The 576,716-nt window shown below is 42.0% G+C and overlaps 4 protein-coding genes, 1 non-coding gene and 1 pseudogene across 8 annotated transcripts; 3 read left to right on the plus strand and 3 right to left on the minus strand.

Moving 5' to 3' along the window:
* Positions 1–49,567: 49,567 nt before the first annotated feature.
* On the plus strand, positions 49,568–414,247 carry kcnd3 (potassium voltage-gated channel, Shal-related subfamily, member 3). Of its 3 annotated transcripts, XM_059950283.1 has the most exons (7): positions 49,568–50,679; positions 373,660–373,822; positions 380,085–380,192; positions 383,579–383,662; positions 396,748–396,807; positions 407,999–408,249; positions 413,487–414,247. In XM_059950283.1, the coding sequence occupies exons 1-7, from the start codon at positions 49,568–49,570 to the stop codon at positions 413,683–413,685; spliced, it is 1,977 nt and encodes a 658-aa protein (XP_059806266.1). In that variant the 3' UTR covers positions 413,686–414,247. The 3 variants fall into 3 exon arrangements, with proteins under 3 accessions (XP_059806266.1, XP_059806268.1, XP_059806267.1); XM_059950285.1 differs by lacking the exon at positions 396,748–396,807; XM_059950284.1 differs by lacking the exon at positions 396,748–396,807 and having other exon boundaries at positions 380,085–380,190; positions 383,571–383,662.
* On the plus strand, positions 252,876–252,972 carry LOC132381314 (U6 spliceosomal RNA; annotated as a pseudogene).
* Positions 414,248–456,014: 41,767 nt separating the features above from the next.
* LOC132381280 (cholecystokinin receptor-like) lies at positions 456,015–481,676 on the minus strand. 2 transcript variants are annotated; one of them, XM_059950664.1, is made up of 2 exons: positions 479,939–481,676; positions 456,015–456,416 (listed from the first exon to the last, which is right to left on the minus strand). In XM_059950664.1, exons 1-2 carry the CDS (start codon positions 481,001–481,003, stop codon positions 456,282–456,284), a joined length of 1,200 nt encoding a protein of 399 aa, XP_059806647.1. In that variant the 5' UTR covers positions 481,004–481,676; the 3' UTR covers positions 456,015–456,281. The 2 variants fall into 2 exon arrangements, with proteins under 2 accessions (XP_059806647.1, XP_059806646.1); XM_059950663.1 differs by lacking the exon at positions 456,015–456,416 and adding an exon at positions 471,998–475,740.
* Positions 481,677–488,958: 7,282 nt separating this feature from the next.
* On the minus strand, positions 488,959–513,851 carry ddx20 (DEAD (Asp-Glu-Ala-Asp) box polypeptide 20). Its single transcript, XM_059950286.1, has 11 exons — positions 513,604–513,851; positions 511,292–511,386; positions 510,283–510,451; positions 509,440–509,554; positions 503,847–503,989; positions 500,311–500,449; positions 499,202–499,260; positions 498,582–498,664; positions 494,038–494,143; positions 492,136–492,237; positions 488,959–490,375 (listed from the first exon to the last, which is right to left on the minus strand). Exons 1-11 carry the CDS (start codon positions 513,803–513,805, stop codon positions 489,021–489,023), a joined length of 2,568 nt encoding a protein of 855 aa, XP_059806269.1. The 5' UTR covers positions 513,806–513,851; the 3' UTR covers positions 488,959–489,020.
* A 5,450-nt stretch (positions 513,852–519,301) lies between these two features.
* Positions 519,302–519,427, minus strand: LOC132381317 (U6atac minor spliceosomal RNA). The gene has a single exon (XR_009508006.1). It is a non-coding gene; the product is annotated as a U6atac minor spliceosomal RNA (small nuclear RNA).
* A 13,507-nt stretch (positions 519,428–532,934) lies between these two features.
* inka2 (inka box actin regulator 2) lies at positions 532,935–535,816 on the plus strand. Its single transcript, XM_059950665.1, has one exon. The coding sequence runs from the start codon at positions 533,161–533,163 to the stop codon at positions 534,175–534,177; it is 1,017 nt and encodes a 338-aa protein (XP_059806648.1). The 5' UTR covers positions 532,935–533,160; the 3' UTR covers positions 534,178–535,816.
* Positions 535,817–576,716: the final 40,900 nt, after the last annotated feature.

Raw genomic sequence — 576,716 nt, forward strand, 5'->3', positions numbered from 1 at the left:
CCTTGAAGTGCACCAGTGTTGATTGTCAGCGAGGAGGAGATGTTACTTCCAATCTGCACTGACTGTGGTCTCCCAATGAGAAAGTCAGGAATCCAGCTGCAGAGGGAGGTTGTTGATTTGTACTGAGGCTATGATGGTGTTGAACGCTGAGCTGTAATCAATAAACAGCAGTCTGATGCAGATATTGCTACAGTTCAGCTGATCCAAGGCCAAGTGGAGAGTCAGTGAGACTGCATCTACTGTAGAGCTATTGTGGCGATAGGAAAAAGCAGCAGGTCCAGGTCCCTACACAGGCATTATGGCCATAACTAACCACTCAAAGAACTTAATCACAATAGATGTGAATGCAACTGGGTGATGGTCTTTGAGGCATCTCACCCTGCTCTTCCTGGGCAGTCATATGATTGTCACCCTTTTGAAGCAGGTGGGAAACTTCAACTGCAGCAATGGGAGATCAAAGATATCCTTGAACACTATAACGCCAGTTGATTGGCACAGATTTTTTATGCCCTGCCAGGTACACCATCAGCACCTGACACCTTGCAAGGGGTCACCCCTATAAAAGATATTCTGACATTAGCCTCCAAAGCAGAGATTACAGGGTCTCCAGATGCTGCAAGGATTTGCACAGGTGTAGTTTTATCCTTCCATTCAAGGTGTGCATAAAGTGAATATCTCAACCATTCATGATGAGTGAGGAGTTCATGGGAGTGAAGCATCTCAATCATTCATGATGTTAGGATTAGCCTTGTAGGAAGTAATGGCCTGCAAAATCTACAAGAGCTGACATGCATTCAATTCAAGGTCAAACTTGAAAGAAAGTTTATTAACAAGGTACATATTGTTATTATAAACAACCCTGAGATTCATTTTCTAGTGGACATACTCAATAAATCCAGAATAGAATAATAACCATAATAGAATCAATGAAAGACCACAGCGACAGGGCAGTTGAACAGTGTGAGAAAGACAACAAACTGTGCAAATACAAATAGAATGAAATATTAAATGAATGAATAAATAAATAAGCATTAAATATCAAGAACGAGATGAAGAGTACTTGAAAGTGAGTCCATTGGTTTTGGGAACATTTCAGTAATGAGGCAAGTGAAGTTGAGTGAAATTATCACCTTTGGTTCAAGCCTGATGGTTGAGATCTAATAACTGTTCCTGAACCTGGTGGTGTAAGGCACCTGTACCTTCTTCCTGATTGCAGCAGTGAGAAGAAAGCATAACTAACCTGGGTGGTGGGGGTCCTTGATGATACGTGTGGCTTTTCTGTAGCAATACTTTGTGTTAATGTGCTCAATGGTGGGGAGGACTTTACTTGTGATGGACTAGGCCATATCCACTACTTTTTGTACGATTTTCCATTCAAGAAAATTGGCATTTCCATACCAGGCTGTGATGCAACCAGTTAATGTACTCACCACTACACATCTATAGAAGTTTGTCATGCCAAGTCTTTTTACTTATGTGTTTGTTTGTTTGTTTATTTATTGGCATACAGCTCAGAACCAACCCTTCCAGCTCTTTGTTCCATACCACCCAATAATCCCCTGATTTAATCCTAGCCTAATCACAGGACAATTTACAATGACCAATTAACTTACCAGCTGGTGTGTCTTTAGAATGTGGGAGGAAACCAGAGAACCCAGAGGAAACCCATGCGGCCACCAGGAGGACATACAAACTCTTTACAGGCAGTGACAGGACTTGAACCAGGTTGCTGGTACTGTAAAGTGCTGAGCTAGCTACTAGGCTACCATGCCGTATCTTTGCAAATTTCTATCTCTAACCTCAATCAGAGTTATTTTTTCTCTCTTAAGATAGCTTTTGATGGACTTCTTGTACAGTTCTGGATCACCGTTCTTGAATGCAACAGATCTAGCCTCAGCAGACAAGAAGTCACCTGGTTTATCCTCAGATTTTGGTTTGGGGATGCCAGGTATGTTCTTGAAAGTACGCTCTTAACTTCACATGTATTGATGAATTTGGTGACAACTGCGGCACATTCATTCTGATCAGAAGATGGATCCTTGAATATTGTCTAGTCCATCAACTCAAAACAGTCCTTTATGTGCTCCTCCATCTACTTTGTCCATACCTTCTTAGTCCTCACCACTAGTGCTGTGGTCTTTAAGGCTGATTTATACTTGTGCGTCGCATCGACACCGTAGGTATCGCGTACCCTATGCCGTACCTACGCTGTACCCTACGCTGTAGGGTGATGTGCACCTCTCCAGAAAAGTTGCTCACATGTCGTTGCAACGCAAACCGCAACAACTGTGACTGGCCCACTTGGTAGCATCACATTTCCTCCGAGGCATTTCCGGTTGCTTCTTCTCCGCCATGACTGTAGGCTGTGCATACATCGATACGAAATAGATGATCCAAATCATCAAATCTACCTGCCGACATGCGAAAATGTTTGGAATGTATTTCCTTGTTCATGTCTCTCATGAAGAAACTCAACAAAGTGGCACAGAAACCCCACCGCCAACTAGGGTTTTGGCGCACACCAACACGTGCTCGCTCTGATGTAGAGCAACACGGAAGTGAAAATCAGGGTTATGGCACAGGCTGCAAAGTAGCCCGTATGCACAAGTATAAATCAGCCTTTAGTCTCTGCCTATACCAGGGGTCAGCAACCTTTACCACTGAAAGAGCCACTTGGACCCGTTTCCCACAGAAAAGAAAACACTGGGAGCCGCAAAACCCGTTTGACATTTAAAATGAAATAACACTGCATACAACGTTTTTTTTGCCTTTATGCTATGTATAAACAAACTATAATGTGTTGCATTTATGAAATTGATGAACTCCTGCAGAGAAAACGAAATTACATTTCTGCATGCAACAAAAACATTTTGAACTCCGAAAAAAAGACGTTGGGTTGAAAGTTACTTTTAAGTAAAATATTCAATGTCTATTTGAGTCCTTCTTGTATTTATGAAAAACGCCGAACTTAAATTTTCCGCCAGCAGCAAACCAAAAATAAAGTCAGCCAGCTGTCATCCTGAAAAATGAAAGGACTATTTCACTGAACAATGAAAAAATATGAATATAAGTAAAATAATAGGCAATTAAAATATTTATCATACTTGGTTAATGGGATTTCTGCTCCTGGACCTCAGCGCACAGCGTCTGCACATCAGGGCTGTATGATGTCACCTTCATCTTTACACAGGATTGCAAGCTGTCATCTGTGAGGTTTTCAATATCACTCCATTTGTGTTTCTGAGCAAGAACGGCCTTCTGACGGGCAACATCTTCAAGGTCTGCTGTCAAGCGTCTAAACTTGGACACCCATATGTCTTTGTCGGCTATGTCGGCCAGTTCCATCTCAAGATCAGGTTGACTCACACCTGCCAATGCAGTCGTATTCAGTAGGGAAGGATCGATGCTTAAGGGAGTGACCGGGAAGGATAATGTGTTTTTTTCCTCTCTGAACTCACAGAAGCGTTTCCCAAACGATGTTTGCATTGCGATGATTGCAGAATGTAAATACTCCGAAATTATCATGTCGTGACCTTGTTTGAACTCTCTCAAATTGGGGAAGTGAGACAAAGTGCCTTTCTGTAAATCTCTGGCAAGCACTGTCAACTTGCGCTCGAATGCCAAAACATCCTCCAACATGTGCAGGGCTGTACGTCTTTTCCCCTGAAGAGCTGTGTTCAGCGTGTTCAGGTGCGCTGTCATGTCTACCATGAAGTGTAGCTTTTCCAGCCACTCTGGCTGTTCCAGCTCAGGAAAGGTGAGCCCTTTGCTGCCCAGGAAAGTTTTCACTTCTTCCAGACACGCGACAAAGCGTTTCAGCACCTTCCGTCTGGACAGCCAGCGATAAAAACACGTTGTAGCGGTGTCAGTAAACTGCAGTCAAAGATAGCTTTATTCGAACTAAACAGCCTTGCTTTTAAGCCTCCCTCAACCCAGCCCCCATGGACGCAGATGCTGCAAAAGACGCGTACTCACAAACCCCCGTAGGCTATCTCCCTTAGCCGGAATGCTGGCTAATTGTGAGCCGTTTCGGATGTGGCAGGAAATGTGTCACTACACTTAGGTTGTACAAGATCACCATAATTACATTTCAAAAGCTAACAAACTAACATAAAATACATTTTAATTAAATACTGACCAATTATTTCCCAAAGCCACAGGGAGCCGCAGCACAGAGGTGAAAGAGCCACAAATGGCTCGGGAGCCGCAGGTTGCCGACCCCCGGCCTATACTCTGAGAGTAGAAGTACATCAGACTTGGGATGGCACAGTAAGCATTCTTGAAGGTGGTGTAACAGTGGTCAAGAAAGTTGGCTCTTCTAGTTCCACAGATAATAATTTGGTGTTAGTTGTTAAGCAACTTCTTTAAGCTGGAAGTCCCCCATTAAGCCAGAAAGACCTTTACCCTGCTGGTTCCCTAAAATAAATAAATAAATAAAGTGTGGGAAAGGTAAAATAATGAGACAGGAAGAAAGGATGATTTCTCACAGATGAAAGTGTTAATCTCCATTTCACTTCCTTTGCAGATTACATTAAGGGAATGTAATCTCTTGATACTTCACCACTCCAGTCAACTGAAATGACACATTATATTTATTTCAAGACAACAGCTCAGAGAGATTTTTGTATACTTTCTTGAGAAGCATACTGCATTCACTAACATAAACTCAGGCTACGTCCATACTATATCGGATCAATCCATAACCGAAGCTTTTTCTCTTCGTTTTTACCCTTCGTCCACACTGAAACAGCGTTTTCGTCCCCCGAAACCAGAGCTTTTCAGAAACACTCTCCAAAGTGTGTATTTTTGAAAACGCCAGATTGGTCGGATCAGTGGGGATGGGGTAACCGGAGACTTCTGAAAACGCTGTCAGACGGCAGCATGCTATTTCAATGTTTTCTTGAACACAACCTAACAATTTCAGAACAGACGGCAATGAAACTGACGCCAGAAGAGTTAGAAATGTACTCACCAAATACTTTGACCCATAACTTACTGAATAAATAAGTATACTCACTTTGCCCTGTTTTCTGTCCTTGCTCGTATGAAGGTGGTTTACCTATTTATGCAAGTACTTTTCTTTCAATAGATGTGTAACAAACAAATGTAACATTGTATGGAAGTACAAGATAATACTAATGCAGACATGTTTTATACATTTAACAAGGTGCTTTATTAATGCATCAGAGTTAGTCAGTTTTTCAATGTTCATCGTCAGTCGGGTCAATCTGTCCGTGAACTCCCTGTTGGTTGCCTCCGTACACTCCTGTATTTGTTTTTTTTTTACTTCTAAGTTCTTCTGCGCGAAAGCCAACAGCTGTCCATCGTTTTAAGTCTTTCTAGTCTGTAACCACACAAACGTGCACTTTTACAGCGAGATTTGACACCAAACATCCAAACATGTCACTTGTTTTCCGTAGATGTGTCCTGCGCATGCGCAGGAGGAGGCGATTTCGCCAAAATCTCTGTTCCAATGTGGATAGAGATTTTTTTTTAAATGTATAGTGTGGATGCCTGTCATTTTTACGCAAAACCGGCGTTTTCAAAATTATCCGGTCTAGTGTGGACGTAGCCTCATAGCTTAACCAATGAGGGCACGACACCATCTATCAGCTGCTCGCAATGTAGTCCTATCATCTTTACCCCGGCTCCACAACTGTTCACAGCTTCATTCATGCAAAGATGACTAATGACCCTCCCATTAACTCTACAACTCTCATGTGATTGCTATACCATTAAACAACACACGGAGTTTATAAACTAGAAAACTACCCACCATGGATTAGAACTGAAGAAGCTTCTTGGATGAGTGGTGAAATGTCCTTTAGACAACACAGCAAGTCCAGTTGGCTTGATTTACTACTGCTTGATATACAATGACTAGGATGACTGAGAACCTTCATAAACATATTCCTTCCCTCTTTTCTTTCTTACATTGCCTTCTGTGCTCTCTAATCAGATTCCCCCATTTCCAGCCCTGTATCTCTTTCAATAACCATCTTCCCAGCTCTTTACTTCTTCCCTCCCCGTCCCGGTTTCACCTGTCACCATATGCTTCTTCCTCCCCTCCCCCCACCTTCTTACTCTGTCTCCTCGTCTTTTTTCCAGCCTGGTGACAGGCCTCAGCCTGAAACTTCGACTGTGCTCTTTTCCATAGATGCTGCCTGGCCCGCTGAGTTCCTCCCGCACTTTGTATACACATATACAACATATATGTCTTCTAACTCAAGATGGATTCTATCACAGAGGAATGTTATCACATCTTGAATTGGAAAATGCACCACAGCAACGCCATCACAGAACTGAGCCAATTAGGAAACATGAGTTCAAACCGCACCTCCACAACTCACAGATAGTGTAGAGATAATAGCCTCAACTGGAACATGGGCAATTCAAGTTCAAACCTCACCTTGGGGCATATCGACCCTGGCTGTTACAGTCAGAGAGAAAATCATAGCTAAACTGATGACTGTCAATCAACAAACCGGCACTCATACTTAGTGATAAAATTCCATCAGGCAGCATGCTAGAAGCAACTCACAATTGCAATCTTCAACATAGCTGAGACTGATAACCTGATATATCCAATGGCAGCAGCAACTCTAGAAATGCTGGGCTACAAAATGAAATTCAGTGGAGAGTACTGTCATAACTCTTCCTGGAGACAACGATTGGAAGCCAAGATGAAATCCAGAAGGGCGGAGGTCAGTGGACTAACTGAGCTGCAGAAAGGTGTGAAGATTAGACTCATCTCGGCTTCTAAGTAAGTACTGAGGTATGTCCATAGCCAAACACTGGAAACTGCCCAGCAACAGTTAACAGCTCTGGCTACCAGACTACAGAGGTACACTAAGGACGCAGAGGCTAAATGCCCTCCTCTCCAAAGAACCAGGAAAAGTATTAGCACAGTTCCAGAGTAACAACATGCCAGTACTTGAACCAACCAAAACGGCTACTGAGGAGTACTTGAAGAGTATATGGCCGAAAGAAACATCACATAACACCAGTGCCCAATGAGTGAAAGACCAACAAGCAAGCCTATGCAGCCTCATCATTACATCAGTAGATGTCCAGCAACAGGTAGCAAATATGAAGAACTGGATATCACCACGCCTATTGATTAAAGAAACTGACAGCATCATATATACATGGCTAGCAGCTCAAATGAACCAGCTGCTTGAAGAATGCTCCCATCCTGACTGGTTAACTCAAGGGAGGAGAGTACTCATAATGAAGGACCCTCACAAAGGAGCAACACCATCAAACTACCGGCCTATAACCTGCCGTCAACAACATGGAAGCTCCTGTCAGGCATCATAGCCACCAAGCTGAAGAAACGTGTGTAAATTCCTGAGCCCTGCTCAGAGGGGGATTGGTAATGGAACCAGAGGCTCCAAGCACCAGCTGCTGATAGACAAAGCAGTCATGCGAGACTCCAAGACCAGGCAAACCAATCGAAGCACAGCCTGGATCAGCTACCAGAAAGCATAAGACTCAAAGCCCCACACATGGATCCTGGAATGCCTGTCTCCGTACAAAGTCAACAACACACTAAGGACCTTCATCAAGAACTCAGTGGGCTGTTGGAGGACAATGCTAGAAGTTAACTCAAGGCCAATAGCACAGGTGTGATCAGATGTGGATTATACCAGGGTGATGCACCATCCCCACTGCTGTTCTGCATAGGCTTGAACCCCCTCAGCCAGATCATCTCAACGGGTGGACATGGGGACAGGTTCAAGAGAGTAGAGACCATCAACCACCTCCTGTACATGGATGACATCAAGCTGTATGCCTGAAAAGAAAGAGACATTGGCTCACTAATCCACCTGACAAGGATGTACAGCAGAGACACTGGGATGACGTTTGGACTGGAAAAATAGAGCTAGATGGTAGTGAAAAGAAGCAAACTCATCAAGATTGAAGGAGACGCATTACCTGAAGGCCAGATACTGGATATCTTGGACAATTACAAATACCTGGGGATCCTGCAGGTGCATGGAAGCCAGGATGAGAACATAGTGGTCTGCTGCATTTAAGTACCTCCAAAGAGTGAGGTAGGTCCTAAAAAGCCAGTGGACTGGGAAGAATAAAGTCAGAGCCATCAACACATTCACCCTACCAGTCATCAGATACCTAGCTGCAATAGTGTGCTGGCCAAGAAACGAACTGGAAGCCACTGACACCAAGACCCAAGATTCCATCCATTGTCCAATATTGAACAACTCTACACCCACCGGAATAAAGGAGGATAGGGACTTGGAAGTGTCCAGGCCACAGTCCTGGAAGAAATGCGAAACACCCATGAGTATGTAAGGAAGATGGCCCCTCGGGATGACCTGCTAGGAGAATATCTCAGACAGCAGGCAGGGGACATGGAAATAGAAGTTGGTGAAGCAGAGACAGATGACCAGAGGCCATGGCAGGACAACTCACTGCATGGGATGTACTATCACCAGATCAGAGGTGGCTAACATAAGAAAGTCCTACCATTAGCTGGAAATGGCAGGGCTGAAGGACAGCACAGAGGAACTGCTCATGGCTGCATAAGGACAGGTGCTGAGCCCAAGAGCAATAGAAGCAGGGGTCTATCACACCAGACAAGACCCAAGATGCAGACTGTGCAAGGAATCCACTGAAGCCATCTAGCATGTAGTAGCAAAGTGCAAGATGCAGGCAAAGATGGCATTCACTGAATGGCACAACCAAGTTGCAGGAATTGTGTACAGGAACGTCTGTGCTGAGTATAGAGTCACTCCTGAGACCAAATGAGAAACACTCAAGAAGGTAGTGGAGAATGACAGAGCTAAGATCCTGTGGGACTTCCAAATACAGACTGATAATCAGATACTGGCCAACCAATTAGACTTAGTAATACTGGAGAAGGAACAGAAGAAAGCAATAGTCATAGATGTGGCAATCTTGAATGACAGTAACATCAGGAAGAAAGAATATGAGAAGCTGGAGAAATACCAGTGGTGCAAAAAGAGAAGAAATGTAGTGAGATAGTGTTCATGGATTCAAAGTTCATTCAGAAATGTGATGGCAGAGAGAAAGAAGCTAGTCCTGAATCATTGAGTGGGTGTCTTCAGGCTCCTGTATCTTTTCCTTGATGGTAGCAATAAAAAGAGGGCACGAGCTGGGTAATGGGTGTCCTTAATGATGGAACTGAAATACATACTGTCCAAAACCATTCACAGATTTAGCCTTGCCTGCTAAATTCCTCCAGCCGTTCACAACTTAGCCACAATCAGGACAGGTTTGCATGGTTGAATAAACTCCCCGTCTTAAATTTCATTACTTATAATAATACGGATCAAAGCAAACAGCTTAAAATAACAATCAGTTCTGAATGATTAACACTGATCGTGACATCTATGGCCCATGGTCTGTTTCTGCTCCTGTGGGCTGAAGTGCAAGTGACAGGCAGGCAGGCAGGTGAAATACTTAATCCAGTCTTGCATGTTCACTTTTTGTTTCACTGCCATCCTCATGAATTAGTCAGCATCCTTCGGAGCTCGCTGCCTTATCAGCACGATTGAACAATAACCACTTGCCATAGCTTTGTAATCTACTGACTGAAATAGATTCACTGTGCTAAAAATAGTTCTCCCAGTTTCTCTTTGTCTGGGCTGAACATAAAGGCTGTTAAGGAGCTTCTAAAGAAACAAGTTTTTCCTTGTAGCCGAAGTCAACGCAAAAGCAGTCTTTCTGATGACCCCCAACATGCTCCTTTACAATGCACACTAAACCTTAATGAGACTCAGGGCATTCACAGAATTGGGCAGGGTCAGCTGAAGGGAAACAGGGCACTCAGCATATCCACTCCAATCCAGTGTTTATGCTTCATTGAATCTCTTCCTTCTTTCTTTGTCTCTCCACCTCACTGTATCCCTCTGTCCCTTTCTGCCTTGCCTGCTTCTCAAACATTCTTACTGCTTTGCCTTGACAACTCCAGGTCATAGTGACTTCTATAATTACTCCATTCCATTTCCACAGACTTGAGGCCCGTTAACTTACGGCAGAGAATTCAGATGGTTATTAAAGAATGTGGCAAAGATTGGGAAAAATGTGAAAACATGAGATTGCAGATGCTGGAATTCAGTGCAATATAGAACAATGTTCCTGGAAATCAATAGGTTAGAGATCATCTAAAAAGGGGAAAAATTTTACATTTCCTGGTGAGACTCCTCATCTGTACTGAAAGATAGAGCAGAAATAAACAGTACAAAACAGCTGGCAGGTGATAGGTGGATCAAATGAAGGAGCAGGGTGATTGGTTATTGGTTATTGATTATTGTTCAATCGCACTGATATAACAACGAGCTCCGAAGGATGCTAACTAATTCATGAGGATGGCAGTGAAACAAAAAGTGAACATGCAAGACTGGATTAAATATTTCACCTGCCTGCCTGCCTGCCTGTCACTTGCACTTCAGCTCACGGGAGCAGAAACAGACCATGGGCCATAGATGTCAGAATCAGTGTTAATCATTCAGAACTGTTTGTTATTTTGAGCTTCTCATTGTTACCGTCAAGAAGGAGGTATAGAAACCTGAAGGCACACACTCAGCGATTCACAAGCAGCTTCTTCCCCTCTGCCATCCAATTCCTAACTGGACGTTGAACCCATGAACACTATCTCACTTTTTTTAATATATATCATTCCTGTTTTTGCACTATTTTTAATCTATTCAATATTGTAATTGATTTACTCTGTTTTTTTCTCTTTCTGTATTATCATGTATTGCATTGAACTGCTGCTGCTAAGTTAACAAATTTCACAATACATTCTGGTGATAATAAACCTGATTCTGATAAGAGGGAGATGGAATCCAGGATGTGATAGGTGGAGTGCCTAAGGTCTGAAGATGCACTCCCTTCCTCTCCACTACCCTCTCCCATCCTCACCTCCCTGGTTTAATTCATTGGAGCATGAATGGGGATGGAAGAGGGGAGAGGGAGGAAAAGGGGGCAGTGGGAGGAATGTATGGTGAAGGAGATGGACGTAGCCATTAAGAAAAAGTAGCTTTACCCATCTCTTCGTTGGACAAATAATGCAGAGATAATACTCTCAAATAGTATCCAGATTTATGCTTTAAGAGGGTAATACTGTAGTGCAGAAGAGGACAAGAAATTTGGGACTAATGCCCTACCTTTCAAAGAGTTACCACAAACGCCATGTGCTAAAAGCTCTTCTTATGTACAAAAAGATACAGCAGAACTGGTCCGTTGCACAGCCCGAAGAGGAAGACAGAGGAGAACGGAGATCTTTGACTTGAATCCCACCTTCACCCCTTTGAACTTGTTCCTTCATCTGATTCAATCTTACCCAGCCACTTGTGAAGTTCGACTACTGTGTTTTTTTTATTTACACGGGGTCAGTGCATGATAAAATAAATAATTAATCAAATAATGAGATTGAAATTGCTCTTTGTCAGTATTGCAGACTAAGCGACAATGATCCAACAGCTCATTTTACACCCAACTCAATGTGTTTTTATAATTGAAGCTGAACGAACAGGCAGAATGTACAATTGGCTGCTGTTTCTGTATCTGGCTTTTGTGTATGCCATTCTCATCCACGTTTGCTTTTGATGGCTTTGTTTGAATGCAGAACACTGGACAAGACACAGAATAACTCCCTGCTCATCTACCATTAGTGATGGATAACCTTATACTTCAATTTATAGCTTTATCTAAAGGGCACAAATGAGAGAAAAGATGTTTTACAGTGCATAGAGGCTTACTCTCACTCCCTTCTGTTTTCTATCTTGGAACCACACTTCAGAAAGGAGATCATAAACACAATAAATTCTCCAGATGCTGGGAATCCAGAGCAACACAAAATGCTGCAGCTGCTGAGTTCATCCAGAATTTTGTGTGCTGCTCGAGGGGTTATGTTGCAACTTTATAAAACGTTGGTGAGGACACATCCGGAGTATTGCATACAGTTCTGGTTGTCCCACTATAGGAAGGATGCAGAGGCTTTGGGGAGGGTGCAGCACAGATTTACCAGGATGCCGCCTGGTTTAGAGGGCCTGTGCTATCACGCGAGCCTGCATAAACTTGGATTGTTTTCTCTGGAGGGCCAGAGGTTTACAAGATTATGAGAGGCATTGATAGAGTGGACAGAGAGAATCTGTTTCGCAGGGTTGAAATGTCTAATATCAGAGGGCATCCATTGAAGGTGAGAGGGAGTAGGTTCAAGGGGGATGTGAGGGGTAAGTTCTTTACTCAGGGAGTGGTGGATGCCTATAATGCTCTGCCTGGTAAGGTGTTAGAGGCAAATACATCGGAGGCTGGTAAGAGACGTTTGGATAGGCACATGTATGTAAGGAAGATTAAAGGATATGAACACGGTATAGGTAGAAGGGATTAGATTTTGGGCGTTTTAAATTTGGTTTTGAGCTGGTTCAGCACAACATCATGGGACGAATGGCCTGTTCCTGTGCTGTACTGTGCTATGTCTAAGAAGATGTTGGCCAGTGAGGGAGGACAGCATGATGCTGGGGTTTGGAGTATAGAGTCATATATGGAGCAAGGGCAGATAATTGGAGATGAGATATGGATGAACTGATGAGGAAAGTGAGATAAAGTGAGCCAGAGAGATTGAATGGCCCATCCCTGATCTAAAATTTTTATAAAATTTGTTAAGATTTGCTTGCCTCACCTAAAAGGGAGCAGCACCATTACACAGTCCACTCTTTATATTGCTTTTGTAAGTATCATTTATGGCTATGTGCTTAATTCTTGATCTGGGAATTGAAATCACACACTACTAGTGCACAGGCTAGAGGGTTTCCAACTTAATTCCATTAGGACTTGAAAACCGAGAGTGGAGCAAGATGGTTGCATGTCTTTGCTAAATCATAGACCCCTCTATACTTTATGACAATGTAAAGCTACTCAATCACCACCATTGATCCAATGGTGAAATCCATTCCATCCTATAGAGTAGGTAAGGATTATTTACTCTATACATGGTTTGCAGTTAAGGAAAACCTTCTACAGCAACACTCTAATATGGCAAATCATTCTTTGATCCTCAGGTGAAAAACTATGCCAATTTTTTGACACTATTCTTGTAGGAAGGGTGTCAAAGAGAGTACAGAAGGAAGATGGTTCAAATGGTTCCATTAATTATCGGAGAATGTATCCAGTATACAACCTGAAATACTTGTCTTTTCAGACATCCACAAAGAACAGAAGGACCCCAAATGAATGAACGACAAAAAAGTGTTAGAACCCAAAAGACACAACACAAAAAGCTGCAGGCATCAAAGCATTAAAGATCTGTAGATTTATAGGACCATTATGAAACATGAAGACATTTGACACATTGTACTGTATGTGTAGTGTTCTTTGAAGACCGAGGTAGTCATCCCCGTTACCACCACTCTTTTCATAGCTTTACAAATTATTTTTCACCATGACATATCCAATTCCAATTTGAAAGTTGTGAATGTCATTCTTCCACCAAGATCTAGAATATAACCACTGCAAAGTTCCAAGTAATGTTATTATCAAAGTATGTATATGTCACCATATACTACCCTGCAATTCATTTTTGCCGGCATTTGCAGTAGAATAAAAAAATGCAATAGAATCAATGAAAACCTACACACAAAGACTGATAAACAGCCAATGTGCAAAATAAGACCAACAGCAAATACAAAAAGAGAAAAGGCAAACAAACAAACAAATAAATAAATAACACTGAGAACATGAATTGTAGAGTCCTTGAAAGTGAGTCCACAGTTTGTGGGATATGTTCAGTGTTGAGGTGAGTGAAGTTCTCCACACCGATTCAAGAGACTGATGGTAGAACTGTTTGTGAACTTGGTGGTATAATACCTCCTTCTCCATGGCAGAAGAGAGAAGAGAGCATGGCCTGACTGATGGGGGTCCTTGATGATGGACTTCCACATATAAAAGGAGATTGTCCTCACATCCTTACTCTATATTCTATCCAACATTTTAAACCTCAGTTCCTTGTTCTCCTATTCCATAATTGAAACAACTTTTCTACGTTAACCCTATTCTAAAATCACTAAACCTGTTAATAGAGTCCATAGCCTCATAACTTTTGAACAGGATAGTGCAAGGGATGTGTTTGGTTATATGAAGAGTTTGCAACAGCTGGAATTGTTCTCTTTACAACAAGGAGGTTACAGAGGTGTTCAAAGTTGTAAGAGATTATATATAATAGTGATATATCCTCTGACCAGTCCATCCGTTGTTTCTTCTTCAACCTTTCCTATCCATATACTTCTCTAATAGTTGTTATTGTACCTGTCTCAATCACATCACATGCTCTGGCAGCTCATTTTACAAACAACAACATATGTGTCAACCCCTGTGTAAAAAAAGTTGCTCCTAAAAGTCCTATTAAATTTTTCCCTTCTTACCTTAAATCTTTCGTTCTTGATCGGCCAACCCTGAGGAAAAGATTGACTGGTGGGCGTGTTCAAGGACATCTTCAATCTCTCAATGCTGCAGTTGGAGGTTCCAACCTGCTTCAAAGAGGCGACGATCATACCCGTGCCCAAGAAGAGCAGGGTGAGCTGTGTCAATGATTATCACTGAGCGGCGCTCACTTCTACAGTGATGAAGTGCTTTGAGACGTTGATCATGGCCTGGATCAACTCGTGCATAAGCAAGGATCTGGGCCCACTGCAATTTGCCTATCACCTCAAGAGCTCTGCAGTGGATGCAAACTCACTGGCTCTGCACTCACCCTTGGATCACCAGAACAATAATAATACCTATATCAGGCTGCAGTTTATTGATTACAACTCAGCATTCAACACCATCATACTCTCAGTTATAATCAATTATCTCCAAAATCTGGCTCTCTGTACCTCCCTTTGCAACTAGAGCCTTGATTTCCTCTCTGGGAGACCACAGTCTGTACAGATCAGAAATAACATCTGCTCCTCCCTGTCAAACAACAATGGCACACCTGAAAGATATGTCCGTAGTTCACTACATTAATCTCTCTACATCCACAACCATATACCTCGGCATGGCTCAAATGTCTTCGACAAATTTGCCAATGACACAGATATTGTTTGCAGAATTGGTGGCAAGGAGGCATACAGGAGCAAGACAGATCAGGTGGTTGAGTAGTGTCGTAGCAATTCAATGTCAGTAAAATCAAGAAATTAACTGTGGACTTCAAGAAGGGTAAAGTGAGGAAGCATACAGTAGACCTCATTGAGGAATCAGAAGTGGAAAGGGTGAGCAGTTTCAAGTTACTGGGTGTCAACATCTCTGAGAATCTATCCTGGGCCCAAAATAGTAATGCGATCTCCAAGAAGGCACGACCGTGACTATAGTTCATTAGGAGGTTGAGGAGACTTGATATGTCAGCAAGGGTCTCACAAATTTGTACAGATGTACTATGTAGAGCATTCTAACTGGTTGCATCACCATCTGGAATGGAGGGGCCATTGCACAGGACTGGGAAAAGCTGCAGACCATTGTAGACTCAGCCCTCTCTATTATGGATGCTAGCCTCTCCAGCATCCAAGACATCTTCAAAAAGTCATGTCTCAAAAAGGGGGCATCTATCATTAAGGATGCTCAGATTTCCAGGACATGTCCTCTTCTCATTGATACCATCAAGGAAGGTGTACATGAGCCTGAAGTTCCACATAACATTTCAGGTACAGCTTCTTCTCCTCCACCATCAGATTTCTGAATGGACAATGAACCCAGGAACACTTACTCCATATGTTTCCCTCTCTTTTTGCACTTCTTGCTTAATTTATTATTTCACCTGCATATACAGTGCCTGTAAAAAGTATTCACTCTCCTTAGGTGTTTTCATGTTTTATTATTTTACAACATTGAATCACAGTCAATTTAATTTGGCTTTTTTGACACTGATAAAAAGGTTCTTTCATGTCAAAGTGAAAATAGATCTCAACAAAGTGATCTAAATTAATTAAAACATAAAACACAAAATAATTTTTTGCATAAGTATTCACACCCCCCCCCCCCGCCCCTTTAACACAATGCACCAAATCATCACTGGTGCAGCCAATTGGTTTTAGAAGTCACATAATTAGTTAAATGAAGATCTGCTTTGGAGACCTGTGTGCAGTCAAGGTGTTTCAATCGATTGTAGTAAAAATATGTCTGTATCTGGAAGGTCCAACTGCTGGTGAGTCAGTATCCTGGCAAACGCTACACCATGAAGGCAAAAGAATTGTCCAAGCAATTCCACAAAAAGGTAATTGAAAAGCACAAATCAGGAGATGAATACAAGAAAATTTCCAAGTCACTCCCTTGGAGAACAGTTAAGTCAATCATCAAGAGAAGAATATGGCACAGCTATAAATCTGCCTAGAGCAGGCCGCCCTCAAAAACTGAGTGGCCGTGCAAGAAGGGGACTAATGAGGAAGGCCACCAAGATAGCTATGACAACTCTGGAGGTGGCTTCAGCGGCTGAGATACGAGAGACTGCGCGTACAGCTACTGTTGCCCGGGTGCTTCATCAGTCGCAGCTTTATGGGAGAGTGGCAAAGAGAAAACCACTGTTGAAAACAAAAACTCACCTGAAATCTCAGCTAGAGTTTGCCGGAAAGTATAAAGTCAGCTGGAATAAGGTTCTATGGTCTGATGAAACCAAAATTGAACTTCTTGGCCATCAGTCCAAATGAAATGCATACCATCCCTACCGTGAAGCACGGTGGCGGCTGCATCACACTGTGGGGATGCTTCGCTGCAGCAGGTCCTGGAGAGCTTGTGAAGGTAGAGGGTAATTTGAATGCAGCAAAATACAGGGAAATCCTGGAGGAAAACCTAATGCAGTCTGCAGGACAACTGTGACTTTGGAGATTTGTTTTCCAGCAAGACAATCACTCCAAAGTTAAAGCCAAAGCTACACATGAATGACATAAAAACAGCAAAGATCATGTCCTGGAGTGGCTAAGTCAGGGTCCAGACCTCAATCCAATTGAGAATTTGTGGCTGAACTTGAAAAGGGCTGTTCACTCACAATCCCCATGACAGAGCCTGAACAGTTTTGTAAAGAAGAATGGGGAATAATTGCAGCGTCCAGCTGTGCAAAGCTAATAGAGACCTATCCGCACAGACTCATAGCTGTAATTGCTGCCAAAGGTTTACTTAAATTGCCACTAAGTACTGACTTGAAGGGAATGAATACTTATGCAATCAATTATTTTGTTTTATATTTGTAATTAATTTAGGTCATTTTGACATGAAAGACTCTTTCTTTGTTGATCAGTGTCAAGGAAGCCAAATTAAAATCACTGTGATTCAATGTTGTAAAACAATAAAACATGAAAACTTCCAAAGGGGATGAATACTTTTTATAGGCACTGTATATATACTTATTGTAAGTTATAATTTTATTACTATGTATTACAATGTACTGCTGCAGCAAAAACAACTGATTCCACGATGATTCTGATTCTGGGTGCATTCACCCATGGAACCATAGAACATTACAGTAAAGAAACAGGCCTTTTGGCCCTTCTTGGCTGTGCTGAACCATTTTCCTGCCTAGTCCCACTGATTTGCACCTAAACCATATCCCTCCATGCACCTCTCATCCATGTACCTGTCCAAGTTCTTCTTAAATGTTAAAAGTGAGCCCACATTTACCACTTCATCTGGCAGCTCATTCTACACTCCCACCACTCTCTGTGTGAAGAAGCCCCCCCCCTAAAGTTCCCTCTAAACTTTTCCCCCTTCATCCTTAACCCATGTCCTCTAATTTTTTTTCTCCCCTAACCTCAGTGGAAAAAGCCTGCTTGCATTCATTCTATCTATACCCATCATAATTTTATGTACCTCTATCAAATCTCCCCTCATTCTTCTATGTTCCAGGGAATAAAGTCCTAACCTATTCAACCTTTCTCTGTAACTCAGTTTCTCAAGTCCCGGCAACATCCTTGTAAAACTTCTCTGCACTCTTTCAACCTTATTGATATCCTACCTGTAATCTGGTGACTGAAACTGCACCCTTTCTACGCCTATCATGATTTTACAAGATCACCTCTCAGTCTCCTATGCTCTGTTGAAAAACAACCTAGCCTGTCCAATCTCTCCCCATTAATCAGCCCCTCAAGACCTGGCAAAATGCTTGAAAATCTCTAGTGCACTGATTTCAGTTTAGTAACATCTTTCCTAAATCAGGGTGACCAAAACTGTGTGGCTTCAGCAGTATCTTGTACAACTGCACCATACCTCCCAGCCTCTCTATTCGGTGCCCTCACTGATGCCTAACTTCATCAACACACTTCTTCAGTATATTGAATGCCGAAACATGTCCGGATGGATAAATGACCTGTGCTTGCTGCTACATTCTATGCTTCTATATTTCTTCTTATGGTTGATATTGGTCTAGAGGACAAATATAATTTTAAGGTGATTCATATCAAGATTAGTAAGGTTGGTCCTGCAAATTGTGAATTGGGTATTTAGTATTTTCATGATCAATTGGCTATCCTTGTATAAGGTGCATGTATAAGGTGCTTACATTTTTACATCCATGTGTCAAACATCTGTCATGGGCTAAATGGTCTTTTCCTTCCTCTCCACTAACTTCTTCTGGCTTCTTCCCCCTTCCTTTCCCATTCTGATGAAGGGTCTCGGCCCAAAACATCAACTGTTTATTCCCCTTCATACATGCTGTCTGACCTGCTGAGTTCCTCCAGTAATGTGTGTGTTTTGCTTTGAACTTCAGAGCTGCTAACAAACCACAGGAGATTAAGGATTTGTCATGGACTTAAAATAATAGCTGACAAAAAAGCAGAAAAAATGTGAAGGAGATTTTTCTTCTCATGGGGAATGGAGCTTCTGAAAAGTGAGAAACTCAAGCAAAAGCAATTTGGCACGGCCTTGTGAGGGACTGGTATGCAGAAATATGGGGAAGAGCCAAATCTTGACAGTAAATAAGATGTTTTTTTTCCCTAAAAGAAAACTCAGCGCAAATGTGATGGGCTGAATGGCCCCCTACCAACCCGGAAGGTTTTCTGGGCCAGACACTCTCACAACTGAATAGTGAGAGATGTCAACTGATACTGTCAAGCTGTTTAAAGTTAGTGAGCCCAAGGTAAATTCTTCCTACCATTCTTCTGTATAAAGGTAGAGTTGCACCCTTAATATCCAATTACACAAAGGTAGACCATCAGTGAATTATTAGAAATTGATTGTCTGCTTTGATTTACAAAGGGACATTCTGCCTGTTGCAACCGCACAATCAAAGGAAATGTTTATTACTTATTCCTTGTCCTGTGCTGATGTCCGATTGTAAATTTGACCTTCACCAAATAGAAGTGACAATGATTTGCTTCCAAAGTGCTGATGTTCAAAATAATTGCATGCATATTAAGCACTGTGAACGGAGATTCCCAAGGTATCCTGCAAGCCATCTGTAATCAGCAGTCTCTTTACAGCATTTGAAATCCCTGGAGGACCAAAAATTAAGGCTGATAAGTCACAAATTGTTTAGTTATAGTTTACATGGCGTACTAAAGCTCCCTGCTAATTTGACACAGTCACAATCTGAAGGGCTGAATATTTTTGGTTTCAATGGATTTAAAAAGTGAGTAAACATTCCAGAGACCCAATTAATCTTTCACCAATAAGCCACTGTGTTCGCAATAAGTTTGAGTTATTCAAAATTTACATCTCCACATGTTTTGCATTAGTGTTGCATGTGGCCATCAAGATGCACACATGGGTGGCCAAGCAATTGCTTCATGATTGTTTGATATGCTGGTCTGTGTCCTCGTTATGGCATCCAGGTGGATGGTTGTTATATAGATGCTGCCTGGCCTGCTGCGTTCCACCAGCATTTTTTGTGTGTTTCTTGAATTTCCAGCATCTGCAGATTTCTTGGTGGTTATTACTATTACCAATTTCAGTTAGGTTATCCATTATGAAAACGGAAAGTGGATGCATTTTCTCTGCAATTTTTTTTTCTAAGCAAATAACATTTGAAAAAAAATCACCTCAGTATGAAGCAAGATTGAGACTGTGAATTTTAGAGTTCTACACACATGGCAGTGTGGAGACTTAGGTGGCGGGTGAGTTGGAATCAATTTCATTTGAGAGGTGTTAGCAGAAAAGTTGGTGTTCATTGGATTGAATGTCACATTTTCCATCCAGATCCCAGTTTTTCATTTGAGTTCTTACTACACAAGCCATTGAGTTGTGATATTGTTCATATTTCATGTGAGCCTTCTTCTTGACCGATTGCCACTGAGGACATGTCAAGAGATGCCCAGTGGGTGAAGCTATAGGAATTTACTACAACTTCCTTCACTTAACGCAACTCCAAGCAACATATTGTTCATTAAACATTCACAATAAATGGAGTTTGGAAGGGGGATATCACCCATCGCTAGTTGGATTGAGAAAGTGGCAGTGAACCTTTCTAAGGAGCCAATAGCAATGCAGTGCTGATTAGCTTGTCAGGCCATTTAAAGGGTAGCTAAGAAACAACCACTTTGGAAAGTAAGTCACTGGAGTCACATGCAAGACCAGGTAAAGACCAAAGGCCCCCTTCCTTGCATGAGTGAACCAGTTTGGTTTGCTGACAATGTCATTTACTGGAACCACCTCTATTTCTAGACTTCAACATTGCAAATGCTTCTGAAAGGATTAAAGTAAAAACAGAAAATGCTGGAAACACTCAGTTAAGTTGAACATTCTGACGAAAGGTCACAGCCTGACAGCATTAAGTGTTTCTTTTTCTCCGGGTGCTGTCTGATCTGCATTTACAGCATTTTCTGTATTTGTATTATCAATTTCCAGCTTCTGATGTTTTGGTTTTGATTTACGTGGAAAGATTTGAGTCTGCACTTCTCGATTACTAGTCATGAACATTACATTACATGAGCATAAATCTGCAGGCACGTACTGCAATGATAGTCAGGTTTAAAAGTAACGTGGGGCTTCAGAGAGGCTCAGACTGGTGGTACATCAGCATCATTGAAAAGACAGTCTCCAGGAGTTGTTCACCATCTACTTTGCAAACACATAAGTTAACAAAAACTTTTGCCAATGAAAAAGACAAATGAGCAAGGTGCAAGATGGTTGCAGAAAGGTTACCTGAGTTTGGGTACCTTTCCCTAAATTCTCTGAAGCTTTAAGTTCTACACGATCAGAAAAGAAGTTGCAGGAAGTTGTACACTCAGCCAGCTCTGTCAAGAGCACTATCCTCCCCAATGTCCAGGACACCTAAAAAAGGCGATGCCTCAAAAAGGTGACATTCATCATTAAGAAGCCCCATTACACAGAACATGCCCTCTTCTCATTGCTGCCATCAAGAAGGAGATAAAGGAGCCTGAAGACACTCTTTCAGCCTTTCGAGAACAGCGTCTTCCCTTTTGCCACCAGATTTCTGAATGGACACTGAACACATTTACACTTTTTCAGGGCTTTTCCCCCTCTTTTTGCACTACTTATTCAATTTTAGCTTCGCATTTCTTATTGTAAGTTATAATTTTTATTAGTTTGTATTGCAATGTTTTGCTATCGCCAAAGAACAAATTTCATGATATATGCTAGAGATATTAAACTTGATTCTAATTCTGGTTCTGTCACTATTTCACAAGTCTGACCATGAGCTAGTTCATTTTGACATGGGAATACAGTTCACTCAGAGTCTGGAGCTTTTATATGTGAATCTTGAAACCAGATGTTCTCTAGCGGCCTTAGGCAGAATTCCGCCACAGAAACAAGCCACTCAGTCCCACAGCTTGTGCTGATGTCCATATTCTACAAGAACCATCTCCCATCCAACACCATCTCATTGTATTAACATAGCACTCTAATACTCTCATACGATCTATCATTAATTCATTAATCCATTGATGCACTTATACACTTTTTCTTAAACGTCCGTAATGATTTATTATTTACAATAAGACCATAAGACATAGGAGCAGAATTTAGACATTCGGCCCATTGAGTCTACTCAGTCAATCCTGGCAGATTTATTATCCCTCTCAACGGCATTCTCCTGCCTTCTCCCCATAATCTTTCTATGTCCTAACTGATCAACAACCTATCAACCTCTGCTTTAAATGTACTCAATAATGTAACCTCCACAGCTCTCTGTGGCAATCAATTCCACAGATTCACTGTCCTCTGGCTAAAGAAAGTTCTCCTCATTTCTGTTCTAAAGGGATGTCCTTTTATTCTACGGCTGTGCCCTCTGGTTCTAGATTCACCCACTATAGCAAACATCCTCCCCACATCCATTCTATACAGACCTTTCAGTATTCGAGGTTTCAATGAGATCCCCCTCATTCTTCTAGACTCCATTGAGTGCAGGCCTAGAGCCATCAAACACTCATATATAACCATATAACAATTACAGTACGGAAACAGGCCATCCTGGCCTTTCTAGTCCATGTCGATGCTTACACTCACCTAGTCCCACTGGCCCACACTCATCCCATAACCCTCCATTCCTTTCCTGTCCATATACCTATCCAATTTTACATTAAATGACAATACTGAACCTGCTTCTACCACTTCTACTGGAAGCTCATTCCACACAGCAACCACTCTCTGAGTAAAGAAATTCTCCCTCGTGTTACCCTTAAACTATTGCCCCCTAACTCTCAAATCATGTCCTCTTGTTTGAATCTCCCCTACTCTCAATGGAAAAAGCCTATCCACGTCAACTCGATCTATCCCCTTCATTATTTTAAATATCAAGTCCCTCCTCAACCTTCTATGCTCCAAAGAATAAAGACCTAACTTGTTCAGTCTTTCCCTGTAAATCAGGTGCTGAAACCCAGGTAATATTCTGGTAAATCTCCTCTGTACTCTCTCTATTTTGTTGCTATCTTTCCTATAATTCAGTGACCAGAACTCCTTATATGTTAACCCTTTCATTCCCAGATACATTCATGTGGACGTTCTCTGAACCCTCTCCAATGCCTGCACTTCTTTTCTTAGATAAGGAGCTCAAAACTGCTCACAATACTCCAAGTGCAGTCTGACCAGTGCCTTAATAAGCCTTAGCATTACATGCTTGCTCTTATATTTCAGTCCTCTCAAAATGAATGCTGAAATTGCATTTGCCTTTCTTACGACCCTCTCAACCTGCAAGTTAACCTCCCAGAACAAGTACTCCCAAGTCCCTATGCACTGCTCATTTTTGTATTTTCTCCCAATTTACAAAATAGTCTATGCCTTTATTCCTTCTACCAAAGTACATAACCATACAGTTCACTATACTAAAATCCATCTGCCACTTCTTTGCCTATTCTCCCAATCTGTCTAAGTTCTTCTGCAGTCTCTCTGCTTCCTCAACACTACCTGCCCTGCACCTATCTTCACATCATCTGCAGACTTGGCCACAAAGCCATCAATTCCATCATCCAAATTGTCGACATGTAACAGGAAAAGAAGTGGTTCAATACTGATCCCTGCGGAATACCACTAATCATTGACAGCCAACTAGAATAGGCCCCCATTATTCCCACACTTTGCCTTCTGCCAGTCAGGCAACCTTCATTCCACAGAAACATAGAAACATGGAAAATAGGTGCAGGAGTAGGCCATTCGGCCCTTCAAGCCTGCACTGCCATTCAGTATGATCATGGCTGATCATCCAACTCAGAACCCTGTACCTGCTTTCTCTCCATACCCCCTGATCCCTTTAGCCACAAGGGCCATATCTAACTTCCTCTTAAATATAGCCAATGAACTGGCCTCAACTGTTTCCTGTGGCAGAGAATTCCACTGATTCACCACTCTCTGTGTGAAGAAGTTTCTCCTCATCTCGGTCCTAAAAGGCTTCCCCTTTATCCTTAAACTATGACCCCTCGTTCTGGAATTCCCCAACATCGGAAGCAATCTCCCTGCATCTAGCCTGCCCAATCCCTTTAGAATTTTATACGTTTCAATAAGATACCCCCTCAATCTTCTAAATTCCAGTGAGTATAAGCCTAGTCGATCCAGTCTTTCTTCATATGAAAGTCCTGCCACCCCAGGATTCAATCTGGTGAACCTGCTCTGTACTCCCTCTATGGCAAGAATGTCTTTCCTCAGATTAGGGAACCAAAACTGCACACAATATTCTAGGTGCGGTCTCACCAAGGCCTTGTACAACTGCAGTAGAGCCTCCCTGCTCCTGTACTCAAATCCTTTTGCTATGAATGCCACCATAACAACATTCCATGCTAGTATCTTAACTGTAATACCATGGGTTCTTATCCTGTTAAGGAGCCTTATGTACAGCACCTTGTCAAAGGCTTTCTGAAAATTCAAGTAAACAACATCCACTGACTCTCCTTTGTCTATCCTGCCTGTTACAATTCCAATGGATTTTTCAAGTAAAATTTCCCCTTAAGGAAACCTATGCCTTAAGACTTTGTCCTACTTTACCACTTGCCTGCAAGTGCCCCAAAACCTCATCTTTATTACTGGACTCCAAATTCTTCCCGACTGCTGAAGTCAGCCTAACTGATCTATAATTAACTTCCTTCTGCCTCCCTCCCTTCTTAAAGAGTGGAGTGACATTTGCAGTTTTCCAGGTCTCTGGAACCATTCCAGACTCTAGTGATTGTGATAAATCATTACCAATGCCTCCTCAGTGTCTTCAGCCACCTCCTTCAGAAACCTGGGGTGTAGTCCATCTGGTCCAGGTGACTTATCTACCTTCAGACCTTTCAGCTTTCCAAGTATCTTCTCCTCAGTAATCGAAACTACACTCAATTCTGCATCCAACATTCTCGAATTCCTGGCATACTGCTAGTATCTTCCACAGTGACAGCTGACAAAAATACTTATTTAGTTCATCTGGCATTTCTTTGCAATACATTACTACCTCTCCAGTGTCATTTTCCAGTAGTCCAATACTAACTCATGCTTTTCTTGTATTCTTTATATATCAGAAAATTCTTTTGGGCATCTTCTTTTATACTGTTGGATAGTTTGCCATCATATTTCATTTTTCCACTCCTTATAGCTTTTTAGTTGCTTTCTGTTGGTATTTAAAAGCTTCCCAATCCTCTAACTTCCCATACATTTTTGCTATATTATCTGCCTTATCTTTTGCTTTTATGCTTTCTTTGACTTTGCTTGTCAGGCACTGTTGCCTCGTTCACCCTTAGAATACTTCTTCATGTTGGGATGTACCTATCCCGCATCCTCTGAATTGCCCCAGAAAATCCAGCCACTGCTGCTCTGCTGCAATCCGTGATGATGCCCCCTTCCAGTCAGCTTTGGTCAGCCTCTCTCATGTCTCTGTAATTCCCTTTTATCCACTGTAATACTGATACATCTGACTACATCTTCTCTCTCCAAAACTGCAGGGTGAATTCTGTCATATTATGACCACAGCCTCCCGGGGGTTTCTTTTCCTTAAGCTTCCCAATCAAACCTGGTGCGTTACATAACACCCAATCCAGGATTGTCTTTCAATTCATGGCCTCAACCACAAGCAGCTCTAAAAAAAGCCATCTCATAGACATTCTACAAAGACTGTCTCGAAATCCTGCACCGACATGATTTTCACAACCTACTTGCAAACTGATATTGCCTATGACTATTGTAACATTGACCTTTTTATTTAACATGCCTTTTCTATTTTTTGGTGTAATTTATATCCCACATCCTAGCTGTTCTTCAGAGGGCTGTACGTAACTCACACAGGGGTCTTTTTACCCTTACAGTTCCTTAACTCTAGGCGTAAGGATCCTACATCTTCTGATCCTTTGTCATCTCTTTCTAAGGAGTTGATTTCACTTTTTTACCTACAGAGCCACCCTACCTCCTTTGCCTCCCTGCCTGTCCTGTTAATACAATGTGTGTGCAAAGATGTTAAGCATCCAATTACAGACTTCTTTCAGCCACGACTCAGTAATGCCCACAGTGTCATACCTCCCAAACTCTAGCTATGCTACCAGATCATCTGCCTTATTCTGTATACTGCGTGCATTCGAATGTAACACTTTTCATCCTGTTTTTATCACCCCTTTTGATTTCTCCCCCTTGTTACACTTCAACTCATCCCACTGACTGCAATTTTGCCCCATCATTTGCATGCCCTTCCTCACAGTCCCACTACCTACTGTATTATCTTCAGTTCCCATTGTCCTGCCACATTAGTTTAAACCCTCCCCAACAGCTCTAGCAAACCGACCCACAATGATTTTGCCTGCTAGCACCACCTCGGATTCAGGTGTAACCCATCTTTTTTGTACAGATCATACCTTCCCTAGAAGAGAATCCTATAATCGGGAAATCTGAAACCCTGCCCCCTGCACCACTTCCTCAGACACTCATCCATCTATACTACCATCCCATCCTATTCCTGTTCAGTCTAGCACATGCGAACACTCCAGAGGTTACTAACTTGGAGGTGGGGGTATCCAGAACTAGAGGGCATAGCCTCAAAATTAAGGGGGGACCCTATAGAACATAAGTAAGGAGGAATCTCTTTTAGCCAGAGAGAAGAAAAGCTGTGGAATGCTTTGCTACACACTGTGATAGAGGCCAAGTCCATGTGTATATTTAAGGTGGAAAGTGATCATTTCCTGATTGGTCAGGGCATCAAAAGATATGGTGAGAAGGAAAGATGTATAAGGTTGAGTGGGATACGGGATCAGCCATGATAGAATGGCAGAGCAGATTCAATGGGCTGAATGGCCCAAGTCTGCTCCTATATATCTTACGAACTTATGCTCCTGCATTCAGCCTTTTCCCAACTCCCTACATGGACTGTGTAGGACCTCTTTCCCTTTCCTACCTACGTCACTGGTACCAATGTACAGCACAACCTCTGGCTGCTGACCCTTCCTCTTGAGAATCCTCTGAGACCTCCTGGCCCCTAGCACCAGGGAGGCAACACACCATCTTTCTTGCAGCCTCAGAATCTCTTGTCTGTCCCCCTAACTATCGAGCTTCCAATCACTGTCACTCTGCCCGATTTTACCTTTCCCTGCTGAGCCTCCGAGCCAGCCACAGTGTCACCGACCTGGCTGCTGCTGCTGTACCTTCAAAGGCCATTCCCTCCAGCAGTATCCAAACGGGTATACTTTTTGCTGAGAGGATTGGCACAGGGCAACTCTGCACTGACTGCTTACCCCCCCTTACTTCTCCTGGTGGTCACCCATCTACTATCCGAAACTTGCATTCTGGGTGTGACAACCTCAGAAAAGAATCATCTACAAAGTTTCCAACCTCCCGGATGGTCCTGAGTATACCTACCTCCAGCTCCTTGATCTTTTTACTCAGGAGCTGCAGTCTGATGCACTTCCTGCAGAGAGATTGTCAAGAATTCTGAAATCCCACACCTCGTAGGAGGAGCATTCTACTGCCTGAACTGTCATCCTGCCTATGTTTGTTATATCTCGAGCACCTCAAGCTCGGCTTCTAAGCTGCGCCTGTTCTCGCCCAAGCTTGTTGAGCCAAAGCCTGACTACTCCCACACTGGCCACTCCCACAATGGCTAGTCTGCTTACACCGTTGGAATTAAGTTTTGAATCCTGCTGTTTTTTGTTGCATATTGTGTGCTGACCAACACATCACAGCAAATTCCTAATACATGTGAATGTAAACGGCGAGTAAAATTACTCCTTCACCCTTAATGTTATTCACCACATCCGCACTTAGTGATAGTCAGTTCCAATTCTAACTGCTCATGGAAGTTTGTCTTAAAGTGCTTCCTGGATTTATTAGTCACTACATTATGGATTAGTACTAGAAATCAGCTTGTGCAGGAATTAATGTTATATTACAAAACATGTACACATTGAAGCAGTCAAAATTGTAATCTTTGGATGTTCAGTTTAAGGCATCTGGCAGTCTAGAGTTAGGGGAGTGTTATTCCCTGCCTGTCCATGAAGTGAGTTGCTTGGGCATGTTTCTGGTTGAGTGTTAATGCAAAAAGCAGGGAGGTTAGTTTTCAGTATTATCATACCTCACATTTATCCTCACAGAAGAATACAAGGTATCTCCCTATAACCAAAATTCGGCTTTTCTACCTCAACCAACAAATATGTTTTTTTTCCTTTCTGGATGATCACTCCTCAGAGCAATAGCACAGACAAAATAGATTTGTATCAATATAGATTCTCCCTGTGTCAGCTTGGTTGTTTGTAAATTATAAGGGAATAGTTTAAACAAGAATCAACAAATATAAACATGAAATGCATTCCAGCAAAGGATTTTTATTTAACTATTTGTTGAGATACAATGTGGACTAGGCCCTTGCAGTCCCTTGAGCCATGCTGCCCAGCAACCTAGATTTAACACTAGCCTAATCATGGGACGATTTACAATGACCAAGCAGTACACCATTGGACTGTGGGAGGAAACCAGAGAACCTGGAGGAAACGCACCTGGTCATAAGGAGAACGTACAAACTCCTTACAGGCAGCATCAGGAAATGAAACCAAGTCACTTTTTGGCATTTCAGCCTCAAATTAGCATTGTTGGAAGTGATTATAGATTGCTAAATAACTTCTATCTAAGAATATACTTAGATGAAATTCTTCCCCCTTCAGAGAATACTGGCTAAGAACAAATCTAGATAGAATGAAGAAAATGTCTATGGTAATAATTCAAACTGGGTCTAGAGAATTGAACCAGAAGATAATTTTTGGTAAGGTGAAGGATGAACTGTTTAACCTAGAAGGCAGCAAAATTTATTTATTATTCAGAATATTTTATCCTTCATTTGCTTTGTAGTTCCTTGGTGTGTGATGTGCATTCATTCCAAAGTGATTTCATTCACCCTAATAGAAGTGACACATTCTACTGGCCTGACAAGCAGCCAGAATAAAATTGCAAAAGGTTTTCTGGTGATTGAGATTGTTCCCCAGACAAGGGATTATACCTGGCGACTGTTTCTTACTAAATAATATCATATTTTCTTCAATAGAACAAATATGAATACAGCCATTTTTCCCTAAAAGTTTCCTGTCTTCTACTCTTCATTCTCCAACAGTAGCCTCGGCTGTTCCAGCTTCAGTAGGACCTGGAACAGCAGCCAGTCGGAGTTTAGAGGCAAAAAGTAATGGTGTCTTCACCCAGCTCCAGGAGAGAGCTTCAAAAAAAAAATGCTTCAGAGCCATCTTTTTTTGGAGGTTGAACAGCAGACAATCAGAGTTCAGGATGATCTAGGGAGGTGAAATAAAAATAACCGCAGGAGCATTCAAAGTGGCCACTGTTGGAGTGGGTACAGTGCTAGAGTGAGGAAACTTTTAGTTTTGACTCAACAGTCGTGGGCGATAACAGGCATGGGTAATGAAGTATCTGGTAAGCATTTTCTTGCTCATATTCATCTGTACGTGTATAGTTAGGGCAGTAAGAATGGTTCCAGAGGCTGTGTTTTGTTCTTTGTGTGAGATGCGGGAATTCTGGGAGACTTCCAGCCCCCCCAGGTGAACACACCTGTGCCAGGTCCACCAAGCTGCAGCTTCTCAGAGAGCATGCTAAAGAACTGGAGCTGCAACTTGATGACCTTCAGCTCCTAAAAGGAACTGAGGTGATGATAGAGAGAAACTACAGGGAGGTGGTCACTCCTAGGTTGCAGGAGGGTGACTGTCAAGAGAGGGAATGGAAATAAGTAGCTGATCCAGAATACCCCGTGACAATTCCGCTCAATAACAAGTACCCTGTTTTGGATACTGTTGCGAGGGTGGGGGGGCAGGTGGTGGCAGCACATACCAGGGAGAGCTATAGCAACCAGTTCTCTGGCGCAGAGTTTGGCACTGTGGCTCAGAAGGGAAGGGGACAGAGGAGAAATGCAGAGTTGATCGGCGATACCATCACTGGAGGATAGACAGAAGAGTCTGTAGACATGATAGAGCATGGTGTGTTGGAATGTTGCCTCTCAGATGCCAAGGTCATGGATGCTTCGGATTGTGTCCACAACATTCTGAAAGGGGAGGGTGAGCAGCCAGATGTTTTGATATATATTGGTACCAACGACATAGTAAGGAAAAGGGGAGATCCTAAAGAGAGAGTTTCGAGAGCTAGGTAGAAAGCTCAGAAGCAGGATTTCTAGGGTAAAAAGCTTTGGATTGGGGCCTGTGCCATATGCCACTGAGGGCAAGAGGGAAATGATTTGGCAGTTGAATGCCCAGCTTAGGGAACTGGTTCAGGAGCCAGAGTTTCAGATTAATGGATCATTGAGATCTCTTCTGGGAAAAAGGGATGGGCTGCACCTGAACCCGAGGGTGACCAATACCCTTGTGGGCAGGTTTGCTAGAGCTTTTGGGATGTGTTTAAACTAACTTGGCAGGAGGATGGGAACCAGAGCGATAGGGATGAGGATAGGGATGTTGGTTTGCAAGCAGAGTTAGTGTGTAGTGAGACTGTCAGGAAGGACAGGCAGATGACAGGACAAAATGCAGTCAGTGGGTTGGGTTGCAATATAAAAGGGGAACAAAGTTGAAAAGGATTATAAATACAAGTCTGAAGGTGTTTTATTCGAATGCATGCAGTGTACAAAATAAGGCAGATGGTCTTGTAGTGCAGTTAAAGATTGGCAGGTATGACGTTGGGGGTATCACTGAGTCATCTGAAAGCTGTTTGTAGTGGGAGCTTAATATCCAAGAAAACACAACTTATTGATAGGACAGGCAGGTAGACAGAGGAAGAGAAGTGGTTCTGCTGGAAATCAAATCTTAGAAAGAGGTGACATAGGATTGGAAGATATAGAGTCCTTGTGGGTAGAGTTAAGAAACTACAAGGGTAAGGAGACCCTGATGGGAGTTATTTACACGCCTCCGAACAGCAGCCAGGATGCGGTCTACAGAGGGAGATAGAAAAAGCATGTCAAGATGCAATCCTGCATTAGTCATGGGGAATTTCGATATGCAGGTAGATTGGAAAAATCAAATTGATGCTGGATCTCAAGAGAGAGAAATTGTGGAATGCCTTCTGGATGTCTTTTTGAAGTAGCCCTCAGCTGAGCCTACTGGAGGATCAGCTATTCTGGACTGGGTATTATCTAATGAACCGGTTATGATTAGGGAGCTTAAGGTAATGGAATCCTTAGGCAACAGTGATCATAATATGATAGGCTTCATCCTGCAATTTGAGAGGCAGAAGCTAAAGTCAGATGTATCAGTATTATAGTGGAGTAAAGGAAATTACAGAGGCATGATGGTGGAGCTGGCCAAGGCTGATTGGGAGGGAAAGCTAACAGAGATGACAGCAGAGCAGTAATGGCTGGAGTTTCTGGGAACAAACTGGAGGGCACAGGATAGATACATCTTAAAGAAGAGAAAGTATTCTAAACTGAGGATGATGCAACTGTGGCTGACAAGGGAAGTCAAAATCAATGTACAGGCAATAGAGAGGGCATATAATAGAGTGAAATTAATGAGAAATTAGAGGATTGGGAATGTTTTTAAAACCAACAAAAGGCAATTGAAAAAAAAGCCATAATGGAGGAAGAGATGAAATATGAAGGTAAGTTAGCTAGTAATATCAAAAATGATATCAAAGGTTTCTTCAGTTATGTAGAATAGAAGAGAGGTGAGAGTAAGTATTGGACCACTGGAGAATGACGATGAAAAGAATAATCACGGTCAAGGAAATGGCAGATGAACTGAATAAGTACTTTGCATCTGTCTTCAATGTAGAGGATACTAGCATGCTGGAAGTTTGAGTGTCAAGGGGCAAAAATGAGTGCAGCTGCTATTACTAGTGGAGACGGGAAACTGAAAGATCTGAAGGTAGATAAATCATCTGGACTGGATAGACTACACCCCAGGTTTCTGAAAAAGGTAGCTGAAGAAATTGTGGAGGCATTAGTAATAATCCTGCAAGAATCAATAGGGACTGGCATAGTTCCAGACGACTGGAAAATTGCAAATGTCATTCCACTCTTCAAGAAGGGATGGAGGCAGAAAAAGAAAATTATAGGCCAGTTAGTCTGACCTCGGTTGTTAGGACGATGTTGGAGTCGATTGATAAGGATGTGGTTTTGGGGTAGCTGGAGGCACATAACAAAATGGGCCAAAGTCAGCATGGTTGTCTTAAAGGAAAATCTTGCCTGACCAATCTTGGAATTCTTTGAAGAAATAGCAAGCAGAATAGACAAAGAAGAGTCTGTGGCTGTTGTGAACTTGGATTTTCAGAAGGTTGCACATGAGGGTACAAAACAAGGTAAGATCCTAGAGAATTGTAGGATAGATACTCGTATGGATAGATTATTGGCTGATTGGCAGGAGGCAAAGAGAGGGATTAAAGGGATTTGTTTTTCAGATTAGCTGCTGATGACTATTGGTGTTCCACTAGGGCTTGTGTTGGAACTACTTCTTTTTACATTGTATGCCAATGATTTGGATGATGAACTTGATGGTTTGCAGATGGATATGAAGATAGGTGGAAGGGTAGTTAGTGTTGAAGAAGCAGAGAGGCTGCAAAAGGGCTTAGATTGATAAGACGAATGGGCAAACAGGTAGCAGATGGAATATAGTGTCTGGAAGTGTTTGATTATGCACTTTGGTAGAAGGAATAAAAGCATAGACCATTTTCTAAATGGGGAGAAAATTCAAAATTTCAAGGTGCAAAGGGCTTTGGGAGTCCTTGTGCAGTATTCCCTGAAGGTTAATTTGCAGGTTGAATTGGTGTTGAAGAAGACGAATGCAATGTTGGCATTCATTTTGAGAGGATTAGAATATAAAAGCAAGGATGTAATGCTGAGGCTGTAAAAGGCACTTGTGAGGCTTCCCTTGGTGTATTGTGCACCATTTTGGGCCCCTTATTTCAGAAAGGATGTGCTATAATTGGAAAGGGTTCAGAGAGGGTTCACAAGAAACTTTCTGGGAATGGAAGGGTGAATAGCTCTAGGCCTGTACATGCTGGAATTTAGAAGAATGAAGCGGGGGGAGGGGGGATCTCATTGAAACCTATCGAATGTTGAATGGCCTAGAGCGACTGGATGTGAAGTGGACACTTCCTTTGATGGGGGAGTCTAGGACTAGGGACACAGCCTCAAAGTAAAGGTATATCTATTTAGAACAGAGGTGAGGAGGAATTTCTTTAGCCAGAGGGTGGTAAACCTATGGAATTTGTTGCTACGGGTGGCTGAGGAGGCCAGGTCACTGGATGCATTTAGAGGTTGATAGGTTTTGATTAGTCAGAGTGTGAAAGGCTATGGGGAGAAAGCAGGAGATTGGTGTTCAGAGGAAAATGGATCAGCCATGATGAAATGGAAGAGTAGTAGGATGGGCCAAATAGCCTAATTCTACTACTATGTTGGAATCTGAAAGGAAAACAGAAATGTTGGAAAGAGAGGCCAGTTAACATTGCAGATCAAAGTCTCTTCATCAGCCCTGGTTTCTCTTTCCATAGACGTTGCTTGACTGGCTGATTTCCTAGAGCATTTCTGGTTTTTTAACAGTTCTTTTCTGTGTCTCAATCCATCTCAGTTCCATTGATCTATCTGATGTGGATTTAATGTGACGTAGAATAATGGAACATGCAGGCATCCATGCTGACTGCAGCCTTTCAGCTGAATCAGGATTTCAAAGCTCAAAGCTCTAAACAAATTTGTTATTTAAGTACATACAGCTGTTCCCTCCTCCCTTTACAAAGGTAGAGCATTCCTATGAAGGCTTTCTTAAGCCAAAATGGCGTACAGCGAAGAACCATTAATTTATATGGGAAAATTTTTCGTAAAAGCTAAAATCCTCTTTGTAGTGTGAAAACAGGTTAATAATGTAGGTCTTTTGTAAAAGTAAAGTAGTGAAAAGCGAACATCCGTAAAGCAGGGGACACCTGTATACCATATACAACCTTGAGATTTATTTCCTTGCAGGCACCCACAGAACAATTGTGCTGAAAGGAAGAGATGAAGGGGGATGGTACTGAGTTCCACGTATGTCAAAGAATTGTTCTTGTTCTTCTGCTCTGTCACCTGGAAACAGGAGTTCGGATACAGAAACCTTCTCAAATTCAGATTCCACCGTATATACAACCCTGAGATTTATTTGCTTGCAGGCACCCATAGGACAACCAAGAAATGCAATGGAATCCACCACAACCCATACATAACAAAGACTTACAAAGTGCAAAAGAGGACAAATTGTGCAAGTAATTAAAAAGGAAATGAATAATACATAGAACATGAGTTGCTGATTTCCCAAAAGTGAATCCATAGGCTACAGAGGCAGCTCAGAGGCAAGTGAAGCGAGTCCAGCAGTCTAACAGCTACAGGGAAGCAACTGCACTCCCTTGTCTCCACTGACGCTTAATCAGTTCCTACCAATGGTGCAGCAAGGGCACAGTTTCCCAGCAGATTTAGATTAAGATTTACTTATTCATGAACTTGGAAACATACAGAGAAATGTGCATTTGCACCAACAACCAACACACCATACAGCATTCTGGGGGCAGTCTGCAGGGCTTGCCTCACATTCTGGCACCAACACAACACAGGCCTAATGCTCAGCAGAGCAACACAGAACACAACAAAACCCAACGCCACTTGCAGAATAGCATAAGTCAGTTGCCTGAACGGTGTGGGAAAGATTAAGGTAGGGTTTGGGGCGTGAGCAGGGTGTGTAGGTGTGCGCTGATGGCCCTATACCGTTCACCAGTTATGGTACCAGTGATTGTATCTGCAACAGCTTCAGGTGCTTCCACCTCCGCTTCTATGAGGGCAGCCAATATTCCTAGACTCGTCTCTGTTACTGTAGCGGCTCCCTCTTGATGCATTGAAAAATGCACTCCACTTCTTTGGTGAACCTAACACTATAAAGGTCGACTGGGACAGGTGAAGTTTGAGAGATGTGGAAGAGCCAGGCCAGCAGAACTTCAGTTCCCAAGAGAAGATCTGTACTTGGTTTGATAAATTGTGTAAGGCTTATATAAAATCTTGATGAGCCAGAAGTTGGGCCTCTATTGAATTAAAAGGGTATAGAGGCACTGAAGAAGGTCTAGAGAGGTTTACAAACGTGATACTAGAAGTGAAGTTTCAAAGTTTCATTTTGTTATCAAAGTATGTATGCAGAATATAACTCTGAGATTTGTCTTCTCCAGATAGCCACAGAATTCAGAAAACCATATAAGTAGTTGAAAGAAAGATGTCAATCCTCCCCCCCCCACTGCATATTAAACAAAAACTTGCAAGCCCCAAATACCCCCAACCCCTCCCTCACACAAAAACTATCAGATCACCCAATCCCACCCCCACAGCCTGCCAATCAGCAACAAGAGAGGATGGGCGAGAACATGAAAAATAACTTAGAACTGAAAGATTCCAATATGAACTGCAACCCAAACCATCAAACTCAGAATTATGATAACATCGCCAAGAACATTAGGATCCAATGGCTTCTCCGATGGCAGCGACTCAAACTCGAAATGAGAGGTTTAGACTGAGTTGCATGCGACTTTATTCTCAGATAAAGTGTATACTGTACGGTGAATTGTAAATGTCTTTAATATTATGAAGTATATTTGTCTACAATCTTCCACTATCCAGATAAGGGAGCAGATTAAAAGAAGGAATGATAAACTTCAGGAGAGATCCTAACAAATTCAAGAGAAGCGTCCTTGACCAGAGCCTGTGTGGAATATGAAACTTGCAGCAATAATAACATAGATACATTGAACAGGAAACAGAAGTTTGATAATCACATGAGGAAGACAGAATAGTTGTGCTGAAAGGAGGAACAATTCCTGTTATTTTGCTCTGTCACCTGGAATTTTGAGTTCTGATACAGAACTCCACTCTAAATAAAAACATATCCTTGGATTGTTATTCCAGTTATGGACCAGTTTCCAATGTGTTTTGTCTTCAGATTTCCATATTTCTGGCAGCTACAGCTTTGTTTAAGAGTCTCCTATGAGAATTTTAACAGTTCAAGGAGATTTTTAGTATTTGACTAAAAATTGAAAGGGAAATTGAAGGGGAATTTAAACCTGAAATCCAAGTATGGTTCATTTTCACTTAAATGTTGGAATGTACAAGGTGAGCTAAAAAGGCCTTTTCCCTTTTTGATCTCATCCTTTCACAGTACCAAATCTACCGGCTATTCCATGCAGTTTTTAAAGTCAGATGAGACTCAACTTTATTTTCCCTTTTGATAGTTGTTGCCTCTGACAAAGAAGGGCATATTGGATTTGTTTGGTATTTTCAAAGATGGCATCTCAGTCTTCCCTCTCAGCTGGATAGTCAAAAGGAACACCTTTGGAAAGCAGGTAACCTCTCTCCCTTTCGGCTTCTGCTTCTGGGGAGGCAGAAGAGAGCTGGACTATGTGCATCATGACTCCTTTTACAGATGCACAGCTGAGAGTGTCCTAATATGCTGCATCACTGTGTGGTACAGAAAACGCACTGCGGCAGAGAGCAGAACTCTACTGAGTGTAGTTAAAACTGCTCAATGCATCATCGGCACCAGCCGATCTGCCATCAAGGACATATACTGTATATAGAAAGGTGCCAGAAAAAGGCCAGGAACATCATGAACGATCCCATCCACCCTACTTCTGGGCTGTTTGTTACACTCCCATCAGGGAAGAGGCTATACAACATCCATGCCAGGACCACGAGACTCAAAATTAGTCACCGTACTTCCTCCAAGCCGTCAGGCTGATCAATGCCTTCACCCACTAACTCATCCTACCACCACTACATACACATAATGTACTCTATGCACTTTATGTATAGTACAGACAATCAGTCTATTAGCTAGCCTTATAAATGCATGGCCACATTCAAACAGATACTTGTGTATTGAGTTTTATAGGATTGCTTTTATATTTATACTTATTGTGTTTTTTACGCTGCATCAAATCCAGGAGTAACAATCATTTTGTTCTCCTTTACACTCCAGTACTGAAGAATGACAAAAGACAATCTTGCATATCTGACCCTCAAACAGCAAAGTTAAACATGTTCAACATTACATTTTTATCCATGGGAGCTTACTGTGCCTAAATTGGCCACTACATTTCAAAATGACTCTGTTGGCTACAAATTATTTGGGACATCCTAAGGCCATGAAGGAAACTATTAAAAAAAACATTTTCAGAAGATTTTGACTTGGCCTCTATGTTTGTGTGAGCAAGTACTTCATGGACTAGCAAGGATTACATTTCCTCAGTGAGACTCCCATATTAGAAATGGATCTTAGTGATTTTCAGTCCCTTGGTATCCAGCAGTAGGCAGGAGTTACTCTGAATGTAACTCTCCTTTAGACAGTGGGTGATTTTGGTATTGTGATGCCCATGTGAGTTAGAAGTGGCAGTGTGCTGGGCATCATGATTTCAGATCTATTTATCACATGTACATCAAAACCTACAGTGAAAAGCAACATTTGTATTAATTACCAACACACCCAAGTACATGTTGGGGGCAGCCCACATGTGTCGCCCTCATTCCGGTGCCAATACACTTCCAAGCACAGTACAGGACAGCCCACCTCTGGGCCTCCAGTCCTTGGCCCCAGATTCTCTGACTGCAGACGTCAGGCCTCACAAACTCAACTTTCTGGCCCCTACCTCTAGATGTGTCAACTTCAGTCTTTGAACTTTGGGCTTTCCACCTCCGCACTTTTTGCCTTATGGACTTTGACTCTCAGCTTTGTATTCCAGACTTCGCTAACCTCTGGACCCAATGGTCATGAGTTTGATCTTGAAACCTCAACCCCAGGATTTGCTGATCACCCAGGTTTGATCTTCAGGTCTCGACTTCCAGGCTTGTCCTCATATCAATAATTAAAATATCCCTCTGTCTGAAAATCTGATGTGTCAGTCAGAGTTGCCTTGTGAGACAAAACTGAGGCAGCACTAACAAGACTTACTGCATATTTAAGCTGCTTAGAAAACAGTGACTATTTAAATAGTGTATTACCTTCTACCTAATTGCTTAATAAGCAATAAAACTAAAACATTGAAGTTAATCAGTATGTCAGACATCATCAGTACGTACAAACAAAAATCAGTTAATGTTTCAGAGTTATAGCTGGTTGTGGAATACAGGAGGAATGGAGACAGGTTAGCCCCCATTAACATCAGTGGTGAACAGCTTTCTCAGCATAAACATCACCAAGGATCTCGCTGTACATATCTGTACATACTGGCTGTGTGGTGAAAAAGACACAACAGCGCCTCTTTCATATCAAATGGTTGAAGAAGTTTGGTATGGAACTCCAAATCCCAAGAACTTTCTACAAGGGCACAATTGAGAGCATCCTGACTGGCTGCAACACTGTCTGGTATGGGAACTGTACTTCCCTCAATCGCGGGACTCTGTAGAGAGTGGGGCGACAGCCCAGCACATCTGTAGATGTGAATTTCCTACTATTACAAAGACAGGTGTGTAAAAAGCATTATTGGGGACCCGAGTCACCCCACAAACTGTTCCAGCTGCTACCATCTGGGAAATGGTACCGCAGCATAAAAGCCAGGATCAAAAGGCTCCAGGTCAGCTTCTTTCTTCAGGACATCAGCCAGCTTGCTGACACAACTATATTTCCATGTTATATTGACTACCTGTTATATACACTATTATTATAAATTACTATAATAATTTAAATGGAGATGTAACATAATAATTTTACCCCTCAGGTGTATGCTGGATGCAAAAAATAAAGTCAATTCAATTCAATGTAGGGTGCTGGTGAGACCACACCTGGAATATAGTGTATAGTTCTGGTAACCACTGCATAGGAAGGATGAGATAAAGCTGGCGAGGATGCCATGAAGATTCACAAGGATGTTGCAGGGATTGGAGAGCATGATTTATAAGGCCAGTCTAGATAGACTAGGTTTTTCCTAGAGAAAGGAAAGCTGAGCTGTCACTTGCACACACAGGAAATTCAGCAGATGCTGGAAATTTTGAGCAACGTGCCTAAAATGCTGGAGGAACTCAGCAAGCCAGGGAACATCGATGGAGGGGAAGAAAGTGCTGAGTTCCTCCAGCATTTTGTGTGTGTTGATTGAAGGGTAACTCATTAAGATTCATAAATTCATGAGTGACATAGATGAGGTAGAAGGTCATAGACATTTTCCCTAGAGGACTCCAAAACTAGGTTTAAGGGAGGAGATATTTAAATGGGAAATGATGGACAGGTTTTTGATGCAGAGCTTGTTTACAAACAAGCCGAAGGAGGAAATAGTAAAGAAGGGTACAACTGAAATTTTTTAAAGACAGGTTTGTGGATAGAAAGGATATGGATTAAATGCTGTAAATGCTGTAAGAAGGCACCTTGGTCAGCTTGAACTTCGATCTAAAGGCCTGCTTCTGTACCATACAACTCGATGAACTCAGTAAGAGCGAAACAGCAGTTTCAGCTGGAGACTATTTATCGGAACTTGGAAACAGAGTGTACAGTGAGCATTTCCCCATTTTCTGTTTGCATTTCATACTTCCAGCATCAGCAATTTTTTGGGTTTTTATTTATCTGAAAAGAACGTCTGTGAACTAAAGCAAACTGGCTTCATGAATAAAATGCAGCAACATTTTGCAATGAAAACAGAGCAAAGTCTCCAGCAGAATGACCTGACCGTAGTTTATTTAAGTAATACAAATCATGCTTACAAAATCAATTTCTTTCATTCATAACAGTAGTCAATAGGAGTGATTGGCAGAAGAATTGTCCAATTATCTACAATAGCAATGTCATTATATATCCCTGAATCTCTGCCTGTACAACATTCAAGTCCTTTCAAATAGACAAAGCATTGTGTGCCTTTGTGAAAAGCGGGTTTTTAAGTATCCTCTATAAATCCATATGTTGAATCTTTGAAGTAAATGAATGTAGGATGAAAGGATGCTATTTTTAGCTCTGTGCTGCTATTTTTACATCCAGTGCAGTCCACAGACATCTAGGAGATTTTCTGTGAAGCAAGAACACACGAGATGTGAAGAGCTCAAGGGGACTGGTTGTCACAGAACAAAATTGCTTTAAAAAATCAATCTGCGTACTAAAATACAATCTGCCATTTGTGTAGGGATTGTGGAAAGCATAACAGAGGTATAATTCGAAATATCGCTTTCCCTCCTTTGACAAAAGACATCCTTCAATGCTCGAGAGAGGGAGGATTGTACAGCATTGTTTTTATAAAACCTAAAATTATAGATTTTGTATGGCACCAGTTTTAAATCTTGTCACAAATGCTTCCTCTGCTCACCACCACAGATGATGAATATGGACAAAGAGTAGTAGGGAGGGGAGGGGCACGGGATGTTGGCTAATGGGATAAGGAGAATGCTTACTTCAGCCAGGTCACCTGATGCAATGTTCGTGAAGGTTAGCACACTTCACAGGCTTCATTAAGCTTACAAAGTTGGAAGAAGTCATTTAGATGCAGCATGGCTAACTTTGCTTCCTCACAGCTCCTGAAACCTGTGTTTGATCATGCATTTGGTTACAATCTATATGGAGTCCGGACAATCTGTCCTTGATCATACGGGTTTCACTGGTGCTCTGGCCCAATGAAAAGCAGATATTTCGGGTCCAGAAGGAATGATAGAACTGGTCTACAGGGAGCTGATATGGGGCCAATTAGCTTTATTGCCCCTTTCTGTACTGTAAAGGTAAGGCCAACATTACCACGGTTTAATGGTCATTTTATTTTTATTTAATGATACAGAGTGCAACAAACCCTTCCTTTGAGCTGTGTTGACCAGCAACCCACCAATTTAATCCTAGCCTAATCACACGAATAATTTACAATGACCAATTAACCTCTTAACCAGTACATCTTTGGACTGTGGGAGGAAACCAGAGCACCTGGAGGAAAGCCACATGCCCACGGAAAGGAGCATAGGAACTTGCCTGCAGAGGGCGCCGGTATTGAACTCTGAACTCTGACACCCCAAGCTGTAATAGTATGGTGCGAACCACTATGCTACCGCGGCACCCAGATAGAGATTTTTTTTTAAGTTACAGATGCAAAAATTTTAAATAGAAGTCTACTGTAAATATTCAGCAGTCAGGCCACATGTGGGAGAAGAAACTGAGCCAAGGTTTCAGGTCAGAGAGCTTTCATCTGAACTGCGAAGGAGAGTGAAAAAGCTTATTCAGCTGTGAGGAGGATGGGGAGGGAGGATGGATTTGATTGGGTAAAACAAGACTGAAATATCAGAACATTTCCATTATGATGCTTCCTGCAGATAAACAATTTTTTTTTATTCCTTTCCAGTTCTATAAAGGGTTCTCTAACTAAAAGTTTTGCTCTGTTTCTTTTCCTATAGATGCAGCCTGATCTGACGGGCTGAGTATTCCCAGCATTTTCAGTTTATTTTTTTAATAGTGGATAGTTTTACCATATTGCTTTGACATCCTGCCAAACAATTTGCTCCTCTTATTTCTAACAGGATTCGTGCACTGCCAGTGGGTGCGAATTCATGCCAGAGTCCCTGCCCTCTATCACATCACAATTGTATTTGCAAATCCACATTTTACTGCCCAAAAAGATTGCCTGTAATTGGGAAGACCTGCTAATGAGGGAAGAGGAAAGGGCCACTGCATAAAGACAGCAAAGCCACCCTGAACATTTGAGTTTAGATTCCCTCCTGATGCGATCAGATAACAGATTGTGCAGATTAGGCTACACTTCAAATTATTTGCATAACTATTTGTGAAGCTTCACATGAACCAGCACAACTGGCCAGCAGAATAGAATGCAAGTACCTCTTTGTTTAATCCTATTATTAAAATTCATTCCATTAGGTTATTAGGAATGGTCATCTGGTAATTTTTTTATTATGACAGCTGAAAGCAGCAAAAATAATCACGTTTCCACCTGTGAATATCAATTTAATATCACTGAAAATTATTTTAAAATCTACACTGAACTTTTGAATGAGTTCATTATTTAGTTCTGCGGCAAATTAATTATTCAACGATATGATTCGTTTTATGGTCATTCAATCAAATTAGTCCCAATCCCAAGCTCCTAACCCACAGCTGTGCAAATATTTTCCTTTCAAGCCCTATACCCAGCTCCTTTGTGAAAGTTGTTATTAAATCTGTTGCCCACTTTACGTCAATGTGTTCTGGGATACAGCAACTTGCTATGAAATATTCCTCTTGTATCTGTACTGGTTTCTTTTTTACTTACTTTTTTTTTCCTGCTGCAGGCACCTGTATGGGATGTAAAACTAAAATAATCAGGAACTTCAGCTATTCCACAGATGGAGTTGGCTCCTGTAGGCTCTAAATAATGAATTACATGACACTTTCATGGAACTTGGATTATTATTAAATCTTTCATCGTATTTCTTTCAAATCTTTGTTTCCCTGAATCATAATGATCTTTACCTGTCAGTTATATAAAGCTCTGCGCAGATCCCCACTTAAAATATTGTGATCTTTTCCAGGTTACCCAACTCAAAAAGGGAATTTTAAGCTTGGAGCAAGGCAGTGAACAATAATATTGGGAATAAAGCCTAATAATGTGTTCTTTACCTTTCCTCCTTTCCTACCCAGCTGGCTTCACCTATCGCCTTCTAGCTAATGTCCTTCCCCTTCCCCCCCCCCCCCCCTGTTTTTATTCTGACATCTTTCTCTTTCCTTTCCAGTACTAAAGAAAGATCTCGGCCTGAAACACTGACTATTTATTTTTATAGATGCTGCCTGACCGGCTGAGTTCATTTTGCATGCATTGCTTTGGACTTCTAGCATCTGCAGATGGATGGATGGATTGGGATAAACCAGGATGGGAAATCAGTTTGAGAGCTGTTCAATGTTTCTTCCTGACTGAAGGATTTTGTTACCCTTTTTTTTTCACGTGTTGAAAAGCCTAGTGTAGAGAAATTAAACAAATGTCAGTATTTTGCTTATGGTTTCGTTAGGGAATTTCCAAACAGTCATGTTTATGATATCCATGTCCACAGATGTCTTAATTCCTTTAAGCCATTTGAACAAATAAAAGTGGCAATCTAAATGAAATATACTCAGTGTCACTTTTTAGATACATCTGTACTTCTGCTCATCTATGCAAATATCTAATCAGCCAATCATGTGACAGAAATTCAATGCATAAAAACATGCAGACATAGAGGTTTAGTGTTGTTCAGATCAGATAACAGCATGGGTAATAAAGGTGATCTATGTGACTTTGGTGGTGTCAGATAGGGTGGTTTGAGTATCTCAGAAAATGCTGATCTCCGGAGATTTTCTCACAAAACTTTCTCTGAAGTTCATAAAGAGTGGTGCAGAAAACCAAAAAGCATGCAGTCAGCAGTGGTTCAGCATGCAAAAGCACCTTGTTAATGAAGGAGATCAGAGGAGAATGGCCAAACTGGTTCAAGCTGACACAAAAGGAACAGTAATGTAAATAACCACATGTTACAACAGTGATGCGCAGAAGAGCATCTCTGAACACACAAGTCATTGAATCCTGAGATGGATGGGCTACGACAGCAGAAAACCATGAACATACGCTCAGTGGCCACTTTGTCAGATACAAGAGGTACCAAATAAAGTGGCAGATGATTGTATACAGGATCATTAAAGGGTTTGATTAGGTGAACTGAGAGAATTTACTTTTAGTATTGAGAGACAGCAGAAAAAGAGGATTAAATAGCATTAGAACAGTATGCATTGAAGCATTTCTCCATTTAAATAAAGGCAAAATTTATTGAAGAGAATTTAAATTAAAAGTTTATTTAGAGATTAAAGAGTTTTTGCTAACCAAAAGTGTTCAGTATTGAAAAGAACCGACTGTGGGACATATCAGGTACAAGGCAGATAAAATGAAAATTTTATTTGAATATTTGTACATTAGCTGTCCTGTGACTTACATCACTGCATCCTAGGAGGCTAACAGTCACAGAGAAGACAACTTGTCTCAATTGTTCCCAGCCATTCCATTAGCATTAGGTCAGGAAGTAAATATATTGGCTGATGTAAACTTCACTGTGGAGCCAGCACCTGGAATTGTAATAAGGCATATTAATCAGGGTTCTGTGGTGTGCAAAGGCTCATAAGCAAGCTTCCCATCATCAGTTCCATCATCATTCATCTATGATTTCTGTCGGACACTATAAGTAAAATAAGCAAATGCTTATGGTTCTGGTTGGGATGTCCTGGTTGCAAACAATGTGTTTCATCAGTTCGCAAACACGAGGAAATCTGCAGATTCAAGCAAAACACACAAAATGCTGGTGGAATGCCGCAGGCCAGGCAGCATCTATAGGAAGAAGTCATCGTTTTGGGCCGAGACCCTTCGTCTGTTCATCATCTCAGTGGCAGGCACATTGATGGCATTGCTTCATCGTTATCCTTAAACATAGCCCTATTACCGGTGATCTTCTTGAATCAGAATCAGATATGTTATCACTGACTTGTTTTACAAATCTGTTGTACAGTATAATGCAAGACATAAAAAACTACAAGTTATAATAAAAAATAGTGTAAATGAGAAATAGTGAGAGAGTGGTCATGGGTTCCTGGACCATTCTAAAATCTGATGGTAGAGAGGTTGAAGCTGTTCCTAAAACATTAAGCTTGCATCTTCAGGCTCCTATACCTCTTCCCTGGTGGTAGTAATCAGAAGAGGGCATGTCCCAGACGATGAGGTTTCTTAATGATTTTGCCTTCTTGAGCCACTACCTTTGGACGATGTCCTCGAAAATAGGTTGGGGGGGGGGGGTGTGCCTGTGATGGAGCTGGCTGGGTCTACAACACTCTGCAACCTCGTGTGATCCTGACCATTGGAAACTCTGTGTTGGGCAGTGATGCAACCAATCAGAATACTCTCCATGGTGCACCTATAGACATTTGCTAGAGTCATTGGTGACATACCAAAACCTTATCTACATTTTCCTGCAGCTTCAATATCCCAATTTGGTAATAGATTAGCCAAAATACCCATAGCATGTCAAGCTAAAAAAAATTTTAAAAATACATCTTTTGAATTAAACACTTGTATTTTGGTTGTAGTTAGTTAGGGCTGTTCCGCTGAGACCTTTTTATATCTGTATTCCAAGATCATTTTATTCTTCTACCCCATTTAGGACCATACCTTCCAAGGGATGTGAACTCTTTCCCTATCATATTAAAATCAAACAACCTGTTTTATTAGAATTAATTTGCCCTTTCACCATTCATTCTGCAAGTCCTGTTCATTATATTCTGCAGTCCAGTGCTGTCCACGTTATTGGCTACCCTCCAGTCCTTCATTTGGCCAAAGGAACTGGATATTATCAGAGTATTTTGCTACCATCTCTCCAGCCCAAATCATTTATCATTTCAATTAACAGTGATTTTCTTATGGATCACTGTAGATATCACTTTCCACTCTCTATCAGCCTGATAAATTCCCCTTAAAAGCTGTACTCAAATTGACAGGTATGCTTAACTTCATTCTGAATAGAATAACTAGAAAATGTTGGAAGCAGTCAACAGGTTAGGCAACATCTCAAAAAAGAGAGAACAATTAATGCTTCAATTCTGAGGCCCTTCATCATTTCTCTTTTGACAGATGTTGCCTAGCCTGCTGAGTGTTTCCAGAATTTTTGTTTTTCAGATTTGCAGCATCTGTAGTTTTGGTGTTTTATTTAATTTTATTCTACTGCCTGATCATTGATTTGTCACAGCCATTTCTGCATGAGGATACATTCTCAGCCTTTCCATTGCACCCCACCATATTCCTATTCTACCTCATTACCCCCTCCTTTCCCTCACCAAACCTCCAAATCCTGCCCTTTCTCTCCCCCTTCTACCTGTATATCTCCCTTTCATTCCCAACTTTCTCTACTCTGTCCTCTCTTCCATACCCTTCTTCTGGTCCCACAAGTTAATATCCTCTGCCGCCACTTGCTCCATTTTTTTCACCTCTTTTTACCCCTCTGCTCCTCCCCAACACCTTCCCTTCTTCCCTCTCCCTTACCTTCCCTGCTATTCTATCCCCTTCTCCTTTCTCCTGATTTTTTCGTTTCTCTTTCTCTCTCTTCTCCCTCTCCCTTTCTCCACTCCTCCTTTCCCCTTTCTCCTCATGCCACTTACTATCCCACCCCCCCCCCATACACACACACACACACCATCTCCGCCTACTATCCGCCTACTATCCCACCCCCCCCCCCCCCCATACACACACACACACACCATCTCCGCCCACTAGAACACCAGATATCTTATTAATTCAGACCGCCTCCAGTCTAGTCGGGAAGTCTTGTTTTATTATTTTGCTGAAAAGAGCGGCAGAGGGTTGTTTAGGTACGATTGTTTAGGGCAGACTGATTGCACGGGGTTACCTGTTACAGAACCAATGTGGCACCTTGACCAACCAGCGCCCAGTCTGAACATTCATGACAGGTTCCTGATCAGTTATTCTGCCCCATTCGCAGACACCTATCATTGTGCACAATGCTTCTGTTTTATTCTCAGACATTTTACCAGCCTGCTCACAGTGAGAAGAGCCTTCAACACATCCTGTAAGATTCACGCACCTGTTCAGATTTAACTCTGTTATCAGATTAATGCGAATCATATTATTTTTTTTAAAACGGAGAAATGCGACACTCAGGCAAGCTGAAAGAATTCCTTACCGCTTCCAATAAACGAACCGAGTTCAGTTTGACTCATTAGTGGGTCAGACAAAATTGCTTTATCAAAGCAACTCTGATTGAAGTATCATTTGTTCAGTGAAAGTAGAACGGAAGACCATTCTCCAGTGAGTTGTAAGACTTCCCCCATTCCCCCAGCCTTGTATCGTCTAGAAGATGCAGTTTGTGTTCAGTATGGGTTACTAACAATCACCGGCCTTTGGGTAAGATTCCCTTCGCACTTTACATTGCGAAATCACCCCTCTTGATTTTCATTTGCCTTACCATTGCGTTTGTAATGAATTGCTTATTAATGAGTTTGGTAACCATTAAAGGGTGTTGCAAAAAGAGAAGATGGGGAGAAGGGAACGGAAGATATAACTGCATCACGATGTAAAGAATGTCGCGCTAATCCGCCTGTACCCGGGACTGACATTTAGAAAAGAATTATTGACAGAGGGGGTTTGACTCCAGCGAATGCAAACTGCGCCATCTGGCTTTGTTCAACATATTGCGCAAAGTTTATCCCTTTCAATATAAAGCCAATCATTCAATCCGCATCAAAATCTCTTTTTTTTAAAAAAAAAAGCGCGCACAATCTCTGTTTCCAAAGTAATTTTTATGATGTATCGACTTTGCGCCTATAGAATCAAGTTTAAATTCGGGAAAGATCAGGAAATACGTGTCTGTGAAGAATCCGTCCGAAACTTTCGCATATCCCTTCCATTCTAAAATCTCGGATAACCTGCCCATGTCTACCCTTCTGCCTCAGATTTACAAAATGTATAATTTTCACACCTGTAGTTTCTTATTTTTAAAACGGTGTGTCTGCTTTAGCTGTCATTTCCTTTACATCTGTTGTAATATCCGGAGATATTTTCCGAAACAAACGTATAACGCCCGGGACGAAGAAATCTGAACTAACTGTCTGAGAGAGTGTTCGAGGGTTTCTGTTGTTAACATCGCACCGGGGCCGGATTACGTACTAATTGATTGTAAGCACCATTCTCCTGATGCACAATGATAGCCGTCTAGTATTGACAGCTGCACAAACACTAATAAACGAGGAGAAGGCAATCAGTGTAATAATTTGCCGTCTATCTCTGGACCCAACTTGAGAGAGAGAACCAGGGAGTTTTCTGCACGCAAGAATAGAACTCTTGTAATGAAACAGGGACCGGGAGAGCTGTTCCAATTAAAAGACATTATGAGTTATTAGAACTGTAGAGGGCACCGCTAACATTAGTATGAAATGAGTTGGACATTACTGCATTTATTCAAGGATTTTTTCATAGCATGTACAGCGTTTTATATAAAGTAAAAGACATATGCCAGCCATTCACCAGTAACGTCCGTCATTTACGCGCATGCATTTATTTCTTACACTAGTGATAAAAGTATAGGTGAGTTAGAGTATAAACAGCCCCTCCCCTCCCTTTAATCTTACAACTAATGGTACATTACCCCAGAAACTCCGTCATGAAGGGAACGATGATCCTTGGTGCAGAGGGATCTCTCCACTGCTTTGCAAGGTCCTGCGAAGGTGAGTTCAGAGTCGTGCTCTCAGAAACCCCACCCGCCTGTGCGCCCGAGGGGATAGGTTCCCTTAGGGACTTTGGCTGGTATTTATTGATTAGAGCCTATTGATGTACGCAGGAGAGGGATGGTTTGGATCGATAAATGATAATTATATCTCAATGTCTATGAAGACAGTCTGATCCAAACCCCTCGCTTATACTCAAACAGGTTAAGCACTTTTTAGCTCTGTGCCACACGCCTCTTTTCTCTCCGTCTCTCTGTCTCTGTTTCTCTCTCTCTGTCTCTTTTTCGCTTCCCTCCCCCTTCCCCCTTCTCTGTCTGCTCGGCGTCTCTATGGGAGGGTACAGGCACTACCAGAGCCGGGGGGTGGGGGAAGAGAGAGCACTGTCTATCATCCCAGGCTAGACATGCCATCACAACGCTGACCCGCCTTTCGCATCCGTGCCATTTAAAGTAGAGAACGCCAGAGAGCGAACGAGCGACAGAGCGAGGCAATAAGTCAAACATCAAGAAATAACTATAAAACACAAGCCTATTACGTTACCCTGCAAGCAAACTGAGGGAAAGCGACCCGTGACGGACAAGTACAAATAGGCAAAGTCACGTTGGTGCTGTTGGAGAGACTGATTCCGAGCTCTCCCACTTCGCGCTCCACTGACTGCATCTGCACTGGGTACCTCGCTGCAGCGGGATTTACCTTTCTATTTCAGACTTTCTGGTTTTCTTTGCTTACGGTTCCTTTGCCCTTTGGAATAGAGAGAGGACTGTCCTTGTCAGATCAGACCTGGTTTCCCTCCCTCCGAAGGTAAGCTCTATCTGGATGTTTCTTTTTGAATCCAACTCACTTTCCTCCGAAGTTTCCCGCTCAGCTTTTGCAGGGATCTTCTTGTTGATTGACTTTGACCCTGATGTTTCTCTTTCTCTTTGTACGAGAAACAACATGTGTAAACAAGATGATAGGTCGGTTGAGCCATTTATTGTACAAACTTACGGAATCACCAAAATCTTATTTTGGGGAGGGCAAGGTTCTGGGATGGAGATAATTTCAGATTGGCTTTGGCGTCGGGGGCGGGGGAGCTAATGGGAGTCATATCGCCTGGGTCCTCTCCCATTAGATTCTCTCCTCGTTTTCCCATCGGCAAGATGACTGCCCTTCACGTAGCGAGAAGAGCAGCCAGATGCAATAATAGGACATCAACGAATTGGGAATAGAAAGGTTTCTCTCAAAATACCCCGTGCATGAGTTATTAAAAAAAGGGTTTGAAAATATTTAATTAACTGGAAACCTGTTTGAAATGCAAATCTAAAGTCCAAATCCGTGATTCAGGGCTGAGTTATTCGCAGTGTTATCCACTTATACTTTGCATGGAAAATTGTCAGCTAAAGCAGTGACCGAATGTCATTACATTGTGATAACTTTGTCGCGCCAACGTTGATGAAGACTGATCTTGAGAAGGAAATTGGTTTCTGCTCTCATTCCCAGATGATGCCTGATCGTCCTCGGAGGAGGCTGTCGCTGTAGCCGCTCTGCTGCCTTCTAATAAGTTGGGTGTCGCGATGGCGGCCGGAGTAGCAGCGTGGCTACCCTTCGCCCGGGCAGCTGCCATAGGATGGATGCCCGTGGCTAACTGCCCCATGCCTCTCGCCCCGGGCGACAAGAACAAGAAGCAAGACGAGCTCGTCATCCTCAATGTGAGTGGCAGGCGCTTCCAAACTTGGAAGAACACCTTGGAGAGATTCCCGGATACGTTACTGGGCAGCACCGAGAAGGAGTTCTTCTTTCACGAAGAAAGCAAGGAGTATTTCTTTGACCGGGATCCTGACATCTTCAGAAATGTGCTGAATTTTTACAGGACGGGCAAGTTGCACTATCCACGGCACGAGTGCATATCTTCCTACGACGAAGAGTTGGCTTTCTTTGGCATCATCCCGGAGATCATCGGGGACTGTTGTTATGAAGAATACAAAGACAGAAAGAGGGAGAACGCAGAGAGGTTGATGGATGACAGTGACTCTGAGAACAAGGTGGAAGGTAACCTGCCAACGCGCACTTGCCGCCAGACTATGTGGAGGGCCTTTGAGAACCCGCACACCAGCACCTTGGCCTTAGTCTTTTACTATGTCACTGGCTTCTTCATAGCAGTGTCAGTCATCACCAATGTGGTCGAGACGGTGCCCTGCGGAATTGGCCCGAGCGACGTCAAGGACTTGCCATGCGGAGAAAGATACGTGGTGGCTTTCTTCTGCCTGGACACCGCGTGTGTCATGATCTTCACTATCGAGTACCTTCTGCGGCTTTTTGCAGCCCCGAGCCGCTACAGGTTCATGAGAAGTGTGATGAGCATCATCGATGTAGTGGCCATCATGCCTTATTACATTGGCTTGGTTATGACCAACAACGAGGACGTGAGTGGAGCCTTTGTGACTCTTCGTGTCTTTAGAGTCTTCCGGATTTTCAAGTTTTCTCGCCATTCCCAAGGACTGAGGATCCTCGGTTATACCCTGAAGAGCTGCGCGTCTGAATTGGGATTCCTCCTGTTTTCCCTCACTATGGCCATCATAATCTTTGCCACCGTCATGTTCTATGCTGAGAAGGGCTCGACGCATAGCAAGTTTACAAGCATTCCCGCATCCTTTTGGTACACAATCGTCACCATGACAACTCTGGGGTAAGTCCAAGGTGTTTCTTTTTATTACCACTTAGTTTTTTTTGTGCTGAATATGGTTTCACGCTTTACCTGTTTGCACGTAGGCCGTACGTTGAGACACTGCAACAGGTGCCTAAGAAGTTCCGGTTGGCACGATAAAGAAAATAATGTGATCTTCGTTTTACAAGGAGTTATTTATATCTAACAATTATTGTTTATAAGAAGTTGAGAAATGTTGCTTTTTTTTATTTGATCACGTAAGGCATTGAAAGCACAAGAAAAATAAGATTAATTGTTTACCACCTCGGCTACGCGCGGTGTAATGTCTCAACTGATGAATTGTCTGGACATTCTGTCATTACGTTTCCAGCAATAACGTAGCCTAATCTCCTTTTCTAAGAAGTACCAGACGTTACCAATAGCAGTTGGATCTTATTCTGAGAATTAAACGGCAGTACAGAACATTAATCTTTGTCAAGCTGGAGATTTGAAAGTTTACCTAAGGATGGGGATGAGGGTGGGAATGAGTTAAAACTGGCAGCTGTCACTATTTCGAGCCCTTGGCTAAATCGTTCCCTTGGTTACTATACTCTTCCAGCACATGTTAAAGCAACACGCTTTCTAACTTTTATTGATTTTAACAGGAATGTTGCAACTACTTCAATCAGGAGGAATTACAGGAGATGCGGCATTGCATGGCCTCTATGCTTCATATGACTGCACATTGCAACATAGCGCGAGGTTTCCTTACAATAAACGGCTGATTCGGTTTCAAAAAGCAATGCGCTGTCGATTAAATTGATAAACGGTTCATCGATAAATAATGTCATATTCGCACACATACAAAATAGAAATGTTTTGTTAGACGTCTCAAACTAACAACCTTGAGGTTTATTTGAAACCTTGTTTCAACACCAATTAAAGTTTTCACAATAGAACTTGGCCCGGCGCTGAATGTTGATTAAGATTGCTGTCCATGGTTCTGAACCTCATTTATTTCGGATAGTGAGTGTGGCTATTTCAGATTCTTCCCTATTGACTCAATCCTGTAGATTGCGGTCTTTTCTTTGTCAATAAATTACCTGGAGTCAATAAATTTCCACTCTTGTAAATGGTTTCTAACCTTTAATTTATCGCTTTGTCAAACGTGAATCACAAGGTAGCAATCACTCAGCATTGAATGCATAAAACCATAAGGCTTAGGAGTAGAATAAGGCCATTTGTCCCATTCATTCTGCTCCTTCATTCCATCATGACTAACTTCACTCCACTCTCAAGACTCCTCAAAATTCCTCCTCATCTCTGTTGCTCTATTCTGAGGATATGCCCTTTGAGTCTAGACTTTCCCACAATAAGAATCATTCTCTCTACATCAACCCTATCTAGGCCTTTCAATATTCATAAATTTTAATAAGATCCCGCCCCAACCCCCTTATTCTTTTAAACTACAGTGAGAAATTTTTCAAAGCCAGCATTTAACCTTTTCATTCCTGGGATTATTTTCATGAAGCTCCTCAAGACCGTCTCCATTGCCAGCATATTCTTTCTTAGAGGTTTGCTGAAAACTGCTCACAATATTCCAAGTGTTTCCTGGCCAATGCCTTATAAAGACTCAGTATTCCATTCTTGTCCCCTTGAAATGAATGCCAATATTGCATTTACCTTCCTCACCACCAACTCAACCTGCTAATTAACCTTTAGGGAATCTTGCACTAGGGCTCCCAAGTCCTTTAGCACCTCAGATTTCTGAGCTAGCTCACCATTTAGAAAATAATCTACACCTTTATTTCTTTCACCAAGCTATAAGACCATCCACCTATCATTGAACAATTTGCAAACTTGGCCACAAAGCCATCAATTCCATCCTCCTGATAATTAATATAAAACGTGAAAAGTAGCAGTCTCAACTCCAACCCCTGAAGATAACCACTAGACATCAGCAGCCAATCAGAAAAGGCCCCCTTTATTCCAGTCTTTGCTTTCTGCCAGTCAGCCAATATTCTGTCCACGCTAGTATCTTTTCTGGGTTCTTAACTCATTAACTCATTAACTCAGTCTCATATGCCATACCTTGTCAAAGCACTTCTGAAAATTCAAATAAACAACATCCACTGACTCTTAACTGTCTATCCTGCCTGTTATTTCATTAAAGGAGTCAGAAATATGTGGATTTGAATCTCGCACTCTGGGTTCCAATGCTTACCTAATCCAGTCTTAAAAGCACTCTGCTGAGTGCTTGCAGCATTTTCTGCTTATATTTCAGTTTCCGGAATCTGCATTCTTCTGTATTGTTTGACAACCCTCTTGAAGTTGTAATATTCTAGAAGATGGAGATCCAGACAATTGGTTTTAGAATATGGAATATTACAGCACAGTACAGACCCTTTCAGTTCATAATGTTATGTTGACCAAGGTTTTGTTTCTTGACATCTGATCATCAACCGTAAAGCACATTTGAACAAGAGTAGGTCATTCAGCTCCCCGTCTCTGCTTTGACCTTCAAGGCAAATGATACTCCATTTCTATAGGAACTTGTTGTGTGCAATTTGGTGATCATGTTTCCTGTATTACGGCGACTACTTCAAAGGTGCTTCTTGGGATGCAGTGCTTTAAGACAAAGGACAAGTTGAAATGGAGTTCTTCCTTTGAAAACCTGTGTACAGCACCTGACTGTTATAATCAGTAACATGCACACACAAAATGCTTTAGGAACTCAACATGTCAAGCAGCATTTATGAAGGGGAATAAACCATAGATGCTGACTGACTTGCTGAGTTTCTTTTGTGGGTGTTAACTCAAGATATCCAGCATCTGCAGAATCTCTTGTATTAAATAACATATCTTTGTTGGTGGCAAACAATTATGATAACTATGACAATTCTCTTTCCTGAAACTACCTTTTGTGTTACAGCCACATGGGACTAACCTTCATGGAATTGGAGATGTTTACTGTTGTATTTTAATACAAGGTATAACGAGTTGTTACATATTACATTTAAATGGTTAGAAATTTATAAGAAAATAAGGAAAAAGACATCAGTTAGATTTTTAAGAAGATAAACTTCTATTTGATAAGTTTGTTATACAAGGGAATCTATTTTATTTACCTATTAAGATTATTTTGAGTAACAGTAATCTCTGTAGATTAGACATAATGATGAATGTTTTGCATGCATCACTGAAAATGGTGTATTACTTTTGATAACCATCTGAATTCTGAAGTAAACACTGAAAATTATATTCTCATTTAAATACATATGACATTACTTAAAAAATCATTTTTGCTCAAGTGGAGCCATTTAATATTCTTTCTTTGTCTAAACAGGACTTGCTACAAAAGGCATATAAATATAGAAACAAGAAAAACATGCCAAACCATTATTGATACGTCTGTCCCACTTGTCACCATAGTTTTTCATCTTTTCTTTCTCCAGAAACCTTGCCTTCTTTACATTACTTTGATAAACTTCACAGGTAGCTTATTTCATGGTGCTGTTAGTTACCTTTTTGCTGTAACATCCCATACCACTGGAGAGGTCCTCTTTCTACTTAAGACAATACCAAGGAAAAAATACATGATGGTGAATTTACTTGCATCATGTTTGAAAATGATTTGTGGTATTCTAGTAAATAATGAATATAGTTCAAAGTAAAGGTGATGAAGTAGAAAGGTTCCAAATCCTAGTCCCACCATTTATTATCTTGAAATCTAGTAAAATTTTCTTTTTACATTATCTTCTAAACTCTTGGATGCAGACTTACCTTTCAGCTAAGAGACAGTCTGCTGCCTGACATTTACTTGTCTGAACACATGGCAAGTGATATAGAGAAGGTCCAAGCAACTGGCTTGTCTCTCTGTCTGTCTCCTTGGCATCTATTCCTCAGTTGTTAGGCACAATTGGACAGGAGAACGTCATTCAGTTTCACAGTCTCAATCTGATCTTCAACTGCATCAGGCTGATATGTATCTGAAGCTCATTTACCTGTCTTTGCTCTATTCTCATTGATAACCTTGCCCAACTAAATATATCTCCCTCAGACTCAAAATAATTTTCGTGACCTATGATCCACAGCCTATTGAGAAAGAGAGAAAGAGATTTTTTGATTGTTTCTACTTTTCTTGTGAAAAGGTATCTTGGATTGAGGTTCTGTAAACATTTGCTTTAATTTTAAAATTATCACCTATAAATTCCCCATTCTGTTTTCTGTGTCTAGCAGACACATCCATTGGTTGTGCATTGCCAATTGCATCTGTTCCATTAAACCCCTTTATAAATTTTAAACACTCAAATTACATTGCTTCTCAGTTTTCTGTCCTTAAGAGATCAAATAATTCATTCTCATAATTTAACCCTTTAACCAATAGCACCATTTTTTAAATTCCGCATTTCACTTTCTCCAAGGCAGATTTATTCTTCCTTAATGCAGTAACCAACAGTGACATAACAAGCTAAGATTTTATAATATGGAAAGTGACATGTATAAACGTGAACATTATTGCACCACTATGAACTAACATATTGTGCCGTGATTGTGATTCACAACTTAAAAACTGTTTGTTAACACAAATTTACACATGCTCTACTGAAGCTGTTCTTTCCAAGTGCACTGGTATCTGCTTCCTACTTAACAGCAATCAGATGCAAGAATACAAGGCTGCAAATGGATGCTTGACAAAAAGTGTGCGTAATAGCTAAGCAATAATGGCAAGAGTCTGAATAACAAGCAGCCACTCATGGTTAGAGTATGGAAGCTGAGGAATGAATGGTTAAGTCTACATACTCAAGTGAACTGCTTTTTAGATCTGTTCTTTGGAGACTGAAATTTCAATTAGAATCAGCCAGATCTGACATTTCACTTTGACTTTGAGCTTAGTGTGACCTTTTACCATTTTAATTCCCTACTGACCATTAAGTTGGTGAATGTTAATAATTGTTACAATTAGTGATAGCTAGTTTCTAGTTTCAGAACTGGGATCCTGAAAGTCCAGCAAAATTCACATTTAATTGGGTGTTATTTCCTTTTAAATTAAAATTGCTCCATTTCACAGTATTATCCCCAATTCCCAATTTTAAAGCACATGGCAGGATTCTTATTTTTTGAGGCTTGGCACTTGAAAGGCCTTCCATGACGGCTGAGTGGTTAAGACGTAGGACTTAAGATCCAATGAATGAATGTTCATGAGGTTCAAACCCCACTCGTACTAATTGTTGGTTTTGCACCAAGCTTTTTGGCACAAACACTCAACATGTCCTTTCTAGGTATACATTTGGTTGTATTAGTAAGGGTATCAAATGTTTCAGGGAGAAGACAGGAGTATTGGGTTGAGAGGGATTATAAATCAGCCATGATGAAATGGTGAAGCAGATGCAATGGGCAGAATGGCCTAACTCTGCTCAAATGCCTCATGGTCTTCTGATGAAATACCTAAAATCATTTCAACGAATACTGCATTATAATATGAGTCAGTGACTGACTTGAACAAGATGGCAAAGGCAGCAACTGGTCAATTGAAAGAAAAGACAAGAAAGTTATGTGGAGAAATTGCTGGAATTGCTCCCCTTGAAGGTGAAAAAAAGTAATGTGAAGATTTAACTGAGACATTTAAATCATGAAGCATTTTGTGGAGAAGGTAAAAGGAAATAGTTTATACAATGAGGAGAGTCAGTAGCTGAATGATACACGTTCAGAGTAATTTACAAACAATGGAGAAGTGAAAGGAAGGGAGTTTACTTTTGCTGTCAATGTTTTCATCTTGTTTTCATTCTTGTTTTCATTTTGAAAGCAATTTTCTGTCCTTAAGAGATAAAATAATTCATCCTCATAATTTAACCCTTTATGTTTAGGAAGCAAAGGCCTGATTTATGTTAATTCAAAAGTTCAATGTCCAAAGTAAGTTACTATCAAAGTAACAATATGTCACCATATACAATCCTGAGATTTGTTTACTTGTGGGCATACACAGAAACATGATAGGATCAAATAAAAAGTTCCAAACTAACTAATACCAAAAATTTGTAGGAAAATCTTATACAAGTAGGAGATGAGTGACTTCCTTCCGGCTGGTAATATTCTATGAACTATATGCACAATGGACACATTATTAGGTACCTAAAGTGACTACTAGGCTCATGTGCCCATTTTTCTGCTGCTATAGCCCATCCATTTCAAGGTTTGTCATGCTGTGCATTCAAAGATGGTCTTCTGCTTCCCACTGTTATTTGAGTTACTATTGACTTCCTATCACCATGAACCAGTGTGGCCATTCTCCTGACTTCTCTTATTAACAAGGCTTTTTCTTCCACAGAACAGCCACTCACTGGATTTTTCTTTTGGTTTTTTTGCACCATTCTCTGTAGACTCCAGAGACTGGTGTGTGTGAAAATCCCAAGAAATCAGCAAGTTCCATGATACACAAACCACCCTGTTTGGCACCAACAATCAACTCACAGTCAAAGTCACTCAGATTACATTTCTTCCCCAGTCTGATATTTGGTCTGAACAACAAGTGAATCTTTTGAGATTGTCTGAATGTTATTATGCATTGAGTTGCTGCCACTTGTAGACCTAATAAAATGGCCACTGAATGTATTTCCAAATAAAAGTAAGAATTGGTGGTCAACTTTTCATCTTGATAAAAGTATTTTGAGATTTGCAATTTCCTCAAAATCATTGGATCAAATCTTAACTTTTGCATTAACTTGCAATCATCTCACTGGAACATATTAATGCTTTGAAATGGAACATATTGCCACATTTTAGAAGAAATAATAACAAATTCAAGGCTGATCATTAACATCGGATAATGGAAGAGTGGGATCCATCTGAGCTTGCAATGTACTTAATTTCCAACCCCGAGAGGCTGCTGACTACCAACAAAAGTAGCAATCCTGAACGGAGCTGACAATTCAGTATCAATTAGTGCCAACTTAGAGGCACTTTTGTTCTATGATTTAAATTGTCCGGAAACAGAGTCAAGAATGCCCAAAACACATTTACTTTAATGAGAATTCTCATGTGGCATAAAATCCCACAGATAGCAGATTCAAGGTAGCAAAGGCATGATTTATGTTAGTTCAAAAGTTCAAAATAAGTTACTATCAAAGTACATATATATCGCCATATACAACCCTGAGATTTTTTTACTTGTGGGCATACACAGTAAATCCAAGAAACGCAATAGGATCAAAGAGAAACAGCAGCCAACAGGATGGACAAACAACCAATATGCAAAGGTCGTCAAACTGCATATACTAAAGAGAAAGAAAGAAGAAAAGAACGAGATTGACAAATAAGTAAATAAATAAATAAATATTGAGAACATGAGATGAAGAGTCCTTGGAAGTGGCTGGGCCCATACATACCCTCTGAAATGATAACACCCAGCAATTTAAAGTTGCTGACCTTCTCCACCTCTGATTCCCCTAATGAGGACTGGTTCATGAACTTCCAGTTTTCTCCTCCTGAAGTCAATAATCAGCTCATTCGTCTTGCTGACATTGAGTGAAAGGTTGGTGTTTTGGAACCACTCAGCCAGATTTTCAATCTCGCTCCTATATGCTGATTCATCACCACCAATGATTCAGCCAACAACAGTGATGCCATTGGCAAACTTGCATTTGGAATTGGAGCTGTGCTTAGACTCACAGTCTTAAGTATAACGCAAATAGAGTGGAGGCTAAGCACACAGCTTTTGGGTGCATCTGTGTGAGTATTGATTGTGGAGGAGATATTGTTGCCAACCTGAACTGACTGGGGACTGTAAGCCAGAAAATCAAGGATCCATTTCCACAAGGAGCAATTGAGACCAATATCTTAGAACTTATTGATTAGATTTGAGGGATTGATGGTATTGAATACTGAGCAGTAGTCAATAAAGAGGGTCCTAATCTATGCATCTTTGCTGTCCAGATGTTCCAGGGTTAAGTGAAGTGCCGATGAAGTGCCATCTGTTGTGGATCTGTTGTGCCGGTAGGCAAATTAGAGTGGATCCAAGTCATTTCTCAGGCAGGAGTTGATGTTTCATCATCAAATTCTCAAAGCAGTTCATCACAGTGGATCTAAGTGCAACTGGACAATACTCATGGAGGCAAGTCACCAAACTCTTCTTAGGCACTGGTACAATTGAAGCCTGTTCAAAGCAGGTAGCAGATGGGTACCTCACACTGCCGAAGTGAGGGGGTAGAGATATCGCTGAACACTCCAGCCAGTTAATCACCACAGGTCTTTAGCACCTGGGCAGGTACCCCCTCTGGGTTAAATGATTTCCTCCTGAATGAACGGCCCTGAGAGACTGAAATCACAGGGTCATTGGGAGCTGTGAGAGATTGTGATATTTCCTCTATGTTTTAATGGTCAACGTGAGCTCCTCTGGGAGTGAAACCTTGCTGTCTCCTATGTCACTTGGCTTCATTTTGTAAGAGGCAATAGCATTCAAGCACTACCACAACTGTTGAGCAACCTTCAGTGACTCAGGTCTGGTCCAGAATTGCCACTTTGCACTGAGATGGCTTTTCAGAGACAGTACCTAGATTACTCATATTTTACTTGGTCGCCAGAGCTGAATGCCATTGATCTGGTCCTCAGCAGATAGTGGATATCATGACTCATCCAGAGCTTTTGGTTTGGGAAGCTTCTGCATGATTTTCTGGGGGCACATTCATCTAAGACTGTTTGAATAAAGTCTGTGACAACTATGGTGTAGTCTTTCAGATCCTCTGATAAGACCTTGAACACAGCCAAGTCCAGCAACTCAAAGCAATCCCATAGCGACTCCTCTGTCTCCCACAATCATCCTGGTATTGTCCTTGTATCTGGAGCCTTGCTCTTTAACTTCTGATTGTATACAGGTAGGAGAAGGATAACTGAATGATCAGATTTCTCAAGATGTAGTCAAGGCATGGATCAGTAGGCATTCTTAATCACAGTATAGTAGTGACCGAGTGTGTTGAGACCCCTGGTGCTGCAAGTTATATCTGATGATAATTAGGCAGAGATTTCTTCAGAGAAGCCTGACTGTAGTCTCTGATTATGATTTTAAATGCATTGGAGTGGGCAGTTTCTTATTTGCTGATGGCAGGAATTAATATCTGGTTAGTGCCTGATTAACACTGGCTTTTTGGGCAATGTAAACTGTGGTCTAGATCATGGAGGAGAGCGCTGTTGGTAAGCAGAAAGCTTAGCACGTAATCAGTTATATGCTATTTACCACTTCTAGTGAAGTCAAAACATGGCATCACAGAATTATATAATGAGTTTGCTGGGAAAATCATGTTAATAAAATTTTCACTGCTATGTGGTTCATACACAACTGTCAATCACTTCAACTTCCAAAATCACAATTCATCGTCTCTTATACAATCATAAAAGCGCCTTTATCTCTCCATTAGTCAAGCTGTATTCACATTCTGTACAACCTGGAGGGTAAAGGAGCAGCTTTCTGACTACTGGCCATCTCCAAATCTAATTACCTTACAGCCATCAGTACTCCAGACTACTGCAGGATTAAATTAAAACAGCTTTCAAAGAGGAAGTATTTTAGCAGAAAACAAAAAAAAAATTCACTGTATGTTGAAAAGGCTGTGAGTGAATATCACAAGCAAGTGGATGTAAGTATTTACAGAGAATAACGTAGAACGTAAACAGAAGGGATGATGGAAATCACGAGAAACGCACACAAAACACTGGATAATCTCAGCAAGCCAGGCAGCATCTGTGGAGAGGAATGAACAGATGACCAAAACCCTTCATGAAGAATCAGCACAGATTGTGATGGACTGATCAGTTTCAATATGTCGTGTAAATTTCTGTGTGACGCACATGAAAATAATTTGTCTCTATTACATTCTTCAGGTGCACATCACTGTTCTGAATCTAATGTTTCAATATGTTAGTACAAATTGGAATTGAATAAGGAATGCCACCGGCTGCTTGTAGTTAACTGACTGACAATGAATTTGGGGAATTTGAATTTAGTGAGAAACAGTTTGTTGATGAACAAAGACTTTGTGCAACATTTCCTTGGTCCTGAATTTTAGACTGTAATTCCACCTGTTTCTTGTTTCCCAGCCATAATGGTGGAATGGGGACAATGGCATGGGTTAGAGGTGCGGGAAGGTGCTGAAGGTTGGAGTTGAAAGGAGAGAGGGTGTGGGCTAGGTGCAGGAATGTGGTGTGGGTTGGAGCTCGAGGGAGAGGTGTCTTGGATTGAGTGATAGTAAGGAATGTAATTCATTTCAAGAGGACTGAACTGTAAAAGCAATGATGTAATGATGTGCCTTATAAGCCATTTGTCAAACCACATTAGGAATATTGCGACCAATTTTGGGCTTCATATGTAAGAAAAGATATGCTGATATTGGAGAGGAAGTTTACAAGAATGATTCCAGAATAGAAAGGGTCAATGTATGTGGAACATTTAGTGGGTCTGGGGCTGAACTCACTGGAATTTAGAAGAAGGAGAAAGCGGACCTCATTGAAACCTACCAAATACTGAAAGACTTACATGCAGTGGACATGGTGTGTTTCAAATAGTGCGATTTTTCTAGGACTGAAGGGCACAGCTACAGAAGGACCTTTGTTTAGAACAGAGACCAGAAGGATTTCCTTAGCCAGAGGGTGGTACATCTGAGAAATTCATTTCCACAGACAGCTGTAAAGGCCATGTCATTGGGTATATTTGAAGCAGAGGTTAAAAGATTCTTTATTAGTAAGGATGACAAAGGTTACTGCAGGAGAATGGGATCGAAAGGGAAGATAAGTCAGCCACAATTGAATGTTGGAACAGACTCAGTAGGCTGTATAGCCTCATTGTTTTCCTGTGTCCTTTGGTCATATGAACTGGAGGTGGGCAGGACATTGTAGAGGTTAGAGGTGAGGGGCAGGTGATGTGTGTTGGAGTTGGGAGGGTGTGGTGTGCTTTCAGGTTGGGGGAGACACTGTGAAGTGCATTTGAAAATAAAATCACTCTTTCCTCCACTTCCTCGAGTTCCATTCAGATATTTTGACTTTCATATCCAATAGAAAATCAAGAGAAACATGGAATCACAGAGCAGTTGAAACAAGGAAGGAGACCATTCTGCCCTTTTGATCCATATCAGCTTTTGGAAAGAGCATTTCAGCTAGTTACACTCCTCTGCCCACATGGTACTGCAAAGAAAGAAGATTAGCTTTATCTGTCGAAACATGCAGTGAAATGTATCAGTGAGCATCGTGCTGGGTAGCCCATGAGTATCATCATGATTTCAGTGCTGACATAGCATGACCACAACTCAATAACACTAACTATACCTCTTTGGTAAGTGGGAGGAAACCCACATGGTCACAGGGAAATGTATAAACTCCTTCGAGGGACTGTCGGGAATTGAATCCCAATCAGTCATTGCTGGTGCTGCAGTAGTGTTACACCAACTGCTCTGAAGAACAAAGGAGGCCATTTGGTCCCTCTATACATAAAATTAAAAGCTGTCTAGTATAGATGTGGTCATTTTGCACCACCTTGCCCTTGACAACCATAATACTGATCTGCACTAATCCCATTTCCCAAATTAGGCATAGATCCCTCAACAGCTTTCCTCATGATATACCTGTCCAAAAAAAACCTTTCAATCATTGCAACCGTAACTGCCTCCTCTACCTCCTGTGGCATTTGTTACAGATATTCATCATCGTCTCGGAAGATAAAGACAAAAATTAGAGGATAAAGATCAGTTTTATCTGTCACATGTGCATCAACACTTAAAGTGAAATATGTTGTTTTTAGTCCGAGGGTTATGCAGGGTCAGCCTGCAAGTGTAGCAATGCTTCCGGCACTAGCATACATTACCCACAACTCACCAACCATAATCATACTTCTTAGGAATGTGGGAGGAAACCAGATCACCCAGAGGAAATCCACACGGTCGTGCGGAGGATGTACAAACTCCATACAGGCAGCAGTGCGAATTGAATCCCAGTCGGTGATCGCTGGCACTGCAATAGTGTTATACTAACTAGCTACATAATGTCATGGAGCTATACAGTATAGAAACGGCACTTTTGACAAGTGCCAACCATAATACCTACATATCTGTACGAATCCCATCCCCAATGTTAGACCTTGATCCCTCAAAATATTTCCTATCAAAGCACCTTCCAAACAGTTTTTAAACATTGCAACTATAAATGCCTCCCCCATCTCCTGCAGCAGCATGTTCCAAATATCCATTGTCCTCTGTGAAAATCATACCCATCCCACCTTAGTTCCAGATTCCCATGCCCTGGGTAAAATTCCTTATTTATGCCCATCATAACTTTATGAACCTCCATTAGTTCATCCCTCTTATATTCCAATGAGAATAAACTCAATCCATGCAATCTCTCTCTTTTTTATCTGCAGCCACCTACACTGTTCTTGTGAATTGTTTCTGCATTCTCTCCTTGCTACCACGTCCTTTCTGCAGTGCGGCAACAGGAACAATGTATGATGCTCCTAATGTAGTCATGCTGCAGTTTTGAACAAGAAAACTTTTACAAGACTCCTAGATAAGGTACATGGAGCTTAGAAAAATAGAGGGCTATGGGTAAGCCTAGGTAGTTCCAAGGTAAGGACATGTTCGGCACAGCTTTGTGGGCCAAAGGGCCTTTATTGTGCTGTAGGTTTTCTGTGTTTAAATGTTTCTAACAGCAACTTGAAATCCAACTCACACCATTTGTCTCAGCCTCTAAAGGAAGCGCACCACTTGTCTTTTCACTACCTTAACCTCTTTCAGAGAGCAATGAATTTGCAGCCTGAGTTCTTTTTTCTCCATCAGCTCTCCTAAGGTCCCTTATTCTGTATGTCCTACCGGAATCTGATCTCCCCAAGTGCATTAACTCAAGTATGTCAGGAATAATTTCCATCTGCCACTGCCCTTTCCAAACTTCCAATTGAGCCATGCTCTGTTATCCTTAAATAACCTTCTTCACAGTCTGCTCCACCAATTTTTATATCATTTGAAAACATGAATCATACCACCCACATTCTTAACCAATTCATTTATATATATTAGAGACAATAAAGATTCCAGCACTAATACTTGCAGTACTCCGTCTGTTACAGATTCCCAGTCAAGTAGACATCCATTCACCATTACTCTGTCTCCTATCAGTATACAAGTTTTCAATTCAGTTTGCTAATATACCTCAAGTTTCTTGTACCTTAACCTTCAGGACCGGCCTACCATGTTGGATCTTGTAATCTACAAAGTATGTATGCTATACATACCCACGGTGCCTTCATCAATTTACTAAGTTACCTCCTCAAAAATCTCAATCAGATTTGATCTCTCATGTACAAAACCATAAGGACTCCTCCTAATCAGCCCCTGATTTTCCAAGTGGGCATAAATCCTGTCCCTCATAATTATTTCTTTAACTTCCCTACTGCCGATGAATGACGCACTGGCCAGTAGTTTCCAGGTTTATTCCTACTGCTTTTTTAGAAGGAGGGGACAACATTACTTCTGATAATGCTCCCTTGTCTAATAAAAAATACAGAACCCTCTGTAATAGCATCTTTGTTATTCCATTGAAGTGACAAATCCTCCGGGCTCCACTGACAATCATCCACCCACTCCTCCAATTCTAGCCAAGCCATTTCCCAACAAAGCTCTGTGAAAATGAGGGTCTGTGCAAACAGCCTGGAGTTGTTCCTGTTATTTACATTCAGTGTGCCTGCTTTAGAGTGTCAAACTGACTGTGGCAATTCTGTTCTGGAAGCCCTCCAAAGCTAAGTCAACACAGGGGGAATATCTAGGTCATGTTTATATTACCATTCTGGCTTCCACGTAATGTCTTGACGAGAAGACCTTGGCCTTTGAGAAATTAAATCTTTGCAGAGTGTAGAAATTATGTGATGCTCTGGATAACTTCTGGTAGTAGGGTACTGATTGTGGATGATCAGCCATGATCACAGTGAATGGTGGTGCTGCCTCAAAGGGCCAAATGGCCTACTCCTGCACCTATTGTCTACATGCTTACCAGAGGAATAATTCCTTCTTCGCATCAATGGCCCACTGAGCTCTGCTAGCCGGTTGTTTATTTCTCCAGATTCCAGCATCTGCAAACTCTTCTGTCAACAGCTTCAGTGATATCGGAGGCTGAAAACACCAAGAGGGAGGGACATGTCATCCTTGGGAAGCTGGAGGAGACCTCTTTCATTAAATAATCATGTTGTGCTTGACATTAATAATAGTCACTCACATCTATGGAGCTCTGTTGATGTAGCAGGAACAATATCTGACAAAAATAATTGATGGACAGCAATTAAGGAGTTATTGGAGCAGAGGAAAAAAAACTTTTCAAGGAGGTAAGAGCAGCAGAGATGCCAGGAAGAGAACTCCAGAGCCTAGAGTCTTGGGAGCTGGAGACATGGGGGAATATTAATCAAATTAAAGGATAGGATAATTCAAAATCCAGTATAGGAGAACTGCACTGAACGAACACTGGAGCCACTGCAGCATGCCAGCACTGCAATAAACTACACTGAAATAGTTTTGCTAATTAATTCAATGGGACTGCACTGTTACGACAGCACTCACTATTCAAAAGATTAGCCTTATTGCCACAGGTACATCAAAACATAGAGTGAAATAAGTCATTTCTGTCAAATCAAATTAGCAAGGATTTTACTGCGGGCAGCCTGCAAATGTCGCCAGGCTTCTGGTGCCAACGTAGCATGCCCACAGATCATGAACCCTAAACCTAACTGTAAATCGTTGGAACATACGAGGAAACTGCAGCACCGAGTGGAAACCCACGTCATGAGATTAGAGAAAGAAGTGGAATAAGAAGTAAGAAGTAAGACTTTAACTTATTAGAAGTCAATAAGTTAAAGTCTCAAATGGTGCTTGCTCTTGCAAAAGTTCCATAAAGTCCTGCTAGTCACTGTTCTGGTCACCGTGTTATGGAAAGAAGGGAGAAGTTTTAGAGAGGATTTGGAATAGATTTACTGGGATGCTGCCTGGATTAGGAAGCATGTCTTATGAGGATAGTCTGAGTGGGCTAGGGCTTTACTCTTTAGATCGAAGGAGCATGAGAATTGATTTGATAGAGGTATACAAAACAATAAGGGGCATAGATTGAATGGATAACTGGAGACTTTTTCCTAGGGCAGAAATGGCTACTACCAGGGACATAATTTTAAGGTGATTGGATGAAAGTACAGGGGGAACGTCAGGGGTAAGTTTTTCACACAGCGAACAGAGAGTGTAGTGATCACCCTGCCAATGAGAATGGTAAAGGCAGATGCATTAAAGGCATTTAAGAAACTCTAAGATAGGCACATTGTTGTTCGTTTCTCTGACTTGTACCAGTCAGCAGCCTTGCCACTTCTTCAGCATTTTCGTCTGCTTTTACAAGGCCGAGTTGCTAGAGCGACACTCAATCCAGCATAGATGGAAAGTACGCAAAGAGCTGGCCGGATTCGAACCCGGGACAACTCGGCTCGAAGTCTGGCGTGGATGCCACCGGCTGGCAAGATAGATAGGCATGTGTGAGACTTTTTTAAAAATGGAGGGCTAAGTAGGAGGGGAGGTCTAGGTTGATCTCAGTGTAGGCTAAAAGGTCAGCACAGCATTGTGGGCTGAAACGCCTATACTGTGCACAATGTTCTATGTTCTATTTTCTATGCTCACTTCAAAGTCGGGATATCCCAGTACGATACTGGAGTCACCGCTCTGTGCTGGCTTTACTGCAGCCACGTGTAGTACCACTCCTCTGCATTACTATGCTGAAAAAATACCTTCACTGTTAGATCCATTCTTTGCCAGCAACTATCAAAAAAGGCAGCGAACTCTTCTGCAGCAATGAGAATATGTGTGTTGCACAGTCACGGGCAAGCAGTGATCTGCAGCTGTGTACAGGCATGCGGACTAGCATGAACGTGCACGCTTGGTCCCAGCGTGGGGCAGAGGCAGCAATACCTTCTGTAGCACCAGTGCTTCATCATCTCTCAACAGCAACCAGTCTCAAACCACCAGTACCATTAATTAATTATGCTAATTGGATGTGACATCCTTTTGCAAATTAAGATAATGAGAAACTGTTATTGTTATCTGGTAACTTTATATAATTAGTTCTCCTGCAGCAAAGGTTTGTGCACGCAATATGTGTTGGAAAATTGGGTATGGGATTTAGAATTTCCTATTTTTTTCCTCATTTTTAGTGGAGGAGACAAGCGGCTGGCTCCCTCACATCACCCCCAAGAACTGAAGTCTCACGCTGAAATGAGTCAGTTGAAAATTTCCCAATAACAGCCAGTGAATGGATATGCTTCTTCTTTGTAGACTCAATCCTCTCAATCATCACAATGTCTGCTGTCCATTCTCTCACTCATGTCTTCTGATTCTGTCTTCTTTTGCTCACTTCTCATCCCAAACCCTCCTCTCCTCTGTTATCAGTGTAATCGGTTCATGGTTGAGCCTTTTTGTATTTCAGTGTCTCAGATTTTCTCAAACCTTTTTTCCCCGATTCCATCTTCTGATTCTCATCTTTTAACAAAAATCTTCCATTCTTCGAATTCTGTTTTTACTGTCTGAGTAAAATAACTCCTTTCTTTCCTTCAACCTTCATTGATAATCTATGGCCTCTTGTTTCAGTTTCTGCAGGTGGTGACCCTCTCCCCATATCTGCTGTGCGCAATGTTTCTTAAATTTCAGAGATCTCCCACAGCTCTTCTGCTAAGAAGAAAAGACTTGAGCAATTCCATTGTCTCCAATAGCAGTTATCCCTCAGTATTAACACTGTGTTTGCAAACTACCTCCATGAATTTTCTCTGGTGCTTTCTCTATCTCTTGTTATGGTGCAGAGGTCACAACTGTGCCCAGTTCACTGAGCACAGACTGAAAATGGTCCTATGCAAGTCAGAATCAGAATCAGATTTAATATCACTGACATATAAAATTAAACTTTGCTGTTTCACAGAAACAGTACAGTGCAAAACATTAAATCTATAAAGTAGAATATAACTAAATAGTGTGAATAAGGAGGTTTCAGAATCACATTGAAACATACAGTAAAATGTGCTGTGTGCTTCAACAACCAATACAACCGAAGGATGTGCTCGGGGGAGACTGCAAGTGTCATCACACATTCCAGCACCAGCATAGCATGGCCATAATGTTCATAAGAGCAACACGCCAACAACAGTAAAACAAGGCCCTTTTGCCCCTCTCACACACCAGTCTCGGGGCAGGGCTCTTCCAAACCTCCAGAGACCAGACTCGTGGAAGTGCAGATATCAGGACTCTGGCTTCCTCAGTGGACTCATAGACTCTCAGGATCAGAATCAGGTTTAATATCATTGGTATATGTTGTGAAATTTGATGTCATTGAGGGAGTAGTACAATGTACTGCAAAATAATAGAAAACATGTAAATTACAGTAAATATATATAAAATAGTTAAATTAAATAAGAGGTGCAAATATAAAAATAAAAAGGTAGTGAGGGAATGTTCATGGGCTCAATGTCCATTCAGAAATTGGATGGTAGAGGGGACAAAGCTGTTCCTGAATCAATCCAGAAGCTTTGGCAATCAGGACTCGTTGACTTCATTCTGCAACTTTTGAGCTTCAATCATTGGTACCGGCTCCAGGACTTGCCAATGATGGGCTACCAAAACTCCAAACCTTGAACTCCAGACTTGCTGACTCCTCAACCTAAGGGTCCCTGGCCATCACGCCTCCTGCCCACATGGATCTCTGATGCCAGGAACCACCGAAAGAAAAAGGAACCAGTGTTCATGGGTTCATGAACCATTCGGAAATCTCATGGCCAAAGGGAAAAAATAGTTCCTAAATCATTGAGTGTGGTTTGACTGGTTCCTGTTCTGAGTAGTAATGAAAAGAAAGCACGTTCTGATGGTGACGGTCCTTAATCATGGATGCTGTCTTCTTGAGCCACTGCCTCTTGAAGACGTCCCATAACCTTGTTAGTTTTGAACCCTGTACCCGTAGAAATAAATCCTGATGTTTGGTTAGGATTTTCAGTTCTTTCACTGGACTGTGTTACCATTTATCATGATTTGCTCTTTGTGTCCAGAGATTCCTCTGTTCTTGCAGCCATACAAATTCTTCTTGTCTAGAGTGCTGTCTGGAAATTCACAATAAAATACAATTTACTGAACCCTGACTGTTTTCTCAACATAATACAGTGTTCAAATAATTCTTACTGCTAGTCCAATGCTATTATGAGATATTACAACTTAATTACATTAGAGATATTGCCTGTGAAAGTCATCCTTGGGCTCCAACAATAAGCATTTGCAAATGTATTGCCTATTTGTTGTGGTCACCTCCACGTTCAGCTCTCCTTACTTGCTACAACCCAGGAGGCCACTTAGTCCATCAGGATTATTCTGGCTCCCAGCAGAGGAACCCCATCGGGCCCATTTCTCCTGTCTTTGTAGCCTATGCTCATCAGCTGCATGATTCTTGTTGCCATGGGATTCTCTTACCAGGGGATCATTTACATTAGCAGTAATTAACTGACCTTTAGTAGGTCGGAGGAAAGCAGAGCAAACTAAAGAAAGCCGCACAATATATCAGCACCTAAGCTCCACCATGTTCAACCTTGAACTCCGAATCCTTGAGTTGAGAGGCAAAGGTTCAAAGCCTCATTTTATTATCGAAGTATATATGCAAAATACAACTCTGAGATTTGTCTTCTCCAGATAGCCATAAAATTCAGAAAACCATAGTAGTTTAAAGAAGGACGTCAATCCTCCCCACCCATGCAAAAAGAAAGAGAGAAAAAAAACAAAAAACACGCATACCCCAAACCCCTAACCCCTCCTTTCAACACCTCCCAAAACTAATAGATTACCCACATGGAGAAACAACAACAACATCAAAATCCAAGCCCCCCCAGCCCGCCAATGAGCAACAAGAAAGAATGGACGAGTACTCAAAAAGAAACATCGAACTGAAAGAAGCCAATATGAACTACAGTCCAATCCATAAATCTCAGAATTTTGATAACATCTCTCTGAGAGCATCAGGATCTCATGGCCCCTCAGAGGGCAGTGACTTGAACCAGCATACTACTAGCTGCCCCACTATGCAGCCATTATTCTCCCTCAATAAAGTGTTATCTTTCAGATATATCTATGAGGAAATTATCTCCCTGAACAAGCTACATCTTTCCTCATCACTATTATGCTGATTTATTTGGCATTGTATGGTTTTGTAAGGGGACAAGATTTACAGCTCTCTATTTAGAATATTGAGTATCTGTTATCCCAATGCTACAATGGCTGTGTTGACAGAATTCTTCCTGCCAGATTTGAATATTTTGGATCAAAGCCCCACCTTCAGTTTAAATGGAGCACAGATTAATACTGTACCTGTGCAGAAGTGCAGTCCATAAATTACTTGTCCAGAAATTACATCTTTCAGTCCAGATAATAAATTTGCATTTTTTTAATATTTAAGGAAGAGCAGTACATTTTCTGTTGCTCCTTGCCAGCAAAGGAATGTAGGTTGTGAATTGCCTTTCATAAAAATAAGAGATTCCATAAATGCTGGAAACCTAGAGTAACACACACAAGATGCTGGAAGAGCTCAGCAGACCAGGCAGCATCTATGGAGGGGAATAACCAGTAAACTGATGGGTCTCAGCACGAAATGTCGACTCCATATTCCTCTCCATAGAAGCTGTCTGACCTGTTGAGTTCCTGCAGCATTTTGTGTGTGTTAATCTAGAGCAGTGGTTTCCAGCCCGGGGTCCATGGACCCCTTCATTAATGGCATAAAAAAGGTTGGAACCCCTGCTCTAAGGAATTGCCTTTATTGTCCTACTCATAACATCAATGTTATGATGATAAAACATCCACTTTTGTGAGCATATGAGCAAGAAATGGAAAAGAGAGAGGGATGAAAGCAAAGCGTTTTGTATTTTTATTTTTTAGATAAGTGAAATGACTTGCATTTGCATTGTACAATTATAACTTGTGGCCCATTATCGTTCTCAACTGCCTGTTCATCAGAAGTGAACTGAACTAGAGTAAATACAAAATAAAACGAAAATATGCAGGGATTGCTCAACAGGTCAGTCAGCGCATGTGGAAAGAGTAACAAAGTAGTTAACACTGTAACTTACAGTCCTTTAACATCTTGGACTATTTTTATTGTGTCCATAGTCTGTTTTTTTTATCAATTATGCTATTGTTTGCACTGTTGTAACTATATGTTGTAATTATTTGGTTTGGTGCAGGTCTTGTACCTTTAGTTTTTGGTCTTGTTTTTAGTATTTGTCTGGTGGATTTGGAGCTCCTTTCCAGGGAACGTGCTACACGGTAGCACGATATTAAAACGCAGCAGCCTCTCCGGACTCTGGATTGGGGATTGCAAAACATTATGTGGATTTTCTGGTGTAGTCTGTTTTGTCATATGCTTTTGTGATATCATTCTGGGGGAACGTTGTCTCATTTTTTAACTGCATTGCATTTGTGGTTTCTAAATGACAATAAACTGAATCTGAATCTGAACTTGATTCCTTCCCTCAGAACTCATAAAAATATAGTTTCATTGTGATAATCTTTAAGCAAAGATCACTGGATGATGGCCAGACATTTCTTTAGAACTAATGCTCGAGGAGGGAGGTATCACGGACGAGGTTGGTATTCACTGTCGACTTTGAAGGAGTTGTTGGTAAACTTTCTTTTTAAACTGCTGTTATTCATGTATTGACAGTCATCTTATGACATTATTAAGTGGTGAAGTCCAGGATATTGACAGAGCAATTATGAAAGAGCAGCTTATATTTGTCTTTATCAGGTTAAGTTGCGTTATCCTAAGGCCACCTGGAGATGATTATGTGTGTTCCTGTGCACCCAATGTTCTTACCCTTCTGGGTGTCAGAGGAAATGCTGAAGGTTTTGTGTATTTCTATTGAGCCACCACTACTAATGAACAGACAACCTACAAAATGTCAGTGACTCAGAGGATTGTGCTTGTGTCTAGGGGTATTGTTTAACTCTGGACAGTATCATGTGATAGTAAAAGAAAAGCACTCGGTTCCCCCAGCACTGGCATGGCACTGTCGCGGGTATTAATGGCAGCACAGGCTCTCAACTCTCATGACGTGAGATGAACCTTGACCTCCAGTGCTGTCTGTGTGGGGTTTGCATGTTAGACCATAGGATGCAGAGGCAAACGTTTCTCACCATTCCATATCAATGAGGTCGACATGGAATTATCCCTTTAATAGTTTTGTCCCATTTTCCATGAGTTTGTGCATGGATGCCTTTGAAACCCCTACATATATTTATTGCTGAGAGCAAAAGTGAAGCTCCCTACAGATGTTACAATATAGGAACCATTCAGGATCTTGAGAAGACCATAAGACTATAAGACATAGGAAAATGTTTAGGTCATTCAGCTCATTGAGTCTGATCTGTCATTTGATCATAGTTGATTTAATTTTCCTCTCAACCCCATTTTCCTGCCTTATTCCCAAAACCTATAATACCTTTACTAATCAAGAACCTATCCAACTCCAGTTTTAATATACCCAATGACTTGGCCACCATAACCCTCTGTGGCAGTGAATTCTCTCTGGCGAAAGAAGTTCCTGGTCATCTCCATTCTAAAAGGATATCCCTCTGTTCTGAGACTGTGCTCTCTAATCCTAGACTCTCCCACTGTTAGAATCATGCTCTCCACATCCACTCCATCTAGGCCTTTCAATACGGGTTAAAGTTCAGTGAGATCCCACCTCATTTTTCTAAACTTGAGTGATTACAGGCCCAGAGTCATCAAATGCTCCTCATACTTTAACCCTTTCATTCCAGGGATCATTCTCAGAAACTTCCTCTTAGATGCTCTCAGAGTACATCACATCCTTTCTTGCATATGGGGCCCAAAACTGCTCACAATATTGCAAATATGGTCTGACCAAAGCCTTACAACTCAGCATTAACCTTTAAGGAATCCTGTATTTGGACTGCCAGATCCCTTTGCACCTCCAATTTCTGAATTCACTCCACATTCAGAAGATAGCCCATGCCTTTATTCCTTCTAACAAAGTGCACGTGTCTCCCTCTGGATTTTTCTTGGAGGAAGCAGTTCTCTCCCGCATCCCAGATAGGTGCAGGTCTCCATGTTAACTGGCCACTGTAAACTGTTCCTAGTCTATAGATTGAAGCTGGGAGGCATTGATAGGAGTGTGGGGAGTTTAAGTTATCCAGAAGATTAGTGGAATGGTAGTGCTCTTTGAATTGGCTCATCCTCAATGGTCTGAAATGGCCTCCGTTCATATCATGTGGTAAATATGTGTGTAGTATCGTAGAGTTGTACAGCACAGAAAGAAGCCTTTCTAACACGCTGCCCTTTCTATCTACTTATATTAATCCTGTTAAACCACCTTAACTGTAGCCTTCTATGCTTTGGATTTTAGGTACCTGTCTAGATGTTTCTTAAGTGTCTAGAGGGTCCAAGCACTCATTATGAAAAAATGTCCTTTCAGATCGCCTCTAAAGCTCCTACCTCTAACTGTAAGTCTATAGCTTCTACATCTACCATGGGAAATAGATTCTTACTGTGTCTCCTGTCTATCTCCTCATAAGCCTATATATCTTTAACACGTCACCCTTCAGCCTTCTCCACTCCAGGGGAAACTGAATCCAGACTATCCAGTGTCTCGCTATAACAGTAATTATCTAGTTGAGGAAATCCCCTCTGCACCCTCCCCAAATACTTCCTAGGGGGTGGCAACCAGAATTGCACATAATATTCCAAGTAAGCCTTGCTCGCATCAATGTCAGTCTACTACAGTCTGTAAGAAGAAGCAAATAACCTGTGATTAAGTTGGGAGTAAAAAATGCGGCCTAATGTTCTTTCCTCCTGGTTCAGTTGAGGGGTCTCTGTCACTTATCTAACTGGCTTCAGCCCAGTTGGCACTGGCCTGATTTCATTCTGGAGAAAACGATGTATAGCTCAGCTCAACTAGGATGTGTTTTCCTCTTAGACCACATAGAGTTAAAAGAGTATGGAGAAAATTGAAAAGGATGTTGCTAGGGCTAGAGGATCTGAGTTGTAGGCAAAGGTTCACTAGGTTAGGACTTCTTTCCCTGGAGCATAGGCAAATAAGGAAAGATTATATAAAGGAATACAAATCATGAGGGGTGTAGACAAGGAGGTGGGGTGGAGATACATCTCTACAAGGTGTAAGACGCTCCTTCCCTCAGCCAGCCTGCAGGTCACCCTTGAGCAAAGTGTAGCACCTGCTTAACCACCTCCCCCCCACCCCCCACGATCAGGGTCACTTGAAGCCATGGGAGCAGATGGTGAATGGTCGTATGAGCAGCTGTTGTATATCACAAGCTCAGGTTACGCGTTCACTGATGCCCAGTAGACAATGTTTGAAGAGTGTTGATAACGACTAGGGTCAACCTGTCTTGTAAATAAACTGGCCAGAAGAAGGCAATGGCAAGCCACTTCTGGAGAAAAATTCACCAACAACAGTCATAGTCATGTAAAGGCCATGATCACCCACGTCATATGACACAGCACATAACGAACCATAGGGTTAAGGCAAGCAGGGATTTTTTTCTGAGTTTGGGAGAAACTAGAGCTAGAGATCATAGTTTAAAGGTGAAATAGTTAAGGGGAAACTGAGGGGGAAATTCTTCACTCAGAGAGTGGTGCGTGTGTGGAATAAGCTGCAGATGAAGTATTGGATGTGGGTTTGATCGCAACATTTAAGAGAAGTTTGGATACGTACATGGGCGGGTGGCGTATACAAAGTTCAAGATTCAAGATAGTTTAATGTCATTTCCTATATATAAGAGTAAGGAGAATGAAATAATTGGGAATTCAGATCCAATGCAGCACAAAAAAATCACAAAAAGATGAAGAACGAAACAAACACAATAAATATAAGTACATAAGATAGCTTCTATACATACGTTGATTGTACATGCATAAAGTGATGCAAGGCTGCACACATGGTGACTGACAGGAAATAATAAACTAGTGGTGGAGTTAGTGGGTAGAGCTGATGGTCAACCTTAATGCTTGGGGAAAGTAACTGGTTTTAATTCTGGTGGTCCTAGCATGGATGCCACATAGTCTCCTCCCTGACAGGAGTGGGGCAAACAGTCCACGAGCAGGGAGTGTGGGCTCCTTCATGATGTTACTGGACCTTCTCCGGCACTTTTCTGTATTTATGCCCTTGATGGCAGTAGACCAGTGCCAGTAATGTGTTGGACAGTTTCCTGTCTGCTGCAGTGCACTTTCCATACCAAGCAGTTATGCAGCGGTTTAGTATGCTCTCTACTGTGCATCTGTAGAACGATGTGAGTATCAAAGGTTATGGTGAGAAGACAGGTGTATGGTGTTGAGTGGGATTGGGAATCAGCCATGATGGAATGGTGGAGCAGAACTGATGGGCTGAATAGCCCAATTCTGCTCCTATTTCTTATGATCTTATAGAAGCACAAAGTCCAGCTCTCTTCAGCCTCTTTAGAAAGTAGCGGTATTGCTGAGCAACTTGACTGTGTAGGATGCGTCACGGAACCATGAGAGGTTGTGTGTGATGTGCTCTCCCAGGAGTTTGAAACTGCTTGCAGTTTACACTGCTGTGTCACTGATGTAAAGAGGGATGTCAGAGGTGCAAGTTCTCCTGAAGTTTTAACCATCTCCTTTGCCTTGTTGAGATTAAGGAAGAGGTCACTTGCCTGGCACCAGGCCTCAAAAACTTCCTCTCTGTAGGCTATCTCATCGTCATTGGCAATGAGCCCCACTACTATTGCGTCTTCGGTGAACTTGACAATGCGATTGCTTGGGTGTCTGGCCATGCAATCATGTATGGGTAACGTGTACAGCAATGGGTTTAGCACACAGCACTGGAGGCGGGCGGGGGGGGGGGAGGTTGGGCAAGTATGTTGAGGATGATGGGGAAGGAGGAGCAGTTATATATCCTATCTGAGTTTTGTGTGTTAGGAAACCAAGTTGCACAGTGGTGTACTTAGGCTGAGGGAGTAGGAGTTTTTTCACTATGGTTGTGCAACAATAATGTTGAATGCCAAACTACAATCTAGAAACAGCATTCTGACATAAGTGCCCTTGTTTTCTAGTTATGTCAAGGCCAGGTGCATGACAGATGCTATGGCATCTGTCGTGGAGCAGCTCAAGTTGGTAAGCATATTGATGAGTGTCTAATGTGGCAGGAATGAAGTTTTTAATATATGCTATTATCAGCCATTCAAAGCACTTAATAATGTTTTGCGTCAGCGCCACTTGACGATTCTCATTTGCTTTTGAAGGTGTAGAGTTCTTTGGTGCAAGGATGATGGTGGCTCATTTGAAGCCTGTGGGGACAGCAGCCTGGATGAGTGAAGTGTTGAAGATGTCCGTGAAGACATGAGTGAGCTGGTTTGCGCAGTCCCTGTGCATTTTGCCTGGGATTTTGACAGGCCCAGCCACCTTACAGGGGTTGACTGGTACAGCTGGCACTGATTTTCATTGCATAGTCATCAATTCCCTTGATGTGCAATTACAGGCACTGGGGATTTGCTATCAAATAGGAGTTCCTAATTTTTTTTGTGCAGAGGTGATCTTTGCCCTCTTGATGCTTCTCCTGACGGCTCCAAGAGTTGTTCCATCACCAGATTTGAAGGCAGCATGCCAGGATTTTAGTAGGCAGCACACCCCTGTGTTCAGCCAGGGTATCTGGTTGTGCCATAAGATAACCATTCTTGAGGTACCAACATTGTCTACAAATGTACTGCTGAAGCCAGTGACAGATGAGAAATATTCCTTGAGATTTGTGTCTATATCGTTGGTGGCAGCCTTCTTGAATATTTGCCAGTTGGTCTGTTCAGAACAGTCCCGAAGCATAGAGATTGCTTCTTTCAGCCATCCAGTGATGGTCTTCTTCACTGGTTTCTCCATTTTCAGCAGTATGCTGGGATTAACTTTATGGAGATTTGGTCAGAGAGTCGAAGACAAGGGTGTGGGATGACTTTGTAAGTATCATGTCTGTTTGTATAAACATGGTCCAGTCTGTTTGTTCCCCTAAAGGCCATGGTGATGTGTTGGTTGAACTTGGGTAAATCGTCCTGCAGGTTAACATGGTTGAAGACTCCTGCAATTATGAAGAGACTGTCCAGATGCCTGTATTGTAGAAAGTAATGAAACTGTAAAGCTTTCCCAGTTCATTCTCAATGTTCACACTCAGGTGATGTAGACAGCAGTGATGAACAAAACAGTAAGCTCCCTGTACAGTTAATGTGGCCCACATTTAATTGTAAAATGCTCGATTTCCTAACTACAGATAAACTTGCACACCATTATTAATGAATACGGAGATTCCAACTCCCTTGGATTTCCCAGACGATGAGTTCCTATCTGTGTGGAACGAAGTCTAGCTGAAATACCAAGCCATGTTTCAGTGAAAACCAGAATGCAGCAGTTTCTCATCTCTTCCTGTGCATTCATTCTCAGGCTGTGGTTAAGTTGAGGGTTGATGGAACTAGGCAGAATAACAGTCTGCACAGACTAGATGGGCTGGAGGATGCCAGTGACTGTGCTGTCATGCTGTGTGACACTTTATCCATGTAGATTTGTACAAACCTGCATGTTTCAGCAACAAGACCACGTCAATCTCTATGCATAGTCATGTAAAGCTTTACAGAGATTATTTAGTTCATTTTCACTGTTCTACAGGGTTAAATTATTGTTAATATTATTACTGCCTGCTACACCTCTGGCATTTAGGGCAGCAATGAAGGTCTTCCATCCCTGGTAGTGTTCAGGGCTTCCTTCATTGTGTCAATAGCTTCTTCCTAGTTTTCACTACTGTCAGTCATGCAAGTCCTGGGTGGAGACTCAGGAATGCTGTCACACTCAGATGTTGAAGGATTCTTCATTGCTGTGTCCATAACAATTGTTTTTTGACCAGCCACCCGTGTTATCCCTGGGCAAAACCCCTAAACCCTGAGGATCAGTGGATCATTCTTAGTCTATCCTCTATCCTTGGACCTATTTGGCGTGGGTAACCCTACCCAAAGCCAAAGCGTAAACCCACGACTTCAGTCAACATTGCTCTCTGGGTCACTGAAGCATGCAGACCTCCAAACCCTATCACAAAGTTGTGGTCCTCTTGGAGGACACAGTTAAATAGTATTGACAAGCTTCTTTTTCCAATTTAACTGTTACATTTAAATAACGCTTAATTCTTTTAGAGGTATAATTATGTACTAAATCTGCTCTGAGGAGTGTTTAATAAGATTCCTTTGCAGGTGCCCACTCATATACATTTCATTTATTTACTATATTATGTTATTGTCTTGTGTGTGGTTGTTCATTAATTCTATTCTGTTTCTTTGTATTTACTACTCAACCATCAAGCTCTTGAATTAAAGGGGATGATTTCATTCAACTTCACTTGCCCCATCATTGAAATGTTCCCACAACCAATGGACTCACTTTTAAAAACGCTTCATCTCATGTTCTCAATATTTATTGATTATTTATTTATTGTAATTACTTCTTTCATTTTCACAATTTGTTGCCTTTTGCACACTAGTTAAGCACCCAAGTTCGTGAGGTCTATCATTGATTCGATTATTGTTATTATTCTATTATAAATTTATTTAGTATGCCTGCAAATAAATGAATCTCAGGGTTGTATATGGTAACGTATATGTAAATTGATAATAAATTTACTTCGAACTTTGATATTCTGCTTCTACACTGATGTTCAGCAAAGAGAGAATTTTGCTTTTGTTATTAACCCAGAGCACATATAAACTTTAAAATGGATTTAACAACCCATTAGCAGTGCAGGCTAGCTGAAAATAATCCACATCAGCTCCCTGGCTGATTTACGCATTGGCATTATTTGAAAGCTTGATTTAAAAAAGCTTTTGCTTGGAATTCAGCAAACTAGTAAACCGTATAGGCATTGCCCAGAATGGAAGGATAATGATCGGGGTGGATTTGTTGCTGTGCTCTCCACATGCAGATTCTGAAATGAAAACAGAAAGAGAGAGAGTCGCTGCCTGAGTGCAAGCATAAGGATATAGAGTGAAGCCAAGTCAAAGCAAGTGGGCCATTTAGGCACTTGACCCTGGCAGACCACTCAATTAATTTGCATTTAATTACTACCATAATCGCACTTACCCGCCTTACAGGCAGAATACATCATGTCCTGATCTATAAAACCCTTTCACCCTCATCTTTCTTTGTGACTCTCAAATGAGCCTCAAACTCAATGGCTTTTGTGAGAGAAAGAATTCCAGATTTTCACCGACACAGTATTCCAGAAATTAACCCTGAATGGCCTGGATCGATTTTCAAGCCTATGATATCTGGACACACCTACAAAACCCAGTGGTTTCACTTTCTATGGAATGAAATTAATTCATCATTTTTAACATGTATTAATTAACTTACCTCATGATGTCCTATAGTTCCATGCCAAAAGACAGGAAAGAAATCAGCAGATTTCCCCTACTAGATCACTAAGGACGTAAGAAGATGGAGGGAAAAGCCATACACCTTGAGCCTACTTCACTATCCAATAAGATTATGGCTTCTCTGTCAATGTCCTCACTTCCACTTTCCTGCCTAATCCCCTTAATCCCCGATTCCTCTGTAGTCCATAGGCTGTCTGGCTCTGTCTTGAATATAGACAGTGATCCAGCTTCTACAGCTCTGCAGGTTACAGCTTCCAAAGATTTGTAACCTACTGAGGGAAGAACTTTGACTTCATCTTCATCTGAAAGAACCAATGGCTCATACTGAAAATGGCCTGACCCGGGGATGAGGGACTGTGTATGTGAGTGGTCGGGAGAAAGGAACGGGACTTGGTGTGCTGTTGTTCTTTATTTTGCGTGTTGGGTTCTGTGTTGTTCTGCCGATCATCGTGTTTATGCTATGTTAGTGTCGAAGTGTGTGGTGACACTTGCAGGCCTCCCCCCCCCCCCCCCCCCAGCACAGTCAGGAGGTGTGTTGTTTGTTAAAGCAAATGATGCATTTCACTGTATGTTTCAATGTACACGTGGTAAATAAACTTGAATCTTGAATCTTGAGATCATGCACCCTGCTTCCTGATTGCTCACGAGGACAAACACCTGCTCACCACCTATCCTCGGAAGCTTGCATATATCAGAACACACGCTCCAGGAGCAGAGCAGAGGCTTGCAGGCTGAGAAAGTGATTGATCTAGTCTTTTGTAGTGTTATCTGTTCTCAGCCAAGACAATGGGTGCTGGCTGCTCATCAATGTCATCAATGCCTCGAGTCTTCCATTCCTCTTCACCGTACAATAGCATCAGCTGGAAAGTGAATCTTGTGTAACATTAATCTGTCATCCCTCGAAGAGTCAAACGTGCATTCAACATGCACAATCTAGGGTACAATTGGGATATTGGTCTAGGATATAGGATAGACGATCACAATTTGCAATGCTGTGCCTAATTTGTAAATTTTGGACCTGTGGTAATTTTTGAAAGAGAAAATATACATACAGTGAAATGCATCACTTGTGTCAAATCAAATAAGTAAGGATTGTGCTAGGAAGCCCACATTTGTGATCATGCTTCTTGCACCAATATAATGTGCCATGACTTACTATGTAAGCCTTAAGACATACTAGATACATCATATGTTGGTAAGCTGTACTAACCCTCACCTGTAGGTATTTGAAATGTGGAAGGAAACTGGAGCACCTGGAGGAAATCTTCGCGGTCACCTCATACAGGAAGAGGTGGTGATTGAACCCCAATCTTACCACTCATATGCTGTAAAGCATTGCCTTAACTGTTACACTACAATGCTGAACACTTGCTACTGTTCAGGGGCAAGTACAAATCTACAGCTTGTCTCCAAGATGTGGTCCAAATAGTCAAAGCCAGAATATCTGAAGCAAAGCCAGGTGAAGAGCCACAAGAATGTAACAATGGGAAGAGTGAGCCGTACAAACCATTCCCTTTAAATCCACTGTGCGGGTTAGAGAGAATTATCGTAATTTCTAAACCATAGACTGTTTCCCCCTTAGAAGTTCATAAATGCTCATTTAAGTGCATTTAGGTTTCAACCACCATAGCTGGTGATGAAAGGATATTGTCATCCCATTGGATCAGATTGGCATTGAGACTGCTTCAGAGATGGTCCTGTGCCATCTATCCCCTCTCCCAAGGAAAAAAAAAATAGCAGATAAACGAGCTAGAGTCCTTGCCTAGTGTACCGGGCCAATAGGTAACCCTCAATCAACATCACTAAGTCGGATTATCTGATTAAAATCACATTGTTGTTTCCAGGCACTTTCTGGATGCAAATTATTTGACTTGCTTCCTTCATTACAGTAAGTGACTATGCTTCAAAAATTACCTAATTGGCTATGGAACATTTTTGGGGACATTATAAGTTCATGAAAGTTAGCAACTCTCTGTATTTCACTCTCTTTCTCCTTCCGATCTTCTCACCAATGATTCAGATTCAGAAACCCAAATACAAAGGCTTTCAGTAACTGATGGGCACAGTTCAATGAAATAAAGTAGCCTTTGAACACTAATTGACAGCATGGCTTCCATTGCCTCATAAAAGATGAAGGCCTCAGACAGCATTTTGGAAATGAGAAAGAGTAAGTTTTCTTTTATGGGCATGTGAGCAACATGCACTTAATTTGCTGACAGCTGTTGGTTCTAACAGCATTTATTTTGAAACAGGACAGAATCACTAAATGGTTGAAAATCCCCAGCAACTCATGTCCATGTGCTGCATTGCTCTTCACTTCATCCACTTTGACCTGGCAAGACAGCTCTTCAAAACCTGCAGGGAGGTCTTTCACAATTTGCACTCTGTCACAGTCCTTGTCATACAGAGGTGAAGAAATGGGCTTCCCTGGGACTGCAACATTCGATTTTTAGGAGACTATTGCAATCAGGAGGGAATATGAAGAACTCCCTCCCCCCATTTTCTCATTCTGGATTTTGCCTCTTTTCTTTCCAGTCCTGATAAACGGTCTCATGAACTGTTAATTCCCTCCATAGATGCTGTCTGACCAGCTGTTCCACCAACTTTTTGTGTGTGTTGCTCAAGATTCCAGCATCTGCAGAATCTCTTGTGCACTGACATCTCAACTGCTTTGTACCTCAATTGGGCCCGAGCCTATAGTATAAAGTAGGCCATTTGGTCCAACTGATCTATATTGGTGTTCTTGCTCCACAATCAGCACTCTATTCTTCCTTATTAAATTCTTTAGGTATATCCTAATATCCCTTCCTCCTTCTTACAAACCTCTAGCTTCACCTTATTTGCTAGTGTGTCATTTCTCTAACCTACATGTGGAGAGAGTTTCACTCACTAATGGGTCTCTGGGAAAGACATTCTTCGTGAATCTAACATTAGACACATTATAGAATGAGCTACCAGAAGACATGGTTAAAGCAGGTACATTAACAACTTGAAGAGGGACATGGATATGAAAGGTTCCAGAGGGATGTCACATCTGCACGGAGCAAGAGCAACAGCGGAGTAGTAGGAACCATATTCGAACGATGGTGGGAATGTGGCAAGTGTGCATGTGGCTGATTAATCCAATATGTTTCACGGGACATGGGCCAAGTGTGGGTAAATAGGATCAGCTTGGTCGGCGTGGGTCAGTTGGGCTAAGGGCATGTTTCTCTGCAGTATGACTCTATGAGCATCAGTGAACATTAATTCTAGTTTCCTCACAAAGAGAAATATTTTCTGTAGGCTTATTAAACACTCCTTATTTTCCAAAACTTTATTGGCTTTCCTGTTAATCATTTCTTTCTAGATTAAAGAAACTCAGCCATTACATTCTCTCTATTTTATTTGAGACTATTTCCTTCTTGTTTCATTCTTGCAGACCTGTAAACTCAGTCAGAAACATCATGGGCATTAGCCTATGTGGGATCTAGAACATCTTCATGGAGCGGTGCCTCAGAAAGGTTACATCCATCATCAAGGACCCCAATCACCCAGGTCACTCCATCTTCTCATTGATACCATCAGGGAGGAGGTACAAAAGCCTGAAGGCACACACTCAATGATTCAAGAACAGCTTTTTCCTCTCTGCCATCCAATTTCTGAATGGACATTGAACCCATGAACACTACCTCACTACATCTTTTAAATTTTTGCTACTTATTTAAATTAACTATTTAAATAATTACAGTATATACAGATATACAGTTTTTGCTTACTGTAATTCACAGGTTTTTTCTCTATTATTACATACTGCTGCCACAAAGACAACAAATTTCAAAACAAATGCCTATGATGTTAAACTCGATTCTGATTCTAATTCGTAGGGAAACAGAACTGTGGTGGTTAAATTTCTAGACTATTGATTTGAGGATATGTGTTGGATCCCACCACAATGGCTGCCTGAGGGTCTTAGATTCAAATTTTTGAATGAATGTGGGATGGAAACAGTCTAGACTTGGTAAAGGCGACCAGGCATCATTGGATTTAAACCAGCAGTGTATTGAAATGATGGGAGCTGTAGAGACTGTGGGATGAACTTCAGGTCACTGAGGGTGAAAAACTGATCTGCCATAATGTAATATTGAAGCTCTCTGTGCACCTAATCCCAGCTCGCAGTCTGCCACAGGTTTATGTCTGCAATTTTACCAAGGCGTTAGGGAAACGAGTGTGCAGGAGCTCAGAGTGACAGAGGGCTCCAGGGAAACACTATATCAAATTGATACAAAGTTGTATTCTTGTCAGATAGCTTTTGATGCTGATTATTTTAAAAGCTTTGGCACTTCGCACTAAATAGTGCCAAGTACTTCAGAAACATACACTCTGTGGCCACTTTATTAGGTACACCTGAATAGCTCCTTATTAATGCAAAGATCTAATCAGCCAATCCTATTGGCAGCAACTCAATGCATAAAAGCATGCGGACATGGTCAAGAGGTTCAGTTGTTGGTCAGACCAAATATGAGAATGGGGAAGAAATGTGACCTAAATGACTTTGACCATGGAATAGTTGCTGGTGCCAGACAGAGTGCATTGAGTATCTCAGAAACTGCTGATCTCCTGGGATTTTCATGCACAGCAGTCTCTAGAGTTTACAAAGAGTGCGAAAAATCAAAAAAAAATCCAATGAGCAGCTGTTCTGTTGGTGAAATCACAGAAGAGGAGTCCAGCTCTTCAAGCCAATGAAAACAATTGTTCACTCAAAACTACCCTTTTTTAATCTCTCTTTTTTTGGTTCTGATGAAGATTCATCAACCTGAAATATTAATTCTATTTGTGACTCCGTAGATGCTGCCTAACCTTCTGAATGTTTCTGTCATTATCTGTTTTTTTTTTAATTTCAGATTCCTAGCATCTGAAGCTTTGTTTTGATTTACGCAATGATTCACTTACAGTTTTTGGTGGCTGGAATTAGGAGCTATTTGTCTGAACTACATCAAACAAGCACTGTTTGGCTTTTTGAACTTTGCAAATTATTAAAAATTTGAAGTGGATTAATTGATGTACAAATTTGCTTGATAGTTGGAACACACCCAGATCTAGTAATACTTCAGTCCAAAGGCTATGAAGATTTCAGACCCAACCTGTTGTTAACAGTCACCTCAAGGAATATTCAAATCCTGTTCTATATGCTGGAAGTAACGACTCAACTCTCTGTTAGACTCAGAATAAAAATTCCATTTCATCAAAGCACACTTTGAACAGCCAGACAGAGTTAAGTCCAGTTGGATTTATTTGGGAGTCTGAATTAATTCTGATAGATTCTTGGATTCTGTGCCTTGGGTATAAGTTTAGTTCACTGTAGTATGCCTCATTTGGACTAATTTGGGTTAAGACCACTGAGAGGCTTGGACTATTGTGATCCCACAATGCAAGAATGTGGTTGTCAGAGAGACAATGGGAGCAGGAGGTGGACCACTGCCATTAAGCAAGGGATCCATGGACCCTAGATTGGGAGCCCCTGCTCTGGAGTTTACAGAAATGGTGCAAAAAACAAAAAAAAAAAATTCAGTGAGCAGCTGTTTGCTGGAAATGGCTTGTTATGAGAGAGGTCAGAGGAGAATAGCCAGATTGGTGATTCACTCCCTATGGTTGTCCACTACTCCCTGGAGTATGTGTATGCTCCTGATTGCAAGAGGGTATATGTATCGGTATTAATTTATTACTTGTACATGTTCCAAGATACAGGAGTGTAAAGCTTGTCTTGCACACCGCTTATACAGACCAAATTGCTACTCAGTGCATTGAGCTAGAAAAAGGTAGAACAACAACAATTAATAAAATGCAAAAGCTGCTGAAAAAAATGCAATGCAGGTGAAGAACAAGATCACAGCGAGAGATTGTGAAGCCAAAAATCCATCTTAACACACAAGGTGTATGTTTCAGCGTCTGAGATCAGTGGAGTAGAAGCTGTCCTTGAGTCAGGTGGTATTTTGTATGTGTAAGAGTGCTCATCAGTGTGAGAATGGATGCATGAAGGAATGGGTATTTGATGGTGTCAGGAAACAAACTCTGATGGTTTTGGGTTTTCTGACCATGAATTTCTAAGCTCAAACGAAGATCTTAAATGCTACGTGATTATAGATAGCTATTGGTCCCTCGGTGAAGGGAGGTTACACTGTAGCTACCTACTTTTCAAAAACTAGTTCATTCTCTCATATGGGGTGGTGCTGAAGAGCAGACCCGAATGCAAGACACAGACACTGAGGTACTAGGAACAGGACTAGGTGTGTCAAGAAAGTAAGGGAAGTGGGGAAGAAATGATGCTGGGCAAGACACAGGCCATGGATGCGACTAGGATACAGGGCCTGGACTAGGACTAGACAAGGAAGGTGGGACCTGGACAAGGAACTAGGAACCTGGACAAGGACTCCAAGCCAGAGACTGGACAAGGACCTGGAACCAGGGTCTTGACTCAGGCTCGGACTCCAGATCTAGGCGAGGACAAGATGTGGCAAGGCAACAAGACTGGACGTTGTGGCAGGATGTGGGAATCCTGGGCTGGATGAGGACATGAAGCTCAGACTCAGACTTGGAAGACAGGAACACAGAACCTTGGTCTTGGGAGACAGGAACGCAGAACACAGAGCCGGGGCCCCTCCTTGGGAATGGGACGTAGGGCCAGGACTCATACACAGAAAGCTGAACATGATGAGACGCTTCCCAACGCAAGGTAACGGCAAACGGCCAGACCTACCTAGCGAAGGTGAGGACACAAAGGGACAGTTCCAAACAATGAAAGACGGTTCCTTATCTGGACATAGCAAGGCTCTGATCTTGCTCCAGTGGTAGAACTTGACAGTGAGAATAGGCGAGGACGCGGGGGGGGGGGGGGGGGCTCACGAGGCAAAGCTCCAGGCGAGGGGTACAGAAAGAAGGGGAAAGGAAGGGAACAGTCCATCCTCAGGGTAACAGCAAAGGTGGCATGGCTTACCCAGCAGAGGCAACGACGGGATACTGACAAGGTTAAACAGCCCCTAGACTCGACCCTAGGGCCACTTATATTCTCAGCCCCAAGACGAGCATCAGGTGCCTATGATTAAGCCCAACTGAAACAAGGGACAGCCAGAAGACCTGGAGTCCAGAGTCCACAGACCGGACTGTGAACCAGAATGCAGACTTTACTGACCACACCATGACACATTTCCCTGTTTATCCTCCACAGTGAGTTTAGCTGCCAATACCCACTTTTCCTCCCTACCAAGGAAGAAATACTTCCAGCTAACAAAATAGCTTAAAGTTATTTTAAATTAGTGATACCCATTTAAATATAGTCAAAATTCTTAAAACACATTTAAAACTCATGGAAGTTTTCAGTCTCATAAAAGATTTCCAAATTATAAATGATTTCTACAACACAAAGGATTTCCAAAACACAGGTACAATTCCTATAAGCTAAAAAGACCTACCAATGAGTTGCAAGTGAACAAATCGTCCACTGCAGAAAGTGAAGGCAGAGGAATGCATTTAGCTACCTGTCTTTCTGTCATTCTTCTTGCTGTTCTATGACTACTCCTAAAAAGCCTGACTGCTCTCTAACATATACACTTTTTTTGCCACTTGGGTGACTTCACATGCACATAAAATCTTTGAAGAATCCTGAGGGAGTGTCTCAACCCGAAACATGGACTGTTTATTCATTTCTGCAGATGCTGCCTGACCTGCGGAATTGCTCCAGCATTTTATGTGTGCTGCTTCACATGCATGTGATCATTTTTCAGATACACTTTTACACAAATACTCTAAAAGCTTCTGGTGACAGAGTTCCCAGATACCCACAATTAATGCTGTGAAGCTGACTGTCTGAGCAGACAAATCTTCTAACTATTGATAGATCAAGTATTTGGTGTGCAAGCTTCCTTGAATTAAATAATTTAGCCAGCATTATCTGGTTTGAAGCAAGCCAATTAACATAATCTTATTGTTTTACACTGCATCTCTTGAACAGTTAGACCAGGTGATGTGATGTCTGTGTTCTATAGACAGTTTGTTTGTTTGCAAAGCTCTCCATTTAACTTCAGACTGAATATTGCTTGGCATTTACATTAGGAATTGAAGACTGGCTACCATTTATGACAAGGAGTTGAACAAAGAATATTGCTTGGAAGTTTAACTTATTCAAAATCAACTCTTTGATCTCTACAAGTGTCAACTGCTATGTTAGAAAGCTGAGCTTGGCAAAAAACAAATGGTCGATGGATCTGGACACTGAATATCTGTCACAAAACTTGGTAGGACAGTTTACTGAAATGTGCTTCTGGTGAGCTGGAGGCAAGGTTTGCACTAGTGGACCAATTAAGCACTCCTTTTTCAACATCTTTCTCTTTGTCAGTTTTCCTTGTAGGAATGGTCATTTCCTGAGAACATCTGACCATTTCTGCCCCAACTCTGTCTGGGGCTATTCTGTAGGTGGCAAGTACTGGAGTCAGTTCTGTTGACAGGATCCCAAGTGCGATCAGCATATTGTGACGTTAAGTTCCAGCTGAAAATCCTGGACCCACATCTGATCTCGCACTCTACATTCCAGCATGTATCTTCTGAAGTTCTTCCTTCCCCCATCCCCTGCCACATTATCTGTACCATAACTGTTCATTGCTGCTGTGAGAGACCTTCAGTCATGTGGAGGATGATCTGTAAGTACAGAATATGTCATTGAGTTGTGCTGGCGCTCAAGTAAATGCAGAGGTGACTTATTTATTGAAATAGAGCACGGAATAGATTCTCCCTGCCCATCAAGCCATGCCACTCAGTAATTCCCCAATTTAATCCTAGCCTAATCACAGGACAATTTACAATGACCAATTTAACTTACCAACCAGTATGTCTTTGGACTGTTGGAGGAAACCGGAATACCCAGAGGAAATCTGCGCGGTCACGTGGAGAACTTACAAACTCCAATATTCAATTCACTCAATATCTATTTACTGTATTACTCTGAGAACCATCGTGGAGATGTTTCCTACATTTGACTTGCCTGAAGCTTCATTTGTAAGGATTTTTTAAAATTTTCTCTTGGTTCTAATGAGTCATGTTTTTTTGGCCTATTGGATGACGTTTCATCTCTGACCACGCAGATCATTGATGATGATGGTGATTTGGGCAATGAGACAACTCTGTTGAAAAGCACACTTGGTTTCCAGCTTCGCGCACTCGTTGAATTAGCCAGTCAAGCCTTTCTACTGAAGGTACTGCCTAGGCTCTGAGCATAATTTAAAGTAGAGGAAATAGGTTTAGGATAGGGGGTAAGAGGTTTTAGACAGGGATAACACTTTTCCAGAAGGTTGTTGGAACCTGGATTGTAACTCTTGAGTGGGAGGTGGAGGTAGGCACTCTCACTCTGTTCAATTAGATGAGCACCAAGGTTTGGACCAAGTGCTGAAAAATTGGATTAGTATAAGATAAAATGAGATTAGCTTTATTTGTCACATGCTCATTGAAACATTGAAGCGCCCAGTGGAATGCATCATTTGGATCATCGACCAAAACTGTCTCAGTACATGTGTGAGGGCGGGGGGGGCAGCCAGCAAGTGTCGTCATACTTCTGGTGCCAAAGTAGCATTGCATAACTTACTAATCATAACCCGTACTTCTTTAGAATGTGGGAGGAAGCCAGAGAACCTGGAGGAAACCCATATGGTCGCAGGGACAGTGCATAAGCTCCTTGAATGCAGCAGTGGGTATTGAACTCCAGTCGCTGGCGCTGTTAAACACTACACTAACCACTGTGCTACTGTGCCACCCTAAATGGAGATACAAGAGTCAGCTTGGGCATATTGGACTGAAGGGGATATATCTCTGCTCTGTGATCCAATGACTTGGACTCTATACCTTCCTACTATTATACAGAGCCTTGGAGAATCCAGACCTGGAGGGTTTGTCTTGCTAATTAAGAAAGGACATATTTGCCAGAGTATGGGTGCAGCAAATGCTCACCAGACTAATTCCTCGATGGCAAGACCACTGTAAGTGAAGATGGTAAGATGACTAGAGTTCAGAAGAATGAAAGGGAACGCCATTGAAGTGTGCATAATTTTGACAGACTGGATGTGAGGAAGATGTTTCTGATGGCTGAAGTGTCTGGAATGAGGGGTCATAACATCAGGTTACAAGGGCAAGAGATACAAGACTTTGATAAGGAGAAATTTCCTTTCAAAGAAAATGGTAATCCTATGGAATTTGCTACCACAGACCCAAGCTGCTGAAATCATACGACTGAAACAAAATAATCTAGAAAATAAAAGTAAAAGCTGGAATCGGAAACCTACTTTATAAACCAGTGCCAAAAACTCAGTCCAGATGAAATGTCTGAACCTGAAATGTCAATCCATTTCTTTTCACAAATGCAGCTTGATTTGTGAGCTCCTCCAGCTTCTTGTTTGCCGATCCAGATTCCAGCATTTGCATTCTCTCGTGACTCTGCTTTGAAAACATATTTTGCTCATTCCTGCCCTTTTAAGGAAGGAATCCTGCAAAGCTCACCCTTCCTAGGCTTGTGTGTAACTATGGCTGAGTCATACCTGGCTTCCAAAGTGGAACTGAGTTGTAACAGTGTATTGAGTAGGAACAGCAGAGCATGAGTAACTTCACCACACAGCCTGTGGTGGTTCAAGAAGGCAGCACACTACCATCTTCCCAAAGCACATTTAGAGACAGATATAATTGCTAGCTTGCCAGCAAAGCCCACATCCCGGGAGAGAATAAAAAGAAAGTCACAAGCTTCCAGCTTGCGAGGAGCTGCCCATTCATCGAGGCTTCAGCAATGAAAAGCACTTTTAATGCAGGCAAACTCTGGACAGTTAAATAACTGCCTTCTGCTCCCGCGATGCGAAGACAATCAGATTCAGGGCACAGAGACAGGCAGTTTAGAGATACACAATTAACCTGTACGGCGTGTTGAAAGTATTAAACTGGGACAAACCTCTATGCAGCTCAGCCTGACCTTCCTGAATCATTGATTCACCATTTCCATGAAAAATTCTGATGCTTACCAACCCTCTTGTGATTTCCTGTCACAGGCTGAAAAGAATTGTAATGCTGCCAAAGCAATAAGAAACGTGGGGTCGGGTAGATTCCACTTTCAATTACTTCTCCTTCCCTGTTTATGCTTTCTCGTGATTGTTGTTTCTGTTCTTCTCTCACAAGTTTAACAGTTTGGAGATATGGTCCCGCTCTCTGCTTAGAGCAGGAGTTCCCAATGTTCTTTAACGCCTTGAATCAATACCATTGAGCAAGGGGTCCATGGACCCCCTGGTTGGGAAACCCTGGCTTAGAGTCATTGTGTAGCCCTTCGTTCTATCTATTCCGTGCAAACCATTTAAACTGCCTTATCCCATGGACCTACACCCAAACCATATCCATCAATACCCCTACTATCCATGTACCTATCCAGATTCTTACTTTTAATTCATTTGTCTTTATCTATTGATTGATTAAGATACGGTGTGGGATAGGCTTTTGCAGCCTAATCACAGGACAATTTACCATGGCCAATTAACCTACCAATTGGCATGTCTTTGGACTGCAGCAGGAAATGGGAGCACCCAGAGGAAACCCACACGGTCACGGGGAGAACGTACGAACTCCTTACTGCAGCAGGAATTGAACGTGGGTCACCAGTACTGTAAAGGGTTGTGCTTATCACTATATTACCATGCCACCCCTGCGAACCCCTGCTCTAATTTGAACATGGGTGGATGATAACAGTATGATGGACAGCAGTAGATAAGGAAAGAGTATTTTGGTGGAAAGTTATGTCAAATGATAGCAAGAATGGAGGACAATTAAAATCAGCAGAAGTACAAACAGCAATATACAAACAACCATGTGTTCTGGGGACAGAAGCAGAATGAACATTTTAGTTCAATCATAAGTGAGAAAGGGAGTGTTCTTTAGAGTTGACAGGAGAAATGACAGCATCAGATGGTAATATTTCCTTCGCGCTGTGTACTGTAAATGTACTTGATATGCAACAGACATATCAGACAGAAATATGTCACATTGTGAACTTAGAAGCTGATATTTACAATGTCAGACTGAACTGTCTCTAACTGCACATTGCACTTGTATGTGGACTGACACAAAGATACAATATCGGGCTGTAACATCTCTCAATGTATATTGTACAGGTATGAACTGATATAGAGAGGCAGCATCAGACCCTGATGAATATTCCATGCATGAATAGCTGCCACAACATTATATCAGATGGCAAAGTTTCCCCTTGTGTTCTGTATGTGTATATGAGTTAATGCAGAGAAATAACAATGGATTACGATCTTTTTTCCTTTACGTGGTGTATATGCCCAGGAGTTAACACAGACTCTCAGCAATGTTACCCATTGTAGCTGACTGTCACACAATATCTTGACAGCAATGTTACCCCATTGCATTCGACACATGTAGAGGAGCTAGTACAGGGAAACAGTATCAGACAACTGTGCTTTCTATTATGTACCGTACACACCCAGGAGCTGACACAGAGACACCACATTATCAGATAGCACTATCACCAAATGTGTACTACAGATGTGAGGGAGCCATCACAGAAATACACAAAATCAAACAGCACTGTTCCCCACTGTGTACTGTACACGCGGAGGAGCTGATACAGAGACACACAATACCATATGGGTATGTTTTCAATCCATACTGTGCACGTACATGAGCTGATACAGAGACACACAATACCATGTGGGAGTGTTTCCCATTGTGTACTGAAGATCATCTCTGCTTGAATAGCAGTCATGATGCATTTACTTTCTCTGCAGAAGAACACAGCTCCCTAGCGACCCAAAACAAAACGTGAAAAATCTCTCTAAACTGGATCGAGATGAAAATACAACGAGAGTCTTTTCCAAAATAGATACCCGATATGACGAGAGTATGAGAGCTTTTGGATGTTATGTAGAGTATCACAGTAAAGGAATCAGAGCAGTCAGATTTAAAAAGATATTCTTTCACTTTTTTTCTTATGACTTGAGCAACATTACAGCCAGCACACGTGGCTTTTTAAATGTTAGATCTAGCACAATAATTTCAAAGGACAATCAGTGATAGCATTTTTTTTAATTTTTGGAGATTTATACACAGATGGTCATTAATTCCAAAAATTGAATTCTTGTGAGAAGCCTGGTGGCATTTTCATTTCAGAATTAAAGAACCCAATTGTGTTAGTATGAATCTATGGGAGTGAGATATTAATATTTGTGTTTATTCCTTTTTATCTTTGACAAAGATTGATTCCTGAAATGAAAGTAATGTCCCATTAGTGGAAGAGAGTAAAGGGAGATTGATTAGAATGGCTCTTAGTTTTCTGGAGTTCAGAGGAATGCTAGGAGATCTCATTAAAACATACAAAATATGTTGGCAGAGAGGATGCTGAAAAACTGTTCCCCCTGAACAGAGAGTGCAGAACCAAAGGTCACTGACTTCGGGTAAGCATCACTACTTATGCTTATTTTTTCCATAAGGAGACAGACACCTCCACCTCAGAGAGCCTTGGCTGTTCGGCCATATTAAATTCAAGACTGGGCAAAGAAGGAGATTGGATTAGAGCAGTGAGTTGCTATTTTCTTAGAGATACTAATCATACTGGAAGTTAAAACCTTCTAAAGGAATTATACAACCTCCTCAATCCTTCTCCTTGTACTCCAATGTGCTGATCTTGTTCTTTGAGTTCTGCTCCATTACAATATCCACTTTCTTTCCTGACTTTCAAACCATGGGCAATCACCTGGCCAATACTCAGATGTATCAAGGCAAATTTTGCTATTGATATGTGGTCAAGTCAAATGACACTCCACCGTGAATTTGGGCTAAAAAGTGTAGTGGTAATATGTAACCATCCAAAGTTAATGTCTGAGTTTCATTGCTCAAAGCTTGAAGTAATGTTTATTATCAAAGTACATATATGTCACTATATACAACCCTGAGATTCATTTTCTTGTGGGCATATTCACCAAATCTAAAGAATAGTAATGAATGATCAACCAAAATGCAGAAGCCTACAATCTGTACAAATGCAAATATAAATAAATAGCAATAAATAAAAATGAAAACATGGGATAATGAAATAGAGTCCTTGAAAGCTGGAACATTTCAATGAAGGAGCAAGTGAAGTTAAGGGTAGTTATCCCTTTTAATTCAAGATCCTGATGGTTGAGGATTAGTAATTGTTCTCGAACCTGGTTTTGTGAGTTCTGAGGTTCCTGTACTTTCAACCTAATGGCAACAGTGAGAAAAGAGCATGACCCGAGTGGTGGGGAAGGCTTTATCAGTGATGTACTGGGGCAAATCCACTAACTTTTGTAGGATTTTCCATTCAAAGGCATTAGTGTTTCCATTTCAGGCTGTGATGCAGCCAATCAATCTACTCTCCACTGCACATCTATAGAAGTTTGTTAAAGTTTTAGATGTCATGCCAAATTTCAGCAGCTCCTGAGGAAGTAGAGGAACTGCTATCCTTTCTTTGCAATTGTATTTACATGATTGGTCTAAGACAGGTCATCTGAAATAGTACACTCAGGAACTTAAAGTTGCTAACCCTCTTCTCCTGTGATCCACCATTGAGGACTGGGTCATGGACCTCTGGTTTCCCTCTCCACAAGTCTATGATCACTTCCTTGGCCTTGCTGACATTAAGTGAGAGGTTGTTGTTATGACACCACTCAGCCAGATTTTCAACCTTCCACCTAAATGCTGACTCATCACCATCTATGATTTGGCCTTCAACAGTGGTGTCATCAGAAAACTTGAAAATGGCATTGGAGTCTTGCTTAACCACATAGTCATAAGTGTAAAGCAATTAGAACATGGGCTTACCACACAGCCTTATGGTGCACCAGTACTGATGGAGATCATGGAGATGTTGTTGCCAATCTGAACTATTTGAGGAATCACTGAGGAATCCAGGATTGATTGCACAAGGAGGTATTGAGGCAAAGATCTTGGAGCTTATAGATTAGTTTTGAGGAGATCATGGTATTGAATGCTAAGCTGTAGTCGATAAGGAGTATCCTGATGTATGCATTTTTGCTGTCCAGATCTTCCAGGCCTGAGTGAAGGGCCAATAAGATAGCATCAGCTGTGGACCTGATGCTCCAGTAGGCAATGTGGAGAGGATCCAAGTCACCTCTCAGTCAGGAGCTAATAGGTTTTGTTACTAACCACACAAAACACTTCATCACTATGGATGTAATTGCAACTGGGTGATAGCCATTGAGGTAGGTCACCACACTCTTCTTGGGCTCCGCTATAATTGAAGCCTGCTTGAAGCAGGTGGCATCATGGTCCCTCCTGGCAATTTCCTTACCTTGCTATTTAACCCCAGGAATTGGAGCTCAATCCCCTCATTTAGTTTCCAATCATTCCCAGGTTCCACTAACCACACACACCTGCTTTCCATCAGAAAACGCAGGATAAAGACCCTGTGATCACAACAAGGAGCTGCCAACTCGTTGGTTGACTCTGGTGTGAGTAACCTTGTTTCATGGTTTTGAGGACTGCCAGTTCTAAGTCCAGCATCGCTCCTGGATACAAGTTCCATGCTGGCGACGTCAAAAACACCTCCTGACTCTGCTTCTGTGCCTGTATTCCGCACTTGGGTTTGTCCACTGCCATGCTTGTGTAACGGGTGGGTACCACACACTCCCAAAAGTGAGAGGTTAAAGCATTCAGTAAACACACCAGCCAGTTGGTCAGCACAGATCTTTAGTATGTGGCCAGTTACCCATCCAGTCCAGGTGCTTTCAATGAATTCTCCCTCCTGGATGCAGCACACACATCATCTTCAGAGACTGAAATCATCAGGGCATTTGGCAAGCATCCTTTGTTGATTCAAGTTTGGTCCAAAATTTCCACTTCATCCGTGAAATTGCTTTCCAGAAATCATACCAGCAACTCTTGTAACTTTCTTGGTCTCCAGACTTGAATGCCTCTATCATTTATTTCGTGAAAACTTACTTTCACCCTGAGCTTTCCAACTTGTTTGGTACGGTGCTACAGATATCCGTTAACTATTAGTTATTGTAATTGAGTAACGGCATAATAAATGCTTATTAGCCTCAATCCATTATCTTTGGCAACAAAAAAAATCAAATTCTGCAGTTCATGTCATCAGGTTTAAACTCTTTTCAAAATACAACATTTTTATGTTATTTTCCTTTATGTCCTTTATTTCTGTCTTTCTCACTTTTAGTTAATATAATTTTTCTTTTCCATTTTTATTTCTATTTCTGTCTTGATTTGGTATTGAATTTGGTATTAAATTAATAAGAATTTAGTCTTACTCTCACATTTTCCTGCAGCAAATTACAACTCCAGAAAACTGGTGATTTATAGAATTTCCCTGTTGCATCTATCACCAGTGTGCTTCTATCCTACAGACCCCTCCTTCATACCGTTACATATTGACAAACTTTCTGTCCCTCGCAACCCTGAGGCAGAGTTTTGATTCAAAATGTTGATTTACATCCTTTGCTTCCACAGATGCCACTTGACCCGTTGAGTTCCTCCATTGTTCCATTCTACCCTCTGCTTCCCTGCCTCTTGGTACTAGCTTATACTTCCTTCGTAGAAGCCAAGCATCAATCAATATGAGTCCCAAGCTGGTATCAGAATCATTGTGGAAAATGATATTTATTATCTAAAAATAAGATTCCATTCATTCATTGGTCTGGGAGTGCTGCGCACTGTACACCAGCCAGGTATAGAGACTTCACTATAGATGCCAATCAAAGACAGCACCAGCTTGTGATGAAGGGAGTGTAGTGGAGGGACTTGGAGCCTGTGAACAGAATTTGAACAGAAGCAAGAGCAGGTGGAACAGTGTGGCTCCCAGCAGAAGAGACAGCATTATCTACATTGGATATATAGGGCTTCTTGTGACAAGCCTATGTTGTCATGTTTCCCAGAGCAAACCAAGTGGACCTCTTCATGGCCCATTTCATAGTAGCATAGTGCAGAATGGTCTTTCATTATGGCCTTTCATTAGAGCAGAAGTTCACCCTCACAGAAGTTATAAACTACTTCCCATAAGTTTGAGATGTGGAATAAAATCTATTCAAATGGAAATTAAATGATTCAATGAAAATAAATAAGCAGAAAATTTATATGTTTGATTTCACATTACTTGTTGTAGGTGCAGATGATTGGGGTTCCTATAATGAAAAATTGAAATATATACCATTTATTAGTAATGCAAACCTCCCTATTACAAGGGCCCACCTGTATAATAGTAATGTGGCAGGGAGCCCAGGAGGCATCAGAAATATGGTGCCTAAGACATCAACAAATGAATCCTTTATCCAATTGTTGAAGTGGTTTGCCACAGCCTTTGCAAGAGCTCACCATGATTTTTTTTTTGTGTAAGGAAGTAGGAATTATTTATAAATTGCTTTGTTGAGTAGAGTTTCTTGAACAGTCACTTCCCATTACACACTGTATTCAGGATAGTCCTAATCTGTCCCATACCAATGCCAAGCATACTGGTACTCTTCTCACTGATGACAATGTTGTTTCACTAAATGTGGGAGCTTTGTCCCTGCAGCTTCTTTCTCCTCCATGAGAGGAACAGTATGGAAATTATCAGACCAGCATGGGGAAATATCCCTCTAAGGAAGGGGTGCCAAACTTTCTTTAGGCCATGGAGCCCCACCATTCATCAAAGCATCTATGGACCCCAGGTTGGGGACCCCTGCTCTAAGGGCTGACTTTCATCTGAGACGGCTGTGAATTAACCACTTAACAATTACAACACGGAAACAGGCCATTTTGGCCCTTCTAGTCCATGCCGATGTCTAAAAGTACACTGAACTGATCATGATCCCATTAGGAACTGCACAGTCCCATTTTGGAGTACATTTCTCAGTGTAAGATACTCTAATGTTCTTTAATGAGTCCTGGTGAGAGGACGTGGCCTGAAGCACTTACTGTTTATTTCTTTGCTGAAATGGATGCTGCCTGACCTGCTGAGTTCCTCCAGCATTTTGTGCATGTTCCTCAAGATTTCAAGCATTTGCAGAATCTCGTGTTTTTGAACAACACATTGATAATTTTTGCTTCATGATATGGCATTAGTGCACGTGCTATGGTGCATTGTTTTAATGAAAAATGGGTAACAACAAATGACTTGGCCTATTGCCTCAGATGGTATCTATCTGTTTTCTCCGGAAGTTCATGCTTTTGAGAACTTTGTGAGCAACATTTTTTCTTTGACTCAGAGGGTGTGATGATATCTATGATATTGTCTGATATCCTGCCACAGTAGACACTTAGCCAGCATATCCACTTTCAAACACTGTCCTGTCATTTCTTCTGCCCTTTATCTTGGGGTTTATCTCACATTAACGTTGAGAAGAAGGAAATAGGTCCCATTTGCAATTAGTATACGTAGCCTACATAAAGACCATGGAGTCTCAATAGCACAAAAGGATCTTGTCTGGCGCAGCAAGACGCCACTGGTTGTCTGTAGAGCAATCCACTCTGTCCCCATTGCCCACTCTGTCCCCATTGCCCTGTAGAGCAATCCACTCTGTCCCCATTGCCCACTCTGTCCCCATTGCCCTGTAGAGCAATCCAGTCAGTCCCTTTGCCCACTCTGTCCCCATTGCCCTGTAGAGCAATCCACTCTGTCCCCATTGCCCACTCTGTCCCCATTGCCCTGTAGGTATAATTCCCTCAAAACTCTACCCAGTTTCCTTCAAAGTTTATTAAACATGTCTACTTCCAATACAGTTGTAGATCCAGACCAGATCCAGGTTGGGCAAATACATCAGGATGCAATGAAATACCTCGCTTGCTATTCCTCACTGTGCCCAGGTACAAAATCTCTTGCCAAACACCTGAAATCTCTGTCCTCTTACGTTTGTACTATCACCTATCGTAAACAAACTTTTCTTTCTCTACCTGATCTCAGCCAGTGAAAATATTGTAATTCCCTGATCAAATTTCCACTCTCCCTTCCTTCATGGTTCTTAGGAGACCAATTTCACATTCTTCTACTTAATACTGCAACTAAAATCTCTCATGGCTGGAACCATTCTCTGAAGCATTTCATGAATACTTCATAGAATAATAGAATCAGAATCAGGTTTAATATCCTCAGCATATGTCATGAAATCTGTTAACTTAGCGATTGCAGTACAATGCAATACATGATAATATAGAAGATTAATAAATAAGTAAATCAATTACAGTAAGTGTATATGTATATTAAACAATTAATTTGAAAATAGTGCAAAAACAGAAATAATATATATTAAGTGAGGTAGTGTTCATGGGTTCAATGTCCATTTAGGAATTGGATGGCAGAAGGGAAGAAGCTGATACTGATACACTGAGTGTGTGCCTTTAGGCTTTTGTACCTCTTTCTAGACAGTAACAATGAGAAGAGGGCATGCCCTGGGTATAAACATTGGATATAATGTTTCTCGAGTAGCCACATAAATCTTGCTGTAGTCACCTGCACAACAGAGTCCAGATTCAAGTCAGTTAACTAAGTTTGTAATGCACAAGGAAGGTGATAGAAACAAACAGCTCTTTCTTTCCTTGTGTATTGGTTCTTTCTGTGTCATTATTTATCCCCTTACATTGCCTCCTCTACCCCCTCCTTTATCATTATCTCTCTTCTCTTTGACAATCTCTCCTACCCTTTCAGTAAAATCTACTGCCTAATGAAATATCATGAAGAGAATAAGCGTTTGATTATGGATTTTCCTGCAGAGTAATGTGCATGAGAGGGTTAGACAGACAGGCAGAAAGAGAAATAGAATGGAAGCAAGGAAGAAAAAGTGAGAGAACCCTCTTACCTTTCTATGCCTCATCATGAATGAGTATTGAAGAAATCTGCTGTGCCAGAGAACAAGCTATAGTCATTCAGCCGATGAGTTGTATATATATTTACCAGAGAGTGCTTAAAATCATTAATATGTCAAGGAAATGTGAACAAATAAGAAATAAAAGGGAAACAAGAAACAAATATAAATCTTATTGTGGACTGATAAAACTCAAGAGATTACACATAATTATTGTCTAAAGATCAGCATTGAGCTAATGTCTATTTTTAGACAGAAACCATGGAAACGCTGTAGTTAAACATCAAAGTCTGTTAGCTATCTTTTCATTATAGCAAAAAAAGCATCTGCTTATGCAAATGTTTTGTTTTGTTTGGATGCAAATAGCAAGCAAACGGACAAGCTGTAAAGACGCTAAATACAACAGCAAAACAACGAGGATGCTGGAAATCTGAAATAAAACTGAAAAAGCTGAAAACTCTCAGCAAGTCAGGCAGTAACTATTGGAAGAGAAAAACAGTTAATGCTTCAGGTTGCTGAACTTCTACTATGAAAGGTCATTGACCTGCTAAGTTAATTCATGGTGTGCGCAAATGTCTCAGTAGAAAGTGTAGGGATTGTTGTCTCTACATACTGAACCCAGTTATTATGTCCAGAGTAGTTATTGGCAATACTGAGTCACTAGTGAATTGCATGGGGGTGGGGCATATGACTCACAGCAAAGAGTTTTAAGGTTCACAAAGAAAGTCAATTCGCTTGGTGAACAATGTGTATTTAAATCACAGAAGAAACAAACTACAGCAACTTCTCCCTGTAAAATTGAAGCACTTTCTCTAGGATGCTGCATCAAGTTTAGAATGATTGCATTTAATTATGTGCATGAAGCTATTTTCAATCAGTTATGGCAGAGGAATTACCCAATTGCAGAGTCATGGACACTATGCATTCCAATTAATCTGGTTCCCCCACATCCTTCCCATAGCCCTGCATTTATTTATTCCTTTTCAAATGCTTATCCAGTTCCCCTTTCCATGTATGTTGGTTAATAAGTTGCTACCAACTGCAATCTATTAGTGAAGTCTATCTTTTTAAATTACCTATCTCTCCTTTTGCTTTGATGTGAAGGCTCCCTGTTACCTGTCTCTGGTTTCAGGATTTCAAACTGTTGTGTTCTTGTGTCTCAGAGTGTCGGCATGCTTTTCTTGTACTCTATCTCTCTGCTTCTCTCATTCGTCTGCCCCTATTTGCATATCTCCAGCCAGCTCAGCTTCCTCGCCGAGAAGGCACCATTAACCCAGCCTTGGTTGAGACACTGAGGTTGCCCGTTGTGTTTTCATTCAATTCAAAGATTACCTCTGTCACAGTTCACCCATGGATCCTGAGGTAACTCAGTAATGCCATCCCTGAACCAAGTAACCAGCCGACACAAGACTGGGCATAGTTGCTGAAAACTCTGCTTCCACAGATGTCACAAAGCCTACAGTCATTTTCATGAGGAATGATTGTCCAATTGACTTAGATTTCCACCCCATCCCACAGCCATCCCCATTCCTCTCAACATCCTACCCTTTCTAACTTCTCCAGGTGCACAAGGGAGAAGATCCTGACTGGTTGCATCATGGCTTGGTATGGGAAGACCAAGAACTGAAAAGCCTACTGAAAGTAGTGGATACAGCCCAGTCCATCACACAAAGAGATCTCCCCATCGTTGACCACATCCTTATAGAGTGCTGTCATAAGAAAGCAGCCTCATTATCAAGGACATTCGCCATCCAGGCCATGCTCTCTTCCCACTGGCAAGGAGGTACTTGGGTCCCACAGCACCAGGCTCAGGAACATACAACCATCAGGTTCCTCAACCAATGTGCAACTCCATTCACCGCAGCTCTGAACTGATTCCGCAACCTGTGGAATCAATTTCAAGCACTTAAACTCATTATTTATTATTATTCACTATTATTTATTTACTCAGCTCAAGTTGGTAAAACCTGCGGTACAGGCATAGCCAGGCACACTCATTTCTCAATTGCTAGAAACTTCCGGACTATTCTAGTGGTGTTTAGTATTGTGGCTTTCTGGAGATTTACATAGATATTGCTGTGTCTGCCTAATTGTTTAATGCTATTGTGTAATTGACTTTGGGATGATACCATTTGTAGATATTACTATTGGGACAATATATACCCTGTTCATGTTCCAAACACTTCCAATTTCCTCTTTTAATTCAGCATATTTCTAGTGTTTTTCACCTATTGATTTCTCTATATTATGTGTGTTTGGAATAGCTAAATCTATTAAGTAAGTTGTTCTTCCTTGCTTTTCCTGTGATATTATATCCAGATGGTTATTATGGATTGTCCTATCTGTAATAATGGTTTGGTCATGATAAAATTTGAAGGACTCTGACTCTGAAAGTGGATCAGGCTTGTATCTAAATGTCTTGAGTGTAAGACCAGAGGACACAGCCTCAGAGTAGAGAGCCGTGCTTTTAGAAAGGAGATGAAGAGGAATTTCTTTAGTCAGAGAGTGGTGAATCTAGGGAATTCGTTACCACAGACAGCTGTGGAGGCCAAGTCCGTATGAATACCTAAGGCAGAAGTTGAAAGATTTTTGATTGGTTAGGGCATGAAGGGAATGGGAGGGGGGAAGGCAGGAGATTGAGGCTGAGAGGAAATTTGGATCAGCCATGATGAAATGGTGGAGCAGACTGGATGGGCCAGATGGCCTAATTCTGCTTCTGTATCTTTTGGTCTTATGGTATGGTGTCTTTTATGAGTTTATAAAGCCAGATTTTGATGAATTGTTTGCCACTTGATTATGCCTGTGGAAGCAATCAGATTGAACTAAACTGCTGCAAAATCCTGTAATGTGCTGGATTGTTTCTTGGCAGTTGCTGCATTTATCATCTTGGATTTTCTATTATGTATCTTTGAATATTTTTTGTATTAACCACCTGGTCCTGTATTGCCACAAGAAACCCTTTTTTTTCTGGAAAGGTCTCCAACGCTGAGCCAGGTGTTCAACACTTCCTTGATCACATCTAGTCTGCTCAGATTGTGAGGATGTCTTCCATGGAGGGTTATGCTCTTCCCTTGGTTAACTTCTGTGGTGATAATTTCTGCCTTTTTTTTGGTTGTGCCTTAATTTAAATTTAGTGCTGAGTTCTTATCAGAATTGCATATGCTCACGTGGAGTGCTGAACCTTGTTTTCATTGATGAAACTTCAGAAGTTTTAGCTGACTCTTGTGTAAGTGTTTTATTTCTGTTGTTCCTCTTCCTCGGTCTGTCCTAGGTAATGTTAATCCGTGTGTTTGAGAGATCATGGTGCTTTCTAATATTTGTCATTTCAATTCTTCGTAAAAATTTTCAGTTCGCTTTCAGACCAACATATTACACCAAAAGAATGTTAATATGGATATGGAGAACATGCTTATTGCCCTTGTTAGAGTTTTACTGTTGAGCTCTATTTGGCAGATTTTCTTAAGCACTTATTCTACATAAAAACATAGAAAGCCTACAGAGCAATACAGGCCTTTCGGCCCACAAAGCTGTGCCGAACATGTCCTTACCTTAGAAATTATCTAGGGTTACCCATAGCCCTCTATTTTTCTGAGCTCCATCCACCTGTCCAGAAGTCTCTTAAAAGACCCTACCATATCCGCCTCCACCACCATTGCCAGCAGCCCATTCCATGCGCTCACCACACTTTGCGTTTTCTTTTAAAACTTACCCCTGACATCTCCTCTGTACCTACTCCCCAGAACCTTAAACTTGTGTCCTCTTGTGGCAACCATTTCAGTCCTGGGAAAAAGTCTCTGACTATCCACACGATCAATGCCTCTCATCATCGTTTGTACACCACTCTCAGATTACCTCTCATCCTCTGTCACCCCAAGGAGAAAAGGCCGAGTTTACTCAACCTGTTCTCATAAGGCATGTTCCCCAATTGAGGCAACATCCTTATAAATATCCTCTGCACCCTTTCTATAGTTTCCACATCCTTCCTGTAGTGAGGCGACCAGAACCGAGCACAGTGCTCCAATTGGGGTCTGACCCAGGTCCTATATAGCTGTAACATTACCTCTCAGATCTTGAACTCCATCCCACAGTTGATGAAGGCCAATGCACTGTATGCTTTCTTAACCACAGAGTCAACCTGCACAGCAGCTTTGTGTGTCCTTTGAGTGCTATATTATTCTGTCAAAAGTTTTCCCTTTATCGCACTATGATCTATTTTCTTTCCCTGTTGCTATCCAAATACTTCTAGGTTTCATATTCATCCATTGGTTGTATTGTATCCTGCTGCACTGTTTTATATTCCACCAGCTCTATTGCACCTTTCTTTATGTTTAATGTTCTGCACTTATCTAGTCCAATGTTCATCCTTGTATCTTTAGAAAATAGTTCTACTATTTGAATTAGTTGCTTTAGCTTTACTAATGAAGGCATATATAATTTCAAGTTGTCCATTTATAGAAGGTATATCAAGGTATATTTGTTTGTTTCTGATTTAATACCCTATTTTCATCTGATATAGTAAATTAGAGAGTGGGTTTAAATCTAGACAAAACCATAGTGGGCTAAGAGAGTCATCCTGGAAAATGCTTCAGTTTATTTTGATAATGGTGGTTGTTTTTTTTTGGTTGTTAACAGATAGGGTGATAAAAGATTAACAATGCTTCATCAGATGTAAGAATTTCATAATATTGGGTATAGGTTTAAGATGGCAGAGTATAGTATTAATGGTAAGACTCTTGGCAGTGTGGAGGATCAGAGGGATCTTGGAGACCATAGGACGCTCAAAACAGCTGCACAGATTGGCATGTGGTTAAGAAGGCGTACGCTGTTTTAGCCTTCATCAATCGTGGAATTGAATTTAGGAGCCGAGAGGTAATGTTGCAGCTATATAGGACCCTGGTCAGACCCCACATTGAGAACTGTGCTCAGTTCTCGTCGCCTCACTACAGGAAGGAAGTGTAAACCATAGAAAGGGTGCAGAGGAGATTTATAAGGATGTTGCCTGGATTGGGGAGCATGCCTTAAGAGAATAGGTTGAGTGAACTCGGCCTTTTCTCCTTGGAGTGACGGAGGATGAGAGGTGACCTGATAGAGGTGTACAAGATGTTGAGAGGCATTGATTGTGTAGATAATCAGAGGCTGAAATGGCTAACACAAGAGGACACAGGTTTAAGGTGCTAGGGAGTAGGTACAGAAGAGATGTCAGGGGTAAGTTTTTACGCAGAGAGTGGTGAGTGCGTGGAATGGGCTGCCGGCAACGGCGGTGGAGGCGGATACGATAGAGTCTTTTAAGAGACTTTTGGATAGGTACATGGAGCTTGGAAAAACAGAGGGCTGTAGGTAAGCCTAGTAATTTCTAGGGTAGGGACATGTTCAGGAAAACCTTGTGGGCCAAAGGGCCTGCATTGTGCTGTAGGTTTTCTATGTTTCTAACTAATTAAGATCTTTTATTAATCATGAGTGTGGGACAGAATGAAATGCTTTTTGGTAGTCAATGTAACAACATGAAAGACTTCTGCTTTTCAGCTGGGCTTGATTTAGGATTACAGAATAAATTGTTCGTTGCATCCTTTCATATTCTTCCAGTATCCTTTCTGCTCTTCTGTAAGTATATTGTGGTTATCTAAGTGAGCGGTGATTCATTGCGAGATACATGATGTTACAATTTTATATGTAGTTTGTAAACAAATAATAGGACGATATTTTGATGGGTAATTTATGTTTTCTCCTTTAGGTAAGAGATATGTATTACCTTCTGTCAAAAATTTGGGTACATTTTCAGGATTTTTAAGAAAATTGTTGATATGTATTGATAGGTATGGATGAAGGCAAATATTTATTTTATACCATAATTCAGAATATTATCACTGCTGATAATTTTCTAGTTGTGGGTATTTTTTTATGACTGCTTTTAGTATATCCATTGTAACTTCAGGTGCTAGCATGTCTTCAAATGTGTGGGTGCGTTCATTTTCCTCTGTAATCCAGCTGGTTTCTTGATTGTGCGTGGCCCTGTTTGACCAGGTATTAGACCAAAAGTTCATTATGTCTGTGTTTGTTGTTAATTCTGTACTTGGGTTGGTGACATTTTGGTGCATTGAATTTAGTTTTAATGTCCTGTCTAAACCTTTTTCATTGTTCCTGTAGTGATAATTCTGTTTTCTTTGTCTAGCACAATTCATTTATCTATTTAGTCTGGCTTTGTGCTCACCAAGCTCTTGTTTTAGTGTGCCTAAAAATTCTACAATGTTTTTGTTAGGCTAATTCTATCTTGTTTTATTACAAGATTAATATTATTACTAGTAGCAGTTTTTTTTGTATTTTCACAGTTTGCCTTATTTTGCACATTGTTTTTTGTCACTCTGTGTGTAGTTTTTCATTGATTCCATCGTATTTCTTTGTTCCACTGTGAATACCAGCAAGAAAATGATTCTCAGAGTAGTATATGCTGACATATACATACAATGATAATAAATTTATTTTGAATTTTGAACTTCAAGGACTTAGCATTTCTCTTCAAAGCAGATCTCAGTTTTGGCATGGCTAAGAATGGTTCCGGTCCTAACTAGTTCTACCTGATACTAGAAAAATATCATCTGTGTCCTAAAACATTGCCTTTGATGCCACAAGATGGGGGTTGTAAAGCAGCAAAACAGGCCTTTTGACCCAGCAAATCCTTGGTGAATATCAAGTACCCATTTACACTAACTTCATTAATCCAATTTTGTTTCCCCTTATCCAGTACCAACTAGATTCTACCACTCACCTAACACACTAAGGGAAACTTATAGCGGTCAATTAGCCTACCAACTGGCACATTGGTAAATGGTTTATTATTGTCCCATGTACTGGGATTCAGTGACAAATAGAACAGAGGGCTATGCAGTAGGGTAACTCTAGGCCGTTTATAGAGTAGGTTACATGGTCGGCTCAACATTGTGGGCCGAAGGGCCTGTAACATGCTGTAGATTTCTATGAAACTTGGTTCTGCATGCCATCTATAAGATCATTTCATTGAGATAGTAAAGCAACAGTAGACAGCAGAACGTACTGCCTCCATTACAGAAGTGGTACAGTGCAGGTAGATAATAATGTGCAAGGGCCGTAATAAGGCAGAATGGAAGGTCAGGAGTTCACCTTTACCATACAAGAGTTTTGATCAAGAGTCTTTGAACAGCGGGATGTGGGAGGAAACAGTAGCGTCTCGAGGAAAAGAACACGGTGACAGGAAGAGCATGCATACAGCAACGCAGGTCGAGGTTGAACCGCAGTCTAACGAGTGATGAGGGAGCAGTTGTATTAGATGTGCCACTGCATGCCACAGGGGTCTCTTGCCATGGCTTAAAAGGACATTCGGAGAGTTGAGCATCTGACGCCCCCCGTTGGTCAGGGTTGACCACGGACATTACTTGTTTCACATCAAATTTCACGTCACATGCCGGTGATAATATATTTGATTCTGATTCCTAACTGTCTGCTTGATACGCAAACCAGGGCAGTACGATGTGGCAAGCAAGTAGTTGCCCATGCAGCAGATTACTCCCTCTTCATGCAGCTGTAGAATCCAAAGTAACGGCAGACATTGATACAGTGTAGCACCAGCGGCATCGCAAGAGTTGCCAGACAGCATTGAACTTGGAGTAGGAATGCCTAGGGATTCCAGCTCTGGATTTTTCCTTGGGATTTACTTCTGAAGCCTCTGCCAGAGTGGGTTTAGCTGCAAAGTAGCAGAGGTTTGAGATCAGAGTTTTCCATCCCCTAGATGGCTAACGAATTCCATCTGCCTGCTGGCACCAGTAACCCTTCTTATCCCGTTCTCCTGCCAGTAGAAATGGTTCCACCGGGCTTAGTAGCTAAGCCACACACGAAGACCAGGAGTTCGATGCATGCCATTGAGGGCATTTAATAGGTGGAGGGAGCTTATCCCCACTGCCTCTGCTGGCTACAGAGAGTTACCAGCGAGTTGAGCATTAAGCATCAATATGCAACAAATATTAGTATCACTATTGTTTATATGTACTAGGATAGAGAGAAAAATCTTCATTGCCCTTCTATTGCAAGGAGATATCTGTGAGCAAGTGCATGTTCCAGCATGCAAGGTCAAAGTCAAAGTTGTGTTTATTGTTGTACGCATAAGTACATATGCGGAGTTGCAATGGAAACCTTTCCTGCAGCAGTATCACAGGCACATTACATTATATAAGCAGCACTCATAAGAAAAACAGAAATTATACATAATTTTTGCAAGAAAAACAGAATTAGATCAAAAAAGGTTAATTTTAATAGTGTTATCCATAGTGTTGCTAAACTTTAGTGACTATGGTTATGCCTGCTGGTTCAAGAGTTGATGTTGAAGGGGAAAAACATATTCTTGAACCTGGTGCTGGGACTTCAAGCTTCTGTACCTCCTTCCTGACGGGAGCAGCAAGAAGATGGTATGGCCCAGATGGTGAGGATCTTTGATGATGGAAGTTGCCTTCCTGAGACACGGTCTTACATAAATATTACCAACGGGGAGGGATTATTGGGCTGAATTTGTGACTCTCTGCAGGCTTTACATTCCTGTGCTTTCAAATTGCAAAACCATCTGCATTTGAATTGCTGAGGACTACAGTGAGCTACAGTGCAGCTTTGTGGGGAAGGACAACAGCTTAGGAACCTGTCGTCCCTGGACACTGTTGAGCTGGATCCTATGATACAGCCACAGCAGCATTTGATGGGTGTATATTTTAAGGACCAAACACAAAAGATAATGCACTGATGCACCATCAATAACTCTAGGAGACTGGAAGTGAACGATAGGCTTGTATTAACAGCGAAAAGGAAGTACGACATGTCGAAGACTGAGGGAGGAGCAGTGCCCCAATCGCCTTTATACAGGGGTCTGTGGGAGGAGCCACGGGAGCAGTCAGCAGAGGAGTGTGTCCAAACAGGTATACATAGTTTACCACATGCACTGATTGTAGTTCCTGTATATATTACAAGTAAAGTATATAAGAAATATAAAATAAATCCCTGTAATACATGGCCGACCTCACAAGCACTCAGACCTGTGGATCGTTGGTCAATGGTTTACAACTTGTACTAATGAGTGATCCAGGCTCCAGAGCATCAGGATATTGGAGCAATCCTGGACAGGATTATCTGTGTGTGCTACTGCAGTGCTTTGAGGTGTTGTGACGTCAGAGGCAACAAAGCAGATTTAAACATGTACAAGATTTAGGTGAAAGACATTAGAAAGACCCAAAATCAAAAAAAAAACTGCAAATGTTCACCATCTGAGATGAAAGCAGAAAATGTTGGCAATACTCAAAAGGGCAGTCAGTAAATGAGAGCAGTAAGTTAATATTTCAGGTTGATGAAGTTCTAGCTCTCAGCTTTCCACCTCAAAAAACGTTAGTTCCATTGCTGTCTGCTACATGTTGAACAACTAATTGAAAATATCCAGCACTTCTCATTTTTATTTCCATTCTGGTGATATCGTTAAGGGATAAGGCAGGCTCAGCATTCTTCTTTGAAACAATGCCATGGGACATTTAATCGGTACCAAAGAAGACAGATGGTATAGCATATTACCCACACAACAATGTCTCCAATAGTGCATTATTCAATGCTACACTGAAGTGTCAAAATAGATCCACAGATAATGTGTTGACATCACTGTAGTGGGAATCCAGCAAACAGCCTACTGGTTCAGAGCATAGAGGAGCACCACTGAGGCTGCACAGATGATACCTAGGGTCCAACCCTTCCAATCAGCTTCCCGCAGGAAAAAGGAGCTACTCGCCAGGAACTGAGTATCTTTTCCTTATATTAAATCAAGGATGAAGGGACTATGCATTTGACTTTGGCAGAATCTAGGGTGGAAATAAATAACTTAACTGAAGGTGGGCTTTAAACATCCATGTCTACTTTACAGGGACTGTTCTTTCTTATTTCTACTAGGCTTCCATCCAACTCGGAATCTTTTCCCTGAACCCTGTCATCTAAACCTTATCAGTTACCTCCACCACAAAGGCCATGCTCTCTCCTCACTACTTCCTTCAGGAGGAAGGTATAAGAGCCTTCGTATCCACACTACCAGGTTCAGGAACAGTTACTACCCCTCAACCATCAAACTTCATTTGCTTCATCCTTGAACTGTTCCCACAACCAATGGACTCACTTTCAAGGACTCTTCATCTCATTTCTCAATATTTATTATTTATTTATCTATTTATATATTTATTTATTTATTTTCTTTGGTATTTGCTGTTTGTTGTCTTTTATGCATTTGGTTGTTACTCCGCCCTGTTAGGTGCAGTCTTTCATTGATTCTATTATGATTCTTGGATTTATTGAGTATGCCTGCAAGAAAATAAATCTCAGGGTTCGAGATGGTGACATATATGTACTTAGACAATAAATTTGCTTGATCTTTGAACTTACCTCTATAATTTCCTCCAGTCCACCAATCCTCGATAGCCTGTATTTCTCCAATTCTAATCTTATGCCTGTTACCAATTTCCACCGCTCTGTGTTGGTGGGTGTTCCTTCAAATGCCAAGAGCCCAAGTTCTTGAATCTCCTACCTAAACTTATTCCCATTCTTTCTACTGCCCCGACTTCAGATTCAGATGTATTTTTCTCATGTACATAGAAACTTACAGTGCAATGTGTCAGTTGTGCTAACAACTACCACACCCAAGGATGTGCTGGGGCAGCCCGCAGGTATCGCCACACATTCCAGTGCCAACACTGCATGCCCGCAAAGTTCAACAGAAAAAAAACAAGCAGCAACAACAACAGAACAAAAGGCAAAAGGTAAAGAAGCCACTTTTTCAACCTTCTCACACACACAGACAGGCCCTCAGCTCCAGGACAGATCACATAGAGCCCACCAGTCCTTGGCCCTTGATTCTCAGACTCCCACTAAGCCTATTCTCCAACTCTCTCAGAATTTCCATATATGGCTAACATAATTTTCTTCTTGGTATCCAGTTCAGCTGTGATCGTGCATTACTTAAGTGGCATTCTACAACTGACTAAGGCCAGGATAATGATTGCATACAATGATGAGGGTAAAGCGTAAAACGCGAGGACAAAGCTCGGGCAGATTGTGCACGTCATCGTGGTGAGATCAGATTGCAGCTTTGCTTCACTGTCACCATCTATAATCTTACAGACCACGCGCTGTAGTGAACAAAAAAAAACATTGGTAATAATGGTTAAAAATAGAGCTGAGATGACATTGATTAAAGACCCCAAGGCTATTAAAGTGTCCTCGCTGCAAAATGAGATTCAGATGAGTCACAAGAGAGTGTATTTATTTTTGCAGGAACTATTTCTCCATCTCATCATCATCTTCCAATCCCACCCCAACCCACAACTACATCACCCACTTCCTAATGCAGGGGTTCCCTGGGGTCCATGGACGCCTTGCTTAATGGTATTGGTCCATGGCATAAAAAAGTTTGGGGACCTCAGTCCTAATGTAATGACTTTGATTCTTGGCTGAGGTAAAAGTTCATCCTTGCTGATCGCAGCTGTTTGCCTTACAATGAGCCTGACCCAAGACGCAGGAGATAGATTTTCCACTACCTCACTCGTGAATGTACAGATCACTCTTCACCTCATCACTCGTTCCTCATTGTCCAGCCTCTGGTTATGGCTGGGAAAGAAAGTTCTCTTTCAAGCATCACAGTTTGTTAAACAGTAATTCATCTGCTGGGAATTATTGATCTGGTGGTTTGGGATGACCTGACACTGGGATCAGCATAATAAGATACTTCCCTTCCACTCTTTAGATATCCCGTAATCAACTCAAAATGTTCACAAAACTTATTTCCTCAGAGAAGACCACGTAACATCTGGATTATTAATTCTATTCCATGATAAACTAAATATTGGCTTTGTAAGTGTGCACCTCACTCAGGTGAAGGAAACAGCATTTCAGGAAAAGCTGGTAAACTAAATGAGGAAAAAGTACACTCAATGGCCATTTTAATAGGTGCCTCATGTGCCTAATAAAGTAGCCATTGAGTGTGTGTTTGTGGTCTTCTGCAGTCGCAGGCCAACAAGTTGGGTATTCAAAGATGCTCTTCTGCACACCACTCATGTATATGTGGTTATTTGAGTTACTGTTGCCTCCCTGTCAGCTTGAACTAGTCTGGCCATTCTCCCCTGACCTCTCTCTGTCATGGTTCTGGTTGGCCATTCCCCTTTAACACTCCTTTCTCCCTGACTATGCCCCAATTTCAGTCAATTGCTGCTAGTTACCCAATTACCGTACATCTAGCTTTCATCAGAGACTGGGAAATAAATACGATGGCGGCTCTATCATAGGTTGCCAGTTCGTTGGTCAATTCTCGTGTGATACTTCGTTCCCTGTTCCGATTGGAACCGGTAGTTCTAAGTTCCGCTCTAGTTTCTAGAGAGTCCCTGTGAATCCCGTCTCCTTGTCAAGATCCCTCTGGTTTCCTGCTCTACGTTCAGGTCTACGCCAGCCTCCCCAACTGAGTCAACGTGCCAGTGTCCTGCACTTGGGTTCTCCTCCGTCGCCCCCGTGTACCACTCTCATTAGCGAAGCACTTTACCACAGAACTGCCACTCATTGGATTTTTTTTGTATTTCACACCAACTCTTGAGCAAGGGTTCCTAACCTCCTTTATGCCATGAACCAATGCCATTAAGCAAGGGTCCTTCGACCCCAGGTTAGAAACTCCTGCTCCAGAGACTGTTCTGCATGAAAATCCCAGAAGATCACAGTTTCCATGATACTCAGTCCACCTTGTCCGACACCAACTATCATTCCACTGACAAAATCACCTAGATCACATATCTTCCCCATTCTGATGTTTGGTAATTCCTTTGTAAGTCTATGAAGGCCTTTCTTGGAATTATTACCTCTTGGCTCTGGGACAGGATCCCATGCTGTAATCACCCTCTACCACCATAAAGTAATTTTTTTCCCAGCATGGGAATAACCTACGGGGAACAGAGTAGCCCAGCCAGCAGAGACCCTGCCTCCCAATGCCAGAGGCCAGCTTCAGTTAAGTCCTTCGGTGTTGTCTCTATGGAGCTTGTGATTGTGTGGGCTCCCTCCTAGAGCACTGGTTTCCTCCCACATCCCAACGTTGAGAGGGTTTGTAGGTTGGTTGGCCTCTGTAAAATTTCACCTTGTTTGTAGAAGAGGGGAAGTTGATGAGAACATAGGGAAAATAAAACATGAGTTTAAAATAGGACTAATATGAATGGTCTCTCTCCCTCGATGCTGTCAGAGGATGATGTTGAAGTTCTGGGTCTTGGGCAAGGTTTAATCAACACTGTTTGTGGACTGGACCCTGTAGTTCATGTTATGATGTGTTTCTGGCTTTTGGCCGCTCCTTTTATTGTTGCTATTTTGGGCAACTTTGAATCTGGGCAGCTGGCAAATAATGAACTCTGACCTGAACTGAACATGCCAGGACCCTTTCGGTTTTGTGTTTTATATTACATGTTTCCTCGCCCATTTTTTTCTGTTGCTGGTTGCATGAACTGTTTTTATGCATATGTGGGGTGGGGGGGGGGGGGATGGTTGATGCTTTTCTTTGAATGGGTTCCATGGTTTTCTTCATTTTGTGGCTGCCTGTGGGTAAGATGAATCAGGGATGTATACCGCATACATACACTTATAATAAAATCTTACCTGAATTTGATTTACCACTCTGACTTTCTACTTCTCACTTGGGTGTCCTCCTCCTTCCCTTCCTCCTATTGTCCAAGCTTCGCTCCTATCAGATCTCTTCTTCTCCAGCCCTTGACCTTTCCCACCCACCTGACTTCCCCCATCACCTTCTTGCCAGGCTCTTTTCCCTTCCTCCCCCCACCCTTTTATTGCAGCATCATCCCCCTCCCTTTGCAGTCCTGAAGAAGGGTCTTGGCCCGAAACGTCCACTACTCATTTCCATAGATGCAGCCTGACCCGCTGAGCTCCTTCCAGCATTTTCTGTGTGTTGCTTTGAATCCTTGGATGATTCTTGATGTGGACCTGTTGGGTTGAAGGTCTTGTTTCGGTGCTGCACCTCTCAATGACTCTCTGAATAATATAGTACCAAGTTCAATTCAATAATAGAACATTCTCTGCTCTTCTGCCTCTGACTTGCCCCTGAGAAGGACCTAGCTCCTGACTGAATTGACGTTTTGACAGGGCACTGTGGGGCGTAAATGAGCTATTGTATTAATGTTTAGTGTTGATTATGTCTGACGGAGAGTTTGGAATCTTCAGCAAATAGGCTTGAGCCTCATTATCACTGTTTGTTCTTTTAGTTTAAATGACTTGAATTAAAATGTGTGTCAGACACCAGGGATAAAGTTCTCCCTGTCAGAGTGTAACGAGACCTCGGTGCATTGCTCAGACAATCTTGTCTACGGCTCCCAGTGGGCTCTGACGTACAGCTCTAAACTGGCCTCAAAGGTAGCACTAATTGGCATTGCTTCAGTGGTGCTGAGACTGGAGATGAAAGGTACGGTGAATATTTCTGCCACAAGCAACAGTCCCCGAAGGACGCTGGAGAGTTCGTTAAAGGCATAGTCGCAGAGCAAAGCTGAGCACATTCACCAAATCACCCTGACCTCTCCATAATATCACTCGATCGAAAAAAAATAACGAATTCCTTACTGTCTGCGCCATCAGTGCTTCACACGTGCTTTCACAGAAAATGCAATGTGAATGCTGTCTAATATGAGGAATGAAAGAGTTTCTGTTTTCCAGGCCCTCCCCAGTGACCCCAACATGCTCTCATTTATTGGTGCGATGGGAAAATTCTTCCTTTTTTTTTGTTTTGTGCTCCTATCTCCCTTTTACCCACATGGAGCTTTTGTTCAGAATGTTGTTGGACAGACAAGGTACCCTAGGATCGACAAGCTGTGGTTCTCTCAGTGATATAGAGGCCTTTGTTTGGTGTGATGCAAACATGAATGATCAGCTACTTCAATTATATCAGCAACAGTAAAATATATGGCACTGCTGTTTGTGGGACTGGATTGAACCTTTCAAATCTTTAAAACTGAGGAGTGATGGCACTAGTGAGAGCTTGGGATGAATAAGACAAACGATTCTGAATTTGTACCATGATTTTATGACCCCGGAGTGCCCCATAGCACTCAACAGTAACAAAGTTAATCTGTACCATAGTAACTGTTAGAGCCTAGTGGGATCAGTGGGATAATGATCAGTTTATCTGATTAGCTTTGATGAGGGCTGCCTCTCAGCCTGAGGACACCTCTCCCATGCCTGGAAGTGCATAAGACTACAGATAATATCTCCCTCCCTGCACATATGCTGCTCGACCTCCAGGCTCTCGTTTGCTGCTCTTCTCCCACATCTTGTGGATCTTCCATACTTACAGGAAACTGGGTTAGAAGTTCAGTTGTAAAGAAAACTAGATGATGCCAGGGTGCCAACTACCCTATGTACTCACCAATCAACATTAAGTTTCACTGAAGTCAGTGCAACCAAATGTCAAGAGGTGAATAAGCTCAGTGGAGAATGCTCTGCTGTCCACTTACCTTGGACAACCAAAGAACCTGACTTCTCTGACAACAGAGCAACCTGTCAGAACTGATCGATGCTCAGATCTCAAGGGCATAACCTGCAAGCATTATCTTCTAATTCAGTGATCAGAAGGTAGCCCAGCCATAGGTGTAGACTGGTATTAGCCAACTACTTGACAGTGCTTAATTAATCCACAGGACCAAGTCCTCATGACCAACCTCAGTGTAGCATCATAATAGCCAACTCACCAGCTTACACTGTACTACTGCTGCTAAACAACAGATTTCACAACCTCCAGTACGAAAGTAAGCCTGATTCTGATTCTGATTTATGCTTCAAACTGCGTGAACACGCACATTACTGGAGCCCTACAGTGGATAATATCACTTTGTCTCTGAAGCTATGGTTCTTTTAACATTACAGCAGGTGCCTTGTACTGTTCCAGCTCTCCATCATGGTTTCAGACTGATAAAGGGGAATTTTATGGCTAAGAACTTGCAGCTGTGAGTAGTCTGGATAAATTTTAGGACAGAGGTGACTGAGGGCTGGCCTCATTGGCATGTATAATGTGATGAAGGACTTAGAGGAAGTAAGACAGAGGGATTTATTTCTGTCTGCCACAATCAGAATTTCCCAGTGGTCAACCATTTTAATTCCGATCTCGTTACCATTTCTGACATATTGGTCTATGGCTTTCTCTACTGCCACAATAGCGTCCCTCTCTGATTGGAAGAGTAACTTCACATTTCATCTAGACACCCTCCAACCTGATGGTATAAACACTGATTTCTCTCATATCTAGTATTTTCTCCCTCCCCCTTCTCTCTCCTCCATTCCCCCTCTGTCTCCCCTTTTACCTTTCCTCTTCTCACCTGCCTATCACCTCCACCTGGTGCTCCTCCTCCTTCCCTTTCTCCGATCGTTCACTCTCCACTCCTATCTAATTCCTCTTTCTTCAGCCCTTTAACTTTTCCACCCATCACCTCCCAGCTTCATTCCCCCTCCTCTACCCACCTACCTTCCCCTTCATCTTGCTTCATGTAACACCTTCTAGTTTATAATCCCTCCCTGCTCCAACCTTCTTATTCTGGTTTATTTTCCCTTCCTTTTCAGTCCCAATGAAGGGTCTCAGCCTGGAACGTCAAATGTTTATTTCTTTCCACAGATGCTGCCTGATCTGCTGAGTCATAGAAACATAGAAAGCCTACAGCACAATACAGGCCCTTCGACCCCCAAAGTTATGCCGAATACGTCCCTACCATAGAAATTACTAGGATTAAATATAGCCCTCTATTTTACTAAGCTCCATGTATCTATTTAAAAGACCCTATCGTATCGTATCCACCTCCACCACAGTTGCTGGCAGCCCATTCCATGCACTCACCACTTTCTGAGTAACTTACCCCTGACATCTCCTCTGTACCTACTCCCCAGCACCTTAAACCTGTGTCCTCTTGTGGCAACCATTTCAGTCCTGGGAAAAAGCCTCTGACTATCCACACGAACAATGCCTGTCATCATCTTCTACACCTCTCATCCTCCTTCACTCCAAGGAGAAAAGGCCGAGTTCACTCAACCTGTTTTCATAAGGCATGCTCCCCAATCCAGGCAACATCTTTGTAAACCTCCTCTGCACCCTTTCTATAGCTTCCACATCCTTCCTAAAGTGAGGTGGCCAGAACTGAGCACAGTACTCCAAGTGGGGTCTGACCAGGGTCCTGTATAGCTGCAACATTACCTCTCGGCTCCTAAATTCAATTCCACGATTGATGAAGGCCAATACACCATAAGCCTTTTAACCACAGAGTCAACCTGTGCAGCTGCTTTGAGCGTCCTATGGACTTGGACCCCAAGATCCCTCTGTTCCTCCCCACTGCCAAGAGTCCCTCCATTATTTTGTATGTGTTACTTGGGATTTATTTCTGTTAGCAGAAGGATCCAAAGCTAGAAAGTGCTGATTAAATGATTTAATTCAAGGATTAGAGAGAGGATGAGGAAAATCCCTTTCAACAAAACTTGGAGCAAGGAACAGGCTGCAGGAGAAACTCAGTGGGTTAGAGTACTCCAGATGAAAGGTCTCAATCTGAAATATTAACTGTATTAATAATACCCTTTCCGCAGTTGCTGCCTAACTCATCGGGTTCTCCAGTGAGTTTGTTCTTTGCTCTAAATAGGCAACATATTCAGACTCCTGTGTCACCCAAAAGTTGGCAGGGATTTAGAAGTAAATACAGAGAGGGCAGTGGAAACAGAAATCCTCCTTACCTTTAATGTGCACGCGAGGTTCCCTCACGAGAAAAAACCTCCTGATGCTGGAAATCAGTGTAATGCACATGAAATACTGGAGGAACTCAGCAGGCCAGGCAGCATCTAAAGAGAAGAGTAAACAGTCGATGTTTTGTTGAAGTTGAACAGCAGGAAGTCTCATCTGAAACTCAAAATATAATGACACATCTGAAGCTGGATGGCTGGCAGGTGTTGCAAGAGTTCCCTGGGAGACTTTGGTCATGTTTGCCCGGAGACAGCTGGGGTGTTTTATACCAGTCCAAAGTTTGCATTTGCTGGTTTGGCCTTGCTCCCTATTATCCCATCCAGTAGGTTTCATTTAAAGGCATGTTCTGAATGTTTCTCTTCGACACCACTACCTATCGTTTAATAAGGCCATAGACCATAAGATATAGGAGCAGAAATTAGGCCATTTGGCCCTTTGAGTCTGCTCTGCCATTTCATCATAGCTGATCCATTTCCCTCTCAGCTCTAATCTCCTACCTTCTCCCCATATCCCTTCATGCTCTGACTAAGCAAGAAATGTAGCACAGAATTCACTCTCCCCCTTCCCATCAGATAGACGATTCAAGAGCTTGAAAGCAGGTACTGGAGGCTCAAAGGCAGTTTCTAACCCTCTGTTAAAAGACTATTATATTGCTCCTAGTACGATAAGATGGAGTCTTGACTTTTCAGTCTACCTCTGTCTGCACTGCACATCCTTTGTAACACTTTATTCTGCATTCGATTATTGTTCTCTCTTGTACCACCTCAATGCACTGTTGTAATCAAATGATCTGTACAGATGGCTTGCAAAGTATTTCATTTCAGTACATGTGAAAGTATATAATAGTCTAATGAACCAATTTAACATTGGCCGAGCCGATTTAGAAACATTGAGTACAGCTGTGGCTATGGGCTGGGCAGTGAGGTTCAGGCCCAGAGCGTATCGCTGCAGTGGCACCCTGGTCCCAGTGCATTGGAGGACCAAGTGTTTGGACAATTTAAATGGCAGCCCAGATGGACTAGAAAGGTAGTGTGTCAGGACGGAAAGCGAGGGTCTGGGTGACTCTGCTCACTCCTCCGAGATGTTTAGTCCTCTCTGTGTGGCGCTGAGGCTGTGAGACTGCTCTGGCTGCCCTGCACTTCGTGTCTGTGAGTTTTGCAGCAACTTGCCCAGCTGTGTAATGAACTGAGACCTAGGCTATGGGCCTACTCTGGCTGCTCCAGGCTCAGGGTCTATGGACTCAATTTGGTTTCAAATGCATGCTTTTATTATTTGCATGGTTTCTCTCTCTCTCTCTCTCTCTCTCTCTCTCTCTCTCTCTCTCTCTCTCTCTCTCTCTCTCTCTCTCTCTCTCTCTCTCTGCATTGGGTGTTGGTCTTTTCTTTAACTGGGTCCTTTTGGGTTTCTTGCTTTGTAGCTGCCTGTAAGCAGGCAAGTCTCAAGGTTGTTTAATTTATAATAAACGTGGTTTGAATCTTTGAAGTCGTGATCAAGATGCATAAGTTTTCAAGTCCTTCTAAGTAACTGGCTGATATTGTTAACCTAACTACGTTTCCATAAATGAGAGTTGAACATTGTTCCTGAGGTCAGAGCCAATACACTTCGAACTCAACTACTTCTGGATTATTCTATGCTTATCAAGCAGCTATTTCCGGTTTTCTTCTGGCCTTGTATCTTATGCATTCTGAACTAAATTCCATTCAGCATTTAGATAAGAGCTGTTAACGTACCTTTCAAAATCTATGGGTTCCAGCTCTGAATCCACATTACCTCATACAGCAGTGATTTGAAAGAACAAGAGGGTACATTTCAGATCTTGGAACTGTCAGCATTCAATAAGCCTCTTACTAATACATATATTATATCCATCTATCCACCTTGGTTCACAGAGCTTGACAAAAAGCAATTTGGGTTTTAAAATATTCCATTGAATCGCAGACTGAAGGAGTTGTAGTGGAGAAAGAACTCCAAATCCCATTAATTCCAGTCTAACAGCCCTTACAAGCTAGTCTTTGTATGAAAAAGTCATATAATCATAGGAAACGTATAATGTAAAAGGAATCCATTCAGCCCATTGTGTTAGAGCTGACTGAAATAAGAACTAACAGGCCTAATTCCACCTGTATTGGTTTAAGAGGCAATGCATTCCCAGAGCCCTTTTCAAATTGGCTGCCCTCAAGCTGACAAATGAATACAAAGTTTATAATTACCACATGATGTATAAGTTCTTTACACTAGGCACCATCTCTCCCCCCTCCCTTCGGAAATCCTTTTCACTGAGGGAGTGCAGCGTAGGTTCACAAGGTTAATTCCTAGAATGGCGGGACTGTCACATGTTGAAAGATTGGAGCAACTGGGCTTGTATACACTGGAATTTAGAAGGTTGAGAGGGGATCTGATTGAAACATATAAGATTATTAAGGGATTGGACACACTGGAGGCAGGAAGCATGTTCCCGCTGATGGGTGAGTCCAGAAGTAAAGGCCACAGTTTAAGAATAAGGGGTAGGCTATTTAGAACAAGGATGCGGAAAAACTTTTTCACCCAGAGAGTGATGGATGTGTGGAATGCTCTGCCACAGAAGGCAGTGGAGGCCAGGTCTCTGGATGCATTCAAGAGTAAGTTAGGTAGAGCTCTTATAGATAGCGGGGTCAAGGGATATGGGGAGAAGGCAGGAACAGGGTACTGATTGTGTATGATCAGCCATGATCATGGTGAATGGCGGTGCTGGCTAGAAGGGCCGAATGGCCTAATCCTGCACCTACTGTCTGTTGTCTATTGTCACTGCACCTAATAGAGATATCAGCACCATGAACCTTGCCTTTTGAATTCATCCCATTGACAACAGTGTCCACACCTTGAAATATTTGCCTGAATTATTATGCTGCTTCTCATATAAGTCTTAATGAGTGCAACAAATCACTTCAGTTCATGTGAAACATTAATGTATGTGTTCTGCTATAAAAAGCTACAAAAATTGATCTGAGAGCTTCATATATATATAATAAATTGTCCAGAACTAATTATAACCTGAGGCAGTGCATCTGGCCTTTCAATCAATTAATTTGAAAGTCAGTCTGAGCAGTACTTTCAGAAATAGTCCTCCTCACCAGTAGAACCAGGATGATCTCTGAGTCCTACTCAAAGTCTTTCACTGGGGATGGTAGAGTTAGTGAGGGATGTCCGGTATCATAACAGCCCATGGCATTACAAGATAGGTACTAGCATAGGTAGAAGGTTGGCTGACGGACAGGAGGCAAAGATTGGGAATGAAGTGGGCCTTTTCTGGCTGGCTGTTGTTAACTAGTGGTGTTCCACAGGTGTCAGAGTTGGCAGCATTTCTTATCTCGTTATATGTCAGTGATTTGGATGATGAAGTGGATGGCTTTCTGGCCAAGTTTGTGGATGATACAAAGATAGGTGGAAGGCCAAGTAATGCTGAGGAGGCATGCAGCCTGCTGAAGGACTTAGACAGATTGAGTGAATTGGCAAAGGAGTGGCAGGTGGAATGTATTGTAGAGAAGTATATGTTCGTGCACCTGGTAGAAGGTACATAGATGTAGACTATTTTCTAATCGGGAATCAAATTAGGAAATCGGAGGTACAGCATTCCCTAAAGTTCAGCGTGCAGGTTGTATCGGTGTTAAGGAAGGCAAATGAAACGTTAGCATTGTTCTCGAGGTGACTAGAATATAAAAACAAGGAGGTGATGCTAGGGCATAATAAGATATTGGTCTGACTGCATTTGGAGTATTGTGAGTAGATTACAGCCCCTTATCAAAGAAAAGATGTACTGTCCTTGAAAAGGCTAACATGCAAGGAGCATTTGGCAGCTCCGGTCCTGTACTCTCTGGAGCTTAGAGGAATTGGGTGTGGGTGGGGAAGGAACTTTCATTGAAAACTATTAAATATTGAAACACCTACGTAGAGTGGACATGAAGAGGATGATTCCTATAGTGGAGGAGTCTTGGACCAGAGGGCACAGCCTCTGAATATAAGAACATCCTATTAGAAAAAGAGATGAGAAGGAATTCCTTTAGCCAAATGGTGGTAAATCTGTAGAATTCTTTGCCACAGATGGCTGTGAAGGCTAAGTTATATATATATATTTAAAATGGAGGTTGATAGCTTTTGTTTAGTAAGGGGCATCAAAGATTATGGGGAGGGTAGGAAAATGGGGTTGAGATTGGCCAATCTGGAACAGCAGAGCAGTCTCAATGTGCTAAAAGGCTCCTACCTCTTATTGTCTCATGGTCTGAGACAACATGGTCTGAGGCTGGGAGGCCTCAAGTTTAACAAGTATAAGAGGGAAAGAAGCCAAAGACAAGAAACAACAACTTGGGTCTTAAACTTACAGGATGTTGGAGGATAGAGAGGTGAGGATTCACACATTTCCAACTGCAGCCTTCTGAAGAGTGATTAGAGCAGGTACTGTCGCAGTGTTTCACAGACAACTTCATACATTACAGGTTTAGCTGTTACTCTTCTTGACACACTGTCGACCACCACGCACACACAGCAAGATCTCAGAAAGAGCAGTGACTATTTTGCTCTGTCGTTTGTTTTGATGCTGTGAGTTGCCCTGGCCCGTCACCAGGAAAGCTTACCTGCTCCTCACCGAAATGGTGCTGTGCGATTTTGTTTTTTTTTGCATCCCAGGCAGGGCCTTGATATAATCCCCCGGCTGACAGATGGTCTCTTATGGAATAGTGCTACTCTCTCATGTTACACAACAAGACAGGATTGATTTGGTGCCAGGCATCTGAGTGGTACCAACACAACCACACTGCACGTTTCCACCAACTTTGGAAACTCTCCATTCTAGCTTCTTGATGGGCTGCAGTGCTGCCGAGCTGAGAAAAGTTCTCCTTTTCTATCTTCAGCTCCCAGCCCCACCGCTTGTCATCACTCCCACCTACAAATATTCCTAGCCCGACTTCAGTGTGACTGGCAGCTCAATGCCGTCTTAGGCTGAACGACAGCGCTTATAATTTAGATGGTGACTCACGGTCGCTGTGAGTTGGATCACACCTGTCCAAACACACATCATTTAGCAAGACTCATCATATGCCAGCAGGTGCCACAATAGCCTCTGAATCAAGAAATTGTGGGCTTCCTCCCCACTTAAGTACATAATCTAGGCTAACACATCAGTGCAACATTAAGGGTGTTTTTTTAAAATTTTATTTAGAGATACGACACAGCAGCAGGCCTTTCTGCCCCAATAAACCTGTATCATCCAATTATATCCATGTGATGAGTTGACCTACTAACCTGCACATCTTTGGAATGTGGGAAAAATCCAAAGTAGCCAGAGGAAACTCGCAAGGTCAATGGTTCAGTGGTTCTGTTTAACATCAGAGAATGTATACAATAAACAACCTGAAACTCTTACTTTCCGCAGACATCCTCAAAGCAGAAGAAAAACCCAGAGAATGAATGATGGAAAAAGAAACTTAAGAACCCCAAGGCCACCTGCCCCTCTCATGCACAATCAGCAGCAAGCAGCATTTACCCTTCCCTACTTATTCTAGCAGAAAGCATCAGCACTCACACCACCCTCCATGCAAGCAACTGCAGAGCCCCAAAGACCATGGGGAGAAAGTAGAAACTCCCTACAGACAACGGCAGAATTGAACCCAGGTCACCAGCACTGTTGTACGATCAAATACCGCGTTTTTAGTGCAACCTGAATGCAAGACTCTGTTGTGCTATCAGATCTATCAATACCATTTGGACAAGACTAGCAGTGTTCTTCTGGGAAGCATTCATGTTTTATGAAGCCTTTTTCAGACATGTTTGGAGTTCTATGAACAGTTTTGCAACTTTGGTAAAATATATTTATCTTGCAGTAAATGGAACACAGATTAACTTGAATGATACTTGGTCTCAAAGGGGAAATTATCGAAAGATTACACAAGCTTTAAAAGGCTCAGGGGTGACGTGACTGAAGTCTTCAACTCACTGAAGAAGCCGATTGGCTTTGTAGAGAGAAACATCTCTGCTGAGCTGGAAGTTTTGGAGCTGACAGCCCAGTGTTGAAATTAGCAGCAAGTCTTTCAGAAGTATAATCAGGATAGAAATTTGGAAGTGTCCAGATGATACATGGTCAACCATTACTTCTAAATTTGAGATTGATGAGTTTTTGCTGACCAAAATGAGATGGAGCAAAGGTGAGCTGGTGTAGTTAGTCCACAGATCAACCACAGTCTCACGGAATGGTGGAATTGTCAGAAGTTAAAATGACATCCATTTACCTATGTTCCAATCTCTCAAACTAGATTTTTTTTAAAAATCTGTTTCTTCAACTAGTTCCATCTTGTACTCCTTCCACTGAGGTTGGCTGAGACAAGAACTAGATGTCATGGGTTAAGGGTGAAAGGTGAAATGCTTAAGGGAAACATGAGTGGGAACTTCTTCATTCAGAGGGTGGTAAGTGTGTGGGACGAGCTGCCAGTGGAAGAGAGGGATGTGGGTTCAATTTCTACCTTTAAGAAAAGTTTGAATAAGTTCTTGAATGGGATGGGTATGGAGGATGCAGGTCAATGGGATTAAGCAGAATGATAGTTCAGTACAGATGAGTGGGCCAAAGGGTCTGCTTATTTGCTGTAGTGCTCTATGACTCTATGATTCATATTACTTGCATTTCTCTGCAGAGTACAGTGAACACACTTCAATAGCAAATAATTGAACAAAAAGCACTTTGGATATAAAGAGGACGTGAAAGCATGGGATACGGATAACAGTTATTTTTTCTCCCTTGACAACATTTCAACATGTTCACAGTCAGTGGAAAATGAAAGCTATCCTCTAGCTTCAGAATCAAAATTAGGTTTATCACTGAGATGTTGTGAAATTTGCTGTTTTGCAGCAGCAGTACCGTACAATACATAGGACAAATTAAATCTCCTTAAGAATTAGATTCTACTGATAAATGAACTTTAGGGCATAGGATGTTAAGACATGGGAGCAGAATTAGGCTATTCAGCCCATTGAGTTTGCACTGTCATTCCATCATGGCTGATATATTTTTATAATCATTTATTCTCAAGATTTAGTTATTACTGGTAAGGCTAACATTTAAAGTTCATTACTAATGCACATTGAGCAAGACATTGCTAGGTGAGGGATGGGGAAGTCACCTTACACCACGACAGTCTATGTGGTAAAGGGTTTGATGTTAGATGGAGGTTCCTGGAATTTTTATCTGGTCGTAACGTAGCATGTTTCCAGGACAAGATATTGCGTGACTATGATGAAAACATTAAGCTCAGTGTTCCCTTGCACCTTCTGCTTTTCCTTCCCAAGTGCAGCGTGGGAGGTCCTACCATGTGGATAGGACAGCAGCGTAGCACTTAGCACAACCCTTTACAGTGCCAAGTGTAGGATCGGGGTTCAACTCCAGCCACCGTCTGCGGGGAATTTGTACGTTCTCCTTGTGACCCAACAAGTTTCCTCCCACGTTTCAAAGGTAAGCTAAAGTTCCTCCCCACAACTCGTTTGGTGCATCGGGCAGCAACCTTGCCGTATCTTTAGGGTTTGTCTGTTTTATGAGGCCGAGTTGCTAGCTTGATGCTCAACCCAGTACAGATAGAAGGCTTACGAGGAGCCGATCGTATTCGAACCAGGGACCACTGGCTCTAAAGTCTGGTGTGGATGCCACTACACTCCTGGTAACAGACTATTCCAAAGAAGAACTGTATGATTAGGCTTAGAGTGTTGTGGGCTTGCTATGTTATTGGTAAAAGTATAGTGACACTTGTGGGCTGTTTGGCACAATCCTTGTTAATTTGATTTGATGTTAACTATGCACTTCACTACATCTTTCAATGCTTAAATATATATGTGTTACAAATAAAATTAACCTTTGTCTTTACCAAAGAACTATTGATAAGCTGCTGCAATGCACCTGATGACATCAGTGATCCTTGTAGTAGTACTCTGTAAAGGAAAGACTTACATATATGACTTTCATATCCTCAGGATGTGTAAGCGCCTATACTTTGCAACCAGCAAGGCACTTAGATATGTAGCCTTTGTTGTTACAGGGCAGGCAGTTATACATACAGCAAGTTCCAACAACAGCTGATATGTTTTAATGATGTTTTTTGTGTGATCGCTAGATCACTGGGGTCTACTCTTCTTCCAAACACTGCCCGAGTTGTCTTGCAAATGGTGACATCTGAGAACACAGATAGGGCTTTGGTTTAATTGCAGATCTGTAAGCTGGCATCTGCAGCAGCACAGAGCCCCATTACCACTGAGGTGAACGCTGGTTCTTATTAAGGCTCGGTAATTAAACCAGCATGCACTGACATCTAAACTTGGGATAAAAGATGTATTGGTATGAAAGGATCTGCTCCAGCCATTGCTTAAGTAGCAGATATTTAATGACAATTAGGATCCATCTTAAGTAATGTCAGATATGAAGGACATTTTGATCATGAAATAAATTTAAAATTGACTTTGAAGTTCTTTCTTCACACCTCTGTGTGATTTATCAATAATAATTGTATTTGAAACTTACGTAAAAGTTTGAAGCCTTGGTAAAAATGTATTAATTTAAGAAATAATGAGGTTCTGAAACACTCTGTGCTTTGAATGGGAATGTGTAACCCAACCAGAACAGGATCATGGAAATGTAGAATGTATTTATTTACTAGATTCCACAGCGCTTTTAATTTAATGATGAAGTCAGAGTGATGTTTCTTCTAGTCATTAACTTGGGCAGAATCAGGGGCCAAACATGACCTTAGCATTTCAACTGTACTTCTCAAGCCCGCCATCTTTGGTTACATCCAGAAATTTCATCACTGCCCTCCTGCCTTTTCCAACTATACCTACCATTCACAATGTAAACAAAAACTTTCATAGGATCACAGTAGACAAGCTGAGAAAGGCTGATTAAATAAATGATCTCACCTGCTTTAAGTTCTGATAGTATTTATAATGGTCTTCAGTTACCGTATATCACTTTTTCTTGTAGTGGAGTACAAAATCGGTGTAGCCTAAAAAATTAGACCTTGGTAATGAGGCATTTCATCACACAAAATCCCTTTCCCCACCCCTCCCCAAAAAGCCATTTAATCTGAGATGGGGTTGGGAGGGAGGCCATTTCTAAAAGTTAAAACTAAAATTGAGCAGGGTGAGAATGAGAGGGAAATTGATGAGTTTTGGCTATGAGAGAAAAGGTTATTGGGGTGAGAATGAGAGGGGAATTGGTGACTATTGGTTATGAGCGAAGAGGTTATGTGTGGTGCGAATGAGAGGGTAATTGGTGAGTATTGTTTATGACAGAAAAGGTTGTGTGGGGTGAGAATGAGAGGAAAATTGATGAGTATTGGTTATGACAGAAAAGGTTGTGTGGGGTGAGAATGAGAGGGAAATTGGTGAGTATTGGTTATGACAAAAAAGGTTGTGTGGGGTGAGAATGGGGGGGGGGAATTAGTGAACATTGGTTATGAGAGGAAAGGTTGCAAGGGTAAAGTTTATGAAATGTAATGGGTAGGATTGTTCTGAGGGCCAGCATGGGCTTCATAGAATGATTGGCCTCCTTCATTGCTGCAAGAAAACAAAGACTGCAGCAATCTCAGTGTTACAGTGTTGTAGATAATTTCACCTTTGGTTTCCAGTTGTACACAGGCTTGAGCATAAGCAACTGATTGTATGCTCTTCTACACACATTTAGAGAAATTAGATTATAGACAATTTTGATGCTCTAAAAATAGTTGTAAAATAGTTTTTGCACTACTTATTTTATTTAATTTAGATTACTCATATATAATTCATTGTGTGAGAAATTTCTAATTTCTCGATAGATGTCAGTTGTTTATTTAGTTGCAGTGTTTATTTAGCAATATACCATGGAGTAGGTCTTACCAGCCATTAGAGCCTTGTTGCCCCAGAGCCCCCCAACAACCCTGAGTTAACCCTAACCTAATCACAGGACAATATACAATAACCAGTTAGACTGACCAGTATGCTTATGGACTGTGGGAGGATTGCATCGGAATTGAACTCCGAACTCTGATGCCCCAAGCTGTAATAGCATTGCACTACCTGCTACACTAGCATGGTTCCCAAATACTAAACCTGATTCTGATTCTAAATGTTTGTTATGTAGAGTGAAAATCCAAATTCACCAACAGATTGCAAACTTGGAACCTCCTTGCTTTAAGAGATCATTATCATGGTTTACTACTTTTTAAGAATGTTAAAACCAGACTGGCGATGATTCCTGGTGAGGCTCACATTTGCAATCGGAGCCACAACTGTGCATGGCCTGTGGGAATTGGATAAGAGATGTACCATTGCCATGAAAGGAGATCATGGATGGGAGATGGGAAATGGGTTGAGAAGGCAATTGGGAAGCTGGGATCATAATAAGGAATAAAAATAGAATGGGGACAAAATCAAGGTGAGAGACCCCTTGAGCCATGGAACAGTTAGAATGCCCTGAGAGGGAATGCCATGAACAGGCCAGGAAGAGTCACACAAGACAGACAGGAGAAGCAATCTATGAAATACACAAGTTTCTCACAGTTCTCTCTCTCGATATCAGGGGATCCCAAACTTTTATGCCGTGGACCAATACCATTAAGAAATTGGGCCATGGACCTCAGGTTGCTCTAAATCCTACAAAACTGTCTGTTTTCAGTGAGGTGCACTTTGTTTTATTAAGAGCAAATTCTGAAGCTTGTAAATCACAAATTTTTGATCCACTTTCTGTTATTGACTCTTGAAAATGAATTGAACTCAACGATGACATCTTTACTTGCCAGAAGCACGACTGGAGGAGGTGATAGGGCAAATTTCCTCCTTCTCAGGTATCATGAGTAGAAGGTGTCTATAACAGAAGGATCTAGTTACTGAAGTAAAAAATAATCTGTGGGTGTTATTTATGTGGGCCTTGAGAAAGCATTCAATGCCCTTCACAAGAAAATGCTAGTTAACTTGAAGGCCCTCTGAATGGAAGGCAATTTATTGAAGTGGCTGGGAATCATAATCAGTTTTATTACCACTGGCAACTGCAATGAAGTGTCTTATGTTGTGGCTGAAGTACAGTGCAATTCTTAAAATATATTATAAATTATATAAGAAATAAATATACATATATATAAGTCGTTGGCTGGCAAGAAATGATAAATCGCACACTGCATAAATTTATAAAGAAAGCATATTTAAGGATTTCAGCTGTATTTTACAGTAGTAGAGTAAAGAAAAGAGGCCCATTACAGTTAAGCCATTCTAAATGTGCACTCTGTTGGAGTTCACCCTTCACTCACACGCTGGTCTGCGTGAAAGCACACACCACATCCCGAACCTCGCTTGGAATCCACCTCAGACAAAGCAGCTGCTCTCTCTAGAGTATTGGCCCTTCCTCCTTGGAGCCATCATCTGCACAAAGCACCTTGTGCAACAGGGGTCACTCCTTCCCACGGCCATCTTCCTACCTGTCCTCTCCGCATCTCCCACCCAAAACACCGCAAACCACACTGTCTGTCCCAAGTCTCTCTCTGCCCTGCTCGCTTGAACTTTCTCCAGATTCTGCCGTTCTGAATGGCTGACAGAACGTTCCAAAGTTGAACATCATAGCCCTTGCCTTTTAGCTGAAAGCAAACATTCTAAAAACAAAACACTCTGCTTTTACAGAACTGCGAAGATGAAATACCCACAGCTTTAGCAGTAAGAATCTTAACCAGGGCATCATGTGTATCAAATTAATAGTGGCGAAAAAACAGAGCAAAATCAGAGAAGTTGTGTTTATATGTTCATTGTCCATTCATAAATCTGATGGCATTCCTAAATCAGTGAGTGTGTGTCTTCAGGCTCCCATACCTCCTCTGTGCTGATATTAATGAGAAAAGGCATGCCTTGAGTGGTGAGGGTCCTTCATGACTAATACCCCCATCCTGAGGCATTGCCTTTTGAAGGTGGCCTGGATGGTGGGGGCTGATCTCCATAATGGAACTGGCTGAGCCCACAACCCTCTGCAGCTTTTTCCTACCCTGTTTGTGGCCTCTCCATAACATAGAACACAGAATAGTACAGCACAGTGCAGGCCCTTCGGCCCACAATGTTGTGCCAACCCTTAAACCCTGCATATCATATAACCCCCCACCTTAAATTCCTCCAAATACCTGTCTAGTAGTCTCTTAAATTTCTCTAGTGTATCTGCCTCCACCATTGACTCAGGCAGTGCATTCCACGCAACAACCATTCTCTGAGTAAAAAACATTCTTCTAATATCCCCCTTGAACTATCCACCCCTTACCTTAAAGCCATATCTTCTTGTATTGAGCAGTGGTGCCCTGGGAAAGAGACGCTGGCTGTCCACTCTATCTATTCCTCTTAAAATCTTGTATTCCTCTATCATGTCTCCTCTCATCCTCCTTCTCTCCAAAGAGTAAAGCCCTAGCTCCCTTAATCTCTGATCATAACAAACCAGTTAGAATGTTTTCCACAGTACATCTGTAGAAATTTGCTAGTCTTTGGTAGCATACCAAATCTCCTCCAACTCCTAATGAAATATAGCCACTGCGTATTCTCTTCATAATTACATCAATATGTTGGGCCCAGGATGGATCTTCAGAGATGTTGACGCCAAGGAGTTTGAAACTACTCATCCTTTCTACTGGTAATCCCACAACAAGGAGACTGACTGACTGACTGCCAAGAACCGAGCCGAAAGAAAACGGGCAGATGTTCATATTGGTAAGATATGACCAGAGGGGTCCAGTTAAGATTTTTGTTGAGACATTATTCACCATGTTTATAATTGACTCAGATGTTATGATGAAAGGCAGTATGTTCAAGCGCTGAAGACAGAAAGATGGATGGCCCTGCAAACATTATAGATGGCAGCAATAAATTACAAAAAGATAGACTGCAAATCAGTAGGAAAAGCAGGCAAAACTGTGGCAAATCAATTTGAAAGTAGATGAATGTGAGGTCAATATTTTGGACAAAAAGTTTAGAAAAGCGTATCTTCTGAATGGCTAAAATATATAGGAACAGTAGATATCTAAAATTATGTGTTGGGCTGGGTGCAAGGATCATTAAAGTATTTGCAGGCAAAAACAAAAGAATCGTAGAACAGTTTAGCACAGGAACTGGCCCTTTGAATTGGGAAGGCTAACAAAATACTGATCTTGGCATCTAGTGGACTGGAGTACAAGGAATTTAAAGTTGTGTTACAGATGTAAATAGCTTTGATTAGATTACCTCTAGAGCACTGAGGGCTGTTTGGACATCAAAGCTTTGGAGTGATAGGTTTGCCTTGAAAGGAGAGGTGTGTGAATAATATCAAAGATTAAATTGCAAAGAGAAATTATACAGAGCAGGTTCAGATTTCCTGGAATTTAGAAGTTAAGTGATGGTTTGACTGAGCTTTTGAACAAAAAAAGACCAAATCTGATAAGAATTTCTTTAGCCAGAGGGTGGTGAATCTCAAGAATTCATTACTGCAGATAGTGTGGAGGCAAAGTCTTTTGGAGATATTTAAAGTAGAGATTGATATATTCTTGATTAATAAGGGTGTCAAAGGTTACAGGGAGAAGGCAGGTAAATGGGATCGAGAGGGAAAATAAATCAACCATGATCAAATGATGGAGCAGACATGATAGGCTGAATGGCCTAATTCAACACCTATGTCTTATGGTATTATGTTTTAAGTTCTAATGTAGTCCCCAGTCTGAATTATTCCTTGGAGTGAAGGATAAGCAAAGCAAGAAACACACACACACAAAACACTGAAGGAACTCAGCAGGTCAGGCAGTATCTATGGAAGTGAATAAAGAGTCAATGTTTTGGGCCGAGACCCTTCTTCAGGACCAGCATAAACAAATGGCAATGAATATGTTAAACATGAAGTCAAGGGCTTTATATAGACCTCCAAACACTCTGAAAAGGTGACAAGCTGCTTGTTAAAAAAAGTGGTTTTGATGACTGAAAATAGGTCAGTGTCTGTTTGCACCCTATCGGTTCAAACTAAGTAATTAAAATCTGTATATTGCTATCTGCCCACAAATCAATAAGCTGCTGACAACATTGGAAGTATCACCAAATACAGTGTACATTACATTTACTGTATTGCTTTTCCATGCTGCTGGCTAACTATTAAATGGTGCCACAGAGACGCAGTATGAGGCTGCAACATTAGCGTCAGGAAACCTGGAGGCAACAGAAGATATACTTGATCCCTCAGTGCTCATATATTTAGCAGTGGACTGTGGTTAATTATAAAGGGATGGCTCCCCAAATGATTATTTTCCTCAATGTTATGGTGGAGTTGCATCCACAAGACTAATTTTGACTTATTTACGTGATCTATTTATTAATGAGAATAGAGGTATTTTATAGAATGGAAAGTCATACACCAATCAATAAGGCATTGGCCAGACTGCAATTCGAGTATTGTGAATAGTTTTGGGCCCTTTTTCTAAGAAAAGATGTACAGGCATAGGAGAGGGCCCAGAGGAGATTCACAAGAATGATTCCAGGAAGGAAAGGGAGCATTTGATGGCTCTGCACCTGTACTCACTAGAGTTCTTGAAGAATGAGGGGGAATCTCACTCAAATCTATCAACAATTGAAAGGCCTCGATAGAGTGTAGATGGAGAGGATATCTCCAACAGTGGGAAAGTCTAGGACTAGAGAATGCAGCCTCAGAATAGGGGGACATCCATTTAGAACAGAGATGAGGAGGAATTTCTTTAGTCATAAGGTAGTAAGTCTCTGGACTTCATTGCCACAGACAGCTGTGGAGGCCAAGTCACTGAGTTTATTTAAAGCGAAGGTTGATAGGTCCCTGATTAGTCAGGCTGTCAAATGTTCCAGGGAGAAGGCAGGAGAGTGTGATTGAGAGGGATAGTATATCAGTCATGATCAAATGATGGAGCAGACTTGATGGTCCGAATGGCCTAATTCTGCTGCTATGCCTTACGGTCTTATAAACATCTCTGAGGAGGAATAATTTATTGTTTATCACTTATATTTTTCATTCATTTTGCCTTGCTGTGGGGCAATGGTATGGTACTACAAATACATCCTTCAAGTAGTCAGTTGCCATGCAGATGTCCAACTGGAGAGAGTTTTCTTCATGTGCACTGTTATAACATATAGTCATTTGAGTTATTGTCACCTTCTTGTCAGCTTGAACCAATCTGGCCATTCTCCTATGACCTCAATCATTAACACGGTATTTTTGCCCACAGAACTGCCACTCATCAGATGTCCTTATTTTTGTTTCATCATGCTATTCCCTGTAAACTCTAGAAACTGTTGAGCTTAAAAATCCCAAGAGAACTGCAGTTTCCAAGATACTCAAACCACCCCATGTGGCACCAACAACCATTCCTTGATCAAAATCTCTCAGATCACATTTCTTTCCTATTCTGATGTTCAGTATGAACAATATCTGAAGCTCTTGACCATGTCTGCATGCTTTTATGCATGGAGTTGTTGCCACGTGAATGGCTGATTAGATATTTGCATTAATGAGCAGATGACATGCGAACCATATAAAGTGGCCACTGAGTATACGTTTCAAACATATTCCACACAATAAAGCATCTCAGGACTTGTCATCGGTGATGAATAACCAACCTGTCACCAAGGCACAAGATGAGATACTGGGACAAGTTAACCAAAAATGAGTTTTAATTTGAAAGTCTGGGGGAAAAAAATACCATTTCTGGAAGATAATGCACTTTAGCTGTTCCTGTTGGTACCGTCCCAGCTTCCTGCCTTGTTTCAGTTTAATCCATCTGCTTTTTCAATATATAAACAACAAACATTATTTCCTAGAAAGATATTATGTAAAAATATTGTTCTCCTTTGATACACGTACAACACAGAGAAAACAGTGTTGACTGTTAGCTCCCTTTGGGATTGAATTACTGGTAGCACTGTGAAATAATGATGGTTCCTGTTTGAAGATTATTTCTCTGCACTTAACAGAAGCCATCGCCAGGAATAATGCAATTGATCAACAAATTTGCTTAATTCTCGTATGCCTGCCCAATGATAAACACCAGATCAAAATTATATTGTCAGTGGCTACGTCCTGAGAGACAATGGGAAGGCTAATTGGATGAGACAAAGCCAATGGACGAGCCTGTAAGTGAGTTATATATGCAAAAGGCTCAGTAGGTCAGGCAGCATCTACTGAAATGAAAAAGCAGAGTGCATTCTTCAAGACTGGAGGGGAAGAATCTGGAATATGAAAATCGTGGGGGGGGTAGGAGTACAAGCTAGAAGGAGATAGGCGAAGGCAGGTGAGGGAGAAGGTAGGTGGGTGGGGGCGGGAATGAAGTAAGAAGCAGGGAGATAATAACTAGAGAAGAAGAAATCTAGTAAGGGAGTGGATCGTGGGAAAAAGGGAAGGAGGTGTAGGAGACTCGCCTCCGTTAGTCTCGATAGACCATGGATTTTCACCTTGGAAAGTTTCCAGGGCACAAGCCTGGGCAGGGTTTTTTTTTTAATGGAAGACTGGCAGTTGCCCAAGCTGCAAGTCTCCCCTCTCCACGCCACCAATGTTGTCCAAGGAAAGGGCATTAGGACCCATTCAGCTTGGCATTGGTGTCATCGCAAAGCAATGTGTGGTTAAGTGCCTTGCTCAAGGACACACACGCAGCCTCAGCCAAGGCTTGAACTAGCGACCTTCAGATCACCAGACGAACGCCTTAACCACTTGGCCATGTGCCAACACAGGGAAGGAGGAGGGACACCAGAGAGTGATAGGAAGGTGAGGAGAAGAGGAGAGGTAAAAGGGGAGCCAGAGTAAGGAATGGAAGTACAGGGAAGGCAGAGTGGGAAAATCATCTGAAGTTAGAAAAGCAGGGAGATAATAGGTTAAACGGTAAAGGGGCTGGAGAAGAAGGAATCTGATAGGAGAGTAGATCATGGGAGAATGGGAAGGAGGACAGGTACCAGGGAGGTGAGGAGAAGAGAAGAGATGAAAGGAGAGCCAGTGTAGGGAATGGAAGAAGGTGGCAGAGGGAGTGCGAAAAATTACCCGATGTCAGAGAAATCGGTGCCCGTGCCATCAGGGTAGAGGCTAGCCAGATGGAATATGAGGTGTTGCTCCTCAAACCTGAGAATGGGCTCATCACAGCACTAGAGGAAGCGGTAAACTGAGGTATGGGAATGGGAATGGGGATTGCAATGAAAATGGTCGGCCACCAGGGAATCGTGCTTGTTGCAGACATTGTGTAGGTGCTCAACAAAGCAGTCTCCCAGTCTATGTCAGGTCTCACCGACGTAGAGGAAGCCACATCGGGAGCACCGGATACAGTAGATGACCCCCACAATTACACAGGGGAAGTGTTGCCTCAACTGAAAGGACTTTCTGGGGCCCTGAATGGAGATTGGTTACAGAGTATGCACCTTCACATGGAACTGGTTATCATAGAAATGAAAACCAGGAGTGAATAGGAGGTAAAGTAATGGCAGATTAATGAGAAAAGGCAGACATTTGCCCAATTAAGTTCACCCCATGCATAATTCACATGTGGAGCACGTGATTCAAAGCACTCAACTGAATATGATACCAGTCCTGAAGCAGTTTTGACAGAAGTAATAGACTGTCTTCACTTTTGTTTAATCATGTCAGGGGTTTCTGGAGCAGGGTCTTCATACCCCTCCCACCCCAGTCACTCTTCCTTCTCCTTTCTCCCATGAAGCAGAAGATACAAATCTCACAAGGATGTACAGCAGACTCAAGGAGAGCTTGAGACTCTTGAATGGTCCTCTCAAATGTTAAATGGTTAATACTAGATTTCTGGAACTTGCAACTTTTCTCACTGCACTTTACTTATCAACCTGCACTGCACTTTCTCTGTAACTACAACACAAAATTCTGCATTCTGTTTCTGTTTCACCTACCTCGATGAAATTATGAGAGGCATTGTCTGTCTGGATGCCCTTTGTGTGTCTCTGGATGTCAGTGAAATTTTTTCACTGCAATTCAGTACCTGTGATGGGAGTGCAATGACTTGGGTCAAGTATGATGTTCTCCTAAGGGGTAGTCTATAATTGGGTCTTCAGGTGGCTGTACAGACTGATCCAGGGTTCACATATTCTGTGATGTTAGGCAAGATTCCCTTAACGGAGAGCGCCTGTGCATGACTTTGTTTAACGTGGGAAGGCAGATGCATGGGCAGCCACCACATGGTCAAAGTTCAAAGTACATAATGTCACCATATACAATCCTGAGATTCATTTTCTTGTGGGCATACTCAATAAATCAATAATAGAATAATAACCATAAGAGAATCAAGGAAACCAATGATAAAATCAATGGCCCTTGACAGATTGGGATTAGGGTCCAGTGGCATGGAATGTAAGATGACTGGGGATCCTTCACTGCTGCAGCTGCCTTCTGCCTTCACAGCTGTTGTGATGTGCCATCTTCTGCTAGTTCCCCCATTGAGTTCTTGATTGGATTGCTCTTTGTCCACCCCCTTTGACTTATCCACCATGGGTGATCCAACCAGGGGCTAAGCACCAGATGGGTAAACCCCAGATGGCATTGGTCTCAAGATCACAGCAACTCACAAGCCTCTCCACCCATTAAGGTGACGATCCAACCCAATCAACGCAATACCTCAGTGCCCAAGGACAGCTCCTGGGTGCAAGGGCCAAAAACATGGACTGGTTAGATGTGGGCTTTGGTAAGCCCAAAAACACAAGGGCAGGACACTGCAATGCTGAGCAGTGGACTGGTAAGTGAGGAGAGCTGGAGTTGGAGGGGAGAGATTTCAACAGCAGGACTGGAGAACAAAACCTTGGGTAGGTAAAAGGAAAATCCCATTAAAAAGTGGAAAAAGCCAAAAAGAATTTTAGGGAAAGGATTCCTGATAAAATGAACTCAGACCTGTAGCTTTGTAACACACACACACGATTCTGTCCTATCCCAGAATCAGTGTAAATTCATAATCTGGGCTAATTTGCAGTCAAATTTAATCTGTTGATTTTTTTCTCTGGCTACAAGTAATCAATATATTAATCACTCTAGCTTCCAAGGCAATAGCAACATGAGTCATCAATTGACCAGTTTACTGTGGGAGTCTGATTAACCTGTAGCATGTCTTCTTATACATGAGGCAGTCGCAAATTTAATTAAGCCTTCTTTCCCTTGCTACCTTAATTAATAGAAATGATTCTTGTCTGCAGCACAAAGCTAAATAATGTTTCAATCTCCTTTCGTGCATTTAACGTTGATAAGCATATCTCTCTTAAGAAGAGATTGTGGATAAGTCTGTTCATGGCAGGGTCTGGAGGAGGGAAGAACTGATTGGTGAATCAATAGCACATGATCTGAATATTCCTTCCATGCCAGTAACTGACTCCATATCAGACAAATGGTTGATTTTTTAATATATATATATGGTAAGAGGGCATTATGATCTAGCATTGGCTGAATGAAGAAGAAGCCATACCTATTAAAATAAAAATATCTATGCTGGATTCAAAGCTGTTGTCCATGTCCGTGACACACCTCAGCTGCAATTCCTCTTAAGAAAGGATTGTCCTATCAAGAAACGGGTTGGGTCTGTGTTCTTTGGAAGAATGAGGAATGCTCTTATTGAATTATGAAGGATGCTAAGGGGGCATGAAAAGATAGATGTCAAGATGTTTTAACTAGTGGGGGAGTCTCAAACAAGGGGACATAATTTCAAGATAAAGGACCGGCTATTTAAACCAAGAGGCACAGAAGTTTCTTTTAGCAGACAATGGTGAATCATTGGAATTCTGGGAGTTGTGAAGGCTAGTTCTTAAAGTGGAGAACATTTGTAAAAGATCATGAAATTGAGGGATTTGGTTCGGCAAAGGAGATGTACCCTGGGGTAGATCAATTGACATCATGCTGAATGGCAGGACGGGGTTGAGAGGTTAGGTGGCCTACTCCTGCCTCTCTTTTCTTGTGTTCCTGTGCTCTTGAGTCTTCTTTCACCGCAGCTCAAATGCTGAAGACTCACTTCAGGCTTGAGCATAAAAATCAAGGACTGCACGCCAAAGTTCAAGTTCCAAGTACATTTTATTATCAAATTATGTATACTTTATACAAGCTTGAGATTCCTCTCCTTACGGGAAGCCACAAGACAAAGAACACCAATAGAACCCATTAAAAACAAAAGAAGACTGTCATGCTTGAAAGTGGGCAGTAAGAGAAAAAAAATCAATGCAAACAATAAAAACAAGCAAACTGATTTCAGAACTGAAGTTCGTCGCTGCAGCCGATCACTACTTACAGGCCACAGCTCCAGTCCAGCACAGATTCAAGCAAAAAAATATGGAATTGAGCCAAGATAACAAAATGTTTTGATGTGTTGTCAAAGCAAGATCTGTGCTAGAGGTTTATACAGTGCAAAACAAACATATCAAAGTCCAATTCATAACAATTAAGCAAAGCACCCATAGTAGAATCGTGTAAAGTTAGTTACCACCCCACCCTCCCACTACCCAACTCCAAGCCAACCTTACGATACGTAAGAAAGTTAATCAGAACTATATCACCACAGAGCTGTATTAATAAAAAAGAAGGTATATTGCCTACTACCTAAACTATAGTATGCTTACACATAAAATAACATAAATCTTAACCATAAGAAGCTGGAAGTAAAGGATTTAAATGCAAAAGAATAAAAAGGGAGGTATGCACCCTTAATCTAAAGGGGAATTATGAAAATATTCAGGAAAATGTCCCCACACCTTTTGGAACTTTATATCTGAATTAAGAAGTGAATAATGAATCTTTTCAAGGTCTAAGCAGGACATAATATCTCTAAGCCATTGAGCATGAGTGGGTGGGGCAGCCTCTGTCCCTTTGTAAGGAGTTTGTATGCTCACCCCATGGGGCATGTGGGTTTTCCCTAGGTGCTCTGGTTTCCTCCCACAGCCCAAGGATTTACCAGGTAGGTTACTAGATCATTGTAAATTGTCCTGTGATTAGGTTAGGGTTTATGGGGGTTGTGGGTTTGCTGGGACAGCATGACTTGAAAGGCCCAAAGGGCCTACTCTTCACTGTATCACTAAATAAATACATAAATATAAATGGTAACAATATATGACAGACAAATGACTATATTCATCACAATATAGCCACGATGATGATCAGTAGTCAAAAATTTTCTCCAGTCTATGTTTCTAGCATGTTTGTTTATTGTGTTGCTATATTTAAAAACTAGAGGGACAGATCGCCACAGGTTATGAAAGCATGGGCCATAACAGCACTCTATTTATTTTAACAGGCTGTGCACTGACTGACAACTCTGGGAGTTTGCTAGAAAGCATTATGTGTTGCTTTCCAAAGGAGTTGTGAAGCATTGATAACACAGCTTTATAATTAGATCCGTTGGTGAGAGCTTGCTAATGTGGGCTTTTTATTTGATTTTTTTTCCCGCTCTCTTCTTTAAGGCAATTCCCTTTCACTGGTATACAACTCCACGTGCCCCCCCCCCCCCTCACTGCTATCATCCCCCCATGCAACTTTCACTTTTAAACTGCTGCTAGAAATGATCATTTTTAACTGACCCACCTAATATTTCATCAGTTAAACTTCTGACAATGTCTCCTGAGAAGATCTTTGGGATGCTTTGGTATATAAAAGCTCTATTCAAGTGTGGGATATTTTGTTCTTTTGCATCATCTTATTCCAGTCGTATATCAGGGCAACTGTGTATGGAATCCAAGAGGAATGTATGTCTATGTAGCTGCCAGGGTATCCCAAAGGAATTCCTATTACACAATAGACAACTCACCAAGGAAGAGCTCACAGCAGCAAAGAAGAACTCTGTTGGATAAGGAAGGTTTCTATGAGCAAGTTTTCAGGGTGCACAGAAGAATTTATAGAGACCCCAAAACCGGCCTGATCTGCTTTCTGATTGGATCACGTACCTCAGTTGCATTTATCTCCCTTTAGTTCCTGTTCCTTGTCAGCTTTACTGAATATCACCTTCTCAAACTAGTAAGTTTAGCTGGATCCCACACACCATCACCAACAAACCCCCCCCCCCCCACACCCCACCTTCCAACACCATGTCCTCCCTACATTCATACACTGCTTTTGAAGGAGGAAGAGACTTTTAGATGTTCTCTGCCGGAAGCATGGCAACACTCCCGGTTTACCCTCTGCGCATCCTCGGACTGCATTGGCTGTTACACATTTCACTATATGCTTCAATGTAACAGAAGAAGCTAATCCCTTTAATCTATAAATCTTTACAGGTGACCTTATCTTGCTCCAATTTCTTCTGTTCCATAGACAGAAATATTGGTAGAATAATGAATAGGAACCCTGTATTTCTTCTATAACATTACCATTGTTACTGTTCCACCTCAAGTCAACCTCTCACTGTCGCTGAAACGTCATTATCTGCACAGGTGAAATAGAGGGATGAAGAACCGAATGAGGAGAAAATATTCCATCCCAGGACCAACTTCTATTACCTGGACAAAAACTTGGTACTTGTCAGTGTATCAGTAACTCACAAATGTCACAAAGACTATTAATGACGTCAGAAGCTTTTACAGCACAATTGTGGGTCCCTTACAGATGATTAATGAGGCAGGCTATAGGACAAGGGGAGGCAAGGTTATCTTAGATCACTAGGGAAATGCTGCAGCTAAAAAAAAATCACTCTTGTGTCCTATTTGACAAAGATGTAGCAATGCCTGCTGCTGCAAGGAAACAGGAGAGAAAAGAAGAGTAAAAAGGCACCCTGTATGTTATGGAGGCTGTTGTGCAGAGAAACCTTGCACCTCCTCCATGGGTTACAAATGTCCAACTTATGGTTTTGTGGCCAAGTTTGCAGACAGTAGATTATGAGGAATGCATTTTGAGGAATCAGTGAGTCTGCTTGGTAAGGAAAGCAAACGCTATCTTAACTTTTATTTCGAGGAACTAGGATGTAACACCAATGATGTAATGATGCGGCTTTATAAGGCATTGATCAGACTGCAGTTGGAGTATTGTGAGCAGTTTTAGGCCCCATATCTAAGAAAGGATGTACTGACATTGGAGAGGTCCCAGAGGAGGTTTATGAGACTGATCCTGGGAACGAAAGGGTTAACATATGCAGAACATTTGTTGGCTTTGGGCTTGTACTCACTGGAATTTAGAAGAAATGGGGAATGTCACTGAAACCTACTGATTATTGAGTCCTAGACAGAGTAGACATGGAGAGGATGTCTCCAATAATAGGAGAGGCTAGGACCAGTGGGCACAGCTTCAGAATAGGACAGATTAGAACAGATATGAGAAAGAATTTTCTTTTTAACCAAAGGAGGAAGAATCTGTGGAATTTATTGCCACACATGGCCATGGAAGCCAAGCCTTCGGGAATATTTAAAGCAGAAATTAATAGGTTCTTGTCTAGTAAAGGTATCAAAGAGTTATGGGGAGAAGGCAAAAGAATGGGATTGAGAGAAAAGATAAATCAGCCATGATCAAATGTTGCAGCAGACTTAATGGGCCAAATGGCCTTATTCTGTTCCTTTGTCCCAATGGTCTTATGTTCAGTTTGTATATACAATGGAGCACTTGAGAGATCTGCAGGGTGGATTTGCTGACTGCTGTAGGTCTGAAGGCTGGGAACTCCCTTCGTGGCCCCCTTTCCTACCTGTGGACTGACTGGGTTAGGAACAGTTAACAGGAGCCTCCCCTAAACTGGGAAGGACGTGTAGAAATGTACAGATAGATAGATGCATACATTCAGCATCTGCAACATGCAATAATACAGTGGTTTATATTTCATAAAAGATTGCAAACTGCTTCAAAGGAGCATTACGTTGCCACTCCATTTCAAATTCTTTTGTAGTAATAGATGACCCAGCAGACAAGGATCCAAAGGTGTGCTTAGTCGTTCTTTTAAGAGGTGTACCAATTCCGTTGACTTGGGAATCCCTCTCAGGCCAGGACATGCCCTCTTCTCATTACTGCCATCAAGAGAAAGGTACAGGAGCCTGAGGACTCACACTCAGCTTTTTTGGAGCAGCTTCTTCCTCTCTGTCATCAGATTTCTCAACTGGACATGAAACATGAACACTGCCCCACTATTTTGCTCTCTCTTTGTTTTGTTAATTTATTTATTTTTTATATATCTTTATTGTTACTTACAGTGGTTTTTTAAGATATTTAATGTGTTTCACTGTCCTGCTGGTACAAAACAAGAAATTTGGCCCCCTTTACCATTACCTATCCCCTTTCCCATCTCTCACCTTCTCTCCTTGCCTGCCCATCACCTTCCTCTGATGATACTCCCCACTTCCTTGCATGGCCTTCTATCCTCACCTATAAGACTCCTCCTTCTCCAGCCCTGTATCTCTTTCACCAATCAACTTCACAACTTTTTACTTCACCCCCCCCCCCCACCACGGGCTTCACCTATTACCTTGTGTTTCTCTCTCCCCTCCCCTACCTTTTAAATGTACTCCTCATCTTTTTTTCTCTCCAGTCCTGTCGAAGGGTCTCAGCCCGAAATGTCAACTGTTCTTTTTTTTCATAGATGCTGCCTGGCATGTAGAGTTCCTCCAGCAATTTGTGTGTGTTGTTTGGATTTCCAGCATCTGCAGATTTTCTCTTTTTTGAAAATTCACAACATATATCTGAGATAATATTGCCGGCTCTGATTCTAATTCATTGACCTTTGGCCCACTAAATATTCTGGATGGTGTTGATAACCTTGAGCATATGCATGAGAACTGAACACAAGCCGTGATGTTACTGGCAATAGGATCTCACCTGGCCAACTATATCTCTCTACAGTTCCCATACTCATCTCACTGGCCATCATAGACCCCAGAAAACTGAAGTGGAAGGAAGTTATGTCACTCTCAAGAGTCTGCCTAAGAAGAAGACCAAATAAAATCTGATGGAGACAGACAAGGAAACATTAGGAAAGATCACTTAATTTAAGAAAGTTAGATAATAAAGATATCAGAAAGTGAAAGATATTAGGAAAGTCAGATGACGAAAATCAGGAGTGCTCGAGAGGCTTCGCTTTGGGGATTTGGGTTATTGGACTTGAACCTGGACTGATCCGGAGAGCAGGTAGTGATTGATGGAAGGGTGTTGTGTAGAAACTGAGGTAATTGAGGGTGACCAGAAGGGAGGCTAGTCGAAGGGGGTAGGATGGAGCCCAGCCGAAGGGATTCAGAGGGGATCCTGATCTGTCTGGGCATTTAGTGAGCTGGGCAAGGTTAGAGTCACAGAGCACTACAACACAGAAACAGGCCCTTCAGCCCATCTAGTCAGTGCCAAACTATTGTTCTGCCTAGTTCCATTAACCCACAACGGACCAGACCCTTCTCATCCAGGTACTTACCCAAATTCCTCTTAACTGTTGAAATCGAACCCGCATCCACCATTTTTGCTGCAGCTCGTCCCATACTCTCAACTCCCGCTCAGGGAGGAGGTTCCCCTCAGGTTCCCCTTAAGAACTTATTTCACTTTCAACCTTAACTGATGACATCTAGTTCTAGTTTCACCCAACCGCAGTGGGGAGAAAAGCCTACTTGCATTTACCCTATCTATCCTCCTCGTAATTTATATACCTCTTTCAAATCTCCCCCATTCTCCTACACTCCTGGAATAAAGTCTTAATCTATTCAATCTTTCCTTTCAACTCAGGTCCTCAAGTCCTGGCAACATCCTCACAAATTTTCTCTGCACATTTTCAATCTTATTGATGTGTTTCCTGTAGGTAGGTGACCAAAACTGCACACAATATTCCAAATAACCTCACCAACATCATATACAACTTCAACATAGCATCCTGATTCCTGCAATCAATGTGTTGATTTATGAAGGCCAATGTGCCAAAAGCTTTCTTTATGACCTTATCTACCTGTGACACCACCTTCAAGGAAGCCAGTGCTGTGGAGGATCAAATATGGCTTTCAGTATGACGTTGTGTCCTCAATAGTTGAATAGCTAGGTGCCCCAGTAGTTTAGCGGCTAGTGCGGCACTGTTACAGCTCAGGGCATCCGAGTTTGGCGTTCAATCCCAACATCCTCTGTAAAGCGTTTGTAAATCTTCCCCGTGGAATGCATGATTTATCTCAGAGTGCTCCAGTTTCCTCCCACAGTCCAAAGACATACCGGTTAGTAGGTTGGTTGGTCATTGTGAATTGTCTCATGATTATGATAGGGTTAAATCAGAGGTTGCTAGAAGTTAGGGTTAAATCAGAGGTTGCTGGGCAGCACAGTTCGAAGGGCTGCAAGGGCTTCTTCCACAAGGTGCCTCTACATAAAATAGAATTTAAAAATAGTTCGGGGAAAGACCAACAATGGCCACAGCTGGGACAATGCAGTCCAAGGTTTCACATAATATTCCCAGAGGAATGTGGCATGGGGAATAACTTCATTCTGTGTGCAACATGACATGGAAATTCTCACACATTTTGGGAATTTCTCAGCTGACCTTCTAGAATCTATGCCTAGACAGACATGAAACAATCGAGTAGTGGGCATTGTGTTTCACAAGTCATAGGTACATTTTCAGATGTATAGCCCCTAAAGAGGGTGGCACAGTGGCAGAATCCAGACTTTGGGTATTCGCTGTGTGGAGCTTCCACTTTTTCCTGGAACCATTTATAATTCCCCTGGATTGAAGTTACCTCCTACACCCTAAAGACTTACTGATCGGCCACTGTAAATTAGCTGCAAATTTTTCTTAGTGCGTAGGTGAATGGTAGCACATTGGTGGAGTTGATGAGAATGTAGGAAGAATAAAAAAGTAGGATTAACATGGACTTGGTTGGCCAAAGGGCCTGGTTCCATGAATCATGAATCTACAATATGACTCTAAAACATGCCACATGATCTAATTATTACAACACTGTGTGAAGCTTTGATTTCAGTGACCCACAACCATTACTGATTCCACTCTGCTCTGGCAACCTCGTCAGAACTAGAGTTCGTTGGTTAAGGGTGAAAGGTCAAATGTTTGAGGATAACTTCTTCACTTGGAAGGTTGCAAGAGTGTGGAACAAACTGCAGCAAAAGTGGTGGATGTGGGTTCAATTTCAATATTTAAGAGAAATTTGAATCAGTACATGGATGGGAGGAATATGGAGGGATAACGACAAGGTGCAGGTTGATGGGAATAGGAAAAATAATAGGTTAGCAAGGACTGGATGGGCTGAAGGGCCTGTTTCTGTGTTATTGTGTTCTACGACTCTGATGACTAAGAAATCAGAGGGGAGAGACTTGCATTGGGTCATTGCAGATGAGCGTATCATCCGACAGTTGAACTCATTCCTGCAAACTCAGTTTCACTGAAGTCAATACACTTCCCATTCTAAGTACAGTATTTTTAGATAGCTTGTGCTTTAAACCTAATGTAACACTTAGTATAATTATTACATTTTAAGTATAATTATAGTTTAAGTATAGCTGTCTAAACTGGGAATTATAAATATAATGCATTAACTATCAAACAAAAACACTTAAATACAATGTTCTAGCACTTACAAAATACTTGCGATTGGCACGTGGGAGATCACTTTGCCACCTGCTTTCCACATGTTTTGGGTCCTCATAGAGCAGGATGGCGGGCTTCCTGTTTATAAGAAAGCAGAGTATCACTCAGTATTCACTCTTTCTGCAGCCTTGTGCCCATGTTGACGGGGAAGTGTTACAAGGCAAGAGGGACTCCAAGTCTTAATGCTTGCTCTTGGGACTGACGTGGCTCATACCTCCAGTGGCCTGGTTTGATCCTGACCTCTTACAGAGCTTTGCACATTTTCTCCCGGTGACCAGAGGAGTTTCTCCCAGATGCTCCTATTTCCTTCCACATCCCATACATGCGCTGATTAGGGAATTAATTGATCTGAATCACTCTGAATACCCCCAGGTGCCTGTGTGTTAGGAGAATGAAAGTGGACTTGATGGACGTGTGAGAGAGCAGTGTTACAAGGGAATAATTGGAAGAATGGCCCTGATAGGATTCTTCTGCACACTGGCATAGACTTAGTGGGCTGAATGGCATCCTTCTATGCCATCCAGAATATGAAACAAACCTGTGTTAATATCTCTGATGAGCTAGGTAAATTATTAATTCCTGCACTATCCACCAAATCAAACCTTAGTCATGTAAAACATCTGAATTTGATCATTCTTTGCTAAAGGGGGGTAAATCAGGTCTTGAAAAAGAACAAGTGAGGGAGAGGAAGAGAGAGGAGCTAGAAGAAAAAGTAACTTTAAAAAGCATTCTCCAAAGCAACTCAAATTACATTGTGTTAGTCATGGACACCAACAAATGTGGATGAGATGAAATGTCAATGCGACTAATTGGTTTTCTAAGGCAGATTTGGTCTGGAAGATCTCGGATATATTCTAAATAATGTTATAGGGACATTTAGTCTGACCTTCCATCTTTTTTCTGCATGCTGTTGAATTCTACAACTTTAAGTCACTGGATTTCTTTGCTTGCATCAGTCATCCCACCAGTAATATTGGGGCAACTTAATTGTGTGTCTTTCTTTTCTCTCTTTTTTCTCCCCCTAGAAGTAGAGGACGTGTTCACCCTGACCTGCCAGGCATGTCTTTGTGCTCTGCATTTCCCAATTGCTACATTTCTTTGTCTATGTTCTTTTATCTATGGTCTCACTTCCTGACTGCACTCATTCCCTCATTCACAAGATAACTGCTTAGAGCGTATCTCCAAGGCCATCCTGGTCCTATTCTCCCAGAGACTTCTCCTCCCCTTCCCTCCCTGCATGCCAACAAGCTTCTTTTCTCTACTTCCCACCTCTGGGGCAGGATCGTCAACCTGAAATATTAATCCTCACACACAAAGTTTCCTCATGGAAAGCTCTAAAGGACCATTAAAACAAAAACTTCACGCCATCTTAAATGTTTCTTCCCCCAGGCAGTTAATCCAATCAATCATCCTAATCCCACCCTCACCCCCACTATGTATTACTCCTATCACAGAACTGCACTGTTGACATTGTAAACCACTTTTTATAATGCTGTTTACAGTGTAAATACTTACAGGTAGAATTCAACACCCATGCAGAAAGATGGAAGGTCACACTAAATGCCCCTATAACATTATTTAGAATTTATTAGAGATTTTCCTGACCAACTATGCCATATAAAACCAATTAGTCATGCTGACATTTCAAATCATCCACATTTGTGGGTTCTTGGTGTCTGTGACTAACACACTATAACTTGAGTTGCTTTGGAGAATGATTCTTAAGTTACTTTTTCTCTAGTTCTCCTCTCTTCCTCTCCCTCACTTGGTCTTTGTCAAGACCAGATGTTTACAGTATAATACTGTTTACATTGTAAATACAGTACTTGCTGATAATTATTTATTTATGCACATTTTATTCTGTATCAGTCCTTTAACCCCCTACCTGTATTAGATTTTTTTAACTTGTATATAGTTCTTATTCTTTACAATTGTTGAATGTTGCTTTCTTTTTCTTGTATGTTATACCCTGAGCAAAACACCGCAGCAAATTATTAATACATGTCAAAGAATATGGCAGATAAAATTGGAGCTTGATCCTTCCCTCAGACCTGCTAAATGTATTGCTGCTTTCTGTTTTCTTTCAGATTTCCAGCATCTTCTTTTTAATATACTTTATGAAAGGGTTGGTTTCAGTGTGACTTGTCATCAAAAAGATGCTACTGAACTAAGACCTTGAGATGTAAGGTTGAATGTGAGGGCTTAAACCTGCAATCCTCTTTCCAATTAGCTATTAAACCAGCTTTCCTTCCTTCTCTTTGGTGGACATATTTCCAAGGAAGAGGGGGGAAAGTATCCATAATATCCTAGCCAATATTTACCTCTCAACCAATACCAATGAGCTGGATATTATCACATTGCTGATATTGCAGGATGTCTGCACACAAGTTGGCTGTTGCATTTCCTATTTTTTAGAAGTGCATCTGTTGGATCTCGAATGGAATGTGAAAGACAGTGTTACAATAAAGGTAAATGTAAGGTCAATTCAGCTAAGCTATCACCTTGTAGACAAAGCAAAACTCAAATCAGGTGGATGGAGAGAGGAAGAGATATGAAAAAGAAGGAAATCAGGACATAAAAATTGCAGTTAGGGAGGTCAAATGAAAGGAGAAGGTTTGCAGTTACTGGTAGATCCATTAACAGCATTGACACACAGAGGGATCTTGGGGTCCAAGTTCGTATTTCACTGTAAATGGCTATGCAAATACACTCAGTGTCACTTTATTAGGTACACCTGTACACCTGCTCATTAATGCAAATATCGAATCGGCCAGTAATATGGAAGCAACTCAATGCAAAACAGCATGCAGACATGGTCAACAGGTTCAGTTTATGTTCTCACCAAACATCAGAATGAGGAAGAAAAGTAATCTGACCATGGACCAATTGTTGGGGCCAGCCGGGTGGTTTGAGTATCTTAGAACCTGCTGATCTTGTGGGGTTTTTACACACGACCGCTAATCTCCAGAGATTACAGAGAACGGTGCAAGAAACGCAGAACACCCAGTGAGCAGCAGTTCTGTGGGCAAAAATATTAATGAGAGAGGTCAGAGGAGAATGGCCAGTGTGGTCCAAGTCAGCAGGGAGATGACAGTAACTCAAATAACCACGCGTTACAAGAATGGAATGCAGAAGAGCATCTCTGAATGTGCAACACATCGAGTGCATGGGCTACAACTGCAGAAGAACACAGATATGCACTCAGTAGCCACTTTATTAAGTACCAGAGGTACCTAACAAGGTGGTAGCTGAGTGTAGATAAGATGATAGGTATAGGGCAAGCTTGCCTTCATTAGTAGCAGTGTTGAGTATAAGAATAAGGAAGTCCCACTGCGGCTGTATAAAACTTCAGTCAGATTCCAATGGAGCATTGTGCATTCTCTTGATCACCCTGTTGTAGGAAGGATGTAGAGACAGTGGAGAGGAGGAGAAGAAGTTTACCAGGTTGCTGTCAGGTTTAGAGGGTATGAGCTATAAGGAACATTTGGAAGAGCTTGGATTGTTCTCCCTAGAGTGCCAGAGGTGGAGAGGAAACATGACAGAGGATTTTTTTTAAATTATGAGAGGTATGGATAGGGTAGAGAGATAGGGTAGAAATCCGTTTCCCATGGTCAAACACCAGCTTTTACAATTAGAAGGGGGAAGATCAAAGGTGACATGAGAGCATGGTTTATAACACAGAGAGTGGTAGGTTCCTGGAGTGGGTTACTGGAATAGAAGTAGAAGCAGCTTGGTGTACTTTAAGAGACTTTTAGACATATGAACATGAAGGAGACGGTGGGGTGTAAGGAAGATACGCAGGAGGACAACAATTAGCATAAATTGCCATCAAGATCAGTACAAAATGAAGGGCCAAATGGCCTGTCCCGTGCTCTACTATTTCGTGTTCTGTTTTATCAATTAGTTTTAAGTTGAAGAATTTTTAATTTGTTTCTCCCATGGTTTCTGGAAGGTCGGGGGTTGAGTAATCTGGATGCTTCAGGTATCTGGCTCAGTGGAACAGGGTTGATGGATGAGATGGTCTTCTTTGACACTTAAACGTTGTGGGCACATCAATCGAAAGAGAGGCTGCACTCTGGATGTGCAGAAGGTGAAATAAAGCCTGAGAAGGAAAGTGGGCTAGTTTTGTGTTGCGAGCTCCTCATGGTGTGAGAAATGAATGAATGAATCTTGTGTTTGTTACTTGCTTGGGATTGAAGTAGACCTTATGCTCAGAGCAAAACAGTGCTGACACACCAGAACACTGACTTGGGTTAATATATCCTAATCTGAATGATAATGCTTCCTTCAGCAAAGAGCTACATGTTGTGACACGAGGGAAAAATAAAACAATTCTTGGATGAAGTCCGGTAAACCAAGAGTCAGAATGTAAACTATTTCACGTCACAACTACATTGTGCATTTAAGGCAGACTAGATTAACACAGTAGTTCCTGCATTGATCTTTCTGAAGCTTTTCTTTAGCCAGTTGATGCTGTGACATGTGTAGCATTTGTGATAATAGTTTTTATCACTCTGAAAACTGAATCAGGTGATAAGCTGTTTTTTTGGCCTGTGTTTATGGAAAAAATATCACAGTCAACAAAATTATATCTTGATAATGTAAGCTTCTTTTAGCTTTGTTTCATAAAATGCCCTTTTTAGCTTCAGTTAGCAACTATTTCACTTTTATTATCAATGTATGTATGCAGTATACAACCCTGAGATCTGTCTTCCCACAGACAGCGACAAATCAAAGAAGCATCATGTAACCCATTTAAAGAAAACATCAAACACCCATTGTACAAAAAAAAGAACAAATTGTGCAAACAGCAAAAAACAATTTAAAAGCATGGAATATTAAACACCTCCCTGTATGTTTCAGAGAGAAAGAGAACCAGATGTGATAGTGCAGGCAGACATAAAATTGTCAATTAAAATTACCCAGCAGCTCCCCAGCCACTCCCCCCACCTACATTACCCCTTCATTCTGTTTCTCTGGCGCAATACACTCCAATTCTACTTGCAGGCAGAACCATGCTCCTCCTAGAGTGAATCTGGACAGCCCTTGATATCAAAGTCAAAGAGATTCAACCAGAGAGAATTTGACATAGAAGCCACACATGCTGAACACAATGCAGAGATGTACGTACACAGACAGAGCACATTCCAATGCACCTGTCAGTTACTTTCCAAGCAAGTGTTTACCCTCGACAGGAATTTTCACAAGGCTACTCTCAGGGAAAACTACTCATTCTTAGTAAAACTCCAACCTGACCTTGACTCCATAGTGGTCACATTCCGAGAGAGCTCAAACTGGCTTGATTCTCAAAACAAATATGTTTAGGGGTTACCCAGCATAAGAGTGAGAAGATCATGTGTTCCAACACCAGCTCTCATATGCAAACCTCTAACTTAAATAAACACAAAGTATACTGCAGAATGCTGTGGTCAAATAACACATACAAATAAGTTGGATGAACTCAGCAGGTCAGGCAGCATCCATTGAAAGGAGTTCCTTTCTAACTTTCTAACTCCTTTCTCCTTTCTCCTCTCTAGCTTAAGCTTGTGTGTTGTCTCTCATCCTATGATGAGGCACGAGGCAGTTGGTGACCAGCCTTGCACTTGTGAAGAAAGAGATCAAGTGAAAATCAGACCCTGACACCCAGAAAACTGAAAATACTGAATCTATTTGGGCATCTTTGAAAACTGCATCCTGAAAAATAAATTTCCTAGGTGTAAACTTCTAGATTTGAGGAGAGGGATCATCTATACATCAATATGCTTATGGGAGTCTAAAACAATACATTCTAGGAAACCTCATCAGGCCATGCAGCTGCTATTGAGAGAAAAACAGAAGCAAAAAGTTCTCTTATAGGGTTATTTGAACCAAATAGCCCTACAACAGAACGTTAGTTTCAAGGGTGATAATATACTCAAAGGACCAAAACCTGATGAAGCATCATTGAGTTTTTCTATCCACAGACGCTGCCAAAGCAGCTAAATATTTTCAGCTTTCTCTATTTTTATTTCAGGTTTCCAGCATCCGCAGTTATGTTTTTTAAAATATATTTTAGCTTTCTCCATTTTTATTTCAGGTTTCCAGCATCTGCAGTTATGTTTTTAAAAATATATTTTTGCTTTCCCCATTTTTATTTCAGGTTTCCAACGTGTGCAGTTAAGCTTCTTTTTTATTGTAGCTTTATGGCGGCACTGTGCTTAAGCTACTATTTAATCCAGAGGCCTTGACTAATGACACAGAGATGTGTTTAAATCTAATCACAGTAGCTGGGGAATTTAAATTGTTAATTAATAAATGTGGAATAATATATTAATATCAATGATAGTGATCCAGCAGCTGAGACTTCTCATCCCTTAAGGAATGAAATTTAATCTTGTCTGGTCTATATATGATTCAAAATGCATAGCAATGTAGTTGTCTTATAACTGATAATGAATTGTTCAACAAGGTAATGAGTTAGAGATGGATATTACATACATTGGTCTTGCCAGTGATGTCCACTTCCTGTAAATGAATAATAAAAGATCAGCCACAAGACCATAAGACATTGGAGCAGATTTAGTTCATTCAGTCCATCAAGTCTGGTCTGCTATTCCATTATGGCCTATTTATTATCCCCCTCAACTCCATTCTCCTGCCTTCTCACTGTAACCTTTGACACCCTTACTCATCAGGAACCAATCAACCTCCACCTTAAACATACCCAAAGACTTGGCCTCCACAGACATCTGTGACAATGAATTCCACAGATTCGTACCATCTGGCTAAAGAAATTCCTTGTCTCTGTCCTATTCTGCGGTTGTACCTTCTGGTCATGGACACCCCACTACAGGAAGCACCCCCTCTACGTCTACTATAGGCCTTTTAATATTAGATAGGTTTCAATAAAATCTCCCCCCCCATTCTTCTAACTGCTCTAATCTAAGCAGTTAATGTACATGGGATGAATTGGCACTTATATTTTTTGGATTAGTTGACTCCGAGCCTGTGAAAGATCTGAATGAGAACAGTGCTGACTGTAATCTCCAGTTTTGTTTAGAACACAGCTGGTGTATATTCCAGGATCAATCGCTCCAACGCGACCAAATGGCAGCAATAATTTCAGAGTCTGTTTCTAGGTCAGCAGAGCCAAAGGCAAGTTTATGAATGAAAGGAGCCTGTCCTCAGTGGGCGCTCCAGGAGGTGCAGCTGAGCTACTAAGAACACCAGACTTCAATACTGTAGCATTAATAACAAAAGCTCGAAGTTTTTGTCACAATGAGTTGTTCCACCTCTGAGCCAGTTGAGTAGAAAGTAGAGTAAAGCCTCACTGTATACCAGGTAAAGGGCCTTTGAGAACCCTGTGCTTGGGTGATTCAATGATAAACTTGGTCAGATCAGTTAAGATCAAGACCATCTCCAAGGCAGCCCTGTGAGAGAGATCAGAATGAAAGCACTGACAAGTGGGTTGACACCCAGCTGAATTGGAGCTTTATTAGTGTTCCTGCTTAGTGTTAAATGGGTGGCTCCTTCTCTTCATCATTAAAGATCTCCACCACCCAGGAGATGCTCTCATCACACTGTTACCATTGGGAAGGAGGTACAGAAGCCTGAAGGCACACACCCAGCGATTCAGGAGCAGCTTCTTCTCCACTGCCACCCGATTCCTAAATGGACATTGAATCCATGAACACTACCTCACTACCTTTTTATTTCCATTTTTTGCACTGCTTATTTTAACTTACTATTTAATAGACATGTATATATACTTATTCTAATTCATTGTTTACCCTCTATATTTATTTATCATGTATTTCATTGTACTTTTGCCGTAAAGTTAACAAATTTCACAACATATGCCAATGATATCAGAGTCCTCTTCTCCCTGCCCTTGTTCCCAGGAGCTACACTTTAGGATTAGCTTCATTTACCATATATACAGTATTTACATGTATTAGGAAATTGCTGTGCTGTGTTGACACTATAGGTGATGAAAAATGACAGCCTTCAACAATTAAACAAAATTATATAAAAATGAAGTAAGCGGTACAGATATAGAATAAATTATGAATGAATATATAAATAGCACCATGTACTTACAACGTAAACAGCATTATAAAACATGGTTTAAACAGTTTACAGTGCAGTGCATGACTGAGGTAATAGATGAGGGATGTAGAGGGCTAACTAGAATGTTTAATCAGATTAATTGCCTGAGGGAAGAAACTTTGAAGGTGTCGTAAAGTTTTTTTGTTTTAATAGCCCTATACCCCTTTCCATAAGGGAGCTTTTGGAAAAGTCATTTTGCTGGGCTGGTAATGTCCTCGATGGTTTTTCCTGCCTTCTTTGTCCTGGACATGTACAAGACTTCTAGTGATGGTAGACTGCTACCAATGACCTTTGACCAATGACACAGTCACATTAGCACATTCTGGACCAAAAATATCTATTTGCCACCCTGTGCAGCTTCTCCATTGGCATCAGGATCACGTACCAGGTACTTAAAAGAGCACATAATACATTCAGTGACCATTTTATTAGGTACCTGCTGGACTTAATACAGTGGCCACTGAGTGTATGATCATGGTCATATGCTGCTGTAGCCCATCTACTTCAAGATTCAACATGTTGTGCATTCAGAGATGTTCTGCACAGCACTGTTGTAATGCATGGTTATTTGAGTTACTGTCGCTTTACTGTCAGCTTCAACCGTCTGACCATTCTCCTGTGATCTCTCTGATTAAAAGGCATTTTCGCCCACCAAGTTAACATTCACTGAATTGTTTTTGGTGTACGTCAAAATCCCGGGAGTTCAGCAGTCTCTGAGATACTCAGTCCACCCCATCTGGTGCCAACAATCATTCCACGGTCAAAGCCACTAAGATCACATTTCTTCCCCATTCTGATGTTTGGTCAGAACAACAACTGAAACTCTTGACCATGTCTATATGTGTTTATGCATTGAGTTGCTGCCACGTGATTGGCTGATTAGATATTTGCATTAATGAGCAGGTGTATAGCTGTAACTAATAAAGCAGCGTGAGTGAATGCTTACCTTACTTTTCATTCTCCTGCTGATAGTCTGAACTCTTTTAAAATGTTATGCCTGTTCTGTATAACGGATTTGAGCTTTCTAAGAAGCAATGAAATTGTTTTCAAAAACTTTCAACCAGACAGCTACAGGCTGACTTGAGCCCTGTTTCTTTGTACTGAATTCAAATTCAAGTGCTTGAGTTGAAAGGATGATGTTTCACAGGAACTTTCCATTTCCCTATCTATTTACTTATGTATTTATTTAGCAATACAGCGCAGAACAGACCCTTCTGGCCCAACTGCCCAGTTACACGCCCATTCAAAACCAGTCTGATAACAGGACAGTTTAAATGACAAATTAACCGACTAACCAATAAATCTTAGGACTGTGCAGGAAACTGGTGCATCCAGAAGAAGCCCTTGCGGTTATGGGGAGAATATGCAAACTCCTTACAGACAGCGCCAGAATTGAATTGAACTCTGAACTCAGACACCTTGATCTGTAATAGCGTCACACTAACCGTTACGCTGCCATGGTGTCCAGTCACAGAGTTTTCTAGATTAAGACACAGAATCACAAAATCAGATCAGAGCCCGTGCTTGCAAGGGTTTTCACCTTGTCAATGAACAGCTTCATGATGATGACACCACATTACCCGTGATACTCTGTGGTATTATTCTGTCCAACTCTGTACTATCACACACTGCCTGCTTAAAATCAGATTCGGTCACATCAGCAGTACAACTTTCTGCAGAGTCCTGTGGGCTCACCTTCAAGGGCTCTACAACTCACGTTCTCAGTATTATTTATTTACTTGTTTTATTATTATTATTATTATTATTATTATTATTACGTTTTTGTATTTGCACAATTTGTCTTCTTTCTTGCACATTGCTTGTTTGTCAGTATAGTCTTTCACTTATTATATTATACTTCTTTGTTCTACTGTGAATACCTGCAAGAAAATGAATCCCAGAGCAATACAGTATATGGTGACATATATGCACTTGACAGCAAATTTACTTTGTACTTTTGAGACCCTTTTGGAAGAAATTAGAATTACTTTTGTCCTTCAAACTTCTCCTAGAGTTCTCATAAAAAAAGGAATATTGACATCTCGAATAATAAAACTATGTTTCCATTGAAGACTAGAATCAATATAGCTGTAGTTATTTTCATGTGTTCATAAGAAAGCAGTGCAAAGATTCTCAGTGTAATTAAAGGGCTGTCTAACTGTGATGTAAATACTTGACCTGTGTCATCTTTATAACACCCAAAGGTGAAAGTTTGTCCTATAAAGGGATTGTTAAAATCCATTCATAAACCGGTAGCTAGTGCTCAGATTGGGACCTACCATCTATATGTCAATCCGTATTTGGAAATAAAGACTTATGGGACTTGTGCATTTCCCTTCTCATTCAGTTGCCCAAATGCTATCATTGAGCCAAAACCCTCTTCAGTCAATATGATGAATGCCTCCAAGGGAGCAGCAGTCATAATATTGCTTCTTTCCGATGACTAACAGACACCTAATGAGAAAAAACTTATCAAAAGTTTAGATATAATGAATAAAATGAAAGGGATAAATCGCTTTGACCTCATTTCATTTGGCTTCCTACTTGGAGGCTGGTTTAAACTTCTCAAAATATATCGACTATGTTTAAGCCCTCTGAAATTTTAACCCTAATCTAAAGAATCTGGAATAGCAGAAGGACATGTAACCCTTTGAGTTTATTCCACTCCTCACCACCTAGACTGATGTGCTGCATCATTATTTACCTGCCCAATCCTCATATTCGTTCAACGCATAGTCAGCATTTGATTTTAAGGTATACAAGGATAGAACATCTACCAGATTCTTCAGTAAAGAATTGCAAAGATTTGCAGCCTATTGAATAAAATGTGCTTTCATCTCAATTCTAATTATCAGATCTCTTGTCTTGAGACTATGTCTGCTAGTTCTAGACTATTAGCCACAGAGAGAAAGAGACCATCAGAATCTACCTCAGTCAGAAACATATGTTTCCATGACGTCACTCCTCGTTCTTCAAATTCCAGATCCTTCTCAATCCCTCCTGATAAGGTCACTTTTCTCCTACAAGCCAACATAACGATTCTTTACAACCTGTCTTGTCACAAAATGTTAAGTTCATCAAGCTGGAATTTATTGCAACAATGATGGCGAGTTCATTGCATGCATTTTATTGACTTGTGTAAAACCTCAGCAGTTTGCAGTGAGGAAAGGATAAGCCATCGATTGCAAATTACCAAAGGTTTCGAGATGATTAGAGCTGCTCAGCTATTAGCTTTGAGAAGGTGAACTTTTGCTCTTAACCTTCCAGTGAGTATCAAGATATTGCAGCATTAGTGTTGTTAAGTATGAATTAAACCCACTGCAAAAGGTTAAGGGATGGTATTTAATGACAAAAGGACAGATCTAATGCTGAGATTTATGTTCCTGCAGTGCTACTCAAATCTCTGACCCAGTAAAGGAATAGTTGACACCTTGGAGGTTATGTTATATCTAGAGGAAGTTTTTGAAATTAAAAAAACAGAAATTCTTTGAATAGAAACATAGAAAATCTCCAGCACAATACAGGCCCTTCGGCCCACAATGTGGTGCTGAACATGTATTTACTTTAGAAAATACCTTGAATTACTTATGGCCTTCTATTTTTCTAAGCTCCATGTACCTATCCAGGAGTCTCGTAAAAGACCCTATCATCTCCGCCTCCACCACCGTTGCCGGCAGCCCATTCCATGCACTCACCACTCTCTGCGTAAAAAACTTACCCCTGACATCCCCTCTGTGCCTACTTCCAAGCACCTTAAAACTGTGCCCTCTCGTGTTAGCCATTTCAGCCCTGGGAAAAAGCCTCTGACTATCCACATGATCAATGCCTCTTATCATCTTATATACCTCTAACAGGTCACCTCTCAACCTCCATCACTCCAAGGAGAAAAGGCCAAGTTCACTCAACCTATTCTCATATAACATGCTCCCCAATCCAGGCAACATCCTTATAAATCCCCTCTGCACCCTTTCTATAGTTTCCACATCCTTCCTGTAGTGAGGTGACCAGAACTGAGCACAGTACTCCAAGTGGGGTCTGACCAGGGTCCTATATAGCTGTAACATTACCTCTCGGCTCTTGAATTCAATCCCATAATTGATGAAGGCCAATGCACTGTATGCCTTCTTAACCACAGAGTCAACCAGCGCAGCAGCTTTGAGTGTCCTATGGACTCAGACCCCAAGATACCTCTGATCATCCACACTGCCAAGAGTCTTACCATTAATACTATATTCTGCCATCATACTCGACCTACCAAAATGAACTATCTCATACTTATCTGGGTTGAACTCCTTCTGCCACTTCTCAGCCCAGTTTTACATCCTATTGATGTCCCACCGTAACCTCTGACAGTCCTCCCCACTATCCACAACACCCCAAACTTCGTGTCAACAGCAGATTTACTAACCCATCCCTCCACTCCCTCATCCAGGTCATTTATAAAACTCACAAAGAGAAGGGGTCCCAGAACATATCTCTGAGGCATACCACTGGTCACCAACCTCCATGCAGAATATAACCCATCTACAACTACGCTTTGCCTTCTGTGGGCAAGTCAGTTCTGGATCCACAAACCAAGGTCCCCTCAAATTTCATGCCTCCTTACTTTCTCAATAAGTCTTGCATGAGGTATCTTATCAAATGCCTTGCTGAAATCCATGTACATTACATCTACTGCTCCATTTTCATCAATGAGTTTAGTCATATCCTCAAAAAATTCAATCAGGCTCGTAAGGCACGACTTGCCTTTGACAAAGACATGCTGACTATTCCTACTAACATTATGCCTCTCCAAATGTTCATAAATCCTGCCTCTCAGGATCTTTTCCATCAACTTACCAACCACTGAAGTAAGACTCACTGGTCTATTATTTCCTAGACTATCTCTACTCCATTTCTTGAATAAGGGAACAATATCTGCAAACTTCCAGTCCTCCAGAACCTCCCCCATTCCCACTGATGTTTTCGGAACAGCTTCTTCTCCTTTGCCATCAAAGATTCAATGATTTAAAGTATATTTATTATCAAAGTATGTGTGCAGTATACAACCCTGAATTCCGTCTTCCCCACAGACAGCCACAAAATAAAGAAGAACAAAGGAGCCAAAGTGTTCGAAGAAAAACATCAAACATCAAGTCCCACCCCCACCCCACAAGCACAAAAAACAAATCACGCGAATGTTAACAAAAGAGCAAGCAAAAACACAGGATATAAAATACCAAGTAGAAAGGGATATTTCAGTTCAGTTCAGCTCATTGTTCATTATCTGCAGGCCGCTGTGATTTAAATATCACCCAAAAGTAGTAACAAAAAAGCAGCAACCAGAACTAGAACTCATCCTAAAACTGAATTAGAGTCCAAATCTAACATCCGCGTAGATTAAACCTTGCTCTGGCACCATCCACAAACAGCATCGAGGGAGCGAGAGGGAGCAATCAAACGCAAGGACCTTCTCCCAGGAGCAGCAAGCGAGAGGCTGGTCAACAGCGCCGACCACTCGCCTGCACTCCGCACCCTTCCCAATGATTTCAATCTGTTTCAGTGCTTTAACTGGAGGGAGATGGAGTCATCCCCGTTTCCTAGGTTCCTGACCTCCCTGCTGCACACTTCTGATACAGCCTCGCGGAACATTGTCTGAGACAGCAAAGCACCAGTTCACCCAGTCAACACGAAATCAGATTTCTGAATGGACAATGAACCGTGAACATTACCTCACTATTTTTGCTTCCTTTTTACACTACTTTTTTTTAATGTACTCAGTAGCCACCTTATTAGATACACCTGTACATTAGCTAATTAATAGAAATAAAGTGGCCTGTCTGTGTATATTTCTTATTATCATTTATAGTATAATTTAAGTATTACACTGTACTGCTGTTGGAAAACAACAAATTTCATTGTATGTGTCACTGATAATAAACCTGATTCTGATTCTGCTATCATAACTTTGAAAGAGAACACTATAGATACTTGAGCAGAAGAAGTAAATGTATGATACAGAGGAAACAGCCAGAGAATTGCATTCACTCAGTAGCCCTTACAAAAACCAAGCATGGACACAATAGGCTGATTGGTTCCTCCTATGTAATGATCGCATGAGTCACCAGTTTTTAGACACCAATTGCAAGTACATTTGTGCTTCTCAGATTCGGGAGGGAAAAATACTGGCTTGCATGATGAAACTGTTCTTTGAAAATCAGATGCCCTTTGGAGAAGTCCAAACACCTTTATTAGGTTTTCTTTATACTATACCTTTCTTGTTCCAACTTATTCAAGCTTTCCTAATAACTGCAGTCTCTCTGAAGTCAACCTTCTTTGCAGTTTTTGCAATACTTTTGTGCTCTTTTTATAACACAGAGAGCAGAATTGTGCCTTGCATCCCTAGTGTGGTCTGACCAGAGTTTAACGTCAAATCAAAGAATTATTCAGTGTGAAAACAGGCCCTTCTGTCCATTTCTGTTCTCTTCCTGTGTTGGTCCTATTTGGCCCATATTCTTCTGACTTCATCCTGTATGGTACTGAAACGCAATGTTTCTTACTGCATAATCCATGATAAATGACCCAGGTAGGGATAATCAGGAGGATTTTAGATACACGTTTTTCTTTTAATTTGAATGTGATTGAAATTTCTACTAAATTTCTACCTAAAGGCATGCATAACCAAATCAGTATGGAGAACAGGGAAAATGAATAAGTGATGACACAAAGGACTCAATCTGTCTAACATTTCAGGAGCAACAGGAAATAACTGTTTAGAGAAGATTAGAAAAAGCAGTGTAAAGTAGCCTTTTACTTGGACTCATAGGTAGTCACCTGCTATCCTACAAATGGTAGTGGATTCAGCCCAGGACATTATGGGTAAAGCCCTCCCAACCACTGAGCACATCTACATGAAACGTTGTTGTAGGAAAGCAGCACCCATCATCATAGATCTCCGCAGCCCAGGTCATGGTCTCTTCTCACTGCTGCCATCAAGTAGAAGGTACAATAGACTCAGGACTCACACCACCAGGTTCAAGAACAGTTACATCCTTTCAACCATCGGGCTCTTAAATGAAGGGGGATAACGACACTCACTTGCCCATCATTGAAATATTTCTACAACCAATGATCTCACTTTAAGGTCTCGTTCTATCATTATCTCATATTCTCATTATTTCTGGCTTTTTTTAAATATTTGCATTTGCACAGTTTGTTGTCTTCTGCAATCTGGTTGATCTTTCTTTGATCCAATTATAGTTACTATTCTATAGTTTTGCTGAATATGCCCGCAAGAAAATGAATCTCAGGGTTGTTTATATGACATATATAGACTTTGATAATAAAATTTACTTTGACCTTTGAACTTGGTCTAGTAAGTTTACCTGGTCTAGTGATAGAGTTGTATAGCACAGAAACAAATGCTTTGGCCCAACTTGTCCAGTGCTGACCCAGGTGATCACCCTAAGCTAATCCCATTTGCCTATGTTTTGCCAATTCCTGCCCATTTACTTAGTCTTTTAAATGTTGCTATTGTACCAGCCCCAGTGACTTGCTCTAGCAGCTCATTCCATATATTGACCATGTGAAGAAGTTGCCCCACATATTCCTTTTAAATCTTTCTATTCTTACTTTACCTATGACTTTTAGTTTTTGGTTTCCTTTCTCTGAAGAATTCTGTGTGTATTCATCGTTGCTATGTGCGTCATGATCTTAGACACCTCTATAAGGTCACCCTTCAGTTTCCTACATTCCATGGTATAGTGTATTGTTATCACTATAGTAGATGTTTGAATGTATATGAGAAGGATATATCAGTATAGGAGAGATCCAATTGTAATCTGAGCCTTGGTGATCATATAGGATTCAGTGTACTCCAGGACTTACCATTTACAAAAGTATGTGCAGAAGCATAATCTGGAGGAACTCAGCGAGTTTGATGGCACTGGCCCAGTATTTGTTAGAATTTAGAAGACTGACGGGGAATCTCATTGAAACCAGTTGAATATTGAAAGACCTAGATAGAGTGAATGTGAGGAGGATGTTTCCTTTAGTGCAGGAGTCTGGAACCAGAGAGTACATTATTGGACATCCCTTTAGAATGGAGGTGAGGAAGAACTTCTTTAGCCAGTGGGTGATGAATCTATGAAATTCATTGCTGTAGATGACTGTGGAGGCTAAGTCATTGGGCATATTTAAAGCAGAGGCTGATAGGAACTTGATTAGTAAGTGTGTCAATGGTTATGGGGAGAGGACAGAATGAGCTTGAGAGGGATAATAAATCAGCCATAACCAAATGGCAGAGCAGACTAGATGGACCAAATGGCTTAGTTCTGTTCCTATGTCCTAGGTCAGGCAACATTTATGGAGGGAGTTGGAAAGACCCTTCATCAGCCTCTTCCAAAAACATCAACTGTCTATTTCCCTCCATAGATGTTCCCTCACCAACCAAGTTCCTCCAGTCCTTTAAGCATTGCTCCAGATTTCCAGCATCTGCAGTCTGTCTCTGCAGAAGAAGAAAGGCAATTTCATGTTAAAATTCATATTTGTATTCAAAATTGTGAAAGGTTTTGATACAATAAATCAGGAGTAGGTGCTTTCTGTGCCAGTAGAGCTGGTAGCCACACAATATTGATTTTAGGTAATTGGCAAAAAACCCAGAAGGAAGATGAGGGGAAATTTATTTATGCAGAATTATTATAGTCTGGCACACGCTGCCTGAAAGGGTGCTAGAAGCAGGTTTTTGAAAAAACTTCAAAAATTTTGTTGAATAAGAACTTGAAGAGGAAGAAAATGCAGCATTGTGGAGTCAGCAGGCAGTTCAGTGCATGGATAGGAAAGATTTAGGGGGTTATGGACCTGAAGAAGGCAAATGGGTCAGGCTCAACTTGTGGATTATTCTGGCTGGTCCTCTCTTGGCCCTTTACCTGCCTGGCAGCTTAAATTTCAGGGTAATACTCTTGTCTGTGAGTCATGGTGATATTAGTTCAAACCTCATGCTAGAATTTGAGCATGATAGGCAGAAACTGGGGAAACAGCTGGAGGTCAACAGTCAGAGATGATAGACACAAGATCGTCAATAGTCTACAGGCACCGAGGAAAGAGTGAGCATGTGGGACTAAAAGTTTAGCTATTGTGATGAGCAGACCCAGTAGGACTGGCAGAATCTTTTGGAGTTGCATGATTCTTTGATTCCTATCTGTTTCTTCTTAAGCCCATCCCACTACAGGGGCATAGGCTGCCAACAGCAGCTCACCAGAGCTCTCTGCCCTGGGTCAGTTTGTCCCCAGGTGTAGCCCACCTACTTGGTGTATCCTTCCTCTCCCAGGTCTGATGTGTTTGGAGCTTCTGTTGGCATTTCTTTAGCTCCTGGTTTTTACAGGATGGGTTTGCTAGGCCCAAGCCCAATCCCCCTCCTTTCACAACTGGACTTGGGACCGTCCATGACAGAGTTTACCAATAACTTTCCCACGTTATATTCTGGCATAAACACAAAAGATTCTGCAGATGCTGGAAATCTGGAGCAACCCAAAATGCTGGAGACATTCAGCAAGTTAGCCGGAGGTCGAGAGAGTGGAAGTGCCCCAGTGCAGCGGCTTTTCCACTTTGAAAGCTCTCCCGCGTAGGTTTTCTGTCTTCATTGGACACGATGGACCACCAGCCAATTAATAAATAATAAGCTATATTCCTGAAGACGGACATTTAGCATAAAGTACATTTACAACACATGTTAAAAGATAAACTCTGTAACACCATTGGCACTTTGTAGGTGATGAGACCTGGGTTGTGGCAGAGAGTTCAGTAGTCTCACAGTCTGGGAGAAGAAGCTGATTTTCATCCTATCAGTCCTCCTCCTAATGCTATGGTGCTTCCTGAGTGATGGTGATGGGGGTGGGGGGTGGATGTCAAAGAGATAGTGGGACGGATGGGACGGATCCTTAATATTGCATACGCAGCACTCCTATTAAATATCTCCAATGGGTGGAGGAGAGACCCCTATGATCCTCTCAGCAGTCCACGCAATACTTTGTAGGGTTTTACAGTCAGATGCCTTGCAATTCCTGTACCAGATGGCTTTGCAGTTGGCCAAGACACACTCACTGGTGTTCCTGTAAAAACTGGTTAGAATGGAGGGGATACCATATGAGTCCATTGGCAGCACGTATCTTGAAAGCAATTGTGAGAAAACAAAAGGGGGAAATATCATTAAGTCTGACCACAATGCCTTGACAGTATCAAAGCTTATACATGACGAAAGCTTGAGTGAAGTATCAAAAGATACTCGGTAGAATTAATAATCCCCTAATTTAAGGAGGTAATTGAAGAGAGTCAAAAGAAAAGAACTGAGGTGGGTGCTCATATGAATGATATTCTGTCTGATATGTACAGTGCATGTACAAGAGCTGAAAACAAATGAATTGTCAAATTTCAACTGCTCATAAATCTATCTGTAGGCCAAAAGCCCAAAGGCAAAAGAAACCAAACTCTAATAGGGGAAGACTAACAGTGCTGAGAATATTGAAATAGAGCAATGTCAAATATAATTGATCATACCTTCTCTAAATGATGAAACAGAAACTAAAATAGCTGCACTCAACTCTGGGGAACGTTGATAGACGAGTGAATGTGGCATATGTATAACAGATGAAATCCAAAGCAGGGAAGTGTGAAGTCGTACATTTTGATGTGAAGGGTGACAAAAAGAAATGTAAACAAGCTGGTATTCCTCTCCTGATGAAGGGTTTCGGCCCAAAACGTCGTCACTACCTCCTCTTCTAGATGCTTTCTGGCCTGCTGAGTTCCGCCAGCATTTTGTGTTTTTATTTGGTATTCCCCTGCACTGGTGAGTTCGGAGCTCCCAATGAAACCTTCTTACATTGGTGAGACCCACTGTAGATTGGGGGACTGCTTCACTGAGCACCTCCACCCCATCCGCCACAAGCGGGACTTCCTGATGGCCAAATGCTTTAATTCCGACTCCCATTCCCATTCCACATGTAGGACAATGGCCTCCTCTTGTGCAAAGATGAGGCCACCCTTAGGGTTGGAGGAGCACGCCTTATATTCTGTCTGGGTAAGCCTCCAACCAGATAGCATGAATCTCAATTTCTCCTATTGGTGAACAATTTCCCTTTCAGCCCCCCCCCCCCACCTCCCCATTCCCTACTCTGACTGTTAACTTCCTCTCAGCTATGTATTACTTCCCCCCCACCCCGAGGTCCTCTCTTCCCTTTCTCTCATTGTCCTCTCTCCTCTTCCAAAAGCCCTTGGCCTTTCCCACCCACCGGGTTTCACCTGTCACCTTCCAGCTAGCCTCTTTACCATCCCCCTACATTTTTATTCTGGCATCTCCCCCCTTCCTTCTCAGTCCTGATGAAGGTCGACTGTTCTCGCATTTCCATGGATGCTGCCTGACCTGCTGAGTTCCTCCAGCATTTTGCGTGTGTTGCTTTGAATCTCCAGTATCTGCAGACTTTCTCATGTTCGTCGTATGCCTGTGTATTTTATTTTATTTTTATTGCTAATTTTTATTGGGACATAACACAGAAAAGGCCCTTCCAGCCCTCTGAGCCCCTCTATCCAGGAACACCGATTTAACCCTAATCACAGGACCATTGACAATGGCCAATTAACCAATCAACAGGTACCTCTTTGGACAGTGGCACAGTGGGAGGAAACTGATGCACTTGGAGGAAACCCACGTGGTCACAGGGAGAAAGTACAATCTCCTTACAGACAGTGGTGGGAATTGCTGTAATTTTCCGTGTATATATTTTTTGACAGGGAGCGGACAAGTTAATCTGAACTGGAATAAGATCAAAAAGAAAATCTGCTCTGGAGAGGGGAATGTTAGAGCAGGATGCTTTTTGGAAGTGTAAGTGGATGTATACAAAGAGTAATCTGCTTTAGTGCACTCTTTTCAATCTTACAGTGGTAATAAATGGAGATATTAGTAGAGATAGGAAGCAGCTCAGAAAAAGAACTGTTTTGTAAGAGGGTGCTAATAGCAGAGTTGGAGAGACATAGAGGAATAAAAGAACTAGATTGAGACTGTCCACCCAAATTATTAGGAGAAACAGTTTAGCTCTTCTAAAGAATAACAACCCATCTCCCCCTTAAGCTCCCCAGCCCAATGTTACATTCTCTTACTTGCTGTATTTTAGAAAAACTCACTCTAGTTTTCAAATCCCCATCTGTTTTGTTCCTAATCTCCTGTGTAATCCTTATAATTCTTCCAGAAATCAACGCTTTTTTAAATCCAGCCTTTGCATCATCACAGATTTTAATCCCTTTGACATTGCTTAATGTACCTTCAGCCACTTTTACCCTCAGATTACTTCAAGTGGGTCAGCGTCAGTTTTAGTTTAACAGTGCAGCTGTAAAATACTCTGAAGATATTGCAGGTGTTAAACACTCAATGGCCATTTTATTAGCTACCTCCTGCACCCAATAAACTGGCCACTGAATGCATGTTCATGGTCTTCTGCTGTTGTAGATCATCCTCTTCAAAGTTTGATATGTTCTGCGTTCAGAAATGCTCTTCTGCACATCACTGTTGTAATGTAAGATCATAACATATAGGAACAGACTTGGGCCATTTGACTCTTTGAGTCTACTCTGCCATTCCATCATAGCTGATCCAATTTTCCTCTCAGCCCCAATCTCCTGCCTTCTCCCTGTATCCTTTCATGCCCTGACCAACCAAGAATTTATCAACCTCTGCCTTAAATATACATAAAGACATGGCCTCCACAGCTGTCTGCAGCAAAGAATTTCACAGATTCACAACCCTCTCACTGAAGAAATTCCTCCTCATCTCTGTTCTAGAAGGACACCCCTCTATTCTGAGGCTCTGTTCTCTGGTCTTAGACTTTCTCACCATAGGAAACATCCTCTCCACATCCACTCTATTAATGGCTTTCACCATTGGATAGGTTTCAAAGAGGTCACCACTTATTCTTCTGAATTCTAGTGAATACAGACCATCAGACACTCTTCATATGACAAGCCATTCAATCTTGGAATCAGTTTAATGAACCTCCTTTAAACCCTCTCCAGTTTCAGCACATCCTTTTCTAAGATAAGGAGCCCAAACCTGCTAACAATACTGTGATTGAGGCCTCACCAGTGCTTTATAAAGGTTCAGCATTACATCCTTGCTTTTATATTCTAGTCCTTTTGAAATGAATGCTAACATTGCATTTGCCTTCCTCACCACAGAGTAAACCTGCAAATTAACCTTTATGGTATTCTGCACAAGGAACCTCAAGTCCTTTTGCATCTCAGATTTTTTGTATTTTCTCTCCATTTAGAAAATACACCTTTTCAGTTCTTCTACTAAAGTGCATGACCATACACTTGCTGACACTATATTCCATCTGCCATTTCTTTGCTCATTCTCCTAATCTATATAAGTCCTTCTGTATACTCTCTACTTTATTAAGACTCCCTTCCCCTCCAGCTATCTTCATATCATCCAAAAACTTTGCAACTAAGCCAATTCCATCATTCAACTCATTGACATATAATGTAAAAAGAATCGGTCCCAACACAGACCCATGTGGAACATCACTAGTTACTGGCAGTCAGTCAAAAAAGGCTCCCTTTATTCCCTCTCTTTGCCTCCTGCCAATCATCCACTACTTTACACATACTAGAATCTTTCTTGTAATGCCATGGGCTCATAGTTTGTTAAGCAACCTCGTCAAAGGCCTTCTGAAAATCCAACATCAACTGATTCTTCTTTGTCTATTCTGCTTGTTACTTTTTCAAAGAATTCCAGCAGATTTCTCTGCAAGGTTTTGCCTTGAGGAAACCATACTGACAACAATCTATTTTATCATGTGCCTCCAAGTACCCTGAGACTTCATCCTTAATAATCGATTCCAACATCTTCCCAACCACTGAGATCAGACTAATTGACCTATTGTTTCACATACTTAAAAGCTGAAGGAAATCAGCAAGCCAGGCAGCATCTAGAAAGAGTATAGTCAACGTTTTGGGCTAAAACTTTATAGTTTCCTTTCTTCTGCCTCTCTCCATTCTTGAAGAGTGGAGTGACATTTGCAATATTCCAGTCTTCCAGAACCATTCCAGAATCTGGTGATTCTTGAAAGATCATTACTAATGCTTCCACAATCTCTTCAGCCAGCTCTTTCAGAAATCTGGGGCATACACCATCTAGTCCAAATGACTTATCTATCTTCAGACCTCTTAGTTTCCCAAGAACCTTCACTCTAGTTCTGGTAAATTCACACATTTCATGCCCCCGGCACCTGGAACTTCCAGTATACTGCTAGTGTTTTCCACAGTGAAGACTGATGCAAAATACATATTCAGTTCATCCACTATTTCCTTGTTCCTCATGACTACCTCTTTAGCATTGTTTTCCAGTGGTCCAATATCCACCTCCGCCTCTTTTTTTTTACACATTATGTGTCTGAAGAAACCTCTGGTATCCTCTTTAACACTATTGGCTAGTTTACTTACATGTTCCATCTTTACTTCTTAATGACTTTTTAGTTGCCTTTTGGTGCTTTTTAAGTTTCCCAATCCTCTAACTTCCCACTAAACTTTGCTCTATTAGATGCCCCCTTTTTGGCTTTTATGCTGGCTTTGACTTCTCTTGTTAGCCACAGTTGTGTCATCTTTCCTTTAGAATACTTTGTCCTCTTTGGCATGTATATATCCTGTGCCTTCCGAATTGCTTCCAGAAATTCCAGCCATTGCTGCTTTGCCATCATCCCTGCCAGTGTTCTTTTCCAACCAATTCTGGTCAGCTCCTCCCTTATGCCTCTGTAATTCCCATTGCTCCACTGTAATACTGATATATTTTAGCTTCTCCTTCTCAAATTTCAGCTGAATTTGACATATTATGACTACTTGCCCCTAAGGATTCTTTTACCTTAAGCTCTCCAATCAATTCCAGTTCATTGCACCACACCCAGTCCAGAATAACTGATCCTCTAGCAGGCTCAATCACCAGCTGCTCCAAAAAGCCATTTTGCAGGCACTCTAGAAATTCCCCGTCCTGTAATCCAGCACCAACCTGATTTTTCCAATCTAGATGCATATTGATGTTCCCCATGACTATTGTAACTTTGCCCTTTGGGCATACATTTTCTATATCCCCTTGTAATTTGTAGGCAACATTCTTACTACTGTTTAGGGATCTGTATACAACTCCCATCAGGGTCCTTTTACCCTTGCCGTTCCTTAGCTCTATCCACAATGGTTCCAACACCTTCTGATCCTGTCACCTCTTTCTAATTTCATTTGATTTCATTTTCTACCAACAGAGCAATGGCACCCCCTCTGCCTTCCTGCCTATCCTTTCAGTACAACATGTATCCTTGGACATTAACCTTTCAGCCATGAGTCCATGATGCCTACAGCACCATACCAGCCAATCTGCAACTGTGCTGCCTTATTCCTTTCAGGCCTGTATACACCTTTTTTTTTAATTTTGTCACACCATGTTCAACCTTTGATTCATAACTCTGTCTGAGGTCTTATCAACATCTGCCTCCACAACTTTTCCACTAACTGTTCTGGCACTCTGGTTCCCATCCCCCTGCAACCCTAGCTTAACCCCCACCATGCAGCATTAACAAAGCTTCCAAAAGTCCCCCCAAAAGCTCAGGTGCAAACCATCCCTTCTGTAGATGTCCCACCTTCCCTGGAAAAGAGCCCAATTATCCAAAAATCTTATACCCTCCATCTTACACCAATTCCTTAACCGTGTATTAATCTGTACAATCTTCTTAGTTGTAGCCTCACTAGCACATGGCATGGGTGGCAATCCTGAGATCACAGAAGGTTGCTTTGCAGATGCAGCAAGCTCTCAAGAAGGCAAATGGAATGTTGGCCTTCCTTGCCAGTGGGATTGAATTTAAGAGCAGAAAGGTTATGCTGCAACTGTACAGGGTGCTGCTGATGCTGCAACTGTACAGGGTGCTGCTGATGCTGCAACTGTACAGGGTGCTGCTGATGCTGCACCTGGAGTACTGCGTACAGTTCTGGTCTCCTTACTTGAAAGAGGATATACTGGCTTTGGAGGTGATGCAGAGGAAGTTCACTGGATTGATTCCAGAGATTAGGGGGTTAGACTATGAGGAGAGATTGAGCCACCTGGGACTGTACTCACTGGAATTCGGAAGAATGAGAGGAGATCTTATAGAAATATATAAAATTATGAGAAGGATAGATAAGATAGAGGCAGGAAAGTTGTTTCCACTGGTAGGTGAGACTAGAACTACGGGGCGTAGCCTCAAGATATGGGGGAGTAGGTTTAGGATGGAGATGAGAAGGAACTGCTTTTCCCAGAGAGTAGTGAATCTGTAGAATTCTCTGCCCATTGAAGCAATGGAGGCTACTTCAGTAAGTATATTTAAGACAAGGTTGGATAGATTTTTTCATAGTAGGAGAATTAAGGGTTATTGAGAAAAGGCAGGTAGGTGGATCTTATCGAATGGTGGAGCAGGCTCAATGGGCCAGATGGCCTACTCCTGCTCCTATTTCTTATGTTCTTATCACAACCCTGGAAGTCCTGCCCTTTTAACTTAGCGCCTAGCTCCCTAAACTCCCTATGCAGAAACTCGTCACTCGTCCTACCCATGTCATTAGTACCTACATGGACCACAACTTCTGGCTCTTCACCTCCCATTTAACAATGCTGAGGACTTGATCTGGGATATCCTGGACCCTGGCACCCAGGAGGCAACATACCAACTGGCAATCTCGTTCTCGCCCACAGAGCTTCCTGACAGTTCCCCTAACTAACAAATTCCCTATCACCATAGCATGCCTCTTCTTCCCGTCTGAGCCACAGAGACAGGGTCAATGTGAGAGAGCTAACCATTGTGACCTTCCTCTGTTAGATCAACACTTTCCCCCCTCCCCCGAAGGTATCCAGAGGGATATACCTGTTGTTGTGGGGGATGACCACAGGGGTACTCTGCACTGGCTCCTAAACCCCTTTTCCCTTCCGGACAATCACCCATTTTCCTGTGTCCTGCACCTTGGGTGTAACTACCTCTCTATATGCCCTATCTATCATCCCTTCAGCTTCTCCCAATGATCCGGAGTTCATCCAGTTCCAGCTCCAACTCATTAACACAGTTTGTTAGAAGCTTCTCACAGACAGCTCTAAAGGTCGGGGATACTGGAGGTCTCCCTGCCTTCTCACATCCCGCAAGAGGAGCATTGCTCTGTCCTGCCTGTCATCCCTGCCTAGACGAGAAAAAGGAAAAAAACGTGCTTTTCTTCTCCTAAGTGAAGCCTCTTTTGGCTAAAGCCTTCAGATCACCACTCATACAATGGCCACTATGCTTGCCCCTGCCTCCCTTAATTCACTCTTATTAATTAGTCCCAAACACAAATGGGCTGCTGGCCAAAGCTCTATGAACCGCTCTTGTCTTTTATCCTTGGGTGGTGGAGCTTCTTGAAGTCCCCTCCTTTCCAAACTTCCAGAATCCAAATTGAAAGCTGGTCAAAGCTCTAACCACAAATACGTGGTTACTTTTGAGTTATTGTCACCCTCGTGTCATCTTGAACCGGTCTGGCCATTCTCCTCTGACCTCTCATTAACAAGGCATTTTCACCCACAGAACTGCCACTCACTGGATGCATTTTTTGTTTTTCACGCCATTCTCTGTGACTGTTGTGCACAGGAGTTCAGCAGTTACTCAAACCACCCTGTCTGGCACCAAAAATATTTCCACAGTAAAGTCAATCATATCCCATTTCTTCCTCGCTCTGATGTTTTGCCTGAACAACAACTGAACCTTTTGACTGTGTCTACATGCTTCTATGCATTGAGCTGTTGCCACATGATTGGCTGATTAGATATTTGCATTAACAAACAGGTGTGCAGTGTACCTAACAAGGTGGCCACTGAGTGTATGTAATAAAATTAAATAAGTTGTGCAAACAGAGAGCAAAAGTAGTGAGGTAGTGTTCATAGGTTCATTGTTCAGAAATCTGATGGCAGAGGCAAAGAGGATGTTCCTAAATTATTGAGTGCATGTCTTCAGGCTCACTTGGACGGTGTTGTTATGCTGAATAATACTTCGTCTACAGCTCAGTGGGACGTTAGGCAGTCACAGCTACCGATCCATCTATGTGCATCAAAGACCCAGCAACATATCATACAGTCTAACTTAACAAAGTTTCAATGGTGAAATCCAAAAGGTTCACAGAGGAAAATACTGAGGGATGCTTTTATATCCATTTTGAAAAATCAAGGTCAAATTCATTGTCATATGAACAAATACATTTCTATGAAATTCTTTAGTATATCTTATTATATGAGGGGCAATTAATAAGTTCGTGGCCTAAGGTAGAAGGAATAAATTTTAGAAAACCTAGCACATTTATTTTTCAACATAGTCCCCTCCCATGGAGCATACGGATCTTGGACCTCCAGAAAGTGTCCACAGATGTGTGATTGATAAGTTCATGGCCTAAGGTAGAAGGAGATGAGTTACACAGCTCTCGTTACATGCAAATGCAGTTCAACTCTTTGAGTGATTATGCAGAAAGTTTGAAGTTAATAACTCATCTCCTTCTATCTTAGGCCACGAACTTCTCAATCACCCCGATGAGTTCAAACCAAACTTTCTGCAGTGTCTTTCAAGGCCACCTGATGGCCTAAGGTTCATGCTCCATTTCATTGGGAAAGCATACATCATGCGTATTAACAGTGAAAACATCAGTGCTAATGTGTTGTATATAATTACAACCTAATCAGCCAATTCTAACAGGAAAATGAAAATAAAAAAGATTTTGTAGAAAAAAGATGAAGACATTGGAAATATGAAATAAAAATTTAAACACCCGGAAACACTCAGCTGGTCTGGCAGCATCTACAGAAAGAGAAACAGGGCTAATGTTTTAGCTTGAAGACCTGTTGTAAGAATTCAAACAAAGATTCTTTGGCATAGGGTCTTCAAATTGAAGCATTAATTCTGTTTCACTTTCCATTTGTGCTGACCAAGCTGCTGAGTGTTTCAATCTTTCTATTGTTTTTATTTTTATTAAGGCTTTCTCTGCGCTTAATCACAATTTTCTTTTCAATATTGCATGGAATGTTATCCAATCAAATCTAATGATGGGATCTGAGACATTGAGGCAAGAGAGAATCAGCAGTGTTATCTTGTGTGATTGCATCAAGCAGATTCATCAATACTTGCCCCATCTTCCCACGTTAACAACAGACTTGAGTGTTCAGCAACACAGGAATATTGACTGCCGATGTTTCTCTGTATTGGAGTTAATTACTCTGAGGGATGAATTGATTACATTTCACTTTGTAACCACCAGGACCTATCAATTTTGTCATCGATGTGACGAAGGCGAAATAGAATGTTATTTGATATAGTAGCTTTCCCTCCTTTAATCAGCTGTGGTTTCTTTATGTTGAGCACGATTCAGCTGATCTGGTGCTCAAGACGCCTGTGTGGCACTGAAAGAGTCCTGCACCTCCAATGAAACCTGTTTCACTGAGTTCAGCTAAAGATCTCACAGCCACTGTATAATCATATCCAAGGCTATTGAGGAACATCAGTGACTGAAGAACCTTGGGCATTGTGTGGCCTTGGAAGGCACCATATAAATGCAAGTTCGTCCGTGCTTTCTTTATGCTGTATTGGCAACAGATCATATCAATCATCTGAAACTGCACTCCTAATATGCAGCCATAGCATATGCAAATAGTCTCTCTATCTCACCCAAGATTTAAGATTCAAAATTGTTAATTGTCATTCTTCGGTCCACTGATTCAGAAATTGCACCATCTTGGATCACAACACCCTGCAGCGGATAGTGAGGTCAGCTGAGAAGATCATCGGGGTCTCTCTTCCAGCCATCACAGACATTTACACTACACATTGCACCCGCAAAGCAAACAGCATTATGAAGGACCCCATGCACCCCTCATACAATCTCTTCTCTTTCCTGCCGTCTGGGAAAAAGCTCCGAAGCATTCGGGCTGTCACGGCCAGACTATGTAACAGTTTCTTCCCCCAAGCTATCAGACTCCTCAATACCCGAAGCCTGGACTGACACCTTGCCCTACTGTCCTGTTTATTATTTATTGTAAATGCCTGCACTTTTTTTGTGCACTTTATGCAGTCCCGTGTAGGTCTAGTGTAGCTTTCTCTGTGTTGTTTTTTTTTATTACATAGTTCAGTCTAGTTTCTTTTTACTGTGTAATGTAACACCATGGTCCTGAAAAACTTTGTCTCATTTTTACTATGCACTGTAGCAGCAGTTATGGTCAAAATGACAATAAAAATGACTTGACACAAATGTAAAGGAAAACACAATCATTGTTACATCTTCAATAGGTGATGCCTCAAAAAGATGGTGCCCTGCATAATGGACCCCTTTCACCCAGGATATGCCCTGTTCACATTGCTACCATCAGAGAGGTGGTATAGGAGCCTAAAGACACTCCCACCATTTTAGAAACAGCTTTTGCCCCTCCACCATCAGATTTCTGAATGGACGATGAACCAACAAATGAACAACATCTCACTATTCATCGGCTCTATGTTTGCACTACTTATTTAATTTTATTTTATATTGTAGCGATGTGCTACACACAGCGCTGAAATAAGGACATGCAGTCAGTAAGTCGTTTCAAGACTAGTCAAACTTTGCGGCGCTGGCATTTAATCCCTAGCGCCCGCCCTCTCCGGGTGGAATTGATGTCAGAGGTGCATTACCAAAGTCTCCCCCCGTGCGCTGGCTATTTGTGAGCCGGTTCGCCTGTGCAGAAAGTGGGTCACCACATAACCCCACCCCCAGAACCGGCGATACAGCCCCCAATGCCCACAGTCTGGGCCGGACCCTGTTTGGGAGGTCTGCCTCTGCGCCGCCGTGCCTGAACCTCGACCGGCTGCGCAAGTCCACATGGGCTGGTTTGAGTCAGTCCACCATGAAAACCTCCTCTTTCCCCCCCAATGTCCAGAACGTATGTGGACCCGTTGTTGTTAATCACCTTGAACGGCCCCTCATACGGCCGCTGTAGTGGTGCCCGGTGTCCGCCCCTTCATACAAACACAAACCTACAGTTCTGCAGGTCTTTGGGTACATGGTTCGGGGTCCGACCGTGCTGTGAAGTCGGTACAGGGGCCAGGTTGCCGAGCCTTTCGTGTAGCCTGTCCAGGACTGCTGCAGGTTCATCCTCTTGCCCCCTTGGGGCTGGTATGAGCTCTCCTGGGACGGCCAGGGGCGTGCCGTATACCAACTCGGCTGACGAGGCATGCTGATCCTCTTTGGGCGCTGTGCGAATTCCAAGCAGGACCCAGGGAAGCTCGTCCACCCAGTTAGGCCCATTGAGGTGGGTCATGAGAGCCGACTTCAGGTGACGGTGGAAGCGTTCCACTAGTCCGTTCGACTGTGGGTGTTAGGCAGTTGTGTGGTGTAACTGCATTCCCAACAGGCTGGCCACAGCCGACCACAGGCTGGAGGTGAACTGGGCGTCTCTGTCGGAGGTAACGTGGGCTGGTGCCCCGAAGCGTGCTACCCAGGTTGCAATCAGTGCTCGGGCGCAGGAATCGGCAGATGTGTCAGTGAGCGGGACCGCCTCTGGCCACCTCGTGAACCGGTCTACCATAGTTAGGAGGTACCACGCTCCTCAGGACACTGGTAGGGGGCCCACGATATCCACATGAATGTGGACGAACCTCCGGTGGGTTGGTTCAAACTGCTGCAGTGGGGCTTTAGTGTGCCACTGCACCTTGGCTGTTTGGCACTGCACACACGTTCTGGCCCATTTACTGACCTGCTTGCGAAGTCCGTGCCACGCGAACTTGCTGGAGACCAGCCGGATGGTTGTCCTGATAGATGGGTGTGCCAAACCGTGTATGGAGTCAAAAACTCGCCACCTCCAGGCTGCCAGGATGATGGGGCGAGATTGGCCGGTAGCCACGTCGCACAAGATGGTCCTATCACCTGGGCCTACGAGAAAGTCCTGCAGCTGCAAACCCGAGACTGCGGTCCTGTAGCTGGGCATCTCATTGTCTGCCTGTTGCGCCTCCGCCAGTGCTGCATAGTCCACCCCAAGGGACAGGGCCTGGACAGCTGGTCTGGAGAATGCATCCGCCACGACGTTGTCCTTTCCCGAGACATGCTGGATGTCCGTTGTGTACTCGGAGATGTAGGACAGATGTCACTGCTGGTGAGCCAACCAGGGATCAGAAACCTTCGTGAACGCGAAGGTCAACGGTTTGTGGTCCGTGAACGCAGTGAACAGCCTGCCTTCTAAGAAGTACCTGAAATGCCGGATTGCCAGATACAGTGCCAACAGCTCCCGGTCAAAAGCACTGTACTTGAGTTCCAGTGGTCGTAGGAGCTTGCTGAAGAATGCCAAGGGGTGCCAGCACCCCTCGATGAGCTGCTCCAGCACCCCACCAACTGCTGTGTTGGATGTGTCCACCTTCTGTACGGTCGGAACTTCCATTCTGGGGTGCACCAGCATCGCGGCATCTGCCAAGGCTTCCTTGGCTTTAACAAAAGTGGCCGCGGCCTCCTCGTCCCAAGTAATGTCCTTGTCTTTACCTGACATCAGGGTGTACAAAGGGCGCATGATACGGGCTGCTGAGGGGAGGAAACAGTGGTAGAAGTTCACCATACCAATGAACTCCTGCAGGCCTTTGACCGTGTTGGGCTAGGCAAAGTGGCAGATTGCGTCTACCTTGGCGAGCAGAGGTGTTTCCTGTGGCCCAGGAAGTCAATGGTATCGAGACCGAACTGGCATTTGGCCGGGTTGATCGTGAGGCCGAAATCACTCAGGCAGAAGCAGAGCTGGCAGAGGTGGAACAGATGCTCCTGGCGATTACTGCGGGCTATAAGGATGTCGTCCAAATAGATGAACGCAAAGTCCATGTCGTGCCCCACCACATCCATTAGCCGCTGGAACGTTTGTGCAGCATTCTTCAGGCTGAACGGCATTCAGAGGAACTCGAGCAGGCCGAACAGGGTGATAAGTGCCGTTTTGGGGATGTTTTCAGGGTGCACCATGATTTGATGGTATCCCCGGACAAGGTCTACTTTGGAAAATATTCTTGCCCCATGCAGGTTTGCTGCAAAGTCCTGTATGTGCAGCACGGGGTAGCTGTCTGGAGTTGTAGCCTCATTCAGTCTGCAGTAGTCACCGCATGGTCTCCAACCCCCAGCTGTTTTGGGCACCATATGCAGGGGGGAGGCCCATGGGCCGTCGGACCTCCGTACAATCCCCAATTCTTCCATCCCCTTGAACTCCTCCTTTGCCAGGTGGAGTTTTTCCCGGGGGAGCCTTCGTGCGCGGGCGTGGAGGGGTGTCCCTGGGATGGGATGTGGTGATGTACCCAGTGTCTGGGCATGGCTGCCATGAACTGCGGTGCCAGAATCGATGGAAAGTCCGCCAGGATTCTGGTGAATTTGTTGTCCGACAGCGTGATGGAGTCCAGGTGTGGGGCCAGCAACTTGGCTTCTCCCAGGGAGAACGTCTGGAAAGTCTCGGCATGTACCAGTCATTTCCCTTGCAAGTCGACCAGCAGGCTGTGAACTCAGGAGTGTTGGGCCACGGCAGCCAGTGTGAAGTCCCACGTGAACCGGCTGGTGCCGAACTGCAGCTGCATTGTGCGGGTGCCGTAGGTCCGTATCGTGCTGCTGTTTGCGGCCCTCAGGGTGGGTCCTGGCCTCCTGTTGCGCATGTTGTACCCCGTCGGGGGGCAATATGCTGATTTCCGCTCCAGTGTTGACCAAGAAGCGTCATCCCGACTGTTTGTCCCAGACGTACAAGAGGCTGTCCTGGTGGCCAGCTGCCATAGTCATTAGCGGCAGCTGGCCCTTGCAGGGCGGGCGACAACGGCGGGCTTTTGTGCCCCACCACTGGTGGTAGAAACACCACTGTTCACTGGCCTCCTCACTCCTGCCTCTGTGTTGTGTGCGCCCCCCTGCCGGGCCTGGTCTGGTCCGCTGTTGGGCGCGTGGCCTGGTAATCTGACTGACGGATGCCACGCTTTCCCTCTTGTCTTTCCAAAGCATATCTGCCTGGGCCGCCACCTTCCGGGGGTCGCTGAAATCTGCGTCGGCCAGCCCCAGATGTATGTCCTCGGGCAGTCGCTCTAGGAACGCTTGCTCAAACATGAGGCAGGGCTTGTGTCTGTCAGCCAGGGACAGCATCTCGTTCATCAATGCTGCCGGCAGTCTGTCTCCCAAACCATCCAGGTGAAGCAGGCGGGCACCTCGCTCATGCTGTGAGAGGCCAAAGTTCCCAATGAGCAGCACTTTGAAAGCTTCATATTTGTCTTCTTCCAGGGGCGACTGTATGAAATCCGCAACCTGGGCGGCCGTCTCCTGGTCAAGGGCACTCACCACGTGATAGTAACACGTGGAATCAGAGGATATCTGCCGAATCTGGAACTGGGCTTCTGCTTGGCTAAACCACACGCGTGGTCGCAGCGTCCAGAAAGTCGGCAGTTTTAGCAAAAGTGCGTGAACAGATGAAGAGTCGGTCATCTTTGGTACAAATCCCGTTTGAACTGTCGGGGTCACCAATGTAGCGATGTGCTACACACAGCACTGAAATAACGACACGCAGTCGGTAAATCATTTTGAGACTAGTTTATTCAAACTTCGCAGCGCTGGCATTTATTCCCTAGTGCCCACCCTCTCCGGGCAGAAATGACATCAGGGGTGCATTACTAAAGTCTCACCCCGTGCGCTGGCTATTTGTGAGCCAGTTCGCCTGCGCAGAAAGTGGGTCGCCACAATATACTGTATATACAGTATAGATTTCTTATTTTAACTTATAGCAATCTTTTAATGTGCTGCCGCCGCAAAGCAACAAATTTCATGACATGCCAGTGATAGTAAACCGGCTTCTAATTCTGATTCTAATTATGTATTCTGGATCCAATGCAGCATCAAAAACACAATAAGCATAAATCATACAGTAACTATAAGTATACAAGCAATCTGATAAAACAAAATCTACAAGTAACTGTTTGAGTGTGGCCATATACAGTATATGTAAGATTATCTTATATACATAGACAGATTGTAGGTACTGTACATAAAGTGATACTGAGTGCAATAGTATCTGAACATTAGGTATTTTTTAGGTAGTAGCACGGCATATGAAAACTAAATTGTCTTCCAGCCCAACTAAATACCTATAAGGAACCTGTTTTTCTATTTGGAGAATAGCAAAGAAGAGTTCTCTTTAAATTCAGCAACTTTAAATTCCTCAGTGTTATCATTTCAGAGGATCTATCCTGGGCACAGCATGTAAGTGCCATTACAAAGAAATACCTCTACTTCCTTAGAAGTTCGTGTAGATTTGGCATATCCCCCAAAACGTTGACACACTTCTACGGTTGTGTGGTAGAGAGTATATTGACTGGTTGCATCACAGCTTGATACGAAACATCAATGCCCCTGAAAGGAAAAGCCTGCAAAAAGTAATGGATACAGCCCAGTCTATCATGGGTAAAACCCTCACCATCAATGAGCATATCTACATGGAATGCTGTTGCAGGAAATCAGCTCCTATCATCAAGGACCACCATTATCCTGGCCGTGGTCTCTTCTTGCTTCTGCCATCAGGAAGGAGGTACAGGAGCACAGGAACCACACACCAGGTTCAGGAACAATTACTACCCCTCAACAATCAGGCCAGATGGATTACATCACTCAATTTCACTCACCCCAACACTGAACTAAACACAACTTATGTATTCACTTTCAATAATTCTTCATCTCACGTTCTTGATATTTATTGTTTATTTATTTAATTTTCTTTCTTTTTGTATTTCCAGTTTGTTGTCTTTTGTACATTTGGGGTCTGCCTTGTGTGCAGCCTTTTAACTCTGTTGTGTTACTGTGAATGCCCACAGGAAAATGAATCTCAGGGCTCTTAATGGAGACATACTGTATATGCACTTCGTTAGTAAGTTTACTTTGAACTTCATTTTCCAGACCAATGCAAACCAGACATCTATTTCACCATTGCAGAGACTGCTTATGTAACTAAGAAAGAGCATAGCCCTAATCAGAGTCCAGATGAAGCAACCATACCTTCTTGAGTAAAGAAACATATCTATGCTTTCGATGAAGGGAAAACCAAAGAAACTAATAATGGACCAGAAATATTTTTCTTTTAAAATAGAAGCAGTAAGTATTTGAAATACCCGGCACATAGAGACAATGTTTCAGGTCTGAAACCTATCAAGTATTGAAATGCCTTAACAGAGTGGATATGGAGAGGATGTTTCCTAAGGTGGGGAAGTATAGGACCAGAGGGCACAGCTTCAGAATAGAGGGACGTCCATTCAGAACGGAATTGAGGAGGAATTTCTTCAGCCAGAGAGTGTTGAATCTGTGGAAGCAAAGTCATTTGGTATACTTAAGGCAGAGGTTGATAGATTCGTGATTAGTCAGGGCATGAAAGAATATGGGGAGAAGGCAGGAGATTGGGGCTGAAAGGGAAATGGATCGGCCGTGATGAAATGGCGGAGCAGACTCGATGAGCCAAATAGTGTAATTTTGCTCCTATATCTTATGGTGTTATGTTCTGCTGAGAACTCCCATACCTGAAATGTTAACTGTTTCTCTTTCCCCTGTACAACACCATTTAAGTGAGCTTTTCTTTACTTCATGCAATGTCTAGCTCATTGGTGTTGAACCGTTAATTGATTTCTCAGCAGGGTTTCAGACTGAGTCAGAAAAGGAAGCTGCCCTTTATGACATCGCCATGCCAAACCAGAGCTATTCATAATCTGCAGAAATAAGCCCCAAAGAAACACACGGACTCAACACAATAGTCACCAATGTCATTTGTACATCACAGTGATATTTTAATCAATCTGTTTTTTCAATATTATCACTAAGAACTTCCCTCTTTTAGAAGTCATCCCATCAGCATTATTCTGCTTCAATGTATTTGAGTCAAAGCAGTGTTGTCAATATCTATAAAATCTGTCATCTTAATTTACAGGTCCATTAAAACACACTGTAACATTGACGGGTAATTTGTTTCTCTATTGAAATTGCATAGACATTTAACAATGTTCTGAAATGCTTTTTTATGCTAGTTTTGTATGTAGCAATTGAAGAACAAGACATCCTATTCTGATTACTCTACATTTTTATGATCTGTTTATACGTGAATGAGTGATGCAATAAGTTGGCAAAATGAAGATAAAGATTTAGCTGTGCATAATGCCTTTCATAATTTCAGTGCAAGTCACCGGGGAGATATAAGGACTTTTAACTGGAGGAGTTTAAAGTCTCCACAAAGAGTTATGTTAACATCTTTTTGCAGGATAGCTACATTTCATTAATTTTATAAATCAGAGGCATGAAATTAACCCCAACATTGAGAGCGAGGTCAGTGCATTTAAATTGTTGAGGCATGAAAAGCTTGTGTCACTAAAGCTGACAAAGGAGTTATTAAATTGCTCAGGAATCAGTCAGGCTCTTTGTGGTCCAGCAGGGAAGGAACTCTGTCAGCCTTACCTGATACATAGCTCCAAATGAACAGCAATATGATCAATGTTTGAGCTTCTCAAACATTAATTCTAATTGTCACAGCAAGCTTCACTGTGGGGTACCTTCCCCGCATGGGCTACATTATTTCATGAGAGAGTTTTGCTTTCTCAGAGGCTAGGGGCGAATACGCACTGTAGTCATTTAGGAGCGTGGCAGCCAGTTAGTACTGCAGGATCTCACATGGACCAGTAATAATAGCTGGATTACTTTTTTCTTTTGGCGTTGGTTGGGACAGTGACAGACTGTCTCCAGTTTATAAAGAACAGAAGTCTATAGTACATATGCTTGGCATTAATCAGTACTGTCCTGTTCTATTCAGAGACTTCCTTGGGTGGGCACCTGCAGCATTGCTTCAGTAGAGTAGAGTATTACAGGAATAAATCAATCAGCTTCTCAAGGTTTCTCTGCCATTCAGTAAGACCATGCCTGAACTAATTAACTTCATCTCTACCTTTCACTCTTTCCCTATTCCTTTTGACTCCCTTGTAATTCAACTGACTGTCAATCTCTGCCTTGAATACTGCCGTTATATCCCTCTGGAGTAGAGAGTTACAAAGGTTTATGATCCTCTGTGAAAATAAGACCCTCCTCATCTTAGTGTTAAATAGATGAGGAGGATCTATTTATTCTGAAATAAATTTGTACATCAGCCCATTATTCTACATGTGTTCTCATGTCATGGAAGGAGGCCACTCATCTGATTGATTGCAAGCAGATCCATCTTCCACACTATTGAACTGTGTCCAAGTGGCACTCACATGTCCATCACTTCTACCCTGAGTATCCCTGCTGGAGTTGATTGACAGTAGCCAGTTAATCCACTGGCTACCATATCTTTGAGATACAGGAAGGAATCACAGCACCCAAGGGTAACCTATGTTGTCATGGGGAGAACATGGCAGACAAGACTTAATGGGCAGAATGGTCTATTCCTATGTCTTATAGCATGGTATCCTAGGAATCAGCCTGGTGAACTTGCCCTGCACTCCAACCGATATACGGATATTGTTGTCTCAATATGGAGACCAAAACTGCACATGAATTGTAGTCTCACCACTGCTCTCTAAAGATTTCCTAATCTTACACTGCATTCCCCTTCAACAAAGCTGATCTTTTCTTTAGGATTCCCTGTTACTTTCTGTACCTGCATGATAACACTGGTGTTATATTCAGCAGACCTCCAGATCCCTCTGTATGCAACATTTTGCCATTTCATTTTGAAATAAGAAGTGTTTCATGTTGGGTTATACTTTGGCACACCAGTGGTGGTTGGTTCTAACACTGGGTCAGCAAGCTTGACAAATATTCCATTCATCAGAACTGGAATCTCTCATTCTGGTATGGAAACACCCATGCCCCAGAACAGAGAAGTCTACAAATAGTGGTGGACACAGCCCAGTCCTTCACAGGCACACATCTACAAGAAAGCAGCATCCATTGTTAAGGACCCCACCATCCAGGCTGTGCTCTCTTCACACTACTGAATTGAGAATGAGGTACAGGAGCCTCAGGTCCCACACCACCAGGTTCAGGAGCAGTTACTACGCTTCAACCATCAGGCTTCTGAACTAGCATGGATAACTTCACTCATCTCAATACTGAACTGATTCCACAACCTATGGACTCATTTTCAAGGACTCTACAACTTATGTTCTCAGTGTGTATGTATGTATTTATTTATTTATGCATCTATCTATCTATTTAATTATTTCTGCTTTTATTTATTTGTTTGTTTATTATTTATTTATTATTTTTTATTCTTTCTCAGTTTAACCTGGTGAAACCTGAGGAACTTCCAGACTATCCTAATGGTGTTTAGTACTATAGCTTTCTGAAGATTTACGTAAATATTGCTGTGTAGGCCTAATTGTTTAGGGCTATTGTATAGTACCTTTGCGATTATACCAGTTGTAGATATTACTATCGAGACAATGTATACCCTGTTCATGTTCCATAGTCTTTCAATTTCCTCTTTTTAATTCAGCTTATTTCTGGTGTTTTTTACTTACTTTATGTTATGTGTGTTTGGAATGGTAATATCTATTAAGTTGTTCTTGCTTGTTTACCCTGTAATGTTATACCCAGATGGTTATTATAGATTATCCTATCTGTAATAATGGGTCAGTCATAAAATAGTTTGTAGGACTCGGGCTATAAAATTTGATCAGGCTTGTATTTATAGTAGGGTACGGTGTTTTTCATGAATTTGTATTTTAAAGCAAGACTTTTACTCCTGACTTGATGCAGCATACAATAAAACAAACTAGCATGAAGAACACAGTAAAAATACAAAAAAAGCACAATAGCATTGAAAATAAAAACAATCCTATAAATCACAAAGTACAAGCAACTGTTACATATGTGGACTGATTGTATGTTGATAAGGTGGTACTTGGTAATGTGTATATAGTGCTGGTGGGGAGAGAGTAGTGAGGTGGGTTAATTGGTGGAGTTGTTGAGTAGCTTGCTAACTCAATAGAATTATAAACACAAGAAACTCTGCAGATGCTGGAAATCCAAGGCAACACATACATAAGGTTGGAGGAACTCAGCAGGGCAGAGAGCACCAATGGAAATGAATAAACAGTCGACGTATTGGACTAGCATTCTATTCCAGAATTGAAAAGGCAGGGGGAAGGTGCCAGAATAAAAAGATGGGGGGGGATTGAAAAGAGGCCAGACAGAAGGTGATAGGTGAAGCCAGGTGGGTGGGAAAGGTCAAGGGCTGGAGAGGAAGGAATCTAATAGGAGAGGAGAGTGGACCATCGGAGAAAGGGAAGGAGAAGGGGACAGTATCTGGTGGAGGACAGAAGTTTGGAGAGATCCATGATAGATGAAGGAGAGAGAGGCCTGAAGCAGCGGCAGAGGCTGATTCAGGGAGTCTGGTTCCTGGTGTGGATGCTGTGTAAACTCCTCCTTGATGGGAGTGGGGCAAACAGTCCATGAGCAGGGTGGGTGGGATCATTCATGATATTGTTGGAACTTTTCTGGCACCTTTCTGTGTGTGTATACATATATGTCTTTGAAAGCAAGTAGGTTGGTGCCAATGGTGCATTGGGCAGTTTTACCTTCCTGTTGTAGAGCCCTGCTGCCCACTGCAGTGCAGTTTCCATACCACGCAGGGTTCAGCTTGCTGAGATACTCTCCACTGTGCGTCCGTAGAAGGTTGTGAGTATTGGTGTGCATATGCCAGCCTTCTTCAGCCTTATTTCAGTGCATTGAAGTGTACAGCTGCTGGGGAATGGGTACATTGAGTTGGGAAGGCATGTGGGTATGGAAGAGAGCCAAGTGCATAGGTCTGCACTGAACATTCATAATTGTTGGTAGGGCTGCTTATGTATCTGTGGGAGTGTGGAATGGATGTCTATGCCTATGTTGCGTTCGATAGTATAGAGCAGGGGGTCCCAGCCTGGGATCCCTTACTTAATGGTACTGGTCCATTGCACAAAGAAATTCTCGGAACCCCTGGTCCACAGAGTAATGGCCTATGTGTATCTGCGAAGGAAGAGTTGAGAATTTAGTATATCTGCTTGCATTTCGTGTGTGTGTGTTTGTGTGTCTCACTCTATAAATGCTCTCACTATTTTATACACCTCAAACTTATCGAATCTAAACCAGTTGTAAAGTAGCAATGAAAACAAAGACAGCAAGTGCTTGATTGTTTAAGTTCTCAGGGGATATAAAAAGCTACAATACTGTGAGCGTGCGTGGGATGTCACAGTCTTCCTAGCCTTCGTGGTGATGTCTTGCCTTGCTTCACTGTCATTCTACGGCTAAAGGATTGGACCTAAAATTAAAACCTGAAAAAAAAGAAGTTGTGTTTCCAAAGTGGTTTATCACATTTGTCAGAAACATTCTCAAATGATTTACGCAGTGAACAATTTAACAGGTTAAGGAACTCTAAAACTAACCGCAGAAGGCTGCTAAGGATTACAAAATTAGCTTGGCTCACCTGGGAGGTAGTCAGCCTGGAAACAATGTGATCCAGCCAGAAAAAGGTTTAGGTTAGTAATAGTGCAATCTCTCGAGTCAGGTACGATTTTCTTCAAAGGGATCGTCTATTGGTGGCTGTTCAGGTAGCTGCCGATGGCCGGTGTGAGCATAATTCTGCCCGCTTCAAAACTTGCTGATCACCAAGAAACATAATCCAGGGGTTCCCTTAATGAAGAACGCCGTGCACGACTTTGTTTAACGTGTGGAGGCTGATGCATGGGCAGCCACTACATGGTCCCTGACAAATCGGGGTCAGGGTTCAGTGGCAGGGATTGCAAGTGACTGGGGTCCTACACCTTCCTCCCTCTGCCTTCACTGCCACTGTGATGAGTCACCACCCTCCAGCAGCCCCACCCCCTGTCTTGGTTGGCTCAGACTTTGTCTGGAACCTCCCCCTTGACCTCACTGCCGTGGCAACCCTAAGCGTCAGATGGCTGAACTCCAGACAACCAACTCAGAGGAGATTTACAAGGATGTTGCCTCCATTGGGGGGTATGCCTTATGAGAATAGGTTGCGTGAACTCGGCCTTTTCTGCTTGGAGTGACGGAGGATGAGAGGTGACTTGATAGAGATGTACAAGATGATGAGAGGCATTGATTATGTGGATTATCAGAAGCTTTCTCCCAGGGCTGAAATGGTTAGCATGAGAGGGCATTGTTTTAAGGTGCTTGGAAGTAGGTACAGAGGAGATGTCAGGGGTAAGTTCTTTATGCAGAGAGTGGTGAGTACAAGGAATGGTGGGGGTGGTGCAGGTGGAAATGATAGGGTCTTTTAAGAGACCCCTGGATGGATACATGGAGCTTAGAAAAATAGAGGGCTATGGGTGAGCCTAGGTAGTTCTAAGGTAAGGACATGCTCAGCACAACTTGGTGGGCTGAAGGGCCTGTACTGTGCTGTAGGTTTTCAATGTTTCTATATTTCTATCGCTCTCAGGAACTCACAAGCCTCTCCACCACGACAAGGTGACAATCCTCGGAGAAGTGGATTAAGTGACCCTGCGTGGATTGAGCAAGTTGGAAGGGCTTCTGCTTTCAATTTTCCTTATGTTCTCCGACTTCTGTTCCTCCTTTGCCGCCCACTTTAGTTAATGTAACAGGTGGTCTTTAACACCATAAACTGTTCCAAGGCACTTCACAGGAGAGTTATCAAACAGAACTTGATAATGAGCCACAAAGGAGTGATTAAAGCAGGTTACTGGAAAAGGGGAAAGGGGGTTTAGAGATACAGTTCCAGAGATCCAGGTCACTAGCAGACTAGTGATGCAAGGATAAAAAGCCAGTAGAGACAAAAACTGGCACGTAGAAATCTGAGGGAGCTGGAGGAAATTACACAGAGAGGAGGTTGAGTCCACACAAGCCATTAAAGGAATTTTAACATTAAGGCATTGATAATGGTAAACCTGTGTGAGTCAGCAAGCTTGAGTGCTGAAGGTGAATCAAACCTAATGGCTTTAGGTTTACAGAAAGCAGAATGAAGTGACCAGGAGTGTTCGGGGGACAGTCGATCCAGAGGATCAGGGCTTTAGCAGTGAGGAATTGGGTAATGTTACATAGAACAGTGGTCACTTTGTTAATTACATCTGTACACCTGCTCATTAATGAAAATATCGAATCAGCCAATCATGTAGCTGCAGCTCAGTGCATAAAACCACGCAGACATAGTCAAGAGGTTCAGTAGTTCAGACCAAACATCCAGAACAGGGGAGAAATGTGAGCTAAGTGACTTTGACCGTGGAATGACAGACGGGTGGTTTGAGTATCTCAGCAACAGCTGACGCCTTAGGATTTTCGTGTACAGCATTCTCTACAGCTTTCAGAGTACGGTGCGAAAAACAGAAAGAGAACATCCAGTGAGTAGCTGTTCTGTGGGCGAGCATGCCTTGTTAGTGAGAGAGCTGTCAATAATGGCCAGTCTGGTTCAAGCTGTCAAGAAGGCAACAGCAACTCAAATAACCACGCGATCCAACAGCGTGTGCAGGGGAGCGCCTCTGAATGCACAGCATGCTCAACCTTGAGGTAGATGGGCTACAGCAGCAGGCGGCCATGAACGTACACGCAGTGACCACTTTATTAGCTACCTACCTAATAAAGTGGCCATTGAGTGTATAGGTACTGTATGTACACCAAACATATATACGTAAAATAATATGGGAGCTCATTCGTTCATAGGGGTGACCATGTTGGGCATTCATTGCCCAGAGATGCCCTACAGATAAATATTTAACTCAGAAATATATGCAAAGTTACAGAGTAAAAGCAGAGCGAAGAAGAAGTAAATGGATGGTTCTTTCAAAGAGCTGATATAGTTACTGAGTGCATCCTCTGCTGTATCAACTATTCCAGTCCATTAGGAATCTAACTGCATGTTAAAATGTTGACAGAGTCTGCTAGAACACGAGGCTTGAATTTGAAGTATATTTGGCATGCCAAATAAATTTTAATCTAATACCAACTCAGAGTCACCAAAATATTGGACAATTGAGATATCCTTGCTTTGAGAAATTCACTGTCTTAGGTTTATTCCTTTAAGGAAGATTAAATCTCAGCCTGCATGACTTAACACACTGGTGCTGTGCCCTTCACAGACTGACTTACACAATATTAGTCGGTGCTGTTAGGTTGTTTGCTCTTGTGGCAGCCTCAGGTCACGATGAAGAAGGGGGAAGGTGATTCTGGGTTCGGTATACATCAGGCAGTTGGGATTTTTGGCATGGGGAGGGGAACAGAAGAAGTAATGTTGTAGGACAGCTCCTGATGGAGACCCTTCATCACATGGATCATGGGGTGGGGACAGAAGAAGTAATGGTCCACAGGATCTCCTGATGGAGACCTGTAGTCACATGGATCATGGCCTTTGGTGTTGCTGGTCCTGAGATCCCAGAGGCAGAGACCACAGAAAGAGGCATCTGTGGCCTGAAGATATCAGTACATCAATGCTTACACTTCTGTTCTGCACTGTCAGTCATGAGATTGGACTGTAAGGGGCGGAATTTATGAAGTATGAAAACAGTACTAAACACTGAATGCTTCACTATTTTCATCACAATATTATCCTTCTTCCAGTGAGACTTTAAAACAAATTATCACAGTCCATAACTTTATGATCTAATGTCTGTTAGGCAGAATTAGAATCAGAATCAGGTTTATTTTCACTGATGTATGTTATGAAATATGCTGTTTTGCAGCAGCAACACAGTGCAATACATAAATATTACCATAAGCTATAATAAGAAATACAGTATTAAGGCTTCGGACTGAGTATCAATAACTCTTTACTTCCCCTCTCCTCCAATCTCCATCAGATGCTGCTTACCCCACTGAATTCCTCCAGCAAATTGTCTGGTATGCCTGAGAGTGCTCAATACTGAAACCAGGGCTCCTAATCACCCATCAATAAATAATCAATCCATTTAATCAATAAGCAATCAAAAAGCAGGAAGTTGTGTGAGAGCCAAGGTTACATAGATCGACCAAAGGGAAACTGACTGTGGGAGCCATCAAATTCATGTTCCTGATATATGATGCACAACAAAAGCAAAGAATGTTTTGCATTTTTGTGGTTACTTTCACCAATTCAGCGTGCTATCGCCAATGAAGTCCTTCTATTGTGTCGTCTCAGTTATACTGTATAACACATAGGGGCTAATAGAGGTATTGACAGAGGGACAAAAGGAACTCTTCAGTGAAAGATTGGCTGCAGAATCTTCAGTGTTCATCCACAGGGTGGAAGGAGTTTAACCAATCATCCCAAATGTAGCACCCCTAACAGTCCAGGTGTTCCGTGGTAATGCTCTCCGGGTATCAATCTTAATTGCTATGGTAATCTCTGAAGAAGATCAAAGACTTCAGACTGTAGTGATATAGAAATAGCTGTGTACAGTATAGAATCAGATTGTCTGTTCTCATGCTTTCCTTTTTAAAACAAGAGGAAGTTAACGCCACCCTTATTTCCGATGAAGGCATTGAAATGGTTCTCAGAGAGTCTACTGTTTGACAAGTTTTTGTATCTCTGTACTAAACCAGACACTCACCCTCACTTGAAGTTGTTGCAGCCTTTTTTCTCTGGTATTAGCTATCAATGTGTGGTATTTACCCGTCTTGGCAGGTAGCCATGGTAACAGTTTCCCTAGCAATGTGGCAATGGGTATCACCAGATGATCAGTGATACCACAATTAATATTTCTCTCACAAGAACAGATTCTTGTTATGTAGTCATGTCAGGAGTTGCATCGATTTTCTCTTGTGTTATTATTTACTTTATTTTCATCTCTCTTCCCCCAGGGGTTGGGCCTTTCAGTCTATTTTTAGCCAGCATATATACTACGCAAGAAGTCATAAAAGAGGTCAGAGCTGTCAATAGCCAGCACTGCAGGAATTAGATTCCAAAAGTCATAACAAATGCAGCTCAGATGAAATGGTTCTGCATCCTCATCAACCTCCAGCCAGCTCAATAAACAGGCTTTGAAAGCTTTATTTTTGTTAAACCCAGCAAACTCAATACACTTATCACCGAAAGTACAGAGATGTCATTTCTTTGTGCCCTGCTGTGTGCTGTCTAGGTAAATTCATCACATTCTCAGAGTGGGGAGAAAGGTCACACCCAACACAGGTACCAGTGAGACTTAGCACATTTTCTTTCAGTGCATCTGTTTGCAGAACAAAATGGACTAAATATACAAGTACATTTCTTGTTTATTTTGTTCTCTATTCTTCACAACCACTTGTGGTAGTCAGTTCAGACAAAAAATAATGCATAGAAAGAACTTGTAATTATAATTAGAAGGTCTTGGATTCCAACTGCCTTCCATGGAGATTTAAGTAACAATAAGGCATTTAATGAGTGTGTCCTCAAGTAGATACTAGACATGCTGCTAGGATGATTTTTGAATGAAAGCAAGACTGGGCAAATATTTATTCCTCTTCCACAGCCCAGAGCAGATTACCTGCTTGATGCTGGATATAGTACCCTGCTGTGCACAAATTTGACCACAACATTTACTATATCACAACACTGATTACATTTCATAAGTGATTGTAGCATGCAAAAACATAACATTTGTAAAAAGCGTCACATAAGCCCAGACTTCCTTTTATTTTCAGTTTGACTAGCACCTAGCACAGTTTGACAGCAGCTAGCACCATCAGAACACTGTTGCCATAAGTAACAACCCTTTCAAGAAGATAATTCAGGGAAATATACCCACGGAGAAAATCTTTCTGTCTGGGTACAATGTAGAACTGAGGCACTGATTAGGCTTCCTTTTGGGCTGATCAATCAGTACCTCTGATTTTCAATTACTGCCTGTTTAGAAAGAATGGAATAGTCAGAAAAATCTGCTTCTTCGATCAAACACTTTTTGCTTAATATTGTCAGAATCCATTATTAAAGCTTTAATCTAGGCTGCAGATGATAGTCAAATATTGTTTAATTTTAATTCTGCTCATTCATAGTCCTCTCCAAATCCTTCAATTATATTAAATTCTTTAAATCTATCTCAGATATTCATTATTCTATATATAAACCATCTCTGGCATGATTAGATTTTTGCAAAGCAATTCACTCCCACGTATCCATTATTCTATATATAAACCATCTAAATTCTTTGATTAGACTCCAGCAAGTAATTCACACTTGGATATCTATGTATGTATCTATTAATCTATATATAAATCGTTTGACTCCTACCTGTAGCACATTCTCAGGTGTCAATTATTTTATATGTAAACTTCAAGTATCCATTACTTGGACCCCACCTGTGACTCCTGGATATTGATAAATGTACAGACCATGTAAATCATCACAAATCCTAATTCTATTTATTTCCGTAACTTGCTCCCAAATATCCATTATTTTTTATTAACACTAGCTAAACGTTACCAATATATTTGGGACCATAACTCTTTTCTGGACATCTGTGGTTAATGTATAAGCCTTCAGAAGCTAGATTCCGTTCCCTGTGAACAAAATTTAGGTATATTTTATCTAACATTGGAAATGACACATTTAATATAACTGGTATATTTGATACACATTTCATTGATAACAAGCCCATGGTCCTAACAATGCAGCAACATGGAATAATTGATCAACTATTTCATTATTTTACTATTTCTACCCTTTAGACTTAAGCCTCAGCATTGATCAGATATCCTAGCAACTCTTTTATCATAAGAACTGTCACATTTTCAGCTTATTTTATTTATAGTATGTTGAATTTGTACTGGGATAGGGTTGACATGGAGAGGACGTATCCTATAATGGGGAGTATAGGATCAAAGGACACAGCCTCAGAAAAGAAGAGTGCCATTTTAGAACAGAGATGAGGAGAAATTTCTGTAGCCAGAGGGCAGTGAATCTGTGGGATTCATTGCCACAAATGGCTGTGGAGGCCAAGTTATTGGGTATATTTAAAGTGGAAGTTGGTTCTTGATCAGTAAGGTTACCAAAGGTGATGGAGAGAAAGCAGGAGACTGGCGTTGGGATAAATAAACCAGCCGCGCTAAAATGGATGGAACAAATAGTCTAATTCTGCTCCTATGTCTACTGGTCCAATAAGAAGTGCTGCAGTTCCAGGGAGCTGTGTTCTGAATGGGATTATATGCTGATATATTCTAATGGGTGCAGAGGATAACATAACACTATTTTTAAGAAGATTTGGAGAGCTAACTCTGGTGTTTCAGAAGAAAGACTTGAGCCCATTTATTTCATAAAGGGTGCAAGGGACTTCACATTGAACCACAGCGAGACAGTGATAAAGAAGGCTTAGTCTGGTAAAAATAACAGTGTGATGAATTAATCTTTGTTCTAAGATAGTGAATGGTAGCATATTTAGAATGAGTAATATCTGCTAGTCATCTAATTTCTGGACTAAGTCCTATAGCTATTTCTGTCCAAATATATCTAATCTTTAAATAGTGAAAACTGAGCAGAATTGGGCTGAGGGCGCTGTTGAAACGATGGAACTAAAACGAGCAAGATAATGACCACATTCTGCTGTTACTTCATTCCCTCTGGACTGTGGAGCTGAGTATAATGCTTCAGACAGATCTCCCCCATAATTTCATTTAAAATCTGCGTTAAATTCCTAGAAATAGGAAATTAGCAGAAGGGCTTTAAAGTTAATGAGACTTTACTGCAAGTGATAGTTAAAGGAATCCTTCCAGCAAGACACACTTTTGGCTAATGCAAACATAAAATTCCCTATGCAATGATTAATTATCTTTCGCAATAATTATGAAATCTAATATTAGATTGTCAATGGGAATGGAAATATTGTTCAGCTTTTAAATAAATTTGTCTTTGTTGACTGGATGCACTCAATTTAATAATTATTGAAAATTAATATTATTAATAACATTTACAGAGCACTTCTCATACAAATGATCTAGTTCAAAGTGCTTTACAATGGGATAAAGCAAAAACATAAAAATAAAAGACAAAATGATAATAGTTAAAAACAAGGTTAACTAAATAGGGTTTGAAGCTGGCATTTAAAAGTGTCAAATTATTTTGCATCCTTCTAGTTTCAGGAGTTGAGTTCCACAGTTTCGGAGCATAGTTAAAAAAAAAAGCTGACATGCCAATTTTCTTTTGAGGGACATTGTTTACATTTAAGAGACTGGTTGAAGATCTGAGAGCTCAAACAGGATTATAAACCTGAAGTGATTCTGTGTTGCACTTTGGTCCCAGACCATTATAACTCTAACTGACTTTATATTAGAAGGTATGTACTGACAAGTCTTGAATATTTCTAAGGAACACACACAGAATGCTGGAGGAACTCAGCAGGCCAGGCAGCATCTATAGAAAAAAGTACAGGACTGGAGAAAAGGGTCTTGGTCCAAAACGTTGACTGGATCTTTTCCCATGGATGCTGCCTGGCCTGCTGAGTTCCTCCAGCATTTTGTGAGTGTTGCTTGGATTTCCAGCATCTGCAGATTCGCTCTTGTTTGTGATTTGAATATTTCTAACTTTTATTGATTGACATTGAATCACAAACAGCAAAAATAATATTTTTCAATATCTCATCTCAGTATCAGATCACTGGTTTCCACCATCCCTTTTTATTTGTAATCTTCCCCAAGCTCTGCAGCACTCCAAAACAACCTCACCCCTTCAGCATTCTCACAATCTCAATCATCTTGATATTAATCAAAGTTCAAAGTAAATTTATTATCAAAGTACATATATGTCACTATGTACTAAATTCATTTTTGTGAGCATTCATAGTAAATACAAAGAAACACAATAAAATCAATGAAAAACTGCACACAAAGGTGGACAAACAACCAATGAGCAAAGGACAACAAATAGTGCAAACTCAAAGATAATAATAATAGATAAATAAGTAATAAATAATATTGAAAGCCTAAGTTGCAGGATTGATGCCAGTGCATTCAGTTGCCTGAACTGTGGTACTTTCATACCTGTTCTGTAAGCCATGCCTCTGACCAATGTACTGGAGACTATCATAAAGATCAGTATTAATTTTGTTTAATAACTTATCTATGGAACAACTCATGATGTAGGTCATGAAATAACATCAGAATATTGAGGCTGACATAGCAGACTGTTTGTCATGACCTGTCGATACACAGTTTTATTTTCTTTTGTTTAGAATTGCAGCACATTAACAGGCCATTTTGGTCCAACATGATCGTGATGTCCAATTACACCCATGTAGCCAATTAACCTATTAATCCATACGTATTTGGAATATGGGAAGAAACTGGAGCACCTAGAGGAAACCCACGTGGTCACGGGGAGAGTGTACAAACTCCTTATTGACAGCAGCAGAACCGAACCAGGGTCATTGACGGTGTTACTCTAACTGCTACGATACGGTGCTGCCCCATGTTGATGCCAAGGAGGTTCTTCAGATCAAAAATGTCTTTGGTGTTGCCTCTGGCAGTAATGTTTTAATGAGGATTTCTTCCTTCTTTGCAGAAGCAGTGAAGAAATGAAGAAGTGTTAGGGAAATTGTGATGGACAGTGAGTGAGAGAGGACTAGAAATATGGTAGGGAGCTTTGGGACAAGAGTTGAAGGCAATGTCAAGTAACTGGCATTGGAGAAACAAAATGCTAAGCATCCTTAACTCGAATGGAAAAGATTTTGAGCATTAAGTCATTGACAGTTCAGCATATAACTAGAGAACTCTACCTGACAGAATACTATTGACTTGGTCTTCCTGCCATAGTTGAAATATAGAAAACCTGGAGTACAACACAGGCCCTTCGGCTCACAAAGCTGTGCCGAACATGTCCTTGTCTTGGAAATTACCTAGGGTTATCAATAGCCCTCTACTTTTCTAAGCTCCATGTTCAAAGTTCTAAGTTCAAAGTAAATTTATTATCAAAGTATGTATAGGTCACCATATACTATCCTGAGATTTATTTTTGTCCAGGCATTCACAGCAAAACAAAGAAATGCAACAGTGTCAAGGAAAATCCATGCACATACAAGGACTGAGAGACAACCAATGTTCATATGAAGACAAGCTGTGCTAATAATAAATCTATAGATAGATAGATACTGAGAACGTGAGCTGTAGAGCCTTGAAAGTGAGTGTATAGTTTATGGAATAATTTCAGTGATGAGCTGAGTGAAGTTATATCTGTCCTGGTTCAGTCATGAGTCTGATGGTTGAAGGGTAATAACTGTCCTGAAGCTGGTGGTGTGGGACCTAAGGCTCCTGTGCTTTGTTTTTAATGGAAGCAATGAGAAGAGAGCATGGTCTGGATGGATGCTGTGTTTCTGTGGCAGCATGCCTTGTAGATGTGCTCAATGGTGGGGAGGGCTCTTGCTGTGATGGACTGGACTGCATCCACCACTTTTTATCGACTTTTCTTTTCAGGTGGAGCTAATTATCTCTACCTCATCCAAAGACAAAATTCAGCTTTTCAGTTAATACATGATGGCCATGCACCTCATGGGACTCTGATGGCTGAATGAATTTAAAAGTGGACTTCAAAATGTGTATTTTCAGCCTCTTGATATCATTTCATAGACCAATAGACTCTTTCTACAACACAGAGAAGTTGATACAATTCTATAATACTACATGACCTATCATTATCTGAAGCAGTGGGTTTTAGGTTAAATTCCTTTGCCTAGCAGAAAAGAATATTTCCCAAGAAAAAAAAATGAGCCCAAATGGTGATCTCCTTTCAACAAGTCTATAAATATTCATGATCAAAAATTTACCCAGATACTGCAACAATATATTTATTTCTGATGTTTGAGTAGATTTATTGAGTGTAATGTTAGGATTTGTTTACCGTACACACAAAAATAATTTAGCCTAGGGAGACTGAATATGCTAAGGGACAAATCACATTGAAAATCAACCAACTGAATGAATTAGGAAATTATTCTATAATCTAGTTGTTCACAACAGGGAGGAGATTATAAGTATGCTATTTGTTGAATCTCTGCTGCTTAAATATGCAAGTAAACAAAGCTGGGCTATCAACAGAACAATTTTTATTGAAGGCAGTAACTCTCAACAAAATGGTAGTGTCTGCTAATCTAATGAATCAATGCCAGGCTACATCTTTTTCTTAAAGGAACACCTCGTTCAGCAGTCTGCATTGCTTCCTCCCTAAAGAAAAATATAAGCTTATACAAGCCATTGAAACACGCACACAAAATGCAGGAGGAGCTCTGCTGATCAAGCAGCATCTATGGAAAGGAATGAAGAGCTGACGCTTCAGGTCAAGATCCTTCACCAGGTCTGGAAGGGAAGGGAGAAGAAATGAAATAAGAAGGTGGGGGAGGGGAAGCAAGAAGGTGATGAGTAAACCTCAGTGAAATGGAAGGTAGGTGGGTGGGGGAGGGGGGTGATAGGTGGAAAAGGTAAAGGGCTGAAGAAGATGGAATCTGACAGGAGAGAAGAGTGGATCACAGGAGAAAGGGAAGGGGGAAGGGAACTGGGTAAACTGATGCGCAGGTGATGTAAGAGGGGAGCTAGAGTGGAGACTGGAAGAAGAGGGAAGGGGAGTAGGTAAAATTACCGGAAGTTAGAGTTACCAGAAAAAGCCGGTTAAATATCTGACTCTTATTAAATCATATTATTCCACCATCTTATTTCCCAAGAAAACTAAAGTTTCTAAATCTGCTCCATGAGCCTATTCATTTGTACAAAGAGATCAAAGTTTCCAAAATCTGATGTTCAGGCTGCATTCAAATTCTCAGCCCGAATTGTTGCTAGTGGCCGAGAGGTCATCACAAATAGGACATCCCTTGTCAGAACTCTAAATTGTGGAACAACAGTATATCCGGTTCCCCTACAGCATACTAGAACACCTATTTGGAGATAAGAATTCAAAACCCACCTAACAGCTGGGGAACGCAAGTTCAGTTAGTCAGTAAACACAAAGTACACTGCAGATGCTGGGGTCAAATCAACATGTACAAACAAGCTGGATAAACTCAGCAGGTCGGGCAGCATCCGTTGAAATGAGCAGTCAACATTTCAGGCCGGGACCCTTCGTCAGGACTGAAGAAGGAGGGGGCAGGGGCCCTATAAAGAAGGTGGGAGGAGGGTGGAATGTGCCAGGTGAAAAACCAATCAGAGGAAAGATCAAGGGGTGGGGGAGGGGAAGCAGAGAGGGGATAGGCAGGAGAGGTGAAGAAGGAATGTAAGGGGAAAGCACTATGGGTAGTAGAAGAAGGCAGAATCATGAGAGAGGTGATAGGCAGCTAGAAGAGGAGACAGAGTGAAAGTGGGATGGTGGAAGGGAGAGGGAGGGAATTACCAGAAGTTTAATTTAATATAAAAGCTAATGATTGAACAATAGTAATTTACATGGAAAATAGAGGATTGGAGGGACATGGGCCAAACACAGGAAAATGTATCTAATTTAGATGGGCATCTTGGACATCGTGGGCGATTAAAACCAAAGAGCCTATATCTTTGCACAGTAGCAAAGCAGTTTGTGTAATTGCTTGACAGTGGCAGGAAGCACCAATCAAGTTTCGATTCCCACCGCCATCTATAAAGAGTTCCTACGTTCTTCCCCATGACCTCAGAAGTTTCTTCTAGTTTATTCAGAGATTCCAGAGACGTACTGGATTTGGTTGGTAACTTGCTGGCATCTTTTTTGGCATCGGAAGCATGCCAGTACTTGCAGGCTGCCCTCTCTCACAATGCGGGGACTGTGTTGGTGTTGACACAAGATTTGCATTTCATTGTATGTTTCGATGTACATGTGACAATTAAGTAGAGCTAAGTTAATCTCTGTCCTCTCGAGATTTTATGGTACTACATATAGTGCATTTGTTATCGAATACCATGAATTCTGTTGTAACAATTTCTACTTTGGTTGCTTCTTACAGCTCCCTATCACTGTGCCTCTGCTTTCATGCCATTTTACACCCTGACAACAAATGAGTGGCAGAATTGAAGGAGGAATTGATAGCCATGTAGGAAAGATAAAATAGGATAGAATTAATGTCAAAATAGATGCTTGACAAATGGTCTGCACTCAGTGCACTGAAAGGGTTGAGTCTCTGCTGTATTCCTCTATGACTCAATGACTCTATGATCAGAAATCTCTTCTATTCTGCTTGCTCATAATAGATGATGACAAATTTGGAGGCCTTAGTAAGCAGAAGTAAGTGTAGGTCATTCAGGTAAGCCAACAAGTACAGCCTCTGCTCTCGTTCTGGTATTGGGAAATGAACTTGGTCAGGTGTTAGATCTCTTCGTGAGAGAGCATTTTTTGAAGTTAGTGATCACAACTCTATCTCCTTTACCATATCGCTGGAGAGGGGTAGGAGCAGACAATTTGGGAAAACATTTAACTGGGGTAGAGGGAAATATGATGCTATAAGGCAGGAACTTGGGAGCAGATGTTCTCAGGGAAATGCATGGCAGATACGTAGCAAATGTTCAGGGAACACTTGCATGGCATTCTGCATAGATAAGTTCCATTGAGGCAGCGAGAGGTTGCTAGGGTGAAAGAATCATGGTGTACAAAGGATGTTGAAAATCTGGTTAAGAAGTAAAGAAAAGCTTACGAAAGGTTCAAGAAAATGGGTACCGATAGTTTCTAGAAAAATTACAAGGTTGCTAGGAAGGAGCTTAAGAATGAAATTAGGAGAGCTAGAAGGAGCCACGAGAAGGCCTTGGTGGGCAGGATTAAGGAAACCCCCCAAAGGCATTCTATAAATATGTGAAGAGCAAGAGAATGAGCTGTCTGAGAATAGGACCAATCAGGTGTGATAGTGGAAATGTGTGCATGGTGTCAAAGAAGGTAGCAATACTTTGCTTCAGTGTTTATCAAGGAAGAGGACCTTGGCAATTGTTGGGACTTTAAGAAGGAGGATGTGCTGGAGCTTTTGAAAAGCATTAAGTTAGATAAGTCACCTGGAGGGGACAAGATATACCCTAGGCTACTGTGGGAAGCGAGCGAGAAGATTGCTGAGCCTCTGGCAATGGTCTTTACATCTTCAATAGGGATGAGAGGATTGGAAGGTTGCAAATGTTTCTCCTTTGTTCAAGAAAGGGAGCAGAGATAACCCAGGAAATTATAGACCAGTGAGTCTTAATTCAGTGGTGGGCAAATTGTTGGAGAAGATCCTGAGAGAAAGGATTTATGAGCATTTGGAGAGACAAAATCTGATTAGGGGTAGGAAGCATGGTTTTGTCAGGGGCAGGTCATGTTTTATGAGACTGATTGAATGCTTTGAGGATGTAACAAAACTCACTGATGAAGATAGAGCAGTGGATATAGTGCATATGGATTTCAGTAAGGCATTCGATAAGGTAACCCATGCAAGACTCATGGAGGCATGGGATCCAAGGAGACCTTGCTTTGTGGATCCAGAATTGGCAATGGGTGGTCATAGATGGTTCATATTCTGCATGGAGGTCGGTGACCAGTGGTGTTCCACAGGGATCTGTTCTGGAGCCCCTCGTCTTTGTGATTTTTATAACTTACCTGGAGAAAGAAGTAAAAGAAGTTAGTAAGTTTGCTGATGACACAAAAGTTGGGGGCATTGTGGATAGTCTAGAAGGTTGACAGAGGTTACAGTAGGACAGCAGTAGGATGCAGAAGTGGCAGATGATGTTCAACCCAGATATTGTGAGATAATTCATTTTGGTAGGTCAAATTTGAAGACAGAATATAGTATTAATGGTAAGATACTTGGCAGTGTGGAGAATCAGAGAGATATTGGGATTCGTGTCCATAGGACACTCAAAGCTGCTGTGCAGGCTAACAGTGTTGTTAAGAAGTGTATGATGTGTTAGTATTCATCAACCGTGGGATTGAGTTCAAGAGACGTGAGGTAATGTTACAGCTATATAAGACTTTGGTCAGACCCCACTTGAAGTACTGTGTTCAGTTCTGGTCACCTCACTACAGGAAGGATGTGGATACTATAGAGAGAGTGCAGAGGAGATTTACAAGGACGTTGCCTGGATTGGAGAGCATGCCTTATGAGAATATATTGAGTGAACTTGGCCTTCTCTCCTTGGAAAGACGAAGGATGAGGGGTGACCTGATAGAACTGTATAAGATGATGAGAGGCATTGATTGTGTGGATAGCCAGAAGCTTTTTCCTAGGGATGAAATGGCTAACATGAGGGGGAATAGTGTAAAGATGCTTGAAAGTAGGTACAGAGGGGATGTCATGAGTAATTTTTTTTCACATAGAAAGTGGTGGGTGCGTCGAATGCACTGCCGGCAACAGTGGTGGAGGCGGATACAATAAGGTCTTTTAAGAGACTCTTAGGTACGTGGAGCTTAGAAAAATGGAGGGCTATGTGGTAGTGAAATTCTAAGCAGTTTCTAGAGTAGAGTACATAGTCAGCACAACATTGTGGGCCGAAGGGCCTGTAATGTGCTGTAGATATCAGTGTTCTATGTTCCAACTGGGATGTGAAAGCTTTAGAGAGGGTGCAGAGAAAATTTACCAGGATGCTTCCAGGATTAGAGAATGCCTTATGAGGAAAGGTCGAGCGACCTTTGGAGCAAAAGAGGATGAGCGATGACTTGATAAAGGCGAATAAGATCATAAGAAACAGAGTGATAGCAAGTGCTTCCCCCCCCCCCCCCACCCCAGGTGACAGCAACTAACATGAGAGGGCTTGAGAAGGTGATTGGAGGGAAGTACAGGAGGGATGTCAGAGGTAGTTGTTTATATCACAGTGGAGGATGCGTGGAATGCAGTCAGGGTGATAGAGGTAGATGCATTGGGGACGTTTAAGAAACTCTAAATAGGCACATGGATAAAAGAAAAATTGAAGGTCACGTGGGCAGGAAGAGTTAGATTGATCTTAGTGTAGTTTAAAAAGCTGGTACAGTATTGTGGGGGGAAGGGTCAATTCTGTCATGTTCTTTGTTGTACAGGTACATGCTCTATATTTTATATTCCATTAAAAGGTCATTCATATTTCTGTCTTGCTGTAGCTCTCTCTCACTTTCTTGCTCTCTTGCTCTCCCTTGCTCTTTCTATCCTTCTCACTCTCTTTCTCTCTCTTTCACTTTCTCTCTCATCTCTCTCTCTCTCTCACACATTTCCATTTGCTCTTGCTCTCTCTTTCTCACCTCTCTCTTCCACACACACTTCTATTTGCTCTCTCTCTCTCTTTCTCTCTCCCTCTCTCTTGCTCTCTCTCTCATTCTTTCTCACTTTCTCTCTCATCTCTCTCACTCTCTTTCTCTCTCTCTCACTCATATCTCGCTTGCTCTCTGTCTCTCTCTCTCTCTCTCTCACACATACTTCCATTTGCTCTCTCTTGCTCTATCTTTCTCTCTCAGTCACTCTCTCTCTCCCACACACACTTCTATTTGTTCTCTCTTTCTCTTTTTCTCTCTCTCTCTTGCTCTCTCTCTCACTCTCTTTCTCACTTTCTCTCTCATCGTTCTCTCACTGTCTTTCTCTCAAGCACACAGTCTCTCTCGCTATTTCTCACTCTTTCTCTCTCTCACTCTTATTATCTCTTTTGCCCTCTGTCTCTCTCCCTCCCCCACATGCACTTCCATTTGCTCTCTCTTGCTCTCTCACATTCTCTCTCTCACACACACACACACACACACACACACACACACATTCCATTTGCTATCTCTCTTGTTTTCTCACTAGCTAGTAACTTGCACATTACAAGTTCACTGTGTCTGGTGATGAGGTATACACAGGAGTTTCATTATTTGCTTTGGAATTTTATCAGAACTTAAATGTGGGAAGTTTTGTGTGGGGTGAGTGCCCAAACATTTGACAACACAACATTAGAAGAGGCATCCAATAAGAATTCACATTTTGTAAGTGACTCTTTTATGCCAAATGATTTCAATGGTTCAAGTTATAGTAATCCCTCAAGGTTGCTCAGGGCTGGGACAAGGAGCAGCTTTCAAAATATTCCAACACAGGAGACTACAGATGAGGGAATCTGGAATAAAACTCAATCTGATGGAGGAACTCAGCCAGTCGACCAGCATCTAGATGAGAGGGAAACAATTGTTCATTCCTCCCCTCCCCCTCCCATCTCCCCATAACTGCTGCTCGATCCATTGGGTTTTCCCTAGCAGATGGCTTGTTGTTCAAAATATTCATTGGGCTTAAAGAAAATCTTTTCTAAGGCAGGAACGATGGAGTAACAGGCGATTTCGAAAGGGACTGGGTACGTACATAGAAAGAATAAAATATCAGCCTATGTGGAGAGGATGCTGAAGTAAGACTATCGGGATCACTTTGCTCAGTGATTCTGTGATGCTATGAAAGGAGGTTGTTCTATTTTCATTGATATTGTTGGTAAATACAGAGGTTTAAGAATAACTACATCTATCAGAAGGAGAAATAGATCTGTTTTACTGGAAGTTAATACAGTTTAAATTTTTGCCTTATGGCTTTCTTTTCTGCAAAGTGAGAAGAAATAACAATTGACCAGGTACTACCACTGAGTACTCCCTGCTTACCACTGTCACACTGCAGTTCCCTCTCCATGGTGGTCTGAAGCTCCTACACATGCTTAAACTGCTCACAGAACCGATATATTTCTTCTTGGGAAGATGTAATCTCTTGTTTTCATTAGCACAGATCTCTAACTCCCTCTGAATTGGCACCTGTATACAGAGGGCAAGCTGCAAAGTAAAATATTTGAAATTAATAAGGTGTATTTACTGAGTAGCAATAAATAAAAGTTTGCAGCGGTGAGCCAAATGTAATCAAAACCTTTTCGACTTCAGAACAAAATTTAAAGCGGTGAGATTGAAAGTGAATCCTTACAGCTGGGTACAAGTGCAAATATGCAGATATGATTTGCAAGCACCCTGTCTATAGAATTTAGTTCAGGACATTGTCCGAACTTACCTTCAAGTTTGATTTATGAGAACTGAATAGATTTGGTCCAATGGTGATGCATTTATTTCTCATTAATGTTTACATTAAATTAATGTGCTTATTTGATATTATGCCTTAGTGTAATGTTGGAGCAGCATTTCCTAGGGAATCCATTATAGTGATCTCAGCACAAGTTCAATTTATTCACACCAAAACTGCCAATGATAACGTGGAATGCAAGAAATGCCATTTTGGAATTTGGCCCCATTATGTTTATGTGGCAATGTTGCACTTCCTGACTCAAACTTTTCACAGCATCACTACACTTGCATTGGAACAAGGAATTGGCGAGGCTGGCCGGTGATGTAGTGATATGTGCACTGGACTTTGAGGCAAGTGGTCCCAGCTTCACATCCTGCTGGCTCCTTGCACCTTTTCCTTCGCTGCTGGGTTGAGCGTCTAGTTCACAACACGGTCTCTTAAAAAGCAGAGAAATTACTGAAGAAGCAGCAAGGTTGTCACCTAATTTGCCACAAGGTATGCACAAGAACAAAAAAATGCATTGGCATGATGTTTTTTATATAGTTATGAAACGCTAGGCACACCAAGTGAATGATTTAAGGGTCAGAAAAGTAATAAAGCCCTTCTTCCATCATTTAAATTACAACAAGTTTCTTACAACTTTCTCAATGAGTTGGCTCTGTTTCTAATTTTATTTCCTCATCATCAGCTTCCCCACCAGTGAAGTTCCCTAACCTTTCAGTCAGAAGCCATTCTCATCTCAAATTTGCCAGAAGCATGACCTCTTTCTACAACTAGACTATCGACACCTCTACTATCCTCCCACCCACCAATCCACACCACAAGGAGAAAAGTAATTTTCTCATCATTCATAGACAATCTACAGGGTTTACCTACCTTGTTTTTCATTGTTTTGAATGAAAATACATACTGTATTTTTAAACGATTATGCTCAGTAGTGTCAGTTACTTTGTCAGTTGATAACCATCACCATCATTATCATCGTTGTGTGCCATGTCATATGACATGGGTGATCATGGTCTTTGACCATGATTGTTCTTGGCAGATTTTTCTACAGAATTGGTTTACCATTGCCTTCTTCTGGGGAGTGTCTTTACACGATGGCTGACCCAGCCATTATCAGAGATTGTCTGCCTGGAGTCAGTGGTTGCATAACCAGGAGTTGTGATATGCACCAGCTGCTCATATGACCACCCACCACCAGCTCCCATGGCTTCACGTGACCCTGATTGGGGCGGGGGGTGGAGTAGGCTACATTTTTCCCATGAGTGGCCTGCAGGGTAGAAGAGGGAAGGAGTGCCTTACACTTCCTTTGGTAGAGACGTATCTCCACCCTGCCACCTGAAGTTCATAATACAAGGTCCATTATCAATTATTTATAGCATCCAAGTGAACAATCCAATTTCCAGACACAAGAAGTTCTGCAAATGCTGAAATCTTGAGCAACACACACAACATTCTGAAGGAACTCACTGTATCTGGGAGCATCTATGGAAGGGAATAACGGCCAAGACCCTTCATCATGGCTGCTTCCTTCCACTCCAGTCCTGATGAAGATTCTCAGCCTGAAACGTCAACTGTTCATTTCCCTCCCTCCACAGAAGCTTCTGACCTTCTGGGTTCCTCAAGCATTTTGTGTGCATTATTAGTCTCGGAGTAAAGCAAACATCTCTTTCTGTCAATCCTGCCTGTCATTTTTCACCATCACAGTTACCCTGATATCAGCACTCTTAGCCGCAAGCAGGAAGCAGCTTCTTCTCATCCAAAGACTTGACTACAGAGACTAGACAATGTCATACAGTACTGAAGGAGTGTCACACAGTTGGAGGTGGTGAGGCTGAATCAAAGCCTCCTCTGCCCTTTCTGGAGGAGATAATAGATCCCATGATGTCACTGTGAAGAAGAATAATGGAGTGCTCCCTAGCAACCTTGACAGCGGTTATCACTCAACCAGTAACACTAATTAATGGGATGTGGGAGTACCAACAGGGCCAGCATATATTGCATAGTTCAGTCATTATCACATTGCTGAACATGGCAGCCAGCTGTGAGCACATGGACTGCTATGTTTTTGATAATCCACCAGTCCTTGCACTGCAGATGTGCTTTACTGACATCAAACTGCTTCAGGGCTCTCCGAGTACAAATGGTATCATAAATGTTCCTTGCTACAAACTATGATCCATACTTCCATCCGGCTTTCCGTGTGGGTCAACGTGTGGCTGAATTAAGTTTTCGGGGAGTCATCGATCTCAGTGCAGTGTCAAAGCCTGCAGGGACATCGCTGTGGGACTGGTGACTGGGCAGAAAACGGTCAGGCAGATTTTCCAGAAATGATTACATTCCAGGGGAGGTGGAGGGTGAGGTTAGAAAACTGAGGGCTTTTAATTGTTGGTTCATTTTTTTTTTAATTTAAACATACAGTCTGGTAACAGATCCTTTCAGTCCAATAAGCCCACGAAAGCCAATCACACCTGTATCAGAATCAAAATCAGGTTTAATATCACCGGCATAAGTTGTGAGATTTGTTAAATTTGCAGCAGCAGTGCAATGCAATACATGATAATATAAACAAAAAATACTGTGAATTACATAAAATTAAACAAGTAGTGCAAAAAGTTAGAAATAAAAAGTAGTGAGGTAGTGTTCATGGGTTCAACCTCCATTCAGAAATTGGATGGCAGAGGGGAAGAAGCTCTTCCTGAATCATTGAGTGTGTGCCTTCAGGCTTCTGTACCTCCTTCCTGATCGTAACAATGAGAAGAAGGCATGACCTGGGTGCTGGGGATCCTTAATGATGAACACTGCCTTTTTGAAGATGTCCTGGATACTGTGGAAGCTGGCGCCCATGAAGGAGCTGACTTATTTTACAAATTTCTGCACCTTACTTCGATGCTGTGCAGTAGCTCCCCCTCTGCCATACCAGACGGTGCAGTCAGTTAGAATGCTCTCCATGATACATCTGCAGAAATTTAACCAATATAACCAATTAACCTTCTAAACTGCATGTCTTTGGAATGTGGGGGGAAACCAGAGCTATCAGAGAACCCACGTGGTCATGGGGAGAACGTGCAAACTCCTTACAGTCAGTGGCAAGAATTGAACCCCAGTCACTGACACTGCAGTAGCTTTCTGCTACCCTGCCACCCTATTACCTCTGGGTGTTGAAAGAAGAGGCAAAGCATTGATCTCGGTGGAACAAAATGACCTCCCAAAGCACCAGAGAAACCGATGCCCAGTTTGCTGCTCTGCTTTCATTGAAATTCTCCTACCTGTTCACTCCTGAGTTTCATCACTGTTTTAACTAAGTAGAAGTCTTTACCTCAACATTGCTTCAGTATCAATGAGTGCAACTGCTGTCAGTCTCGGCTCCTGTAAACTAGTGTGTTCTACTGTCGGAAATGAGATCTTCCTCAGGTTGAATGTGGTCAAATATGAGGGAACCAGAGGGCTAAAGCTGTGGTCCGTGGACCAGCGGTAGTTCTGTTGTCACAGGAGCTGGATGATCTCTGCTGCCATTTTGTATTTGTCCATTTTGTTAGCTAAAGATCTATTCTGGTACAATTGCTGAGTATTCAGTCTAAGCCATATAGGTACTTCTGTTTTTTTATACTATGCTTAAACAGGCGTAGCTAAGCACTGATCAACGGACTATAACTTCAATCAGAATGCAGTCTGAGAGGAACAGTCGGTCGTATAGAGTCCCTGGCACCGCACTCTAGAAAAGATGTAATAGCCTTGCTAATGGCCAACAACGTGTTTGTTATAATGTAGTCATTGCTCCAAAGATTAGACGAGGAGGAGAGATTGCATGAATTATATTCTCTGGAATATGGAGAACTAAAGGATGATTTGACTGACTCTTTGGTGATTTTGAAATGGAATTGCGAAAATAGATAGCTATAAACATCTTCAGTTTGTACGGAGGATATATTGAAATCAAAACCAGCTCATTCAGTAGAGGTCTGTAGGTGTAAGCCATACTCCAGCTAAAAGCAGTTTAGTTGATAAAATTAAGCTCGATAGTTGTTTGCTACCTAATGGTAAAAGGAAATATAGAGGGAAATGGACATGCTTAAAGAGCAAAAATGGTCTGTGGAATGGGAGAACAGGCTTAACAGCCTAATCTCAATCCTAAACTCTTGTTCAGTTCTCCCATTATGTATAAAATAATATCAAACATTTGTGAGGGTTAAGCCAGTGAAGTGTCACATACTAAATGATGGAGGAACTCAGCAGGTCAGGCAGCTTCTCTGGAAAGGACTAAACTGTCGACATTTTGGGCCAAGACCCTTCATCAGCACTGGGAAAAAAGGTGGAAGAAGCCAGAATTAGAAGACTGAGGGAGGGGAAAGAGTGCAGGCTAGAAGGTGATATGTGAAGGTGATACAGATGGTAGGTGGGTGGGTGGGGGGGTAAATGAAGTGAGAAGCTAGGAGGTGATAGGTGAAAAAGTTAAAAGCTGATAGGAGAGAAGAGTGAATCATGGTAGAAAGGGAAGGGAAGGAGGAGGGATACCAAGGGGAAGTGATAGCAGATGAGGAGAAGAGAAGAGGTAAGAGGGGAATTAGAGCGGGTAATAGAAGAAGAGAGAAGGGGGAGGAGGTAAAATTACCAGAAACTAGACATACCAGAAGAAACCAGCTTATTAAATCATATTATTCTACCAGCTCATATACCAAGAAAGCTGAAGTTACTAAGCCTACTCAATGAGCTTATTCATTTGTACCAGGAGATTAAGCGTTCCCAGATCTGCTCTTCAGACTGCATTAAATGGCCTATCCTCAGCGAGAATTGTTGCTAGAGGTCTATAGGACATCCCTTGGAGGAGCTCTATATTATGATATAACAGTATTGTTGGTTCCCCTACAGCATTCTAGAACATTTATCTGGACAAATCCAGATAAAAGCCCACCATATCATCTGGGAAGTTCAGTTATTTAATAAATCCGCTTTAAAGACAAGGATTTTATTGGTGACTTTGAAAATGCTGAATTGTTGTTAAAAGCCTTCTAGTTCAGTAATCTTCTTTAGGGACAGAACTGTTCTTGAACCAGCATAAGTAACTGTATGGAGAGAGATCTCTGTAGATTGCACTCTCTCTCTCTTTCGTTGGAGGGGAGAGGTTGCTGCTGATTCTCGAGTCCGTGAATCTCAGAATAAAACGTGAAGTGACAGAATGTAACATCATAACAGCAACTGTTTGTTCGTCTCCCCTTTCACTGTGAAATGGGTGATATCTCTCTGTCCCTTGTTAGCGAGCGAGAGAGCCTGCAGCATGTCGAACTGTTGGATAAACAATAGTTTTTGCTGACAATCTTTCTTTGGGGGCTTTGCTATTGCTTGGTGGGTGGTGATGTGTTTTGCTGAAACGGGGAGGGGAAGGGGTGAGGTTGATGCATTGATGCTTGCAGCTGCTTCCACGGGGCAGGCGGAAGAGGGAGCTTTGGGGTTCTAACGTTTTTCAGTCGTTCATTCTTTTGGGGTTCTTCTGTTTTTCATGGATGTCTGCAAAGTCAAGTATTTCAGGTTGTATACTGGATACATTCTCTGATAATTAATGGAACCATTTAAGCCATCACCTCAACACAGAACTGATTCCACAACATATGGAGTCACTTTCAAGGACTCTACAACTCATGTTCTCAATATTATTTATTTACATTTTTTAATTACTATCAAACTTTTTTGTAATTGCACATTTTGTCATATTTTGCACATTGATTGTTAGTCCTTGAGGGTAGTTTTTCATTGATTCTTTTGTATTTCTTTGTTCTACTGTGAATACCTGCAAGAAAAGGAATCTCAGGGTAGTAGATGGTGATTTTACCTACTTTGTGTCATGGTCCCTTCAGGCGATCGCCCACCTGGTTATTTTCCTCAGGAACTGGGCCTCAATCACCTCATTTAGTTCCAATCATTCTCAGGTTCCACTAACTACAAACACCTGCTTTCCATCAGCAAATGCTGTATAAGAACACCGTGACCACAACAAGGAGTTGCCAGTTTGTTTGTTCAACTCGTGTATGAGTAACCTGGTTCCATGGTTCTTTGGACTATCAGTTCTAAGTCTAGCATCGTTCCTGAATTCTCTACTAAGACCAAGACTCTGGATAAAGACTCAATTCCACGCTCGCTATGACCATATTGCCTCCTGACTCGGCCTCCACGCCCATGTTCAGCGCTTGGGTTTGTTCCACTGCCACATCCTTGCAACATTTCGATAATACTTTCAACTTCCAAGGCAACCCATACAATTTCCAGCAACTGCAGATTTTCTCATGTTTGTGTTACTTTCAACTTTTATCTTATCTGCCCTTCCTGACTCCAGATCTATAGACATACTGCCTGTTCGGTTCAAGAGTGATTCAGGATGGGCAGCAAGTGTAGGAATTTCCAGGGACACTCACATCTTTTGAAAAAAAAAGATTTTTTTAAAAAGTGAATAAATACTGGAGATGCCTAGGATTGTTCACTTCTGATTTAATAGTACTGTGACAAGTTATGAGGGTCTGGATAGAATACTTGGAATGAAACTGATTGGTAGGCTCATTAGCAAGCCAAAGAGAAAATAAAGAGAATCTTATAGAATTAATTGTGATGAACTGCAATGTCCTGCCATTGAGAAGACATGATAGAAGAAGGCTAAATTGTCATTTTCAAATGGGGATTGAGTGTACAGGGCAAGTTGTAAATCTGCTGTCCTCAAGGGAAAGAGTTGGGGGTGAAAGAGTCTTGGTTGGACATATACTCAGTGGCCTCTGAGTTTTGCACCGCAGCATGACATTATTACAACTCGAGGCATTGTAGTTCAGAGTTCAATTCTGGCATCTTCTGTTTAAAAAAAAAGTTTGTATGTCCTTCCTGTGAAGTGCATGAGTCTCCTCTAGGTGCTGTGGTTTCCTCACACAGTCCAAATACATACCAGTTTGTAGATTCATTGGTCTTTATATATTGCCCTGATATTAGGCTTGCGTTAGGTTGGTTGGTTGCTGTGTGGTGCGTCTCTGTGGGACGAAAGGGCCTGTTCTGTCCTCTATCGCTGAGCAAATAAATAAAGTTAGTTTGTTACCTGATAAAGTAACTGTAGCTTCAAGGTTCGAGGTGTTGTGTGCTCAGAGTTGTTTCTCTGCACACTATTACTGTAACATGTGGTTAGTTGAGGTACTGTCACCTTCCTGTCAGCTTGAACAAGTCTAGTCATTCTTCCCTGACCTCTTTCATACACAGGACGTTTTCACCCACAGATCTGCTGCTCACTGGATGTTTTTTTTTGTTTTTCACATCATTCTCCGTAAACTCTAGAGACTGTTGCTTGTGAAAATCCCAGGAGATCAGCAGATTCTGAGATACTCGAACCACCCCATCTGGCACCAACAATCATTCCACAGTCAAAGTCAGTCAGATCACATTTCTTCCCTATTCTGATGTATAGTCAGAATAACAACAGAACCCTCTTGGCCATGTCTGCGTGCTTTTATGCATTGAGTTGCTGCCACATGATTGGCTGATTAGATATGAGTGAGCAGGTATGCAGCTGTACCTAATAAAGTGGCCACTGATGCATTTCTGCAGGAAGTTAGTATGTGCTGAATGATCTCATCTGTTGTTTCAGGATTCTGAATCAATCACCTTTTTTCACATTCCCTTCCCCATAGTGTTGACAGGTTCTCAGAAGGCTAACTCTACCCTTCTGGGTTATTCTATAATTATGCCTTTAGCACCTCGTTTGGCACTCCTAAGGCTTTTCTCTTTGGAGCAAAGGAGGATGAGAGGTAACATTACAAAGATGTTCAAGATAATATGAGGCATTGATTAAGTGGACCTTTCCGCAGAGCAGCAATGGTTAATATCAAAGTACGTCCTTTTAAGGGAGATGTCAGAGATAGGTTTTTTACACAAACAGTGGTAAGTGCATGGGAGTGATAGGAAGGGCTGGTTTATTAGGTACATTGAACAGACTCTTAAACTGAATGAAAGAAAAATGGAAATTTTTCTTTCCTTCCCCCTCCCCTGGATTCACCTGCCACCTGTCACCTTGTACTACTTCTATTCCTTCGCCCACCTTCTCCCTTCCTTTCCAGACCTGATAAAGGACCTCGGCCCAAAATGTCGACTGTTTATTCCCAACCATAGGGCTGCCTGACATGCTGAGCTCCTCTGGTACATTGTGTGTCTTGCTTGAGGTTTCTAGCATCTGCAGGACCTCTTTGGTATATCATTATCTGGGCACTAGTCTGTTGGCTGTGTTTATTGCTGTATTCATTGTTGTATTTATTACTACCATGTAGACTTTACTTTGTGAGCTCCCTACAGGCAAGGAATTTCATTGCACCCTGATGTGTATTACAATAAGCCAATCTGAATCTGAAGATTCTTTGATCATGTGCAAAAGGAACAGATAATTTGGGCGAGACTTTGAGAAATGAATTGCAGAACAAGATTCATTTAAATTGGCCCATCAAAAAATTGACAGAAAGAGAAAGAGCAAATTGCTCCTCCTGCACTGCAGAGGGTAAGACACGTTTGCCATACCTGCCTGACTTTCAGAACAATAATCAGACAGGAAGTACGTATCCGTCACTGAGGGAAGAAATTTACATGGGAGGATTTGATAATATTGCTATTGACACAATGAATACACCCTGTGCAATGATTGCAGTGAATTGTTGGTAGAACAATCAGTAAAATTAAACTTTAGCCCCAAGTATTTCATATTTCAGTGAGATTTCAAAAAAAAAATTTGTGCTTTCCACTGGCAGGAGATGATGAGCTACTTTATCTTTAATTGTCCCCAATTTGCAGTCTATTCACAAAAACTATAAATATATTTTAATCTGAAAATAGCTTGACATTATTTTGTAATGATAGAAACTTATATTACATTACATTTCAAACTGCCAGCGAGACCCATTAGAATGTGTATTTGGATTGCCTAAGTAATTGCTAGTTGTCATTTACCTTAATGAACCCCTGTTAACACACTTACTGCTTTCGAACAGCATTCAAAATAAAAACAAAGGAGGTTTATTAATTCACTCTATTGTATTTTAGGGTTTAACTTCCACTCCCATTGTACCCCTATTATTCCCAATCTGGTGAAGAGTCTCTGCTCGAAATGTCGACTCTTTTTTCCTTTCCATAGATCCTGATTTGCTGAGTTCCTCCAGCATTTTGTGTCTGTTATTTTCATTCTCCCACCCTAATAATTTTGCTTGGTGCTCTTGATAAACATTGAGAGTAAGAAATGGATGAAGGTTTTGGGGGAAATTTTAATTTTTGATAATATTCAAAAGCAAGTTTACTCTTATATGGTACCCTTGTTGTGGCAACTGCTGTCATTCATCAGCCCAGAAGGTGAGAACTACAGGATACTAATTGTCCTCCTGTTGCTTTAGTATTTATTTATTTACTATTGTTATTATTTTATTTATTCTCAGCTCAAGCTGGCAAAACCTGAGGTATGGGCATGGTCAAGCACACTCAACAGCCAGGAACTTTCGGAGCATCTTGTGATGTTTCATATTGTGGCCTTCTGGCGAGTAACATAAGTATTGTTGTGTAGGCCAGATTGTTTAATGCTGTTGTGTTGTGACTTTGGAATGATAGCGATTGTAGATATTACTATTGGGACAATGTATACCCTCATACTAAATGCTGGAGGAACTCAGCGGGCCTGTGGAAAAGAGTAAACAGTCAACAGTTCAGGCTGAGATGCCTCCTCAGGACTGGAAAGGTAGGAGAGAAGGTGGAGGGAGGAGAGGAAGAAGGACAAGGTGGCAGGTGAGAGGTAAAACCAGGAGAGGGGGAGGGAGTGAAGAAAAGAGCTGGGAAGTTGATTGGTGAAAGAGATAAAGGGCTGGAGGAGGGAGAATTTGATAAGAGAGGACAGAAGACCATGGAACAATGAGAAGGGGGAGGTGATGGGCAGGTAAGGAGTTAAGGTGAGAGAGGGAAACAGGAATGGGGAATGATGAAGGAGAGGAGGATGGGGGTCATTACTGTAAGTTTGAGAAATCAATGTTCATGCCAATAGGTTGAAGGCTACCCAGATGGAATAAAAGGTGGTGTTCCTCTGACCTGTATGACCTCATCCTGGCAGTAGAACATGCCATGGACAGACATTTCGGAATGGGAATGGGAATGGGAAGTAGAATTGAAATTTGTGGCCACCGGGAGATCCTGCTTTTTGTGGTGGATGGAGAGAAGGAGTTCAGCGAAGTGATCTCAGACGTAGATTGGAAGACCACTTGCCAGTCCTCAACCCTCTTACATAGCTAGTCAAAATCCTCCTGTAATTTTTGATAACCTTCTTCAATGCCTATGATATCACCTATTTTAGTATCAGGCTGTGTACATCCAAATTTCTTATGTAAATAATGAACAACGTAGGTCCCAGCACCGACCCCTCAAGCACAGTGCTAGTCACCAGTCCAAGAAGCAACTTTTGACCATCACCCTCTACTAGCTATCACTGAGTCAATTACAAATTCAATGATCTATCTCTCAGTGAATCCATCCACGCTATTAGCCAATCCACTGTCTACCTTCCACTTGCCCTGTTCTCAACACCCACCATTCTGTTCCTCAGTAATTTGCACGTTCACCAGCGAGATCAACGTCTTCAGCTCAGGTTCTTTCAAAATATCAGTGCATTTTTTAAAATAATTTTCACAATGTTTCTATCCACATGATAGACTATTCCCCATCAACTAGTCAAATTTATCCCAGCTCATTTTCTAATTAGGTTGTGTTCATCAGGGTGTGAGGTGTCTCCTAAACTTCATCCACGTTCAATAACGCTTTATACAGTTGCATGACTGCACATATTCTAAAGTCAAAATTAAAGTTAATTTATTATCAAAATGCATACACTGTGTCACCATATTCTACCCTGAGATTCATTTTCTTGCAGGAATTTACAGGAAAATAATGAAATACAATAGAATTTAGGAAAAACTACACATAAACAAAGACTGACAAATAACCAATGTGCAAAAGAAGATGAATTGTGCAAATAAAAGAAATAATACAGAGAATAGGAGTTATGGAGTCCTTGAAGTGAGTCTTGTAGGCTGCAGAATCAGTTCAGAGCTGAGGTGAGTGAAGTTATGCACCTTGGTTCAGGAGCCTGATAGTTGTTGGGTAATAACTATCCCTGGACCTGGTGGAGTGGGACCTGAGGCTCCCGTACAGCAGTGAGAAAGGAGCATGACCTGGATGGTAGGGGTCCTTGATGATGGATTCTGCTTTCTTGAGACAGAGATCCTTGTAAATGACTCCATGGTAGTGGTGGTGAGGGTGTGGACTTCACCTGTGACGGACTGGGCAGTGTCCTCCACTTTCTGTAGACTTCTCCTTTCTTGGGCATTAGTGGCTCCATGCCAGCTGTGATGCAACCAGTTAGTATGCCCTCTACTGGGCATCTTTAGAACTTAGTCAAAGTCTTAGATGACATGCCAAATCTACGCAAATCTCTAAAGAAAACAGAGGCACTACTGTGCCTTCACCTTCCACCTCAGAATTTACCATAGCTCTATTGAGTGCTAAATTTCAATTCAGTGGAAGTGTTTCACTGTGTGACTTGTTTTTGCTTTTCCAAGCAAGGTATAGCCAGGTTAGATGCGAGGTTATACCGGCCACTACAAATTGTAGATCCCTTGAACCTACTCAGTTCTAATTTCATATGTCATGGCAATGCTTGACATTTACTTTTCCATTCTGCCTTTGGTAACAAAGTCACATCAAAGTTTTTTTTAGTTCCAATCTTCTTGACATTTTCCTATTCATTAAAAAGTCCTTGCAATTGAAATTCCATTGTTTAGCACAGAAGTTTTAACATTAGTTCATAAAGCTGAAATCAATTGCTGGAAGCAGCTGACAACTCAACACTTCTCACCGTGCCCCGGTAAATTGTACTGCAGTTTCCTATATAATTGTGCATCTACCTATAGACAGTGGTTACCTGCCAATGATGCCAATGAGTATGCAACTGACATTGATGCAGAGTTAGGTCACTAGACCAAGACCAAGACATCTCAAGAGAGTGAAAACCTCCTCCATTCTACGTTTGTAAATTGGACTCTTCCTGTGAAACAAGGCCCAGATCTTTACTCATTGGTGGGGTTGGAACCTAGCTGATATTTGCCTTGGCGATTCCATTGGGGTATTGGAGATGCCATGCTGATTCGTGTCTGCCCAAAATCAGTCCACTCCACACAGCAGAGGTCTCAGTCTTTCACAGCTTCTATCAATGTTAAAATTCACATAATCTGACCTATTCTTCAACCAAAGTAAGGCTTCTGGTCATACAGAAGATCCGGGATTCATGATCCTTACATGAATGATGCTTTGCACAACATGAATTATAATTCATGCACCTCCATCTGAAATTCCACCTCAACCAGACTGTACAATCTTAGTGCAGGTGTAAAGGACAGCCAAGTTTCTAGGTCATGTGTTTCCAATAGTTGACTGGAGTGTACATGTTGAGAAAGAATGGTAGGAAGTCACTCTATGGCATACATAGAGTCTGAATGATTGAAACTTTCTCTGTTCTCAACTAGAAACAAGCACTAAGCTTAGCTGTTCCTGGGAGCAGTTACTATGGCTAAGTTGAAATGGATCTGTCTCCGGTTCCTGCTGAGATATAGTCATGATAGAAACATGGATTAAGAGTGACAACATTAACATGAATTTTTTTTTTTTGGTCTGGTCAAGCATTAAATAATATCCACAGTGTTAAAATAGTGCAAGGCAGTGACATCCCGGAATGCCATGAGGTACAAATATGGTCCATTCTCCAGCTGTAGAAGAAATTGATGTGATCAAATTGATCCAGCATGCAAAGAATGATCTGAGAAAGAACAGTCTCCATGTTGCTGTTAAGTAATATTAGAGGCACATTTCTGCCTGCAATGGCTGGGAATATTGGAGCTGTTGGAGAATATGGTTGGCATTAGAGTTCTTGGAGTGGAACACTAAGTTAGACAATGCACTTTCTGAACTGAAACTTGTATTTCAAAGTAAAACAGCTCAAGATGTTTATGAAGTGGTAACTGAACAAACTGTGATACCAAGCTGCGTAAAGGGGTGTTTGTATCCAAACTATTGTCGAAGAGGTCAGTCTTAAAGGAGGCATTTGAACAGAGAGCTAAAGGTACAAATGCTAATGACTGGACAATTAAAGCTGGGGATATCAAACAATCAGGACTGGCGATATGTAGAGATAACAATGACAGAGATAAGAGCTTTAAAACTGAGACTCTTTTGGACCAGGAAGCAATGGAGCTCAGAGAAGTCAATGGTGTGAATCTGTAGCAAAATTATTGTCCTTTGATGTTCATTTGAATCATTCACATGTTCTTGATTCAGTCTTATGACTTCCTCATTTGAGTCAAATCATGGGTTTGAATCCAAAGTTGAGAGTCTTGTACACACAGTCCATGCTGACCATCGTAACTGGTACTGAGTGTTAAGAAGCTGTGTTGAGGTTGAGAGAAGTCTCATCTGTTCTCTCAGGTGAATCTAGATGATCCTCTGTCCTGCCAAAATAGCCAATATCCTCAGCAAAGCAAATTATCTGGTCTATTGCATTGCTGCTCCTGGGATCTCAATGTGCAGAGACTGGCTGCTGCGTGGCTTGCATTATTATGCTGGCAGTATTTCAAACATACTCCACTGGCATCAAGCACTTTGAGATGTCCTGGGTGGTAAAAGGCGCTATATAAAGGAAGGTTAATTATTCCTTGTGATGCTGCCTTCAGCCGTGCACCCTACAGAGCTCCATTCTGTCTCCAGAAGGCTTCTTAATCGCTCTAACAGATGTAGAGGCTGGATGTGCTTGTTTAATGAATGCACTAGTAAGAATGTGTGACCTTGTTTGTGCCATGATTTCTCTGTGCTGACTATACTCCAGAAACGATAACTTCAACCCAAAGCAACAGTTACACAGAATTTATATTATTCTATGCTATTGTTTATCCTCCAGACATGCAGAAGTCTTTAATGCTGCTTTCCAATATCCTTTCAGTCACATTCTCTTAAGCGACCTCTTCAACTTATTAAGTGTTGCCATCATCTCTGCTTCAATTGTTCTCTTGAGTCCATACACTGCATTATCTGTTTAAATAGGTTGGCCTGTGATTCAGCAAAAACTTCAACCTCTGAGTCAGAGGTTATGCATCCCACATTTAACCTTGTATCCATGTCTTCCCATCTTGGACCCCTCAATCACTGGAAGCAGGCTGCTTCTCTCCACAGCATCCCTTAACTATTAGTATCTCTGACAAATCTGCTCTCACAAAGCCTGCCCTAATTTTCCCCACGTGTAATATGTCCTCAGACAACTAAAGACTATTTTCTATCATGACTTTAAGATGCTACACTCCCTGAGGACTTCATACAAACTTTACCAAACAACATTTGGCACTGAACCACAAAAAGAAATTTTGGTCGGAGTTTTGGATATGAAGCAACATTTTGGCGCAATTAAGCGGCTGTCCCAGTTATCCAAAGTGTCATGGAAATAGTTATCAAAGCCCACCATTTAACCGAGAAACAAATTATGTATTTAAATGAAGTACAGAATAAATTAGAACACTACCAAAACTGTGTGTTAGTTCCTAAACATTATTGTCGGAGGAACTGCCATGTTCTTTTGATTGACTGTAAATGAACAAATTCAGCACAAACACCTAGTACAGATTACAGACTGCCTTTGAACAGTGCTTTCAATGGTTGCATTTGCCAAATCCCCATTGTAACATTCAAGATGATTGTCAATACCTTTAAATTCTTTGTAGTTTCTAACTTGTTGAAGTGGCAAAATCATTTCATTTTCACTCCCCGCAGTTTCTAGCATCTCCTAATCTGAATGCTTGAAACTGCAGTGAGCAAAGCAGTTCTGGATTGTGTTACTGCTTGTTACTTGCCAACTATCAGGGACAAAAATCATTGCTTTTTGAACACAGACACACAAGTAACGCTATTTAAAAACCGTTCACTCTAAGCACAGTGTAGTGTCCAACAGCCAAGCAAGTGCACACAACTGACACTATTTAGAAACTGTTTGACAACAGTCTCTGTCTCTTATGCCAATTAACTAGCATAATATCCGAAATAAAGAAAAGGGATCGCAGCTATTTTTGAATAGTTTTTGTACTTTAAGAGTTGTCCCAAATAAGTGGCAGCCCTGATTAATTAATGGCTGGAAGTGTGTGTGTGTGTTATATATACAGTACCTATATACCTGTCCATAAAGTTTATACTGTGTATATATACTTTCTTATTATCATTTATAGTATTTCTTACATATTATGATAAATAAATGAATCTGCATCTGACACATTGATGCCGGATGGGTCAATTTTCAATTGTCCTGTCGAGTCCATATATTGAATTATCTGTTTAAGTAGGTCTTGCCATAAATTCAGCAAAAGCTCCTATCTTTGAGTGAGTTCAGAAAAATAGGAATTGACAGTGAAATGTTGAAATGCATACAGAAGGAATGTTTTTGCTAGTTAAATCGATTGATTAAAAATCAACACATGCTTTGCAGTGTTTAGAAAAGTAACAGGGAAAAATGTCAAAACAATGTCAAGAGGCCTTATTCAGTTTAAGATCCTACACTGTTTCTATTGGACTCCAGCAAGGTTACATAGATTAGGGTTGAAAAACACCCCTGAATGCTGGCGCTGTGAGGGGACTTAATACATGCTCTCTGGTCCTGTCCCAGAATTCAAGAATTTTGGATTATGATACATGAGTATATTGATGAAGTTTCAGGTATTCAACTCCCTTCCTGCCCCAGACTTTTTGTCTTGGGAGATATATGGGTTACTTGGGGATAAACACTTTCAAAATTGGATCCAGACAAATATAATGGTAGGAAGACAAATTATACTTAGAGGTTGGAGGAACTTGGGGGGGGGGGGGGGAACCATCATTTCAGGAATGGGTCACAGAAATAGCCAAAGTGCCAGCTTTTGAACGCATGTCTGACAAACAGTTTGATGAATTGGACATCTATACACAAAAATGGGGCAACTATTTAGGTTTCCTGGGGGGAAACAGTGGTGAAGCTTGTTGTTGAGTGGTTACCTTTTCTGTTTTCAGAGGTCTAATAGGCACACTTGGTTATTATATCGATATTTATTTCTGCCATGTTTGTTTTTATTTGATGGATAATTTTATGTTTTGTAAGATATGGTTTACATAATTTTAACACCGACTGAAGGGTTTGAGAGAATTTTTTTTTAAATTAAAAAATAACAGGGAAAGGAGTCTTAAGATAAATGCCAGGTCAATAATGCAATGAAGAGGTTTGCAGGAGAAAATTCAAAGTGACAAAAGTCAACTTGTATGGCCAAGTATTAAAGACCTGCCTGAGGTGTTCAGCGATAACTTTAACCTCTCATTCAGCAGTCTGTGGTACCCACCTGCTTCAAACAGGTTTCAATTATATTGGTGCCTAAGAAGAATGTGGTGACTTGTCTCAACATCTATCATCCACTGTGATGAAGTGCTTTGAGAGTTTTGTGATGAAACATATCAACTTCTGCCTGAGGAGCAACTTGGATATGGTCCAATTTGTCCACCGGCACAACAGGTCCACAGCAGATGCCATTTCAATGGCTTTTCACTCAACCCTAGAACATCTGGACAGCAAAGATGCATACATCAGGATTCTCTTTATTGACCACAGCTCGGCATTCAATATGATCATCCCCTCAACACTGATCACTAAGCTTCAAGACCGTGGCCTCAGTACCTCCTTGTGCAACTGGATCCTCAATTTCCTAACATTGCAGACCCCAGTTAGTTTGGATTGGCAACAACATCTCCACCATCAGCACACGTGTACCACAAGACTTTATGCTTAGACCCCTGCTCTACTTACTTTATACTTGCTGTATAAGTGTGAGGCTAGTTACAGCTCCAATGCTATACTAAGTTTGCTGATGATGCCACAATCATTGGCCAAATCAAAGGTGATGACAAATCATTATATTTAAGGGAGATGTAAAATCTGGCTGTGTGGTGCTACAACAGCAACTTCTCACTTAATGGCAGCAAGACCAAGGAGCTGATTATAGATTTCAGGAGGAGGAAACCAGAGATCCATAAGCCAGTCCTCATTGGGAAATTAGAGGTAGAGAGGGTCAGTAACTTTAAATGCCTCAATGCTATCATTTCAAAGAACCTGTCCTGGGCCCAGCACATAAGTGTACTTATGAATAAAGCAAAGTAGCACTTCTACTTCCTTAGGAGACTGTGAACTTTCAGGATGTCGCCTAAAAGTTTGACAAACTGCTATGGATGTGTCTTGGAGAGTATATTGACTGGATGCGTCAGAGCCTGGTATGGAAACACCACTGCCCTTGAATGTAAAATCCTACAAAAAGTAGTAGATACTACCCAGGCAATCAACAGTAAAGTCCTCTCCACCAATGAGCATTTCTACAGGAAAGCAGCATTCATCATCAGGAACCCCCCACCACCCAGGCCATGCTCTCTTCTCACTGCTGCCAGCTGGAATCAGGTACAGGAGCCTCAGGACTCACACCATCAGAAACAGTTACTACCCCTCAAGCTCTTGAAACACTAGGGATAATTTTAATGAACTTCACTTGCCCCATCACTGAACTGTTCTCAAAACCCATGGACTGACTCTTCATCTCATGTTCTCAACACTTATTAAGTATTATTTATAGCATCCATTAGTCCTGAGAGACCATGGATACAGGCCTGGGCAGGGTTGTATGGGAGACCAGTAGCTACCCATGTGGCAAGACTCCCCTCTCCACGGCACCAATGTTGTCCAAGGGAAGGGCAAGGGCTGATACAGCTTGGCACCGGTGTCATCGCAGAGCAATGTGTTGTTAAGTGCCTTGCTCAAGGACACAACACACTGCCTCAGCTGAGGCTCGAACTAGTGACCTTCAGATCACTAGACCAATGCCTTAACCACTTGGCCATGCGCCAACACTTATAATAATAATAAGTTTATTATTACTGTTTCTTCGTTTTACGTTTGTACATTGGCTGTTTATCTGCCATGTTGGGTGTGATTCTATTGTGTTTCTTGTATTTACTGAGCATGCCCGCAAGAAAAAGAATTTCAGGGTTGTATACGGTGACATATATGTACTTTGATAATAAGTTTACTTTGAATTTTCAGCATTGAAGAAACATGGACAGTTTATTGTAATATAATGAATGTAACATATTGAGAAACTAGAACGTATTAAAACCTAAAAGGATTGCTTTCTTGTTGGGGTAGTGGGCATGGAAGCTCTAAATTTACTATATGCTTAATAAGGAGAACGTAAAGGGCTTTTTGGAGAAATGGTGGGGTTAGGTCTGAGGGAGCTAGGTGGGAGAGGCAGAGTGATGGATGGTGCTGGATTAGATTGAGTGAATGACCATTTCAAAGATCCACTGTGGTTTCAATGGCTCCCTCCTAACTTTTAAAACTGTTAACAGATCTCCAACAAGTGTTCCTCAGTTTTTAGGCAACAGGACAGTAACAACAAAAAGCAGGAACTTGATTTTACGTAGCACCTAGTCATGATGCTCAGGAAACCCCATATTACTTCGATTCCCTTTAAAATACAGGCTCTGCTACAACACAGCTCAAAATAATACGAGAATCACTCCTGCAAAACAAGTTTAATCCACCCAAAAGGGAAGATAGTTAGACCTTTGACACTCATTTCATTATCATTGGAGAGGGCTTACTGTGATTCTACGAAGGATGTAGCCCCTACACACTCCCACAATATTCCTCCATCGTCCTTAGCATTTATATCAAGGTTTGAATTTGAAAGCCTGGTAATTTCTTAATCCTCAGTAACCTCCAGGGTGATTATCAGAATCACCAACATAACTAAATGTGACTTAAAATATGCTTTAATTAAATGATTAAGCACTGACTAATTAAACCATTCAAATATAACGTAACAGTTGAGTTATTTTCTGCTATGCAATTTCACTATAAATATTCCAATGTTCAATTACCAAATGGGTTTTCTCATAAGTACACAGTCATAGAAGCATCTCGCTCAAAAGGAGGCCATTTGGCCCATTGTATCTGTGCTGAATATATGAAAGACCTGCCCAGTTTGTCCCAAGTACTTTCTCTACCCCACACCACCTCCAGCATCTCTCCCTGGGACGACTCCAACAGGCAACCCCGCGGCATAAACGCCTAGCCTCCGCCACAACCGAGGCCACGCAGCTCCCTTGGCGTCAGTGTCACCAATAAACTAGCAAGCTGGACTTGCTGCATTCTACATTACCAATGACCAACAGGGTCTCTGGTCTTGCAATCAGAAGAAAAATATCCAAGATGATATCTTTCTCCATTTGTTAGATGCACCCCGTCTCTGTGCAATAACTTTGACACTTTACTGTTGCAGGAGGTCCAGCTCCTCCATCATCGAGTAACTCACTAGTGGGGAAGACCTGCAGTACTTGATGTTCTTGATAACCAGCAGTGTCTTGCGATTGTAAAAAAAGAAAAGTTAAAAAATTGTAAAACAAAATTTAAAAATTATTGTCACGTGTACCAAGATAGAGTGTCTTGTATAATGTGCTTACGAATCAAACCATTACACGTTGCATTGAGCTACAATAAGGTAAGTCAAAAGAATGAAAATGCTTATTAAAGTGCAAAAGCTAAGAGAAAGTACATTATGGGTAAGCTATAATGTGCAAGATCCTAACTACGTAGATTGTGAGGACAAGCCTCCATCTTATCATGTAAGAGATCTGTTCAAGTGTCTGATAAGTTTGCTGATGATACTAAGCAGGGTGGCAGTGTGACATGTGATGAGAAGGTTAGGAGAATTCAGGGTGAATTGGATAGGCTGAGTGAGTGGGTAGATACTTGGTAGATGATGTTTAATGTGAATAAGTGTGAGGTTATCCACTTTGGGAGTAAGAACAGGAAGGCAGATTATTATCTGAATGGTGTAAAGTTAGGTAAGGGAGAAATACAAAGAGATCTAGGAGTGCTTGTTCATCAGACACTGAAGGTTAATGAGCAAATGCAGCAGGCAGTGAAGAAGGCTAATGGAATGTTGGTCTTTATTACAAAGGGAATTGAGTACAAGAGCAAGGAAATCCTCTTGCATTTGTACAGGGCCCTGGTGAGACCACACCTGGCGTATTGTGTACAGTTTTGGTCTCCAGGGTTAAGGAAGGACATCCTGGCTGTAGAGGAAGTGCAGCGTCGATTCACAAGGTTAATTCCTGGGATGTCAGGACTGTCTTATGCAGAGAGGTTAGAGAGACTGGGCTTGTACACGCTGGAATTAAGGAGATTGAGAGGGGATCTGATTGCAACATATAAGATTATTAAGGGATTGGACAAGATAGAGGCAGGAAATATGGTCCAGATGCTGGCAGAGTCCAGTACCAGAGGGCATGGTTTGAGAATAAGGGGTAGGTCATTTAGGACAGAGTTAAGGAAAAACTTCTTCTCCCAGAGAGTTGTGGGTGTCTGGAATGCACTGCCTCAGAAGGCAGTGGAGGCCAATTCTCTGGATGCTTTCAAGAAGGAGCTAGATAGGTATCTTATGGATAGGGGAATCAAGGGATATGGGGACAAGGCAGGAACCGGGTATTGATAGTAGATGATCAGCCATGATCTCAAAATGGCGGTGCAGGCTCAAAGGGCCAAATGGTCTACTTCTGCAGCTATTGTCTATTGTCTATTGTCTAACAGTGAGATAGAAGCTGTCCTTGAGCCTGGTGCCCAATGTGAGAAAGGAAAAGGGAGAGTATCCAGTGCGCGTGGGGTTTTTGATTACGTTGGCTGCTGTACTGGTGCAGTGAGAACTATAGACAGAGTCTATAGAGAGAGGCCGGTTCCTCCAACATGCTGAGCTCTATCTACAACGCTCTACAGTTTTCTGCAATTGCATACAAAGCAGTTGCCAAACCAAGCCATTATGTTTCTAGACAGAATGCTGGAATGATAAAAAATGGTATGAGTACATGACAAATTTCTTTAGCCTACTGAGGAAGTAGAGGTGTTGATGAGCCTCTGTGATTGTGACCAGGACCGGCTGTTTGTGGTTTGACTAAGACAGACTGGCGTTATTCATCTTCAAATTCTGTAATTTTTAATGAAACAAGACCTACTCCCAACTAGCACTGGAACCAAAACCAGTTTTCTACATCCTGCACCTACTTCCACCCTCCCCCCATGTCCTTCATCTGACTGTTAATACTCTGATACGTGGAGATATTTCTATCTCAAGCTGTCTGTATTGTTTTCAGCTCATGCACTGTATTCCATTCAACTGTCAAGAATATGATTAATGTTCTAAAGTTCATCCTGGATTATTAGAAATGAAAACAAAAATTGCCTTGAAAACTCTATTCTCCTCTCCATTCTGTCCCTGCCCTGATTTTAATCCTTTGATTTGACTTTTCTGAAATTTCCAGTATTGATTTGACACTCAGTGGCCACTTTATGTGGTACAGAAGGTACCTACTGAAGTGGCTGGTGATTGTACCTTTGTCTGTTTATTCATGGTCTGCTGCTGTAGGCCATCCACTTCAAAGTTCAACAGGTTGTGTGTTCAGAGGTGCTCTTCTGTACCCTGTTGTTGTTCATTTATTTTATTTTATTGAGAGGGAAAATAACAGATATCTAATCAGCCAATCATGTGGTAGGAGCTCGATGCATAAGAGCATGCAGACATGGTCAAGAGGTTCAGACCAAACATCAGAATGAGAAAGGACTGTGATCTAAGTGACATTGACTGTGGAGTGATTGTTGGTGCCAGATGGGGCAATTTGAGTATCTAGGAAACAGATGATCTCCTAGGATTTTCGCGCTACACAGTCTGGAGTTTACAGTGAATGGTGTGAAAAGCAAAAAATATCCAGTGAGCAGCATTTCTGTGGATGAAAATGTTTTGTTAATGAGAGAGGTCAGAGGAGAATAGCCAGACAGGTTCAAGCTGACAGGAAGGTGACAGTAACTCAAATAACAGTGGTGTGCAGAAAAACATCTCTGAACACACAACACGTTAAATCTTATGTGGATGGGCTACAGCAGCAGAAGATCACAAACATATAGAAAAACTACCTGTACCTAATGAAGTAGCCTCTGAATGTATACTTTAATCAGCACTCTGCTCCAAGGTAATTTAAAAAAACAGTGTATCCAGTTGCTTCTAAATAGTGAAATGCTCCATCCTGGTGAATATTCTTTATAACCACTCCACTGCAATCACATCCTTCCTATGATGGGGTGAATTGAACAGTATTCAAGCTATGGTCCAACCAATATTAAAGCTGTAACAGAAACTCTCTGCTATTATATTGTCTGCCCTAGCTAATCAAGGCAAGTATCCTGAATATCTTCTTCATTACCTTATCTAGCTCTGCAGCCATCTTCAAGCGACATAAACACCAAGGTCCCTCTGTTCTTCAATACCCCAGGGCCCAACCACACATTGTCCTATCCTCATTAGTCCTCCCAAGGTGCATCACCTTGTACATATCAGGATTAAATTCCATCTGCCATTACCCTGCTCATTTAATCAATTGATCAATATCTTCCTGTAACGGAAGAGTATCATAATCACTGTAAACACCATTCCTTCTCATGTCGTCTGTAAGCTTAGAATTCAAACTTCCTATATTCATATCCAATTCATTATATAACAAGCAGCAAAGGACCCAGCATTGATTCCTGTGGTAAACCACAGTCCACAGGCTTCCAGTCTCAAAACCTCCAACATTATCCTCCACCCTCTATTACTAAGACGTTTGGGTCCAATTTGCCCAATTGCCTTGGATCCCATGAGCTTCAACCTTTTCAAACAATCTCTCATGTGTGAATTTGTCAATATCTTACTGAAGTCCTTGAATTGCCATGATACCTTTGATCATCATTATGTGCTGTGTTGTATGACGTAGGTGATCATGGCCGATGACCATGGTTGTTCTTGGCAAATTTTTCTGCAGAAGTGGTTTGCCATTGCCTTCTTTTGGGTAGTGCCTTTATAAGACGGGTGACCTCAGCTATTATCAATACTCTTCAGAGATTGTCTGTCTGGTGTTAGTGGTTGCATAACCAGCACTAGTGATATGCACCAGCTGCTCATACGATTGTCTACCACCTGCTCCCATGGCTTCACATGACCCTGATCAGGGGGCTAAGCAGGTGCTACACCTTGCCCAAGGGTGACTTTCAGGCTAGCGGAGGGAAGGAGCGCCTTACAACTCCTTTGGCAGAGAGGTATCTCCACCCCATCACTCAGTGGATGCATATACTCCATCAAAAAACCCAAATTGTTCAGACAGGACCTTCTCCTAACAAAGCCAAGATAACTGGCTTTAATTCTGCCTTTCCAAGTTCAGAATAATTCTGTCCCTCAGACTTCTTTTCCCAGGCTTTTCTCTGTCATGGACTTTAGAATGATTCTGCTTGAAGTTATCAGCCTTACCTTGCAGGCCATTGTGATTAAAGTCATCGCACCTGCTGTAGGCACATGAATGCACAGAAAATCTGGGAATATGTGCAGAAGAATTATGTGTCATTAGCTTAGTTGTTTCACAGAACATTGTGGGCTAGAGGGCCTGTTCCCATGCTGTGTTGTTCTACATTTTATATTCCATCTGGCTACTGTTTCAGGTGAAAGATCCTTCATCAAGATTCAGTAAGAGAGCAAGAAAATTGGACTAAGTAGGACTGAAGTTGGATGGAACAAAGAGAATGTCTGTAATAGACAGAAATGAAGGTACCAGAGGAGGTGCAGAGACAGACACAGTTAAAATTTTGAATAGGTAGGACATAAAGATGGGAAAGGCAATACAGGCCTAAAGCTACACACATAAAATGCTGGAGAACTCAGCAGGTCAGGCAGCATCTCTGGAAATGAACAAACGTCCAACGTTTAGACCAAGGCCCTACTTCAGGACCAGAAAAGAAGTGGAACGATGTCAGAATAAAAAGGTGGGTGTTGGGGAGGAGAAGCAGGATAGCTAGAAGGTGATAGGTGAAGCCAGATGGATGGGAAAGGTAAAGGGATGGAGAGGATAGGAGAGGAGAGTGGACCAAAGGAGAAAGAGAAGGAGGGGGGACCCAGGGGGAGATGATAGACAGGTGAGAGAGGTAAGAGGCCAGAGTGGGCAATAGAAGAAGAGGAGAAGGGAAGGGACTTTTTTTTACCACAAGGAGAAACTGATCTTCATCCCATCAGGTTGGAGGCTACCCAGACAGAATATAAAGTGTTGCTCTCCATCTCATTTTATCTTCAGAGATGATATAGGCCTAATACAGGCAAATGGGACTAGTGTGTATAGGTATTATGGTCAACGTGGTTGAAGTGCGTAAGAACCCATTTTTGTACTGTACTTTTCTATGATCCTGTGATTCCATGAATGGACAGTTAGGACCCTTTATCTGTGCAATGTGTTGCTAACCTCATGATGACTTGGTAATGTGGTTTAGTCTGGTCTACTGGGAAATGATATATAAATAAAAGAAAAAATAGAGAGGATAAAGGGGTGAAAGGAAAATCAAGCACAAATGGCTGGTCCAAAGGTAACTTGCTCTCTTTCTGTTTTGTAATCAGGTGTATTATTAAAGTCTTACATGACAACTATTGAATACCTGATTCCAAAACAGAAAGAGAACAAGTTATCTGAAGTTGGAGAATTCAGTAATAACTTCTGCAGTCTGCAATGTGACCAGATAAAAGAAAAATGAAGTATTGTTTTTCAAGTACTGTACATATTGGGCCTTGTTATAACAATGTAGAGGTGGAGTGACATTCATACCCCTTCTTTGCTATCCTAGTTCATTTAAATTCCTCACCCTACTCTTCATATACTTCATATAAGTGCCTTTCTTTAACTGACATACGCTTTCTTTTTTTCTCCTTTATCCATGCTCTATATCCCTTAACCTCCATTGTTCCATGGACATTCTGCCATTTCCTTTCACTCTTACCAGATTACGTTGGCTCGCAATTCTTACCATTACACATTTATAATCTTCCCATTTGATGGTTATAGATCATCTTGCACATAACTGTTCTCAGTTTAGTTTGGTCAGATCCTATGTCATGACCTTCCCCAATCCAGGAGTTTAACTTCCGGACTATCCATATCGCTTTCTCTTGCTACCTTGAAACTTAACGGATTTATGGCCATTATCTCCAAAGAGCTCTTCAACAGGTACCCTAACTATTTGGCCAGCTACATTCCCTAAGATTAGGTCCACTACTGCCCCTTCTCTAGTAAAGTTATGATTCTACAGACTGGTTCAACAAGGTCTTCAGAGCACACTGTAAAAATTCCACAACCTCTGAGCCTTCATACAAAAATGGTCCTGATATTGGGAAGGCAATTCCCTACCACATAACGCTATGATTCTTCATCTCCCTAGCAAACACGAAGAAATCTGCAGATGCTGGAAATTCAAGCAACACACACAAAATGCTGGTGGAACGCAGCGGGCCAGGCAGCATTTTGTGTGTGTTGCTTAATCTCCCTGTGATTTGTTTATATATCTGCTCCTCTCTCTCAGGATGATTGTGAAGAGGCCTGTGACACTCCCCTGGCAAAGTGATTGCCCCATCTGTAGGACATCTCTTCTATGATGTCCAGTGCTGTTAGTTTATATCAAGGTCTCAGGGATGAACATTCAGTTGCTGGAGATTCCAATACCACTCAGGTTCCCTAAAGGTTAACTTGCAGGCTGAGTTGGTGGAAGAAGTCAAAAGCAATGATAGCATTCATTTCAACAGGATGAGAATATAAAAGCAAGGTTTTAGTGCTGAGGCTTTATAAGGCATTGATTAGCCTATGCTTTGAGTATTGTGAGCAGTTTTGGGCCCCTTATCCAAGCAAAGGTGAGTTGGCATTGGAGAGGGTCCAGAAGTAGTTCACAAGAATGATCACAGGAATGAAATGGTTAACTTATGAGGAATGTTTAATGGCCCTGAGTCTGTATTCACTGGAGCTTAAAAGACTGATTTCATTGAAACCTATTAAATATTGAAAAGTCTAGACAGAGTGGACATGAGAGGATGCTTACTAAATTGGAAGAGTCCAGAACAAAAAGGCCTAGCCTCAAAGTGCAATGTCATCCCTTTGGAACAAAGATGAGGAGGGTGCAAGAGGGTGATGAATCTGTGGAATTCATTACTGCAAACAGCCATGGAGACCAAGTTGTTGGGTCTATTTAAAGTGGAGATTGATACATTCTTGATTAGTAAGGGCATCAAAGGTTACAGGGAGAAGGCATGAGAGTGGGATTGAGAAGGATTACAAATCAACCATGATGGAATGGCAGAGTAGACTCAATGGGCTGAATGGCCTAATTCTGCTCTTATATCTTATGGTCTAAGATGGTTAGTAACACAAATTGGATCTTGTGTAAGTTTGGGCTATAGAGCTTAGTTTTCAGTGGGGTGATTAGAAAATTCTTTTACAAATCAGCAATAATCTGGAGACTGAGGCAATGATATTCAAGATCAACAGACAATGTTCTTTTTGTGTATGCTGCCAATGCTTTTTGGAATCACAGCACTGGTGATGCTCAGAATAGACAGACAGTGATGATAGCAATATGCTAATAGTGGTGTTCTGGGAGTATGGAGAGAGTAACTTTTGGCACCATTTTTAGACTGTGCTTTTTGTTGTCTGTGGAGCCAAAGGTTCATAAAGGCCGTGACTTCCATTGGGACAGTTATTTTCAGCATGAGTGGACTGCTTTTCAGGGTATACTGACTGTGAGTTTCTGCCATTCCGACAGCAACTCGAGGTATATATCCAAGGGAGCAAAATTTGCCTGCTTTCATCACATTTTGGCAAACAGAAGGAACATATTGGCCAATTTCCATTATATAGAACACAGAACAGCAAAGTACAAGAACAGGCCATTCAGCCCACAATGTTATGCTCAACTAATTAAGCTAATGTTATCTAATTAATCTAACCCATTCTGCCTGAGTATGGTCTACTTTTCTCTCTTCTCCGCGTACTCATATGCGTAAGACTGTCCTAAAAGCCTCTGTCACATCCACCTCTACAACCATGCTAACAGCACTTTCAAGGCACCTACTGCTCAGTGAATAAACAAAACTTGCCCTGCATATTGCCTTTGAACTTACCCACCACTCTCACCTTAAATGCATGGCCTCTAGTATTGTACATTTCAAGCCAGGGAAAATTATACCAGCTGCCTATTTATCCATGCCTCCTGTGATTTTATAAACTTCAATCAATCCCGACCCTCCTCAGCCTCCAGCACTCCAGAGAAAACAATCATAGTTTGTCCAACCTTTCCTTATAGCGGATGCCTTCTAGTCCTGGTAAACCTCCTGCAGCCTCCCCAAAGTCTGCTTTTCTTTTCCTGGCAAAGTTGTGTGCTTAGGACAACAACTCTAAAGTAATCTCAATCCTGCACCTGGGTGAAGATGATGGTCAAACACACAGGTCTGTGGTTTCCCTTGAGGAACAAACGGAAGACCACTTGAGAAAGCACAAAGTGCATGATAAAGGAAGTCCTTTCCTTCACCTGGCCAGTTACATGGAACAGAAATAATAGTTGGTTAATCATGGATTGTAATTCTGACAATCAGTTAATGAAAGACTGACCTAAGGTAAGAAAAATCTGGTGTTTCAGAGGTTCGGAAAACATCGTTCCTATTTCGCTAACCATGTTATACTCCCACATGACAAATTTCAGACCATCCCAAAATATTGCTATCTGATAAAAATCTACCCAATTTGAATTTAAATGAATCCAACTCCCGAGAGAAGCCGTTCCATACACTGGCCACTCACTCAGTTGAATAATGTTTATGCAAATTGGTTTTGAATTTGAACTTCAAAATGGAATCTGACATATTCAGTCAGCAGTCCTGCCTATTCATCATTTCGATGACCGAAGCGTACCTCATGAATTTTCATTGAACATTAAAGGGGAAAGGTCAAATCATCTCAACAGAGGACAATCCTGGATAAACCGCAGGTCAGAGAGAAAGTTACGGCTTTCATCTGATAAACATCGGTTCCCAATGGGAGCCTTTTAATTGTGGAAGCAAAGTCCAATTGCAATTGCATGCTGTATCTTAGATTGGATTAAACAAAGAATTGACCAATAAGTAATTTTTAGTTTTAAAATAGTTCTTTAATCCCATTGCATTATGAGAACCTGAATGTCATTTCCTGATTTCAATCCAACTATTCCTAATAAACATTAGAATCCGTTCCAGGACAGTAAAAGTAAATGAAATGAAATGGAGGTTGATATCCCTGCCAGTTATCCTATTGTGTGAACACTGAGCAATGGGTTCATGGATAACTCCCTATTAGACTATAAAACTATAAGACATAGCAGAATTAGGCCATTCAGCCCATCATGTCCACTCCAGCATTCTGTCATGGCTGATCCCGGATCCTACTCAACCCCATACATCTACCTTCTTGCCATATTCTTCTATGTCCTGACCGATCCAGAAACAATCAACTTCTGCCTTAAATATGCCCACAGACTTGGCCTTCACCACAGTTTATGGCAGAACACTCCACAGATTCATGACTCTCTGGCTCAAAAAAATTCCTCCTTACCTCTGTTCTAAAAGGCTGCCCCTCAATTTTAAGGATGTACCCTCTGGTTCTAGATGCCCCCACCATAGGAAAGATCCTCTCCACATCCACAATTAGTAGAGTAACTTCAAAAGAAGATCCTCCAAAACATGAAGAGCTCTCCATGCAACGTCTTTAGATTTTCCAAGTGCGTAAGATGGAAAGCCATTGAAGAATTCCAACTTTCGCCATACCCACCTCTGTAATCTTTCCCAGTATACAACACTCATAGACTGCTGAACCCCTCCAATTCTGGAGTCTTGATAACTTTATATTTTAATCACTCCAAGACTGGTGACCATCTCTTGAGATACCTGTCTCCTTAGCTCTAGAAGACTCTTGCTATTCTGCATTAGTCTTCTCCTGCTTGCTACTTCCTGAAATCTATTCATTTGCACAAGCTTTTTGACCATCATTCCCAATTCCTCCTTCTATACTCTAATGCCGGTTTGTTTGATGACCTCTACATAGTTGGTGTTATGTTTGAATGAGAATGACCATCTGGGGGAGGGGGGGGCCTATAAGATGAGACTCGAAAGGCTAGGCCTTTTCCTTGGAGCCTAGAAAGCCAAGGGGTGACCTTATAGAAGTTTATAAAATCATGGATAAGGTGAACAGTCATAGTCATTTCCCCAGTGCAGGGACCTTGACAACTAGAGGACATTGGTTTAAAGTGAGAGGCGAAAGATTTCAAAGGGGCCTGAGAATTAAATTTTTCACACAGAGGATAGAGAGTATATAGAATAAGCTATGTGATAGAGGGCAGGTACAATTACAATGTTTAAATGGTACTTGGACAGTTACAGGTACTTAAATAGAAATGGTTTAGATAGATATGGGCCAAACACAGGAAAATGTGACTAGCAATTATAGTTGGCACAGACGAGTTGAATTGAAGCACTGTAAAGGTCCATGTCTCTATTACTCTATGACCACAGGAACAGATTTTTTAATATATTGTAATTACATGAGATTTTTCCCATCCTGCTGAAGTTAAGCAAGAGAGGAAACGGTCACACTCAACCTCCTTCTTTGTCAGTTAAGTTGAAAAAGGACTTCTGACCAACAAGAGCTCATTCTCATTAGCATGCTCCCGATTAGAGTGGCCAAACACCCAAATACTTCATAAGTTCACCGGGTGAGAGTGGGTGACAGTGTTGCCTCGGGAATATTTGCCAGTCAATGCGGGCCGTCCAGGTAGGTAGGATAACAATGTGCACTTGGGATAGCTGTGCAAGGGCTACCAGCATGACACCCACCAGGAATAATTCTCAGCTTCTGGGAAATGAGATTGGGAAAGGGAAAAGAGAAATAATCACATTACAAAGCTCTCCGATTGTAATAGTAGAGTACTCAATGCTCGGGTAATTTCTTTTACCAAGTAGCAAATTTATTCCAACAGAACAACCTTCACTCGTTTGTGCAATTACAGCACAAATAAACAAAAAAACAACAACGCATTAAAGTTGTTCTGAGGCAATGCATTGACCAGATTATCATTAACAAAATCACCAGGGCCGAAAACTGTTGAATCTTGTGAGATGGAGCAAAGGTCAAATTTAGTTGATCTATGTAAATATAATAAGCAAAGTAACAGCTCAGCCTTAAGTGAGTCACTCACTTTTGTATTTGTTCGAGTATGAATCACCTCTTAGGGCATTGCACAGGGACGAGGCAGAGATGAAAACAACACTGACTCCCACGGTGAGAGGAAGAGAAGCCCATGACAGCTCCGTCCACACTATTCAGCGCTACCTGGTGTTGAGATACAGGTGATATCCTGCTATCTTATGTCACTTCTTTCTCCAGTACTGATTCTCATCTTCCTACAAGACTATCCTCCTCCCTTCATCTTCCCTGTGAGATGTTTGGTATCCCTTTCAGAGAACTTCATGCTTGAAACTTCTATCTACCCTCAGGTGAGTTTAAATATTCCATAGATCGTACTCTGTAGAAGAAAAAGGGAGTTTTCTTCAGTATCATCTCCAACTTTTACCCCTTTATCCCTGACTGATCAGGAAACTATCAATTTCACTTTAAATATACTCATGGTCTTAGCCTCCACTGCAGTCTGTAGCAGAGCATTCTACAGCTTCACAACACTCTGGCTAAAAAAAAAATTCCTCCTTACCTCTGTTCTAAAGGGACACCCCTCAATTTTGAAGCTGTGCCCTCTAGTTCTGGATACTGTCGCATAGGACACATACTCTCCATATCCACCTTATCTAGTCCTTTAAACATCTGGTAGGTTTCAATGAGACTCCCCCCATCATTCTTCTAAATTGCAGTGGGTACAGGCCCAAAGCTGCCATATTCCTCATATGTTAACCCCTTCATTCCTGGAATTATCCTCATTCCTCCTCTGGACTCTCTCCAATGACAACACATCCTTTCTGAGATATGGGGCCTAAAACTGTTGACAATACTCCAAGTGCGGCCTGACCTGTGTCTTGTAAAGCCTCAGCCATATCTCCCTATTTTTATATTCTATTCCCCTTGAAATGAATGCTAACATTGCATTTGCCTTCTTTACCACAGACTCACAGGTAAATTAACCTTCTGGGAGTCTTGCACAAGGACTCCTAAGTCCCTTCATACCTCTGATGTTTGAATTTTCTCCCCAATTAGATAATAGTCTGCACTTTTGTTCCTTTTATCAAAATGCATTACTATACATTTCCCAACACTGTATCCTATCTTCCACTTTTTTGGCCATTCTCTAATTTGTCTAAGTCCTGCTGCAGTCTCATTGCTTTTTCGGCACTACCTACCCCTCAAGCTACTTGATATCATCTGCAAGTTTTGCCACAAAGCCATCAGTTCCAATATCTAAATCATTTACAAGCAATGTGAAAAGCAACAGTTCCAATACTGACCCCCCTGAGAAACACCACTAGTCACTGGCAGTCAACCAGAAAAGGCCTCCTTTATTCCGACTCACTGCCTCCTGCCTGTCAACCATTCCCCTATCCATGCCCATACCTTTTCTGTAATGCCATGGAATTTTATCTGGTTAAGCAACCCCACGTGTGGCATCTTATCAGATGTCTTCTGAAAATCTAAGTAAACAACATCCACTGTCTCTCCTTTGTCCACCCTGAGTGTTACTTTCTTGAAGAATTCTAGCAGAATTTTCAGGCAAGATTTCCCTTTACAGAAGCCATGCTGGTTTTGACTTATTTTATCATTAGTCTTCAAGTACCCCAAAACTTCATCCTTAATAATGGACTCCAACAATTTCCCAACCACTGAGGTCAGGCAAACTGGTCTATAATTTCCTTTCTTTTGCCTTCCTCCCTTCTTAAAGAGTGGAGTGACATTTGCAATCTTCCAGTCCTCTGGAACCATGCTAGAATCAAGTTATTCTTGAAAGATTATGACCAATGCATCTGCCGTCTCTTCAGCAACCCCTTTCACAATTCATAAATGTAGTCCATCTGGTCCAGGTGACATCCACCTTAAGACCTTTCAGTTTGCTTAGCACTTTTTCCTTTGTAATAGCAATGGCACTCAATCCTGCTCCCTGACACTCAGGACCTCTGGCACACTGCTAGTGTCTTCCTCAGTGAAGACTGATGCAAAGTACCCAAAAAGTTCATCGACCATTTCTTTATCCTCCATTACTACCTCACCAGCATAATTTTCCAGTGGTCTAATATCAACTGTCACCTCCCTTTTACTCTTTATATAACTGAAAAAAATCAATATTCTGCTTTATATTATTAGTTGGTTTGCCCTCATATTTCATCTTTTCTCTTCTTATGACTATTAGTTACTTTTTGTTGGATTTTTAAAAATTCCCAATCATCCAACTTCCCGCTCACTTTTGCTGCATTATATGCCCTTTCCTTTGCTTTTAAGCAGTCCTTATCTTCCCTCATCAGCCATGATTGCTTACCCCTGCCCCTTGAGAACTTCTTCTGTGGGGTATGTCTATCCTGTGCCTTATGAACTATTTCCAGAAAGTTCAGCCACCTCTGCTCTGCCGTCATCCCCACCAGTATCCCCTTCCAATCCACATGGACAAGCTCCTCTTTCATGTTTCTGTAATTCCATTTTTCCATTGTGATACTGATACATCTGACTTGTGCTTCTCTTTCTCAAATTGCAGTATAAATTCAATCATAATATGATCACTGCCTCCTAAAGGTTCTTTTAGCTTAAACTCCCTAATAAAATCTGGATTATTACACAATTCTCTGTTTAAGATAGTCTTTCCCCAAATAGGCTCAAGCACAAACTGCTCTCTTACAATCCAACACCAGCTTAATTTTCCCAATTCCCTTGCATATTGAAGACCCCCATTACATTTGTGACATTACCCTTATTACATGCTGTTTCCAGCTCCCTTCACAATCTCAATCTTCACATCTTGGCTACTATTTGGAGGCCTATATATGATTCCCATAATGGTTTTTTCACCCATGCAATTTCACCCACAAAGATTCAATGTTCTCTGACCTTATGTCACCTCTTTCTAAAGATGTAATTCCATCTCTTACTAAAAGAGCCACACCACCCCCATGCATTCCTGCCTGTCCTTTTGATAGAAAGTACATCCTTTGATGTTAAGCTCCCAACTATCACCTTCTTCCAGCCACGACTCAGTGATGCCCACAACGTCATACTGACCAATCTCTAATTGTGCCACAGGTTTGTCCACCTTATTCTGAATGCTGCACATGTTTAAATACAGCACCTTCAGTCCTGCTTTATTCACCATTCTGAATTTTTTTCCCTGTGGTACAATTTAACTTCTTGCTCTGTCTGTGATGCACCATCAATAACTCTCTGAGATGTGAGGCGAGATATAGGCTTTTATTGGCTGGAAGAAAGTACAAGCAGCAATTGACCACCACACTACATCCTGGAGACTGAGACCAGGGCTCAGGCTCCAATCACCTTTATACCGGGGTCTGTGGGAGGAGCCACGGTCAGTGGGAGGAGCCACAGGAGCAGTCAGCAGGGGGGGCTTGTCCAGACAGGTATATGTAGTTCACCACAGTATGCATTTGTACCCAATCATTGGCTTGTGCTTCCATGCATTCACATTACACCCATCATCTACTTGTAAACCTGCTGGCTCATCCTCAGCTGTCTGCCATATTAGTTTAAACCACTCCCAACAGCCCTAGTAAACCTGCTCACAAGGACATCGGTCTCCTTTAGATTCAAGTGCAACCTGTCCCTTTTGTACATTTCACACCTGCCCCAGAAAAGGTACCAATGATCCCGAAATCTGAATCCCTGCCCCCGGCTCCTATTCTTCAGCCACACATTTATCTTCTACCTCATTCTATTCCTATCCTCAACATAGCGTGGTACAGGCAGCAATCCTGCGATTGCTACCCTTGAGGTCCTGCTTCTCAACTTCCTTCTTAATTCCCTGTATTCTGTTTTCAGGATCTCCTCTCTTTTTCTCCCTATGTTGTTGCTACCAATATGTAACCATGACTTCTGGCTGCTCACCCTCCCTTTTCAGGATATTATGGACATGTTCAGAAACATCTTGTACGCTGGCACCTGGGAGGCAAACAACAATCTGTGTTTCTTTTTTGTATCCACTGAATTGCCTAACTGTCCCCCTAACTATAGAGCCCCTATTACTGCTGTCATCCTCTTCAATTCCCTACCCTCTGAGCAATAGGGACACTCTGTGCCAGAGGCTTGGCCATTGTTGTTTCCCGCCAACAGTAATCAAAATGGAGTATTTACTGTTGATAGTCAATGTGGACTAGATGTTCCACAATCCCTCTTTCCATATTGTGTGACTCTCTGACTTCCAACCTCCTCAAAACGATGTAAGGTTTTCAACTCTGATTGGATGAATTCCTGATGGTTGCATCATTTACGTTAAACTCCCATTGGTCGTGTGACATGTCCGTCCTCACTGTGCCTAACATTTCAAAACCTGCTAAGCACTAACCAATTAACGTTCGTCAAACGTGCCTTTGTTTCCTATTTCGAATAACTTCTAAATCAGAGGTCTTCAGAGGAAATTCAAGACATGATTTTCTTTTTAAATGCCCCTATCATTTCCCTCCAGGATTTTAATCACTGAATAATTTTACAAATACTTGAGGCACTGGAGAGGACTGAAAATAAAACAGAAAAATATAACACAACAGCCATGCATTAACTTTCAATGAAGCTGCTTGAAGTCCAGATGGCCTTGTACATGGACAAACAACAATTGAGCTGCTAACTAAGTTCCTTTGAAAAGGGAGAGCTGCCTGTGTCAGTGCCTCCTGCTTAAAACAGAAACAGGGCATTAGACAGGTTGACGTGTAAATAAATTGCTAATTGGAACAGTGCATGACACAATGTCAACCTGGTAGTGGAGGGGAATTAAAAGACAAATAAATGCACCTTTTATCTATTTCTGGACTCTACTGACAGGCCACAGTTTCCATGACAACAGATAATCACAGCAAGGCCCACTGGTCATCGTCATAGTAACTATGACAAGCTGTCCAGCTGTCATAAATAAGGCAGAACCACTAACCAGAAAGGTACACGCGTCTGTATTTCCAATTGACCTCCCCTGCTTGCTCCCTCAACCTGTATAATCCTGGTTCCTGGGCAACAAATCCTAATCTTCCCAGAAATATCTCCAGATTGGTTGCAACTGTCTAATCTCTTCCAAGGATGTCTTAATTTCAAACCTCAAACCTCATAAAATGACTCACAAGACGTGAAAAGGTTTTCTTTTCATCTCCTTTTTTACCCAAAGGCCCAGACTTGCGGATAATGCAGTGAACTTTTCAAAACGCCAGCACTGCATCTGCCCTGTCTGATCAGAGAAGAGACCTGCATTCCTTTATCACACACATGAGCAGCTTAAGCCCAAAATAGAAACTAGGTTATCATTTACATAAATCATTCCCTTCTCATTTCACGGTCAGTATATGAGACGGGACCAGGTTCTCTTCTCCACAGAACTACATGTTTGGTCTCCATGACTGATATCTACACTGAAGCCTTTAAAATACAAACACAGCTCCCTATGAACAATCTCTTAACTCTCTACAGAGCTCTGGTGGGTTTTAGAGGCCCATATCTGGAAGAATATTTTACTTGGTAAATAAAGTATAATTTATCATGTGAATGAGTTGGCTCAGAGGAAAAACTGCATTTGTGAAGGAGAGCAGAATTAGAGACCATAATGAAAAGGGTGTCATTGCCAAATGTATTGGAGACACTATTTTATCCAGAGAATAGTTAGAATTGGAAGAAAATTCTATCCTAAGAAGTAGTTGAGATGAATAGCCAAGATGCACTTTGAAAAATGGTTATAACAAGAAAGGCTTGTATGGAGCATAAAATAAAGAATAGGTTAGAATCTATTACTGTCACAGCTTTACAATTATAAAATCATGTAATTTGACTGAGTTAACACAATTTATTAAAGGGAAATCACATTTGACAATCCAGTTAACATTTTTTGAGCTTTTATTAGATAAGGGGAACTAATGTATGTAGTTCATTTTGATTTTCATAAAGTATTTGATCAGTTGCTACACAAGAGGTTATTCAAACACATAAGATTAAGAATACATTACTGAAGATTGAGGAATAGTTAGTGGACAGTGTAAAGGAATAAATGGATCGATTTGAGGTTGGAAGTTGAGTTTCCTCTGGGTCTCAGTTATTTACAGACAAAATCAAACTTCCCCTTGTTTGTTGCTGATCTAAGTTGAGTTGGAATGCAGAACATGAGAAGGCTGCAAAAAGCCTTCAGTGAGATACAGAGAGGGTAAAATAATTGAGCAGAAGAGATGACACAAGGGAAAGAATGTGGATAAATGATTTTTTTCCATTTCAGGCGGCAATTATATAAAAGCAGGGTATTGTTGACAAGACAGAAGAGACTGCAATTGCTGGAATCTGGAGCAACAAACATTCAACTCTGTTCACCGTATTAAAGTCCAAATTTAAAAGTGAATTTTATTAGCAAAGTACATATATGTCACCATATAAAGCCCTAGGATTCATTTTCTCAATAACTCTTTAGAATAGTAACCATAAGAGGATCAGTAAAAGAATGCCCAATGAGGCGGTCAATCAGATGACAGACCACAGTAAACTGTGCAAATACAAAAAGAAGAAATAAAAATAATAAATAAATAAGCAATAAATATCGAGAACATGTGATGAAGAGGCTTTGCAAGGGTGTCCATTGGTTACGGGAACTTTTCAATGATGGGGCAAATGCAGTTGAGTGAAGTTATCCCCTTGGGTTCAAGAGCCTGATGGTTGAGACGTAGTAAATGTTCCTGAAACTGGTGCTGTGAATCCTGAGGCTTTTGAACTTTCTTCCTGATTGCAACAGTGAGATGAGAGCATGTCCTGGGTGGTGAGGGTCCCTGATATGGGATGCTGCTGTCCTATGACACTGTTTCATGTAGATGTGCTCAATGCTTGGGAGGGCTTTACCAATGATGGCTTGGGCTGTACCCACTTTTTTGTAGGATTTTCCATTCAAGCACATTGGTGTTTCCCTACCAGGCTGTGATGCAGACAGTCAATATACTCTCCACTACAGAAGTCTGACTAAGTCTTAAATGTCATGGCAAATCTCCATAAACCCCTAAGGAAGTAGAGGTGCTTAGGAAAAGAAGTATGTTTAAGAGAAATGGGAATAATGCCTCCTGAAGTTCTCAACTTATGTCAGTAATTCACAGATAGAAATTGCAATCTGTGACTAATCAACAATTACTTTTGTACCATGGGACTGCTCCGGTGGGAGAACTGGATCTCCTTTCCCATACACTGGGCATGTTTGAAGTGCTATGTTGTCTGTTCTTTGAGGGAAATCACAGACATGCATTTGACCATCACCTTCACCCAGATGGCGGTGAAAGGATCTGTTTTACTTTAAGGGCGACTTTTAAATCGTACAACAGTGTCAAGGAAGCTAAAGCAGGTTTTGAGGAGGGTGTGGAAAAGGCATGCCAGGTTGGTGCCTGGATTAGAGGGCATGTGTATAGCAGTATGAAGAGGGATGGGATACATTCTGATGGGTGAGAGGTAAAACCAGATGGGGAGGGGATGATGGGAAGATGGAGCCTAATGAGAGATGGGGAGAGGACAGGATTGGTCTCACCCAGCCCCTTTTAATGCTTTATACTCCCACCCAACTTTGTATGCAGATTTACAGAAGGTCTACATACTCCCAAGACCAATTTGCAGTTGATCAGCTAAAATATTGGTTGATGTGATTCTTGAAATACTTAGGAATTTTCACTCATTAGATACTGGGGGACTTTTATTATATTAAACCAGGGAGTCTATAAATAGCTAGCAGAATCTCAGAATTTAGTGCAGTAAGGAATAATAATTTCCACACTCCAACTGGATGCACTGTTACTGAGGACATTTATCGATGATGTGGATGCCCAGGGTTCAGTCCTGCCCTCCACTGTTCTCTATGTGGAGTTTACACATTCTCCCTGAGATCATATGATTTGCCTGCAAGTAATTTGGGTTCCTCTGACAAAGTTTTGCAAGTTAGGAGGTAAACTGGCCAAGGTATTTTTTTTCCTGAGTGTACAGTATGTTTGGTGGTAGAATTGATGGGCATTTGCAGAGAATGGTTCATATAGAAAATTAGTGAAGGGATGGGATTTCTCTGTGAGTCATTATGGTCTCAATGGACTGATCTCACTGTGTTGCAAGGAATTGAAATTGGAATTGGTTTATTACTGTCACATGTAGCAAGCTTTAGTGAAAAATTCATCTTGCCTACTGTGCATACAATCAATTCATTACAACAGTGCTTTGAGGTAGTACAAAGTGAAACAATAACAATGCAGAATAAAGTGTTAACAGTTATAGAGAAAGTGCACTGCAGGCAGTTCAATAGCTGCAAGAACATAATGAGGTAGATTGTGAGGTCAAAGGTCCACTTTACGGGGACTGTTCGGTAACCTTACCACAGCAGGGTAGAAGCTGTTCTTGATTCTGGAGGTACATGCTTTCAGGCTTTTGTATCTTCTGCCTGATAGGAGAGGGCCAGAAAAGAGAATGTCTGGACTGAATGAGGTCTTTAAAAATTGAAATCAATAGAAACACAAGAGACTGCAGATGGTAGGCTCTGGAGCAAAGAAGCTGTTGGAGGAATTCTAAATATCTCTATGCCTCCGTAGATGTTGCCTGACTTGCTGAGTCTCCTCTGCAGCTTGTTCTTTGCTCAGAAATCAATAGAATACAAAAGCAATTCAAAATATGAAAACAAAAGTAGGGAAGAGGAATTGGAGTAGAATAGAACATAGAACACGGAATCATACAACAAGGGATCGGGCCCTTTGGTGCATGATGTTACGTTGAACTGATCAAATTAATAATCAAATGGCCGTCTAAACTAATCCTTTATGCCTATATATTTCCACTTCCTAATATTCAAGTACCTATCTAAGATCTTCTTGAATGCCCTCTCATGCATCATACTCACCACTCTGTGTAAAACAACTTGCCCCACACATCCCATTTGAACTTATCCCCTCTTCCTCTAAATGCATGCCCTCCAGTGTGAAACATTTCAACCCTGGGAAAAGGTGCTGGCTGTCTACTCTATCTATGCCTCTCATAATCTTATAAGCTTCTAACAAATCTTCCCTCGGCATCTGTCGCTCTAGAGAAAACAACCTAGATTTGTCAAAAAAAAATCATAGCGCATGCCTTCTAATCCAGGCAACACCCTGGAAAACCTTTTCTCTACCCTCTTCAAAGTCTGAACATCCTTCCTATCAAGTGAATGCAATGCTCGAGATGCAGATTAACTAGAGATTTATAAAGCTGCAACGTAACTTCCCAACTCCTGAATGCAATTCCTTGACTAATAATTATGCCACAAACAGCAGAAGTCCCAGTACAGATCCCTACGGAACAGTAAGAGTCACAGACCTCCAGCCAGAATAAGTCCTATTGACCACTATTTTCTGTTCTCTATGGCAAACAAATTCTGAATCCAAATAGTCAATTAACTGCGGTTCCCATGCATCTTAATCTTCTGTGTGAGTTTCCCCATGAGGGACCTTGTCAAATGCCTTACTAAAATCCAAATAGACAACATTCACAGCTGTACCTTCATCAATCACCTCATCACCCCTTTGAAAATCTCAATTAAGCAAATAAGACACAACCTGCCCCACACAAAGCCATTCTGATCATTGCTAATTAGGCCATGATTTACTAAATGTTCACAAATCCTACTCCAAAAATCATCTCCAGTAATTTCCCTGTCACTGACATAAGACCTGCCAGTCTATAGTTTTATGATTATCCTTATTTCCCTTATTGAATAATTGATGCACCATCAATAACTCACTCTGAGACGCAATGGCGAGATATCGGCTTTTATTCACTGGAAGAAGGAACCAGCAGTGAGTGACCACCATACTACATCCTGGAGACTGAGAGGCCAGGCCCAGGCTAAGATCGCCTTTATACAGGGGTCTGTGGGAGGAGCCACAGGAGCAGTCAGCAGGGGGGGGCGTGTCCAGACAGGCACATGTAGTTCACCACAATAATGGAACAATATTAGTCGCTTGTCAGTCCTCGGAGTTGTCACTTGTGGCTTGGGAGAACACAAAGATATTGTCAAAGCTCCAGAAATCTCATCTCTTGTCTCTCTCAATAACCTGGGGTATATCCCAACAGACTCTGAGGACTTATCCACCTTAATATTTTTTTGAGAAATCCAACATACCTTCTTCTTTATCTCAAAATGTCTTAACAAAGAGATTTATAAAACTGCAACAGAACAAAGTTTGTCTGCTTGGAAGACTGTAGTCTAGTGTAGTTTTTTGCATTGTTTTACGTAGTTCAATGTAGTTCTTGTATTGTTTCATGAAGCACCATGGCCCTGAAAAACATTGTCTCGTTTTTACTGAGTACTGTACCAACAGTTATGGTCAAAATGACAATAAAAAGTGACTTGAGGTACTGATGTGAAGCACTCATTTAGGACTTCACCCACATCCTCCAACTTCAAGCACATATTCCCCTCTTTATCCTTAAGTGGTGCTGCCCTCTTCCTAGTTATCCTGTGCTCTTGATGCATGTATAGAGTTTGATTAGTTTTAATCTGATCTACCAAGGACTTTTCGTAAATACTAGTGGCTTTCGTAGTTTGCTTCTTGAATTCTTTGTTGGTTTCTTAATAATCCTCAAAGGCTCTGATTTCTTTTAATTTCCTAAACCTTACACATAATTCCTTTCTGTAATTGACTAAATTCACCGCTTCTCTTGACACCAAGGTTCCATTACTTTGCCATCCTTCTTTCTTTCTGATCCTGTACTTTTCGTAATTGGTCTTTAAATGCCCTCCAAAAGCAGACACACCCAATTAACTCTCCTTACTTCCTGCCTCACACTCTCATAATTTGCCATGCTCTAATTGAATATTTTCCCACAAGTTCTATACTCCTTTATCTATAGCTATCTTATAACTTGAGGAGTTGTGATCACTGGTCCCTAACTGTTTTTCTGCTGTAAAACTACTTACCTTCAAGGCTCATTACCCAACACCAGGTCCAACAGCCCCTCCTCCTGTTAAACTATCTACATATTGATTTTTGGAGCGCTGCTGGATGCTCCTAATAAATTCTACCTTGTTGCTCTGTCTAAGCCTCTTACCCTAATGAAGTCCCAGTCTAAACTTGGGAAGTTGAAATCCCCCTCTACAACAATCCTGCTGTTTTCACACCTTTCCCTAATATGCCTGCATATCTGCTCCTCATTGTCTTAATGGGTGTCTAGTATAATCCCATCAGAGTGATTTGTTTTTGAGTTACTTGTTTTTTAGTACTACCCATGTAGTGGATGAGCTTCCATTATGTCCCCTCAGAGTGTAGCTATGATATTGTCCCTGATTAGTACTGCCACACTCCTCCTCCGACTTTTACCTCCGTCTCCATATGTTTGAGAACTTTGGAAACACTGGAACATTAAGCATTCATTCCTGTCCCTTTCTTAGCCAAGTCATTGTTATGGCCGTAGTTCCAGGTACTAAACTGTGTTTCAAATTCATCACTCTTACCCATAATTAGCTTTAAGATACACGCACTTTAACCCATCCTTTCCATTATATTGAATACTTTATTTCCACCTGTTCCTGCCTACCTCTCAATCCCTCCACTTTCTGGCCTGATGTTCTTGTTCCCCTTGCCAAACTGGTTTAAACCTGCCAGGAGCAGCACTAGCTAACCTTCCAGTCAGGATATCGGTTCCTTTACAGTTAAGATACAACCTGTCATTGTTGGTCACGGTCTTAAATTTCCAAGCATCCTTATAGCATTGACAATTATCAGCTTGGAAACCTTCTATAAACAATTCCTCAGTTGCGTGCACTGTGTGGCCATTAGACACAACACTGTGCTTAGAGTGAGCAGTTTTTAAATAGCATCTGTAGCGTCTGTGAGGGGAAGGGTCTCGGCCCAAAACATTGACTCTACTTTTTCCTATGGATGCTGTCAGGCCTGCTGTGTTCCACCAGCATTTTGTATGTGTTGCTTGAATTTTCAGCATCTGCAGATTTCCTCGTGTCTCTGTTGCATGTCCTTGTTTTCAAAAAGCAGTGATTTTTGTCACTGATAATTGGTGAGAAATAAGTGCAAGACAATTCAAAACTATTTTACTCACTGCGGTTTCTGTGTTGATTTTTTGTACTTGCAGTACGTGAAAAGAACATGGCAGTGTACACTGGATAAATTCCTCCATCAATAACTATTAAGAACTAATACATAGTTTTATAGTACTGAACTGGTATTAATAATGTTCTAATTTGTTCTGTATTTCATTTAAATACATAATCTGTTGCTCAGTTAAAGTGTAGTTTGTCTCTTCTCACAACTTTTTAACTATTTCCATGAAATCTGGCTAGTTTGGGCGGCTATTTAATAGAGCCAAAATATGTGTGTGTGCGTGTGTGTGTGCGTGCACTCCCATTTGCCTATTGCAAACATGTTTACACATCTCTAGGTTCCTTGTTTAACATAAAACTCTGACAAAACTATTTTAAACTATGCATGTATTCCAGTATAGTTGTTCCAGGCAGCCATCTGTTGCCTCAAGTAGAAACCACTTGTGGGAAGCTGAACTTTTCCAAACTTAGGCATATAAACATATGACAGATTAGAATAAATCTAATAAGGAATTTGGAAGCCAGTTTTGTAACAGAATCAGATAAATGCAAAGCAGGTTTGCAATCAGAGGCAGGTGAAGTGATGAGGAGTGAGGGGAAGCTAGAGGTAGAAAGGAATAGAAGGATGCACCAATGGCATGAGATAAAGTACAAATGAGGGTGCTAGCAGAGAGTATAACAAGACTAGTTGGGATAGACAGTTGTACACTCACTCAACTAAGCTATCATTGGACATGGATAAACCTTTGACTTCATCTCATCCATTTCCCACCTCTCTACTCTGAGCCCCACTCCTCCTGGACAACGTAAAAGTGAAGCTCCCCCTTCCTTATATTACACCCACCACCCTCTACATCAATAGTCCATTTGCAGATTCAGCCAACTGCAACAAGATTCCACCATGGGGCACACATTTCCTTCCTCTTACAAAATTTTGAAGAGATCACACCCTTCAGAACTCTCTTGTCTGTTCTTCCATCCCCACCAACCTTTCACCATCTTAGAGGAGTTTCCCTTCCCACTATCCAGAAACCCAAACAGTCCTTCCAAATGAAGTAATAATTCTCTTGCACTACTCCCACGTTACTGAATTTGATGTTTCCAATGTGGCCTCCTCCTCGTCAGGTTATCACTTTGCAGAGCATCTGCATTCAGTCTTTCAGAGTGACCCTACGCTTCTGGTTGCCTGAATTTAATTCACCATCTCACTGCTACTCTAACCTCTCCATCTCTGTCCTCCAGTGACATTACACAGAACACAAGCTCCAAGAATAATACATCATCTTTCATTGGGATGAGTTGCAGCCTGCAATACTCAATATTGAACTCTGCATGGATAAAACGGCCCAAAAACTTTTCAGATACAAGCATTTTGTGTTTGCTTCAGTTCTGACCATTTCATGCCTGACCTCTTTTTCCTTTTATCCATAAAGCCTGGCTTGTTTGGCATGTCCCATAAGGTCAGCCTGCACAACTTTGCACAGAATTTACGCTATGAGACAAATGGAGTCAATTCTCAATTACAGAATGCAAGGGGGCTGAACAGTTCACAACAGTTGTAATATTTCATCCTATCAACGTAGTTCCATTTTCTGCCTCCTTTATCCTCCCCTTCTTTCTTTACATATCTTTCTCACTTCCTCAGTTCTGATGAAGGGCCTCAGAACTGTTCCTTATTCCATAGCTGCTAACTGACTAGCTGAGTTGTCTGAGCATCTTCTATTTCCTCTCTATCTCAAAGTAACCTGGATGCCAACACAACCTGATATGACCAACAATCTGCACAAGATTCGATTCAGATCTGATACATATTAAAAAAAATCAGGTGAAAGCTAGGTCACACGGTGGCAACTTTGCTCACTATCTTATCTTGGTCAGGGTGGTGTCTTAGTGTGACCTCAGCCCTTGATCAATATTTGGTTTTCCATCAAACAGATCAATTTGAGTTATGGTTGAGCTATAACTATGGCTGATGTTTGGGTCAGATCAAGTGTGAAAAATATTTGCTGAGGTTGGGTTAGATCTTAGTTTTATTCACAGGAGTCCCATCGGATGGCAGGATGCAAGGTGTGTGACTAAATTGGCTTTGCATCGATTATAGTTGAAAGACAAATATTGGCTTAGAGATAGAGAATTTCTCTGAATTGATGCAGTGACACCTCTGTCTACCTGAATGGGCAAACAGAACCAGGACTTATGGTAAGACTACAGGTTGGCACCTCTGACCGTGCAGAATTCTCTCAGTAGTGTCAAACTCACAAGGATTTAACCAAGAGGCAAGAATTCTGAAGTAAGGCTGACATTCAATTTATTATTAAATTAAAAAGCGTCATCTGTTAACCTTATACTAATACAGGAGGGAAAACAACAAGTTTTCTCATCTCTCAATAATTTAATAAAGACTGTGTTGCATGACTAAAGCTGTATGCATTATTTAGGAGCTAAACTTGAGTGCAGTATAATCTTCTGTTGATTTGAATGATAGTAACATGCATAGAAAAAGAAGAGTTCAGGCTAGATTTTACAGCTCTTCAGTCAGACTGAATAGCTCAGGTGACCAAGGACAAATCTCCACCCTATTTTTAACTGTGCATGCTAGAAAGCCATCTGTCCCTATTCTGAGTGAAATTACTTATCGATTGTGCAATAATGGACTGTGATAAGGCATTAAGTCACAACACCAGAGGCTAGTCCACTGGACAAAAACAAATCCTCCTGTACTGTTAGTAAAACAGACCATTTCTACCAATCTCTTGGCCAATATTTAACCCCCTCCCCCTCAACAAATGTCACTAAACCAAATTAGCAGCTCAGCTGTCTCCTTTCCTAAACGTGATCATTTGCTGTTATAAAATTGTCGGTAAAATAACTACAATACTTAGAGCATTATTCCTTGTGTGTGAAATGCTTTTAAATGCCTAGAACTGTAAATTCAGAATCAGGTTTCAGATTGCTGGCATATGTTGTGAGATTTGTGAACTTTACAACAGCAGTACAATGAAATGCACAAATATAGAGAAAAAAACTGAATTACAGTAAGTATATATCTATTAAATGGTAAAGTTAAAATTAGTGCAAAAAAAGAAATAAAAAATAGTGATGGTAGTATTCATGAGTTTCAATGTCCATTCAGAAATCGGATGGCAGAGGAAGGGAAGAAGCTGTTCCTGAATCGTTGAGTGTGTGCCTTTGGACTTCTGTACCTCCTTCCTAATGGTAACAGTGTGATGAGGGCAAGCCTTCAGTGTGAAGAGGGCATGTTTTTCCCTTCTTTCCAAATAGTTCAACCTAAAGAAGATGATTTTCCAACCTTGAAGTACTTATTGCTGTCTGGGAGCATAAATTGGCAATTTGGTCACTGTATGTAATTTTCTGAACAAGTAATTAAAAATGATTAGATTAGGGCAGTTGGTAGCGTGGCGGTTAATGTAATGCTATTACTATGTGAGCAGTCAGGGTTCAGTCCTAACGAAGGGTCTCGGCCCGAAACGTTGACTGCTCATTTCAACGGATGCTGACTGACCTGCTGAGTTCATCCAGCTTGTTTGCAAGTCAGGGTTCAGTCACTCTCTGTGAGGAATTTGCATGTTCTCCCTATGACCACATGGCTTTCCTCCGGGTGCTAGTTTCCTCCTGCATTCCAAAGATTTGCAGGTTAGAGTTAAGAAGTTGTGGGTATACAATATTCACGCCAGTAGCATGGTGACACTTGTGGGGTGCCCCCAGTACATATTCAGGCTGTGTTGGTCTTTGACACAATCGATGCATTTCAATGTAAATGTGTCAAATAAAGCTAATAATTAGATCACTAATTACAATGTTTATTCACTTCAAGGATAGGATCTGAATATAATCTGAAATCTGCCACTGCCCACTCTTTTCTTGAGCAGACCCCTTGGGAAAGAGACTGATTTGCTTCCACAGAGACAAAGGATGTCTGGCCATGAATACTTCCCTCTCCCTCTCCCCCTCCCCCTCCCCCTCCTCTCCCTCTCACTCTCACACACACACTATCTCTCTCTTCCTTCTTGCCTAGTTCCTCCTTCACAGTTCCATCACCTGATCTCCCTCCATCCATCATCTTATACACTCCCGTATTTCAAACTCCACCCTCCTCAACGTTCTCCCTCTCCCAGTGATCTTCTGAGGCACTTGCATCAGCGAAGAAAATGAGTGTCAGTGTCACATAGTTTATGTGGATCTATTTCTCCAGCTAGCGAAAGTGAGACCGAGGGAATCTAATCTTAATTTAAATGTGAAGGAATCCGGGAAGCAGTTTGTCTTCCATTGCGGGTACTTACTGCCCGTTATGCCGCTAGGGTTTAGAGCAGCAATGAGGGTCCTCCAACTCATTCTGTCCCTGGTCATCTTCCCTATTGTTCCCCAGGTGTGGTTCAGGGCCCTCATTTCTGCCTCTACAGTACGGCACCAAGTTGTCCTTGGTCTCCCACGTTTGATTCAGGAGTCCAAGGAACTACTGTCTTGATGATAGAGCTGGCCTTGCTTCTCATCACATTCTTAATCCATCTCCAATGTTTCCTCATGATGATTGTGGCTATATCCTCTTGATGACACTGAGGGAGCAGGGCATGGTTGGAGATCTTTCTTGGCCAGAAAATAAGGAGGATCTTCTAGAGGCTCATGTTGTGACAGCTTGGCAAGGTCACTCTTTGACCCGTATAAGAGTGTGGACAGAACACAGCTCTGGTATTGCTTCACATTGGCATGGACACTGTACTTAAAAGACAAATATATGCCTCAGATGATGATCAGTTCAAATACAAAGGTGATTATTTTTTATGAGTTAAGACTGAAAAGAGATAGGAAACAACGTCAAACACAAGAGATTCTACAGGTGCTGGAAATCCATGATCACATACAAAATGCTGGAGGAGATCCACAAGTGAGGCAGCGTCTGTGGAGAGGAATGAACAGTTGACATTTCAGCCCAAGACCCTTCATCAGGGTCTTGTTCTGAAATGAATCAAGTCTAAGTGAAAGTTAAAGTAAAATTTATTCTCTGGCCAACCCACATCTCATATATTCCCTAGACATTATGGTTCTGGCCTGAGTGAGGGTATTCTTAACAGGGTAGAGGTTTGAATGAAGGAACAGAGGGCTTTTAAAACCTCTTGACCACCTATTGGATTGGTGCTTGTTCTTGAAGTAATGCTCACCACTTCCCTAATAACGTTGAGATTCATTTTCTTGCAGGCATTTACAGGAAAATAAAAAACAGTAGATTTTATGAAGAATTATACATGAACGAAGACTGAAAACCAATCAAAGTGCAAAAGAAGATAAATTGTGGAAATGATGATAATAATACTGAGAACATGAGTTGTAAGAAGTCCTTAAATGTGAATCTATAGGTTGTGGTGAGTGAAGTTACCCATTCCAGTTCAGGAGCCTGACAGCTGAATTTGAATGAGAGATTAACCATCATCTGATTGCAATAGAGATGGAGGAACTGAGAAAGAAAGGTGTTTCAAGGCAGTAAAGGGGATTAGAAGAGGAGAGAAAGTCTGGTTATGTGCACAATGCCAATCTCTTAATCAATATTACTGATAAAGATTGTGTACCTGGTCTGAATCTCATTTCTGCTTATAGGAACTGCTTTCTTTACCTCACTTTGTAAAATACTGGGATGTAGCATGATAGCCATTAAACAAACAACGAGCATACTTTCAATAGCCACAGAAATCTTGTTTTCAGTACCTAGAAGGGATACTCTTTGCTCAGTTTCCTTAACTCACAGTAGACACAGGAAAACTAATTATCCATTGGTCATCTCAGATCTCTAACCCCAAACCAGGATGGCTTTTTGAACTTATTTGGGAACAAATTAGATGGATTGTTATGAAGATGCTAACAATGTACGAGGGGTGATTGATAAGTTCGTGGCCTAAGGTAGAAGAAGTCAGTTTTAGAAAACCTAGCACATTTATTTTTCAACATAGTCCTCTCCTACATGTACACACTTATTCCACTGGTCGTGGAGCATACGGATCCCTTCTTTGTAGAAGTGGTCCACGACAGGGGTGAATGATAAGTTTGTGGCCTAAGGTAGAAGGAGATGAGTTATACAGCTCTCGTTACATGCACGTGCATTTCAACCCTTTAAGTGAAAATGCAGAAAGTTTGAAGTTAATAACTCATCTCCTACCATAGGGCACAAACTTATCAATCACCCCATGCTGTGGACCACTTCTGGAGATCCAAGACGCCGACTTCTATAATGAAGGGATCCGTATGCTTCACGACCGCTGGACTAAGTGTGTAAATGTAGGAAAATTAAATGTGCTGGATTTTCTAAAATTGACTCCTTCTACATTAGGCCACGAACTTGTCAATCACCCCTTGTATAACCAAATCCAATGTACCTTTAAAATGACTGAGTACTTTCCTGACGAAGTCATAAAACTTTTTTTCTGAGATAAACCAGATGAAATTCCACAGCTTTTTCTTGTAACATTTCAGATCACAGATTGCCTTAGGATAGACATGAATAATTCTGTCAGGTTCAAGCAGCATGGATCTTTGAGTTGGAGCAACAAGGGGATGCTTATTTGAAGGCATCTCAGTCACATTTTCAGAAGTTGTGATTTTCTAGTTTAAGTTTTTGCAAAACCAAATGTTAATTAAGAAAATCAAGGCGTTTTCCCTAAGGTCCATGAGCAGTTACTGTTGTAACGTGGGAAGCACAAAAGCCAATTTGACGCAATAAACTCCCACAGGTAGTTCAATGACTGAAAGATGCTAGAGGGACTCAGAAAGCCATATTTCAGTTAAGACCTGTCCAGTTGAAGGATCGTGACCTCAATCATCAACTGTCCATTTCCCTCCATAAAAGTGGCCTAACCCAGCTTCTGGATTGCTGCACTTGTAGCCTCCTGTGCCTCCCCTTCTACAGTGAAGAGGAAATGTCCAGATAACTTACTTTTCATTGTAAAGGTAAAGATAAGAACTAGCTAGGTCACTGTGAAGAACTCCTCAGCTCTGTCAAAACCACATTCCCTAAGTGCTGCTTTGGGTGTACCAGCTTAGAGTTTCATAGTTGCCTGGCTTGAGTGAGACTTAAATCCACAACCTCCAGCTACATGCAGAAGTGTGACCAGTTCACCCATGGTGTGAGAGACACCACTGAACTAGGAGGGCTGGCCGTGGATTAAAAACAGTGAGCATAGTTTTCAAAAATGTTGGTGATAAAGAAAGGAAGTACACTACCTTATAGAACAATAATTACTGTATAGTGCACTAACCCTGTCAGAAGGTTAAGTTTAGTGCAGTCCATGGAGTGGGTGTCTTGAGAACGTAGCAATGATCTTGTTAATGTTGCCAACAATGATTTGTTACTCCATAAGTAATCCTGTAAATTAACCTGCCCCATTTCTCTCAGTCAAGTGACTGGTGTTCATCCAGCAGTGATGTCACTTGAGGATTAATGCCCTTGAATTCAGTTCAACCAATGTGAGGATTATGGAGTATGCCAACTTCTTCTGTATTATCAGCAGTCCAAGCTAGCTACTGCAGAACATAACTCTGGTGTGAACAATTGCAGCAAGTCAGGTATACAGAGACTCTGCAGATGCTGGAAATCCGGAGGTTTTGCTGGAGGAACTCAGCAGGTCAGGCAGTCTGTGTGGAAAGGAATGAACCGCTGACATCTCGTGGCAAGACCTGATGAAGGCCATGTGTTATTCATATATACATAATGTCTTTTGATATTTTATCCAGAATTATTCTATGGTACAGCAAAGAATGAGACCATTTAGACCATCACCTTGGAGAAAAAAAACCTGTTTAATTAATACCAAATGCCCTGCCGATTTTTCTCCACCAAGCAATTATCTTATTTCTTTTTGAAAAGTATTATTGAATGCAGTCCTTCCAATTTTTCAAATGGCACATGCCAGATTTAAAGAGTGTAAGAACTTTCTACTTAACCTCTCAGGTTCTCAAGATTTTAACTCTGCTTCCTACCGTTTCCATTTTCTGTGGCTTCTCTTTTTATAAAGATAATGATTAGTTTTATTTGTCACATGTATATTGAAACATGCAGTGAAATGTGTAGTTTGCATCAAATCAAATCAGTGAGGACTGTGCTAGGGCAGCCTGCAAATGCTGTCACTCTTTCACTGCTAAAATGTTAATGTAATGCTGCTGCGACACTGTAATTTCCTTTGGGATCAATAAAGTATCTATCTATCTATCTAACATAGCATGCCAATAACATTCTAACACCAACCCCTACGTCTTCGCAATGTGGCAGGAAACCCAGGCACCCAGAAGAAACCCAAACTGTCACAGGGAGAATGGACAAGCTCCTTAGGGGCAGGTGCAGTAATTGAACCCCAATCTTACAGCTGTTGCTGTGTTTTACTCAGTTGCTACACTGTGGAAGGTCCCAAAGCTATTTCACAGGAGAATTATCAAGGCAAAGCTTGATACTGACCCTTGTAGCTGCTACTGTGAAGGGGAAGATTCTAAGGAGTATTTTACGAAAGCAGTGGGGCGCATGAAGTTCAGAGAGTTGATCTGAGAATCTTGGTACTAGGCAGCTAAAGGCCATCAGAGGGGCAAATTTATTACCACAGGTTTGTGAGCTCAGTAACGTCTTCTATGGCACAAGAGAAAGATTACTGAAGTAGATAGGAGATCGCAAATTAGTGTGAATTTATCAATCCTGCATTCTGAATGCAGGTCCAAAGGAACATTATTTGGAGAATCAACCCTATATTTCCATCTCCCACAGCTGCTCCCAATGGGACTAAACAACCAATTGTAAGAGATAGCCCACAAGGTTCTAGAAAATGAGTCAATCCCAGTGGAATAGAGCCAGGAGGAATTCACTAAGCACCGGGATATGGGAAAACGATGGAGAATATTTGCGTTGTGTGGATGGAGGAAGGGAGGGCTGGAAAATGAGCAGGTTATTACTGAAAGCACCCACACCTCTGAAACCCTCCCTCTTCCTTACTAGCAACCCACTGACAAGTTCTCAGCTCCAGTGCTACAAATAACCAGTCTTGTTATTCCCCATGGCGTGACTTGCTGTGCAGGGAAAGGCCAAATCGTGGCAGGGGACAGACTTTTGTTGGAGACACTGGAGGGCAGATGCAACGTGTGTCTCTAGCTGCAAATGTCACACAAAAGGAGAACCATTAATCACTGGTCTTTAAAAAAAAATCAGCAATTCATGCCAGGGAGCTATCTTATAAAAGAGGCCATGGAGCTGAGAGCCCAATGACAGTCTTATGAAACTAGTATTTGTTTTGTTTCTGAATGGATTAGCATCTTCTTAATAATAATCTGCAAAATTACAGTTGATCTCCCTATTGAGGATGAATATATCATACTGTACAAAGTTACAGTGAAGCAGACATCTTAAGGTATGACATATAAATTATAATACATCATTTTCAATATCCAAGATAATGTATAAACTACAATATATGCTCACTACAGCAACGCATATCCTAAAATTGAAATGATACAGAGAAGATTAGCATGGCCCCCTGTGCATGCAAATATGAGAAGTGCTCTAAATATTTTGGGTTCAACTCCCGCCACTGTTTGTGAGGAATTTGTATGTTCCCCCAAGACTGTGTGGGTTCCTCTAGGTGCTCTGGTTTCCTCCCACATTCCAAATATGTACAGTATAATAGGTTAATTGGTCAACTAAGTGTAATTGGACTTGTGGGCCATTAACTCAGTCAGTATTTAACCTCACATGTTATTTTAGATATGGCCCTTGTGGCTAAAGGGATCAGGGGGTTTGGAGAGAAAGCAGGTACAGGGTTCTGAGTTGGATGATCAGCCATGATCATACTGAATGGCAGTGCAGGCTCAAAGGGCCGAATGGCCTACTCCTGCACCTATTTTCTATGTTTTCTATGTTTAGGAACATGCAACATAGGAGAAATTTAAGATTAGATTAAGTGATGCCGTTGCTTGCATAATTACAAGCAAAGCACACAAAATACAGGAGGAACTCAGCAAGTGAGGCAGCATCTATAGAAATTCATAAAGAGTCAACGTTTTGGACCGAGGACTTGCATGACTATCTGACTCACCTGTTGGTGGGGAGCTAACATGGGGCAAAGTGTGAGTTAGACAGAGTTTGCAGAGGGTGGAATTGGAGGCAGGCTGTTTGATTTCTCATCAGGAGTTGACACTGTGTTAATCATCTCTTTGAAAGGATTGAACAAATAAGAGAAGGAATGATCTGTAACTTTAAGCATTGTTTGTCCATGTACAAAAGAATCAATGAATGAACTTCCAAAAAATAGCAAATGATTCTGGATTGATTTAGTATCCTTAAGAAAGAGTGAGATATCTGTTGAGATAACCTTGTCATGAGGTTTGGAGGCTTGTGGCTAGAGTCAGGGCCTTATGCTTTGACTCTTGGTGGGTTCACTCATACCAAACAGGTCAAAGGGTAGAGGCCAGATTAACAGTGATCCACTGGTCTTCCAGGTTTGGGGTTCAGCTCAGGGCAGACAATCCTGACTGGTCAAAGATGAATTGTGTGGAAACAGCAGTGAAGAACCCTTTTATATCTGTGTGCAATGGTACAGGCAGACAGTATGGAGATCTTTACTGGCATAATGAGCAGTACGTAAGTAAGTAATGTATTTTATGTTCACATATCAATTATAAGTACTTTACAGCTGTTGAAGTACTTTGAAAGTGTAAAATAAGTCATTGACCAATCAATATTTGCACAATAAGTCCCCACAAACAGTATTATTATGATGACCAGATCTTCCAAAGAAAATACTGTTGAGGATCATTAAATCATGAAACACAGGTTATAAATGCTCTAGTTAGATTAGGCTGTTATGGAACTAAAATGAGTAAATGGGATGAGCTAAGATCTAATTGAATGGTAGAATGTTTAAAAGGCTGGAAGGACTCATTTTGTTTCTATTTCATCTTCTGTTCCATTCAATTGAAAGTGGTACAGTTTTACAAAAATGAGCTATTTTTGACCTCTAAGTGTAGCTGGTAAAGCAAAGATGTTATTAATGCAGTGTATGGCTCAGAAACACTAATAATGGTTACTTACTAATCCCAGTTTATTAATTGTTTATGTGCAGCTATTAATGATGTATAATTATGCTGCTTTTTGTCCAGATCAAAATGGTTGTTGGCAAAAGTAATTTGCACATTATAAGTACTAGTGACGGGATAGATGTTAGAAAATGTGCTTGGTGTTTTTAAACCCCTCGCGCATGAACTCAACACTGCGAAGCAGCGCAACCTGTGTTAGAATAATTTATTTTGATTCTCTGTGTTTCATTGTTTTGGGTACATAAGCTACATGCTTGGTATAAAACTACAACAACGTTTATTTAAATAGTGCCTTTTAGAGTCCCAAGATACGTCCTTAGAGCTTTAACAAGCAAAAATCAGACCTTGAGCTACAGACGGAGGCAAAAGAACAGATGACAAAGAAGTTGGAGAAAGAGCTAGGTTTTGAAGGAAGAGAGGTGGGAATCTGTAGAGAGGGAATTCCAGAGCTGTTGGGCTCTGCAGTACCAGGAGCCAGACAGCTGTTATGTATGATACAAGAAAAAGAGTTATTTCTGAAGATCAGATTGAAGGTGATTGGCAGAAGGACTAGAGGCAACTCAGAGAAGCTTTTTTAGCACACTGAATTGTGAGGATGTGGAGCAGATCCAATAATAATTTTCATAAGGGAATTATCTGAAAATGAAAATGTACAGAATTGTTAGAACAGAGTGGGGAAGTAAGACTCATTGAATAGCTCAGTCAGATCTATCCTTGTCACAATGGGCTGAATGGCCTCAATCTGTACTGCATCATTGAGTAAATCCAACAGACATGTGATTAATGTTAGCAAGTATGTATTATAGTTTCATCTAGTGCGATATTGGACTATCACCCATCTGAGCAGTAATGTTTAATTAATTTATGGACCAGTAGCTCAAGGTTAAATATAAATTGCAATTAAAAAGTAAGGGCAGTAAGAGGACACAACTAACAGAAAAGAAGGTCAATAAGGTCAAATCTGATCCACCTTGTATTGAGGTGTAGGACAAGGCAGAGAGGAAAAGCATCACAAAATTTATAGTTTTATTCTGCAAATGAATGTAATATGATGGAGACTTGGAAGTGAGCTGCAAAAAGTAATCAAAAGCTTGATATATTTGGGAATAGATATACAAGAGTGAATTAGAGAATGGGATCTAATCGAAGACCTTAGTTGATTTATTTTTAACACATAAGACACTTGGAGATGAATTGTTGGTTGGTTAATCTAAATGAGGAAGATAAAAATTTAGAATACTGATACCAAGTATAGTCCCTTTTTTTCTACTCAGGCCTCCATGACCTTTTCACCTACTGAAAACTAACTTGTTCTCTCCCTCCCAGTTCCGACAAAGATCTGAACTATTAACTGCTTCTCTTACCACACCTGCTGAGTGCTTCCACTATTTTCGATAAAAAGTAGTGACTTTCAGCATCTGCACTTTTTTGTTGATTCACAGATACCAAGGGGTTCTGAGCTAGAAGCTAATTGAGGAATTCAGGAGGTCTGGGAGTTATTTACAGGTTGGAATCTAACTGAAGATGGGCTTAACAAATGTAATTTTGCAAACTCACAAATAAATTACAGAATGGAATCTAACCAAAAGATTTGCATGATTTTATATGGAAGAATAAATACCCAGAAGCAAGGTTCTAATCAAAAACAAAGAATGAGAAGCTCTTCAGACCTCCTCTGCTGTTTGATAAGATCATAGTAGATGTTGTGCCAGTATACAATTTGCCATATTCTCTCCTTCCTGTCATGTCAAAAGAAATGTATCCTTCAGCCTTCAATGTACTTGATATGACAGATACAATAGCAGCATTTAAGAGGCCAATGACATGAAGGTATGTGGTGTTGGGGACAGTGTAGAAGGTTGCTGGTAGCTGTAGGTTACAGCAGGACATTGACGGGATACAGAGCTGGGCTGGGAAGTGGCAGATGGAGTTCAACCTGGTAAAGGGTGAAGTGATTCACTTTGGAAGGTTGAGTTCGAGAGTGGAATGCAGGGTTAATAGCAGTGTCGAGGAACAGAGGGACCTTTGGTCCACGCACACAGATCCTTCAAATTTGCCATGCAAATTGATAGGTTTGTTAAGATAGGGTTGATAAGAAGGTGCGTGACATTTTTGCCCTTCACTGGTCAGGGTTTGATTTCATGAGCTGTGAAGTAATATTGCAGCTCTGTGTTGCATTTGGACCACAATTGAAATATTGTGTTCAGTTCTGGTTGCCTTAGTATAGGAATGATATGGAAGCTTAAAAATGGTTCTGAGAATATTTACCAGAATGTTACCCCTCCCCTCTTCTTCTATTCCCTATTCCGGTCTCTTAACTCTGGTCACCTGTCGATCACTTCCTCCTGGGTCCTCTCACCTTTCCTTTCTCCTATGGTCCACTCTCATCTCCTATCAGATTCCTTCCTCTCCAGATCTTTACCTTTCCCACCCACCTGGCTTCACCTGTCACCTTCCAGCTATCCTCCTTCTCCTCTCCCCGCCTTTTTATTTTTCCCCCTTCCTTTCCAGTCCTGATGAAGGGTCTCAGCCTGAAACAACGACTTGTTTATTCATTTCCAAAGAAATGACCTGCTGAGTTCCTGCAGCACTTTGAGTGTGTTGCAAGAATATTGCCTGGATTGGAGAGCAGGTCTTATGAGGATAGGTTGAACGAGCAAGGGCTTTTCTCTTTGGAGTAAAAAAGGATGAGAATCAACTTGTTCAAGGTGATAAGAGGCATAAATCAGGTAGACAGCTAGAGACTATTTGCCAGGACTGCAATCACTAATACCAGGAGGCATAATTTTAAGGTTATTGGAGGAATATAAGGGGGAGTTATTGGAGGAATATATAGGGGGAATATCAAAGGTAATTTTTTTTTTTACAGAGAGTGGCAAGTCCATGGAATATGCTGACCAGGGTGCTGGGAGAGGCAGATACATTAGGGACATTTAAGAGACTCTTAGATATGCCCATGGATGATAGGAAAATGGAGGGTTCTGTGGGAGTGAAGGGTTAGATTGATCTTCGAGTAGGTTTAATGTTTGTCACGATATTGAGGATAGAAGAGCCTGTACTGTGCTATAATGTTCTATATTCAATGCTTTTAGATAAACACATGGTGGAATATGAATAGTGTGCAGAGAGGAAAGATTTAATTGAATTTGACTTTGTGTTCAGCAGGGGCATGATGGACCAAAATGCCTGCTCCTGTGTTGTGTTGTTCCACATTTTATACTTGGCAAATGAGCACATGCAGTTCTTAGAGATGGAGATATTTATGTACACAATGGTGATTACTCAGGGGTTCCCAACCTGGGTCCATGGATCACTCAGTTGGTAGGGGTCCATGGCATAAAAAGGGTTGGGAGCCCCTGGTCAAGAGTGAGTTCCAGGCTAAAACCTATAGGGAGGGTTTGTTCCTTTATTATAATGTGGTAAAGCTACTAGTAATTGCGTTAATAGTTAACAGTGTGGGAGATGGAAAGTGGAGAGAAGTTGTAGAGACTAGTAGAAGATCTGAAGAGCAAACAAGTGTGGGAGGCAGGTGGGTGATTAATATCAGACAGAAAGAACATGTAATACCATTATGGATACCAGTAAAGAAGAGAAGAGACCAACATTATAAAATATGTCAATAATTTGGAAAACGTGCATGGAAATGATAGAACACTGGAATATGAAGGAGAAATGCCTGTAGTAGCAGGAGTGATGCAAGTACAGGTTAATATTACTGACACATACAAAATGCTGGAGAAACCCAACAGGTCAGAGAGAGGAATAAACATCCATGGAGAGGAATAAACAGTGAACGTTTTGGGCCAAGACCATTCGTCAAGACTTATGAAGGGTCTCAGCTCAAAATGTTGATGGTTTATTTCTCTCTACATATGCTGCCTAACCTGCTGAGTTCCCACAGCATTTTATGTGTGTCACTCTGGATTTCCAGCACCTGCAGAATCTCTTGTGTTTATGTTTCAGATATCACTGACGCCTTGAAGTTGCATGATCACAATGTAGTGTCACTTGTACACCAGCTTATTTCATTCAGTGAACGACAAAATTTGAAGAACGTTTTGTTATGTTGCTATTCACCACAACTTCTATGCAATACCAGTATTTGTGAAGCAAAATTCAGGTAGGCGGGCAATTTGTCTTGGTAGTTTTGGTTAAGGGAATGACCAAGACATTGCATTAGATTTAAATCCATTTACCCAGATGATTGATGTTGACTTTCATTTCTGTACAAGCCTTTGTTCGCTTTTCCATTTCTACCCTGTTGGTGTATTCTTCTCTTTATCTTTCTCATATGAATTCTTTACTTGTGATATAAAAACCAAAACTACCAGAAAAGTTCAACAAGCTAGGAGAGAGAAAGTAAATTAACATTTCAGGCCAATATGGTTGTCAATTTGACCTTCTAACCACACTCAGGGTGAAAAGATTTCTCCCAATTTCCTTAATTTTCTTATCTACTCTTTCATAGGCAAAGCAGGATTTTATTGATGACCCCTAATTGCCTCTGAACTGATAATGAAGTTAAAAATCACCCACACTGGAGGAGAGGAGCTGTATTCAGTCAGGACCTGTCACAAGTAAACCAGCTGAGTTTAGTAATGGAGACACAAGTGATTGCAGATGCTGGAATCTGGAGATTGAGAATAATTTTGTTGTTTCATAGTTAAACATTACTAAGAAGAGCTACAATTCTAACTTCACTTAATTAGTTGAATTTAAATGCCTTGACTGCCATTGTGAGATTGAAACTTATGTTTCTGGATCACTGGTCCAGAACTCTATTTGCTAATCTCAATTGAATTTATTATTCACCAGTCCAAAGTTCAGTTCCCTAACTTTGTGCTTCCATTAAATACTCTCTATATGCACCCCACTATATTACTGCAAGTTCTAACAGCCTCATTCTTAAATAAGTCACCCCTTAGCCTAGTCTTTTATAGGATTCTCAGCCTATCCCGTCTGTCCAGTTATACAAGGGGTGATTGATAAATTCGTGGACTAAGGTAGAAGGAGGTCAATTTTAGAAAACCGAGCACATTTATTTTTCAACATAGTCCCCTCCTACATGTACACACTTAGTCCAGTGGTCGTGGAGCATACGGATCCCTTCTTTGTCGAAGTGGTTCACAGCAGGGGTGATTTGATAAGTTCGTGGACTAAGGTAGAAGGAGATGAGTTAGTAACTTCAAACTTTCTGCATTAACACTCAGAGTTGAACTGCACACCCATGTAACGAGAGCATCTTGGACCGCCAGGTGGTCCACAGCAGGGGCGATTAATAAGTTCATGGACTGCATAGAAGGAGATGAGTTATACTGCTCTCATTACATACACGTGCAGTTCAACTGTTTGAGTGAAAATGCAGAAAGTTTGAAGTTAATAACTCATCTCCTTCTACCTTAGACCACAAACTTATCAATCACCCCTCATATGTCTCATTGTATTTGTATTATCATTCTAAACTTCACTCACCTCAACACTGAACAGATTTCATAACCTGTGGACTCATTTTCAAGGTCTCTACAACACATGTTCGCAATTTTATTTACTTATTAATTATTAGTTTTCTTTTGTATCTGCACAGTTTGTCTTCTTTTGCACCTTCGTAATTTATCAGTCTTTGTGTGTAGTTTTTCATTGATTCTATTATACTTCTATTTCTTGCAAGCATTCAGATTACAACAACAAATCTTAGGGTGGTATATGGTGACATATACTTTGATAAGTTTACTTTGAACTTCGAAAGAATCATGAGATGTAAAAGATCAGCAGGTCCTGCCCTTATGGAGAGACACGTTAGCAAAGTTATTACTGTGCCAGCAACCACTGACTGGGGTTCAATTCTCACTGCTGCCTGTGAGTAGTTTGTCCATCCTTCCTGTGACCATCTGGGTTTCCTCTGAGTGCTCTGGTTTCCTCCCACATTCCTAAGTAGTATGGTTAGGGATACTGAGTTGTACTGTCCTCTGTTGTCTCTTGGTCCCTATCATAAGACATAGAGTGGAATTAGGCCATTCAGCCCATCAAGTCTGCTCTGTCATTCCACTATGGCTGATTTATTATTCCTCTCAACCTCATTATCCTGTCTTCTCTCCGTAACCTTTGACACCCTGACTATTCAAGAACATATCAACCTCCAATTAAATATGCTCAATGACTTGGCCTCCACATCCACCTGTGGTGATAAATTCCGCAGATTCACTATCTTCATTCTGAAGAAATTTCTCCTCATCTCTGTTCTAAATGGACATCCCTATATTCTGAGGCTGTGTCCTCTGCTACGAAATTCACCCACTATAAGAAACATCTTCCCTACATCCACTGTATCCAACCCTTTTGATACTTGATAGTTTCAATAAGATCCCCCTCATTCTTATAAACTCCAGCAAGTATAGGCCCAGAGCCATCCAACGCTCCTTATACATTAACCCTTTCATTTCTGGAATCATGCAGTGTTGAGAAAGATACATGATTAAATTCCAAATGATTAAATTTAAATGTGGTTAAATTCCACACTGCTGCTTTTTAAAGTTACAAATAATTAAATTAATTAAACTGTTAATTGAACTAACGTGTAGTCCTGTTACCTGCTGGTGTTGTGCAGAGCACTCTAGATATGCAAATGACAAATAATCCGACACCAGGAACATCAGAATAGCACGGAATACCAAAAAAGATCCAGTATTTTCTGGCACACTAGACACTTGCCCACTTTGTTTTCATGTGCTGCCAAACCATCCCTTCCAGATAATCAATGCAAGCTGACACTTCACGTAGGATCAGGCTCAGCGAGCTGAATTAATTCCCCTTCAAACAGGCCAGAGTGAGCAGAGGGCACCGGGAGAAGTGTTTTGTTTTTGCAAGCATTAACAACATGATCCAGGCTAATTTGATCAAATGCAGTTTAGGTGACTCATAATCAACAAAAGCACTCTGTGTGGTCAACAGCAGATTATTCACAGAGTTTCACACTCTCACAAAATACAGGGATTTGAATGGAGGTGACATAAAGTACAGGGGACACAAAATCCAGTTTATTTGATGAGGTGTTGATGCATTAAGCTTAATATTGTCATTTACAGGATGCCTTAAAAAGCTGTGTTCAATTATCCTTTGTCGATGAACCAATGCTTTAATTGCTTTCTGTACTGGTGTTTATTTTCAGATAGCTGGAATTGCAACACAAGAGTTCTGATATCTGACTTGCACAGAATTAGACCCATCCAGGGTATTGTAAACAGTTTGGTCTCCATAATTGAAGAATTTAAGCACTACTGAGCACAAAGGAGCAGATATACTAAAGGAAGAGGGGATACCTATTTCAATGAATTGAAAGGGCTGGAAAAGTTGTACCAAAGAGGAAAGATGCTTTTATGGTGCGGAGGGGACAGAAAAATAGGAAAGATTATACCGCATCTTTCAACATCAGCAAGACGAAAAAGGGCTGATTGCAGACTTCAAAAAAGGGTAAGGAGAGGGAACACATACCAACCCTCATAGAGTTCAGAGGTGGAGAGAGTGAGCAATTTCTGGGTGTCGGTCTCTCTGAGGACCTATCTTAGTTGCAACATATTGAAGCAGCCATAAAGAAGGCAAGATTGTGACTACATTTCATTAGCAGTTTGGGATTTGGTTTGTCAACTAAAACACCTGAAAACTTCTACAGATGTACCATGGAGAGCATTCTGACTGGCTGCGTCACCATCTGGTATGGGGTGGGCGGGTTCAGGGCAACTGCACAAGTTCAAAGTGAGTTGCAGAAAGTTTTAAGATTAGTCAGCTCCATAATGGGTACTAGCCTACACAGTATCCAAGTCATCTTAAAGGAACAGTACCTTAGGAAGGAGGAGGAGGAGGAGGAGGAGGAGGAGGAGGAGGAGGCCTCTGTTAGTCTCGATAGACTATGGATTTGTGCCTTGGAAAGTTTCCTAGGCGCAAGCCTGGGCCAGGTTTTTTTGTATGGAAGACCAGCAGTTGCCCAAGCGGCAAGTGGAGTCTATTAGTAAATACCCCCACCACCCAGGACGCACACTTTATTTATTTAAATAGGTTGAAATATTTGGAAAGAAGGGAATAACATGGCTTCTTTACACTGAAGGACATGCCCTCGTCACACTGTTACCATTGGGAAGGAGGTGCAGAATCCTGAAGACAGACACTCAGTGATACAGGAACAGCTTCTTCCCCTCTGCCATCTGATTTCCAAATGGACATTGAACCCATGAACACTACCTCACTACTTTTTTTTGGCAATACTTATTTTAACTTATTCTTTAATAGACATATATATACTTCAATTCATTTTTATCTCTATATTTATTTATCATGTATTTCATTGTACTGTTGCCATAAAGTTAACAAATTACATGAAAAATGCCAGTGACATTAAACCTGCTTGTGATTCTTCACCCTTTTATTTACCCCAAATTGCTCTGCAATCAAAATATTCTATAGTCAATGTTATAACACCAGTATTGACCTCGGGGTCAAATGAGCACAGCAAACCCACCTACAATGATGCAATAAAGGCTGTTTGTAGGAACGTTGATGAGATTTAATAGTGGTGCCTAGACTGAAGGGTTAACTCCCTATTTTACTTTGAAATAATGGTTAGCAAGAGCAGATGGGGTCTCAGCTGCACAGCTATCAGACAGCAAGTATGCCATCATTGCTATACTCAAGCGGGGAACGGAATGGGCTGTTCTGACCTAAATGCTCTATGGCAGGGGTTCCCAACCTTGGTTAATGGTTGGGGTCCACGACATAAAAAAGGTTGGCAACCCCTGCTCTGTAACATTTTTTGAGGAGAGCGGGGGAAGGGGCTAGAAGGCATTTCGTTCTGACAAAGTGCAGCCCACAACTTTGATATTGCAGCACTCCTGGAATGGCATCAACACCTTCCGTTTACAGCAGATGTGCAACCCCACAATCAGAACAAATCAGAAGGTTTTGTTTTACTGATTCTCCATTTCCAAACACAGTATGTGGGGCAAAGCACACGCCCCTGCATGTATCAATGGTGTGAAGATGGAGATAGTTGAGAGCTTCAAATTCCCAGGTGTAATTATCTCCAATAGTTTGTCCTGGTGCAAACACATGGAAGCTCTGATGAAGAAAGCACACCAGCATCACTTCTTCCTCAGAAGGCTAAGGAAATTCAGCATGCCCCTGTTGATCCTCACAAATTTTTATAGAGGAGAGCAGGGGCCAGCTCCATCATGGGCACTTGCTTAATCATATTCAAAAGGCAATGCCTCAAAAAGGCATCCTCCATCATTAAGGGCTGTCACCACCCAGGACATGCCCTCTTCTCATTACTACCATCAGAGAGGAGGTACAGGAGCATGAAAACACCCACTCAATGTCTTAGGAGCAGCATCTTCACTTAAAAAATAAAAGTAATGCAAGAAAGGAACAAAAATCATGAGGTAATGTCCATGGGTTTATTGTCTGACTCCAGGCTTCTGAAGTGGACAATGAACCCATGAACATTACCTCACTAGTTTTGCTCTGTTTTTGCACAGTACCGTATTTGTCAATGTGGAGCAGAAAATGGGGTTGTAAATCTTCCCGGAGCAAAGATTTTTGGGAATGGCAAGGGTGGAGCACCACGGAGGGTGGGTGGGGGTGAGACAGATGGCGGGGAAGGGGTATTGGTGTGGGGGTGGAGCAGGTGCAGACACACCCATCCCTGTGACACCACGTTTGATTACAAACAATTGGTTTATTGGTCACTACAGAATGTCTCGCTGGTGCTTTCCACCACCACCCCTCTCTCTTGCCCTTTTCCCAACCATGATTCTCCTCTCCCTTCCCTTCCCACTCTCAGTCCATAATAGAGACCTATGTCAGAATCGGGTTTATCATCACTCACCTATGTCATGAAATTTGTTTTTTTTTTGTGGCAGCTGTACAGTGCAATACATAAAATTACTTCAGTACTGTGAAAAAGTCTTAGGCACTCTTGCTATATATATGCGTTGAAGACTTTTGCACAGTACTCAATATTGTACTGTACTTCACTGTACTGTTGCCATAAAACAAATAATTTCATGATATATGCCAGGGAGAAGAAACCTGATTTTAATTCAGATTCTGAGATACACATAGAAAACATCGTATCTGGATACATTGCAGTTTGGTATGTTAACCATTCTGCCCAAGGCAACAACAAATTGCAGTGAATTGTGAACATATCCCAGTCTATAATGAAAACCATCTTCCCTTCTATTGACTCTTTCTACACTTCCCATTGCTTTGGAAAAACAGCTAACATAATCAAAGACTCCCTCCCATATGGTCATTCTCTCTTGTACTCCCTCCCTCACTTGGCAGAAGATACAAAAGTTTAAGAGTATGCATCACCAAACCAAACACCAAGCACCAAACAGCTTCTTTCCTGCTGTTATAATTCTCTTTAACCAACTTTTTGTATAATAAAAGTGAACTTTTGATCTCTCAACCTTGGTCGTCATGGACCTTGTAAATTAATTGACTGTCTTTCCTGTACTTTCTCTGTAACTGTAATACTATATTCTATATCCGGTTACTGCTTTTTCCTCTGTACTACCTCAATACACTATTTTGAGGAATAATCTGTTTGGATGGATAGCATGCAAAACAAGGTTTTTCCCTGTATCTCAGATGTGGGACAATAATAAGCACATTACCAACACCATCACTGTATTGTATGGAATTTTCTCAGAGCCATTTGTCCTTAAAATTTTCCACTATGACTGAGTTATTAATCATCTGTCCTGACATCGATAGAAGTTAATTGATGTAACTTAGTCTGCCAATGCTCCTGTGATGATCCTCAGTGTGTTTGTAATGTATATCAATTCAAGTTGTAGGCAAACAAGATCTTGCATTTATGAAGTGTTTTCCTCAACAGCAGCTTTTTCCAAAGTACTCCCCAGACTTAGTAGCACTTTGGTGGAGCTGCCCTTATGAGAATGAATCATGTGCTTCATTGAATTTGTGTAACTTGGGAGGCTGTCCACTGGTTAACCAGCAGGGGGAGATAGAGAAGGAATGTAAAGATGGCCACAACCAGATGAACCAGCACATCTTTGTCTTCCCCTCTTACTATAGTAAAGATCATCACGAAAGTCAGCCAACTAACATGCGACGAACTTCCATAAAGAGCAAAGGCTGATGAGATGGCCTGGTTTATTTTAAATAAGGTGGTTTCAGAGTTAAAAACTGGGCAGAAAACTGCTCAGAAATTCCATTGCTCTTCTTCAAAAGCAATAGAGTAATGAGGCAATGGAAGCTTGTATTCTTTGTGGACATTTCCCTTTTGCTGTTCCTCCTGCTTCAGAATGCATATTTATCAATAATAATAGATGACAAGCAAATCCCATCTGGCATGATTCATTGGTACATATTACTACTAATGAATACATATTCATAGGTGACAGAAGTCACAAATGGGAATAACTAGGCCATTCTATGAGATTTCTGATCCATAAGAACAAACCAGTTTTGTCACACATGACAGATCAAGATGAAATAAACCAGACAAGTAATATCAAAAAAATTATATCCTCCCCTAAACCATACGTCAAACACACTATGTCCCAGTTGGATTATCATGCTCTCTGTATTGAAAGTTGGAAAGCGATTTGCGTTTCTGATCTTTCATAACTTTTTACTATGATTCCTGCATTTCAAAAGTAAGTCATTTATTACGGAGTGATTTGCAAAAGGTACAATAGAAATCCAAGGTCTTTCTTTTTACATTCAGATGGATAATCACCTCTTTCATACCCCTTTCCCAGCAGTGCAGGACATTACTCGAAATTCTACTCCTCTCAGTTATTCCATTATCGTCATTTTAATATTTCTTTTTGTATTACTGTAGATGACACTAGAATCTTTGCTTCATTCTGTTTGTTTTTGCACATATTCTTGTATTTATTTTATTTATTATTACCGCGAATACTATTTACTCCACCAAGCTTCATGTGAGTAAGGAACTTCATTACAGCCTGGAGTGTGTGTGACAGTAAACTTAGTCAGCTCCATCATGATCACTGGCCTCCGTGGTATCCAGGACATCGTCAAGGAGAGATGTCTCAAAAAAGCAGTTTCCATCAATAAGTACCCCAGTCACCCAGGTTATGCCTTGTTCTTATTGCTACCATCAGAAAGGAGGTACAGATGCCTGAATCCTGAAGGGGAAGATCAGATTCTTCCCCCGCCATCCGATTTCAGAAAGGATATTGAAACATTGAACACTACCTCACTACTTTTTTATTTTGATTTTAACTATTTATTCAACTATTTTATAGTGGTGAACTACATATACCTGTCTGGACACGCCCCCCCCCCCCCTGCTGACGACTCCTGTGGCTCCTCCCACTGACCGTGGCTCCTCCCACTGACCCAAGTATAAAGGCGATTGAGCCCTGGTCTCAGTCTCCAGGATGTAGTGTGGTGGTCAATTGCTGCTTGTTCTTTCTTCCAACCAATAAAAGCCTATATCTCACCTCACGTCTCAGAGAGTTATTGATGGTGCATCATTTATATACAGTATGTATATATAAGAATTACCTCATATAGCCTTCTTTGGAGCAGCCTTTCATTCTGGAATCATTCTTGTAAATCTTCTCTGGGCCCTCTCTAATCTCAGTACATCTTTTTTTAGATAAACTAAATTTGCAGGGGAAATGGGAACCAGAGCACCAGAGCAGATAGTGGAGTGGTTATAGAAAAAGATGTTTTTAAGCCTGCACATGTACAGTGTCAGGAATCAAAAGGTTGAGCATGGTGGGACTAATGTTCTGAGCTCCTATATTTCAATACAAGGAGTATTGTAGAAAAGGCAGACGAGCTTAGGGTATGGATTAGCATGTGGAATTATGACATTGCAGCCATTAGTGATACTTGGTTGCAGGAGGGCAGGACTGGCAGTTCAATGCCCCAGGGTTCCATTGCTTTAGATGTGATAGCACAGGAGAGATTAAAGAAGGAGGGGTGACACTTCTAGTCAGGGAAAATGTCACGGCAGGACATGACTGGGGAACTCATCTAGTGAGGTTTTACTGGTAGAACTGAGCAATAACAAAGATATAACCACATTAATGGGATTATATTACGGACTGCGGGATTTAGAGGAGCAAATTTGTCGAGAGATTGCAGCCTTTTAAGGAACATCAGGTTGTGATAATAGATGATCTTAACTTTTCACATATTGACTGGGACTCTCATACCATAAAAGGGTTCGATGGAAAGAGTTTGTCAAATGTGTTCAAGATGGCTTTCTCATCAGTACATTGAAGTCCCACTAGAGAGAGTGCAATACTAGATCTCCAAAGAGCGAATGAGACAGGGTAGATGACAGAAGTCTGTGTAGGGGAACATTTTGCATCTAGTGATCATAATGTCATTAGTTTCAAAGTTATTATGGAAAAGGATAGGTCTGGCCATCAGGTTGAAATTGTAAATTGAAGAAAGGCCAATTTTGATGCTATCGTAAAGGATCTGGCAAGTGTGGATGGGGACGGACTGTTTTCTGGCAAAGGTGGACTTGGTAAATGGGAATCTTTCAAAACTGAAGTCTTGAGAATACAGATGTTTTTAAGTTCCAGTCTGAGTAAAAGGCAAGGATAACAGATTTAGGGAGGAAATCTTGGTTTTTGAGAGATATTGAGGCCCAAGTTAAGAAAAAGAAGGAAGTGCACAGCTGGTATAGGCAAGGAGAAACAAATGAGGTACTTGAGGAGTATAAGAAGTACAAGAAAACATTTAAGAGGAAATCAGGAGGGATAAAGGAAGACATGAGGTTGCTCTAGCAATCAAGGTGAAGGAGAATCCTAAGGGCTTCTGCAGACATATTAAGAAGAAAAAAGCTAGAAAAGGACAAAATTGGTCCTCTGGAAGATGGGAAAGATAATCTATGCATGGAGCTGAACATGATGGGGAATATCTTAAATGGATTTTTTGTACCTATATTTATTCTGAAGATGGACACAGAGTCTATAGAAGAGAGGCAACCAGCAGCAAGGTCATGGATCCTGTATAGATTACAGAGGAGGTGTTTGCTGTCTTGTGGAAAATTAGGGTGGATAAATTCCCATAGTTTGACATGCAGGAAACCTAGCAGAGATAGTTAAAACATCCTTAGCTATGGATGTGGTGCCAGTGAATTGGAAGATACCTAATGTTGTTCTGTAGCGATGTGCTACACACAGCGCTGAACTAACGACATGCAGTCAGTAAGTCGTTTCGAGACTAGTTTATTCAAGCTTCGCGGCGCTGGCATTTAATCCATTGCGCCCGCTCTCTCCTTGCGGAAATGACGTCAGAGGCGCATTACCAAAGTCTCCCCCCGTGCACTGGCTATTTGTGAGGCGGTTCGCCTGCACAGAAAGTGGGTCGCCACAGTTTCACTATTTAAGAAAGGCTCTAACAATAAGCCAGGAAATTAGAGGTTGATGAGCCAGGCATCAAGAATGGGCAAGTATTTAGAAGGCATTCTAATGGACCAGATATATAAGTATTTGGATAGACAGGGACTAATTAGGGATAGTTAACATGGATTTTTGAGTGGTAAGTCTTGTCTGACCAATCTTACAGAATTTTTTGAGGAAGTTATCAAGAAAGTTGATGACAGCAAGGCAGTAGGTATTTTTTTACAAGGACTTTAGCAAGGCCTTTGACGAGGTCCCACATGGGAGGTTGGTCAAGCAGGTTCAGTCACGTGGATTCAAGATGAGGTAGTAAATTAGATTAGACATTAACTTCGCAGAAGAAGCAGGGAGTTGTTTTAGCTGTTTGCTTCTCTTTCTGGAGGCCTGTGTCAAGTGGTTGCCACAGGGATTGGTACTGGGTCCGTCGCTGTTTGTCATCTATATCAACAAGAAATGAATGCTAACATTGCATTTGCTTTCCTTGCCATTGACTCAACCTGCAACGGAATCCTTCCCAAGGACTCCGTTTACACTGTAATTTTGAACTTTCTCCCTGTTTAGACAATTATCTACGCCTTTGTTTCTGCTACCAAAGTGCATGACCATACACTTCCCTACATTATATCCTGTCTGCCATTCCTTTGCCCATTCTCCCAATCTGTCTAATCCCTTCTGCAGACTTCTTGTTTCCTTAACACTACTTGCCCCTCAACCTGCCTTCCTCTCGTCTACAAACTTGGCCACAAAGCCACCAATCCCATCATTCACATATAACTTGAAAAGATTGAATTCAACACTGAACCCCCTGAAACACCAATAGTGAACAACACCTAACCAGAAAAAAAACCTTCATTCCCTCTCTGCCTCCAGCCAGTCAGCCAGTCTTCTATCCATGCTAGTTTCTATCTTGTAATAACATGGACTTTTATTTTATTAAGCAGTCTCATGTGTGGCATCTTGTCAAAGGCCTTCTGAAAACCTGACTGAACAACATTAACTGATTCTCCATTTTCTACCTTCCCTATTATTTTCTCTAAGAATTCCTACAGATTTGTCCGGCATGATTTCCACTTAAGGAAACCATGCTGACTTTGGCCTATTTTATCAAATGCCTACAAGCACCCTGAAACCTCATCCTTAATAATTGTCTCCAACATCTTCCCAACCTCTGAAGTCAGTCTAACTGGCCTATAATATAATTTCTTCTGCCTCCTTCCCTACTTAAAGAGTACAGTGACATTTGCAATTTTCCAGTCCTCTGGAACCATTCCAGAATCTAGTGATTCTTGAAAGATCATTATTAATGCCTCCACAATCTTTTTAGCTACCTCTTTCAGAGCCTTATTGTATAGTGCATCTGGTCCAGGTGATTTATCTACCTTCAGACCTTTCATCTTCTCAAGCAACAGCACTCACTTCTACCTCCTGACACCCTCAAATTTCTGGCTTACTACTAGTGTCTTCCATAGTGAAGATTGATGCAAAATACTTATTAAGTTCCTCTGTTACTTATTTGTCCCCCACTACTAGTTCTCCTTTTATATCATTGACTCGCTTCCCCTTATATTTCATCTTTTCTCTTCTTCTGGCTCTTTTTGTTGCCTTCTGTTGTTTTTCAAAAGCTTCCCAATCCTCTAACTTTCCACTAATTTTTTCTATATTGTATATCCTCTCCTTTCCTTGGAAAGTACGGGGGGGGGGGGGGATGTCAGTGGTTGTTTTTTATTACAGGGAGTAGAGGGTTCCTGTAACAAATTGCCGGGGTAATGAACGAAACAGACACATTAAGAGCATTTAAGAGACTCTTAAATAGGCACACAGATGAAAGAAAAGTGGAGGGCTTTGTAGAAGGGAAATATTAGATTGATCTTAGGGTAGTTTAAAAAGGGCTGCATGGTAGTGTACCGGTTAGCGTAATGTCATTACAGTGTGAGGGACCTGGTACAATTCCTGCTGCTGTCTATAAAGAGTTTGTATGTTCCTCCTGAGACTGTGTGGGTTTCCTCTGGAGGTTCTGGTTTTCTCCTTCATTTCAAGGACGTAAGGTTGATTGGGAAAACAAAGATCTTTATAAAGATTAGCTTTATTTGTTTATCACGGTACATCAGAAGATGTGGTGAACTGGGTCACCTGCATCAAATCAAATCAGCAAGGATTGTGCGGGGCATCATGCAAGTGTTCACAGCATTCAAACCATAATGGACTACAACTCCACGTGCACGTTAATGATAGTGGTACCTCTCTTTCTGATAGGCTGACTGCCTTCTACCCATGTTTTGGTGCACGGAATGATGTGTCTGCCAGGAAGGCCCCTCATCCCGAGGAGCAGGCACTCTGTCTGGCCACTGCTGATGGGAGGAAGACCATAGCCAGGGTCAATACATGTCAAGCTGCTGGACCTGATAATGTGCCTGACTTAATCATTCCCACATTTCCTCTGGAGTAACGCGACCTGCCAGCAGGTAGATGGGCCATGCTCCACATTGCCTGGAGATATGACGTGGCTGCAGTCTGATGCAAGCATGCGCATAATCACACAAGTCAGAAGATGGTTAGATAGCACTGGACCCCGCCTGTACAGGGTGGTCATCCTCCAATTAGTTTTATAACTCTCTGGCTCCCAGTGGCTTGAATCCTTGTCTCCTCAACTGGTCTGTGAGATTGACTGGGCCACAAAGAGTCAGCAAGCCTCCAGCACACAGGCAGTTGTGGAGATCCCTTCATCAGTAATCAAAGGCAAGTGGAAAGAGTTGAAAATTTTTGAGTAACTTTAATAAGATTGAATATATTGATGAACTATGTAAAGTAAGTATTAAGCCATTGTTAATTATTAAGAAAATAAATAAGCAATAAAATTAAAAATAAAATCTAAAACTTACATTTTAAATGATGCTCGATGATCCTATTCAAATCAAGTTCAACTTCAAGTTTATTGTCATTTCAAATGTACAAGGGGTGATTGATAAGTTCATGACCTAAGGTAGAAGGAGTCAATTTTAGAAAACCTAGCACCTTTATTTTTCAACATAGTCCCCACCTACATTTACACACTTAGTCCAGCGGTCGTGGAGCATACGGATCTTGGACCTCCAGAAAGTGTCCACAGATGGGTGATTGATAAGTCTGTGGCCTACGGTAGAAGGAGATGAGTTATACAGCTCTTTTTACATGCACGTGCAGGTCAACTCTGAGTGATTATGTAGAAAGTTTGAAGTTAATAACTCATCATGGGTGATTGATAAGTTTGTGGCCTAAGGTAGAAGAAGATGAGTTATTAACTTCAAACTTTCTGCATAATCACTCAAAGAGTTGAACTGCATGTGCATGTAACGAGAGCTGTATACCTCACCTCCTTCTATCTTAGGCCACAAACTTATCAATCACCCACCTGTGGACACTTTCTGGAGGTCCAAGATCCATATGCTCCATGACCGCTGGACTAAGTGTGTAAATGTAGGAGGGGACTACGTTGAAAAATAAATGTTCTAGGTTTTCTAAAATTGACTCCTTCTACCTTAGGCCACAAACTTATCAATCACCCCTTGGATATGTATACTGCCAGATGAAACAATGTTCCTCCGGACTAAAGCAGTACCACTGGACAATAGTCATTAAGGAAGGTTACTGTCGCCTTCTTTGTCACTGTGATGATATTGGCTGCCTTGAATCCCACAGGGACAGTAGGCTGTTCCAGAGAGGGATGTCGATGACGTCTGTAGCACCTCTGTTAACTGGTTTGCACAGCCCCTCCTCAGCACCTGACCAGGTGTGTTATCAGGTCTCACAATTTTACATGTGTTGACCCAGGCTCAGGTACCTCCTCACATCAGCTGCAGCCAGACAGAGTGCCTGCTCATTGAGGGGAGGTGGGGGAGGGGGGCCTTCCTCACTGGCAATTTATATCAAGCGTAAAATCAGAATCAGAATCAGACTTTAATCGCCAAGTACCTGTGCACATACAAGGAATTTACTTCCAGCAGATGTTGTCTCTCTGCTCATAACAATAATAATGATAAATATAAATGAAAATATAGATTATACATACAGGTAGTGCAATCCAAGTAATAGTTAGCCGACAGTTAACCGGCAGTTAACTGTTCAGCAAAGTGACCGTAGTAGGGAAAAAACTTCTCCAGTGCCTACTAGTCTTAGTCTGGAGGGATCTGAAGCGCCTACCAGACGGAAGCAGTTCAAACAGTCCCTGCGCAGGATGGAAGGAGTCCTTTATGATGTTCCCCGCCCGCTTCTTCAACCTGGAAGAGCACAGGTCCACAACAGAGGGCAGGGAGGCTCCAATGATGCGCTCGGCGGTCCTCACTGTCTGGTTCTATCCTGCTTGGTGGCGGCTCCAAACCACACAGTGATGGAGGTGCACAGGACAGACTCAATGACTGCAGTATAGAACTGCAGCAGCAATTCCTGAGGCAGACCATATTTCCTCAAGAGCCGCAGGAAGTACATCCGCTGCTGGGCCTTCTTCAGGATGGAGCTGATGTTCTGCTCCCACTTCAGATCCTGAGAGATGGTGGTTCCCAGGAACCTGAAGTTCTCCACGGTGGACACAGGGCTGCTGAGGACTGTGAGGGGGGACATAACGGGGGGGATGTCTCCTGAAATCCACTATCCTCGCCTTTGTCTTGAGCGTGTTCAGCTCCAGATTGTTCCGACTGCACCAGAGCGCCAGTTGGTCCACCTGCTGTCGATATGCAGACTCATCACTGTTCTGGATGAGTCCGATGATGGTGGTGTCGTCTGCAAACTTCAAAAGCTTCACATAGGGGTTGGAGGAGGTGCAGTCATTGGTGTAGAGGGAGAACAGCAGTGGAGAGAGGACATACCCCTGGGGGGCGCCGGTGTTGGTGATTCGAGTATCCGAGGTGACCTGTCCCATCCTATGACATGAAGACAGTCAGCGTATCAGGAACAGAGGCGTCACTATCGTTAACGTGCTCAATGGACTTGAAATGTGTTGTGGTCTATGTGCCTTGGCACATCCGTCTAGTGTCTCTGGTGTAACAGAAATGGCTGTATATTCTCTGTGAATAGTTCAGTTTTGATGGTGTTCATGTCAGGCACCTGGCATTCAAATTTATTTTTAATCTGGATATTTTAAGATGCAAAAAAAATGCAGAAACTGTTCAGCAACCTGCATAGTGTTGGGTCCAGGGCACATCTCAGGAGCAGATGGGGGAATATCCAGCCTCCAGCACACTCCCAGTCTTACACTTCAGTGCATAGCTACAGAAGTACTGCACGAGTCCACTGCCATGACTGGTTACATAGCTGCTGGCCTGCCAGCTTTTGCCCAACCTTTGTCCAACCTGTTGAATCTATTCCATGTCACTCCGTGGTGGGTGCCACACAACGCAATGGAAGGCATTGTCATCGCAAAGACCAGAAATGAGCAATAGGCTCTCCTATCAAGGCTGTTATGAGCAGATGAATCTGCAGCCATTAGAGGGCCAGGTGGATGCAGCTGAATCGATAATTTTATTTCCTACTTGAAGGGAAGTAACTATGTTCTGCAAAATATATAGAGCTTAACTTACCTGAACAATTTGTGGCCCTTGAATGGTCTATGAATGCTTTTTAAATTTCTTTTATAGTGGTTCAAGCTTCATTTGCTTCCATCTAGAATGACATGATGACATTTTATTATAACCAATGGCTACTTTGATTGATGGCCTTCTGTTTAACATTGTGTTCTTTCATGCAGATAGTCCTTGCTGCAGTTAAGTTCTACTGAAGGCAAATTAACCAATATAATGCTTTAGAGATGAGAGTGTTACCCCAGGACTACCTTCATCATATTTTTATAGTGGACAGAGCACTCGTACTCAATGCAACACATGCAAAATGCGGGAGGAACTCAGCAGTTCAGGCAGCATCTGTGGCAAAGAATAAACAGTCAACTTTTCGAGCCGAGACCTTTCATCAGAATTGAAATGTCATCTCTTTATTCCTCTCTATAGATGCCGCCTAACCTGCTGAATCCCCACAGTATTTTATCAGTGCTTCTGATTTAGAGCAGCTGCAGAATTTCTTGCATCTACTATTAATTAATATTTTGTCAAGTCAGCATTGACACAGTTTTACTGTGAGAAGTCATTTGTATTTCATAAAATGCTGAGGCATAGATAAAATGGACAGCTAGTGCCTTTGTCCCTAGGCAGATACGACTAATATGAGTGGGTACAATTTTAAGGTTATTGGAGGAAAGTATACAGAGGGATGTTAGAGGTTATTGTTTTTTACACAAGGAGTGGAGGGTGCATTGCCAGGGGTGACATTAGAGACAGATGCATTAGGAACATATAAGATGCTCTTAAGTGGCCACATGGATGAGAGAAAGATGGAGGACTTTGCAGAGGGGAAGTATTAGATTGATATTCGGGTCAGTTAAAAGGGGTCGCATGGTAGTGCCGGCAAACTGGGTTCAATTTCTACTGCTGTCCATGCTCTTCCTGAGATAGTGTGGGTTTCCACTGGATGCCCCAATTTTCTCCTAGATGTAGGACTAGTAGGTCACATGGTGTAACTGGGTAGTGTAGGCCCGCTGGGCTGGTAGGCCTGTTACCATACTGTACCTCTAAAGTAACTAAGTAAATAGATAAGATCAGCACAACAGTTTGGGCCAAACTGTAGTGTAGTGTGCTGTACTGTTCTATATCCACCTGTATACGGCAACCAGACTGAGATCAAATCCAGTTATAATTCTTCCACATTTTCTTCATCTGGTAAAAACCATGGAAGTTGACCATTCACCCAGAAATAGAATTACAATGTTTAATTTCACCAATGCTGACTATACATTAGTGTGGTGATGCAGACTGTGTCATGATAGAGCAACTTCTCTCCTCTTCTTCCCCCCCTTGTCTTCTTCCCCCCCACCACCTTTCTGTCCTCGTCCCACACATCTGCCCTCTCTCCTCAATCCCCTGCAGTCTCCCTCCACTCTATCCTTTCCACACATCTATCCTCTCCAATGAAAGATGCGAGGCTCTTAAAATGTTGAAAGGCTGGGACCACTTGGATAATTCTGTCATTGAGCCAGCACTGGTGTTGTGGGCCCAATCACCTCCTGCTCTATGCCACAGCCAATCAAAGTAACTCATTAAGTAGGAAGAGATTTTAGTTGATTCAGGGAGAAGTTATGTAAATGCTTTTTTTTCTTGTAAGTCTGCAGTGCAAGAAGTGAAAAATCTCTGAATGTGGATGTCAATCATTTTACGGGACAGGGACAAGCAATTTAAAGCTCTGGGCAATTTTTTCTAAAGTCATTCTAACTCATTGCTTCCTCCATTACATTTCCAAAACACTTAATTGGCTTTAAAGCATGTTTATACATCCAAAGGTCTTGAAAACAGAGTACGATCTGAGTAAAGTGAAATTTGGTCACATTTCACACACCAGGAATAGTTTCCCCTCATTTTCCACGAGGATTTGACAGGTGTTACTAATTTTTTAAACATCTGTTGCCCTTAAGAGCACTCAAGCTATGCACCAATACATTAATAACTGAAGCGCAATTAGAATATAATTTTGCATGTTGACATAATGCCAAGTGATAGAGAGGAGTAATATTCAAGGCAGACCCATAGGCATTAGTTTGACTGTGAAACATTTGCATCCATTATATATACAAAGATTATGATTTATACTCATTTGGTTTTTCGATATCCTGTGCTCAAAATGTAAACAACATCTGTGCTCACAAATTAGCCATAATAGAAGTCCTCAATGCCATGCTAGATGGCAGTTAATGACTGATAGAAGCCACACAACAGAAACTTAAGGAATAATTTGTAGACAATTAAAAAGTCACCAATTGTTTCTAGTCCGTTAAGTTCCAAATACATTGCTGTACTCACTCGTTCCTGAGCCGGGTTTTCTGCTTCACTTGAGAACAGGATAATCTGTAACTCAGCCTCACCTGTTCTCAAGATTTCAAACAGTGGAGGTCTCACCTATTTCCATTTTTCACCCTCATCCTCAGAATTAGAATCAGAACCACTGATACATGTCATGAAGTTTATTATTTTGCGGCAGCAATACAGTACAATACATAAAGTACAATAAATTACAATAAGAAACATAAAAATAGTGAGTTAATGGGTTCATAGATTGTACAGGAATCTGATGATGGAGGGGAAGAAGCTGGGTTGGCACATAGTGCCACAGTGGTTAGCACACTTTACAGTTCCAGCGACCCAGGTTCAATTTCCACCAATGCACATAAGGAGTTAATACAATCTTCCCCCATGTCTGTGTGGGTTTCCTCCGGGTGCTCTGGTTTCCTCCCACAGTCCATTGGTAGGTTAATTGGCCATTGTAAATTGATCAGGCCAGGATTAAGTCGGTTGGTGGGGCTGAAAGTTCCGGAAGAACCTATTTCAAGCTGTATCTCAACCAGTCAACAAACAAGCTGTTCCGAAAATTTTAAGTGTGCGTCTTCAGGCTCCTGTACCTCCTCTGTGTACAGGAGAGGACACGTCCTGGGTGACAAGGACCTTAACGACAGAAGCTGCCTCTCTGGCGCATCACCATTTGTGTGCATGGTGATGCACAGAGTCAGAACGCTCACCTCCGTACATCTGTAGAAACTGGCTAGAGTCTTCCTCAAGTGCATAAGATTTTAGCATCGTCGCATGGCATCACCCACCTTTCAATCATAGAACCCTTCACTGAATACTAATCATACAGGGTTTCAGTTGCAAAATTCTCGCTTTTCATTCCCTTCTCCCTCCCCACAGCTCCTTCTTTCAGGAAATCTTTGCAACCCACTCGAATCCTACAACTTTGCTTGGATCTCTGCATTCCTTCGATTCATGGTTCCTATCCCATCAATAACTTCAGTTGCTACATTATTAATGGCCCTGCCTTTCTGTGGGCTGAAGCTTCCTGAAACTTCCTCTCCATCTACCTCTTTTGTTATTCCCTATTGACCAATCTGTTGATCATACTTTTTCCTGTACATCACATTTGGCTTGTTAACGATCCTGAGAAGCATTGTGGGAACTTTATAGTGCACTAAAAGGGTTACAGTATATGAAAGCAATTTGTTTTTCTTTGAAGGCATTTTCTTAATGAGCTTTCCAAGGTCAGTGCTGCATTTACCAATGAGACTTCAAAGTTCTTTTAACTTACAACACGCACAAAATGCTGGTGGAACGCAGCAGGCCAGGCAGCATCTATAAGGAGAAGCGCTGTCGATGTCTCTGCCTGAAACGTCGACAGCACTTCTCCCTATAGATGCTGCCTGGCCTGCTGCGTTCCACCAGCATTTTGAGTGTGTTGCTTGAATTTCCAGCATCTGCAGATTTCCTTGTGTTTGTTCTTTTAACTGTCCCAGTTTAAGGGAATGAAAAGCAAACCGTTTATAAGGCGTTGGTCAGACCACACTTGGAGTACTGTGAGCAGCTTAGAGTCCCTTATCTTAGAAAGGATGTGCTGGCATTGGAGAGGGTCCAGAAGAGGTTCACTGGAATGATGGCGGGAATGAAAGGGCTAATGTACAAGAAGTGTTTGATGGCCCTGGGCCTGTCCTCGCTGGAGCTTAGAAGACTGAGGGAGGCTCTCTTTGAAACCTATCGAATATTGAAAGGCCAAGATAGCGTGGGCGCGGAGAGGATGTTTCCGATAGTGGGGGTAGTCTAGGACCAGAGGGCGCATCCTCAGAATAGAGGGATGTCCCTTTTGAACAGAGATATAGAAAAATTTCTTTAGCAAGAGGGTGATGAATCAATGTAATCCATTGCCATCGACGGCTGTGGAGACCATCTTTGGGTATATTTAAAGAAGAGATGATAGGGTCTTGAGTCATCAGGGTGTCAAAGGTTATGGGTAGAAGGCAAGAGAATGGGGCTGAGAGGGAAAATAAATCAGCCGTGATGGAATGGCGGAGCAAACTTGATAGGCTAATAGGCTAGTTCTGCTCCTATGTCTTATGTCTTATTGGCAGTACTTTACCTAAAGTTCTCACCTGTCTAAAATAAACACAGGAGTTTGCCTATAAATTAACTGATACATTCCTACATGATGAAATGAAATAGAAAGTACTGAATACAGTCTGCATGCCAGGCAGCAGCTATTGAGAGGGAAATGGAACTCTCAATAAAAGGACATTGATCTAGAACATCTGCCCAAGGAACTGACTGGCCAGCTTTTACAAAGAGTTAATACTTGCAGAGGGGCTGAATGGTCTCATTCTGTTGTGTATCATTCTGTGTGTCCAGAAATGATGGGGACAGTGTTTATTGAACTGAATCAGTATAGTAATTAACAATCAGGCATCAGGAAATATAAGAAAGTCACCCGATTTGTTGTAAAAGGCCTCACAGTCAAATGGGACTAGTTCACATGGGCATCTTGGTCAGCACAGAGAAGTTGTACCAAAGAACCAGTTTGTAAGCTGAGTTACAGTATGACTCTATCTGATTCATTCATGCTAAGAGTGGCACGTTAGCACTGCAGTGAGTGCACCACTTTACAGTGTTAGCAATCACTGATCGGGGTTCAATATCTGCTGCTGCCTGTAAGGAGTTTGCACCTTATTCTCATAAGCGGCTGGGTTTCCTCTGGGTGCTCCAGCTTCTTCCCACATCCCAAAGATGTACGGTGCAGCAGAGTGAGGTGTGGGCGTGGTACACTGGCACCGGAAGCATGGCAACACTTGCAGGCTGCCCAGTACAATCCTCGCTGATTCGATTCAACACAAACAACGCATTTCATTGTATGTCTTGACGTTTCAAGGTCTATGTGACAAGTAAATAGTCCATAAGCAGCGCCCATCCTGCGTATTGCCCACTCTCATCAGGGAAAAGGCTGCACAGCGTCTACGCCAGAAACACTGGACTCAAAAATAGTTACTTTTCCCGAGCCGTCAGGCTGATCAATGCCTCCACATGTTAGCCCACCCCACCACATCAGCTATTCCTCTCCACAGCTCCTTAACACCCTTCATCCCCCCATCCCCGTGACCTGCCACTTTACAATTGCACTCCGCACCTCATACCTACACCGACTGTGTTTTCATAGGCCCTGCTACTACCTAGAGGAGTTCCTCTTGCCGAGAGTTACTTTGGCTCTTTAACATTTCCTGTCAGAGCCACAAATACTCCTGCACCAATGTCATTAATGTACATAAAATCATTCTGTCTGTCAGCCACACTCAAACATTTATTTTTACATTCTGATTTCTAGGATTGCTTTTATATTTGTGTCTATTGTGTTCTTTATACTTATTCAAATTCAGTTTCAAGTTCAAGTTTATTGTCGTGTGTGTGTGTGTGTGTGTGTGTGTGTGTGTGTGTGTGTGTGTGTGTGTGTGTGTGTGTGTGTGTGTGTGTGTGTGTGTAAATATATATATAAGTAAGTCTCCCCTCTCCACATCACCGATGTTGTCCAAAGGAAGAGCATTATAGGACTCACACAGCTTGGCACCGGTGCCGTCACAGAGCAAAGTGTGGTTAAGTGCCTTGCTCAAGGACACAACACGCTGCCTCAGCTAAGGCTCAAACTAGCGACTTTCAGATCACTAGACTGACACCATAACCACTTGGCCACGCGCCACACACAACACGTAAAGCAAAATGTTCCATAAATTAGTTAATAAAAAATAATTCCAAAATGCATGAAATGCATAGCACTGGTAAGCAGTAAACAGCTCGCTGTTCTAGTGACAAGACCTCGGTGGTGGTAGAATATTCATTAGTCTCACAGCCTGAAGGGAGAAGCAGTTAACAACTTTGGTAGTCCTAGTCTTGTCCTGTACCTCCTTCCTGACGGCAGTGGGTCAAAGAGATTGTGGAATGGGTGGTAGGGAAACTTAACAGTGCTTCAGGCCATTCGCCTGTTAAACTCCCAGTAAGTGTTACAAATAGGGGGGGAGGGAGGCTCCGATGATCCTCCCGGCGGGTTTTACTATCCTCCATTGGGTCTTGAGGTCCAATGCTTTGCAGCTTCCGTGCCACACAATGATGCAGCCAGACAGGACGGTCTCAATGGTGCTCCTGTAGAAAGTCGTAGACTTTGGGGCAGAGAGACCTGCAAGACTCAGTCTCCTCAGAAAGAGCCGACATTGCTGTGCCTTCTTGACTAATGAGGAGGTGTTGTGGGTCCAGGGTATATAGTCCATTTTTAGCACATGGAGGAACTTTGTGCTTTTACACAGCAAAACCATTGATGTGCATTGGAAAGTGGTCGACCTCTGCCTTTCTGAAGTCCACAGTTATCTTTATTTCTCTTGTCCATGTTGCAACTCAGGTCGCTGTCTCACATCATTTGACAATCCTCTCGACCTCCTGTCTATGCCGACTCATCATTGTTGCCGATAAAGCCAATTACTGTTGTATCATTAGTGAATAGCTGATGTGGTTTGAGCTGGATCGGGCAGTGGAGTCCTGAGCCGGCAGCATGAACAGTAGTGGGCTAAGCACACAGCCCTGAGAAGGTCAGCGTAGCATCGCTTGAGATGTTGCTGCCAACTCAGACTGACTGTGGTCTTTCCATCAAGAAGTCCAAGATCTAATTTTAGAGAGCGCTGTTGAGACCCAGTCAGGCCAGTTTACCCACCAGCCTTTGAGGGATGACTGTGCTAAATGCTGCTCTGAAGTCAATGAACATCCTGTCGTATGAAGCATCATTTTCCAGGTGGGACAGGACAGAGTGAGGACCCGAGTCTATGGCATCATTAGTGGACTCATATGAGTGGTAGGTGAACTGGTGTTCGTGTTTTTTTAATGCTGCATCAGATCAGGAGTAACAATCATTTTGTTCACCTTTACACTGATGTACTGAAGAATAACAATAAATATTCTTGAACCTTAAAGCTAATCTGTCCTTTCAGAGAAAGAAATCAGCCTTCATACTTAGCCTGGTACTTGTATAGTGTTAGTGCCATTTTAGATGATTGACTTAATGTCTCGAGAGCAGTAGGATTTGGCAGGAAATGTTGCTTTGCTAGGTGCCAGCCACAAGGACTAAAATAACACAAACTGAATTCAGCCAATGCTCCATCATAATACTTCATAAAATATGAGCTTAACCTAGGAGCCATGAAGGTCAATGACAATGCATCAGCAGTGTCGTCACTTGTCTTTTGACACCTCCAGTATTTTCTCCTTCTTTTTCAAGGGAGTCTTAATTTATGTCAGGACCGTTCATGGCCTTGGTTCATCCCAAAGTGAAGCTGAGCTCATCAAATTCACTTTGAAGCTGCAGCCAATTTTTGCAAAGCGGGATCCAACAGTGAGCTTGGGTCCAGATTTTCCATGATGTTGATCGAGAGATAAATATTGGCAAGATCAGAATCAGAAGCAGGTTTACCATCACTCGTATCTGTCATGAACTTTGTTGTTGTTTCGTGGCAGCAGTGCAATGCAATGTATAAAATATTACTATAAGCTAAAATAAGAGATATATATGTGTAAGATTAAATAAATTGTGCAGAAGGAGAGGAAAAGGTAGTGTTGATGGGTTCATGGTCCATTCGGAAATCTGGAGGGGAAGAAGCAGTTCATAAAATGTTGAGCGTGTCTGTTCAAGAGTGAAGATCATTGGGAGATATCTGTGTTCAATGTCACAGATCAAAGAGGAGAACACCATCACTAGTTAGGAGTACATTGTGAATGCTCTATTGTTCTGCTGGGTACAGATTCCACAATGGCTCTGGCACTTTTCCCAGGTAACTATTCTTAACTGAAAGGGAACAGTCTCCATGTGGAATGAGAGTACTCAAGATCAGAATCATGTTTAATATCACTGACTTAAGTCATGAAAAATCTTGTTTCAAGGCAGCAATACATAAAAATATTATAAATTACAATAAGATGTGTGCATGTGTTTGTGTGTGTGAGTGAGTGAGTGTGCGTCTGTGCATACATTAAATACTTAATGTAAAAAAAGTGCAAAATTAGTGAAGTAATGTTCATGGGATGGGTGTATTGTTCTTTCAGAAATCTGATGGTGGAAGGGAAAAAGCTATTTCTAAAACATTGAGTGTGAATCTTCAGGCTCCTGTACCTCCTCCCTGATGGTAGTAACGAGAACAAGGCATATTCTGGATGGCGGGAATCATTAATGATTAACCTAACTTTGATTGGTGAAATATTTAAACTCTCTTTTTCACACTGCTCCCTTCCTCCACCCACACTGCTTTCTCCCTCTAAGGTAGAGGCTTGCCTATTTTTATCCACACTGCACAAACATTCTTTGTCTCAGTAGGGGAAATCTCATATCCAAGTGCACACTGACTTCATTCATCCATTGGTCTAGTGTTATTGAAGTCATCCATGTCATTCTCCCGCTCATCTGTCATCGTAAATTTCCAATGAACAGAAGAATCATGCAGTTGTGACAAATCTTAATAGAGAAAAGGAAGGCTGTCATTCATCAGAAACGAGTCCCACTAGAACCATCATTTCATGTTTCCCTTTCAGAGGCTGGATGATCTGCTCTACATTTCCAGTGCCCTTTGGTTTTAATTACTCTACCATAATTCACTGGAGAATCTGCAAAATAGGTTGTACTATATTTAAAAATCTAGCAGTAATTAGGTGAATCATTGTGCATTTGTAGTACTGACCCAATTATTAAGGTGTTAAAAACAGAAAATGCCAAAACAATGAGCTGTTCAAGTAATGCCTATGAAATTAAAAGAAACACAGTCAAGGTTTCAGGTTGCTTTTTTGTATAGAACAGGTAGAAGTTTATTATGCGGTAGGTTTTAACCAAGGCTAAAGGCTGAGAGAGAGAAGAAAAAGAGGGTCTTGTGATAAACTGGAAGACAAAAGGACTAAATCACAAGGAGTGGTGATGAATCAAAGCTGGTAGTCAGGTAAATCAAGGGGTCAGTGGGTCAAACAGGCCCTTTGACAAAAACCATTAATCCTGCATTCATTCCATATTTGTATCCTCCCCACATTCTCAGCGCTCCCCCCAGGTTCTATCATTGATCTACAAGAAAGATGCCATTTACAGTGGCCCATTAACCTTTCAAATCACACGTCTTTACAATGCGGCAGAAAGCCGGAACGTTCAGAAGAAATCCACTGAGAGAACATGCAAACTCCACAAAGCTAACACCCGGAGTCAGTATCGAACCACCAGATCACTGGTGCAGCGAGGAAGCGGGTCCACCACTTGGGCACCACGACAGTGTGGTGGTTAGTGTGACACTATTGCAACTTGGGGCGTTCTGGAGTTTGGAGTACAATTTCAGTGCCGTTCTGTAAGGAGTCTCTTCCCGTCCTCTCTCTGGGTTTCCTCCCACAATTTAGAGACGTACCTGGTAGGTTAATTGGTCACTGTAAATTGTCCCATGGTTAGCTTACACTTAATCAGGTTTGTCAGCGGTTGCTGAGGCAACACGGCTCAGAGGGCTGGAGGGGCTACTCCATACTGTGTCACTAAATAAATACATAAATAACAACCTGTGCCACTGCAAGGCCCATATTAGATGGGTCACATTAGCAATTGTTAATAGTTTTGCTCTACTAGATTTAGAAACACGAAATAAAAGATTGCTGAAGCTGTTCAGGAGAGAGAAATGTTTCATGTCTGTGGATTTTCGTCGGAATTGAGAAGAATCAGAGATCAGAAGATGCAGAGGGACAGCGGAAAGGAAGTAAGGACAGAAGGGAAATCTATGATAGGATAAACATAAGATAATCTGCAGATGCTGGAACTCCAGAGCAACAAACACAAGATACTGGAGGAACTCAGCAGGTCCAGCACATCTATAGATGCGAATAAAGTATGGACGTTTTGGGCCGAGATCCTTCTTCAGGACCGTAACCCTATGATAGGAAAACCTGGAGCGATTAGATATAAAAATGGGTATAGAGCAAAAGTGAAAGTGGATGGTACTAGGGAAGGTAAGGGAAATAAAGGAGGAGGTATAAATAAAGTGGGAAGACCCTGCCAACGCAAGTCAATTCCCATGCATGAAGAGGATTATCAATCTCAGTGAGCTGGCTGGTCATACCCTTGCCCAGCCACCTTGATACACTCAGAGCCACATTTATCTTGTTCAGATGTGGAAGGCCAATTTCACGGGTTCCCTACATCCTTAGATTAGATGGTAAGCTCCTGATGGTGACCTAGTCTCGAGCTGTGTCCTGTGGACATCCTGTTCCCGAAGTGCCTCTGACAAAATACTAAGCTGGAGGGATCAGAACTTTGTCTTCTGCCAAAACTGAAAACACTTCTTAAAAGTATCTGATGCTAGTGGATATTGAAAACCTATAAAATTTGGTGCTTTTAACCAATTTTAAAATTAGTTTAAAGTAATTTAAAAATTAAAAATGTAATTTAAAACACAATCCATTACAAGCATTGAACAAAATGATTTCTTTTACCATCCATTTTTCTTCCTAATCAGCAGCCTTGAAAAGTCCATCAACAGGGTTTGTGCAAGAACGAAAGATGCAAGCTTTGGAGCCCATGACTAGGGCTGGCAGGGTTGGCTGATGTACAGAGCATTTGATAACCATAAGATTTGCCAGAGTGCCTTGTAATCAGTAAGATATTAATAATGTAGTGAAGGCAAATTGTTTTAGTTGGAATGCAAGATCACTCAAACAGCGGTGTAAAAATGGTTAGACAAGCGCTTCTATAGAAAATCTTGAGCAGCACACACAGAATGCTGAAGGAACTCAGCAGCTCACGAAGGGGAGTGAACAGTCAATGTTTCAGGCTGAGAACTTTCATCAGGACTAGAAAGGGAGCCTGAATAAAAAGGTATGGCTGAGCGAGGGAATGCAGGATACTAGGTGATAGGTGAGTCCAGCTGAGGGGCAAGGGAAGATGTGTGGGGGAGACCTGATGAAGGGGGATGCTGTGAGAAGCTTGGAAGTGACAGATGGTATGGTAGCGTAGTGGTTAGCACAATGCTTTACAGTGCCAGCAACCCGGGTTCAATTCCTGCCACTGCCTGTAGGATGCTCCAGTTTCCACCCACAGTCCAAAGACATACTAGTTGGTAGGTTAATTGGTCACTGTAAATTGTCCTGTAGTTAGGCTTAGATTAAGTCAGGGGTTACTGGGTGGTGTGGCTGGAAGGGCCTATTCCACACTGTATAAATAAATAAATAATAAGGTTGAAGAAGCAAAAGGTTAAAAAAGGAGTAAGCTGATAGGAGAGGACAGTTGACCATGGTATAAATGGAAGTAGACTGGAAAACAGGCCAAGATGATGGGCATGTCATGAGGGTGGGGAAGGGGAAGAGAAGGAGTAAGCGGGCCACCATAATGAGGAAGAACAAAGGAGGTGAGATTGAAAATTAGGGAAATGGTTGGCTGAAGTTAGAGAAATTGATGCTGATACGTCAGGTTGGAACTACCGAGGCAGAATATGAGGCGTTTCTCCTCCAACATGTTTCTAGTCTCCTTGTGGCAGTAGTGCGTCACTTCGTCAAACTCTTTTGCTCACCTTCCACCCCACCAGGAATAGGGTTCCTCTTGTCCTCACCTACCACACCACTAGCCTCCGCGTCCGGCATATAATCCTCTGCAACTTCCGCCATCTCCAGCAGGATCTCACCGCCAAGCACTGTCCATCCAACCTTCCCCCACTTTCCCCACGGGTTGCTCTCTACACGGCTGTCTTGTCCATTCATCCCTCCACAGTGATTTCCCTCCTGGTACTTACCCTTGCAAGTCGAACAAGACCTGCCCTGACACCTCCTCCCTCACTACCATTCAGAGCTTCAAAGAGTCCTTCCAGTTGAGGTGGAACTTAACCTGTGAGTCATTTGGGGCTATCTACTGTATCCAGTGCTCCCGGTGGCCTCCTGTGTATCGATGAGACCCAATGTAGATTGGGAGACCGCTTCGCCGGGCACCTACGCTCCATCTGCCAGAAAAAGCAGGATCTCCTGGTGGCCACCAACTTCAGTCCTACCTCCCACTCCCATTCCGACGTGTTGCAATGAGGTCATACTCAGGGTGAAGGAGCAACACCTTATGTTTTGTTTGGGTAGCCTCCAACCTGGTGACATGAACATCAATTTTTCAAACTTCTGGTAATTGCACCCCCCCCACCACCTTCACTTTTCCCATTCCCGTTTCCCTCTCTCACCTCATCTCCTTATTTGCCCATCACCTCTCTCTGGTGCTCCACCCTTTCTTCCATGGTTATCTGTGCCAGATTGAAAATGACAGCTAAACTAATAGGCTCTGCATCACATCACAATTGGAGGCTGCTGAGTTCAAAATCAGAATCAGGTTTAATATCACTGGCATATGTTGTGAAATTTGTTAACGTGTGTGTGTTTGGATTATAAAAATAGTCAGATCATCTGCTTTGGAGCCCTCTGACTGAGTGATAAATACAGGCCAGACATCTTCATAAAGTCATTTACATTCACCGAGGAATGAAAGGATTCCGCAGATGCCGTAAGTCCAGAGTAAACCACACAAAATGCTGGAGGAACTCAGCAGGTCAGGGAGCATCTTCAGAGAGGAGTAAGCAGTCGACATTTTGGGCCAGTCCTGCTGCAGGGTCTCGGCCTGACACGTCGACTCTTTTTCCCTTTCCAGAGATACTGCAGAGTTCTTTCAGCATTTTGTATGTGTTTCTGTGGTTTCATATACCAACCAGAATAATGAGAGTTCCAACCAGTGCAGCTGATTGCATTGAGGTTGTCAGCAATGTGGTGCTACGTCTGGAATGGCTCAGAGACGACCCACCTAACCTCTTTGTCACATCCGTATGTGATACAATGTGAAAGTAATGTAGTAGAAAGAAGAGATTACTGAAATTAGCGAAATTAAACTTAATCTAATAGGCAGTGAGAACTTGAGGCTATTGCTGTCATATTAATTGGTTTTCATATTAAGCAATGTAAAGATAAAATTGTCAGGATTAATTATGTCTGACTTTCATAAGTTTTAACGAATGGACAAGGAGAAAGGCCTCCAATTGGCTTGTTAAGGACGCACAGCATTAGTAGTGCTTTAATGATATTTCTCTATAGTGTGATGCAGAGCCTATTAGTTGAGCTGCCATTTTCAATCTGGCCTTTCACAAGATTCTGTGATGGTTTTCCAGTTTGCTCGTTTTGAATTAGCTGTGATTTTGCTGTGTCAGTTTAGTTGCGGGCAAGATGCAAGGTGTTGTCAACTTACTGTTAGGTGAGTGCCTGTGGGTCTCCAAGCCCCCGGGATCTGGAGGGGAAGCAGCAGTGAGATGCCACACAACACTGGTGCCTCGTGCCTCCTACAGAGAAGAAGCATGTGTGTATGTAATGACATTAGCAACTAATATAGGGTGGTGTAGCCCCTTTGGACTATCTTGCTGCTGCTGCTCCAATATATTAAGATCCTAACTGATTTTGTACCACAAATTCACCCTCCTGCACTAATTCCTTACCCGTGTTTCCCTTATTAGAACATAGAACATGGAAATCCACAGCCCACAATGTTCTGCTGACCACATAATGTACTCTAGAAACTGCCTAGAATTTCCCTACCACATAGCCCTCTATTTTTCAAAGCTCCAGGTACCTATCTAAGAGTCTCTTAAAAGACCCTAAAGTGTCCACCTCCACCACCATCACCGGCGGTGCATTCTACTGTAGAACTAATTCTACACCCTCCACTCTCTGTGTGAAAAACTTAACCCTGACATCCTTTCTGTACCCACTTCCAAGCACCTTAAAAGTATGCCCCGTCGTGTTAGCCATTTCAGCCCTGGGAAAAAGCCTCTGACTATCCACACGATCAATGCCTCTAATCATCTTATACACTCTATCAGGTCACCTTTCATCCTCCGTCGCTCCAAAGAAAAAAGGCCAAGTTCACTCAACTTATTCTCATAAGGCATGCTCAACAATAAAAAAAATAAAAGAATAAAATAATAAAATATTTATTATTGAAATATTTTATTATTTTTTTCTTGAATTCTCTCAGTGACTGTGGGGCAAACAGTGGTGTAGCCAGTCAAGTCATTCCCTTTCAGTTCAAGTGAATCGGGTTCAATCCTGACCTCAGTTGCTGTCCATGTGGAGTTTGCACGTTCTCTCTGTGACGGTGTGGTCTTCCTCCAGGTACCTGGTGTTTTCCCAAGGTCTGAAAGTTAATGGGTTAATTTATCACTGTAAGTTGCCTCTAGTGTGTGCACGTGTGCTAGAATCTATGAGGAGTTGATTGAAGGAGGATGAGAGGTGACATGATAGAGGTATACAATGTAATGGGAGGCATAGATAGAGTGGAATTTTTCCCAGGATGGAAATGGCTAATATGAGGGGTCATATCTTAACAGTAACTGGAGAAATGTGTAGGGGGGATGTCAAAAATAAGTTTTTCATACACAGAATGTTCAGTGCTTAGAATATGTGGCCAGAGTGGTAGTCGAGCAGATATATTATGGGCACATCAGAAACTCTTAGAAAAGCACGTAGACGATAGAAAAACAGAGCCGGATGTGGGAGGGTTGTTCTTAGAGTAGGTTAAAAGCTCAGCACAACATTATAGGTCAAAGCGCCTGCACTGTGCCGTAATGTTTTGTGTTCTATGAAATGCAAGGTGAATTAATAGTATTAGTATAAAAGTCAAGTCAAGTCACTTCATATTGTCATTTCGACCATAACTACTGGTACAGTACACAATAAAAACGAGACGTTTTTCAGGACTGTGGTGCTACAAAAACTACACTAGACTACAGACCTACCCAGGACTGCATAAAGTACACAGAACAGTGCAGGCATTACAATAAATAATAAACAAGACAATAGGCACAGCAGAGGTCCGTAGGTTGGTAGCCCAATGGCTTGGGGAAAAATCTGTTACATAAATAATCAGCTGAATGGCGGCGTCCGGGATTTAGTCTGTTTCTGTACTCCCACTGAGTATTTTGTTGCCACAGATGTAGTCCAATTTAATGTCCATTGGAGAGCAGAATAGATGGGAGAGGCGGCCGGCCAGGGCTTGCTTTTTTCCTGACACCGACTCCTGCCCGCTCGCCTTGCTTCCACTTCCTCGCACACCGCTTACGATGTCCCCACCGGCATCAGGTGACTCAGAGGACTGCAGGCCTGATTCCCTCAGCAAGCAGGAATTGAATGGTCAGTATAGTGAAGGGCATGTTTTTTCACCATCTGAACCTATGACTCTTTCTCTACTCATCTCCATGGCACCTTAAGCACAGAATTCCAAAGATTTCCCATCCTCCAGGAAAAGAAATTTCTTCTCATCTCAGTCCTGAAAGTCCTGAAAACATTTAGACTACGACCCCCAGTTCTAGTCATCCTAGCCAAGGGAAACATTATCCTTCCGCCCATTCTGTCAAACCTGAACATATTTTTTTTCATTTTTCATTAAACCATGATCAAATTTTCTAAATTTACGAGAATATAACTTAAGAGAGCTCCATTTGCTTAATCTCTCCTCACAAGATAATTTACCATCTCTGGAATCAGTCCGGAGTATAAATGTTGCACTCCCACAGTTGTACACATATCTTGCTTTGGTAAGGAGACCAGATCTCTGCACAATATTTAGGTAGGTTCTCATAGGGTCATACAAATGGAGAAAGATAACTCTAGTCTTGTACTTGAACCTTTATGCAATAAAGCCCTAAGTATCACTTGTCTTCCTAATTGTATGAATTGTGTTTATATGAAATGAGCTGCCAGAGGAAGTGCTGGATGCCTAAGGGATTTTGGGACAAATGGCTTTTAAGAAAGGCATAGAGGAATGCAAGCCTAAGGCAGGCAAACTAGGATTAGTGTAGATGGGCATCAGTACAGATGAAGATTAAAGTTAAAGATTGGCTTTATTTGTCAACACGTGCTTCAAAACATACAGTGAAGAGCGTCATACCTGTCAAATCAAATCAGTGAGGATTGTGAGGTCCAGCCCACAAGTGTCACCACACTTCTGGTGCCAATATAACATGCCCCCAATCGCCAACCCTAACCTGTAACTCTTTGGAATGTGGGAGGAAACCGGAGCACCCAGAGGAAACTGGCACAGTCACAGGGAGAATGTACAAATTACTTTCAGGCAGCGGTGGGTATCGAACCCCAGTCTTACAACCAGTACTATAAATTGTTGCACTAATCTGCTACACTACCACACCACCTTGAATGAACAAAGTTGAGTCAAAGAGCCTTCTGCCTTCTATACAATTCCATGACTCTACGACACCTTCATGTTAACTTTCAGTGATACATGTTCAAAGATATCTTTCAAATTAGCACCATTTAAAAAGTATTTTGTCTGTCTTTTTCCTTTACTGTAAAAGTTGTCCACACTCTGTATTTCAAGCCCTTGTTTAATTTATTTAACCTTTCTGAAGGCTCTCTGCATTCTCCCCTTCGTCTTCTGGCCTGAGGAAGGGTCTCGGCCCGAAATATCAACTGTTTACTTCTTTCCATGGACACTACCCAGCCTGCTGAGTTCCTCCAGCATTGTGTGTGTGCTGCTTGCTGTATTCCTCTCACTGCCTACACCACCACCCAGCTTAATATCACCCATACAATAATTTGTTTTCAGACATGATTCCTTCCACAGATCAATTATTCTGGACAAAAATCATCAGAAATTAATGCTCTGGTCTTTCTCACTCTGTCTGTTGAAATTTGTACACTTGTACACATTACAACACATACTACTTTACAGAAGTGAATACAACAATAAAGTGTTTCATTGCCTATAAATAGCTTTCAGGTTATGAAGGGGACAAGTGTTTCTTTAATATGAAGTGGCCACCATTGCTTAGATTCAAATAAGAAAATGGTTAAGTTGCAGGAAGGAGATTCAGCATGATACAGGTCAGCCAATGTCAAATGGAATATTAGACTGGGCATGATGGGCCAAATGGCCTACTCCAGCTGCCATTTTCTTATATTCCTACGTTCTACTAATGGCAAATGGGGCCCATATCCCATCAGCGGCTGCTCTCATAAGGAGAGGAACAAGTAAGTATATTCAATTGGCCAGCTCCTAAGAAAAGCAAATGAGCTACAATGGGTAAATTAGCTTAGTACAATGCAAGATTCACTGACTGTCTCCTTCCTTCCCTGTTCAAATACCATAAATCCCTTGACAGAATTAATTTCCTTCTGAAGGGGCAGTGCTGTTTTAGGTCAGGAAACGGAAGAGTAACATGAGCAGCTTTTCCTAAAGAAAACTGGATGTATTCCAGAACAAGAAAAAATAGAAAAAAGTGAATCTGGATCCCAGCAAGGTGTATTGAGAACTTCAGTTCAGATTTTATTATTAGAAGATAAAGTCAGAGGACTTAGAATTAGGTTAAGGGGAAATAGATTTAAACAGGATCTGAGGAGTTGGTTTTACGCCCTGGAAGTGGTGAGTACCTGGGATTCTCTGCTGGAGAGAGTGGTGGAAACAAAGTCAATGGCCGCATTCAAGTAATCCCTAGATGAGCACTTGAATCACCGAGACACAGAGGGCCATGGGGCAAGGCTGGAAGATGGGATTAATATGGATGGGTGCCCACTGCTCAGCAAGGCATGGTGGGCCACATGGCCTATTACAATGCTACTTGGTCGTATTCACTAATTCTACAAGTAATCAAATATGGTAAAAGTGACCACAATTCTGTGCACAAAGAAAACCCTGTTGGTTTGATTACTTGCAATGAGGAAAGAAAATTTAACCATTTCAGTTCACACCAAAGTGGTTGTTCTTAGAAATGATTGTGGAAGTCCTGTCATAGGTTCAAGAAAACAGCCACCACCAGCACCTACTGAATGAATCCCAGCAATGCCCACAGCTCTGCAAAAATAAACAATGCAATCAGACTTTAACAACTCTGTTTAATTATTGATGTAAACTTCATTTTGTTTGTTCACTTCTCCAGTTGTCTCTCTCTGCTGTAGGTGTTATTAAAGATGCAGGTATCTGCTAGCATGAGATACTGTCATTTCTAAATTAGGAATGGATCTAGTCAATCTTCCAAACAGTTTATACGGTAGGCCAGAAGACTGATGACACATTATCACACTTTTCGGCTTCGCTGAACACTTTAATAAGGTCTCTAGCCTCCAATGCAGTATCAAACCTGCCGAACTGTTCTCCAGGAGTAATTTATAGGGTGTAGCAAAACAGAATTGTTTGTCCTCTCCTTTGTTCCTTCTGGGGAAGTGGGAGTAGGCTGGTTATGTTTGTACAATCAGTTGACAGCTTTGCCATTGCTTTTATTGATCACAGCTTTTTACTTTATAATTTTGTTTAAAAGCCAACTCTGAATTCTCAAAGTTCCCTGGCAGGATTTGAACTAATAATTTCTTTACTTTATTAGACCAGTAGCTTCACTAGTGCATGACCACATCTGGTTTATGAGACGAAAGAGGAGGCCATGAAGATTAAAGGGGTATCTTAGTGTTGGCACAAGAAGTTTTGCTGTTACGTACATATGTACATAAATACTTAAGCTCATTCCCCTAATGAGGCTTGAGCTGCCAACAGCAGCTCACCAGAATCCTCTGTCCTGGACCACCCTTTCAAGTTGTCCCCAGTTGTAGCAAATCAAAGATCCTTCCTCTCCCAGGGATGAGGTCTTTGGAGCTTCTGTGGCCATTTCTGTAGCACTGGGCTTTTACGGGATGAGGTTGCTAGCCCCGTGCCCAACCCTCATCCTTTTGCAGCCCGCCTTCCAAGGCAGAGTTGGGTTTGCTGAGCAAAGTCTTACCAAACACAAAAAAAAAATAAACCATCTTATTCCACTGGAGGTCCAACAAGGTGTCATACCATTTGATGAAGAATTCTATGCATGAGTTCACACCTAATCACTCCCAATGACCTAAACAGGAGCAGCTTTGATTTTCCTAATGGATCTTGATCCACCTGTCTCTCAGTCATGTCCTTTCTCATAAAAGACTGTAGAACTGATGGATGCCTTCAGTCCGTTCAATCTATTCCATCTTCTTCAAAGGGCTACCTATCTGTTCCATATTAACAATGAAAGACACAGATGTATGTTGGGATCCAGTAGTTATTCAAAGTAAAACCTCTGATATATTTGGACATTAGGTGCCATAAATCAGAAGGATTCTTTGCAGCCATTATCAGACTCCTACCTCCCCTCGGACAATATCTAGTTCAGTACTGATTCAGGAAAAAGCAGGGAGGTTGCAAATCATATTGCTTATCTGTACAGGTGATCTTATTTCAGTGAAGGCAAAGGATGATATGCTGTGTAACAGATCTGTCATTCATTGTTTAGGGATTTTCTTTTGTTTCAAGGGTGTTTGCAAAGACCAAGAGTTTCAGGTTGTATATTGTACACATTCTCTGATATTCAACAGAACCATTGAACAATTGAAAGGGGAGGGGAGAGATAGAAAGAAATGGGGAATGAAAGAGAGAGAGAGAGGGATTGTGAATAAAGACGAGATTCTGCAGATGCTGGATATCTTGAGTAACAAACACAAAATGCTGTAGGAGCTCAGTGCATCAGGCAGCATTTATGGAGAGGAATAAACAGTCAATGCTTCAGGCTGAGACCCTTCAGCAGAGCTGGAAGGGAAGGGGAAAGAAGCCAGAATAAAGAGATTACAAATATCTGTATAACTGCTGTTTACGACCTCAAGATTTCCCAAAATCAGTATAAGTGGAAAAGGGTTGTAAGCTCAGCTGTCAATCTGTGCACAACAAGCTCCCACAAAACTAAAGTTTCAATGACCGGCGTTTTATTGGCATTGGTGGAGGGATAAATATGTTTCAAACACCAAGGCGATTATCTCACCCCTGTTTGAAAAACTGCCATGGGATCATTCTGCCCATCTGAGAAGGCAGAGTGGGGGCTGCACCACACACCAGAAAGCCGGCACTGCAATTGTGTGCAGGGAAAGGTTTGAAGAAGCTGTGCGTGATGGTTGACTAGAGCTTTGCTCCGTTCCGGTTCATTCTTCTGCTCGACCAGCAGATGTTTCTTCAGCCTGAAACCTAATATTTGATTAAGCTGCTCTCTCTGGACCACTGATTGGAATTTGCCCACTTTTACAGAGCAACTTAGTTCTGTAACACAAGCACATCATTATTTTCAGTATCCATCCAGCTAATGGTTGCTATGGTTATATTCCTGCTGCAATCCTACATTGTAAAGAAACTTTATTAACCTGGTTGTTTTGGTCTACAAATAAGGTGGCAGTTTATCATCGCCATGTAGGTCATTCAGCCTCTTTAATCTAGCACTCTACTAGCAATAAAAGCAGGAAATTATGGACTTAGCAAGGTAACCATTACAAGGAAGACAAGCAGGCCTATTGTTGGAGATTGGATGCACTCAATGGCCGCTTTATTAGGTACCTCCTGTATCTAATACCACCAAGTGTATGTTTGCGGTCTAGCTTCCAGTAAGATGGTGGCATGCTCAGATGCAGCAGTTTCTGCTGCACCAACGAAAGGTGCTATTGTCTATACTAAACATATTTGTTATGATTGCAAGACCCTGCTGGACATTAAGAACTTAAAGCACAACGGCTCTAACCCATCGGCGAGATGCTCATTGGTGGAGAACTGAAGGAGCCGAACTTGGTGTGAATTGTGTTGCTGCCTGCGTCAAAGAGGCGTCGGTGCGTGAAGGCGGTGTGCAATCTGAAAGCAAGCGATTGTCTCGGTCGCAAGGCCCTGATAGAGATTGGTAATGTAGAATACTGCAAGACCGATTCACTGTTTTATGAGCAAATGGTAGAGGAGCTACATGGCCTTGGTCTGAGTGAGAGAAGGCCTCAAGCTGCAGTGTCCCAGAAGAGAGCTGCCAGAGTCACTGTGATCCATTGGAGTATCAGAGGCAGTGTGGCAGTGTCCATGCTGGAGTCGATGCTGCTCTCCAGTGTTCACTCAGCAGAAAACAAGGTGCATTGTGTTCAACTGCAGGCTGCTGCAACATTATGGACTCGGGGACTTGGGCTATTTATTTTGTGTGATGTATTTTACTGCTGTGTGTGTTATGTGCACGTGTGCTGTAAGTGACTGTTGATACTGTATTTAGCATCCTGGCCCCAGAGAAATACAATTTTATTTCACTGTATTCATGGGTATGCATGTATGGTTGAGTGACAATTACACTTGAACTTGAGCTACTGTTGCTGTAACCCATCCTCTTCAAGTTTGATGAGTTTTGTGTTCAGAAATGCTGTTCTGCACACAACTGTTTTAACACTTGTTTAAACACCTGGTTGTAATCTTGACTTGTAAATCTTGTGGATCTTATTTTTGAAGTAACTGATTTTCTTCTATCCTTTCTTCCAATATTTGTATATCTGTGCACTTGTAATGTTACTGTGACACTGAAATTTCCTTTGGGATCAATAAAGTATCTGTTTGTCTATCTATATGAGTTGCTGTCACTGCCCTGTCAGCTTGAACCAGTCTAGCTATTCTCCTCTGACCTCCCTCATTACAAGGCATTTTTCTCCAGAGAACTGTTTATTACACTATTCTCTGTAAACTCTAGAGACTCTTGTGCATGAAAATCACAATTAGCTGATTAGATATTTGCATTAATGAGCAGGTGTAATAATGCACCTAATAAAGTGGCCACTGAGTATATGTTTCTTCAGAGTAGGAAAAAGTTAATGAAGTAACTTTTAATGTGTAGAGAAAGGAGAAGAAAAGAGAATGTATCTCTGTATTAGAGTCAAGGGCCAAGGAGATTATATGTTTAAAAAGGTGGAGGAAATTCTGGGAATTAGAAATTGTGAAAGCTTTCTTGTGTCTGAACAGCTGTAATTGAACCAGCTGGAAGATGGGTTGCTGTTCCTCCTTCATCTTAATGCATTTGGTTCCATTTCACATAACACCCTTAGCTATTATCATTCTCCCGAACTCACTCTTGCAAATTTCTGTCATCTCAGCACTCATGGCTTTCAGGGAAAGTAGTTCCAGATTTTCACTACACTTAGGCTGGAAATATTCACAGACATCATACCATCAATAATTTTAACATTATTTCCCTGTTTGTGAATGTGCCCAGAAAGGAAATATTTTTACCTTATCAACCCTTTATTCTTACGTGCCTCAATTAGCTCACTTTTTAATCCCCAGTACTTGGGAAATAAGCCTCATTTATTCAACCTGTCCTCATAACCTAATCCTTTTAATCCTATGATCATTCTGCGAAACATTCAATCTTGAAAGCTTTAATTAACTCCCAGCGTCACAGCCATTTTGGCAGAGAAAGAATATTACCCTTTGATTGAAATGCTTCCTAATTTCGCTCCTAAATATATGGCCAGGGTCCAACTTTAATGTGATCTCCACTGCACCCAGATGAAACAGACCCACAACTTATTGTTGATGTACCTGTGTTCTAGGTTCTTCCACTAGAGGAAATAATTTCCATCCACCTATCAAATTGTTTTTATCATTTTAAAGGCCTCAATTAGGTCATTCTTCAGCTTTCTAATCTCAAGGGAATACAAGCTATAATAAACTGACTTTACCCTTCTGGCCCTGACACTAAAGTTCAAAGTAAATTTATTTTCAAGTCACATGTATGTCCATCAATCTACAGGCCATGCCACTCAGGACTTGGGCTATGTTACATCTTTGTGACTGTATGTACTCCTGCCATTGTAACTATATGGACAATCTGCTGTGTGCTGTGAGCTGTTGGTACAGTGTTTTACACCTTGACCCTGAAAGAATGTTACTTCCTTTGTCCGTATACATGTATGGTTGAATGACAATTAAACTTGAACTTGAATTGATGTCACCAGATACCGTTTTCCTGTGGGCATCCACAGTAAATATAGAGAATCTCAAAAGAATCAGTGAAAAACAGCACACAGCAATATGGACAAACAACCAGTGTGCAAGAGACAACAGGCTGTGCAAATACACAAAGAAAAATAATAATAATAATAATAATAAATAAAAATAAGCCATAAATATCAAGAACATGAGATGAAGAGCCTTGAAAGAGTGTCCATTGGTTGTCTACATCTGGAACAAAAAAACACAAAATGCAGGAAATACACAGAAGGCGAGGCAGTTTCTGTGAAAAGAGAAAAACAGAGATAATGTTTTAGTTTAATAACCTCTCATCAATTTAGAAAATTAATTCTATTTCCCTTCCCATAGATGCTACCATGTGTATTGAGTACTTCCAGCAATTCTCTTTTTAATTTATTCATATAGATCTATCCAATAAGGCCAGTACATTTTTCCTGATGTTCAGTGCTTTATACCTGGAGCCACTTATCATATTTTGTTCACTTTGCAACTAGAATTGATTGAATTTCTTTGCTTATCTACCTAGGCACCAATGAAGCAGAGCAAAGCTGAAGTACATTATGTCTAAGAGAGCTTTGTGGAGGTAATGGAGGGCCTGCTCATAAGGATGTTATAAAGAGAAACAACAGTAAGCAAACCCTGTTCTGTCATACTACAGAATATGACTGACATTGTATCTCATCTACTTTTCTGTCCAGTCCCCACATCTATGATTTCTTGTTGCCCACAAATATATCAGCTGTGAATATACCAAGCTCTCAAGTGAAGGAGTCCTTGGATTTACCGACATCTAAGGAAACGAACTGCTTATCTCATCCCTGACCTGGCCTATCTCCCTTCTCTCCCACCCACTTCAATTCCAGACTCTCCAGCCTAGCAATTAACCACAGTATTCACCCTGTCAGCTCCCTCTCTTGTATGTCACAGTGAAGAGATTGTTCATTCTCCTAAACCCTACTGAATTTAGATATATATGCTTTTCAGTATCAGGTTCAGAATCAGGTTTAATATCACCGGCATATGTCATGAAATTTGTTAACTTTGTGGCAGCATTTACATGCCATGTGTGATAATAGTAGAGAGAAAAATATGAATTTCTGTAACTATATATATAAAATAGTTAAATTAAATAAGTAGTGCAAAAAATAGGAAATAAGAAAGTAGTGAGGTAATGTTCATGGGTTCAATGTCCATTCAGAAATGAGATGGCAGAGGGGAAGAAGCTAAGAAGCTTTTCCTGTTCCTAAATCATTGAATGTGTGACTTTAGGCTTCCGTACCTCCTTCCTGATGATGGCAACGAGAAGGGGGCATGTCCTGGGTGTTTGTGTCCTTGAGCAAGGCACATTGCTCTGTGACGACACCGGTGCCAAGCTGCTCGGGTCCTAGTGCCCTTCCCTTGGACAACATCGGTGGCATGGAGAGGGGAAGGCCTGCAGCTTGGGCAGCTGCCGGTCTCCCATACAACCCTGCCCAGGCCTGCGCCCTGGAAAACCTTCCAAGGTGCAAATCCATGGTCTCATGAGCCTAACGGATGCCTATTATTATGGAGATCGTTAATGATGGACGCTGCCTTTCTGAGACACCACTCCTTGATGTTGTCCTGGATAGTACCCATGATGGAGCTGACTAATTTTCCATCTCTCTGCAGGTTACTTCGACCCTTTGCAGTAGCCCCTACCACCCTCCACCCCCAATACGAGACAGTGATGCCACTAGTCAGAACGCTCTCCACGGTACATTCGTAGAAATTTGCAAGTGTTTTAGGTGACATACTCAAGCTCCTAATAAATTATAGCTGCTGACTTGCCTTCTTTATAGCTGCATCGATCTGTAGGGTCCAGGTCAGGTCCTCAGAGATATTGACACCCAGAAACTTGAAATTTCTCACTCTCTCCGCTTCTGGTCCCTCTATGAGGACTGGTGTGTGTTCCCTTTCCCTTCCCTTTCTAAAGTCCACAATCAGTTCCTTGGCCTTACCTCATCCATCTCACCTCATAAGATAACACCCAAACCCCAGGAATCAGTTCAGCAAATTCTGGCTTCAAGTCATACACATTTCTTTAAATGAGGCTTCACAGAAATCTACATTTCTAAATTGCAATCCCCTTCAGAATCAGAATCAGGTTTATTATCACTGACGTACAGTGTGTCCTGAAATGTGTTATTTTGTGGCAGCAGAGCAGTGAAATACAAACAATGATAATAATAATAATAATTAAATAAACGGTGCAAAGGAAAAAACAAACATCTGAGGTGGTGTTCGTGTAAGTAGTGTGACAGTCAATTTGTGTACAAGATTCTGAAAATAAGAGTGAGATTAAAACCTGGAGATCCATTTTAGTCACAGTGTCAGTCAGTAACAATAGAACCAACCCACATGGATCATACAGCAATATAATGGCAGAGGAGAAGAGGATGTTCCTAAAATGTTGAGCATGCATCTTCAGGCTCCTATACCTCCACCCTGATGGTAGTAATGTTATCATAAGGGCCAAAAGACAATTGTTTCCCAAATTATATTCATCTATTCATTTTCTGTCACAAAATACACAGAATGGAAGAGGATCTCAGCAGGTCGGGCAGCACATATGGAAATGGATAAACAGTCAACGTTTTGGGCCAAGACCCTTATTCAAAACAGAGGAGGCTGGGGGAAGTTGCCAGAATAAAAAAAGGTGGGACGGGAGGGGAAGGAGGCCAGCTGGAAGGTGACAGGTGGGTGGGAAAGGTAAAGGAGAAGCAGGGATCTGATAGGAGAGGAGAATGGACCAGGCGAGAAAGGGAAGGATGGGGGACCCAGGGGGAAGTAATAGGCAGCTGAGAAGAGGTAAAAGGTCAGAGTGGGGAACAGAGGAAAAGGGGGATTTTTTTTACCAGAAGGAGAAATCTACATTCATGCCATCAGGTTGGAGGCTAAGCATATGGAATATAAGGTGCTGCTTCTCTATCCTGAGGCTGGCCTCACCTTGGCACAAGAGGAGCCCCTGGACCAAAATGTCGGAACGGGAATTAAAATGTTTGGCCACCAGGAAGTTCTGCTTTTGGCGGATGGAGCAGAGGTATTCAGTGAAGATTCTCATGAACATCTAGATCCCTGATACAGCAACATTTAAAAATCATCGTGTACCTTTAATCTGACTACCAGTAATAACCTCACAATTTCTCGGCCTGTTACAACTTTTGCATCAATTCACTAAACTTATCCATATCCACTTGCAGTCTCATTGCATCCTTATCTTGGTTCAGTTTCCCATTAAGCTCTGTGTCATCAGTATACCTGGTCGTTATTCTGCCTTCTTATCTAAGTCACTAACATTAATTGCAAACAGCCAGGAGCTCAGTACTTTCACTAATAAACAATACAGAAACCTTGAAAATTAGACAGCACTTTTTAAAATGAAGTAAATACTTTACTTAGATGAGAATGCTGGCCGCCAACTGTATTTGGTTCTCAGTAGCTACTGTCTTCAGTGGTACTATGCAGGCAACTGTCAGCCAATAATCTTGGATGCATTCAGCAATAGTAACTGAAAGCAAATTTCTCCCCCCAGAATATTAACGCCCTTCTCTGACTCAGAGCGTACCTTTACGACCTACAATAGTGAAGTTCTGTTGAAGTTTAACTGCAGTAATACGTAAGAAATACAGCAGTCAATTTGTGTAGCTCAAGATTCTGGAACAACAGTCAGATTAAAACCTAGTTATCCATTTTAGTCACGGTGTCATTCAATGAAAATACAACCAACCCCCACGTTATAGTTGTAAAGGAGATGAAAATAAGCCCTGATAGAATTCACAAATTGCGATACAAAATTTTGTAATATGGAATAATATTTGCTGTCACAGAATTTATCTGAATTCCTGCCACTCTCTATAAAGTGCTTGTACTTTCTCCCCATTACCATATGGGTTTCCTCCAGCTGCTATGGTTTCCTCTCACAATCCAAAGACATTTTGGTTGATAGGTTAAATGGTCATTGTAAACTGTCCTGTGATTAGGCCCAGATTAAATTGGAGGATTGCTGGGTGGCATGGCTCAAAGGACTAGATGGGCCGATTCCACGCTGTATCTCAAAAAATAAAAAGTTTTTAAAAAAAGAAACAAGGTCCTGATGAAGGGTCTCAGCCCAAAAAGTCGAATATTTATTCATTTCCATAGATGCTGCCTGACCTGCTCAGATTTCCCAGCATTTTGTGAGTGTTGCTCCGAATTCCAACACTTGCATTTCTTGTGTTTAAAATAAACATGATATTTGTTTTTCAGCATGCATTTCTTCATGCATATGCAAATGATGTTACTTTGTGTTAGAGAAAATTGCCTTATGGGCCATTTACAGGAAATGCAACTCTCTTCCTGTAGCACAGGGTTTTCCTATGGATAATCTGTCTGCTACATTAAAATGAATTTCAGGGTAGTGGTGGCATAAATATACTTTGATAATAAATATACTTTGAGCTTTCAACATTACAGCTTGGATTACTGGGGTGGGACGCAGAACTATGACTTTCCATCTTTGAAAAAAAAGTGGGCTGCTCACATGCCAAGTCATGGCTGAACATTTTCATGGTTGTCAATCTAAACTATTAAATTTAACAATTTAAAGTTGCACCCTGCGTAAATAGGATTAGACCAGGCAAGCAGAACTATAGCAATATAATAATTAAAGCAATGAGCCCTAGTTTAAATTCTTTTTGTCAGTCATAAGTTTTCTTTTCTGTAGGATGGGAAGAACAAATTGGTTGCAGGCTAAGTATTCTATTTAAATGAATGTCCCCATTAGCAGGGCAGCTATTTGCTGCTAGTTACTGTAGTGGATTATCTACTGACACTACTTCATTCCCCCATAGTAATAGATTGCCACTGATGTGTAGTGCAGAAAGTGACAAACCAGCCAAGAATCTTAAAGTGCGAGCTGTTGCCATGGTTACCTGCTCCACAAGATGCACTCTCATATTTATATGGCAAAGGGAGTGAAATAAGACGGTCGCTGGTGCAATAGTATTATCACCTCCTGGCTCGATCCTGATTATATCTGCTACTAAATATGGATTATAATGTGGACATGATCTGTGAATGTGCAATTCGCGCTGCACCTGCGTTCCCAGCTGTTTGCACACTGCGAAGTTTATGTGCAGGAGAGCTACCCAAACTTATTTGAATCGGGCAATTCTAATATTTTAATAAGTCCATTTGGATGACATTTGTCCTCAAAGATGAGAGTTATTGTTAAAACTGCAAAATATAAGTAAATTTCAAGTTAAATTATAACATCACTATAGGTTTTCTTGGATAACATTTGGTGTCCTACAACCATCAAGTTCTTGAGCTACACTGCGTACCTCGAACCCTACCGAAACAACAGAATACTATGAAACACCTCTTGCATTACCAGGGACTTGCCTATGACTGTCTTTTTCTTTGCACTAAGAACTTGTTTTTACACAGTTTTTTCCTCTCTCTCTTCAGCAATATTGTATAATTTATGAATAAATTATATTCAGTGTGTCATAGAGAAGCTATTGGAGGGGATAATTAGGAAAGGGATTTATATGCATTTGGAAAGACACGGTCTGATTAGAGGGAGTCAGTGTGACTTTGTGTGGGGCAGCTCATGCCTTACAGACATGATGGAGTGTTTTAGAAGGTAGAAAATGTGCCAGTTGAAGTTAAGGCAGTGGATGTTATCTACATGGGCCATAGTAAGGTATTTGATAAGGTCCCTCATAGATTATAAGATAAAAATGCATGAGATCCGGGGTGAATTGCAGCTTGGATTCAGAACTGGTTTCAGAGGATATTGGTGGAAGGCAGTTATCCTGGATAGAGGTTAATGACCACGGGTGTTCCTCAAGGGTCGGTGTGTTGGGGCCTTTGGTGTTTGTGATTTAATGTCCTCCTCTTGTGCCAAATTGAGGCCACCTTCAGGGTGGAGGAGCAATACTAAAGAGCTTGACTAGTGAGGTGCAATGGGTGGAACAGAGAAATAAGAAAGTTATGACTGAGTTAATGGGGATATATTGCAGACCACCCATTAGTCCTAGAGATTTAGAGGAACAAATTTGTATAGAGGTCCCCTAATTTCGAGCAATCCCCTAACTTAATCCGAGCCAAATCACGGGACATTTTACAATGACCAATTAATCTGCCAACCAATACATCTTTTGACTGTCAGAGGAAACTGGGGATGCTGGAAGAAACTCACTTGGTCATGGGGAGAATGTACAACCTCCTTACAGAACCTAGGTCGCCCATACAGTAGAGTGTTGTGCTAGTGATTGCACTACTGTGTCACAATCTCTCTGCAGTCTCTTACATTTCTGTGCATTGGAGTTATCAAACTAGGCTGTAATGCAACCGATCAAAATGATTTCCACTCTACACCTATCAAAGACTTTGATGACATGCCCAGTCTTCTAAGTTATTATTATAGGTGAATGAAATCTCTAATGATAATAATAGATTGATCAGCAACTCTAAATGATTTTAATACAAATAAGAGCTTAATCATAGAACCAAAAATCAGAAATTTCTTTTATCGAGCTAGCTCTTAGATCAAAATATTAGTCATACCTCTGACATGCCAAATCTCCGAAGTCATTATTATCAGTGGGTATAACAGATTTGGCAGCATCTGTGGAGAGGCACACGGAGTTACTGTTTCAAGTGTTAGGTCTCTGAGTAACTGGCAGGAGGAGAATTAGATTTTAAACAAGTACGGAGTCAGGGAAATTAAGAAAAAACAGCCAAAAGGAAGTCTGTGATAAAGATAAAATGGAAAAGATAATTGTAAAAGGCAAAAGTATGAGTTAATGGGACTTAAAGAAACAGAAGATAGGTCCAGATGACACCAGAGATTCTGCAGATGCTGGAAATCTTGAGCAACACACACAAAATGCTGGAGGAACTCAGCACAACACGTCTTGGTACCAAATTTTTACAATACAATAACACAACACACACAAAAATTTAAAGGAACACAGAAGGTCAAGCAACATCTACGGAGCAAAATAAAATAAACGGGCTCTAATGAAAGGTCTCAACCTCAATCACAACAGTTTATTTCCCTCTATAGATGCTGCCTAATCTGTCTAGTTCCTCTAGCATTTTGTGTATGGTGCTTAAGATTTCCAGCATCTACAGAATTTCCTGTGTCTCTGTGAAGCACCTTTGGATACACGTATACTGTACATTATATGGGCAAGCTCTAGGAGATCTTTTTGACTCTTAGTTGAGAATGCTTTCAAAATTCAGATGAATGTCAATCAATTTTTCACAAGCAAAGATCACACCTGAACTGATATATTCTTTCAGGAATTCATGGGCAGATGCCAGTTTTAATTTAACATATTGAGCCAAGGAGAAGTGTGACAGAACTAACAGTGACTACTAAAGTTAGCAGTACAGAGTGGCACTGTGATTTCACAGGATTGCTTTTGTTATATTAATTAATTTGTTTTGTTCATTCTTGGACATAGGTGTCTGAAATGAAGAAATTTGTTATCCAACCAAGTGCTTTATTGAGCAGTTTAGAGGGTGTTGAGAAGTTAACCATGTTACTGCATGTAGGCCAAAGCAAGTAAGAATGGCAGAGAGCTTGAAATAAGAAAAAGCTGATTTCCTTTATTAATGGCATTTTGACAAATAGCGAATAATTTAATTGTCACCATTATTGATGTAAACTTACCAAATCACTCTGCAGGAGATGAAGTGGATCATTAGTTCAGGCCTTAAAGTTATTAACCCAACATAACAAACAATTTGCTATCATTTCCAATCTGCTTACAATGCTCACGTCTTCCAGTGTTGCTTGATTAACACTCAGTGACCACTTTATTATGTACAATGGTACACCTGCTTATTAATGCAAATATCCAATCAGCCAATCATGTGTCTGCAACTCAATGCATAAAAGCATGAAGTCATGGTCAAGAGTTGTTGTTCAGACCGAACATCAGAATGAGGAAGAAACGTGATCTACGGTGACTTTGACCGTGAACTGATTGTTGGTGCCAGATAGGGTGGTTTGAGTATCTTGGAATCTGCTGATCTCCTGGGATTTTTACGCACAACAGTCTCTAGAATTTACAGAGAATAGAACAAGAATTGAAAAAAAAATCCAGTGAGTGTCAGTTCTGTGGATGAAAATGCGTTATTAGTGAGAGATTTCAGAGGATAATGGCCAGACTGGTTCCAGCTGACAGGAAGGTGACAGTAACTCAAATAACCATGCATTACAATTAGAATAGCATCTCTGAATGCACCTCTGAACGCAATGAACCATGAAGATCACAAACATACGCTTTTATTAGGTACAGGAGGTACTTAGCAAAGCGGCCACTGAGTGTTTTTCAAATCATATTTTAACAAAGAGAATTTTCTGTACAGATATTTATTTAATTTCAGTGGAGAGAAAAGTACCACTCAAAACAGAAAACTTGATGCCATTTTTCAATCTGGAACATGGAGGTTAAAAAAGCTTTGAGTAGCTTTGCAAACATTCTCTGTAATTTTGGCGCTTACTGTGTAAAGGTACTGTCGTTCCTGATTTCACAATAGGAATATTCAGAGGGACTGACAGGAGGTTCTGTGACCTCCGAAGGGACTCCATAATAGTGAGCTTCCTCCCTCTATGTCTCTATGGCTTAGGGGCCCTGAGTTACCAGCAGCAGTTCTGAAGTCCAGGACTTTATTCCTTGAAATGTAGGAGATTGAGGGGTGCCCTGGAAGAGGTATGTAATGTCATGAGGGATGCAGTCAGGGTGGAAACTCATAAACACGAGAAAGTCTTCTGATGCTGGAAATCCAAAGCAATACCCATCAAAATGCTGGAGGCAGCATCGATGGAAATGAATCAACAGGCGATGCTTCGGGCCGAGTCCCATCTTCAGGACTGGAAAGGGAGGATGAAGACTCCAGAATAAAAAGTGGGGGGGAGGGAGTGGAAGGAGGACAGCTAGAAGGTGACAAGTGAAGCCAGATAAAGAGAAGAGAGTGGACAAAAGGTGAAAGGGAAGGAGGAGGGGACCCGGGGGAGGTGATAGGCAGGTGAAAGGAGGTAATGATCTGGATGATGGGGTGGTAAATTGGATTAGTAAGTATGCCGATGATACTAAGGTAGGAGGTGTTGTGGATAATGAGGTGGATTTTCAAAGCTTGCAGGGAGATTTATGCCAGTTAGAAGAATGGGCTGAACGTTGGCAGATGGAGTTTAATGCTGAGAAGTGTGAGGTTCTACATTTTGGCAGGAATAATCCAAATAGAACATACAGAGTAAATGGTAGGGCATTGAGGAACGCAGAGGAACAGAGAGATCTAGGAATAACTGTGCATAGTTCCCTGAAAGTGGAGTCTCATGTAGATATGGTGGTGAAGAGGGCTTTTGGAATGCTGGCCTTTATAAATCAAAGCATTGAGTACAGAAGTTGGGATGTAATGCTAAAGTTGTACAAGGCATTGGTAAGGCCAAATTTGGAATATTGTGTGCAGTTCTGGTCACCGAATTATAGGAAAGATATCAATAAATTAGAGAGAGTGCAGAGACGATTTACTAGGATGTTACCTGGGTTTCAGCAATTAAGTTACAGAGAAAGGTTGAACAAGTTAGGTCTCTATTCATTGGAGCGTAGAAGGTTGAGGGGGGATTTGATCGAGGTATTTAAAATTTTGAGAGGGATAGATAGAGTTGACGTGAACAGGCTGTTTCCATTGAGAGTAGGGGAGATTCAAACTAGAGGACATGATTTGAGAGTTAGGGGGCAGAAGTTTAAGGGAAACACGAGGGGGTATTTCTTTACTCAAAGAGTGATAGCTGTGTGGAATGAGCTTCCTGTAGAAGTAGTAGAGGCCAGTACAGTTGTGTCATTTAAGGTAAAATTGGATAGGTGTATGGACAGGAAAGGAGTGAAGGGTTATGGGCTGAGTGTGGGTAGGTGGGACTAGGTGAGATTACGGACTAGGACTAGGAGAGCCAAGATGGCCTGTTTCCGTGCTGTGATTGTTATATGGTTATATGGTAATAGGCCAGAGTGGGGATTACAGGAAGAGGGGAAGGAGAGAAATTGATATTCATGCCATTAGGTTGGAGGCTACTCATAGTCCTTTTCGCAAGAAGGGTTTGCTATAAGTAAGAGGGTATAGGTATAAGAGCAGAGGCAAGAGATTTAATAGAGATATCAGGGGCAATCTGTTCTAGCAAAGGATGGTGTGTATTTGGAATAAGCTGTCAGAATTAGTGATTAGGGTGGGCGTGTTCATCAGCATTGCAATCGTCATCATATGCTATGCACATATTAGCAACATTTAAAAGCGATCTAGTTAAATACATGTGTAAGAGTCCGTGGGCCAAACACAGGAAGAGCAGACTAGCTTGCTGGATAACACTCTCAGCGTTGACAAGGGCCGAAGGACCTGTTTCAATGCTTCATTATTCTATGACTCTCAGTGCGGTGTTGGAGTTGTAAGTTTTCCTGAGACAAAGTCTATGAAAACAAGGCACAACAAAGGTCTCATAACAAATCAGTTCTGAGATGGTAAAGGAAGTAGAACATCACCCCAATCATTGAAGAATCATTTGTGCTTTCCACTGCACACTAGCCTACTTTCTTAAATATATTCGACAGTAATAGGAAATTCTAAGGCAGGAAAGGAAATTGTTGCAGCAGCTTTATACAATTGCTGAGGCTTTGACAGTTCAGCAGCGATAAATAAAAATCATTAGGTTGGAAAACGTACTGGGAAATGCAGGCAAATCCACTCTGAACCGTTGGCATTTTCCCTCCTGAGCGCCCAGATGTTCAGGACGCGAGATGATTAAGAAGGGAAATCGTACATTGACCTTCATACCAAGAGGGTATAAAGAAATGTGCTATTGTACAGTAAAGCCAGACTTTATGTAATGAGTGCAGCTTTGATCTCCTTTCCTGGCTATGAAAGGAGTTCACCAGACTGATTTCTGGGAAGGCAGGACTGTCATATAAAGAGGGATTACATCAATTAGGCTTGTATTCTCTTGAGTTCCGAAGAATGAGACGAGATATCATCGAAAATTTGAGCAAGGCTGAACATATTAGATGCAGAAGGATATTCCCAGTGGAAGTGAAGCCCAAGACCAGCGTTGACAGTCTACAGGTAAGGAATAAGCCATTCAAGATTGAGACAAGGAGAAACTTCTTCTCCCAGGAAGTGATGAACCTGCAGAAAGCAGCTGAAGCAAAATTATTCAATATATTAATGAAATAATTAGATATCATTTTTAGATCTAGGTAGATCCAGAGGAACATTCTGGAAAGGAACCAAATTGCACAAAGCTGAAGAAGACTGTAGACAGCCAACTCCATCACGGGCACTAGCCTCCCCATCTTCAAGGCACTTTGTTTCAGAAAGGTGGAATCTATCATGGAGGACCCACGTCACCCAGCACATGCCCTCTTCTCAGTACTGGCATTTGGGAGGAGGTACAGAGCCTGAAGATGCACACTCAATGCTTTATGAACAGCTTCTTCCCCTTGGTCATGAGATTTCCTAAAGGGCCATAAACTCATGAACACAGCCTCACTATAATCACAAGGGATTCTGCAGGTGCTGGCAATCCAGAGTAACACATCCAAAATGCTGGAGGAAATCTCAGCCTGAAATGGCAACTCTTTATTCTTTTCCGTAGGCGCTGCCTGACCTGCTGAGTTCTTCCAGCATTTTGTATGTATAACATTTGCTCACAGTTTTGCTGTCCTTTTCAAACAATTAGTTACCTTTTATGCTTTGTTTATTAATTTATTGAGAAACAACGTGGTATAGTCCATTCCGGCCTTTCAAGGCTTGCCACCCAGCAATCCCCAGATTTAACCCTAGCCTAATCACAGGACAAGTTACAATGACCAATCAACCTACAAACTGATATGTCTTTGGACTGTCAGAGGAAACTGGAGAACCCGGAGTAAACACATGTGGTCGTGGGGAGAACGTACAAACTTCTTACAGGCAGTGGTGGGAATTGAACCTAGTTTGCCTGTACTGTAAGGTGTTGTACTAACCACTACAACACTGTGCCGCCCCAAAAATATTTCTTATTGTAACTTATAGTTTTCTTTTCATGTTTTGCACAGTACAGCTGTCGCAAAACAACAAGTTTCATGACATATGCCTGTGATAATAAATCTGATTCTGATTCTGAAAGATAAATTGTGGATCACAAAAAAATAGCCTTCACTGGCTGTGATCCTATGGAAGTCCTGCACTTGGTGGCCTCTGGGGTGATTCTGACAGGAATCCAGCACTGAACCCCTTGCAGGGGTACCATGGGGAATTTATCACTAAAACTCAAATAAGATGGCTGGCCCTTTCACTTCAGGAAGAAGGCTAAGTATGAGTTAATTCATTCAAAGAAATCTAAATTGAGTTTAGTTAACTATTTTCAAATGCTTCTCTTCTGTTTACATTGTATTAAACATTTATTATCTTTTCAAAAACATTAAGTCATTTGTTTCACTTGTTTTTGAAAGGCCAAGCAATCACAGTTCTTGATAGTTTAGCTGGCATTCAAAGACATTTCTTCAACCATTTCATCGACACAGCCTGCTCTGTCTCAACCAAGTTATGGCACTGTGTCTGCAGTGTGGGATCTTGCCACTTAAGGTGGTTTAAGGCAACAAGCCAACCATCAGTAGAGCTGGAAAAGACAAGTATGTCTTTACCTCTTAGGTCAGCAGTGTGAATGGGCAGCTTGCCATTGTCAACAGGTTCAGATGCACAAAGTATTTAAACAAACCAGCAGCTCCAACAACTTCTAATTTCATCACAATTAACATCTTTCCCTGTGCCAGCTAACAGCTATGGCCTAGTAGGGGCCTCTACAGTGTCTGAGACAGAGGGTATGGGTTCAAGGCACACCCCCGAGACTTCAGCGCAAAAAGGTGCACTTGTACTCCCAGTACTGTTGTTACTGCAGGTGGTTCTCAAAGTTCAAAGTAAATTTATTATCAAAGTAAGTATGCGTCACTATATACTACCCTGAGATTCATTTTCTTGCAGGTATTCACAGTAGAATAAAAAATACAACAGAATCAATGAAAGAGTAAAAAAAACTTCACAAAAAGACTGGCTAGTAATCAATGTGCTTGGAGGATCAGAGGGATCTTGGGGTCCAAGTCCATAGGAAGCTTAAAGCTTCTACACAGGTTGAATCTGTGGTTAAGAAAGCTTTCGGCCTTCATCCCTTCATGGGATTGAGTTTAGGAGCCGAGAGGTAATGTTGCAGCTATATAGGACCCTGGTCAGACCCCACTTGGAGTGCTGTGCTCAGTTCTGGTCACCTCACTACAGGAAGGATGTGGAAACCATAGAAAGGGTGCAGAGGAGATTTACAAGGATGTTACCTGGATTGGGATACACGCCTTATGAGAGTAGGTTGAGTGAACTCGGCCTTTTTTCCTTGGAGCAACGGAGAATGAAAGGTGACCTGACAGAGATGTATAAGATGATGAGAGACATTGATTGTGTGGATCGTCAGAGGCCAGCATGAGGAGGCACAGTGTTAAGGTGCTGGGAAGTAGGTACAGAGAAGATGTCGGGGATAAGTTTTTTATTCAGAGAGTGGTGAGTGTGTGGAATGGGCTGCCAGCAACGGTGGTGGATAGGGTCTTTCAAGAGAGTCCTGGACAGGTATATGGAGCTCAGAAAACTAGAGGGCCATGGGTAACCCTAGGTAATTTCTAAGGTAAGAACATGTTTGGCACAGCTTTGTACTGTAGGTTTTCTATGTTTCCATGTGCAAAAGACAAACTGTGCAAATACCAAAAGGAACTAATAATAGTCATGTCTCCAATGGAGGTTTAAAAAATTGTGCTCTCATTTAGAGTTCCACCGAAGTGCGGTCCTTACTTTACCCTCAAAAAATACAGGGTTAGAGGCAAGGCTCTTGGCAGTGTGAAGGAACAGAGGGATCTCGGGTTCACACATTTTGAAAGGGTGCTTAAGAAGGCATATGGTATATCTGCATTAATTAGTGGATTGAGTTCAAGTGCCGTGAGTTAATGTTGCAATTGTATAAATCCCTGGTTAGACCACACTTGGAATGTTGTATTCATTTCTGGTTGTCTCATTATTTGAAGGACATAGTAGCTCCAGAGCAGATTTGCCAGGATGCTGCTTGGACTAGAGAACATTTTATGGGGATAGGTTGATCATGCTAGGACTTTTTCTCTCTGGAAGATAAAAGGATGAGAGGCGACTTGATACAGATGTACAAGAAGAGGCATGGTTTAAGTGGTTAGCCAGACTTTTTCCCAAGGCACAATTTGCTAATACATGAAGGAATAATTTTAAGGAGATTGGAGGAAAATATAGGAGGGATGTCAGAGGTAAGTTGTTTACACAGAGAGTGGTGGGCAGGGAACATCTTGCCAGGGTTGGTGGTAGAGCAGATACATTAGCAACATCTAAGAAACTCTTAAATAGCATGTGGATAATAGAAAAAGGGAGGACTATGTAGGAGGGAAGGGTTAGATTGATCTTAGAGTAGGTTAAAAGATAGGCCACAACATCATGGCTGAAGCGTCTGTACTGTGCTGTAATGTTCTATGTTCTATATTCTAAGTTCTTCACCATTTACAGTTAGTGTTCGCAACAAACAATCTGCTGGAGGAACTCAGTGGGTCCATCAGCATCTGTGGCAGGAAAGAATGGTCAACATTACAAGTCAAAACCCTGCATCAGGACAGGGTTTCAACCCAAAATGTCAACATTTCTTCCCTCCCACAGATGCTGCTCAAATTGCTGAGGTCTTTAGGTGGATTGTTTCCAGCATCTGCAGTCTCATGTCTATCATGTTAGAGTTTGTCGGACCACACTGTGCATTTGTGTTTCCTCCATGGCACATGTGGTGATGTCCCATTGGCTGCCTATCCACTGTAAGTCCTTAGGTCATTGGGAGCTTTTACATGCACATTCTGCTTCCTTGTTCCAGTGGGCTGGGATAGGGGTAGTTTGTAATCTGTTTTGTAAATCTCCTTAGCCTTGCCAGCCTTTGCACTTGTTTGCCATTGTTACCTGCTTGCTGTGCTTCTCATTTACCAGACAGCTGTGAGTAATGAGGAAGTGAAAGGAGATAATGGGATGATGGACATTGTTCACAGATGCTATTCAATTGTCTTCTTTGGGAGGGAGATTTGACCTTGAAGCAAGAATGTTTCTCTTACAGAAACAGCTTTTTAGAAAGTGCATCCTAGGAAACAGGACAAGAACAGCTCATGACACCTGTAATTTCAGGGCATTGGTAGGAACAATACATAGACTGAGTAACATGACATAGGGCAGACAAGGCAAATGTCATCACTAAACGAAACTTTTAGAACATTAAAATACTTAAGAAGCAGGAAAAACTATGTATCAGGATTTTAAGAAATCGAAGGAGTTTAGTAGGGAAATGTTCTGAATGGGAAGGGAAGATCAAAATATAGGGCAAAATCTCAGGATTAGGGGGTGGGGGCCCATTTGAGACAGAAACTGGTAAGAACCTTTTTCCTCACAGAGTGTAGAACCTTTGAAATTCAGTAATGCTGAACAGGCTTGAGGCCACAGTAGAAAGATTTGTGGGCAAAGGGGGAATGGTGTTAGTATATTCAGGAAGAAAGGTGGAGTTGAGGCCAACTATCAATTAGACATCCATCTAATAATGTGGCACCTGATTTTATGGAATGGTGGACATGCTAGAGGAGCCATTTGGTCTATTCCTGCTTCTAACTCATCTATCCTTCAAGGATGCATTACAGACTAGAAATGAAGGAGAGTAGCAAAGTAGGATAGTTCCTGGTGGACTTTACAGAGAGAGAGGGCAGCATCATGAACAGATCATGAAAGTCAACCAGATAAGCATTTTAAGTTTGGGTCTTTGCCTTGCAAAGTATGTTTCTTAAGTTTAGATGCCAGCAACCTAGGAGATAAAAAAGTGATCATATTGTAAAGAGGCATCTTTCACATTTTCAGGACATCGTCAAGGAGAGATGCCTCAAAAAGGTGGCATTCATCATTAAGGACCCCATCACCCAAGACATGCCCACTTCTCATTGCTACCAAGATGGAGGAGGTACAGGTGCCTGAAGGCACACACTCAATGAATGATTCAGAAAAAGCTTTTACCCCTCCATTTTCTGATTGAACATTGAACACGACCTGACTACTTTCTTTCTCTCATTTTGCACTACCTATTTAATTTAATTTATATTCAGTATCTATTGACTTATTTTGGAGTGAGATTTAACCTAGAAGCAAGAATGTTAGAAAGCTTGTTAGAAAGCACATCCTGGAAAACAGGACAAGAGCAACTTATGGTGTCTGTGTGTATGTGTGTGTGTATATATATATATATATACACACACTTACTATAATTTACAGTTTTTGTTATTATGTACTGCCGCTAAACGAATTTCATGACATATGCTAGTGATATTAAAACTGATTCCAATTCTGATTCCTAAAGCAAACAAATCTATACATTAACTTTTGAGGATATAGTCCCTGATGTCAATGTATAAGATTATAATTGGGAGGATGCGTATATCGTAAAGGACATGGATTGTATTGGAGAAGTAACCCTTACATAATAATCTTTGGAAAGATAAAAATGATGCTGCCAGTCTCCAACCCTGACGTGTTGAGGAGTTTGTCCAACTATCAATCCATACAATAGTTCAGAAATTATGTAAACCCTTAGGCTGCAGGATTTGCTTCCAATGTTCCAGGCTGTTTGCAGTTTGATTATAATTAAGCTTGTAGCTAGCACTTGGTTTGAAGGTTTTTCCCTTGGTTTGAAGGTTTCTAGTACAGTTCCCTGCCGCATTATAGTTGCTTGAAATTCATCCAGTGGATGGACAGCCAGAAGCTACTAGACCTTGTGAATACAAAGGAAAAAGAATGGAAAGGAGTTTCAGTCTCTACCTTCACTTTTCTAATTTGTTTCTCTTGATCCTCTCTTTCTGCTTTTGCCCAATATTCACACCAGAGGTACAACTAAGTGTGTCATATTTGACGATGTTGCTATTGCATCTCAGCTATCACCAGACTGTTGAGCACATTATCCAGGCTAATATACATTTCGTGAAGCACTAAGGGAGAGTCACACAGTTGAATGTGGTGGAGATGACCCCATCTGCAGTCTCAGGTGGTTATAAATTTCTCACTCAAATGACTGAAATAGTTTATCTGCTTATTCATTTCATTGCTGTTCATAGCCAGTTCCTCTTTTACAACAGTGATAGTTCAGAATCAGAATCAGGTTTAATATTACTGGCATATGTCATGAAAATTGTTGTTTTGCAGCAGCTGAACAGTGCAATACATAATAATAAAAACTATAAATTACAGTAAGAAGAATATACATATACATAAAAATCACTGAAGGATGCTCCACAACTATGGCAGGTCTTGAACGCTATCACCTCTTACAAAGTGGAACCAAGCAACATCGGTGATAACAAGGCTTCGCATCCATAAGATCAATGCCTCTTATACTCGCTTTGACTGTCAAAACACAGAGGAAGCTTTACAAACTCCCACAGCACCCGATGACCCTGTGATTTCAGTCTCTAAGGCCGATGTGAGAGCGTCCTTAGGGAGGGCGAACCCATGGAAACCATCCTGCCCAGATGTGGCACCTGGGCAAGTACTAAAGACCTGTGCTGATCAACTGGCTGATGAGTTCACCGATATCTTTAACTCACACTTCCACAGTCTGAGATGCCCACCCGCTTCAAACAGGCTTCAAACAGGTAACCTGCCTCAAAGACTACCTTCCAGTAGCACTTTTGTCCACATGGTGAAGTGCTTTGAGAGGTTGGTGATGAAACAAATCAACTTCTGCCTGAGGAGCAACTTGGATCCGCTCCAATTTGTCTACAAGTACAACAGGCCCACAACAGGTACCATTTCATAGAATGTTCACTCAACCCTGAAACATCTGTACAGCAAAGCTACATACTTCTGGGTGCTCTTTAACAACTACAGCTTGGTATTAAATACTATCAATCCCACAAAACTAATCAATAAGCTTCAAGAGCTTGGCCTCAACGCCTTCTTGTGCAATTGAATCCTTGATTTCCCCACTTGCAGGCCCCAGTCAGTTTGGATTCCTTCACAATCTCCATCAATCTCCGTAACCAAGCCCAGCTCCCATGTTATATTTATGTTTACGGATGACGCCACTGTCATTGGTCAAATCAAAGGTGATGACAGATCAGCATATAGGAGGAGAATGAAAATCTGGCTGACTGGTGCCATGACAACAGCCTCTCACTCAATGTCAGCAAGACCAAGAAGCTGATTATTGACTTCAGGAGGAGGAAACCAGAGATCCATGAGCCACTCCTCATTGGGGGATCATGGTGGAGAGCATCAGTAACTTTAAATCACTCAGTGTTATCATTTCAGAGGATCTGAACTGGGCCCAGCACCTAAGTGCAATTCTGAAGAAAGCATATTAGTGCATCTACTTTCTTAGAAGTTTGCAAAGATTCACCATGACATCTAAAACTTTGACAAACTTCTATAGATGTGTGGTGGAAAGTGTATTGACTGGTGGCATCACAATCTGGTATGGAAACACCAATGGCCTTGAACAGAAAAGCCTTCAAAAAGAAGAGGATATAGGCCAGTCCGTCACTGATAAAATGCTCCCCACCATCGAGATTACCGACACGGAATGCTGTCACGGAAAACAAGCATCCATCATCAAAAGCCCCCATCACTTTGGCTCTCTTCTGACTGCTGCCATCAAGAAGTAGGTACAGGAGCCTTAGAACCTATGTAATCAGGTTCAGGAGCAATTATTACCCCTCAAACATCAGGCTCTTGAGCCAGTGGGGATAACTTCAACTAACTTCACTTGCCCCATCACTGAACTGTTCTGACAACTTATGGACTCACTTTCAAGGACTCTACATCTCATGTTTTCAATATATATTGCTTATTCATTTATATTTTTTCTTTGTAATTGCACAGTTTGTTGTCTTTTCAACACCGGCTGTTTGCCCGTCCTGTTGGCTGTGATCTTTCATTGATTCTGCTCCTTCCTGATTGTAGTACTGAGGAGAGGTCATGTCTCAGGTGGTGAAGGTCCGTAACAATGGGCGCTGCCTTCTTGAGGCATCACCTTTTGAAGATGTCCGTGATGGTGAGGAGTGTTTTGCCTATAATGAAGCTGGTTGAGACTACAATACTCTGCGTCTTCCTTCGATTCTGAATATTGGAGCCTCCGTAGCAACCGGTGATGCAACCAATCTGAATCGTCTCCACGGTACATCTCTAGGAATTTGCTAGAGTCTTTGGTGACATACCAATTCTCTTCAAGCTACTAAAGTATGGCCACTGATGTACCTTCAGTGTGATTGCATTAATATGTTTGGGTCAGGATAGAACCTCTGAGATGTTGTCATCCAGGAGCCTGCAGTTGCCCACTCTTTCTGCTGCTGACCCTTCGATGAGGACTCATATGGCTTCTCTTAACTTCCCCTTCCTGAAGTATACAATCACTTCCTTCCACATGCTCCTTTTAAAATGTAAAAGTGAAAACCACAGCCTCACAGGTTGGTGGAACTAAACGTCACCTCAGAGTAGAAGACGTTTAGTCCCACCAACCTGTGATTGATTAGAAGGGGATGAGAAGTGGTTAGCGGGATTGGAGAACGGGAAATTGTTCACATGGGTTTTGACACAAATCCTTCTACAAATGAAGGATCTTTAATCTGAAATGGTCAACATCTTTCTCTCTCACAAAAACAAAAAAAAATCTGCTGGAAGAATTCAGCAGGTTGAGCAGCATCTATGGGGAGACTGGTCCAGATACAGGGTTTTACCCCAACATGCTGTTTGACCCACTGAGTTCCTCCAGCAGTTTGTTTCTTGTTCGAGATTTCAGCATCCACTGTCTCTTGTGCCTCTACTCTCACTCACTCTCCACAGGCCTACTGAATGCTTCCAACTTTCTGAGTTTATTCAAGAATTCTGTCGTCTGCAGTATTTTGCTTTTGTACTTAGTGCAAATGACGATTTGAATGAATGTGTTTCACACAAATACAGTCCTCATTTCTTCCCGGGCTTCTCAAATGCAATATTCACCCAGTGCTTGCTAGCAAAGGTGAACAGGAATCATGCCTTAACCACCTCTCCCCAACCCCATAGAAGAGCATTGAGACAATTGTTGAAAGTCTGACCCCTCTAAGATGATGGTACATAGAAATGACACCATGGAAACAGAGTACTTGGCCCAAATGGCCTCTGTTGGTTGGTAATTTTTTTTAATTTTTATTTGTTTTAATTAAGAGATACGGCATGGAAACTGGCCCCTTGAGACCATTCCACCCAGTTACACCCATGTGACCAATTAACCTATTAATCCATACATCTTTGGAATGTGGGAAGAAACCTCAGCACCCTCAGGAAATTAAAGCGTTCATGCGGAGAACGTACAAACTCCTTACAGACGTTATCGGGAATTGAACCCAGGTCACTGGTGCTGTAATAGTGTTCCGCTAACCTCTATACTACTGTGCTGCCACATGTAGGATCATAGAGTAATACAATATGGAAACAGGCTTTACAGACCATTGAATTCACACTGGTTGGCAAGCACCATTTTATAATCATCCAATTATATTCTTCCCATATTCCCATCAAACCCATCATTATCCTGCCACTCACCTACACAATGGAAGCAACTTACAGTGGCCAATTAACTTGCCAATTCACACATCTTCAGGAGATGGGAGGGAACTGGAGAACCCAGGGGAAATGCACCGATTCACAGGGGGAACCTGCAAACTGCACGGAGTCAGCACCAGAGGTCAGGATCGAACCCTGGTCACTGGAACTGAGAGGCAACAGCTGTGTTACCTGCCATTATGTCCAAGTGAACCCCCAAAATGGTGGGCAGGAAATAAACCACTTTTGTTTTTGATACCCTATGGAACACTGTGTAAGAGAATGGGAAAGAATACAGGAGAAACCCCTTGTAATTGCTGAAATGTGCTACCTCCCATCAGGAGGCCACCAAAGGTTGAATTAGCCTTGTGTAAGGTCCACAAGTATCAGCGTTCATGAAAAATCAAAGCTGAATATCGCATTTAACTCACCCTAACCCTAATGCGTGAATGTTTCACAAGATGGCACTGGAGCTCAGTAATTCATTGCAAGCTTCTCCACACAAATCCACCATTACCTCTATTATAATAATTTTTTACCTCAATGCACTGTGTAATGAATTGATCTGTATGCAAGACAAGCTTTTCACTGGATCAGTACATGTGACAATAATAATAAACCAATATAGCAACACACTAATAAATCTTCCCCATCTCTTCAACCTTTTACCTTTCTTTCTTTCCAATGAAACCATCAGTCTTTACATTTTTTATTCTCAAGCATGAACCCTGGAAATGAAATCCACCAAGGGAATGCATTGAACAAGCTCGCAGGTCACAAGGAGATCTGAAAAATAACTGCAGATTCTGGAAATCTAAAAGAAAAACCAATAAAGATGGAAACACTCATCAGATCAGGGAGCATCTATAGAGAGAGGAACAATTAGCCTTTTAGATCCATGACCCTTTATCACAACATGGAAGTCTTATGTTTCGTCTTGTGGTCGTGACCCCTCAACTACTGCACTTTACTTGTCCTTTCATTAATCTAAGAACATGTTCTCCCTGTTATTATCTGCCAAGTCCCAAAGACTGATCAGATCTTTGAGAATTGAAGAACAATGTCAAAATGAGAGTGGGAAATAACACTAATTACACTGGACAACAATTGTTTTCGAAAATGTTGCTTCCTCAGAAGTCCCTTTTGTTTATGACAAACCACTTGAAGCACTACTTGTATCACTTAGGAATTTGGAGAAACAAGAAGTTGATTTTTATTGAATATGATGTGCTTAATTGCTTAACAGTGATAACGCTTTCCAATAGTTCAACAAAGTTAAAAATGTTTTGTTGATGATTTTCATTTGTGCTCAGTGTCTGAGGCTTCTCACTTAAACGTCCAACAATGATTGGCCAGCATTGATGGATTCCAGTTGCCCTGACACCGTTTTTCCATGCCCGCAATGTCCTGGTGAAACCCTTCACCGTGCTCATCACTGACAGTGCCAGGATTTGCAGGGAAGAAGTCTAAATGGGAATGCAGAAGAAGAATCTTTAGTGACATGTTGCACTGCATGGTTTAGAATGCATGAATCATGTCGTCAACCAGCTGCAAGTAGTTTGGTGCTTTATACTCGCCGAGAAAATTTCAGCAACGTGCTTGAATGCCTTCCATGCAATGTTCTCTGGTCCCACTAGAAGTTCCTTGAATTGCCTATCACTGATGACTTGCTTGACTTGTGAACCAACAAAAACTCCTTCTTTAATCTTGGCATCTATTATTCTGACTTGAATTATGAATTGAAATAACAAATATAAGTGATTTTAGAAAATGGTTCATGATAGGGAAATTTAATGGCGAGTTTCATGATCAGCAGCCCAAAATCCATAAGATGCACTCAGGAGTATTCAGCAAGCAAAATGTTTGTTATCCACTGCTATGTTTGATTGACAAAAACAATTGGCCCTGAGCCACATGAGGATTACAGCTGACCATCAGTTTGACCAAAAATCAAAACTTATTGTCAGTCTGGAAGAAGAGCCAAACCATTGAGGATGAGAACCTCCAAGGTCAGTGAGATCCCGCAGGATCAACAGGATCAGAAATCCATGCAGGCAGGAGGTACGAGGCCTGTAGCACCCCAGTCAGTGAGTCAATGACCCTGGAGTTTGGGATCCCATCGTCCTCAAGGACTGGGGTTGATACCGAAATCAAAGTCTAAAGTTGGATCAGAAGTCTAAAAGTCAAGGACCATTGGCAGGAGTCCTGGGTTGGCGAGACTCCAAGTCCACTGGGGAAATCGAAATTCAATATCTGTGAGTCTACAAGTCTAATGGAGGCTGGAGGGTGGCTGGATGGGAGGGAAGAAAGTGAGTGGCCTATATTGTTCTTACAGTTTTGTTGTTGCTGCTCTGACGCATATTGTGGCCTGCTATGTTAACACGGAATGTATGCCACCCCTCCCCCAGCATATCCTTACATTGTGTTGGTCGTTATTGCAAACAACGATTTGATGGACCATACACATGATAAATAAATGAATCTAAGCCAGCATCTTAAAAGAGAAGAGAGATGGAGGGGGAAGAAAGACTTTAAAAAAGTATAATCGATCTTGGGATGCAGGAGGATGAATACATCTGACAGACTCGGAATGTGCAAAACTCCACAGTGGAGATTGGCAGGGACCTGAGAAGGCTGGAGAGGTTACAAAAATGGGAATGATAAATGACTATGGAGAGATTTTCAGTATATGATGACAGTTTTAAAATTGTGTTGTTGCAATGAGAACCAACATAGATCAGCAAACCCAGCTCAGTGTGACCACTGCATGGCACAGGCCCCACGTCCTCATCATAGCAATGATCACAAGTACTTTTACTCTTCAGAATTTTAAAAACATTCTTCCTCTCAGTGCTCCCTGGGATTGCAATGATGTGCACACGCCCTCTACTGCAGAGAGAGCTACAGTCAATTCACACCCAGAGTCACACCACGTCAGGATTTGAGTCAGAGTGTCATAAATTAATACAGCACTGGCCCTTCGGCTGAACTAGCCCATGCTGAACACAGTATCCTCCACCTTTTATGCTATCATCATTATTTTATATATGGTAAATATTGCCCCAGTCTAATTAGCTGTGAGTCACTTCCATTAGTATTAAGACCTTGTGTTTAGAAGCATACATACCAGCAAAGCTAACATTATAGGAGCATCACCTGTAGAGTGGAAAATGGTGGGTGTGCATTATTTAACATGGGAATGGACACAACATCTACATACATATTTGCCAGGCATCCTTGCCACCTGAATCAGAGAGCTGTAGTTTCCAGTTCCTCTCCAGACATCCGAACACCAAACCCTGGACTGATTGTCCAGCTCTGCTGGCTCTCTGTACATCTGGCCTCGGATGAGATGTTAAATCAAGGACACTTTGTTCTGCTGGACCTCTTTATTGTTGAACAAAAGAGGTGAGGGAGGGAAAGAGGGAGATGAAAATGACCAAGACTCAATGATAGTGAGACATCTAAAATCATTGTTTCCTCGCTTGACTTAGGATCAGAAGATGTAGCATCCCTGTGCGTAGAGTTAAGAAACTGCAAAGGTGAAAAGACCCTGATGGGAGTTGCAGACAAGCCTCCAAATAATAGCCAAGATGTGGGATACAAGTTACAACAAGAAACAGAAAAGGCATGTAAAAAGGGCAATGCTGTGTTAGTCATTGCGGATTTCAATTTACAGGTAAATTGGGAAAACCAGGTTGGTGTTAGCTCCCAAAAGAGGGAATTTGTAGAATGCCTATGAAGTGGCTTTCTAGAGCAGCTTGTCATTGAGCCCACTGGGGGAAAGGCACTTCTGGATAGGATGTTGTGTAATGAATCAGAGTTGATAAGCAACCTTAAGGTAAAGAAATTAGGATACCATATGTTTTTCAGATATATAGAGTAAAAGAATGGTAAGAGTGGATATAGGACCGGTGGAAAATGATGCTGGACAGGTAGAAATGCAGCACAAAGAAATGATGGCCAAGCTGAATAAGTATTTTGCATCATTTTCCACTATGGACAGACACTGACAGTACGCCAGAAATGGGAGAGAGTCAAGGAGCAGAAGTGAGTGTTGTTCCTTTTACGAAGGAAAGGGGCTTGGGAAGATGAAAGGTCTGAAGATTGGTAAGTCACCCTGGACCAGATAGATACACAGCAGGGTTCTAAAGAGGTGGCTGAAGAGATTGTGGAGGCATTAGTAATGATCTCAAGAATGACTAGATTCTGAAAGGTTCCAAAGGACCAGAAAATTGTGAATGTTACTCCATAGTTTAAGAAAGGAGGAAGGCAGAAGAGAGGAAATTATGGCTAGTTGCCTGAGTTCAGTGGTTAAGAAGATATTGCAGTCCATTATTAAGGATGAAATTTTGGGGTATTTGGAGGCACATAATAAAATAAACCAAAGTCTGCATGGTTTCCTTAAGTGGAAATCTTGTCTGACAAATCTGTTGGAATTCTTTGAGGAAATAACAGGCAGGATAGTTAAAGGAAAGTCAGTGGATGTTGTTCCCTTGGATTTTCGGAAGGCCTTTGACAAGGTGCAGCTTAAGAGGCTGCTTAACAAGATAAAAGCCCATGGTTTTACAGGGGAGATACTAACAAGGACAGAAGAATGCTGACTGGTAGGAGACAAAGAGTGCGAATAAAGGGAGCCTTTTCTGGTTGGCTGCCGGTGACTAGTGGTGTTCCGCAGGATTTGGTGTTGCAACAAATTCTTTTTACATTATATATCAGTAATTTGAATGATAGAACTAATGGATTCTTGGCTAAGGTAGTGATAACACAATGATAGGTGAAGGGTCAAGTAGCACTGAGGAAGCAGAGAGTTTATGGAGGACTTAAACAGATTGGGAAAATGCTCAGAGAAGAAGCAGATGGAATTTAGTGTTAGGAAGTGTATGGTTATGCACTTTGATTGAAAGAACGAAGGCATAGGCTATTTTCTAAATAGAGACAAAATTCAAAAATCAGATATCCAAAGGGACTTGGGAGTTTTTGTGTTAATTTGCAGGTTGAGTCAGTGTAGAGGAAAGAAAATGCAATGTTAGCATTCATTCTGAGAGGACTAGAATATAAGAGCAAGGATATAATGCTGAGGCTTTATAAGGCATTGGTCAGACTGCACTTGGAGTTCCGTGAGTAGTTTTGGGCCCCTTATCTAAAAGAAAATGTGCTGGCATTGGAGAGGGTCCAGAGGAGGTTCACAGAATGACTCTGGGAATGATAGGGATATCATATGAGGGCTGTTTGGTGGTTCTAGCCCTGTACTTGTTGGAGTTTAGAAGAATGGGGGGGGTGCAAGGGGATTTCATTGAAACCTATTAATTATTGAAAGGCCTAGACAGAGTGAAAGTGGAGAGGATGTTTCCTATAAGTTGCTGAATCTAGGACCAGATGGCAGAACCCTAGAGTGGAGATGAGGAGGAATTTCTTTTGCCAGACTGTAGGGAGTCTGTGGAATTCATTCCCACAGCTGTCATTGGAGGCCATTAAATTGAGTATACATATATATACACTTACATAAATATATATATTATATATAGTGGAGGTTGATAGGTTCTTAGGTTCTTAATTAGTCAGAGCTTCAAAGGTTACAGGAATAGACAGGAGACAGGGGTTGAGAGGGATAATAAATCACCCATGATGGAATGGCGGAGCAGATTTGATGGGCTTAGTGGCCTAATTCTGTTCCATGTGTATGCCCTATGGTCTTTATGGTCTTATTTTAGTACGCAGTTTTCTGGAGTGGAACACAATCACTACCTTCTTAGCGAGTGCTGACACCGAATTTGCCTCCATTTTGTATTCTATGTTAATTCTTAAAGCATTTGGTATGTTGCTGACCTGTTCACACTTTGCAATGGAACCTTCCATTGTTTCAGACTAGCTTTTGGATATTTCTTCAATAGGAGCTTGTCTTTTTTTGTTTGTTTTTGAAAATATCAGCTTACATGATAGAGTTGAGTAAGATGATAAGAAGCATAGATGAGAGTGGACAGCCAAAGGCTTTTTTTTCCCAGGGCAGTAATGGCTTAAACAAGGGGCATAAATTTAAAGTGATTGGAGGAAAGTATTGGTGGGATGTCAAACGTAGGTTTTTCACACATGTGTGATGGGTGTGTGGAACAAGCTATCAGGGGTGGAGGTAAAGACAAATACTTTAGAGTCATTTCAGAGACTTCTAAAGACATGGGTGAAAGAAAAATGGAGGATTACATGGGAAGGAAGGGTTAGACTGATCTTAGAGTCAGTTAGAAGGTTGGCACATTGTCGGCTGAATGGCCCATACTGTGCTGTATGTACATATGTTCTATGTACATGAATTTAACTGCCTGAGAAATATTGCTTACTAAGACAGCACATTTGAAACTCTTATTTTCTTACTTAGTTGAGATAGAATCACTGAATTTTATAAATAAATAACAACAAATTGGGAATGCGTCTGAAGCCCTCAGCGCCTAAACATCCAAGTACTGAACACAGTCATGATGACAGATTGGCTGCTGAACCCCACTGCACAGAAGATCCCAGGTTAATTCTCTGCTCTGTAATAAATTAATTGTTTTTACTATGCTTGGACTTTTTGCTGTCAGAGAAGAGAGAAGGAAGGAGGGGAGTGGAAATGAGTGAAAATTTGTAATCCTAGCATCCATTCATTGACTCAACTTATATATATATATATATATATATATATATATATATATATATATATATATATATATATATATATATAAGTTGTACAGATCACAGAAACAGGCTACTTGGTCCTGCAGGCGTGTGTGCTGGTGCTCACATTCCACACAAGTTTTTTCCTACCATTCTTCACCTAGCCCAATCAACAAACCTGACTGTTCTTTTTCCTCCAGAGATGCTGCCTGACCTGCTGAGTTGCTCCAGCATTTTGTGTGCGTTGCTCAAGATTTCCAGCATGTGCAGAATACCTTGTGTCCACCATGCCCCACTGCTCCTTTTCTGCCCCATATCCATACCATTCCCACAACCATTTCCTCGAGCAGCAAGTCCACAACCTAACTCTGCTCACTATGAAGACAAGGGACAATATACAGGGGCATGACCAAATGGTAAAAAAGAGAAGATGACTGAGTGCAAAGTCAGGAGTTGGTTGAAAAGCGGGATTGACATCTGTAGTGCATTTAATATTTCAGTAATTTTGGAAAGATATTGTTTGATTAAGCATTCTTTGTTCGGATAATTCATTATGGGTTATATGTAAGAAGTACATTAGTAGTATACATCATTATGCTAGCACATCATAGGTGAGTGCCTTACTAAAGAGAAAATATACAAACTCCTTACAGGCAGTGGAGGGAGTTGAAGTCCAATCTTACAGCTAGCGCTGTAAAGTATTACGTTAACTGCTACACTGCCATGCTGCTGTGATGTATGGACCACTTCACGAATGCGAGGAGTCCTTGCACAGGGACAATGTTAATCTTCTTCTATCATTCCAGTTTTAGCACATGTGCCGCCAAAGTGTCATTCAATAACCTGAATACTATAATACCCTTATTCGACCAGTGGTACCACAATTATGCGGGAACTGACACTCGCCATAACTTGCATGTTTTAGCAACCTAAACAACCTGTTGCTTCCCCCTACTGGTTTCCACAGTACTTTGAGATAGAGTGAGGTGTCCCCACTCATGGGAATGACTGTCAGCTCCGAACTCAGGCCTGTGCAGGCTCATCTTCTGTAGCTCAGTAGATAACTACTGCTGCTTCTGAGTCAGAGAGTTGGGAGTTCAAGTTCAATTGTAGAGACCTATATGGAAAAAAGTAGGCTGTTGCTCCCAGGGAGTGCTACGTGTCGGCAGGTCTAGCTTTCAGACAACATGACAAACTGAGGTCCTATCAGTCAATTCGGGCTTAAAAACAATCTTACGGCAGCACCTGAAAGTGAGAAAGGCACTCTCTCCAAGGTCCTTCCTGTGTAAGACCTTCCGACAATATCACCTAAAGAGAAAACCGGGTTTTACAAGATCATCCTCTCTAAAAAAAGTATAAGAAACAACATTTTCTAAAATATCACCCCAGGAAAGGGCTAGAGTTTTGAGGGCTGTTTGATAGAGGCTATAATACCAGTCAGTATTCTAATGTAGCGTAAGAACTGGTACTAATCTGGGGATGCAGAATGAGGGAGCGTGCCCTGTGGGGGTGCCAATCACTACAGTATTAATTACAGCACTGAACCTAACAAGCAGAGAGTGGTGTCTTGCCAGGAATGCAGCAGCTGAGAGACTGGACTTTAATTTTCTTTGCTCTTGCACATCTCACACTATCCAGATGATCAATTGGACTTGAATTGGTTAGCAAATTATCAGGAGGTAATTTGAGATCCGGCAGCTAATTAGAGGTTGCTGGCAAACTGCAGGGGAGACTTGCTAAGAAAAATGGTCATACAGCTCATTCAGTCGGCTAAATATTACAACTAGACCTGAGTGGTAATATAGAGTGGTTCAAGGGCATAATTTATGCCCTTATTTAAATGTATTTTTCAAGCGCTGACAAGGCCAGAATCTCTAAAATCCCTGAGGAGGAAATGGTGTGTTACCTTCTTGAGCTTCTGTGGTCTTTCTTGAGGTGTTCCTTCATGGCTGTTGGGGGTAGAATTCTAGAATTTTATCTGAGGAATTATGAAAGAACATCAATACATTCCATAAAGCTGATGCACAACTTGAAGGGCCCCTGCAGCCTTGGTTCAGTTTGGTGGTAGATGCTTCAGAGTTGGAGGTTGGTGTCAGAGTAGCCTGGGTACGTGATTGCAGAGTGTTTTGTAGAAGGTACACACTACAGCCACTTTGTATGAGTAACGAAGGAATGAATGTTTAGGATGTTGGATGGGCTATTCTGCTTTGTCCTAGATGGTGCCAAGATTCCCAACGGTGTTAAAGCTCCATTCGTTCAGGTACCTGCAGCAAATTCCATCTCACTCACTCCTGACTTAGCACGTCGTGCAAAGTATGAGCCGCTAGAAGAAAGACTCAGTTTTGAGAGGTCCATGATACAAAGATGGTCAATTTTCTAAATGCACTTAAAGGTGGATATATAAACTATACGTGTGTGTGTGTGTGTGTGTGTATTCACACTCAGTGGCCACTTTATTAATTACCTCCTGTACTTAATAAAGTAGCCACTGTGGGCATATTCATGGTCCTCTGCTGCTGTTTTGATGTGCTGTCCATTCAGAGACGCTCTTCTGCACACAACTGTTATAAGATGAGGTCCTCCGCCGGTTAGAGTTGACCATGGATATTGCGGCCCAGCTGTCTAGATACACAAGCCTGGGAAGTTCGACATGGAGTGCAAGCTGTTGCCCATGTGGCAAGCTCCCCCCCTCCGCATCTGATGAACTCAAAGGAACGGCAGAAACCAATGCAGTTTGGTACCAGCAGTATTTCAGGGGCTGCTAGTCAGCAATGGACTCAAGGTAGGACTGCTTTAGGGACCCCAGCTCCAGATTTTTCCCTTGGGGTTTACTCCAGAAGCCTTCCTCTTGAGTGGGTGTAGCCGCAAGGCAGCAGAGGTTTGTGATCAGTTTTCCTTCTCCTAAATGAGCTGCCAACCACGGCTGACAAGCCCCATCTTCCCGAAGCAACAGGTTTTATGGCACCGGTAACCCGCCTTTGACCCTTCTCCTGTCAATAGAAACGGTTCTGCCAGGCTTAGTAGCTAAGCTGACGAGAAGGCCAGGAGCTGGACTTGGTTGTCAGAGGCTAGTTGAGGCACAGATCATTGGGAGCATTTAATAGTAATGGGAGTTTGTCCCCATTACCACTCCCCAGCTATAACAACCTTAAGAAAGCACAACTGTTGTAACATTTGGTTATTTGAGTTACAAGTGCCTTCTGGTCAGCTTGAACTATCCTGCGCAAGCTCCTCTGACCTCTCTCATTAACAAGGCACCTTCACTCACAGAAATGCCTCTCACTGGATTTGTTTTTGCTTTTCGTACCTGTCAACTAGTGAATGTTGAGAGTGAAAGTCCAGGAGACCAGCAATTTCTGAGATAATCATACCACCCCATCTGACACCAATAATCATTCTGTGGTCAAAGTCACTTAGGTCACATTTCTTCCTCATTCTGGTGTTTGGTCTGTACATCAACTGAACCTCTTGACCATGTCTAGATGCTCTTATGCACTGAGTTGCTGTGGTGAACTACATATACCTGTCTGGACACGCCCCCCCCCCCCCCCCCCGCTGACTGTTCCTGTGGCTCCTCCCACGGACCCCGGTATAAAGGCGTTTGGAGACACCGCCCCGGCCTCAGTCTCCAGGATGCAGTGTGGTGGTCAATTGCTGCTTGTTCTTTCTTCCAGCCAATAAAAGCCTATATCTCGCCTCACTTCTCCGAGAGTTATTGATGGTGCATCAGTTGCTGACACATGATTGGCTGAGTAGATATTTGCGTTAACGAGCAGGAGTACAGGTGTAGCTCATAAAGTGGCCATTGAGTGTGATAGTATATAATATACATTTTGCATAGTAATTATAGCATATTTTATATATTTTAAGTATTTTATTGTACAGCTGCCACAAAACAACAAATTTCATGACCAATATTAGTAATAATAAACCTGATTCTGATTCAGAATTTAATACTTAAATCTAGGAATGTTTGTGACATGGATGTCATTTGCTACTCATCAGCCAATATCTAAGTGTTGTCTAATCATGTTGAATACAAGTTACCTCTGTTTGCTTGTTCAGCATCACAACAGGCATGCTATCAATGTAATCTATTAACTCTTTAAGAAGCATTCTAGTTTGGACAAGTGAAAACCTGGTTATACCTCTTCCATTTCCAACAAAATCTTTCAAGAATAGTTCTGGAGGTCTGGGATCAATAAATGAGGAAAAGAATATATCTTCATCTTTTGAGGTGGAGGACAAATGATTTGAGTTTTTTTTCATCCTGTAGTATGACTCTGAGTGGCCTTTTGGACCCATGTCTAGCATTGTGCAAGTCTTTCATTAGCAGTTTCAGTAGGATGCAGTGATCTGCAAGATGTTTTGAATCTCCAACACATCCTCAACCTCCATCCTGGATTTGCCTCTTGTAACAGGCAGATGTTCATCAACTTGTGGAACAATCAGATAAAGTTGACACAGTGAAGGATGGTTGGGTTCTGGGGTTTGCCATAGAGGAAATATGGCCTACCTTAGGGAAAGATGGAAATTTTGTCTGTGCAATGTAAGCATGAACAGATAATTATTTAAGAATGAATACACCATACTCTTCCTCTGAGTAGACTACTGTGACGGCTTTAAAGTTCAATGGACAGATTTCAGGATGGATAATCTACAGAGATCCTGCACTTTGTCCTCCTTTATGCATTTATTGTTTTATAATGTCCACAATGCAAAAGACACCTTGAGTATTGAGCCTCTGCTGCTCCTGTGATCTTCTGTCCAACAAAAGCCCCATTCACACTCCACCCAATAAAAGCCCCATTCACAGCTTTAGCATCCCTACTGCTGACTGGTCTCTGTCTGTGACTTCTGATCCTAGACTGTCCTTTAGGAGGATATAGTTCTCCTCTATCATATCAAACTCAGTTCAACTAAAAGATCAATGCTTGTTCTTCTATGCTTAAGAGAACTTGGGGCTTATCAATGAAACCTTGTATTCTCATTTAACCTTTAAGCTGTGTGGGTATGCTAGTCAAATTTGGCACTGATGTACTATTGCTAGAGCAACTAATCACCACTAATACGTGATTAATACTGATGCAAATTAAGACATTAATCTGCATATGCTGGTAATTCAAACAACAACACACACAAAATGCTGGTGGAACACAGCAGGCCAGGCAGCATCTATAGGGAGAAGAGCTGTCGACGTTTTGGGCCGAGACCCTTCGTCAGGACTAACCGAAAGGAAAGATAGTAAGAGATTTGAAAGTAGTGGGGGGGAGGGATAAATGCGAAATGATAGGAGAAGACCGGAGGGGGTGGGATGAAGCTAAGAGCTGGAAAGGTGATTAGCGAAAGTGATACAGAGCTGGAGAAGGGAAAGGATCATGGGACGGGAGGCCTCAGGAAAAAGAAAGGAGGGGAGGGAGCACCAGAGGGAGATGGAGAACAGGCAAACAGCTAAATATGTCAGGGATGGGGTAACAAGGGGAGGAGGGGGATTAACGGAAATTAGAGAAGTCAATGTTCATGCCATCAGGTTGGAGGCTACCCCGCCAGTATATAAGGCGTTGTTCCTCCAACCTGAGTTTGGATTCATTTTGACAATAGAGGAGGCCATGGATAGACATATCAGAATGGGAATGGGACGTGGAATTAAAATGTGTGGCCACTGGGAGATCCTGCTTTCTCTGGAGGACTGAGCATAGGTGTTCAGTGAAACGGTCTCCCAGTTTGCAACGGGTCTCACCAATGTATAAAAGACCACACCAAGAGCACCGGACGCAGTATACCACACCAGCCGACTCACAGGTGAAGTGTCGCCTCACCTGGAAGGACTGTCTGGGGCCCTGAATGGTGGTGAGGGAGGAAGCGTAAGGGCAGGTGTAGCACTTGTTCCGTTTACAAGGATAAGTGCCAGGAGGGAGATCGGTGGGAAGGGATGGGGAGGACGAGTGAACAATGGAGTCACGTAGGGAGCGATCCCTGCGGAAAGCAGGAAGGGGAGAAGGGGAAGATGTGCTTGGTAGTGGGATCCCTTTGGAGGTGGCGGAAGTTACGGAGAATTATACGTTGGATCCGCTGGTGGGGTGGTAGGTAAGGACAAGGGAAACCTTATCCCAAGTGGGGTGGCGGCTGGATGGGGTGAGGGCAGATGTGCGGGAAATGGGAGAGATGCGTTTGAGAGCAGAGTTGATGGTGGAAGAAGGGAAGCCCCTTTGTTTAAAAAAGGAAGACATCTCCTTTGTCCTGGAATGAAAAGCCTCATCCTGAGAGCAGATGCAGCGGAGACGGAGGAATTGTGAGAAGTGGATAGCCTTTTTGCAAGAGACGGTGGGAAGAGGAATAGTCCAGGTAGCTGTGAAAGTCTGTAGGCTTATAGTAGATATCCGTAGATAGGCCATCTCCAGAGATGGAGACAGAAAGATCAAGAAAGGGGAGGGAGGTGTCAGAAATGGACAAGGTAAATTTGAGGGCAGGGTGAAAGTTGGAGGCAAAGTTAATGAAGTCGACGAGCTCAGCATGCGTACAAGAGGCAGCGCCAATGCAGTCGTCGATGTAGCGAAGGAAAAGAGGGGGATGGATACCGGTATAGACATGGAACATGGACTGTTCCACAAAGCCAGCAAAAAGGCAGGCATAACTGGGACCCATACGGGTGCCCATGGCTACACCCTTGGTTTGGAGGACATGGAAGGAGCCAAAGGAGAAATTATTGAGAGTGTTACGTACTCGTGACACATGACAGTGGTACCCTTGTCACGTGACTGGGGTTGAAGCTATACTGGACTTGAGGTAATGGTCTTGTGATGGTGGAGTGACGTCATTTTCCCGCCAGTAGAGATCATGTGACAGGTTTTTTTTACAGGTTATAAAAGGAAGACCCCACCCTGTGAGGAGGGGCAGTTTGTGGCTGGATTTGCCAAGTTGACTTCATGCCACTGCGTGATTTAATGTGATGACACAGTTTAGTTGAAGGATGAAGTTTTTATCTAATACCTAAAGTTTGAAAGGTCATTGCCAGCAGTTTCTTTACAATACTGCTAGTCGAGAAATCAGTGGAGAGTGAAGATCGGAGTTTGGGAGTTAAAGATCGAAGAGAATCTATTTCGATGGTGAAACGGGTTCGACCTTGTTTAATCCTTATTCGGAAGGAATTCATTGACTGTTCTCATGTTAATCTCTGCAGGATAGCAGAAGATTGAGGGCAGTGTGATAAAGGAAAGGCCAGTGCCTTTAAGCCGTTACGTATCATAAATTCTTCGTGGGAAAAGTTTGATGTCGGGGATCGAAGCAAAGCGACGTGAAAGAGAATTTAAATCGTCCTAAAAAGTTTCTCCCTTAAATGGACCATGAGCATTTCGAACTTTTGGCAATACTACTTTAAAGAACTGTTTTTGCAACAATGCTTTAAGAACTGTTTAAGCTGCCGCACAGCAGCTGTTTCCGATTACGTTACTGTTTGTTTACTTTTGGGGGGTTTGTTTTCAGTGTTTAATAAACGTGTTGTTTGTTATATAAACCCTTGCCAAACTCATATATTTATTGTTGCCTGAATGCGTAACAAGAGTAAGAACTAATTCCGCTAGACGGAGGAGAGTGGTGGTAGAGGGGAATTGGTTAGGTCTGGAATCCAAAAAAAACCGAAGAGCTTCGAGACCATCTCAGTGGGGGATGGAGGTATATAGGGACTGGATGCCCATGGTGAAAATAAGACAGTGGGGGCCAGGGAACTTAAAATCATTGAAAAAATTCAAAGCATGAGAAGTGTCACGAACGTAGGTGGGAAGAGATTGAACAAGGGGGGATAAGTCAGTGTCAAGGTATGCAGAAATGAGTTTGGTGGGACAGGAGCAAGCTGAGACAATAGGTCTACCTGGACAGGCAGGTTTGTGGATCTTGGGTAGGAGGTAGAAACGGGAAGTGCTGGGTGTGGGAACTATGAGGTTGGTGGCAGTGGATGGGAGATCCCCAGAGCTGATAATGTTGCTGATGGTATAGGAGACAATAGCCTGGTGCTCCTTAGTGGGTTCATGATCAAGGGGTAAATAAGAGGAGGTATCAGAGAGTTGTCGCTGTGCCTCGGCCAGGTACAGGTCAGTACGCCAGACAACAACAGCTCCCCCCTTATCAGCAGGTTTAATAGTGAGGTTGGGATTGGTGCGGAGGGAGCGGAGAGCAGAGCGTTCAGAAGGAGTGAGGTTGGAATTGGAACAGGGTGTGGTGAAGTCAAGACGGTTGATGTCCCATCAGCAATTAGCAATAAAGAGATCCAGAGCAGGCAGAAGACCAGAACGGGGTGTCCATGAAGAGGAGGAGGGTTGAAGATGGGAGAAGGGGTCATCGGTGGGTGTAGGAGAGTCCTTGTCAAAGAAGTAAGCTCGGAGACGGAGCTGGTGGAAGAAGAGTTCAGCGTCATGGCGTACACAAAACTCACTGAGATGTGGGCAAAGGGGGACAAAGCTGAGGCCCTTACTGAGGACTGAGTCCCATTCCCATTCTGATATGTTTATCCATGTCCTCCTCTATTGTCAAAATGAATCCAAACTCAGGTTGGAGGAAAAACACCTTATATACCGGCTGGGTAGCCTCCAACCTGATGGTATGAACATTGACTTCTCTAACTTCCGTTGATGCCCCTCCTCCCCTTCTTACCCCATCCCTGACATATTTAGTTGTTTGCCTGTTTTCCATCTCCCTCTGGTGCTCCCCCCACTTTCTTTATCCTGAGGCCTCCCGTCCCATGATCCTTTCCCTTCTCCAGCTCTGTATCACTTTCGCCAATCACCTTTCCAGCTCTTAGCTTCATCCCACCCCCTCCGGTCTTCTCCTATCATTTCACATTTATCCCTCCCCCCACTACTTTCAAATCTCTTACTATCTTTCCTTTCGGTTAGTCCTGACGAAGGGTCTCGACCCGAAACGTCGACAGCGCTTCTCCCTATAGATGCTGCCTGGCCTGCTGTATTCCACCAGCATTTTGTGTGTGTTGTTATTAATTTGCATATCTGGAAGAGTTAATAATGAAAAGAGTTTGAATAGACAAGTAAACACAAAGTATTCTGCAGATGCTGTGGTCAAATCAAGAAGTCCAAACAAGCTAAATGAACTCAGCAGGTTGGGCAGCATCCATTTAAATGAGCAGTCAATGTTTTGGGCCGAGACCCTTTGTCAAGACAGAATAGACAAGTGTAGGACACCTGGGATAATATCCCTGCTCTTCTTCATAATACTGCCAGAATGGTCACCCCCACCTTAGATAAGCTTCTATAGATGCATAGTGGAGAGAATCCTAACTAGTTGCATCACAGTCTGGTATGGAAACACCAGCACCCAGGAACTGAAAAGGCTACAAAACGTGGCAGATATAACCCAGTCCATTGCATGCAAAGCCTTCTCCACCATCGGGTACAGAATGTGGATCATTGCCACAAAGAAAGCCAACAACCGTCATTAAACATCTTCACCCCACCGTCCAAGCCTTGCCCTCTTCCTACCATCAGGCAGGAGGTACAGAAATATTAAGTCCCTCACCACCAGGTTCAGGAACAGTTCAATCAACCTGTGTGAATAATTTCAATTTCCACTTTTCTGAACTGGTTCTACAAACTAAAGAGGCCTTTAAAGGGCCCTTTACTATTCCTATTTTCAGTGTTTTTTATTTGTAGTTTGTCTTCATGTGCTGCACAGCACTTTCACTGCTACTCATTAAGAGTCAATGTAAGAATTTCTACTCAAACCTTTGGAGAGGAACTTGAATCAACAACAACGTGATGCAAAAATAACTTGTGCTACTTAATTATACAGCTTTCATACATGAAGGAGCTATATACATCACAGTGGTTTCACTGGGATAAGGAGTGAAAGGCTGGAGGAAAAATATAACCTTAACTTTCTCCTTCCAAAGCTCCTACCCCATTATAGACTGTACTTCAGGCATTTAATCTAAGGAGGTGTTCTATTTAAACAGTTCGTAAAACCCAGAGGTATTTCTGAAAACTGCAAAAAATAAAGTGTCCGTTGTCAGTTTTTACAATTCAACCCTGAATTTAAACATCCTTCAGAACCAAGCTGTCAGGGGAGTGTGGCATCCACACATTCTTTTATTGATTCATTTAATGACTGTTTATAATCTGCTCAGTAACTCTCTCTCTTAATTTAATTCTTTTTTCTCTTTAATGTCCTCCCTGCCTTTCTATCATTGCAAGCACCTGACATTATCTCAGACACTCTGACCTCTATCACTCTCTCTCTTTCTCTCTCTTCTAATCTCCCCTACCAAAATGTCCTCTTCTTAGCTCTCCATAACCCACTCCCTATGTCACTCTCTTTTTTAACCTATTTGCTCTCTTTCTGTTTCCGTCTTCCTCTCTCCATAATTTGAAGATTCTTTTTTCATCTGATAGTCTGTCATTCTATTTTTCTGTCTATCTAGCTATACTATCAGTCTCACTTTCTCTACTTCTACCTCTCTTCATCGTTCACATTCCCACACCCCTTACCTTTTGCACTCCATTGTTTTGTAACGGGAAGGGGTTTGGTATTGTATCTACCTCATTTCCAATGATAATATGTATTCATTTTTTAACTGCCCATTACACTACTGACGTTTAGGGCAGCAATGAAGGTCCTCCATCTCTGGTGGTGTTCAGGGCTTCCTTCAACATGTCAGTAGCTTCCTCTCCGTTTCCACTACCATCAGAATGCAAGTCCAGGGTGGAGACCCTGGAATAACATCACACTCAGATGCAGAAAAAGTCTTCGTTGCTGTTTCTATTGCAATTTTGTTTTACCACTCAGGGTTGTTAGCCCTGGGCTGAATCAACAAACTTGGAGGGCCACTGGACCTCTCTTAGTCTGCCTCTAGCCTTTGACCTATTTGGCATGGGTGACTCTACCAAGATCCAAAACTTAAAGCCTTGACTCCAGCCAACATAGCTCTCTGGGTCATTGAGGCACGCAAGCCTCCAAACCCAATGACAAGTTTGTGGTCCTCTTGAAGGAATGATAATATGTGAATAATACTAATTGATTATCAGAGAATCCACAAGTGTTCAGCAAGAGAGTTGACAAATAGCATTTCGATGCAGAGATGATTGAGTCTGAGGTTAACCCACACCATTGAAACAGTGCACAGAGAGTTTGAGCAGTACATCAAAGCTGCTTTAAAATTGGAATGCAATTGCTCAGTGCCTGTGTGAAGTCAGCTGTACTCTGCATCATTCATGTTCGATTTGACCTGCAGGTCCTCAATGAGACAGTGTAAAGGAGATTTTCTCACCAAGACAGACTGTGGTATGTCACAATGTTTGCTTTAGATGACCAAATTAAAGAAATAGAAAACATTCCATCAATCAGTAATACCTTCTGAGACAACATACAGTTCTTGGTCCAACAGCTCTCTATAAACATTACCTGCAATATTGTAGCGAACATTAAAATGCAATCACAAATAAATGTGGGATTACTATTCATGAAATGCATGGAGGTCCTGGCAATAGGACCTCATTTGAGTTTTTAAGACACTTAATTCTGAATAAATGGCTGATTTTAGCATAAAGAGGATGTGGAATCTATCCATCTCAGATGAGGCAGCAGATTATTTAGAGGCAGGATTTATGAATAGCATTGGCCTTACCCCTGACACTTAAGGGAAAGAAATAGTCTGTGATGCAATCAGGGTAGTTGTATAGATCAAGATCACATATAAAATTTGGCACTCTCATTATCAAAAGCAAAGAGTTGGAGAATTCGGTCCATTGAGAAATGATACATGAGTCAAAGTGGCTAAAAGTCAAGGCAACAAATCAGATTTGCTTTTCAGAGTCATGTTAGACTCACATTAACTGCTGTCACATTCCTAAAAGCCAGATGATGTAAAATGTTCAGAACAAACCAATCAATATCAGAAGTCTGAAAGGCAGGTTCAGAGTCACAAAGTGCCCCTTTCTCTGTAGCTGTTTCTCTGTATTCTATGTTGTTATTGTTTTACCTTGCTCTTCCCAACCTTTTTATGCCATGGACCCTTACTATTAACCGAGGGGTCCATGGATCCCAGCTTGGGAACCCCTGCTATTAATGCACTGTGAACGATATGATCTGTATGAACACAGAACATAATATACAAGACAAGGTTTTTGCGGCATGTTGGTACAGATGACAGTAATGTACAAATACATAGTCTGAACTTACTGCCCTTTACACTGCGGGCGTTCAGAGTAGCAATGAAGTTCCTTCATCTCTGTCTGTCCATTCAGTCGCACACAGATACAGAAGGATTCTTTATTGCCGTGTACGTAGCAATTTTGTTTTAGAAGTCGGGGTCGTTAGCCCTGAGCTGAACCCCCGACCCTGGTGGAACATAGACCGAAGAAGGCTATTTAATATATCGGACCTCATAACAATAATAATCTGTCTGCATATCCACTCCCCTAAAGTCCAAAGTTGTAGAGATGTAGAGCATGGAAATGTGTCTTTTGGCCCATCATGTTCATACCAACCTTTTTCCCCATCTACACTAATCCCATTTGCCTGTATCAGGACCATATCCTTCTCTATACCTTGCCAACTGAGTGTCTACCTCAATGTGTCTACTTCAAATGTGGTAATTATATTTGATTCCAACACCTCCTCCGGCAGTGCGCTCTCAACCATTTTCTGTGAGAAGTTCTTTCTCCTTGTTCTTTTTTCCATTATTTGGAAAATGTCAGCTTGTTTCCATATTTTTCTTGCTCTTCTGGTTAATGCCCTGCTCACTCAAATCGGTCCATGGATGATGCCATAGGCCCTGTACTCCACTCAGGACTGTTCTACCTGGAAAAATGTGCCTCATATGCCAGGATGCTGTTTATTGACTTCAGCTCAACATTTAGCACAATCATCCCTCAACAGCTGGTGGGTAAACTGTCCTCGCTGGGTCTCAGCACCTCTCTCTGTAACTTGATCTTGGACCTCTTGACTGAAATTGCCACAGTCAGTCTGTGTCGGCAAAATCATCTCTGGCTCCACCACACTGTGCACCAGCACTCCTCAGGGCTGCCTGCTCAGCCTGCTGGTGTTCACACTGCTAACAAGCGACTGTGTTGCTAGGTCCAGTTCAAACTGAATCATCAGGTTTGCTGATGACAAAACAATCAGCAATAATGGTGAGACGGCACACGGAGATGAGGAAGACCAGCTGTCAGAATAGTGCAGTAACAGTGGCTTAAATCTCAACGTGGACAAGACCAGAGAGATGACTGGGGGCTTTAGGAAGGGGCAGGCTGACCACCCCTCACTAAACATACACTGTTCCTCCATGGAGAGAGTTAAGAACACCAAGTTTCTGGGAGTGCTCATAACAGACAATCTCATCTGGTCCCTCAACATGCCCTTGATAGGTAGGGATAAACTCAAAAAACTATTGTTGGAGAAGGGTACAGCAAAGAAGGCTAAAATATTTAAAATTTTGAACAAAGAGAATGAAATATGGTTTCCATTGTCTGGAGAGATGATAGTTAGGGGACAGAATTAAGACAAATGGCAAAAGCACCAAATTATATTCTTTTGCATGCAGATTGCAAGGACTTGAATGCAATGCCTAATAAGTTGGCATCTACAGGTCCAAATTTATCTTTCAAAGAAATAATTGGGCAAACACTTGGAGGAAAACAAATTGTAAAGATACGGGAAAGAATAGGAGGGGCAGACTAACTGGAATTCACTCAAAGGTGCTGTCAAAAACTCAACAGGTGAATAATTTGCTATTATCCAATACTTCACAGCTTCAGATTCATTTATTTATTACCTGTATATCAAAATATATAGAAAAGTTGTGTTTTTTGCATTAACAAAATGTGAACGTGGAGTTCGAGGAGGGAGGGTTTGTTTCTGGGCTGAGCTCTGGTCACAACTCTCTAGCTTCTTGTGTTCTCGGGCAGAGCAGTTACTGTACCAAGCCGTGATGTTTTGGCCGCTGCATTGCTGTGAGAGACTGAAGTTAATTCTTTCTTACAATTAAATGCATCTGTTTTCCTACGCAATATTAAAAAGTGTGCTTTAGTCTTTTGGATCAGGCATAAAACTCCCAGGTAGGTATAATTGGACCAATTTGGCATAAGATTATCAGAATAGCTTGACACACTGCACAAAATAACATAAGATTACTGTATCTGAATATTATTATACACTGCACAAAATTTGACTGCTGCATTTCCTTTGTTATGAAAATTTGGTCAGAAAACTTTGCTTGTTTGGGTGGTTAGGCATTTGGCAAGAGGCAATAAAAAGAAGTGAGATTTGAGTGGAGCAGCCATTGTTTGAGTGGGCTGAAGTTAGAGTGGGCAGCTGAAGCATTAGCTCAAGAGGCTTCACGGAGGAGAATCGGAGGCTCAATTGCATTTTATTTTAATTTATTTAGAGATACACCAGAGGACATATGAGCTGCACTGCCCAGCTCTCTTTAACCCTTGCCTAATCTCGGGACAATTTACACTGACCTACTAACCGGTACGTCTTGGGACTGTGAGGCGAAACCCATGAATTCACAGGGAAAACTCACAAACTGCTTACTGATGGCACTGGAATTGAACTCCAATCTCTGATGTCCCAAGCTATATTAACGTCTTGCTAATGGCTACGCTTCCGTGGCAAATCTGTCATGTTTTTTGCATGCAGTTCTGGTCAACTATCTACAGGAAAGATATCAATGAGACTGAGAAAGTACAGATAAAACTTACAAAGGTGTTGCCAGGACCCAAGGATTCAAGTTATAAAGAAAGGTTGAATAGGTTCGGGCTTTATTCCCTGGGGCGTAGGAGACTGAGGACAGACTTGATATTATGAGGAGAATAGTTAGGGTACATGCAAGCAGGCTTTTTCCACTGAGGTTGGATGAGACTAGAACTAAAGGTCATAGGTTAAGGATGAAAGCTGAAATATTTAAGGAGAACCTGAGAGGAAACTGCTTCACTCAGAGGGAGTGTGGAACAAGCTGTCTGCAGAAAGGATGGACGTGGGTTCAATTACAACATATCAGAGACCTATAGATGGGAGGATATAAAGGGTTATGGTCCAGGTGCGAGTCGATAGGATTGGACAGATTAACAGTTCAGCATGGACTCAATGGACTGAAGGGCCTGTGTTTGTGCTGCAGTGTTTTATGACTCTATCCAACACACCATATACAAGTTTGCTGACAGCACCACTTCTGTGAGCTGTAGCAAAGGGGGTGATGAATCAGCATACACGAGGGAGACTGAAAATTTATTGGAGTGGTGGAATAACAACAACCTCTCGCTCAATGTCAACAAGACCAAGGAATTGATTGTAGACTTCAGGAGAGGCAAACCAGGGGTCCATGAGCTGGTACTCATCAGAGGATCGGAGGTGGAGAGGGTCAGCAACTTTATATTCCTGGCTGTCACTATCTCAGAGGACCTGTCCTGGATGCATCATATCAATATTATTGCGAAGAAAGCACAACAGCACTTCTACTTCCTCAGGAGTCTGCAGAGGTTCAGCATGATATCAAAAACCTTGGCAAACTTCTCTAGATGGGTGATGGAAAGTGTGTCGACCGGCTGCATTACAGCCTGGTGTGGGAACACCAATGTCTTTGAGCAGAAAATGCTAGCAGAGGTACAGCCCAGTACATCACGGGTAAAACCCTATCAACCATTGAGCACATTGACATGAAATGTTGCTGTAGCAAAGCAACATCCATTATTAAAGATACCCTCCATCCAGGCCAGGTTATTTTCTTGTTGGAGCCATCAGGTAGAGGGTACAAGTGGGATCAAGGACAGTTACTACCCCTCAACCATCAGGCTCGTGAACTAAAAGGATAACTACACTAATTTAAGGATACTGTTATATTGTTATTTCATGCTCGTTATTTATTGTTATTTATTTATATCTGCATTTACATATTTTGTTTACTGTTTACAGTTCCTGATGTTGACAGTTTACAATTACTGTTCAATAGATTTGCAAAGAAAATTAATCTTAGGGTTGAATTTGTTGACATGTATGTTCTTTGATAATAAATTTTACTTTGAACTTTGAACAATGTAAGGGACAGTCTGTAGGTATCACCATACATTCCAGTGCTAATGTAGCATACCCACAATGTTTAGTAGAACATCAACAAATCAGTACAGAAACAGCAATGAAACCACAGCAGTAAAACAACCACCTTTCCTCCTTCCCACCCACCCACACACACATACACACACAGGTCTCCAAGCCCAGGATTGCCACCTTGTGGCCTGAACTCGCAGACTTACAGATTTCAGGCCTCCATCTTCTCAAGAAACCAACGCAGGGGCTCCGACCAATGAGCCTCAGCTTCCAGACTCACCGACTCCAGTCTTCAATCTTTGGACGTTGACCTTCGATATTGATCCTAGGGCTGGACAATCACATGTCCTTGAACTTGAGCTGACTTTGGAAGGGCTACCTGGGGCGCAGTAGGGAACCTGCAGACTTTCTCATACATGTGCACCCCTTCACGACTGGTTGTAAATGCTAAGGGGGTTACTAAAATCACATCCATGCATGATACTTCTCCAATTCCACAGTGATGGCTAGTGAACAAGATATAAGGAGTACAAAGTGAGAATGCCAATTGGACCAGACTGAAACATTGGCAGGAACTGTGGGGGCAGGGGGGGGGCTGCATCAACAGGGCAAAGCCATAATATCTTCAGAGAACTATACCTTGCTTCTGAAAACAATATAACATATTGCTTTGCACTTCCTCCAACTCATTATCAGTTTCTCAGTGGTGGTCCTTTCTGCTCCAAGTCAGGAGGTCAAGGGTTCAAACTCAGTTCTCAGGAATGAGTGTCTATTCCAAACTGACTGTCAAGCACAAAACTGAAGCAGTTCTGTCATAACAGTTAATAGTCTCCAGCTGGACTGTTAAACCAAGATCCTCTGCGGATCTAAGAGAGTTTTGAGGATCCAAATTCAAGAATTAACGTTATTTGCTGTATGCAGTTGCATGTGTTAGGAATTTGCTGGGGTGTGTTGGCACGATATGCAACAAAGAACAGCATTCAGCAATGGTAATGTGGCCGTCAGTGCAGCACCATTATAGCTTGGGGCATTGGAGTTTGGAGTTCAATTCCAGCGCCACCTAAAAGGAGCTTGTACGTTCTCCCATCCGTGACGATGTGGGTTTCCTTCAGGTGTTCTGGTTTCCTCCAACAGTCCAGCTAGTAGGCTAATTGGTCTTTGTAAATTGTACTGTAATTAGGCTAATTTTAAAACGTTGGGTTTCTGGGCAGCGAGACTTAATCGGCTGGAAGGGCCTGTTCTGCAATGTATCTCTAAATATGTAAATTTATAAACTTAGACGTTAAAGTATGAATATGGAGATATGAAATAAAATGGGCTGAAATCCATCAATACCAGCATGCAGTTACAATGTAGACAGCATTATAAAAAGTGGTTTGTAGGGTTTACAGTGCAGCGCGGAGACTGAGGTAATAGTAATAAATTGAAGGGGGTGGGGTGGCTAACTAAAATGGGCTGATCAGATTAATTACCTGGGGAAGAAACTTTTAAGATTGTGTGTGTGTGTGTGTGTTGATTCTCCTATAATGCTTTCCACAAGGGAGCTTTTGGAAAAGGCACACGATAATTTTTCCTGCCAGCTTCTCTTACCTGTCCTGCAGTGATGGTAGACCTCAGCCAATGGCCTTTTCAGCTGACCTGAAATTTCGCTGGAGTTTTCGTATATTGCTGCACCAAACTGTAGAATAATGCCTGATGTTAGGATGCAGTCTATGATGGCAGTGTAGAATGGCACCCAGTTCCATGAACGTTCAGGGAATGTTAGGGAAGGCCATTACTGTGATAGTTTACCACCATTCACCTTGAAGCAAGGTGTGAAGCAGCTGTCCCTCAACTAACAAGCCATTCGTACACTTTCTAGTAACAGGTCTCCCTCTGTATTATATAAAACAGTTTTCACAATCTCCAACCAATTCACAGCCAATGAAGTACCTTTGAATTGTAGTTAAGTACCTTCATAATCTAGGGAAGCAAATATTGGTCTAACAGCCAGATGAATAGGCAAGACTTAGAAATATACAGACCTAGTGTGTGGAATGGAATTAGAGTAGGCGGACAAAAAGGTGGGTGGCCCTTTTCCCTTGATGCTATGACTGTATCACATATATCCTAGGGGATCACTTTCAAGGATTCTACAACTAATATTCTCAGAATGATTTATTTACTTATTTTTTATCATTATTATGTTGTTTTTGTATTTGCATGGTTTATCTTCTTTTGCATGTTGCTTTCTTGAAGTCTATGTTTGTGTGTTGTTTTTTTTCATTCTTTGAAGAAATAACAAGCAGGATAGACAAAGGAGAATCAGTTGATGTTGTATATTTGGAGTTTCAGAAGGCTTTTGACCAGGTGCCATACAGGAGGCTACTTAACAAGCTATGAGCCTATGGTACTACAGGAATGATTCTTGCATTGATAAATCAGTGTCTGATTGGCAGGAGGCAAAGAGCGGGAATAAAGGGAGCCTTTTCTGACTGACTGCCAGTGACTAGTGGTGTTCCACAGGAGTCTGTGTTGTGACTGATTCTTTTTTATGTTATTGTCAATGATTTAGATGATGGAATTGATGGCTTCATTGCAAAGTTTGCAGGTGATCTAAACATAGGTTGAGGGGCAGTAGTTTTGAGGAAGTAGAGAGGCAATAGAAGGACGTAGATGGATTAGAAGAATGAGCAAAGAAATGGCAGATGGAACATAGTGTCAGGAAGTGTATTATCATGCACTTTGGTAGAAGAAATTAAAGGTTTGATTATTTTTTAATGCAGAGAAAGTACAAAGATCTGAGATGCAAAGGGACAAAGGGTTACTGTATGAGGAACGTCTGGAAGCTCTTGGGCTGTATTCCCTGGCATTCAGGAGAATGAGGGAGGATCTCATAGAAACATTTTGAATGTTAAAAGGCCCGAACTGATTAGATATGGTGAAGTTACTTCCCATGATAAGGGAGTCCAGGACAATGGGGCACAACTTCAGGATTGATAGACATCCATTTAGAACAGGGATGCGGAGAAATTAGTCAGAAGGTGGTATATCTGTGGAATTTGTTGCCATGAGCGGCTGAAGAGGCCAAGCCACTGGGTGCATTTAAGACAGAGATAGATAGGCTCTTGATTAGCCAGGGCATCAAGGGTATGGGGAGAAGGCAGGGGAGTGGGGATGACTGGAAGAATTGGATCAGCCCATGATTGAATGATGGAGCAGATTCAATGGGCTGAATGACATACTTCTGCTCCTATATCTTATGGTCTTATGGACTTGGGAGTACATGTGCAGGATTCCCTAAAGCTTACTTTGCATGTTGTGTCTGTGGTGAGGAAGGCAAATGCAATGTTAACATTCATTTCAAGAGGATTAGAACATAAAAGCAAGACTGTAATGTTGAAACTTTATAAAGCACTGGCCAGGCCTCACTCGGAATATTGAGAGTAGTTTTAGGCTCCTTATCTTAGAAAGGATATGCTGAAACTGAAGGGGGTTCAAAAATATTCACAAAAAATGATTCCAGGATTGAATGATTTGTCATATAAAGAGTGTTAGATGGTTCTGGGCTGGTAGTCACTAGAATTCAGAAGAATGGGGGGTGACCTCATCAAAACATATTCAATGGTGAAAGGCCTTGATGGAGTGGATGTGAAGAGGATGCTTCCTAAGGTGAGACCAGAGGACTCAGCCTCTGGATAGAGGGGCATCCTTTTAGAAAGGAGATGAGGCGGAATTTCTTTGGCCAGACAGTGGTGAATCTGTGGAATTTGCCGAAGGTAGCTGTGAAGGCCACGATTTTATGTATATTTAAGGTAGAGACTGATAGATTCTTGATTGGTCAGGACATGAAGGAATACAGGGAGAAGGCAGGAGAATGGGGCTGAGAGGAAAATTGAATCAGCCATGATGAAATGGCAGAACAGACTCGATGGACCAAATGGCTTAATTGTGCTTCTATATCTTATTATCTTATAGTCTTAATCGATTGTATTTCTTTGCTGTACTCTGAATGCCTGTAAGAAAATGAATCTCAGGGTACCACATGGTGGCATTTACGTACTTCAAAAATAAATTTACTTTGAGGTTTGATGCTTTCATAATTCGATGTATTCATCTACTCTCCCTCTCAAGTAATGCTGAGAATTTAATATCAATTTAATAGCTTATCTGAAAGGGTGAAAGGTGAAATGTTAACCTAAGGGGTAAGTCCTTCACTCAGTGGATGGTGAGAATGTGGAATGAGCTGCCAGCAGAAGCGATGAATGCCAGTTTGATGACAACATTTAAGAGAAGTTTGAATAGGTATATGAATGGGAGGGGTTCGAAGGGCTATGGTCCAGGGGCAAGTCAATGGGACTAAGCAGAATAATAGTTTGGCACATACTTATGGCTTGCTTCTGTGCTCTATGACAGTGTAGCACCGTTTCAGTCCTGCATAGTGTTAGGTCAATGCCCTTCAGTCTCTGGAGCAGGAATTAACCACGAGGATCAGAGGTGGGAGTGCTGCCAACCTGGACACGACCAACTTGTTCAGGTTCCTGCTCACCAAGATGAAATATTGCACTGTCAAATATATCAAATCAATGCCAGTCCAGTATTAGATGATTGGACTCCCACCTCTTAGATCATAGAACAATACAGCACAGGAACAGGCCCTTCAGCCCACAATGCTGTTCAGATCAATCGGACCAGAATCAGAATCAAATTTAATATGATTTGCATATGTCATGAAATGTGTTGACTTTGCAGCAGCAGTACAATGCAATACACAATAATTGAGGGAAAAACTGTACATTATAGTAAGTTTATATATATTAAATAGTTAAATTAAACAAGAGGTGTAAAAACAGAAATCAACAAGTAATGAGGTGGTGTTCATGGGTTCAATGTCCATTCAGAAATCAGATGGCAGAGATAAAGAAGCTGTTCCTTAATTGTTGAGTGTGTGGTTTCAGGCTTCAGTGCCTCCTTTCTGATGGTAGCAATGAAACTAAGGCATGAGCTGGGTGGTGGGGGTCCTTAATGATGGACGCTGCCTTTTTGAGGCATCGCTCCTTGAAGATGTCCTGGATACTTCAGAGGCTAGTGCCCATGATAGAACTGACTAAGTTTACAATCCTCTGCAGCTTACTTTGATCCTGTGAAGTAGCCAGCACCCACCCACCCCCCCTCCACCACCATACCAGACAGTGAATCAGCCATTTAGAATGCTCTCCACAGTACATCTGTAGAAGTTTTTGAGTGTTTTCAAAGACATACCAAATCGTCTCAAACTCCTAATGAGATATAGCTGCTTATTACATAACACATTATTTGAGGGTGCATGACTTTTGACCATATCAGACTGATGGCATAGAAAACAACAGCAGGGTACGGTGAGTTACACACAGAAGTGTATGAATCAATCATCCAATGACAGTAATGTACCCAAAAATGATCGTCAGTGTGATTTAACCTGGGTAAAGCCACATTTAATCATGATTCCTAAAATAAAATGCTCTCTGTGGAACATGGAACAGCACAGCACACTACAGGCTCTATGGCCCACAATGTTGTGCAACTCTTTTAACCTACTTCAAGATCAATTTAGTGCTTCTCTGCCACATACTCCTCCATTTTTCTATCATCCATGTGCCTATCTAATATTCTTAAATGTCTCTAATGTATCTGTCCCTCCCACCATCCCTCGCAATGCATTCCACTCTCTGTGTAAAAAATCTACCTCGGACATCCCACATATAAACTATCATCCAATCACCTTAAAAGTATGTCCTCTACTATAAGCCATTGTCATCCTGGGAGAAAGGCAGAGGCTGTCCACTCTCTGGGATGTAGTATATTTAATATCACAGAGAGATGAATTTCTGGGTGCCAACATCTGTCCCTTGGTCGACCCCTTTTTCATCTCACTATTAGCCCAATGGGCTCAAATTTACCAACAAACCTAACAGGCAAAATTTTATTTGACCAGCTATGAAAATGCATATAGTTACAGTCCCATCATCCATGTCATTCCATCTGGAGAAAAGTCAAACAATCAAATTGCCCAAAGAGAATTGACCTCTAACAAATCTTATTAACTCCCCTTTATTAGTCCCTGCATATACACATGACTGTTTTCCCAGTAGTTACTTCCTAGCACTGCTACACAAATTAGCAGTCTCGATTTTGAACAAGGGTGTAGTGTGTGTAATCATCCAGCTCTTCGCCATTACCTCTGAATCAAAGGGGGATTGAAGATTGAACATAGAACGTAGAAATCTACAGTACAGTACAGACCGTTCGGCCCACAATGTTGTGCCGACCATTTAACCTACTCTAGAAACTGCCTTGAATTTTTCTACTGCATAGCCCTCTATTTTTCTAAGCTCTATGTACCTATCTAAGAGGTTCTTAAAAGACCCTATTGCTTCTGCTTTAACCACTGCCACCAACCACTCTCTGAGTGAAAAACTTACCCCTGACATTCCCTCAGTACCTATTTCCAAGTACCTTAATACTATGCCCTCTCGTGTTAGCCATTTCAGACCTGGGAAAAAGCCTCTGACTATCTACATGATCAATGCCCCTCATCATCTTATACACCTCTATCAAGTCACCTCTCATCCTCCGTCGCTCCAAGGAGAAAAGGCCAAGTTCACTCAACCTATTCTCATAAGATACACCCTCCAATCCAGGCAACATCTTTATAAATCTTGTCCTTGTTTCTGTCCTATTTTGGCCCCTCCCTCATCTCTTTATGTTTCCCAGTGTGCAACTTCGTGATTTGGGCAATTCGCCCAAATTTATTTAACGGGCTCTTCCAGCCCAGTGAGACACACTGTCCAATTACACCCACATGTCAAATTAATCAACCAACCCGTACGTCTTTGGAACGTAGGAGAAAGCTGGAGCACCTGGAGAAAAACCATGGGAGAACATATAAACTCCTTACAGATAGTGGTGGGAATTGAACCCAGGTCAATGGCCCTATTATAGTGTTACACTAACTACTAGGCTACGAGTGCCACTACACTACTATAATTCCTGTCAGTCCTTCTATTTCTTTACTTTTCTTTCATCCAATATCCAAATAGCCTCATGGTTTCATAGAAGTTTCAAAGTTTGAAGTAAATGTTATTATCTATGTATATACATGTCACCATATACAACCCTAAGATTCATTTTCTTATGGGCATACTCAATAAACCTATAGAGTAATAACCATACCAGAATCAATGAAAAGACCACCCAACTGGGGCTTTCAACCAGAATGCAAGAAGACAACAATGTGCAAATAAAAGAAGAAATAATAATAATAAATTAATAAGCAATAAATATTGAGAACATGAAATGAAGAGTCCTTGAAAGTGAGTCCATTGGTTGTGGGAACATTTCAATGATGGGGTAAGTGAAGTTGAGTCAAGTTTGTTCAAGAGCCTGTTGGTTAAAGCTTAGAACACAGATTAAAGACTTTTTTTTCCCATTGAGCCAATGACAGCTTCCGGGTAGAGCTACCTTCACAATCCCATAGCCTCATAGCTTCCTTACAATCATATAAATTATTCTCTCAGCTGCCTATACAATTCACTTTATAATTCACCAACTAAAATGAGCTTCTCCAGTGTAACTGTCATCTAATATGATTGACTCTGAAAAGACCTATGAAATGGCCCACTATATTTGGGGAATAATTGAGGATAGATAATAAAAACTGGCCTTGCTAGCCACAGCCACATCCTATGATCAATAAGCTAAAATGCTAGTTATGCAAATGTTTTAATTGATTTATTGATATGATGTGGGTACCACTGACCTAATTGACCATGAGGAAGTGGTGATAACCTGCCTTCCACAACCACTCCATTAGTGTGACTCCATTACAGCTCGGGGCTGAGTTTGGAGTTCAATTCCCACACCATCTGTAGGGAGTTTGTATGTTTTCCCCATGATCATGTGGGTTTCCTCCAGGTATTCCTGGTTCCTCTCACAGTCCAAAGACATACCGGTTAGTAGGTGAATTGGTCATTGTAAATGATCTTGTGATGAGGATAGGGTTAAATAGGTGGGTTGCTGGGCAACGTTGTTCACTGGGCCAGAAGGGCCTGTTCCACAATCTCCAATGATTTACATGTATTTATCCAATTTATTAATGTAACAATTTTAACCACCGTCCTTGTCAATGATTCCAGATTGCAGCAGTGTAATGTGTAAAATGCTTTTATTTTCCTTCCCTTTTTCCTTAGCAGTAGGTGCCCTCTTACTCACCCTGATGTCGATGGAAATAGATTCTCCCTATCTAACAAAACACTTCATGTTGTAAATTATCTTTATGCTAGTAATTGCAAAGGTGATTCAGACCTCAGGTAACCAGAACATGGAATGTAAAACAAAAGATATTACTTCATGACTCAAATGTTTCTGTGAAGATATCACATTCTAACTATCCTGCAGCTGTCATCGCCTGGAGAATTTCAATTTGCCAAGAACTCAAAGCCTGATCTCCAGTCAAGTTTCAAACTACTTTCTTCTGTTTAGTGTTTCCTTGTCCATCCCTGAGTTTCTGTGGTGTCGTGATAACGTTAGCTTCTGTTCATCCAGGGCCACCTCACCAAGAAATGGCTGACACAAACTGGGCAGCTAATGAATTTGAAGATACTGCGCAGTGTGTCTTACTTTCACGCTCAAGAAAGAATAAAGCCCTGAGCCATCTGGGGTCTTGTTGCTCATGAATACTGAATAGCTTCCTGATTCAGTTCCTTCAGCAGTAGTTTTGTGAGTTGAATCGAGATTTGTGAACTGACAAAGCTTGTTGCGATGACAGACCGCTCACATGATGCACTACTCAATTAAAGCCGGTTAAGGTTCTGTTGAAGATGAATGAGACAACCTTTCCTCCTTCTCTCATTCCTTATTCAATGGGCCAAAAGCATAATCTGGAGGAGCATTGGAACTGCTCTCAATCCTCTACTAGTATCTTTCTGAAATGGTTACTAGAGAAAGAAAGTGGATTATGCTTGAACTTAATGTGGAGGAGGAGCCTGGTGTTGGCTTAAATTTTACAATTAACACTGGAGAAAGTGAGTTGGAACTGTATCACATTCTACCACAAAGACAGAGAGTCATGCACTGTGCTTAAAATCAAATCAAACTGCTCTTTTTTATTCTAGTGGGACCAACAAGCCACAGTTGCTTCATTTTACAAGCTGAACCATGTACACTAATTAATAGATATTAGGTACAGTGAAATGGTGAACTAGAAATACAGACAACTGGACATAGAGAACTTGCACCCAAATTCCATCATGATTGTTAGCAAAAGTGTATCAGCTTAAAAAGAACAGGCATGTTGTAACTATGCCCATGCATGGCCTCCTCTACTGCCAAGATGAGGCCAGACACAGGCTGAAGGTATTTTGTCTTGGTAGACTCCAACCTGACAGTGTCAGTATTGATTTATCTAAATTCCAGTAACCACCCCCCTCTGTGTTTCTCCTCCCTACTTTCCTTTCCCTCACTACAGTGGCCCCTTTACCCCTTCCTTTCTCCTTCACCGCCCTCGCAACTAGCCTATCACCTCTTCTGGTTCTTTATCTCCTTCCCTATATTCCATGGTCTACCATCCTCTCCTATCAAGATTCCTTCTTCTTCAACTCTTTACCTCTTCCACATGTCCCTTCACAACTTCTTATATCAAGCAGAATGAACAAAGGAGATTCAGTAGATGTTGTTTACTTGGATTTTCAGAAGGGCTTTGACAAGGTGCCACACATGAGGCTGCTTAAATGGATCAGCCATGATGGAATGGTGGAGCAGATTCAATGGACCAAAGTAATAAATCTACTCCTATCTCTTATGTATTCTCCCACCCATCTACCTTCCCCCTCTCACCTGAATTCACCTATCACCCGCCAGCTTGTGCTTTTCCCTCCCCCACTTTCTTAAGCTGCCCTCTTCCTTTCCAGTCCTGATGAAGGGTTTCAGCCCAAAACATCAACTATTTATTTCCCTCCATAGATTCTTGCCTGTGCTGCTGAGTTCCTCCAGCATTTTGTGTACAATACCAATGTATCTTTAGAGAAATAAACCAAGTCGATGTGTGATTCAACCTGCTGACATGGTTTAAGCAAGCCATGCTGTTACAGCAATCAGTTAGGTCTACTAATAACTCACAGAACAACCAATGCATGTTAGTAACAATAACCTGTAAGATATTTTAAGGAGATTCCTTAGGACCCAAGCCGTAAGAGTCAATGATGAGAAAGAAGATGCAGTGTCTGCAAAATATTTTGGGAATCTGAGGTTAGGAAGAGGTTATCCCATTCCAAGTTTGTTCTTTCAGGCACTGGTTTGGAGAAGGACATTGTTTTGAGAGTTACATACCTATGACAGTCAATGCAAAAAGCAACCTTGATGATCAAATATTTCCTCTGGGTGATCTGGTTTCCTGGCACATTCCAAGTATATATGGATTATTAGATTAATTGGTCGTGGGTGTAATTGGGTAGCACAGGCTTGCTGGGCCAGAAGGGCCTGTTACTGTGCTGTATCGCTAAATAAATAAGATGCTGGCTCTTGTCTTACTCTATTTATGCCTTTCATAATTTGGGTTCCACAGCAGCGTAGCGGTTAGCGCAAAGCTATCACAGCTCGGGGTATTCTAGAGTTCAGAGTTCAGTTCCACTGCCTCTCCGTAAGATGTCTTTGTCCATCCTCCCAGTGGAGTGTGTGGGTTTTCTCTGGGTCCTCTGGTTTCCACGCACTGTTCAAAGGCATACTGGGTAGGTTAATAGGTCATTGTAAATTGTCCCGTGACAAATACTCCACGCTGTTTCACTAAATAAAATAAAATAAAATAGAAATAAATACCAATACAACTAGAAAGCTGTAGGAATGCGGCAGGTCAGGCAGCAACTACAGAGAGGAGTAAACATTCAACATTTTGGGCTGAGACTCTTCGCCCTACACCATCATGTCATGCCTGTCCTTCACTATGCCGCTTCCTTGCTGAGATCCATAATTGATTCCGAATTAATTTTTGTTCAGCCAAAGATGAAACTTTGATTTCTGATCCATAAAAACATAAATTTCCATTCTGAATACCGTAGGAGAAGCTGAACAGTGGACGTCTTTCTTCCTTGAAATGAGGTACATTGAGTGTTTGTCTTCGGGCTCCTCTACCTTCTCTCTAATAGTAGACATGTTGTTGGTAATGAGGGCTCAACTTTCTGAGGCATCACCTTTCGAAGATGTTCTCAGCCAAGTAGAGGCTAGACTACCTGTATGCATCTCTCTATCCTATACTGAGTATCACATCGATATAATGACAGGGACAATAACCCTTCACAGGAAATTGGTGGATTGTGAAATTCTTTTTGAAATCTTGAGCTGTGGAAGGGGCTTGTCAAATGCAGGCTTTCTCTTTTCATTCAGCTCAACAAAACAAAGATAGAATTTGATGAATTCAGTGCCAGATTAAAAGGTTGTGGGTGGGGGGGGGGGTAAATTCTCACCATTTATTGGCTGTGTTCTTCCGGAGTGAATCGCCCAACTGCAATGGAAGTATCTGAATTTTATTCCCTTGAAGTCTGTGGCTGAGAGATTAGATGGGTTAGCTGCATATGTGGGCCAGCTGTACCTCAAGCCTTACATCTCAGCAGCATGTAAGTAAGATGCTTTTTTAATTTGCTGTGCAGAGTACAACAAAGGGTCTCCTCATGGCCTACCCTGCAATATAACACAGATCATTCTCAGGGTAATTTTGTGGTGAGAACGGTGGGGTCAGATGTCAACTTAAATCAGCCCATTAAGTCAAAGCAGTGAAAGGTCTGGAAAGTAGCAACACATTTCTCAGGAATGTTGCAGAGAGCACAGACCTAGTGGATAGCTGTAATAGTTCAGAACTCCTGTGTGGAGAAGAATATTTAAGCTCACATTCCATGGACAATCTGTACCCTAACCAAATCAATTTCAAGAATCTGCATTGTATTATAGCATGATTATTAAGGATACAAATCCAATCTATTTATCATTTAACAGAGAGGAATGAGACATGGCCAGAATTCAAAATTGCAAGGCTTCAGAATAATTTTCATTGTATGCATTTTTTCTCTCATGCAGTTCATCAGCTTCATATGCCCTCAATCCTATCCTCCTAACATAGTGCCTCCTCCACCACATCTTCCATCATCATCACATCCCTATCTGGGCCCTCACCCTCATCTTTATGCTTCCTTCTCTGACCCCCTTCAACTACAATCATTCCTACACTTCCTGCCCAATCTTCTCCCTCTGCCCTTTCACCTTCCTGCCCATTCCTTCACCCTTATCCTTGTGCTTCCTTTCCTGACCCCACCAATTCTTAATTGTTCTTACTCTTCTTGCCCAATCCTCTCCCTCCGGCCCATTTCTTCTTCCTCCAATCCTTCACCCTGACCCCTCCAATTCACCATCATTCCTAGCTCTTCTCTGTCTTGCCTGACCCGTCTCCATCACTGACCCCTCACCCCTCGCCCTTCCGCTCAATGTTTCACCCACACCTTCTCCCCTGGCTTACCTCTCAATCTCACATTACTGCCTGACCCCAGAACACTGTGCTGACCATCCTGCCTGATGCGGGTAAAAAAACAAATGAAAATTATTCCTTGGTGTAGGTAATGTGCGGCATTACAATAATAGAGTACTACAGCATAGAAAATGTCCCTTCAGCCTGTCTATTTCTTGCCAGCCTGGTCTTTTGCCTAGTCAATAATTCACCCTCATCACCTCCCATGTTATTCTAAATTTTATATTTATATAATTAATATATTATATTAATATCGACACAGATTAGTTACACCTCCTGGACTATAGGTCTCCAATAAATTCCCTGTGAAATTATTGCCTCGTCTGTTGTATGGGATGGTATACAAATCCTTTCTTGGTAGGTCCTTCATTTTGTTGGACTGTTGAACGCAGGCAAGCTGAATTTGGGCAATTAAATACCACCTGACAATGGTCAGAGCCAGAAGAATTGCAAGGCCAAGTCTATGATTGAAGAAGTCTGTGGATACCCTGAAATACAAGTATGTAAAGCATTAGAATTAGGCTTCAATACCTTTGAATGACTTCAGTTCCAATGAAATGAGAGTTTATGGGCCAGTGGAGATTAAGCCTGGGCTGAATCATGAGTATCAGCACTGTAGACACTGCAGAATGGATAGGCTCAAGAGATTTGGCAGGTGCGGAAAATCCAGAATAAAATACACAAAGTGCTGGAGGACCTCAGCAGGTCAATGGAAAGGAATAAAGGAAGAATGGAATAATAATCTTTATTCTTTTCCATAGATGCTGCCTGATCTGCTGAGTTCCTCCAGCATTGTGTGTGTGTAACACAGGATTGATAGAAATGTCTCTACTAATTGGAAAGCAATGCAAAAAAAAATGACTGAACGGGCTGGATTTTCAGTAAAGGTCTCACTAGGCATGACCTAGGATGAAGCTCAAAGTCTTATTGTAGTAATATTGCAATACAATTGCAGATTAACAAATAAAATACCCCAGGATTTCCATGAAACCCAGCCCAATGGGAGAAAAATAAAAATTAGGTGTTTTGAAAACTACACTGAGCATGACAGATATTTCTTGGATATACATTATATCTTATGTTGCTGATAGTCGACTTTTCGTTGCTCCACATCCAGTCTGCGGCATTAACTTGATACGTACTAGCTATCTTTGAAACCATCAGGTCTCAAGTTCCCATTGGATCGTAGGAAGGATCTTCAACCCCTGTGTGCTTAAACTAATGGAATAGGTGGGATAGGCAAGAATTTGAACTGAGGGACCCACCAAGAAATACCCCATGACCAAGCCGATGTAAAATTCTACTATTGATCATGAGGGTGGGGTCATCCTCCTTATGTGTCCCAGGTGAAATAGATAAAGAGAGAGAAAAGAAGTAATTAAAAGCAGTTGATAAGTGATGGATAGCAAGATCCTGCAGAGATAGCAAGTGGGTAATTGTTGATTTGAGGGATGAACATTGACCAGGACACCAAGGGTCCCAGGATTCAGATTTACTTATCACATGTACAATGAAACATACAGTGTCATTTGTATTAACAGCCAATGTGTCAAGGATTTACTGGGTTAAGTGTTGCCACACGTTTGTGCCAACATAGTGTGCCCATAATTCTCAGCAGAACATCCACAGAACACATGAAGCAACAAAGCAACAACAGTAAAACAACAAACACGAGGAAATCTGCAGATGCTGGAAATTCAAGCAACAACACACACAAAATGCTGGTGGAACACAGCAGGCCAGGCAGCATCTATAGGGAGAAGCACTGTTGACGTTTCAGGCCGAGACCCCTGGTCAGGAACGTCGATTGTTCTTCTCCCTACAGATGCTGCCTGGCCTGCTGTGTTCCACCAGCATCTTGTGTGTGTAACAGTAAAACAAGCCCTGTTTCTCCCTTCCCCCATCCCAGCACATACACAGTCCTCTAGCCTCAGGCCAGGTCTTCTTCTTCGGCCTCCAGCCTCCAGTGGACTTGTGGATTTGCAAATGCTGCGCCCTGACCAGACTCCCAGAGATCTGCAGACCCAATCATGTCACAGATTCAGCCTTTGGGCTTCAATCCAGACCTCTGTTCTACCTTGGGGCTTTGATCTGGATCTCGGATCAACCTTCTGTATAGTGGTATCACTCACTTGATACTTGCATAACTCTTGCTTCGGCTAGCGGCTGAAGCAAGGGGGTAATAGCCCCCAGCCGGGCCAAACATAAGGAATCTCATTTGGGTGGAGGCTGCGTGATGTGTCCCCTGTTACAAATCAGTACCCCAAAGAAACAAACAGTACACAATATGCAATTAAACCACTGGGCTTTATAATTCTTAATTTGACTATATGGTTAGTAAAGAAAACAAAAAATGAGAAAGGGCCCATTCTCTTGAAACAGAATATTGGAGCTCACTGATAAGCCAGTCATCCACCATCGACCTCCTCCGATCGTTTCCTACCCTTGGATCCTCACTCCAAGTCCATTCCGTCCGACAGTCTATCAACTCTCTCCATTTGCGTCTTCTTTCCTCATTTCTCCCCAGCAAAAGACAGTGAAAATCTCTCTTCCAGACTCACAAGAAAGAACAACATTTCTCTCATTGGATAGCACCTGCATCCCAAAACCCCGCTATCTCTAGTCATAGCCCAAACATTGCTGCTACAGAGAAACCGTTACATTAGCAGTGAAACCTTACAGCATGTTACACTTGAAGATGATTGGTTCAGATCTCTGGAGTGGGTTTCCAACTCATCACCCTAAGTTCAAAGTTCAAAACAAATTTGTTATCAAAATGCATATATGTCACCACATACAAACCTGAGGCTCATTTTCCCTAACCAGAAAATTGAAGTATCTCTAGTCCAGGAAGAGCCTTCAGGTTCCCACATGACTTAATTGTGATTGGTGGAGTTATTGCTCAAAACTCCTTTGACCTTATCAAACCTAACCCATCCTCTCCAAATGGTGCCGCTTATTCCTTCAGCTCCTTGGACCCAGGAAGTCTGTAGTGAGTTGAGTGCTTGTTCTTTATCTTCAAAATCTAGGAAGGGTCAACTCTTTTGAAGCTGTGCAATAGTGGACCAGTGGGTTAGCATAGTAACCTTGTCTTGACCAGCAAACATTGAGGGTGGTAAGTATATTTAATCTTGGCTTATGATTCAGATTCACATTTATTTATCTCATGTGCAGAGAAACCTACTGTGTGAAATGTGTTATTTGTGTTAGCAACCAACGCAACCTTGAGATATGCTGGGAGCAGCCGGCAGGCATCACTACACATTCCGGCGTCATCATAGCATGCCCACAATGCTCAGCAGAACAACACAGAACAGGACACAACAAGCAACAAAGCAGCAACAGCAAAAAGCAAGCTCCTAGCCTCCCTCCCATCCACGCACACAGGGACAGTCCTCCAACTCCAAGACAGGCCTCCATCGCTCCAGTCTCCGGGCTTCAGCCATTAGATTTCAACTTCCGATCAGCCTTCGGGCTCTGATCTTTGGTATCAACCGAAGATAGATGTGTGGCCTAACTCAACAACCCTGCCAGGCAAAGGACAGAACCCACTTTTATCAGATTTTAATCCAAAAGCAAGATACATTCAATAGTAGAAAACAGGAGTTGGAGGAAATATTCAGCAGGTTGATGCTGCCTGACCTGCTAAGTATTTTCAGCACATTGCTATCTTTTTTCACTAGACTGTGTCATTTGTAGATTTGCTCCCTTCTGTTTTGGTTAGATCTCATTCAAGGATGAGATAAAGAGACAGATGACACAAAATGGATCAATATTTGTCTTTTGCATCTCTCTTCAAACAAAATGTCTGGTTGAGTCTGGGACAAGACACAAACAAACTAACAGTTCCAATGCGTTCTGCAACTATTTCCCATTGAAACAAAGCCACATCTAGTTTAGCTATAAACATTTATTCTTCCTTTCCCTCCATAGATGCTGCTTGGACCTTCAGAGTTCCTCCCAGCAGTTTGTTTTTTTTTGCTCAGGTTCCCAAGCATCTGCAGTCACTTGTGTCTCGAGTTGTCAATAATTGTAAATTCCAGTCACATAGGATACATGGTGGATAGTGATGAAATTGTCAAGATAAATCACTCTTTCCTGGGGCTGATTTGAGGCACAAGGTTGAGACGATGTAACAGGAACTTCAAAATATAAAAAAGTGAGAGAGTGCAGGTACTGAAAATTTGAATTAACAGAGGAGCTAGAGGAACACAGTGAAAAAGGCAGCATCTTTGGAGAGAAAAGGGCAGTTGACATTTTAGGTCAAGACCCTTATCAGTATTATATAATAGACTTTCTCCGTACATAAGGCCTCCTCAATGAATGCGCTTAAGATGATGATGCCAGGTTCTCATAGCAAAGAAAAATCTTCATCCCCTGACTTGACAACTCCACTCAGAAAATAAAAGTTTCAGAGAAATGGTTAATTCTGATGGCACATTTGTCAGATACTGTATCTGTCTACTGACAGGGAAAGCTTAGCAAAATGGCCTGTAATTTGCAAGTATTCACAAATACAAAAGGGCAGTAATACCCACTCATCATATAATGGATAAGGTTTCAGAAATCACAGCACAAGAAAATCTGCAGATGCAGAAAATCCAAAGCAACACACATAAAATGCTGGAGGGACTCAGCAGGCCGGGCAGCATCAATGGAAATGAGTAAATAGTCAACGTTTCGAGCCTGGACCTGAAGAAGGGACTTGGCCGGAAACGTTGGCCAGGGGTTTACTCTTTTCCATAGATGCTGACTGGTCCGCTGAGGTCCTCCAACATTTTTTTTATTATTAGTTTTTTTATACATTTTCTACATCGCTACAGATAAAAAAAACCAGATCGAAATGAAGAACATTAATACAGTGCAAAAATAATTATACAATAATAATATAATACAAAGAAAGATAATTGAGAAAGCACCCAAATTGAAGACATGTAAAATTAGTATCCTCCCCAAGCCCCGCAACAAAAAAGAACTCCAGACCAACCACAACACAATACAGAGAATATAACTCAGGACAGTCAAACCCCCAAAACTGTAAATACACGTAGCAACAGAAGATATTAATGCCTACTACCAAAAAAAAGGAGCTGAAAGCAAGGGACCAAAAAAAAACCTTAGTTAAGAGGAAGGTTATGAAAGTACTCAATAAAAGGTCCCCAGACCTTATGGAACTTTAAATCCGAATTAAGAACTGAATAATGAATTTTTTCAAGGTCTAAGCAGGACATAATATCATTAAGCCATTGAGCATGCATGGGCGGGGCAACATCTATCCATCTAAGGAGAATTAAACGTCTAGCCAGGAGAGAAGCAAAAGATAATATTTGACACTTAGTCGAACTCAGACGTAAATCTGTCTCACCCAAAAAACTGAACAAAGCAATTAAAGGGTTAGGTTCTAGGTGGTGATTCAGAATATAAGAAAACGTTATGAAGACATCTTTCCAAAATTTCTCCAAGCTAGGACAAAACCAGTACATATGAATAAGAGAGGCCTCGCTCCTTTTGCATTTATCACAAAGAGGACTAATATTAGGGTAAAATCGAGATAGTTTAGATTTAGACATATGGGCTCTATGAACAATCTTAAACTGTAAAAGGCAATGGCGAGCACAAAGAGAGGTTGAATTAACCGATTTGAGAATCGAGTCCCAAGTCTCATCAGATAAGGAGATATTTAAATCATGCTCCCAAGCCATTCAATTTTATCCACAGGGGCACACATTAAGGATGCTAATTTATCATGAATAAATGATATTAAACCTTTACCTAGTGGATTAATAGAAAGAAAGAAATCCATAACATTTTTCTCAGGCATTTCAGGGAAATTAGTAATTAAAGGATTAATAAAGTGTCTAATTTGGAGATATCTAAAAAAATGAGCATTGGGCAATTTGAACTTAGCAGAGAGCTGTTGAAAAGATGCGAAGCGATTATCAATAAAAAGATCTTCAAAATGTCTAATGCCCTTCCTATACCAATCATGGAATGCTGAATCATACGTAGTAGGTAAAAAAAGGTGATTATGTAAGATAGGGCTAGAAAAGGAAAAACCATGGAAACCATAAAATCTCCTAAACTGAGCCCACATACACAAAGTGTGTCTAACAAAAGGATTAACAATTAATCTGGACAAACTACTAGGGAGTACAGAGCCAAGAAGTGCAGAGATAAATAAATCTTTAGTGGAACTGAACTCCATTGCCACCCAATTAGGGCACTCAGGTTGGCCATGGAAAAAAGACCAAAAGGTAGCACAACGTATATTGGCTGCCCAATAACTCCAACATTTTCTGTGTGTTACTAAGTTTTCACAAATCCACTGTTTCACAAACTCTATTTGGAGCCGAGGAAAGCCGACTTGTTAGAGATGTAAAAGATGCTAAGAAACATGCAGTGGATAGAGTGGCAGCCAGTGCCATTTTCCCAGGGCGGAATGGCTAATGTGAGCAGGCATAATTTTAAGGTGATTGCAGGAAAGTATAGAGGGGATGTCAGAGATAGGCTTTTTACACATGAAATGTACTGCCAAGGTTGGTGGGGCTAGATATATCAGCTCCATTTAAGAGACTCTTTGAAAGACACACGAATGAAAGAAACATTTAGGGCTATGCGGCAAGGGAGGATTAGGTTGGCCTTCGAGTAGATCCAAAGGTCATCACAACATTGTGGGCCAAAGATCCTCTATTGAACTGAACTGTTCTCTGTTCTATGTTCTAGAGTGAACAAGGTTAACTAAACACCCACAAAGGATAGAGTTACCAAATCAACCATGAAAACTGAGATGTAGAATAGTCAATCGGAACAATTCCTCAAACCCAGATCAGGAATTGGATGTTAATTCCAGGATTGTGTAGTCCAGAGCTACTGGACCAACTATCCTCAGCACATGGTCCGATGAAGAGTGACCCCCCCTCCCCCACCCCACTGCCCCATTCTCAAGTTATCTTCAGTTGCAAATCCATTGAGTCAGAGTCAAAAGCAGAACAGGAGCCCCTGATGCAGTGTGACACCACACTTCACCTGTGTGACTGATGGGAAAAATCATTTCAAACAAAGTTTAATTTTGGTACTTTTTTTTAGACATGATGTCAACTGTGCGCTGTGTAAACATTAATTAAATTGTAAAAGGGATCAAAGCGGAGGGGAAGTATTACTGGCTGATCAGTATTCAACAGCTGTAAGTGTTTAGGGATGAGCAGAGCCAGCAGATGGTGGTTTATCTATCATAACTCTCACCAGTGAGAACTCACAGCCAATCTATAGAACTGCATCATTCCCTGTGCACAGAGGCAGGAAAACAGAAAAATAATACATCTTGTAGAAAAAAAATTGAAAAGGGGAAAGAGAACTGAAAAAGGAACAAGTCATTATCCTGCAGAAAACAGTATTTTGGGATGCAAAAGAAAAATATACGCTCAGTGGCCACTTTATTACGTACCTGTCATACCTAATAAAGTGGCCATTAAGTGTATGTTTGTGATCTTCTCCTGATGTAGCCCGTCCACTTCAAGGTTCAACATGTTGTACATTCAGAAATGCTTTTCCTACTGTCACCTTCCTGTTAGCTTGAACCTGTCTGACCATTCACATCTGACTTGTCTCACTAGTAAGGCGTTTTCACCCACAGAACTATCACTCATAGATTTTTTTTTGTTTTGCTTTTGACAGTATTTTCTTGAAACTCAAGACAATTGTGCATGAAAATTCCCGCAGACAAGTTTCCTGAATACTTAGACCACCCCATCTGGCACCAACAATAATTCCGTGGTCAAAGTCACTTTAGATCACATTTCTTCCTCATTCTGATGCTTGGTCTGAACAACAACGGATCCTCTTGACCATGTTACTGAACAAGGTTTAAAAAGAGCTCGGGACTTTTTTGGAACTTTTCAGCAGACTGCAATCATCGTGAGAAGTCATTTGTTGGTGAGGCTGCGTGAGATTTGGGAAGAGCCTGAGGCCTTTCAGAACATTTTTTTGGTGGGGGGTGAATCTTTTAGACACTTGGGAGGGGCAAATAAAAAGAATCAGAGTATAAATAGATCAGCCACTGTGTGAGTGGGCCAGTGTTGAATGGTCAGGCTTCAGTGAACTTAAGCTTGAGAAGTCAGAGGTAGCCGGATGGTAATTCAGGCAGTGGAATCCTCCACCTGTGAGATCTGGGATTTCAGGGTACCTGACATGATGGCTACATCTGTAGGAAGTGCACCCAACTTCAGCTCCTGACTGACAAAGTTGAGGAACTGGAGCTGGAGCTGGATGTACACAAGGCCATCTGAGGGACTGAAAACCTCATAGATGAGACTTCTAGTGAGCTGGTCACATCCAGAGTGCAGGCTTCAGATGGTACATTGGTGACCACCACCCCCCCCCCAACCCCAGGAGAAGTAAGGGGAGTAAGCAGTCAGTGCAGGTTTCCCCTGCTGCTATTCCCCTCAGCAACAATTATACCCCTTTGGACACTGCTGGGGGGAATGACCAATCAGGGCACAACAGCAGCAGCAGCCAGGCCTTCATTCAGCAGGGAAGGCTGAAGTTAGGCGGAATGTTGATGATAGGCAATTCAGTAGTTAGGGGGATGGACAACAGAATCTGTAGCCATAAAACAAAAGCCAGGGTTGCCTCCCAGATTCGAAGGTCCAGGATATCTCAGAGCAGCTGCAGAAGTTTCTCAAGAGGGAGAGTGAGCAGCCGGAGGATGTGGCACACGAATGATGTAGAAAGGGGGAAGAGGTCCTGCATGGAGAGTATCAGGAGTTAAAGATGAATCCTCCGAAAAGCAGGACCTCCAAGGTAGAAATCTCTGGATGATTCCCAGTAATACCTGCCAATATGGGCAGGAATAAAATGATAGTATAGATGAATGAGTAACTGAGGAAATGGTGCAGGGAGCAGGGTTTCAGATTTCTGGGTCATTGGAATCTCTTCTGGGGAAGGTACTACCTGTACAAAAAGGATAGGTTACACCTGAACCCAAGGGGGGGGGGGGCAATAACCTTGTGAGCAGGTTTGCAAAGCTGTTTGGGAGGGCTTAAACTCATTTGGCAGGGGGGTGGAAACCACAGCAGTGGTGCTGAGAGTGGGGCAATTGGTATACAAGTAGATGCATTGTGCAGTGAGACTGTGATGAAGGACAGGCAGATAACAGGGCAAAATTGTAGTCAGTGGGGTGAGCTGAAGTGTAACATGAGGACAAAAGCGAAAAAGGTTGATGAACTTAGAGTGCAGGTGTTACATTTGAATGCACATGGTGTATGGAATAAGGCAGATGATCTTGTAGCACATTTAGAGATTAGCAGGTATGATGTTGTGGGCATCACTGAGTCGTGGCTGAAAGATGATTGTTGTTGGGAGTTTAATATCCAGGGATATCTTCTTCTTCTTCTTCTTCAGTTGTCCATCGGAATCTGATGACGACGTCCACTCCTTTAATGGTGATATCTTTGATGACTATACAGTCCTATCCTGGACCCACAAGCTCTATTACAGGTGGGACATGTATATGTGGTGGTGGTGGTAGTGATGGCAACCATGGCTGCATTTCTCCTGGCTCTCTTCTGCGGTCTTCTGGTTGTTCTTTCCATCTCCAGAATACAAACCCCGTCCCTACACAGCTGTTGCCAAGTGTTACGGTCAGCAGCAACATCCTCCAGGTCCTCAGGTCTGATCTTGCACTTCCTTAAAACATTCTTCATCTGATCCTTATAGCGCTTCTTCAGCCCTCCAGCTGAGCGTCGACCATGATGTAACTGGCCATATCACACTCTGCGGGGTAGCTGACATGGGGGCATCCTTATCACGTGCCCCAGACACTGCAACTGACGCTGGGTAATCATGGCCTCAATACTTCTGGTCTTTACAAGTATTTCAGTGTGAGGCACCCGCTCACGCAAAGTAATTCCCAGGATGTGCTGAAGGCAGCTTATGTGGAAATGCTCCAAGGACAGCTGTAAGTTACCCAACCTTCACAGCCGTAAAGGAGGGCGGTGACACAGACCGCTTGGTATACAGTGACCTTTGTGGAGGGATGAAGGCTCCTGTTCTGAAAGACTCTACGCCGAAGTCTCCCAAAGGCAGCTGATGCCTGTTTAATGCAGCTCTGGATGTCGTTGTCAATGCTGCTATCCTCAGAGAGAATGCTCCCCAGATATTTGAAAGATGGCACTACTGACAGCTTTTCATCACCAACAGTGAAGGCAGGTAGGGTGGGTGGGTCACTGGTACTCCATTGGCAAACCACTTCTGTCTTGGTGGTCAGCCCCATCCTGCTATACGCTCTCACTGCCACAGCAAGGACAGTCTGAAGACCCTCCGGAGTGTGGGCCACAAGAGCACAGTCGGCTGCATACTGCAGCTCCAGGACCCGCTCCCTATGGAGTTTGGTGGTTGTGTGGAGCCTCCTGATGTGAAAGAGGTGCCATCTAATCTGACGTACACGGCCACACCGCTGCTATCCTCAATCTCGTTGTGGAGAAGCTTGGTAACACCCAAGAGGAAGATGTTAAAGAGCACTGGCACTAGTTTACACCCCTGCCTCATCCCTGTGTTTACAAGGAAGGGTTCAGACTCTTGTCCTCCTATAGTCACCCAAGCAGTCATCCCATCGTGGAACTGGCGGAGGATGTTAACAAATTTATTGGGACAGGCAAACCTGAGGAGGACATCCCATAAGAGCTCTCTCTGCACAGTGTTGAATGCTTTGGAGAGGTCAACAAAGACCATAAACAGGTCCTGATGTTGCTCCCAGCACTTTTCCTGAAGCTGCCGGGCTGTGAAGATCATGTCGATCGTGCTCCTGTTCTTCCTAAACCCACACTGCGATTCAGGCAGCATTGATTCGGTGATGTTGCTGATCAGCCTCTGAAGCATCACCTTAACCAGGACCTTTCCAGCAACAGAAAGGAGTGATATGCGCCTACTATGGCTACAGATGGCCTTGTCACCCTTGTTCTTATAAATTACAACGATGTTTGCATTTCTCCATTGCTGTGGGATGTTCTCATCAGTCCAGGCCTTGGTGATGAACTGGTAGACGGTGCGTATACACATGTAGCCTCTGTTCTTCAGTAACTCGGCAGGGATATTGTCAGTGCCAGGGGACTTACCGTTTTAAGGGAATGGACAGCTGATAGAAACTCCTGGAAGTTTGGTGGTAAACTGAGGTCGTGGATAGGAGGAAGTTCAGGCAGTTCGTCCAGGATGGTGGGGTTTGCGTCAGAATCCTGATTAAGCAGAGTGTTAAGATGCTCAGCCCACCTCAGCAGAATGGTATTCTGATCCTTCAGAAGTATTTGACTATCTACTGTTTTCAGGGGACTAACACATCCATTTATTGGGCCGTAGATGGTTTTTACAACATTGTAAAAATTATGCATGTCATTATTATCGGCAAAGGACTAGATTTCATGTGTCTTTTCTGTCCACCACTCATTTTGCGTGGCCTGTATTGCCTTTTGCACTTTCCTCCGAGCTGCCTGCCAATGCTGCCTGATGCTGGTGGATGATGGGTTATCTAAAGTTGCCCAGTGTGCTTTGTGCATGTCCTTAAGCAAGTAGCGGATGGTGTCTGAGTTATTGTCAAACCAGTCTTGGTGGTTTCTGCTCTTCTGGCACATGGATTGGGCTGCTGCCTCATAGAGCGCAGAGCTGGTATTATCCAAGGATGTACCTTGTATTGAAATAACAGGTAGGTAGGCAAAGAGGGTGGTGTGGCTCTGTTTGTATAAAAGGAAATCTGCTCCTTAAAACGAGTTGACATAGGATCAAAAAATGTAGCATACTTGTGAGTAGAGCTAAGAAACTGCAAAGGTTAAAAGGAATCCTGATGGGAGTTCTATATTATTCCCCAAACAGTAGCTGGGATGTGGGATGTAAATTACAAATGGAGATAGAAAAGGCATGTTAATAAGGGTAATGTTACAATTATCATGGGGTATTTCAGCAGGCAGGTAGATTGGGAAAATTGAGTTGGTGCTGAATCCCCCATCTTAAATATTGCATCCACCAACCCTGTCAAAGGTTTGATATGGAATAATATAATATAACCCTGAATAATATAGAATTGGGTCAGGAAAAGGGTAATATCATCAAGGATCACTACTTCACATGGTCAGTATGGGGAAGGCAGCTCCGAAACAGAAACAGATCGCTCCAGCAACAATGCAGTTCAGCAAGAATGTGGAAGAGATAACAATGAATCAGATGCAAACACTCCCTGAGTGAGTGATGTGTCTAGTTCGTCTCTCTTAAGAAAAATAGCAGTAAGAATTGCAGTACGAGCTCATATTATTATTATATACCAATTCTTCTCCAAAGCCACAGCAGAGACAGGGAGCTGTTAATAATCAGAGTACTGGCAAAAAATAGAATACTGGAATTGTTGCAACTCCGTCAGAGGCTATTCCATCCACCAAGTCTATTCTAGTAGACCAATCTGTCAATCCGATTCCCAGCAATGTCCTCATATTACCTTCAGTCAAGTGCCTTTTTGAAAGCATAATAGACTAATGCTGATCTTCATCTATTGTTAAAGGCATGGGGCAATTCCGTCAGGATCATACTGAATAGTGGCACAGCCTTGAAGGGTCAGGTGACTTACTTCTACTCTCTCTGACCTTCTTATCTTCTTTTGTTGACTGTTACACTATCCTCATGGACAATGAGTTCTGGATCAAACCATTCACTTCATAAGAGGTCTGCCCTCACAATCCCTTGTGACCGCTTTGAATCAGTATCCCCTGGTCCTCAACCTATCCATTAATGACAACATGTCCTCTCTGTTTACCCAGCCTAAACCTAGTATGATCTTGTAAACCTCCAACAAATCTCTTCTCCGTTGATTTTGTTCTTAGCAAAACAATCCTAGCTCTTCCAACTGCATTTCTTCATCCCTGGAACTTATCTTCCGAAGAAGCCTCTAATGGCCTCATGATAACCCAGAATGCCACTCAAGAGAAAGCCTGGCCATCATCGTAGGATTGGAAATCTGCTTGTTCACAGCAAGATCCCACAAACAACCATGAGGGAAACAACCAGATAATAGGCAGATCGCACCAGAAGTTCCATAGTGATCGATATGTGTGTCGGTAGCTTCTGGAATCACACGTGTGGACTCCGCAATATGGGAATACAGAACACGTTAGATATCAAATGTAGATGCACGTGTCACTTGCCCCTGAGTCCAGGGGCATTCTGAATGAAGGGGCTTCCAGCTTCAAGTGTCCAGCACTGACACCCTTTGAACAGAATTGGCGAATTCCAAGTCATGAGGGTCATTTATTTTCTTTTATTTTGTAGTAATGAAGAAGAATGTTCCTAATTAATTCTCATGAGCTCGATAATTAATTATATTTTAATGTATCATTAATAATTTTATGTATTTAATTATTTACATGTTGTTCAACTGTTATGCACACCATCGATCATCAGAGGCATTTGGAAACGTTAGGAAAGGTCTTTGGTAGTGTAAACAGTCGGAAGGCCATCAGAGTGACCCCCATGGTCTTCGATTTTACCAGTTGAAGCCTAGATACTATCTAGGGATCACTCTGCCTCACAGAACCCACAGTAGACCCCATGGAGCCACAGAATATCCACTGTGCATGGGGACAAGTCTAAACCATAGATTAGGACTTTTAAATATTAGTGGAGGAATTGTTATTCGATATTGAACTCCCCTGTCTTTCTTTCAAATGCCTCCTGCGAATCTCTCCTATAGTGCTACACCTTAAGAGTAAGCCCAGGCTTATTGCTCAGATCCCTGGAAAAACCTATTGAAATATCTTGCAATGTAAGCAAAGGCAAGGAGAATTGTGTCAGGGGTTGGTCAGATGTGAGGACAAGGGGATACCGTCTGATTGTCTGTTAATGGTTCCCACTCAAGGGGAATAAGATCATCATTTTGACAGTTGGTTCTTCCCTGGAAAAGCACGGCCTTTGGTACATAAACTACACAAGTGTCAAATAGGTCATACTGCTTGGCAAGGAATAATTTTGGATGGTAGAGAGAGCGCTATCTTATTTCACAAAGAAACCTCATCAATCCCCCATGACCCCACAGCTGCATTCAGAGATGATGCTTATGAGAGCAAATGGATGGCCAGAGAAAATGGGAAATAGGAAAGAGCAAAAAAAATAGACAGTAAGGAATATTACCATCCCTTGTGATTTTATATACCTGAATTACTTCTCTCTTTAGCTTTCTCCTATTCAAAGAAGACATAATAAATCTCTGAAGCAACACGCACAAAATGCTAGAGGAACTTAGCAGATCAGAAGACCTGATGAAGGGTCTTGGCCTGAAACATCAGCTCTGTATTCTTCTCCATAGATGCCGCCTGACCTGGTGAGATTCTCCAGCATTTTGTGTCTGTACCCCTTTCAGAGTAATTTCATCCTTCCTGTAATGTGGTAACCAGAAATGTAGCTGTGATTTAATTAATGTTTTAAATAGCTCCTGCTTTTCCTTCATGCTGTTTTAATCTGCCCAGTTAAGGAAAATATCACAAATGCATTCCTAACCAACTGACCCGCTTGTCTGTGGGGTCTAAGGAAATGCTTTCCAATGTCTCTTGGTTCCTCTGCATGTATAAATATCCTGTTACATATTGTGAACTGCCTGCTTTTTACCTTTATTACAAATTATATGGAGTAGCACTAAAATCTCATTGTCTTGAGTAATGTCAAAGTTCTATTCTATTCTAAATGCTTCCTCACAATTCTCAGGGCAAAATTCCTTTGCCACTCATGTGCCCATCTAATCATTCATTGACATTGACTATCAATTAATTGTCACCATATGAGGAAACATCTTCAGTACACTGTTCATTTATAGTGTGTCCTCTGAATGCTTGGCCTTTATATAATTAACAACCAGCTGATTGGTCATCATTACAGAAACTCAGTTGTGACGTAGGGTCTCGTTGCTGATTGGCTGCATGGTGAATTCTGTAGGATGTTTGGAATGTTGGCCACATGACGTATAAATAGGATTGAGGTCTACATGTCTGTTTGCAGAATTGTTTTCAGAAATCCGTGCTTCTAGGAATTCTCTTGCCTGCCGCGTGTTTGCTTGCACCAGGTTTTTCACGGATGCCCAGCTGAATTTGTGCCCCTCTCAGTCTTCATGGGTAGAGACTAGAGAGACATTTCCAATGGATTGTCAAGATCAGAGAACAACTGAACCCATCCATGTAAGCTACGCATTTTCCGAGTTATTTCCAGTCCACTGATTCCTCTCTATAACCATCAACCCCAGAGCAATTTTTAATATCATCAGCGTGTTTAAAAATACATTTGTTAAAATTATTGAAATATACATAAAAATCAAGAATGTTCAGCCTTGGGAATGCATTACCGCCTTTCTGCTATTTAGCAAAAAAACACCCATTTTACTAAGATCCCAAGATTTTAACTCAGAGAATGCTAGGCACATGGAGTGCCCTACCAGAGGTGGTGGTAGAAAGAGGTACATTAGGGATATTTAAATGATTCTTAGATACACAGAAGAAATAAACGAAGGGCTATGTGAGAAGGAATTGTTAGATTGGAGTAGGTTAAGCGGTTAGTGCAAGATCAGGGGCTGAAGGGCCTGTACTGGGCTGTACTTTTCTACATTCTATGTTTAACATGCTGTTAGGAAGGTAAATGGTATACTGAGTTGACTGCAAGAGCTTATGAATACGAGAGTGAAGACATCTAATAGAGTGGTGATGAGACTGCACTTGCATTATTGCATACAGATTTGGTCTTACTACCAAAGAAGACTTAGGATAAATGATAGATTTGGCCTGTGAGGAGAAATTAAGTAGGTTGAGCCTATACTCTCTAGAGTTTAGAAGAATGAGAGATAATTTTCTTGAAGTGCACAAAATACTTATGGCAAATGAATGGCCAATTTTTCTGGAATTCTTTACCCAAGAGCATAATGAAGGCTTAGTCACTGAGTGCATTCAGGATAGATGATGACAGTCTTTTACTTAGTAGAGGAATGAATGGATAAGGGGTTAGCCACAATGTGAAAAATAAGCTCTGATCATACTTAATGGCAGAACAGTAACAAGGGACCAAATGGCCTTTTCCTGCTTCTGTGTATAGTTTTATATCTTCTGATCAGAACCTTGTGGACTGCACCTTAGTTTTACAGGCAAAGACGGAGTACCCTAAAACAAAGTGGCTATCTGTTTCTGTGCCCATCGCTTGCATCCTACAAGGACACCACAATATAATTCAGAGAAAATTCAACACCAAAAGCAATTTTTTTCAAAGTTGTCACCAAAAAGAATTTCAGAAATTGTAAAAGTAATTGGTGGATTACAGTGGGGAGGGGTGGCAGAGGAATGAAAATAGAAGATAGAACATAGAACAATGCAGTGCAGGGACAGGTCCTTCTACCCACAAGGTTGTGCTAAACCAACTAATAATCAACTAATCCCTTTTGCTTACTCAATGCCCATATTCTTCCATTTTCCTCACATTCTTGTACCTACCTAACTGTCTCTGAAAAGTCCCTAATGTATCTGCCTCTACGAGCGCTCCAGGCAGTGCATTTCAGGCACCAACGAGAGTAATTTCTTTTGTCAGTTGCAAATGAAGCATGTGCATACAGACGCAAAGCTTACAGGACACCCACAGGGCGTCTCCGCACTGAATGTGATTTTAAATGGCTAATTGTTGCTAACTGGGGGGGGGGGTGGTCAGAACCCAGTCAACAAGCACCCTGGATGCTGAGCTGAATAAATGCCATCACTCCTGCCAACACTAAATCAAGGAACATCGGAGACTATAAATGAAACCACAGCAGTTGTCACTATTCCAGGTCCAACTTGGTATTCCAGCAAAAAAGCTGTGAGAATTTTATCACATCTAAGCAAATCTTAAGGACTAGACAGTAATAAAAATAGCGATCAGAGTTGTACATCACATCCCCATGAGGTGTGGAATCACACTGAAGGACTTTGGACGGTGCATTTTATTTAAGGAATGTTTATTTTATTTCAGCACAAAACAGGCCCTTCCAGCCCATTGAGCCTCATCGCCCAGCAGTCCCTTGATTTAACCCTAGCCTCATCACAGGGCAATTTACAATCACCAATTAACCTACTAAGTGGTGCGTCTTTAGGCTGTGGGGGAAACTCAGAGGAATCCCACCACTCAGGAGAAGAACATTTACACAGAGGATGCCAGAATTGAACTCCAAACTCCAGTGCCCCGAGCTGTAATGGTGCAATGCTGACTTCTACACTACTCCTTATATACATGTAGGTTGACATATAGATATGAAGGACATGGGACTGTCTTTCAAATTGGAGATTAGTCAAATAGTTCCTGTGTTTTATATGTAGAATGACTAATATTGACCAGTGAGCTATAGGATAGCATCCAATCATTCATCAGTTATAAGGTCCATAAGATCAAAAACATAGAAGAAGAATTGGGCTATTTGGCCCATCAAGTCTGTTCTGTCATTCCAGCATGTTTGATTTATTACCTCTCTCAACCCTATTCTCATGCCTTTTGGCCATAACTTTTGACATCCTTACTAATCAAGAACTTACCAGCTTTGGCTTTAAATATGCCCAATGACTCTGCCTCCATAGTCAGCTGAGGCAATGAATTTCACCAATTCAACACCCTCTGGCTAAAGAACTTCCTTCTTATCTCTGTCCTTGTATTCTGAGGCTATGCCATCAGGTCCTCGATTCCCCCACTATAGGAAACTGCCTTTCCATGTCCACTCTATCTAGGCCTTTCAATATTCGATGGGTTTCAAAGAGATTCCCCACCACACCACACCCCCACCACCATTCTTCTAAACTCCAACAAGTACAGACTCAGAGCTATCAAATGTTGCTCATATGTTAACCATTTTATTCCTGGGATCATTCTTGTGAATTCCCTCTGGATCCTCTCCAATGCCAGCACATCCTCTACCAAAACTGCTCGCCATATTCCTAGTGCAGTCTGACCAGCAACTTATAAAGCCTCAGCATTACAACTCTGCTTTCATATTCTAGTCCGCTTGAAATGAAAGCTAACATTGCATCTGACTACCTGACTGCTGACTCAACCTTCAAGTTAGTCTTTAGGGCAAGCTGCACTAGGACTCCAAAGTCTCCTTGCACCTCGGGTTTCTGAATTTGTTCCCAGTTTAGAAAACTGTCCACGCCTTTAATCTTTCTACCAAAGTGCATGACCATATACTTCCTTCACTGAATCCCATCTGTCACTGCTTTGCCCATTCTCCTAATCTGTGCACGAGCTTCTGCAAATTCCCTGCTTTCTTTTCAATGCCACCTGCCCCTCCCACTACCTTAGTAACATCATCACAACGTTGTGGCCCAAAGGCCCTGAACTGTTCTATGTTCTTTGTATACTGTTCTATATTGCATGGAATTGTTTGTAAATTGAAGAGTATTTTGTTTCATTCTTGGTTCAGTTGGAAAAAATATTTTTGGTGTTATTGTTGATTGGCAAAATTGGGTATTTTTAGTGACTAATAAAAATCTTCAGGCAAATTAATCTGCTTTTGAGCTCACAGGAGTCCACAGGACTGGACAGGTCTACAGATGACCTCTCCAGTCCTGTGGGCGGGCAGGGCCTTATAAAGAAGGAGGGAAAGATCCTAAGGAAATATCACCTCAAAGTTTAATGAATTTTAATTTTTTTTTAATCATTCTTTGGGTGTGGATGTTATTATTAAAGCCAAACTTTAATTCCCATACTAACATATCTTATCAATGGTGTGTTGGGTCCTTCTTGAACTAGTGTAGTGTATGTGATGAAAGTATTCTCACTGCACTGCTGAGTGGGGATCCAGGATTCTGACTGGGTGACAATGAGCAACATTAAAAAAGTCTGAATGTGTGATTTTAAAGGGAATTTGGAGTTGTCATTATTCCCAACCATGTGATGACCTTGTCCTTCTGAATCTCAGAGGTTGTGGGCTTGGGAGACGCTTGGGGAGCAATTCGTATCTCGGAAGCAGTGCACATTCCAGCCAAAGTGCTCTGGTGGTGGGTGGAGGTGAAGAGGCTGTAGATCAAATGTGCTGCTTTGTGCTGGTTAGTGTCACCCTTCACGGTAGGTCAGCAGCTAGCGCAATGCTTTATGGCACCACTGTAAATTGTCACTTTTGCCTGTAAGGAGTTCATATGTTCGTATGACCACGTGTGTGTCCTCCAGGTGCTCTGGATTCCTCCTACATTCCGAGGACATATGAGTTAGGGTTAGTAAGTTGTGGCCATGCTAATTTGTCACTGGAAGCACTGTATAAATTAGATTTCATAAATTTGAGTTGACACAAATGATACATTTTACTGTATCTTTTGATGTACATGTGACAAATAAAGGTCATCTTTAAAACAGGTTTTTATCTCTTCTTGACTGTGGCAATAGCTGACCTCGCTAGCCAAGTAGAGCGTATTCCACTATAGTCAAGATGCGTGGTGTTGAAGAGTTAGGAGCTATGGTTTAACCATCTTTAAAAGACAAAAAGAATATACACTCAGTGACCAATTTATTCGGTACCTCCTCTGCCTGATCAAGCATCCGCTGAGTAAATGTTGGATATTTCCTGCTGCTGTAGCCCATCCGTCTCAAGGTTCGACGTGTTTGCATTCAAAGATGCTCTTCTGCACAGCACTGTTGTAACGTGTGGTTATTTGAGTTACTGTTGCCTTCCTGTCAGTTTGAACCAGTCTGGCCATTCTCCTCTGCCCTCTCTCATTAACAAGGTATTTCCAACACTCACTGGATTTTTTTTTTGGTTTTCACGCAATTCTCTGTGAACTCTAGACTGTTGTGCTTGAAAATCTCTAGTGATCGGCAGTTTCTGTGATACGTAAAGCATGGCCTAACAAGTATTGCATGGCCAAAGTCATCTCCATCATCTTTCTTCCCCATTCTGAGGTTTGATCTGAACAAAAATTGAAGCTCTTGACTACATCCACATGCTTTTATGCATTGAGTTGCTGCCACAATTGGCTGACTAGATATTTGCACTAAGAAGCAGGAGTACAGATGTACTTAACAAAATGGCCACTGGGTATATTTCTAGATTGGGGAAAAAAAGTGAAATATTGAATTCTTCTATTAAAATTACCTTTTAATTGCTCCTGTAGCTATGGCGATATGGTACCGAAGACAATAGCTGGGAAGATCTTTGGCTCCATCTGCTCCTTGAGTGGTGTCCTGGTGATCGCCCTGCCTGTCCCAGTCATCGTTTCCAACTTCAGCAGAATCTACCATCAGAACCAGCGGGCAGACAAGCGGAGAGCACAAAAGGTAAACACCGTCAATCAGCCTGTTCCCATGGCAATTCCACCTTTCCCTCGTGGCGGGACTAAAAGAATTGAATGGCTAAATTAGAAGTCATGACAGATAAATTTGTCATCCCACTCTAGATACGAGCTCTAAGATTTGAAATTTAACTCCAATCCTGCTGGCAAGTGTTTTTTTTTTAAGATTCCCCACTTTAGCTCCAATAGAGAGCAGGCACTGAACATTAAGAGAAACCATCAGCCTCTCAGCTGCTCTATAATTCAGTCAGATTGAGTCTGGGGTGATTTGGTGGAGGTCACAGTATGGCAGATGTACTTGTGAGGAGACAAGAACAAAGGCCCAGGAATGTAAGATTAATACTGATAAATTTAGTTAGGAATATCAGCAAAATGTCTGTACACAGAATGGAGTTAGAATATGAGGCTCTCTCATGACAAGAGTTAATTAAAACAATTACTTAGAAGAATAAGGGGATATCTCATTGGAACATACAACACATACATTAGGCTTGACAAGCTGGATGTCGGGAGGAGATACAGGGAACTTGCTGGCTGAGGAGTCTGGAAACACACTCAGAATAAGGAGTAGGCTATCAAGAATTTCACTCACCTCAACCCTGAACCGATTCCACAACTTATGGACTCACTTTCAAGGACTCTACAACTTATTTTCTCAGGATTACATTTTTACTAATTTATCCATTTTTTTGTATTTGCCAATAGTCTTTTGCACATTGCTTGTTTGTCAATCGGTGTGTGTAGTTTCTTTCATTAATTCTATTGTATTTCTTTGTTCTACTGTGAATGCCTGCAAGAAAATGAATCTCGGGTAGTATACGACAGCATATGCTTACTTTGATAATAAGTTTATTTTGAACTTTGAGATAAGGAGGGATTTCTTAATTCAAGACAGCTCAAAGCAAGCTTAGCCACTGCATTCAAACAAAGCAGAGATCCATAGATGTCTGATTATTAATAGAGTTGAGGGATTAAGGACAGGAAGATGGCGCTGAGGTAGAAAGTCAGCCACGATCTTGAGGAAAGCCAGAGCAGGAGTAGAGAAACGGGTGACCGAGTCCTGCCCCTAACTCTTGTGTTCTTACGTGGTTTCCTTCAGTGAGTGGCTGTCCACCAAACCCCACTGGATCAGACTGTTAAGGCCCAGGACAGGAGAATCTCATTTTGAATCCATGCCAACTCTGCCCCACATTGAATCTTGAAGAAGTACTGCAACTACTGCGGGCATTGTCTTTCAAATCAAATACTAACTGGAAGCCTCAGCTCTCCGCCCATGTGAAGTGACATTGTTCCAACAAAGAGCAGGGATGTTCTTCCTGACCTTCTAGCCAATATTAATCTGTCAACTCAGGTTATCTACAATTTTACTCTTTGTGGGATCTTGCTGCTCTATTTCATTACTGTCAAGGAATCTTCTCTTATTCAAATTCCAAGGGACTTCTGGACAGTCAGTAATCTGAACTCACTTACAGTGACTATAGATCTGAAATGATTTATTGTTTCTCGGTTGTCTTAGCTTTATTATTACTTGTCACGTGGACATTGAAGCATGGAAGTATACAGTGAAATGAGTCGTTCTGTGTCAATGACCTTCTCAGTCCAAGCACTGTACTGGGACAGCCTACAAGTGTCGCCACACTTCTGGCACCAACATAGCATGCCCACGACTTACTAATCCTAACCCGAACTACACATCTTCGGAATACAAGAAGAAACCGAAGCACCCAGAGGAAACCCACATGGTCACAGGGAGAACATACAAGCTCCTTACAGACAGCAGCAGGAATCGAACCTTGATGAGTGATCGCTGGCGCTTTAAAGCAATTGAGCTAGCTGCTTTGCTACCCTACCGTACTGTGTGGTCATAAAAGATTTCACTTAATGTATCTACCAACTAAAATTAGAAGATCCACCTCATTGAAAAGAAAGTTTAAAATATTCTGCAGGCTGGGCAGCATCTGAGGGGGGGGAAAGGTTTTCATAACATGCAATGGAATCTAAAGATCTCTTTCCTTGTTGTTGTTTATGGCTTTTGTCTCCACTTATGATCCTCACTGAGCACATATTGATTTAAATCACTTGTTGACTGGCTGTGATGGCCTAATTAAAATCAACAGTTCCATTTCCACTCCCAATCAGAGGAAAATAAAAAGTGGGGTACTGTGTCCTACTTGGCAACTTTTAACATTCTGTGGGCCAGCATAGGAGACAGCAGTTCGTTTCAGCCTCCAACTCCATTTGCCAGTGGACGAGACCATAAGAGTCACAGAAAGAGCAAATGAATCAGAATCAGTATCAGAATCAGGGTTAATACCATCGGCATATGTTATGAAATTTGTTGTCTTTGCTGCAGAAGTACAATGCAATATATCACAGTAGAAAACTGTGAATTACAGTAAGTATATACAGATATACTGAATGTTAAATAGTTGAATTAAATAAGCAATGCAAAAATAGAATCATAAAAAGTAGTGAGGTAGTGTTCTTGGGTTCAACGTCCATTCAGAAATTGGATGGCAGAAGGGCAGATAACATCAAAATTACTGTAGAGCTGAAGTAAGCATCGAACCACAGGGTCTATCTGTTTTATTCCAAAGGCCCCACAGTGGAACAGACCTGGCAAAGCTGATCACTATGACGATCGCAATCAGAGTAATTTTCTCTGAAGTATATGCTTCTCATTATGTGTGTAAGCGCTAACGTTTTCATTGCTGATCCATGTGTAGACAGTGGAAATATCACTCTCAGCTTTTTAAGTACTTCAGAAATGCCCTATTGTTCTCTACATAACAGAACAATTTTTCCAATTAATTAGATCCTGCGGTTCAGGATACTTCACTGTTCCTGGCTGATTTATTTTAATAAGTGTGTGCAATCTTGAATGGTATGACCAAGTGCATTGTGCTCCGGGTTTAGAGACTGAAGAATAGTGATGGACACAGGAGGGCTTTAGTACTGTCCAAAAGTTCTTTGCAGCTTCTATTCTTCCAAAGCTTCATATTCACTTTGGGCACCATGGTAGTATAGCATTTAATGGGACGCTATTACAAATTGGGGCATCAGAGTTTGGAGTTCAATTCTGGCTTATCTGTATGGAGTCTATACATTGTCCCCATGGCCTTCTCTGAGCCCTCCAGCTCCTCCAAGGACGTACTGGTTGGCAGGTTAATTGGTCGTTGTAAATTGTCCCATGATTAGACTAGGGATTGCCGATGCAACGCAGCTCTAAAGGCCAGGAGGGCCCACTGAACGTTGTATCTCTAAATAAATAAATATTCACTGTATTCCCTTCCTCACATCCACACTCAGTACAAAGTAAAACACGCAAAATGCTGGAGGAACTCAGCCGGTCAGGCAGCATCTAAGGAAATGAATAAACTGTCGACGCATTGGGCCAAGACCCTTTTTCAGGACTGGAAAGGGAGGAGGAGAAAGGTGAGGGGGGGTGGAAGAGGAGGATAGCTGGAAGGCGATAGGTGAAGCCAAGTGCGTGGGGAAGGGACAAGGACTAGTGAAGAAGAAATCTGATAAGAGAGGAAAGTGGACCATAGGAGAAAGGGAAGGAGGAGGGACACCAAGGAGAGGTGGTAGGCAGGTGAGATGAAGTAAGAGACCTGGGTGGGAATAGAAGAAGTGGGGAGGGGGAGGGATTTTTTTTACTAGAAGGAGAAATCAATATTCATGCCATAAATTTGGAGGCTACCCAGACAGAATATGGGATTCACATTCAGTACAATCCTATTATTCCCCTCCAGCCCTTTTCTCTATGGACCCCAAAAGATTTATCCTACAGTCTCCTTTTATCCGCAGTCAACACATTTAGATACCTTATCTCAACTAGAATTAAGGAGTGTATTGTGTAAACACTGGAAGAAACACATTATTTCCAATTGCAATACAATTTATTTTGAGTTCACATTGAGCTGGAAGCAGACTATTTATCAAACTGATCAATACCAGAGTTTATGCCTCAAACAAGCCTTCTCACAATCCTTGTCTTCAAACCCAATCAGCTTATTCCTCACCTGTTTATCTATTTTTCACTAAGATACGTTAATCCTATTTGCTACATATGTTCCTTGTGGCAGTAAACTCAAATGTGCTAATTGCTCCTGGATAAAGACAATTCTTCTGAATTACCAAATGGATTTATCAGTTTAGGATTATGTTTAGAAGAACGAAGTGTTCCTTGGATATCTCACAATCTCAGAAATGATCCACAGCTACTGAGTGCCAATTTGTGCATTCAACCATTCAACAAGGAGATAGCTGACCACTTGGAGTGCTTTATTAGTGCTGATTCTTAAAAAAATATTGTCTAAAATACAATGGAGACCCTAACTTCACTTCATTAAGGACACCACACCACCCCCCCCCCCCCACCAAGGACATGTCCTCTTCTCATTGCTACCATCAGGGAGGAAGTATAGGAGCCCAAAGGCACACACTCAATGATTCAGAAATAGCATCTTCCCATATAACCATATAACAATTACAGCATGGAAACAGGCCACCTCCGCCCTTCAAGTACATGCCAAACGCTTACTCTCACCTAGACCCACTGGCCCACACTCAGCCCATAACCCTCCATTCCTTTCCTGTCCATATACCTATCCAATTTTACTTTAAATGACAATACCGAACCTACCTCTACCACATCTACTGGAAGTTTGTTCCACACAGCTACCACTCTCTGAGTAAAGAAATTCCCCCTCATGTTACCCTTAAACTTTTGTCCCCTAACTCTCAACTCATGTCCTCTTGTTTGAATCTCCCCTATTCTCAATGGAAAAAGCCTATCCACGTCAACTCTGTCTATCCCCCTCATAATTTTAAATACCTCTATTAAGTCCCCCCTCAACCTTCTACGCTCCAAAGAATAAAGACCTAACTTGTTCAACCTTTCCCTGTAACTTAGGTGCTGAAACCCAGGTAACGTTCTAATAGTTCCTCTCTGATATCAGATTTCTGATTGGGCATTGAACCCACGAACACTACCTCACTACTTTTTTTTTCTCTTTTTACACTATTTATTTAATTTAACCTTATCTATACTTCTCACTGTGATTTACAGCTTTTTATTATGTATTGCAATATACTGCTGCCACATAGCAACAAATTTCATTACTTATGCCAGTAATATTAAGCCTGATTCTAAAGGTTAAACATACACCTGAGATAGCATGCAAGGTGTAGGTTTAATATCTCATTCAGAAAACCCTCTGGCTGTCTATCGTTCCCTCCTTAACTGCGGCAGGACTATTAGCTTTTGCGCTCAAATCCTGGAGTAGGATTTGATCCCCTGCAGCTGAGTGGAAGCTGAGAACCAAGAGCCTTGCTGTTTGATAGGATATTGTTTGAAGCAAAGGGAAATGAAGAAGCAGAGGAGTTCTGTAAATAAGTAGATAAGGGACAGTGTAATGGATATTTATTTTCCAAAAGCAAAGATGAACCTCTGGAATAATATTTCAGTAAATGTGCTAAAAGATACAAGGGATGATATACCTGAAAGCTAGAAAATAAAGAGGTTAAAGTTCAAAGGCTAATTGAGAAAGATGAGAAAATAGGGATGGATTTTAAAGATAAAGATTAGCTTTATTTGTCACATGTACATCGAAAAATTTAGTGAAATGACTCATTGGCATCACCTATCCACGTCAACTCTATCTATCCCCCTCATAATTTTAAATACCTCTATCAAGTCCCCCCTCAACCTTCTACGCTCTAAAGAATAAAGACCTAACTTGTTCAACCTTTCCCTGTAACTTAAGTGCTGAAACCCAGGTAACATTCTAGTAGTTCCTCTCTGATATCAGATTTCTGATTGGGCATTGAACCCACGAACACTACCTCACTACTTTTTTTGTCGCCATTACTGTCAGCATTACTGTCGCCATGCTTTCAATGTCAATGTAGCATGCAGACAACTCACTAACCCCAACCATAAGTCTTTGGAACATGGGAGGAAACCAGAGCACCCAAAGAAAACCCACACTGTCACAGCGAGGACATACAAACCCCTCAGAGGCACCAGTGTGAATTGACCCATGATCAGCGATTTCTGGTATTGTAAATCAAGACACAAACCACTGCAGGAGCGTGCCAAATGTATGCACAGGACTTTTCAATTTACACCAGGATTATATTAAAACGGTAAAGTGAAATTGCAAGAAGGAGATTCTGTGAGCTGCCTTCAGAGTAATTGATTTGGACAATTATTGTTGAGACAAGCTTATTTCTCTTCACAGAAGGCCAGGCTTGCGAGGATAAAGATAGCGAAGACTGGAAATGCCAATGCCTATCTTCAGATCAAACGTAACGGCTTGATGAATGAGGGACTGGAGATCACAGTAAGTGTAATGTTATATTGTGCAGCAGTTAGACAAATGGGTGAAGATCTCTAGGAAATGATTGAACTCTTTATATTGAAGGACAATTTTCCAAGTACATAAATTGAGTGTGCTTGTCCTATTCACATTTGCGATGGGCGGTCCTTGGGTATTCAGACTTGTCTGAGTCTCCTGTGCTTTCATTGTTTGATTCTGCCATCCACTGCTTGTTATTTGGAATGGTTAGTGTATGGATATATGCACAGAGTGGGTGTGCACGCCCTACACATTAAGCAGTAAAGCACAAACAGCAGACAATTGCCTGGGAATGAGTGTGGCAGTCAACACAAAGGTGGATACAGCAACAAGGTGGGGAGGGGGAGGAAGTTTATGCAACAAGCTCTTTGCTCATCATTAATAAATTCCCTTATCTATTTTAAATATTTCATGGCAATCCCCATCAATATTCACTATTCTGCATTAAACATGTAAACCATGCACTCTTCACTCTAACATAAGGCACTATAACTCACACCACTTGCTATAACACACATTAATTTACCATATCACTGAATCACTTCTGTTTGAATATACTCTCTCCCCACTCTGCCTGATACACCATATATTTCCCACTGCAATACTCTTCTCTCACTGCTCCTTCCTGTCCTACATCTCTTCCTATAACACAAGCTGATTCACGTTACAGCCTTCAAAAAAATTTTGCACGATATGTCACACATCCCTGAGAGCAACACTCTGATATATCCCCTCCAGCACTATCACACAATCCGCACATCGCCACTGTAACAGTTTAACACGCACTACCTCTCTCCACGGGGCTTCGACGTGCCTCATCATCCCTACACCACAGTTTGATCTACCTGGTGTTTCTAATTAGATTTTGGACTCATCCCAGAATTTGGTTTGAACCTGCAAACTCCGAATTTTGCAGCAACAGTGATATCAATTGACATTAGTGGTTGTATGTTGGTAAATAACTGGTCTCATATGTGAATAAAGTTAATATGTAAAAAAAAGAACAAAATGTGGAACCCTGAATCTATACAGGAAAGAGAATCACTTACTTTAATACAGCTCCCTTCATGATACTTTAAGCTCTTTATAGCCAAGTAAGCACTGTACTGTGCAAAAGTCCTGGGTACAAATATATAGCTAGGGTGCCTAAGACTTTGGTTAAAATAAGAAGGTGGGTAGAAAACAGAAATAAGAGTACTATATGTGATTCAGTAATTTGCACAGTACAATATATTTTTTGAAATATAGTCACTATTATAACTAAATAACAATTACAGCACGGAAACAGGCCATCTCGGCCCTTCTAGTCCGTGCCGAACGCTTACTCTCACCTAGTCCCACCAACCTGCACTCAGCCCATAATCCTCCATTCCTTTCCTGGCCATATACCTATCCAATTTTACTTTAAATTACAATACCGAACCTGCCTCTACCCTTCTACTGGAAGCTCATTCCACACAGCTACCACTCTCTGAGGAAAGAAATTCCCCCTCGTGCTACCCCTAAACTTTTGCCCCCTAACTCTCAACTCATGCCCTCTTGTTCGAATCTCCCCTGCTCTCAATGGAAAAAGCCTATCCACATCAACTCTATCTATCCCCCTCATAATTTTAAATAGCTCTATCAAGTCCCCCCTCAACCTTCTACGCTCCAATGAATAAAGACCTAACTTGTTCAGCCTTTCTCTGTAACTTAGGTGCTGAAACCCAGGTAACATTCTAGTAAATCTCCTCTGTACTCTCTCTATTTTGTTGACAATAATAGCAGAAATGTTGATAATAGAAGAAATGTATGTACTCAGATACAATCTCCCCTAGACTGTAGTGGTACTGTCAGCAGATAATCACTTTTATGAGAACAGGTACTAGTCAGAACATTAAAGGTAATTTAGAGACAAAAGAGTTGGCATAATCTGGAATCTGGAGCAACCCAGTTGGTCAAGCAGTGTCTAGAAGGGAAACTGAATTGTGGACAATCCTTTTCCCACCACTCCCCCACCCACACAGATTCTGCACGAACAGCTGAGTTCCTTCAGCAGATTGTTCGTCATGTCTTTCTTTGAAATTTTGCCACAAGGCATTTCACAGCCACCTGCCTGAAAGAGTTTGAAGATTTCTTCTCTAGTCAGAAAAGTCATAGAATTGTACAGCGTACTGTAGAAACAGGATATTTAGCCCAATTCCTTTACACTCTTCTCTATTAATCCTCTCTCCCACCACTTGGTCCAGAGCACTCTAAGTCTAACTTGTAGCAAAATTTCACTACTTGTGTACTTTATGCCCCAACTAAAAAAAAAACAATATCCCATTTTGCCTTCCAAATCATTTCATTTACCTCCATTGCTGCATTCAGGATTTATAGATTCTTACTCAGCAGGTCAGGCAGTATCCGTGGAGGGAAATGGACTGTCCACATTTCATGTCAAGATCCTTCACCTGGATCAAACCCAATTCTCCTTTACTCTCCACTGATGCTGCCTGATCCATTGACATCCTCCAGCATTATGTTTCTTGTTCTAAACATTCCTCAGTACTCCTTGAGAATCTCGTTTATGGTATACATCCTAGCCTCATTAATTCCCCCAAAAATGCATTTTCTCACTTAACTCCATCTACCATTTTCAGCCTGTTCACTATCTCTCAGCAGCCGAACACCCCACTTCCACACTGTCAGCAACTCCTCCGATCTTTGTGTCATTGGCGAACTGAATGATCTTGTCTCCCACATCCACATCCAAGTCATTCATGCATATTACAGACTGCAACGGTCCCAGCAATGATCTTTGTGGGACACCACCAGTTTAATCAACCAACCATCACCGTCTCTCTCCTATCAAGCTAGTTTTGGATCTAGTTTGCCAACTAGCCCTGATCCCATGGCCTTAACCTCCAAAGAGAGGCAGCTTGGCAAAGGTCCTACTAAAGTGCACGTAAATCACACTAACTGCCCTGCCCTCATCAATCCATTTTGTTGCCTCCTCAAAAAATGCAATTAAATTGGGCAGGCAGGATTTTGCCGGAGATACAAGAGATGCTGCAATTTGGATCAACAAACAAAATGCCGGAGGAACTCAGCTGGTCAGGCAGCATCTGTGGAGGAAGATAGACAGTTGTCAATTTGTGTGAAGAACATTCATCTGGTCCAAAGTCCCATCAAAATGTAAACTGGCCATTTTGTCCACAGATGATGCCCGACCCATTGAGGACCTCCAGCATTTTATTTGTTATTTTAAACAATATCCACAGAGAAGAAGACAGACATCAATAAAAAGATATCCTGTCAAATAATCCTCAAAGCATTTTGCTGCATTTTTTAAATATGTCACATGCTAAGCTTTTTTTTTAATATTGCTCTTGTTTCAGGAGTCAGGCGATAAGGATCAGCAGCTGTGTCCCAACAGACCAGGATCAGCTGTGGCCAGGCAACATCACCATCTGCTGCACTGCTTGGAGCGGACAACTGTGAGTCTGCAGAAATATTACCTCTTGGGTCCTGAAGCAGGGCTGTGGAGGCAGGCCATGTGGCATCACGACAGGGTTTTGTCCTTGCTGTCGAGGCCTCAATACGAATTCCACAGGCTCTCAATCAGCAACCCTACCCTTGTTAACATTGCTTCTGTCTCCGCCCTGCAGTGACATCCAATGTAAGGAGCGTAACTTGTGATTATAAACTGCAGCTTGCTGGTGCTTTGTGTGCTGGGAGTACCGGCGAAGTAATGCAAGGATAGCAAAAAGCAAAATTCCACTGAAACTTGGAATTTAGTGTTCAGATTTGGACGCCGCATTACAGGAAGAAAGTGGAAGCTATAGAGAGGGTGCAGATTTACTGGGGTGCTGCCTGGATTAGAGAGCATCACTTTTAAGAATAAGCTGAGCAAGCTAGGAGCAAAGGAGGATGAGAGATGACTTGATAGAGGTGTACAGGCTGATAAGAGGCATTGAATGAGTGGACACACACAGAATTCTGCAGAAACTCAGCAGAATCTATGGAAATGAATAAGCAGTCAATGTTTCGGGCTGAGACCCTTCTTCAGGACTGAAAAGGAAGGGGGAAGATAATAGAATAAAAAGTGGAGGGGTGTGGACGAGGTTGTCTAGAAGGTGATAGGTGAAGCCAGGAGGGTGGGAGAGGTAAAGGGCTGCAGGAGCAGGAATCTGATAAGGAAAGACAGAATCTGATATCCAGAGACTTTTTCCATGGCAGAAATGGCTATTAACAGGGGCCATAATTTTAAAGTGATCTGAGGAAATTATAGGCAGGATGCTGGAGGTAAGTTTTTTGACACAGAGAGTTGTGGGTACATGGAACTGGGATACAGGTAGAGGCAGATACATTAAGGGCAGTTAAGAAACATCTAGATAGGCACATTATTGATAGACAAATGGAGAGCAGTCTAGGAGGGAAGGGTTAAATTGATCCGATATCCACTCTCACCTCTCATGTACTCTTTCTATATCTGAAAAAAAACTTATTGAATCTTGTTTTATTTTATTGGCAAACTTACTTTCATATTTCATCTTTTCACTCCTTATGGATATTTAGTTGCCTTCAGTTGGTTTTTAAAAGCTTCCCAATCCTCTAACTTCCTACTATTTCTTGCTCTATTATATGCCCTCACTTTTGCTTTTATGCTATCCTTGATTTCCATTGTCAGCCACGGTTGCTTTAGAACACTTTAGAATTTAGAACACTTCATCATCTTTGAGATGTATCTTTCCCGCACCTTCCAAGTTACTCCCAGGAACCCCTGCCATTACGATTCTGCCATCATCCCTTGCTAGTGTCCCCTTGCAATCAACTTTGGCCAGCTACTCGCTCATGCCTCTGTAATTCCATTTCCTCCACTGTAACGCTGATAAATCTGATTTTAGCTTTTCTCTCTCAAACTGCAGGGTGAATTCTATCTTATGATCACTGCTTCTTAAGAGTTATTTTACATTAAGCTCCCTAATCAAATCTGGTTCACTACATTACACCCAATTGGAGGCCTGTATATAACTCCCACCAGGGTCTTTTTACCCTTACAGGTTCTTAACTCTACCTTCAAAGATTCTACATCTTCAAAATTTCAAAAGGTTATTATCACAACCATTCCTCATGTTTTTGAGCACCATGAGCTTTGTCCATCTATTTGATTGTTGTTAGTCACAGAAGACAGATGAAGCCAACTCATTAAATATTTTCAAGAAAGACACAGATATAGTTTTGGGTTAGATCAAGAGATCTGGGGAGAGACTGTGAGTAGGATTCTGAGAAATGCTCAAAGAATCTCAACCCAAAACATAAAGTGTCTGTTTCCTCCATAGATGCTGCCTGACCTGCTGTGTTCCTCCAGCACTGTATGGGTTGCTCCAGATCCCAGTATCTGCAGTCTCCATTTTCCTACTCCAAAAGCATGTCAGCCATAATCATGTACTGAATGGCAGAGCAAGTTCAAAGGGCTACATGGTCTGCCAGTCCCTTTTTCTACATGTCTATATCAAATGTAATGTGCTTACTGATTCTTGGAAGGAGGCACAGGTAGGAGATGGGATGGGGCTTGGTCTCAATAAGATCGAGAAATGGAGCTCAGAGAACTTCTCAATGCTATTAAGCTCTACATTTACCTCAGATGTTTCTGAAGTGCACACTTGGAACTTTGAGGTAAGGTGTTGGAAACTAGGTGATTTGGAATCTCGTCCAATGTAACAAAAGATGAAGTTCTCTTTCATTGAACATCATTAATGGAGTTGCACCATCAAATGTGATGACTAAAGATTAGATTCTGCAAATGAATGCACTTAGCCCATTAGCAAAGGAGCAAACCCTCTTGGAATTGTTTGGTATTTAGAAGATCAGCTACTGCTCTGCTGAGAGTTGTAACCATGAAAGGGTAGAATTGGAAATTAATGGAACAGAGGTAAATGAAAATCCCATTAAAACCAGTCACATCCTTGAATCACCTTCTTTCTAAATTCATTCTATTCAGCCTAGTCTTAAAATTATTTAACTTATCCAATTTTCAAGCTTTAGCAATCAATTCTCACTTTGTTCTTATTTACATTTCATTATTCAAATTTTTTAATCATTTTTCTCTTGGTAAAATAAGCATATGTGCTCCTGGGTTGGTATATATTTGCGCACGTGCACATGTGAATACATATGTGTGCCCCCATTTGCATATGCATCTGTGAACATAGAACATAGAACATTATTCGCAGCATAAGCCCTTTGTCCCAGGACATTGCGTCAAACCTTTAACTTACTCTGAGATCAATCTAACCCTTTCCTCCGGCATAATCCTTCCTTTATTGTTTATCTAAGAGTTACTTAAATGGCTTTAATGTATCTGCCTCTACCACCACCCCTAAGAGCATGTTCTATGCATCCACAACTCTGAGTAAACAACAGTATAAAGAGTATGTGTAGATATATTTCTGTATTTTCATGTATTTATAGAATCTTGCATGTGCATGCATGTCCATATGAGTGTACATGCCTTTAAGTGTGTGTGTGTCTGTGTGTGTGAGTGTGAGTGTGAGTGTGAGTGTGAGTGTGAGTGTGAGTGTGAGTGTGTGTGTGAGTGTGTGTGTGTGTGTGTGTGTGTGTGTGCACGCATGCCCAGTGTACAAAAGGAGAGGACAGGACAGGTGAATTGTGTGGCTACCTGCTGACAGGCACAAATGAAGGATCTTCCTTTGAAAAAGTCACTGGAAGCTGGATTAAACTCAAGGAGCCAACAGTAGTAGTCCAATCACTTGAATCAAGTATGATGTTCTCCTGAGGGATAGTGTATTGGTGGCCACCAGGCGTCTGGAGAAGACAGTCCGGGATCCACGCATTCTGGTACAGTGCGGACAAGAGTAAGTGGGAGCTGTGGTTAGCGGTTGGATCTTTTGGTTGTTGCGGAGCCAGTAACTCACCATGACCCAGGATCTTTTCAGATGCTCTCTTATACTATTTTCACCTACTGAAACCAGAATGAGAAGAAATTGAAGTTCAATAGCAGAATATCAAGTAGTATCATGCTGTGACTTCAGCACTGTTTAGAGGTAGGTTTGTTCTGTATAATTTTATTGCCACTTATAAAGGCATTAAAGTTCGTTTTCTGTAATTAGAAATGGATTGCTAGGCTGAAATGGACTCAACATTACCGGGGAGACTACAATCTCTACCTAAAGGTCTACTCAAGAATCCAATGTTCTAACTTTAGTTTCAATAAACTCCACACACAATGCAAATTATCAAGAGCCACCAAGAAGAGAATAACATGGTAATGGCTATTAACATGAATCGCCCTCTGTAGTTTATATTTAGCTACACAATACTCCAACAATTTGCCCACTAGCCCCAATGGGCAATTTAGCATTCAACGTTTTTACCTGCCTCAAAACTACTAAACCTAACAAGATTCTATCGTACTTGTAAATGTGTCATTTCATATTTCTAGCTACGCTTGAGTGCTCTCCACTTAGAGGTAATTAAGTGTAAAAGGCAATTGCTCCGTAATGAGTGTGAACGATCACTGAACACCTGTCACAACCTGAAATAACTGGCATGTCTAGCACACTGCAAACGGTTCCTTCGTAATTAAAAATACCAGTTATTCAACACAATTTAAGCCACTTGCCCAATTTTAAAGCACGGGAGTGTAATTTAATTGCAAAGCCTCCATCAGAGATGTGTAATTGTATCGGCATCACAACACGTCGACACAGACCGCAGCCTATGAAGTAGTCAATCGACAGTCAAAATATGGGTGTGTTGCTCTTAGGAAAGTCACAGGCATTCAGGAATTATAATATTAAATTATGAATGAACATAAAACAAGCTAGCAAAATATTCTAAAGGCATATAAATAAATAAAGGGAAGCCCCGAAGAGTGTGAATCCATTAAGGCAACAATTATGTTAATAAATACAGTCGGCCTTCCTCATCCACAAGGGATTGGTTCCGGGACCTCCTGTGGATACCAAAAAATGCAGATGTTCAAGTCCCTTATATAAAATGGTGTAGTATTTGCATATAACCTACGCACATCCTCCCGTATTCTTTAAATCATCTCTAGATTACTTATAATACCTAATGCAATATAAATGCTATGTAAATAGTTGTTACACTATCTTGTTTAGGGAATAATGTCAGGAAAAAAAAACTATACATGTTCCTCTCACAACACAAGCAGCGAACGAATGAGAAGCGAGGCGAACAATGATCAAACGACGAGTTTTCACATATGATTTGACCATCGACAGGGATATGCTTCTGTGACATGTTCTCTAGCCACACACTTAATGCTTTCTCAGTCTTCGCAAGCACTTTATCACAAACCAGAGAGACCATTTCTGCCGTTGTAGGGGCAGCACAAACACTTCCACGAATTGCAGCTTCTTTCTGCTTTATTGTGCGAATGCTCGATTCGTTCTTACCGACCTTACGGCCCACTTCAGAAAGCGACATGCCACTTTTCAAAAGATCTAATATTTCTACTTTCTCGGCGAGAGACAGCACTCTTAGCCTTTGAGAAATTGCTTTGACCACGTAACTGCTTTTTAGGAGCCATTTTTTTCTCAGGAACAAAGTAGCAAACAAACGAGATGCGAGGCGAACTATGCTGGAACAATGAAGGCTGGAAGAGCACTTCCTGGTTTTCTCGATTCGCAGTTGGTTGAACTCGTGCATGCGGAACTCACAGATATGGAGAGCCGACTGTATTTCACTTTGAGGTTAGATAGTCACAGGGACAGCCTGCTTAGAGAATGGAGCAAACCAAGAGGCCACTAAACTAAGATAACAAATATCATATAGAGAAATCAAAGGAAAACTACCGAGTTTGGAACCCACCATCACAGAATGTTGAGGCAAATAAAATTGGATGCACTTAAGATGAAGAATTTGAAGAAGAAAACATTCGGGTTCGCTCATTTGTTATGTGTCATTTCGTATGATGTGGGTGATTGTGGGTAATCATGGTCTTTTCATGACCTTGTTTATTCTTGGCTAATTTTCCTACAGAAGTGGCTTGCTTTTAGCCAGCGTCTTTACAAGACGGGTGGCCCCAGCCATTATCAACACTTCTCAGAGACTGTCTGCCTGGAGTCAGTGGGTGCATAACCAGGACTTGTGATCTGCACCGGCTACTCATACAACCGTCCACCACCTGCTCCCGTGGCTTCATTCGACCCTGATCGGTGGGCGAGACGGGTGCTACACCTCGCCCAAGGGTGACCTGCCAGCTAGTAGAGGGAAGGAGTGCCTTATACCTCCTCCGGTTGGAAGAAAGATTGCAGGAGATAGAACTGGAGCATAGGCATCAACTGACAGCCAAAGGCATTTTCCTGTGTTGTGTGTCAAAAATTCCACCTAAAATATCTTTTATTTCGACAGATTCCGTTGATTATTACTTGTCCAACATGCACAATTCTGCTGTGGTAAAAAGTGATCAGGCAGCACCAGTGAAGAAGGAAACAGATTTAGCATTCCAGGTCAAACTGCCACGGTCTGAACAGGGAACAGTTTAAGCTTTAAGATGCAGAGAAGCTGGAGAGAGACGGAGAGTGCAAAGAGAGTCAAAGGTGAAGGTCTGTCTCAGGTGAAGAGGTTGATTCACAAAAGTGGTAGTGAGACAAATACCGAAATATATGAGAATATGTGTGTTCGGGGGAAGGGGGAGGGTCACTATTGAAATTTACAGCAGGGAGATACTTTAAATGCTATAAAACGTAAATTCCTAAAAATACTAGCTATCTGAAGCCGTTGATTTCAAGTGTTCAATATGGGAGGCTGAAACATGCCTAGCCAAGACTTGAGGAGCTGTTCATTTAAGCCGTGCAGGTGAGGCTAGTCAACCTTGGATGACAGCCCAACTAGGCGAAGGAAAACTCTGACTTTAAACCTCCACTGCCAGACCCACGCATGGGAAAGCCTTCAGGAGTAAACCATGAGGAAGAAATCCGGGGCCGAGGTCCCTAAGGCAGTTTGATGTTGTTTCCAACTTCACTCTGGCAACCTCTGCGACGACACTGGTGTCGAGCTGTATCAGCGCTTGTCCTTCCCTTGGACTACATCAGTGATGTGGAGAGGGGGAACCTGCTGCATGGGTAACAGTCAGTTCTTCAAATCTTCCCATCCAGGCTTGCACCCTGGAGAGGACACAGACCACCAGAGGCGCAAACCCATGATCCCCTGGGATCGACGGCTGCCTACAGTGTCATTTAAGCCGTGTAGGAAGGCTGAGGAAAGAAAGGTTAGAGAGAGTGGGACAGGAGATTCACTCTGGACAGGGATATTTCACAACATAATAACCCATGTTATGTAAAAGTTAAGTATAATGTATGTAAGTTTAGGTTAGCTTATGTTTATCCTTGTAATGTTCTGCCCTGCTAGTACAAAAAGAAAATGTTCATAGAAACTTAGAAAATAGTTGCAGGAGTAGGCCATTCTGCCCTTTGAGCTGGCACCGCCATTCAATATGATCATGGCTGATCATCCAACTCAGAACCCTGCACCTGCTTTCTCTCCATCCCCCCCCCCCCCCCCCCCCCCCCCCCCCCCCCCCCGATCCCTTTAGCCACAAGGGCCATATCTAACTTCCTCTTAAATATAGCCAATGAACCGGCCTCAACTGTTTCCTGTGGCAGAGAATTCCACAGATTCACCACCCTCTGCGTGAAGAAGTTCTTCCTCATCTCGGTCCTAAAAGACTTCCCCCTTTATCCTTAAACTGTGACACCCTCATTCCGGACTTCCCCAACATCGGAAACCATCTTCCTGCATCTAGCCTGTCCAATCCCTTTAGAATTTCATACGTTTCAATAAGATCCCCCCTCAATCTTCTAAATTCCAGTGAGTATAAGAATATTCTTCATAATTCTTCATCATTATGTGCTTGTCATTCCCTCCTACAATTTAAAGTAGTACATAGGGCTCATTTGTCTAAAGATAAGCTCTCTCACTATATTGCAGATATATCTCTTTACTGTGACAGATGCTTTTACAGTCAGTTTTTATGTTCCCTGCCAGCTTTCTCTCATAATCTTTTTTCCCTTTCCTAATTAAGCCCTTTGTCCTCCTCTGCTGGTCTCTGAAGTTCTCCCAGTCCTCAGGTGTGCCGCTTTTTTTTACTAATTTATATGTTTCTTCTTTGGACTTGATACTATCCCTAACTTCCCTTGTCAGCCACGGGTGCACTACCTTCCCTGGTTTGCCAAACTGGGGTGAACAATTGTTGTAGTTCATCCATGCAATCTTTAAATGCTTGCAATTGCATATCCACCGTCAACCCTTTAAGTATTATTTGCCAGTCTATCTTAGCTAATTCACGTCTCATACCTTCAAAGTTACCCTTCTTTAAGTTCAGAACCTTTGTTTCTGAATTAACTATGTCACTCTCCATCTTAATGAAGAATTCCACCAAATTATGGTCACTCTTACCCAAGGGGCCTCGCACGACAAGATTGCTAACTAACCTTTCCTCATTGCTCAATACCCAATCTAGAAAGGCCTACTCTCTAGTTGGTTCCTCGACATGTTAGTTCAGAAAACCATCCCGCATACATTCCAAGAAATCCTCTTCCTCAGCACCCTTACCAATTTGGTTCAGCCAATCTATATGTAGATTGAAGTCACCCATTATAACTACTGTTCCTTTATCGCATTATTTCCAATTTCCTGTTTAATACCATCCCCAACCTCACTACTACTGTTAGGTGGCCTGTACACAACTCCGACCAGTGTTTTCTGCCCCTTAATGTTATGCAGCTCTACCCATATCGATTCCACATCCTCCAGGCTAATGTCCTTCCTTTCTATTGCGTTAATCTCCTCTCTAACCAGAAATCCTACCCCACCTCCTTTTCTTTCCTGTCTATCCCTCCTGAATATTGAATATCCCTGGATGTTGAGCTCCCATCCTTGGTCACCCTGGAGCCATGTCTCTGTGATCCCAACTATATCATATTCATTAATAACTAACTGCACATTCAATTCATCCACCTTGTTACGAATGCTCTTCACATTGACACACAAAGTCTTCAGGCTTGTTTTTACAACACTCTTAGCCCTTATACAATTATGTTGAAAAGTGGCTCTTTTTGCTTTTTGCCCTGGATTTGCCTACCTGCCACTTTTACTTTTCAACTTACTACTTTTTGCTTCTACCCTCATTTTACACCCCTCTGTCTCTCTGCACTTGTTCCCATCCTCCTGCCACATTAGTTTAAAGCCTCCTGAACAGCAGTAGCAAACGCTCCCCCAAGACATTGGTTCCAGTCCAGCCCAGGTGCAGACCGTCCTGTTTATACTGGTCCCACCTCCCCCAGAACTGGTTCCAATGCCCCAGAAATTTGAATCCCTCCCCCTTGCACCATTTTTCAAGCCACGTATTCATCTGAAATATCCTCCTATTTCTACTCTGACTAGCACGTGGCACTGGTAGTAATCCAGAGATTATTACTTTTGTGGTCCTACTTTTTAGTTTATCTCCTAACTCCCTAAATTCACTTTGTAGGACCTCATCCTGTTTTTTACCTATATCGTTGGTACCTATGTGCACAACGACCACTGGCTGTTCTCCCTCCCATTCTGGAATGTCCTGCCGCTGCTCAGAGACGTCCTTGACCCTTGCACCAGGGAGGCAACATACCATCCTGGAGTTTCGTTTGCGGCTGCAGAAACGCCTATCTATTCCCCTTACAATCGAATCCCCTATCACTATAGCTCTCCCACTCATTTTCCTTCCCTCCTGTGCCGCAGAGCCACCCGTGGTGCAATGAACTCGGCTGCTGCTGCCTTCCCCTGATGAGACATCTCCCCCGACAGTATCCAAAACAGTATATCTGTTTAGGAGGGAGTTGACCCCAGGGGACTCCTGCACTACCTGCCTACTGCTACGCATTTATACCCTGTGTATGCATGCTTATAACAATAATATGCTTAAATTTGAATTAGAATTAGATTATTATTACTGATATATGTCGTGAAATTTGTTGTTTTGCAGCAGCAGTACAGTGTAATGGATAAGTAGACTACAAATTACACTAGGAAATATATATATATATGTATATAAAATTAGTAGTGCAAAAGGAGAACAAAAATGGTTCAGTAGGGTTCATGTGTCGTACATTTCAACTTGAACTTGAATAGAATGTGTTCGGTCAGCCTTTAGTAAAAGTAGCCACATTGTAGGCAACAAGTCTATCTCTCCATGGGTGTTGGGTCACCTACTCTGTTTGAGTACTTCCAACATGTTCTGGTTTTATTACAGATTTCTAACATCTGCATTTTTTTTTTTGCTTTCATCCAGCTGTGGTGTTGCTGAACTATAAGTATTTTAATAGCTCCAAACACACGTCACCATCTCCTGTTGGTAGCAAGCACAACAAAAAAGATGCAAGCTTAGTGTCATCTCAGCATCTTTTCTGATTTATTTCCATTTCTCCTTAACTTTGCTGAACAATAATGGTTTCCAACATTTTAGGTTCCCCTTGGTTACCTAAAAAAGTAACAATCCATTAATCAAGTTAAGGTAAAGCACTTTGAAAGTGTGATTTGTCCATTCCTATTGCATTGCTCTATGTAGGGGTTCCCAGTCTGGGGTCTACAGACCCTCTGCTAATGATAGGAGTCTAAGGCATAAATAAAAGTTGTGAACTGCTGCTCTATAATAGCTCATCAATTAATAACTTAGGACATTAAATTTAAATGTTATCATTCAGTCAAGTTTGATAGCGTAGCGATTAGCATCTTGGGGCTTTGCAGAGTTCAGAGTTCAACTCCAGTGCAAACTACGGTGTTTGTGGTTTCTCCCCATAACCACGAGGGTTTCCTCCAGGTGCCCTAGTTTCCTCCCACAATCCAAGGACATGCTGGTTAGTAGGTTAATTAGTCATTGTAAAGGCTGATTTATACTTGTGTGTACGGGCTACGCTGTAGCCCTGATTTTCACTTCTGCGTCACTCTACACCGTAGCGAGCATGCTTTGGTGTGCGCCAAAACGCTAGCTGGCGGTGGGGTTTCTATGCCACTGTGTTGAGTTTCTTCGTGAGAGACACGGATGAGGAAATGCACTTCAAACATTTTCGCATGTCGGCAGGTAAATTTGAGGATTTGCTTCATCTGTTTCGCATCAGTGTACGCACAGCCTACAGACATGGCGGAGAAGAAGCAACCGGAAATGTGATGCTACCAAGCGGACCAATCACAGTTGTTGCGGTCTGCGGCGCCACGACTCACAAGTTACTTTTTTTGGGAAAGGTACCTACAGCGTAGATGTGATGCACAAGTATAAATTAGCCTTAAATTGTCCTGTGATTAGGCTAGTGTTAAATAGGTGGGCCGCTGGGCAGAACAGCTCACTGGGGCAGAAGGGCCTGCTTCACGCTACAGCTCTAAGTTAGAAAAATAAATAAAGTCCATTCTCAGTGAAATTCCAAAGCAATGCAGAGATGAGTACAGATACTCTTGCATGAGCAGGAGAGACCAAGTACTAAAAAAAACAAAGAGTTAGAAAATCTTAGCAGGTAGAAAATCACATGCATATATTATTACAAACAAGAGAAAATCTGCAGACGCTGGAAATCCGAGTAACACACACAAAATGCTGGAGGAACTCAGTGGGCCAGGCAGCATCCATGGAAAGAAGTACAGTCGACATTTTGGGCTGAAACGCTTGGGCAGGTTTCGGCTTGAAACATTGACTGTACTTTTTTCTGTACATTAATCTCTTTTGACAATTTGCCCAGGTAATGAAAATCAAAAGCCACCTTTAGGGAAACCTAAGGACTATTGGCCCTATATGCTTCTCAGTTAGATTGTGGCTGTTCTACCTCTGAACTCCATTTCCCCTCCATTGTCCAAGCCTCTTTTCTTCACAAAGATCATCATTTAAGTCCACATCCTCAACAGCACCTTTTGGGGAAGGGAATTTCAGTTTTCAAGAACAGTTAGCCTGTCTAGCCGATCAAGGGGCATGGAGATTGGGTAGGGCAGGAAAGAAGGTAAAAAGCTTGTGCATTTCTTATTGGAGAGCAATCAGGCTTGGGGAATTGCTGCTCCTTCCTGCAAGGTGCAGAAGAATAAAATCTGTTGTTGGTTGATGTCAATTTTACCACAGTGCATCACAGATAGTCAAAATCTACCTTTAAATTGAGAGGAAGTGCTCTTAGCATTTGGCAATCTGCCCTCGTATGTAATCAGTCACAAAAGTATATGATTGTAACTGAATCATAACTCCATGAGCTGTGTGTGGCTATATGCTCTGTGTTTGCACTTTGGACCCAAAGGAACAATGTTTGTTTAACTGTGACAATAAACTTGAACTTGTAGAGTGCAATGAGATCTGTAGATGTGCTATGCCGGCAAATTGCAGAGTAAGGGTGAAGTTATTGATGATCGGTTTGGTTTGGTGGCACAGTTAATGACTCTAAAGTGTTGAACTCTTTCTATCATTTTACAAAGATTGGGAGATGCATGAGAGCTCTGTAATTGTTCCGTTTATATCTGCCATGAATTCTTTTGTTTGTAGATTGGGAAATTTTTCACCATATCAGTTAGGTACCAGCTTCTCAGCTATAATGGACTAACTTTACTGGGGAGAGTGGATGGTTCTAATCTGCAGGTATTCAGATCATTGGCTGAGAAAGGAAGAATAAAACACAAAACTGAACAGTATAGGACCAGACCCCTCCACCCAAAAGGTTTATAAACTCCAAACTTTAAACTGGCTTCAAAGTTCACATGTAAAATATATAAAAAATAAAGTGAGATGTCCTTGCAGCGATTGCAGGGATTCCATTGTATCACCGGGATGAAGATTGGGGTCATAGAATATAGAATACAAAGCATTGTAAATTGAGCAGTATAGTCCAGGAGCATACAGTGTCAGAATCAGGTTTAATATCACAGGCATATGTCATGAAATCCGTTAACTTTATGGCAGCAGTACAATGAAATACGTGATAAACAAGTACAGAGAAAAAAATACTGAATTACAGTAAGTGTTTATATATATATATATGTCTATTAAATATTTAAGTTAAACGTAAGTACTGCAAAAAAAAACCCGGAACAAATAAAGTAGTGAGTAGTGCTCATGCATTCAATGTCCCTTTAGAAATCGGATGGAAGAAGGGAAGAAGCTGTTCCTGAATCGTTGGGTGTGTGCCTTCAGGCATCTGTACCTCCTTCCCAATGGTAACAGTGTAAACAATCAGGTTTATTATCACTGACGTATGTCGTGAAACTTGATGACTTGTGGCAGCAGTACTGTGCAATGCATAAAAGATTACAATAAGAATCTACTAAAAATGAGTAAAGAGTGCAAAAAGAGAGCAAAATAATGTAGAGTTCATTGTCTGTGCCAAACGTGGTCCCAATCGAAACAAGTCTCATCTGCCTGCATTTGGTCCATATCTGTCCATTCTCTGCCTGTTCACGTCATATATAATAGCCAAATACACCACTCCTTACTTTTCTAACAAGTGTGTCTGAATCACAATGCTAAGGTAATAGCACAGAATTCAAAACTGCATATCTGACACATTCCTCTTCTCTTCTGTTGATCTTGCAGGGATTGTCCTACCTGTTGGATGACCCTCTCTTATCAGTACGGACATCAACTTCCACCAAGGTACTTCTTATCTTCCCTCAGCTGATCTTCAATACGTGAATTGCTAGGTATTGTGTCCTGCCTGGTCCTCTGGTGCAGATATCATCCTCTGTGCTTTTGGTTGCTAGGCTACATGTGGAATTATCAGACTCCAAGGGACCATTAGAACAAGAGCTTTTGCTTGTTGCTTCTAGAAAAGAATGTCTTTGTTCTCTCCTGCTCAGGCAGGAGAATCTGCTGCCATCTATACTCATTTCTGCTCGTGCAATCCATTGAAGTACAATGGAACTGAATCTGCAAGAGGCCAGGAATAATGGCAGACACAGATCGCACATTTGCATTGGTGGCAGAAGACAATAGTAGTTTAAAAAATAATTTGTGTAGCTCTGGGAAACATTCCATTCTATTTACTAGCAATAGCTTACATTTCCACTTAGTGACCACTCTATTAAGTACAGGGACCTGTGGTTTCTGCTGCTCTAGCCCATCCACTTCAAGGCTCAACATATTGTGTGTTCAGAGATGCTCTTCTGCACACCACTGTTGTAATGCATGGTTATTTGGGTTGCTGTCACCCTCCTGTCATCCCAAAACAGTCTGGCCATTTTCCTCTGACCTCACTCATTATCAAGGCATTTTCCTCCACAGATCACTCACTTGATTTTTTTTGTTGTTGTTTTTCACACCATTCCCTGTAAACTCTAGAGACTGGTGCGCGTGAAAATCCCAAGAGATCAGGAGATTCTGTGATACTCAAACACCCCTTCTGGCACCAACAATCAGTCCATGGGCAAAGTCACATTTCTTCCCCATTCTGATATTTGATCTGAACAAGTGAACCTCTCGGCTATATCTGTATGCCTTTATGTACTAAGATGTTGACAAACGATCTACTGATTATGTAATTGCATTGAAGAGCAGGTATCTAATAAAGTGGCCACTGAGGATATCTAACACCCTTAATTAAAGGGTACAATTATGGTGTTATCTCTCCGATTCCAAAGGACATAGTGGTCAGTAGAAATTAAGATTGACTTAATCTGCATCCTTAAGAATGCATTTCTACAATTTGACTATTCAGAATTTCCCTTGTGGTAGTGAAGCTGATTAGTTAATCATTTTAGCAACTAGAATTATTTGAAATGCTTTCTCACTCCCACAAATACCTGCCTGTCTGTAAGTGATGTTCTGGTGCCGTTGCTTGGCCTGTCCTTGAGCTAGGTTTCCAAAAAATGGCGATTCACAGAACCGCTGGCACAGAGTCACAAGTTGCCGATGCAGGCCCTTCAGCCCACCAGCTCCTTGCCAGCCATCAAGCGCCCAATTTTGTTAATAATACGCTGATCTCATGTTATCCACTAGGCTAATCCCTAGGTCAAGAGGGCTGTTCAGTCAGGTCTGGCTAAAGAAATGAGATGCAAATTTGTTGGAGGTGTGACGCATGTGGGTCACACAATGAGTTCTAACACCAGACCGCTGTATCACCAGTAGATCGTTGACTTAATTCAAGTTCAAGTTCATGTTTATTAGCAATTAACCAACCATACATATGTATATAGCTGAGCAAGAGATCGTTCCTTTGAAGCCTAGCATAGTACCTACAGTCACACACAGCACATATAGTTATGATCCAACACATCCAGTCACAAATTAATAATCACCACATGTTTCTGAGTGGCCTGGCCTGAAGTTCGACAAGTTGACATAAAATGTAAGGTTCATGTTTATGTAGGGCAGAATAATGTTAACCAGACTTATAGAATTTTGCATTATTCATGTCCAGCAGTGTCTGGCGATCCTAAGGAAAACATGTAAGACAAACATTTGCACCACTTGGTGGACCCGGAGAGGCCATTATGATGAAGCACGCCACCATTTAGTCACACATCACTGAGCTATGAAGTTCTCCCTTCACATGGGATCAATTTCCTGAAAGAAACATTCCTTAGCAATGTTGGACTACCGAGACATAGTTGGGGTTGGAGGGGGGTGGATGGGAGACAGAATTCATGTGCCCACAATAGGGCTGAAAAATGATTGAGGGTGAAGGCAAAACCCTAAATTAGCTGGATGTCAAAAACTTTGAACAGAAGCTTCTGACATGAAGAAGCTTGTTACATTTTGTAACTTCAGAACGTTATAATAATTGAAAGGAAAACACAGGGGTCAGTCGAACTTCATATTTACTTTAAGCAAGGCATGCATGTATCGCAAGGTAGTGTGATGCTGTATGCAATTCACGTATAACCCAAATGGATTATTAAAATTAACAAGAATATATATATATATATATATATGTGTGTGTGTGTGTATAAAGTGTGCAAGATTAATCAAATATAACTATAACCATATAACAATCACAGCACGGAAACAGGCCATCTTGGCCCTCCTAGTCCGTGCCGAACCCTTAATCTCACCCAGTCCCACCTACCCGCACTCAGCCCATAACCCTCCACTCCTTTCCTGTCCATATACCTATCCAATTTTACCTTAAATGATACAACTGAACTGACCTCTATTACTTCTACAGGAAGCTCATTCCACACAGCTATCACTCTTTGAGTAAAGAAATACCCCCTCGTGTTTCCCTTAAACTTCTGCCCCCTAACTCGCAAATCATGTCCTCTAGTTTGAATCTCCCCTACTCTCAATGGAAACAGCCTGTTCACGTCAACTCTATCTATCCCTCTCAAAATTTTAAATATCTCGATCAAATCCCCCCTCAACCTTCTAGGCTCCAATGAATAGAGACCTAACTTGTTCAACCTTTCTCTGTAACTTAATTGCTGAAACTCAGGTATCGTCCTAGTAAAAATCGTCTCTGCACTCTCTCTAATTTATTGATATCTTTCCTATAATTCGGTGACCAGAACTGCACACAATATTCCAAATTTGGCCTTACCAATGCCTTGTACACTGAAATATTAAATACTCAACAAAACATGCACAAGGACAGAAACAAACATAAGACCACAGGAACAGGAGATGGTCACCTGCCCCACCACCCAGTATAATCATAAACTCCTTTTCTGCACCAGTTCCCTATAGCCCTCAAATCCTCAATGCTTCAAAAATGTATCTACCTCCATATTAATCTGACCTCCACCACGCTCTCAGCTTAAATTTTATCTTATTTTCAAACTCTTAAGATCATAGTTATTCAAACTATCAAAATCTACTCAAATTGTTAGATTTTTTTTTCTTTTTTAAAAGATAAGATGTTTTAAGATATAAATAGATCCAAAACAGTAGAATAATGCTAACACTTGCCTTTGTTCCTCACAGTCTGTTTAACTTGAAGCAAGTCATTCAGTCAGTGGACTTTACACTCCATTGCTGCTCTTCACAAGAAGCCATTGTCAGAGAATAGGTGGTGAATGGGCAGTCAGCAAATTAGGGATTACAAGCACCACAAGGCTATACTTGCTGGCACTCACAAGGGGAAATAAGGACAATCATTTGCAGAACTGTCAACTTTACCCTCCCCTGTCAGGGTCATTAGCGGATGGGGCGGCACAGTAGCATCATTGTTAGAAAAACACTTTACAGTACCCATGACCTAGGTTCAATTCCCACCATTGTCTGTAAGGAGTTTGTATGTACTTCCCATGATTGCGAGTGTTTTCTCCAGGATTCATCCGGTTTCCTCCCACCAGTTGGTAGGTTAATTGGTCATTGTAAACTGAGCCATGATTAAATTAGGATTAAATTGGGAGATTACTGGGCAGTGCGACTCAATGGGCCGGAAAGGCCTACTCCACATGCTATGTCAATAAATAAAGAGAGACATCTGTAAGAAATGATTCTGTCTGTACGTTCTCCCCATGACCCCATGGGTTTCCTACAGGTGCTCTGGTTCCATATTCCAAAGACGTACAGGTTAGTAAATTGTGGGCCTAATAAATTGCTGCCAGAAGCAGGGCAATCATTGTCAGCTGTCCCCAGCTCATCCTTGGCCTGTGTTGGTCGTTGACACAAACTATGCATTTCACTGGATGTTTCCATACGCATGTGACAAATAAAGCTAATCTTTAAAGAATAAATCTTTAAGCAACTTTAATAAAAGGCAAGATTTAAACAAACAACCTAACATAGGACTGAGAAGTGAAAATATGACAAGGTTTATCAAGGAAACTGTATTATATCGGTCCTTGGTAAATGAAGGTACAGATGCTAATGATAGTCTAAATAAAATGGAGACAAAGAAGTAAGAATTAAATGAGTTTAGAGAGGATTATGACAGTCTGGTGCCTGTGTAACTATACCCTAACAGGGAGTACAGTGAAATGATGAGCACAGAAAATATCTGAGATTAAATACAGAATATTCATTGTAGCTGCCATCTATTTTCACTTCTGATTGAAAAACATCTTGCTCAATGAGCAATCAGCGAGTATAATCTTTTGTCACCATAGAAATTGCCTTTAATGTTTATTTCAGTGAATTGTTCCCTGAAGTCAATTGAGCCCAAGGTCAAATCGGCAATTTGCTGCTGATTAGAAAGCAAAATCATTTATTAATTCAAATCTGCATTTAACATACTTTTGATTTCAGAAGTGTTATGAGTTCAGCTCCTGGTATATTCAATGAGGAGACAAGATTTCTGAGACAATGCTGCTGGGGGAAATGCCTCAGGCAACAAATGTATGAGGGCAAAGGTCAGAGTGTGCAATTAGTGGACTGTTACAATTAATCACCAGAGGTCAGTGGGAAGCACCTTTGTCCCAAGCTTTTGAATGAAGCCTCATGTTAGGAACAGCAATTCAACATCTTTAACCTGCATAGCTAAGTGGCTTCATTGTTAATTTTCATTTCCAATCATAGCAGTCAACATTTCGGTCAAAACCTGAAATGTCAACAGCTCTTTTCCTCACACAGATGATGCTTGACCTACTGAGATTGCAGCTATGTGACTTAGTAAGTTTTTAAATACAGTACCTCAGATACAGAGAAACTTTCAAAATCTATTAACATTCCTTTAAATAATTAAAGTAAAAAACAAAGTAAATAAAATGTATTAAAAATGCATTAAGGTACCAATAAATAATTAACCTAATTTCCCTCTGGTTGGTTCTCATTCCTCTGCGATTTCTTTCTGTCTTATCAAGTCCTTTTGAAAAATGGTTGATAGGTTCTTGATTAGTCAGGGTGTCAAAAATTACTGGGAGAAGGCAGGAAAATGGGTGGAGAGTGATAATAAATTAGCCATGATGGCAACATGATGGCAGAGCAGACACAATGGGCTGAATGGCCTTATTCTATTCTTATATCTTTGGTCTTATGGTCTAAAGACAATACATTCCAGGTTGTGCTCAATTTGGTCCTACAATTACATGTACATTGGACCTACAAATAGGTCCAATTATCCTGTGCCTTGTGATTACCAAGTCAGGTAGTGAGGCATAGTTAGACTTTACCGAAGATGAGGCAGGAAAGTACGTGGCTTTGGAGACACAAGAGACCACAGAAGCTGGAATTCGTTGCAACAAAAAATCAGCTGGAGGAACTCAGCAAGCTGAGCAGCATCTGTGGTGAAGAGAGGAACTGTCAACATTTTGGTCCAAACCTGAAATGTTGACAGTTCCTTTCCTCAATCAGATGATGCTCAACCTGCTGAGATCCTCCAGTAAAATGGAGGTTTGCGACTTTGTAAGTTTTTAAATACAATACTTCAGATACAGAGAAACATACAAAACTTATTAAAATTCCTTTAAATAATTGAAGTAAAAAATAAAGTAAATAAAATATATTACAATTGCATTAAGATGCCAAAAAACAATTGAAAACATTAAAATTACGCAATTTGTCTTTTTTCTTCCTGAACTCCAGGTCATGAATCTCCATTCAAATGAATGGGGATCACGAGCCTTCGCCCGGTAGAGTGACAAATGCCCCAATGTCTTTCCTAAGTTTACAGCCAGGCTGTGTAAATCCATGATGTACCCATCAGTGAAATGCTGAAACACTGGGTATTGTCCACTCTGTTCAGCTCATTATATTTTAAAATTCTCTCACTGCTCTCCTGATTATGTTGCCATTTCTGTTCACTTAGAAGCAATATTTTATAATAAATCATGAAAATGACCAAACACTTAAAATAAATAATAAGGAACAAGTTTTCAGGGAGTGATAAATACTTAAAATAATCAGCTAAACACATTGATAAAAATATGAGGTCTTTTACAATTTCTGATTTTTCTTCAGTAAATAAATGATAAAAACACATTTAGTCCAACGGACTTGCTGTTACATGTTGATTTTAATCCAGTTGTGCACTCTATACTTCATTCCCTCTGATCCAGGATCATTTCTGCACAGCCTTGCAAACCTTTCTCTTTACTTCAGCAGTCTTCTCACATTAGTTGTTGCAGCTGTAAGCCAGTGCAAAATAATTTGGTGCAATTCCCTTGTACTTTCATTCTCTTCTTTAGTTAGATAGATAGTGACAGGAGGTTAAAAAACCTGCAGAGGGATGGGCTTTGCCAGGTTTCAGGTGCCCAAGGCACACCTTATGATGAGCAATCACCAGAAATATCGGTGCAAAAAGCTTGTCATGACGGTGCCCTGACGACTCCACACACACACACACACACACGCACGCACGCACGCACGCACGCACACACACACACACACACACACACACACACACACACACACACACACAGACACACACACACACACACACACACACCCCTCCCCCCCCACCCCGTATATCAGCCATAGGGAAAGAAGAAAACTTTCACAGCAGCAGCTTTAATCTGGTAGTCCTACCAAGTACCCATATTTTGAAGGGTTGCTTCTCATTTATCACACTCTGAGCCAGAGGTGGCGAACTTTTATGAGCGTGTGTGCCCAAATTGGCAATAATCTAAAAAATTCTCTCACCTGCCATGGTAATTTTGAGCAGTGATTATCATTGATTAGTAACAATTACTATGGATTTTTTTAAGGAAAGAGATGAGTCTAGATGCTTATTTGCATGCATTCATTGTTCTTCTATTAATAAAAGTATTAAAAAAACGGATTGAAATAAATGGAAACACAAAATGCTGTCTGGCCTGCTGAGTTCTGCCAGCATTTTGTGTTTTTATTTATTTCCAGCATCTGCAGATTCACTCGTGTTGCCTTTGAAATAAATGAAACATTTTAGAAAACTTGTTCAAAAATTATTCATGTTAATCTTTTAAAAATACAACTGAAATGTAACATCATTCCTATATAGTATTGTTACTCTAACCATTTACTAACCACATCCCAACATGTACACCAAGTCTAAAAGAATTTCAAAACCTATCATCCAACGTCACGTGTTCTCACAACCACTTAGCTGGCACCAAGCTGGCGTGAGATGCTCCCTGTGAAAACACCTCTCTGCTCTCAGGTTGTAAAAATCAATTTACTGTTTCATTTGGCAGTAAGGATAATCATAATCTTATCATGGGTGGAGTTTAAAGAATTGAGGGGCAGCACCTCATAATCAAATAATTTTGTGCACATGTGATCTTGGGTTTGCATGCTGTAGGTTCGTCACCCTGCTCTAGGCAATATTTTTTTTTTAACTCTGTCCTTCTCTCATCGATCCCTAAGCTATCCCAGCATTTCTCATTCCAACACATACAGTTCAGTTCATCTGCCCCAACCTCCGGTAACATATCACATGAATAAGGCTTCCATCAGTCTGGGTCGACCATGGATGTTGTGTCCTATCTGTTTAGATACGCAAGTCGGGGCAGTACGATATGGAGAGCAAGCTGGTGCCCATGTAGCAAGCTCCCCCTCCATGCATCTGATGAACCCAAAGGAGCGGCAGAGACTAATACAGCTTCGTGGGAGTTGCCCGTCAGCATTGAACTCAACATAGGACTGCCATAGGGACTCCAGTTCTGGATTTTTCCCTCAGGGTTTACTCCCAAAGCCTTCCCCACGAGTGGGTTTAACCGTAATGCAGAGGAGATTTGAGATCAGAGTTTTCCTTCTCCTAGATGAGCTGCCGACCAGGGCTGACAAGCCCCAGTTGCCTGAAGCGACTAGTTTTAAGGCAGCAGTAGCCTGCCTTTGCCTCTTCTCCTGTCAGTAGAAATGGTTCCACCAGGCTTAGTAGCTAAGCCACATCTGAATGCCAGGAGCTGTACTTGGTTGCTATTTGAGATGCACGCCATTGGGTGCATTTTATAGGTAGTGAGAGCTTGACCCACCTCCCACTCCTGGCTTTAATAACATTAAGGAACCAATATATCTGATAACGCATATATATCACCATTACCAAGTAGCAACGACCCATTCCAACCTTAACCAAACACTTTGTCCAGGTTTATTTTCCCATTTATCTCATCCACTTATACCCAACCCAATCGTTCAAGCAGACTCATTCTATCTTCCCAACTTACCTGAACACTTCCCACTTCACCTCATTACCTCCCAATTCAACACACTCACTTTAACCTAACTCATTCCATTCCAATTCTCTCACTTCTGCCTTCAACCTTCACCTCCACCTCAGCCTGCGTTAAGTTGCGCCACCTCATTGTGAACAACCCTGCTACTCCTCCACCCACCATCATCTATCCCGATGTATCGCACTTGAGCACATTCCACGCCAGATAAGACAGGAAAACACACCCCACTCACCTCATTGTAATCCCAGCTCTCATAATCTGTAGGTGAGGGTTGACGACTGAAATTCTCCATTGAGATTCCTTACTGCTTTTAATAATAATAATAATACTGTATCATCTTCCTGTGCCTCTCTGGCGCATCAAGCAGGAACCTTGCCATTTCTTCAGCGTTTGTCTGTTTTACGCTCAACCCAGCATGGGTGGAAAGCGTGGAAGGAGCCAGCCAGATTCGAACGTGGGACTACTCGCCCAGAAATCCGGTCTGGTTGCTACTGCCCTGCTGGCTGGCATTACTGCTTTTACTGGGGTATTACTATTTGAAGTAGGGGGAGGAACAAAACAGCAAAATCATTCCCAAAGCAGCCACACTATTGAAATGTTCACATCACACACAATGTTACTCAGAGTGCTGTACTACCAGAGGAAAATTCTGACTACACCAAAGTAACTGTTCTATTTCTTTAATTCTTTAAAATCAAGAGCAGGATGCATACAACAGATGCTTTTGCTTTGTAGCCACCAGATTGCCTGAAAATAATTGTGAATTTGAAGGTATGCTCTTTGCAGATAGTGCCTTTGAATCCCTTTCCCACTTGGTAGAGCAGTGATAAATTTAACTGCAAGAGTCCCAGAGATGCTTATCAAAGTCATTTAATTCACTGTTTATTATACTGTATTTGAAAGAGCTGAGAAGGTGCACCAAATTAGTCCGAAGCATCACTCCCTTTAGACCAGAGAGGCTTAAGACAAGACTTGCTAAATGGGTCAGAATGAAGAAGCGTTTGTTGGTTAAAAAGATAAAGAAGTTTTACCACTGGCAAAAGGCTTTGAAACAAGAGAGTCTGATTTAAGGACCAGCAGAGGCATGAGGAAAGTTTTCCTCAATTTGATTTGACCTGCAAATGGTGACAGAAGCAAATTCACAGAGGCCAGCCCAGGTTTTATCAAGTTGGCCTTCTGCACCTGGGACGCCCCACCCCCACATCAATCTAGATAAGAAGTAGTCTTTGAATGATTTCCTGCTGGGTCTCCGCCCATCCCACCTCACAGTCCCCCATGAGGACACCCTGACATCCACTAACACAGGGGTTCCCAACTATTTTTTTAAGTGCCAAGGACCAATACCATTAAGCAAAGGGTATTGCTTAGCACCATGGACCTCATGTTAGAAACCTCTCCTCTAACAGGAAGCAGAACTAGGGTCTTCTGTCAAAGGGAGAATTTATCAAATGCCTCTGGTCTTGAAAATCTTGTAAATGCTTTAAGAAGTGAAATTGTTAAAACTTTAAGAAGTAAAAGTAAATAAATGCACTTTAAAAGATACAAGATACTCTGTAGATGCTGGAAGTCCAGAGCAACATGCACAAAATACTAGAGGAATGTAGCAGAGTTCCTCAGCATCTTGTTGACTTGCTGAGTTCTTACAGCATTTTGTTAAATCTTTTTACAACATTTTCAAATCAGTTGAACAAAATGGGTGCAGCTAGTAGGGTTGCTGCCTCAGCACCAGGAAACCATATTCAATCCCAATGTGTACTTTTCTCCTGTGACTGCATGGAGATGGGGGCCGAGAGGAAAGATGGATCAGCCATGATGGAATGGCAGAGCAGACTCAATGGGCCAAATGGCCTGATTTTGCTCCTACATTGTATGGTCTTATGGTCTTATTCCCTCCAGATGCTTCAGTTTCCTTCCACATCCCAAAGGCATACAGGTTGGAATGATAATTGTAAATTGCCCCTAGTTGTAGAGGAGTGGCATAACGGTTAGCACATTGCTTTACAGCATCAGAGCAGGGTTCAATTCCCGCTGCCATCTGTAAAGGGTTTGTACATTCTCCGAGTGACTGTCTGGATATCTTCCATGTGCTCTGGCTGTCTCCCACATTTGAAAGACGAACTGAATTTGTGATTAATGATTTGTGGGCATGCTATATTAGCCTGGAACATGGCAACACTTCGAGGTTGTCCAGCTGAACTCCTCACTGATTTGATTTGATGCAAGCAATGCCTTTCATGTGACAACAGAGCTGATCTTTCAAATGTGGCGCTACTGTGTCAGAACACTACAGGGACATGTTCAGACCTGGCCCCGGAGCACGTAGAGTTCAAAAACGCAAACACGAGGGAATCTACTGATGCTGGAAATTCAAGCAACACACACAAAATGCTGGTGGAATGCAGCAGGCCAGGCAGCATCTATAGGAAGAAGCACTGTCGACGTCTCGGGCCAGCATTTTGTGTGTGTTGCATGTAGAGTTCGCTCCTTTTCTCTGCCACTGCATAAATTTTCTCCAGGTGCTCCAGTTTCCTTCCTGCAGGGTGATATGATAACAGGCCACTGTAAACTGGTAGAGTCTGGGAAGGGTTAATAAGAAAGTGGGGAGAATAGAACAGGATTAATGTAAATGTGTTACTGATGGTCAGAACAGACTCAATGGGCAGAAGGGCCTGATCTCTCTAAGACTCTATAACGACCCACCTTTCCCATTCAAATGCCCATTGAAATAGTGTTTCCTCTCATCCTGGTCTGACTCCACTCTTTTGCTTCTCACTAGTTCACCACTTGAACCATTAACCTCCTCTTAATTTTACCAGAACCACGAGTTTCTCGATGAGCCGGCTTTCGAACAGAATTGCCTCGAAGGTTCGATGCAGAACTGCCCGTCCACTCATAGCCCCTCACTTTCCTCCGAGTCTGGGACAGCCAGCACCTGTTGTTCCCGCCGGAGTCACAAGAAGTCCACTCACCTGCCCAACTCCAGCGTGTCAGCGGCGAATTTGAGAAGCATGCAGGAACTCAGCACCATTCACATTCAGTGCGGGGAGCAGATATCCTTCAACACCAGGTAAAGCCTCAAGGCACAGCACAACTGGCATGCGGAAAGTTGCGCCACTATTCTTGTGTAGGAGTTACCCAAGTTACCGCTAAAGAGAGCCAACACTGAAACGTAGACATCAAATTGCCATGTAATTAAATGTCAGAAAATGGCAATATTTATATGTCCAAATGAGAAAAGATGGAGAAGGGGGCATCTTTTCACTTGTATACACAGTGAGTTGTTATGATGTAAAATGACCTGAAAGTCAGAAAAGAATTAGATGAATTCTTGAAGAGGAAGTTTTTATAGGGTAAATGAGGGACAGTGAGATTAATGAATGGCTCTTACAGATTGCTAGTGCTAGCAAAATGGGCCAAATACTATCTTACTAATCTATAAGAGGCAGGGCAGCATGGTAGCATAGTGGTTAGCACAGCGTTCTACAGTACAGGCAGCCAGGGTTCGATTCCTGCCACTGCCTGTAAAGAGTTTGTAAATTCTCCCTGCTACCACATGGGTTTCCTCCCACAGTCCAAAGACCCACTGGTTGATAGGGTTAATTGGACATTGTAAATTCTCCCGTGATTAGGCTAGGATTAAAATTGGGGGTTTGCTGGGCCACATGGTTTGAAGAGCCAAAAAGGCACACCCAAGAGTCCACATATCCTCTGGTATTTACCACCCAGCCTGTACTGCTTTACCATCAACCTTTTAAACAAAACAAGGGAACAGAGAAGCCAGGTGTCTGCTTTACCTCAGTGTCTACTGCTCATGAATCATTTTAAATAGTTTTCTTAATGAGCAAGTGAATACAATAATGTTCAGTTCCTTAAGTGGAATATTGATCTAAATGCTTTTACCCCCTGTGTTGTTGATTTTGGTATAATGGACAAGTTCATTCATTTTTCAAAGTAATTGCAACACCAAGCAGTGAATAACTGATTTAATATTGACAGGAGGACATAATACATGCTGTGCTTTTTAATTCACACAGTGACCTTAAAATTTAAAATTCTTGAGGATGGTGCAGAAGGGAACCGTGGGAAGCCTGCTCTGGGTTCGCTCAGTGTGAGGAGGTGCAAGAGACTGTTACTGAGCAAACACATTGAAAGCCACCCCAAGGAAGCACTGGTTGTGAATACTGCCCAGAGATTAGGAAAGGGTCATAATAGGATAAGTACATTAAGTCTCCCTTTGACTTAGATGAAAACAATGTTTTCATCAGGGGCAGAAAGGGAGCGTGGCAGTTATTGTAACACTAGCACAGCACCAGTGACCCCGGTTCACTTCTGCCGCAGTCTGTAAGATGTTTGTATGTTTTCCCTGTTGTTGTGAGGGTTTTCTCTGGGTTCTCCAGTTTCCTCCCACATTCTAAAGTTAGTTAGTAGGTCAATTAGTCACATGGGTGTAATCGGGTGGCGCGGGCTTGTTGGGCCAGAAGGGCCTGTTACTGTGCAGCATCTCTAAACAAGAAAATAAAATCAAATTAAATTTTCACAAACCTATAGCTTCCTCCCATCCTCAGAGCAGGATCTAACTTTCCTCCTGTATCTAACCATTATCCCGTTAACCATTATCCTACGTATGGAACCTCATACACAGCTTGTGCTTTTGTGAAGCTTCAGACGTGAATGTTTTTTTTTACTGGTAAATGTTTCTTAATTGGAATTAGGTTCCAGAACCAATGGGGATAAAACTCTAATCCAAGAGTTCCCAGCCTGAGGTCCATGCAGCCCTTGCTTAATGATATTGGTCCATGGCATGATAAAGGTTGGGAACCCTTGCTCTAACGAGTCTAACTGAATGGCTCAGGAGCTCAAGACTCAGAGCAACCTCATTCTATTCACTGTTACTTCACGTTGGACCCCTTTTCCACCTTAGTTATGAAGTCTTGAACCTACCCCAATTCTGCCATCCATTTTTAAAGAAATACATGTAAATGGGAGAATAATAAATAGTATAATATTATCATAAAATCATTCAGCACCAAGACAGGTCTGTTGCCCCACCATGTCTGTGCATAAACCCAACAATAATAATCCCACCTTCCAGCAACACACACAAAATGCTGGAGGAACTCAGCAGGCCATTTTCCAGTAATCGGCCCAGAGCCCTCTGTATTTGGTCATTCAAGTTCTCATCTACTGTACCTATTCCTGACATGGTGTGAGAGCCTCTGCTTTCCTTAATCTTCAGGCAATGAGTTTCCAATGGAGGTCTTCAGTTTATTAAACCTAGTCAACTGACGGATGATCTGCCTTCTACCTTCTTCCAACCTCCCTTACTAACACACATGGCTTCTGCTCCTTTGTTCATTCTCTTGTGCTTCTGAATGTTTGAACACACTTTGTTGTTCCCTTTCAGTGTTCCCAATCCTTTTCTGCTCCTGACATCTCCAAAATCTGAAGATGTCATCTAAATAAATGAACTCAGTTCATTTTTGGAGCTATTGAGTGAGGGACAAGACAAGATGTCAGATGCAGATGTCCTTGTTTATCATTGAATGACTGAATGTAACATTAAGGCTTACTGAGGTTGGAAAACTATAATTGTTTATACTTTGTCGTTGCAAACTAGGTTAATGTTTACTCAGAATGATTACACTATTGGCTACAGTTTTATTGCTCAGCCAAATAAAGTACTAAAATTGAGAATGACTGATTTTAAAAGCTTTCCAAATATTTGAAACACACACACTCAGTTTTCTTCAAATTTTCCTCAGTTTGGAAAGTTATTGTTCATAGCCATAGATATTGGGCTCCAAACCCAATAAACAGGCACCTTCATGAAAACAAGGTTGGACCATTCGATAAAGGAAATCAGGAAGCACTTTTCTCACCTCAAGAGCAACAGTGATTTGGAATGCTCTTTCTCAAATGGATTCTGAGGACACAAGAGACTAAAGATGGTGGAATATTGAAGGAAAAAAAACAAGATTCTTGAGGAACTCAATGGATCAGGCAGCATCTGTGGAAGGAAATGGACAGTTGACGTTTTGGAGCAAGATGCTTTATCTGAACAGCAGTCCAGTTGAAGGATCTCAACCCAAAAGATCTACTGTTCATTTCCCTCCACAGATGCTACCTGACCCACTGAGTTCCTTCAGGATTCTGAGGCCAGCAGTTTTCAATATGGTTCTTTAGATGGAGGATGGCGAACCTGTGGAATTTATTGCTACAGATAGCTGAAGAGGTCAAGTAATTAGGTGTACTTAAAGCAGAAGTTGATAGGTCCTTGATTAGTCAGGGCATCAAAGAGTACGGGGAGAGTATGGGGAGAAGATTCGGGTTGAGTGGGGTAATAAATCAACCAAGATCAAATGGCAGAGCAGACTCAATGGACCAAATGGCCTAATTCTGCTCCTGTGTCTTATGGTCTTAATGTTTTATGGGACTAAGATATTTTGGGGTGGAAAAGAGAAAATAGAGAATACTCAGGAGATCGGGCAGGGAGGGAAACAGAGTAAATACTACATTAGAATTGTAGCCGACTGGAAGCCCGCAAAGTGTTTACTCATCATATACACCAGGAAAAGCACTAGATCAATTTTTAATACATTGTTTTAGCTTTAGAAACTGGTACCAAATTTATAGGCATTGGTGCAGGTGTGCAGATACGAGAACTTAATTTGCTGAGAGTAAACCAGAATAAAATATGCCCTAAATTAGGAGTGGGAAAGAAAGGGCAGGAACAGGATGATGGATTATCCCTGGGAAGTCTGTTTTTCCTTAATATTCTCTATCAGATCCTGTGGAATTTGGAGTGAAACATAATTGAAAATCAGTTTAGTTATAATATAATTGGACATAGAGCTGCCTCAAGGGCTGAATTGCCACTCAGGTCCAAGGACCAATGCCTCATATTCCATTTGGGTAGCCTCCAACCTGACAACATGAATATTGATTTCTCTAACTTCTGGTAATTTCTCCCCTTCCTCCTCCTCTCTCTACCATTCCTCATTATGGCTGCCCAGATCCTCCATCTGCTATCCCTCCTCCTCCCTTTCTCCCATGGTCCACCTCCCTCTCCTATCAGATTCCTTCTTCTTCAGCCTTTTATCTTTTTCACCAATCACCTCCCAGCTGCCCCTTCCCCCACACACCCACCTTCCTCCTCACCTGGTTTCATCTATCACCTGCTAGCTTGTACTCCTTCCCCTCTTCACTCTTTATTCCAACTTCTTCCCCCTTCCTTTCCAGTCAAAATGAAGGGTCTCAGCTTGAAATGTGGATATTTTAATCCCCGCCATAGATGCTGCCTGACCTACTGATTTCCTCCAGCATTTTAGACCATAAGAACATAAGACAAAGGAGAAGAATTAGGCCATTTGGCCCATCCAGTTTTCTCCACCATTCAGCCATGACTGATCCTTTCTTCCCCTCCTCAACCCCATTCCCCAGCTTTCTCCCCATAACCTTTGATGCCACGTCCAATCAAGAACCTATCAATCTCTGCCTTAAGTACACCCAACAACCTGGCCACCACAGCTGCCTGTGGTAATAAATTACACAAATTCACCACCCACTGGCTAAAGAAATTTCTCCACATCTGTTTTAAAATGACACCCCTCTATCCTGAAGCTGTGCCCTCTTGTCCTAGACTCACCTACCATGAGAAACATCTTACCACATCTACTCTGTCTAGGCTTTTCAACATTTGAAATAATTCAGTGAGATCTCCCATCATCTTTCTAAATTCCAGTGTGTACAGACACAAAGCCACCAAACGTTCCTCGCATGATAACCCTTTTGTTCCCAGAATCATTCTTGTGAACCTCCTCTGAACCCACTCCAATGCCAGCCGTCTTTTCTTAGATAAGAAGCCAAAAACCATTCACAATACTTAAGCTGAGGCCTCGCCAGTGCCTTATAAAGCCTTAGCATCACATCCCTTCTCTTGTATTCAAGACCTCTTGAAATGAATGCTAACATTGCATTTGCCTTCCTCACCACCAACTCAACCTGCAAGTTAACTTTTAGGGTGTTCTGCACAAGGACTCCCAAGTCCCTCTGCATCTCAGATTTTTGGATTTTCTTCCCGTGTAGAAAACAATCTGCACAATCTGCACAATGAGCATGCATTTTCCAACATTGTATTTTGTGTGTTGCTCTGAATGGGCCACTATTGTTTTATGTTCTAATGAATTTATTGAATATTCAAGGACCAAGGAGATGAAGAACTTTCTCCTCTTCCCAATATTCCCATGATAGAGTCAGTGTTTGAACTGTGCGAAGTGATTGAGGATTGTTTTTCTCTCATTGCAGTCGTTCCAGTCTGAATGATAAATCGGAGGAGGGAATGAGGATCAACAGCAAGAGCTCTCAAATCACCACGGCGATAATCAGCATCCCGACATCACCTAGCATTACACCCGAGGAGGAGAATCGGCCCCCAATCCCCAATCAATCCAGCACCAACATGAATACCACAAGCTGCAATATCGTCAAAGTGTCTGCCTTGTAAAAATACAAAGCTGCCCTAGCTCTCAGTCACCTGACATCCTCAAGATCACATGACACTGACAACCACATGGCAAGGGTCGAAGGGGAAACAGTGGATGAGTCTAATCCCAGTAGTAAGGGTGAGGGTGATCTGACATCACCACGTTTTACATCCTGAAGAACCGGCACCGTGTCAAACAAATATTTATTTCTGTTTCTCTTTTTTTTTGGTGAGAAGAATATCAGGGAAATCTCCCTGACTCAAGAGGGACCAAGGCTATAACGACTCAATGCGGGACAACAGGAGAGATTACAGAAGCCAGGTCCGCATTGCTTCATTTTTAAGCACCTATCTTAGGTGGCGTTTAAGACGGATAATATTTATTCACAAACTACGAGTATGACAAGGCAAGCCTGCTGTGAAAAGGGAGACAGGGATCTTTTTTTGTGTGTGTGTGTGTGTGTGGAAAAGTAACTTTACAAAAAAGAACTGTGTCTCACTGAAGAAGCGATTTAGGCTCCAGATGTCGTTGTAGTCAACTACTTTTTGACACATTTCTAGTGAAAGTCACATTTGGAATAGAAGACCGCTTTTAACTGTTGATGTTGAAGAGTTCATCGGCTATGGTCTTTAGTATCAATAGGAGCTTTCATTTCTGCTATTAAATCCCTGTGACATTTCAGTGTGTGTTGCTTTCAAGAAGCAACCTTGTGTGAACATGGTGTTTGTCGGTTAAGTATAGTCTGTGTACGTAGTTTGAGGAGAACGCAATATCCAACAAGTTGGTGCATTCCATGCACTCGTTCCTCCCTTTCTCAGTTTCATGCAACTCGCTCTCTCACCTGCGTAGTGTGACTTCATTAGTACTAGTTAGGGGAAAAAACTTTTAATGTATTTTGCAAAAAAAACTTGTGTGAGTTGAAGACATGGGAAATTGCATTGTTCTAAGAATGTGTCGCCCTCTTCTTTTTGCAGAACCGTGAATTTTAGACTTGAATTTGATGGAAGCATCGGTCAGTATGTTAGTATATTTTGGCTCTGTATAGTTCAATGCCAGTAGGGATCAGATCCTGAGTTCCATACATAACAAAGAGGTAGATTTTGTTTCGGATTAAGGCTCTGGGTGAGTGTGTGTGTGTGCGTGTGTGTGTGTGTGTGTGTGTGTGTGTGTGTCCTAAGGTATGGTGGGACAGAGAATTTATTCCCTTAATCAATGAGATTTCAAGAGCGAACACTAAAAACAGAGAAAGATAACACTGGGAAATCTAACCATATAAGACTTAGAAAGAGGAAGAAGGCTTAGATTGCTTAAACAAATTCATTCATTATCTCTATTTTTACCAAGATTTTCCACCAGGTAATGCTGAAAATACACAAACCATATCATTGGAGATGGAAACGAGTGATTTTTTTCCATTATGTCAATGACCTTTTATTGGATGATTGCTTTGAAGTGAAGACCCCTCCCCCCTTTGCAAAGATACAACCCAACATGCTGATCCTTTCAGCAATGACTTTGCTGTCAGGAGTAGTGTGCTGATTCTGTATGACTGTCTGGCCAGGCGAATCAGTGCCTGAATTTGCAATATTCACAAACTTCAAGGCCAAGTATGCAGAGGCATCCAGTGGCCCATACTATCCGGGTCTGGTACTGGGCCAAAGCTTACTAGCAGAATATAAATATGATAACAACTACTCACTGTCGTGGAGAGCCAAGTTGGATGGAGATTTAAGAGATTAACAGGTACTCTGTGAGTCAAAACTGTCCAAAATCCACTGATTCATTTACCTTGCCCCACTTGCTGAATTTACACGCTAATTGTCCATTAAAGTGCACTCTAATTGTAAAAGAGCAAATACACTTTCAGCAAAGTGAATAATTATGTTTCACAGTCTCTGTCCGAGTAAGTGAATAATTTAACTATCGATTCACATACCTTCACATAGTGTTTGCTGGAAATTTAAAAAATTTTGAACAATATTTTGAATTAAATTCTATTTTTTATTCAGAGATACATCACAGTTATAGACTGGACCAACAAGCCCATATCACCCATTTACACCCATGTGAACAATCAACCTAATAACCTGTCCATCTTTGAAATATGAGAGGAAACTGGAGCACCCAGAGGAAGCTCGTGCGGTCACAAGGACAACGCACAAGCTCCTTAAAGACTGAGGCAGGAATTGGACTGGGGTCACTGCCACTGTAATAGCACTATACGACCTGTTACACTACCATGCCACCCTAAAACTTGTAATTTCTTTTTTCACCATTCCTTACATTTGGTTCTCTTTCTCACGCTCTCCCAACCAATTCTATCTTCTCCTCAGTTTATTTCCTTCCCTGTTGCTAATTGGACTAATTCATCCATCTTATTCTCCATCTCTCCTCTATTTAGGCTTAAAACTTCATAGGTTGAGGGTGTTGAGGAGACCTGACATTGCCCTCCCATTATCTGTTCACACAGACATCAAGGTACTAGTGGAGCTGAAAGAAGTGCACTTAGCAACGTACACTGTAAGATGGCCCTCTCCAGTAACTCCAACCTGTTGGTACCCTCTGCAGTAGTGAGTCTGTATCAAACCCTTCCTCTGGAAGGGAAGCCAACAAGCATTGCTTTAAAAAGAAACTTCGTCAAATTAGAAATCATTAGCAAATTGGGGTGGTAACCAATACACAATGTCTGTCAACACCACACTTGTAGTCAGAGTAACATAGGGAAAATTTTCACCACTGCATGACGCTGATGTTGGGAGCCTTCTGCCCACAAGCCTACTGCTTGACACTCTCCACTGACAACCAGCTAAGCCAGCATTTATTGCCTGTCCCTGGTTGCCCTTGAGAAGGTGGTGATGAGCTGTCTTCTTGAACTGCTGCAGTCCCTGAGGTGTAGGTGACCCACAGTGCTGTTAGGACTCTGCTACCATATTGTTTCATTATTGTAATCATTCCCAGCTCCTAGCCCAGACTCTGCAGGGTTGCTTTCACCTGGTCATGTGACTCCCACCTAACTCTTCACTTGGCGCAGCAACGTGCAGACAGGTTTCCACTTTTGGACTTGAATCCATATCTACTGGCAGGCTCTCTCCCTGGATCTGAGCAGAATGCATTAGGTTCAATTGCCCTTGTGTGATAAGATATTGGCCACAGCTATCTTGGGGAGTTTTTATAGATTTTTCCATTTAGAGTCATAGAACACTACAGCACAGAAACAGGCCCTTCGGCACATCTAGTCCATGCCAAACAATTAATTTGCCTAGTCCCATTGACCTGCACCTGGTCAATAGTCTTCCCTTCCATGTACCTATTCAAATTTCTCTTAAATTCCCAAAACCTTAACTGTTTATTCCCCTCCATAGATGCTGCCTGACTTGCTGAGTTCCTCCAGTATTTTGTGTGTGTTGCTCAGAATTTCCAGCATCTGCAGAATCTCCCGTGTTTAATATTGATTTCTGTTGGATTTCAGATCATCCCTTTTGCCTAGTCCAACATCCCCTTGGTAATCACCAACTTGTTCCATTGGCTGAGGTACAAAGGACATGATCCACACTGTGACAAATTCTCCAGTCAGATGGTTTTGCCAAGTCTTAGAGTTGGCAAAGTACTAAACCCATTGAAAACATTGGTTACCTCGACCTGCAATGCATTTAGCTTCAGACACCACATTCAGAATCACAGAAGATCCAAGGAAAGTCAACAGTCCAGGCAGCATTTATGGAGGGAAGTGAACATTTCAAGCCAAGACTTTTCATCAAGACTGACAAAGGGATTCTACTCGAAACGTTGACTGTTCATTCCCCTCCATAGAAGCTGCCTGACCTGAGTTCCTCCAGCATTCTGTGTGTGTATTATTCAGGACTTCTAGCGTCCGCAGAATCTCTTGTGTGTCAGCAACAGAGGAGTGTCCAGCCTGCATTCCCTGATTTTCCGTCTGTGAAAACAAGGAATCCAAAAGACAGGCATTTCTCCAGCTAATGGTTAATCAGGGCAAACCAATGAGCTGGTAGAGGAACTCAGTGAGTCAAGCAGCACCTGTAGAGGGAAGCTGACAGCCAATGTTTCGCATTGAGGCCTTTCATCTGGACATTCAATTCAAGTATACAAGGGCTGCCTGACCTGTTGAGTTCCTCCAGCTGCTTTTTTTTGCTCTATGTTCCATTATCTGCAGCCTCATTTGTCTCCGTAACACTCAATGGGCCTGATCACTGCACACACACCAGATCAGCAGTGTCAAGTGCCTGCATTCATTTGACACCTTTAAGGTAGTAAGACGTTGCTCAAGGAAGCACTTTACAAGGAGCTTCTGCACAGAACACCATAAGGCCATTAGACATGGGAGCAGAATTAGGCCATTCAGCCCATCAAGTCTGGTCCACTGTTCCATCATGGCTGATTTATTATCCTCTCCAATCCATTCTCCTGCCTTCTCCCCATAACTGGTGACGCCTCCACTTCTCAAGACCCTATCAATCCCCACATTAAATATATCCAATGACTTGGCCTCCACAGCTGTCTGTTGAAATGACTTCCACAGATTCACCACCCTCCTGCTAAAAAAAACCCTCCTCCTCAAAGAAGGTGAAAGAAAAACTCTAATGAGTAAGGTGCATCAGTGAATGATGAAGTGTTGAAATTTGGGAACAGTCAAGTGGTCAAAGTCAATTATTAGAAAAAACAGTCACTGGCCAATAAATGGGTTCTGAGGTCCATTTATTCAATCATCCACTCTACACTTTACCCAGTCTCCTACATTCCCTCACCAATATGGCAAGCTGCCATACTGCCATATTGTATTCACCGTGAAGAACTTTCTGTAAGAGGCAACTCGTTTCCCACCAGTCAGCCCAGCAGGGTCATGGTGTCAGCTGCCATCGGGAAACGTGCGGTTTTTACTGGATAATTCTGGGCAAAATCCATCCTTGCAAATTTTTTAATGGGGTTTCCCCCAATCCGCCTGGAAGTTACCATTGCACCCATTCACCACACCGTTAAATGGACATCTCTAAGCTCTAGATCAGGAGTTCCCTGCCTTTTTTGTACCATGGATTCCTACCATTAACCAAGGAGTCTGCGGGCCCCAGGTTGGGAAGTCCTACTCTAGATGCTTGTATTTTTATGCCGACATTGTGCAAAAAACACAAGAGATTTTGCAGCTGCTGAAAATCCCGAGCAACGCACAAATAAATGCTGGAGGAACTCAGCAGGTCAGGCAGCATCTACGGAGAGAAATAAAGAGTCAACATTTCATCCAAGACCTGATGAAGGGTCTCAACCTAATGCGTTGGCTGTTTATTCCCCTTCATTCGTGCTGCCTGACCTACTGACTTCCCCCAGTATCGTAAGTATTGCCTAAGGTGTTAAAGCAGGCATTAAAAAGAATTAATCCCTCTCAAAGGGTTAATTACTGTTCTAAGAGTTCTAAGAGCCAGTTTGTGAGCAGCAAGTTCCTAAAAACATGGTCACAAAGTCATTGATCTGATTTTACTGACGTTGACTGAAGAAAAAATGTTAACTGTGCGAGCGGGAGAAATCGTGCTGTGGAGTCTTTTATTGACTCAAGCAAGCAGACAGGGCCACAATTTATTATCTCAGCTCTCTCGCTACTATTGGTTTATGTTCCCACATTCTGAATCAGGTACTAAAGGGCTTTGATAGGAAGTCTGGCTGAAAGTTATGCAGTGGTATAATTGCCTTCTACATATTCAGTTTTTCCCGTGGAAGGCTGTTACACAGAATGGGAAGAGGAGGGAAACAACGGAACAAAAAAGAAGATAGAACAGATTTATTTTTGTGAGAATTCATTGTTCTACTTCTAGTACAGCTGTCTTCTATCCTTTTGTACAATCAGAATTCAGAATCGGTGGATCTGAAGTAACGCATACAACATGGTGGAGGAACTCCGCAGGTCAGCCAACATCTATGGAGAGGAATAAACAGTCGATGTTTTGAGCTGATTGGAAAGAAAGGGAGAAGAAGCCAGAATAAGAAAGGGGGGAGAGAAGAAGGTGATAGGTGAAGCCACATGGGTGGATGAGGGAGGATGAAGTGAAAAGCTAGGAGGTGATTGGTGGAAAAGGTGAAGGGCTGGAAAAGAAGGAATCTAATAGGAGAGGCGAGTGAGCCATGGGAGAAAGGGAAGGAGTGGAAGGCACCACGGGGAGGTGATAGGCAAGTGAGGAGAAGAGGTAAGAGAGGGACCAGAATGGTGAATAGAAGAAGAGGGAAGAGGGGAGGGGAAAATTAGAGCAATTGATGTTCATGCCAGTGGATCAGGTGGCATTTGTGGAATAGCGTCAGGGGTCCAGGTGGCAGAGCACCAGTGACTGGATTTGAATAACGTGTTTCCTCAACAACATGATCGCAATGCAAGGTATCAAATTAACAAACAAAGTCAGAATAGGTAATATTATAACAAATGACCAAAGGTCTAACGAAAGGGATAGCTCTGAAGGATAGTTTTAAAGGAGGGGTTTAAAAAGGGTAAAGAGAGGCTTGGAGGGATAGGATCTCTATAGCTGAAGTGTCCAGAGCGAGTCAATTATAGAGTTCTTGGAGTTGCTGGACATCACAGAGAAGGACTAGTGGAGGTTCCTCTACCTCCCTTTACTCTTTTAAAACACCGTTTAAAGACTGTCGATCACCTTCACTCCATCCACAAAAAAGCAGGATTTATCAGTGGCCACGCAGATCAATCAGCCTTCCCATTCCCATTCTGACATGCCAGTCCATGGTCTTCTCTACTGCCCTGATGAGGCCATTCTCAGGTTGGAGGGGAGCACCCCATATTCCATTTGGGAAGCCTCTAACCTGAAGGCATGAACATTGATTTCTCTCTCCTGCCCCACTTGCCTCTTTTTCAATCCCTTCCCTCTTTTCGTCTCCTTACTTGCCTTTTACCCCTCTCTCTCTCTCTCTCTCTCTGGTACCCCTTCTCCTTCCCGTTCTCCAATGGTCCACTCTACTCTCCATTTTCTACAGCTCTTTACATTTTCCACAAATCACCTCCCAACTTCTAGCTTGTACTCCATCCCCTCTCCCCCCCACCCCACCTTCTATTCTGACTTCTTCACCCTTCCTTTTCAGCACTGAAGAAGGTTCTCAGCCTGAAATGTTGACTCTTTATTCCTTCCCAGAGACGCAGCCTGACCTGGTCAGTTCCTCCAGCATTTTGTGTGTATTGCTCTGGATTTCCAGCATCTGCGGAATCTCTTGTGTTTCCATTTAAAACCTGCCTCTTTTCCCAAGCTTTTATTCATTTGTCTTAATGATGTTAATCTTATGAATTGACTCTTCTTGGGCTTCCCGCCGGGTACAGGTATTGACTTTACTCAACGTTTTGATAACAAACTCTGCCATCTTGATTATGGATGGTGCCTGGGCATGTCCAGTCTGTAGTTGTCTATCCCTCTTGATACCTGTACCCAGCTGGAAGCCCAAAAAGTGATTATTCATCATATATGCCGGGAAAGCACTAGATGCTTGTTAATCTTAGTTGGAAAATGTTCCTGTGAGGTGGTCTGGGATGTTGTATTACATTAAAAGGTGTCATGTAAATATGACATGTTCTTATTACTAATGTTCTTTAAGGATAAACTCCTCTGAATGAGCTAGGGAACTATGGGAACACGCACAACCCTGGCTATCCCAAAATGCAGTTACAGAACTAGCTGGATGTAGCACAGGGAGTGCACCTCCATAACAGTTACCTGATGGAGGGGCAAAGTGGGGGAGACAGGGGTGTAAAAGACAGCACAAGCAACAACAACAAAAGTAAAAGTCTCTTAAGGATGAGAAGTTAAGTAATCAAAATCATTATAGTTCTCACTGCTACATCTAGATTTCTTGGAGATCCTTTAGATATCAATCCTGAAGTAATTAATGTGTGAGGAGCATTTCATGGCACTGGGCCTGTTCTTACTGGAGTTTAGGAAAATGGGCGGGGAAGGCATCTCTTTGAAACCTAACGAATATTGAAAGGCCTAGATAGAGTGCCATGGAGAAGATGTTTCCTATAGTAAGAGACTCCAGAACCAAAGGGCACGGCCTCAGAATAGGAAGCTCTCCCTTTAGGACAGAGATGAGGAGGGGTTTCTTTAGCCACAGCATGGTGTATCTGTTGAATTCATTGCCAAAGATAGCTGTGGAGGCCAAGTGATTGGGTATGTTTAGAGATTAATAGATTCTTGATTAGTAAGGTCATCAAAGATTATGGGCAGAAGGCAAAAGAATAGCGTGGAGAAGGATAATAAATCAGCCATGATGGATAGGCAGAGCAGACTCAATGGGTCAATTGACCTAAATCTGTTCCTATGTCTTATGGCTTTATGGTCTTTTGAAATCAATGTGGAAGGGCTATCAGAAAAGGCCAAGGAAGTGGAACTAGCTGGATTATACTTACATATGACTAGTATAGATGCAATGGACTGAATGGCCACCTTCCATGCTTAATCCATTCTGAGCCAAGGTGCAAACAACAAATTCTCCATCACTGAAGTATTGAGATACATCATGAGCAGATGGTATCAATGTTTTGTCTTTCAGCAAAATCATTCCTCCCTGATGACATGAAGTAAAAAATAATCTTCTGCACCATTCTGTGAGCATTCAGCAAAGAAAACCCTTCTGGGCACAAAATAAATGAGCAAAGGTGGGCTACTGGCTTTCTAACAGAGAGCCAGGAAGCAAAGAGACACTTGGGGGTGGGGGGTGGAGGGAGCACAACAAGATTGGACAAATGGATAACCAATGGCAGGGCAGCAAGAAGTGGTTGACATGACAATAACTCCCAAAATGGAAGTAACTGAATATGACAGTCCTAATCTCATCATAAAAACTCTGGAAGGGAAACGATACAACACACAGAACTTTATGGGTTTTGATCAATAAATTCTTCACAATTCAACTAGTAACAATTTCAAATGGATTTATAAATGATTCCTGCCACAGAAGCCCAATAGCCCACCTCCTTACTCTAAGGGGAGTAAGGGGCGGCCGTGACTGACAAGGGAAGTAAAGGGCAGTATAAAAATAAAAGAGAAGTATAACATAGCAAAGATGAGCGGGAAACCGGAGGACTGGGAAGCTTTTAAAGAGCAACAGAAGGTAACAAAAAAAGCAAGACGCCAAGAAAAAATGAGGTACGAAGGTAAACTAGCCAAGAATATAAAGGAGGATAGTAAAAGCTTCTTTAGGTACGTGAATAGCAAAAATAGTTAAGACCAAAATTGGGCCATTGAAGACAGAAACTGGTGAATTTATTATGGGGAACAAGGAAATGGCAGATGAGTTGTACAGGTACTTTGGATCTGTCTTCACTAGGGAAGGCACAAACAATCTCCCAGGTGTAATAGTGGCCAAAGGAACTAGGGTAAAGGATGAACTGAAGGAAATTTATATTAGGCAAGAAACGGTGTTGGATAGACTGTTGAGTCTGAAGGCTGATAAGTCCCCGGGACCTGATGGTCTGCATCCCAGGGTACTTAAAGAGGTGGCTCTAGAAATCATGGACGCATTGGTAATCATTTTCCAATGTTCTATAGATTCAGGAACAGTTCCTGCTGATTGGAGGGTGGCTAATGTTGTCCCACTTTTCAAGAAAGGAGGGAGAGAGAAAACAGGGAATTATAGACCGGTTAGCCTGATGTCAGTGGTGGGAAAGATGCTGGAGTCAATTATAAAAGAGGAAATTACGACACATTTGGATAGCGGTAGAAGGATCAGTCTGAGTCAGCATGGATTTATGAAGGGAAAACCATGCTTGACTAATCTTCTGGAGTTTTTTGAGGCTGTAACTATGAAAATGGACAAGGGAGAGCCAGTGGATATAGTGTACCTGGATTTCCAGAAAGCTTTTGATAAAGTCCCACATAGGAGATTAGTGGGCAAAATTAGGGCACATGGTATTGGGGGCAGAGTACTGACATGGATTGAAAATTGGCTGGCTGACAGAAAACAAAGAGTAGTGATTAACAGGTCCCTTTCGGAATGGAAGGCTGTGACCAGTGGGGTACCGCAAGGTTCGGTGCTGGGACTGCAGCTGTTTACAATGTACATTAATGATTTAGATGAAGGGATTAAAAGTAACATTAGCAAATTTGCCGATGACACAAAGCTGGGTGGCAGTGTGAAGTGTCAGGAGGATGTTATGAGAATGCAGGGTGACTTGGACAGGTTGGGTGAGTGGGCAAATGTATGGCAGATGCAGTTTAAAGTGGATAAATGTGAAGTTATCCACTTTGCTGGCAAGAACAGGAAGGCAGATTACTATCTAAATGGAGTCAAGTTAGGAAAAGGGGAAGTACAACGAGATATAGGTGTTCTTGTACATCAGTCAATGAAAGCAAGCATGCAGGTACAGCAGGCAGTGAAGAAAGCTAATGGCATGCTGGCTTTTATAACAAGAGGAATTGAGTATAGGAGTAAAGAGGTCCTTCTGCAGCTGTACAGGGCCCTGGTGAGACCCCACCTGGAGTATTGTGTACAGTTTTGGTCTCCAAATTTGAGGAAGGACATTCTTGCTATTGAGGGAGTGCAGCATAGGTTCACAAAGTTAATTCCCGGAATGGAGGGACTGTCATATGTTGAAAGATTGGTGCAACTGGGCTTGTATACACTGGAATTTAGAAGAATGAGAGGGGATCAGATTGAAACATATAAGATTATTAAGGGATTGGACACACTGGAGGCAGGAAGCATGTTCCCGCTGATGGGTGAGTCCAGAACTAGAGGCCACAGTTTAAGAATAAGGGGTAGGCCATTTAGAACAGAGATGCGGAAAAACTTTTTCACCCATAGAGTGGTGGATATGTGGAATGCTCTGCCCCAGAAGGCAGTGGAGGTCAAGTCTCTGGATGCATTCAAGAGAGAGTTAGGTAGAGCTCTTATAGATAGCGGGGTCAAGGGATATGGGGAGAGGGCAGGAACAGGGTACTGATTGTGTATGATCAGCCATGATCACAGTGAATGGCGGTGCTGGCTAGAAGGGCCAAATGGCCTACTCCTGCACCTACTGTCTATTGTCTGTTGTCTAACTCCTACTCATCCAATACCCATATCTCATTCCCATCCTGTCACCCATCTCCAGTCCTTTCCTCTTCTTCCCCCCACCCTCCACTCACTCCGCTCTTCTCTTTCTCCCTTCCACTCCCTCCACCTCTCCCTTGATTTCAGTAATGCATGTGAACTCTTTCAGATGGAAATTTTTGTCCTGAGGCCCACAGTGAATCGCTCTAGACTTACAATTACGTTGGCTCCACGAGGAATGGAGGGAGTAAGGGTGGGTTTGCAAACATTCTCTATAATACCTTCTCCACAAGATGAACACATTAAAATAATAATAAGCACATGCATCAAGACTCTTCTTTCACAACTATGTCTCTCTTCCTGTACATTATGAAGAGTGTGTTGAATTCAATCATGCCCTCCTGGTCAGCACCAATACCCTCTCCACTGACAGTGGTGCATCTTACCCCAATCAGTTGAAAGGAAAAGTGCTATCCTGACACCAGTACAACCCGTCTGTAGCATTCCTATGTGATATGTACCTAGACTATTAGTATTGCTTCATGTTCTTGCGTTTTCTGATTTGTATGTATTATTTTAATTAGCTTCATTTTTAATCTTTGTATTGAACCTTCCTTTTGGAAAAATAAGATGAACCATTTTGAAATCTCCATCACAGGAAGTCAATGTAGGGAAAGTGCCTATGATCATATATTCTCAACGTCAAATGATCTCTGTATTCATCGTACAGTGGATGAGGTCAATAAACTTGATAGTGATGAGACCTTCTCTCTGTGCTGCCTCTTTAAACCAGACCTGAGTTCCATTTGTGAGGGGCTCCACAGCTCTCCTCGCTGGAAGGTAAATGTGGGAGGTTCGAAGGAACATCATCGTCATTAACGTCACACACCACCTTGCCTTTGATACACACTCAGTTGGCACTTTATTGAGTAGACCTGTACACCAGCTCACTAATGGAAATATCTAACCAGCTAATCATGTGGTGGCAACTCAATGCATAAGAGCATGCAGACATGGTCAAGAGGCTCAGTTGCTGTTCAGATCAAACATCGGAATGGTGAAGAAATGTGATCCAAGTGACTTTGACCGTGGAGTGATTGTTGGTGTCAAAGAGGGTGGTTGATCAGAAACTGCTGGTCTCCTGCGATTTTGATGTTTACAAAGAATGGTGCGAGAAGCAAAAGACATCCAGTGAGTTGCAGTTCTGTGGGTGAAAATGCCTTGCTAATGAGAGAGGATAGTGGAGAATGGCCAGACTGGTTCAAGCTGACAGGGAGATGACAGTAACTCAAAAATCAACACACATTACAACAGTAGTTTGCGGAAGAGCACCTCTTAAAACACAACATGTTGAACCTTGAAGTGGATGGGATACAGCAGCAGAAGACCATGAACATACACTCAGTGGCTGCCTTATTAGGTACAGGACATACCTAAAAAAGTGACAACTGAGAGTATATTGGCCTCTCTTTCATTATCGCTGGATCAAAATTCTGGAATTCCTTTCCGAAGGGAATTACGGAATAAAGGTGTCATAGAATCTAGGAGAGACACAGCACAGAAACAGGCTCTTCAGCCTAATGCATCCTTGCTGGTCATAAAACATCAATTTCTGCACTAATTCTACCCTAGCCCATTTTATTCTTCTATCATTCTGATCAAATCTCCCCTGCCGTCCCCATAGAACTCTGACCCTCAATCACAAACCAGAGGTAATAGTTGATGGAGAAACGACCTACCAGCTTGTCATCTTTGGCATTATGGCAGGAAACCAGAGCACCTGGTGTAAACCTACACGGTCGCTGGGAGAACGTGCAGACTCCGTACAGAAAGCAGTGGAGGTCAGGGTTGAGCCCAAGCTGTTGGAGGTATGTGGTAGCAGCACTGCCACCTCAGCTCTATCACTACAGGACCCTTGAATAGGAAGCAACATGCAACAACGACTTCCACTGGGCAAACGAAGATAGGCAATAAATACCAGCAATGCCTAAGACAAGATTTGATAAAGAGATTTCATATGAGACAGAGAGTAATTTTAAAGCTTTCACAAAAAAGTGAAAAATAAGCATTGGAAGCTTGCCAGCAATTGATAAGATGTGTTTTCTCTGACGATAGATTTTTATTAACACTGCTCAGTTTTATGGAAAATGGTTCCAAATCAAGAGTGTATATAGTGAGCTAAAATTAGTACCACACAAGATTAGCACAAATTAGGTTGATTCAATTTGTAGAAATGATAATTATGTTTAAAAAAAGCAACTTCAAAATGTGAATTCTTCCATCTCACTCTGTCAGAGCTAACAGCCCTCCAGTTTGATACCAGGTAATTTTTTTAAGCCCATCTCTCCTGCTGAGGCATAGAGTGCTGAAAGCTCCTCATCCGAGACCTCTGTCCTGGGCCAGTCTTTCTAGTTGCCCCCTGGAATAGCCCATCTTCAAAGATCCCTCCTCTCCCAGGGAGGAGGCCTTTGGAGATTCTGCTGGCATCTCTGTCGCACTGTGTTTTTACATGATGGGTTTGCTAGCCTCATGCCCAGCTCACCTCATGTCATGTCCAGGCTTGAGACCATCTGCGGCACAGTTGAAAACAGGTAATACAAGGGAAATATTCAGCAAGACAAGCAGCATCCTAGAGAAAAAAAATGAAATAGCCAATAGCCAATCAGACAGGCGTTTCCCGATGATGTTAGTATATTTCCTCCCAAATCTCCACTTGTGCCAGAGGCCCCTGATGCCAGTCAGGGTTCCTGCTTAGAACCAAATATTCAGCCGTCAACTGGACTCTCCTCAAACTTGCGAGTCATCTTTAATGTTTCTTGTTCTTTCCTTTGACTTCAAAACTCTGGCTTCTGCATTGTCAATTCAGTTTATATACCCTTGATTTAATATCTCCTCATCCTCACATAAACCTATGTCTTTTCGCTGGAAACCCCTCAAACTCATCATCTTCCTGCAGCAAACCCATATCCACTGGCACCTCCCAATATGTGGGAGGGCAACACCTGGACAATATCACAAAATTATAGGTGTTGTCCATCTGCCCATTAACTTAATCTTTATCTTATTCTCTGGTATATCTTGTTTGCAAAGCATAGCACCCATTATGCTGAATCCTGCTGACAATGCCAAATTTGTAAAATAAAATTAATTTAAAATTCGTTATGTGTACTTTTTGATCAGCTCAGGGTATTCGCATATGCATTCACAAACAAAGGAGACACTGCACATATATTTAAGGTCACAAAATACACTTGTTTTCTAGTGTTAGAACCAGCACAAATTCAATAGAGAAAGAAAAATAAAATTCTACAGTAATTTCAGTACAGAAGTCCAAATGATACTATCATCCACTAAGCAGGCCAATCTCTGTAATGTCAGAGGGAAACCAGAGATCCAGCAATCTGTTTTCTCTTTCTTTATTTCTTTCTCTCTCTCTCTCTCTCTCTCTCTCTCTCTCTCTCTCTCTCTCTCTCTTTCTATCCATCCATCTCTTTCTCCCTTTCCATCTCTCTCTCACTTTCTCCATCCATCTCTTTCTCTTTCTCTATCCACCTCTCTATCCATCATTCTCTCTCCTTCTCTATCTCTATTTCTCTCTCACTTTCTATTACTCTGACTCAACGTACTTGTCCCTATCTTACTAGCACTAGCCCCATCGTGATTTAGCCTAAGACAAAAAATCACCCACATACATAAAGGAAGTGTCCTGTTTTTATACCCTTCAAAACCCCTCACACGGGTACTTCCCCATCCCCTGGTGCTACCAGATGCAAACTCTTTCCCTCCACTCCCCCCACCACCACATCTCTTACAACCGTCGGCCTAGACAAACATGTTTTTCACCACTTTCCTCCATTATTCCTGCAGACTTGTACTCCCGTGTTTTCTCAAAGCATTGCTGTGGACTGATTCTCTTGGATTTCTTCAAAAACAATTCCACTTCAGGCTAACACTCTTCTGTCTTGCAGACTTACATTTCATTTCACCATATGCCAAGGAAGAATCACATTCAACCCTTTCCATACACAATCAAAATGTCTGATCTGCTATACTCCTTTGTCTGTTTTTATTACAAACTTCCAGCATCAGCTTTTGGATTTATTTTCATGCCTACACATAACAGATAGAACAGAGAAAATTAGTTCAAAAAATAATCGAAAGAAAAACTTCAGTGTGGCATTTTCATTTAACACTATTTTACCGTTGATATGTTTGAGTTTTACAATGCCATCCTTGAACAGTGCTGTGGCAACAACCAGTACCTTTCATAATTTGCCTTCAGTTGACTCTATTGCAGAACATGCGGCATGCAAATGGTGAATGGATCTCCAATCAAGTTGTGATTGCCTCAACCATTCTCAGTCCCCCTAATGCTGACCTTCCTCTTTTTACCATATACAAGCCCAATCTGACTTGTTAAGTGCTGTATTTCAGTGTTATGGATATCATTTGCACAGGAGTTATCTTTTCCCTAGTATAAAGTCTTAGTTGGATATCTGCAGGCTTCAATTCCATATCTTTGAAATGCCATTCAAACTCATTTTGTGGAATGACTGAAACAGCTGAGCCAGTGCCCAGTTCTGTTTTAATTAAATTGCCATTCACTTCTGATGTAAACCATATTGCTTGTTGTGTGTTAGTTTTCACAACCTAAGTCTCAAGGCTACACAGTCCTGTGTCACTCTCATCATTATCCGATTTAATGTTCTTTTTGGAACTGCAATTTCACCTTTGATATGTTTCTCTTCCCTGTGCGATCTATTTATTCTTCACTGCTTATTCTTCCGACATGCTCTTTATAGGTGCCCTACTTTGTGGCATTTTCTACAACTTTCACTTTTAAACCTGCATTGTTCTGGTGCATGTGAGCCTCTGCCACAATAAGTCGGGACAATTTGTTCAGCCAAGTAAATTTCTGTTTAGACATTACAATTTTGTTCATGCTCACTTCCATTTCTAACTGCAACCACATTGCATCTCCGGCTGCTGTTTCCATTAATACAGCGATTTCAACTGCTCTTTTAACTGTGAGTTGTTCTTCAGTTATGGGCCATTTTTTATTGTGTTCTTGTAAGATTCCATGAACTAAACAACCTTTCAGTGCATCATTAAGCCTATCACTAAACTGGCAATGCTTCAACAATCTCTTCAATTCATCCACAAAAGCTGAAATGGATCCCCTTCCTTTTGATTCTGCTTTAGAAACCTAAAACTTTCTGCAATCACAATGGTTTCAATACTAACGTTCCTGCATTATTTTCACAATATCCGCAAAGCTCATTTCAACTGGTTTAGCTGGAGCAGTTAAACTTAAAAGCAAACTGTATGCTTTTCCATTAATTGGACTATAGCTTATCAGCTATTCCATTTGCTTTAAAATACTGCTCAATTCATTCAGTATGCAACAGCCAGTTATCTGTTGTGCAATCGAATGTGTCTATCTATTCCATGCAGCCTGCCATTTCTGCTTCTTTTTATTTATTATTATTGACCAGTACTCACTGTTTATGAACCTGTGAATTTCATCCATTGTCCGTCTTTTTTTTAATCAAACATCTCTCTCCCTTCCTGAAGATGCTGTGCTTTCTTTTTAACTCGAATGTCTCTCTCTCTCCCCTTCTGAGGAAAGAAACATGCTTCAACACAATATGTAGTCATCTGGGGTTCATTTTAAAGCTTACTTGTCACCACTCTTATATTATGTAACTCCAATAACTAATTGAAAGAAAAAGACAAGAGCCAGAGATAAACATGTCTACTTTGTTTTACTTTAGTGAGGTGCACACATTTGTCATGGCGGCATAATGATGTATGCCATTCACATACTTCTGACCTACAATATAACCTGCAATGAATTATGTAAGCAAAGAATGCTTAATCAAACAATACATTTACAACAATACTCAAATATTACTGAAATATTAAATACATGACAGAATATGCTGAGAACCTTCGTCAGGAACGTCGACAGTTCTTCTCCCTATAGATGCTGCCTGGCCTGCTGTGTTCCACCAGCATTTTGTATGTGTTGTAGTTTGAATTTCCAGCATCTGCAGATTTCCTCGTGTTTCCAGATTTCTGAATTAGGTCCTCCTTTTCTTTGTGTGTGAGGAACTTGTTCCACTGCATACTTTGCCATCACCACATGGAACCCCGGCCAACTGTGCCATGGATGCCTAATGCAGTAATTCTTTTTTACACTATTATCAGAGAAAATTATTTTTAACTTTGCTTCGAATATCCTTTTAAGAAATTAGTTGCAATGAGAGGAAACAGCACTAAAGGTAAATATGTCAATTTTACTTTTCACATGTAAAGATTTATTTTCCCCTGTAAATCACTGAGGAAGTGCTGTCCAGCACAAAGCACTGTCTATAAAAGCATTACAACCTCGAGACCACAAAGTTGTGGTGTTATTATGTATATTGTCTTTTTCTCAGATTTCAGCTCTCAGGAACAACATGGGTTTTTTTTACCATTGACAAAATTATTTGAACAGTTAGTAACAAATATCTGGGTAAGTTGCACCTTTTTTTGTAATTTATTTTTTTATTGAAGTTCATCATCAAACAAACATTTCCATAAGATGTATTTTAGACATTGTACATATATATTATAATAATCATATACGTCACAAATCTCCACAAAGTATTTATCTGAGGTATACACTCATAGAAAAGAGTGGAAAGAAAAAACAAGCAAAAGGAAAGAACTATGTACAAGTAGGGAGTGATATTTTTTTTGCAACAGATTCATTGATCTGTGAGAATAGAATCAAGCCTATGAGGTATTTTGTAGTTAACCTTTTTTCCCAGTATGAATCAAATTGTTCCAAATAGGATAAAATTCTCTTACAGTTGATTGGATTTAATAGCCCATTGACATTTCTATCCTCTAAAGCCTGGAAATTTCTCTCCCCCAACGGAAAAGAGGGAATTCAAACATAATGCACATTCAAAATGTACAATAACTCTTGTTAAGTGCTGTTGGATCCTGATGACTTTGAGATCCAAAGGACCTTCAGAAGTCAAGAATGAGGGATAAACCTGTTGACTGTGGCTGTTTATTAAGAGTGAAGAATGAAAGAAAGAAAAAACAAGGAACAAAGAAGTCGTGGTGGTCTTATAGAACAACTAACTTAAACTAGAAAGATAACAAGACTACCCGTAATGACGTATAACCTGTGAAGTAGCCAGATTCAAGTGACGTGACACTGCTGTAGAACAATAAGACAATCCAGAAACAGTTATGCAGGAAGGTCTGGAAAATTCACTGAACAATTACACATATGCGGGTGATTACTTAACAATACAAGCATGCATAGGGAAAGTTAGGCTATGAAAAAATAACAATTCTACACTCCAATCCAACATGGTGTTATCACTTACCTCATCTACCGAACTCATTACCCGCCGGCCGTGAGATTTCGACACAGCAGACATGGCCATGCTGCCCAGAACAGCTGAAGTGGACGTAACACACCACACTTGAAAAGCAGGAGAAGCTCAAAGCAGAATCAAGTTTCAATGATCATGTGAAGGGACGGGCTCCCCGGGGTGATGGTGGGAGTATTTAGCGCTGAATCTCCGAATAGTGTGGGTGGTCCCCATTGAGGTCCAGCAGTAGTTTGAGGCATTGGTCTTCTCCCCTTTAAGAAGCATGTACTTAACTTTCATAAGTGACTAATCTCAGTGGATGCACAAGATTCCTAAAGTCACTCAAAGTTTACAGAGGATGAACATGATAGCTGGTGGCTCCGAGCACACTGCTCCGTGTACAAGACACGCTAATGAAAGAATATCTAGAATCAAAAGAATCTGGAAACTAACAACCCGTGCACCCTTAACACGGAGATGAGTAGACGTTTAGCCTGGAGCGAAGGAGGCACAGGAAACCTAATAGAGGTATATACAATTTGGGAGGCTTAGATAACTAGAATCTTTTATTCCCTACAGTAGAGGTTAAAAGAAACCAGGAGGGCAACGATTCAAAGTGACAGAGAGAGATTTAAAGCGGGATCACAGGGGTAACTTTCTCTTTCCAGCACTTGACGTCAGAGGAGGCAGACCAGGCAGGAACTGTAACAACAGTTAAAGGGCGTGTACTTGAACGAGCAAGGCCTGGAGGGATATGGAGTTAGTGAGGGCAAGTGGGATTAGTTTCATGGTCAGCATAAAGGCGGTGGGCTGAAGAGCCTAATTATGACTGTGGAGACGAGGAGGCTAAGGGGTGACTGAAACTATGAGAGACATAGGTGGGGCAGATAGTCGTAATCTACTTGATCCCCATGGTAAGGATGTCCGAAACAACGGGACCTGAGTTTAACGTGTGAGTGGGTAGGAGATTTAACAGGGATCTGAAGGGAAAGTTTACGACAGAGAGTCCAGTCTCTGGGGTCTGGAGCTCACTGCCTGGGAAAGCTGTTGAGGCAGATACAATCACTACCACTCAGAGGTATTTGGATAGCCTCTTGATCAGGCAAGGGATGGATGCAGACTTAACGCAGGTAAGTGGGCTTATCGTAAACAGACACAACTGTCGGACATGGTGGGCAGAAGTCCTCTTCTGAGACCCACGACTCCAAGCCTCCACTCCTTACCCAAAATCAGATGCTCCCAAACCAGCCCAAAGTTTGTGCTCCAATAAAACACAATCAAGGGAATACTGAAAGTATTAAATCATTCCATTATTAACATTAACTACAATTTCCAGCCTTTGAACATTAAAGGGCAATTTGATCAATTATTTTATCAGGCACTTCCACGTTCAAAGTTATGTTTTAATGGCAAGACATGACCATGGGTCTCTCGCACTGAATGGGCCATTAACAAAATTACTGGGAGCTGTACTTTTATCACATCTAAGTTCTGAGAATTCGTTTTCAGATTCAGGGGAGGGATCATAGAAGCAGAGAAGTTCACAATGCACTGTGTTGTTCGAAGAAGAAGGTGTTTGAAGCACCTCACAGTACCATCCAATGTTCCAGCCCCAGCAGCAACGGGGTGTGTACAAGAGGGGTGTGACAATATTGCAAACTGGTGAGCGAGGCAAATTTGCGAAAGGCCAAAATAATAGACATTTAAAAATTCTTACTTAATATTGAGGCATGGATTGGTTTATTATTGTCTCGTGTACCAAGATAGAGTGAAAAGCTTGTCTTGCATAGTGTTCATACAGATCAGATCATTACACAGTGCAGGGAGGAAGAACAAGGTGAAATGATAACACTGCAGAATAAAGTGTAAAAGCTGGTGGAAAAGCCCAGTCCAGGTAAATGGTAAATGGAAGATTATAACGAGGTACACTGTGAGACCAGGAGTCCATCTTATTGTACAAGAGGTCCATTCCGGACTCTGACAACAGTGGGATAGGAACTGTCCTTGAGCCTCATGGGAAGAACTTACAGGCTTTTTTCTGCCCAGTGGGACAGCGAAGAACAGAGAACATCTGGGCCCGTTAGCTGTACAAGGACAAATTGGACAGTACATTCAGCTGATTGGACATGCATTATAAATTGCTCATCACTAGAACCTTTACTGCTACTCACACAGGCAGTGTCCCACCCATTCCCTCCCTCCCCCATTCTCTTTGTAAATTGTTAAATCTAATCACAGAAACCTTGTCTGATAATTAATATCACACGAACCTTTTTAACCAGCACGGTGATTGTTAAGAGCTGTTAATTAACCTCTCTGGCATAGAAAGGAGCAATTTAAATTGTGGAGACTCAATCCTGCATGTAGTGACTTGCTGTTGGAGATTTTTAAAATGTCAAGCTTTCATTTCTTAATTTTTTCTTTTCCTTTGTCTTTTTTTTAATCCAATCTTTCTTTCACTCATTCTATTTCTCTTTCTGCATTGGAGCTGCCTCTAACTCCCCCATTGTCCTTTCTGTCCTGTTCCATAGCAGTTAGCGTAACACTATTACATCGGGTGGCTGGAGTTCGTCAGCCTGGGAAGGCAGTCCATCTAAGAGAGGGAAAACTCTGATTTCAAACCTCCGCTGCCTTGCGGCCATATCCACTCATGGGAAAGGCTTCGGGAGTAAATCCTGAGGACAAATTCAGAGCTGGAGTCCCTAAGGTAGTCTGACGTTGCCTTCAACCTCGCTCTGGCAACTCCTGCGACGACACTGGTGCCAAGCTGTATCGGCCCTTGCCCTTCCCTTGGATAACATCAGTGGCGTGGAGAGGGGAGACCACCTTGCCCAGGCCTGCACCCTAGATCAGACACTCCAGAGACTTTTCAGGCACAGATCCATGGTCTCGCGAGACTAACGGATGCCATCATTACAGCGCCAGTGACCCGGGTTCAATTCCACTGCCCTTAGAACCATAGAACACAGTACAGGCCCTTCAGCCCTCCATGTTGTGCCAACCCATATAATCCTTTAAAAAAAGTACTAAACCCACACTACCCCATAACCCTCCATTTTTCTTTCATCCATGTGCCTGTCCAAGAGGCTCTTAAATTCCCCTAATGTTTTAGCCTCCACCACCATCCCTGGCACATCATTCCAGGCACTCACAACCCTCTGTGTAAAAAACTTACCCCTGATGTCTCCCCTAAACTTACCTCTCTTAATTTTGTACATATGCCCTCCGGTGTTTGCTATTGATGCCCTGGGAAACAGGTACTGACTATCCACTCTACCTATGCCTCTCATAATCCTCTCAAACCCCTCTGTAAGGAGTTTGTACATTCTCCCCATGATCACGTGGGATTCCCCCTGATGCTCCCATTTCCTCCCACCTTCCAAAGATGAACCAGTTATTACAGCTTAGGAGGCTAACTGGGCACATGGGTGTAACTGGGTGGTGTGGGCCCTCTAAGAATAAGTTAATATTGCTTTCTGATGCATTGTCAGCGACAAGGTTTGAGCTCAGGAGTGGATAGTGAGTTCTGATTGACAGGATGCACATGTGATGACTCTCTTGTCAATGTCCGACTCAGTGACAATGGGAGAATGGGGCAAATGGACAATGGGAGAATGGGACAAGAGGACAATGGGAGAATGGAGCAAGAGGACAATGGGAGAATGGGGCAAGGGGACAATGGGAGAATGGGACAAGGGAACCATGGGAGAATGGAACAAGGGGACAATGGGAGAATGGGACAAGAGGACAATGGGAGAATGGGGCAAAGGGACAATGGGAAAATGGGACAAGGGGACAATGGGAGAATGGGGCAAATGGACAATGGGAGAATGGGACAAGAGGACAATGGGAGAATGGGACAAGGGGACAATGGGAGAATGGGGTAAGGGGAAATGGGAGAATGGGACAAGGGGACAATGGGAGAATGGGGCAAGGGGACAATGGGAGAATGGGACAAGGGAACAATAGGAGAATGGGAGAATGGGACAAGGGAACAATGGGAGAATGGGGCAAGGGGACAATGGGAGAATGGGACAAGGGAACAATAGGAGAATGGGAGAATGGGACAAGGGAACAATGGGAGAATGGGACAAGAAGACAATGGGAGAATGGGGTAAGGGGACAATGGGAGAATGGGGCATGGGGACAATGGGAGAATGGGACAAGAGGACACTAGCAGTGCCTCTATTTCCTGAAGTAATTCTGTTCTCTCTTCTGGAAAAAGGATGTGGAGGGTAGAGAGCTAAGGGAGAGGTAGGCTGATATTCTGAATGGGAGCATATTAGGCTGAATGGTTAATCTGCAGGACCTACGGGATCCACCTCATGCTGAGGGAAGCAAGGAGGTCATTTGCTGGGGGACTGACAGAGGTTTGTGCCTCTTTCTGCATCATGGGTGAGATGGCAAAAGACTGAAGATAGCTGATGGACGTCCTCTTATTCGAAAGACGGTGGGAATAAGCCAGGAAACTATCAAACAGCAATCTTTACAATGGTAGGGAAATTGTTGACAAAGGTACTGTGGCAAAAGACTTATGTTCATTTGGAAAGGCAGGAATGGATTAGGACAAATCAGCATAGATTTGTGCAGGGGAGAAATCTGATCACAAATCTCACAAATCTAATTGAGTTTTTACATGAAATTCGGTAAGATCTTTGACAATGGCCCAGTGCAGAACATACAAGGGATCCAAGGCACATAGACAAACTGGATCCAAAATTGGCTTAGTAATAAGAGCCAGAGGGTAGAGATGTGAGTGTTTTTTTTCTGATAGGAAGTGGTGTACCACAGAATTCAGGGCTATATCTTGTGTTTTCCACAATGATTTGGATGAGAAGATAAGTGGTTTGATTAATAAACTTTGAGGAAAATGGGTGACGTCCTAGAGGTGGAAGAAGAATACGTAAAGTCAGAGAGTTATACAGCACAGAAACAGACCCTTCGGACCAACTCATCCATAGTAACCAGGATCTCTACCTGAGCTAGTCTCACTCGTCTATGTTTGAACTATATCCCTCCAAGGATATCAATGTAAGGATAAATGATGGAAGGTTGGTCAGAAAGGTGTCAGATGGAATTTAATCCAGAAAACTATGAGTTAATGCACTCTGGAAACTTAAATTCTGGTGGAATGTATTGAGAAAAAATGGCTAGGACGTTAGTGGTTTCAAGGGGAGGCGAGATACAGGGAGATATTACAAATTTAGAGGATGACAGGCCAGCTAGGAATATTCATCTTCATTTGGACATGTGGATCCCACTGTGATCAACCCTTACTGATAGCTCACTGACCTGAGACATCCCGCTCATCAAAGATCCAGCCGTTTATATTTTGAATGTCCAGTATCCACAGCATTTAGCGCACATTCCCATTTACACTTTAATTAATTGTTTTTCCCCTCTCTCACAAGAGGCATTGCTGAGATTGAAGTTTCTCAGCTGCACTGCCAGTTAAACGGGGTGCCAACGTGAAGTACATCTTTCAGACGGCGCAGGTGATCACACTGAAATGAACCTTCTTTAGTGACGTTGTCAACACTTCTCCAATTGGTAGACTGGACTGCCATCATGTGGCAATTTTGTGTCATTACACATAGTCTGTAGCTGACACTCCATTCAGAACACATAGGTAACTTTGATCATGTAATGGCCAGTCTACACACCTATACTAATCTCGATTACCTGTACTTGGACCATAACTTTTCACGTTTTGATGATTCAGCTCTTTGTCTAGATATATCCTAAATGCCATCTGCCTGCTCCAGAATTCTCACCTTATCTTCTTGTTCGTGAATGTTACATATTTCAAACAGTTCCCGTTCCTCTTAATTTCTGTATTTTCTATGTTATTTACAAATTTGAGATATTTTTAAGAAATAAAAGCAGGCTCTGGAGCCCCTCACACCTGCTTAGCCATTCAGTAAGGTTGAGGCTGACCTCTGACCTCGGTACCCCATGTCCTTTCATCCTAACAACATGAGTGTACTCGGTGATTGGACTTTGCGGCCTTCTTGGGTAGGGAATTTCCAAGATTCCCTTAGTAAAGAAATTTATCAGCTCTCACCTCAGTGACCGATTCCCAAGTTTGAGATCCCTCGTTCTAATCAGCCCAGTTAGTGGGTACAGCCTCCCACACCCTGTCGGGCCCTTTATGAAACTGACATGTTAGGATGAGTCCATCCTTTATTCTTCTAAACTCAGCATGGTCTGCTTATATCCTCATAGGACAATGTAATCTGCCACAGGGATCAATCTAATGACCTCCACAAAATACCGGAGGAACTCCAGCAAGTCAGGCAACATCTACAGAAATGAATTGACAGTCAATGTTCTGAGCTGAGGCCTTGCTTCAGGACTGGAAAGGAAGGGAGAAGACGTCAGAATAAAAAGATGGGGGAGGAGAAGGGGGACAAGCTAGAAGGTGATAGGTGAAACCAGGTGGGTTGGAAAGGTAAAGGGTTGGAGAAGAAAGAATCTGATAGGAGAGGAGAGTGGACCATAGGAGAAAGGAAGGAGGAGGGGACCCAGGGGGAGATGATAGGCAGGTGAGAAGAGGTAAGAGGCTAGAGAGGGGAATAGAAGAAGAGGGGAAATGGAGTGAAAGGAAGGAGAAATCAATATTCATGCCATCAGGTTAGAGGCCACCCAGACAGAACATAAGGTGTTGCTCCTCCACCCTGAGGGTGGCCTCATCTTGGCACAAGAGGAGACCATGGATCGACGTGCTGGAGTGGGAATGAGAGTTAGAATTAAAATGTCTGATGAACCATTCTTGAACTGTCTACTGTAAGTCTATTCTTTCTCAGGCAGGGAAGCTCAACATAGACATAACATTCTGCATGACCTTAGATATTTACCGGAAAACATCTTTACCCTTGCATTCAAATGCTTGGAAATAAAAGCCCGGTCATTTTTATTATCAATACAGGTTGTACTGCACATAAATGTTCAATGTAATGTGTTCAGTTCTGGTTGAGTCATCATAGGAAGGCAGTGGAAGCTTTAGAGAGCATGCAGAAGACATTTACCAGGATACTTCCTGGGTTACAGAACGTGGAAAGGTTGCGTGAGCTAGGGGCTTTTCCCTTTGGAGTGAAGGAGAATGAGAGGAGACTTGACAGAGGTAGAGGCATGGATCAAGTGGATAGATGGCATCTTTTCACCAGGGCGATCATGGTCGGTACCAGAAGATGTCGTTTTAAGGTGACTGGGGGAAAGTTCAGCAGCAAGGACCTGGACCCACTGCAGTTTGCCTATTGTCACATAGATCAAAGGCAAATGCAATCTCACTGGCTCTTCACACGGCCTTAGATCACCTGGAAATTACAAACACCGATGTCAGGATGCTGTTCATCTACTGTCGCTCAGCATTTAACACCATCTTTCCCACAATCCTCATTGAGAAGTCACAAAGCCTGGGCCTCCCTCTGCAATTGGATCCTAACCAGAAGACCACAATCTGTGTGGATTGGTGATGTCTCCTCCTCGCTGACAATCAACACAGTTGCACCTCAGTGCTTATCCCACTGCTCTACTCTCTCTATACCCATGACTGTGTGGCTAGGCATAGCTCAAATATTATCTATAAATTTACTGATGATACAACCATTGTTGGTAGAATCTCAGATGGAGATGAGAGGGTGTACTGGAATGAGATATACCAACTAGTAGAGTGGTGTCACAGCAACAACTTTGCACTCAACATCAGGAAGATGAAAGAGCTGATTGTGGACTTCAGGAAGGGTAAGACGAAGGAACACATACCAATCCTCACAGAGGGATCGGAAGTGGAGAGAGTGAGCAGTTTCAAGTTCCTGGGTGTCAAGATCTCTGATGACCTAACCTAGTCCTAACATATCGATGCAGTTATAAAGAAGGAAAGACAGCAACTATACTTCGTTACAAGTTTAAAGAGATTTGGGAAAACTTCTATAGACGTACCATGGACAGCATTCTGACAGGCTGCATCACTGTCTGGTATGGGGGGGGGGGGGGGGTGTGCAGCTACTGTTCAGGATTGAAAGAAGCTGCAGAGGGTTGTAAATCTAGTCAGCTCCATCTTAGGTACTAGCCTGCAAAGTACCCAGGACATCTTCAGGGAGCGATGTCTCAGAAAGGTAGCGTCCATTATTAAGGACTTCCAGCACCCAGGGCATGCCCTTTTCTCACTGTTACCATCAGGTAGGAGGTACAGAAGCCTGAAGGCACACACTCAGCCATTCAAGAACAGCTTCTTTCTCTCTGCTATCCTACTCCTAAATGAACATGAGCCCACTAACACTACCTCTCTTTTTTACTATGTATTATTTCTGTGTTTGCACAATTTTTAATCTATTCAATATATAAATATACTGTAATTGACTTCTTATTTTTTTTATTATTTTTTAAATTTTTTTCTTCTAGATTATGTATTGCTCTGAACCGCTGCTGCTAAGGTAACAAATTTCGCGACACGTGCCGATGATAATAAACCTGATTCTGACATGATGGAGGTAGGTTTTCTTTTAACAGGGAACAGTGAGTAACCAGAAAGCAGTGCTGGGGTTAGTAGCTGAGGCCGATACGTTAGAGATTCTTTGATAGGTGTGTGGATATATGAAAAGTGGAGGGTTATGAGCGTGTAGGAGGAAGAGCTCAGATTGACCATGGGGTAAGTTTATGTAGAGTGGGCCAAAGGGCCTGTAACTGTTCTGTGTTCTCTGACTTGTGCACAAAGATACTCAGTTCCCTCTGAACATCAGCACTTTTCAGCCCCTCGCCATTTTAAAAATATTTTACTTTCCTCTCAAAATGGACGGCCTCAGGTTATATTCAACCCACCTCGACCTTGACCAAGCATTTATCATGTCTACAGTCTCCTTTCTGCATCCTCCTCACTGCTCAACACACAGCCGAACTGTGTATCATTAGCAGACTTGGATAGGTCTCAAATCTAACAGCAAAGAAATGCACAAATTTCACCTGCCATCTTCACCCAAGTGCCTGATATAGACTATGAACAGCTGAGGCCCCACCATCAATCCCAGCTGAACCTGACCTGTTTATTCCTGCTCTCTGTTATCTGCCAGTTAACCAATTATTGAACTGCACCAGCATACACTCAGTGGCCAATTTATTAGATACGCCTCTACGACAGCTCACCATTGTAAACAGCCAATCATGTGACAGCAACTCAAAGCATAAAAGCATGCAGACATGGTCAAGAGGTTCAGTTGTTGCTCAGAGCGAACATCAGAATGGGGAAGAAATGTGATCTAAGTCACTTTGACCCTGGAATGATTGTTGGTGCCAGACAGGGTGGTTTGAGTATCTCAGAAACTGCTGATCAGCTGGGATTTTCATGCCCAGCACTCTCCAGAGTTCAGGGACTGGTGCAAACATCCAGTGGACAGCAGTTCTGTGGGTGAAAACGCCTTGTTAATTAGAGACGTCAAGGGAGAATGGCCAAACTGTTTCAATTTAACAGGAAGGCAAGTTCAACTCAAATAACCACACATGACAACAGTGGTGTGCAGAAGAGCATCTCTGAATGAACAACACATTGAGCCTTGAAGTAAATGGGCCACCGCAGCAAAGACCATGAATATACATTTAGTGGCCACTTTATTAGGTACAGGAGACTTGTAGAAATCAGTGCATCACACACAAAATTCCGGAGGAACTCTCAGGAAGCATCCACGGGGAAGTGTACGGCCGAAGTTTTGGGCTGAGAGCCTTCAGCAGGACTGGAGAAAAGAAGGTGAGGAGTCAGAGTTAGAAGGGGATGGGAGGGGAAGACGAAACGCAAGGTGACAGGTGAAATCAGGAAGAGAGAGGGGTGAAGTAAAGAGCTGGGAAGTTGACTCGTGAAAGAGATACAAGACTGGAGAAGGGGGAATCTGATAGGAGAGGACAGAAGGCCATGGAAGAAAGAAAAAGGAGGAGGAGCAGCAGAGGGAGGTGATGGGCAGGTAAGGAGATAAGGTGAGAGAGGGAAAATGGGATGAGGAATAGAGAAATGGGGGGAGCAGACATTACTGGAAGTTCAAGAAATTGATATTCATGCCATCAGGTTGGAGGCTACCCAGACGGAATATAAGGTGTTGTTCCTCCAGCTTGTGTGTGGCCTCATCACGACAGTAGGGGAGGCCATGGGTGGACATGTCGGAATGGGAATGGGAAGTGGAATTAAAATGGGTGGCCACCGGGAGATCCCAATTTTTCTGGCAGTCGGAGTGCAGGTGCTCAATGAAGCAGTCTCCAAATCTACGTCGGGCCTCACTGATATACAGTATCCACACCAGGAGCACCAGACACAGTATATGACCCAAACAGACTCACAAGTGAAGTATCACCTCACCTGGAAGGACTGCCTGGGGCCCTGAGTGGTGGTGAGGGAGGAAGTGTAAGAGCATCCTTCCACTTGCAAGTGCCAGGAGGGAGACCAGTGTAGAGGGACGATTGGACAGGGGAGTTGCGTAGGGAGCGATCACTGTGGAAAGCAGAAAGTGGGAGGGAGGGAAGGATGTGCCTGGTGGTGGGATCCATTTGGAGATGGTGGAAGTTACAGAGAATTATGTACTGAGTGCGGAGGCTGGTGGGATGGTAGGTGAGGACAAGAGGAACCCTATCCCTGGTGGGATGGCAGGAGGATGGTGTGAAGGCAGCTGTGTGCGAAATGGAGGAGATGTGGTTGAGGATAGCGTTGATGGTGGAGGAAAGGAAGCCCCTTTCTTTGAAGGAGGAGGACATCTCCATCATTCTGGAATGAAAAGCCTCATCTTAAGAGCAGATGTGGCAGAGATGGAGGAATTGAGAAAAGGGGATGGCATTTTTACAAGTAACAAGGTGGGAAGAGGTACAATCCAGAGAGAGTTAGTGGGGTTTGTAATAGACATCAGTGGATAAGCTGCCTCCAGAGATCGAGACAGAGAGATTGAGAAAGGGGAGGGAGGTGTTTCCTATCACGTTACGTTTCTTCCCCACCCCTGACCAGCCCCCACCTTCTAACTCCTGACTCATCATCATTTTTTCTCCAGTCCTGCAGTAGGGTCTTGGTCCGAAATGTCAACTGTACTCTTTTCCATTGCTGCTGCCTGGCCTGCTGAGTTCCTCCGGCATTCTGTGTATGTAGATTTCCAGCATTTGCAGATTTTCTCTTGCTTGTCGTAGAAATCAATGTCCATGCCGTCAGCTTGGAGACTACCCAGACAGAATATGATGTGTTGCTCCTCCAACCTGAGAGGAGGCCATGGACCAACACGTAAGAATGGGAAGGGGAAGTTGAATTGAAATGGGTGGTCACTGGGAGATTCTTCCTTTTGTGGAGAACAGATCGAAGTTTCTCTCTTCATCTATGTAACCCGGGGATGCAGTTCATCAAATCTTGGGGATTTATTAGTTTTCAGTCCCATTAATATCTTCAAAATTTCATTCATATCTACATTCACTTCAGAACTTGTTGTTCTCCACTATTTTCATTTTCAAATTGTCCAATTGCTTCTCAGATTGGAGTTCTGAGAGGCGGGACTGCGCAGGCGCGTGAAGGAGGCCCGGGAAGGAGGGAAGATATATAAAGGAGATACTGAGTGAGGTAGTTCTCTTTTGGAAGAGGACAGCGAGGCTTGAGAGGAAGTGCGGCGGTGGCCATTTTCAAATTGTCCAATTGCTTTTCAGATCGGAGTTCTGAGAGGCGGGACTGCGCAGGCGCGTGAAGGAGGCCCGGGAAGAGGGAAGATATAGAAAGAACGCCACCTTAAGAAGCGGGCAGCTTCGTTTGCGGGCAGCGGAGTGAGCCGGGTGCAGAGTGTAGAGCTTGGGCTCAGAGGGCTTAGGCGGAAGAGGGCACAGTAGGCTTATCTTTTAGTTCTTGTATTTTCAGTTATTTGGGAGGTATGAGTGTGAGGGCAGCTTGTTGTTCTCGGTGTCGGATGTGGGAGATCCTGGAGTCTCCGAGCCTCCCGGACGTCCACATCTGCGCCAGGTGCGCCGAACTGCAGCTCCTGAGGGACCGAGTTAGGGAACTGGAGCTACAGCTCGATGACCTTCGCCTGGTCAGGGAGAATGAGGAGGTGATAGAGAGGAGTTACAGGCAGATGGTCACTCCAGGACCACGGGAGGCAGATAGGTGGGTTACAGTCAGGAAGGGGAAGAGGCAGGTACTAGAGAGTACCCCAGTGGCTGTACCCCTTGACAATAAGTACTCATGTTTGAGTACTGTTGGGGGGGACAGCCTACCTGGTGGGAGTGACAGTGGCCGAGCCTCCGGCACAGAGGACGGCCCTGTAGCTCAGAAGGGTCGGGTTAGAAGAAAGAGGTCCATAGTAATAGGGGACTCAATAGTCAGGGGCTCAGACAGGCGTTTCTGTGGAGGTGACTGGGAGTCCCGGATGGTAATTTGCCTCCCTGGTGCCAGGGTTCAGGACGTTTCTGATCGCGTCCAAGATATCCTGAAGTGGGAGGGTGAAGAGCCAGAGGTCGTGGTACATGTAGGTACCAATGACATAGGAAGGAAAGGGGAAGAGGTCCTGAAACGAGAGTATAGGGAGTTAGGAAGGCAGTTAAGAAGAAGGACCACAAAGGTAGTAATCTCAGGATTACTGCCTGTGCCACGCGACAGTGAGAGTAGGAATAGAATTAGGTGGAGGATGAATGCGTGGCTGTGGGATTGGAGCAGGGGGCAGGGATTCAAGTTTCTGTATCATTGGGACCTCTTCTGGGGCAGGAGTGACCTGTTCAAGAAGGAGGGGTTACACTTGAATCGTGGGGGGACCAATATCCTAGCAGGGAGGTTTGCTAGGGCTACAGGGCGGAGTTTAAACTAGTAAGATGGGGGGGCGGGAGACTATTTGAGGAGACTATGGGAGAGGAGGTTAGTTCACCAGTGGAGCAAGTAAATAGACAGTGTGTGAGGGAGGAAAGGCAGGTGATGGAGAAGGGATACGCTCAGCCCGAAGATGTAGGGGAGAAGAAAGAAAAGGGTAATAAATTTGAATGCATTGTTAGGGATGGAAAGAGAGGAGGAGATGGAGAGTATCTTAAATGTATCTATTTTAATGCTAGGAGCATTGTAAGAAAGGTGGATGAGCTTAAAGCGTGGATTGATACTTGAAATTATGATGTTGTAGCGATTAGTGAAACATGGTTGCAGGAAGGGTGTGATTGGCAACTAAATATTCCTGGATTTAGTTGCTTCAGGTGTGATAGAGTAGGAGGGGCCAGAGGAGGAGGTGTTGCATTGCTTGTCCGAGAAAATCTTATGGCGGTGCTTTGGAAGGATAGATTAGAGAGCTCCTCTAGGGAGACCATTTGGGTGGAATTGAAGAATGGGAAAGGTGCAGTAACACTGATAGGAGTGTATTATAGGCCACCTAATGGGGCGCGTGAGTTGGAAGAGCAAATGTGTAAGGAGATAGCAGATATTTGTAGTAAACACAAGGTGGTGATTGTGGGAGATTTTAATTTTCCACACGTAGACTGGGAAGCTCATTCTGTAAAAGGGCTGGATGGCTTAGAGTTTGTGAAATGTGTGCAGGATAGTTTTTTGCAACAATACATAGAAGTACCGACTAGAGATGGGGCAGTGTTGGATCTCCTGTTAGGGAATGCCATAGGTCAGTTGACAGATGTATGTGTTGGGGAGCACTTCGGGTCCAGTGATCACAATAGCATTAGCTTCAATATAATTATGGAGAAGGACAGGACTGGACCTAGAGTTGAGATTTTTGATTGGAGAAAGGCTAACTTTGAGGGGATGCGAAGGGATTTAGAGAGAGTGGATTGGGTCAAGTTGTTTTATGGGAAGGATGTAATAGAGAAATGGAGGTCATTTAAGGGTGAAATTATGAGGGTACAGAATCTTTATGTTCCTGTTAGGGTGAAAGGAAAGGTTAAAGGTTTGAGAGCACCATGGTTTTCAAGGGATATTAGAAATTTGGTTCAGAAAAAGAGGGATGTCTACAATAGATATAGGCAGCATGGAGTAAAGGAATTGCTCGAGGGATATAAAGAATGTAAAAGGAATCTTAAGAAAGAGATTAGAAAAGCTAAAAGAAGATACAAGGTTGGTTTGGCAAATAAGGTGAAAGTAAATCCGAAAGGTTTCTACAGTTATATTAAAAGCAAGAGGATAGTGAGGGATAAAATTGGCCCCTTAGAGAATCAGAGTGGTCAGCTATGTGTGGAACCGAAGGAGATGGGAGAGATTTTGAATGATTTCTTCTCTTCGGTATTCACTAAGGAGAAGGATGTTGAATTGTCTAAGGTGTGGGAAACAAGTAAGGAAGTTATGGAACCTATGACAATTAAAGAGGTGGAGGTACTGGCGCTTTTAAGAAATTTAAAAGTGGATAAATCTCCGGGTCCTGACAGGATATTCCCCAGGACCTTGAGGGAAGTTTGTATAGAAATAGCAGGAGCTCTGACGGAGATCTTTAATATGTCATTAGAAACAGGGATTGTGCCGGAGGATTGGCGTATTGCTCATGTGGTTCCATTGTTTAAAAAGGGTTCTAGAAGGAAGCCTAGCAATTATAGACCTGTCAGTTTGACATCAGTGGTGGGTAAATTAATGGAAAGTATTCTTAGAGATAGTATTTATAATTATCTGGAGAGATGGGATCTGATTAGAAGTAGCCAGCATGGATTTGTGCGTGGAAGGTCATGTTTGACAAACCTTATTGAATTTTTTGAAGAAGTTACGAGGAATGTTGACGAGGGTAAGGCAGTGGATGTAGTCTATATGGACTTCAGCAAAGCCTTTGACAAAGTTCCACATGGAAGGTTAGTTAAGAAGGTTCAGTCGTTAGGTATTAATGCTGGAGTAATAAAATGGATTCAACAGTGGCTAGATGGGAGATGCCAGAGAGTAGTGGTGGATAATTGTTTATCGGGATGGAGGCCGGTGACTAGCGGGGTGCTTCAGGGATCTGTTTTGGGTCCAATGTTGTTTGTAATATACATAAATGATCTGGATGATGGGGTGGTAAATTGGATTAGTAAGTATGCCGATGATACTAAGGTAGAAGGTGTTGTGGATAATGAGGTGGATTTTCAAAGCTTGCAGGGAGATTTATGCCGGTTAGAAGAATGGGCTGAACGTTGGCAGATGGAGTTTAATGCTGAGAAGTGTGAGGTTCTACATTTTGGCAGGAATAATCCAAATAGAACATACAGAGTAAATGGTAGGGCATTGAGGAATGCAGAGGAACAGAGAGATCTAGGAATAACTGTGCATAGTTCCCTGAAAGTGGAGTCTCATGTAGATAGGGTGGTGAAGAGGGCTTTGGAACGCTGGCCTTTATAAATCAGAGCATTGAGTACAGAAGTTGGGATGTAATGCTAAAGTTGTACAAGGCATTGGTAAGGCCAAATTTGGAATATTGTGTGCAGTTCTGGTCACCGAATTATAGGAAAGATATCAATAAATTAGAGAGAGTGCAGAGACGATTTACTAGGATGTTACCTGGGTTTCAGCAATTAAGTTACAGAGAAAGGTTGAACAAGTTAGGTCTCTATTCATTGGAGCATAGAAGGTTGAGGGGGGATTTGATCGAGGTATTTAAAATTTTGAGAGGGATAGATAGAGTTGACGTGAACAGGCTGTTTCCATTGAGAGTAGGGGAGATTCAGACTAGAGGACATGATTTGAGAGTTAGGGGGCAGAAGTTTAAGGGAAACTCGAGGGGGTATTTCTTTACTCAAAGAGTGATAGCTGTGTGGAATGAGCTTCCTGTAGAAGTAGTAGAGGCCAGTTCAGTTGTGTCATTTAAGGTAAAATTGGATAGGTATATGGACAGGAAAGGAGTGGAGGGTTATGGGCTGAGTGCGGGTAGGTGGGACTAGGTGAGATTAAGGGTTCGGCACGGACTAGGAGGGCCAAGATGGCCTGTTTCCGTGCTGTGATTGTTATATGGTTATATGGTTATATTTCTAGGATGTTTTCATGTCTTAATCTCCCAAATCCGACTTTCCCTTTCCTTGTCAATGTTTCGTCCTCCTTTGCGAATACCAAAATTTCCTAATTGTCAGGGCTTTTAGCAATATTCCCTGGATGTGATCCTCTCCCTAGTCTCTTTCATAAAACCTTGGGCTCATTAAGTGGAATTGCTTATTCAGATCATCCCTATTGACCAGTTTCATGATCTTAAAGAAGATCTCCTCAAGAGATTAGAATTCTGCAGTTCAGACTAGAATCGAAGTTCCATTGCTTTTCATCTATTCATATCAAAATCTTATTAAGTATACCGAAGAATCTGATACAAGGCCACCAATGAAGCAATTAGATAAATTTTGCAAGGTATGTCAAAACAATGTCCTAGATTTTTGTTGATTAATAAACCAAGTTTTGCACAGATGGAGGATCAGAAACCCTTGGTAAAATGTTTTATTTTCAATGCATTAATGGATGAATAATAAAACAATGCCAGATTACCACAGATAAATACACAAAAGGAATTATTTTTAATGTGTTGTGACTTTGTCTGACCCCACCTTCACGAAAAAGCTTGAACTTATGATCGTACATTTACCCTATACCCTACACATCCTCCGAATATCCTGCCAGAATTTCAGCCAATAAAGATCTTTGCGCCTCTTTTTGTAGAATTAGCTTTATTTTACATACACATCAAAACACATTTACAGTGAAATGTGTCATTCTGCCTCAAAGATCAATAGAGTCTGAGGATGTGTTCTGACAGCTTGCAAGTGCCTCCATACTGCCGACGGTAACATAAAATGCCTGAAACTTACCTAGCCCATACACCTTTGGGGTGTGGGAGCAAACACTCACCCAGCGGAAACCCACACGGCCATGGGGAGTGATAGAGTAGAGGGACAGGTAAATATGGGTTTAGCCTAAGAACAATGATTAGTTAATGATCAATACTGTCACTGGGCGAGTTAGAAAGAAGCCCTACCCAGCAAGAGGTGACATACTAGACATTGCTCTCTGAAAATGCCAGAACATCTCAAGATATAACTAAATATGGGAAGGATAGCGTAGGGGACGGAACGTTCGAGAGCAAGGGGAAGGTGTCAATATATGATGTTGTATCCAAGCTAGCTTTGGCAGAAAATAATTATAACTAACCAGTGATGATTTTACATCAAATAGTATATTAGTATATGATCGAAACTATTAACATGTGATTAAAACTATTCTAAAACTGTCTTAACTCACGTAATTGTAAGATTTCCTGCATACATGATGATCAATGTTATAAATTGTGAAGAATTGTGATTCGGGGGAGGGTAGTGTCTGAACTGGTTCTTTGGGAGATCAGACTGTAACTTTCCCCATAGCATGCTGTGAATAAAGAGTAAAGTTTGATAAAGTATTGCTTGTTTTATTGTGTTTGTGGTATTTGCGCTCTCGCATCGGTTCGATCCTCCTTGACAGGCGAACGTGCAAACTTTTTCCAGGCGGCGGTGGGAATCGAACCTGATTGCTGGTGGTATAAAGCATTACACTAACCACTATGCTAATGTCAGAACCGTTGCAGCCAATTCACCCACAGAAAACTCCAAGGATAACATTACTATCTGGGGAAGGTAATCACTCTTAGTGATGTTGTTTGAGAGACAAATGTTAGCCAGGATAAACTTCCCTGCTCTTCCTTCAAACAGGGATTTTTAAAGGAGAGACAACAGCCTTTGTTTAATACCTCATCCAGAGGACAGTTCCTACCGTAACGTTGCAATCCCACAGTCAGTGTTTGTACTCTGGTCTCAGGTGCCTTCAGGCTGCGACCCTCAAGCTCAAAAGGTACCACAGATGGGCCTGGCATTAAGAAAAGCAAATGTTCTGTACTCGCCATGAAACAGGAACAGGGTGTTTGCAAAGCAACGAATTTTATCACTGAGTTGTCAGCTCAGTAATTGGTAGATAAACGTCTTCCAGCAGAACCACGACAACAAAGCAATGGCAGTCCCAAACAATTTCCCAGTGGGATCTTTAGCCAAAAACATTTATTTATTATGGGACACTATGCCGGCAGGGCATTGGCACGATAAATTATAGCTCCGTAAACATCAGAGCTTCATTGGCATCCAGGGAAGAAACTCGGCCACCAGCTGGCCAAAGTTCCAGTTGAAAAAGGTTCCGCTTCTGAAGAGGATGAAATGTACCACCAGCCAAATGCTTAGGACAATCAGAATCAGGTTTGTTGTTACTGGCAAGTATCCTGAAATTTGTTAACTTAACAGCAGCAGTTCAATGCGATACATAATCTAGAAAGAAGAAGAAGAAAAAATAATAATAAATAAATCAATTACAAAACAAATAGACAATAGACAATAGGTGCAGAAGTAGACCATTTGGCCCCTTGAGCCTGCACCGCCATTTTGAGATCATGGCTGATCAATTACTATCAATACCCGGTTCCTGCCTTGTCCCCATATCCCTTGATTCCCCCATCCATAAGATACCTATCTAGCTCCTTCTTGAAAGCATCCAGAGAATTGGCCTCCACTACCTTCCGAGGCAGTGCATTCCATACCCCCACAACTCTCTGGGAGAAGAAGTTTTTCCTTAACTCTGTCCTAAATGACCTACCCCTTATTCTCAAACCATGCCCTCTGGTACTGGACTCTCCCAGCATCTGAAACATATTTCCTGCCTCTATCTTGTCTAATCCCTTAATAATCTTATATGTTTCAATCAGATCACCTCTCAATCTCCTTAATTCCAGCTCAGTCTCTCTAACCTCTCTGCGTAAAACAGTCCAGACATCCCAGGAATTAACCTCGTGAATCTACGCTGCACTTCCTCTACAGCCAGGATGTCCTTCCTTAACCCTGGAGACCAAAACTGTTCACAATACTCCAGGTGTGGTCTCACCAGGGCTCTGTACAAATGCAAGAGGATTTCCTTGCTCTTGTACTCAATTCCCTTTGTAATAAAGGCCAACATTCCATTAGCCTTCTTCACTGCCTGCTGCACTTGCTCATTCACCTTCAGTGACTGATGAACAAGGACTCCTAGATCTCTTTGTATTTCTCCCTTACCTAACTCTACACCATTCAGATAATAATCTGCCTTCCTGTTCTTACTCCCAAAGTGGATAACCGCACACTTATTCACATTAAACGTCATCTGCCAAGTATCTACCCACTCACTCAGCCTATCCAAGTCACCCTGAATTCTCCTAACATCCTCATCACATGTCACACTGCCACCCAGCTTAGTATCATCAGCAAACTTGCTGATGTTATTCTCAATGCCTTCATCTAAATCGGTGATGTAAATTGTAAACAGCTGTTGTCCCAATACCGAGCCCTGTGGCACCCCACTAGTCACCACCTGCCATTCTGAGAAACACCCATTCACCGCTACCCTTTGCTTTCTATCTGCCAACCAGTTTTCTATCCATGTCAATGTCTTCCCCCCGATGCCCTGAGCTTTGATTTTACCCATCAATCTCCTATGTGGGACCTTATCAAATGCCTTCTGAAAATCGAGGTACACTACATCTCCCCCATCTAATGAATGATATAAAAGATAGATCTGTACAGCACAGGAACAGCCCTTGTCCACAATGCTGTGCTGCATTATTTAAGCTCATGTCGCCTAATAACACTGGATCCCTCTTACTATACTTGGCCCATATCCTTTTGCCCTTTGCATAATCACGTCCCTTTCTAAGAGCCTCTTAAACAGCTCTATCATACCTGTCTCCTCCACCACCCCTGTCACCGCATTCCAGGTACGCACCGCTTTCTGTATAAAAAAAACTTGCTCCACACATCTCCTTTGAATTTACCCTCCCTCACCTTAAATGTGTGCCCTCTAGAATTAGAGGGGGAAGAAATATCAGTTGTGTACTTTATCTATGCCTCTCATAATTTAAAAAAAAACTTCAGGCCTCCCCTTGGCATCCGCCACTCAAGAGTACGATAGTGTCAACTATTCTATTCCGTTCGATTCCAGCTAACAACATTGACCGAGTTTCGATTCTGTCATTATCTGTAAGGAGTTTGTACATTCTCCCCCTGACCACGTGGGCTACCTCTGGGCGCTCTAGTTTCCTCACACATTCCAAAGAAGTATGAGCCAGTAGGGTAATTGGTCAAGAGCTCATTGGACCACAAGAGCCTGTCACTGTGCTGTATCGCGAAAAAATATAACAGTCTGTCCAACTTCATCTTTGCTATCTGCCCCCTAATCCAGGCCATATCCCAGCAAGCCTCTCCTGCCCCTCTGCAAAACCTCCACATCCTCCGTATAGTGGTGTGACCAGAATCTTAAAAAATATAGCAATGATCACAAAGTAACCCTTTAACGGAATACTTTACACTACCACAGGAAGTTCAAAAAGCATCAGTGTTTTATAAAATGGTCAAGCACTCTGTGGGTGATCCGTGTAACAATCTCAAAGCAGTATGGCAGAAGGATCTTGGAAGCGATATTGAAGATAATGAGTGGTCAAATATTTTATCAAATGTGGGTAGACATATGAGGAAAGAAAGAGGGAAATTTATTCAGTATAAGATAGTACACAGATATTATTGGACACCAACTAGACTCTACAAAATGGGGAATGTTGCTCATTTATGCTGGAAATGTAAAAATGAGGTGGGCACATATTTTCATATGATTTGGGAGTGTTCCATGGTTTGTCCATTTTGACATAAAGTTCTTGATTTGTTGTGGAATTGGTCGGGTCCTACACTGTCCTTGTGCCCATGCTTTGTCTCCTGGGTGATAGGACAATGGTACCTAATGTAAACAATGACTAATTTACTATTTTGTTTTAAAAATCTTTTTATTAATTATTATTGAAGATTAACAAAAAAGATACATTAAGTCAATATGTCATTATATACAATAAAGAATTAAATTCGCAAATAACTGATTAACAAAGCTAAGCAATTTATCAATAATCATAAGAGAAAATAAAGTGTTAAGAATACTTTTTTTGAGAGAAAAAGAAGGGGAAAAAAGAACCCCTACTAACTAAAAAAAACCGTACTAACGGAAAACAAACAAACAAACAAAAACCCCATTGGGAGCACAACTCCGGAGCTATACATCATACAAGCTTCCATAGAGAAAAATATCAAGCCGCCAACTCAAATCCAGTTAAAAAAAATTGAAAGGAAACCATATTAATTAACTCAAATCAAATTATAGTAGCGGGCAAATGAACCCCACCTTTTCCCAAAATCAAATTGAGGATCGAAAGTTCGACTTCTGATTTTCTCCAAACGAAGGCATAACATCACCTGAGAAAACCGTTGTATCAACGTAGGAGCAGAAGCATCTTTCCATTTCAACAAAATAACCCTTCTGGCCAATACTGTAACAAATGCAATTACATGTTGGTCTGATGGAGAAATATCATGAATATATTGAGGGATTATACCAAATAAAACTGTCAATTTACTAGGTTGTAAATTAATTTTTAAAACTTTAGAAGCTGTAGAGAAAATAGACTTCCAAAAATGTTTCAGTACAGAACACGACCAAAACATATGTGTCAATGTGGCTGTCTCGGTTTTAGATGTAAAACCAAATTTACTATTATCTGCCCTCTATTGTGGACCTGTACTCTTCCAGGTTGAAGAAGAGGGCGGGGAACATCATAAAGGACTCCTCCCATCCTGCACACAGACTGTTTGAACTGCTTCCGTCTGGTAGGCGCTTCAGATCCCTCCAGACTAAGACTAATAGGCACTGGAGAAGTTTTTTCCCTACTGCGGTCACTTTGCTGAACAGTTAACTGCCGGTTAACTGTCGGCTATTACTTGGATTGCACTACTTGTATGTGTATAATCTATATTTTCATTTATATTTATCATCTGTTATGAGCAGAGAGACAACACCTGCCGGAAGTAAATTCCTTGTATGCGTACAGGTACTTGGCGATTAAAGTCTGATTCTGATTCTGATTCTGATTAAAGGTGGTTCTCATCACAGCTGCAAGAATTATATTGCAAAACTGGAAAAAACCCAGATGTCCCACCGTGAGGGAATGGACTGAGGAAATGGTTAAGATTTCATCATATGAATACGTGTTGGGAAGAATTAACAGTGAGGGACAAGTGCAAGACGTGTGGGATCAATTTTGGCTGTATGATAATTTAAACTTAGAAGTTTTTTTTCTGTTTCTTAGTTTTATATGTTTTCCTGTCATGGGATGGCTGTGTAAGTATGCTGTACTGTATCTGCTCTATGATACGCTGTGCTGCTTTGTAAAATAAGAATAAATAATAATAAAAATTTGAATTACGAGAAAAAGGTAGATCACCTTTCTCCAGTGAAAGCTGCTCTTCATTCCCACAGAACAATGCGCCCCCTTGTGGTGAACACATGATATTCCTTTTCAATTTTTCTCTAAGAGTTAGGTTACCCACTGAATGTAAAACGTCCCAAACCAGAGTTTTGACAACTCATAACAGATTGTGAAACATGCGCCTCAGTAGTTTAAAAAGTAGCAGTTTTCCAAATGGAGAAAAGAACACTTTGTATTTATATAACAACTTACACATTATACACAATGTCCCAATGTACTTCACAGCCAATGAATTAATTATGAGGTGCCATCACTGCTGGTAAGCACAGAAACACAATCTTCACAAGGCGTGATCCCACAAACAGAAATCCAATAAAAAGGCAGCAATTTGCTTGCTGATAGGAAGAGAGGGAAAAAAATTATTGATCCCTGGAATAGAATCTCTCCCCCCTTTCGTCAACACCATTTGGAACCGCTGTGCGTTGGACTGCTGCATGGTCAAGCTCTTCTTACTGAGAAAAATTAGGTTGAACACTCAAATATCATGGCGTATAAATGCAAAAAGAAATTGCTGCCCCATCTCATTGAAAGGAGCAGCTCCACAGATGCTGACTGACCCGCTGAGTGTTACTGGCTTCAGGTTAGTACTTACAGTAGTACTTACATGTAGTACTTACATTTTGGGGTTTATTTTTGGCGCAGTTTCAGATGTTGACAGGAATTAGTCAGTAATGTAAAATATTTCATAAATAACCGTTTATGTATCAGCCTGAGCTCCTGTCCTTTGACTTATTTTCTGCAAATGAAATACAGCGCATTATCTTAAGCTGCTGAAGCTTTGAATACTTGCTAACACTTCCAGTCAGTGCAAAGACCATGGCCAAGGGTGCACCTAATATAATGCTGGGACATAGGCAATTAAACCCGGGTGTGTGCATTATGCAAAGGCAGAAAGCAAGAGAAACGGGTTGCAAATATTGTAACTATCCAATATTCAACAGGAAACGTGAATAGTTAAAGGATCGGAGTCCTTTCAGAAGGAATGTCAGGCAACTGTCACTCTCTTTATTTTCTCTCTTTTCACTGACTTTGCTTGGTAATATGATGGAAATGCAGGCAAGAAATACCCTTTAGATTTCGAAAGGATCTTTCCCTTTGATCAGAAATGCCTTGTGAAGATGGAACTTAACAAACACTCAGCTCGTCAAATTGCGTCTTTGACCAGGAAACAATGTCCCACTCTTGAAGATGCTTTCCCACCCATTCTTCACCACCAAGAGAAATGAATGGAATCATTACATTGTCATCATCAAACGGAATCCATGTGAAAATGCAATGCATAAGCTACCTCCTGCGGCTGTATTCAGGGACGCTCAAGATGAAATGAAACTATACATCCTGTGCCTTTCAAGGTAGCTACTTTTAATGAACTTGAAGGTGTCGGATCTAAATGCTTTTGATCCAAGGTTCTTCGGAAGTCCAGAATGAGGCACGGAACGTGTTGCTCGCCGTCGTTGCAAGAACAAAGAAGCCAAAGAGAGAAGAATCGTGAGGGGAAAGACGGGGGGGGGGGGTGGAGAAAAGAGAGAGAGAGAAAGAGAAAGAGAGAGAGAGAGGAAGAAAGAGAGAGGGGGAGAGAGAGGGGGAAGGGGATAGAGTGAGAGAGGGGGGAAGAGAGAGAGAAGAGAAAGAGAGAGAGGGAGAGAGAGAGGGGAGAGAGGGAGAGAGGGGGAGAGAGGGAGAGAGAGAGGTGGGAGAGAGAGGGGGAGAGAGAGAAAAGGAGATAGAGGAGGAGGGAGGAAAAGGGGGGAGGAAAAGAGAGAAAACACACTGAACAATTACATTTATGTCGGTGATTGTATAAGAACACAAACAAGCATTTGTTTTTTGTGTGCCATACTCTGCCAGAGCCTCGGTGACCATTTTTTTTTCAGGTGGTTGACTTGGAGGGAAGATTCTGTGAGCGGTCCCCCACGTCCTTCTCACAGCGCGGTGTTTTTTTCACGAAGCTGAGTTGCGGGCTCGACACTCAACCCGGCATGGATGGAAAACGTGTCCGGGAGTGGCCCGACTGGATCCAAACTCGAGAATCTTCGCTCCAGAGTCGGCGCTGATGTCACTGCGCCACCAGCCGGCCTAACAAGCAAAAGAAAGTTAAATACAAGGAAAATCACAATTACACAGTACAATCCAACAAAGGCTAAACCTGATTGCCTGCTTTCGTTTGCATATAATCTCTGTTTGATCATTGTTCTAAAAGGATCTAATCCTCTCTCTGACACAAAGGGAGAGCTGAAAATTTACTTTGGTAGAAAAAGGAGGCGCAAGTCAGTAGGTAGGTAAATGGAGACTACAGAGGGTAAACGGGATCAGGTACTGGCTGGACGGCACCACAGCGGAGCAAATGGAGCCTCTGCCTTGCCGCGGCCAAGGTGTGGACTCGGTGCAGACTGGTGTCTGCACAATCTCCCTGACGTGCAGCTTACTAGGTTAATCAGCCACTGAAACTTGCCCCTTATGCATACTGTAGTGATAGATTCTAAAGATTTATGACTAACTCTATATGTACATCGAAACATCAAAACATACAGTGAAATATATCATTTGCATCATCAACCAACACAATATGCTTGGGTGGGGGGGGGGGGGATTTAACCTCCCCTCTAGAGAATTAAGCACAAATTCTGGGTGGCGATCCTAGCTGAGTCTGAATGCTGCACTGTATTCTCAAAATAAGATTTCAGGTCAGATGTAAGTTCATCGACCTGGAAGGTTCATCCTGTTTTGCTGCACATGGAGCTGCTTAACAAGTTAGGAGCCCACGGTATAACAGGAAAGAAACGAGCATGGACAGAAGATTGGCTGACTGAAATGAGGCAAAGGGCGGGAATAAAGGGAGCCTCTTCTGATTGGCCGTCGGTGACGAGGGTTGTTCCGCAGGGGTCGGTGTTGGGACTGCTTCTTTTCATGTTATATGATCTGGCCGCAGCACTTGACGGCTTTGCAGACGGTACAAAGCCAGGTAATGTTGAGGAAGCAGGGTGTCTGCAGTAAGACTTAAACTGATTAGGAGAGTGGGCAAAGAAGTGGTAGATAGAATATAGTGTAAGGAATTACATGTTCATGCACTCTGGTGGAAGGAATAAAGGCATGGACTATTTCCTAACTGGGGAGAACATTCAAAAATCAGAGCTGCATAGGAACTTGGGGCTCCTCGTTGCAGGATTCCCTAAAGGTTAACTTTAGTTGGTGGTCAGAAAGAGAAAAGCGGTTAGCATTCATTTCGAGGGGATTAGAATACAAAAGCAAGGATGTAATGCTGAGGCTTTATAAGGCATTGCTCAGACCGCACGCGGAGTATTGGGAGCAGTTTTGGCCCCTTATCTAAAAAAAGATCTGCTGGCATTGGAGGTTCATGAGAATTATCCCAGGAATGAAAGGGTTAATGTGTCAGGGATGTTTGATGGCTCTGGGCCTGTACAACCTGGAGTTTAAAAGAAAGGCTGGGGGCGGGGTGGAATCTCATTGAAAAGCCCAGACAGAGTGGATATTGAGAGGATGGTTCCTCCTATGGGGGAATTTAGGACTAGAGAGCATGACCTCAGAACAGAGGGACGTCCATTTAGAACTGACATGAGGAGAAATTTCTTTAGCCAAGGGGTGGTGGATTTGAGGAATTCATTACCACAGCCAGCTATGCAGTCCAAGTCATTTGATACATTTAAGGCGGAGGTTGATAGGTTCTTGATTAATCAGGACGTCAAAGTTTAGAGGAAGAAGGTAGGAGAATGGGGTTGAGAGGGATTATAAATCAGCCATGATGGAACAGCAAAGCAGACTTGATGGGCCAAATGGCCGAATTCTGCTTCTACATCTTATAGTCTTATGGTTTAATGGTCTTCATATGTATCTGATGTCCCACAAAGTATTTCAGCTTTCCTGCATCCTAATCATTATAGTTCTGTGCTGTGGGAACCGTTCTCTCAGAGTCAAAATTGATTTTTATTGTCATATACGTAAGTGTTTGTCTGCACAAGTGCAATGAGAAAACGTATTTTCAGGAGCATCACGTAAGCAGCATTCACAAGAAAAAAATATAAATTAAATAATTATATACAATTTTTACAAGAAAGAACACAAGTAAAACAAAAATAAGTCAAATTTAGTGCAAAGTTGCTATACTGTAGTGATTTAGGTGGTGCTGGTTGGTTTAAGAACCAGACGTTTGAAGGGAAGTAGCTATTCTTGAACCTGGTGGTGTGGAAATTCCAGTTTCTGCATTTCCTGCCCAATGGCAGCAAGGAAAAGACAGTATGGTCCAGATGGTGGAGACCTTTGATGATGATTGATGTGGCCTGCTTGAAGCCGTGCCTCCTGTAGATACTATGAGTGGTTAAGAGGGATGTGCCCGTGATGTAGGCTGTATCTGGTTTTCTCTGCAGCCTCGTACCAGAACAACGTGTCAAGATACTTTCAGCAGAACATCAGTAGAAGTTTACGGACAAGTCAAATCTCCTTAACCTCCTAAGAAAGTAAAGAGACTGGTATGTCTTCCTTGTGACTGTGTCTATGTGCATGTTCAAAATGAAGGCCCCTTCTGTAAATTTGGGTCAATTTGACCACTTCCAAAACACTTTCCTGAGAGAACAGCTGAGTAGAGTCAATCTGGATATGGGCCACCATAAAATAGTGCCAAAGTGTGAAGATCACATCCAAGCTGAAGATGTAGTTTTTGTCCATTTAGGCTATGTGTAGCCTGTAAAAATGTATTGGGAGGAGTTAAGAATGTGGTTAAAAAGTGGGCAATGTTGGTCAGGAGGATGTGATTGGTTTGAGTGTAGTGATTAGCACAACACTATTACTATGTGTGTGACCAGGGTCCAATTCCGCCGCTGTCTGTAAGGAGTTTGTATGTTCTTGCCATGATTGCATGGATTCCTCCGGTTTCCTCCCAAAGGTTAGTTTGATAGATGTAATTGGGCAGTGTGGACTGTTACCATTTTGTATTTCCAAATAGAATAAAATAAAACATCTAAAATAAGAGCATAATTCCACACTGAGTCAGCTGAGCATCTTTTTTGGAAAAGCAAATGACTGATGGCTACAGATCCTCAGAATGCTGAACTAGAGCAACTAGTACTTGCTCATCTCACAGGCAGCAGCAATTAAAGGCAAATGTAATGACATGGTTTGATTTAAAAATTCCTTGGAAGAATGAATTCATCACAAACTGACAAGCGTGCTGCCCAGTTCAAGGAAAGAGAAATGTAAGCAAGTAATTTATTTATTCAAACAATATTGGTTTTGTTGCTAAACAACAGGGCTATTTTAAGTAGTGGAAGGGTAGGACAGGATAGCTACAAATAGACTAAGGAAGTTGGACCAAAACAAAGAAGTGATTTCTTCTCAGTGCTTTAGACAATATTCATTGCCAAGATTAAAACTGGAACTGGAAGCTGCTGAAAGTCAGCTTTTCACAGGACAGGACAAAGGAACGTGGAAATTAAATGATTATATGGTGACATTTTCTAATGAACAAGATAGTATAGAACAAATTTTGCAGAATTAGCTGTTTCTGGTTAGTATCTTCCAGCCAGAGGTTTGCCACCATGAGCAAATTATGAATCCTAGTTTTGGTAATATAGAGAAAGTACAGACTTAATCCTTCTCCACATTCCCTCATGACTGGTTGTTACATGCTGAGCTTGATCCAAAATGACAAGGTAATTCCATGTTATAATTCCTACACTTGAGTAGACTAGAAATATGAAAGAGCCAAGTAACATATTGACAGCTGGATAAGCCACCACAATATGCTTTGCCAGCTGTCAACGTTAGTTAGGACTTTGAATACTCCTGAAATTCATATGCTCTCAGAAACTATTAAAAATCAATCAAACAATTTTTAAATGTTACAATGTATGGTTTAGTAATAAAAAAATCATTTTAAATTACTTCTAAACCACTTAAGGAAACAAATATATTTCACAATAATACTTTATATTTCACCCTTGTGGCTGTTCACATACATTCAAAAGAAATTATTGCTCATGTGCTGGGTCTAACCTAATCACCTTCATTTGGCATATTTCCTAGAGTAACTGCTGAAAAATTCAATGAGCAATTCTTTTTAAAGAATCCTGCAATTGGAGCTCGGCTAGTTATGTACTTCTTTGGCCCTCTGTATTTACCACACCTGTTCAACCAAGTGAAATTAATGGATACTGAGTTAGTTGGGTAAACTCTCCATTCTGCTCAAATCTCAGTCTCGATTCCGAGTAACATCAAATACAGGGATGATAGCAAATTTCCACAGATGTACCATCTAGTACAGAGGGGCCAATGGATTGGAGAATGCTATAGAAGGTCATAAACTCAGCCAGCTCCGTCATGGGCTCTAGTCTCCCCAGCATCAAGGACATCTTCAAAAGGCGATGCCTCAAGAAAGCAGCATCCATCATTAAGGATCCTCACTATCGAGGACATGCCCTTTTCTCATTACTGCCATCAGGGATAAAGTACAGGAGCCTGCATATACACTCTCAACACTTTAGCAACAGCTTCTTCCCCTCTACCAAACACTACTCAGTATTTTGCTCTGTGTTTGCACTAATGTGTTTTTTTTCTTAATTTTCTTATTGTAACATAGTATTTTTAAATATATTGAAATATATTGCTGCTGCAAAACAATAAATTTCCTGACATATGTCTGTGATAGTAAACCCAATTCTGATATATTGAACACTTCCATATCACGATCCTTTTTGCAGCTTGTATTGACCTTTTGTACCAAACTGAAGGCATTAAGAAATAATTGCAAATCTGTGATACGCAAAAGATCATATGAAAATTATGGACACGTATGACAGCCTAACTTTGGACTTACATTTTGGCTCATTCACTCTACCCTGTAGTACTTACCTCTTGTAACCAATTTTCTAAACCTACTTAGCACCAGTGTATCATTTTCATGTCAACACCCAGGCTTTTCACCAGCCACTAAGTGGCCACCCTATTAGGTATCTCCTGTACACTATAAAATGGCCACTGAGTGTACGTTCATGGTTTCCTTCTGCTGTAGCCCATCCGCTTCAAGATGTTGTCCATTCATGGATTCTCTTCTGCATGCCACTGTTGTAACATGCAATTATTTGAGTTACCAACACCTTCCTGTCAACTTGAAATTGTCTAGCCAGTTTCCTCCGACCTCCCTCTTTTATAACCTATTTTCACCCTCAAAACTGGCACTCACTAGATTTCTTTGCTTTTTGCACCATTCTCCAAAGATCTTTGTGAAAACCCCAGGAGATCAGCAGTTTCTGAGATACCTAAACTAATAATCACCCCACAGTCCAAGTCACTTCAATCACGTTTCTTCCCCACTCTGAGGTTTGGTCTGAACAACCGAATCTAGTGACCATGTCTGCAAGCGTTCATGCACTGCCACACGATTAGCTGATTAGATATTTGCATTAATGAGCTGACGTACAGGTGTACAGCAATAAACTGGCCACTGAGTTAGCTGTAATGTGAAATGTTAGTGAAGGAACAATGAATGATTCTCAGATTACATCAGGAAACAGAAATCAGAAAAACTGCAGATGCCCTGAAATCTGAAGCAAAAACAGAAAATGGTGGGAAAACTGAGCAGGTGGAAAGAGTTTTCAGGTCTGTTAGAAACAATAGTCTTTTTTTAATAATATTTTTCATAAGATTTGTACTTTTTAACAAACTCATGTATTTTTCACTCCCTGGCAGAAAGCGGTATAGCATCTAAACTAACGGTTTATCACCTTTCTCATTTTTCATTGGTTACGTATCAGCACATTACCCACGTGGTGTAATTGCTTTAATTATGTAGCCTATTAATTAATTATCTAAAGAATTTCTTTTATCTAATCTATAAAAGTGAGAGATATTTCTGAAGTGCCAGCATGGCTTTCTTTTTTATTCCTTTGTCTTACACGCTTTAACATTAATTCCCCTCTGAGCATCACTTCTCAGCTCTTTATTTAGTTTGCTTGGTATTTGTTTGCATATTAAAGTAAACTGAAATGTGTTAATAAACTGCTCCTTAGGGAAAACCCTAAGGGTCAGAAATTAAACAGAGATCCAACAGGCCTGAAAACCTTTGTCAGAACTAGACAATTGTGTAATACAAGTTGATATAATTTCAAAGAAATTCTAATTACTCTTGTATGCAAGAGAGAGATTCAATCCCTTAGCTCTTCCCACATCTAGTAGAGAGCAGTTATTGAATGGCAGAGGTTGAATAGTGCAATTAGCCCAGGTGTTCAAGGTTCAAATCCTGTTCCCTGTCAAGTTAGGTGCTCCCAAACGGATGAAAAAACTGTTTATTGAAGTGAATTAAAGTGGGATGCTCCAATGGGCTTTTGAGTCACTGAAACATACTTTGAAGAGTACTCACTGTGGGGAGTCAAGCAGCACACAACATTGGTATTTCACATAACCTGGATTATTTATGGCTAATGTTAACTGGGACAAATATGGTGGGGCAATTTAATTTGTCCTTTAACTAATGAGAATGAAAATCAGCAATGGTCAGTGTTATGAGGACATGCACAACCTTTATAGATTTATCTTCACTGATAGTTTTCCAGTTGTATGAAATTAGTTTGAAGGTTAGGTCAGGATATGATGGATCATCAAGGAGTGATGCCTCAAGAAGGCAGCATCCATCATTATGGACCGCCATCACCCAGGACATGCCCTCTTCTCTTTGCCACTATCAGGGAGGAGGTACAGGAGCCTGAAAGCACACACACAATAATTCATTAATAGCATCTCCCCCTCTGCCATCAGATTTCTGAATCAATGTTGAACTCATAAACACTACTTCACTACCATTTTTTCTCTTTTTGGTCTACTTATTTAATATAACTTTTTAAATGCCTATATATTTCTTACTGTAATTTACAGTTTATATTATTGTGTATTGCAAGGTACTGCAGCCACCTAACAACAAATTTCATGACATGCTAGTGATATTAAACCTGATTCTAATTCTAAACTGTAGATCCATGAAAACTGGCGACCTGCAGAGAACTGTGAAGTTTGCAAGTTTCCTTGTGAGGGGGGAGGGGGTGTGTGGTGGGGAGGAAGAGTCCTGGTACAGTCCAGAATTACTTGCTTGGAGAGATAATTGAAACAAATACAATAACAGTTCCTGTAAGGATAGTCGCATTGGATCAGGTTAGGACCAATCGGATGGTTCTTTCAAAGATGCAGGATAGTCTGAGTGGTCACTAGTGCTGTATTACTATTCAGAGAGCTCCAGTATATTGGAAGCGAAGTAGATAGAAGGACCCTCCTTCAGATTCGTGACAGCCTTCAATCGATACAAACGAAAAAACCATGTTTGGCAAGGGTTAACAAAATGCATACGATGGCACCTCTGTCACTGCTGCATGTGTTTGGTAAATTATGCAAATAGTGACATTTAAGCAAACCTTTCTAGTTGAAGATGCACTTCAATCCATTAATTCCTGATTAGTAACTCTTGTAATCCTTAATGCAGATGTACAGACAATCCTAATCACATCGGTGCTGATGTAATCTTAAAGCATTGTGTAGCTGATTGACCTCTTCAGTCTGATTATTTGCCACTAAAGTGCATCCTCTGCAGCTAAAGACATGTCAAGCCAGGGGACAAGAGGTAACACATTATCAAATCTAGCTCGCACGCTAGGGTCAAAATCAAGGCAACAAACCCACACATACATGATGATTTATTGCAAACTGTTCTTTGCAGATCTACTCATGACTTCTATTGTAAAAATTCTACTCTTTTAAATCTAAATTCTCTGCCCCTAAGAGTATTCTAATATTGCTATATATTAGTTTTCTCTTGTATTATCTAAATTCACCGTTGAAATGATCTGTATGAATTGCACACAAAGTGTAGTCTTTCATTATACCTCAGTACATGTGACAATAATTAACCAATTTAACTTCCATTGAATGAAGCTAATTTATCTCTTCTCTTCTTTTGGCAGGTCAAATGGCTTTCATTCCATTACATGCAATTAGCCACATCTATCTTCGGTGGCCTCTTGTACCTGCCGTTCCTAATAGAGCGGCCACTGAGTATATGATTGTGGTTTCTTTGCTGCTGTAGCCCATCCACTTCCAGGTTGAAAGTACTGTGTGATCAGAGGTGCTCTCCTGCACACCGCTGCTGTAATGTGTGGTTATTTGAGTTGCTGTCACCTTCCTGTCGGCTTGAACCAGTCTGGCCATTCTCCCCCGACTTCTCTCATTTTCACCCACAGAACTGACCCTCACTGGATGTCCCTTTTTGTTTTGCTTTTCACACCGTTCTCTGTAAACTCTAGTAACTGTCGCGTGTGGAAAAAAACAGGAGATCCACAGTTTCTGAGATACTCAAACCACCCTGTCTGGCACCAACTATAATTCCATGATCAAAGTCACCTAGGTTTCTTCCCCATTCAGACATTTGGTCTGAACAACAACTGCACCTCTTGAACAGGCCCACATGCTTTTATGCATTGAGCTGTTGCCACACGACTGTCTGATTAGGTGTTTGCATTAACAAGCAGGTAATACAAACATACAGGAATACAGATGTACCTAATAAAGTGGCTCCAAGTGTAGATTCAATATTTATCAGATGCAGCTTGCAGCTGAGATAATGGACTACCGTGACCCAGATTATGCGCTCAGTTCCTGGATCAAAGCTTAAAGAATACAGATATGACTTCCACTGACTGAACACTCATTTAAATATAATGAATTAATAAAATGATTTATTAACTTGGAAATTTACTAACTGAGCTAATTAAGAACGTGTTAAATTAATAATACAATATATTATGTGTATATAATAAATGTATATCTCTATTCGGTAGATTAATGTTTCAGAACAGCAATAACTAAGCAACACTGGTGCACTTTTGACATCTCCTTTGAAGTGCTGAGGGAAAGCAGAACAGAAGATCTTCGAGCTGGTTAAAAAGCGGTGTAGGGATGAAGGGATTTGAGGATGAGTCTCCAGCATCTCAAGGGTAGCGTTGCCTATCCACACACACTTCTCTTTGATCTGTTCCCAACCCTCCCTCACACCACCTCCAGTGTGCTCCTTCTTCTCCAGTATGACCTCTCCCACCAAACTTCCTCTCCTGTCCGATTTGTTCTCCCTCACTACTGCTGTCCTCACCTTATCCCTCTCAGCTTCCTTGCCCCACTCCCCTTCACACTCTACCTCGTGTTGCCGTGACCCCCTTCACCTACTTTCTCTTACTCTTTCTCCAGGCTTTCCTCACATCACAGCCAGGTTTAATATCACCTGCACATGTCGTGAAATTTGACAACTTTACAGCAGCAGTACAATATAAATATAGAGAAAAGGCTGAATTGCAGTAAATATAAATATTTATATATCACATTTAAATCAAATAAGTAGTGCAAAAACAGAGAAAAAAAGTATGAGGTAGTGTTCATGGGTTTAATGTCCATTTAGAAGTCAGATGGCAGAGGGGAAGAAGCTGGTGCAGAATCTTTGAGTGTGTGCCTTTGGGCTTCTGTACCTCCTACCTGGAGGCAGCAATGAGGAGAGGGCATTCCTTTGGATGGTGGGGGGTCCTTAATGATGGGTGCCAACTCTCAGAGGCACCGCACTGTGGTAAACCATGTATCTAGGTTGTAACTGGGTTATCTGCCTGGACATGCCTGGGCACGCCCCTCTGCCGACTGCTCCTGTGGCTCCTCCCACAGACCCCTTAATAAAGGTGATTGTATCACTGCTCCTCCCACTGTCCAGGACAGACATACTGCATGGACGTGCATCCACTTTGTTAATAAAAGCCTTTCAGTATTTCCTCTACTTCCATTCTTTTGGAGTGATTGATAGTGCATCACGCTTCTATGCCTTTCACCTGCCCTTCCATCGTCATCTCACTCATACCCGTCATTCCCCCTCCAACTCTCATCCCAAACTATTCCTCAGCTTGAGGAATCACTGCCCTGCCTTTGCACTCGTATTAAATTCAAATACCTAAACAACAGCATGCATTTAGATATCAACATTAAAATCACAAGCAGTTATTAACATCATTTTATGCACAGTCACAAAAGAAAATACTAAGACACATTGCCAAAAGCTAGGTCACGTTGGAAAGTTTATCACAGAGGTCACAATGCGACAACACGTAGAGATGCTCCCTCGTAACATCAGAAGCCTGGAGTCAATCCTGACCTTTGGTGCTATCTGTATGGAGATGGTAAGTTACCTCCTATGATCTAATAGGTTTCCTCCCGCATCTAAAAGCATTTAGTTGACCATTGAAAATTGCCCATAGGGTGGATATGGGCTGTACACAGGCAAGTGGGCCAACTCAAGTTAAGCAACTTACAAGTGCAGATGAGTTGGGCCGAAAAGTCTGTTTCCTTGGTGTTTCACTCTATGACGGTAAGTGAGAGGTAGCATCTAGAGCAGGGAATCCCAGCCTGGAGTCCACAGACCCCATCAGCCCATGGCATAAAAAATAGACAATAGACAATAGGTGCAGAAGTAGACCATTCGGCCCTTCAAGCCTGCACTGCCATTTTGAGATCATGGCTGATCATCTACTATCAATACCCGGTTCCTGCCTTGTCCCCATATCCCTTGATTCCCCTATCCATAAGAAACTTATCTAGCTCCTTCTTGGGAACCCCCTGATCTAGAGGGTAGTTGATGGGAATGTGGGGAGAATAAAATGGGTTAGTTTCAGATCTGAGCAAAAAGAAAATGGCTGTTTGCTATCGGTGTGGATTTGGTGAGCTGGTCATCCTGGTTCCTTGTTGCCTATCTTTCTGCTCGTGCAAGTGGTGGCCCACAGCATTCCTTTGATTAGATATGGTTAGGGATGTGCAGGTAGGTGAAGAACATGATGGTGATAGGAAAGTGGCTGTTCCTGAACCTAGTTATTGTGTGATTTCATGTCGCAACCAGGGGCCTTTTCGAAAAAAAAGAAAAGACTTTTTCTCAGTTAGTATGTGGATTGTATTTTCTCTGATATGCAGCATTTCTTGGATTGTTTACCTTTTATGTCTAATTGTTTGTCTTTGGACTCGCTCTGTTTTCTCATCTTGTTTTGCAGGTGCCTCATTCGGTATCATGGGGGATTATTAAGCTCTCTTTGTATTTATCACTTTTATTCAATTTGGGATAATTAAATCAGCTCAGGATTTTCAATGTCTTGCATTCTAGTTGTCTTTGGGATTTTTGCTCCATCTGGACACTGGGGCAGTCTGATTTGTTCTGAATTCCTACATGCTCCAGGGTGTTTTTTGATGGGAGGGAGCATGCAGACACCTCTTTACTTGCCGCATCAGGTCTGCTCTGACATTCCATCATGGCTAACTTATTATCCCTCTCAACCCCATTCTCCTGCCTTCTCCCCGTAACCTTTGATGCCCACACTATTCAAGAATCTTTAAACATACCCAGTGACTTGACTTCCACAACTCTCTGTGGCAATGAATTCTGCGGATACACCACTCCCTGGCTAAGGAAATTCCTCCTCATCTCTGTTCTAAACGGATGCCCCTCTGTTCTGAGGCTGTGCTCTCTGGTCCTAGATTCCACCGTTATAGGAAACTTCTTTTCCACATCCACTCTATCTAAGCCTTTCAATATTCAATATTTCAATGAGATCTGCACCCCACCCCCCTCATTTTTCTAAACTCCAGCAAGTTTAATCTCTAAACTCCCACTCAAGCTGCAGTAGGCAGTGAATTTCCTGCTTAATTTCAGACTCTTGAATTGACAACCTTCCCCATTTTTTTAGTAAAACACTGAGTGTGGAGATGTGAAAGATTGGAAATAGAGAGGAATCTATGTGGGCTTTAACAAACAACACAATTAGCAGTAAAGAATGCTGAAGAATGTGCCACTCACCTACAGTCCTAAATGTTCCTCACACCCTCTGACATGTAAAGTTGACAGATTCAAGCGGTTCCTCATTTTAATAAAGATCCTTATTTCTTTCCCATTTTCTCTACATTTTGGAGACTTTACCCCAGGCTGGGGCAGCACAGTAACATGGTGGGGCAACACTGTAACATAGTTGTTAGCACAATGCTTTACAGTTCCATCAGCTGCCTGTATGGAGTTTGTACGTTCTCCCCATGACCGCTTGGGTTTCCTCCGGGTGCTCTGGTTTCCTCCCAAAGTCCAAAGACATACCAGTTGGTAGGATAAATAGTCATTGTAAGTTGTCCCGTGATTAGGCTAGGATTAAGTCAGGGGCTACTGGACAGTGTGTCTTGAAGGGCCAGAAGGACTTATTCCACACTGTAAGTTAATGAATAAATAAATCCCACTTCTGTTTAAAAATTTCTACCACCTTTTTCCATGTGCATTGCTAATTCTCGCCAATATCTGTGTTCCACAGGAACTGACCTATACTGTAACATTCCATCCAGGGCTAAATTCTTTTGAGCTTCATTGAGTGTTGATACTATGTTCTTGTGTGAGTGGCTTCGTCAAAAAGCAAAACATTCCAGCAATCTGTCTTCTATATCTCACTCCCCACTCCTAGCCTGTTTACACAGTAACTTTATAACGTTGGGAAATGTGAGATCATCCACTTTGGAAGGAATAATAGAACAGCAGAGTATTACTTAAATTGTGAAAGACTGCAGCATGCTGTTGTGCAGAGGGACTTGGGAGTTCTTGTGCATGAATCGCAAATAGTTGGCTTGCAGGTACAACAGGTTATTAAGAAGGCCTTCATTGCTGGAGGGATTGAATTCAAGAGCAGGGAGGTCATGCTGCAACTATACAGGGTACTGGTGTATTGTGTGCAGTTCTGGTCTCCTTACTTGAGGAAGGATATAAGGATATACTCAGTGCAGAGGAGGTTCACCAGGTTGATTCCAGGGATGAAGGAGTTTAACAGGAGGAGAGATTGAGTCACCTGGGACTATACTCTCTGGACTTCAGAAGAATGAGAGAGGATCTTATACAAGCACGCAAAATTTTGAAAGGGATAGATAAGCTTGAAGTAGGAAAGTTGTTTCCATTGGTAGGTGAGACTAGAACTAGGGGACATTGCCTCAAGATTCAGGGAAGAAGATTTAGGACGGAGATGAGGAGAAACTGTTTTTCCCAGAGAGTGGTGAATCTGTGGAATTCTCTGCCCAGGGAGGCAGTTGAGGCTTCCTCACTAAATATATTTAAGAAACAGTTAGATAGGTTTTTACATAGTGAGGGAATTAAGGGTTATAGGGAAAAGGTAGATAGATGGAGCTGAGTTTACGGACAGATCAGCCAGGATCTTATTGAATGGCAGGGCAGGCTTGATGGGCCAGATGGCCAACTCCTGCTCTTATTTCCTATGTCCTTATGGCCAGCACTCACTGAACTTTCACTGCAGCACTTCTCTGGATTCTGTCATTGTTTGTCCGCTGTACTATCTCGTTGTACTGATGCAAGGAAATGATCAGTATGGACACCCTGCGAGACAGTTTTCCCGACGTACATCACTCCACGTGATACTGATGCAGAGATTCATCCTAGGATGCAAAGCGACACATCATCAGTGATGTCACCTGGGGTCGTCAGGTACTTCAGGCCTTTCACCCTCGCTCAGGTGACCCAGCCAGGGTCGATCAGGTGATAGGTGAAACCAGGAGAGGGGGGAAAGAGGTGAAGAGCTGGGGAGTCAATTGGTGAAAGAGATAAAAGCCTGGAGAAGGGGGAATCTGATAGGAGAGGACAGAAGGCCATGGAAGAAAAGGAAGGGGGAGGAGCACCAGAGGGAGGTGAAGGGCAGGTAAGGAGAGAGGGAAATGGGAATGAGAATGGTGAAGGATAGGGATGGGGCAATTACCAGATGTTCGAGAAATCACTGTTCCTGCCATCAGGTTGGAGGCTACCCAGATGGAATAGAAGGTTTTGCTCCCCCAACCTGAGTGTGGCCTCATCGTAGCGGTAGAGGAGGCCACAGCTGACATATCTGAATTGTCAGTGAATACTTGTGTCTGGTTGAATGACAAAAAACTCCAACTTGAATGGCTCAGGCCTGATTAATTCTGGTCACATTTTAATTTGAACTTGAGTAGATCTCCAAGTCAGAGGACTGGTAAGTGAGGTACACTGACATGGTTAACAATGTCACTAGCTGTAGTTTGACAGAATGGAAATCGGCTGAGTTAGAATGATCGTGCTTTTATGACCAGGACATTCCTGGACAAATTTCCACAATATTGGGTAGATGCCCATCTTCTATCTATGCAGCAGCCTGTTGGTTAAATGGTGTTAGTGGTGCCAAGCAACAGCTCTGTTCTGCTACAGCACAGAGGCATGTCCTCAGGTATTCTTAGTGCATCTGTCCCACGTCGTTTTCTTTCTCTGAAGGTTCTGGGTTCAGATTTGATGCCACAGACTCGGTGACAAAAGCAAAGGTGACACTCCAATATAGGGCTTAAGGGACGTGGCACTGGCTTTGAATGCAAAATTGAACTAAAGCTGCATTTGTCTTCTGGCTGAATGTAATATATCCCACAGGTAATATTTGAAAAGGACCAGAAGTCCAACTGACTGACATTAATTTCTCATTCACACATTAAAGAGATCTTCTGGTTATTATCACATTGTCTGTGGGGGCCCTTTTTACAAATTTTTTGACACTATTAACATCAATTATTTCAACTGAACTGAAAATAATCTTTAATATTCTCGGCATTGTCAACATTTGAATCATGTATGGGAACATCACCTATTCCATGTGTGAGAATGTCACCCAGTCCATGTATGAGAAATCACCAAGTCCTGACTTGGGAGCATTGGTAATTGGTTTATTATTTTTTACATGTACTGAGACACAGTGAATTTTTTTTCTTTGTGTGGCATCCAGACAGATCATGAATATACATAAACCTCCATTCCCTCATTCACATTGGACTTAAATCTTGAAACACTCTCCCCAATCATATTGCAGTAGCACCTTCACTAGGACTACAGAGATTAGGCACCACCAGCGACACGTTTCACTGTTTGTTTCGATGTACGTGTGATAAATAAATCTAAATCTGAATCTTCTCAGGGGAAGTGAGGACATCACCAAATGCCTTCCTTGCCAGTGATCCCTGATACCAAAAATTAAGTGCGCTTGAAAGGTGACTAAGATAAAAGTACTCCTTCTTATAAGGAAGTCACCCATGAACAGTTAGGGATGATCCAAACACTACAGGAACTCAGGCAACTACAAAAGCATTTCCAAACCAGCCTCTCTTCCACCAAGAAGAACAAGGTCAGCAGCTACATAGGAGCAGGCTCCCCTTCAGATCATCAACTATCCTGACTTAGAAATGCATTACTAAGTGCCAAAGAACATGGTGGGAGTACACCCACCATAAGGAATTTAGTGGTTCAAGAAGGCAATTTGCCATCGTCTCAAGGGTAATTAGAGAGGAGCGATGAATGTGGCAGGTCCCAAACTTGAATATAAGTAGACTGATGATTTGACCCAAATCTACATGGTAGATGTGACTCAGATTACCCACGTGGTTAACGACATTTTGGGAATATAAGCAAGGCTAGGTACACCGCAGAATCCTGAATCTGCTGCCTTTGTTCAGACCAAGCACAGATGGTGATGAGAGGCATGTGGAATGAACTCACTCTGGGCTCACTAGAGAGTTGAACTGTTTATTGATACCAATTTATTCTGATATTTCCTGCATTGTCACTCAAATGGCCCCCTGCTGCTATGCAGACTCTGCAGATGACAGTCACGTCAATCCTCCCAAGTTGGTATTAATGTATAATTCAACACAAGTCTGAATATTCCTTGAAGAAAAGAGGTAATTTAGTCACAAAACACTCCGATATTTAAAGCGCCCTTTTAATCTCCATCCAAAATGGCAAATCTGACACATTTTGACAAGAATTATTATAACTATCACTGAACATAGCTAGACAGTGCTCAGGGTTCATACAGACCGCCCCTTCTTTATGGCACCTCACAATCACATCATTTCCACTGTCGTAAATTATATTGGGGGAGGGGGAAAATGTGTCACCAACTTAAATTTGCTTAGAATCATACAATCATGAAATAGTACAGAAGATAAGAAAGCCATCTGGTCCACTGCAAATACACCAATTCTTTCAAAGAACAATCCTGCTATTCCCAAGCCAGACCTTCACACAGTCCATTAATACCTTTTCCCTTTCAGGTATTTAACTGTTTTGATGGACACCAGTGGACTTCTAGGGTGAAACTAGAAAATCCCATCAACACAAGAGATTCTACAGATACTGCAAATCCAGAGTAACACTGACAAAACGCTGGAGGAACTTAGCAGGTCAGGCAGCGTCTATGGAAAGGAATAAACAGTTGATGTTTCAAGCTGAGAACCGAATGGAGGCACCCAACTTGCCACGTTCCTCCAGCACTTTATGTGCGTTACTCGAAAAAACCCATGGCAATTTCTCAAGGTAAATGAGACGAGTAGGCAGTCGCTCTTACAGTGGTGTGTCATGAAGCTTGATTGACAGGGTAATTGTCCAATCATCCTCAATCTGGCTGGCTGTAGCACTGTCACCATATATGGTCTTTCATCAACCTTTGTTGCTTTATTGTCACTTGGTTTGGGCAGGTACCAACTTGAGGAAGATATAGATGGATATGGAATTAATGCTGGCAGGAGGCATTAGTATAGACAGGCATGATAGTACAGACACAGTGGGCCGAAGAGCCTCGTTCTATGCTGTATGATTCTTCCAATGTCAGAAAAATAATATGCCTGGACTGATCTTTTACCTCCTTACTTCTGCATATTTTCTGTATGCTGATTTGTTGGGGCATTTCCTAGCTTACAACAGAGATCACACTTCTAAAGGTAACTGATTGTAAAGTATGTCAACGTGCCCTGATATTCTGCAAAATACTACTTTGATGCATCGTAGACATAGCATTAAACATCTGTCTTATCTTACTAATATTTATGTGTCTTTAAAGACTGCATGACACATTTGCTGATATCAGAATCAGAATCAGGTTCATTATCACTGGCCTGTGACGTGAAATTTGTCAACTTAGCAGCAGCAGTTCAATGCAATACATAATCTAGCAGAAAGAATAAAAACAATAATAAATAAACAAGTGAATCAATTACATATACTGAATAGATTTTTTTTAATGTACAAAAACAGAAATACTGTGTATTAAAAAAAAGTGAGGTAGTGTCCAAATTTTCAATGTCCATTTAGGAATCGGATGGCAGAGGGGAAGAAGCGGTTCCTGAATCGCTGAGTGTGTGCCTTCAGGCTTCTGTACCTCCTACCTGATGGTAACAGTGAGAAAAGGGCATGCCCTGGGTGCTGGAGGTCCTTAATAATGGATGCTGCCTTTCTGAGACACCTCTCCCTAAAGCTGTCCTGGGTACTTTGTAAGCTAGTGCTGAAGATGGAGCTGACTAAATTTACAACCTTCTGCAGCTTCTTTCAGTTCTGTGCAGTAGCCCCTCCATACCAGACAGAGATGCAGCTTGTCAGAATGTTCTCCACAAGTGTATTTGTTGACATGCCAATTCTCTTCAGACTCCTAGCCAGTGTAGCCAGTGTCTTGCCTTCTTTATAACTACATCAATATGTTCGGACCAGGTTAGATTCTCAGAGATCTTGACACCCAGGAACTTGAAGCTGTTCACTGTCCCCATTTCTGATCCCTCTATGAGGATTGGTATGTGTTCCTTCGTCTTACCCTTCCTGAAGTCCACAATCAGCTCTTTTGTCTCACTGACATTAAATGCCAGGTTATTACTGCGGCACCACTCCACTAGTGGACATATCTCACTCCTGTACGCCCTCTTGTCACCACCTGAGATTCTACCAACAATGGTTGTATCGTCAGCAAATTTATAGATGGTATTTGAGCTATGCCTAGCCATACAGTCATGTGTATATAGAGAGTAGAGCAGTGGGCTAATCACACACCCCTGAGGTACACCAGGGTTGATCATCAGCGAGGAGGAGATGTTATCACCAATCTGCACAGATTGTGGTCTTCCGGTTAGGAATTCAAGGATCCAATTGCAGAGGGAGGTACAGAGGCCCAGGTTCTGCAACTTCTCAATCAGGATTGTGGGAATGATGGTATTAAATGCTGAGCTAATGGTGATAAACAGCATCCTGACGTAGTTGTTTGTGTTATCTAGGTAGTCTAGAGCCATGTGGAGAGCCATTGAGATTGTATCTGCCGTTGACCTATTGTGGCGATAGGCAAATTGCAATGGGTCCAGGTCCTTGCTGAGGCAGGAGTATCTGACTTTATGCAATGAAGAGTACTGAAGGGCAAAGTTCTCATCTCAGGGAACTAGACCTGAGACAGACCAGCACGCCTGGTGTCAGATCTTAGAGGCTGTGGCACTGTTAGAAGTGCTAAGGGTTGAGATTGACATTCAGTTTGAGTCCATTTCAACACAGACGTAAAATGTCACCAGTGACACCTCCTTCAAGCTAGTTAACAACATTGAGGGCTGTCTTTGAAATTAAAGCATTTCCTTAATAATAACATTATTTAGGATTTATAGTAAACATCAATGCTTTCCTTTCTTTTCCCCCAAACATTCAAGGAAATAGAAATTCGAGCTTTTAAGTTACTTTAAAGTACTTTTTTTTTTAATTTACTCTGTAGATATTCAGCGATGGACCAAATCAGAGTCCACAACCCAAAGACTGACCAATGTCTGGTTGAACATGGAGGAGGCCAGACAAACATTGCTTAGATTGGTGTGGCTCTCTTTCAGAAACTTTTTTAAAAAAAAAGTTTAATAAAAGGAATACAGAAATGGCTTGTCCTGATCAGGCAAATTACAGAGGGACTAAGATGAAGGGGAAAGCGCAGGCTCTAAGTTCTGGGGCAACACACACACACAAAATGCTGGAGGAACTCTGCAGGTCAGGCAGCATCTATGGAGGGGAATAAGCAGTCGACGTCTCAGGCCGAGCCCCTTCATTAGGACTGGAAAAGAAGGAGGAAGAAGCCAGAATACGATGGTGGGAATAGGGGAAGGAATACAGGCTTTCAGCTGATAGAAGTGACGGGGGAGGAGTGGCGAATGACGTGAGAAGCTGGGAGGTGATAGGTGGGAAAGGTAAAGGGCTGAAGAAGGAGGAATCTGATAGGAGGAGCAGCGCCAGAGTGAGATGATGGCAGGTGAGGAGAAGAGAAGAGGTAAGAATGAAGCCAGAACGGGGAATGGAAGAAGAGCGAGGGGTGAGGAAGGAGAAAGAGGGGAGGGGGTGGGTGGGATGTTTTTATGTTCTAACAGCCAGACACTTGCATCTTCTCCTAAATCTGGTGACTGCTTGCTGGATTTCAGAGTGAAAATGCTGATTCAACTTGGTGTAAATGAAGGGGTTCACAGCAGCAGGAATGCAGGACAAAGCCATGGCAGGCATCTGGATCTCCAGCAGCAACGGCACCTGTAAAGGGGTAGCAGAGCGAACGTGGTTAGGTTCACGGCTACTCATCATTACTTTCCCCCATACCAGCTTCTGGAAGCATCTGCCCCTTTTCAAAGACGACCTGTGGTGATGGATGCTACTGCCAGCCAGGGTGGGGATAATTGGACAATCCTCCAGTCAATCGATCCTCATGACTAAGATGAATCATATCATATTTTTATGGAAATACACTACCATTTGTATCATCTGCATGTTGGCTTTTAGTGGCACCCATGTCCTTCTGACCCACCACTTCAAAAATATTGAATACTTCTGTTCCTAGCAAAGTCGATGACGTCACATTATTCTACACTGTGCTTCATTCTCCAGGTTATCATCCCTTCATTCAGCTTGCATATACCTTCCTGAAGTTTCTTTGCATGCTCATCCCAACTCTCGTTCTCACTTTGTATTATCAGAAGGCTACATATAAAAGCAATGATGTGATGCCGAGGCTTTATAAAGCACAGGTCAGACCACACTGGGAGTGTTATGAGCAGTTGTGGGGCCCTTATCTATGAAAATATCTGCTGGCACTGGAGAGGGTCCAGAAGAGGTTCACAAGAATAATTCCAGAAATAAAGGGTTAATGTACAAGGAGCAGTTGATGGCCCTGGGCCTGTACTCGCTGGAGTTTAGAAGAATGAGGGGAGAGCTCGTTGAAACCAGTCGAATATTGAAGAGTGGATGGGAAATGGCATTTCCTGTAGTGGGGGAGTCTGGGACCAGCACGCATAGCCTCACAATAGAGAGACATCCCTTTAAAACAGAGAGGAGGAGGAGGAATTTCTTTAGAGGGTGGTGAACCTGTGGAATTCATTGTCACAGGTAGCTTTAGAGGCCAAGTCATTGGGTATTTGTAAAGCGGAGGTTGCTAGGTTCTTGATTAGTAAGGGCGTCAAAAGTTACTGGGAGAAAACAGAAGAATAGGGGTGAGAGGGTTGATAAATCAGGCATTATGGAATGGCAGACTAGACTTGATGGGCAAACTGACCTAATGTCTTATGGTAAAATACCCATGGTCAAAATTGAAAATATTATATTCAGTCTCCTAGACGAATAATTGTTAGAGATTATGAATAAATGTGGCCCAAGCATTAACCCCTATGGTAACCCATTGGGCACTGTCTGATAACCAAAGAGCTATTTATTTATACTTCAATCTGTTAACCATCTCCCAACTTACTCTATGTATAAAGCTCAGCTCATTTTCTCTAACTTGTTCAGAAATTTCTATGAGAGCCCTTATTGAAGGTCTTCTGAAAATCTAAAACCATCACGTCTACTGGAACACACTCATAAATCCTCAGAAAGACCACAATGGGTTAATCAAACATCATTTATCTTTCAAAGACCCACGTTGGTTCTGTTCAATCATAACATTATTTTCTAAATAATGAAAATATCACTTCTTTTATTATGAATTCTGCATTTCCCCAAAATCTAAAGTCAGTTTCAAAGTAATACATGAAAATAACCACCAAGTCAGTTAGTATCTTTGAAGTTATGGGTAAGCAAATTCTGGTCACAAGTGTAACAAGTAAGGTAGCTATAAGCAAAGAAAAAAGTGAGGGAGGGAGTGGGGATTTGAAAACTATGATTAAACACGTTGAGAAATTAGGAGTAATGACTTTAGTTAGATTGTATTTAGAGATTGTGGAACTTACAATCAAGTTTGGACCATTTGAGATAAAAATTAGAGTAACATAGGGGAAAAGGAATTTGATGCGTTAGTAGCCTGAGATTAGGGAAGGTGGCAGGTGGTTGAAAATGGCCAGTGTATTAGGTAGTAACTGTGGTGAGAAGAAACTGGGTTAATATTAGAGCAACACTCATACACAAAATGCTAGAGGAACTCAACAGGCCAGGCAGCATCTACGGAAAAGAGTAAACAGTTGACATTCCAGGCCGAGACTCTTCTTCAGGATCCTCATTCCCTCTGATCCCAACTCTAAGCAACTTAAAACTAAATTGCTTTCTTGCTTGCCTGCTATTGACAAGGAATCTTGGACTTGAAACATCAACTCCGATTACCTTTCATTGCCTAACTTGCTGATTCTTCCAGCTGTTGTTTTTGGTTTTTTATTTCAGATTTCCAGTACGTTTTTAAAAAGTGTGGATTGGTCAGCTGAGCACCAAGTCTCAGTATGTGCTTGTTTGCTTCATTATTTGGAGTCTTAAATTGTGAGTCTTCATCCTTAATCGATATGAATTAAAATTGCATAAAATGTCTAGGTATGAGCTTACAATCAAACCATAATGATTTGGTGGAAACTGGAACTCGGGTTCTCAGTTGGTTAAGTTAATTAATGGAAGTGTGAACAAATATGTATCTGCTATTTACTAAATTATGTATGGTGTGAAATGTCTGAATATAATAAATTTGACAGCCTAGATATTGAAGAATATAATTGGACCCTGTTGAGTAGACACTGTATACCCCCAATATAGCAGCCTAATCTTCCCAAATAACATCTGTATTAACTCCATTTTAACACCAGAAATTTCACGATTACCAAAGCAAGCCAAACAAAAACTGCAATCACACACCACTGCAAAGAGCCAGATTTTACAAATAATGTCTTTATTATCATAGCTGCCAGTTGTATTTCTCTACACCTGAGCTAATGACTTCAGAGTTCTGGTTGTCACACTGCAGGAAGGCCCTGGGAAGAGTCCAGGAAAGGTTGACCAGGATATTGCCAGGACTGGAGAGTATTGACCATGAGGAGAGACTGGACTAACTTAAAAACAAGAGAAAATCTGCAGATGCTGGAAATCCAAGCAACGCACTCAAAATGCTGGAGGAACTCTGCCGGCCAGGCAGCATCTATGGAAAAGATTCCAGCAAGACAAACTTAGATCACTTTTACTGAAGTGACAGAAGCTGAGGAGCAACTTGATATAAGTACTGTATAGAAAATTATGGGAAGCATAGGCAGGGTAGAGTTTTTCCCCTGTGATAAAGGGTGTCAAAAACAAGAAGGCATGGGCTTAATGCAAGAGGTAGATATTTTATTTTACACAGAGTGTGGTGTGCACTACCAGGAGAGGTGGTTTAAGCAGAATTGATACCAATGTTTCAGCCATTTAGAAACATGCAAATATTAGTTATTTGTCCTATATACATTGAAACATTCAGTGCAATACATCATTTTGTTTCAAATCAAATCAGCAAGGATTGTGCTGGGCAGCCCACCAAATGTAACCACATTTCTGGCACCAACACGGCATGCACACAATTCACTAAACTTAACCAGGAATGTGGCAGGACACCGGAGCACCTGAAAGAAACCTGCAGAGTCATGGGAGAACATATAAACTCCTTACAGACAGTGACACGAATTGAACCCCATACTTACAGCCTCTACACTACTATGCCACCCCAGACTGGGAAAGAAGGGAGTTACAATACAGTGCATAAGTCTTAGGTCTATATAGCTAGGGTGCCTAAGACTTTTGCACAGTACTGTTGTAGTTTTATGTACTGCACTGTCCTGCTGCAAAAAAAAAAAGAATTTTCATAACATATGTGATTGATGATAACCCTGATTCTGATATGAGTCTGATATTGTGGACAGAGAGTGGGAAGGGGGCAGGTAGAAAGTAATCATGGTTAGGAAAAGGGGAAGGAGAGGGGAGGGAGCAGAAAGCATCAGCGAGACATTCTGTAATGATCAATAAACTGATTGTTTGGAATCAAATGACCTCGCTTGGTGACTCCGCACCAGAGCCTCCTCCCTGCAACCCCCACCCCCCCCACGTCCCAGCACTCCTTCTCTGCCACCTGTCCCACACCCCTCCCACAGCGCTCCACCCATGCCATTCCCAACACCTTTTGCTTCCACCAGATTTACAAACTCACTCTTGTTCCACATTGTCAAATATATTAATGTGCAAAAGATTAGTTTATGTATGAGTGCCTAAGACTTTTGCACAGTACTGTGGACCATGGTCAGGCAGATGGGACTAGTTAGACTGGCATCACAGTTGGCACAGACATGATGGATTGAAGAGCTTGCCCCAGCTCTCTACTATAATGTTCTAATCATACATGACTAAAGGGCATCATTGACCCAATACAAACTCAAGCTCTCTGAAAGAGCTTGCCCAATCATTCCACCTCCCTGCCTTTTCCCCATGCCGTTGCCATTGTTTAAAGTCCATAATCACTTACCGAATTTCGCCAAAACATGTTCAGCAGCACGACAGTAACTAAAGGCATCCAGCACACCAGAAAGGTTAACATGATGTAGCCGAAGCGCTTGGCAAGTTTGCCTTCCATCCTTTTCTTGGCGGACTCCCTGGATTTGCTGAAGAGGCACACCGCTCCCATTATGTTGGGGGCATCAGCGTTGAGGGGTGAGGCTACACAATCATTCAGCGAAACAGCTTGGCGCTGAACGGCAGAGGACGCCGTCGCCAGCTGAAGACCAGCGCTGAGCTTAGCTTGTGAACATGGGGCTTCCACTGTTGTTGGCACCTTGGTGGCTGTCTTTTGTTGCACCCTCTGCCCTTCTAGTCCTGGCAGGTGTTGGTCACGCCCTTTTGGAGAGGTGGGCATCAACCCCCCGTCAAAGATCCTTTTATTGTGCTGCCTCACAAGCGCAAATATTCTCAGGTAGTGGCTAATTATCACGGACAGGCTGACAGTCCACCCAGGAACCAGGATATAGATACCAAAAGGGTCCATGTATTTCTGGGGGTCTATAAGTTGATGCCTACATCTCACATACACAGGGGTATCCTTGAACAAGGTGATGGTGAAAACTGATACAATAAAGCCCATGGACCAAATGACTGGGACCCATAGCTGGATCCTAACCTTCCTCTTGGCGATCTGCAATGGATTGGCGACGGCCCGGTAGCGTTCAACGCTGATCACCACGAGAGTGGCCAGCTGCACGCAGCCGCTCAGCGAGTAAGTGAAAGGCTGCAGGAGGCAAGGCGTCTCGCCCAGGTCGGCGCGGCTGTTGCCCCAGGTACTGACGGCGAGGAGCGCGGGGATGTCCAGCACGCACTTCAAGAAGTCATTGGCCGCTAAGTTGAGCAGAAGGGCGTTGGTCGGCGTGCGCAGAGACTTGTCGGTGTAAAGGAGGTGGCAGGCGAGCCCGTTCCCCAGCACCCCGATAACGCACGTACAGCCCAGAATGAAAGAGCTGGCAGCCAGGGGGACGGAGTGGAGTGGAATATAAACGCCACAACTGGTCTCGTTGCATCTTGCAGGAAGGGCGACCGACATCACTACTTCTATAGAGTCTAAAACTTCCTGACGAGTTTGCTTTGAAAGCCAGTGTCCGGGTATTACCCACTAATGGCCACGCATAAACTAAACACTCACTCCCGCGCTGCAAGAAGCCAACCATGGTTTCATCACGCCGCAGTTTCTCTCCGATTCTGAAGGACGGCAATTACTATAATAGTATCTTTCGGGATCAACTCCAATTCGTTATCGTTATATCTTTCCCGGTAATCTCCAATTCGGTCCTGTCCGAGCCCACGGCAACACCTCGCCTTTGTCTTATAATAACCCGAACTTACGAATTGTGAGAAGGGCCGCTGGGATTCGCCAGCAGTGGTTAAAAATCGAAGTCTTTTAGACGAGTGGCGGAGAGTGAGGTGCCCTTACTCAAGTTTTCATCTCCCAAACTAAGTTTTTCCCCAAAAGCGGTTAGATCCCGTGTGTTTTTGCGAGCAATCTAAAATCATCGCAGCGGCGTTAGTTCGTCGGTAATCTTACCGAGGTGATCAGAATGACAGCAGATGGACTGAGCCTGTTCTGTGAACTGTACAATCAGTCTCGTCTCCCTCCCACCATGCAAGTACTTATTATATGCCCCCTTAGCTAATCAGAAGTTGTTCTTCCTGAAACTAGCGCAAAAGCTAATACCCTGGCTTTGGCTGAACAGACTTCTTTGCCATGCCCCTCTGCAGAGACTGAGAACAACCTGGGGCGGCATTTCGAAGCGGTGGGGCGTTGTTCTAAATTAGTCCCCTGCTGCGTGCAACTAACGATCTGCTGCAGGAGCTCAGCATATTCAGGGGGGGAGGAATAGTCCATTGATGCAGGGTTTCCGATTACTTTCCCCCCCCCCCCTCCGCCACGCCACACAGATTCTGCTCGATCTGTCGACTTCTTCAGCAGATTGTTGAACCAGTTTTCAGCCCTGCCATCTCCTGTGTCGCCTGGGTGGAATATGTGTTCACTTCCATTGAGAAATTATAGCCAGAATTCTATGGAAGAGCGAATAGAGTAAAAACAGAGTATTGGAAACAAAGCAAACCACGCGTTAGGTGGTCAACACAATTGTGAACAAGGCAGATGGTTTTAAATCTCTGCACTTCCTGGAAGAGCAAAGACTTGATGTGAAAGCTGGCAAGGGGAAGCTCAAAATACACCACAAACATTAGCATTTGCTTTCCCGTTAAAGAAAGTACCATGCTGGATGATGGTGATTCAGAATGTGCTTAAAAATTGAGGTACATATAGAGTTAGCTGCAGTTGTTCTGATGTGATGTATCCTAGGTTACTGCAGTAAGGAGGAAATTACATTAAACCCGGGTATAATCGTCCGGTCATCCATAGATTCGGGAATGTTGGCTGTCCAGTAGAAAATTTGCACCCTTGTTCAAAGATGGGCACATTCCCATAAACAGTATCAGAACCAGCATTACCAGTCACTTGGACAAGTGTTGTAGTTGTAGGCAGCCGTCGATCCCGGGGATCATGGGTTTGTGCCTGGTGGACTGTCTCCTCTCCAGGGCGCAAGCCTGGACGGGAAGGTTTGAAGAAACGGCTGTTGCCCATGCAGCGGGATCCCCCTCTACGCGTCACTGATATAGTCCAAGGGAAGGGCAAATGCCGTTACAGCTCGGCACCAGCGTCGTCGCAAAGGTTGCCAGACTAAGTTGTAAACAACATCAAATTGCCGTAGGGACCCCGGCTCCGGATTTCTTTCATGGGTGGGTCTGGCCGCAAGGCAGCACAGATTTAAAATCAGTTTTCCTTCTCCTTGGCGGGCTGCCGTCCAAGACTGACGAAACCAACAAATGTTGATTGATTAGAAAACAGCAATATGCACTTGCTAAATGCAACTCTTTCTAGATATTTTTGTAATAACTAAGTTAGAGGGAAATTCAGTTCATGTATATTTCGACCTACAAAACACAGTAGATAAGTGACACTTGATTTGTTTGCAATCAGGACTGACGCCCAGGGTATACACAAGGATCTCTTGCTGTATGTTTAGAATATACACCGTGGATGAAGAACCAATAGTAAATAGTGAAACAATGTTTCTCTAGAGTAATTTAAAGTGGAATTTTTCGAGTTGGTAGAAGGACTATTGATTTTCTTAATATTAATTATTTTGACTTGTGCGTACAAGCCACAATTTTCATATTTCCAGATAAGGCCATAAGATAGGAGCAGAATTAGGTCCTTTATTCCAACTCTTTGTCTCCTGCCAATCTTCAGCTAAAACTTTGAACTGTGAGAATAGTAATAAATAGAGGAATTGGTGGATAGGTGGCAGATGATACCTAATGCTAAAAAATGTTAATTACAATTCACAAATTACACGTTAGCAGAAAAAGATAACACAAGATAGCAGGCACAATGCAAAAAAAGTTACAAAAACAGATCTGAGGCTATAAATACATAGTTCATTGACAGTGGTAGGGCAGGTTGAGAATGTAGTTAAACAGGTCAAATATTATACCAGTCTTTATAGTGTGAAATATGAAGATCAACACTTCATTAAAACAACTGGAGTAATGTGTCGAGTGTTCAGCATCACACTTTAGAAAAGTTGTGAAGGTTTTGGTGCGGGGGTGGGGGGGGGGAGAGATTTACTAATCTTAGCGACAAAGGAATTTGGTTTTGTGGATAGACAGCAGAATAAGCTTTAATATCACTGCCATGTCATGAAATTTGTTGTTTTGCAGCAACAGTACATAGCAATAATAAAAATTATAATTTACAATAAGGATATTTAAAGATTGTCATAACCTCAGAGGAAATGGAGATAAGCTTCCACTACCAATTAAATGCTGCCAATAGTGTGTCTCAGATAGATTTAACAACCTTGTCCAGCTCCTGACCCTCACATATGGCTTAGCTCAAAACCAAATCCAACAAAATAATCTTCCGTGGTTGGCAGCTCATCTTGGAGAAGGAAAACTGATCTCAAACTTCCACTGCCTCATTGGGAAGACTTAAGGAGTAAACGTCAAGAAACTGGGGGTCAGGGATTATTACGTGTAGAGAATTTTTGGTTGTTTTTATGGATTTTTTTGGCTGTGGGTGGGGTTGTAGATTTTGGGGTCTGCAAGTTTTGTTTCTCTTTTTCTTGCCAGTTGAGGAAGAGTTGTCTTTTCTTTCATCAACACTCATGGTCTTTCTGGTGTACACAAATGTCGATGTTGTATTATACATACATACTTTGACAACAAAATGAATCCTTGAGGAAATTTCTAGAGCTGGGATCCCTTACAGCAGTCCAATATTGACTTCAACACTGATTGGCAATTCCTGCAACACCAGTGCTACCGAACTGTCACTAGTTGTTTGGCACAGGTTTTCAGAAGCTTACCAGGTACACTGTAAGACCTGAGCCCCTGCGAGGGTTCACCCTCATGAAAGATGGTCTGATGTCAGCCTTTGAGATATTTTACAGGGATTCGCATAGATAAAGTTTTATTCTCCCATTCACATTCATTCAGAAACAAGAGAACATCTGCAGATGCTGGAAATCTAAGCAACACACATAAAATGCTGGAGGAACTCAGCAGGCCAGGCAGCATCTATGGAAAAGCGTACAGTCAACGTTTCCGGCCAAACCCCTTCAGCAGGACTGAAGAAAACAGGGTGAGGAGCAGAGTTAAAAGGAAGGTGGAGGGGAGGGAGAAACACTAGGTGATAGGTGAAACTGGGAGCGGGAGGGGTAAACAGCTGGGAAGTTGACTGTGAAAGATACAGGGCTGGAGAGGGAGTCTAATAGGAGAGGACAGAGGGCCATGAAAGAAAGAAAAGGGGGAGGAACACCATAGGGTGGCAATGGGCAGGCAAGGATTTAAGGTGAGAGACAGAAAGGGGTTGGGGAATGGTGGAGAGGGTGGGGGGGCCACAGCCATTACTGGAAGTTCGAGAAATTGCTGTTCATGACATCAGGTTGGAGGCTACCCAGACAGAATATAAAGTGTTGTTCCTCCAACCTGAGTATGGCCTCATCACGACAGTGGAGAAGGCTATGGGTGGACATATCGGAATGGGAAGTGGACTTAAAACGGGTGGCCACTGGGAGATCCTGCTTTTTCCTGGTGGATGGGGCGTATCTGCCCAGCAAAGAGGTCTCCCAATCTACATCAGGTCTCACCGATTTTCAGGAGGCCACATCGTGAGCACCAGACACAACGTATGGCCCCAACAGACTCTCAGGCAAAGTGTCGCCTCACCTGGAAGGACTGTTTGGAGCAATTCATGTTAGGTTTCGCTTTGTAGGAAGTAATGGCCTACAAACCCTGCCAGAAACATCATGCATCCAATGCCATCTCAGCCTCAATCAGAATTGTTTTTCTGCCCTTAAAATAGCCAAATTAAAAAGTTGGTTCCCTACTTCAAACAGAGGAGATTGTGGAGATCTGATAAAAGAGTCTATCACTAGCATTTAACACAAAGAAGCTGGTCCCATTGTGGTGGGGGGGGGGGGGTCAAGAAAGAGAAACACATAGAACAAAGGTGGTAGGCACAGAAACCACAAGAAAGATTTTTTTTAAATAATCTCGGCAAATAGATCCAGATTGGCATTCGCTATCAGTAATGGAAATAGAGGAAGATTTAATATTAGGGAGCTCGGTAACAAGCTGAAAAACAGGACCTCCAGGATAGTAACCTCTGGATTGCTGCCTGGCCACACCTCAGTGAGGGCAAGAACAGGATGATTTTGCAGATAAATGTGTGGCTGAGGAACTGGGGCGGGGATGAGGGGGGCCGGGCTTCAGATTTCTGGATCATCGGAACCTCTTCTAAGGTACTACTTGTACAAAACTTGTCAGGTTGCACCTAAACCTGGGTGGGACCAATGTCTTTGCTTGAGTTCTCAAGGTTGGCTTGAATTGTGCAGGAGCGTTTAAACTCATTTGTCAGGGAGATGGGAACCAGAGTGATAGGGCTGAGGACGGGGTGGTTGGTTCACAAACAAAGGCAATGTGTAGTGAGACTGCTAGCAAGGAGAGGCTGATGGTAGGACAAAATTGTAGTCAATGGGGTGAGTTGCAATGCAAAAGGTGGACAAAACCAAAATGACAAGTGAATACAGGACAGAAGGTGTTATACTTGAATGCATCCAGTCTCAGGAATAAGACAGATGAATTTGTAGCATTTGTTAAGGCACGTATGATGTTGTGAGCTTCATTGAAACATGGCTGAAAGAAGATTACAGCTGGGAGTTTAACATCCAAGGATGTCTACGGATACACATTGTATCAAAGGGACAGACAGGCAAGGCCATGGGGATGGGGTAGATCTGTTGGTTAAAAAATGAAATCAAATCATTAGAAAGCGATGACATAGGATTGGCAGGTGTAAAGTTGTTGTAGGTAGAGCTAAGAAACTGCAAGGGTATAAAGACCCTGGTGGGAGTAATAAACAGATGTCTGAACAGTGGTAAATATGTGGTCTACAAATTACAATGGGAGGTTTTAAATACATTCTATGATAGCCATGGGGGATTTCAGTGTGCAGGTAGATTGGGAAAATCATGTTGATACTGGATCCCAAGAATTTCTAGAATGCCTACGAGATGGCCTTTTACTGCCTACCAATCAGCCAATGCTCTATCCATCCTAGTACCTCTACAGTAATAACGGTCTCTTAACTTGTTAAATCAGCTTCATGTGTGTCACCTTGTCAAAGGCCTTCAGAAAAATCAAAGTACCCAACATCCACCGATTGTCTGTCCTGCTTATTATTTCTTCAAAGAATTCCAATAGATTTGTCAGGCAAGATTTTCCCTCAAGGAAGCCATGCCGAACATAACTATTTTATGATGTGCCTCCAAGTACCCTGAAACTGTATCTGTAACAATCAACTCCAACATCTTCCCTATCGCTGAGGACAGACTAACTACTGTAGCCTATCATTTCCTTTCTTCTGCTTCTTGTGGACTGGAGTAACATTGGAAATTTTCCTGTTCTCAGGAACCATGCCAGAATCCAGTGATCCTTGAAATTCTTGATTACTAATGCAGTTGAATATTTTTACATAAAGCTGATGTGGATTCAATAGGCCCAACAGCCTGTGTTGTAAATACTCAGAGCCTTCATGATTAATGTAGCATGTGGTGGCAGTGCTAACAAACCCTCTCACTGCAAACAATCACAGTGAGGAGATCTCTCTAATATGCATCATGAGAACCCATTGTTAACCCAGAGAACACACACCCTTAACCATCCACATAACTATGCCACACAATGGTTACACACTAATAGGACTTGATCAATATATTCCCAGTATTTTTCAAGAAGCAGAATTTCAACATGAACAGGGCCTAGATGTTACTTCATTGCTGTGGTCAGAAGAATTGTAGTAGGTTTCAAACCCATGTCCCTTAAGTTGATATTATGATCCTATATCAAATTGATATTATGATTCATGAAAGAGATTTAAACTTCCCTTATTTGACCGATCCATGGTATATTTTCTGGATAATGATTACCTGAACAAGTTCAACTTATCTGATAGGATCATAGAGTTATAGGAGAGTACAGTACAAAAACAGGCCCTTTGACCCATCTCATCCACGACACATCATTTAAACCGCCTTCTCCCATCAACCTGCTCTGGGACCATTGCCTCCCATACCCCTACCATCTACGTACCTATCCACACTTCTTCAATGTTGAACTCTCAGACCCCCTGAGTGAAGAAAGTTCCAGTCATGTTTCTCTTAAACTTTCCAGCTGTCATCCATAACCCATGACTTCTGGTTGTAGTCCCACCCAACCTCAGTGAGGAAAAAAGACTGCTTGCATTTAGCCCCTCTCTCTACTCCTCAATTTTACATACCTCTATAAAATCTCTCAATCTTTTATGTTCCAAGGAATAATGTCCTAATCTAATCAATCCTTATAAACTTTCTCTGTACTTTTTCAACCTTATTTACATCTTTCCTGCAGGTAGGTGACCAAAACTGCTCACAATACTCCAAATTAGGCTTCAGTTAAGTCTTAAACAAACTCAACATAACATCCCATCTTCCATATAGGGTTGTAAATAAGTGCCGAAAGCTTTATTTACAATGCTATCTACCCATGACATCACTTTCAATGAATTATGGACCTGTATTCCCTGATGTCTTCGTTCTACCCTACTCTTCCATGCCCTACCATTCACTGTGCAAGGCCTGCTATGGTTGGTCCTACTTCACACTTGTCTGTGTTAAGTTCAATCTGCCATTTATCAGCTCATTTTCCAGCTGGTCCAGATCCCACTGCAAGCCATGATAGGCTTCCTCCCTGTCCACTACACCCCCAACTTGATGTCATTCACAAATTTTCTGATCTAGTTAATTACATGTATCACCTGGAGGATATAGATGACAAACAGACCCAGCACCAATCCCTGCGACACTCCACTAGTCACAGGACTCCAGTCAGAGAGGCAACCATCTACTGCCACTTTCTGGCTTCACCCACAAAGTCAATGTCTAATCCAATTTTCTACCACATCTTGAAAGCCGAGTGACTGGACCTTCTTGAACAATCTCCCACGCGAGGCCACATCAAATGCCTTGCAAAAGTGCATGTAGACAACATGCACTTCCCTGGTAACTTCCTCAAAAAAACTAAGATTGGTTAGACATGACCTACCATGTATGAAAATACGCTGACTAGCCTTTGTGAGTCCATGTCTATCCAAATATATATCCAATCCCTTAGAATACCTTCCAACAACTTTTGCTCTACTGATGTCAGGCTCATCGATCTGGTTTATTTTTAAGAGCTTTTCTTAAACAGTGGAACAACACTGTCTATCTTCCAGTCCTCTGGTACCACATATATCACTTTCTCCAAATGCTGAGGTTTGTTGAACCCTAGAAGTTTGTTTGTCTTTTTTGTAAAAACTGACCAACTTCATATTTTCTTACTGAAAACCATAGTGTTGTCGCAGGTAAGACATACCAAAACAGATGAAGGCAAAACCTTTATTGTAGTAGCTTAGCTACAGGACAAAAAGTTTTGCAAACAAAACTAAATATTTATGGTTTAAACAGTTCCTTAAGATACACAGAGTTCATCTGGTAAGCTTTCAACCAATCAGAATTTCTCTCTGAGCTTCCATAGTAAGGATAGCCAATTGCAGCATAGTAACTTTGCCAGGAACGGTAATAAGCCTTCCAGTAATCATATGAATGTTCAGAATCAGCAGACCACAAGTGCCCACTTTCACTGTAAGGGAATGATGTGTCCTTGTCACTCGCCTCTGTGACATTAGGCACTTTGGCTGTTCTGGTTGGTACAAACTTGGGTTCACCTTTTGATTTTTTCATATCACCCTTCAGGGGCCAAGCTCCAGGGCTGGTGCCTTTATGTCCCGATCCTCTATCACATTTAAGCTGCTTCTCGGAAGGTATGTTGGAGAATGAATCAGAACATACACGATATGGAAACTCGTCTTGCCTGCCACGTGGTTGGAAAGATGGAAAGCTCTTCTGGTTTGGGTGGAGAGACTCCAGTGTCATGGGGCTCTGGTCTTCCTGTGAGACTTCTGCAACCATGGGCACCTCAGCCTCAGTGGACGATTCCCTGCTGCTGGTCCTGCTTCTTGTGGAGGGGCTTCTACTGGAACTGGAATCACTGAGCTCATGCCTATCCAACACAGATGACTCAGTCCATTTTTGAGAGTTTTGCAAATTTATCATATCCTTCTTACTTAAAAACAGTTTACTGTTCTGCTCACGAGACATCTGTTCCGAAGTTATCAGCTCAGGGCCCCCCAACTCTTCACCTTCATTGAGCAATTTCTCCTTCAGAACACCAGGGAAACCCATCCACTGTCGTACTATTTCTACTGGGTTCTCATTCCGCTCGGTGAGAAAGCTCTCATAGCCCTTCACAATTTCTAAGAAACTCAACAACCTCTTCTCACGCTTCACTCTCCTTTTAAACAATGTTAAGGGTGCAATTTTTGGAAGTGATTCTTGTAAAACCTTCTTCTCTTGAAGTGTGATGCTGGGCGAATTAGTTAATGACTGGAGCCCCTCACAGGGCAGACTGTCACAGAGATTTGACTGCACTTTAGCTTTGATGTCCTTGTCAGGTACATAACCACTGCTGACTTCTGGAGTCCTATGTCTAAGTAGATGCTGGTGTTCTTTCTCAGTTGGAATCTTCTTTGATTTCTGAACCTTTCTGTTTGTGAGCTTCTTTCCAGTAAGTTCAACTGTGGACAGTGGCGAGGGGTCTGGGTCCATGGCCTGATGCTCTGCAGTAACTGAAGGTTCTATTTTTAAAGATGGTGTTGTGCTTTCAAGGGTTGAATTCTCAGCCCCTTGTGCCTTACCATTCATGTCCCAATCAGTCGGCTCTTCCAGTAATCCTGATGGAATCGGATCTGTTTTTAAAAAAAAACAAAAAATTGTAAAGGTTTTGCATTGCCCTGGTAAATACTCCAGGCTTGTGTTATGGAAGCTTCATCATGGGGAGCAGAGTGCTTAGCAAATATGGTAGTGGAGTCCAATTATACAATATCCACACAATTACCAAAAGGAAATGATGCTGAATTAATATGGATGATATCCCAGGTGAACTGGTGGAAATGGATTAATTTCAGTTAACTCAATTCCACCAATTAAATTGGGATGGAATTCTATTTACACAAGGTTAACTTTGGGATAAATTCTGTTCACATATATTGATAGGGGGTTGGACGATGTAACACAATGATGATAAATTAAAAAAGGTAACAAATACCCATACAAGGTGCAGTACAAACAGAAGAAAACTAGGGAAGCAATGCAACGTTTCCTTAGGAAAAGAAAGCCTCACAGCACACGGGAGGGTGGTGGTGGGAATGAAATGGGGTGAAGGGAGCAAACCAATTAGTTAAGATAAAGCGCATTGTCCCCATCTTTAAAGTACAAATGAAAAGCAGATGTTAAATTTGTAGAAAATCGTGGTTGAATCAGAATACCAGTAACTCACACAACTAGGGTGGTAGCGTGGGCTGTTGAAGGTGTGCAAGGGGAATGTGGAGAACTGAGTATAGGGGAAAAAACCAGTGGGAGAATGAGATTTGCACAGACTCAGTGTTGAATGGACTACTTCTGTGCTATAAGAAATGATGGAAGAATTCATATTCCAAGGCTCTTACCTAGAATCCCAAGAGTGGTCAGACAGAGCCCTTTATATAATGAGAAGGGTTTAAAGTATTGACTGTAGAGGTGGTAGCCTTATCTACACATATCCAGAGAAGGCTTCCAGACTATTCAAAACGACTGGAAGCATAACTAAGTGATATTGGTCACGAGGAGCAACAAATTCAGGTGCACGCAAGGAATCATGAAAGGATCTCACCGACATTACATTAGTATAATAATATCCAATTAATAGATAGAAGTTATTACTTAAAAGCAGCTTTCAGAACCGCACAAGATGCCAATTCTTGTATTTACTAAACAAAATTAAGTTATTCTGAGTAATATTCCAGGAGATCAGTTTATAAACTTTGGTTCATCCTTTATTTATGCATCTAGAAATCTCATGCAACTGGCAAGCATTTCTAAGAATATTAAGCAATTTCATAAGAATTTTTCAAACTCAAATGTATTTGCTATGGTGGGAGTCCAATGCAGTTTTATTCGCAGGTTGCGTCCCATCAGCCTTCAGCAAGGCAGCCCACCCTCAGTCCCTCAAGTGTTTTTAGGTGATGACTGGGTCCAAATGTATTCCATAAAGTGTACTGTATTTTCCCATCTGTCATAAAATATTCTGTAGATCTTATTTCAATTATGCAAAGTAACTGAAAAGATGCTCATTTATTTACATTTATATACAAGTGGAGTGAAGTTCTAGTCCGATTTACAGTAAAATTCTCTGATGATTTAGCACTATAGTTTTTGCAGCATTTTATATTATTTTAGGACAAAACAGTACTAAAGCATTGTGATGTAAAACATATCTAAAGTGGCAAGATGACAAAAATTCACAATTTAAGGTTCATGTATAGAACAACAGTGTGTGAGTGTACAGTAGTTTTTAGAGCAATTCTCATGCAACTGAAATCAGAAGCACTGTCCACTTCAGAAAATGTTAGTACAGACATGAATAATTTAGCAACTGATAAATAGACATCAAAACAGGATCTTCACTTACCAGGGAGAGGCAAAAGCTGAAGATTACAGCGCTGTGCTATCAATCCCAACTCATTCTCCTCTTCACCACGACAACAGTACGTCACTGCTATACCCTGAGTGCCTGAATAAACAGCAAAAGAAATTGAAGAGTTTTTCCTGGTGTTTTCATTAAATGCAATTTCACCTCATAATTATTGCTTCCATTTTTCAAAAGGAATGGATTATAAGGATACATGTTAAAATTAACTGGTGTCTAGTTGGCTGCTTGTAATCATTCCGCCATTTGTAAACATGATGTACAAGATCATGCAAATAGAAAAGCTTCAAATTTTAGTTCAACACCTACAGCACACCTTCCCCAGCAGGCACTTCCCTGCAGAGCATGGTTACCTGACTCAAGTCTAAGGGGACTCAACTATGTGACAGGTTCAGTTCAGGTATGAAGAAAATTCATACCTTTTGTGTGCGAGTCAGACTGGTTCCATACAGTATTTTCACAGACATGATTCACATACCTGAAGTACAGTAAGTTAGCACCTGCACATCATAAAAGGTAGTAAGTGTTTATGATGAAAACCAACCTCCAGGTGCAGAAAGTGAGGTAAAAAACCTAAAGCTCCATTTTCTATTTAGGGATTTGCCGCAGGTTCTCTCCTCAGGTTACTGTTCTTTTACATACAGGGAAACCATAATCCAACACCACCTGTGATCTTTGAGCAAGATAGCTATTGTGATAGCTTAATGTTACTTCTCAACATGCCTCCAAGGCAGCAGTATTTTAATGACTACAATTTACTCAATACTTATGACTACTTGACCAAGTCTATGCCAGCTTCCAGCAAAGTAATCCCACTCACATTCCTTCTTCCTTATTTCTCTGTAATCCTGCAACTATCACATATATATTAACCCTTTTGGTTCTTTTGCCACATACCTTCACGAGTGGGCAGTTGTGGTTGTATAGCTATTAGGAGGATGTCATTGAAGTGAAAAGGGTGCAAAAAAGATTCACGAGTGTGTCACCAGATGACTTGAGTTCGATGAGTTGGGATTTTGTTTTCCACCTCGAGGGTACGAGTTTAAGGGGCGATTTTATAGATATATAAAATCATGAGGAATGGTCCAGGAGGGATACAAGCCAAAGGGTCCATTTCTGTGCCATAAAATTCTATGACTAAGCTATTCTGGACAGTAGCCAATTCATCTATTAACACACCTTTATATATGGGAGGAACTTGAAAAGCATACACTGTAGGCACAGGGGGAAAACAGATCCGTAATGACAGCACTACAATTCAGGAATGAACCCAGCCCTTGCAGCTACAATGCACTAATCATTCTGCCCATTCCCCAAACCTCATTTTCTTTATCTTAATTAGGTTTTCAACTTTTTTGCTTGCTTATCTGTACTAGACACCTTTGAGCATAAACTACAGAAAGAGAGCTTTTTACAGCAACAGACTTTTTTCAAACCAGAGAAAATCTACAGACGCTGGAAATCCAAGCAACACATACACAAAATGCTGGAGGAACTCAGCAAACCAGGCAGTGTCTATGGAAAAGAGACAGTTGACATGTTGGACCAAGACCCTTCAGCAGTACGGCCTGAAACACTGACTGTACTCTTTTCCATAGATGCTGCCTGGCCTGCTGAGTTCCACCAGCATTTTGTGTTTGCACAGAACTTTTTTTGCTTTAAAAGTAGTAATCAGAATGTCCCCTTACTTCATCATTTCAGAAGACCCCAAACCAGTTTACAGCTAGATTTTCATAATGCACCCCATTTTTGCAATTTCAGAAAGCTACAGCTCATCTACATGAAAAAGTGAAAAATACAAGCAAACATCAATAGAAAGGCATGGAGACAGTTCTACTACTCGAATTAAAACTAGTTTATAACCCAACTGGGGTAAAATCATACCAAACCGGCCAGCTCTTCCAATTCGATGCATATATGTCTCCCAGTCTTGAGGAATATCAAGGTTAACAACTAAATTTACTTTTTCTGCATCAATTCCTCTGGAGGTCTGGAAAAAGTACAATAAGGAAGTATTAATACACATGTAAAATACTGTTTGGTGCTATAAAATTGAAATATATATAAAATTTAAATATATATAAAATTGAAAAAAAAATCAACAAGTCAGATGACATTCATATGACAAGGGCATTTCCAGAAAGGATGGTGTTTATAACCCTGCATCCTTACAGCTCATGTTCAGTATCATATTTTTTTTTTAAAAATTTAATTGAACAATTTGGGTTTTTTTTTGCACGTTGGTTATTTGTCAGTCTATGTATAGATTTATTGCAAGTTCTGTCCTATTTCTTTATTTTCCTCTAAATGCCTGCAAGAAAATAAACCTTAATGAATCTATACCAGGCATGGGCAAACTACGGCCCGGGGGCCATATGCGGCCCGTTAAGCTTTTTAATCTGGCCCGCAGAACTTGATGAAATTATATTAATAAACCTTAACGTTTTTTCCCCGCAATTCTGGTGTTTTCCCAATAGATGATGCACTCTATATACGTTGACCTTTGTTGAGGTGCAGCGTATTACTCCATATTTGCGCTTTACTCTTTGTTCGGCTCGACCTATTTGTGTGAACAGGCGTTCAGCGTCATGAACATCAACAAAGCCAGCCACAGATCCAAGTTAACTGACCAACACCTCAGATCCATCCTGAGAATCGCCACAACAAAACTAAATCCAGACTTTGATGTGCTGGCTAAAAAGGGAGACCAACAACTCTGTTCCCACTGAAATTAAAAATAAGTTTCTTCATTGTGTTATGTAAAAAATACATTTGAAAATATTTTTTTCAATAAGCCTTACATGTTACATGTCATTTCTGTTAAGTGATGGACATGAGTAATGCGCAGGTGCACGTACGTTCTCAAAATAAAAAATGCGCTCCAGATCAAATAACGCGCTCCGCATACTGGCGTGTTGTCACTGTTCTGTCCTTGTGCTGGTCGTTGTTGAGTTTTGGCACGGGGACAATTGAATAAGAAGGAGCAGGACAAGTAGACCTGCATCTCCTACCGTTTTTGAAATAAAGACAGTCAGGAGGAGAGTGATGATGATAATATCTTGAAGGATAACAGAATTTTCAGTGTTTTAAAATAATAACTGTTACTATTAAAAAAGCTGTATTTTATTCATTTAATTTTCAGTGTTTTAAAAGTCATTTCAATAAATAGCTAAATACCATGGGACTTCAAAGACAGATATTTTGTTGTAATGCATTTGTTTATTTTCAATTGAAATTAAAGCACGTTTTCTACATATCCCATGATATTTTATTTTCTCTTATGAGGTATATTACCAAAACACTCCGTCCATCTGCTCCTGGTCCGGCCCCCCTGTCAAATTTTAGAACCCTTTGTGGCCCACAAGTCAAAAAGTTTGCCCACCCCTGATCTATACGATAACATACATGTACCTTGATAATAAATTTTACTTCATTATGAACCTTTCAACTTCTGAAAAAGACAGAGACTGCATGCAAATGCTGGAAATCTGGAGCAACATAGAAAAATCTTCATCACATTCATGGTCCTAACTAAACATTGCTTAATGTATTTGCCTCTACCATAGTGTATTCCAGGCATCCACTACTCGAGTAAAAAACTTCCTCTTCACATCTCCTTTGAACCTACTCCCCCTTACCTTCAATGCATGATGCCCTCTAGTATTAGGCTTTTCAGCCCTGGGAAAAAGATACTCACTGTCTACTTTATCTATGCCTCACACATAAACAATTATCAGATCTCCCCTCAGCCTCTGCCACTCCAAAGAAAATAACCATTTTGCCAGCCTCTCAGGATAGCACATGTCCTCTAAATCAAGCAGCATCCTGGTAAATCCCTTCTGCGCCCTCTCCAAAGTCTTAACATCCTTCCTACAGCCAGTATGAAATACCCCAAATGTGACCTAACCACAGTTTTATAAAGTTGCAACACAACCTCTTGATTTTTGAACTCAATGCCTCAACTAAAAGCAAGCATTCCACAGGCCTTCTTAACCACCCTATTGACATGTGTAGCTACTTTCATGGAGCTATGAACTTGGATCCCAAGATCTGTCTGCTCAGCTACATTAAGGGTCTTACCCTTAACAGTGTACTTACTCCTTGTATTTGTTCTAGCAAGGTGCAACACCTCACATTTATCTGGATTAAACTGCATCTACCACTTGTCTGCCCATATCTGCAACTGATCTATATCACTGTATTCTCTGTCAGTCTTCTACACTTTACACAACTCTACCAATCTTGCTATCATCCACAAATTTATTAACCCAGCCATCTACATTTTCATATAGGTCATTTATATACAACCCAAACAGAGGTCCCAGCACAGATTCCTGTGGAACACCACTAATTACAGACCTCCAGCATGAATAATCCCTTCAACTACTACCCTGTCTCCTATGCACATACCAGTTCTGAATCTTCTGCAGCAATCTGTGTAACTTCTGAGAAAGGACTGAGTACTTTAAAGGAAGACTTTTAGAGAAAATAAAATCAAGGGACATTAGGATCAAGTAGTAGAGTGCATTTCAGAATTAGATTTTTTAAAAACTTTACGAAATGGAGGAGCTCATTTTTGTTTCTTATGCATTTTAATGTCTGGTGTCCAGGATATGAAGCCACTCTTTCAAGGATTACTGTGGGTAGGAACTTCCAAGATTTTAACCCACCAACAATAAATGAACAAACATCCAACAAGGATCAGATGCATATTGGTAGTGCTGTTCACATACACCCCTTGACCTTGATCTTGAAGGCTTTGTTGTACCAGTGCTGAAACAAATGAGCATTTAAAGATGGTAGTACTAGAATCCAGGGGGGTAGGGAGGACAGATAAGGTCAACTTGCTGAAATAGTACTTTATTTGAAGCCAACTGTGCCCAAAATGTCACAAATAAAGTTTCCTTGGAGCACTTCTCTCACGTAACTTCCCTTCTACCCACAAAATGCTTCTGCCAGAAGAGCCGACAGAATAAAATTATTTTTAGTGCAATAAATACTAGTGTAACCACTAGCCACCACTAGAGGATGTTCATGAGCTTTGTAAACATGGTCCAGTGAGAGAAGCTAGTTTGTGTTCCACAACTAATAAGCAGTTTGACCTGCTGAGTCCTGCTACCAAGTTCACTTTCAAAGGTCATCCTTGACCAAAATACCTGCAGGCATCAACAATCAGCGTATTGTTTTTGTTAGGAATGCAAATCATTTTCTGATGTTCAACACAGAACAATGTACAGAATTCTGTGCCAAGATGGACATTTTAAAAAATTAATTACATTAATTCCAGAGGAACTGGGAAATCACCAATATCTGTTCCTCAATCAACCATAAATAACATGGCCACTACAAAAATTTGAGACTTCTCTAAATCGAATTTGACTGCCATATTTCTTGATAGAGAACTGACTATACACCATACAAGAACTCCCTAAGACAGTAAAATGCACAATATAAAGAGAATTTTCAGTCCTAAGTTGTGTGGCAACAAGTGATAAAACTAGGAGTAATACTTGATTCACACAAAAAAAATAATACCTCTAATACAAGTTAACAAAGTTCTAGTTAACATTCCAACAGGTGGCCAAGACAATGCATTTGTAGAACTAATACCTAAAGAAGAAAGCAGAATGACCAACAATGATATGTAAATGGATAACCAATTTAGAATATACATCAATGCAGAAACAGGCATGAAGAGGTTTATTCTTAATGATATCTATGCCAGTGCGAATTTTATACTAGTTCTGCCTTTGCAACTGTGCACTATTTCCTGAAAGAAATTGCAGAAAAAGCTCCTGAGAATTCCAGCAGGCTAGGACATCTTGGAGAATAGGAGACTGATAGGTCACCTCAGAGGTTTTCAAAATCAAGAGGGGCATAGATAGGATGCAGGCAGTCTTTTTCCCAAGAAAAGGGAACCAAAAACGAGAGGTGAGAAGTAAGGTGAGAGCAGAAGATTTAAAAAGAACCTGAGGAGCAAGTTTGATGCTGAAAATGGTGTATATATGGAACAAGCTATCAGAGGGAGGTACAATGATAGCATTTAAAAGACACTTCAACAGGGACATGGATTAAGGGATATGGATGAAAAGCCAACAAATGCAATAGTTCAGACTGACATCTAGGTCAATTTGGGCAGAAAGCCTATTTTTGTGCTGTATTACTCTAAGGAGCCTAAGAGAAACACAACTTGTTCACTCTGATTCGAACTTCCACATTCAACCTAACTCCCCAATACCTTGGGACTGTTAACTGAGTGAACACAGCAGCTACTAAGCAGACCACAACTGAGCTGCTCATGGTTTAATCAGTTAAATCAATCTAATTGCTTTTAAAATAATAAATGCTAATTTAGTGAGACTCAAGTCCCTGGTAGTAGGATGTGTCCCTGTCACAAGCCTAGCTTCTCAATAATCTAGAAAACTCACCAGGTCAGTTGAAATGAGGACCCGACATTTAAACTGTTTTAGTTTAGACATAGCTTCAAGGCGCTGGTTCTGGTTCATACTACCTAATAAAAGCAAAATCAAAACTGGATGAATGCAAAATAGCAAAAAAGCTGTGGATCAATGAACTGTACATATCAATACACTTACAGCATTACAACTTATCTGCATTCTTATTATGCCCTTCCAATAAATGCACATCAATCAGATTAACTCAAATTCAATAATTCAACAAAGCTATACACAGTATTAATTTACATTAATCTGAACAGCACATACAGAGCAGGTGACATCTTATTTCAATATCAATGAGGAATATTCCATCCTGGATATTAACTCCCTGGTGAAAAACACATGGGCACAGGGCAAGGACGTGCTCCAATTCAAACTATGATTTTACCCACCAAAGAACACAGCTCTAAACAGTCAATGACCCTTAGCATAATTTTCCGTTACACCAGAATACTTTCTCCTTCCCTCTTGAAGTTGCCAAAATTTCAGGAACAGCAAATCAGATGGGGCTTTGGATTTTGACTCATATTCCGATTGGCAGATTTTGGAATAAACAACTAATTACATATATTTAAACCATGCTCACCCACCTGAAATACAGACTGCAGGAAGCCCTCTTGAGGTGAGAATGTCTGCAAGACGCTGGGCTCTATTCAAACATGAAAACCAAAAAAAAAATCAGTAACATTTAAAAAGACCTTATAGTAATATCTGACTTAAGGCACATAAGTACTAAAAGATTGATTGTACAAAGTTTTAATTTTGAAAGCACAATGAAAACTGAGGCAAAACGGCCAATCAAAAATAAAGTATATATTAACACACTGGATGGGGCATTAAGAGCAACGGGATATTCCAATGACATAACTTTGTTGGTAAATTCTGTGACAAGAACAGACCCCACAGAGCATGGACGTTCCCATTCAAATATGGCTTCAGATTCCTCTCCCACAAAACATTCTCCCTTAAAGCACAATCTGCAATATTCTTTCATATAACCTACTTCTCAGCAACATACCAAGCCTTGAATGTTTGCCAAACCTCCAAATCTGGCCACAGTAAAACCCCAATGATCTGCAATCCAACAATTCATAAATCTGTTGGTTCTATACCAAGCTCGGAGTAATGTTTGCTGTACTCCTACTCACCAGGGCCTTGGCTCTCACACTCCCTTGCCCCTTTCACTCACCTCAGCACCCGTTCCCTTACTGTTGCTCCCTTTCATCAGGGTCTCTGGTTTTGTTACTTTCTTCTTTCAATCACTCAGGCTACAGCTTCCAAGTTGACTTGCAACACAGCAAACCCTACTTTCTCACGCACCTTGTAAAATGGCAAGGGTTCTGTACCTTGCGATGCCTTTAAGACTTAACTAATCCACCGAGAAATTTAAACAAATTTAAAAATGTGTTGAGTCTAGAAAATTTCCTAGTTCAGCATTGATAACGTGTTAAGTTCTGGATTACTGCGGTTTTACTATACCAAAAGTTACTGTAATTCAAATTTAAGTAAAAAAAATTATCAAAGAACATCTGAATTACTTAAATAACCTGACACAAATTTGTATCTCCCACCCAGTAATGTGGGAGGAGAGTCCGCCCCACCATTCAGTAGAATCACAGATGAATGAATAATGAAGGAATAGCCCATTTGTATACATGACAGTACCACACAAAGAGGAAGATCAAACACATTCACTTACCTACTGTGAAGATTCGAGAAGACAAGGGCCTGATTGAAGGGGACCTTGCTGAACAAATCTAGCAAATGTTGTACTTTTTCTTCAAATATCTTGTGTGGAAGCGGGTAGAAGTTTACAATCTTATAAAACTGCTTCAACCCTGTTGGGAGAGAAATATTAATCAGCATTAAAGCAAATACCATCTTAACTCAATGTGGCCACATAAAAAAAATGACTGGATCCACAGCATTAACAATAAATACAAGTTAAACTTAAATCAACAAGTATGATTGATGTACAATTGTCTGAAGTATTCTTAATTCATCGCTTCAATGTACTCTGCTCACTAATCTCTAAGCACCAGCACTGACCCCAGTGTTTTACAGCTCCAAATGCTTTGCTCAGCCAAAACCCAATCTCAGAAGGGCAAAATATTAAGAGGCTGAAAAAGACTTCAGATAAGATTAAATTACATTAGTACGCAACTAATTTTCTTCCAGTATGCTCGAATTACAGAGTGAAATACAGAAGAAATGACAAATGCTTAGAGTCACTCCTTTAACATTGTGCCCAACATAGGTATCACTTAGTTAACCTATGAAAGAAATAATATGGTATTATAAATGGAATAAATATTTAAAGGCTGGAATAATAATTTAATAGCATCAGTTACAAACACTGCAGGAGACCTTGGAGTTGGGTAATAAGCACTTGCAGAAAGAAGTTGATCAATTATTTTAGTTTTGGAATCTAGCAGCATGCAGCATCTTCCAGATACCCTGTCAAGAGGTAACTAAAGTTGAGAAAAACAATTTTGTGAATTAACTATTGGCAACTAGAGGGACTCATAGAACTATTTCAGGACACAAAACTGTCATCAGAACTGCAGGAAAACAATGGGTAAGAGATTAAGGCTACGTCCACACTAGACTGGATAAATCCGTAACAGAAGCTTTTTCTATTCATTTTGACGCTCCGTCCACACTGAAACGGCGTTTTCCTCCCCCAAAAATGAAGCTTTTCTAAAACACTCTCCAGAGTGTTTGAATCTGAAAACTCCCGGTGTAGTGTGTACGGTGTAACCGAAGCTTTTTAAAAAACGCTGTCGTGACGTGCCAGAACAGATGGTAGTGGCAGCACGGCATTTCATAGTTTTCTTGAATGCAACCTCCAACGCCACAACAACAATGAGCTTCAGAAGACTGTCCCTGGGCAGAATGTTACCGCAGCTCTGCAGTATGACAGAGAATTTCAACACCCCACACAACCTAACAATTTCAGAACAGACAGAAATGAGACTGAGGCCAGAAGAGTTAGAAATGTACTCACCAGATGCTTTGACCCATAACTTACTGAATAAATAAGTATACTCACTTTGCCCTGTTTTCTGTCCTTGCTTGTATGAAGATGGTTTACCTATTTATGCAAGTACTTCTTTCACAATAGATGTCTTACAGCCTAATGTTATATTGTATGGAAATACAAGATAACACTGATGCAGACACGTTTTCTACATTTAACAAGGTATTTTATTAATGTATTCCTTGTGCAAACATTCAATAGATGCAATTCTCACTAATTCCAAAATGACATTTTAAGTAGTAGCTTTCACTAGGCATAGACGTGAAAAAGTTAAGGCCAAGAAACAAAAATTGTAAGTTTCACTTTTACTCAGGTAAAAATAGAAATCACTTTTGCACAGTAACTTGTTTTATCGCACATGTTAAATACAGTAAAATAATAGAGAAAGACATGACAAAAGGCAAACAAATGAGCTAACAGCAAATTTCACTTTTGCCCAGTAACAAGCCTTATTACATTTAATTGTAGCTGTCATCCCTTTCATCGGTGAAGAGACTATGGCTGTAGGAAATGCTTCCAATACTGCCCGTGAACTCCCTGTTGGCTGCCTCCAAACACTGTTTTTTTTAAGTTTTAAGTCCTCCTGCGTGAGAGCCAACAGCTGTCCATCGTTTGGCAATTTTCTTTTAAGTTTTTCTAGTCTGTAACTGGACAAACCCAGTCTTTCACGGCGAGATTCGACACCAAACATATCGCTTCTTTTCTGAAGATGTGTCCTGCGCATGCCCAGGAGGAGGAGATTCGCCCAAATACCCATTTTAATGTGGACGGAGGTTTTTCAAAAACGCCTGGTGTGGACGCCTATCATTTTTACGCGAAACCAGCGTTTTCAAAATTATCCTGTCTAGTGTGGTTGTAGCCTAAGAAACACACTTGCAATGCTTTTGTCATACAAGTGGAAAATCCACCAACTTGACTTGTGACAAATTGCATTTAAATGTTACCCATCAAATGAGGGACTGTTATGAAAAAGGCTCTTTAACCTGCTTCATCTGGTCTTCTCCAATCCTCTCCCCTTCCACAAAAACCATACTCAAAGTAGGTAGCTTCCAGCAACATAGCCAAGAGAACAAGGCTAAAGCATGAGAAAATGAAAAATATAACTTTTCCATCACTTCCAAGTGAGCTAATATTTTGGTGCAGTGTTGGACTGATTACTGCATTCTCAGAAGAGAGACATTAAAGACATGTCCTTCTTATCTGCTGCAGTTGCTGCTAATAATCTCATGGCATTAATCAGAGGAGAGGTGGGAGTTTGTTCCCTATCGCAGCCTACATTCCACCACAAGAACTAAAATAGGAACGGCAATTAACACTGCATTCCTTTTGTGGGAAGTCTGTTACATCCACTAAATTAGAGGCATTCAAGAAATTCACAAAATAATTCATTAGGCAGCGAAATGTCAATTCAGCGATATGGTAATGCGATGAATAAATTCAATTTGGAAAGGTTCATTTTCCACCAACTCAGTAACATATTGAAGAGAATTATCAACAATTCCAGGCATGGACTTAAAAATCATCACCCCATATTTCAAATGCTAAGAATCTGTGTTGGGGCCTTTAAGCATACAATCATGAACAGCATGTCCCTGGCTTTCAGACTTAATGCATCATGACAGATAGCCAATGGAAGTCTTTGGACACCTCCCTGCAGTTATGGCTTCTCTCCATTCATGGTACCCGATGAAACCAAACCAGATAAATGGAATTTTTTTTAAAAACCAGATGAAATGATTTGATGGAACTGGCTCAAAGGTTTACAGTCTATGTACACTTCAGATGAGCAATGATCTCTCTGCTGCTCAGCTTGTGCATCAACACCCCTCCACCCCAATCAGCATGAAAGATGCTGAGAAAGTTACACTGGTTCAACACCCTTTAAACGTTATTTTAATATTTGTATGATGTCTCAATTCATTCTGTAGCCAAGAAAATTTGCTGGCATGAACTTGCCATTTCAGAATCTGTTAAGTTGAATTGAAACGGCCACTCAGGACTGGAGTAGGTAAAAGGCAGAAGTGCTGCATTCATTCCAACAATGGGGAGTTGGAGAGAATGAAAAGAAATACCACAGTAGGACGCTGATTCGTCACTTAGCTATTCTCCCTTGTACTCAGCTTGGAATTCCAAACTTTACACCGGTTGCTTTCTACTGAATTCATTACACCTCAAGCCATTAAAAAAAAACTCACCAATGAGAGCTGGATCTGTGGGATTCAGTCTGACGAAACTGGGATCCCTCATGTACCTCAACAAGTGTTTGGCCAGTGACTCTGGGTAAGTTGCAGACAATGCCAACATCTGTTTGTTTGGTGGCAGAGAGGAATAAATCCAACTGTACAGAAACAGAAACAAAATGCTCAAAGACCTCTCTGATGCAGAGCGTTAGCTCAATGCACTCCATCCTCCACCCCCAGCCCAGAATAATGCTTCTTATGGTTTGCAACTTAGGCACATTGACAGTTATTTTAATAAAATTAAACTTTAACTGAGAAGTGAATAACATTTAAACTTTTTAAAACAAATTATGCTGTAGGAGTGTACTGGAAGTCAAGAAGTAATTCAAATTCTATTTCATTATGCATTTTCCCCCCGTCAAAAGGAGTTTAATATTATTTTATCAAGATAATATGCAGAAGGTGGAATCTAAGCAACACACACAAAATGCTGGAGAAGCTCAGCAGGCCAGGCAGCATCTATGGAAAAGAGTAAACTGACCACATTTCTGGCCAAGACCCTTCATCGTGAAACCTGCAAACGTTGCAAGTGCATCCCTGGCAGCTGATCTAAATCCCAAGGTGAGGGAAGTCTGCAGCAATATGCCTCATCAATGAACAAGGTAAAAATTTAGCTTAGTCAAACTTGCCCTGATATGCCTCCTCCCTCTCCCAACCTGTTCCCACAATTCTCTTCATCGGCCCCAATTGCCCAGGCAAGTAGATGATCCTGAGGCTTCTATCAGCAGTCCTAGAGTTGGCCTCTGGCTGGTAATTTTGAAGCATGTCTCAAACTAGTTTCCTGAAGTGGCAGTGGTGATCAGGAAACAATGTAGGAATGCCTGGGGCAAAGACCAGACTTTACACATCCAGTAGGTAAATACAACTGTCACCTGTACAAATCAGGATGTTCATCAGCATGCATGCTCAAATATTTGAATTAATGGTAAGAGTTAAAAACACAGGAATGCTCCAGTGGCAGTTGATGCAGAACCACTTAATCAGGTTATAAGCTTTCAGAAATGTCATCACCAGCACTGTCACTCTTCAGTAAAGCAAAGCATGTGTGCATAGGACATATGGCTTCATTTGTAGAGGATCTCCACTGTTGAAGTTAAACAGCTTTTTTTCAAACATTCACTTAAGTCTAATCAAGCAGTAACCAACCTGTGTAAACAAATATGTGTGTGTAAAAAGAGACGCACAGTTTCTGTGGCTTTGAGACAACACAGCTGATAACAGTAGCAATCCCAATAAACAAATGCTGGAGGCAGAAGCGGGAATAGTCTGGAGAACTGTAATTAATGGATTTGATGGAGCACTAGGGCATGACTGAAACCGAACAGCTGGTCTGACTAGTTGAATGTAAAAATCTACTGGATTTTAATCCAATTAATTCAGACTACCTTCTAGCTAAGAACTGACAAATGTATTGGCGTTCAAACTAAAGGCATTAGCTTCTATAAGAGGCCAGACACCAAGTCTTGGAGACACAAGAGAATGCACTCACTAATGGTTGGCACAGAACCCAACAGGTCTGTGGCCAATTCCTGAACTGAACTATGAAAGAGTTGTCCAATTACTCCTTCCACATTCTTTTTTACCCATGCTACATTTCAAGTGCTTATGAGATGTTTAGAAAATTATTTTTAAATAAATCTTTAAGACAGATCATAAACACAATGACTGATAGCACAAGACAAAGAAATAGTCTCAAAAAATTGTTTGTGAAATCCAAGCAGACCTGACATTCATTGATACAGTACGAGTGTTTAAAAATCAGGGCAACATTCCAGCGGGCAAAAAAATTAAAGGAAAATATCTTAGAAAAGATTCGAAAGAGTAACACACATGGCATTTTCTGTCAAATAAAAAGAAAATGAGTATAAAATTAGAAAAATTACTTTGGAGTTAGGAAAACATGTTAACTTTTCTTCCCCTTCCCACCACACACAAAAATCAGAACCTGAACCTCCAGGACACTTTACAGGTTTTATGCCCTGGACCAGTATCAGTAAACAAGGTGTCCATGGATCCTAGGTTGGAACACTTTCTCTCAAGGCTAGAAACAAATATTTTAATAGAGAGGTCAAAGGATTTCTGTTAGATAATGACATTGAGGGCTACAATAGAAAAAATGGAGGCAAGCTACAAACCACTGATCTGTCAATAGTCCTGATGAAGGGTTTCAGTCAGAAACATCAACTGTTTACTCTTTTCCATAGATGCTGCCTGGCCTGCAGGGTTCCTCCAACATTTTGTGTGTGTTGCTCTGTCAACAGTAGTACATGTACGACAGACTGGATGGCCAGACCTAGTGCTACCCTTTTGTACGAGGTATCACCCTGTTGTTCATCCTGCATATTAAGTCCACAATCACCATGGTCATTTGGTCAAGGCACAAGGGGGAGAAATAATTTCTGCAGAGTTCTTACCACTGAATTAAAAGACCAAGGGTACAATTCCCATTCCAAGAAAATAAGCACAAAAGCCTGGGCCGCTGCTCATAGAACAGAACTGGTCAAATGGTGAATTGCTGGAGGAGAAAATCTTTCATGGGAGGTTTGTGATGCCTTGCTTGTAGCATTCTTGCCTCAAAGGTAGAGCTTCTGGGTTTGAATACCACTAAAAAGATACCAGTACAAAACTCTACACAACAATCAGCTAGTAGATGAAATTGTCTGCAATGCCGCTTAAATGGGTTGCAAGCGGTTAGCCACTGGGATGGGTACAAGATGTCATGGCACACATTTGAAGAAGGCTGCCTCCGATGCTCCCGATGGGGCCATTTGTGAGAGCCATCATAAATTAGGGGACGCTACATCAAACATCTCCACTCCATCTGCCAAAAGCAGAACTTCCTGATGACCAAACACTTTAATTCAGATTTACAATCCTGTTCTGAGGCCCATGGCCTCCTCTTCTGCCACAACGAGGACACCCCCGAGGTGAAATAGCAATACCTTATAGCAACCATCTGGGCAGCCTCCAAACTGACGGCGTGAATATCGATTTCTCCTTCCAGTACAAAAAACAATCATCCCCCCAACCCCATTCCCCACTCTGGCCTCATCTCTTTTATCTGTCACCTTCTAGCTATCCTCCCACCCCTCCCCACATCTTTTTATTCTGGCATCTTCCTCTTCCTTTCCAGTCCTGATCAGCACAAAATGTCAACTGCTTGTTCATTTCCATTGATGCTGCCTGTCCTGCTGAGCTCCTCCAGCTTTAGATTTCCAGCATCTGCAGAATTCCTCGTTTATGAAGAGGATTGCTAGTTTGTAGGAACTGGTCATCTGACTCAGCAGTAGAATGCTCAGCTGCCATGCTAACTTTCTGAACAATATGTTCTACATTGTGATTTCACTGCTTGTCCCTTGATTCTCCTCACTCCGGGCTGCCTTTATTTTTGATAAATTCCAAATTTACTTGCAAAAACAATGCAGCTCATTTAGGTAAAATGGAGGGAAGATGAAGTCTCCCCTAAGACACCTCTCCCACCTGAAAGAGTGAGACAGTAAACCCACTCGCAACATTCAAGTACCATGAAGAATAGCTGAATTACTAAGGTACAGAAACTATGGACCGAGCACTGGTAAATGGTACAAGTATGTACTTGTGGGCAAAATGGGCCAAAAGGGTCTGTTTAGAGTCAGGGTAGCACAACACAGAAACAGACCCTTTGGCCCATCTAGTTCATGCTGAAACCTTAAACTACCTAGTCCCGTCCACCTGCACGGGGACCATAGCCCTCCATATCCCTATCCAAACCTCTTAAATGTTGAGAACGAGCTTGCATGCACTAGTTGTGCTGACAGCTCATTCCACACTCTCAAGACCCTCTGAGTGAACAAGTTTCCCCTCATGTTCCCCTTAAACTTCTTACCTTTCACCCTTAATGCATGACCTCTGGCCGTAGTCCCACCCAATCTCAGTGGAAAAAGCCTGTATTTACCCTATCTACACCCCTCATAATTTCATATACCTCAATGCAACATGACCAACTTTCTATGCTACCTGACTAACTTAAGGGGGAGGAGAATTACCTAAAAGACAGAAGGGTGACCGGGAGACCCTGAGGAGACAGAACCTAAGCAATGTTACATTGGTAGAATTTTAAATTGGCCTACGTGTGCACTAAGAATTGCGATTTGCTGCTGGTTTACAAGCTGAAAGGTAGAATTAGCATCTTTTTGAAACACAATGTGTTGAATTATTCCCTTCTGTCATATGCTTTCAACGACTCTACCTGATTCACACCATGTCCTTAGTTTCCTCTCTTTTTTTAAAGCTATGGACATACAAGTTCCATTTGCTACTAAGAAGGGTCCTTTTGCAACGTTTCTATCAGTTATGTGTGCCTAAAAGCAAAACACTTCTCAAAAACACAAAAGATTCTGCAGATGCTGAAAATTCAGAAGAACACAAAATGCTGGAGGAACTCAGCAGGTCAGGCAGCATTTACAGAAATGAATAAGCACTTGACGTTTCAGGTGGAAACCCTCCATCAGGACTGGAAAGGAAGAGGGAAGATGCCAGAATAAAAAATGGGCAGGGGAGGGGGAGTTGGGGAGAGGGGAAGGAGGACAAGCTGCAGAGTGATAGATGAAGGCTGGTGGGTAGTGAAAATAAGGAATGGAGAAAAAGGAATCTGATAGGAAAGGAAAGTGGACAAAGGGAGAAAGGGAAAAAGGGGCACCTGAGGGAGGTGATAGCAGACAAGGAGAAGAGTGGGAAATAAGAGGTCAGAGTGGGGAATAGAAGAAGGAAGGGGGAGGGAATAAAACTCACCGGAAGGAGAAATCAATAACCATGCCATCAGGTTAGAGGTGACCTATACGGTATATAGGGTGATGCTCCTCCAACCTGAGAGCAGCATCATCATAGCAAAGGAGAAGGCCATAGAATGACAGTTGGGAACAGAAACGGGGATAGGAATTAAATTAGTTGGCCACCGGGAAACTCTGTAATTCGGCTTTTAGGGGATGAAGCAGACACTTTCAACAAAGTGATCCCCCCCAACTTATAATGAGTTTCACCAATGTAAAGGACACTGCACAGGAGCACCAGATACAACAGACAAGCCCAAAAGATTCACAGGTAAAGTGTTGCCTCACCTGGAAGGTTTGTTTGTGGTCCTGAATGGAGGTGAATGGGCAGGTGTGGCTTGCAGGGATATGTACTAAGAGGGAGATCAGTAGGAAGGGACAAATGGACAAGGGGATCATGAACGGAGAGATCCCTGTGGAAAGCGGAGAGTGGGGGTGGGGTGGATGCCACTGAAGATGACAGAAGCTGTAGAGAATGATACACTGGATGTAAAGGCTCTTGGGGTGGTAGATAAGGACAAGAGGAATGCTGTCCAGGAAATGGAGATGCAGGCAAAGGCAGCATCAAAGGTGGTGTAAGGGAAACCTTGTTTTTGGTGTTGTGACCAAAGGTGACCAATTATCGACAGGACGATGATGGCTAGATTGCTGGCTTCATCAGTATTAATTAAACAATTGACTTCAAAAGCGAACACCACTTTAAGAATATTTGTAACCTCAGAGAGGCAGTGCTAACTCACTTGATTTGTTCCTGGAAGCTGCCCTCCTCTAACAACTTATCTGCTTCATCCAGCACAAACAGGCGTATACTGGCTGTTGGCAGAAAGCCGATCTCAATCAGCTGCTTAATGCGACCTGCATTAAGGAAAGTAATTCACCAGTAAATATGGGGATCACTCCAAATTGGAAGCTGCAAGTGTTAAAACATGTTAGAAACAAAACCCACCTCCCATAAGGAAATAACTGAGGCAAGTAAAAGTAGTGAAAACAGAGCAGCCATGATCTGAGTGTATAGATGAGGTAGTTCAAGTAACCTTCTCATGCTGCTCCTCCCTTAGACACTAGAGCATCCAAATATTCAGACTGAGAGCAGCTATCATGCATCAGCTGTTCCAAATATCTTGAAGGGCATGGTGCATCTTCCACTGTAAAGATCTTAGCATCACAGGCCGACACTCCCAGTGCAGCTTCGAGGGAATGTTGTACTGTCAGAGGTACCACTTCTGGGGATAAAATGTTAAACTGAGCCCAGAACTACCCTCTAAGATGAGAAATTTTTCCTACGGTCATGAACACAGTATGCTTCAATAATATTGCAACCGTCATACTCTGCTAAATGCAAATTGATATATAAATAGGCAACACAAAAAGTGACAACAAAATTCTTCAAAGTCACAAAGCTTTTTATAAAAAAAAGGTAATGAGTTCATAAAGGGCACTATTACTCAAATACGGCACAATGATTTGACTTGGCCTACAAGGCTCAGAATCCACACTATGTGCAAAATCAAAAAAGCTTCTACTTTTTCTCATTTTAAAGTATCCTTGCTAAGCTGTTCTCAGTTCTGCAAGATTCCGCCCACCTGGAGATCCAACAGCAATGTGGCATTTTTTAAGACGAACTTTGTCTAGGTTCAGTGGAGTCCCTCCAATGAAAACGTGGCATTCTAGGCCCTCCATTTTAATGCCAATAGCTGTAATGACTGAATGGATCTGCACAGCAATTTCCCTTGTGGGTGCCAGAACAAGGACCTGCAAGCAACAGAAAATGGGAAAGAAATTAAACCATTAAACTACCAAGAATCAAAAAGGCTAAAAGAAAGTAAATACAAGTATGTAGATCCAGAATCCAACAAAACAGGAAAGTAATTCATGCCTTGCTTATTAAAGCTTCCCTCATTTAGATGACTCCTTAAGCCCATGACCCCCCATCACTCTCAGATGAACTAAAAGATATCCAAAAAGAGGTATGACAATTATTTTTAAACCTAATACAAGCCCAAGAGATTCTACAGATGTGGGAAATCCAGAGCAACACACGCAAAATGCTGAAGGAACAGCATCATCTATGGAAATAAATAAACAGTCAACAATTCATGCCAAGACCCTTCATCAGGATTGCAAAGGACAGGGTAAGAAGCCAGAATAAAAAGGCCTAATACAATTTATACAGACAGGTCAATAATCAGAAAGTAGAGACTTGGGTTAACTGATTGAGGACCAGAAGGAAGAAAAATGTTTTCACCCTGTGGGAAAGATCTGGAGCTTGCTACATGAGAAGGTAATGAAGGCGAAAACACTTAGAAGTTACCCAAGACCCATTTGAAGAGTCCTAAGCTGCAATGCTCTGTATAGGAACCAAAATATCTTTCTGGTCAAGATACTTCTAACTGTAAATTTCTGTCTACGATTATCACATTGCTCCATAGAAAGTTGTTTTGCCTACTGCCCAACTCCCAATATCAAGCAAACTTTTGAGGCAATATTGCAGTTACTTTTGTGATAATTTTGTAGTCACACAGTCCTTACTATTCTCACCATTGTCTGAAATATACAAATGTTAATCTCTGCACATTTTCGGCAAACACCAACCTGTGTTGCTGGATTCTCCAGGATTAGGGAGTCCAGTGCAATAGTGGAAAATACACAGGTTTTCCCTGTTCCAGACTTGGCTTGCACAATCAGATCTGAAAGAGATAAAGTCCAAATAACAGAACTGCCTCGCATAGAATTGCCCCCAAGTATAAACCACTACACTCACTCAAAAAAGTTCAACAGCAGATACATTTGATCCCATAACCCTTTCAAAATATCGGTATCAATCAAATTTCATTGGTTGCAATATAACGGAATGGTCTACAATACTCAATATCCTATTGCTCCCATTACTGTCAATAAGCCCAACCAAGCAATATCCAGGACTTTATCATTAGAGTTATAGAAAAGTACAGCACAGAAACAAGCCCTTCAGCCTATCTAGTCCATGTCAAACCATTTAAACTTCGAATTCCCATGCACCCGGACCATAGCCTTCCATCCACGCAAACTTGTGTTAAACATTGAAATTGAGCACGCATGTACTACTTGCACTGGCAGCTCATTCCACACACTCAGTACTCTGGGCGAAAAAGTTTCCCCTCATGTTCCCTGTAAACTTCTCACCTTTCACTGTTAACCTATGACCTCTAGTTGTAGTCCCACCTAACCTCAGTGGAAAAAGCCCACTTACATTTACCCTATAATACCTTTTTTAAACCTTATTTACATCCTTCCTGTGGGTAGGTGACCAAAACTGCACACAATACTCCAAATTAGGCCTCAACAGCATCTTATACATAGCTAATCAGTGGAGTAGTGGCATCAGCACCAGACTTTGAGACGAGTGGTCCCAGGTTTGAATCCGGCCGGATCCCTTGCACACTTTCCCTCCGTGAGCGTCGAGCTAGCGACTCGGCCTCCGTTTAAAAAAAAGCCAAATGCTAAGGAAGTAGCAAAAAATGTCGCCCAATGTACGAAAAGAGGAACATCTTATATAATTTCAACATAACATCCCAAGTACTCCCTTCACGAGCAAGAAAACGACAATTATCCCGTGCAAATTTTAATCCCCCCCCCCCCCAAACCAAGTGAGGATGTAGCACCCATGCTATTCACTAGAGTCAGTTATTGAGATAGTTTGAAACCAGGTCCTCAGCATTGAGTCCTTGCTGATCAGCCAGTACAGAATTTTAATACCAATTGCACTCTAGCCTATTTTATTCTCCCCATTTCTCATCAACTCTTCTCCCCTCCACAGGCCCAAGAGTTATCTGCACACCTAGGGTAAATTACAGTGTAACCTATACAATTGTAACCTACCAACACACATGTCTTTGGGATGTACAAAGCAAATGGAGCACAGAGTCACAAAGAATGCACAAACTCCATACAGAAGAGAGGATCAAACCCACATCACCCAAGCTGCAAGTCACAGTACCAGCGACCAATGCTTGATCCTGGCCTCCAGCAGCGTCTGTGCAGTTTGTGCCTTCTCCCCATGACAGCTTGGATCTCCCCTTTGGACTCTGCTTTCCTGCCTCATGAAAGAGGATGTTAGGTTAAACACCCCTGGTGGTAGTGTTGTGGGAACAGTACTCTCCAGGGAAATTTAGTGGGGAGGTGGGACTGTCCTGTGAACCAGCACAAATACAGACAAATGGGCTCCTTCTAAGTCATAAGATGAAATGTGGGCCCCTCATAAAAGCTATCACACTTTTCTACAATCAGAAAAACCCTTCAAAACTACTGATTTCCTTTAATCAATATTCTCTCTTTGCTGCTACACCAGTTTAAAAATGTTACCTACATCCACATTTGTAATCTACTTTGCAAATAAGCACTTTACAAACCTCTGCACCTGCATAAGCTCAAATTATCTGTACTCTCACCTTTCGCTTTCCCTCCCTAATCATAACCTCACCACCCAGTCCGTTCAACCACCCCAATCATTATTTCCTCCCTCACCAACAACCTTTTCTTCAAACATCCACTCCCAGAGCACCCATTCTCTCAATTACCCCCCACCTAACCAGCACATCAACCCTTCAACCACAACAAGCTAACCTCTCAACTCCACCACTGAACCTACCCCTTAAGATCACAGTCGCCACATCTCCGCCCCACACGACAGTTCTCAAACAAACCCCCCCTCCCCAGCCCACCATCCAGATCCCAGTCTGCCTCTTCCATCCTTCCTTTCCTACCCCCACACTACCCTTCTTCTCAAACCCACTCTCCCCTCATTATCTCTTTCCATATCCCAGTCCTCAGCCCCACACCTCCAGTTCCCCTATACACCTTCTTTCCTAGTACCATTGCCCACCTTTCCTGCCACCTTCACCCAGGTCCCCTCCCATCTCTCTCACCGAGCCCACATCGCCCCAGCGGGATGGCTTTCAGCTGGATGGGAGAAGGCCGCTCGAAGCCGGCTTCCTTCAGCCCCTCCAGCACGGGCTGGGTCAAGAGCAGAGCTTCGAAGTCCACCCGCTCATCCTCGGTCAACAGGACGTCCCCGGTGCGCGACCGCTGATCGATGCGATGAGCCGCACGCCCCAAGGACAGCGCCATGTCGGCCCAGGACAGGCACCGCGCTCCACAGCTAAATCTCGCGAGATCCTCTCCTTCCCGGAGCTGAAATCACGAGAAATCTCACGATAGTCTCTAGGCTCGTCCACTCCAACTGTCAATCACCTCCGTCCCCATTCAGAATTTCGGTAAATGCTGGGTGGATGGAGTTGTGAGTGATTTTGATGTAGTTTGTAATAAAAAGCAATGCATTTATCAGGGCTGATGTTTTGGGAATTGTCGCGAGTACAGTAAAAAGCGTGTCTTGCGTACTGTTCATAGAGATCAGATTTACACTGCATTGAGGTAGTGGTACAGGGTAAAACAATAACGAATGCGGAATGAAGTGTGACAGCTACAGAGAAAGTGCAGCTCAGGAAGACAACAGGACACAAGATCATAACCATGTGAGGTCAAAAGTACTCAGTGAAGATTCCATTCTAATATCCAGCTTGAACTTAAAAATAAAAACAAAATGCTGGAAAAACTTAACAGGTCTATGAAAGACGAACAGCAAAAGTTTCGTGTTAAAAGAGTCTCTTGCAATGGCTTGGGACCGAATAAACTAACGTGGAAAACAAAGTGAAGGAAAGCACACAATCCACCATTAATGAACTCCGCCATCCAGGACGTGCCCTCTCTTCGTTACTACCATCACGGAGCAGGTACAGGAGCCTGAAGTCACGTACTCGGTGTTTTAGGAACAGCTTCTTCCCCTTCATCATTAGTTTTCTGAACGGACTACGAAACCATTGTAATTTGTAGTATATTTTCTGTATGGCACTGTACTACTGTCACTAAGACATTTCATGACATATGTCAGTGATAATAATTCTGATTCTGATTGCCTGTGGCCTTTTCTCTCTAATATCGTTAGCAAAAGGGCTTGTCCCTTGTACAGCCCCGCAGCAACTCTTGACATGTCTGACCCTGCACCCAAAGAGGCAACCTCCCATCCTGCAGTCTCATTGATAGCCACCATAAATTGAATGCCCTACTACTACAATCTGCCCAATCCTTCTCCCCTTCATTGACCATACTTCTCATTGCATCAGTAAAGCAACCAGAATAATCAAAGACGCCCCCCCCCCCATCACCATGGTCATCCCCTTCTTCTCTCCTCTCCCATCAAGGAGATACAAAAGCCTGAAAACATATATCACCAGGCTCAAAGACAGCTTCTACCCATTATTAAATAGTTCCCTAGTGTGATAAATTGGACTCTAGACCTCAAAATCTATCTCATTATGATCTTGCACCTACTCGCATGCAATTTCTCTGTAGTTATTACACTCTGATCTGCATTGTTGTTTTACCTTGTTCTACCTCAATGCACTGTGTGATGATCTGATCTGTATGAACAATATGCAAGACAAGCTTTTCATTGTACTTCGGTACAGGTGGTAATATGAAACCAAAACCATTCCCAGTTCCTCTTCTCCTCCACTGCAAAGTCACCATTAACTTGGCTCTTGTTGGCTTCTGCTGAGAAGTGTCTCCCCTTTGGAATCCAGGGTTGAACATCAGTCAGAGAGGAATAACACCACTTGTCTTCTCTGCTAGGCAGTCGTTCATTCCCTCGTGTCTGTCCATTCATTACCCACAGTGTAAAAGCACCCGATAAATGCACTGTCCATGAAAATGTCAGCATCACAGTTACTCCAGCTCTGTAATGCGATCGGTCAGTAACTGCCTCATTACATTCTCAACATTGCTACCCATTATTTCAGGAACTCTCTATCCTCTTCCTTTTCCTCCTTCCGCTAATCCCATCCACTTTTCTCTCTCTCTCCATCTCTCCACTTCTCTTTCCAGTCTCATTTCTCTCCCTCCAATTGGTTATATCTCTCCCACCCCATCCCACTTTCTGTGACCGTAGAAAGGACATTTGCCAGGCTAAATCCTGGGATGGAAGGGTTGTCCCCTCAGGAGAAGTGTGACACTTCCCTGAGCTTTAGAAGAATGGGGAGAGACTTTATTCAAACATATGGGGCCTCAATGGGGTGGAACTCAAGATATTCTCACCAACAGAAGGATCACAAACCAGGAGACGTTGATACAAAAAAAGAGAGTGGTCATTTTAAACTAAGGTGCGTAGCAATTTCTTCTCTCAGATGGTAGTGAATCTCTGAAATTCTCTGCACCAGATCATGAGAAATAATCACCTATCACCCAGGTCATGCCTTGTTCTCATTTCTACCATCAGGAAAAAGGTACAGAACCCTGAAGTCACACAACCAATGATTCACAAACAGCTTTTTCTCCTCTACTATCTGACTTCAGAATGGTTATAGAACCCATGAACACTACCTCACTACTTTATTATTTCAGTTTCTGCACAACGTATTTGATTTAACTATTTTATAAATATATATATATATAATTATATATTGCATTGTACTGCTGCCGTAAAGGCAATGAATTTCACAACATATGCCAGGGATATTGAACCTGATCATTAAGGATGTAGATAAATATTTCAAGTATCTAGGAATTGAGAACTGTGGGCAATTGACATTGTTGAGCCAAGTCCAGCATCGATCAGCCATGATCATACTGAACGGTGAGGCAGGCTTGAAAGGCCTGAAGGCCTATTTGTTCCCCTTTTCATTGTGTTCTTATTTTCTCCCGCACATATACTCTCCCTCACACACACAAATCTCTTTTTCACCACTAACTTCTTTCTGTCTCATCCACCTCATAACATTGTAAAGAACTGAAGTGTTAAACATACCAAGACACTGCCCAGTATTTCTGGTTACAGAACAGAGGAATTCCAAGCAGTTCATCTTGTCAAACACTCTTTGTGCTCAACATCGATTACAATGCAGATCAAAGGTCAATGAGAGGTGATGAGTGAAATAACAGGGTGCCTAAGCAATGCCACAATATCATTAGCTCATGATTGGGATGATTTATTGTATAATTTTCCGGTTCACGTAACTTCATCTTTGAACAAAGAATTCATCCATAAGCTGGCAACTTGTCTGTTATTATGCAAACAACGCAGTCAATTACCATCCTATGTGACATACAATTCATTACTAAATAGTCTTTCTGTGGTGTAGGGTTTTTTCTGATTTATTAATGATAGAATTAGATGGCATTTTAATCACGTAAATTAAAGACAAGGCACACTGTGTCTTTATGAGGAATCAAATTGTGCTTGGCAGTTATCTGCGTCCTGCTGAGTTCTTACTGTATTTCTATTTCAAGCACACCTTTAGAGCTTTAAGTCTCAAATTCATGCTTCATGATTACTGGAAAGCATTCCCACCTCTGTGGCAGACATTTCTGGGTTCTAGTCCCACTTCAGGGACTTTTACAAAATTCTGCTTGCAGAATCAGAATCAGGTTTAATACCTCCGACACAGGTCATGAAATTTAATAACCTTGTGGCAGCAGTACAATGTAATACATAAATATAGAAAAAATTAATTGCAATAAATATATATGTGTATATTAAATAGTTAATTAAGATAAGTAGTGCAAAAACAGAAATGTTTAAAAAAAGTAGTGAGGTAGTGTTCACGGGTTCAATGTCCATTTAGGAATCGGATGGCAGAGAGGAAGAAGCTGTTCCTGAATCGCTGAGTGTGTGCCTTCAGGCTTCTCTGTATTTCCTTCCTGATGGTAACAATGAGAAGGGGGAACGTCCTGGGTGGTGGGGGTCCTTGATGATGGAAGCAGCTTTTCTGAGGCACCGCTCCTTGAAGATTTCATGGATACTACAGAGGTTAGTACCCATGATGGTGCTGACTAATTTTACAACTCTCCCTCGTCCCTGTGCAGTGCCCCCTCCCCCCAATACCAGACGGTAATACACAGTGCTGCACAGAGGTACCATCTCTTTGATGAGCCCCTCAACTGCCTCGCTCTGAAGCAGATGTCCATGAGCGTGTGATATCACAGTGAAGAAGAGCAGGGTTCCTGGAGTATGCTCTCCTCAATGGCTTTGTTGTTCACAGTGTCCTGCCTTGTGTAACTATAGTGCCAGCTTTATGACAGCAGTGAATATACATCGTTGGCTGAAAAGTCTTTTGGTGACATTTAGAGGTTGTTAATGGAATTATGTAAATTAATCCTTTTTGCTTTTGACTTCCTAATATTTTTACAATATTAACTCGTTGAGAGTGATAACGAGTGGAACAAGCTGCGAGGGGGGAGTGAGTGTGGGGGGGATTGGTGGAAGCAAATATGAGTGGCTTTCACTATGAGGCATATGAATACGTAGGGAACAGAGGGATATGGATCGTGTACAGGCAGAAGAAAATTAGTTTAATTCAGCATTATGTTTATCTCAAGCATCATGAGCTTGTTCCTATGTTGTACTGTTCTATGTTCTTTGTTCTAAGTTCTTTAACTCGGTGTTCTGTAATTTTTTTTGTATGCCAGTACATAGACAGAGAACAGTACAACACCCTTGGGCTCTTTTGCCCATACTCCATCATCAATCTACCCCTCCCCTCGTACACAGCTCATGACCCTCCATCTCTTGCCTGGTGAAGATTTTCTTAAATGTCCCTATTGTACCAGCCTCTACCACCAGCCCTAGAAGTGCATTCCAGCCACCTACCACACTCTTTGTTAAAAACCTGCCCCTGACATGTCCCTCACTCTTTGGCATGGGAGGTGGGGCTCTGCACAGGTTTGAAAGAAGCTGCAGAAAGTTATGAACACAGTCAACTCCATTACATTAGTTTGCACAGCATTCAGGACACCGTCCAGGAGTGATGCCTCAAAAAGGCCACATCCATCATTAAGGACCCCCATAACCCTGGCCATGCCTTGTTCCCATTCCCACCATCAGGAAGGAGGTACAGGTCTGAAGACACACACTCAACAATTCAGGAACAGCTTCTTCCCCTCTGCCATCCAATTTCTAAATGGACATTGAACCCACAAACACCAATTCACGACTTGTTTCCTCTTTTTGCACTACTTCTTTAATTTAACTTCATCATATGCCAGTGATATTCAACCTGATTCCCTAAACTTCAACTCACTTTAAATAGATGATGCCTAGCATTGGCTATTGCCACCCTGGGAAAAAGGTGCTGGCTGTCCACTGTATCTATGCCTCGCATAATCCCATACACATCTATCAAACCTCTCACACTCCAAAGAGAAATGCCCGAACTCCCTCCACCTTTCCTCACAAAATTATACAGCAACAAGAAGATAAAGATAAAATATTTGCTTTGTCACATGTACATTGAACCATAGAGCAAAGTGTTTCATTCTGAGGATTGTGTGGGGACAGCCCGCAAGTACAGCCACATTTCCGACACCAGCATAGCAGGCCCATAACTCACTAACCCTAACTCTAACTGTACTTCCTAGGAATGTGTGAAAAACCAGAGCACCCTGAGAAAACCCCCTGTGGTCCCAAGGAGAACATCCAAACTCCTTACAAACAGTGGCAAGAATCAAACCCCGATGGTGAGTGCTAGTTTTGTAAAGCGATTGCACTAACCTCTGCACTACTGTGCTGCCCCTCAAAAAACATGGTTAGATGCCACTGTGTAGATGATGATGCCATAAACACTGAGTGTCATAAGACCACTAGTGACTCTTCCATACTTAGCAAGGAGAGTGCCAACCTCCTCTCCTTTCATACAACACAATACAAGACAGCTATTCACCCCATCCTTCCTATGCCAGCTCATTAACAGAATTAACATTATCCTATCCCCACAGATCTTCAAGATTCAAGATTGCTTAATGTCTTTACCAGTACAAAAGTGTAAAAGAGAACAAAATAATGTCACTCCAGATCCAATGCAACATAAAAAAAAGATAAAGAGCACAATAATTTTAAAAAAACAATAAATAGCTTGCATAAACATGAGAAATTCTGTAGATGCTGGAAATCCAAAGCAACACATACAAAATGCTGGAGGAATTCTGCAAATCAGGCAGCATCTATGGAAATGAATAAGCAGTCGATGTTTTGGACCGAGACCCTTCATCAGAATAGCTTATATACGTAGATTGATTGTGTGTCAATTAGGTGCTGCTGGGCACAGAGGTGTTTGTACTTAAGGTGACTGGCAGGAAATGATAAAGTGGTGGTTGAGGGGTGGGTTAGCGTGGGAGGTGTTGATCTGATACTTCACAGTATTAAGTGATGCAATTTAATTGGTGGTAACAGATTCAAAGTGATTGACAAAAGACTTGCATGCCTAAACAATTTTTTAATTACTATGGTTCGTCACATACTGACTGATAAGGCCAAGGATGTGTATTCAATGGTATAAGTTATTACTTCTTTCTTAAGTATTGAGATACAGCACAGAATCGGCCCTTTGTGCTGTGCTGCCCAACAATACCCCAATTTAACCCTTGCCTATTCACAGGTCAATTTACAATGACCAATTAACCTATGAACCAGTACATCTTTGGACTGTGGGTGGAAGCCAGAGCACTTGGAGAAGACCCACACAGTCGCAGGGAGAGCACACCTACTCCTTACGGGCAGCAGCAGGAATTGAACTCTGGTCGTTAGTGCTGTAAAGTGATGTGCTAACCACTCTGCTACCATGCTTGAAGATAAAATAATTGCAGAGACATGAAAAAAGGAGAGGAGGGAGAATAGGACTAATTGCATTGACCTTTAAAGGAACTGGAACTGACTGGGGTTGAATGTCCCCATTCTGTGATTCTGTATGTACAGATCTCTACAATAATCGTGTACTTTATTTATTATAAAAATTATTAACATAATAGAACAGTCTACAGACATTTATTATCAGTTTTTCACGACCTTCCCTATTTCCTAATAGCAGTTGCATTTCAGTAGGATATCATATGGTCCTTGAGTCTGCCGTGCAAGTGTCAACTGTACACAGATCCACAGGGATCCACAAGGCTCTGCTTCATGTTGTGTTGACAACAAGGGTTGTTAACTGAGGCTAGCTGAATTTCAGGATGCGTCATCACCTGGCACTACATCCCCCGAACTTTTCTCCTCACTCCACAACCGCTAGGTATCAGGCAGGTCTGTCCTCAGCAGGTTCTGCATTCTCCTCACTCCATCTAAACTCCTCACTCCAACCACTGGGCATCAAGCTGGTCTGTCCACAAAGGGCACTGCATTCCCTTGCTTGTAGGTAAGCCGATAAACTCTGTTCTTCACTGAAAGACACCTCTTTCTCCAATGTTTATTCAAATGGACACAATTCCAAATTTATTGTCAGCATAGACGTAGACACACAGGGTATAAATGCCATGAAAATTGGCTTTTTGCAACATCATGACAGGAAATAAAAGCAAATTTTCAGTTTGTAATTGTGCAAAAGAGACAGGAGCAACCTGGGTTATTGTCCTAAGAGCAGAAAAGGTTAAGTGGAGATTCACTAGAATTGATCAAAATTGTGACAGATGAAATGATTTCCACTGGCAGGTCAGTAATCAGAAGACAGAAATATAATTTAATGGACAAAAGTGCCAGGGAGAAATCTGGCACATAATTTTTACCAATGATTGGAAGACACAGCCTGAGGAACTGGTGGAAGCACATTCAACGGTTCCTTTCATAAGTTGATGGATAAATGGATGAAGGAGATTTTTCTTATGGCTGTGGGCAATGAATGGGAGAGAGGGAATAACTGGGATGCATTTGAATGGCAGCACAGAAATGATAAGCCCTGTTCAGACTTGTGTGATTCTTCGTACTGCTTAAAATGAAAACAAAAAACTATCTATTTTTCAAAGCAATTTTTTCACATAGGTTGTTTGTAGAAGTTTGTTTCTTTTTAATTGCTCGAGGGCATGCATAGGGAGCTGAAAATTTATCCACACACACAGAGGCAAAGTTTTGACTGGAAAAGTGCTAGGCCAAGATTAGTACTTAGCCCCAAAACCATCAATGCCTCTCTCAATGAGCTGATAGCAGCAAAACACAAAAAGACGTCAGAATGAATGTCAAAAACCAGATGTAAGTTAAAGCAAAACCATACATTGAATCGTTGGAATTCATAACTTGTTTCCAATGCATGCACAGTCCGCTTCAGGATTGTCAGGCAGTATTTTGTAAAAGTATGAAGACTGTAATGTAAACAGAAAATATAGACTAATGCTGCTTCTGCCTAGTGGCTGGATTGTTTAAACTTAATGCACAAGTAAAAAGCTTAACCCTTAGAGAGCTAGAGAGATATATACAAAAATGGCACGCTTGCAAAGTGCCTTTCAATCTCAGGATATTAAATTGGACGTGGAGAGGATGTTTCCAATAACGGGGGAGCCTAGGACCCGAGGGCACGAACTCAGAAATGAAGGACGTCTCTTTACAACAGAGGTGAGAAGGAATTTATTTAGCCAGAGGGTGATGAATTTGTGGAGTTCATTGCCACGGATGGCAGTGGAGGTCAAGATATTGAGTACATATAAAGCAGAGATTGATAGGTTCTCGATTATTTAGGGTGTTAAAGGACATAGGGACAGAGCAGGAGAACTGGGTTGAGAAAGATACTAAATCAGTTATGATTGAATGGTGGAGACACAATGGGCCGAATGGCCTAATTCCACTCCTATCTCTTATGGGCTTATGATATCTAAATGAGCAATTACTGCTATAATGAAAGGAAAGCAGCACACAATCTGTGTACAGTAAGCTCCCACCAGCATAGAATAGAACAGTATAGGAACAGGCCTTTCGTCCTGCAATGTTGTGTCAAACTAATTAAATTAGCAATCACAAGGGATTCTGCAGCTGCTGACAATCCAGAAAAACACACACAAAATGCAGGAGGAACTCAGCAGGTCAGGTAACATCTCAAGTCCCAGCCTGAAGCATCGTCTGTTTATTCCTCTCCAGTGCAATACATAAAAAAAGCCTATAAATTACAATGAGAATAGGGAGGGAGTGTCCATGGGTTCATGGTCCGTTTAGAAATCTGATGGCAGAGCGGAAGAAGCTGTTCCTAAAACACTGAGTGTGTGTCTTCAGGCTCCTGTACCTCCTCCCCCTGATGATAGCAATGAGAGGAGGGCATGTCCCTGGGTAGTGGGGGCCCTTAGTGGTAGATGCTGCCTTTCTGAGGCATCGCTCTTTGATGCCGGGGAAGCCAGTGCCCATGATTGAGCCGCTGAGTTTGCAACCCTCTGCAGCTTTTTCCGATCCCGTCCACTGGCACGTCCGTACCAGACACTGATGCAACCAGTCAGAAAGCTCTCCAGGATACATTGGTAGAAATTTGCTAGAATCTTTGACGACATATTAAATCTCCTCAAACTCCTAATGAAATTTACCCGCCAGAGTTCCTTCTTCATAATTGCATCTACATGTCTGAGCCAAGGATAGATCTTCAGAGGTATTGGCACCCTAGCCCGTGCCACGTTAAGAGAGCACAGCATGAAGCGGGAGCTGAACTACCTATCACAGAATACCTGGTCCAGTAACCACAGTGTTTCTGTTACTGTCTGGCTAAGCACTTGCTCAAGTGCGACTTGCAGAATATTGATTGGAGTTCAGCAAGGGTCAAGGGGAGGTATTTAGTTTCAGGCACATTCAGAGATTATTGTAGCTGATAGCCATTGAGCACCAACGTTATTTGAAGACATGTCCAGGTCCTGATGTAATATGAAGCCGTGGGCAATGGCCTTAATATTGCCTCAGATCAGATCAGAAAGTCTGGACTTACAAAGCTGTGGTTCAGACTTTCAGACAAGAGGAGCTGCTTGTGAAGAGATTATAATAAGAAGTCACCGTGCTAACAGGGCTCATTCATTATTAAAATACATTCGGTTACACTGACAGCAGTTGTCAAAAATTAATGTTCCATTCACTGTGAAATGAAATGCAAAATGTACAGCCCCCTTGCAATTTGCAAGGATGGTTTGAAGCAAAATAATGATTGTATCATCTCTTTGCGCCTAGTGACACAGTTTCCCATGATTACTGAGTAAGGAGTACAGGTATTTCTGGGTAATTTTGTCCCTGACTACAAAGGAGCAGAATGACCATTCAGCCCCTCAACCATATTCTTTTGCAGCTCTTCAGATAAAAAAAAGATCCTATTCCTGTAAACAGCAAGTCCTGGACAGCTTTCCAAGTTAGGATGACGTGATGAAAACTGTTCAAGTCACACACAGGGAATGACCATTTCCAACAAGAGATGGGCAAAATACTTCCCTGTGGAATTTATTTTCTCGTAAGTTTATTACTTTCACATGTACCAAAGTACAGTGAAAATCTTGTCGCATACTTTTCATACAGGTCACATCACTACACGGTGCATTGAGGTAGTAGAAGTTAAAGCGATAACGGAATGCATAATAAAATGCACAAACACAAGAAAATCTGCAGATACTGGAAATACAAGTGACTCACACAAAATACTGGAGGAACTCAGCAGGCCTGGCAGTATTTATGGAAAAGAGCTAACAGTCAAAGTTTTGGCCCAACCTCTTCATCAGGACTGGAAAGAAAAAGATGAGAAGTCAGAATAGGAAGGTGGGGGGAGGGGAGGAAGAAGTACAAGGTGGTGGGTGATAGGTGAAACCGGGAGCGGGGATGGGGTGAAGAAAAGAGCTAGGAAGTTGACTGGGCTGAAGAAGGGTAATCTGACTGGAGAGGGTAGAAGACCATGGAAGAAAGGGAAAGGGGAGGGGCACCAGAGGGAGGTGATGGGCATGTGAGAGAGGAAGATGGGAATGGGGAATGATGAAGGGGTGGGCAATTACCAGAAGTTTTAGAAATCAGTGTTCATGCCAAGAGATTGGATGCAACCCAGACTGAATATAAGGTGCTGCTCCTCCAACCTGAGTGTGGCTCTATTGCGGCAGAAGAAGAGACCATGGACTGACATGTCAGAATGGGAATGGGAAATAGAATTGAAATAGGTTCCATCTTTCACCAATCAACTTCCCAGCATTTTACTTCACCTCCTCCCCTGCTCCCAGTCTCACCTCTCACCTACCATCCTGTACTTCTCTCTTCTCTGCCACCATCTTTTTACTCTGATTTTTCATCTTTTTTTTCCAGTCCTGAATAAGGGTCTTGGCCTAAGGCATCAACTGTTTACTCTTCTCCATAGATACTGTCTGTTGAGTTCCTCCAACATTTTGTGCATGTTGCAGAATGAAGTAAAGTGTAGATAGATGATGAGGTGCAAGATTATAATGAGGTAGACTGTAAGGTCAATAATCCATCTTATCATACTAGGGAACCATTCAATAGTCTTAATCCAATGGAGAAGTTGAGCCTGTTGGTACATGCTTTCACAATGGAAGAGTAGGTGGAGTCTTTAATTATGCTGACTGCTTTACTGAGGCAATGGGAAATATAGACAGGATCCATGGAGGGAAGGCTGGATTCCATGATATGCTGAGCAATGTCCACAACTCTCTGAAGTTTCCATCAGTCATGGGCAGAGCAGTAAGCATACCAAGCTGTGATACATCCAGAAAAGATGTTTCCTATCATGCATCAACAAAAATTGTTAAGCATTGACAGGAATGTGTCAAATTTCTTTCGCCTCCTGGGGAAGTTGAGGTGTTGATGAACTGTTGTAGTTGTGGCATCTGCATGTTTGGACCAGGATGCTATTGGTGATGATCACTCCTAGGAACATGAAGTTCTCAATCCTCTCAACCTCAGCACCTTTGACTAAATCAGGAGCGTGTGTATCACCCTTTCTCCTGAAGTCAATGACCAGCACTTCCATTTTGTTGACATTGAGGAAAAGGTTGTTGTTGTGGCACCATGTTACTATGCACCCTACCTCTTTCTTGTAATCCAACACATCGTTATTGACTGCTATGGTGGTATCATGGGGAAACTTACAGAAGGAGTTGGAGCAGAATTTGGCCATACAGATATAAGTGTACAGGGAGCAGAGTAGAGGGCTGAGAGTGCAACCTCGTGAAGCATTAAACTTCAGAATAATGGTGGTGGGGGTTTTAATGCCTATCCTTACTAATTATGGTCTATTGATCAGGATGTTGAGGATCCAGTTACAAAGGGAGCTGTTGATTTCCAAGTCTCAGAGTTTGGTAATGAGTTTGCTTTGAATCATAATTTTGAAGGCAGAGCTGTAGTCAATAAGCAATAGTGCTTACTGTCCAGATGCTCCAGAGATCAGTTCAGTGGCAGGGCAATGGTGTCTCCCATAGACCTACTCCAGCAGTAGGCGAACTGCAGTCATGCAAGGTTATCTGGGAAGCTGGAGTTGGTGCATGCCATGTGTGTTCTTGAAACACTTGGTTATGATGAATGTCAGAGCAACTGGCAGTACTGGGTTGACAGTGGCCTTCTTAAAGCAAGTGGGAAACACAGCTTAAAGCAGGGAGAGATTAAAATTGTCTGAAAATTCTGCCACCAGCAGATTTGTGCAGAATCTGAGAGCACAGTCAGGCATAGCATCTGGACCAGATCCTTTTCAGAGGCTCACTCTCTGCACAGTGACAGTGGGTTTGGGTGCACTGGAGGTTGCGTGGTGGATATTGCCATAGCAATCCTCTTCTGTTCAAACCTTGCATAGGATGGATTAAATTCCTTAGGAAGTTATTGTTGATGCTGCCTGACTTTGTTGTGTAGTCTGTTACAGCACGTAAGCCCTGTCATAACTGAAGGCTGGTCTGTGACTCAATTTTGCCTTAGTATCTTTACATTTAATGGAATTGCCAAATAAGGTATCCACCATCGATATCCTGGGGCTTGGTGGAGTGGGGTCTGATCAGAGATATAGCTGAAACCTATCAACTGTTGAAAGGCCTGGGTAGAGTGGATGTGGAGAGCATGCTTCCTATTGTTGGGGAGTCTAGTACTAGAGGGAATAACCTCAGAATGGAAGGATGTCCATTTGAGATGAAGGTTAGGAGGAATTTGTTTAACCAGAGGTTGGTGAATCTGTGGAATTCGTCGCCACAGGAGGCTGTGGAGGCTTAGTCATTGGGTGTACTTAAGGCAGAAGTAGATAGGTTCTTGGTTGGTCAAGGAGTCAAAGATTACGGGGAGAAGACAGGAGAATGGGATTGAGAGGGAAATAGATCTGCCATGGTGGAGCAGACTGGGTGGGCTGAATGGTTTAATTCTGCTCCTATGTCTTATGTTCTTATGGACTTCACATCCAGACTTCCAAGGCCTTTTCACCATCTAAGAGACACATTTGGATTATAAAGAAGTTTTCTCCCCTTGACTATCTGTGACATATTGTAATTGCACACATGAAGGTTATTAGCATTCAGAACAAAATGATCCACTTAATTCTCACCCTAACCTTAACCCCACCCCTAACCCTTGTCTATAGTGTGTCCCAGAAGATACACTGCAATAACTTCTCTTTTTTTTTTAACAACAAGGATAGCAGGTACATGAGCACTGGGAGAAGGATGGATCTGTTGACTTTCAATCTCTTTCTGAGCAGGAATCCCAGGAAGGAACCAGTATAATTCAAATCTGATACCAAAATCAGGCCCAGGATTATAGAGTGATGACAGTGCAAACAACAAACAACCATTTTAGTCCCGAAGCTAAGTTGGAATATCACGCTTTGGTAACGAACCCCTGATGTGAATTGCAACTCTGTGGGTGGGTGAGTTATCAATGTTCTAGCTCACAATGACCATCTACACGTCTTAGCTTAACATTGGCTTCCATAGTAGCAATATTCTTTTTCCCTGTTTGATAATTATACAATAACCTTTGTGTGACTGAGTGTCTTTCAGCAAAGGAAGAGTGAAATAGGACTGCCAAAAGATTGGAACTTCCACTAGAACAAGAGGTGGGTTGAATGGGGTGGCAGGAGGTTGCTATGGAGGTGAAATGGTGGAATGGGGGACTGATTCTGCATTACAAAATAATTAGAAACTAAAATGCTTGCCAAGTCAGAAGGAGAAAATAATAGCGGGAGAGGCTGAGGAAGTGATCAATAGGTCAGTGCTGAGGGTAATTTGTGGCCTCAAGTCAGCACATTGATCCGGGCAATATCTAAACGGGCACTTACACAGTAATGATGAAGGACTGCTGCCGTGCCAGAGACCGAGAAGTCCCTTGTGACATCGTGAGGAAGGGGCCCTTCCACTGTTACAGCAGTGTGGTGGTTATCGCTGTAACAGCTTGGGGCATTCCAGAGTTCAAAATTCATTTCTGACGCCTTCCCGAAAGCAGTTTGTATGATCTTCCTGTGAATCGCATGGGTTTCCACCTGATGCTCTGGTTCCCTCCCACTGTCCAAGGACACACCAGTTAGTAGGTTAGCTGGTCACTGTAAATTGTCCTGTGATTAAGCTAATATTAAATAGGTGGGTTAATAGCAGTGTCACTCATCGGGCCAGAAGAGTCCGTTCCAAGCTGTATCCCTGAATAAATGAATAATAGAATTAATGGTGATGATATTTGAGTGAACCTAACCCAGTTTTAGCTACGTTTGACACAGATGCTTGGAATTCCGTAGCAAAGAGGCTTAGGGGGTTAATGGACAAGGAAAAATCTTCTGCTCAGAATACTGCATGTTTCCCAACGTGAACCAGAAATACAAGGGTGAGTCAAAAAATGTCTAGCTCCTGTCAGTATGAACCTCCCACTTTACACGCAAGGTGCTGCCCACAAATGATGCTGTACATGTTGGGAATTCGCGAGCAATAGATGTCGGCAGAGGTACTGGCCTCCTCTTTTTCCACTTTCACCACCATGGTACATCTCTGCCACATAGTATTTTAAGCATTTACACACTTGTCTTATGCCTCTAAGGCAGAGGTTCCCAACCTGAGATCCATGGACCCCTCCTTTAATGGCATAAAAAAAGCTGGGAACACCCACTGTAAGGGGATCCTCGCATCAATTAATTTGTAACCCCCATTGCCTCAGCTTCATAAACACAAAAGAATCTGCAGATGCTGGAAATCCAGAGTAACACGCACAAAATGCTGGAGGTCAGGCAGCACTTAGGGAGAGGAATTTAAGAGTCGATGTTTCAGCCTGAAATGTCTGCTCTTTCATCCCTCTCCGTAGCTGCTGAAAAGCCTGCTGAGTTCCTCCAGCATTGTCTGTGTGTTGCCTAGGCTTCACTTGGCTGACAAGGATTCACCTGTGATACTGCGATAGCTGTCGGAACAGAAAGAAGACAATTTTGCTTTAGGCTGATTTTGTTAGTCTATCAGACCCTGCCTAGTCTGTACCTTGAGTCAAACCCATTCTTATTTCTGTAACTATTAATGTTCAGGCACACGACAAACATCTGCCAGTCTTAGCTTAACAGTGGCTCCCATAGCATCAACATTTTTCCCCTGTGTTATAGATGTACAAATATTCTTTGTGTGACTGAGTGACTTTTAGCTCGGGAAGGGAGAAGCAGGGCTAGAATGTAGAGCTTCCATTGGGACGAGAGGTGGGTTGAATGGGGCGGGGGGGGGGGGGGGGTGGTTTTATGGAGGTTGAACTGGGGACTGATTCTGCATAGCAAAATAATTCAAAACTAAAATGCTTGCCAAGTCAGAGGGAGAAAATAATAGAGGGAAAAGCTAAGGAAGTGATCAATAGGTCAGTGCTGAGTGTAGGGTAATGTGACACCATCACTTACAGTGTACAGATTCGACGGAACATAACATAAGACTACCTCTCGGTTCCACAACAGTCGTCCCTCCTGTTTTGTCTTACCCAGCCTCGCTGGCAGACAGTACAGTGCAGACTGAACTCTCTTCCTAATGGACACGTGGAGCATATTAAATTCTTTCGGGCGCTGATTTTTAACAGGTTTTTTTTAAAAAAAACTTCCTTTCCCTCGCTGTTAGCCGTCAGCCTCCTACGGTAAAGGGGAACATGGACAACAGTCTGCATCGTTTGAAGCAAGAATTGGTAAGGTGGATTACTGTCTTTAAAAGAGTTTTGTTTTTGTTTTGTAACGTGGATGGTTGCTGTGAAGTTATTCACCGTGTGCAGTGGCGAGAATAAAATGAATGCCTATTTATAATCAAACATTGACTCCCCGTCTCCTTCAGTTAATTACTTTCGGGATAATAGATTGTGAGGAGAGGTGTTAAAACCATTCCATCTGTCCCCGGATTAAACTGCAAATGAACATGAATTCTAATGCAGCTCTGCAAATGTAAGTCATTTTCAGAATTATTGAGTTAAAATGGAAATCAATGCACTTAGCTCGTTAACACTTGTCCTTTTCGGGAGAAGGCGTGATTTCTATCATGTATAAATTAACACTATAGGATTCCGTGTTAATTTTGTTGTGTGCGTTGTGCTTTATGAGTTTGAAGGGTGGGATCTGTGGTAAACTCCCCACCCCTCTACTAAAGCAAGCCTTCCCCCCCCCCCACAGCTATGCCCCCCCTCCCTCCCTCCACGTCTGCCCACTCCCTCCGGGGTCCCCATTTACAAGGTCAAAGGAGGTGACATGTCGGCAGCTAAAAGACCACCCAAAAAAGCAGGAGCTGAATGTTAGGGACCCAAAAGACAATAATGAACCCTTCTGAGTGGGGAGATGTGGAAGGGCTGGGACGGGGGTGGGGGGAGAGCGTAGTTTGGGAGGTGGCTGCAGTTGAATTCTAAGCGAACCTCTTCTTTGCAAATTTGGGAGACTGGGCGTTGATCAAACTCCTCGGAATACCGTCAGGCGAGAAATCCAATTTCCTCTCTGTTGCCCGGGATTCCGCGTACTCACCAAAGGGCTCCTTTAAAAAAAATCGTATTCTTAAAAAAAAGACGCACAGTCCCATTTAAAACAGTTTCTAATTTTCACTTTCCGTGGCTCACTTTCTACGGAATGTGCACTGGCAACGAGAGTGTGTGAACATTTCAATATTCCACCACCCCCACCCCCGCCTCTGCTCTGTTTGCATTGCCTTTTGTGATTATTACTACGTTCAAATCACACTACATATGCACGCACACAAACTCATCCCGACTCATTTTTTTTAAAGATTAATTTCTAGTCCTCCCAATATTTATCCCGTTTTAATTTGACAGTGCGGCGAAATTTCAGCTGTTTGGACAATGTAGAAAACTTTCAAACTTTCTCACTGAAACCTATGGAATATTGAAAAGCTTAGAGTGGACGTGGAGAGTATGTTTCTAAGAGTGGGTGGAGTCTAGGACCAGAAGGCACGGCTTCAGAATAGAGTGGCATCCATTTAGAACAGAGATGAGGAGAAGTTTCTTTAACCAGAGGGTGGTGAAACCGCGGAGTTCATTGCCACGGAAGGCTGTGGAGGCTAAGTCATTGGGAAGGCTGTGGAGGCCAACTCAAAGCGGAGATTAATAGGTTCTTGATTAGTAAGGACGTCAAAGTTTACCGGGAGATTGGGGTTGAGAGGGATAATGCATCAGCCACGATGAAATGAAAGAACAGACTCGATGGGCCGAATGGTCTAATTCTGCTCCTATGACTTATGGTCTTGTGGACTAACTAAAGTATTCGGACACTGTATCCCAGGATTTATAGGGGAAGGTTGAATACGTTAGGTTGTTATTCCCTGGAGCGTAGGAGAATGAGTGAAGATTTGATGGAGGAATTGGATGACGAGGTGGAGACACGTCTCTACCAAAGGAAGTATAAGGAGCCCTCTTCTAGCCTGTAGCTCACCCCGGGCAAGGCGTAGCACCTGCTTACCTCCCCCCCCCCAACCCTACCATGGCGATCGGGGTCACGTAAAGCCATGGGAGGTGTCGTGAATTGTATGAGCGGCGGGTGCACATCAGAGGTCCTGGTTAGCCACCATTGACGCCTGACAGACAGTCTCTGAAGAGCAGTGATAATGGCTGCGGTCACCCGTCTTGTAAAGACACTGCCTAGATAGAAAGCAATGCTAAACCATTTCTGTAGAAAGAAAATCCCAAGAACAATCATGGCCGTGGAGATAACAGGGCCACGCATGTCATACGACAACGTCTGATGCAAAATTATTAGGGGTAAAATGCAAGCAGGTTGTGTGAGACTAGAACTAGAGGTCATGGGTTAAGAATGAAAGGTGGAACGTCCAAAGGGAGCCTGAGGAGGAGCTTCTCCCTCAGAGAGTGGTGATAGCGTGGTTTGAGCTGCCAGAAGAAGTGATGGATGCTGGTTCGATTCAACATTTAAGAAAATTTGGATAGGTCCATGGATAGGAGAGGTATGAAGCGCTATGGATCAGGTGCAGGTCGATGAGACTAGATAGATTAATATTTCGGTACGGACTAGATGGGCCGAAGAACTTGTTTCTGTGCTGTAGTACTCTATCACTATGGCACATCAGCAGCTCCCTCAAGTTTAACGTGGAGGCACAGTTTTTTTGAGGGAGTTCAATAAACAAAACAAAAAAATAGTTTTTTGAGATGGAGGCGAACGAGTCTCTGTGGAATATTAATGTTGGATAATGCTTTGTCAGTAGACATGTTAAGTTTTTTTTAAAAAACGATCACGCCTTGAGGTGCTGATTAGCTGGATTAACCAAGCGACACCCATCCAACACCCCTTTGATGGGCTTGTCTTTGTGACCAGGCTCCTTGTCAATCAACAGTCTCTTATTAATAAAACACAGCTCTTTTGAAAGGATCTTTTGCTCGTCCCACTGAGCAGCGGATCTGTAGCTGTGCGGGGAAAGGTAGTGTACTAAACTGGGCAGCCTATGTTCAATTAAATACGGGGCAGGATAATGAAAGAGTGCGGCTTTGTTCTGGGGCTGTTAAAGCCTGTTCAATAGACAGAATGAGTCTATGTGCAAGATAATACCGCTCCCACTGCTGTGTGTTGTATGTAAGAATGTATTAGTGACAGTCAAATGGACGGCAAGTGCTGTAATACGTTATATATAGACGGGCATGTGTTTCAGCGAGAGGGTCATTTGAAATATTCCCTCGTTGGGGGAAGGGTCTCGATTGTACTTTTTTATATATAGCTCTCAACTGGGGGGGGGGGTGCATTTGTATTTCTAACGATGGAGGAGTTGTACCGAAACGCTTTGATTACAGGTCCGGAGGGCAGATTACACCCATCAGCTCCGAATTACCTTTCAAAGCAATTTATTGAAACGAGTTTGGTGACAGTCATCCTGTTGGGAACTTGCGTGAGGTCTGATTGCTGCAGTCAAAACAGAACAGACGAGTCCACTTCTCCCCCCCCCCCCAAATAAAATACCTAAATGAGCAGTCTCTCTATTTATTTCCTTTTGGGAAATTGCGCCTGGCCGGGGAACAGTTTTACTCTGCATTTCTAATTGTAAGCACACAATGAGAGAGCCTTGCATAGGTTCAATGGAAAATGAGCACGTCCTTCCTGTAAACGCGTGAGAAGGGGAAGTAAACCGGGAGTTAAAGCGCAAGGAAGTGGATTCCTCTCGCGGTTCATGAGTTAATGGGGATGGTATTGAGTTGCTCTTGGTGTCTCTGATGCGGTGCTAATGGTGTGAATGTGCTTTGACAGCAGTCCATGAAGGAGGCCGGAGATGGGCTCCAGGATCAGATGAATTGTATGATGGGCGCTCTCCAGGAGTTGAAACTTCTCCAAGTGCAGACAGCTTTGGAACAGCTGGAGATTTCGGGACTGCGGAGCCAACCGCCATCCATCATTCCCCGCCAGCCACGGCTGAGGAATGGGAGAGAGGACTCCAAGATCAGGCAGTGCCTGCAGGAGAAACACAGCAACCCCAGCGGCAGTGGTGCAGTCCCCCCATCGGGCGACGTCTCCTTATTCAGGCCGGCCGATAAGCCTGTGAGTGGCTGGTCAGGGGATTATCTGAAGGAGGCATCCTGTTTTGAGGTGCCGACGTCGGCGACGTCTTCTGGGGCTTTAGACTGTTTGAAGAATGGGCTGGCATCGCCTAGAGTTGACCTCGGTCAACAAGCGGTTCCATCAACAGAGAAACGCCGGATTGCAGCGGCCAGCAAGACAGTCGGTGAGACAACCCAAGCCAGCGAGGGCTCCAACGATTGGACCTCATCTCTGCTCTCCCAGAGCAGGAACAGGCAGCCCCTCATTCTAGGGGACAATGTCTTCGCAGACTTGGTGGGTAACTGGTTGGACTTGCCCGAGCTGGAGAAGATATCGCAGGCCGCCCCTGTGGAGGGTAGGGGTCGACAAGACCACGTCCCCATTATCAGCAAGTCTCAGGAATTCCAGAAGAAGTTAACGCTCACGGCCAATATCTTCAAGAAGCTGCTGAGGAGCGTGCGGCCAGACAAGGGCAAGCGAGCCCAGGCGGCGGCCGCCAACCCATCGGAATCAATCACTAAACGATCCAGCAAGGCGTCTAAGCAGAAGGTGACTTTTTACTTTGCATTGCGAGGCAATGGCGCGCCAGCCAGCCGGCCCCTGGACGGCGCTGGGAGTGGGGCTACCATACCAGAGGAACACAGTCACCGTGCCCACACTTGCACCAGGAAGCTGGTCCAGCCTGTGACGAGCAAACACTCTCAATTTGACTACAACACAGTGGTTTGGGTCTGAATTTAGTTCCTGGCAACACAAGTGAACGAATTTGCACTTAATTCCTTTGCCACGTTTCATAGCTCCCTCCCCCAACTGTTTACAGTACATTTTTATCAAAATGTTTTTTTTTTGTTTGAATGGTTGAGTGTCCAGATTGAATTGTATCAAGACTATTTAATGGGTCATTGGTGGATGAAGTGTGTTCAAACTTGATACTTCTTCAGTTTGTTGAAGATTTATACCTGAACTGTGATATCTCATCTGGTAACTCAGCCTTGAGGTTATGGAACCTTCCATCACATCATCCACTGGAACATTTGGTGCACTATGATGTAATGGGTCCTTTATGTCCTTCTGGGTTAGATACCATTCACCATTGAGCAGCAGACAGATGCACAGGCTGGTTGGGCTCACAGAGACCCAAGGGCTTTTGAGTGTCCTATGCTTTGATCCATTCCATCTGATGAGAGGCCTTGAGCCTACAGCATTGGGTTGGATTTGAGTCCTCCCTTAGTCTCCCATCTCAGGGTTGTTGAATCCAGAGCAGAAATGGGACCACAAATCTCTATGGTGCCAATGATTTAATAACCCAGTAATACATGGGATTTTCCACTGCCACCCTTTGTCTGCAACAAAGCTTTCATGGAACATTACAGCACAGTACAGGCCCTTCAGCCCATGATATTGTGGCAACCTTTTATCCTACTGGAAAATCAATCTAACTCTTCCCTCCTACATAGTGCTCCATTTTTCTATCATCCATGTGCCTATCTAAGAATTTCTTAACTATTCCTAACATATCTGCCTCTATCAGCAACCCTGGTAGAGCATTCCAAGAGCCCACCACTCCCTGTGTGAAGAACTTACCTCTGACTTTCCTCTCATCACCTTAAAGTTATACCCCCTTCTATTAGCCATTTCCACCCTGGGAAAAGTCTTGGGCTAATCACTTGACCTATGCCTCTTATCGTCTTATATATCTCTATCAAGTCACCTCTCTTCCTCCTTCAATCAAAAGAAACAAGCCCTAACTCGCTCAACCTATCTTTATGATATGCTTTTTAGTGGAGGCAACATCCTTGTAATAATAATAATAATAATAATAATGATAATTCTTCTTCTTCTTCTTTCCTTTCTTCCTTCCTTCTTTCTTTCTTTTTCTTTCTTTCTCTCTCTCTCTTCCATATCCTCCCTACAAAGAGGCAACCAGAACAGAACACAAGTGTGTTCTGCAACACTACCTCACAGTTCTTGAACCGAGTCCCCTTACTAATGAATGTCAACACACCATACACCTCCTTAAAAACCCTCTCAACCTGCGTGGTGACTTTGAGGCTCTCCTCCTGCTTAACCTGCCACTTCCGTTTGCTGGCTTATTTCCGCGTAGCAAAATGAGTGGGCACATGCTCAATGTCACATGGTGGTGTGACGACTTCATCCGACGAGTGTGAGTATTCTGTAGCCTGTGAACAAGTGAGATGAAGCATTGGATTTTGGCTTTTACTTAGAACTGATTTGACTGTTTTTATCTGGATGTAGTGTGTAATGTGAGGTGTTATGCCAGGTAATATCCTGGCCTGTACAGAGCTTTTGGTTGAGTGTGCTCTCCATGGGGACACGGAGCTAGATGATCTAATAAATGTCGATTGTGCCCCCATGTTTAATCAAGGCTGATTGATCTTTTAAGTGCTATTGAGAATCAGTTACAAAAGGTGATATGCCTTGACTATTTTTGTTCTTTTTTTCGGAGTTTATTTGTTATTGTTCCTTAAGGCTTTTGCCCGACGCCGGTCCCCGAGGCCTGAGTTGACGTAGTAGTAGTCCTTAAGTCTGTTATAGCTGGTGGGGGTGGGGGTAATGAGGATAAGCTCTTACTACCTATTAAATCAGGGGTGACCAACCTTTTACGTTCTATGCGTCAATTTTTTCACGCACGAGTTCAGAGGCAATTTTTTCCACGCACGAGTTCTATATTAACATATTTTTACAAGAACTGAATGGGGGTACAAGAGTTGCATGGTGCATCTGAACTTGTGAGTGAAAAATTGGCGCATGGAATGTAAGAGGTTGGCCACCCCTGTATTAATTTTTCACGGTGGTGTGTGTCTCAAATAGCCTCTGACAACCAAGTCTATCTCCTGGCCATGTATGGCTCAGCCACTAAGCCCAGTGGAACATTACTACAGAATGGAGAATGGGCAAAGGTGGGTTACTTGTGCCTTAAAATCAGGCTCATCAGCTATAGTTGGCAGCTTATCCAGGAGAAGGTGATCTCTAATCTCAAACCTCCACTGCTTTGCAGCTATAACCAATTTGGTAGTAAACCCCAAGGAAAAATCCAGAGCTGGAGCCCTAAGGCAATCCCACATTGAGTCAATGCTGTCTGGCAATTCCTGTGGCACCTCTGATGCCAATCTGTAATGGTCTCTGCCAATCTGTAATGGTCTCTGCCATTCTTTTGGATTCATTAGCTGCGTAAAGTGGGGGGGGGGGGGCTGCTGCATGGACAATAACTTACTCTCCATGTCGTACTGCCACGGCTTGTCTTACTGTATTGCATTTCAGTTTTGACAGCTATGACACAACGCCCATGGTCAACACCAACCTACAGAGGGCCATCAGTCAATGAATTCCTCTGGCCTCTGTTTCAGTATGCCCTGACTATAAAAATGCATATCCCGTGTTGGAATCCCTCCATGGCCTTCTCAATCCCTTCCTCTGAAACACCCTTCAACTTGCACTCTCCTAATTCTTACACACATTTAATTTTATTTAGAGATACAGCACAGTCACAGGCCCCTCCAGTACAACAAGCCCACACCGCCCAATTTCACCCTTGTGAGCAATTCACCTTCTAACCCGTATTCCTTTGGAACATGGGAGGAAACCGAAGCGCTTGGAGTAAACCCACGCAGTTGCAGGTAGAACATACAACTCCTTATAGAGAGCAGAAGAAAAAGAACGTGGGCTGGTGGCACTGTAATAGTGTTATGATAACTCCTAAACTATCGTGCCATCTCTGCACTACCAGGACACATTCAACCAGAGCTCCCCACTGACAGCCTCAACCCCAGCTTAGAGATTATCTGCAGCTTTTAAAAAAAATCAACTTTACTTGTAACACGTACGGTTAAATGTGTCATTTTGCGTCAATGACCAGCACAGGATTTTGCAGCGAGCGACCTGCAATTGTCGCCATGCTTCCGGCACCAAAGTAGCATGCCCACCACACACTAACCCTAACCCATACGTCCTTGGAATGCGGGCAGAAACTGGAGCACCCGGAGAGAACAGGGAGAACGTACGAACTCCTTACAGACAGCAGCAGGGACTGAAGCCCGAATTAGTTTCTCGAATTCCCTCCTAAACCATGTTGCCTCTCCCTCTTTACTAATTTGGCATTGTGTTCAGCACGGGGACCATGTGAGCCATAGGACCTGTTTTGTGCTGTACTGTTCTATGTACAATGCTTCTTAAAAAAAAATCTTCAGCCACTGCATTACTTACATACCCTAATGGTTCTTCTGATGTTTTAGGCTGGAAATGCTCTTGAGACGTTTTGAAGTGTTGAAGACATTAAGTAAATATAACAGATAGTTACATTGGAAATCTGACAGTGCTCACTGATCCTTTTGTTCTGCTGGTCCTATCTAACCCACTCAGCACTGGAAATGACTGTTAGTAAAAATCCACTCGTACTTCACTTAAAACCTGTAAATTATTCATACATCTCATTGAGCAAGAGATGAGTCCAATTCTGAAGTTATTTCTAGGATTATTAGTCACGCAGGAGTCAGTGTGGTGGGAGATTTTTAATATATCCAAAAACTAAATCTATGGATGGTGGAAAGGTCGAAAAACTCGGATTATTTTTGGAGCAGAGTGGAGATATAACATAGGCGCTGAGAATTGAAGGGTATTGAGAGATAGGAATAAACTGTTTTTGGACTGGGTAATAATTATTTTTCTTCAAGGAATTAGTCACATACTTGGAAAGGGTGATATGGTAGCCAAGCAGTCAGTGCAGTGCTTTAAAACACCAGATGTAAGAATAGGAGTCGTATTCTTTAAGAAGCTTATATGTTCTCCTCATAGCTGTGTAGATTTCCTCTGGGTGCATGTGGCAGGAGAATATGGCGATAGTCGATGGGCATATAAAGGAACAGATCATATTGAAATTAGTTGGGGCTTTTAGGAATACTCTGCGAGCTGGCATTGACTCGATGGGCCGAAATACCTCTTTCTACATCATGAGAAATATAAACATGATTCAAAATAGGCCATTAAAATCTATCATAGCTGTAAACTCAGATCCTAGCAGTCCGTTTCTATGTTAGTCTCTGGGGCACAGCTGCTGACATAATTCAGGTTTCTGATGAGCCCAATCTTTCACACACTCGCCATCTGGTCCATCTCTTCATCACACTGTGAAAACTTGCAGCTAAGTCCGAACCTGTTCAGCAGAGGGTGGGAAGGCTGTGCCAAGAGGGGCCAATTCTGGACTAACACATTCCTAGAGTACTTTTAAGGTTCATCCCATCCAGTCTACAGATCCATTCAAGAGCCTTTCCCATTTTCCACCACTTGCATAAAGTCGTAGGAGCAGGATTCCGAGGCAAGAGTCCAACACAATAAACCATAACACACAAGCAAACATTATCTATTCAATGTTGATGGGTAATGTTATAGAGTTACTGCACATGTAGAGCAACTGCACGTGATATACTTGACGGTAAGTGCATTGAATGGACTGGCTGGCAGACTCTAAGGCTTAGAGTTTATCAATCTGATCCTTTAGGTCCCAGCTGTTCACCTCATGGCTCACTTCCCAGTTTTAGTAACACTTGAGTTGGGAAACAAACCAGGTCCTTTCCTTGGAAACCTAATCTTGGAAGCAGGAATGCTACCAGCTGGCTCACATCACTGCTTTGCTCCATATTTCACACAATATCCATCCCAAACCCAGCCCCATATTTATCCTGTACCCAACAGCAACAGAAACCAGACTATCTGCTCAGGATCACATTGCTGCCCCTGGGAGCTTACTGTGCACAAAATGGCTGCCTTAGTCCCTGCATTACAACAGTGACTACATCTAAAAGAATACTAGTTTGGCTGTAAAGCACTCTGGGATAGCTGAGTTGTTAAAGAAACTTTATGACTTAAAGTTTTCCTTTCTCACGTTCCAAGTAAGTAAGTAAAAAATCATGTTTATAAGGTCTCTTTCACAATCCCAGAGACTTGCTGAAGGGGGCATGTGAGTGCACAGGCATTTACTGAGCATGAGACTGGGCCTTCAGCTGGAATATATTTTACTTTTATTTTTATTCTTATTTGGAGATATAGCACGATAACAGGCCCTTCTGGCCAATGAACCCAAGCCCACTAGGTTCATGTGACCAATTAACCTAGTAACCTGTACGTCTTTCTGCAACTGGAGCACCTGGAGGAAACCCATACGGTCATGGGGACGATGTACAAACTCCTTACAGACAGCAGTGGGAATTGGTCTTCATTATCCAATAACCTGATGATCCTAGCAGTCTCTGAACTGATCTGATTGTGGATGAATGCACAGACTTTTAAACCTTACAAAACCAACAGGCTGGAAGAAACTATCCTGACCATAAGCTTGTCCAAAATAGCTCTGTATCCAGCACTCCACGACAAAGCCTAATGCAGGCTCTCAACCCAAAACGTGGACCATTCCATTCCCCCACAGATGCAGCTTGACCTGCTGAGTTAATTGTCGTTTCAGATCCCAGTCATGCAGTTCCTCATGTCACCATGATGAAACCTGCACTCCCTCCACTGCCCAACAAATCGCACCCCTATATTCACATTGCAGACCTCCTCACATCATTTGTGGGGGTGCACAGAGTGGGAGGGGAATTGAAATGTAAGGCTGTAACATGTTTGGAGATTGTTGTAAGACAAAAGGAGGTAAAAATTGATTTAAATTAAATTGATATATTCTGGTATAAAAGTAGGGAGCACAATCAGCCCAGTATCTGGTCTCAATTCAGAATGAATGCATTCATCAATTCTAAGAATTCATAACTTCTCAATCTATTTATTTTCCCTTGTTCCAATGACTAGATCATCCCCTTCATGCATCCATGCTCATGTTGGCAATTTCAATCAACTTTGCCCCCAATTTCCACCCTGCCCTTAAATTCACTTGGTCCATTTCTGGCACCTCTCTCCCTTTCTCAACCTCCCTGTCTCCATCGCTGGAGACAAACAGTTGACCGACATATTTCATAAACCTACTGATTTCCACCGCTGTCTTGACTATACGTTCTACCATTATGTCTCCTGTAAAAATGCTCTTCCCTTTTCTCGGTTCCTTTATCTGTTCCAAGGATGAGGCTTTCCTTTCCAGGACACCAGAGGTGTCTTCCTTCTTCAAAGGATGGGGTTTCCCTTCCTAGCCCACATCTCCTCCATTTCCCAGACATCTATGCTCACCCCATCATGCATTAACAGGGATAGAGTTCCTCTTGTCCTCATCTGCCACCCTATGAGCATCCACATCCAACACATCATTGCCTGCAATTTCTGCCATCTTCAATGGATCCTACTTCAAAATACGTCCCTACCTCCCCGCCCCCCCCCCCCAACTCTCTGCTTTCCACATTCGTACCTCCCTACTAATCTTTCTCTTGGCACATATCCCTGTAGGCGTCAGAAATGCTACACTTGCCCATTCACCTCCTCCTTTACTTCCATTCAGACACCCAGAAGTCCTTCCAGGTGAGGCGACACTTCACTTACAAATCTGTTGGGGTCGTCTACTGTTTCCGGTGCTTTCGATGCAGCCTCTTCTATACTGGTTCGACCTGACATAAACTGGGGACCGTTTTGTTGAGCACCACCTCACCATCCATCAAGAGCAAAATTTCCCAGTGGCCAACCATTTTAATTCCTATTCCCATTCCTGTTCCGACATGTCGGTCCATGGCCTCCTCCTTTGCTATGATGAGGCCACTCTCAGAGTGGAGGAGCAACACCTATATTCTGTCTAAATAGACTCCAACCTGATGGCTTAAACATTGATTTCTCCTTCCAGTAATTTTCTTTTTTCTGTTTTTTTTTCTCTCTTAACTCCTTCCCCCCCCCCCTTTTCCATTTCCCAATCTGGCCTCTTACCTCTCCTCACCCACCTATCACTTCCTCTGGTGCCCCTCCATCTTTCCTTTCTCCTTTGGTCCATTCTCCTCTCCTATCAGATTCCTTTTCTCTCCAGCCCTTTACCTTTCCTACCCACCTGGTTTCTCTAATGGCTTTCTTACTTGTCCTCCTTCCCCTCACCCACCCGCCCCCCACTATTTTATTCTAACACCTTCTTCTCCTTTCCAGTCCCGGTGAAGGGTCGCGGCCCAAAACATCGAGTGTTTATTCATTTCCATAGATGCTGCCTGGCCTGTTGAGTTGTGTCCATTGCTCTGGATATTCCCCAATATAAAATAACGTGACATGATCGGGACTTGGCCCATTCATTGCTTTAGGTCCTTTGTCCAAAAGCTAAGAGCAGTTTAAAAGCCACTGCACTGTCATTTGAATCTAGTGTAAGCAGACGTTCCTCTCTTCTGAAGGGTCCCTTGCTCTTGATGTAAAATGATATGTATTTATTAGTAAAAAAATGTAACCTGAGTCTTTGTCATCTGCTCTGGGAGATCTCTTGAGTTTCTGCCTGAGTAACTGCAGGAGGTTAATATAATCAACTGTGCATCTGTTACAAAGGAGAGACAGAGCTCCTTAGATCATGCAGCCTGATAATTCTGAGCTGCCAAAGCCCAGGCATTAACCACCCAATTAATATTACAGTGACACCATGGTAATTATTTGCTTTTAATGGAATGAGTGGCAGAATCAGAAGGGGGTTTCCCAAGAGGGCAGTAACCTGGGCAATGGGAAGGCAAGCAAGGGGACACAAAGGCTGCTGATTAAAACAATGCTACGTCAACCCTTATTAAAGCACTAACCTTTGAACTTGTATTTCTCAAAATTACTGAAGCAAAAGCAGTCATGATTGTTCTCAGCTATTAGCGGTCGGATGCACGCACCCAACTATATTCACAGAGCATAGTTTGGAATATCAGTCCTAATTACCTGTAGTGAGATTCTATTTTTTATTGTTTGGGATTCTGGAGATGTCACCAGTGATTTAACAATTACATGTTGCCATTACTGTGTTTTCCCCCCCCTGTGATAACTAGAAGTTGGTGGAGCTTGTGTTATTCCACTGCACTGTAAATCGTTTCTAATCTCCAATATCCTATTTTCAAATGTCAGCACAAAGATTGGGTTTAGTCAACTGCCACATCCAATGGGAAATCAAGAGATCAATTCTGTCATAGACTGCTATTGATATTCTATAGTAGACATTGATTAGCCAGTGCTGTTTTAAGAATTTGGGCAGTCACTGACCCAGAGATGATTGTTTGATATAGGTAGTAACAGAAGCATGCTAACATGCAATTTTCATCTCATGGTGTCTGCAGAGCTTCACACACAATGCCATACATTTGTACAATGTCGTACCCTTCATTTCAGTCTTGTCATACATTTAGTCACTGAGAGCACTCTGGAAGCACTGCTGTCACTTTGCAATCAGCAGGCTTCTACAAGCAGCACTGTGTAGGCTGCTGAATTTTTGTTAAAGAGAAATAGTTAAAAAGCAGAAACACACAGCAGGTCAGGCAGTGTCTGCAGAGAGAGGGGCAGAGTTAACATTTCAAGTCAATGTGAAGTAGTCAGACCAACAACGAGCTCCTGAAATATTCATAATCACAAGAAAGTCTGCAGGTGCTGGAAATTCAAAGCAACACACACAAAATTCTGGAGGAAATCAGTAGGTCAGACAGAATCTATGGAAATGAATAAGCAATTGACATTTTGGGCTGAAACCTTTCTTCAGGACTGAAAAGGGAGTGGGATGATGCCCCACCTTTTTTATTTTGGTGTCCTTCCCCTTCCTTTCCAGTCCTGAAGAAGGTTGTCGGCCTGAAACGTCACCTGTTTATTCATTTCCGTAGATGTTGCCTGACCTGCTGCGTACCGCCAGCTCTTTGCAAGGTCCTGAAATATTCAATCTGTTCTCACCCCACTGACACTGTCTGAACTGCTGAATGCTTTTTCTTCCTTGTGTCAGATTTCCAATATCGTTGTTGATGCTGGAGATCTGAGAAAGAGAAGAAAAAGAATGAATGTTTCTGTGATATTGGTTACGGAACACATATTGGACAGTTCCCCTGCTCTGCTTCTCAGTAACTGTAATATGATCTTTAGCTCCATCAGTGAGAAAGTACAAGATTTAATCTCTTCAAAAGACTGCACTCTCAAGAGTCCAGTTCACATATGGCATGGTCCTGGCATTCCGTGCTTAAGTTTCTAGCGAGGGCCTTGAACAATAATCTGGTTCTGAAGGAAAAAGCACTAAAGATTAAAGATCTGTTAAAGATGAAAGATTAGCCATTTGTCACATGTAGATCAAAACATACTGTGCAATGTGTCACTTGTACTAGCGACCAAACCAGTGCAACGATGTGGTGGGGGAAAGCCTGCAAGTGTTTGTGGCATAGTATACCACAATTTACTAACCCTAACCCGCATGTATTTTTCGGAATGTGAGTGGAAAGCCACATGATTATGGGGAGAACATACAATCTTCTTACAGACAATACTACCATCACCATACCATACACAGATGGTATGATCACTATCATTGATGGTCTCAGAGGGAGACTACCTTCATGTAGAACCTTTAATCAATAAAGCACTTTTAAAACATAGTCAGTGTTAAGTGGCAGCCGACCTGTACAGACAAGATCCGATTGACACAACCACTGTCGAGCACTGTTCCCTTTAAGCTTCCTGGGTGTGTGGCCGCGCAGCATCTGAAATGCTCCCGTGCACATAGACTTTGTTGCCACGCTGCTGAAATAAAGCCAGACGAGAAAAGTTTATGGAAGGTAGAAGTTTTCTTTGTTGTACTATGTTTCTTTATACCCTTCAATGAATAAATAAGATCAAAACTACTGTATGTGATTTTTCAATTTTCATTCTAAATATTCATAGCATGCATATTATATAAAAAAACATTTGCTGTGCCACGCAGTTTTCAGGCCATGTAAAAATTTCCTGCTCAGAGCAATGCTTGGTCCATACAGCTGTAAAAAAAAAATTAGAGGTTATGTTACACAGTGTCTGGGCACCCTTACAGGCGGACAGCTGCAAGGGGTTGGTAATCAGGCATGCACACTCCAGCCAATTAGGGTTTCTTTGTGATTGTATTTAACTCCCTTCCTTTCATTTCAGTCTTGTCAAGTCCCGACTGAAGCACAACGACAAGAAGGCCCCTGCTTAACTTAGTTCACGTTCTGGGAGCGAAGACTACAATTTCGATTGACACTGTACAGGAGCGGTCTTAATTTAGAATTAGGTTACTGCTTCCGAGCCGCCGGGTCAGCGTCAGATTTTGTTCTTATTAATATTCAGAGAATTGTTCATTCTGCTTCAGTGTCTCTCCCTCTGCACTTGGCTCATCATTGCACACCATGTCACCCATGATAAAATAAATGGGATTTGGATATAAAAGGGGGGAATGTCGAGGTCTCATTCATAACCTTTCAAACATTTATAGAGTCAGGGCGGTGAGGGCTAAATACTGCAAAATATACACTCTTGTTCAAAAAAGGCTAGAGGAATAAATTCTCAAATGCAGGGCATTTATATATAGATAAGCTGGTGGAATGGGCAAGGAACTGGGCAATGAACTTTAATACTGGGACTTGTGCAGTGTTACATTTTAGTAGGAAGACAAGAAAATTTGCAACATAAGCTAGAACGATAAAGAGCAGAGGTATGTAGATTGTGAAAATAATTTTTAAAAAATGAGATCCTGCGCTTTATAAGCATGGCCAGAGACAAGGGAATAGGAAGGATGTAATGACTTTATATTGAGTGTCTGAGGGACTTACTAAGGTGATTCCAGGTGTAAGAGAGTTCAGTTATATGGACAAAATGGAGAAGCCAAGTTTGTTTTTCTTGGAACAAAGCAGGCTGCGAGGAAAATTATAGAGATGTTTACAAATAAGAAAATCTTAGACACACTAAATAGAAAGAAACAGCTCTCATAGACAAAGGGTTCAAGGAGGGATCAGAATCATATTTACTATCACTAACACATTGAGACAATTTTTGTTTGGTGGCAATAGTACAGTGCAAAGACATTACGATAAGTTATGAAAATAAAAAAAATAGATTTAGATTTAGATTTAGGTTCCTTTCATATCAGAGAATGTATACAGTATACAACCTGGAATTTGTACTCTTCACAGACACCCACAAACCAAGAGACAAACCATAGAGTGAATGATAGAACATCGAAACCCCGAAACTCCTCTTCCTCCCCCCACCATTTGCAGCAGCAGCAAAAGCCTCAATCCCCCTCCCCCACTGCTCATGTCAGTAAAAGCAATGACCCCCACCCCCCACCCACCATGCCAGCACCAGCAAAAGCCTCAAAGAGAGCTTGACCAAAACTACAGTTCATAACGCAGCAATTCGGTATCTCAGACGGGCTCTCTGACTCGACAGCAAGGGAGAAACAACAACGAGGGCAGAGACCAGTAGCACACTGCTCCCATGTTACAATTTTGCGTGTCACTTCTCTGCTTTGAGGACAAGCTCTCACTCTCCATCAAACGAGAGAGAGAGCAATCTAAATAATACAAAATAAACAATAAACAAAATAAATAAATAGTGCCAAGGAAGTGTAATGAGGTAGCGTTCATAGATTCATGGACTGTTCTAGTGAACTAAGGAAATCTGTCTTACGTAAGGAGAGTTAAAGTCTGACAGAGGTAGCACCAGAGGCAAACTCATTTGTAGGGAGAGTGATAAGAAAAGAATGTGAAGTGTGTGGGGAGTGGATTAGAGAGTGATAGCTATTGTCTAAAGCTGCTAGGGACTTGATGGGCCAAATAGTTTCCCTCTTATCTGCAATCATTCTGTGATTCCCATCTGTTTCAGTCAGTGTTGAAGGAAGAAAGCAAATGTATGGGACAAGTATCACGACAGCTTAGCGGTTAGCACGACACTGTTACAGCCCAGAGTGTTCTGGAGTTCGAGTTCAATTCCAGGACCATCTGTAAGGAGTTTGTATGCTCTCCATGTGGATTTCCTCCCACAGTCCAAAGACGTAGCAGGAGGTAGGTTAATTAGTCATTGTAAACTGGCCTGTGATTAGACTAGGGTTAAGTAGGCGGGCTGCTGGGTGGAGAGGCTCTTTGGGCTGGAAGGGGCTGTTCCCCGCTATATCTCCAAATAAGTAAAAATACATGATGCTAGTGGGTTTGATTTCAACATTTCAGAGTAATTTGGATAGGCACGTGGATGGGAGGGGCGTGGAGGGCTAAGTTCTAGGTGCTGTTTGATGGAACTAGGCCAAATAATAGTTCTGCACAGACTGGATGGGCTGAAGGGCCGGCTTCTCTGTTGTAGTGTTCTATGACTAAAGACTTGCATTTATGTAATGTGTAATGTAATGTAATTTATTTATGTGCTGGGATGCCCAAGTTCAACGGAGCATGGACAAAATGTAGCATTGTGAAAAAAGGACTGATGTGTAGACTGAAAGATGAATGATGAAGTATCTCCCCAGGGAGAGATTCCCAGGATTTCTTTGGGATGATTGCAATGTATTTGACTACACAGGCAAGACTTTGGCTTGATGCTTCATGTCAAAGATTGCATTAGGTGGTTGGGCAAGCTTATCATTCTCCCCCAGGTTAAGTAGACACTATTAATTGAAAAAGAAGTCCTTGTCACACTCAGAATTAATGATCTCTTAGCATGAAACCCTCAATTGTTTATTCCCCATTGATTCATCAAAATAATTTATTCAATATTTAGAAGATGTCAGTGGGTGGTAGGCAAAGAGGAACAGGATTAGTTTATTGAGAATGCAGCTTACAGGAAATGAGGAAGATGGAAGGCTTGTTGCTTAAATTATTTATCGAGAATCCAAAATCAGTGACAGTCAAAACAAGTGAGCTGCTTCTACAAGACTTAAGTTGAAGCAAGGTCTGTACAGGAAGTCAGCTTTTCGACCTTGCTCTGGAATTCCTGTTTTTTTAAAAACTTATTTTGTATTTCAGAGGTGATGAAGCTTCCTATGGAATCTTTCCCCCTTTCGTTCACCTCGACTTCCCACCCACACCCGTTCTAAACACTTTCTCATTTACTTACGCCTATAACTCCTTCTAGGGCATAAGCCGCTGACTGCAGATCACCATAGTCTCCTGTCCTGTCTTCTCAGATGTAGCCCATTTTCTTGGTATTTGTCCTATCCCACCCAGGGATGGAGTCTCTGGTGCTTCTGTTGGCATTTCTGTGGCTCTGTGTTTTTATGGGATGAGGTTGCCAGCCTCATGTCCAACCCTCCTCCTTTCACAGCTGGGCTTGAGACCATACTTAGTGGAGTTTCTGTACATGTTCCCAATCTTTTATACCCCCAACCTCCTAAGATAAAAGTTAGGAGCTGAGCAATAGGACATGGCTGACACAGCTTAATATCTCAACAACAGTGGCAAGAAAGCTGCCTAAGCAACCTCACTGTCCAGGAGGGTGGCTAGCATATCAACACTTTTTAAGTGTGTGGACAAGCGCAGTTGATGCACACCAATTGAATCAATTTGGTGCCATTACTGCTGATCTCCCAGAAGGAAGGCATATGATGAATTATCATCATAATGTTTTGAGCCTGGAAAGTGGCCAAGATACTTCTCGGGCTCCTCTTGCCTTTGTTGTCTGCTTCAACACAGAGCTGGGCTACAGTGGACAGCCAGTGATCCTAAGTTCTGGTGCCATCTTTACTTTCTCATCCATCAGCTTGTGCTCCCATCTATTCCTGTTCTTTGGGAATCAGAATTCCTGCTCCATCTCAACCGTGAACAGCAGTGAGCTTTCCACATACTGACCAAGACTCCCATACTGTAAAAGGACTAAATGGGATAGAGCCCTTTCAGGAAAATTTCCTTAATCAGTACATGAAAGTTCCAATGAGGGAGCGTGCGATACTCGATCTGCTATTAGGGAATGAGACAGGGCGGGTTACAGGAGTTTGTGTAGGGAAACTCTTTGCATCTAGAGATCACAATGCCATTAGTTTCAAAGTAAATATGGAAAAAGATAGGGCTGGTCCTTAGGTTCAAATATTAATTTGGAGAAAGACCGATTTTAATGGCATCAGAAAGGGGATTGGGACAGGCTGTTTCCTGGCGAAGGAGTACTTGCACAAAACAGCTCCCTGCATCTCTCCACCCCACAACCTCTTCAACCTTTAAGGTGCTTCTGTCAAACTGACGTGTACCAAGCCTATGAAGCGTGTAGATAGGGCGAGAGCAAACAGGCTTTTTTCCTCCGAGGTTGGGTGAGACTAAACCATTGAGGTTAAGATTTAGTGGTTAAGGGTGAAATGTAAGTTGAAATGTAAGTCAACGGGACTAGGCGGAATAACAGTTCAGCCCTGAATTGATGGGTTAAAGGGCCTACGAATCAGGAGGTTACAGGGAGAATTCTTTTCAGCAGCAAGTCTTTATTGTCCAGAAGCTTCTGTTCTGGAATGCACTCTCCGAAAGGGAAGTGTAAGAAAATTCCGCAGTAAATTTAGGAAAGAATTAGAGATATATTTCAACAGGCTTAGTATTTCCACGGGGAAAGTGAAGGAGCCAGAGTAATTGAACAGCTCTTTCTAAAAGCCAATATTGTCTCAACGCGTTATAAATTTCCGAGACCACTTGCACTTGACTATTCCACACAGAGTGCCCAATACATCCCCAATTCCCAGTGATCCATTAAGTTTTCTGTGGAATGGTATCTACATTTGAGTGCAGACTATATGAAATAATTAATATGTTCCTTTGACCTTTGCGTATTGTCAAAGGGAGATTGATAATCTTACACCACAGTGAAGAATAGCATGTTGAATGAATGCTTTAAAATGATGTATTAAAAGACATTAGCAGGCAATGATTTATTCATAGGTTATATGAACAGTGATGTCATATAACGTAGTTCCCTCATCAATAAATAGGTTCATTGCCATCAATATGCACAAAATGCTGGAGGATCTCGATCAGTCAGAGAGCAGCTATGGAGGGAAATGTACAGTTGATGTTTCGGACCAAGACTCTTCATCATTGGCATTTTATTATCATCACAAGAAAAAAACTTGCTTATTTCTCAAATACTCTTAGAACATGTCCATTGAGGATTAAAGGATTGTTGAAAGAAACAGCACATTGCAGGAGGCAATTTTGTTCAATGTGCCTGTGACAGCTCTTTGGTGGACCCATCAATTAATCCCACATCCATGCCCTATCTCCAGAGTCCATTCATCAAAAGACAAAGCATGGGAGTTCTGGCCAACATTTGTCTTTCAACTTTCAACATGAGGAACAGATCGACAGAGCATTAAAACAATGTGGGAGCTCGCTGTGTGCGCACTTTCGCTAACATTGTGAAAGTGCCTTCAAGGACTCTGTGAAACATGTTCTTGTAATTTCTTTTTATTATTTACAGGATTTGTCTGCTTTTGCACATTGGTTGTTTGTCAGTCTTTGTTATTTATAGTTTTTTTTCATAAATTCTATTGTATTTCTCTTTTTTCCTGTAAATGCCTGCAAGAAAATGAACCTCAAGGTAGTATATGGTGACGTATAAAGTGATGATGATGGCATCTGTTAGTCTTGCGAGACCATGGACCTGCGCCTGGAAAGTCTTGCTTCAGTCTGTGTTGGTAGAGCAGTGTCTGTTGTGGCTGTGGAGGCCCACACGGGAGTGACAGTCTCAGCTGCAGCGACCGCACTTGAAGACTCTGTCCTCCGGCGTTGTCTTGCTGCTGTTTTATCAGCGAGTGCACTTTTCTTCAGCAGCAAGCCTCAGCTTCTCTTCTCCTCTTTTTAGACCTCTGCGTGGTTCCGGCCTCCAGCGAGAGCGATTGCTTGCAATGTCCTCCCACCTCTCGACGTTCATGTTCAGTGACTTCATGTCTCTCTTGCAGACATCTTTAAAACAAAGATGGGTCCGCTCCTGTGCTCTCTTGCCGGAGGCCAGTTCCCTGTACAGCAAGTCTTTCGGGATCCTCCATTATTGACGTGCAGTTTACGTGACCCAGCCAGCGGAGATGGCATTTCTGGAGCAGGGTGAAGAGGCTGGATATCTGGGCACAGGCCAGGACCTCATTGTTGGTGACTCAGTCAGTCCACTTGATGTCCAGGATATGTCTCAGGCTGCGAAGGTGGAAGACGTTGAGACGCCGCTCTTGTCTGCAGTAGAAGCTCCAGGTCTCGCTGCTGTAAAGCAGTGTGCTGGGGATTGTAGACTGTAGACTGCCATCTTGGTGAGCGTCATCAGCTTTCTGTTCTCCCAGACTCTCTTTGTCAGCCTGGCAAATGTTGAGGCTGCTTGTCCGATCCGTCTGTTGGTCTCGGGGTCTAGGGAAAGACTGTCCGTGATGGTGGAGCCAAGGTATGTAAACTCGTGAACTACCTCCAGCTCATAGTTGTTGATGGTACTGGCAGGGGAGTGCTCAATGCCTTGGCCCAACACGTTGGTCTTCTTCAGGCTGATGGTCAAGCTGAAGTCCTGACAGGCTCGTGAGAAGCTGTCCATGAGGCGTTTCAGTGCTGCTTTGTCGCAGACAACATGTCCCTGATGAGTACTTCACGAACCTTGGTTTTCGCCGAGATAGACTGAACAGCTACCCGTCCGATCTGGTGTGGAGGTAGACACCATCAGCTGATGTTCCAAAGGCGTGCTTCAGCGTGACTGCGAAGAAGATGCCGAACAGGGTGGGGGCAAGCACACAACCCTGCTTCACACCGCCGTGGATGTTGAAAGCCTCCGAAGAAGAGCTGTCAAACTGAACGACGTCCTTCACGTCTGTGTGGAATGACTGAGGAGCCTCGGGGGACAACCACTCCTGGTGAGGATCTTGAACAGGCCATCTCTGCTCACAAGGTACGTACTTTACTAATAAATTTACTTCGAACTTTTCCACTCAGAAGAGCTGAAAATGCTCAATTACCAATTAAATTCAAGGCAGAAGTATAAAGGGAATCAATGGATATAGAATAGCGCAGGAAAATGGAGCGTAGGTAGAAGCCGTGATCTGGAGGACTGGCACATTGGGCTTGGAGGGCCGTACGGCTTATTCCAGCCCCAATGAGGTTAAGGTGGGTCCCCCACAGTCAGCATGGGTAGAGGGTGCTGATGGATCTGACTGTTTGCTAGTTGGGGTAGTGGTAAGTTCCTTCTGCCTTTTTTGTTGGGTTTCTGAGCAATCCAGTTGAACAGACATTGGATTTTCAGTCACCTCAAATATTCCTTTTTCCTTTCTGAATGCCCATTGGCCAGGGATTTCCCAATGGCTGCTGGGAATGTTGGACATTCTTCTGCCTTGGCAGCATGTCAGTTTCAGGAGTCAGGCGTCCAGAGCTAGAACAATTTGGCTCGCCCATTAGAGCAGACTGAGTAGAATTCTCAGTGGTGGGAAGGTTGTCTTGGTTTACTTAACCCAGCAACAGATTTGGAAGATTTTTGCACAGCCAGAGTTGAGTGTACTTCCCCAGCACGTTGAGATGCTGGTTCTAGATAGAAGTGTACAGGAAGACAGAAACCACAGGTGCCCGTTTGATCCATGAATGTTAGTGCAGGATTTGATCTTCAATGGCACATTCAAAGTTAAGTTTATTGTCCTAAGCACAAGTACAAGTATGTGCAGCTGCAATGAAAAACTTACTTCTATGAGTATATCAAGACCAATTCAAGCTGACAGGAAGATGCCAGTAACTCATCTAGCCTTGCATACAACAGTGGAGTGCAGATGAGCGTCTCGGAACGCACAGCGTGTCAAACCTTGAAGTGGATGGGCTACAGCAGCAAAAGACCAGACCAGGTTCCACTCCCATACCTAATAAAGTGGCCACTGAGTGTATATTGTTCCTTTGAAGTAGTGAAACTCAGCAAGGGACACAACAGGGGCAATACGTCAGCGGGGTGGCAATCAGCTGCAGCACGGAGCTTCTGTCCTTATTGCTAATGAGTTGAGCATTTTTAGGCAATGCTGTCAGTCAGGGAATTTTTTAAAAAACTGCAAATATTTTGCAGGTCAAGCAGTATCTTCAGAAAAAGAAAAAATAGTTAATGCTTCTGATCAAAGATCCTTTATCACTCAGTATCTAACCAACCTGGATTAATCAGAGTCATACAGTGATAATGGCAAAGGGCCATTCATCCCAACTCCTCTGTGCCAACTAAGATGCCCACCGAAACACATCCCGCTGTCAGCTATTGGCCCATATCCCTCCGAAGGTAAAGAGATTAGCATCATTTGCCACGTGTACATCCAAAAGTAGAGGGAAATATGTCATTTGCATATTAATTGTGCTGAGCGGCTCAAGTGTCACCACACTCCCGACACCCACATAGCACCCCCACTGCATGTCTTTCGAACGCGGAAGAGACCCACGCAGCCAAGGGGAGAGTGGGCAAAATCCTTACAGACGGCAGTGGGAACTGAACCTCGATCTTACAGCTGGTGCTGTGATAGCACTACGCTACGCTACAGTGCCTCTCAACCTTTCGTGTCCACGTGCCTGTCCAAGTATCTTTTGAATGTTGTTATCTGGTAGCGAGAAAGTGATAAAGTTGCTTTAAATTTCTGTATCTGGTACAACCACCACCTCCGAATTGTTATCTCATTTTTACCTCAGTCTCAAGTCAGTAACTACCCCTCAACCACCAGGTTCTTGAACAAAAGGGATGACTACACTCATTTAAGGACTCTTTTGTCTTGTTACTTCATGCTCATTACATATCACTATTTATTTATTATCTGCATTTGTTTGTTTCCAGCTGATGTTTATAGTTTACAGATCCGGTTTACAGTTACTGTTCTCTAAATTTGCTAAGTTTGCCTGCAGAAAAATAATCTCAGGGTTGTATGTGGTGACATGTATGTATTCTGATAGTAACTTTTACTTTGAACTTTTGAACTTGATCTTCCTACAGCTGCTGCCTGACCTGCTGTGTATTTCTTGCATCTTCGGTTTTTATTTTGGATTTCCAGCAGCTACAGTGTTTTGAGTATCAGTTGCAGCACCGATTAAGGTCTTGGCTGTGATGCCACTGCAGTGGAATAGCTTTGTGCCTCTGTCTGTCAGAGAGGAACAAAGCACCCGAATGAAGAGCTGTTAACATCTTGTGGAGGTATCCCCTGATGGGGGGTGGGGTGGGCCTGTGAGAAAAATTGAGCAGGAAATTGAAGAGGCAGGAAGTTGGGAGCGACGCATAAGGGAAGCCCTTGAGGAGCAGGAGAGGAAGATGTCTTGGGTGAGGCAGGCTGCCAGCAGCAGGGGGTGTGCTCGAAGCCTCCACAGGGGATGGGTGCTGCAGCTGCTCCTCTTTGGCTTCTGTTGATCCTGAGTGCTTTCCCGGCAGAATCAGCCTTTCGAAAGAGCAGCTGCAAAGTAATTGACTCTGTCAAATCACCCAGGGCACCGTGCCAAGCCTTCTCCTGCATGCAGACTGCTCAAGAATCATTTGTCCATTAACACAAGAGCTGAAAATGACTCGTTTCCCACAATCACATTTACTTCAGTCTTCATTCCCGATTCTGTTAACCCTATCAATTCCTACTGCTCGTTCAGTGAACTTTATGGGTGCTTTGGTTTTTAGTTAATTTTTTTTATTGAGATACAGTACAGAACAGGCCCTTCCAGTCCTTCGAGCCACACCAACCCAGCAGTCCTCCAATTTAATCCTATCCTAATCGTGGGACAACTTACAAAGTCCAATTAACCTACCAACCAGTATGTCTTTGGACCGTGGAAGGAAACCCACACGGTCACAGGGAGAATGTACAGACCCCTCCCGCATTGCAGAGACATACAGGTTAGTAGGTTAATTGGGCAAATGTTTGTAATTGGACAGCACGGGCTCCTTGTGCTAAAAGGGCCCTATCTCGAAATTAATGACTGAATTAATTAAAATTATCTATGTGGAATTCACAAAACTACGGAATGCTTACAGCATGAAAGGGGTCTATTCAGCTCATGAATCCATACCCGTCTATTTTTAGGAATCCTGCCAGACTCACGCCTCCATGGCCCCGCAAATTCTTTCCTTTCTGATCTGAATTTTACATAGATTGTAGAGCAGTCCTGAAAGAAAAGGGCTCTTTGACTCATGGTTTCTATGTCCAGCACCATGCCAAATTAAACTAAATCTCATCTGCCTGCACAGATCCAGATCCCTTCATTCCCTGTACATTCATGTGACTATCTAAAAGCCTCTTAATCTCCACTATTGCACCTGCATCACAGTTTGGTATGGAAACGCCAATGCCTTTGAATGGAAAACCCTACAAAAGGTAGTGGATTCAGCCTAGTACATCATGGGTAAATCCCACCCCACCATAGAGCATTCCTACATGAAACGTTGCTGTAGAAAAACAGCATCCATCATCAGAGATCCCCACCACTCAGGTCATGGCTGCCATTAGGCCTCAGGTTCAAGAAGAGTTGCTACCCCTCAACCATCTGGCTCTTGAACAAACAGGGATAACTACTCTCACTTGCCCATCCATTGAGATACTCCCACAACTAATGATCTCACTTTAAGGAATCTTCATCTAATTATCTCACGTTCTCATTATTTATTGCTATTTATTTATATTTGCGATTGCACAATTTGGTGTCTTCTGCACTCTGAAACAGGATCTTTCATTGATCCTGTTATAGTTACTATTCTATAGATTTGTCGAATATGCCCGCAGGAAAATGAATCTCAAGGTAACATATACGTATTTTGATATAATATTTGCTTTGAACTTTGCATCCTCCAGTGCCCTGGCAACCCATTCTGGGCACTTAAAAAAAATATTGCCCCCCACCCAATCCCAAATCCCCTTTAAACTTCCTCCCTCTCAACTTAAGTACACATCCTCTAAAATCTAACATTTCTACACTAGGAAAATGATTCTGACGGTCTACCTTACCTAAGTCTCTCATGATTTTATAAACTTTGATCAGGTCTCCTGTCAGCCTCTGATGCTCCACAGAAAACAATCCAAATTTGTCCCGGTTCCGCTTATAGATCATAGACTCAGCTTTCAAGGTGACTTATCAGGTGTACATTGAAACATAGAGTGAAAAGCATTGCTTGCATTAACAAGCTACGCCACCAAGGATGTGCTGTGGGCAGCCCGCAAGTGTCACTGCATGCTCCGGTACAGCCTGCCCACCGCGCTTGGTCGAACAACGCAGAACTCCGCAAAACAGAGCAGAGCAAGCGACAACAGCAAAACAAGCCCCATTCTTTCCTCCCAACCACACACATACAGAATTCCCTAACACCAAGACGGATCTTGCTTTATATTTAATGCTCCACTTAAATCTGACTCCAATGCCACCTCAGGCAACACATTCTAGACCTGACATACAAACTGGGTAACAACGCTTCCCTCATGCCTCCCTTGGCTCTTACATCAATCATCTACACCCTACTCTTTGGACCCCTTTTATCTGCTCCGAAATAAAAGAGACCCATTTTGTTTTTGAGCCATTGTTCCATTTTAAACGAAATGGAGTGCTTCTGAAGTAACAGAAGGAAATACTCAATGAAGCAAGAAACTCAGTCAAAATTACAGGCCGATGTCTTTCATCAGAATATTAGAAATCAGTGTGGATGCCAACTGCCATAAAAACTCAAAGAAGTAAAAAAAGAATAATATTAGAAATGAGTAGAAGTTTTGCTGGCAGATTAGTACACTGAACAAGTGTTCATAAATGGGATTTCTGAAAGTGGTATCAGTTTTAGGTGGGTATTTAATACCCAGCATAGACATGGTGCACTGAAAGGACTATTTCTGCGCTGCTTGGCTCCCCGACTGTCGTGTAGCAGTCAAATATTGTAGTGGATCTGTGCAACAATCAAGAGGAAGTCAGTGGGAGGGGAGAGGTATGGATATTTGGCATTTCAGGCTGAAAACTTTCATCTGAATCAGGGAGTAAAGCACTGGTGGGAAGGGATGTCAGAGGCAGGTTTTTTTTTTACACAGATTGGTGGGTACAGGGGAAGTGGGGGTATGTGGAAGGACTTAGTCAGAATAGGAGAATGGGTTAAGAAGTGGCGGATGGAATATGGTCATGCACTTTGACCGAAGGAGTAAAGACAGACCATTTTCTAAATGCGGAGAGAATTCACAGATCAGAGGCGCGAACGATCTTGGGAGTCCTCATGCAGGATTCCCTAAAGATCAACTTGCAGGTTGACTTGGTGGTAAGGAAGACAAATTAAATGTTAACATTAATTTTGAGAGGAATAGAAAATAAAAGCAAGGATGTAATGCTGAGGCTTTATTGAACATTGGTCAAATTGGGCTTGGGAGTATTGTGAGCAGTTTTGGGTCCCTTATCTATAAACAGATGTGCTGGAATTGGAGACGATCCAGAGGAGTTTCACAAGGGTGATCCCAGGAATGAAAGGATTAACATATGAAGAGCATTTGATGGCACCGGGCCTGTACTCGTTGGAGTTTAGAAGAATGAGAGGGGGAGCTCTTTGAAACCTATCAAATATTGAAAGGCTTAGACAGAAAAGATGTGGAGATGATGGGGGAATCTGGGACCAAGCATACAGCCTCAGAATAAAAGGACATCCATTTAGAACAGAAGAAATTTCCTCAGCCAGAGCTTAGTGAATCTGTGGTGTTCATTGCCACAGGCGACTGTGGACATTTAACGTGGTGGTTGATAGATTCTTGATTAGTAAGGGTATCAAAGGTAACAGAGTGAAGGCTAGAGATTGGGGTTGAGAGGTATAATAAATCAGCCATGATGAAATGGTGGAGCAAATTCTGCTCCTATGTCTGATGGTCTTATGATGTGTGGAACACCGTGTTAGGAGTGATGTTAGAGGCAGATATATTAGGGGCATTAAAGAAACTCTTGGATAGACACACAGATGGTAGATAAATGGAGGGCGATGTAGGAGGGTAGGGTTAAATTGCTCTTAGTGAATTAAATGGATGGCACGATGTTGTGGGCCAGAGGGCCTCTATTGTACTGTAGTTGTCTATGAACTTGATTGGGATTGGGACCATTGATGCACCATCAATAACTCTCGGATACGGGAGGCAAACGATAGGCTTTTATTAGCTGCAAGAGACCACCACACAACAGCCTGGAGACTGAGGGGGGAGCAGTGCCTCCAACCACCTTTATACAGGGGTCTGTGGGAGGAGCCACAGGAGCAGTCAGCAGGGGACGTGTCCAGACAGGTATATGTAGTTCACCACAACCATTTAGAAAGCTCCACTACCTGGGGAAGTCTTCAATTGGAGTATATTCCTCTACTGATTCACTAGCTTTGATGGTTATAAGATAAGCTGTTAGATGTCACGCCACCTTTGTCAGATACGTGGCCCTGAACCATAGCCACAGGCAAGTGCTAGTTAATTTAAGGATCAATGGCATAACAACAAGGGGAAAAAATGAAACAAAAATGTTTCAGAACTTGTCATGGATTCTGATGAAACCTGGCCCACAATCACCCAAACCCGCTTTGATGCTAAAGGCGATGGAGTTACAATTAAAGAGCAGTGAGCTCTTCTCAGTGTTTTAATCCTCACCCTTCATTAACCAGTCATTGGTCTCATTATTGTCTGTGCACAACTGGGCGAAGTATTTACTTATCTTGTAACAGTAGTTGTATTTTATCACCTAGAAATTGTTTTGGGAAGTTTTGTGTTCGTAACTAGAGGGCAAGTGGTTGTTTATCATTCTCAGGTTCTTTAGACAGACAGAGCCCCTATTTATGTAGAGTCATCCAAGAATCTCAGGAACTCCAGGCCACCAGAGAATCTAAATTAGAATGGCTTTGGAATAAGGAGAATTGGATTCCAACACTGGATTTTACATTAATGGCAACAGATCTAAAAGACCTCTGATAATGAGATTAATTAGATCAGATTATTACCATATACACCATGATGCAATTAAATAACTTATTTAGAAGCTCAGAGAGTAAACAATAAACATGTTAATAATCATTAACAATAAATATAACAAAAGCAAAAACTTAGAATGGTTAAAAGATAATACTGCAAACCGAGGTAGAGCAACAACAGACTGAAGTGATAGTGTACTCTGTATTTCAAAAGGCCATAGGACATTGGAGCTGAATTAGGCCATTTGGCCCATCAAATGGCTCCTCCATTCTAGCATGACTGATCTATCGCCCCTCTCAATGTCATTCTCCTGACTTCTCCCATAACTTTTGATGCCCTGATTAATCGACCTATCGACCTCCACTCTGAATATGTGCAATAATTTGGTCTCCACAGCCACCTGTGCAATGACTTCCACAGATTCACCACCCTCTGGCTAAAAAAAATCCTCATCTCTGTTCTAAAAGGGTGCATTTCTATTCTGAGACTGTGCTCCCTGCATTGGACATGCTTTGTAATATCATTATAGAGTGCTTCCTTATTGCTAGAAGTTCCTTGAAACCTTCTACAAGAGGCAGGGTGGAGATTTTTGGCCCATAGTGTGGGCTGAAGGGTAGAACTCTTCTCCCTTGCCCCCTCTGCAATAGGAAATGCCCATCCCTTTCAGACTTTGCCAAACTTAGCAGGAAAATATTTAACAGGACAGCATCTACTTGACATCTTGGATGAGTTGCCTTCTGTCCAGCTCTTAGGGGTGGCAGCATCTTTACTTACCTGGGAGGATGGGGAGGTTCAACATGTCACCAAACACCATCAGTCTTCTGCAGATGTACCCTGACTGGATGCATCATGGTCTGGTACAGCAATTTTGATGCACAGGAATGTGAGAAGCTGCACTGAGTAGTGAACTCAGCCCAGTACCTCATGGGCATGTCCCTCTCCACAATCTGCAGTACCTACAGGAATGGCAACATCCATCATAGCATATCTCCACCATCAGTGCCATGCAATCTTCTCTCCGTCCAATCGGGCAGGAGATATGGAATCCTGAAGTCACACACCATCATGTTCAGGAACAGTTACTTCTCTTCAGCCATTTAGTTTCAACACCAACCTGCACAACCTTAATCACTACCTCAGTTTAGCCACACAATGACCATTTTGATCACTTCACGCTACAAGGGACCTTTTGTTCTAATTGTGTTCTGTCTTGTATAATTTATGTTTTTTTCTTCTTCTGAATGATGTGGACTCTGGCCATTTTATTAGGCATGAAGGTACCTAATAAAGTGGCCAATGAGGGTATGTTCATGGGCTTCTGCTGCTGTAGCCCATCCACTTCAAGGTTCAACATATTGTGTGTTCAGGTATTCTCTACTGCACACAATTGCCGTAACGTGTGGTTATGTGAGTTACTCTTGCCTTTCTGTCAGCTTGAACCAGTCTGGCCATTCCCCTTTGACCTTTCTCTGAGAGAAGGCAGTTTTGCCCACAGAATGGCTGCTCACTGGATTTTTTTTTGCTTTTCACACCATTCTCTGTAAACTCTAGAAACAGTTGTGTGTGAAAATCCCAGGTGATCAACAGATTCCGAGATGCTCAAACCACCCCATCTGGCACCAGCTATCATTCCACGGATGATGTCACTTACATCACATTTCTTCTTCGCTCTGAAAAACAACTGAACCTCTTGATTATGCTTGCATGCTTTTATGTATTGAGTTGAATTAATAAAGTGGCCACTGAATGGATATCCGATACAATGTGCCTATTGATGGTGTTGCAAGTAAGTTTTTCACAGCAACTATGATAATGCGTACTGTGCATATAACGACAACGCTGACTTTGACAACAGCTTTATCAGCTGAAATGTCAGGTTGGGAATGAGGAAATGTGGAGATTGTCACTGCAAGGGGTAGAGAGGAAGCTAGACAGGCTACAGCAGGTGGGAGGAGACTGTCTAATTGTCCCAGCAGCAAATCAGACAAGCTAATGATTAGAAAAAACATTTGTCACAAGAGCATCTATAGAGATCAAAAAGCCAGCTAAAAACACAAAGGAACAATGTAGTCAAATATGCTGTCTATGGTGCAAGATTAAAGTGTTAACATCACGGAAAGAAAACCTGCACCGATTAGCAGAAGCCCTCACTTTCACTGGGCTCCTGTAACTCTACACACTGTAATGTTATGCTGTAGATCAAAGGTTAAGATATATCTGGAGTAACAGTGTTCAGTTCTGCATTCCACACCTCAGGAAGGAAAATTTGGTTCCGGAGGTGCTGGTAGGTTCACCAAAATCATACTGGTACTAAAAGGGTTAAATGGCTAACATAAGCTTTATGGACTGGAGTTGTAATCCTTTTATAGAAGATTACTGGCTAATCTAAATAAACTAATTTATCTAGAACATTTAAAGAATTTTATGGGGGGGGGAGGAGAGAGAGGAGAGAGGGGAGAGGGGAGAGGGGAGAGGGGAGAGGGGAGAGGGGAGAGGGGAGAGGGGAGAGGGGAGAGGGGAGAGGGGAGAGGGGAGAGGGGAGAGGGGAGAGGGGAGAGGGGAGAGGGGAGAGGGGAGAGGGGAGAGGGGAGAGGGGAGAGGGGAGAGGGGAGAGGGGAGAGGGGAGAGGGGAGAGGGGAGAGGGGAGAGGGGAGAGGGGAGAGGAGAGAGGAGAGAGGAGAGAGGAGAGAGGAGAGAGGAGAGAGGAGAGAGGAGAGAGGAGAGAGGAGAGAGGAGAGAGGAGAGAGGAGAGAGGAGAGAGGAAAGAGGAGAGAGGAGAGAGGAGAGAGAGAATCACCTCCCGGCTTCTCACTTCATCACCACTCCCCCACCCACCTTCCCCTCTCACCTGCCAGCCTGTATTCCTTCCCTTCACCCCTGCTTGCTTATTCTGGCTTCTTCCCCCTCCCTTTCCACTCCTGATGAAGGGTCTCGGCCTGAAACTGACTGTTAATTCCTCTCCAAACATGCTGCCTGATCTCCTGAGTTCCTCCAGCATTTTGTGGGGAGTGCTCAGTAAAACACAACTGTCACAGCACATGTCCAATGTCAAAGTCATAGCTTCTTATAGCACACAAACAGAGCCATTCAGCCCACTAAATCTGTACTAACTATCCGGTATTGTTCCACACAAATCCAACATGAAGCATACTTCATTTGCTCCACAGCCCCTCTCAGATTCTAGTAGTCATGTGAGAGTTAATTTACAGTGGCAAATTAATCTATTAATTCTTTCAGATGTGGAAGGAAACGTGCACCCAGTGAAAGCCATTACAGTCACAGGGTGAAAGTCCAGATAGACATATGTGGAGGTCAGGAGTGTGCTCAGAACTGTGAGCCAGCAGCTCTGTGCTGCCCAGCCTCAGCAGAATCCATCATTTATTCCAAGTAATAGTCGATTGTCTGATTTCCGGTTCGAGCTCCGTGAATTATGCAGATCTGTGTAATTGTATCTGGCTTCAGCTTTAAGTGACAGTGACATTACGGGAAGCAGCTTTATCCTCCTTTGTGAAGATGAAATCCCCCATGAAATTATAGGACCAATATATCCTTTGTTAATGGCCCCATTCCATAAACTTTCCCTTTCATCTGTCTATTTATGATCTTTCTGTTATCTGCTCCAGTCCCACCACTCTCTGAATTCTCTGCATTCCTCTAGTTTTGGCCTTTTGCAGGCGCCTGGTTTTCTTTGTTCCACTAAAGCAGCTGTACCTTTAGCTGGCTCAGCAATAACCCCTGGAATTCTCTCCCTAAACCTTTCTACCTTGCACTCTCTTCCTTTAAGTTGCTTTGTAAAACTTCTCTCTCTGACCACTCTTTTGGCCCTAATCTCCCTTACTCAGATTTTGATAATGCTCCAGCAAGCTCTGTTAAAGCCACGATGCAGATTACTGTTGGGTTGTCTTGCTCTGGGTTCTGTAGTTTGCTATGACACTGCTGCTGAAGCACTAGGAACAGGAGACCTCTGAACATTCCTGTCTCTGCCCTAGCATTCGATCAGCTCTAGCTCAAATTCATTTTCTTGCTTTTGATCCATTTCCTATTCTCTCACCTCAACCAACATCCCTCACCCTTCTTTGGGTACACAAGTTTTCAGATTTCTAAATGCATTTGATATTGGTAACCAGCAAACCAAGGTCTGTCCCAATTTCCCACATCTCCATTTCAATCTTAAGCCCATCTTGAGGGAGGGGGGCAGACACGTAAAGGTGATTCATAAGACAGGAAGGGTTTCGAAGGTGAGGAAGGTGGAGACAATGAAGAATTCTAAACATGAAGAAGACCTCTTTGGGAAAGCATTCAATGCCCCGCATTACAGGTGAGTGGGATTGGATTAGGCAAGAGCACCTTTGGATGAGCTCTCTGTAATCCCAACTGTGTTGAAATCAAGGTTTCTCACACCCACATCCAAGCTCAACCTTTCCAGAGTCATTAGGTCATCTGTGTCACCACACACAACTCCAATTGGCTAATTGAGTTTGCAGACAATACTACATTGATTAGCCTTAAATCAAATCATAAAGAGAAAACCTACAGGGAAGTCATCACCCTGACACGGCGGTGTCAAGAAAACAACCTCTCCCTCAGTGTCACAAAACAAAGGAGCTGGTTATGGACTAAAGGAGGAATGGACACAGGCTAACCCCTATTGACATCAATGGATCCAGGGTTGAGAGGGTGAACAGCTTGAAGTTCCTCGGTATACACATCACCAAGGATCTCGCGTGGTCTCTACATACTGGCCGTGCAGTGAAAAAAGCACAACAGCACCTCTTTCACCCACGACGATTGAAGATGTTTGGCATGAATCTCCAAATCCTAAGAACTTTCTACAGGGGCACAATTGAGAGCATCCTGACTGGCTGCATCACTGCCTGGTATGGAAACTGTACTTCCCTCAATCGCAGGACTCTGCATCTGTAGATGTGAATTTCCAACTATTTAGGACATTTACAGAAACAGGTAACAGGCCTGAAGGATCATTGGGGACCTGAGTCACCACAACCACAAACTATTCCTGCTGCTACCATCTTGGAAATGGTATCACAGCATTAAAGCCAGGACCAACAGGCTTCGGTACAGCTTTCCACCAGGCCATCAGACTGATTAATTCACACTGATACAACTGTATTTCTATGCTATATTGACTGTCCTGTTGTACATACTATTAAAACAAATTACTATAAATAGCACATTCAGATGGAGACATAACAAAGATTTTTACTCATGTATGTGAAGGATGTAAGAAATCAAGTCAATTCAATTCATCCTCGTGAGAAGACCAATCTTGGAATCTTCTATTACTGAAAAATTCCAATAATCCAATGCCTTTGACTCTTTGGTAGCACCAGCAAGCAAATTTTACAGGTATTATTTCTGTTAATTCCCCAAAATATTTTAAATTCACCCTTTCTAGATGTTATACAGTGGGTTAATAAATAACTTTTTTTGTAATTAAAGCTGTCCGTGAACCCATTGAGTTTAAGGAGAATGGGGGGGATCAGGGCCCAGATCTGAAGGGGAGCTCAGCAAACAGAATGAGCAAGATCCCAAAATACCTGGACTTCCAAACTATGGAACTGCAGATGATCAGACCTGTACAGGACTTTCAATGTCTTGTCCATTCCTACCAAGAGAGCTTCTCCAGGCCAGTTTCACCTTGTCTGACTCCCTCTTTACAAATATGGCATTCCTTCACTTTGAATGGGAATATTACTGTCACCTGTACTGAGGTAGAGTGAAAATCTTGTCCTGCTTACTGTTATACAAATCAAATCATTACACAGAGCATAGGGTCACATCCCTTTTCTCAATACTTCCCTGAATTTGTAGACAATATCAAATCTATATTCTTCGGTCACAACCTTATTGGCAAAAGAAACAGTTTGACCTAATTTACTGTATCAAAAATCTTCTAATTTTGATACCTCCATGAATCTTCTATTAAGGCCTTTTCTTTCTAAGAAGTCCAATTTTTCAAGTCTCCCTACATAATGAAGGCCCTCATAGAGTCATAGGGTTGTAGAACACTACCGCATAGAAACAGACCTTTTGTCCGATCTAGTCCATGCCAACCTATTAATCTGTCTTGTCCCATTGATCTGCACATGGGCCATAGCTCTTCATACCCCTCCCAGCCATGTTCCTATTCAAATTTCTCTTAAATGTTGAAATCGAACCTGCATCTGCCACATCCACTTGCAATTCATTTCCACACTCCCACAACTTTCAGGGTAAAGAAGTTCCCTCTTGATTTCCCCTTAAACATTTCACCCTTAACCCATTACCTCCAGTGCTAGTCTCAGCCAACTTCTGGAAAAAGCCAGCTTGCATTTACCCTGTCTATACACCTCATAATTTTGCATACTTATATCAAATCTCCCCTCATTCTCCTACACTCTAGAAAGCAGAGTCCTATTCAACCTTTGTCTATAACTCAGATCCTCAAGTCCCAGAAATATCCTTGTAATTTGTCTCTACACTCTTTCAATCTCAACATCTTTCCTGTAGACCAGAAATGCAAACAATGCTCCAAATTAGGCCTCATCAAGTTCAACATAACAACCCAAACTCTGTACTCAATAACTTATGAAAGCCAATGGTTCTCATCCTGGTTGTTTTCCAGTAAACCTCAGGAACCTCTGCAAGGACACTCACCAATCATCAATAGTCTCTTTCCACCTGTGAAAGGGGCATCCACCAATGAAAGAAGACTTGGGTCCATTAGCAAAGGAAGCGGAGGTGACATGGGGAAGACCACCAATAAGCTGTTGTGAATGGGAATGCTCTCCATGAAAGGACAGTAGAAACCATTTCAATGGCTGTGGGATTCATCAGAGAGTTCGATAAAGTACGAGCAGACACATAATGGGTTGAACACCTTTGTTCTATGCTGTATCATCCTGTCTTTTTATAATTAATTTGCAAGCTTGGATTTTCATCAGCCTTTCCCAGCTCTTTAAACTTGGTTGGATCCTGTCCTTTTGAAGTCAAGATTGAGACCTAAAACTTATTGCTGATAATTGTTTTATTAAGTGTTACAAGAGCGGAAAATCAACAAGAGAGAGCTGAGAGAACAAAGAAAAGAAAGAAAATGCAGAAGTGGTTGTCTCATACTTTGGCTAATGAAAACAAAAATTCCAGTGATAACAATTAATTTATAGGAATAGGAGATTCCATAGTGTGATACCTGCTACTGAAAACTAAGAAGCTTCAACAACAACGAGGAACAATTGTGCCTTTATTATTGGAAAATTCACTGAATAATTTCGTGTATATAAATTATTATATAAAAATACAAGCAAACATAGGCTAGTTCACCTACAAGAAAAACAACAATTCTGCACCTCAATTCAACAGTGGTTGGTGCTGCCTTGGGTTGTTAACTTGGTTTGCGCACGTAACTGGGATCTACCACAGCCCATCTCACCCCATCATCCTTGCCCCCACACTCCAGCTTAAGTGCCTTTTTCATGACACTCTTGCATTTATAAGTAAACAACTTCATTGAAAGCAAGTATAATGGAATGGTTTTCAAAGTTCAAAGTAAATTTTCTTATCAGAGTACATACATATCAGCATGTACAAGCTTGCGATTTATTTTCCTGTGGACATTCTGAGCAAATCTATATAACAGTAACTGCAATGTTTTGTCCTGTAGTTGTTCAGTTTATTGTCCAGAACAATAATCTGCAGCTCCTGGAGACTGCAGCAGTGTCGGCAGTGCAGTGGTATAACTGGTGGAACTGCTGCCTCAGAGTGCCAGAGGCCCCAGTTCAACCCTGACCTCAGGTGCTGTATGTGTGGTGTCCATTCGCTCTTCCCGTGACCACATGGGTTTCCCTCAGCTGCTCAGGTTTCCTCCCAAACTGCAAGGATGTGTCAGTAGGTAGATTGATTGGTCACTGGTGAGTGATAGAAATCAGGACGGATCTAACAAGAATATAAAAATAGGATAATGTTAGGATTTACACTTTAGGTGGTGGGCTGGAGTTATGTTTCTGTCAAAGGAGGTGGAAGGTAGTTCTTCCCTCTACCAGCTTGCGGGTCACCCTTGGGCAAGGTGAAGCACCCGCTTTGCCACACCACCTGCAACCCCTCCCACCACCCGACCAGGGTCACGTGAAGCACGCTTGCAGGTGGTGGATGGTCGTATAAGAAGCTGGTGCAGATCACAAATCCTGGTTATGTGTGACCACTGACGCCAGGGTGACAATTCCTGAAGAGTACGAATAATGGCTTGAGTCATCCATCTTGTAAAGACACCGGCTAGAAGAAGGCAGTGGCAAACCACTTCTGTAGAAAAATTTGCCAAGAACAATCACGGTCAAAGACTTCTACAGATGTACCGCGGAAAGCATTCTGACAGGCTGCGTCACTGTCTGGTATGGGGGTGGGGGCTACTGCACAGGACCGAAAGAAGCTGCAGAGGGTCGTAAGTTTGGTTGGCTCCATCTTGGGTACTAGCCTACAAAGTATCCAGGACATCTTCAAGGAACAGTGTCTCAGAACGACAGTGTCCATTATTAAGGACTTCCAGTACCCAGGGCATGCCCTTTTCTCACTGTTGCCATCAGGTAGGAGATACAGAAGCCTGAGGGCACACACTCAGCGATTCAGAAACAGCTTCTTCCCCTCTGCCATCTGATTTCTAGATTGAACCCGTGAACACAACCTCACTTTTTTAATATATATTTTTTCTGTTTTTTGCACGATTTTTAATCTATTCAATATACGCATACTGTAATTGATTTACTTACGTATTATTTATTTATTTTTCTTCTTCTGTATTATGTATTGCATTGAACTGCTGCTGAATTAACAAATATCATGACACACACCGGTGATAATAAACATGATTCTGATTGCCCGCTTCATACAACACAGCACGTAATGATGTTCATGATAATACTTATACTTGTGAGCTTGTGGTTAGAGCAGTTTCGATGGGCTGAGTTTCTGGGCTGCATTTCTTTGCAACTCTGAGTTGGTAACTCTGCTCCAGAGCAAAAATGGATCTAAAATCAGCGAGCACTTGAGGCAGTGGTGGGGAAGGGAGAGGACAGTTTCGTGAGTGGTAGATATGCAACTTCACACCTGTCTGTTTCAGCTGAATTTCCGGGTGCTATTCTGTAACATTGTGCAGCGTCTTCCAAATGAAGCTTAATTAAAGAGCACAAGCCCCTGAGAAGCAGATGCTAAGTTTGGCAGGCGGAATCTAAAGCAGCCCTTGTAGTGAGTGCACGGCAGCCTCTGGGAGCTGTCTGCTGTCTGTCACCATCCACCACCAGATGGCTGGTATTTTCCAGCAGATTAGGGTCTGATTTTGCCATTTGTCTCATTGCTCCAATTTGCTAGAGTAGGTTGTCATTATTTTTCAGAGGAATTTTCCCAAGCACAACTGGATTATTTTGGTCTTATTTGACCTTTGCTGATGTTAATCTATCAGCTCCTTTGCCTTGTTTGCCCGATTTGCCTGCCTCCCAAGAGAGATGGACCATCTGACAATTACACAAGCAGCCAACACTTACTCATGTTTCTCTCTGGAGCCCGAACGCTAAGCGGACAGACCCTGGCTGACCTTGACCGTATCCATCCGTCACAAACATACACACTCTGGTAAACACTTACGTGCATTCGCTCACGAAGGCATACTGTACTCAAGTTCCTCAAGCTTGTGAGCATCTTCAAATGCAGAGCAAAGCAAGAAACTGCAGAGAGGAGCGCAGTCAGCCCAATACATCATGGGCATATCCCTTCCATTGTTCATAGTATCCATAAGAGTTCCTACTTGTACTACTTATTTAACTTAATATATTGCAATGTTCCCACACAACAGAAATTTCACGACATATGCCAGTGATATTAAAACCTGATTCTGATTTGGATGAGGTGCTGCCTCAAGAAAGCAAGATCTATCCCGAAAGATCCCCACCACCCGAGCCTTACCATCAGGCAGGTTCAAGAACAGCTACTTGTTTTCAGCCGTTCATCCCAAATGAAACCAATCCCTTCTGTTCGCACTTGGCCTATCTCACTCCACTCCTTGCCTGCTCATGTGGCTATCAGAATGCCACTTAAATATTGCTATCATATGCGCTCCAACCACTTACCCGGGGAATGCGCTCCTGGGTCATACACAAATTGCTGGAGCAGCTCAGCAGGTCAGGCAGCATTGGAGGGGAATAAGCAGTCGACTACATTGGGCCAAGACCCATCATCAGGACTGGATTGAAGGGGGAAGACGACTGAGTAAGAAGGCGTGCTCCAAGTACGTATCATTCTCTTTGTAAAAAAAATTACACTTCCCCTCTGACACTCACCCTATCTCCTCCAGTATTCAACATCACCACCCTGGAAAAATGACTCTGACTATCTACCCTATCTATTCACCACAAGATTTTACAGTATATACTTCTATCAGTCTCCAACAATCGACCTCAAACAATTCAAGTTTGTCTAAGCTCTGCTTATAGCTACTACCCTCCGACTCCAGGCAATTTTTGGTGAACCTCTTCTGCACCTTCTTCAATAATTCCACATCCCTTCTGTAATGCGGTGACCAGAAATTCATGCATATGTAGCCAAACCAAAGTTTTCTAGAGCAGCAGCATGAATATACTAATGCTTACAGTGATCCAAGCAACAAAGGCAAGAGGGCCATGTGTTTCCCTTATTATTCATTTACCTGTGTTGCTGCTTTCTGTGAACTATAGACTTAGAAACTTAGAAAGTTCCTTCTTAAATCAATGCTCCTAAGGGTCCTTTATTATCTATTTTCTCCTTACAATTTGACGTCTCAAAGTTCATCACTTTAAACTTATTCAAACTAAATTCAACCTGCAGTTTCTCTATCTAACTTTCCAGCTGACCTATAGCCTGCTCCATTCTCTGCCAGCCTTCCACAACTCCAGTTGTGAGAGTTTTACTGAATATTCACTCGCAAAGTTTCACACTCATACACCGACACACTCAAATGTGCACACGTTGGTAAGCCTACGTAGGGAGTTGGTGGGGAATGTCGGAAGGGATCAACCTTGGAGTTCAGGTTCATTTATCTGTGCATTTGAAACATACTGTGAAATGCATCGTTTGTGTTAACAACCAAGGATGTGCTGGGGCCAGTTTGCAGGTGTGGCCACATATTCTGGCACCAACATGGCATGCCCACAACGTTCAGCAGAACAAGTGACGAAAACAGAACAGCAGCAGCAAATCAAGCCCCTTTCCCTCTTCCCCACCTCTTCACACACACGAACAGTACTCTAACCCCAGGACAAGCATCCTCCAGGCCTTCAGCTTCCAGTGGACTCTGACTCCCAAACCTAGGGTACTAGCATGATTACTTCAATCTTTGACTTTCAGGCATTGATTTTTGGTGCTGAATCTAACTCCAGAACTTGAAATCCAGACTGGCCATTTCGCTAACTAAGCAAATAACTGACTCTCATGCCTCCTGCCCTCAAAAACCTCCAATCCCAGGACCCATCGACTTCGCTGGTCCTCGTTGGTCTTTGTCTACAGCATTGCCAACCCAAACTTCATGCACAGATGTCCTTTGACACACGTCCACATTACTGGCCTTTGAATGCCGAACATGGAGCAGGGAGAAGAGGCCTAGACTCCACCATGACCTCTAAATACTGCATCCCTGTATCTACACTCCACCCTTACCCCTCACTCCCTCCTCTGTCCCCAAAACCATTCCTACAAACCTTAAAACAATTAAATCTGTGCCATGACCTCGACAGAGACAAGAGTTCAGCACCATCTTGACCAGTAGGATATTAGAAATAAAACAAAATGTACACTCCTATTATTCCTGGATCCATTATGTTTAAAAAAAATCAAATTCCCCTTTGCAGCTTTTTCTAGGAGAGATTCTCCTCTTATTTAGCTTAGCCTGGTGGCAAAACTGTGTCAGATTCCGCATACGGATTTGAATGAAAACTGCATTTGATCCCAAAGATATTAACAGGACAGTCCATAAATACATTCCATTGGCTTTGGACTGGTGACTGCTCACAAGAGGTGAAGGAAGTCATAGGCATTGCTGTTATAATGGCTTTCTTCCAAGTAAGTAAATTGGGCAAATTTCTCCACCAAATTTCTAGTTCCACCGAAGACTTGGGGGGAGGTGTTCAAATTGAAATGAGCCCTTTAGAAGCTCTTCTAAAGACCTGTGAGACAAGTGCATTAACTGCTCTAGAAGTCAGCAGGAAAAGAGAGAGCCTGTTAACTGAAGACCAGGTCGTGAAATGTATATTTAATTTCTAAGACCACTTTCCCATAGCTCAAATATCCCATGAAGACCAGAAAATGTAACCATATCTTTAGATTTAATGTCAGTTTCTTTATTTCCATAAATGCACAATAAAGAGCATGTGTTTTTAGTTTAATGCTCTTGTAATCATAAGCTTTCAATGCATTAACTTGGCTCGGTGGATAGTTCTCTGCAGAACATGGAGAGAAGTCCGTTCCAGCTAACTGGCTGATGATCTATGATGTCTTAACTCCACTGACCCGGGCTGCTCTGTTGTGTGTAGTTGGAGCTTTCAGAATCAGAACACGAGTTTACCATACAATAATCCAACAGAGATGCCAAGAGGAGAGGGCCATTTGTCTCATGGTGGGTTGACAAGACCAATTAAAACTAATCCTATCTTCCTGTGCCTTAAATTTATGTCTATCTCTGACTGCTCTAATCACTCCCTGTGGCAAGAAAACTACACCAAAAAAAGCTTCCCTTAAACCCTCACTCCTCTCTTAATGGCCATTTGGAAAACAGTAATAAGCTCCCCAGTAGAAAAATCGATATTTCCCTCTTCCCTTTACACCATAAGAGATAGGATTAGAATGAGATCATTTGGCCCATCGGGTCTGATCTACATTCAACCATAGCTGATTATTTTAAATTTCCAGTCTCCTGTGTGTTCCCCCTATGACCTTTCCTTACGAAGCTCCTCTGGACCCCTGCCAGAGCCAGCACATCTGTCCTTAGATAGAGGCCCAAAATGCAGTCTGATCAATGTCTTTTAAAGACTCAGCAATATATCCTTGTTTTTACTTTCCTGTCCTAGTGTCATTTTAAATAAAGAAAACTGTTAACCCTCCACTTAAAATGCAGTTGCATCTGCAGATTTAACATAATCTTTGACATGGTATTTCTTTATTTCCAAAAATAAAAAATAGCAGACTTGTGTTTTTAGTTTGATGTTCTTGCAAGATAAGATTTCAAAGTTGGTAGAACTGGTAGAACTGTGTGGTAGAACTACCCCAACCCTATCATGGACTATATTTTTTCTCTTTCCCTCCCTTTCTCCACTTTTCTGCATCTTAAAAACCTTTCTCCATTCTGATCAGGGTTGTCAGCCTGAAACGTTACTCCTGTTTCTCTCTCCACAGATACTGACTGACCTGTGGAGCATTTCTGCTATTCTCTTCATATTTCATTAGATTTCCAGCATTTGGCCTCATGTCTCAGTGTAGGAATGTAGAAAACCCACAGCACAGTACAGGCCCTTCAGCCCATAAAGCTGTGCCAAACCTGTCCTTACCTTAGAACTACCTAGGCTTACCCATAGCCCTCTGTTTTTCCAAGCCCCATGTACCTGTCCAGGAGTCTCTTAAAAGACCCTATCGCTTCCGCCTCCACCACTGCCGCTAGCAGGCCATTGAACGCACTCACCACTCTTAGTGTAAAAAACCTACCCCTGACATCTCCTCTCTACCTACATCCAAGGTAGCCTTAAAACTGTGCCCTCTCATGGTAGCCATTTCAGCCCTGGGAAAAATCCTCTGACTAGCCACACGATCAATGCCTCTCATCATCTTATACACCTATCAGGTCAGTTCTCACCCTCCATCACTCCAAGGAGAAAAAGCCAAGTTCACTCAACCTATTTCACCCTCATTTTGGAGGAGACATTCCACCTGCTGACCCTCAGATCATTGGGCTGGAGAACAACAAAGAGGTTATCCACTGGTCAGCTCATTGCCTGTTCATTGAATAAGCTCAGTGCTCTTTTTGAGACAGTAGGCTCTGCATGCAAGAGGACTACATTTGCACAGGAGTGACAATGGCTCAAACGAATGGGGGTACCTAGAAGAACAAGTGGACTCTCATTAAAACCTATCGAATATTGAAAAGCCTAGATGAAGTGGACATGGAGACGACGCTTCCTAGAGCGAGAAGGTCTAGTACCGGAGGTCACAACCTCAGAGTGGAAGGATGACCCCTTAGAACAGAAGCGAAGAGGAATTTCTTTAGCTAGAGAGTGATAAACCTGTGGAATTCATTACCACAGATGGATGTGGAGTTGAAGTCATTGTATATATCTAAATCAGAGGTTGAAAGGTCTTTGACTCGTAAGAATAGGGGAAGAAGGCAGGAGAAGGGGGTTGAATATACCATGATAGAATGCGGAGCAGACTCAATGGGCTAAATGGCCTACTCCTACTCCTATGTCTTATGATTTTATAATCTGTACAGTGTGAGAGGGGATACCAGGAAGGGTAGTAAAATTCTAACCTGTGCTTTCTTGGTTACAGTGGATAATCAGCCTGGAGGTTCTAAATGAATTCATATACTCTTTTCAACCACAAGGACTAAATTTGACTGACAGCTTTCAAGGAGCCGAGCTTCTCTGCCTTGAAGGAGTTCAGTTGGAGCCTGCTGATGATATGGTGGTGGGGGAATTCTAGGGTGGAGGAGAGCTGCTGTCACCATCTGTCGGCCCACTCTATGCCCACCTTGCCTCTCGATGCCATGATATCTTCTACATCCCTCGAAAAGGCAGCACTTCGGAAAGTGGGGCACTCACTCAGCTCGGCACTGGAAGAGAAATCCTAAATTTTATGCATCTCCAGTGCAATGCTCTTCCATGGCCTGGATATTAGCTCACTCAAAGCAAGGCTGGGAGAACTTGCACACTCTCTGTTGACAAGTGCAGAATGCCATGTTAATCACTTGTCATTGCACAGAAACTATAGCTTCCCCTGATTTATTGAACCAAGCACATGAGTCAAATAAATTGATTCAGTTTGTCACAACCGAGCTTTATAAAGCCACATTGAAAAAGATAGTGTGTTTTAATTAGAATCTAACTGCTTCGTGTACGTCATCTCTGAATGGAGAAATTATACCTGATAAGTGCTTTTGTGTTTATCTTTGGAACCTCTGTGAACTCGTAGCAGGCAAGCAGGAAATAATTTGGCTTGCATTTGAATCACTAAATGCGACAGCCTGAAGGGGAGGTATTCAGCATTGTTCTTGTGTTAACCCTTTGAAAGGGCCCTCCAACGGGATTCAGTTCCCTGCACTATCCCCTCAGCACATCAAAGGCTGAGCACCACAGTGGGTAGTGTTGCTGTCCCGCAGATCCCACAATCCCAGGTTCAGTCCTGGCCACTGGTGCAACCTTATTGGAGCTTGGACATTCTATCTCTGTGACCAAATGGGGTTCCCTCGTGGCCCAAACATGTGCCAGAGGTTAGGTTAATTTGCCACTGTGACATACCCTCAGTTTTAGAGGATAGTTGGAGAACCAGGGTGGAGGTGATGAGCATGTGACAGAAGAAAGATTACAAGAAAATAAGTGGGTAGACGGGAGGTCTAAGAGTGGGCATTGAATTGAAGGGCCAAATGGTCTCCTTCTGTGTCATGAGAAACAGATGTTTCCATTTTCAGATTTTTATCAAATTTTACATTACTTATTGTTCTAGTATGATCCAGAAGGAAACAGGTTTTGTGAAGTAATTTATTCTCTTTGCCTTGATTGTTACACTCACAGTACTCTCGTCATTGTCTGTCTGGACTCCAAACCTTGGTAATCCCTCCTTGAACCTCTTTGCTTCTCTGCTGTCTTCTTCTCAAGTTCAAGTTGTCCCTGTTAGCTTAAACTGAACAATCCATCATTTTAGAACCTGGTAGTGATATTCTTTGTTTTGTGCTGGCAGTATATAGCAGAAATAACAAATTACTAAAAGTTTAATAAAAATAAATAAATAAACAGTAAAATATATAGCAGTGAGGTAGTGTTCATGGACTGTACTGAAATCTGATGGTAGAGTGGAAGTAGCTGTTTCTAAAATGCTGAGTGAGACTCCTGTACCTCCTCCCTGATGGTAGTAATGAGAAGGGAACATGTCCTGGGTGGTGAGGGCTGTTAATGATTATGCTACCTTCTTGATGTCATCAATGGTTGGGAGGCTTGTGATGAAGCTAATTGCATCTACAACCATCTGAAGCCTCTTCTGATCCTGTTCATTGGTGCCTCCATACCAGACAGTGATGCAGCCAGTTAGAATGCTCTCCATGGTACATCTGCAGAAATTTGCTGCTGTCTTTTGTGACCTACCAAATCTCCTCAAGCTCATAATGAAGTATAGCCTTCATTGTGATTCAACTTCTTGTAGAACGCACAATATTATAATTATCCACCATGATTCTGGCCATTGTTCCTAATATCCTTGTAGGTTTTTCCATGTTAAATTTTGCTTGAGATGAGAAGGAATGAATAATAATAATGTTGCTTATTTGCTTGGGTATGAATGTGATGAAGGGCAGCTTTATGCTCCTACATCTCAACAGTGTGAGAGAAGAAAGAGGAAAAGGTATAGGAAGTGCTGTCGGGCCGAGGCCGGAAGGCAGAGAGGAGCCCTGCTCACAAGAATACTGCAATGGTAGAGAATTTCAAGCTTAGCCAGACTCATTGCACATGGAATTTAATGGCAACTCTGTCCTGTCCTCTGCCACGGAAGTTCAGCTCCACTGGCTTCCATAGCATTTGTAACATGAAGCAAAGGGGAGGCACTGCCATTCAGATCCGAGGTCCTGTCCATCCTCCCAGGCAGAAGAAAAGGACCGTGGTGCAGCCGACTCCAAGAAATAGCGTAGTTATTCAAGTCAAGATTTATTCCTTAAGCAACGTCAGGAAAAGAAAAGAGTACCTTTGTTGGGAGTGGGTCACTGGTGAGAGTGGGAGTGTCAGGTTTTGGCTCAAAGGAGACTTTAGCTCAGAACAGGTGTTGGCTCTGGGTAAGTTTCTGTTAAGATTCCCATTTTTCTTAGTATGTCAGGGCTACCTAGCGTAGTTTAAATGGCCATTGTGTGTTCTTCATGCTGGACATTGAAGTCCAGGGAGACCCAGAGTCTCCCAGGGAACTACATTGCATGCAGTGCATCCAGCCACAGCTCCCTGAAGACCATGTTAAGGATCCGAAGCAGCAGCTGGATGACCTTCAGTTTGTACGGGAGAGTGAGGAGATCATTGATCAGAGTTACAAGGAAGTAGTCACCCCTAAGTTGCAGGAGGCAAGTAGCTGGGTGACTGTCAGGTGAAATGGAAATACGAATAGGCAGTTAGCAGAGAGCACCCCTGTGCCTGTTCCCCTCAATAGTAAGTATACCGTTTTGGATTCTGTTGTGGGGGATGACCTCCCAGGAGAATACCATGGAGACCAGAGTCTAGGACAAGAGGGCACAGCCTCAGGATAGAGGGGTGTCCATTTAAAACAGAGATTTGGAGCAATTTCTACAGCCAGAGGGTGATGAATTTGTGGAATTTCTTACTACAGACAGCTGTGGAGGGCAGGTTATTGGGTGTATTTAAGGCAGAGCTTGACAGTTTCATAATTGGATATGACATCAAAGGTTACAGGGAGAAGGCTGGGCACTGCAGCTGAGTAAGAGGAAAAACTGAACAGCCATGATTGATTCGCAGAGCAGACTCGATGGGCCAAATGGCCTAATTCTGCTCCTATGTCTTAAGGTACCTGGCCACCTGCCTCTTTGCTGCCTGTGGGATCTTCCTGTACACAGGCTGTAAAGTTTGGGAACATAAGAGTGACGACTACACGTTATTAACAAGTAATGGCAGAGCACTCTTTGGATCTTTGAGGGCATGAAAGGTATTATTTGTAGCCTACATCAAGCATCCTCGCTCGGATCCCTTACTACACGAATTGTCTGCATACAGGAACAAAGGCATGGCTTGATTTAACATTTCACAATACCAGACTCCCAAAAATGCCTCACAACCAATGAGTTCTAATCACCATAGTACCATGGGAAGCCATTTTGTGTGCAGCTGCCATCTTTTTATAAAGCAAAGGATCCTGTGATCTTCTCCACTCACGTTCCTTGGGCTCTCATATATAGAACTTGAACTAATAACCAGATTGCTTTGAGTGAAGTTTGCTGAGAAATATATACCAGTCAGAGACACCACAGCCAATCCGAGCACTTCTTTGAACTGTGTTATTAAACACTTCACACCCACCCAAATGAACAGATGGGGTTGATCAGGGCTCAGTAATGAAAAAAAGCACAGATGAGAAACCAAGAGGTGGCCACTGCCCTGAGCTGAAAGGGGTGAACCATGTAAAGGCAGAGTGTTAGGAAGCTCGCTAGAGTCAGAATGCAGCATCTAGTCAGAGCTATATCAGATATTGCTTGTGTTATTGGCTGGCAAAGACTTGAGCAATGAGTTACCAATGACACTCCCATCAGGAAGTTGTTCACGTTGCCAGTAAG

The sequence above is a fragment of the Hypanus sabinus genome, chromosome 25 (genome assembly GCF_030144855.1).
Source record: "Hypanus sabinus isolate sHypSab1 chromosome 25, sHypSab1.hap1, whole genome shotgun sequence".
NCBI classification, from domain to species: Eukaryota; Metazoa; Chordata; class Chondrichthyes; order Myliobatiformes; family Dasyatidae; genus Hypanus; species Hypanus sabinus.

What these genes read in the sequence shown, in the direction of transcription:
- kcnd3 (XM_059950283.1), top strand. Translation starts at nt 49,568, where the DNA reads ATGGCGGCCGGAGTAGCAGCGTGGCTACCCTTCGCCCGGGCAGCTGCC. An exon ending in GTCACCATGACAACTCTGGG is followed by an intron (nt 50,680 to 373,659) that starts GTAAGTCCAAGG and finishes TTGCTCCTGTAG; the next exon opens with CTATGGCGATATGGTACCGA. An exon ending in ACTGCTTGGAGCGGACAACT is followed by an intron (nt 383,663 to 396,747) that starts GTGAGTCTGCAG and finishes TTGATCTTGCAG; the next exon opens with GGATTGTCCTACCTGTTGGA.
- inka2 (XM_059950665.1), top strand. Translation starts at nt 533,161, where the DNA reads ATGAAGGAGGCCGGAGATGGGCTCCAGGATCAGATGAATTGTATGATG.
- ddx20 (XM_059950286.1), bottom strand. Translation starts at nt 513,805, where the DNA reads ATGGCGCTGTCCTTGGGGCGTGCGGCTCATCGCATCGATCAGCGGTCG. An exon ending in CATTGCTGTTGGATCTCCAG is followed by an intron (nt 509,555 to 510,282) that starts GTGGGCGGAATC and finishes TCCTTAATGCAG; the next exon opens with GTCGCATTAAGCAGCTGATT. An exon ending in CACAGATCCAGCTCTCATTG is followed by an intron (nt 500,450 to 503,846) that starts GTGAGTTTTTTT and finishes CTCTCCCAACAG; the next exon opens with GGTTGAAGCAGTTTTATAAG.
- LOC132381280 (XM_059950663.1), bottom strand. Translation starts at nt 481,003, where the DNA reads ATGTCGGTCGCCCTTCCTGCAAGATGCAACGAGACCAGTTGTGGCGTT. An exon ending in ACATGTTTTGGCGAAATTCG is followed by an intron (nt 475,741 to 479,938) that starts GTAAGTGATTAT and finishes ACCCCTTTACAG; the next exon opens with GTGCCGTTGCTGCTGGAGAT.